The sequence below is a fragment of the Pelodiscus sinensis genome, chromosome 18, assembly GCF_049634645.1.
Source record: "Pelodiscus sinensis isolate JC-2024 chromosome 18, ASM4963464v1, whole genome shotgun sequence".
NCBI classification, from domain to species: Eukaryota; Metazoa; Chordata; order Testudines; family Trionychidae; genus Pelodiscus; species Pelodiscus sinensis.
In genome coordinates, this window is record NC_134728.1 from 17882819 (window position 1) to 18452121 (window position 569303).

The window sequence follows — 569303 nt, forward strand, 5'->3', positions numbered from 1 at the left end:
TCCCTGCCCCCGCCCTGCAGGAGAGTGCCTGCTTAGAGTCAATTGCCAGCTGAGCAGCAGTTCATGCATTACCCCTGTCCCCAAGCCCTGATTGGCCTGGGGGGAGAGGGAGCACGTGAAGTCTCCTCTGGCCCTGCCCTATCCTGCAAGAATTGTGTGATGCTTAGAAGTTCCACACCCCTGGCAGGGCGGGAGGAGACTTTGCACGCGCCCTCCACCCCCAGGCCAATCAGGGCTTGGGGGTGGGAGGAGCATGTGAGATCTCCTCCCCGCCTGCCAGGGCAGGGGAGCAGCAGGACCTCTGTGGGCCAGATCTGGACTGTGGAGGCCCTTTTGCCCACCCCTGCTATAGGGTGAAATACTGGCCCTAATCAAGTAAGTGTTTTGCAATGACTTTATTGGAGATAGGATTTAACCCACAGAAAGTAAATATGGCACAGATGTATTAGGCCATGTGGTTCAACTCCCTGGAGTTGGTCTCTCTTTCAGTTACAATAAATCAGAACTTTTACTACTGGAGAGAACATAATCTGTTATTTTTCACTCTGCTCTCTCCATTGTATCTTTTCTTCCAACTTTATTAATGAAATGTCTTTATTACAAAATGTCATGATGACCTCTGGCATAACTGTGGGGGATTTTAATTTATTGCTTCATTTTTGCTGCTGTTTAGGGTAGGGATGTTAAATGTGTTTAATCAAGTAAACATGTAACAGCTGAAAATTTCAGCAATTACATGGTTATATGTAGAGGGAGCAAGCAGCTTCCTGGGGAGCTGGCAGTAGCAGCATGGGGATGAGGGCTAGTAGCTCCTCAGGAGCCAGTGTGTACCAGGAGCTGGATTCCTGCACATACTAGAGGCCTGCATGTAACCATGATGTACACAGTTACTTTCACATTCCTAGTTGAGGGATTTCACTGAGGCCTGGGAAAATTGTGGGGAGGGCTTGGCTCTGGGCCCCTCCCCAGAAGGGGTAGGAGCAAGAGCAACCTCCCTTCTTCTACTCCTCCCCCACCTGGTCCTCAGCACAAATCTTCAACAAAGAAAGGAGAATGAAACTCTAGTTTGAGAATCAAAATCAAATTTTAAAGATTTTTTTTTAATTAGTTGTATTTTAATGAGAAAAATACAAGGATATCATAGATTCCCAGGTCAGAAAGGGTCATTGTGATCCTAGTTTGACTTCCTGTAACACACAGCCTGAATCCTTCAGAAAAACATCCAATCATGATTTTAAAAAGTGCCAGTGATAGGGAATCCACCACAACTCTTGGTAAATTGTTTCAGTGGTTAATTGTTCTGTTAAAAATGTGCACTATTTCTACTGTGAATTTCTTTAGCTTCAAATTCTAATCCCTGGCTCATGTTGTACTTCTCTCTGCTAGATCAAAGAACCTATTAAATCTACCTTCCCACGAAGGTACTTATAGACTGTGAGCAAGTCACCCCTTAATAGGGTTGCCAGATGTACTTTAACCAAAAGTACCAAATTCCCCCCTCCCCCCAGTCCCCGGGGAAAAATTCTGTTGAGGGGAAAAAAGAGGGAGACCAAAGTTGTTGAGGGGAAAAAAAAGGGACCCCGAGAGTTAAGCAAAATAAAACAAAACAGCATTAAAACAGCATGGCCCCTTTAAGTGCAAGCAGAGTCAGAATAGGGATAGGTAGAGCAGAGAGGTTGAGCACTAAGACCCAGAGAAGGCATTGCTTCGTCTTTCTTTAGGCTTTTTGCTGGCAGCTGTCTTGTTATCTTGATCTAGCCAGAAGGCAGCTTCCCTGTGGAACCAGGTAAGAGGGGGACAGTTGCTGAGTGTGTCGTAGGGTTACCAGGTGTCCGGTATTTTTGCCCCCTGGCAGGGAAAAAACAGAAAATACCAGACATTTTAGGTGTCCGGTATTTTCTGAAATTTTTTACCGGACAGGAGATGAAAATGCCGGACTGTCCGGGTCAATGCCGGACTGTCCGGGTCAATGCCGGACACCTGGCAACCCTACCCCTTAACCTTGTCTTTGTTAGATTCAAGGAGCTCAATCTATTTTGTTTATCACTATATAAGGCATGTTTCCTTTTAGGGCGTAGTAGTTAGCATTTGTACTACTACTGTGCTGCAGCTACCATTCTCAGCGTAATTTATATAGCTATACTACACATACTGCCTATAAACATTGAATACTAATGTACTTGAGTTTCTCCAATTCCTAAGTAATTGCAAAACAAAACAATCATATCTCAACAGGAAAATAATCAGTAACACTTAGCATAGCCTGTATTTGGGAATGGGTAGATTGCTTTTTGCCAAAATAACTTTTACATCAGAGTCTGTGAGCTTGTAAAATAATCTGCATTATTTGGCTATTCCAACCATACGAAGATTTTTCTCATGTACATAATTAAGTCAGCAGACTACTCAGGCTGTGTAAAGCTAAACAGATGCATAAGTCTCCGTGGGATCACAATCTTTGGTTGTAAATTCTTTGGGACAGGAACTGTATCCTGTATAACACAGCACACGCTTACCCTGCTAGCATGAGCATTTTAAAACATATTAGCTAAAATGTGGCACTTTTAATCCATCCTAGTCTGGACACACACACACAGCACTCTCTGGCATCATTGCTTAACAAATAAACAAAATCAAGTCCACTTTCTATCATGGATTTTCCTTGTACCAACCTGGATGGCTTTTAAGATGAATGAAAGACTGGCAAGGAGAGAAGGTTTTTTTCACTAACTAACTTACAGCTTACAATAGAATACTTTCCACTTTTCAGTATATTATGAGAATAATTATTTCAAATTTATATTTATGTGAAAATGGATGATACAAAAACCCATACAGAGCAGTAATTTTAACAACTTAATGAAATATATGCTAATAAAGACAAGACTATGTGATAATATGAACAGTGGAAACAATCACTTCTTTCTAAGATAAGTTTTCTTAGCAAAAGTTTTGCGGATGTTAGTCTCCACATTTGCCAAAGTCAGGTATAGGGCCCAAGCCTGTATGAGACCTCTAAGCACACTTATCAGATTGAGTCCCATTGACAGTCCAACCGGGGAGAAGATGGTTACAGTACTCACCTTGGACATGGGACAACCTGGTTTAATTCCACCCACCCTGTGCAAAGGGGAGAAAGAATCACTGAGTAATGGGACAATCTGAAGTAGGTACAATCTGAAGTAGGTATTCCTCATTCTTTCCTGATGAAGCTCTTCTAATTCATGAAAGAATGGACAGAAAGGGGGACTGGTCCTACCTATGGACACTGACTCCATGGGTCCTCCAGAGTTAGAACACCCATGGAAAAAAATAGTGGGTGCTTGACATCAACTGGTGGGCCCCACCAATCAGCTACTTGCCCCTCTCCCCCCAGTGCCTCTCACCATTGCAGATGAGCTATTCTGTGGCAGGCAGAAGGCACTGGGAGGGCAAGGGGAGGAGCATGGTCAGGAGGAGGCAGAGCAAGGGCTGGGTTGCTCTTGGGGGAAGGAGTGGTGCTGGTGCAGAGGCGGGGTGGAGTGTTGAGGAAGGGCTGATGTGGGGTTTGGCCTAGGGCAAACAGGACTCTTGCTGCCTCTGGTCCCACCTTCCAGCTGGGAACTCTGACCATTGGATTAGAGAGTCATTCTTATTTTCTTTTCTCCAGGGTGTATTTTAGCATTTATCCACAGCAGAGTCACCACCAGGCCAGATATGAGTAGGAATGATTTTACACTGTAGTGCAATGGTGTCATGTGGTTCGATTTATTTTAGATTCAAGGGAAACCAGGACACTCTAGAGAGACTTAACCACTTTCTTATTTATTACAAGCTTTAAGCAGTTAATATAGTTGTTTCAATTTTACAGGCCTTAAAAACAATTGCTATACAATTTAAACCTTAAATACTATAAATTCTAAAACAATTAATACAGTGCTAAGCAATGCAAAAGCAATTAATAGAAAATCTACTAGAATACAATAATAAAGCCTAGTTCACTTACACTTCATTTATCTGCTACCTACAGTACCAGGCAGGAGGTCATGGTTCTTTTGATTCCTACCCATTAGAACGCCATGCACTGGGGTTGTTGGTGTGAAGGGTCTGTTTACTTCTAGTTACAATGAGCAGGACCTGTGGGTCAATCCTGCTCACTCCCTCCCATCAATTCTTCTTACAAAGCCCATTTTAAAGCAAAGCGAGACTTGGTCATTCTTGTTCTAATAATATTTACCAATTGATTACGTATTATGTAAGATACCTACAATGCGCAATGCCCTATTTGAGGTACATCCTGCTACTCAGTATGTCGCAAAAACTATGTGTATAATTAACGGTTTTATGGCTGCATCTATAATTTTTGCTTGTCAGAAACAGAAGTACCAGTACAAGATTGATTGTCCTGTGTTCTTGATGTAGCCTCAATACGACATGCTTAATCTGCATTGTTATGCAAAACATTCCTGCCTCTCAAAGCTTCTCCCTCGGCCTTGCCTGCCTGCTTACATGCACCAGACTTGAGACAGGCCTGGGTTTTGCTTGTTAGAGATCCACACTGTGGTCAAGGCAGACCTCACCATTTATTATTAAGACAGGGCTGTCCACGCTCCTCTCACAAACAGTTAGGACACTCACCTGGGAGGCGACAGACCTTGGATCCAGGTCATGGGTGGTGGGTGATCTTAGGGCTGGGAGAGGCAGGGTAAACTGCCTTATTCATCACTAGGAGGAAGGGTGGGGAGGGAAGAGGTTTGTATTGTATTAACCTAATAACCACATCATAAACATGGATATTCCAATCTCCACATCAAATGCTGTAAATGAGCCACTTTCACCCTGACTTGATTAACCTCATTAACCCAAGCAACTTCTTCCTTACATATGCACTCTTTCCTCTGTAACCTCCACTCCAGTGCATCGGATGGAAGTGGGTTTTATCCATGAACCCTTATGCAGTGGTCACCAAGCAGTAGATCGGGATCTACCAGTAGATCTTGGAGCCTCTTACAGGTGATCCTGGCTGGTTTCGCCAGGAAGCTATCAAGCTGGCACTTCAGCTGCCCCTTCCCCCACTGTCATGCTGCTCCTGCTCTCTGCCTTGGATGTGCCCCCCCCCCCCCTCCGTACCTCCTGCTTGCTGTGCACAGTGTGAGAGGGAGAAGAGAGGAGCGCTGATGTCAGGGTGTTCCTCCTCCCCCTACTTCTATACCTTGTCTCCACACAGAAGAGAAGGGGGTGGAGGGAGCTTGGCAATTCAAATCTCTGGCATACTCACATAGGCTGTGTCTAGTCTGCAGGGTTTTTTCGAAAAAAGTAGTCTTTTTTCAAAAAAACTTCACCTGCATCTAGACTACAGCCGCCTTCTTTCGAAATTAAATGAAAAGAACGCAGCTTTTATTTCAATGGCGGTACTCCTCATTTCACGAGGAAGAATGCCTTTTTTTGAAAGTGCTCTTTCGAAAAAAGGCATTCTTGAATGCAAACAGGGCTTTTTCGAAAGAGAGCATCCAGACTGCCTGGGTGCTCTCTTTCGAAAAAGCGACTTGCTTTTTCAAAAGTACTGCTTGCAGTCTAGACGCTCTTTTTCGAAAGTATCTTTAGAAAAAGCCTCTTTCGAAAGAGGCTTGCAGTCTAGACGTAGCCATATTGTGTGTCTGTCTCACACACACACACACACACACTGTCCTTCCCTTTCATCTCCCGACCCAACACACACATGCGGGGGGGGGGGGGTTGTTGTTACTTCTTTTACTGCTTGCAAAGTGGGTTATTTTTGGTTTTTGACTGGTCTGTGCATTGCGTAATTTTCATTTATCTTACACTTACATTTAATTCTTTGAGTAGTGAGTTCTAAAATGCCTAACTGGTCCTGGCTGGAGTCATTATCCCCATGGTAATTGTTGCTCCTGGAAGTGGCTGGCATGTCCCTGCAGCCCCTGAGAAGGCAGAGCAGGTGGTCTCCACATGTGTCCTTGCCTACAGACACTGCTCCTACAGCTCCCATTGATCAGTAATGGGGAATGGTGGCCAGTAGAAGCGGGGTAAAGGTATTTGGGTTTGAGGTGGATCTTGCATTGCATTTAAATTGAAAAAGTGTTCTTGTGGTTAAAAAGGTTGGAAACCACTGCCCTAATGACTGTCAGATCTTTAAGATCTGTGATGGGGCCCCACAATCCCGCACTAAAGCCCCCGTAGCAAGCGTCCTATTCGGGCGGCAAGGAGGCGCGCACCAGCATTGTGCTATGTGTACGTGCACCGTGGACCAGCTGACAGCCTCAGGTGTGGCGGCCGTGGCACGGAAGCTGCGGGAGGGGCAGAGCTAGCCGGTGACATCAGCATAACATCCCCCTCCGGTGCCGGACGCGGCGGGAGTTTTAAACGCCACCCCTGGGCTCTGTGGAGGAAGGGAGATGCGGCGGGAAGACAAACACCAGAGATCGGAGCCTTCGACCCCAGAGGACGGGTGAGGGCGCAAACCTGTGGCCACGGAACGCAGGACATTGTAGACACCCGTGGAGCAACAGGGTCCAGAAGGCCGTCCGGAGCGACGAGTGGCTGGCCTGTGGAGGGACGGGTGAGACAGCAGCAGGGGAGGAGAGCCAGAACGGAAAGGAAGTAGCCCAGGGTGGGATCATAGAAGAACCCCTCAGATTGGCAGGATGCCTCTGTCAGCCGGATCCGGACCAAAACCGGTCCGAGTCCTTTAGGGCCCTGGGCTGAGGCCCGGGAGTGAGGGTGGGCCCGGGCCCCCCGCCCCCCTCTATACCCCTCTTCCGGAGTAGCTAAGAAGGAAAAGCCCAAGAGAGTGACTAAGGGGCATTTCGGACATGTGTCGCCGGGGATCGGCGAGAAAGGTACGTCACAGGGGGCAACGATAAGGGTGCGGAACAAGGGGGCTCCCGACTATTCCGTCTGCGCTCGGATGCCCCGAACTATACCCGGAAGGGGTAAAGCCCAGGCTGTGTGGGCACTGTCAGAGGACAGCGACCCGAAGAGAATAGCGCTGCCGCCGTTGGAGCCAATTCCCCAAAATCAACGACGGGCGACGCTGTAGGGGGAGTTGGAATCCCTACAAGGTCCCACAGAACTCCTTGTTTGTCAAAATCCAAGTCCCACTGCCTATACTAAGGCTACATCCACACTGCATTTCCTTGTGCAGGGGAGTGGCTTTTTTCACAGCTCTGACTGACAAAAAATGTTAATGATGTAAAGTGCTGGCATGGACAGCGCTTCAACAGCAGAGGACTCTATAGCCTGAAGAGCTTTGCCCTGCCAGGCAGATATATCCTGGTGGGAGCTTTACTGACCTAAATTGAGAGTAAGGGAGTTGGTAAGGTAAAAGGGGACCAGTCCCTGGGGGTAGGGGTGGTTGGGTAGTAGTGAGGAGGGTATATGAGAGAGGTACCAGTGACAAGTAGACAGAATTGGAGGGTGCAGTGAGAGGGATTCAGTACCCAGTGCCTGGGGTGTGGCAGTGCAATTCCCCAAAGGGGTTGTGGGCAGGTGCAGCAGGCAGAGTGCATGTCCAGTGGCTGTCATTTAGGAGATCAATGGTCAGTAGATGGGGGAGTTGGAGGTGCAATGTTGAATGGTGGGGCTTAGGGGTGCAGTGGCAGTTGGAGTTTGGAGTTTCAGCAGCTAGGGTGTGGGGGCTGGTGCTTGTGGTGCAGAGGCCGGTTAATGGGGTGCAGGGGATTGCAGCAGCCAGCGGCTGGGGCTTAGGGGTGCTGTGGCAGTTGATGGGGTGTGGGGGTTGCAGTGGCTGGGGCTTAGGGGTGTGATAGCAGTTGATAGGGTGCAGGGGTTCAGCAGTCAGCAGCTGAGACTTGGGGTTCAGTGGCAGTTAAGGGGTGTGGGAGATGCAGAGGTTGGGGCTTGGGGTTGGTGGCAGTTAATGAGCTATGGCAGGTCAGTGGCTGGGCCTTGGGGTGCAGTGGCAGTTAATGGGTTGTGGGGTTGCAGTGGCCAGCAGCTGTGGCTTAGGGGGTGCGGTGACAGTTAATGGGATGCAGGGGGGTTGCAGCAGCTGGGGTTTGGGGTGCAGTGGCAATTAATGCAGTGGGGGGGGTTTAGTGGTCAGCAGTTGAGCCTTGGGGGGTAGGGGCAGTTAATGTGCTGCAGGGGGTCAGCAGCCAGTGGCTGGTGCTTAGGGTGTAGTGGTTGGTTAATGGGGTGCGGGGGTTCAGCCGCCAGCTAATGGGGCTTAGGGGTGTGGTGGTAGTTAATGGGGTACGGGGGGTTCAGCAGCCAGTGGCTGGGGCTTGGGGTGTAGTGGCTGGTTAATGGGGTGCGGGGTTCAGCCACCAGCTAATGGGGCTTAGGGGTGCGGTGGCAGTTAATGAGGTACGGGGGGGTTGCCGGGGCTGGCTTAAGGGTGCGGGGTTGCAGCGGCTGAGCTCAGGGGTGCGGTGGCAGTGAATAGGGTGCGGGGTTGCCGCGGCTGAGCTCAGGGGTGCGGTGGCAGTGAATAGGGTGCGGGGTTGCAGCGGCTGAGCTTAGGGGTGCGGTGGCAGTGAATAGGGTGCGGGGTTGCAGCGGCTGAGCTCAGGGGTGCGGTGGCAGTGAATAGGGTGCGGGGTTGCAGCGGCTGAGCTCAGGGGTGCGGTGGCAGTGAATAGGGTGCGGGGTTGCCGCGGCTGAGCTTAGGGGTGCGGTGGCAGTGAATAGGGTGCGGGGTTGCCGCGGCTGAGCTTAGGGGTGCGGTGGCAGTGAATAGGGTGCGGGGTTGCAGCGGCTGAGCTTAGGGGTGCGGTGGCAGTGAATAGGGTGCGGGGTTGCCGCGGCTGAGCTTAGGGGTGCGGTGGCAGTGAATAGGGTGCGGGGTTGCCGCGGCTGAGCTCAGGGGTGCGGTGGCAGTGAATAGGGTGCGGGGTTGCCGCGGCTGAGCTTAGGGGTGCGGTGGCAGTGAATAGGGTGCGGGGTTGCCGCGGCTGAGCTTAGGGGTGCGGTGGCAGTGAATAGGGTGCGGGGTTGCCGCGGCTGAGCTTAGGGGTGCGGTGGCAGTGAATAGGGTGCGGGGTTGCCGCGGCTGAGCTCAGGGGTGCGGTGGCAGTGAATAGGGTGCGGGGTTGCCGCGGCTGAGCTTAGGGGTGCGGTGGCAGTGAATAGGGTGCGGGGTTGCCGCGGCTGAGCTCAGGGGTGCGGTGGCAGTGAATAGGGTGCGGGGTTGCAGCGGCTGAGCTCAGGGGTGCGGTGGCAGTGAATAGGGTGCGGGGTTGCAGCGGCTGAGCTTAGGGGTGCGGTGGCAGTGAATAGGGTGCGGGGTTGCAGCGGCTCAGCTTAGGGGTGCGGTGGCAGTGAATAGGGTGCGGGGTTGCAGCGGCTGAGCTCAGGGGTGCGGTGGCAGTGAATAGGGTGCGGGGTTGCAGCGGCTCAGCTTAGGGGTGCGGTGGCAGTGAATAGGGTGCGGGGTTGCCGCGGCTGAGCTTAGGGGTGCGGTGGCAGTGAATAGGGTGCGGGGTTGCCGCGGCTGAGCTTAGGGGTGCGGTGGCAGTAGCTCAGCTGGGGGGAGCTGCCGAAGAAGGGGCGCGGCGCAGGCGAAGAGCCGGGCACGTTACCTGCGTGCGGGAAGCCCGGCCCAGCCCCCCGCCCGGCCGGCGCTGGCAGACCGCGCAGAGGCCGGGCCGAGGCGCTGCTGGGAAGCCGATCCCTCTGCGCTCCTCCCCGGCTGCGCCCCGCAGCCGCCGCGGCCATGACCGATAACATCCCCCTGCAGCCCGTCAGGCAGAAGAAGCGGATGGACAGCAAGCACCGGGGCGGGTGAGCGCGGGCCCGGAGCGGGTCTCCCCTTCGCGTCGCCGGCTTCGCTTCGCCCGGGGCCCGCCTGCTCCGCAGCCGCGTCCTTCTTGTGCTCTGCCCGGGGCTGCAGTGCCTGGCTGGTGCTGGGCAGCCAGCTCCCCCGGAGCCGGCTCCCCGGCCCGCTGTCGGGGGAAGGGAGGGAGCCGGGGTGGGGATCGCCCGGCTCCCGAGGCAGGAGAGAGGAGCCCGGCTGGGGCGTACCGGCAGCCCGGGGGAACCGGCTCCCCCGCCATGCGGCGGACTGGGGCGTAGGGCCCCGGTTCGCCTTTGTTTGCTCCAGCGCCCGTCCAGCCGCGCCCCCCTCCCGGGAAGGGACATTGCGGGCCGGGGGCTCAGGCGCAAAGGGGCCCCCCCTCTCCTTTGGGAACGGGAGGCTGCCCTGGGGAAAACTCCCTTCTGTGGCCGAGGGTGGGGGGCTGAGCTGGGCTGCGAGCTGGTATTGGAAGGGCGGCCCTGCTGGGGGACGGCGCTGGGTCTCTCCTCTCTCGCCCTGGGCTGCCCGGGAAGGCGGCGGCCGCAGCAGCGCTCCGGGAGGCAGGAGCTGACAGGTTGGTCCTGACGCCATTGTCGGTGGCACGCCCAACCCGGCGGAGCCGCTTGCAAGACTAGGCAGGATCTTGCCACGGCAACAGCGTGGCTCTGAGGTAATATGCCCTGCTCCCCCGCGGGCTCCACAGCCCCCTGCCCTCTCTGCCGGGGACAGCACGACCTGTGCGCCTCAGGCGGGGTGACATGAAACAATAGAAACCTGGGGGAGGCTCGTCTGGGGGCAAGCTTCAGGAATGAGCCTCGGATGAAGTCACTCGGCGCTCCCTTGATTCCCGCTGTCAGCCGGAGGCCAACACACCCCGTTTGTTTTCCCCTTAACCAAATGGCAACAAAGAAATAGCCTGACGGCTCGAAGTCTTAGTGAGCAGCAACAACTGGCACTAGCCAGATTTTCAGGCGCCTTGACTTCCTCATTGGGAGTTCAGCTCGCCTGACCGCCGGCCCATTGTGCTTCCCTGCCATGGTGAAGGCTGTGGAAACATTTGCTGGATGGCTTGTTCCTAGATTGTCTGGTGTGTGTGTAGGGGGATGTGTATGGCAAGCTATTTGAATACAACATTTCATTTAAGATACTTACCATGTAAGATTATATCAGGATTATTGGGTGGCTTGGCTCAGCCTTGGCAGAGTGCAGGTTGTTGCTTTGCTTGAGTGTGGTTTTATAAATGACAACACTTTTGTTTTCGGGGACAGAAATGTATTTATAATAACTTTGTAACAAAGGGCTCTATCTACGCACAGAGTTTACCATTTTAACTATAATAAATGGCATAGATAATGTGGTGCCAGCCCCTCATGACCGGATACATTTATAATAATATTAAAGGTGTTTTGTTGTGCTGGTATAGCTATTCTCATGCAGGGAAAGGGAATAAGCTGTACTAATGCTTTATATCAGTGTAACTGCCCACATTAGGGATTGTACTGGTGGAACTGTTTCAGTGTTTTAAAAAAAAATCAAAACCCCAACTGACATAGTGATACCAGTTCAAAATCTGTGTGTAGTTTAGGAATCTAAACTTGACTGTAAATGGATGTTTTATTGTTAGCATTTAAAAAAATGCTATACAATTATAGCAAATCAACATCTCAAAAGAAATGATGATTGTCAGAACAGATAAGGAACAGTACATATCAATGATCATGTTTGTTACATTTTTGGTTCATGCTTGTTTGGATTTCTTTTTAACTGCAGTTGGTGAACAGCCTACATCATTCTGTTGATGGCCAAGGTTTCTGTTGTGTAGCTGACAGTCTGTTTATTTAATAATGTGAAGTTTGCCTCGATAATGGGATTAGACTGTGAAACGTGCCCTATAAAACAGTCACAGTAGTAATCTGTTATGACAGTTCTTAGGTTGGCCACTGTTTAAAGTAGGGATGTTAGTGTGTAATGGAATAGTCTTATAACCGCATCAAATTTTAGTGGTTACACGACTATTTGATAGTTTCCGGGGCCAGCAGCCAGTGTGCTCCCTGCCCCATTCTCAGGGAGACTCCTGTCACCCAGCGCTGCTGCTACTGTATCGGGGCAACAGTGCAGGACAACAGCAGCCCCTCTCTTCTGGGGTCTGAGCTCCCAGCGAACAGAGGCTGCTCTGTGGGATGCTGGAGCAGACTCTGTCCAGGGGACCTTGGACCCCACACAGACAGGTGCTGCTGCTGTGGAGCAGCCTCTGTCTGTAGCAAGCTTGGCCCACTCCAGAAAGAGGCTGCTTTGCAGTGCCCCCGCCAATGCCTCCCTGCACTGCTGCCTTTGAAAGAGGCAGCAGCGCATGGGGAGGGGAGGTGGCGCCACAGAGCTGTCACTCATGGAGAGCTTTTAAGCCCGCTCCTGCCTGATCCTCCCCACCTGCTGTCTCTGTAGGACACAACAAGGAGGGGGGCAGGTGGATTGGCAGAACGGGCACATGTGGAGAGCCATCTTAAAAGCCAGCTCCCCGTGTATATTGGCTTCCACCTGCCTGTATCACCTTCCGCACTGCTGCCTCTTTATAAGAGACAGCAGCACAGGCGGGAGAGGGGGGTAAGTGGATCCAGTGCTCATGGGGGCTCCCATGGCCACTGGCTCCTGCCTCTCCTTCCCTCTTTCTGCAAGGCGGGGGTGTGGGGGGGGAGGAGGGATGTGTATAGTAGACAGGATTAACCAATAAACCCAGGCTTATCAGTTAATAGTGTATTTGTCTGCACAGTGACATCCCTGGTTTAAAGTTCAATTATGAGATAAAGAATCAGATATTTGAGGGGTGTAGGGCATTCCTCAATGCTCCTTAGCTGATTTGCTTTCTTAGAAGTCTCCATAGGTTTCTCTTGGGCATTCTGTTGTGATGTACTATGTTAGCAAAGGCTGACAGCAATTACCCTGATCTAACCTAAGCCCTAGCCTCTGCCGCTGGCAAGGGACCTCTAATTCCTTACCAGTCATGGAGGCAGTATTTTCTGTGTTAGCAAGAGCTGTTGACAGCTTGCAGTTGTGACGCTGCACTGACTGTAGTGGTTTGAGATTCTGTGACTTTTTTTTGTTTTTCTTTATTACAAGTCCTGAACTCTTGATCTCACTCTTCGCCTTTAAAAAAAAAATAATTAAAAAGTCACACTCCAGAAAAGTGACTTTTTTTACAGCAATTTTCAGAGACTTGTCTTTTGTCAAAGAGCCTGTGGTAGAAGTCAATTATTTAATCAATATGTCCGGTCCATTGCCAAAGTATTTAAGCAAAGCAAAGAGCCCCCCCCCCCTTCTTGCCCTTTCAAATATTATAAATCTAAAGAGAGAGCGACCAGCCAGACTGTATCAGTCCCCATTCTGTCATCCGTTTCAAACCCCCTGTCACCAAAGGATCCATTTCCAACTAGTCCATAATCCAACTAGAGGAAGACGCAGAATGGGGGCCCAGCACATGACTAGATGTTCTGTGTGGTACTATAGAGCAAATAATAATCTACCCCTCCCCCCCAAAGTAATAGCCTGGCTAATGCCTGCAAGACTTTCCCTTATAATTTTTGATTGCTGCTTAGATTCTAAGAGAATTGGTGCAGCATTCGTTATATGTGTGTACAAGCCTAGCACAATGAGCTACACATTTCTGATTAGAGCATAAATGCTACTGTAATAAAATAAATGATGATAATTGGCCAAGGGTCCCTTCTCGCCTTACTCTATGACTGTAATTTATCAATAGGCCATCCAAGATGAGTTTAACTGCTGTGAATGCCCATAAGGCAAGAGAAGATTGTTCATATACTGGGAGACCTGTCAGTGACTTCATAGACCAGTACAAGGAGCTAAAATTGTTTGAAGTACTTGCAACCAGTGTGTGCAGTGGAGGACATCTTCCTCCTAATAAGGCAGCAACTATGTTCCATCTTGGTTTTAGCCTCCAGACTAATTTGAAGAGAAACTCATTAGAGTACCATTACTGAGATGTGGCAAAGGTAGGGATGGTTGTGTGCCATGTCAAGGAGAAACAAATGTGTTTTAATAAGTTACTGATAGTAGTAGCCATTCTTGGCCATAGCCACAACATTGACGCCCGCGTGTGCAGTCAAGGGTGCATTCTGTAGCTGTATTTGTTGAACAATGGACATGTTTTTCACAATTTTCTTGTCATTTTGGTGAGGTCCTGACTGAGTTATACAGTTATCTCACCCAAGTAAAAGCCAGTTTAGCCATGACATCCTGATAACTGCGCTCTGTAGTCTATAATCTGTTGTTCAGAAAGAGGCATTGCATTGAGTAATCTCAAAATACTGCTGATGGTGTCACAGCATGTCTTGTTATGGAAAATACTCAAATGTGCCAGGAATATCTAGGAACATATGCAAAGACATGATCTCTACCCTAGAGATTGCACTTTCTAATATAAGGCCTTATTGCTACTATGTAGATGGTGCAGGGAGACTGCTGTGCCTATGTAGAGACCTATTCTTTAGGGCAGGGTCTTTCTTTTTGTTCTGTATTTGTAAGCATCTAGAACAGAAGGATCCTGTTCTATGGCTCTGGCTCCTAGATGGTACTCTAATGTAAGTAATAAACAATGATAGAAGTGATGCAGCAAGTGAGGAAAACCAAAGAATAATCTGAAATGGAATGAGGAGGGACAAGGATTCCAGTAATTAATCACATGGTCATTCTGTAGTGGTATTGAGATACATATTGATAATTTTATTAAAGTGGTAAATTCACTCACTTCTTGCAATGAACAGGGAGGTATTGGAGAGAATTGATGAACAAATGAATTTGGCCTCTATCCTGCATCTAGCTGTATGGACAAATATCTGTGTAGAACTGCATTGATTTTAGAGGGGCTACAGACAGGCATGGTGGTTCCCTTATGCAATGTCAAGTGTAGGATCAAGACCTTTATTTATTAAGTGCCTTCCTTCACTGAGGCACTTAGCCTTGCTGCACAGGCAATTACAATTCAGTAGTGTTGGAAACAATAAAAACATCCAAAATAATATGTATATGTTTAAAAAAACCAAGACATTCTAAGGGCAAAGTGGTGATATGTTCTGACAAGTACTTCTGAAAATGTTTCCATGTATATCTCCCAATAATCTCTGTATAAAATTTAATCAGTGGACAATGGTGGGGTTTTTTGTATTGCTATTACTGCAAATTTAGCCTGTGTACCTGCAAATCAAGATGTCTTTCTGCCTCTTGCCTCATCGCCAATAATAAAGGTTTGGTAAGCAAAAAATAGGCCCCAGCAGACACTCCCAAGCACAGAGTCCACTTCTATGAACCTTCTCTTACTTAACTGGGGCTTTGTGCAGGCATGAGGGTCTGAGCTACATATTTCTAACTGCAGGATCAGAGCCATAGTTAGCAGTTCTGCTAATAAAGCATATGACAGTAGAATCCAGCTCACTGCTATAATTGTATTGACTCTTCAGTCCTAAAAAAAACTTAGTTCAGGGTTCAGTTCTGCCATTGGGCACGCATGAATGGAATGCCTATTCTGACAATCTTCTGAAATTGGATCCACGTGGATACTTCTCCAGGATAAAAGGGCCTCAGTTAACAAAGGCAGCAGATATTCCTCAAAGTTGAAAATAAAATAAACATGTTGAATGAGCTTTTTACATAACTTCTCTGACCCTTCAAAATCATGACTGTGGTGATAATGTATGAATGCTGTAGAACATATAACGTGGGTTATTTCTATTAGTAATTTTTTTACCCAACAAGTGAGTGTTTTATTTGAATATAAAACAATTTGTTTTCATACTCTATGAACATTTTAATTGTTATGGTTTTGTACCTTAATTACAAAAGGAAGTCATTTACATTCTTCACTAAATACAGTTTTTACTGAATTTTTAATGTGCTTTTAGCTAAACTACTGATCAGTGACTGTTACCTTGGTATTGCAGGTATTTATCAATACTAGTAGCATAAAGTAGAAAATATAATTTAAATAATGTTAATAGCTAATGGCAATATTTTTAGTTTTGAAAAAACTATGATTTTGAAATGTTGAAAAATCTTGAGTATTTCTAACTTTAGCAATTGATTCAATTATGTAGAAAGATCTTCCATATATTAATATAATTACTGATAACTGTGCTTTGAAAAGTATTAACTAATCCTAGTTATGTCTCCATGTGAAGGGGTAGTATAATAGATAGGGACCCTTTTAAAAGTGTCCAGTGTTTTCTTGGTTTTTAAGAAAGCAGTGATAGAATGTATTAATGATTCATAGGAATAATAAAATATTTCTCAACATTCCTTCCCTTGAAAGCAAGAACAATAACAACAAAACACCCCACTCATCTAAACAAAACAAAAGCTTGACCCAAGGAAAAGAAATCCATTGATTTTCCAGGTAAACTTGCAGCTCCTTCATGCTTAAAAAAAAGAAAGAACATGCATTGGTTGATTAAAGAATTAAGCATTTAGGGTCTGTTTACAGTTATTTAAGGAAAACAAGTGACTCATGCTGGAAAAGTTGAAAACCCCATCTTTGTGGGACAACTTATTGATTCACTTCTCAATCACCTGCAAGAAAAAGTCAAGAGGAAATTTTCAGCAATATGACAGATTGTGCCTGGTTCCAGCTGCTCAGCATCATGAAATACATTTTTGAGAGGTTAAGATAATTCAGTTTCCAAAGGGGAAGAAGGAAAACACTAAAGAGGTTTCCTGGAGCTTTTCTTTGTTGATCTTCCTAATAATCTGTCCAAACTCTTTCACTTCAGCAGTTACCCTCTGATTTGTCTGAATTTTTATTATCTCTTGATGACACTAACCTAGCCTTGATGTGCTAAAACCCCAGCTGCTGTTACAGCAGTTCATCAATAATGAAGCAGTCACATAGCACTTTAAAGACTAACAAAATAGCTTATTGAGTGATGAGCCTTCGTGGGTCTGCCCCACGAAAGCTCATCACCCAATAAACTATTTTGTTAGTCTTTAAAGTGCTACATGACTGCTTTTTTTGTTTTACCAAGATCAGACTAACACGGCTACCTCTCTGACTATTCATCAATAATGATTGTGCCTAGCAAAAGACTAGCCCATATATGTGAGTACAGAATGTTAAAGCAGAAATAATTTTAGAATTCTTTCTTCAGTGACCAAAACAAAGATGTCAGCAAGGACTTTAAAGAATGTTAAATGTACTTGGGTATCTTCCTGAGAAGTCAAATACTTGCACTTGGAATGGGCACTGAAATCTATGCCACAGAAAAGGACAGTTTTGGTGAATGGGTGGACATACTGCACTTGCATAAGTGATGTGTGGAGCTGTGTTGCCATTCAGCATTGCTATGTACATTTGGTTTGTAAACTTCTATTTTCTACTCAGTCAACAAAATTATCCAGACTGTTTTGTTATGTGGGACAACAGGGAAAAAAAACAAGGTCAGGGAAATGGATGGGTGTTAAATTCCAGCTCTGTTTGTTTGAATATAATCAAAGCTCTTAGTCTTTAGGGATCTTCTTGAACATACAAGTGATAATGGTCAAAGTTTATATTCTTGGCATCATGTGTTATCATCAGATATTAAAACCAATCTGTGGAAATACACTGGCACATGCTTTCTTTGTTTAGAGTTACATTTTCTGGTGAAGGTGGATATGTGATTCTGAAGCCTGTTGACTTTCGGTTAGCCTGTTAAACCATCAAGTATGACATGTGGATTTGTATTCTTGCTGATTAGAGTAAAACATCTAACTTTCGTTTTTTACTATATTCTTTAAATTTATTTCCCTTGTATCTAATGAAGTTGTGGAATCTTTAGTTGGCTAGGAGTTGCAGAAATTGGAAATGAATTATTAAAATTAACATACTGTTATTCAGCACTTGTATTTATAGTGAAGTACTGTTCTAATTACTCCTGTTTGTCGTGGGGATATTATGTGAGATAATAGCCCTGTTTACAAATGTGCTCTCACTTTGTTTAGCATCTGGAGTGAAATTATGGTATATTACCTTATTTTTCTTTGTTAGTGCTGACATTGGTAGGGTCTACTTAAGGTTTAGTATGACTCTGATCCACCAAAACACTCAAGCCTGTGCTTAAATTTAAGCACTTTGCTCTATTGAAGTATGAGACAATTGCATGTGCTTAAGTGATCTGCTGGAGCAGGATCTTGAACTTTAACTGTGGTCAAATCTGTCTTGTTACTAAAATCTTGTTACACGTTATATATACTTTTTGATTTATAGATGCATAGTAATTTGAAGAGACTAAGCACTGTTTAAAATGTGTTTATATATTTATCCCAACACGCAATGTTTAATAAGAACATTCAAGACACTGTTTTATATTAGTGTCTTTCATATTGTATTTTCTGTTGTATCAATGGTCTACTCTTAAAATGATTAGAAGTTAGGTTTGAGATAATTTAAAATAATTGTTGGAAGATATTGGTGAATTATAACAACCCAAGGACACATTATAGGATCTATATTAAATATTTGGTTCCCGCATATAGTCCTGTCTCCTCATAGTGTAACAATAAAGATATGTAGCTCTTTCTTTGTCTCAGTAAAATCCCTAAAAGAGGCTCATCCTGAAAGATAAGCAAAGGTAACTTTGGTTTCAAATATGTGATTAGTGGGAGACTGTCTGTCTGTAATTGTGAAGCAGGTTGTGGAGATAAACTGGGCCGTATAAATGTGTGTTCCTTGTGGGTAAGCCTCTTTTAGAATTTTACACTGAAGGGCATTCTAAATACAGCTGTTAAATTAATAAATCTGGATAATGTTGTGTCTCTTTCCTCTCTCATTGAGATTTGAGAAAAGAATCCTCCCATTCTGAAGAATGAACAAATATATTTCCCTTTCGACAACTTTCTGAGCACCAACATTTTCATTAATTTATTTTTTAAATAGCACTATTATAAAGGAAAGTCACTGATTTAAATCAGAGCTCTGAATTTTTTCTAAGTCTGTTAGCAATGACTATAATAACCATAATTGAAAGGAATTAGATTTTTTTTAAATCTATTTTTATGTTTAATTCTTGAGCTTGACTATACTTTTTGTAAGGTCAATTTAATTGTTTTGCCTTGAATAGTCAATCTTTTAAAAAGCAGGAAAATGTGATTGGAAAACTACAAAAGTTGGCAGGGAGATTCAGATGCAACAGTGGTACTGGCAACTACTTTCATCTCTGTTTTGAAATTGGACAGATTTTGAATTATGAATCATGATTATTAAGTTAGTAACTAAAAGCCAATCAAAATGTAGGCATTGTACAAACACAGAGTAACATATAGTGTCACTTTCTAAAAGTAATCAAATGTAGATCACTTGGGTGAAAATCTACATTAAAAATCAGAGATTGTCATTGTAGATGCTTGAAGGGTAAAAAATGTTCTAGATTATTTTACTCTAGTAAATTGAAATATGTTCATTACTTTAATCACTCAAGGTGTTAATATTTCCAGCTGTCTTTATCTCTATTAAAATTTCCAGAATCCTCTAGCAAATGAACAGCTTGTAGGTAAGCAGCATATGCTAACTTTGAGATAGTGGCAAAACTGACCTGTATACTGTTATAGACTGAAAAAGGTAATGATGAACCCCTAATTTAGATTGCAGTGTGTTTTTACAAAAACGTGATAAAACTGTAGGGAACCAGTTCTGGGGTCTGTTGTTTTAGCTGATGACATTTCATCCTTCTTTACCCAAAATTATTTTATAATCATAACCACCTCAAGTTCTATAGGAAGAAGCCATAGATAATTCACCTTTAGGAACAGTAGTACTGTATATTGGACAGTGCTCTGAAAAAGGAGCCAGGAATTTTGTTTCATCTCATGCTTTCTCAGTACAGAGGTTTTAGTGATCACTTTTATTAAATATTTGTTTCTTTTGAAATTGTAAGCTCTTTGGGATAGGGACTGTCACTTACTGTATTCTTGTATAGCATGTGGCTGGGATCTAATTGATGCCTGTAGGCTATACCACAGTACATATAAAATTATCTATCTGATGTGTCACTGCTTCTTAGTGAAATGTAATCCTATCAGAATAGTGATCTGAGTATGTCGCAAATTGTTTTGCACTGGTCTAAAAAGAGTGAGAAAATGCTTTCTATAAAAGTTTACTCGATTTAGATGTCCCTGAAATGTATTGAGTTAGACTAACTTTTTCTTAATTGCTTTTGGAAACCAACTGGATTTTCAAGCTTTTTGTTATTCTGAAGGAGTTTTTGTAGCAGATAAGATTTTTTTTCTGTGTTTATTTGCAGATAGGGGTGGAATGCATGAAAGATGATACTTTTGTATAAAACCACCTTTGTAGCAGTGAATGGTTTGCTTTATTCACCATGCTGTTTCCTGTTCTGCAGCATGTACAGAGAGTGTTTACCTGCGGAAAATACTGAATACTTCCTTAAATGGAAACTTTATTTCTGATCAGTTAGATACACAGTTACCCAAATTGTTTGAGCAGATGACAGTTATAATTTAAGGCAGACATCTTGACATTTGTTATCTAATGTAGGGAGTTGGATATGCCTTTCTAGCTGATCTCCCAAGACTTTCTGTTGTAAGTTTGCATCTGATATTGGGATGTATTTCAAATGCCATTGAAATACAACACAAATACTTTTTGCTTTAAAAGGAGGGGGGGCAAAATTAGCTTTTTTTTTCCAAGCAGTGACAGGAAGAAACTTAAGGAAAACCAACCTTTGCTGACTTGGAAGGCTACAGCATTGCCATTTTGAAAGAGAGAGACTGTTTCAGAGTATGTCCTTTTGTAAGGACAAAGGAGAGTGGGAAATGTCTGTATCTCCTGGCAGATACAGAAATGAACACGAGAGGAGAGTTAAAAAGACTGGGACTGTTCATTGTAGAGATGACTAAGATTGGTATAATAGACATCTGCAAAACCATGATTGATGTGTTGAAGGTGAATAGAGAAGTGTTGTTTACCCCTCCATATAATACACAAGCTGGGATCATGCAATGAAACAAAATAGCCAGCATGTTTAAAACAAATATAAGGGAGTACTTCACACAGCACATAGTCAACCTGTAGAATTCATTGTGTGGGATGTCGTGAAATCCAAAAGTATAATAGAGGTTCAAATTAAAATTAGAGAAATTCACAGTGACTGTTAGCCAGTGACTATTGGCCAGGATGGTCAGGGATACAATCCCATACTCTGGGTGGCCTTAAACTTCCAGGTAACAGAAGCTGAAATGGAAAACAGGGGATGGCCCACTCAACAATTGCCCTTTTTTGTTAATTCCCTCTGGAGTGTCTGGAATTGGACCCTGTCAGAAGACAGGATCCTGGGCTAGATAGACCATTGGTCTGACCCGATATGGCTGTTCTTATGTTCATTCATTTGTTCTGCTACTCCTTCATTTCTCTGTGTGTCTGGGGTCTTTGTTTTTCTTTGACACACTTGGGACTAAATTTTTGGCTAGCTATAATAACTAGGATCAAAGCAGTATCAGGCATGTCAAGCTGTGTCAGGAGAAGTGCCAAATAATTTTAACTGACTTGTGGATAATAAATAGCATGAGCATTGCTGTGTTGCATTGGATGTTTTAATGGCACTGGTGATCCGAGTTGGCTTTTGGATAGAGTATGGCCTGCCTTGGACTGATGGGACATGCAATGGATTGTTCCTATTATTGTTTTAAAAAGCTATAATAATTATTTGCGGGGGAGAAGATTGGAAGAGCATATTCTTCAGAATGCATATGGAATTCCAGATGACCACCAGATCGGCAGTGGAGTGACAGAATTGATCTGTGTTAGTCATGGAACTGGAGACAGAGAAAACTGTAAAGTTTAGAGTCTGGTCAGAAACCAGGGGATGGCTAGTGCCTGGTGGGTGGAGGGAGTGCAGGGGAAGGGGACCCAGAGGAGAAGGAGCCATATGGGGCAGCTCATGTAACAATTAAAATGTTGATAGAGGTATCGCAACTGCTACCATGAGTCACATATTTCAGGAAACACATACAAAAAGTGCATAGATTTAATGGAACATAAGTACTCCAGGGCCCAGTGTTTAAGCCATTGTTTTTTCTATGCGGAACACGGATAACCTTCCTGTTATGGATGGGAGTCACATTAGTCATTCAGCAAATATGTGTCCTAAGGTGTGGCAATAGAAGGATTGGTGCCTGCAGCTCCGTTATGTCACTGCTATTGATTGTGACACAGTGACAAAGTACAAACTGATATTGTTCACATTCTTTGGGAGTGAGGTGGAGTTTTAGATGAATGTGGATTTCAACTGCCTGAAACCATTTTAGGGCACTAGAAAGAGAAATTTGTTTTCTGAAATTACAGCTGCGGCAGACAGGGAACTGTGCTGCCAGCACTGTGCCTCTACCTATAGGATCTTTTTGTGAGGATTGTAAACAGGATAAAGGCCAAATTCTATCCCGTATGTAAACTGTAGGGTGTGGCAGCTACCAGTAGTTCAGAATCAGAATAACATGCCAGGTCTGCAAATAGCACTGAAAGAGGAAGGTCATGAGCAGTTTTAGCTCTCCACGTGGAAGAAAACTCACTTAACGCTGCCAACTCCAAAAATGTAAAAGTCATGTCAGGCTCCCAAAAATCAACAGTACCGGATAATCACAAGGTTTTTAAGAGGAATGATTTGGGGGTTCTTTTAATTTGCCTTCAGGTTTCTGAGCCTTCTGGGAACACTCAGGTCACATTTTCTGTCTTTAGTCTGCAACCAGCAGGGCTAAAAAAGTAGTACTTAATCTCAGCTTTCTTTTTCTTTTGTTTATCATGCAATTTGACCGCTTGGGAATCTTGTGGCTTTAAGAAAAACATCAAATGTCAGGAGAGATGGTGATACTGATTACTTTCAAACACCATGAACATAGATTTCTGGCAGTTGATATCTTGATGTCTTAGAGGAAATGTTCCATTTTGTGATTGTGGCAAATGTATCACTTAATTCATTGGTTGCAGCTACAGCAAGATCAAGCCTTGGACTTTTTACTATTTGTGATAGGCCCAAAATGGCAGATACTCAAGTTTTGCAAATAGGTGATCTAGAAATATCTCCATATACTGTAGCTTGGCTGGTATTTTATGGTCCACACTCCAAATATGTCTGCAGTACAGTATCAGTTTTACCCATGTTTTGCTGAAATTTATAGCTTTCAGGGTTTAGGTCTGTGGTTTTTATTAAAGAACAGGAGAGATGTGATATAGCCCCAGAAAAGAGGAAAGGGATTAATGGACTACAGCTGGAAATGTTTTTATTTTATATTTGTAGCTAACTTAAAGTTAGTGATGGGAGGAGAGGCTTCCATAGCATCCTGCCATCTGGGTAGAAAGTCAAAACATGACAGGCTTCCTTCCAGTTGTGATGGCTTTCATTGCATGTTGTGGAAGAAATAAAATATTAATACTCCATACATTTTTTTTTTTTTGCCAAATACTGAGATACTGTTATGACACACATTAAAGGGACACCAAATAAAATTGGTGTTTCTTTGAATATTGTGTACCTTTTATGGTTAAAAGTATCAAGTAAGGTTCCTATAATTGAAGGGAGAGAATCTGTATTTCTTTCAGTTAAAACTTAAACAAATGGTCTGGTAGCACTTTATAGACTAACAAAACATGGAGATGGTATCATGAGCTTTCATGGACACAGCAAGTCTACGTCTAGACTGGCATGATTTTTCGGAAATGCTTTTAATGGAAAAGTTTTCCGTTAAAAGCATTTTCAGAAAAGCGCATCTAGATTGGCAGGACGCTTTTCCACAAAAGCACTTTTTTCCGCAAAAGTCATTTTCGCGATCGGGGCTTTTCTGCGGAAAACAAATCTCTGCTGTCTACACTGGCCCTTTTGTGCAAAAGTTTTTCGGAAAAAGACTTTTGCCCGAACGGGAGCAGCATAGTATTTCCACAAAAACACTGACAATCTTACATGAGATCGTCAGTACTTTTGCGGAAATTCAAGCGGCCAGTGTAGACAGCTGGCAAGTTTTTTCCAGAAAAGAGGCTGCTTTTCCGGAAAAAGTGGCCAGTCTAGACACAGCCCAAGTATAACTCTGGTCATCTGAAGAAGTGGGCTGTGCCTACAAAAGCTCATGTTACCATCTCCGTGTTTTATTAGTCTCTAAAGTGCTACCAGACCATTTGTTGTTTTTTAAGTTTATCCTGTACAGACAAACTCGGCTATCCCCAGGAGCGTCTTTCAGTTTGTTTGTTTTGGGAATTTAACAACATTTTGTTTACATTTCTACTGCTTTCAATGCATAGTTAAAAAAACTTAGTCATGCATAGCCCCTTTTGTTCATGTGGGTCTTCACGCAACACTGTCCTAGGAAGTAAAACAATGAGAAGCAGCGATTGTTTTAGTATATTTGGAGTAGTTTTGTCACTCAGGCCTAGATCCTGCAATAGGATGAGTGCAGAGAGTCCCTTCTACCCTGTATTTCCTTAGTTCTAGAAACTTGTTTTGACAGAAAAGGACAAAACAAAATCAGAATCCTTTGCTCTGTGAGTCCCTTCTGTCTAAGGCTGCATCAGTCTGTGATCTCTTCATGGTAATATGTGAAACTCCAATCTAGGAGTGATAGGCGAAAATGAATTTCAAATTAAAATTCCTCAGATGTATCCAATCTAATCTAGTCTCCAAAGAGATAAGTTAATGCAACTGTGGACTTGGTTGAGTCACATTCTCTCTCAGTGTTTGCTTCCTCACATCTAAAAGCGGAATAATAATGCATACCCACTTGTCAGGGATGTTAGAGGGTTAACTAGTTAATGGCTATACAGTGCTTTGAACATATAAAGTAGCATAGAAATGCTGCATTAAAAGTAATGGAGTTTATATAAACTTTAAGAAACAACCAATAGTCTGGTAGCACTTTAAAGACTAACAAAACATGTAGATTTACATGCTTTGTTAGTCTTTAAAGTGCTACCAGACTATTGGTTGGGCTTTTTTAAAGTTTATCCTGTACAGACTAATTCGGCTACCCCCCAAAGCAGTTTATATAGCGCCTTATCCATTGCCTATGGAAATATTTCCATTAATGGGCTTTGGCTCAGGCCCTTAGTGCCTCAAATCTTCGAGGTGCTTTGCAGACCAATAAAGTGTCTCAATCTCAGCCCCAATATTCTTATAATCTACATTGATGGTGAACAGATAGAACAGTCATTCTCAAAGTGTGGTCTGCAACCATTTTGAAGATGGCCTGCAGGCTCGGGACTTTTGCCCCCTTTCCCCCGCCCCCCGAGCAGAGAGCCTTCACTGGCGCTCCAGCCATAGGCCCCCTCTCCCTGGTGAAGTTGGTGCACTAGCACCAGCTTCCTGCTGCGGCAAGGGAGGATGGGAGGGAGGAGGGAGCCTCATGGTCTGGATATAGCTTGTGGGGGAGGAAGTGGTTGGGGGATGGCAGCGCAGGAAAGCGCGTGCCTGAAGGTTTTCCCCACTGCTCCCATTGGCTCAGCTCTCTCCTGCCCCCTACTTTGTCGCAAGAACCACAGGTCCAATGATTCATACCCAAGGGGGGGAGGACAGAACCAGGTGGACCGTTTTAGTAAATAAAAGATATTTATTTATGACAGTGATGAATTTATGGTATTTATTCTAAGATTTTTAATTGACCATGTCAGTAATGATTTTACCATATTCATTATATTTATTCTACAATTTCTAGTTAAACGTGTCAGAAATATAAGGATGGGAATGGCAAGGGGAATAAAAGATATCCAGGTACACTAATTAAATAACAGTGGTAACTAAAAACTCTATGTACTACTCAAAAAGAACTACAACACTAAGCTTATTCAATGAAGAAAAGCAAATCATACATACCAACTTACACAGCACACAGAACATTTCTAAGATATCGGTTCGGTTGCAAAGACCTTGGTTACACCCGAGAGTCGGGGGAGGTGGCTGGTTGGTTGATCAGGTCGGCAGCGCTTTGAAGTATATGGGAAGGCACACGCACGGTGGTACATGTGTTGCGAAGACCTCCTCGAGTGAATTGTGCAATGGTATTTATCCCTAAATCTGCACATCGCTTTCCCACACTTGCATATTACCATATATGGCCCAATGGTCACCAAGTGGGGGTCTGTGTCCCCGGGGTTGGGGTGAAACTGTGCAGGTTTCATGTGACCAGGTAAGCCTCGCAGTTCTCACACCAAGGTGACGGGTGGGAGAGTCTAAGGCCGTGGTCACCAACCCGTCGATCACAATCGACTGGTTGATCGCGAGGCGTTCGGGCAACCCCACCACCCACTTCCCCCCCCACCCCTGAGAAGCCCCACTACCTACCTCTAGTGTAGTACCAGCTTCCCACGGGGTGGACGGAAGTCCTGTCTGAAGCCCGCATCACTTCCGGGAGTTCCGGAAGTGCGTGGGCTGCTTCCCTCCCACAGACCTCAGGAGTCAATCAATACCTGCCAGCAGGTGTAGATGATTGGAGCTCAAATGGGGTGGGCTACTAAACCCCTCTTTATACCCCTTGGGTCATGTAGGCTTCTTCCTGGTCTCAAGTGGCCAATTAGGAAAAATGGCTTTGAATCCCAAGTCTCCCACGAAGGGTGCAAAGCATAATTCACACCTGGGAAAATGCAGACAATGGGCACCTCTGGTATGTGATGGGCGAAGATTCCTCTCCAGGCACAGTGCAGGCGTGTCAATTACTGGTACTAGCCATCAGGGTGACGGGAGGCCCCGGGTCGTCAGCTAGCCCATTTACTGTCTGGTTTCTGTTTATGGTAGAGTCAGGGACAGGCAGCACACCTCTGTTCCCAGGGCATCAAAGGCTGACTGCCTTTCTCTTGCTCTCTGGGCGGGGGGGGAGGGGAGGGGAACAAGATGGGGTTTGTGTCTGGCTACAGGCAGGCACCCTGCGGGAGGGCAGGGTGGGGGTTGGCCGGGGGGGGAGTTGGCTGGGCTGGGCCAGGCTGGGCCATGCCGTGGAAGGAGGGTTTGACCCCGGGGTAGGGGCCCGCGGAGGTTTGGCCCTGCCACGGGAGCAGGGGGCGGGTTGTCCTTGGGGCAGGCTCCCGCGTGGGTTTGGCCCTGCCACGGGAGGGGGGGTTGGCCCCGGGGCAGGCACGCGAGGGGTTTCCCTGCCCCGCAGAGGGGGGGAGAAAGGGGAGTCGGGCCCAGAGGAGGCATGTGCTGGCTTCCCTCTGGGGGGGGGGGGAAGAATCCTGGGAGGAGGCAGATGCAGGGGACTCTCTGCTGCTACTGGCACCCCACTCCCCAGGCACAGAACTCTGTCCCCACTCCCCCTACCCTACTCCCCTGTCCCCAGCTACAGAACTCTGTCCCCACTCCCCCAAACTCTGTCCCCACTGGCACCCTGTCCCTTACTGCAGAACCCTGTCCTCTGCCCTCCCAGCGCCCTGTTCCCTCTCCTCTGCCCCTAGCTGCAGAACTCTGACCCCACAAAATGTATAATTATAAATGCTTCATTTTAGATTTAAATAGCATGAATAAAAAACAGACCATTTATTTCATAACTATAAACATGTGATTTTAATTTTATATATCGCATAATTTAAAAATAAACTGTTTATCAGAGTGTGTAAGTAAGGGCTGGGGATAGCAAGTGATGGACAGGAGGAGAATAGAGGGGGCGGGGCTTCAAGGAAGGGGCGGGGTGGTAGATCTTCGCCTGTTCTGAGATTTAAAAAGTGATCTTCGGTGTAAAAAGGTTGGAGACCACTGGTCTAAGGCTATTTTCCCCTTTTCACACCTTCCCTTTTTCTAAAGGCAATGGTATGCAGAAAGGGTGCAGCCAGTTTCTCCCAAGGAGTACTGCAGCCCACTATAGCAAGAGCGGCCTGGCCAAACTTTTTACTGGGGGGGCAGTTTTTTTTTTCTAACACTTTTCTAACACTTCCCCACCCTCAGCCCACTCCTGCACCCATTTTGTCATCACAGGTGGTTGGCTGGTGGTCTGCAGAAAGATTTGCATTCAAACCCTGGCCAAAAAGTTTGAGAACCACTGAGGGTATGTCTACACTACCACCCTAGTTCGAACTAGGGTGGTAATGTAGGCAACCAGAGTTGCAAATGAAGCCCGGTATTTGAATTTCCCGGGCTTCATTTGCATAAAGCTGGGCGCCGCCATTTTTAAATGTCCGCTAGTGCGGACTCCGTGCCGCGCGGCTACACGCTGCATGGACTAGGTAGTTGGGACTAGGCTTCCTAGTCCGAACTACCATTACTCCTCATGAAACTAGGAAGCCTAGTCTGAACTACCTAGTCCGTGCCGCGTGTAGCCAACATTTAAAAATGGCGGCGCCTGGCTTTATGCAAATGAAGCCCGGGAAATTCAAATCCCGGGCTTCATTTGCAACTCTGGTTGCCTACATTACCACCCTAGTTCGAACTAGTGTGGTAGTGTAGACATACCCTGAGAGAGAAGTTGGCAAGTGATTTGAACTAGCAGCAAAGCTCAATGTGCACCTGTAGTTTTTATATGGGTTTATATAGCACTTTGTTGGGGAGCAACAAGTGTTTAATATGCTTTGTGGAAAATATGTGGGTTTTTTGGGTAAATGAGGGCAGGGGATGTCAGCTGGATCATGGAGACTTTTAATACATTACATCTGTTCTTCCAATAGGTGTTGTGAGTGTATGAGATGCTGCGGAAGAAGAGACCCAAGGCCTCGTACGGTTTGGCTTGGCCACCCAGAAAAAAGAGACCAGAGATACCCTCGCAATGTAATCAACAATCAGAAATACAACTTTTTTACATTTCTTCCTGGGGTATGTATGCTCTTTCAGCTTCGTGTCTCCCCATCCCTACCTCGTTTTCAGTGGTTTTTATAATGTAGTGAATGCTGGATCGTGTGGGCCAGCCACTCAGGGTGGAAGGATGGGGCGGGGAAAAAACAATAGGGGGTCACAAAAATGCCTAGTTACGGCTAGGGATGTTAAAATGCATTTATTTAGGTAAACATGTAACTGCTGAAAATTTCAACAGTTTCACGTTTATGTGGGGGTGGGGCCAGTTCCTGCAGAGCCACTTGCCACACCCCTCCATGCTGTTGGCTTCTGTATCAGAGGCAGCAGTGGTGGGAAGGGGAGGAGAGGTGGTCCTGAAGGAGCTGGTACACATGGAAAACCAGCTTAAAAGCTGGCTCCTCTCACACATGAGCCCAGGCTCATCAGTTACCCATGTACATATTCGCATCCTAGTAGCAGCACTGCCTAAACTTCATTGTGTTGAATGCAAAATTAACTTGCCGTTTGTATGGCTGTAGACACGATGCCTTACACATCTTATGCTGCTGTGTCTGTGAGTGAAATTCACTCTGGGCAAAGCCTATGAGATTTAAGGGAGGAGATGAATGGAATCTATCCTGACCATGTGGGTGGATTGCATTGCAGACATTCTGCTGATGTTCTAGGACTGGAATGGCTGCCAGGATCTCATGAGCAAGAAATGCAGCCTGAACACCTCTATACCTGTGACATGGGGTTCTTGGTCCACTGAATCAAGCCAGCCCATGTAGCCACTTGGTTCTGTAACAGCCTGTTCAGACTTTCTTTCCAAAATTGACTGGCAGAGCGGACGTGCCCTTATGGGCTTGTTCTGTGTGTCTGGTGACTTCAGACTATTGTGTAATGTCCAACCTGTCTCTTAAGCAAACTCTTTGAGGAACTTCTGATGTGGGGATACAGTTGGTCAGATCACAAATGCTGCTTACTGGGTTACCTGACAGGTTTATTTCCTTTGCCCTAGGGATAAGTTATCTCAGGGGATCACTTGATGAGCTGGTCAAACAACATGTTCATCAGATTTGACCACCTCCACTCCTACCTCTGTATTAGGCTTTCCCCAAATCTGTTCACTCATAGTCCTTCAACAAAGAGTTCTCATGAGTGTGCTTGGGCATATGGATTTTTCCAAGTTGTTCACAGCGAATGCTCCTTTTAATATTTGATAATGGTCTGGGTGATTAGGAACCTAAGTCACCTGGTGTGTGTTTTATTCTCTGAATGAGCTCACCTCTATAAATAATAGTCTTACCTGAGGAAATCACTGAATCTCTTGAGCATATTCTGTGGGGGAGCCCTTTAGGGAAAGATATATGGCAGGTAATAGGTAGATTAGGACAACTTTTGAACATCCCCTTGTTGCCCGTCTGTGTTTTGCTATGGTGTGCTGTTCTTTGCTGCCTGGCATTGCTTCTTGCTAGCTCCAGTTTCTCCCTCGCAATGGAAACAGGCAGGTAGCCCTTGTTCCCTGTCAGCATCTCTTCAATATTTCATTGTCAGGCTACAACCCTCTGACCAGAGACCCAGAGTGATGCCTGGCCAGACCACACGTGCAATGTGCTTTCAACTTACATTGTCACAGTCTCTCTCACCAGTTTAAAAGCAAAACCACCCCTTGATGAAACAGAGTTCTGACTGGTAGTGGTTTGATATGCAAGGAAGAGAGGAGCTACTTTCAAACACAGCTCAAATTGAAACTGTATTTGTTTTAAATATATCTTTAGCAGATTTTTTTAAGGCAAAACATAATGTTGGGTCCACTACTTACAGTTGTTGTCACTTTTGAGTGGTATTTGTCAAAAGTTTAAAGGTAAAATCATATATATGTTTGAAGAATCTGATACATTTGTGTGCATGCCCTTGTATTCACTAAGGTGACCTTTTGGAATTTATTCCCAACACTGCTTTGCTACCATTATTTAGGATTTAGACATTAGGGGAGCTAGCAGAAATGAATGTCTCTTATCGCTAGTTCAATATGCATAACTCTGAGATCCCCATTAACCTCTCCCCTCCTCTCTCTCTTTTTTTGTAGGTGCTGTTTAACCAGTTCAAATACTTTTTTAATCTTTACTTCTTGCTTCTGGCCTGCTCTCAGTTTGTCCCTGAAATGAGGCTTGGTGCACTTTACACATATTGGGTTCCCTTGGTAAGTAATCTAAGGTTTGTTTATTCAAGAAAGTTTCAGTGTTTGACTACAAAATGTCCTTTGTTGCCTTATCTCTCCATCTAAGTCATTCTGTGTGTCCCATGATATTTTGTCAGCTTATTTTTATGAAGTCTACTTTCTGAATGTTCTGAGTGTAGATGCCTGTTCTTGCTTTTAAATTAACTTCATGAGGGTTTGACAGTAAGGTATGATATCCCACTCTTCATCTGAGTTAATGGGGCAGAATTCTTTCCCTCTTACACAACTGGGAAACACATACCATATCTACCACTTGGGCAAGGGGCCCACTTTATACTCAGAAAAAGTGAGAGAATAAATGGAGAATAAAGTAAACCTCTTCCTGGCCTTTATGAATGTTGATTACAGTTGCTAAGTTACATGTGAAAATTGAGAGATTGTACTGGGTCGTTTTGCTCTGGCACAACATTCCAGAAGAGGGCTGCAAATCAGCAGAAGTTCAGAGAAGCTTGTCAGCTGAAGAAAAGGACCAAAGAGCAGGTTTAAAAGTGATCTTATTGAATGACCATATGTGCAATGAAGGCAAAGCATGCAGTTCCACCTACCAGTTTAACTTAGAGACTCAGGATGGGTCGACAGGCTGATTGTAAAATCAGTTTTAGTTCCAGAAAATATATATGTATATTTTACATTTTATTTATTCATAGTTGTTCAGAGTATAGAGCAAGGCTACTAAACCCATGGCCTGTTTGTTTGCGGTTCATGGTGTGGGACTCAACATGTGGCTCATGGGTGGGAGCCAAAACAAAAAAGGAGTCAATATAATGGTCTTCTGTTGATATGCGTTTTAGTAGTTAAATTCCTGGACTGTCATTGCTCATTAAAAGTGCTGTAATATGGGAGGAAACTGGGCAAATATTGCATTTTATTAATATCAGCAGAACTGAGGCCTGGAGCCTGCTTGTTGTGTAGTCTTGCATAAATTTGCATATATATGTGTATGTATATGCGACCACACTTAAGTTGCAGCCGTTGGCTTGTGCTGTGAGTATCATTGTGGCCCCAAAGGCTTCCCCCTGAAACCTCTACATCCCTGGCACGCACGCACACTATGTCTAGACTGCAGGCTTCGATCAGAAGAAGCTTTTTCAGAAGAGATCTTCCAAAAAAACTTCTTCCAAAAGCGAGCATCCACATTGCCAAAGCGCATCGAAAAAGCGATCTGCTTTTTCGAAAGATAGCGTCCATTCAGTGTGGATGCTATCTCACATTTAAGCTGTGATTGCTATAGATGGAGTGGCCACAAGGGCACCTATGCTTTTTCTTCTTTCCTCTTCTTTTAAAATAACTCCCTCTTCCCCGTCCCCACACACCTTTTTCTGAAAGAGCTCTTTCGGAAAAAGGCTTCTTCCTCATAGAAGGAGGTTTACCAATGTCGGAAAAACCCCTCTGTTCTTTCAATTTTTTTTTTCTTCGAAAGAACGCGATTGCAGTGTGGACATAAGTGAAGTTTTTTGGGAAAACTCTAGACATAGGGTAGGTCTACATTGCATTCCTCTCTCTCTCTCTCTCTCTCTCTCGGAATGCAAATACAGATGAACGAAATTGCAAATGAAGTGCATATTTGAATTTCCTGTGCTTCATTTGCATAATTGCATCCAGCCGCTTTTTCGAAATCCCTATTTCGAAAAAAGAAATGCTGCCTAGTCACGGTTATTCCTTATAAAATGAGGCTTAAGGGTAATTTTGAAAGAAGGGTTTTCTTTCAAAATAACTGCGTCTAGACAGTGTTTCTTTTTTCAATATAGGGTATTTCAAAAAAGCGGCCGGACACAATTATGCAAATGAAGCACTGGAAATTCATATCCGCGCTTCATTTTCAATTTTGTTCGCTGAATTTGCATTCCTCTCTCGAAAGAGGAATGCAATGTAGACATACCCATAGAGTTACTGACCTATTCAGAAAGTCAACTTCACGGTGGTGTTTTGGGAAGGGATGCCACCTAACCATTTGAGATGGGTTCTTCCATCTCTTGTTAAAGTTGGTAGGCAGGTCTCTTGGTGCATCCATAGGAATTCTACCTGGCTTTATTTCAATCTCAAATCTGCGGGAAGAAGTGAATAACTTCCTTATTGCAGAGTTTTCAAATGTTTTCTGGCTGGCTCTTTTCTGCATGCCTCATACCTCTTGCTGTGCATGTGACCCAAGTGCCCTTTCTGCTGTCAGCTGCCTCAGAGGAACCTTGATACTTTCCCAGTGGAAGTTAGAGTGGGGAAGGTGTGCCAGGAGAACTTTTAAAAATTATATCCCTATTTTCAGAATTACATGCATTTGCATGTCTGTATGCATGCCTGGTCAGTCATGAGATACGCATATCAGATCTGCAGTAAGGTGTGTAGACATTTGTGTGTGCAAGCAATTCTAAAACTCTGGGTGTTGGACTTCAAAGCTGACTTTCTAGGGTGATAGAAATAAGTGCTTAGGAGCTGAGCAGATAAAAGGAGATAGTGAGTTTTAAAAAAGGGAAGGGAGACAAGAGGCTGGGGAGCAGTGGTACACCAGAGGGAAAGGATTACATAGGCACAATAAGGAGTCATAGAATGGAATGATAAGATGACTTAAACTACCTAGCCAATGCACATAGGAATGTACTGCACAAGTCAATTGAAGCTACAATAGCCACTTAATTTGTGCACTTCATTTTTCCCTCCTTCCACTTCCAGTAAGCAGCCTCTTTGGAGTGTACAGTCCTTTTCTGCCCCTGAGGTCAGCTGGTAGCTAATCACCAAGAAATGCCCTGTGTTTTCTGCATAGTATTTTAAGTAATTTAACAGTTCAGCTTTAGTAAACAAATAGCAGGATACACTTGCATCAAACCTGTGCTGCTGTCCTCCTTCCTTCAGCAAGGCTGCAAATGAACTGTGATTATTTGCTTCAGGGGGTAGCCAAGTTCGTCTGTACAGGATAAACTTGAAAAACAACAAATAGGGTAGCACTTTAAAGACTAACAAAACACGAAGGTGGTATCTTGAGCTTTCGTGGGCACTGCTCACTTCAGATTACCACTTCACTTCTTTGGATCTTCCACCAGGTTTTAGAAATTCTTGGATATAACTTGTTGCTTTTAAGATAGGAAGCAAAACATCTTTAAAATAGTCATAGAGCCACAGTAATAAAGACTACATTTTTAGTCTGCTCTTTGGAAATTACTGGTAAAATTCCTGCAGTATTGATGGTAAAATATTCTCTTCATTTTCAACTGGATTAGGAAAATTATTTCCATTCAATGTACTGCAATTTGATAATGGTGTTTTCAAAAGCAAACTGATACACCACAAGTAAAGAATATAATGAAGTTGCTGCTAAAACTCTGCTCATTGTCAACCCTGTTTCTAGTTGAATGTGCTTATGACAAAGATATTGTATTTGCTCATTTTAGAAAAAAATGAGTGTAAAAACTAGTTTGAACAAGCCCTCATTCCATCCTCCCACTTCTATGGTTTTTTTATAGATCCCTATCAGCAATTGTGATTTGTTTGGGCCACATGAGCAATTAGGGTTCAGCATATTAGCTTCCAGAGAGTTGTATAAGAAAAGTCTTTGTTCGTCACTGCCTGCTGATACAAGTGTTCGGTATAGAATGACCTACATGATGGCATAGTGAGGCAGGACATGTGGGAATATTTGTGGATGATTATTTGAAATTCCGATACCCGAAATGTTTAGATTACTGATCCACAAAGCAAGGTAAAAATAAGCAACAAAGATGGTTTCCTTCCTTCCTTTTTTTTTTTTTTTTTTTCTGAAAACCTCTCTAGTGCACCCAAAATTCATTAGCCATGTTGGGAAATCTTACCCATTTGTTTAGGTATTTACTTCCCAGACTCTTTCCTACACTATTTATAAATTTGTGCATGGTTTTGTCTTTTATTGTACATAGGCTTGCCAGATGCTTTCACTAAAACTCCCGACCATGGCAGGAAAAAAACTTGGTTGAGCAAAAAACAAAAACTAGGAGACCAAACTTGTTGAGCAAAAAAAAAAGCCAACCAAAAGAAGGTCGCTGCAGCTTTAAGAATCCCCACACTCCTCACTTCCAGACGCAGCCCCACCAGCCTTCTGTCCCAGAAAAACAGAAAATACTGGACATTTTACATGTCCAGTATTTTCTGGGTTTTTTTGGGTGGGTGGGTGAGGGGGTTTGTTTTGTTTTGTTTTGTTTTTTAACCAGATGGGCCAGAAATAACGGACTGTCCGGGCAAAAACTGGACACCTGGCAACCCTAATTGTATGTTGCAACTATCAAACTTTGTTAGGCAATCAAAGTTTTATTGGACAACTAACTAATACATTCGTTGAGAAGATACCTGCTAGCTAGTTACAGGATTATGAAATGTGAACTGTCACATAAGAGTAGAACACTTTCAGCCTTGTTCATTGATATGCCAGATTTAGCAGTGTAGCGAATCAGAGCTGGATAATGCCTAGTAGCAAATGAGTTTGTGAAACTAGCCCATAAAGGGAGTTGATTTGTCTGAACTCTGCTTATTTTTAAATGTGGGTAATACTAAGAGCATGATGTGCATGTTCTCCTTGCTGTAGGAACTGAACTAGTTCCTCCCATTTATAGAAGAGAAGGATCTAGTAGGCCTCAATCCTGCCAATGATTTAATATGGTGAATAGTCATATTAATTTGGAGGCAATACTCATGGTAATAAAGTTAGGCATATGTATGTTTGTAGGATCAGGGCTCCAATTAGATGAATTATCTTGAATGGCCTTGTGTTTATGGCACAGGATAAGGTCTTGGGAGATCTGGCAGTGCAGTGGGTGTCCTGTGTGATATGGGGAAAGTCACATATGCCCAGACCCTCCAATGTATATAGGGATCTAACTCCCACTGAATTCTTGGGGTGGTGGTATGTGAAGCCATATTTACACTGTAGTAGCACATCTATAGCACTGCAACTGTTCCTCAGTACAGACGCTTACAGCCTCAACAGAAAGGGTTTTTTCTATCACTGTAGATAATCCATCTCTCCAAAAGGCAGTAATCAAATCCAAGAAAGGATTCTTCCATCAATCTGATTGTGTCTGCAGTAAGGGTTAGGTAAACCTAACTACACTGTGCAGGATGAGAAATTTTTCCAAAGCTCTGAGCAACATAACTAGGTTGACTTCATTTTTAGATGTAGACCGGGTTATGCACCTAAGTACCTTTTAGGATCCAGGCCTTCATTTTTGTGTGCCTCAGTTCCTAGCTGTAAAATGGAAATAAAACTTCCCTATCTCGCAAGGGTGATGTGAGGATACATTTTTTTGTGATGTGCCTGGAAAGCAGTCTAGAAATAAAACTATATTTTAAAAATGTGAGTCTATCCTTATCTTCCTATCCAGATTCTGTATAGCACCCATCATCTTAGAGAGTAAGCAATAATACGCCAGGGAAGCAAGATGAAAACATGGAATAAGGGCATGGGCATTGATCAGTATTGTGCCTTATACAAATCTGAGGAGATGATGTTTTCTGGTCACTTTACCTATTTAGGTTTTTTTTCTCTTCTTTTCCCCCTTCCTCCCCCTTCAGGGTTTTGTTCTTGCAGTTACCATCATTCGCGAAGCCGTGGAGGAGATCCGATGTTACACACGCGACAAGGAAGTAAACTCCCAGATCTACAGCAAGCTCACAGCAAGAGGTCAGCTCTTTGGCTCCTGCTCTCTGCCCCTGCCCACTGTATCCTATAGCAGACTGCTGGAACAGCAGGAGTTGCAACTCAATCAAATGTTGCTGACAGTCAGAGAAGCAGAGTTCAAGAAGGGCGGGAGGGTTATAGGCATGCTGGCACGTGGCTTAATGTCCACTTTGTTGCTTTTAGCACTGGAGAGTCATCTGCACATCTTGGTAGACTTGCAGATAGCTTCCTGCATAACTACAATTGAAGCTGCCTGTTACTGCATGTTCCCTAGGAAATAAATCAAGAGCAAATGTGAACAGGCAAGCTATTTCAAGTAACTCTGGGGCACACTCTGTGCAAAGTGGCCAGAATCTCACTATTTTATTTATAGCCTACGTGATGCTGCATTTGCTGCTGTGCAGGCTAAATGTAAAGATGTAGTTCCTTTTCATAAATTTAAATTACACGCAGACACATCAATCCAGGCAAACATTAGATGTCAGCTGAACTTTCAGGAGGATCACAGCCCATTGTAAAACCTGTGCCCTGACCTGGTGTTTGTGGTGCCATGGTGTGCTGGAGAAAATGGAACCTGGAAAATGAAAATTGTACTATAGATCTTTTAGTTGGTTAATTATAAGTGAATGGCCTGATGGGAGCAACATTCTTTAAAGGAAGTGAGGTCTCTTGGGGGCCGAAGGGAGGTCTCATGGGGGCCAAAGAGAGGGAGGGAGATCCAAGTGCAGGAAGTGAAATGGTTTGAGAATGAAGCCTGTGCTAGCTATCGGCCAGAGGTTCAAAATTAAATCGTATTCACATGAGTAGCCATGCATGAGGCTTTCCATAATACTTTTGTTTTCCAGGTACATTTCCTTGCTTGTCCTTTGTCTGGAAGGAAATAATGTACTTTGCTGTAAGCAGTGAAGGATTTTCCCAGCGATTTTAATAAGGTTGCTGAAGTAAATATAGTGCTGATACAAAATACCCAACTACAGCATAATCATTGATAACTAAAGAAAGCAAAAAATTTGCAGGTTGTTGGTGACAGTTAAATGTTCTAATAGCCTTGTCTTGACTTGAAAAACTTTCCAGACTCCAGCTGAACAAAGGTGAAGCTTGGGGGGCTGCTTCAGCAGCATCTAGGGGCAGTTAGGATACAGTATAACTTAAGATAATTTACATACATACTCATCATTACCCCAACACTTAACTATGACATGAAAATTCACCTAGTCTGTTACCTTAGCCGTGACTCCACTAAACATACTAGGAACTTTTTCAACATATGCATTATTAATTTTGCTCTTCTTATAACTCTATAAAGTATATTAATAACCTAAATGCTGAAGAAGCTCATAAGTATATATATCAGTGTTAATTTAGTTATAAAGTATAAGATGACTTTTTTAAGATGTTAATATCACTAAACCAGGTTTGTGAGGTGGGGTACCAAAAATGTACATAAGCTATTTCATTATTTTTCAGATGGTTTTTTGTATGCTTAAGTTTTAAATGGTAATTATGGTATTGGGTATTTTTTGAACTCTTAAGTTTAGCGTGTGTGTTTATGATCATATGAAAGAAATGGAGCCCTGAAAGCATCACAGGCTAGGGTAGGAAATACTTTGTACTAAGCTCTTTGGAGAGTGCATAGAGAAAAGCACGGTGTCATGCTCTCCTCTCTGAAGTATGCAGGAGGCATAAAAGAATTCTGCTGTTGCTTATCTTAGGATATGCCAGCTAGGTATGTACGAAACTCCAGTTTCTACAGAGATCTACTGGGCACACACCTTCCATAACCCTTCCACCCCTACTTAACTCTCTTTGCCAAAAAGATCACATATTAGTGTGTTACGTACCAGTGCTTTGTTGTGAAACAATATTGCATGTTGACATTCAACTAACATTTTCAAATATGATTTATGTCACAGTGATAGAAACATTAACCTGGGGTACAGATAATAATTTGTGTATTTTTAATACATTTTGTTTAGCTGCCTCTCCCTTGAACTCTGAATAGTTCAGACTTTAAGTTTTTTATAAATGTGGATGAATCAAAAATAAAATAGGCAATAGATCTACATATTTCAGATGATCACTTCCAGACAGTTAACCTATAGGATAGAATAACTTCAGACTTTCTCAAAAAAGCAGTGCACTCTAAGTATCAGTGGTATGATTTTGAGTTCTCCTCATTATCTTTATTCTGCTTAACAAAGAAGCTTAAATCCCACATTTACTGAAGAACAATAGTTTTAACCATATTGTTGCTACCAGTGCTGCCTTAGTATCAATGCAGTCCGTCACATTTTTTTAATTGTGAGTGAGCTGAAACTAAGTAGCTTCTTTTGAGGGAGCCCTCCTACTTGAAATAAAAACTGTAACCTCTCAGTTTCAAGGTGCAGTCATATGAACATGTATTTTAAAAAAAAAAAGCTGCATGTGTGATTCATGCTATGAACATTTTTTGCAGTTTTGAGAACAAGTCGTCGTCTACATGTAAATGCTTAAGATTATGCATACTTCACAGGCCAGAAACCGTGAGGCTTCTGTGGAATAAGCCATTGCTGAATATTAAATCCCCTTTTAATAACATGTTCTCACTACAACATTTAAAATGCTTGGCAACCAGCAATAGTTCCCTCAGAGAGGGGTTTACTACGTCTATTTAAATGTATAAAAGAGTTGCCTTCTGTGTTCTATTCATTGATCTATAAGGGGCCTGACCTTTTCTTAGTTCTTTTCATATTGCAATTACGTTTCCCATGAATGATCTATTCCCCCCCCCCCCCCCCAACTTCACCATTTCTTGAAAGAAACTGAGTGGGATGGGCAGCTGGACGCTAGTGTATTATACATGCCATTTTGTTAATTTTTAAAGTCTATCTGGTGAGGTAAAAATAAGAAGACATTACAGTAGTCCAGTCAGAACAGAATATAGAAAGAGAGACTCATGAAACCATTTTTGAAAGCCTCGAGTGTGCAGTGGGCACTTGAGTGGTAATTCTCTGAACTTCACAAAAAAATATTTGCACAGCAGTTTTTGGGAAAAATTTAAGCCATGTCACACAATAAGAATTTAAGTTAGTAACTTCAGGGAGTTGATTGTCAATCTCCAGGGACTAAAAGGTTCAACACCTCAGTCAGGCCCCAGGGCTACGTCTACACTGGCCCCAAATTCCGGAAAAGGGATGAAAAGCAGGTAAGTCAGAATAGGGAAATCTGCGGGGGATTTAAATATCCCCTGCGGATTTAAATAAACATGTCCGCCGCTTTTTTTCCAGCTTGGAAAAAAGCCGGAAAAAAGTGTCTAGACTGGCGCGATCCTCTGGAATAAAGCCCTTTTCCGGAGGATCTCTTATTCCTACCTGAAAGTAGGAAAAAAAGCCGGAAAAAAAGCGGCAGACATGTTTATTTAAATCTGCGGGGGATATTTAAATCCCCCGCGGATTTCCCTATTCTGACTTACCTGCTTTGCATCCCTTTTCCGGAATTTGGGGCCAGTGTAGACGTAGCCCAGGTGTATGAAAGTAATACTAATACTGGAGTCTTATTACCATTAATTTTAATTAATTAATTTTCATTTAATTTCCTAAAACTCCAGATATTTAGATTGTCTTTTGAGTATGTGTTTGCATGGATGATCTCACCTGATTTCATGTGTTTGTATGAATGACTCAGTCTCTCAGATTCTGTCTGAAGTATGCTATCCTTGAGAAATAACTATGGCAGAACTAATTTCTCATGACAATTTCTTGATGAATTTTCTAATCCCTGCTGTAGAATGTCTCTGAATTGCTACAAAAATGAGAACTCTGGTGTAGTTTTTCTCTCTTCTCCCCACTGCCCTATAGGGCAGCTTAGTCAGGGTTAGGCATAAACTTACGCTTCTATCAACACTTGAGACATTCAAGCGGCAGATCTGTACCAATGCAGCTGTGCCACTGTTAGATCTTTGTGTAGCTGCTCTGTGCTGATGGGAGAGAGCTCTTCTGTTAACAGAAATGAACCACTCCCAATGAGCAGTGGTTAGCTAAGTTGGTGGTAGAAACTCTACAGCTGACATAGTGCTCTGCAAACTACCACTTATGTAAGCAAAACTTATGTTGCTTAGGGGTATTGATTTTTTTCCTCACACTCCGCAGGGTGATGTAAGTTTTGCAGATCTAAGCGGCAGTTTAAACACAACCTTAGTCAGGGACACTTAAACACATGCTTAAGTGTTTCCCTTAAAAGGGATAGTCTTAAAAAGAGGCTTATATGTTTTTCTAAATTAGCATCCTCTTAGTCTTCTTCTGTGCATCTTTCTCCTCCTTTGAATTCCTGCCATTTGCTTCTCTGCAAAAATCTGAGTTTTCTGTTCTCTTGAGTCATCTTTTGTTAATGCACTTCCAAACACAACTTATTTCACCAGCCAAACATAAAGAGCTCTACAGCATGTCGTACTGCAACAGCCTTGGTATTTTGCAATTATTTGTGACTTGCAGTTTTGTTCCTGTTCACTAATTTTCTAACACATCCTTTTGGATAAACCCTTTAAGATTCAGTAAGCTGCTTTCTTGATAGCAAAAAAGGGAGACTCCTCTTTGGATCCTTTCTTATTTGGAACATAGTAACCAAACTCCTGTATTGGTATAATAATCTGATATATAAAGGAGAATGTTTGTGTGTTAATAACTTGGACACTATAAGAGCTACCACAATCAAACTTTGCATGGGGTAACCTTTCATCCAGGACAAGGTGTTTTAAGGGACTGTGGGAGGGAAGAGATGAGAGACCGACATCTCTCCGCGGGGCTGCTCGGAGCTTGGCAGTGCGGGGAGAAGCGGCTTCCCCGGGGAAGTGGCGGGGCCAGTCACTCATTAAGGCCGGCGGCGGGACAAGGAAGCGGAGGGTGGGCTCCGGCACCGGCAGCAGGCACGCAACTCTCTTCCCCCTCCCTCCCCTCAGGCTTCTCACCTCAGTTATATCAACTGTCGACTTATATTTCAACAATGTATACTGACAAAATTGCAAGGACAGTCACTTAAAGCAGTTGGACTTGATTTGGAGACATCTTGCTTTTCACATAGACAACTCCATGTTGTGTGTTCAAGAGTTGGAAGTGGAAAAAATTTGTACATATTTAAGAATAATGAAACACAAAATATAGTTTACAATACAGTTTTTGATAACATGTAAAATTGGTTGTTTTATACTTTTTTAATATATATTTTAATCCCCTATAGAAGTCAGTGCAACTTTTCTACCATTCAAAAAACAATAGTCTACTGTTTTTCTAAATGTTGTTCCTCCACTTTCCCGAGCAACGCCGGGCAACTCCTGCTAGTAAATTAATAAGTTCCTGATTCTAGAGGGATGGATCCTTTATTCTGTGTAAGAAAACACTCATTACTGAGCTTATTTTGTCTTTTTTTAATGGGTTGCTGCTGTTACCTCTTTGATCGCTTCAATATTTTATTTAAAATCAGCAACCTTCTAGAAAGTTTAATGTTTTACGGAGCAGTTGTTATAATTGTAATGGGCAAAAATCAAATTTCAGTTCCTTATTCACAAAACTTACAGGACCTCTTTTGTTATAAAACTGTAAGTTGAGTTTCTGCTTGATAGCTAAGTCTTTGCTTACAGTTCCAGGATTATTCTTGTTTTCTGTCAATTTTTTCCCTTCCCTGAGCAGGAGAGTATAATAGAGAAACTACCCAAATAGTAAGAAATGTAAAAAGAACTCCTAAAAAGGGAGTGCACCTTAAGATACAGATCATTGGCATTTACCAGCCATATAAAAATATTTTCCCAACCCCTTTCTGCTCTGCTTCACAGTTTTTTATAGTGTTAGTCTTTATAAGCCAAAAGTGTAATGAAATGGATAAAAACAAGCTAGTTCTGATTGTAGGGTGCATTTCTTTTGTTTTCATAAACATTTGGCTTCAATTTTTAATTCCGAATAAAGAGTATTTTGATCTCTGCTGTGATAAAGGCTGTGGAAATCTCATATCAAATCTCCATGTAGGACCTTTATAAGGCAAAAAGAGACATTTCCTCTTGCTAGCATGCTTGACACTTTAAATAATCTTCATAATGGCGTGTTTATCACGCAGCGAATCTGGTGGAAATTCAAAAGCCCACGGCTGCACGGTGGAGTGAAATATTTCCATGCTAGTAGGCATGTTTTCTGTTTTTTGTCAGACGCGGTTAATATGTTTCAAGTACATCAAAAGCTAATATCCAAAAACTTGAAGGAATGATATTTGTTTTTGTGTACAAGAAGGGGCATACACATTGCTTTGTTTAGGAAAATGAAAAAAGTCCTGTCTCTTACTTTAAAAACGACACCAATGTCATTTTAAAAAAAAAAGTTTTTTTCATATCATGAAACATAATGGAGCAGGATTTTGTGATCTGAATTTTTGTGTTAAGCATTATAATTAACTTCAGAAAATGGAGGCTTAAAAATAAAATTAAAAATGCTTTAAATATTAAATCCTTGTTAAATCTGGGTGGTCTCAAAAATCCATGTACATTGTGGCTTGTCAGAGAACAGTACTCTCTCATGCAATTATAAAAGCAACCATATTTATAAATATATCTTAATTTTTTACAACAGTAGAAAGACACAGAATGATATCGATGCATTTGTGTTATTGAAGATCTCAAATGTGCGTAAGAAAATGTCAGCATTCAGTAGCTGATTTTTAAAAAAAAACCTACGGAATTCCCAAGATTAAAATAAAACTAATTTTGGTAAATTGCTTTATGGGAGTCCTGAGTAAAAGGAAACATCTGGTCCTGTCTTCTTAGTGTGACATATGGTGTTTGCCATAAGATGTCATCCATGAGGGGCCATGAATTTGGTTGGTAAATAAAATTAGCGTTGCTAGTTGAAAAGGAGGGGGTATATTTCACCCAAAAGGCTTCTTTAGAGATTGCAGATTGGTTAGAAAACTATTTCTGTCATCTGTCCCTTTTTCCTTAAAAGTGCCAACTTTGAGATTCTTATGGGATGAGTCCATGTGTAATGCTCAAATGTATTAACTTGTAGCAGACTGTTTGTCATTTCCCGGACACACATGAATGAGGATCCATAAAGCTTTTTATGCATGTGATGGTGATGGAAGTTGAAAAGTGGTAATGTCTGGGTGTTTTCAGGCTTTTTCCTAGTGTGAAACAGGTTTTAATTCAGCTTGTCTCATTAACACTTCCTCTCCATTTGCAATCCCACAGACCATTTCCCCTCGGACTCATGATTGCCTAACATCCCTGTGGCTCACATTGAAAAGTGAGGCTAGGAGAGTATGTAAAGTATTTTTAAATGACTTCCAGTTAAATTTAGAAGCTGGAAATGAGGGGGGCAGCACCCTCTGACCACCCACTTCTCCACATCCCCACATTAAGTGCGGTGTGCGCCATGATTTGGGAACTTCTGTAGCTGAGGAAGCACTGCCTATGGCAGGGGTGGGAACCCTTTACAGGTCGGGGGCCGTTGACCCCAGAAAAATCAGTCGAAACTGACGTGGTGACTAATTGAGAGGGAGAAAGACACTTCTCACGTTCCCCTTGCACACCAGAGCCTAGGGGGACCTAGCCTAGTAGATTTTGTGAGCTCCAGTCCCATGGTGGGGCAGTGGGGGGCTGGAGTGCCAGGACAGGCTCCCCAATACAGGGGGTGGGCACTGAGCCTCCGGGGCCAGATCCAGATGTGGCCCCTGGGACTGAGGTTCCCCATCCCTGACCTAGGGCTTCCTTTGCTGTACAGTTTATTTGCTAGTGTTCTCTATTAGGAGGAGGAACTTAAACAATGAATGGCCTAGCAGCACCTTAAAGACTAACAAAACATGTAGACGGTATCATGAGCTTTTGTGGGTACAACCCACTTCAGAGATGTGACATACCAGGCCATTTTAGTGTCCTAATATCTCATCTCGGATAGGACATAGAGACGGGGGCTAGAAGTGATGTTTTTGAAGGGCTGCGTTTCCTTTAAGCCTCTCCATGGAAGGTAATGGACTCTAATCCCTTGGTATGCTGCCTGCCCCGCTAGCTATGGATTCAATATCCCAGGATTCATTTTGTTTATCTTAGTTAACTATAATTCTCATGAGCCAAAACTTGAGATCTGTGAAGACCTACAAGATATTTGTAAATGAACCTTGACGGCTTATAATTTGTAGCCGTAATTAAAGCACGTAAGGAAGTCTACGTTTATTAGCAACAGTGATGAGGTATGTTGTTCAGGACACAGTGTGTCACCAGAGCAGCAGGCTGCTCAGGAGCTTAGAATGGCTTTCATTGTTAATTTGGAGCAGAAACACTGAAGCATATCCTGAGAGGGATGCTAATGAAGGGACTGCCAGTAGTAAAATCCTGGTGACCTTTGTGCTTTGTGCTAATTTCCTTTTTTTTAAACCCTCCCTCTCCCCCCCACACATACACACTTTCCCCTCCCCCACCAACTTTCTGAGGCAGGAGCTGGCCAGATAGCAAGTGAATTGCAAATTACAAAGGGAGTGTTGTCCATTTTGGGGTTCTGCCTGGCATGGACACCCACAAGTCTCCCCACTTCTATCAAACCACTACTGATTAAAGAGGCTTTTGTTAGTATGGTAGGCAGCCATGTAAAGCAGAGTTCAAACTAATTGATAAATCACAAGTAATCATGAGAAGCCAAATCTAGAACTGGCTAATGATTTAAAATTACTAACAATTGTCAAATTCATTCTCTGGTTTAAAATGACTGATGAAAAATGCTTGACAACAGCAAGGGAATAAATATTCTTGTTAGGGGGCATATCCTGCAGTGTTTATTCAGGCAAATCTCTCCTTGATGCAAAGGAATGACTCAGAATTGAGCCTGCTATAAGGTTATAATACAAAAAGGAAATGAACCTTGAGTTAATGTTGATGTGTCTGTTTTAATTATTGTGTTCATGTGTTACATTGAAGATATAAACCTTAATTTTCCACCCACCTTGCTGAAAAGAAACACCAGAAACTCATAGCTGCCTATTACATTCTCATTGTTGCACCATAGTCTGCATAATGGAAATTCTGAAAACCTTTTTAAATTCATGGATGCTAAAAATAATGGAATGACTTCACCCTTCTGGTTTTCACTGGGGATTGAACCTCATATTTCTAGCACCAAAGCATAGGCCTCTACAGCTCTAATTAAAGCAACAAGTAGAAGTAGTATGGATTAGCTCTCTGTGTTATAGAACTGTTACTGGCCACCTCCAAAATAACCAATTTAAAACATTCCCAGAGAGTTTCCAGTATTACTTTGATGGACCTTTGGTCCTGCTTAGCTGAAAAGGTTGTAACTTAACTGAATTTTGTTTCACTTCTCCAGGAACTGTGAAGGTGAAGAGTTCTAGTATCCAAGTAGGGGACCTTATCATTGTTGAAAAGGTTTGTGTGAATTTGTATTAGTTGTGTGTATGTGAGGGTGGAGGGATTAGTTTGTAAAATACTCTTCTCACATAATCACTATGAAAATTTAAAATCTGTCATGTATTTTATAGTGGCTGAAATAGAGATCTAGAGTTTAGTGATGCTCTCTCTTTTTTTAGTTCTGTTTTCCATAATTTATATACTGTATTAAATAATTCTCAACATTTCTAGAAATTGAAACAAATATCTCTAAGGAAGAAGTCTGTGATCTGAGGTTCCTACTTATTTCTGTATGACAAGATTAAAACCCTTACATGGTTCTCCATTTTGTAATAGGGCACATTCTTGATCCAAATGCATCAACAGAATGTGCATGAGCACATTCAAACATTTGTAACTGAGTGTTTGGATATACCAGGACCCCTTTTGCCCTGAATAGGTACCTATATTGCGTGCACAAATATATTATCCTTATATGAAGCTTTATGGAGAGTCCCTTGCACAAAATTATAAGTGTCCATAGTTGACTGGAAATTGAGAACCTACAAAACTAATATAATTTATATGACCTCTGTTATGAGTTAAGAAATTATTCCTTTCCCCTTCATTCAGCGGATGGTTTGCATGGATTTCTACTTTCTGTCTCTGTAGATGTCTACCAGCAGTAATATAACAAATATCGTGTACAGCTGAGGACAAAAATGAACCCTGTGTAAAATAAGGCACATGCACGTGTCTTTTTACAGCATAGAGCTCTGGAAGCCACAGCAGACTTTTAAGCTCCTTATGCTGGATTCTTTTGAGCAGCGGTTCCCAACCACCGGTCCATGAACCCGCCTGCCAGCCAGGCCATGGCACATTGCCAGGCTCCACCCCTTGTTGCTATTGAGCCCCACCCACTGGGGTTCCCCATAAGGTGCGCACTTTCATGTGCACCAAAAATTCTCCTCCTGCCTGTTTCTCCATGCAGCAACAGTGTGAGCGGCTCAGCTGTGTGTGCTGAAGCTGGAGCCAGGGCTGTACTGAGGCTGTCCATACTAGAGCCAAGCGCCGCATGGAGGGCAGCTGCCCCTGCAACTCCGTTCTCTGTCCTTCCCACTCAGCGGGTGCTTCCCACAGTCTCCAGCTGCTCCCAGCCAGCGTGCACACACATTATTATTATGCATTATTAAGTGTATGATTTTTTAGTATGATTTTAAGGTGGAATGTGTGTACTTTGGCAGGGGATTAATAAAAAATCAGTTAATGGCATATATTGTGTGCGTACAGATGCAATGTAAAGTAACACATGACTTCTAAAATTACTATAATGAATGTGAAAATGTGCAAATTAATTACCATAATGAATATGTAAACATTTCAGTGCTGATCTGCCAACAGTTTTTGAATGAGTTTGCCAGTCCGCAGTATAAAAATGGTTGGGAACCACTGCTTTTGAGAATCTCCAGAGCTAAAGATGAGTTCTTTGAAAATTTAGAGCCTGAGTCAGCACCCTTGAAATTAACAGGAGCTGGCTCCTAATATTTTTCAGCCTTTGTATTTCCGCAGTGAACTAGCACATTGACAAGGAAGAGATCCTGGTTTAGGATTCAAAATAAAATAAAAATCCTGAACCCCAAATGGACAAAGGATTAAATATGCTCTAAAAAAAACCAGGTTTTTGTGTCACAGGGCAACGGAGTTATACACATGTGCGTAGGTGTATACACACTAACAGCTTTTCTTTTTGTAACAGAACCAGCGAGTCCCTGCTGACATGATCTTCCTGAGGACGTCAGAAAAAAATGGTAAACATCTGGAACTAATTGTGAAAATAACCATTAACCTTTCCTTGATTATTTGGAAAAAATAATCATTTTAAAATGTAACAGAAGTGGTACAGTTTAGAAGTTAGGGAAGCAGATGACTGCAAACACTTGATAGGTTGTTTCTCTTGTTTTTTGGGGGTTTTTTGGTTGTGTTGTGTTACATTCTGATAGGCTTTGAAAATGAAAGGAGATAGTTGACTCTCTGGTCGAGTCATAGCTTGTGAAATCTCACAGTTGCTTTCATTATGTGGAGAATTATATATATATATATATATAGTTGGAATTACCATTCAGCTGTGTCCTGCTGGGAAGCAGGATGTTTAATCAGAGGGCTTAGAAAATAGGATGAATATTTCCTATAAAGTACATTCATTGACTGTATTCTGTAATACAAAAGGCAAGGAGTGCTTAACTCCTCCAAAATAACATGACTGCCATGTCTTAGGAACCCCCATTATGTGTCTTTAATATGGTTTAACAAATGAACAGTTGCCAGGAGCACTGTTCTTTTAAAACAATCATGCTCCTTTCTTTTTGTGTCCATTGAAATTGATGCCAGATTAGGGACGTAAATACTCATTAAAAATGTTAACCGGTTAAACAATGTAATTTTAATAATTTAACTGAATAACTTAAGTCTGGTGCAGAGCAGCTGGGGTTCCAGCCAGGGCAGAGGGTTCCCTGCAGCCAGGATCCTGCCGACAAGCCCATGGCAGGTGGGGGGCTGCTCCAGCTCTGGCTGGCCCCACTGTGGGCGACCGGGGGCTGCTCCTACTGGCCCAGCCCTCTAGTTAAGTATGCTGGTTAGGCTAATACTTGCCAGATAACCAGGTAAGTTTTTTACATCCCTGTGCCAAACTCATAGCATTTGTAACTCAAAACAGCCTTTACAAAAATAAGATGCCTTACCGGTCATCCAGCACTGTATCCAAATGTCTCTGACTGTCCTGTTTACTTGAGCCTATAAATTAGAAATATATTTTTTTACTTTAATTTGTTATTCATATAACTTAATGCAAGTTTGGTTTGTTTCCTTAGTTTTGCCTTATTTAAATAGCTGAAGTCTCAAGAAACTTTTCGTCTAAATTCCTCTGAAAGATTACTCTTAATCAGGTGTTGTTTTCATAGGAAGAAATGTGTCTTATCTCAGAAACTAATTCCATGAATGGCCTGTGTACCTACAATAGAACTAGAAAGACCATTAACAATGTTGAATATTGCCAGGATCTTGCTTCCTCCGGACTGATCAGCTAGATGGTGAGACAGACTGGAAGCTGCGTCTGCCGGTTACCTGCACTCAGAGATTACCCACCGCATCTGTAAGTAGTTTCCTAGTAAAAGATTTTTGTTTTAAATAGTTGTTTCTCTGTACGTCCAGAATGACTGAAAGTGTATGTTATTTGTCAAAAGGGGAAAAGTGTACACTGTCTCTGACTTTCACAGAATGCAAAATAATTGCCATTTTGGAATCAGAATTGAAGCTTTGAAAATTATTTGCAAATTATTTTGTGCCAATAATTTCATCATGAGGCACACAAAACCCACAAGCTCAAGGTTGCGTAATTGTTTTGGTTGTGATGTTTTGAGGTGTTTTTTTTTTTGTTTTTGGTTGGATTTTTTGCTTTTTTTGGTTTTGGTTTTCAGTGTGGGGAAGGAGGAATTTTTTTTATTATTCAGCTGTGAAGTGAAAACTGGATTAGGGCTCTCAGATTTTGAAAAATGGGGGAAACAGACAAATTAAAGCATAAATAGCGGTATATTGATTGTATTTTGCAGAAATCATAAAGTAGTATTGGAAGAGATAGAACTGGATACGGATAGCATTCACATAACTCCTTATTTGAAATGTACTCTAATATAACCCACTCGTCTGTGGTTAAAATACTCCTCATAAAGTATGCAGTCACCATTTGTGCACCATGAAGTATTGCTCTCAAGATGCCTTACACACCTTTGAGGCAAGTTCAGCAGTTGAAAAGGAGTGACAATTAGGACTACTTTTGCCAGGGAAGAAAGAATAGCAAGAGACTTCATGAATTCAGCTGGGGACTTCAAGAGACAGGTTGATAGTGTTTAAATACTATAGTGATGAATCCCTATGGAAAACTTAAATAGAATTACTGAGCTAGCATCCAAAGAACTGTCTTGAAGTAAGATCCAGTCAAAAGGAGCATGTGAAAGTCAACTATCAGTAATTTCTTGCAGAAAGGTCCATTTCCTTGATGACAGTGAACTTCCTGCTTTCTCAGATACTCCCCTTTCTGTTCATTGAGCTATACTGTTCAAGAGTACAAATCATATGACCTTATAGTGGAACTTTTCCTGCCACATAAGCCATTGCTTAATTTCATACAAGGAGTGTTTAGCTCATGGTTATTCCTCTTTGTCATCTGAACTAAATCTTTAACCATTGAATGCTATGCGTCTTCCAAAATCCTGTAGCTGCAAGTAAGTGTGTGTGTGTGTGTGTGTATGTGTGTGTGTGTGTTTGTATGTTTCAGAGAGAGAAGAAACAAAACTGAGCATGCCTCTGTTTTGCTAGTGTGCCAGCTGTAATAAAATCTTTTTTTCAAAACCACTAGAATCAGGAAAATTCTTCAGCAACGATCTAAGACCCTATAGCAGTCAAAATGACTTGCAAAATGACTCTGTCTCCCTGCCACTGTGGAACTGTTCCCTATTATACATGTTAGTGTCTTGAACTCAGCAGATGGGAAGGTGCTTCCCAGCACTGGTAGATAAACATACACTAACTCCACTCCAGATAAAACCCTAATCATTGCAGTGTGACATTGTTGGCATGGATGGTGGCTCAGGCTAGCCATTTGAGAGCAAACCTGCCCAACTCCTTCCATTCAGGTGTTTAGCCCCACCTGCTGCCCACGTTGCCATGTTCAGGCTGCTATTTTTAGCATGCTGGCTTGAGTCAAGTTAGAGCCAGGGCCATCCCTAGTGGCCATGGGGCATGCCCCCAGACACAGGCCCCAGAACAATTCTCCCTCCTTCCCCCACTGGAGGCCCCACCATCACACATCTCTGATCTACCACCATCCCTTCCCATCTCTGCTCTGCTCCCTTGCCTATAGTCCCCTTTCCTGAGCAACACAAGCCGGGAGATTACCATGGTGTGGCAGCAGGGGTTGGTGTCTCTCTCCTCCCCTTTTCTCCCCCGCCCCCCACTCACTGTATTGGTGGGAGCCAGAAGAACCTGACAGCCTGCTCCGCTCTACTCTGCACCCTCCCTCTGGGGCCATGGCACTCTGCTTCCTGCTACCATGCTGAAGAAAAGTTCAGTGGGCTGGGAAAGGCTGCCGGATCACTCTGGCTCCTGCCACCACAGCGCGGGTGAGGGTGGGCAACCCCCACTGCCGTCCCATGCCAAGCTCTTCCCTCCAGGTAATCTTCCGGACCACCTTGCAGCCCCATCATAGGATTGTTGAGGCAGCTGTCGCAGAGGCCTCCAAAGTGCAGGGCCGGGTGTGGCCACCCCAAGCTGTCCTCTAGATGGGACAGATCTGCCTAGAGTGTATCCATCTATCTGCAATGTAGACCTAATTTAAATGTCCAAAGCTCTGAGGTGCATTCACCGCCTCCCCCTTGGTGGATATTCTACAGCCTAGTAGATGCATCACAAATCCACTTTGTTTCTCAGCCTGAAAGTTCCCTTATAATGCTCTAACTGCCAAGTAATTCCCAGCTATTGCTCTACAGAGCCATTTGAGAAACTCCTACTGTAGCCACACCATTCTAGTAAATCTGTTGTAATGGTTCAGCTCTGTCTTCATTGGCTCAGATTTGCTGTATGAGGACATTGAATGGCTTTTTTTTAATTTGTTTAAAGGAATTTAGAGACTTAAAGGCTGTGTATATTGTGAGTTAATAATGTTTAACTTCGCCATTACATGTCTATTCTGTAGGACCTTCTTCAGATCCGATCCTATGTATATGCAGAAGAGCCCAATATTGACATACATAATTTTGTGGGGACCTTCACCCGAGTAAGTCTACGGATGTGTGTTAAGCATTGTTTAGATGTGTTCATCAGATAGACCTTTTGAACCACATGTAACTTTCAAATTGCTTCGGAAGAAGTGCTCACATGTTGCTATGCCCTGTACAGATATTCTAAAGATAAATAGGTTAATAGGGGTCCTTCTCTCTTCTAAATAACATGCAGCCATGTGTTAAATAATATCGATAGGTCATGAAGAGTTTGGCTTAGACCCAAAAGACAGCAGGCCAGTCAGCAATAAGGGCCATACCCAGAAAGAATTAGTTGTGGCCAACATGGTGCTGAGGAATATGCGTACCTGTTTTGCCACACAAGCAGTCACAAAAAAACCCTACCATTCAGAGCTGTGTGGGGACAGAAGACTTTAGGTAAATAAGCCAATGGCTTCAACGCCCGATTCTGAGTTGGATGGTTCTCCCTTCCCATGGACAGGTAATCGGTGGGAATTAATGTGGCAGTCTATAAGTGTTAATATGGCCCAATTGACCTGCACCTTAAGTAATCTGTTTTGGGCCAAGGCCCTTGGAATCATAACACTTTTAAAAAGTTAAGGTGCCTGTTAGGTGGGGGAAGTGGCGAGGAGAGATGCATTGAATGTTTGGACCTAAAGACAACTTCTCCTGCTCACTGGGGAAGGGGATTGTGATGAATGCATCTTAAAAATGGGTTCCTTATTTTTAAGGTTCCCTGCCCCTCTTGTGTGAGGAGCTTGGTAAAAGCCCTGAGAGATTTTTAGGTCACTTTCTGAATTGCTTGTCAACATTTGTTTATTTTGAAGAGGTAGGCTGTGATCTCATCATCCAGTGGCTGCTGGGGAGATCCCGTGATTGGCTTTTCAGGAGATAGTACTTTCATTGACTAGGGAGCAGCTTGGGCACCTATAGAGCCTTGGAGGTTTGTAGACCTCCTTGGACTATGCGGATAGAGAAGCAATGTAATATTAGTTTTAAACAGTGCTTGACTCACCCTGCACACTATAATCCAAAGATAGAGCATGCTAGTCCTGAAAAAAGGATGCTAAATATAGCATGCTGATCACTCTGTGTCATTTACTGGCCTGGTTCAGATTATTTATTTTGCTTTCCAGGCATTTCTGACCAGCTTAAACTGTGAAAGGAGAAATTTCATTGATACTTTGAAATAAAAGGCAGAAACATGTCATCCATTTGCATGAATGAATGGAGTGAGTTGATGAAAAATATTCTTAGTGTTGTGGTCCCACAATCTGCCTATCATGATGGTTCAGTAGAAAGTTTCAAACAGTCATAAGAAACACACTTCTTGTTCCTAACTTGGAGAGGGGCTGCTTCTGGAGGAAAAGGCATAACAATAGGCTTCCTCTGCTCCCAACCTTTCATCCCACTGTTCAGTGCCTATGTTTCTAGTCCAGTCAGTAGGATCTGATGGCAGAGTTAAGGTTTTAGGTTTTTCATAAGCTCAGGATGTTTCCCTCACTTCAATTCTCTCTGGGTATGTCTATACTGCATTCCTCTTTTGAGAGAGGAATGCAAATGCAGCTGAGCAAAATTGCAAATGAAGTGCGGATTTGAATTTCCCACGGTTCATTTGCATAATCGTGTCCGGCCGCTATTTCGAAATACCTTATTTCAAGATGATAAACGCTGTGTAGACGCGGTTATTTAACTCCTTATAAAATGAGGTTTAAGGGTTATTTTGAAAGAAGGCTTTTTTCTCTCAAAATAACCGCGTCTACGCGTCTAACCGTTTTTTAATCTCGAAATAGTGTATTTGGAAATAGCGACTGGATGCAATTATGCAAATGAAGCATGGGAAATTTAAATCCACGCTTCATTTGCAATTTAATTCGGCTGCATTTGCATTCCTCTCTAGAAAGAGGAATGCAGTGTAGACATACCCTTTGTGTCGTGAATGCATCTAGTAAGCTGTTTCAATGCTCTCTGTGTATTTGTTCTAGGAGGACAGCGATCCTCCAGTGAATGAAAGCCTAAGCATAGAGAACACACTGTGGGCCAGCACAGTGATTGCATCAGGTAAGATGGAAGCATGTGTAGCTTTTTGAGTATGTTAGCAATTTTTAAAAATCCTTTTGTAATTTGGCATAATCATCTCTGTCAATTGGAGAATTTAGCAGTTGGAATGAAGTTTACCACTTGTCTTAACATCTCAGGGGAGCTGAGCTGACAGTTAATTACCTCTTGGACATTTATAGATGAGAAGGAACTGGAATTCCAGGGGCCTTTGGGCGCTTGAGTGTCTGTTACCAGAATAGCACTTAATTGCTACACTGACATTCTAATCTGTAACAGAAATTGTGTCAAATAGAGTCTAGTAATAGAGGCTAACATAAAAGAGCTCTAGGTAAATGCTTCCACTAGTTTGTGGTTCTATAAATAAAAAGCATTTTGTGATAATTGATAGTTTTGGGCCTGTTATACACACACTAAAATTGCAAGGAATAAGAGGAATCAATGTTCTCTTCCAAATGCTTGTCAGGAGAAAAGGCTTGTTCTTTCACTAGCTAAGTTACCTACAAGTTAACTACAACAGAGTGTCAGAAGAAGAGTGAAATTCTGCAGTACAGTTTGGGGGTTAAAGTGTTGGAGTTTTTAGAGATTGCACTGTATGGTGTTTAGCCGTATATTGAGACGCTACACTAAGTGATGGATGAGAAGGAATATGAACTTCAAAAAGTTCCACTTTGTTACGAACACTGAAAGGTAAGTGTTTCATTTTTACAATGTTTCCATCTAATTTTCCTTCTCCTACTCTTTAAAATATGCTCAGATATAATGGATATTGTCACAGTGATATGTGATACAACTGTCTGAATATAATAGAGCAAATCTTGTTTATAGTTCAGTAACTGTCAAGTGATTCACAACTAACTCCTCCCCTACTCCCATCCCATAGTGCAAACAACGCAAGTATTAGTGCGTGCAGCTTGAAATAACAAATAGGCTGTTCAAAGCTCATTTTTAATTCAGTCCAAATCTTAAAATAAGAAGACGGAGGCAGAAAAGCCATTGTCCTAGTAACTCTTGCCTCTTTAGATGTGTTTTTCTATTTCTAGCTTACTTATATTGTGTAATAGATACTTCAAACTATAACTATATTATTTAAGAATCTTCTGACATCTTTCCTGACCTGTTAATGCTCTATATTCATATGACATGACCGGACACTGAGGGTGTGTCTACACTGCAGGGTTTAATTCAAAATACATCAATTGTGTAGCTTATTTTGAAATATGGAGCGTCTACACAGCACTCATTTAGAAGTAGAGCACTCTTCCTCTGACTTCCCTTCCTCCTCATACAATGAGGGTTACAGGAGTTGGAGTAAGAAGTCCTGCAGCTTGACAGTATTTTGGCAGTATTTCGAAATAACTGCCTGCTGTATAGATACGGACTAAGTTGTTTTGGAATAGTGCTAGGTATTTCGAAATAGTGCTGCAGTGTAGACATACCCTGAGTGAAATTATGTCCCCATGGAAATCAATGGTAGAAGTCCTTTTGACTTCAGTGTGGTCAGGTTCTCCCCCTCAGGTGTGTCTGCAGAGCGTTATGTTCTTCCCATTCTATGCCATCACGTGTGCTCATATGCGCACAGGCTGTCACGTTTAGGCATTTGTACTATGGGGGGAGAAACTGTTCTGACTATATGCACTATTTGATAAGCTTAGTATTTACAGTAGCTCCCAGAAGCCCCTATTAGGATTGGATGACCATTGTTCTATCTGTGGTACAAAGAGATACAAAGCTTTTCCCTCTATCTCTAAAAGCTTACAGTTTGGGCTCAATCCATCACTTATACCTGTGAGAAAAGTTACTCATATATGTAAATGTAGGGAGCTCACAGCCTCACTGGGCCCCTGGGTAAGCTGCCGAGGGGAAAGGAGGCGCTTGAGCAGAAGGGGAAGGGCCGGAGGCAGCCAGCCCTCAGTGCTGGCCAGAATGTGGCGCGCCTCTTCCCTTTCCCCCCCTAGTGCTGCCTGGAGTGCACCTCACAGTGATTTTAAAGGGCTCTGAGCAGCACGACTGTTGCAGTAGTGGTGGCAGACCCTTCTAAATCACCAGTGCCCAGGCCAGTTTCACCCTTTGCCCCCATTCCATTGGTGGACCTACATAAGTGTCTGTGGCATCTGTCTATAAAAATGGTACTTTAAAATATTTTAATCACTTTTTAAATAGCTTATACAACGTGGTTTATTTCAAATATTCATAAAACAATTAGCAAGTACCCACTGAAAATTGCCCTTCAAACTTTGCAGCATGCCCATCTGCTACTGCCGTAGGAGCAAGTCTGACTCTACTTGCTGTTTGCTGTCAGATTTGGTGTAGCCTGCCATCCGCTGATCTGAATTTGTGTGCTTGCCACCTTCTGCCATCTGGCTTCAGAGACTTAATTTTAAAGAACACTTCATATGATTATTTTTAGTTTGTGTATTAGTTTTACATTTTAAGTTATTTAAAAATAATATGTTTGCAGCCGTCTGCAACCTTGGTTGTTAATGGAAGTGGGGAGAATTAAAGTTATTAAAACTGCAGTGGGTTAAATCAACTAGAATAATATCCTGGTTTGTGAGAGGTAGGGCTTGCACTCATTGTTAGCCCTTTTGAAATGGTTCAGTGTGATACTTATTTTGGCATTAAAATATATTTGTCACCTCCCAGCAGCCCCATCTGTTCCTGCATAGTAGGAGTCTATCTCTTCCTGGGAATTGGTAGGCATAGGTCTTGTTTAACATTCACAATATAGCTTTAAAATTACGTAATGCATTTATTTATTTCATGTGATTATGCCTTGCTGTGGTCCAAATGACTAACAGCCTTTCTCCCATCCTTTGCCTCTCTGTTAATGCTGTAAAAACTGTTCAGACCAGTGATTTCTTGACATTTGTCTGAACTAGGGAGGCTAAAAAGTGGTTCATTAGGTAACCATGTCACTGATAAAAATCTTAGTGGTTACACGCTATGGGCTTATGCTGCATTAGGCTTATGCTGCAGAGCCCGCAGTGCAACAGCTCCCGACTGCCAGCTCCACTCCCGGGGAGCTGGCTGCACTGTGGGCTCTGCAGTATAAGCTTTATACTGCAGAGCCTGCAGTGCAGGGCGGCAGCTTGGCTCCCCAGGAGCAGGTGTGCACTGGAAGTTGGCTTTTAAGCCTCTTTCTGCCTGCCAGCTTGCTCCTGGTGAGCTTGTGCGTGCCAGGAGCTGGCTTTTTTTTTAAGCCAGCTCCCAGCATGCACCAGTTCCCACCTGCTGGCTCTGTTCATGCTTATCGGTTAGCCATTTAAATAGTTACACTATTACATCCCTAGTCTGAACTGTGTCTAGCATAATGGCACCTCTAGAATGCTACTATAAAACAGTATTACTGGAATTTTTCCATTTACTTGAATGAAGCAGGATCAAGTCCTGTGTCTAAAAAAGGATTCTCATGTTTGGATGAAATGTCACTGCTCTGCATACAGAAACTTCATGCAGTTCTGTTTCTTAACAATAAAATTCTGATAAAAGAATTTACAAACCATAGCACAGACTAGGAATTTAATTTCCAAAGGTTTGATAAAACTTGGGCCTTCTGCCTCTCCAAATCTGCTGAAGACTCTTCAAAGTGATTTCAAAGAATTCAATTTAATTAGCTCTCATTTTAAGGTTACTAGTCTTCATGACTCTACTGCTAGCCTTAACTGTCAGTTATTATATGAAGGGGGGAAAAAGCCCTTTAATACACATCCGTTCTGGATGTAACTGTAGACAAAAGGGAAAGCTAATTCTTAAAAGATGAGATAGGGATGGTAGAAGGGAAATCATCTGGCACTTTTCCACAGTTGCACACAAGAAGGATCAACCTGAAATGTAGAATTAATCAGGAATATTTATCATTTCAGATCTTCTGATTCATGTCCTGGATAATTCATCCATGACAGTGGAGTAAGCAGGCCGCCTAAAGAATATTATGCTAACTATTGCAGATCAGCTTGCCTTCTTTATTATGGTGCTCCTAATATTGAAGTGGCTAAGTTGTGTGTAGTGAAAGTTTTATTGCATTTATGGATAATCATTCTGTCATCCTTCCATACAGCTCTGAGTACAGTGGTCCCCAAACCCACACCCCTCCCGTAACCCTGTCTGTACCCCCCCTCCGCCCTCCACTGCATACAGCTCGCACTGGGAGCAGGCTTCAGGAAGGGGCAGGAATGCCAACAAGGTAAAGGGACTGAGGCCGAGGCCAGCAGCAGTGGGTACAAGACCAACACACAGTGTTCTGTGTAAGCTGAGCACTTGGGAGCCACCCAGGAGAGATTCAGATGCTGCCCAGCTGATGAGCAGAGCTCCTACAACCAGCAGCAGGGGTTTCTACTGGTAGTGCACAAAAATATATATCTTGGTGCACGTAACACAATTTATTCTGCCCGTGGATGGAAAAAATGAGGGGAAAACTGCTAGCAGCCAGAGCTGAGGCCAGCAGTGGAGTTGAGTGGTGCTTCCCTCCTGACTCTTTCACCCTCCCACCTGACTCAGGCCCCAGCCCTATCCCCTTAAATATTTCTCTGTGCCCCACAATTTGGGGACCTCTGCTTTATCACACAGAGTAAATCTTCGACAAGTAGCACATTGAGGGAGAGAACCAAATTGTAGTCACGGGCTTGCATAAATGTCTATGTATATCTGTACAAAGTATCTTGAAAAGTATAGTCCCTAATAGCTGTTTATGTACCCTGCACAAGTTGTGTATGCAGGTCCATGAGCATATGAGAAGATTATCAAGATGAATATATGTCAATAGGTGCATAAACTCATCATTAAATCTAAGTTACCTTATTATGTGCCCTGTGAGAGAGGCGTAATGCCGCAATCTTTGTGAGACAGGAAGGGAAAGCCACCAGGGCTCATAATCACATTTGATGGCACTGTCCAGTTTCAGTGAAATTGCCATCAGGGTGATAGGGACTTCAGATTCGTGAAGTGCACCAGTTTAAGGATGATTGAACGCTTCTAGGGCCAGAATGAAAATTAGATACATTTGACCAGCATTGTCCTCAAAGTATGGAAGAACTCACTTGATTTGACTTGTTGGGGTGTCTGTCCTATTTCATCACCCACAGGAGTTAAGAGCTTGGGCAGAAATGTGTAATGCTGACATGTTGCCAAATACACTTTCAACACTGACGTTCTGCAACTAGGTAATCATGCTGCTGTTTAGACGTCGTATTATAGTTCCATGAGCTGGTAGCAATGGCCACGAGAATGAAGAGGCTGTTTTATACTGTTTGAGGGCAACAGTAAGGCATAAACAATTTGTAACTCCTAGGACTGGTGACCTAAGCAACAGTACAGTTATCTGGTGGTAGATGAGAGGGAACTAGAACCCCTGCTTTTCAACTACTTTGAGTACAACAGGAAGGGAATTCACACTAAGAGTTTGAGAGGAAAATAGGTGTATCTTATCCTTTTAGGCACTATAGTAGATTCAGCTATGTTGCGTTACCTAAAGGTTAATTGCAAAGATGATATTGAAGAGTGCTGCATCCAGCTTCAAACATTGGCGTTTGGAGTCAGGGCGGGTGGGGAGAGGCTGAGTTTTATATTCAGAATCAGTTTCTTTGCTCCTCCAATATATATCCTGTGTACGGAATCAGTTGATTTAATTTTGTTTTGTTTTGTTTTGTTTTGTTGGAGGGGCAGGGGAGCTCTCCATGCATGTCTGCTTAACAAATCTACTAAAAATGTGTCTGTACTTTGAGTCTGTGGATAAAATGAACCTTTTAAAAACAAGCATCTTCCCAGCCATGAAAAAAAAATTAACATGTTCACCCCAGAATCATATACATCAAGTTTTTTTTGTGTGTCCTTTAGGCACAGTTGTGGGAGTTGTTCTTTACACAGGGAGGGAACTGCGCAGTGTCATGAACACTTCCAACCCACGAAGTAAGGTACAGTATTTCATTGTTGATATACAATTGTAGACTGTTGGGCCACCATAGTACAATGGACTCAACCTGTGGGTTGTGAACTTATTCCTACTTCTGATATTTGATGAAGCTGGTTTTCTTGGTACTTAGCAGTCTGTTCTCCTCAGATATGAGAGATCCCATGAAATCATTACACTGCTTCCTGTGATACCACCCTTCAAGTCCCTGTCTTTTCCAAAGCACCATGAGAACCAAGATTATTTATGAGGTGCATTTGTGAAGATGACTAGTTGAGAAGGAGTCAGCATGCAATCACAGTATTAAAGAGTCTGACAATCTCTGATCTAGCTCTTGCAGAACCATAGCCCCATAGTTGAGTGGGGGGTGTTGGATAGCATTATAAGGTTGTGGCCTATCCCTACTCCCCCTCATTTGTCCCTCCTGGATCTTGAATGGCTCCCAGCAGAGCTGGTTACTGTTTGCTGTCAGTGAAAAAGGTCAATTCAGAGAATTTAACTGAAGCCTGCAAGGCAAGTTTATTGAGAAAGAATTACTCCAGCAGTACAAGAGTTACATCAACCACATAGCTCCTATGTTAGACATAGCAATACATTAGAAACTACACATTCCCTTAAATGAGCCTCTCTTTCACAAACATGCACAGACATTTCCTGTGGTAGCCCCGCACCGTGCCTGCCTGGCAAATAGGGAAGATGGTTACCACTCTACAGACAGCTCCTTTTCTTAAAACTTTAAAAGAAGAGTGATCCTGTAGGACGTAATAGTACTACAGGATCACTTGTTTTGTTTGTTTGTTTAAGTTACAGACTAACACAGCTACCCCTCTGTTGCTTTTCTTCATGTTCATCTCAGTTTTCTGGTCTGATTTCCCAAAGAAAGGCCTTGATTGCCTTGAAAGCACTTTGCTTCATAGTCCCATAATCCACAAAGTGGAGCATCACTGCTTCTTCAGATGCTCAAATTAATGGATCCCATCCACCAATAATTTATTTTGCTTGACTTTTATGCTACCTTTCACATGTCTTTAAAAGCCTGCACAGTTAATGTGTATTTACTAATTTTACGTAATTAGATTGGAAGGGACTAGTAGGGGTGGTATCCAAAATCACCCCACTTTTACTCGTCAATCTGTCATTCTGACTTCTGCGAGACCATCTGCTGATAGGTTATGATGACCAAGTCATCTTGTGCTTCATGCTGGAACTTTGCTCATATGATATTTCCTGACCAGTAAGTCCAGTATTGATAGTACATGCAATCCAGTCTGCAATCCTTGGGTGTGTCTAGCCTACATGCTTCCGTCGACGGAGGCATGTAGATTAGCCAGATCGGCAGAGGGAAATGAAGCCGCGATTAAAATAATCGCGGCTTCATTTAAATTTAAATGGCTGCCCCGCTCTGCCGATCAGCTGTTTGTCAGCAGATCGGGGCAGTCTGGACGCGCCACGCCGACAAAGAAGCCTTTCTTGATCGGCACAGGTATGGCTCGTGAAACCAGGTTTACCTGTGCCGATCAAGAAAGGCTTCTTTGTCGGAGCGTCGCGTCCAGACTGCCCCGATCTGCCGACAAACAGCTGATCGGCAGAGCGGGGCAGCCATTTAAATTTAAATGAAGCCGCGATTATTTTAATCGTGGCTTCATTTCCCTCTGCCGATCTGGCTAATCTACATGCCTCCGTCGACGGAGGCATGTAGTTTAGCCGTACCCCTTGTGAGTTTGACTCATCACATTTACTTCAGTTCACTTGTGCTTAAAGAGTACCCGCTCCCAGAATCCTCTGTTGTTCGGCCATGTTTAAATAATTTCAGGTTATGCTTGCATTATTCATTCGGTAGTGGTCCCACCAATTTGGCACCATCCCAACAGGAGGAAGAGAGGCAGAGGGCTCGATGCGCCACCTCAGACACATAGGTACAACCCCATTGGACTGACTGGAGCTGCCTTCTTAAACTCTGTGTATGTGTACACCTGCTGTTTCAAAGAAAAATGAAACATTATCAGTGAGGGCAGCCATGTAAAGGGTTGTCATGGAGATAATGTTGAGTTTCTGACTGTTGCACAGCAAATATCTAAACATTGTGTGAACTGGGCATCAGCAGCTGAATTGTGTTTGACTTCCAGTCTGCAATTTAGGATACTCCAACGTAGGTGATCTCTTACTACCTCGGACCTGGTCTATAATTGGCTTTTGTACTGTTATAGCGATGTATGTTAGAGGCATGACTTCTTATTTGTTTATTGGTCATTGTATTAGTACAACCCCTAATATTCACTTAGATATAGTGACTTGGCTTATTGTGCAGGCATAAGTTCTATTGGTATAAGCACATTTATGCCAATGTAACTGCATCCAAACTTGATTAAGCTATAAAGATATAATTGAAATTGTCTACACACAAGGTTGTATCATGACCCTTAGTTAAGTTTAGTTCTGTGGATGTTAGTGACCAGTTGGTGATGATATAAGGGACCTAGATCTCTTCACCCAAGTGCTAACAGAGTTGATCACTTCTGAATACTTTTTTTAAAAGGCAATTTACATTAGAAAGTGGCAGCAGCAGGCGTGTAGCACACCGGTGTTTGTGATATTTTATCTATAAAAGTGTAGAAACATGCAGGTTGAGTTGGGGAAAGTGTTGCTTTGAAATGCAAAACAGTCCAGAGATTTAAGTGACGAAATGAAAATGTGTCTGGCGCTGTCCGTCTTGGAACTGTCAGTTGATTTGACTAATGCTTAATCTTAATCCACTTTTAGCTTTGTGTGGTTCCCCATCCCCATATTCTGTAGAGCTCTCATTCATTTAGTGCACTCATTTCTGCATTGGAAATGTATGCATCAGCACCATAGCTCTGTGAGCACATGTACACTTCAAGGCATGATGGCAGCTCCTGCCACACTCTAGTGGATTAACATCTAAATTTATGCTACAGAAAATATTTTATTTCATTTGCTTAGATTGGCCTGTTCGACTTGGAAGTGAATTGTCTCACTAAAATCCTATTTGGAGCCCTGGTGGTGGTCTCGCTTGTGATGGTGGCCCTCCAGCATTTTGCAGGCCGCTGGTATCTTCAGATCATACGATTCCTCCTCCTGTTTTCAAACATTATTCCTATTAGGTAAGCCAATCTATTAACCCTTCCCAGCAACATTTCTAGTGTCCTGCACTTTTAACATACACGTCTAGAATTTTACAATATATAGTAAAACCTGTGTTATCTGGCACACCGGTAACCTAAAAATTCTGGTTATCTGAGGGGGGGGGGGGAAGCAGGATGTGGCCTGCTAGGTGGGCCACAAGCTGTGGGGGGCGGGATGCAGCCTGGTGGGGGAGGTGTGGAATCCAGGAGGCAGAGATGGCAGGGGTGGCCTGCTGGGGATGAGGGAGGGGGGCATGCTGGGAGTGCCAGGAGCCACAGGGGGAGCCAAGATGCTTGCTGCTTGCTTCCAGCTGCCGATCGCCCCTCCCTCAGGTATGTGCTGCGCACTCATCTGAGGAGCGGCCTGGCACTTAAAGGGCCAGTTTCCTTTTTTTATTTTTTGTTTTGTTTTTTGCTTTTCCCAGCAACAGAAATTTGCCGATTTCTACAGTTTTCTGGATGCTTAAGATCCGGATAGTGTAGGTTTTACTGTAGGACTTTCTTGTGAGATCTCCAGAAATGTGGGATTAGAAATGTCTATTTCAGGGACAACCTTTTTCTTGCTCTATAAGCTTTCTTGTTTCCTCGAGGAGTGTTGAGCAAACGTGAAGGGGGCAAGTAAACGAAAGCAAACCACAAACTAGATTTTTTTTTAAACCTCTCTTGTTTTTCAGTTGTTGGATTGTTGTATCCCTGCTTAGATGGTGTGTCCGTTATTGCTGTCACAGGAGCCACTATGTGGTTCTCCCTCAACATCTCCTTGTGTTGTTCAATTCTAATATGGAAGCACCATCCTTTATTACAGCACTTTCCTGTGGCAGATCATGGTGTAGTCCAAAAGTTCACAGCAAATTTAGAATTCTAGTTCTTTGGGACACATTCTCAGATTATATTTTTTTTTTTTGCCTTTTTATTCTTTTTCCCCCCAATATAGCTTACGTGTAAACCTGGATATGGGGAAAATAGTTTACAGCTGGATGATCCGTAGAGATTCCAAAATTCCTGGAACAGTGGTTCGATCCAGCACTATTCCAGAGCAGCTCGGAAGGATATCCTATTTACTTACAGACAAAACAGGTATGCAAGTAAATGAGTTATCAGGAATTTTAGTATCAACAAAAGTGTGAAGAATGTCTTTGGGTAACATTTTCTTCCAACAGTCAAGTAAATGAATTCGTGTGCTCCTTTGATGTGGAAGAATATACAATATCTTATTTAGCAGGGATTTCCTTTTAGAACATGTGGCTCAATACCTTAGTTATATACATTTTGAATCTTGTTGTTGTTCTCCTAATAAAACTCTTCATTAATGGGATGTGCACATATATGAGTAAGAGGCATAGATGACTTTTCACCTCTTATGATTTGTTCTGTGTTTTCCTCATCATCACTCAGAACTGTCAGCTTTTAGCACCTGTTCTGTGAGTATGGGGGGACTGGAATAACTTGCTGCTTTTTAAAGAGAGGCTTATTTTCAATTCAGAAGTTGGCAGAAATATACAAAATTAAAATTCTGTTTTCTCTTTTTTTAAAAAAATTTTCCTCACAAGGAAAAACTGATTTTTTTTTTTTTTTTTTTGGCTTGAAACATGTTTTGACTTGTGAAACCAAATTGACCTTTTCCAGGTAAAAGGTTGAATCAGCATTTCCCAAGTTGTGGGTGTTTGGGGAATAGTTTTGGTGTTTTGCATTATTCAGTGAGCAGTAAATTTTCCAAATATGTTATATCCAAATCTATAGACAACTATTCTTTAGGAACAGAAATCTGTTGCCTACTGGCATGCTAATTGTTATTGTCCCAGAACACTAAGTTAATAGTGAAGCACTCTTAAATGTCATCCCAAACCCATTTTAAGTCAATTGCTAAATTGAAATTGACGTCAGTGGAGTCAGGGTTTCACATGGATATCAATATTTTATTAAGCAGGTTACTTGGTGAATAGTCTCATTTTAATGGAGCTTCTAACCAAGTCCTCTACTGCTCCCCATAAGAATCTATCCACAAGTTTAAAATTCTTTCACTTGATTGCAGCTGCTTGTTATAGTCATTTGGACACGTGTGCTTCCACCTCCTCCTTTCTCTCTTTCTAGTGAAGAGCAAAGAATAGGGGTTGAGTGGAAAATAAGAGTCTGCCTGGACTTGGATTTGGCCTGAAATGCTGCTTCTCTTACAGGAACTCTCACACAGAATGAGATGGTTTTTAAACGGCTTCACCTTGGGACAGTAGCCTATGGACTCGACTCCATGGATGAAGTGCAAAGCCATATATTTAGTATCTATACACAGGTAAAGTCAAGTGTGATTAACTTAACTCTTTGTTCTGAAAGCAGTGAAGAGTATGACAGGTCATTAGGCTGTTCATAAAGGGATCCTGACTATATAGTGTGGAGATTCGGTAAAACACATGGACAGCTGCATGATTAAGTATATATGTGTGATTACCATACAGAGCAGCTGCAGCTGGGGAAAAAAATCCTGATATTTGAGAGTTCTATCCCAAGATTATGAGTGAGGCTTAATTTTACTTAGAAATTGCTGTCAGCCCCCTGTGGAAGGGGCTCCCTGCTGTCAGCTCCTGGCAGCTGGGGCTCTTCTGCCAGTTTGGGAAGTGGAAGGGGGTATCCCTCTGCAGCCCCCCCATTGGTGATGGTGAAGAATCTTAAGAGCCTCATAGGCGAGGCTGCAGGAGGACTGAACTATGTGATGCGAGTAAAGGCTGGTGGGGTGGGAGGGCTGTATTATAATGGTGGGTTCTGTGCAGACAGGTGTCCTAGAATGCTTATGGTGCAGACCAAATATCTACTTTTTAAAACTGGCTATCGCATGGAAAATTCTTCCGTGGCATTCTGCATCTTTTAAAAATGGTGTAAAATCATAGTTCAGGCTGATATAACATCATTTTGTACTTTTGAAACTCGGCAAGTTTGTGTCAACTTTAAATACCAAACATCTCCATTTAAACACTCATAAGAACAGTATCTAATTTTACAAAACAAGACCATCCTAAATAAATACCTCTCAGGGACGCTCAGATCCATGGTGTCTAACCAGTTCTGAAGCAAATTAGCCATGTTCAACTGGGATAATAGCCACATTGTTCAATCCATCTAGCCCCACTAAACCTGCTAAATAGCCACACGTGGCTAGTGTGTTGGATACCATGGGTCTAGATAATACTTTGTCTTGCCATGAATGCAGAGGAGTAGACTAGATGACCTCTCCAGTCCCCTTCCAGTCCTATGACTGTGTGATAAAGGGAGATTTTTTCCATAGCATTCCTTTTGCATTGTACTGAACAGTCCTGGGTCAGTGGTGGTGTCTTTGTTTATGTGCTTGCACTCTTTTGGTTCAGTTTATATAACAAATAGATATCTTATGAACAATAAGGGTGAAAATATTTATTGACTTGTACTGTAGTTTATTTTTCTTTCATCATTCTCATAAATTAGGTAAACCTGTGAGAGAATGCTAGCACTCACTCCTGCAACTTCCTATGAAGTAAAAGTAATGACCACAGCTGTGCCCAAATATATCATGAAGGGCATATCCAAAAATTATCATGAATTTTGTCCATGAATTTTGAACACACATCCTGTTGTCCTAGATTTGTGATCAATAATACATTACAATCTTTTAAAAATAAAAACAAATCCCAATTGCAATAGAATACTTCGAGCCTTCAATTATTATTTGAAATTTGCACTTTAGTACTTTTTTCAGTCTCCTTTAAAGGGAAATAATCCAGTAAAAATCAGACTTAGAACTTTTACCCAACACAATTGAAAGTGAAAGGACTTTAAAAAAAATTGGAACAAATTTATTGTTTGTTTTTATTTCCAATCCAAATGAGTGAAATGAAGAAGGCCAAACAATTTAACTTTTTGGTGCATTGCAATAGAGTGTTTTAAATTCAATGAAAACGATATTCACTAAGAATTAAAATACAGTAAACTTCTGATAATCTGGCACCTTTAGGACCCAGGGGGTGCCGGATTATCAGATCTGCTAAAGTACCAGAAGGGGGGCTATGAGGGGAGGAGGTGGGGGGTCGGCGGGGAACTGCGCAGCGTGGGAGAGGGCAGTGGGAGAGGGCGGCGCTGTGGGACCTGCCTGGCAGCACTCCAGCTGCTATGCCCCCGGCTTCTCCAAGTCAGCCACTGGTCAGTCTCAGTAGCAGTGCACTTGGGGAAGCCAGGGGCAGAGCAGCTCCAATTGTCCGGCTGGCTGGAGCACTTCCAGTTCCAGTTGGTGCCGGACTATCAGGAGTGCTGCACCACTGGATGCCGGACAATTGGAGTTTTACTGTAAATGAGATTGCCAATGGATATGTGGCCTTTTGAGCAGTAGATCTTCATTGTAGTGTGTGCCTCAGGTGTAGTGTATTTGATTCCTTTGCCTCTCAAGTATAGTTTCATGGCTGACATTGTCAGACATCTCAGAATCTTCATGTGTTGAATCTGACTGCCTGAACTACCTCTCTTTTGTTCTTTGGCTTTCACAGCCATTTTGGCATCTGACATTGAGAGCTGCTAGTCAATCTGAATTGCCAGATACTTCCTGCGTATAAACATTTCTCTGTTAACTGATCAGGTGTAGTCTAATATCATCACAGTCCGAGAGGTGAAGAAACTGTCCTAGTAGCTAATTACTTCCTAAAGCATCCGGTGGTAGTCAATGCAGGATGCTAAACTTTAATGGTTGAATGTTTGGGTACACTAAGGGTGTGTCTACACAGCACCCTGAACTTGAAATAAGGTAAGCAATTTACACTACGCAAATTGGGTATCTTATTTCGAATATATTTTGAAATAGCTTTTTTTGAAATTTGGCGTGTCTACGCAGCGCCAGATTTCAAAATAACACGCTATTTCAAGCCATCCCTTATCCCTTGTGCAACGAGGTATACCGAGATGGCGAAATAGGGCACCCGTTATTTTGAAAAATATTTCAAAATACCGGGCGGCTTGTGTAGACGTTGGGTAGTTATTTCGGGGTATTTTCAGTAGACATACCCTTAGTGATTAAATGTGGTTGAAAACAAGTTCACTATTGCTATGAATTTTATGTGAAAGACATTCTAATGTTAGAATGATGGGCAGCAGTTAAAAAAAACCCAGATTTTAGATTTATTAGACACTGGCATTTTGAAGAGAGCATTTAATTGTACAAAATTTGTGTCCTGAACTTCCCATAAATCTTACATATTATAAGTTCTTGTATAAAAAAAAGATACTTTATAATATAAACATTTTCTAGTAACGATTCATTTAAATTGCCCTTCTTATTCATTGCTCTTATTTTTACCATGCTATGCCCTTTGACCTGGAAGTGAAACTTTTGTCCTCTTGACATTAAAGGTTAACAGAGCAGGAAACTAAATTGCTATGTCTCCCCTGTGTGACTAGTATACTTTAGTAATTGTATAATTACCTGAGGAATCTGATTCTGATACTAAAAATAGTATTAAAAATTAAACGAACTTAATTTAAATTTCTCGTTCCTTGTGTGCCCCATCTGTTTTCTGTTTGCAGCAATCATTTATTTATGCATATGAAACGAAACCCAGTTCATTCTGAACCTAAGAGGATCTCAGCAAAATGTGATTTCAGTGAAACACACAATCTGTTGACTTTTGGGGATGCGTGTGTTGTGTTGTGTTTTAGTGAATCTGCAACAAGGAAACCTTTCATCCAAGCTGTGCTGAAGACTCTTAGACAAATACCTTAGGGAATTATTGGGTGGTGGTTTTTTTTTTTTCATTTCACCTATACTTAAGTATATCTAATTTCATTTAGCTGCACATAACTGTGAATTGGTCTCAGTTATTCCCATGATAACATGTACAAAAAAGATGCCTTCATCAGAAATATATCCCAAGGAACTGGAGGTGTGAGTCCATGCAAATAGTATGTGTGTGGTTATAACAGAAGCAAGATCCTTAATGATACTCGAGTATTCTTTATTTTCAAAACTGTCTACGTGTTCTTTTCTCCTTTCTCCTTAGCAGTCACAAGAGCCACCAGCTTCAAAAGGCCCCACCCTAGCCACAAAAGTACGTAAAACCATGAGTAGCCGTGTTCATGAGGCTGTGAAAGCAATTGCCCTCTGTCACAACGTGACACCAGTATACGAATCTAATGGCGTGACCGATCAGGCTGAAGCTGAGAGAGACTATGAAGATTCCTGCAGGGTGTACCAGGCTTCCAGCCCTGATGAGGTGAGACTTGTTATTTTCCTTCCTCCCCTCCACTTTCCTTCCAATGTTTTTAAAGGCTTGAAATAGGCAATTTCTGAAAGAAGCCTCCTTGAAATGTAAGAGCTCTGCGTCAAACCATCAGCACTTGCTGATGCATCCTAAGGATGAATTATGTCACTGTCACATTAGCATATTTTAAAATAAGTCTGTCACTTCTATTGAGAGAAAGCACAATCTAAACCTCTTTACTAGAGGAGTGAATAGGGAAATAAAAGTATTACATGTCAAACAGTAAATATTTTACAAGTGGACAAACCTCCTTGTGTATATATATATTAAACTAATTTTATTTATATTTAGCAAGGAGAACTGCAACTCCTCTTTAGTTTAAGGCAGGCCTATTCCAGGCAAGTCAAATGGCACAAAGGGGGGACCATAAAGTGACCTTACATCTCCAACATAGAATTATTCTGTGACAGGAGCTCCCTATTGGTGCATCTGTGCCAGATCTGGCCCTTTTGTGTGCAGTCCCCCACCTAGATGAGTATGTCCACACTGCAGTAAGAGAACTGCAGCTGGTCTAGGTCATCTGGCCAGGGGCAGATGACGATTTTGCGGGGCCCAGGGCAGCACAATTTCGCGGGGCCCCCCCTTTGACACGGTGCATGCGCAGGTCTTCTTGAAGCACGGGGCCCGGGGCGGCCGCCCTGCTCCTGCATCTGACTCAGTCAGGCTCACGGCTTGGGCTTTTCACAAATAAAAATAGAAGAGTGTAGACATTTGGGCATGGGCTGGAGCCCAGGTTCTGAAACCCAGCAAGGGGGAGGGTCTAAGAGGCCAATGCCCTTGCCTGAGCCTGAATTTTTAGCTCCAGAGCCCAATCCCCTTGAGCCCAAATCAGCTAGTCTGAATTTGAAGACTTGGTGCTGCAGGCTTTTTATTGCTGTGTAGACATATCTTATGTGAAAAGCAGGGTGGAGCCTGTGTCAGAACACAGCTCTGCTTGTTGATCCGCCAATAGCATATGGGCCATATGCCAGAGGTGCAATTTAGAGTAGCTTAAGGGATAAGGGATCTTTCGGAAAAGGCTTTATTTTCTGAAAGATCCACGTCTAGACTGGCACTTTTTTCTGGCAAAGCTCCATGTCGAAAAAAAAGCAGCAGCCATTTTAATGCTAATGAAGCGGGGGAGGTTTAAATCCCCGCTTCATAGCAATTGCGATACGTCTAATTTGCATCCCTTTTCCGAGAAAGGGATGTAGTCTAGACGTAGCCAAACAATGTAACATAAACTGTGAATTATTCAGTGCTAATAATGGTTTCTTAACAGTTTGTTTAGAATAAAATTACACTTCCTTATATCTGCTACAAGACTGAAAATTTTCTTGGAAATTCCATTGATGATACACAGACTTTTGGCTGATTTTGAAGTATTTTTTCTTACTACTTTATATAAATAATTTTTCACTTTTAACATTCTAAGATGAGCTAGGTTTCCTCTTAGTTAAGGGTGAAGAGCTGTTCATATAAGAAATGGCATAATCATTCAAATAGCCTAAGATTCTAAGATGAATCCAGTAATATACATTCTCAAAAGATTGTGGTGATGACTTGCCCTACATTGAATATGCTTATAACCTATTTCCTAAAATTAATCATTCAAATAGGCAATGATCTCCAATCGAGAGGACAGGTTTCCTGACCCAGCTTATAGGGATCATTACAAGCAAATACTTTTGTAAACAAAATTCTTGTGCTCACTATGATATAGGGCATTCATACCTTGATGGTGCTTGGAGTACATCGTGCAAATGCTGCTCCTGAACCATACTTTTGCTCTTCATTTTGCTTCTCCTTAGTATTGCCCCTGCCAATCAACTAATTTTACAGAAGTGCCTTTGCACTGAAATGGGATCTGAACAATTTCCAGATGTTCAATTTCTGTGGTTGGTATTTGAGGCTGTTTCCTAGTGAATTTATTAGCTATTTTCATTCATGGCCTCTGTGTCTTTACCTACATGCTTGTATAGTCTTAGTGAATTTTGACATATTTCCAATTGTAATTCCTGCTTTAATTTTTTTTTCAAATAATGTAGCTGTAGTACATGTTGTTTTTATTTTGTAACTATATTAACTAAGCTCTCTGAAATTATACTTTAGTGTGCATTGTTTTCCTTGTGATGTTTTGAAAAGTGAATCGAAAGTGCTTTCAGAAATTAGATATACTTCATCACAGTGAAGGCATCTCGTCTTTAGGTGTGAACGGTACAAGAATCAGTCAGACATCTACTCTGTGTTTCACAACAGGTGATACTAAATTTGAGACCAGCACTAATTAAACTCTGCAGAAAATTGTGATGCTGTGAAATAGCATTCCCTTTAGGAATCTATGAAAGTCCTTAACAGTCATCTAAAGTCTTCCTTTGAAATTCTAGATCAATAAAATATTAGCATGTCAGGAGAGGTCAGTTTATGAAATGGAGTAAAAAAACTTGTATGCTTGTATTCTTCTTACTTTGGAACAGTGAGGGTAATTTCTACCAGTTGGCACAGGATTAATTTCCTGTAACAGAAAGCAGAATTTCCTAAATTTGTTTCCTGTGCACATTCCCATTTAGAAGTGCTTAAGTATCTTTATTCAGATATCAGTTACAGCCTTGGGGCTCTTGTGATTGTGTCAGTTGTAGCCGTACAGTAACTAACAGAGGAAATGAAATAGATATAATCTGATCAGAGATAAGTGTGCTTCAGATACTTGGGCAAACAGTCTTTAACCCTGGCAGCACTCCATAGCTTCCAGGACATGAAAGAGTGTGCTCCAATTGATTACTGCCATTGTCTGTATTTCTGGACAATCTAGTTGGGACATTTGAAGAGCAACTTCTAACAAGGATCAATTTGTCCCTCTTTAAAATGAAATTTGTTAATCAATATCTATTTCAACAATGGCTAGAGTGATTTAATGACTGGCTGGAGAGTCAAGTGTAGGGAGATGGAATACAGAGTTACAGAAGCAATTCTGACGTTCCAGATATATGTCTCTGCATTGTGTAGTATAGGCACAAAAAGCCAATATCCAGAGATTCCTAGAATGTAGTAATGAAGGTTTATTAGCTGTATTAGTTTCTATTTAACTCCGAACATGGGGAATTTTCTTGTTAGGCTTCTCTCAATGGTCCGAGGCTTCTCTGAAATTGGTTTTACTCTTGCTTGCTTTATATGTACATTCTCCCCTCCCCACCACACACACTCTGAAATTTCCACCCACGCTTCTTTTCCAGTTCAGATGTTTCTCTCAGACAGCACAACTGTGACTTGGTTGGAACACACACCACTTTCACGAGGAGTAACGGTAGTTCGAACTAGGAAACCTAGTTCGAACTACCTAGTTCGTGCCCCGTGTAGCCGTGCTGCACGGGGTTCGAACCAGCGGGGTTTTAAAAATGGCGGCTCCCCGCTTATGCAAATGAAGCCCGGGAAATTCAAATCCCGGGCTTCATTTGCAAGTGCGGTATGCCTACATTACCCCGCTAGTTCGAACTAGCGGGGTAGTGTAGACATACCCTAGGAGACTTAGACCTTCAGAATATTTATCTTGTTTTATTGGTAACCAAACCATTGATTTATTTAATTTTAATTGTGGAGTTCAAGATAACCTTGCTTTTATATCAGTTCTTCTTATGGAATCAATTATTGTAAATGTCCTAGTAAACCACATATACATTTTGTATCTTGTGATGGTTTCAACTCTGTTAATTTTTTTTGTTACTATGGTAATTACTTTTCATTTTGTGACATATGAAAATGTCATTGATGATATATTAGAGCATGGCAGGGGCAAGTGAAGAGTTTTTAAAAAATAAACCTACGCCTCTAAAGTACAACATGTAGTATTCTCTTCTTCTGATCAACAAGACACAAATTAATGGATTTGTATACTTCTGACTAGCCGATTCCTGTAATTCTGATCCTATTCATAACACACCTGTTTGTTGCACTCTTTCCTTAACTGTTCTGATGAAGCTTTTGTGTCTCATGAAAAAAAAATTTAGGAAGCATTTTTTTCTCACTGCATGACACTGACAGTCTAAATTGTAAACTTAAAAAAACAAAAACTGGTCTGGTAGCACTTTATAGACTAACAAAACATATAGATAGTATCATGAGCTTTCATGATCACAGAAAACGGACTACCTCTTTCCTTTTTTGCATTTCTTTCCTTTTACTATAGTTCATGTACTGTAACATTTCTCCTCTAGTCCCAATCCCTGTGTACGAAAATCCAGGTATTTTAATAATTATATTTCCATAAGACTTGCTTGACTGCAAAGGGAACAAGGAAGTTAGTGCTGCCAGGCAACTGCAGATTTCATGCACATGGACAAATTAATGTAATGAAAAAATGAAGTGTTCTTTTCAGTCTGTGAGATTTCAGAGAGTGGCACTGGTGTAACACTGCCTTGTAGAGATGGAATAGAGAGATTAGGTCAAAAAACAGAGGTTAGAAACTTTTAATAAATAATATTAGTTGAGTGTTTATGTATAACAAGAGCAATAGAAAACTGAGATCAGGATCTGATCTAGAGGACTATTAGATAAGAGGTTCTTTTGTTCTCCTCAAACTAGCCTCCTTACTGCTTTAAGGGTGTTTTTGAGATTATATGTGGAACAGAGAATCATGACACCCAGATCCAGTTGGTCAAAGGTATTTAGGCTCCTAATTTCACTAAAAGGCACCTAAATACCTTTCAGGTTCAGGTTCCATTCAATGTCAGTTGGGTGCCTGTATTTTGAAAATCTCTCCATAAAATATTTTCATCATTGTTGTACAGAAGTTTTCAAGGAAAACATTTCTTGGTCTTGGGGGGACTCTTCCCTACTCTGCTCGCTCCCAAAAGAAAACAATATATCTCAGTGGAAGCAATCCTAGGTGGATTAATTTTATTTATTAAAAAGTCGGTTCAGGAGGAGGAGAATTCTGTAGGAAAGCGAAATAAAGCATGTGGTCTTCTCTATCGATAATTCCATTATAATGCTACTACACAGATGCTTTAAAAAACGGCTTTTAGCAACAAGGAGTCTGTCTGAAACTAGGTCTCACTGGCGGAGAAGATTGATGCAAGATATGCAGCTCCAGCTACATGAATTGCATAGCTGGAGTCAACAAATCTTGCATCGATTTTTTTGGGGCAGCCTCACCTTGGGAGGTTGATGGGAGAAACTTTCCCATCGACTTCCCTTACTCCTTGAGACAGCAAACAGTTCTGGCACTAATTGGGGTGCCCTAAGCATTACAAGACCTGCTAAATTGAACCCTGGCAGATCAATTGCTCTAGCATTCATCCTCCAGTAAATGGAAACTTGGCTGAGACCAAGTGCCAGACTCTTCAAATGCTAAAAATACTCAATAAGCCTTAGTTTGTGGGAGAACTTGCCACAAAGAGTCGCACCAATAGTTCTGGATTCAAAATACCTTATTAGCTTGAGGTTCTAATGGCTCATTGAAGTCAGTGGAATCTTTGGATGAGGCCCAATGTGCTGTAGCTGAAACCGTGTTGGAAACATTCGATTTAAATGAAGGTGATGTCTGTTCCTCTTGATGTGTGCCTACAGCTTCCACTGAAGGTTAAAACACCTCCTTCAAGTTGAGAGGATAGCTCTGTGGCAGTGTTGTAGGTATTTTTTTAATGAAGTTCCTTGGAAGACATAGCCTCCTTAGTAATAGATGGAATACTTTATCCTGGTGCTTGAATTCACTAAATTGACTTGAAATGAAAGAGGTGAAATGTCAGGAATAATTATGACAAGTATCAGAGGGGTAGCCATGTTAGTCTGAATCTGCATAAACAATGAAGAAGTCCTGTGGCATTTTATAGACTAACGGATTTATTGGAGCATAAGTTTTTGTGGGCAAAGACCCATGCATCTGATGAAGTGGGTCTTTGCCCATGAAAGCTTATGCTCCAATAAATCTGTTAGTCTATAAAGTGCCACAGGACTTTTTGTTGTTTATGAGGAATAATTATGGTTATAGAAGAGATTTTTCTAATGAAGAGAAAAGATTATTAGTAAGTAAGCCTCTACAAAACTGGTCTTAATTCCACTCAGCTTTTCACAAGATAACTGCTATAAGAGAAGTAAAGGTTGCTTGATGGATGTCTGGAAAAATAGGTGAGCCAGTGACATGTAGGTTTTGTTTTTATTTCCTTAGGAACTATTATAGAGTGACTGGATACAGCCAGCTTTTTTCCTGAGTGCATATATGCACTGTTGAGTCTAACTCTTTCCTTGCTGAAAGAACCTGTAATGTGCACTCAGTACAAGCACCCAGATTGCAAGCTCTAAAATAAATTAGTCAAATTCCCTGCTGGTGTGATTTTCTACCTTGTAGTAAATGGAGTTACTTAAGCAGAGAAATTGGCCTGATATGTGTGTCAGAGGTGGAACAAAGTTTTAGAGTTAAATACAGATTTAGCCCAAGGTTTTGTTTGGGGGGATGTTGGAGGTATGTGTAGTGTTTCCATCTGAAATTCATCTTGATGAGATTTAAATAGCCTATTCCTAGCTCTGCTGACTTGCAGTCATCTCAAGAGACTGTGACACTGAAAGAGGCTGAAGCTGTCTTTTGTTCTCGGATCTTGGGAACTCTCTTCTGCTCAGCTTTCTTTACCACATCCCTTGTCCTATTGTAGCCGAGTGCCCAATGCACGATAATGCCACATAAACTCATTGAATGGCTCAATTTCATTGACTTCTTTTGCATTTCCTACAACATTCGTTATGGGCTTAATCCTGCTCCCGCTCTCCCCTGTTTCACCACTTTGGGTTAGTGGCATAGTGACAACTTAGTCTTCATTGCTTTCATATCCTTTGCCCCCATTCAGATGTGGGTTAATGTATTGTGTGTTTCCATCGCAAACTTTTTTTTCACATCCTCTGGCTCGCTCAGAAACAGTGTGGTGCACATCATGTGTTATTGGACATTAGTAAGTTCTTCCAGAGCTAGAGTCATAATATTATCAATGGAGAGGAATGGCTGCAGGAAATAACACTAAAGGACCATTTGTTCACATTAGATGGCCAAGGTAGAAAAATGGATCCATTTTACAGTGACAATAATGACTGAGTTACTTTTTCTTCAGTTAACCCACTGTCCCTTCCCCTCTGGTGTTCATTTACATGACCTCTGAACCACAAATCTCAGCAGTCTATCTGACCGGTGACCTTTCTTGTATTTAGGTGGCCCTGGTACAGTGGACTGAAAGTGTAGGCTTAACTCTAGTTGGCAGAGATCAATCCTCCATGCAACTGAGGACACCTGGTGGTCAAATACTAAACTTCACCATCCTACAGATCTTTCCGTTCACATATGAAAGCAAACGCATGGGAATCATTGTTAGGGTAAGTTGTTTAACATATTTCTTTTCATCTTCATGGAACTCTTGCAAAAATGAACTGAATAAACAAGTACAATATGTTTGATAGCAGCAATGTTATTCCTCGTGGAAGAATGTTACACAATCTCAGCAGAAAATAAAATATTTGTATATGTTGAAGTACTTGTCCTTCCCTTCCATCGCCCTGGAATAAAATGGTAAGTGAAGTGTATTTTCTTCAGCCACATTGTTCTTTCAACACAAACTCCAAAGGCCTGTGACAGTCCTTAGCTCATAAACAGTAGGAAAATAACAGCCACTGTTGAAAGTAACAGCAAAAAAGCACAAATCTCAATTCAGGAATCTCTAGCAAATAGCTGCAGAGTCACCCCATAGCTACTAAATTGGGAATTCTAATAACTTATAACAGATCAACTACAAACAGCAGAAGTGCTACTGAAAGTCAAATACCTTTAAGAAGGTACTTTCTGATTTGCTTCTCATTGAGAAGGAAACTGTCAAATAATCATTCTAGAATTATATTGTTTACACAATGTACATTAAACTGTAAAATAAACTAAGAAATGGGGCAATAATTAACAATTACTATGTGATTTCCTCACTTTGTTCTGTGCCCTTATGGCTTTTTTGATAAGCAGTTTTTGTGGAACAGAGGTTTCCTTGAAGTACTTGGTACATTGGCTTTCCCAGAGGAATTAGAGTAATCAGGTGCATTTGTGCATGAAAGTCTCTTATGTCTTCAATGACAGTAACTACATATACTAATTAGATAGGCAATTATGTATGCATTTGCATACCTATTTCTTTATTATTGTTCTGTGTACTAATACAATGGAGGCTAGACTTTAAAAAAACATATTCAGCTAAAAAGGAACTTGTGCCAGAAACCGTGAAAATATGGCTATGTAGCTTTTTTTGTTTCTCTCCCCTCTTAAGCTATTAACTGCAATATTTCTCTTGATGCATGTTACCTACTGAAAACTGGTTAATCCATATTTTAACTTTTTCAAAACATTCTTAGCTCTTATCAAAGTGCATCATTGCTGTTTGTTTATTTTTATTTTGGTTGTGCCTAAGGACCCAATCAAGATGGGGCCCCACTATTAATCATCAGAAGCCTTGAAAAGAAAACTATCCCTCCCCATTTCACAGATGAGAAAATTGGTGCAGCATTGAACAGACTTTGCCAAGGTTTTAGCAGCAATGTTTTTTCAGCCAGGGCTAGATTTCTCTCAAGACTACATTCATTGTTAATGGATCTCCCCGTTCTTTAAATAAATAATGATTGAGGCCGTGTCTTAACTGCTAAAAAGATGTATTTTTTACTAACCCTCACAAACTATCTCAAGGTTAAAAACACAGTGAAGACAAGGCACTTCAGTTTTATCACCACTTCTCATACATCTTTGGTATATTTTTTTTGTTTTTTTACTTCTGGGTGACTATTACACACAAGCTATCTGGAGGATTAAAAAAAACAACCTTCAGATGGTAGTATAGAGCTGACTTCATCTCTATATTGTGGTAAAACTATTACCCTGAGAGAGTTCATGTGAACTTAGTTATCCTAAAGTAATAAATGCATGGGCAGCTGGGGCTGAGAGAGGTAGGACTTCAGCCCCACCAATAGCCCTTCCTCCTCTGCTGAGGCCCCCAGGGAGAGGGGAGGAGGCGGGACAGAGTGCGAAGTGTGCCCACTCCCCAGGAGGGGAGGAGGTGGGGCAGCACCCCAGCCTCGTGGGGTATTGGGGGAGGGGAAAAGAGGCAAGAGAGCGCATGCATGCAGCGCGCCCCGCCTCTCCAGAGTACCATGGGAAGGGAAGAGGCTGTGCCATTCCTGGAGCACTGAGGGAAGGGAGGAGGCTATGTGGTGTGGCTCCAGGAGCACCAGGGGCAGGGAGGAGACCACACTGTTCCAGCCTCCCCAGCCTAGAGCACAGGGAAGGCAGGCGCTGGGGGCAGCAATACTCTTTCCCCAAAATGCCTGTAGTAGGCATTCTGGGGGCAGAGTGTGAGCAGAGCCAGGCTGGCCCTTTGGGAAGGCAAAGCCTTCCCCGCCTAAGCCACCAGACACCCATGAATAAGTGTACTTTTTTTTTAGGAGCAAGGACATGGCTTAGGAAGAACTTTGTACCTCTCTAGTATTATATCAGGTTAGAATGGCAAGACAAATCTTACTTGTATGTGTCGGCATGGATTTTAGGTTATCATTTTCCAGATGAGATTCTGCTATATACTTACATTATTTATGTTTATTCCATTGCCTCATGCATTATAGTTTTTTAAAGCAACACAGGAATGAGATGCTTTTGCAGATGCTATAGAGCAAGAAGAACTTGCAGTCTAAAATTGAATGATGGGGGAGAGGGTATAAAACAAAAAGCTAAGTGATTGATTGGAGAAACTTAACATGTATCTTATTCCCTATTTTCTATTGCCATGCAAATGAAGATACAGTGTGGACTCATGATAGTGTCAATAAGTTGAGCTAAGCGGTGTTGATAAAAGATTTATGCGGCACTATCAATGTAGCAATGTCCCATCCCATCTCCTTTATGGGGTTTCAGACCTTGAATCAGCCACTGGTTCAGGACTCAGTGCTTCACATTCTGGGACATGGACCCTGGTACCTTTTGGGGGGCATGGAGGAGTGTAAGAAGGAACAAGCAAACGTTATCAGTTGTAAAAAACAAAACCCTGTATTTGAAATTGCTCCATATTTTGGAACAATAGAATAAGTCATAGGGGGAAAGGACTGGTTGTCAGAATGCAAGTGAGGTAGTCAGAAGCACATAAGTACAGGGCTGTGTCTAGACTGAAGTTTAATGTGGCATATAAGATTACCCGCCCTATGGACAGGTGGCATATGTATGGATGCTGTGCAAGGAACTCCTGGCCTTTAGACTGTGTACAGACTTTGCAGACCAGGGAGGATGAATTGGAAGAGCTAAGAAAGGCAGAGAAGCTCACAGATGAGACTTTCTGGGACACAGTAGAATGGTCCTACCCAGTGTTCCATTTCAGGTATGTGCCTGCGCGGCGCCACACACACAATTCTAAGCCTGCCCACCACCTTCACAGAGCCATGTAGCAGCACTCACCTTCCTGCTGGACCTGGAAGGTGCGTGGTGTGACTCTACTATGGCTGGGGCGGCATGGTGGGCAGGTTGCTGCTGCACCGGGTTCAGAGTCACAGGCGGGTGGGTTGCTGTGCCGGGGAGTCAGAGCCGCTGGTGGGTGGGTTGCTGTGCCAGGGGTTGGGGCTTACGGGCAAGGGAGTTTGCAGCTATTGGGGGTTGGGGCCGCAGACAGGTAGTTAGTTGCTACCAGGGATTGGTGCTGTGTGGGCAGGTGGGTTGCTGCTTCCGGGCGTTGGGACCGAAGGTGGGTGGACATGTTGTTGCACTGGGGGGTTAGAGCTACAGCCGCACAGTGGGCGGGCTGGTGGCTGTTGCTAGGATACTTAGGCCCCAGTTCTACCAGCACAGACTTCTATGCTCACACATTCATACTGATGTCCCTTTGCCTGTTGGCACCTTCCTTGATCATAATTCTGATGAAATTTTTTCATCCTTTTCTTACTCATTTGGAATTAGCCACTGCCAGAGGCAGGATGCCAGGCTAGATGAACCATTCATTCATTTCTGCCTCTAAACAAGAAAATATCTGGGAGTCCCCAGCTAACCCTGGCTCCGCGTGGCATTTCAAAGCAGCAGCGCCGCATGGAGCCTGATGTCAGCAGGGGACTCTGAGTCCCCCACTGACCCCAGACTCCATGTGGGCACGTCTTCTTTGAACTGCACAAGAGCCCCCACTGGGGACTCTTGTAAATTTTGAAGCAGGCACACTGCATGCAGCCTGGGTCGAGCAGGAAGTCCTTCTGACTCCAGGCTCCAAGTGGGCATGTCCACTTTGAAATGCACAATTTGACTACTAAATTGACATTCGATTAGTAAACTAATCGATATTTAACATCCTTAGTATGGTGACTTGCCTGCCTGGTGCAAAGCTTGTGGATCTCTCAAGACATCTAGATAAACTTATGTATAGTGCCGGGGACATAGGGAAGGATAGGAGAGAAGTCTTGGAGGCCAAATTTAGACTGCTAGATAAGAAATTGAAATAATATGGATGAACTAGAGTTCCTTGTATTGAATGAGGCTATTGATATAATAGGCACCACAGAAACTTGGTTGAACGAGGATAATCAATGGGATACAGTAATACCAGGGTACAAAATATATTTGAAGGACAGAACAGGTTGTGCTGGTGGATGGGGGAGCGGCACTTTATGTGTGAGAAAGTGTAGACTCAAATGAAGTAAAAATCTTAAATAAACCGAACTGTTCCAAAGAATCTCTATGGATAGTAATTCCATGCTCTAATAATAAGAATATAGCAATAGTGATATAGTCCTGACCATCTGATCAGGATGATGATAGTGACAGTGTCTTGTAAGGGAGATTAGAGAGGCTATAAAAATAAAAAACCTCAATAATAACGAGAGATTTCAACTATACCTGTATTGCCTGGGTACATGTCTTCTCGGGACAGGCTGTAGAGATAAAGTTTCTTGACAACTTAAAATTATTGCTTCATAGAGCAGCTGATTCTGGAGCCCATAAGAGGAGATGCAATTTTTTAGTTAGTTCTAAGTGGAACACAGGATCTGGTGCAAGAGGTGAATATAGCTAAACCATTTGGAAATAGTGACCATAATATAATTAAATGTAACATTTGTGTGGTAGGAAAAACACCACAACGGCCCAGCACTGTGGCATTTAATTTCAGAAAGGGGAACTATACAAAAATGAGGAGGTTAGTTAAACAGAAATTAAAAGGTACAGTGATAAAAGTAAAATCCCTACAAGCTATTAGGGTTGCTAGATGGTTGAAACAAAAATACCAAACCCTCCACCCCTCCCCCCCAAAAAAGAGGAGGGGGAGACCAAAGTTGCTGGGGGGGGGGGGGAAGGACTCCAAGACTTATTAAGCAAAAAAGAAAAGAAAATTATATTAAAATAAAACAGCATATCCCCTTTAAGCATGAGTGCAGGAATAGGAACAAGGGAGCGGTTGAGTACTAAGACCCGGAGGAGTCATTGTTTCACCTTGGTCTTTTTGCTGGCAACCATTTTGTGCTGGCAGCCTTGCGGAACCAGGTAAGCATGAGGTCGGGGTGTGTGGGGGGGGGGGGGGGAGGACCGGGCGCTGAGTGTTTGTAGGATTGCCAGGTGCCTGGCATTTGCGCCTCCTGGCTGGGGAAAAAAATCAGAAAATACTGGACCGCTTAGGTGTCCGGTATTTTCTGAATTTTTTTTACCAGACAGGAGGCAAAAATACCGGACTGGTCAGGTAAATACCGGACATCTGGCAACCCTACAAGCTATATAGAAACTTTCAAAGACACCATAATAAAGGCTCAACTTAAATGTATACCCCAAATCAAAAACCATAGTAAGAAAACCCAAAAAGTGCCACCATGGTTTAACAACAATACAGAAGCAGTGAGAGAGGAAAAAGGCATCATTTAAAAACTGGAAGTTAAACCTAGTGAGGAAAATTGGAATGTTAGCAAGTAGTCAGCTGGCGTATCAACTACTTCCTCCTTCCATCCCTGCTGTCTCTATGAGAGGCAGTGGGGGAACAGAAGCTGGTGCTGCGGGTACTGACTTAAAAGCTGGTTCCCTCCAGCACCGTCTCCATGGTGCAGCTTGTCCCCCCTCCCTCCCCTTTACTCCCTACTGCCTATATCAGAGACAGCTGGGGGAAGGGAGGGATAGGGGAAGCTGCTTCATCAGCAGCTCCTGTCCACAGGGTCCCAGCTCAGTTCTGGCTTGTGCTGATTCCAGGAGCCCCTGTTCACGGCGGCCTGGGGTGGACGTGCACAGTGGCTGCTCCAGGGGCTCTGGCCACCGCAAACAGAAGCTACTCCAGCAGCAGCCTGCAGCAGTCCCTGTTCATGGCAGACAGGGCTGGCTGCAGACAGGGGCTGCCGCCAGAGCAGTCCCTGCCCACGAGCAACCCAGGCCACCACGAACAGGGGCTCCTGGACTCAGTGCAAGTAGGACTGAGCAGTCCTGGCTTGCGCTGGTCTGTGATGCTGCACCGCTGCATTTGAAGTGTAAGGACTGCTGGGCTCTTACTACGTTAAAATGCAGAGCTGCAGCCTGGGTGGCTCCTGGAGCTACCCGCTTCTGCAGCTCTGCAAAGCGGTCCTTATCGACTAATTGTGTAGTCAATACAAATTGTATCGACTACATGATTAGCCAGATAACTGCAATTTAACATCCTTAGAGGAACATAGAAAGAAGTATCAGAGGGGTAGCCGTGTTAGTCACATGCATCTGACGAAGTGGGTCTTTGCCCACGAAAGCTTATGCTCCTACACTTCAGTTAGTCTATAAGGTGCCACAGGACTCCTCGTCGCTTTTATAGAAAGAAGTGTAAACTCTGTCAATTGAAGTGTAAAAATATAATTAGGAAGGCCAAAAAGCCTTGAACAGCTAGCCAAAAGCTCAAATAGTAATGGCAAAAAAATGTTTAAGTATGTCAGAAGCAGGAAGACTTTAACTGGATTACCTGCTGCATTCCTCATCCTAATGACATAAAAAGCCAAGCACCGGGTACTTGAGAGTATTCAGAATCCACTCTATCAGCTTCATTTAGCATGGACACACTAATAATTTTTTCCCCATTTTTTTTCCTTCTCTTTCCTTTCCCATTCCCTCTCTTTCTTTGCTATTTATTTTGCAACCTGGACCCCTAACTCTATTCATCTGAAGTGGGTTGTGCCCATGAAAGCTCATAATACTATCTACATTTTTTCTTAGTCTCTATGGTCTTGCAGGACTATTCATTATTTTTTAATTTTTTTTCAGTCAAAAGGAGAGCTTTAGAGAGCTTCCTGCTTTTCCTTCCTCTCAGACAATCTTACGATCACTTAAGGTGGCTTTAGACCTCACAGGCCAGGATTCTGAATTCCATCCTAATTTTTAAGGTAACCATAAGCCACAACTCTCATTGTCTAATTAAAAATATTTCAAATATACAGTGCATGTTAGGTGTGATCTCTTTGAAAAGAATGGAAAAACTCTTGTTCATTACATTTGGGACCATCACCGGGCCTAAAATCTTGAGTGTCTAGTCTGCTACGCTGTTGTGGTGTCAGGGTGGAAGTGTTAGGGCTTGTGAACCCTATTCCTTCAACATTGTGTGGTTAAACAACCAAATGAGCTCTGTCCTCTGTTTTGAACTGGAACAGATTTTAATTAGCATGTGCTAGCTGTGTGGGAACCCTCACATACTGTGTTTCTGCAGGCTCTGAGTTCCTGTCTTCAAACAAAGTTTTCATTCCTCCTTACAAAAAAACTTTTTGTTTAACAATTACTAGTTGTGAAGTAAAATTTTATATATTTTTATGCCAGTGCAGGTACCAAACATTGCTTTTTACCTACAAATATCAAATTAATTGAGTGCAGCTGAACCAGTTATTTCATCAATATTAATTTTAAAAATAGTGTCTTAACTGTTGATAAGAGTTGGTGGAGGAGAGGGAATAGCTTATTGAGTAGTTAAATATCTAAAAGAAATTCATAGCTGGAAAAACAGTTCTAAAATCTCTTCCTTGAAGCTGTAAGCTTCTGGAAGACTTCAGAAAAATATCCAAATAAAGTATACAGCCAATTTCCTCCTGTCTAGTTTATCCTATAGACCCACAGATTTTAGCACCTGGAGGGACCAGTGTGACTATTTAGTCTGACCTCCTGTATAAAACAGGCCATAGAATTTCATCCAGAGAGTTCCACACAGAGCCAGATAATTCTGTGGTTGAACTTCTCTGAGATTCCTGCCTTCTCTGCCTTTTGTAAAAATTCTTTGTACTATTACTGTGATAACTTGTAAACTTCTTTAGCAGATGAGGGCTAACGTGGCAGTGTAAATTCACAAGTAGCAGATGTTGCCTGATTTAAGACAGTTTGGCAATATTTGCTTATTCCACATGATCAACTGTCATTGTTTGGTGGTTGGTTATTCCAGTTCTAAGAAGTCTTAATATAACAAAGCAGCCACCCTCGTTACAGCACTGTTTACTTGCTTATCTTCATGTTAAGAGAAGATTTGCATTAAAAATATATTTGTTTGTTGACCACAAAATTTTCCACTCTGTTTTTCGTCCCACACGCACGTGGAATATTTGTTTTGTAACAAAGATAGCACTATTGTCATATCTGGAATAGAGAGAGGCCTTTGAACTATAGCCAGAAGCAGACCACGCTGGAAAAAGATGTAGCTCCAAAACAATACAACTGGCAAATCTCTCTGTAGATTTATAGTGTGATTTTGCCATAATATGAGAACGTGCTAACCTCCTGTTGAACTCTGCAAGAGGAAATGACTAATGCAAGGAGATAGTTGATACAATATTTATATTGGACAAAATTTATAAACTATCTTAAGCCAATTCTATAGCACAGGAAGCGGAGTCTTTATTATTCAGTTTCCTACAGAGATGTCGTTAAACACTTTTTCTTAATCAAATAATTTAATGCATGAATTTTTTTGCTAGTGCCAGAAAGCTTAATTTTTTTTAAACTAAGCATGATCTGGGTTTTCTTGGTGCCCTGTAGAATTTGAAAACCAAATGCATGAACTCTGAATATTGATACATGGGCATTCAACCTCATGCCTTAGAAATAGTTTGTAATGCACCTGTAAGAACCACCACATGTTCCTGGTAAAGGTCTCAAAAAGACTTAAGCAATAGTGTTCAAACACAAGCAGCTAAAGCTAGGCACCTAATTCCCAAAGCAGGGACCTGAATAAAAGTGTTTTCATACTCAGAGGTTCTGAATATCCAACACTCCCATGGACTTTCTTCAGCAAAGGAATCCATTTCTTCCTTTCATTCTCATGTTAATTCTTTCTTTCTTCCACGCTACCCCCTTTGTGGAAATCACCCTGTCCAGTACTCATGTGCCAGGCCTTCACCCATTTCTCAGTCCAGTCCCTCTTCCACAAGACCCATCGTCACTAATCCCCATCATTAAAATGTCTTTCCTGCCTTATTGAATTGCCAGTTGAGAAACGGGGAGCAGGAAGAGATTAAAAAACAGGGTTTCTTTGTTTTAAATCCCTATTTCCTCTGGGTCTCCTAGGCATTCTTGAGGCAGTGCTATTTTATAGCACCATACTCCACTGTCTTGTGTAATAGAACAGAAAGCAATTTTGTATCATTTAACTTAATTGGAGAAAGTTGCAAACATTGCTTTTTTTCCCCTATTCCTGTCGTCTTTGAAAAATATTTTGGTTTTCTTCATTCACTAACGTTTCTCTCCAAACCTTCATTGTTTCTTTTCAGTTTTTTCTCCTCCCACAGATGCTATTTTGCTTTACAGTGAACCTCCTTGCTCATTGCTTGACCTCCTTTGCAGAGTTTGCCAGTGTTTCCATTAGCGCACCTTACTAACAACTGTGACCTCCTTAGACATTTGCCTGCTCAGAAAGGATTATGAGTTTGTAGCAATGCAAATATGCTTTGCTTGCAATCCAGAAATTAGTCACATCAGGTGAGGCAGGCAATAGCCTAACCTCCCTGTGGCAGGCCTGAGTTTTAATTGTAGTGTACAGCATAATTATAATACAGGGAGCAGTTTAGATTGATTTCACGCTGTTAAATTCCATTTATTTGTTACTTAATTTTTCCCTGTTAAGTGTAAACATCAAAGTTGATTTCCAGAATGAAAATGAAATGCACCAGTGTAATGATGATGCTAGTCGCACAAATGATTAGCATTAGAAAAGGAAGTGGCCAATTTCTGTATAGAATAGTGTGAATACAACCTGCTCCTTGGTCTGAGTCAGTATCACCTATTGTTGACAAGAAGTTGGAAATCCTTGCATAAAGTATCTTGCTGCCTGTGGTAGATAATTGAACCATAAACTTACACCATTTTCTTTCTCTTTCAGGATGAGTCAACAGGAGAAATAACTTTCTACATGAAGGGAGCTGATGTAGTCATGGCTGGCATCGTGCAATACAATGACTGGCTAGAGGAAGAGGTACATAGTAGTCTTTCTTTCTTAGATGTAGAATACTTACTTCTTCAGGCAAGTGCTCCTTATTCCATGGCTACACATGACTAAGTTCCTGCCTTACATTGGTGGAGCAGGCTAAAGTAGCTGTTAAAATGTATTTAGAAAAAAGATTGTTTGGTTTGACATTTTGGTTGAATTAACCTGTAACCAGATACAGGCCCATCATTAGGCTACATACACAGTACAGCAGAACGTCAACTTAAGGTATTCAGTAAGGTAGGTGGAGCTGACAATACCTTAAGTTGAGTTAATGCCAGGTCTACATCATGGAGGGTCAATAGGAGAAACTCTCCCATCGACTTCCCTTACTCTTCTTGTCTGGGGTAGAGTAACAGGGTTGATTGGAAAGCAACCTGCAGGCGATTTGGCAGGTCTTCACTAGACCTGCTAAATCAATAGCCAATGGATCAATCTCCTAGCATGGATCGCATCGGTAATGTAGAGGCAGTCTGTGTCAATTTAAAAGTAAGCCAAGTGGTGAATTCACCCCCATTTAATCCAGGATAACTCTGGGACACAAAATGGAATTTTTCCAGGCTTATAGTAGTCACAGGTCCAGGTTTCTTATTCTTTGTCTGGTAACTCCTCTTTCTCACAAGATTTATCTCGGGTAATTGGGCCAGATTCTGCAGTTGGCTTTATTTTAAACTGCTGGGTCTGTTTACTTTTTGGAAAACCAAGAATTGCATTGTCTTTCTGTACCTCTCTGCTTAAACCCATTCTATGGTGCTGGTAGTAATAGTGACAGTCTCCACAATAGCAATATGGTTATTTTTGTATTTGACTACAAGCAATATTATAGTATCCCTTCAAATAATTTGTGAACAAAAGATACAATGCTTATTGAAACCAATGGGCTTCCGTTCCCTCTTATTTTGGTATATATTCAAAGTAACTGAGATCAGCAAAGTAACCGAAGTCAGTGGAGTTGCTACACCAGTTTGACATTGCTGTGAAAGGAGCATCATTCCAGATCCGAGGTATAGCCTACAAACAGAAGTTGAGATCTCCTTTGGTTAATTTGTCATGCTGTTTATCTGATGTTCTGGATTCAACAGGATTGTTTGATTGGAACAATTATTTTGTTAGCATTATATCTGCTGTTTCAATCTCTGAAACCTTGTATGTAAATCAGTGATGTGATGTGGGTGATTGTTTACAATATGACACTTCTTTCCAGTGTGGTAACATGGCTAGAGAAGGCCTGCGGGTTCTTGTTGTTGCGAAGAAGTCCCTGACTGAAGAGCAGTATCAAGACTTCGAAGTAAGTTTGTATTTTTATAATCATGCAAGTGATGCCCACAGAGTTGTCATTGTAGTATCTGCGTTCCTCTCCCCACTCTGTCACATGCTGCTCTTCACATCAGCTAGAGGAAGGGGAGCTGACAAAATTGATGGGCCCCTGGATCAGATGTGGGTGGGGAGGAGCTCTGTGTTCCCAGAAGGAGTAAGCCCACCATAATAGAGGCCCAACTTAAATGTATACCCCAAATTAAAAAACATAGCAAGAGACCTAAAACAGTGTCACCGTGGCTTAACCGCCATGTAAAAGAAGCAGTGAGGGACAAAAAGGTATCTTTTAAGAATTGGAAGGCCAATCCTAGTGAGATAAATAGAAAGGAACATAAACACTGTCAAATCAAGTGTAAAAATGTAATAAGAAAAGCAAAAAAAGATTTTGAGGAACAGCTAGCCAAAAACTCAAAAAGAAATAACAAAATGTTTTTTAAGTACATTAGAAGCAGGAAGCCTGCTAAAAAACCTGTGGGTCCCCTAGATGATCGAGCTATAAAAGGAGCAATCAAGGATGATAAAGCCATTGCGGAGAAACTAAATGATTTCTTTGCTTCAGTCTTCACGGCTGAGGACGTTGGGGAGATTCCCGAATCTGCACCGTCCTTTGTGGGTGATGAATCTGAGCAACTGTCCCGGATTGAAGTGTCATTAGAGGAGGTTTTGGAACAAATAGAAAAACTTAATGTTAACAAATCTCCGGGACCGGATGGCATTCATCCAAGGGTTCTAAAAGAACTCAAATGGGAAATTGCTGAGCTATTATCTGTGGTTTGTAACCTATCCTTTAAATCGGCTTCCGTACCTAAGGACTGGAAGGTAGCCAACGTGACACCAATATTTAAAAAGGGCTCTAGAGGCGATCCTGGCAATTACAGACCGGTAAGTCTAACTTCAGTACCGGGCAAATTAGTCAAAACAATAGTAAAGAATAAAATTGTGAAGCATGTAGAAGAACATAATTTGTTGGACAAAAGTCAACATGGTTTCTGTAAAGGGAAATCCTGTCTTACTAATCTATTAGAGTTCTTTGAAGGGGTTAACAAGCATGCGGATAGGGGGATCCAGTAGATATAGTATACTTGGATTTTCAGAAAGCCTTTGACAAGGTCCCTCACCAAAGGCTCTTGTGTAAATTACATGGCCATGGGATAAGAGGGAAGGTCCTTTCTTGGATTGCGAACTGGTTAAAAGACAGGAAACAAAGGGTAGGAATAAATGGTAAATTTTCAGATTGGAGGGGGGTAACTAGTGGTGTACCCCAAGGGTCAGTCCTGGGACCAATCCTTTTCAACTTATTCATAAATGATCTGGAGAAAGGGGTAAGCAGTGAGGTAGTAAAGTTTGCGGATGATACCAAACTGTTTAGGATAGTCAAGACAGAAGCAGACTGTGAGGGACTCCAAGAAGATCTCACCAAACTCAGTGATTGGGCAGCAAAATGGCAAATGAAATTTAATGTGGATAAGTGTAAAGTAATGCACATTGGGAAAAATAACCCCAATTATATGTACAGTATGATGGGGGCTAATTTGGCTACGACAAATCAGGAAAGGGATCTTGGAGTTATCGTGGACAGTTCTCTGAAAACTTCCACGCAGTGTGCAGCGGCGGTCAAAAAGGCAAAGAGGATGCTAGGAATTATTAGGAAAGGGATAGAAAATAAGACACAGAATATCTTACTGCCCCTGTATAAAACTATGGTACGCCCACATCTTGAATACTGTGTCTCCTCACCTCAAAAAGGATATTTTGGCCTTGGAAAGGGTTCAGAAAAGGGCAACTAAAATGATTAGGGGTTTGGAGCAGGTCCCATATGAGGAGAGGTTAAAGCGACTGGGACTTTTCAGTTTAGAAAAGAGGAGACTGAGGGGGGATATGATAGAGGTATATAAAATCATGAGTGGTGTGGAGAGGGCTGATAAAGAAAAGTTATTTATTAGTTCCCTAAATAGAAGAACTAGAGGACACCAAATGAAATTAATGGGTAGCAGGTTTAATACGAATAAAAGAAAGTTCTTCTTCACACAGCGTGTAGTCAACCTGTGGAACTCCTTGCCAGAGGAGGCTGTGAAGGCTAGGACTATAATAGAGTTTAAAGAGAAGCTAGATAATTTCATGGAGGTTAGGTCCATAAAAGGCTACTAGCCAGGGGATAAAATGGTGTCCTTGGCCTCTGTTTTTCAGAGGCTGGAGAGAGATGGCAGGAGACAAATCGCTTGATCATTGTCTTCGGTCCACCCTCTCTGGGGCACCTGGTGCTGGCCACTGTCGGTAGACAGGATACTGGGCTAGATGGACCTTTGGTCTGACCCAGTACAGCCGTTCTTATGTTCTAACCAGCCCTCCGCACCGCCCAAATGGTGATGTGTTCCCCCCACCCTCTGCCCAGCCAGCCCTCAGTGCATTCCGGAGTGTGCCGCGTATTGCTCTGGTGGTGACTAAAAGGACCTGGGGCTTTTGCTGCCACTGCTGCTGCAATAGCGGTGGTGGCAGCTAGGAGTCCCAGGCCCTTTTGAATCACCAGGCCCTGGGGCAGTTGCTTCTTTTCCTCCCCTCCACCACAGCACGCCTGGCTGGAGGTGTCTACTGTGTGTTGTGCAAGCAGTCCTGCTGTTTCTGCAGTCTCCCCAAGATCCCATTCTAGAGATTGACATCCCAGGAATCCTGCCTCTGTTGCCATTTTACTTTTGCCAGCATTCAGTTCTGGTTAGCCAGGTTTTAATTCACTGAGAAAACTCTTGTATCCTGACATTTGCGAAACAAGAGATAGTAAAAGAATGCTGTGTACTTTCTGTTTGGAAAATGGGGGCTTCAGTTTCTTGTGTATGGAACTCCAGGCTGATTGGCTGATTTGCCTACTTACTGCAATCTGGCCAAATCCTGAGGAGGATCGAAGTGTTTGGGATCCCTTCTTAACGTCATTCATAAGGCAAGCATAAAGTGGAAAAGGTACCAGTAGACCTGTAAGTCTTGATGAGCCAAATTTCAAGATTCACCTCTGAAGAACTATTTGTGAGCACAGATAAGGTAATTGTGCATCTCACTGGCAAATTTGAATAATAAGTGTTCAGAATGATAGGATCTCCCAGGAAAGATCTGTTTAGCCTTGTAAGTTTTTGCACTATAGGGTTAACCTCAAGCAGACATTACAGAGGACATCCTTGAAGCGGAACTAGCCTATATCCTTGGGGGGGCCTGAGTTGTGTCGTGACCAGAGACCCATAAACATTCTTGGTGTGAATTACAATGACTAGGTGCATGTCTTGTGCTATTCTCAGGCACGCTACGTTCAGGCGAAGCTAAGCGTGCACGATCGCTCGCTGAAGGTAGCCACTGTGATTGAGAGCCTGGAGATGGAGATGGAGCTGCTGTGTCTGACTGGAGTGGAAGATCAGCTGCAGGCAGATGTCAGACCTACTCTGGAGACCCTGAGAAATGCTGGCATTAAGGTTTGGCTAACCTAGAAATGGAATACAAAAACTTGGTCTAACTGACAGTGCAATTGATAATGGCCAGACACTTGGGGGAGGCCAGACACTCAGGGTAGACATGTGAAGTAAATGAGTCTCCCTAATAATAAACCCTGATAAAATTCTGATCTCCACTGAGAGTGACTCGTGCAGTAGGTGACCAGCGGTGGCATGTGAAATCCTTGTTCATGCAAAATTATTTTTTCACCAACCGTAGAATGAGACCCTAGCAACAAAGAAACTATGTATATTGCTGGGCCAAGAAACAGCCTTCTTATCTATTGTTTCCTCTGCTCTGTTAGTTAATTAAAGTGCAGAGGGACATGCAAATGATGACCCTATATGCTCTGATTCAGTGATGATATCATTATCCCCTAACAGCTAAGCTAGTGTTTTTATACAGTCCTTTGACTATATAAAGAGCTAAGTTAGTACTTAGCACTTACTAACTTAGTATTAACTGAGCACATTAAAATGTCTCCCCATCGCCCCAAACTTTTTAATATACAAAGAAACCAAGTATGCAGCCAGAACCAAAATAGAATCTATGTAAGTTACGTTTAAAGAGTCAGCTGAAGTAGTCTTGGCTGCATGAAACACAGAGTTAAAGGAGAGCTAGTGTTATCTCCTCTCTCCTCTGACACTCAGAATATAATGTGTAAGTTTTTGAGTATTGAGGTGGAAGCACACAAGTATGAATTTTTTTGATATAAAGCCACCAGATATAAAGCCACCAGAGGGAGTATGAACCAAAAAGAATAATGCACAAGAGTTTTTTAAAAGTCCTTTTTGGCTTGATAGATCAAAATAACTTTTATACCTACGGAATTAACCCTATGTACATGGGTAAAGCCAGGGATGATTATGGTTTGACTCTGGTTTCCCCCAATATTTTGTCATTCAGATTCTAAGTTTGGGTGGTTTTGGAACTACAGGTTGAACTTCTGTGGTCCAGCAACATCTGTGGTCTAGCAGGACTATGGATGTTGCTGAACAAGAGAGCCCCTGGATTAGTGTCTCCCAGGAGCCCGGTGGCATGGAGCCCACGCGCTAGCTGTGGAGATCAGTGGTAGCAGCCCAGCAGCACTGACCACAGAGCCTGTCAGGGTCTACTGAGAGGCCCTAAGAGAGCCCTGAGTCTGTCAACAAAGAGGCCAGAATTGACCTCTCCTGATCTGGCAAACTCCCTCCTTGGGGACCGGTGAGGGAGGTTCCCACCTGTAGTACCCAGAGGTGGGGGTGGAGAGTTAGATAAAAGGTTACCATTTTGATTGCTCTGTTTCAAATAGAAAATAGACACAACTATGCATTGCAATGCAGAGTCAAACCTAGACTGTTTCAGATCCAGTCCTCCATTTGTCTGAACTCCTGAAGCTGTTTGGGTTTTTTTTGGGGGGGGGGGGGGGGGGGGAGGGAAAGAAAGGGTAAGGAAAGGGGTTCTCAATAAATGGTTTGGGTTTGGTGCCATCTCTAATATTAATATACCTTTGCACATATCACTGAGTAGGTCAAACAAACAATACAGTTCCCGTAGTTTCCATAGTTAAATCTTGACTATTTGTTCCAAAAATGTTTGGTTTTGTTTTTAACTTGGCTAAAGTCACTGGCTGGATGCTGAAAGGATAGCCCTGTTAGTGACAATATACATATTGCTGCAATTTACAGTAGATGTTCTCCTGTTGGTTTTCTTTAGGATTCTGCCTGTCAATAGAGTATGAAGACTGAGGGCAGTTTTCTAATTCGTTGTGGAGCTATTTGTTTTTTTTTCTTTATTATGCTGTCTTGTTAATGACAATAGGAGTCCTTTCTAGACTTAGCTTATTAAACTGCTTTTACTAAATGAAACAAACAAGTGGATCTTCATTTGATCTGTTCCAACTGGGAAATGCCTGGGGAATTTAATTTACCCATTAAAAAGAGCTGAAACCCAAAATATTTACACTTTTGAGGAAAATCCCTGCCAGATGATAGCAAATATTGGTCAACACTGCTGGTCACAGAGCTTTCTCATGTCCACTGTGAATGACTGAATTGTTTCCACATACACTGTCTTCAGTTTCATTTTATTAGGGCAATGTAATCTCTCCATACAAGGAGAGATTAAAAAGACTGGGGCTGTTTAAACCTGGAAAAGAGACAGCTAATAGGGAATGACAAAGGCTTATAAAATCCTGGTGTGGAGAAATTTAATAGGGGAAGTGTTTATTTTTTTACTTCGCACAATTAAATTAATAGGCAGCAGGTCTCAGACAATATAAGGAAGCGCTTCTTCACACAACTCCTGGTCAGCCAATGAAACCCATTGCCCGGGGATGTTGGGATGGCTAGGAGTATAAAAAGAACTCCATGAGTTTATGGAAGATAGCTTTGTCAATAGCTATTGGCCAAGATGGTCAAGGATGCAGCCCTCTGCTCTAGGTGTCTCTAAACCTCTTCCTGTCCAAAGTTGGGACTGGACAACAGAGGACTGAACCACTTAAACTGCTCTGTTCTGTTCATATTCTCTGAAGCAGCTGATACTGGCTACTATTTGAAGACAGGATAGTGATGTATTTGGACTATTGGTATGACCCAATATGGTGATTTTTTTATGTTTAGTTTCTTTCACATACATGAGTGGTGAAATCACTGCAGTGGCATCATCTGTATTTCAGGCAAGCCAAGCAGGATCTATCTGCAGTTGAGACTAAAGATTTCTACATAAAACTTGGCTGCAAATGAGGATATGTTCAGAGGATCTCCCTTTTCAGTTACATTTTGTATTTTCAGTGGAGTCTTGAAATGGCAGGTAGAAAAATGTGCAAATTTCACAACCCACTGTGCAGTGAAGCATTTTTCAAACCCCTTAATCCCTTTGTGAGAAGAGGAATTCCCTGCCCTTTTTAATGGGACTCTGTTATAAGAGAAATTTGTTGAAGACCACATGTATTCTGTTGTAAACGTGGTCTATTTACATGCATGCAGAAGGATCAGAGCTCCTAGAAGTTCCTTTGTAAACATCGTGTATAGTTTTGTGCTAATTTTCCTGATATAAAAATATTTTGAATTTCAGGTGTGGATGCTGACAGGGGATAAGCTAGAAACAGCTACTTGTACAGCAAAGAATGCTCATTTGGTAACCAGGACCCAGGACATTCATATATTCAGACTGGTGAGCAGTGTATAGTTATTCCCTACAGGTGAAACTCACCCCTCTCTGGACTTGTTCAAGGGGTCAGAAGGGATAAAATACCCCAACCTGCAGGCAGGCTATAATGCATTGCCTCCAGAGTTCTCCTTCCAGCCTGTTGGCTCCTGCTTCTGCACTCCCAAGGATGGTTCCTGGCCAATGATTTAGCACAAGCAGGATACACACCAGCTGCCTTGCAGGTGGATTGCAGCTCAAGGCTTAGTGCCACCCCCCGCCCACCCCGCAGCAAGGCGCACATGCTACTGCTCTAACCACATGGTCCTCCCCTGCCATGAGGTTGTAGCATGAGCTCTGGCTTCCTGCTGCTAGGGGAAAGCCCTGAGCTTTGTGGGCTAGATCTGGTTTGTGGGGGGAACAAGCGGCTCCATGCACTGCCACCTCCCCTCCCCCCAGCTGGGAGAACAGCAGCAAGGAAACCGCTTACCTGGAGGCTTTTTCCGCTGCTCCCATTGGCCAGAATCATGGCCAGTAGGAGCAGCAGGAGGTGGTATCAGGGAGTGGCAGGGGGCACAGAGCCAGGTTAAGTCCCCTCCCCCCCCCCATCCTCTTCATGCCCAGATGCCATGCCCTGCCATCACTCTGACACACACCCTCCTGCCAACACCTCGCATGCACCGCCAGCCTGCTTCTGCACCCTTCTTCCTGGCCAGACCTCACACCCTAACCCCCACCCTGCACCCAAACTCCTGCCAAACCCCCACTCTCAGACCACTCCAGCACCTACCTACCACCCACAGATTCCCCACCTCATCCCTTCCCTTATCCCTATCCTACTCCCTGGCAGCCTCCTCCTGCACACTGAATCTCCTGGGGTTAGGGGTGGTGGTGCTCAGAATCTACTAATCCCAGGACATCAAAAGAGTTAATCTGGCCTGTGGGAAGCTCCGAACCTTGGTCTTCCCACCCCCCAATGAGGCTGGTGCGCAAGGGGAGTAAGGTGTCTCAATTGGGGGCCATATTAGTGAGGGATGGAGGGTTGCTGGGGTCGGGGGTTGCCTCTCACTTTTGTGTGGCCTCCAACTGATTTTTCCCTGGGTCAGTGGCCCCGAAACAAAAAATGTTCCCCTCTCCTGCCATAAATAAAAACAATGTTGAAACCTTTTGTTTTGGACATAAATTAATTTTTTACTTAGTTTCCCAAACTTAGTTTTAAATCAACATGAAAAAGCGCTTAATCTGTTTAATTATTTTGATTTTTATTAATATTTCCTTTCTTACTGCTTATATATATCTGTATATTAACGTTTTTATACTCCAGTAGCCTAATATGAATAATGTAGTATTTAAGATACAAGCAAAAGTATCTAGTCATCATAGGTAGGTGGCTGGTGGCCTACGGAAAGGTTTGCGTTGAGCAGGGTGGGCTATGGGTCAAAAAGTTTGGGAACCACTTTGATTGATAACTTCAAGTCCTATAAGCAGAGGTAATAGTGAAATTGGGCAGGTCACTGATGATAATTGAGATTAACAATGTTTGAGATTCCAGAAGGACAATGTTTGAGATTCTAGGAGGACAGTGTTCTCATGGTTCCAAATATTCCTGAGTTAATGGCACCTCTTAGTCCATTTCCAGGCTGTTGCATCACTGTAATCCTTAAATCAGCACACATATTTGAACCATTTAGTTCAGCACCCATGAGCAAAAGGCCTGTGCTGCTAAGTTCTGCAGATACCAATAAGAAACCCGGAATTGGTTTTTGAAAGGCTCGGGAAAAAAGTATAATGATGTGTATTTCGTAAGAAGTCTGGTGAATTTCTGTTCTTTCCAATACAGTTTTAGACCAAAATCTTCAAAATTCTTGGGCATATTCAAACCGCACTCCTTGACAAAGGCAGGAGAGTTGAGGTTTGCTTGTGCAAAGAGGGGATGTAAGCCCCAGTTTACATGCACACAAAGGAAATTGAGATGTGGACCTTAATTTCACCCTGGTTTTTGGTTCCTTTTCTAGTCAGAAGTATGTTTGATAACCTGATTGATTTGCCAAGGGGCTGGAATGAGGGTTCAGGATTGTATTAATTTATTTTGTGGTCACCAATCCCATACTTTCTCAGCTGCTTTACTTATTTCCAGGTTACTAACCGTGGAGAAGCTCATTTGGAGCTGAATGCGTTCCGTCGGAAACATGACTGTGCGCTTGTGATTTCGGGTGACTCCCTAGAGGTAAACTCCCAACTCTTATGGCAGCTTTGTAGACATCCCATGGGAACTATGTGTGTGATTTGATTTGGGGAAATATATGCAGTCAAATCATGTTTGAACTTTCCTTCTCCTGTGAAACAGGTGTGTCTGAAATATTATGAGTACGAGTTTATGGAGTTGGCTTGCCAGTGTCCAGCTGTGGTATGCTGCCGATGTGCCCCTACACAGAAGGCCCAGATCGTGCGCTTGCTCCAGGAAAGAACAGGCAAACTGACCTGCGCAGTAGGTGAGGAATTGAGGAGAAATGCTAAATTTGATGGTGTCTCTGTCAGGCTCAGGCTCATTTTTATATTCACTTGTCTTGGAACTAATTTTTGACCTGTTGAAGAGAAACAGATTCAATTCTTCCAAAATGGAGAAAACCATATAAGTTAGTAGGTAATTTTAAGGATTATTTTTTTATGAATATACAGTACACTATTTTCTTTTCCTGATTTAAGTGCTCACCAAAGGAAAAACAAGGGCCTTAGTCCTTTTGCTTTTTATTGCATAAAGAAGTCAGATGATTTTTATTGTTACCTCAAGTGGCTCCTGGTCAGGAGAATTAAACCCCTCCTACCTCAGCCCTGACACCCCCAAAACCAGAGTCCCCTTATACACACCCAAGCTCTTATCCTTAGCTCCACCCCGGAGCTGACCCTCTAGTCAAATTATGTTGCGTCGCGAGCATCAACGATTTTCTTCAACTGGGTGATGAGGGGAAAAGTTTGAAAACCAGTGCTTTAGGGCATAAACCAGCCACTAACGGCTCAAGTTAGGAAGAACTTTCCCTTATTATTATGTAGTTGGAAGACTAATGTGATCTGGTATCGCAACTCTTCTGTTTTTGAACCAAGCAGTCTTCTTTCATTTCATGATGGAAGTGGAAATATGTTGTGACACCTTGTGACATCAGTGGTAACAAGAAATAACAAATAAAACGAAAGTGTTCTTTGTGGAATAACTTATAAACTGAAACTGCATATGCAGGGTACGTAAGAAGTGGGGGTAGGGGAAAGAGAAAAAACATCTTTTTGCAAAACTCAACATTTGTGAAGAGTTCATATTTCATCTGGAAAGTATATACATTGTAAAGCTGTGTGATAATACCTTTTTAGGACCAATAAAAGATAGAACTTCACTGACCTTTCTTTCTCTCTCTCGTTTCCTGGGATGAACATGGTTGCAACAACATTCATTCTGAAGCTCCAATTCTGAGTCAAGCTACTAACTTTACTTCAGTATTCTGGGTGAAATTTTTGTAGCCCGTGTGATATAGGAGATCAGATTAAATGAGTTAGTGGTCCATTCTGATCCTATGACTCTGTGAAAAATCATGCATGTCGTTTGAACACCCAATTCCTATTTAAAAGGTAGAGCATCAATTCCTCCTACCTTGCTTTGAACATCTGAAAATCTAATTGTTTTGTTCAAATTCCTCATGGGCAAATACCCTTTCTGGCTGTGAAGTTTATGAATGTATTAATTTGTGTATATTTAGTAGTTGTAATAAGTGACTCTGACCATATTCCCTGCCCTTTTTTCTGTGCTCTGACATGCAGGTGATGGAGGGAATGATGTCAGCATGATTCAAGAGGCTGACTGTGGCGTTGGAGTTGAAGGAAAGGTGAGATTATGAAGCACACATCATATCTGATACAACTTGTCATAGAAAGGCAAAGGGTGTAGTTTCCAAGTGTCCCTTTTATTGATTTCTTATGAAGCTATGTCAGAGATAGAGAAACAGCCCTAAAAAAAAAAAGTTGTCAGGCCAAAAACACTGGTCCTTTGCAGGTTCAGATGAAAAATAGTTTAGTAAACTGGGCAATGGTTTAGCAAAATTCACATTGATATCTACTAGAGGATTCTACATAATCAGACCTGGCTAGTTCATTTTCACTTCATCACCATAAATAGATGCACAGAACATCTGAGCTGAACCAGTTGTACAATGAATTCATTAGAAATATTTTGTATTAATCGGGAAAACAGTGATTATTGGATCAGGAGCCTGCCACGTACTGTACACAACTCCTACATATCTTGAAACCAAAGGAAGGCATTTGCAAACAGTATAAAGGCTGTGCAATAAATGAGCCAAAAAATAAAACCAGGGTTATGTTTGAAAGCAACCTTGTGAGCCTAAAATGTTGTTACAACAAATTTGCTGGCCCAGTAAATGGTGGTATCCTGTTATCTTTCATCGCCACTGTAGTACACTTCTTATCCACACATTTTCATTCAAGTACTTGTGATACTGACAGTGGCTATATTCCATTAGCATATTGTAACGAATGGGATGTTAGTGTCTCATGAACATGTGTGCTATGAACTCTAATTTGCAGACCTTCCTTCTGGGTTTGATCCATGAAACCGAATAAGAGTTCAGATTTGTCTCTGTATGGTCTTTTTAATTCATTGCATAAGTGTTGGGGGGTAGGAGGTAATAGAGTTGCTAAGACGATGTTTTTCTCATCCACTCCTGTTAAAACATGTGCTTGGGGGTGGGAGAGGTTGGTATTTTTACTGTCCATACTGTGTAGGCATGTATTAACATAAATGGTGTTTCTTAACCTTGTGTCATCTTGTGATCTCATGGTCTTTGATTTATTGACCTACATAGGAAGGAAAACAAGCATCCCTTGCAGCAGATTTCTCTATCACTCAGTTTAAACATCTGGGCCGGTTACTGATGGTGCATGGAAGGAACAGCTACAAAAGATCTGCCGCGCTCAGCCAGTTTGTGATCCACAGAAGCTTGTGTATCAGTACAATGCAGGTGAAAGGACTGTTCCATCTTGACTTTTAGAGTGAATGTGTGTGTGTTGGTTGAGGGGAAGAATGTGAAAAGTTCAAAAATCAAGCCTTTAATTTCTCATTTGACACCACCCCTGCCTCTCCCTGGAACTTCAGTGGAGTTCTTAAGCTGTTCTTCAGCAAGTTACTTAAGAGTATAAACTGTAAACACTAGAGACACCCCACTGGACTTGATGAAACATCTCGTGCTTAAAGTTAGAGACCTTGCTGAATCAGGGTCTGCTAAAAGTTAAGTCCTGGAGGGTACCGAGCACTTTAGGGAGGTGCTGACTTTGCTGAGAGTTGAACCAAATATTTACCCACATTGAGTGATCAGTATCTTTCTAGATTAGGACTGGGCAAAATAAGGTCCCTGGGCCAGATGCAGCCTGCCAAGCCACTAGATCTGGCCCATGGCCCAGTGGGAGCCTTGACCAGGCTCCTTACTTACTCTGCCACGATATGTCACTCAGAGCAGCCAGCTGTGAGGGTCTGTGCATCTCTGAGCACTGCTGTAATTGAGGGGGGAGGAAAGGCTTCATGTGCTGTCTCACCCAGCACAATCCTGCAGCTCCCAGTCACCCCTGCCACTGGCCGCTCTGAGTGGCAGGCCAGAAGCCCGCCTGAGGGACCTGCTGGGCTGCTGGTCAGCAGTTGCCTAGGTAAGTGCCTCCTAGCCAGAGCCTGCCTTTGGCACCCCAGCCCTCCCTCCAATGATGCACCCATGTCCCCTCCCAGACCCTGTAGCCCAATCCCCTGCCACAACCCCCTCCTGCCCTAAGTCACAACCCCTGCACCCTCCTCCTGCAGCCCTGCCCCAGGTCACAACTCCCTCCCAGGTCCTGCACCTCCTCCTACACCCCCAATCCCTTGTTCCAGGCTCCCTTCTGTACCCAACCTCCATCCCAGACCTGCACTTCTTCCATTAATATCATGGAAGAGTGTAGTCCTTGGCCATTTTCCAAATTCTTGGAGTGTCTCCCTCCCCCTATAAAAATTATTACCCACCCCTGTCCTAAACAGAACTGAAAGGGCTTGACTACCATTGACTTCAGTGGGGAAAAGAATTGGATCCTTAATGACACAATATGTTTTATGTTCACAGAAATTCAGGTATTTTTCATCATGTTTGCACAGCTTCAGTATTGAACAAGCAAGACTGATGCAGATATGTCAGTTGATTAAAAACAATGGGTTATGTTAGATTGAGAGAATGTAAAGAAACTTATAAGTTCATGAGCAGAGATTTGTCTTCAGGTATGACTGCAAGATTCTAAGATTCTTGGATGATGACAGTGATTATTGTTTGGAAGTTTTTCTTTCAAGCCATAAAATTGCGGACTGATATCTCTCTTAAAGAAAAGCTTTTCAGTAAAATATGTTATCATTCCTGTTTTTGAGAATGCAAGTACAATCAAAAGTCCATGCTGGAGTGTGTCTCTTTTTCCTTTGCCTCCATCACTAAGTGTCAATATGTTTTGCATTGTGAAACATTCCTTCTAACTCCAGAGGGTTAGCTGCACATAACTTAAACTCCTGTCTTTTAGGACATCTGTGGGGTCTTCAATGAAAACAGTGAGCTTTAGATGAAATTCTTCCAACCTCTCTTTGTATGGGATTGCATAAAAGTTTACCAAAAGGGTTCAGTCCTCCACAGTTTGCTGTAAAACATTCATCTTCATTCAGATGTTGTTCAGGAGTCAAGGAAATGGATATTAGTCTCCTGTCTTCATTTCAAGAAGTTTGAGCCTACTGCAAATACTTTTCAGTTTGGATGAAGTATGTTTTATCAAGTATAACTTGCACTGCAGCTTTTAAAGCCTGAAAATCCTTTTCTTTTCTTTGCCAGGCTGTTTTTTCGTCGGTATTTTACTTTGCATCAGTTCCTCTCTACCAGGGTTTCCTCATTATTGGGTAAGAGCAAAACTGTTCAGGAAAAAAATGTGAAAAACCTTGCAGAGTGAATAGATTCCTGTCTGAAAAGTGATACATGTGAAAGTTTGTCAAGGGTTTGTAAGTCTAGTATGTGTATAAGTAATTGCTCAGTGGGGCTCTGTATTTATGCTCAGTGCAAATGCCACTTCTAAATACTCTGGGTCTGACAAATACCCCTGATTCAGAAACTATGCCCATATCATAGTGCTTGTATAGAATACATTTGCTTGTGCTCTCTAATAAATGTAAAACGCAAACCCTCTGAATTGTGTTACATAGTGAAATCCAGCACTAAAATAGTTCCATTTCTAAAAGGAGTAGAAGCTCTAGATTTCTAAAAGAAATGGTTCTGTTAATAAGGAATGGTTCTATTAATAAGTGTAAAATAGTAAATGTTACAATTTCTTACTCTGTTCCATTTGTGAGTTTATGATGTGATTTTAATTGAGATGCAGAGAGCAGCATTTAGTTTTGAAAACTCATGTATTCATTGTTATGGCTTAAACAATGTTGTGTGCTCCATTGATGACTCCCATTTTGTTCTGCTCAGGTACTCCACAATCTATACAATGTTTCCAGTGTTCTCTCTGGTCTTAGACAAGGATGTCAAATCTGAAGTTGCCATGTTGTATCCAGAGCTCTACAAAGATCTTCTTAAGGTCCAGTAGATCCTATTCTGTATCCCTGTCATATGTTTGCATATAATCTTTGACTTGATTTGGAAAAGACTTTCAGAGAGACAAACCAAACACAAAATATCCATAGACTTAGTACTTTATAATATGACTTCAAAACTACATTTGTCAAGAGGCAAAATTCTATTTATAATATTAACTTACTTTTATTTTCTCACAGCTTGTTGTGTTTAACAGCTGCTTATTATAACAGGCCAGAAATAGAATTTCCATCATGTGGGAAATTCTGAATGTTTCAGATCTTGTTTTCTTCCAGATCAGAATGACATATCAAACTTTGGAGTGTTCCACAAAAAAGGAATATTCTGATTTTTGAAAATGACACCTCCACTACTTGCCCTCATTCTCTGTGTCCTCCCGCTCTCATCATGACTTCTCACTTCACTGGTGGTGGGCCCTGATGAGACAAAAATGGGATGGAGCAGAAACTGGCCCAGCACCATGCTAAAGCTGAGAGAAAGGGGGAACAGTGGCTAGGACCCAGCATCATGTGTGAGACAAAGTGACAGAAAGTCGGGGAGTAAAACCCACCCTCACCTCCTTTCTGCTGGAAAATGTTGCAGAAACTGATGTATTCCCACATAAGGGATAGATTTTTGTCAAATAAGCATTTTTCCAATTGAAAACTGTGATGTCAGAAAATTCTGGACTAGCTCATTTGCTTATGGTCTGTTGAAAAACAGTAGTCCAATGGTTTCTTACATGGTGACTTTCTTTAAAGATGACCTAAAAAGAGAACTAAAGATTATTTGTGTTCTGTTTTTGCTGCTTTATGATGCATACAAGAGATCTGAAAGAGTTTTCTTTGCATTAAAAAAAGGGAGAGATCCACTTTATTTTGACCTTAGAAATGTGAGGAATGCTAAGTCTTGCCATGCTTTTATTTTTCTAGAGAACTCTTTGAGTTATTTAGGAAGTGGACTAAGAACTTACTTAATTGAAGGAAAGGGTAAGCTGATTCTTCAGCAAAGACATCCTTTTCCCCTAAGTATTTCCATTAAACAAAGTCCAACAGAAGCAAAGTGAATGTTTTCTAATAGTCTGAATAAGTCACCTCCCATCTGCCTCTGGTTTCACTTTGTTGTGGTCTCTGAACTCATAAACCACTAATTCTCCTTAGCCACTCAAAACACTGTGACTAGGCCTATGTCAATTAGAAGGGTGGAGTTTTTTTCATTTTCACTTATACCCATGCTTCCCCTAATGTGGATACGGTTATACTGGTAAAAAGTTACCCTATTCCAAAACATAATTTAATCCCATAAAGGAATAGCTATACTGATAGGAAGTGCTGTTTATACCAAAATAATGGTGCCAGTATTGCCAAATAACCAGGCCTTCTTTATGTAGCATGAAGCACCAAAAAATAAAAATCAATTTTTGCCCCGTTGCAGGTCACCTCTCAGTCATATATTTTTGATCTATGAATTAGAGTTGTTTATAATCTAGAATTTAGTTTTCAAAATTCATACCTGCTATTTTTCTTTTTCTTTTTATAGGGGCGACCGTTGTCATATAAAACATTTTTAATATGGGTTTTGATAAGTATCTATCAAGGTAAGTAACTGCACCTTTTTTCTCATAGCATTCCCTTATCTGTCAGGAATTACATAGGTATTGGTCTGTTTTATCAAAAAACTGTGTGTTGCTGGATTTTGGCATATTTCTTCCAATATATAGATAGAGTGGAAATAGCCATTTCTTGCATCAGAGCAATTAATGCAACCATTTTACTACTGCAAAAAATATCACTTGAAACTAAACGTGTAGCAAATGGCTTAAGAACAGTTTGACATATTGGGTCATGATAGCAGACATCATGGGAGTCAGGAGATTTGGGTCTGTTTTAGGGATGCCAATGTTTAACTGGTTACCCGCCTACCACAGGCAGGGGGGCTGCTCCAGCCTCACAGGGGAGCTCGCCGCAGATCGGAGCTGCTCAGTCATCCAGAGCAGCCCCTTTGTGGCAGGCCCAGGACCTCGGTAGGCAAAGGCTGCTGCAGCATCTGGAGAAGCCTTTGACTGTGGTGGGCCTAGTTGCCCCGCAGGCATCTGGAGCAGCCCCTCTCTATATTGGGGGGGGCTGCTCAAGCTGGAACAGCACCCCCTCCCTTTAATCAGTTAACCAGTTATGCAGTATGTCTAACTAGTTAACCAATTATATGGGATTTTACATCCTTACCTTTTTTCCACTGTGGCCATTGATCTGCTTTGTGACATTGGGCAGATCTCCCCATCTTAACCTGCTTCAGTTAACCCAACTATAAAATGAAGTTCATGACACTTGCCTTTGTTTTTAAGTCTGTGGATGATACCACTTTATTATCTATTAGTCATAATCAGGGCTCGACAAACCGCGGTGAAATCCACTCACCAGCCCCGCACCGCACATGTGCCAGACCCGCACTGCGCATGCGCGCACCGCTGGTGAACGGGGTGACCGGCTGAAATCTACTCACCACGGGCGAGTAGATGGGCGGATTTGTTGAGCCCTGGTCATAATAATCTTGGCTTATTCCCAGCCAAGGAAATGACCCTTCTGATAATGAAGGATCTTAAGAAAGTTCTAATTCATGAGATCAAAGTTGAGAACTTTATCTGGGCTTTTCGCTTCAATTTGCTAAAAGCCATTAACAAAACTACTTGTGTTTGTTTCAAGAGTGGATGCACCTCTCTGTTTAGCTCCTAAGAAGTCGGCCTTTTGGTTTAAAAAAGAAAGAGAAACTCTTGTGCTATTAGCTCAGGAAGCATGCCACACATGCATATGTAGTGTTGAGGTGGTATAGTTAAAATGGCCATAAGATCCCATTCTTAAATGGGAAGTGGTGCCAGCAATATAAAACCTCTATTTGAATTTTATGAGATAAATCCTAATGATGCAGTAGGATGCCATGGCAGGAATAGTTGTCTTCTGTGGCTATATAAATGTGATGGCAGAGCCAAGATGTTTCTATAAAGTTCACAAGTGGTGGAAAGTCAAAGCCATACAGTGATGTGCTGGGGGAAAGTTCTTTCTCAGGTGAGGCCACTACCATGCTGCATTGTTTTGTTAAAGTGGCTTCACATGTGCTGTGCTAAATGACTAGAAAGCAGCAGTCTAAACAGTTGGACCAGTTTCTAGCAGTGGCCCAACACTGAACGCTGAACACTGGAAAGTTCAGAGCTGGATCTGAATTTTGTGGCTCAGGCTCTGGTCCCTTGTAGAATTTCCCCTCAGAAACTAGCTTGTGATGGCTATTGGTGCCAATTACTCAAGCTGTTGACATGAGTTATTTGTGCAGGTGGCTTGGCATGGATTTGTGTGAGCATTCCAGCCCAGATGGAATAGAGGCACAAAATAAGGCTTCCTTAATGCTGTTTTAATTTGTGTTAAACCTAACTGCAGGCACTTAGTGTCCCTATACCTTGTGCTCCATCTAGACTTGAGGGCAGCACAGTAGAAGTTACAAGTGTTTGGTACTTGTCTTTTCTTTTGAGTAGTGACTGCTTCTTTGTCTGGAAGGACAGATAGATTGTCATAATCTTTAAGCAATCTACAAAGTAGCTTTAATAATACACTTCATACTTCCACATCAGTAAATCTGACATGCCTCTATGAAACACTGACCACCTATGTAGTGTCTTTTACTCATTGCACCGAAGTTCTTTGTTATCTTAAGCCATGTCATAAATAACTGATTTATTGTCAGAGCAGCCATCATGCATGACCAAAAACGGCTGCCAGCTGTCTTAAGAGATGACCTGATGTTTCTGCTCTTTCAGAGCTTAGATTAATGTTTAGAACTTAGATGAAAGTTTATCAGTAAGATATCTTGCCTCTCTCCTTCTCTTCCCTCACAGGTAGTATCATTATGTATGGAGCTCTTTTGCTGTTTGAGTCCGAATTTGTCCACATTGTTGCCATTTCCTTCACATCCTTGATTCTTACGGAGCTGCTGATGGTGGCATTAACAATCCAGACATGGCATTGGCTCATGATAGTGGCAGAATTGCTTAGCCTTTCCTGCTACATAGCTTCTCTGGTCTTCTTACATGAGTTTATCGGTAAGGTTGAATATCTTCTACTAGAAGATTTACCTGGCTTTACTTGGTTACTTTACTCAAATAAGTTTTTTTTTCTTCGTTTAAATCGTTGTTCTGGGGTGGGGCTGAGGGCGAAGGGTTCAGTATGCAGGCTGCACTGGGAAGAGAGGACAGTCCCAGCCCTCTCTCACCATAACAGCTTGGAGTCAGGTGAGAAACACCTGTTCATGGCTGCTGCAGTGAGCAGCGTGGGGAGGTGTGCATGTCCCCCAGCTGGGAGACAGATACAGAAACAGACAAACTCTCTGAAATATATTAGCTATCCTTTTCTTCACTGCTGCCTCCTGCTGGCTCAGTGGGGTTATCGCTGTCCCAGTCTCCATCTCTGGCCCCTTACTGCTGCCCCTTGGTCATTTTACAGTATTAATGTTCCTCCTATCAGATCCTTCCCTGTCCATTTTATGAGAAATAATCAAATTCCAGGCACAGCCTGTTGTCCTAGCACAACCAAACCTTGACTTTGCTTTAAGTTATGATAAGGGGAAGCTGCATACCAAATTTGGTGGCCCTAGCACTTATCGTTTAGGAGGAGTTCTTGAACAAACAGACTCACGGATGGACAGACGGTTGCACATTTCTAAACTACATAGTAAGAAGATTTCTTTAGGTCTTTTCCAGTCAAATATTTGCATGCTTAATGAAAGGATAAGGGCATGAATGGGGCTCACAACTGCTGTTGAACTAACCTACTATAGGTTACCCCAGGGACCAGATCCATTAGCTTGAAGGTACAAGCAGACTCTCAGATTTCATTGTACAGTCCAGCTGCTACATATGGAATATAGACACACTGGTCCAATATATTACACATTGGCCTGGGAGTCTCATCCTGATCTTCGAGGCTTTGCAGCTGTTCATATCCCCACATAAGACACCCTTTGATTGGGTCATATGTGGGGATTGAACCTGAGATCTCTGAAACTAAAAGCATCATCTTTCTTGCTGGAGCAAAAAAAGTATGGCCATTATCTGGATGTAATAGCAAACTCACTAAAACTTGTCTAATTTTCTTTTTCATCTGGGCCTTTGCTTTTATATTTTCATTTGTCTAAACAGAAGAGACATCTCACATTCTATAATGGAATCCACATTTCTCTGGGAAGTTCGTCTGTTAAATATCAGGTCCCTGCAGCATATTTCAGTGTACCATCAGGAACCACAAGATGTCACTACTTCCCCCAGAAACCTGCTCCAGAATAAAACAGCCCTCTCATTTCCTCTATTCAAAGTCTCCATGTGCAATAAGGCTATCTCTTACACAAGGGTATTGTGGCTCATTTTTGAACCACACTTCAAATATATCCGTAATAGTTCCATGATTGTATAACGCAAATGGGTAAAAGGAGAAGCTACGTGGTATCTGAATGAACAGAGATCGTTTATATTCAGTGTTACTAGCGAGTTAAAAGGAAAAAAAAAATCCTCCCAGTTAAAATCCTACTCCAGACTCTTTACAGGACACTAATGTAGTTCATTCTATTGAGGGTGAAGGATTGCAACATTTCATACTGGATTGTATGTCTATAATTGCCCGTTTAGACAAAATGCCTTATTGAAATGAGATGAGCAGTGTGCTAGGGAAAAAGTATATCCTTCATGAATGAGAGAGGAAGAGAGCAAGAGGTGGCTGAGCCAACTGAAATTGTACTTGGCTTAAAAATAAAACAAGGAGCAAAAATGCTGTTTTGTGTGTGAGGAGGAGGAGACTGTTAGGAAGCTTTACTGGGCTACATTTCCTTCCCTGAAGCTTTCACTTGAACCTCCCCACACAGTGCAATTCTGACTTGTCTACAGCCCATCTCCATGGCTTCTGTGCTCTTTCCTTTCAGATGTGTACTTCATTGCAACCTTGTCGTTCTTGTGGAAGGTCACAGTCATCACACTGGTGAGCTGCCTTCCCCTCTACGTCCTGAAGTACCTGAGAAGAAGGTTCTCCCCCCCAAGCTACTCAAAGCTCACGTCATAGACCTGCTCTGCTTACAGAACACAGACTAATTTTGCACACTGCCAAGAGACAAAAAATCATGTATTCGTCACTGTAAGACCTATGTCTGATAGTTGCGTAAGGATTATGCAGTAATCAATATTATGTGCTGCTTTAATGAAAAAGACTAATAACTGCAGTAAATTAAAAACCTAACAACAGTAAATAGTCTTTTGGGGGGAGAGGGATATTTGATAGTTTGTCCCGTCTTTGTCACTTTGTTTTACTTAGTTGAGGTCAAATGCATGTAACTGCAATGAAAATTGGTTTCTCGGGTGAGATCAGAGTATCTGAAAGCTGCTAAATGGCCTTGAAGTTTGTGATACTTTTTTTTTTTAAGTTTAAGTGTTCCTTGCATTGTGTTATATTTTTATACTGTTATTTATGATTTCAATTCAGGTAGAAATAGTCTTTGTGTGTCTTGGGAAGTCCCTTATAATAGATATTGTCAACAGCTGACTACTGGGTAGTGCCTTGCTGCTTTGATTGTAGGGTTCCAGTGTTAAATAGATCTATGCGTGATTGAAAACCTGACTGGTTGAGTTTTTCCTTCAATCAAAATGAAAGATTTGAATGTAGAAAATCTAGTGTGATTTCATGATTTCCAGCAGTTAATGCACATTGAGAAATATCATCCAAAAAGGGACGATTCCATTTTGTTTAGTTGTTGTGGTTTCTTGTTAAAAGGAGCTGATCACGTACAAATAACTAAACTATATAGTAATTTGATGGGAGCAAATTACCTAAATTCAAGCAAAGCCTTTTGGAAAGAAACTTGCAGCTGATCAGCCTTTGAAGGTGTTGACAGCAGGATAAGAGACTCATCCGATGCAGCAGACAATGTGGCAGACGTGTCTTGAATCCTTGGAGACTGAAAGGAAAGGTCACAGAGTTGCTACTCTTCACAGTTACATAAAATCTGTTTCCTGTTAGGATGAATTAATGAAGATGAGCTGCAAATAAGCCGAGGCAGTCATACACGCATCCATTCATGACACCATCTACAAAGAGAGGTAGTTTGAGACCACTGTGGAATTTGTAATATTTACAACTGGAATGAGCCACAGTGGACATAAGTTTGAGAGCAGGCAGAAAATGAGCCCATGCAAAAGCTGGTAGTTTATTTAATGTGCAGCACAGGTAAGATTTCCATTTATTTTAAACTGCAAAATTCCCAGAGGGTGTGTTTGGCTTTCTGTTTGTTCTGTTAATTAAAAAAGCATTGACCTACATCATTTACAAAGCATTCCTTGCAGATGGAGACAAATATATGACTGGGAAGTTTAGGAACATTGTAATGAGCTGAAAGAGGCTTTCACAAGTCGCTTGGTCAAATGTGGCATAGTTTTAGTGACAATCACACATCTAATCACTTTTTCATCTGTGATTAATGAGTTATTTGGTCTCTTTCCCTCCAGCTCCTAGTGAAACAGAATCCACATAAAAAAAACCACCATTGTAGCTTCAACTAAATGGAACCTTTATTGTCAGGGTCAGAATGGAAGCCAGCAATGCTTGATCCAAACACCCCTGAATTACCCTTGTGGTGTGGTGTTTTTAAATCGTGCTCATCAGGGGAGCAGCAGCCCCTTTCTGCCATGCTGTACACTATCAAGCTTTTGTTTCCATGGCCACAGATCTGGAGCTTTCACAAGCATTCAAATGATAAATAAAATTCTTTGGCTTACAAGCTTGCATGCAGAATTGGAGTAGCGTTTAAAATGAGATCTACAGTGGATGGTGACTCCGCACCTCATTGTTTTGGATTATTGGCTTCAGAAGTTCTCACCTGCGCTAAATCTAATTTCTCTGAAGAACATGCTGTAAGACCTGGCAATCATGGGTGGATACATGTGGATCTTGCAAGCACTGGGTGATTTCCATTCATTTTGTCATATAAAATGGCTGAGAAGTAGGAGGGAGAGATTTGTGCACATGCTCTGCAAAAGCCATTATGACCTGTCATTGTGTATTGAAGAATAACCCTCTGGAGAAACTAGAAGAGCATGAATTAAAGTAGGGATGTGAAGGTTTAACCAGTTAACTGGTAAACCTCACCCTTAATGGGTGAGACTTACTGGTTAAGTTTAGCCAGTGGGGGCTAGAACAGCTCCCTGCCTACTGCAGACAGAGGCTGCTCTGGCCAGGCTGGAGGAGAACCTGCTCGCAGATAGGGGAGTGGGAGAATGGAGCAACCCCCCCCCCCCCTTCTTGAATCAGGTAACCAGTTAAATAATATTTTTAACCTGTTATCCAATTAAAAGGGATTTTACACCCCTAAATTAAAGCAGTTTGTAAAATGTTCCCAGAGTGGGTGAGTCAAACGCTGCTGCATTTCCATTCTGCAGAACTTTGGTTGAATCCGTTGAAGTAGGTTGCTTTCCACCCTGTAGATCCAGGTTATTTGCATAAGTGGAAATCTTCCTGGATAACCCCCGCCACACACACACACTCCTCCCTTTCTGACCGCTTGTTCCTCTTCAGAGCCATGTTGCCAGTGGCCCCTTTCCTCCAACAGGGCTTGAAGTTCATATTGGATTTCCTGATGGGAAGCCTACTGGGCTCAGAAGAGAGCATGCCATGCCCTCCACCTTGACATTCACTGGATTGACCGTGCTGTCACAGCACTGAATTGACCTGAAGGGGCTGCCACAAGCCTAGGGAAAAAAGGAGCCTGCACTGTTGGCTCATTTCACCCCTACTGTGTATCCTCCTTCTTGTTCCTTCTTATGCCATCATGGGAAATACCAGTCCTTACCATTCAGCAGTTGTGTGTGTGACCATTTTGTGGATGAATGCATGTTCTAGGCTGCAGTGCAAGATGGGAAATGTAGCCTCCAGCACTGCTGGCTACAATGGTCTCCTTTCTGCATACTTGATTTAGCGTCTTTATGTTTCAAGGTCCATTAGCTCATTTAGAGGAATAAGAAGAGCAAGCACTTGTTAAGATTAAACAGTGGCTTTTCTTTTGTGCTTCATGGCTTTGATTTGTCTTTTCTCTGGTATCCCATAAAAGCAGAATACTCTGTGGTATCCTCTATAAACAACCCAGCAAGAAAGAAAAAAAAATTAACTAGCTGCTCTATTAATGTTTACAATATATTTTTGAAAATTCACCTTCCCCCATTCCCTCAACTTTTCCCAGCAAAGTATTTCCACTCCTCTCTTTAATTACAGGTTTGTATCAGGGAAGGCTCAATTCTGTATTTTTCTAGGATTTGCTTCAGAGGAAAAGCCGTGTTAGAAAAAGCTTTGTTATAGAAGAATTGGGTTGTCAGCTTTTTGTAAATGACACCTTTTAGCTAAAAAGATCTTTAACAAATCACTAGGATAACATTACAGTTATGGGACAGAGTCAGTCATGTATTTGTTGCTGGCTTCCCAGAGCACAGTTTTGATTTAGTAGATTTAAATGTAATAATCAAGTTCTGGCAATTTGTTGTGACTAACAAGTCAAGTCTATTGTCCTTTTGAAAGTACATGACTGTAGATATCTTTGTAATAACTCCTGCCCCTAATAGTTGTGTGTTAGTAGTTAAATGTCGATTAAGAATAACAGTGCCATGCTACTGTATGTAAATATTTGGAAAATATAAGTTAGCATTCACGGTCTCCTGGAGTCAATGCAGTTTACACTAAATGGACCATATTGGCAAAATAATAACTTATATTGTACCAAGAAGTGGGGGATTGCAATTTCAGTAATATTTATTGGCTCCATAACCTTAGGAAGGAACTCATATTATTAATGGTGGGATTATCATCTTTACCATTGTGTGTAAGAGATGTGACCTTGTTCCTTTACTGCTAGTTTCTTGTACCAGATTGTTATGTTAAACATTTCTCTTTAGGTGTACATTTTTTTTAAAGCAATCAAAATAAAAACCACTGCCATTTACAAACACCAGCTATGGGGGATGAGTGATTGTTATATATATATATATAAAATATATATATATAAAAATAAAAGTTAAGCACTTTGTCTATAAACTTCTTCCCAATAAGTTTAAAAAAAAAATGTCAGGCAAAGTTTAATTCAGATGTTTGTACTTGCAGCACAGAGTCATTAGATTCCGCACTGGAAATTTAAGTTATGGTACCTCTTTTCCTCTATTATACTTGAATTTTGTGCTTATTTGGAATAAAAGACCATTTTTATATGTATGTACATCTTGTTTAGCAACTTTCTTTATATTTGTGAACTGTAGCAGTTTATCTAACTTCCATGTTATGGGGCTATTCCACAATTAATATTGCAGGAGACATCAGTATATGCCTCATCACTTGCTCTTGATTCCCATGTTTACTTTAGGAAGATCTCTGATCAGTGGTCTGTTTACCTTTGCAGTTAGTTCCCATACTAGCCCCTTTTTCCTAAGTAGTTCATTCTTTGAATCACTGATGTAACTAACTAAAGATGTGCTGTCATGCTTTTTTTAATAGGAGGTAGATTTTATGTTTCTTGCGTTCTATTGCTTATACCCCCCTCCATAATCTTCCTCCCCTCCCCCAAGATCTTGTCCTACTTTTCTTAGCCATCTCTTTTCCTTTGTTTAGAATGGAGCTAAATTCATCATGCTGTTTGTAACAATTTGAACCTATACAGCATCTTCTTTCCCCAAAATTGTATTAGTTACAAACAGTGACATCATAGTCTCATCCCAACTGTGGGCACAATATGTTTGTGTGACATCTGCTGCAGAGACAGAATGAGCAGCACCAAACCCTTTATTTGTCTATGGTCTGCTGTAGTAATGTAACCATTAAATCTCATTGCATACTCATTTGTACCTCTCAGAGGGGTGGCCATGTTAGTCTGTAAGGGTACATCTACACTAGCCCCCTAGTTCGAATGAAGGAGGCTAATGAGGGTGACTGAAATGGCTAATGAAGCGCGGGATTTAAATATCCTGCGCTTGATTAGCATATTCTCAGCCGGTCGCCATTTTGGAAACTGACTAGCTCAAAGTAACTGCCCACGTCTACATGCAGCAGAGAAGTGGGATTCCGAGATAAACCCCTTAGTTCGAATTAACTGTTACTCCTCATGGAGTACCCATACTGGAAAAACTTAAAAAACAACGAATGGTCCTGAAATACCTCAGAGACTAACAAAACATGTAGTTAGTATCAGGAGCTCTCGTGGACACACACAACCCAAATCTTCTGAAGGAGTGGGATGTGCCCACAAAAGCTCCTGATACGGTCTACATTTTTCAATAAACCTGTTAGTGATTCCAATGGGAAATTGTTGCTGTTTTAGGAGTTTAGGCTGGAGTTTTCAAAGGCACCTAAGAGTAAGGTACCTGACCCCCTGGGAATTCAAGCCTTGAGGCTGTGTGGTTTGAGGGTGGGGTTTGTTTGTTTTTTAAATGGTTTGGTGCAAAATACATCCCTAATTCCGATATGCACTTGTCAAAGCAGCCATCATGAGCTATTTCAGTGTTTCTCAACCAGTAGTATGAGTACCTTTAGTACTCCAACTGAAATTTGGAGAAAAATTAATTTGTTTTAAGTTTTACAGCGGTTTATTATTTTTGTACTTTTTACACCCAAAAATTGCATCGCCTGCCCGGCTATGATTGTTGTTTAAACAAATGTGTTGCAATGATAGAAAAAAAATTTTGTGTCTGAAAACTGTGGATACTGGGGGTACTTATGATTTTTTTTTTAAAGGGTACTTTCTTAAAAAAAAAAAAAGTTGAGAAACACTAAGCTATTTGTCCACTTGGCATTTTAAAAGGAGTTCTTCTTGCCCACCCAGTCGCACATCTATAGCCCAACCAATGCTCACTGAAGTCTTTCTGTTGACTTCGATGTGTGATGGACCAGATCCTTAACTCGTATTAAGAATTCGCACCTTTAATCTGCATGAAATCCTGGGTTCTTCAACTTTGCCAAAATGGCCCATTATTGTTGCGTAATAAAACTTGTGTGCTTCTATGCCTTTAAAAACCTGACTAATTATATGGGGAAATGGATTCTGGTGTCAAAATTATATTTATTGAGATGGCGATGTTTTGTACCTGTCGTTTAGTTAAATGAGATGTACATACCTTTGATTCAAGAGAAAACTGAATGCAAATTATTTATTGTTCTGTGGAATTATATGTTGCAGACATGTAAAAGGGAACGATGTAAAAAAGGTGAAAAAATAAATTTTATGCAACTTCATGCTTTTATGTGTATACACTTTGCATGATGGGCTTGATCTTGTCCTGATCAGTCCATGATATTTGTACAGGGGATATAGTTATAAAGGATTTGATGTATTAAAGCCTTTGTCATTTGGATGCTGGGGAAATATGAAGCTGAGAAAAGATACATTTGTACTAATTTGTTTGCAATTATTTCATCATATCTTTATTATATTCAATAAGTTTTCTAGCTGATGTATTCAGCTTATAAAATTGAAAGGTATTCATGTTGAAAGTATGGGAGTTTATCCTCCATTCCTTTAAAAATGATTTGCTGGAAACAACAATGTAAAGAATTTAGCCACTTATATCCTAATTTAATTCTCCCAGAAGAATAATGCTCAATAGCTTTATGACAGTTTGGTTGGTGTTAAAGTTATTCATCAAGATAACTGCTCATTGTAAATGTGTAGTTATCTTCTCTGTGGCATTTTTCTCACAGTCTTTGTTATTGGTGCAACTGCAAGCAATCTGCTATAACTTGTCACAATTTTGTCCACTAGGTGGAACTTAAGTATTGAAACAGCCAACCTCAGTTTTGTGTTTTCTAGAACCAGTTAGTCCCAGAGTACCTAACTGTCCCGAGTCCTCCTATATTCAGCCTCAGATGGATTTCAACTTACAAATTCTATCTCGTTTAGAAAGATTCTGGGTCTAATTCTGCTCTCATTTTAAACTAATGGAACTCCATTGTGTTAATCCTCATATTCACCATGAAGAGAATCAGGCCCTTTTTTGGAAAACAGATGATTGCATCATGTTCAGAAGTTCTTCTATATTGAATATATGATTATTTAGCTGCTAATTGACAGCTCCAAAAGCACCACAGCATCTTTCAAATTGGAAAAAAAATCCAGTTAGTTTTTATATGGACAATTTTTGAAAGAATAGCAAAATTGAAGCTATATTTAGATTTTTCCTGTGGAAGACTCTGATAATTAAGAATGAAATCAATAGTGTTCTATGGGAATGGTGCTATATAGATTTATTAGAAATATACTGAAGAACACAATAAAATATAAATAGAGAATGAAGTCTAATATTTGAGCCATTGTAAAATAATTCTGTAGTGGGGATCAAATTCTCTACAGGATAGCTTTAAAAATATGTGGAAAAATCACAGTCTTATTGAATCTAAGAGAAAACAAAGGGTGCATCTACAAAGCAGGGCTTAACTCGAAATAAGCTACACAAATAGAGCTACATCAATTGCGTAGCTTAATTCGAAATTGGGAGCATCTACGCAGCACTTACTTTGAAATAGAGCACTTCTCTTCCGACTTCCCTTGCTCCTTATACAATGAGGGTTACAGGAGTCAGAATAATAAGTCCTTCAGCTTAATAGTATTTTGCCACTATTTCGAAAAAACTGCCTGCTGTATAGATGGGGACTAAGTTATTTCAAAATAACGCTAATTATTTCAAAATAATGTTGCTGTGTAGATATACTCTGAGTCCAGAGTCATAACCTGTTTCATAATTAAAATATTTTCAGTGATACTAAAAGTTAAAGCGAATGTTGAATAATCAAATGTTGTGATGTTTGCACACATCAGAGTAAATCTGCAGGCTCTAGAAGTTACAGTAACAGACTTCACTCCCAACTGTTACCAATTTCCTATTTAAAAGTTGGCCATAAATTAATGGAGAAGTATGTAATTTTAAAAAGCTACAAATAGTTTTGCTAAACTCACTCTGGGAAGGGAATGAAAATTTCTGTGATTTTTTTTTTCGCCCAAACATTGCATAATACTAGAAATGTCAAAGATTTCCATGGGGGTTTAATTTCATTCTTCTTGAGGCTGTGGTCATACAACATTGAATACTGCAGGGGTTGGCAGATTTTTGGAAGATCACGCATCCTGGGATAAGTTTTCAGACTAAGCTTCACCAAAGAATGCCAGTCCCCATTCCCCCCGCCTTCCCAAAGCTGTGGTTCTATTCTACACTGTCGTCTCTTCTGTAGAAAAATAAAAAATGGGATTGCTGTTGGCTGGTAATGTTAGGTCTTACGGAGCTCCTGCCACTTTATGTGTTGCCTAAAAATACTCAGTGGTTTCTCTTTACTTTAAAAAAATTGGGGAAGGAGCTAAATGATTATGATCTCTGGCTTTGATTTTCTATCTAAATTAGGTTGTTGTGTGACCACTATAATATTGATCTTACAATATGCTCTTAAAGTACTTATCTTAATTGCAGCCCTGGGAGGTAGGACAGTTCTCTTATTCCAATTTTACAGCAAAGATCAAGTCCCAGAGAAACTGCAATTTGCTCCTGGTCGCACAGGAAGTCTGCCAGAGCAGGGAACAGAGTCAGAGTCTTCTGAGTCCCAGCCTAGTATTTTAGCCACTGGAGCATGTTTCCAGCCACCTGAATTAACAAAGTAATAGTGTTGGAAAGGTGTTGAGTTCACAGAATACTCCTATCTATCCTTAGCGTCCAGCTGTAATTGCAGGCCTCCAAAATTTTCTTGGTTGTTGCAGAACCCAAAACCAAAAATCTTGGCTCTTTTCCCATTTCAGATTTAGAGAACCATTGAAGCTCAAAAGTAACTTTTTCACAAAACATGTTGCGAGACTTTGCTGAAGATGTGAGTGTCCGAACAAAGTGAGAAGCAAATAACAGGGCTAGGGTTAGCACAAATATGCTTATCTATGGCCATAGAATGTAAGTAAAAACTCCTGAAAGCAGTGAATGCTGCTTGATAACACTAATTCAAAGTCCTGCTCCCAATCACTTCAATGATAAATCAAGGGCAAACCATTTGCCAGTCAGATATATAAAATTGTACATAATCGAGCCTTTGATTGGTGTGCTCTGACCCTGTATCTCTTGCGTATAGTTGCTATCTCTAGATGACAAGATGAATCCTCTGAAGTCCTGAGCACTGATTGTGACTGGGATCCGGCCTGTATAAGACCGTGCTTTTATTTTTTCTCCCTTCCTGCTACTTAGACCCTTTATGGGTGGATCTAATGGGCAGACGTGTTACAGAAAAAGTGATTTTAAAAATATGGCACTGTTAAAACAAGTGTTCCCACTCTTTACGCTTCCTTAACTTGCCTTGTTGCAGTCATGCACGTAGGAAGGAATATTGTGTGCTGCTCAGATCTTTTCAAATAAAGTAGTAGTAACAAGAACAATCTGTGCAGAAGAATTTAGTGCATTAAGGATGGGGGTAATAGTTATTCTCATTTGTCCCTTTATGTGAAACAGATTTTATTTTAAATGCACTCTGAGTTGCTTAACTATATCCAGAAACTTGTTTACCAGGGGAAAAGTATAATTGCCCACAATATAAATTAGAGCATGAACAAAGGTAAGCTGATTACACTACCACATTCTGTTCAATTACTTCAGAAATGTTGAAATAATTAGATTGCATACACACCCCCTACACACACAAAGTATCTTTTATGCTCACAATTTCATCATGCAATTCATCTTACTCCAAAATACACACACACACACACACACACACACACGCGCGCGCGCGCACTCTAACTACACTGCAAGCACTATACTTCTTTCTGCATATAAAATATAAGTATGAGTCTGAATTCTAGCACAAGAAATATTTAAGACTTATTTGTATCTGATAACATTGACAAACATCTGTCACCTTACGAACATTATATGTGGAAAAGTGTTATGAACAGTAGTAAGATACCTGAGAAAGTTAAGACCAAGGTTATGATGAGACAAACTATCATTCATTGTTAAGGTCTTAAAAACCCTTGAGTCATGTGCTGGCATTTGTGAAGTGCATCACCTATCTCAAAGTGAGTGATGTAATCTTTCTGAAAACAAATGTCATCCAGCACTGAGTCTGTTGTGAAATCAAAGCACATTGTCCACAGCAGCAACATTCCTTTGCATCATTTACAAATCTGAAGTTAAGTTTTGGAATAAAAGGCACATTTATAAGGGTTGCCATTACTTCTGACAAACAACGCCTCCTTTCTGACACATTTGGTTTCTAATGAATTGCTGTATTCTGCATCTTCTGTTGCTGTGACTGCATTCTTGTATCTCGCAACAAGCAGGGCCATCTTTGGAATTCCTGAGTGCATGGAAGGCTGTGAATGGAGATCAGCTGCATTTAGGGCAGGTCCGGGATCTCATGCAGAGCTGAAACCATGACAGGTGACTATGAGTAGGCCTTTGGCTTTGATCTTGTGAGGTCTCTAAAGTGAAGACTTTCTTGGGTGAGAGACCCCTAAGATGCTGCAGAAAGTGAGTCATTGAGTAAGCTTTCTGAACCAGTTCCCCAATGTGATGCAAGTGGGCGCAGTGCTGCGAGAGGTCCATCTTTCAGCCTTTACCACTGGGTGTCACAGAAGATGCCAAAGTTATCTCTGATATCCCAGTCAAATTCCAATTTGAAAAATTATTTTTCCCTCAAATTTAATCTATAAGGGTATGTCTACACTACAGCACTAATTCGAACTAGCTTAATTCGAATTAGTTAATTCGAACTAAGCTAATTCGAACTAGTGCATCTAGACCTAAAAACTAGTTCGACTTAGCATTTTGCTAATTCGAACTAGCATGTCCACATTGAGTGGACCCTGAACTGAGGTTAAGGCTGGCTGGAAGCAGTGCCGGCAGGGCATCAGATGAGGACTTAGAGCATGGAGCTGCTGTCTCAGGCTAGCTGAGGGCTGTGCTTAAAGGGACCCGACCCCCACCCCGGACAGACAGTTCTCAGGGGTTCCCCGCTCGCTTGTCTAACTCAATGGAGGACAGCAAAGCAGTCCTGGCTTGGAGTGCCCTGAGTGCCAACACTTGGCACATCACAGCACTCGGCCATCAGCCCGGCTACACTTACCGCAGGCTGCCATCCAGGGGGGCCAATCGGGAGGCTTCAGGAGAGCTTCCACCCCGAGGAGCCCGCAGAGCCACCCCAGTCCTCCCCATTGGGGGCTCGTACCCTATTCCTCCCTCACCTCCTTCCACTTACCCCTCCCTAGCCCCCCTTCCTGATGTACAAAATAAAGGACACGTGTTCAAAAATATAAACTCTCTTTATTTAACAAAACGGGGAGAGGGGGTTAACCTCGGGAGACTGGGAAAAGGAGGTGGGAGAGGGGAAGAGAGAGGGTGGGAGAGAGGAGGGCAACTTAAATGATCAGGGGTTTGGAACAGGTCCCATATGAAGAGAGGCTAAAGAGACTGGGACTTTTCAGCTTAGAAAAGAGGAGACTGAGGGGGGATATGATAGAGATCTATAAAAGCATGAGTGGTGTGGAGAGGGTGCATAAAGAAAAGTTCTTCATTAGTTCCCATAATAGAAGGACTAGAGGACACCAAATGAAATGAATGGGTAGCAGGCTTCAACTAATAAAAGAAAGTTCTTCTTCACAAAACAAATAGTCAACCTGTGGAACTCCTTGCTGCAGGAGGCTGTGAAGGCTGGAACTAGAACAGAGTTTAAAGAGAAGTTAGATAAAGTCATGGATGTTGGGTCCATGGAGTGGTATTGGCCAGAGGGTAGAAATGGTGTTCCTGGCCTCTGTTTGTGGAAGGCTGGAGATGGATGGCACGAGACAAATGGCTTAGTCATTGTCTTTGCTCCATCCCCTCCAGGGTCCCTAGTGTTGGCCACTGTCGGCAGACAGCCTACTGGGCTAGATGGACCTTTGATCTGACCCAGTATGGCCATTCTAGGCTCAGGGTCGGGGGTCTCACTGGACCACCCTGATTTTCATGCAAACCTGCTCCTGGGTGGCCAGGCTGGCAGCTATCCTGCCCTAGATGGCCACTTTCCTGTGCCTAGTGCGGAGGTCGTGGATAAGGTCCACGATGTCCGCACTAGACCAGGTGGATGCCTGCCTCTTGCGGACCTGGGCAGGCTCCCGGGAGCCACCAGCCTGGTCCCGGGAAGAGGCGGAGGGCTGGTTGGCAGCGGGTGGCTGGCTCGAGCCATGCCAGGTGCAGGGTCTGCTGGCTGGGTGCTGGCAGGCTTGCACCTGGCATGGGCACCGTAGCCAGCCCATGCTCCTTTAAGGGCTCCGGGGCCGGGAGGGGGGCAGAAGAGTTTCCCTGGTGGTGCCCAGAGTGGCCACCAGGGAAAGCTGGGGAGGGCTAGCCTCCCACTAGTTCGAATTAAGGGGCTACATAGCCCTTAATTCGAACTACTTAATTCGAACTAGGTGTTAATCCTCTTGGAATGAGGTTTACCTAGTTCGAATTAAGTGCTCCGCTAGTTCGAATTAAGTTCGAACTAGCGGTTTGCCTGTGTAGCGCCTATCAAAGTTAATTCGAACTAACGTCTGCTAGTTCGAATTAACTTTGTAGTGTAGACATACCCATAGTTGAATCGGAAAATCAAAATGGCACCTACAGTTGGGTTTTCCCCCCGTTATGATTTCCCAGCATTGACCATGGGTACATCTTCATGGGGAAGAGCAAGGTTGGGAACTCTCGCATAGATTGGCCACTGGCACTTTAAACACTGTGTTACCGAACCTTCCTCGGAACTAGTCTAGATTACATCGTGGCTTCAAATTAGGGATGTCAGATCCTGTTGAATTGGTTGAACGGGTAAATGCAGTGCTGCCACTGTGTTTAACCATTTAATTGATTAAAGGGAGTGTCCCCCATCTTTTAGGGTCAGGCTAGGTAGGTCCCCACCACATGCAGGGGCTGCTCCAGCCTGGCGGCTCCCAGCCACTGTGTGGGGGCTGACGCCTCCATGACTCCCAGCCCTCCACCACGGGTTCTGCTGCTGCCATCATGACTCCTGGCCCCCATGTGGGGGGGCATGGCAGGGCTGGAGCAGCCTTCCACCTGTGGCTGGGCTGTGTGTGGAAGCTGCACCAAGGTACTGATTAATCATTTCCTGGTAAACATCAGCTGTTAAGGGTGATGCTTACCGGGTAACCGTTTAACCGACTACCTGTTAACATCCCTAGTTAAAATGCCAGCGACTGTCTACGCTAGAGCTTCAACTGCAGGAACGTGCTCAGCTCATCAACCCTAGTAAAGCTAAAGCTGAAGCTAAAGTCTAGCATAGGCAGGGGTAAATCCTTTTGTTCATTTTCTCAGTGGCCCTGTTTGATTTCCAATGGTTCTCGTACATTGTTGCCTGCACAATACATGCATTTACACCAGGATCTGTTCTTTAATTGCATTTAAAAAACATAACTAGAGCAGATACATCTTGAAGTTATTAATATAACTTTAAATGCCATTTTGCTTTCATTCCAGCCAGAGAAAATTACTTGGAAGCCTGACGGCAAGGGGAGGGAGTTGAACGCTTAAGCTGAATAGTTCCCTGAGAGTTAAGCAAGAGTTTGGAAGCAAGTAGATCGTTTTTCCAAACTGCAAACGTTGGTCTCTCCGTTAATTTGGAATGTGGCTGTCTCCGAGACCAGGAAAAGCCTGAATGAGAAGATGGGTTCAGTTACCAAATACAGGCTGAACTTCATATAATCAAGCTCATCTCTCATTGACCAGTGTCAATTTTTTTTCATTGATGCACAGGAGCTTAGTTTCTCCATTATTACAAGTGGGCTATAAGTTGAAGAGGATTCAAAAAAGAACTAGATACATTTATGGCGGGTAGGTCCATCAATGGCTATTGGTCAGGATGGGCAGGGATGGTGTTCTTAGCCTCTGTTTGCCACAAGCTGGGCATAGGTGACAGAGGATGGATCAGTTATATGATGATCTCCTGTTCTGTTCATTTCCTCTGGGTCACCTGGCATTGGCCACTATCAGAGGGCAGGATACTGGTAGATGGACTTGCCCCATGGTCTGACCCAGTATGGCTGTTCTTATGTTCTTACTCAAACTGAGATATTCAAGTAGATCGTTTTTCCAAACTGCAAACATTGGCCTCTCCATTCATTTGGATCGTGGCTGTCTCTGAGCCCTTCATCTGCTTGTCTCCTCCAGATACAAGCCTAAGCAGCTCATTTTTTGGTGCGTTCTTTTTTATTGAGCCACATTGTTGCCTTTTATCTAGCTGCCAATCAGTTATTCAAAGCGACAGTTTACATTTCAAATCAAACTAGTGCCAAAACATTCCAGGCAACTTACTCAAGCTAGCGACGAAAGTTTTAAATCAGAGCTGCTGAGCTCTTCTTTGAGGCAATCTCAAGCCTCCTGTTTGGTGCGAGTACTCGTGGTTTGGTTTGGTTTGGTTTGGTTTTATAATTGTGTTTAAATTTAACTTCTCCATAAGTTGTAGGGGAGACATATTTGCCAGGTTCCAGGGCACAAGATTGTCACATGAAGTTGTAGTTTACACCACTACTCTTTAGAAAATATCGTCCCGTAAGTATCATGGTCAGGAACCAGAGGAACCACAGTAGTTTATACCAGTTGAGGATCTGGCCTTTATTTATTCAAGCCAAACTTTGAGTCCCAAAAGACTTTGCTATTGAAGTGAGAAGCTAATTTTTACAACTCTAGCATTCACAATAAATAGCCTTCAATACAGAGAAACATCTCGTATTTCATGTTTGAATGACAGCTCTTGCCTTTAGCAGGCCATGTTTCTTTTTTGTTATTCCACCATTAGGATACTATGCCGTGAGGTGATTTATACTCATTCCCACTCTTCTCTCTTTCAGGGCAGCTCCTGTTGCCATTGCAGCTTCAAAGAATATAATCCCACAAAAGCATTCAGTAAAACCAGAACCTGAAGGAAATATCAGGTGTTAACATCTAATAAAAATCTGACATGCCTGAATAAAATAGAATTGCAAAGTACCTCTTGTATGGCCCAGACAAGCACTGACCTAATATAGAGTTTTTATTATGATGGCAGGTAAGTACTAATTATAGAACCTGGACTAAATCATGAATTGACTTGTCAAGTTACATTACCATTTGAAATATCTACAGTTACATTGTGAAGGTTTTCTCCATCCCTCTATAACTGAAACATTTGCTCTAAAAAATAGCAACTAAATTTGAGGTGGTGAAAGAAATACTGCATGAGAAATAATGCTTTAGGGAACATTTTTACATGCTTTTGGGTAAATTAATGGCTGGTTTTGAGGGGTTTTTTAAACTCTGTGTATAAATATATTTTTAAACGTTTTCTTTCAAACACCAAATATTTTAACAACAGTGTAAATCAGATTTTATAGGCCATGTATTTCAAGTATGGAGTTCATTAAATTCTATATTTGCTCCAGGGTGTGGCCATTGCCCACGATAATGAATTGTAAATTGTGTTTAGAAGTTAAGATCAGGCAGTGGTTTTAAAGAGTTATCTTTTCGAAACACTGATTAATAGCTAAATACCTTTAATCATTGTTATGGTTTAATTGAATTGTCATAAGATGCATTTAACAATTGTATCCTTGTCCAATCCCACTCTGATTCCCATACACCTAATACAGATGTTTAATTGCTTCATTCATTGTATTTATAAATAATGGACAAAATCCAACCCTGCTATAATTGAATCTGATATCATTCACTTATAGGCAGAGTTGTTGTGACCATGCTTTCCATTTATGAAGACAACTCCTAAGAATCCTACCTTACCGGGAAGAATCACTCCCTATCTGGGATAGATTACAACTTTTAAGAGTACACAGTTTAGGACAGGAAGTAAAGGACAGCCTCCAGTTGAAATTGCAGCAAAATGCCGAGGGAAATCAGCATAATGAATGTAAATGTTTTTAAAACTATGTAGTTCTACAGTAGAGATTCAAGCCATCGTTTTGTCACCTTATTTTCTATATAAAAGGATGTCATATATTAAGTATCTGACTAGCCTAGGCAAGTCTTCATCTGTGAGGTGTTTGCCCTTTTCAAACACTCCTTACAACTGTTCTGCCAACACCCATCTGTTTAATTGGCCCCACCTTTGCTATACCTAGTTCTCGGCCGTTCTTGAGGTGTCACTAGCAAGTAGAACTGTGTGGTTGTTTTGGGAAAAGTGCACATACATAATGATAAAAATCATCCCTTTAATTTTCATTTGGACACTACGTAGAATTTGAATCCAGATCTTCTAAAACAGAAAGCTAGTAAAACAAGACATTATCATCTCCAATCAGCTGAGTTTCTTCAAATCATTCAACTATTCAACTATTTAGATTTTCACTGGACATACACTTAGCTCACCCACTATTTTAGATTTATAACTGGACATACACAATGTACAACTAGTGTGTGTATAACTATCTACCTACAGTCTCAAAATTTGACCCTGGGACTGAAGTTAAAGTGCAAATATGACCAGCTATCCCAGTAACTGTAACCGCAAGCAATGGGGCAAGGTCTCTTCTACATCCAACTTCCACTGAATGTAGCAGGGCAAGAGTGATTTTCAAGAAACTGGTTATGGTTCCTCGATTCTCAGCTTACCCCAGGCCTTTCTTTCAGGTTAGAGCAGGTTAGTTGTGGTTATCTAGGAGCTATATATCAACAGGAGATAGTCAAAGCACATGGCTCTCCAACCACTCCCAGTTCCTCTCTGCCTCTAGGGACTGCAGGGAAAGAGGTGCATGATGAACCAGTTCTATTTTACTAGGCTCCAATGCTAGAGAATCCTAGCTGGGGATGGGATGGAGCAGAGTAGGACCAAGAAGCTGTCTTTAATGCATGTACGTATGTACTTTGTATGCACAATTGCACACCCACAGTCTCAAAATCTGACCCTGGCACTGAAGTTAAAATGATTTAAGCACTAAGAAACAGTTAGTTTAGAAGTAAAACACAGTTTTTGTTTGTTTTTAAATAAAATAATAGCACCTTGCTGCCTCTGTGAATCTGGTTAACATCCAGCCTGATTATTCCAACAGTGCAATTCCTCGGTTTGGCTGTCATTGTTCTCTAAGACATAGTTTAGAGCAGTGCTCTCCAACCTTTTTAAGCATAAGATCACTTTTTGAATTTAAGTGCAACCCAGCATTTACTTCAAACCCAAACACGCCTGCCCCACCCCTTCTCCGAGGCCCTGCACCTGCTTGCTCCATCCTCCCTCCCTCCCCCATCCTCATTCACTTTTATCAAGCAGCAGGCAGAGGGCTGCAGTTTGGGAAAGGAGGATGCCAAATCTTTTTAGCCCAAGATCAGAGCCTGCGTGTGGGAGGAACTCTGAGCTGAGCCTGGGGCAGGGAGTTGAAGTGCAGGAGGGGTGCAGGCTCTGGGAGGGAGTTTGGATGCAGGAGGGACTCAGGGCTAAGGATGGACTAGGGGTGCAGGCGGGGTTCAGGGCTGGGGTTCTCAATGTGGGCTCCAGTTAGGCACCACTTACCACAGGTGGCTTCTGGATGGTGATACAGTGGTGCTAAGGCAGGCTCACTGCTACCCTGGCCCTGTACCACTCCCAAAAGCAGCCAGCAAACTCTCTTCATCCCTCTGTTCAGTGGAGATGGGGCATGGGGGGGGGAGAAGGGCACCCAGATATCAGCACCCCCTCTTCTTCTTCCTATGCCTTGCACAGCAAGCAAGAGGCTCCTAGGTGGTGGGAGGCAGCTCCAAGGCAAAGGGCAGGAGCAGCACAGCAGTGCTGAGAGGGGCAGATGAAGCAAAGGCACTTGAGAGCCTCCTGGCCAACCTGTCAGGATCATCTGTCACAGGCTTAAAGATCTACCAGTAGATCCCAATCTACTGGTTGGCAACCACTGATTTAGACCCATAGTTTTCATCCTGTGCTCTCTGGACCTCTGGGGCTTGGGAGGCGTGGGGGAGTGGTCCACAAACAATGCCTAAGGCCGCATCTCCACTTGCAGGAAGATCAATGTTGCGGTGGTCGATCTTCTGGCACTCAATTTAGTGGGTCTAGTAAAGACTTGCTAAATCAAACACTGAAGGTGCCCTCGTCTGTGTCAGTACTCATTTCTCACAAGAAGTAAGGGAAGTCAATGGGAGCATTTCTTCCATCAACCTCCTGCTGTGAGCAGAAGCTCAGCTTAGGATACATTGCCTCCTGCTGCGTTTTTTTATGCCATTGGAATTTCATACCTTAAACTGATCTTCCCCTATAGTATAGTATAGTAAAAGTATGATTTCCAAAGGAGTACATTCAAAATTTTGTAGGAGTCCACAAATGGAGAAAAAGGTTGGTCTAAGCTTAATGGTTTTCAGTGTTTGAAACTATTTTATAATCTTCATGATAAAATACCTTGGGCAAGAAGCAAGCATCTTGGTTCATGGCTTTGTTCTTAGCTCTTACTTTATAAGCTAAACTAATGAAAAATATCTTATAGTTCAATTTTATACTGCACCCATGTCAGTAAACTAAGTTGGAGCCACTAAAAATAATCATTGCTATTCATTTGTAACACACCACCAATCTCTGAAGGGTTTAAGTGTCCCCTGAAAACAATGTTTGATATTAAATAAAATGATAAACCCTGTCAGTGTAAACATCCTTCTTTTAACAAGTTTACTGAACCATACTGTACAAAAGAAGCTTAGGACTTCAGTTAGATTTTTTTATGGATTCAATACCAAAATCCTCAGTGTTTACTCAGGCAAAGCTCCCATAAACTTCAAGTATATATACATTATGACCATACAAAGTACAGTACTTATTAATTCCTGACTAATAATAGTGAATAAAATTAATTTATCCTAGTATTGTTTTGATTATGTTTATATCCGAGTTCATTGTATTATACCATATCCTTCTATTGTTTGCCCTCATAGTCAATTATGATCAGTTAATTAGATTATACTTTTGAGTCTATTCATTTTAATTATATTCACCAAATTCATTTTCCACTTGTACCTTTCAAAAGGTCATAATTATTTTCCTCAATACAACAGCCTCATTCTCCTGCAAACAGAAGATCTCCTCAAAATACCCATACTCATGCTAATGCTGTGCCAAATGTACTCTTATAGGTTTTGTGAAAGTGACAACTCCTTTTTCTTAAATGTTATCCATTGTAGCACTTTCTCTGGACTTCTCCATCTCTGATTTAGTCTCAGGTTCTCCTGAGTAACCTGCTATGTCCTTGTGTTAATGAAGAATTGTTCCCTACACCATTATTTCTAGTGGTTGGTCCAGGTTAGTTTTGAATGTCTCAGTTGAATAGAGACTTCCATGACTTCCCATTGGAGATTATTCCATAATCTAGCATTTTACACTGAAAGGAAAACATTTCCGTGATTCAGAAGCCTCTATTTCAAAGTAAGTGTGGCATCTTTCCCAACTTTTGGTGAAAGATATTCTAGTGTAATCAATAGTAAAAATCATTCAGTTCAGTAGCATAGAAGGCTGCCAAAATATGTGCTCTCTGTGTTTGTGCCTCGTGTTAAAATCATCCAGGTACTTCACACAAAGACATGATTAGCCATTGATCTAATTAATGAAGTGCACTTTGTCATTCAGTAGCCTTCACAGTTGTGGGTTGCAGTTTTTGCAGCCTGTTTATTTTGACTTTTGCTTCTAAATTGGAGGGGAGGGATATTTTCAGAAAGTTCAGATACAATTAGGTACCTAATTTTCATGAGCTGTTACTGAAGCTGTACATGAAAGTCTGGCAATTGAATGCACAAATGAGAAGACATTAAATAATAAGAGTAACTGTGTGCACTGATTGTATCCACCGTCGTGAGACTGTTCAGAAAATTCAATCCACTATATTGGTTTTTTCCCCATATGGATTCCTAAGCATTTTTAGGACACTGGCAACACCTGCCATGGCATATATCATACCAACTGAAACAGCTGTAGTCTCCTGGTCCCTCTATAGGTGCTCTATACTAAATGGGAGTTTTTGCCTGACTAAAAACTGCGAGAGAGAGCCAAGAAGTATCTGATTGGTCAAAATACATTCACTTTTTTACAAGACATTTCAGGAGGAAATGTTCTCAAAAATTCCCTCAATATTTTGTTTGTCAAAAATCCAAACCATAACAACTCTTTTTGGTTAAAAACATATTTTTCAGTATTTTTTTAAAAATTCTGTTTTCAAAAACTGGTTATTTTTTCTGAAAGCCAATTTTTTCACCAAAGCTTGACTGTTTAACTAGGAAAACTTTTCATTTTTTCATCAAAAAATCTGAAAATTTCAACCACTGCAAACATTTTAATTTTAAACAAAAAGAAAAGCCTCCTCTTCTGGGGAAAACTACTTAAATGGAAAAAGTACATCCAGCTCATCTTTCAGTCAGTTTGTGTGGGTGGGTGGACTCTTGGACCATGGCACATGGCAGGATTGGAGAGTTAGTTTTTAACTTAAACAACCGTGTATGAGTTTTCAGAGAAGGGCACTGTCAGAAACAATCTTAATTTGGTAACATTTTTCCTACCAAAATACTGTAGCCACAAAGAGAACTATTATAAAATGAAGGGAGATGCACATTTGCATTACTTAAGGAGACCAAATGCAGAGGCTAGTCTGGATTTGTTGGGACCTGTAAGAGCCTAGATTAACTCTGCTGTGAAGTTTCAGAGGGGTGGCCATGTTAGTCTGTAACTTTAAAAACAAATACTGTAGTCCTGTGGCACCTTAGAGACTAACACAGGTGTAGGATAATGAACTTCCGTGGGTAAAACCCACTTCCCATGCCATTGGCCTTTGTATTTTACATCAATAGGTATGAATGGGACACATCCAGCCTACTTAATTAGCTTCATTAACAAGGGTCCTACAATTGACAGGGAGCTCTTTTTGTTATTTCTTGGATTCTGTATTTCCACTCCATCTCATGTGATGAAGTGGGTTTTACCCACAAAAGCTCATCATGAACCTATACCATTGTTAGTCTCTAAGGGTGTGTCTAGATTACAGGGATTTTTCAAAAAAAGTGGCCTTTTTTTGAAAAATCTTTACTTGCGTCTAGACTGCCGCCGCGTTCTGTCGACAGTAAATCGAAAGAACGTGTCGGTTTTATCGACCGCGGAATACCTCGTTTTATGAGGAATAACACCTTTTTTCAAAAGTGCTCTTTCAAAAAAAGCTGCTATGTGATGCAAACTGTGCTTTTTCGAAAGAGAGCATCCAGATTGCCTGGGTGCTCTCTTTCAAAAAAGCAGCTTCCTTTTTCGAAAGTACTGATTGTAGTCTAGATGCTCTTTTTCGAAATAGGCTTTTTTGAAAGTATCTTTTGAAAAAGGCGCATAGTCTAGACGTAGCCTAAGGTGCCACAGGCCTGCTTGTTGTTTTGCAGTGAAGTTATATCCATGGGATATGCTTGCGCTGCACACATCTGCTGGCATAGCTGTTTTGATCAGGGGTGTAAAAAGGTGCATTCTCTGACGAACATAGCTGTGACCGCAGAAGTTCCTAGTGTGGAAGCAGCTATAATTGCAAAGCTTGTACCAATAAAGCTTTTTTCGTTCAAGCTCAGCTTTGCCAATATAGCTGCTTCCACATGAAGAGTGTCTTACCAATATGGTATAACAGCATTCCTATATCAGTAAAGTGCTTCTACTTTTGACATGGCCTTTGTGTACAAATCTGTGCTTCTACATTACTTTACTATGTACTTTAGAAATGTCTTAGCCAATTTCAATTTACTATCGGTGCTGCCTTGCATGTGATGGCAGATCCAATGAGGATTATTTACTTTGGAAGGATAATGGTCTTTTGTCAAAAATACCTATTGTTACTGTGAGCCTGAAATACTTTTACAATGGAAAATAGAGATGGCTCCATGAAGACTATTTTGATAAACCCAGAGCAGCTGTCACGGTGGCTTAAGAGCACATCCTCAGGAAGCCATGATGTCTTAGGGAGCATGAGAAAAAAATGGCATTTCATTTTTATTGTAAGTGTAATGACACAGATCTCTCTGGTTTCTACTGTGGAATCTTTCCCTTTGGGGCAGTTTTGTAAGTTCGACCCTGTTTATTCAGCACATTCATTATGGGGAAGAGGGAGAGAACTGGACAGGGTGTAACAAAACTTAATCACAAATCTCACCATCCTCCCTGCCTTCTCACATGTATATTTAAAACAAACTCACTCCCCCTTACCCCCTTCCATAAAACCTTACCAGAACAAGACATTCCTCTGCTGGCTTCTCCCTCTGGGGGAGAAGACGAGAGAACAAACCGCTGACAGGTATAGTCACGTTGTTGAACTTACTACGGGCAGGCCTTCAGACACTAGGGTGATGAGTATGGTGTAAGAACAGAAAATGTCCTACCTAGAAAATAATTGCAAGCAACAATGATCTATGCTCAAAAGGCCTTTAAAAATAAGATCAAAGCATAACATAAATCACACAATAGCATGTAAGGTGGAACCCTCTTACAGGGACAAGAACCTCACACTCCAGGGATACATCTACACGTGCTCCTGCAGGCATGGAACAAAGCTAAGGAGAATGGACTTTGTGCGCGGAACCAATGTAGGCTTGTAGGTTGGAATCTTCCCCCACTCCACAAGCAGTAAACAAGGGAGCCCACAGCTTCTTTGTAGCTGATCTTCCAGTCCTTGGAGTCACTTTGTAGCTGATCTTCCAGTCCTTGGAGACTCGCTTGGAAAACAAGTGTGACATTTGTGGCACTGCCTCTGCCACAATACAGTTCTAATGGTGAAATCTGTCCTTCCTATAGTCTTCCTATGTGCTGAGCTGTACAGAACTTGTATGAAGCCAAACTCTGGAGGATACAGAGTACCTGCTCCCTGATCATCCATCTACTGCACTGACTGCTTCCTTAGCTGCTGCTCAGAGGGGTGAATTTGTAGAATAATAGAACTGGAAGGAACCTTGAGAGCAATGTTCCCTCTAATTTTGTCCATCCACGTATAGAATAAATGTTATGTGCACCAAGGAATGTGTGGATGTGTACCACCAATAAAAACACACGCTGGCAGTTGTGGGCACTCCTGCTAATCAGCTGAGTAGCACCTGAATCTCTCATGGGTGGCTGCACAAATGCACAACTTAAAAGGGAACACCTCTCAAGAGGTCATCAAGTCCAGTCCCCTACACTCATGACAGGACCAAGCACCCTTTAAACCATCCCTAACAGGTGTTTGTCTAACCTGGTCTTAAAAATCTCCAATGACAGAGATTCCACAACTTCCCTAGGCAATTAATTCTAGTGCTTAACCACCTTGACAGGAAGGTTTTCCTAATGTCCAATCTAAACTTCCCTTGCTGCAATTTAAGACCATTCCTTTTTGTCTTATCAGAGGTTATAGAGAATATTTTTCCCTCCTCTTTTAACAGCCCTTTAGGCTACATCTACACTGTAGCCTTCTTCCAGAAAAGCTTATGCAAATGAAACACAGCGTGGAATATCACCGTGCTTCATTTGCATAATTAATTAGGCAGCTGCTTTTGTGTAAAAACCCCCTCTTGCGTAAAAAGGAGCAGTCTACACAGCTCCTTTTTGCGCAAAAGCCTCTTGCGCAAAAACGGTTGCTAATGAATTATGCAAATGAAGCATGGTGATATTCCACGCTGTGCTTCATTTGCATAAGCCTTTCTGGAAGAAGACTACAGTGTAGCCCTAGCCTTAGATACTTGGAAACTGCTATCACATCCCACCTCAGTCTTCACTTTTCCAGATTAAATAAACCTAGTCCTTTCAATCTTCTTTCATAGGTTGTTTGCTGGATCGTTAATCATTTTTGTTGCTCTTCTCTGGTCCTTCCCCATTTTGTCCAGATGTTTCCTGAAATGAAGTACCTAGAACTGGACACAATATTCTAGCTGAGACCGAATCTGTGCAGAGTAGAGCATAAATACTTATACCTTGTTTACAAGACTCCTGTTAAAACATCACAAAATGTGTGTGTGTGTGAGGGGGGTTGTTTTTGTTTATTTGCAACAGTATCACACTGTTGACTCATATTTTGTTTATGGGACACTATGACACCTCTCCCCAACCCTTTTCTGCAGTACTCCTTCCTAGGTAGGCATTTTTTATTTGTATGTGTAGGATGCAACTTTCTGTTCCTTTCTAAGTGGAGTACTTGGCATCTGTCCTTATTGAATTTCATCCTATTTTCCTCAGACCATTTCTCCAGTTTGTCCATGTTATTTTTAATTTCACCCTGTAACCACAGTTATAAACTGTATATCACTACACACATCATGTTTCTGTTTGATATGGATCCTTATCCCCTGGTATCTGGGTGTCTTTCATTCGACTTTACATGGAGTTTCACTGTGTCTGAAGCACACACTGCTCTAACTGGTACATTGGCAGAGACGAGATGAAACTGTTACTGTGAGAGCCTTGCCCTCTGCAGCTGCTGATCTCTAAAATACCCTTGCTAGACCCATCTGCCTCTTTTCTGGCTTATTTCAGACTTTTTTCCAAAGCCTTCTTTCTCCCTTGCCTATGCTGTACCTTTTAAATTGTCCTCCTCTGCTTAATTCTCCAACGGTTTATCCCATAAATAGCTAAGATTGATTTCAGTGCCGTTATGAGAGAAATGTTGCCCTGCTCTCCCAGGAGTGTCTTCTAAGGCCTGTCTACACTCATGATTTTTGTCACCAAAAACCCCTTTTTGCAGTTCAGGAGCCAGCTCAGCACACATCCTAAAGTTCTGGAGCTACTGTTCTTCATCCCATGCCTGCATGACAGTGTGATCCCACCACTCTGTGCTGGCTTCCCTGTGACAGCCAAATGCAATGCCACTTTACTGCTGTCTAGAGTTTCCAAATGGGCTTCAAAAAAAAATACCGGACACACTTGATCTCAGAACGGGATGGGAGATGGGGGGGTCTGGCCGGGAGGAGAGCAGGGCTGGCCGGGAGCGGGTCAGGAGGAGCGGGGCTGGCCCGGGGATATCAGGGAAAGGAACCAGCCAGCGGGAAGCAGGGCTGGCTGGGAGGGGCTCGGGAGGAGCAGAGCAGAGCTGACCCAGGCACATGCAGATCCCGGGGTGCTGACCACCCTGCTCACAGTCCCGGCAGGGCATGCGAGCGAGTCTGGTCCTGGGGATTCCATCCTCCTCTCTACAGCATAGCTGCATACTGCCTGGCTGGTAGACATGCTCATGCAGTGTGAGCATGTCTGCCAGCCAGGCAGTGCGCAACTACGTACTGATACTCATGATCAGGGCTCGACAAATAATACAGTCTACTAATCTGTGGTGAGTAGATTGTAACCCGAAAGAGCTGGGTTCAGGCGATCTGCGCATGCGCAGAACGATCTGCACATGCGCAGATCACCGGACAGTGCGGATGGCGAGCAGGGCTCGACGTGGTTCGGCGAGCCCTGCTCATGATAATAATAAAAACTTACTTAATTAGAAAACAGTGGACATTTATATGTCTGGTATTTTCTCAATTTGTTTCCCGGACAGGAAGGTCAAATACTGGACTATCCAGTTCAAAAGTGGACACCTGGCAACCCCACTGCTGTCCCTGTTACTCACATTGTCATCCACATCTGAGTCTTCTTCCTCTGATACAAAGTCCATAAGTAGCTCTGCTGCAATGCATGGTGTCCAAAGGATGTTGAACACAGAATAGGAGAGAAGTCTAGGATCCACACTTCCTCACAGCAGATGCTGGAGTGGGCAGCAAGGCCGGTCAGTTTCAAATGGCACGAAAGTAAACTGGAAGCCCCAGGAGGGCTGTGAAGCAAAGACATTTTTCACATTTGCAACATGCCTTGCATGATGTTGCAGGTTCCCACAGTGCCTAGTGACTGACGGTGATGCCAGGCACTAAGGAATGCTTACCCACATTGCTTTGTTCTGTCTGTTGACAGGGCGGGCTAACAATGTGGTCATGATATGTCAATGGAGTGTGGCAGTGTAAACATGATTTGGCGACTTATGAATGTCAATGGTACTTTCATTGCCAAATCTTTCCAATGTAGACATAGCCCTCATTATGCTTCTGTGGCTGAAAATATTAACAGCAATTGAAATTAAGAAACAAACACTGCTCAGGATAATTAGTGATAAATTAGTGATGTAGTGACAGGCACAGCTGAACAGTTCTAGGCAAGGTTTTCACAAATGATTAATGATTTAGTGCTTCAGTTTAGTGAAGAACAAATTCAGATACTTCAAGGGTCTTGTCTTTGGAGCACTCTGCAAATCAGGCCCCTTAAGAGGTTATGTACCATCACTAGTTATTTTTCAAAATTCTGCCGTAGGTTTGCAGATCTCTGGGTATGAGCCATGTTAAGATGGGAAAATTGGTATATTTGTGGAGGGGAAAGTATTTGCCCTTGAAGGTGCCACTCAAAAGAAGAGGGAATATTCTAATGAAGAGGAATAAATAGTTATTGTCTCCTATCCTACAAAAATAGAATCCCTTAGTGATCCCAAAATTAGAAAGCAAAGGAAAGAGGGAGGTATTTGGCCTTCCTTTGAAAAGGAAGTTGAAAGTAACTATATATATAAAAATCTCTCGTTTCTAGGGAAAGTCTCTACCCCCTATTCGAGTTTGTACAGTTATATAACAGCTGGACTCTCCCTTCTCCACAGTCACTCACAAATCTCTAGTAGCAGAAGCCAGATGGAGAAAAGGTTCCATCAGGAAAGTTTAACTCAGCTGTGGAATTTCAGCCAATGGAGGACACAGTTCTCTCGCTGAACTCTCCAAAAGCCTTGGAAATCTTACAGTTGTGTCATATGCTGGTGTGGGGAATGCTAGCATTACAGAGACAGCCGCCAGCTCTGCTCTTCTGCTTTCTTTTTTTTTCACCAAGTTTAATTTTGGTAGCAGGATTCAGCATTTTTAAGTTGGAAAAAACTGGTGCAAGGAGATATTTTAGGAAAACTCCGTCTTGTGAACAAGCTGGAGCCCATCAAACTGAGCTATTAAAAGAAAGACATTAGTATTTTTAGACTGTCCAACCTGGGAAAGCCAACCTGTGTGCCATAACCACTGAGTTGGGCCTGCTCCCCAGATTGTTATGCAGTGTGTGGTCAAGGATGAGGTGAAGCTTTCCACCGGGGCAGCAGCCCATTCTCCACTCACTTTGGGATATCCTCTGGCAAGCCATTCACTCCTGCCCTCATGCACCCCAGCTCATCTGATCTTCCTCTCTCTGATCCCCTGTTTACCCTCTGCTCCAGCAGCTCACTTCCATTAATCTCATACCTGCACCTCTTTAGCATGTCTCCTGGCTAGTAATGGTGGGATCCAGCCCTATGGGCTAGGAAGAATGTTGGGGTCTGTTTAAAGCAATAACATTGCTCTTCTTGGAAGATAGGGCTTAGCTACCAGCTGGCATACAAGGACCTAAAACCCAAATCCCACATAAAGGACCAGTCTTTAAGGGGATGACCAATGTGATTAGTGACCAAGCAAGGGTGAGCTCACTTTGAAAACAAAAGATTGTCATGAAGGTTTGTCTTGAAGGGTCGATTAAAAAAAAAATCCATTAAAAGGAACAGAAAATCATCTGAGGGAAAATGGGGTCTCTAGGGAAGTATCATAGAATCATAGAACCATAGAGCTGGAAGAGACCTCAGAAGGTCATCAAGTCCAGCCCCCTGCCCAAGGCAGGACCAATCCCAACTAAATCAACCCAGCCAGAGCTTTGTCAAGCCGAGACTTAAAAACCTCAAGAGATGGAGACTCCACTACTTCCCTAAGTAACCCATTCCAGTGCTTCACCACTCTCCTAGTGAAATAGTTTTTCCTAATATCCAACCTGGACCTCTCCCACCACAACTTGAGACCATTGCTCCTTGTTCTGCCATCTGTCAATACTGAGAACAGTCTTTCTCCAGCCTCTTTGGAACCTCCCTTCAGGGAGGCTGCTATCAAATCCCCCCTCACTCTTCACTTCAGCAGACTAAACAGACCCAACTCCCTCAGCTTCTCCTTGTAGGTCATATGCTCCAGCTCCCTAATCATTTTGGTTGCCCTCTGCTGGACCCTCTGCAATGTGTCCACATCTTTTTTGTAGTGGGGGGCCCAGAACTGGACACAATACTCCAGATGTGGCCTCACGAGAGCAGAATAAAGGGGAATAATCACATCTCTGGATCTTCCGGCAATGTTCCTCCTAATGCAACCTAATATGCCATTAGCCTTCTTGGCTACAAGGGCACACTGTTGACTCATATCCAGCTTCTCATCCACTGTAACCCCCAGGTCCTTTTCTGCAGAACTACTACTTAGCTGGTTGGTCCCCAGCCTGTAATAATGCTTGGGATTCTTCTGTTCCTTGTTGAACCTCATCAGATTTCTTGTGGCCCAATCCTCCAATTTGTCTAAGTAACTCTGGACCCTATCTCTGCCCTTGAGTGTATATACCTCTCCTCCTAGCTTAGTGTCATCTGCAAACTTGCTGAGGGTGCAATCCATTCCCTCATCCAGGTCATTAATAAAGATATTGAACAAAACCGGTCCTAGAACAGAACCTTGGGGCACTCCGCTAGAAACCGACCACCATCCTGACATCGAGCCGTTGATCACTAACCCACTGGGCCCGACCTTCTAGCCATCTTTCTATCCATCTTACCGTCCATTTATCCAATCCATATTCCCTTAACTTGCTGGCAAGAATATTGTGGGAGACCATATCAAAAGCCTTGCTAAAGTCAAGGTATATCAATCACATCCACAGACTTTCCCATGTCTACAGTGTCAATTACCTCATCATAGAAGTTAATCAGATTGGTCAGGCATGACTTGCCCTTTGTGAATCCATGCTGACTATTCTTGATCACTTTCCCCTCTTCCAAGTGCCTCAAAATAGATTCCTTGAGGATCCCATCCATGATTTTTCCAGGGACCAAGGTAAGACTGACTGGCCTATAGTTCCCTGGGTTGTTGTCCTTCCCTTTTTTGAAGATGGGCACTACATTTGCCTTTTTCCAATCATCCGGGATCTCTCCCAATCTCCACGACTTTTCAAAGATAATGGCCAAAGGCTCCTCAATGACATTAAGTATAAGTGATGCTGGGACAAATATGTGTTGCGAGGGGTACTTCAGTGGTCACATAGCCCCTGCCCAAACAATGAAGTACATAATGATACTTTTTAGAAGGATTTGTACTACTAAAATCATTTTACTTCATTATGTCTAGAATTATTGAGTTGTTACGAGACAATGGACCCACAATGAGGGTACGTCTAGACTGCAAGCTTCTTTCGAAAGAGAGCCTCTAGACCTCAAAACCTGATCGAAAAAGCATCTGCTTTTTTGAAAGACAGGGTCCACACTGCATGGACGCGCTCTCGAAAGAAAGCCCTGATTGCTCTTCACAGAATTGCCACCAAGGCACACCTGTGCTTTTTTCGATTGCCTCTTCTTTCAAAAAATGTCCCTGTTCTGCGTCCACACACGCCTTTGTTTGAAAGAGCTCTTTCAAAAATGGTGTTCTTTCTCGTAATTTGAGGTTTACCAATGTAAAAAAAAAATTTGTTTTTTCGATTTAATTTCAAAAGAACGCAATTGCAGTGTGGACGCAGGTGAAGTTTTTCGAAAAAAGGGCACGTTTTTCGAAAAAAACAATGTAGTCTAGACATACCCTGAGTGTAGAGCTCATTTTATTTCTTCATTGCTTCCCTGACTACAGTACTTTCCCCCCTTCTCTTCTTGTCCTTTGAAATGCTCACAGTTTCAATACTAACCCCAGTTATAGTTGCATTCAGGCCACTGAATAAGTTAAAAAACAAAACAAAACCTCAAACTGACCCACTGCCAAGCTGAAAAGTGAAATGAATGTGTGGAGAATTAGGGGGACCAAGAGGACGCTTCCAGGTGTTGGCATGCAGACACAGCCTTAAGCCTCAAACAGCTGCAGCACACACCAGCCTTCTGAATCTCTGATTCTCAAAAGTGTCAGAAAAGGGTAGCTGTGTTAGTTTGTAACTTTAAAAACAACAAAGAGTCTTCTGGCACCTTAGTCCTGGTCTACGATAGGGAGTTATTTTGAAATAACGCTCCCTTATTTCAAAATAATAAGCGGAACGTCCACCCTACCAATCCCATTTTCGAAATAACGGGATGGTTATTTCAAAATCTGTACTTCTGCTGTCCTTGGGGAATAACACTATTTCAATTTTGTTATTCTGGGAGTTATTTTGATTTTAATTGTTTTGAAATAATGTCCTAGTATAGACATGCCCTTGGAGATGAACAAAAGTATACAGTATCATGAGCTTTTGTGGGTAAAACCCAGTACTTCGGATGTGCACCTTAAGGAAATTAAGATGGATTCCCTGATGATGGACAGCCTCCCTGGGCTCTTCTGCTCCCTGCCAGGTGCTTTTAGAGTTCACTGGAAGCTGTCTGGTTACATAACAGCCCAATGGGGCTCAGGAAGGTACAATGTATTTCCGCTTGAGCATGTCCAAAAATGACAAAGGCTTAGGAAAGTGAGGTGCACTTGTTTCCCTGGCCTGCCAGCAGTTGCTAGCCTGCAAGACAACAAACTGGAGAAGCAGAAAGTTTGATGGTGACACCTCCTTCGAGTTGATTTGGGACTGAGAGAGTGAAAAATGGAAATGTCCCGCCAGTGCCAGCCAGCCCTCCATGCAAGTGAAGTTCAAGTCCATCTGCAAAGAAAGTGACTCACTCTCTTGCTACCCACGGTTCTAGCTGACCTCGGCAGCAACTAATGTCAATTTCACTGCTTATCTACAAAAGCCCAGGAAGGGTCTGGGGAGAGGGCAACGTCCAGATTAAGCACTTTTGATTTCTGAACTCTGGGTCTCTGATGGGGGGGAAAGTGTAGGCTCTAATTCCCTTTACAGAACCATGGGATGCCTGGTACTGTATAATTTTCGCTGTTCATATTGTAAGACACTACCGAGGTCATGGTACCTTCGCCTTTATTTTCCTGTTTTCTTTGAGTTTATTTTCCTGTTTACACATAGCCCGTGTAAACACACAGAGGTTGTCTTGGTTTCAGAGGCTTCCTTGGCTATTTCATTCTTGCTAAAGATCCACGTGTATGAATGGAAATCCATGGGGCAGCACCCCCTCCCGCCCCCGCCCACACACACTGATCTAAAAATAGAGACAGAGAGAGATTTGTGAAATGACACTAGCCATATTTATTGACTGGAGGATCGAGCCAGTGGCAACGAGGAGCGAACGCCTGTGCCAATAACAAGATGGATATTATTAGGGCGCTGGCAAATTTCGAGAGACTGGAGCTTGAGTTTTCTGAATGTTTTTTTCTGCAAAGGTAAAAAAGCAGCAGCTTGAGTTTCTCTGGAGAGACGAGAGAAAAGCGCACAGAAGCCCCCGTTGCTTTCAAAGCTTTTGCAGTGCCTGCAAGTTTTGTTTAAAAACACACACACTGGGATTTTTAACATCATCCATATTTCTCTCCCTCTCCCGCTCGCTCTGTAACTTTCTGCTCAACAATTAAGTGCTTGTGCTGCAAGACTGAGAAAAGCCACAGCGCTGCCTTGGCCCGGAGCTGGGAGACGTCATGGATTCCTGAGTGTGAAGTTTGCAGGAAAGCCCTCAGTTTGGGAGATGGAGGCGATCCAGGGGTTTCCATGGCACTGGGATAAACAGGAGGAAACAGTGAGGGAATCCCGTTATTTTACAGCATTCAAAGACTATAAACACTCAGAGCAGGGAAGGAAGTGGCCTTTCCCTCTCTAGTAACCCACATCTCAGAGCAGAGCACTGACTTCACTTCAGGAACACTCTCAGCCCTGTTCGGATCCCTCTTTGCACCTCCAAAGCCAAGGGGAAGCGAGCAACGGGGGGTGCCTCTCTTCGGGCAGCCTGGGTTGACTATGGTTTAAAGAAGATTTTTTTTCCCACTGCCACTGAGTATTTTTTTTTAAATCCCAATGCAGAGAGAAACTGCCTGCAGGCTGGTACATTACCACCACATCATGAGGTCTATGGATCAAGGTAGAGTCCTCACAGTTCTATCTTCTCTCTTGCTCTTTCTGTCTTCCTTCAGATAATTCTTTATAGATCTTTCCTATAGGAGCAGCGGTTATGTTCCGTTTGGGGGTGTCTCTGCTTTCTGCTGCACAGCTAAAGGATCGCTAGGTAGGACCTTTTCCAGGGGTAGAACTTCAACTGCGGAAGGTACAAGGAACCTTTCAGGCTTGGTTTGAAGAGCTTCAGACGGGTGCTCCAAATGTGTCTAAACAAACCTCCTTTAAAACTCAGCCAGAGGGATTTTACTAACCAATTGTGTGATTAACCCTTCATTTACCTCTTACAGGCTGGGGGGAGGGGAGAGCTGCGTGATTTATGTGCAACTTTTAAAGAAGCAAAATAGTATTTGGACTGGCTGCTGTTCGAAGTTGCTTTGATAGCCAACAATCAAGCGGACAGGTTAGCTTTGTTTTGGATTTCCTTTCCCCTTCCCTTTTCTATATCCCGCCTATCGGTTTCCAGTGTGATGCGCACTGGGTTAGCATGTGGTTTCGGTACTGTGTACACGCACAGAACTAGAATTTACCTTGAAGCGGAGTGAAGCCGCATGGCTCCGATTATGGGCCCCCTGGTGCTTCCCGAAGCTGCCATGCCGGGACAAGCTGTAGGAGACTCGGAGTTGTGAGCGCATCTGATCTGCCCTGCACCTTAGGACCCTTTTTGTGGGGCTAACGAGGGACTCGTTGGACGCGTGCTCCGGGAGGGGGACTTGAGAAACAAACCCACGTCAGAGTCGGGGCGCGCGGCAGGGACCCCCGGGGAGCGAAGGAAGGGTTAAATGCGCGGAGTGGGGGAGGAGCTTGCGCGGTGTCAGCGAATCGGGGTGTGCTCGGCGTGGACGGGACGGGACGGGACAGGGGGGGAGGCGAAATTTCAGTTGCCCTGAACCCAGCCGAGGGTTTCTCTCTCGCGCGCGCTGCACAAAACAGCCCGGAGGTTTCGAGCTCTCCCGGGGCTCGCGTGGCAGCAGGTTGCAGGTTGCTCCCGAGTCGCCCCCCCTCCCCCAGGGGGACCCTCACGGCTAAGCTGAAAGGACAGAAAGGAAGGGGGCGGGGACTGGTGGGCAGGACCGAGCTCCTCCCATGGGCACGGACGCTGGCGCGGCTGGAGCTGGGCAGAGGGCACGGGGCTAAGCTCAGCCCTTCTCTTGGCAGCCCCGGGGCGTGCAAACCCGGGGCAGTAGGCGCCGCGCAAACTTCGCCCGGGCCTTTCCCGGCTCAGGGCTGGTGGCTCCCGTGGCCGGGGGGGGGGGGGGTAATAACCCTGCTGGGAAAACAGAGAAGCACGCGGAGCGGCGGCGCTGCCAGCTTCGGGCAGAGCGGGGCACCCAGGGCTCGGAGCGGCGGCTGCTGCCGGGCGAAGGGAAGGACCCGGCGCTGGGAATGCGGCATGTTCGTCTCAACCGGCTCCTTCCTCTCCGGGCCCGAGAGCCGAGCCCAGGCGCGAACTGCTGCACGGGGGGGGGGGCGATATTCACCGAGCCCCCCCAGGCCGGGGTGTCTGGGCTCGGCTTTGCCCAGCCGGGCGCCCGGGCCCGTGGCGCGGCTCCCCGAGCGCGTGTAAACGCAGCGGGAAGCTGCCCCGCGGAGTTGCTCCGCGTGGACCGCCCCGTGGGCGGGTGAGGAGGGAAGCCGGGGCGGGGCCCTCTGCCATTGACTAGCTCCAAGCCCGGCCCTGCAGGGCCTGGCCAGAGCCATCTCCCGGAGAGGGGCTGCCAGCGCCGGCCGAGGGGCGTGACTCCCCGAGGCGCTGCGCCCGCCCCGCGACAGAGTTGCAGGGGTGCGAGCGGGCGAACGCAGCAGAGAGGGCACCTCCCCTCCGCTCCGCCTTTCAAAGCGGACCTAAAGGTGGGGGCGGGAGGGCTCTGCTCCTCCTCCCCCGCAAGCATGGTGCCGCTTGGCTGCGCCCAGGCCGACGCCTTTCTCACACGTTGCCTGTTTTGCATTCAGCAGTTCCCAGCCGGGGAGCGGGGCCAGCTGGAAGCGCTGGTCTGAAAACGCCGCAGCCGCGGTGTCAGCCGGGGCCACGGCACCCAAAGGGTCGCTTGGCAGGGAGTGACGCTTTTCCTTTGCTCAGCGGATAGGGCGGCCCTGAGGAGACCCGCTGAAGCCCCCTCTTTCCCATGCACCTCCTCCCTCGGGGCTGAGCCACAGTTCTTTGCAGTCAGGTGGAAAGACTCTCACTGGCTTCTCATCAGGCTCCATCGCCCCTTGTCCTATACATATTGGCTACATCTACAGTGGCATGACTTTGCTCAAATACTTTTAATGCAAGAGTTTTTGCGGTAAATATTTGCGCAAGAGAGTGTCTACACTGGCATGTGCCTTTGTACAAGAGATGTGCTTTTGCGCAAAAGCATCCATGCCAGTGTAGACGCTCTCTTGTGCAAGAAAGCTCCGATGGCCATTTTAGCCGTCGGGCTTTCTTGCGCAATAAATGAATGTTGCCTGTCTATACTGGCCTCTTGCACAAGAACAGTTGCGCAAGAGGGCTTATCCCTGAGTGGGAGCGTCAGAGTATTTGCTCAAGAAGCATTGATTTCCTACGTTAGAACGTCAGTGTTCTTGCGCAAGTATTTGCAGCCAGTGTAGACAGGTGGCAAAATCTTGCCAATGTAGACACAGCCTTTGGCTAAGTCTACACTGGCAGCTTGTTGCACAAGAACTCTTTTGTGGAAGAGTTCTTGTCCAAAAACTCTTCTAGAAGAGAGTGTCTACACTGCCATGTGCTTTTACGGAAGAGAGGTGCTTTTGTGCAAGAGCATCCTTGCCAGTGTAGACACTCTCTCGCACAAGAAAGCTCTGATGGCCATTTTAACCGTAGGGCTTTCTTACGCAAGAAATTCATGTTGCCTGTCTACACTGGCCTCTTGCGCAAGAACAGTTGTGCAAGAGGGCTTATTCCTGAGCGGGAGCGTCAGAGTTGTCGCGCAAGAAGCCCTGATTTTATACATTAGAACGTCAGTGTACTTGCGCAAGAACTCGCTGCCAGTGTAGACAGGCAGGAAGTTTTTGCACAAGAGTGGGTGCTTTTGTGCAAGATCAGGCCAATGTAGACACAGCCTTTCTATAGCCTACAGGGCCCTTTCCTGATGCAGCCCTGTTGCTCTTCCCCTCCAGATGTACCCAAGATTTCAATCTCTACCTCTGCTTTTCTCCCTCTCTTTTCCCAGCCCTTTCTGTCACACACACATACACGCTGCCAATACAGAGGGAAAAATGGCAGGTTCCTCCTTGCTCCTTTGTCTCTTGGCAGGTTATATTGTCCCCTGCTTTGGGAAATTTGCTTCAGTCCCCACATAGCTCACAGCTACCTGAAGCACTTGAATGGTGCCTAGCAAGTTGCCTTGCATTATAAGCATCTCTTATAATTTCTCAAAGCTGTCAACAATTCCAGAGGAAACTCTTCCATCTTCCTCTCAGCTTTGGGCTGGATGTTGTCTCTGGAAAGCCAGCAACCCGCTGAGGCGAAAGAAAAGTTTGGGGGTTTTCAGATTAAACAGAGGAACCTCAGCAAAGCAGCAATGCAATATGTATGTGCTACTGTATCCTCAGTTAGTCAAGGGAGGATTAGATCCTGGTTTCAACCAGAACCCAGACAAAACTCCCACTGATGCCATTCCCAGCACAGGGATGGGAGGAAAGAAGAGGGAAGGCTGATGTTTGGTTGATTCATCCCTGATATAATCCTGCTCCTCTCACTCCATAGGGTAGTAGCCCAAAGGGAGAAGAGAAGCACTAAGCCATCCCTACACAGTAATAATATGGTCACAGTATAAGGAATTGTTGATGTATGTGTTTTTTCTATCTTTAGTGATCATAGCAACACAAAATAAGTTTGTAAAAGTGAGGGGCAGCCTGCTGTTTGTTCACAGAGTAGGTACAACATGGGCAACAAAAGCTTTACCTCTCTCTTGAACCAGCTCTACAGGTGAGAAGATATGTCAGCACCTTTGCTCTTTTGACCCCTTTGGCCTGTGTTGTGAATGCCAGCAAGGATGCCAATCTGTGTAGGGGTTTCCACGAGGCAGGCAGCCCTTCATCTAGTAGGGGCTGGTCTGTAGTCACCAAGCCCATTTTTCAGACAATGCTAAACAGCCATAAAATCTTAAGGCCTTTCAGTCACTGGGCTGAATTCAAGCCAGTGAACATTCCAACTCTCCCAAACCACCCATCCTCACAAATCTCACATAGCACTGGCTAGTAGCCCTGTATGTGTGAAATTGGATTCACCCTTCTTTTCGTGGTTGTGTCCTGAGGCGAGGGGCTGCCAGGAGACAGACCTGGAGCTGAATGTCCTCAAAATCTTTCCTCTAGCAAGGAAATCTCATTCACAGAAATGAATGTGAAGCTGCCATAACCAGAAGATTCTTTTTATAAGCGTCACTCTTGGGATGGGCAAGGGATAATCATGTCTTAGCGTTTCTTTTCCACTATTGGTCTTATTTTTTTTTACTATGATATGTACATTCCATTGGTTTGCAGAGCAGACTATAGAATTTAATGGGAACACGGACATTATGAGCAATGTTTCCATTGGCTTGGCTTGCCAAACCACTTTGAGTCTGAAATTGGGGGTAATATTTGACTTAAGCTGACCCCAAAAAATGAGTTTGTGCTTGTTTTAACAGAACATATAAGGAATAGGTCCCTCCCCCCTTTTCTTTACTGAAAAACAAAACCAATCCCAAACTAGTCATTTGGAGTCAAAACCTAATGAGCTCACTTTTAAGAGTTTGGATAAAATCCACTTGTAACTTTTACAACTTTTAGGGATCTAATGTGCACCACATATACCATGGGTGCTACCAGTTTGCTTTTGTTTTAAGATAAATAGTATTTCCTCTGTTTTTAACTATGACATGTAAGTGCCAGATTTTTTAATATGGTCCTTCCCTTAAAAGAAAAAGTTTCATATGTACATTGATATTCTAATATTTTTTCCTCCTCAAATGAATGTAAACTAAAGGTACCCTGGCCTATATAAAAATATAGTTCAAACCTATTTCAGAAAATTGACTAAAATTTGCTTGCGCTTGGGCTGTATTTTGATCAGTTGTATTTTTCTGAGAAGGCACATGGTTTGATACAACCTATGAAAGCGTACAGTTCTGGCATAATACTGAGCAGGCCTGGTAGAACTCAGGGGCTGTGTCTAGACTGGCAAGTTTTTCCGCAAAGTCATCTGCTTTTGCGGAAAAACTTGCCAGCTGTCTACACTGGCCGCTTGAATTTCCGCAAGAACACTGACGATCTCATGTAAGATTGTCAGTGTTCTTGTGGAAATACTGTGCTGCTCCCGTTTGGGCAAAAGCCCTCTTGCACAAGTCATTTGCGCAAGAGGACCAGTGTAGACAGCACAGTACTGTTTTGCGCAAAAAAGCCCCGATGGCTAAAATGGCGATCGGGGCTTTTTTGCGCAAAAGCGTGTCTAGATTGGCACGGACGCTTTTCCGCAAAAAGTGCTTCTGTGGAAAAGCGTCCATGCCAATCTAGATGCTCTTTTCTGAAAATGCTTTTAACGGAAAACTTTTCCGTTAAAAGCATTTCCGGAAAATCATGCCAGTGTAGACGTAGCCAGGTTTTTTAAAGAATTTTGATGGGTAAGATCAGTGTTTGTTTTTAAGCTTTATATTTTTTTAAAATATATATGTTAATGGTTTAGGGAAATTATACCAAGGGTCAATTATTGGGGAGGAGAGGTCAGGTAATAACTATTTAATGACCACATAACACTGCCCACAGTGGCTCAAGAACACTAGAACCAACCTCACAGCAGAGGAACCAGGGCACAAACCTAAAATTGGTTGTGAGGTCTATACCTAGATTTCAGCAACCAATTGTCAAGTGTAAACTCCTCAAGCACTATAACAATCTTAACATGGGGTCCTTGACATCCCCTTGCTACTCTGAGTTATGTCACACCCAGGTAAGCATTCCCTTGTGATAGCTGGTACCTTATAACAAGAATCACACCAATATTTAGAAGCATCAGGGGGTAGTCGAATTAGTCTGTACTGGATAAACTTACAGGTGCTACCAGACTATTTGTTCTTTTTTAAGTTTAGCAATATTTAGGCTATTCCCAGTCCAGGCCCACTGATGGGGGAGAGGAGCAAAGAGGGTAGTTGCCTCAGGGTCCAGTGATTCAAAGATTCACAGTAGCAGCTGTGAGGGCTGGAGCTTTGGGCCCCTTTGAATTGCTGCTGGAGTGCCAAAGCACTGCTCTGTGTGGCTGAGGGCTGGAGGGGAGGGGACCTCAACACTGCACCCTGGGCAGTGCTGAGAGCAGACTTTCTCCGCCTTGCCCCTTCCACTCCTCAACCCTGCCCCTTTCTCCCTCGGTCCCACCCCTTCCAGTGGAACAAAGCCAACCCCTCCTCCCCCACATTGGCCCTGGGGCCACAGTGGCTGTTGTTCCAGTCTTAAAGGGACAGTTACTTACCCCATGTCAGTTGCACTTTAGACCTCACTCCAAAGACAATGCTTGTAAACAATCTTATAATTTCTCTAATAATAGTTCATTTGGTGTCAATGGACTTTTCTTTTTGGGAAGAGAGTAACACCTGTTGCAGATCAGGCCTTCACACTAGTTAACGTCTCTCTAATGTCTGGTAATTTACAGTCAGAAAGGCTAGACTGCCCAAATATTACCTGCATGTGATACAGCTGTTATGAGTGAGATTAATACATGCAGCAACACACAAGAATTCAATAAAGTCACAACACTAAACACATTCTTATAATACCTTTATAATATTTTAACACTACTAACACCCAGGTGAGCCAGACTAATTAATTCCAGCTATGTATTTGTCAGTGTTCAGTTAAAACATGGAGATGTTGGTGAGAGCAGGCACCTAGTTTGCCAAAATCATGGAGAGTAGATGTTTAAAGATTCAAAAAGTTAAAGCTTTAAACTGTGAAAATACAATCTGTCAACATCATGTGTCAAAATATACAAAGTAAGCATTCTTGAATCAAACTCTTAAGTTCTCATGTAGCATTTTTCTTTTTGTGTACTGGGTTATTTTGATTATTGTCAATGGAAATATTTTTCATTAGTTTGTATGTATGGTTGCATGCTGATATTTATTGATTAAAAAACTCTAATCTTCAACCCTAAGTATAATGCTAAAGTGAATATAAATTTAGATCTGCATAAGGATTTCAAATTGAAAAAAATATTTTCATCATCACTTTATAACAATTTGTATGATATTAGAAAAATCTGGTTTTACTGTTTCCTCCCTTTATTTCCAGATTCTTGGGCCTGTTTTGCATAGGTAGTTGAGTACTAAATACTTTTACAAGTTTCTTTGAGTAAAGCTCCTCCAAAATCAAGTACTTACCCAGTGATGTGGAAGATTTTCCAGTTCCCCAAAATGGCAGTATGCACACAGTACATTTTAACTCATGCTCTCCGTAGAGGTTGCTGCAGGTATAAATGACTGCAATTTGTATTAATACTGAAAGAATTGATCTTGCTTCAAGATCTTGAAGCACCTTTATGGCTCATGAAAATAGCTTTACACCAAAATTTGTGGTAACTCTAAAACATGGTTTTTCCATCCGAGTGTTATGATTCTCAGAGGGATCATGATGAGGTGTCAGGAGTTATGGCCACCCTGCTCTTCCAATATCAGAAAATTAGAATGAGTCCCAACTAAGGTAGTAGAGGATCCTCTCTTGCATGAAATGGTCCTAGTGTGGACAAGGTTGAGATCCACCACAGCAAACATTTATGGTGTTGGACATTGTGGGTATGTCTACACTGTATGGCTATTTTGGGATGCCAGAGGTATCCCTAAAAGCTACCTGGTGTCTACACAAGCTGCCCATTATTTCAAAATATTTTTTAATAATCATGGGCATGTTATTTTCCCATCCCAGTAAACCTCATTGCACAAGGGTTAATGGATGGCTCAAAATAGCACGTTATTTTGAAATTTGACACTGTGCAGACACACCAAATTTCAAAATAAGCTATTTTGAAATATTCAAAATAAGATACTCAGTTTTCATAGCAAAAGTTGTGTATCTTATTTTGAATTTAGGGTACTGTGTAGATACACCCTTAGTTCTCCAGTTTGGTCTTTGCCTTTATAAACCACTGTAGCTCTAGATAGAAAATAGCTATTGGGAAGTATTTGTCATATTGTATTAATTAGAAGAAGATGCTGGTTTAAAGTTATTCAGCAGCTGCTGGACGCTGTCTTGGGGAATGTGTATTCAACTGAAGATATCACAGGCTACTCAAGTATGGTAGTTTTATCCTGCATATTTCTGCACCAATCATTATTAACAACAGGCTGTAGGCTGTCTTTTGTAAGATATGTAGCCATAGTAGCAGAAACTTAAACTGTTTCTGACATTTAATTTCCTCTGATGGCTTGTGACTATCTTTGGTGAAAGTTAGAAATGGTTCTCATTCAAAATCCCCCAGCCTTTGGAGGTATTCAGAAGCTAAAGCAATAATTGGACCTGAATTTCACAGCTACCAGTTATTTCTATTATAGTCTGAAATAGATTGGTGGATATTTTGAGGACTGGGACCATCTCTAGCAAAAGCAATACATTATTGGGTAGAATGCAGCCCACATAGTTGGAGAATGTGCCCACAGTTATCATTAACATGGAATTGCAGCCTTTGAAGACTACTAGCCCCAGAAGGTGACACTCCATCCTTGTCCTGTGAGACCTATCATCACACCTTGTTTTGCTTTTCTGTGAGCAGATGGAATCTGACCCAGTTTTATACATTAGGAATAGCTCTCAAGTTTATGGCAAGTTGCCAGTATAATCTCCAGACGGACAAAGCTGGACACCTCTGATCTGAGTTAAATCATGCATGTTGCCAGCATTTTCGCACAGCCTGTTAGAAACAAAGGACTGGAAGGTCCTTGAGGGGTCATCAAGTACAGCACCCTGTGGTAAAGCAGGACTGGTAAAACTCTTAGACCATCCCTGACAGGTGTTTGTCCAACCTGTTCTTAAAAACCTCCAATGATGGGGATTCCATAATCTCCTCTGGAAATCCATTCCAGAACTTTACTCTTGTAATCTGAAAGATTTTCCTAATAACTCACGTAACTTTCCCTTGCTGCAGTTTAAGTCCATTACTTGTTCTACCTTGAGTAGATGTGAAGAACAATTTAACCATTGTCCTTTTTGTAACAGCTCTTCACATATTTGAATGCTGTTATCTGGTGCCTACTCAATCTTCTTTTCACAAGACTAAACATACCAGCTACGTCTAAACTGGCATTATTTTCCACAAATGCTTTTAACGAAAAAGTTTTCCGTTAAAAGCATTTGCAGAAAAGAGCGTCTAGATTGGCACAGATGCTTTTCCGCAAAAGCACTTTTTGCGGAAAAGCGTCCGTGCCAATCTAGACGTGCTTTTGCGCAAAAAAGCCCCGATCGCCATTTTCGCGATCAGGACTTTTTTGCGCAAAACAAATCTGAGCTGTCTACACTGGCCCTTTTGCGCAAAAGGACTTTTGCCCAAACGGCAGCAGCATAGTATTTCCGCAAGAAGCATTGATTTCTTACATGAGATCGTCAGTGTTCTTGCGGAAATTCAAGCGGCCAGTGTAAACAGCTGGCAAGTTTTTCTGAAAAAGCAGCTGCTTTTGTGGAAAAACTTTCCAGTCTAGACACAGCCACCCAGTTTAACCTTTTCTCACAGATAAGGTTTTATAAACCTTTTATCAGTGGCATGCTACTGCATTTTTATTCAGGCATGCAATTCTATACATGCATGCAAAATGACATCTTCCATATGGTGTGACTTCTCATATGTGATGTCATGTTGGGAGGAAGACACCATTTTGTTCTACAAAATGGCATTCTCCATGTACATTCAGGGTTTGGATGGAATTATCCACTGAGCACAGCCAGTCCTGGGGCATGCAGTTCATGTTTTGCATACAGAGACCGCACTTCATTGTCTTTTGCCATTTTTGTCACACTCTGATGGATTCTCTCTAATTGGCCCACATCTTTTCTACAGTATGACACCCAGACTTCAATACCACACTCCAGCTGAGGCCTCAGCAGTGTCAAATAGAGTGGGACACTTATCTTCCATGTCTTATATTAATGCTCCTATTAATACACCCCAAACTGAAATTGGCCTTTTTTGCAACTGCATCACATTATTGACTCCAATTCAATTTGTAATCCACTATAATTTGCAGATCCTTTTCAGCAGTGCAACTATCTAGCCAGTTGTTTCCCATTTTGTAGTTGTACATTTGATTTTTCCTTCTTAAGTGTACTACTGTGCACTTTGTCTTTATAGGGGTCATCTTGTTGATTTCAAACCAATTCTCTAATTTGTCAAAATTGTCTTGAGTTCTAATCCTGTTTTCCAAAGTCCTTGCAACCCCTCCAATCTTGGTGTCACCTGAAAATTATATAACGGTTATTTCCAATCCATTATCCAAGAAATTAATGGATATATTGAATAGTACTGGACTTACTCTGCCCCTTCAGGACCCACTAGATACAGATAGCAAATCATCCCAGTTTGATAGCAAACCATTGCCTATTCTTTGAGTATGGTCTTTCAACCAGTTGGGCATCCACTTTGTAGTAATTTAATTTAGACCACATCTTCCTACTTTGCTTATGACAATGTCAGTGGGACTATGTAAAAAATCGTACCAAAATTACACTATATTTTTGAAAATCTAGCTCTAAGTATTTCATGATGTTTTCTGTGAGAGTGGGAGTGCTAGCATATTATTCAGGTCAAATTCCAGTGCTGGCAATCCTCTTTGCCTACCTTAAACTACAAGAGGAACACTATTGCATTCACTAGCTTCGTCATTTCACATCAGAGAGTATTGTGTAAACTAGTTTCTGCTGACCGATGTACCGCTCCAGCATTCCATCCCATGGGTACTTCTCTTCAATGGTGAATGAAGATGCTATATTCAGTATCTGCTTTCAAACTGTTATCTCTGTATGTGGTGACGCCTGCAAAGTCTGAAGTGCTTTCCAAGCCAGAAGGCCCAGTATCTACCCCCAAAAGAGTTTACATTTGAAAAATGACAAAACAAAGAAAAGTTGATCAAGTCAAAGATATGTCACCCACCTTCTCTTTCAAAACTCAGCGACACAAAAAGTAGAGGAAGGGAGAGCCACAAACAAAGTGACAATAAGTGTTTTCTACATTATATACTAGTGAGAGGGAGGATGGTCTAGTGGTTAGGGCATTAACATAGGACTTGAGATACTGGAGTCCTGGGCCCTACCTGATTTTCTGCATAACCTTCTGCAAGTCTCTTAGGCAAGAATTTTTAAAGGTAGTAGGATATAGGCTCCCAGATGCTTAAATCCCTTTGAAAAATGAGGTTGAGGTATCTAAATCAGTGAGACATTGCAACTCTGAGTGCAGCAACACCCTAAGCATCTTAAATAACTTGGGCCTAAAAGTCTCAGAGTAGCAGCAGTATTAGTCTGTAACTAAGGGTACGTCTAGACTACATGCCTCTGGCGACAGAGGCATGTAGATTAGGCTACCAGACATAGGAAAATGAAGCAGCGATTTAAATAATCGCTGCTTCATTTAAATTTACATGGCTGCTGCGCTGAGCCGACAAACATCTGATCAGCTGTTTGTCAGCTCAGCGCGGCAGCCATGTAAGTTTAAATGAAGCGGCGATTATTTAAATCGCTGCTTCATTTTCCTGTGTCTGGTAGCCTAATCTACATGCCTCTGGCGACAGAGGCATGTAGTCTAGACGTACTCTAAAAGAACTTAGAAAACAACAATGGTTCTGTAGCACCTTAGGGTATGTCTATACAGCAAAGTTATTTAGAAATAACTGCTGATATTTCAAAATAACTTTCCTAGTGTCTACACAAGCCTACTGCTATTTCAAAATTAATTCAAAATAGTGGAGGGCTTATTTCGAAATTGGTAAACCTCATTCCACGAGGAATAGCACCAATTTCGAAATTGCAATTTGAAATTGCTATTTCAAAATAAGCGCCGTGTAGATGCTTATTTCGAAATAGGGGGCCTCTAGCCCTTCCCAGGGTGCCCTGCTGGCCGTCCTGGCCACAAGGTAACTTCTGACCTGCTGCCCTGCCAGAGCCAATTCAGGCTGGCCTTAAATGCGATTCAGCGTCCAATCAGTGTGGATGCACTATTTCGAAATGCATTTTGTGTAGACACACAATAAGATAAGAAATAAGATATTTCGAAATAATGCTGTAGTATAGATGTACCCTTAGAGACTTACAAAAATATAGAAATAGTATCATGCGCTTTCGTGGGCACAACCCACTTATTAAAGTTTCCAAGGCTTCCTTGTTCCTCCTTCCTGAGCTGTATAGTGGGACACACAGCACTTTTCCCTACCTGTCACAGGGGTGCCCTAAGGCCCAGGTCACCCCTTGTTGCTCCCCACACCATACAGCCCCTATTAGGCTACTTACAGCCCCCAGGCCCAGTCACAAGCCTAGTGCACCCCCTAGTAAGGTAAATACGGCACCAACACAGCCCCACTTCCTCAAGGTATATACAGGCTTCTGGGCTATTTCCCAGGTAAGCTTCCTCTAAGTTTAGGTAGCTGGGATATGGTGGGGTGGGAAGGTCGGGGGTCCCGGGCCCTCCCACTCCACCGGGTCCCGGCCCAGGGCCCAGGGCCCAGTTGGCAGCGAATGCTCTTGCTGTCTGCTTGGTGGGGATGCCTACTGGATCACACAGAGTTCCCGGAGGGCAATCCTCCGCCCTGGGCCACCTCCTACCCCCACTGGTGCATTGCGCCTTCCTCTGCGTGTGGGTCCGGCAGTCACTCCCAGTCTGGCAACTCCTTTGCCCAGCGTTGTCGCTGTGGCTGCTGCGATGCCTGGAGCTGCTGCAGAGGTGGCTGTGGCTGTAGCTGTGACGGCTGGTGCTGCTCCTGCAGCAGCTGTAGCTATGGCTGCTGCAGTGGCTGGTGCTTCTCTGGGGGCAGCTGCTCCTCGTACTCTGGCTGCAAGCGCTGCTCAAGAGCTTCTGCCTGGGCTCCTTCCCCTTTAGTGGTCAGGCCCATCTTCCCTGACTAGCCCTCTTTTATACTCCGGCAGCAGAAGCATGCTCAGCAGGCTACAGTGGGTGTGGCCTTCCTAGCCATCCGAGTGGAGTTAACCACTTCTGGCTAGTGCGGGGGGATCTTATCAGCTCTGTCTAGACTGGCCAGTATTCCGGAAAATCAGCCGCTTTTCCGGAAAAACTTGCCAGCTGTCTACACTGGCCGCTTGAATTTCCGCAAAAGCACTGACTTCCTACTGTAAGAAATCAATGCTTCTTGCGGAAATACTGTGCTGCTCCCGTTCGGGCAAAAGTCCCTTTTGCGCAAAGCTTTTGCACAAAAGGGCCAGTGTAGACAGCTCAGATTTGTTTTCCGCAAAAAAGCCCTGATCGCGAAAATGGCGATCGGGGCTTTTTTGGGAAAAGTGCATCTAGATTGGCACAGACGCTTTTCCGCAAAAAGTGCTTTTGCGGAAAAGTGTCCGTGCCAATCTAGACGCTCTGTTCCAAAAATGCTTTTAATGGAAAACTTTTCTGTTAAAAGCATTTCCGGAAAATCATGCCAGTCTAGACACAGCCATCCTGTCACACTATCTTACTAGACACATTGAAAGACTGCAAGTTACTCATATGACAGAGCAATGAGAGTCAGGTAGACACCTAGATAATATCAGACCTGTTTAAGAAATAAACTATATAGTACAACTATACAGAACCCCCAATGACAGCCATATCCTAGGCATCGCAATAGAGGCCAGTCTTTAGGAGAGATCTGAGGCCCAAGGGGGTAGCAGCCTTGTGACCAGCTCAGGAAAGATGTCCTGTGCATTGAGGCAAAGATGGAGCTGGTTGGTGGAGAAGTGGATGAAGGGAGTCTGGAGGTGGGTTGCATTGGAAGTGCCTTCAGTGGGAAGTGTATAAAGGGACTTGCGTGGTTGGTTTTGTAAGGTTATTTTCCCCTCAGGGAGGAGTGAGCAGAATAGGGAGCCTTCTGAAGATGGGTAACAGAGTTCTCTTTCCTAAAGGCTTCCTAACCCAGAGGCCAGTTCTAGTTTGCTGGCTAAGCTCCATGCAAAACTGGCCCAATGTTAGACACCAGTGAAAATCCCCAGATGATTGAAATGAAAGAATGAGACCTGTCTGAAGCAGTGGCTGAGGGCAGAGGGGGATGCACCAGCCACTTCTCCAGAGTTCATAAAACAAGTACAGCTGCATCAACCACCCCAGGAATGGGGAGGGAGGATCTGAGAGGAAGAATTTTATTCAGCCTACAAAAAACGGAAAAAGAAAACATAGTAGCAAGGGAAGGAGGCTGGCTGGACCAGGCTGCCCTCCGCAGTTCACTTCTTTAGCAAATGTCTGGCCATAACTCCCCGGATCCATGTTGTCCGCCCCTCTAAACACAACCCCCACCCACGTGCCAGTTAAGCTCTCCATTAAGCATAAGGCCTTTTGAAACAATATTTTGTTTCTCTCGTGTTTGTTCTGTTCACTTTCACTTTTCATTTGCTCTGTCCCTTTCCCCCTCCTTTACTGCGTCTCCCCTTATCTCTTCCACCACGGTCTGGTTTGCTGTAGGGTACAAATACTGTCTCTTTCCTGCCTCTTCTTTTCCAGTGTGGCCCCTTCCCCCGCCTCCTTCCCTTCTCCCCTGACCTCCTTTCTTCCCCCGTCTCTCGGTCTGTGGCTTCCCCTTCCCCAGTCTCTCTGGCTGGATTTGCCTCCTTCCAGCTTCTCTCACATGCTCACCTGCTGCCCTTCCCAAAGCCACTATTGCCCATGCACGTGGCTACTTGCTTTCCTCTCCCTCCCTTCTCTCTCTCCCACCCAGCCCCACGCAGGGTTCCTTACTAAGGCTCCCACCCTGACCTAACCCCACCGACACAGCTGCAGGCGCTCCCCACAACGCTGCTCATCAGTGCAGACTCCTTGCTGCATTCCTTAAAGAGGCAGCTCTCGCTCCACTTTCTGCTGCGCCTTCCCCTCTCACCAGTCCCCCAGCGCTCAGGGTCGTCGCTCAGATCTCCTGCAGACAGCACAGGAGCCCCTCCCGGAGGCAAATACCCAGCATGACCCCCCTGTGGATCACAGGGCATCCCCCTCCCCTCTGCTGGACGCTGGAGGGGGATCCTCCTCCCCCAGGCAGGACCCGCCTACTAGCTGCAGGTGGCTGCTCAGAACAGGAAGTTGCCACTGTTCATCTAGTTAATTTCACACTCTTGTCACTGAGCTGCTGTGTGACAGGGGCTGGCTAGGAGCGGGGAATCTCAGCCTGGGACCATTCACCCGTCACAAAGCCAGCTGGGGACTCCCCCCTCGCCTCCTGCCACTCCGGATTATCTATAGAGACCAGCGTGGACCTTTCTGTAAAGTGCAGCTGAGAGGTGATAGCAGGAGCTCGGGTGGTTTTTTCCCCACCCCACACCCCTCATTGAAACTCCTGTTTCCTCTTATACTTCGAAGGATCTTGCTTTTTGGTTGGCGTGACATTTCCAACTTTTCAGCCAGGGCGCTGTACATTTTTGCCTGCCCCATCTCCTCTCTCTATAAAGCAGGACTTGGTCAGGCGACACAGATGAGTTCCATCCATAAGGACCCGGAGTTTGGCTTGCAGACTGGGGACCATGACCCAAATCAAAACGTCAGCCCTCAAGAGGAATTCGACTTCTCGATATTATTCGATTATGATTATTTGAAGCCTATAGAAGGTTTGTGGCGACTACCCATAAAAAACCCAGCTGAAAACCCTCTTGCCCCCTGGATGTGTGAAAGAATGGCTTCAAAGTACCGAGCGTGAATGTAGTATGTAGGGTTTTGTGCCTGCTTCTTCTACAACTTGGGGGCAGAAATAACTGGTTTTTAGGGGATGGCTTGGCTCTCGGGTTGTTTTCTCCAGTTAACCTTAAGAGGGCAGTAGGGAAATGCTACCGTTTCTGGTTAGGTTACCATATCCGTTTTGGACACTCTACTTTTAGCTTCTTTGCAGTAGCAAAGGGAAAGGATGGTAAAGAGACCTAACCTCACTGCTTATCATACAGTAGCAACAGTAATCCCTTAAAATTAGCAGCTTTGGTTGCAATGAGATTAATGTCTAGAGAACTGGCTGATGAATTTAATCATAATGGGAAAACACAGCCAGTTAACTTATGTAATATATTACCTTGTGTTTGCCTATATTGCTCAAAGTTTCATAATCTTTGCAATTACCTTTTTCAAACACTGGGTAATGCAGAAGAGAGAGAAACATCATTTAAAGTATTTTGTATCATTTGAATTTGTTATTTTTAAACAATCACATTTCCTCACTATGACCCCTACCCTGCAAAAACTTAACCCACCTGTTGAACTTTATCTGCATGAGTTGTTCACAGTTGTAAAGTTAAACTTGTGCATAAATCCTTGCAGGAGTAAAATTATACTTTACTGGAGTGATTAACAGAGAATAAAGTTATTATTTTACAAGCTAGGTAGATGGAATGTGTGGTTGCTTTAAAATTCTAGGGTTCAGATTCTTTGTAAAGCAGTAGCTACCAATCACTAGTGCAAGGTAGCTTGGCTCTATCTAGTGACTTGAATTATTGGAGGCACTTTTCTGTCCTTTCTAAAATGCTTTGCACACAAGTGACAATAATACACTCTTGTGCAATGACATTGATGGTTGTTGAAGATGCCTTGCTATCCTCTTTATGACTATCATCATGTTGGCTGAAGAGATTGTGAAATTAAAACAACAGTCTTGTGTTATACTTGACACAATAATGACTGCTTAAAGGACTATATATTTTTCAAATTTTGAGAAGAAAAAAATTTCATGGGCCTGGACAAAAAACCTAAGATCATTTCTGAATTTTGAGGAATTCTCTAGTTTCAAACTTTACAATTTGAGTCCATCCAGGAAAAAAAAGAGAGGGGACATTTTCTTATCCTACTAAGCCCACATAAGACTGAGTTACTAGAAGTTGACATGCGAATATATATCTTCCCATGCACCCCGCCCCCAAAGTTATATGTTAAGCCCATAGTTCTCAGCTGAGATATACATAACTTTGGGGGTATTCAAAGATCATCCAAGGAGTATATCACCTCATCTAGATATTTGGCTGGTTTTACTAGCAAAGTCAGCACAAACTAGAATTTCATATGATGACTTCTTTATACTGCTCTATATACTTACATTTCAGTGTAGACAATAACATTTATATTTCTATTGATTTACTTTATAATTATAGGGTAGCAATGAGAAAATAAGCACATTTTTAGTAATAGAGTCTTGGGATACTTTTGTATTTTGTATGTCTGTTTTTGTAAGCAAGATGTTTTTTAGTGAGGTGAAACATAGAGGCACACAGTACAAATCAGACTTTTGAAAGGCATACAGTAGTTTGGAAAGGTTCACAGCCTCTGTGTTAAGCGGTCCAGGCCTAACAAAATTAAACATGCTTGTTTTCTTACTATTTGTTAACAAAGTGATGTAAAATACACGGAGTTCCTGTCCCCTAAAATGTCCTGTCTAAACTATACAGCAAACAGTTGACAGGACACAGAGAGGGGAATAACTAGGATTTAGATTTTGAGATGGAATCATTTTTTTTGTGGACACTGCACTTTTCTAGGAGGGATTTGAATTAAGAGAATGAAATGGGTTGCCACTTTGGAATTGGAAGAGCATAGGGGCAGTGTGAGAGAAAGAGATAAAATAGATATCAAGTATGGCACTGTTAGCATAGTAGATTTTTTAAATTGCTGCATACCTACGTACAAGCAATATTATAGAAGAATGTAAGTATAATCTAAAGTTTATTGTAAATTCATGTGATCTCTTAGGCTTAATACAATTTCAAAGTTGCTAAAGTAAATCAGAGGCTGTTGAGGGCAAGTATTTTTATGAAAACTGTGTTTCAGTGAAGTCTTCAGATTCTTTTTTCATTCATCTATTTATTGTAGAGGCTAGTGCTGAATAGTCGGTAGTGGGAAACTCCACAGAGTATTGTAGTATGTAGGTGGGTGAGTGCAGAAAGCTTTTCAGCCACACTAATGGTAAGCAGTGTACACTTGTAGAGAGATGTAACTTCCTTCTAGAGCCTGCTGTAGTGCTTTCCCCGTATTGAATGATTAGAAACCATAACTACTATTAGTCTTATTTGTTCCCAAGATGGAAATAATTAGCAAAAGAAGATCACAACAAAATAATATCATTGTAATCTGGACAACATTCCTTGTCTTTGAAAAGGCATCATTCAGAATCTGTAAGCAATCCGTATACATCAGTAATCTTTAATGTATGAATGATTAATACATGTTTTCAACAAAACAGAAAATTTAAAGGAAAATCGTTTATCCCTCTGTCTAGCTGGTTGTAGTTAAACATGGTTGGTTTTGAGAGATTTTGGCCAACATCTCAACAGGAGCAGGGTAAAGGGGTGCTTTTCAGTTTTAGATTCAAAACACAACTGAAGCCATAGGACTATCTTTGGATCCTATGTTTTGAATCCACTTCATACATTCAGAGACTTTTGGCTATGAGACTGGTTTTGCCTTATGGACTAGGGTGCTCAACCCACCTCTCCTGGCCAACCCTATAATAAGTCACTGTAAACCTGCCCCAAAGGATACATTTTTTGGCAAGGAAACAAATATCAATTTCAGGCTTCAGAATTGGAGCCCGAGGGATATTTGTTTTAGACAAATGAAAAAAAAACCAGCCTTGTAACTTGACAGTGTATTTTCAAGATTGTGTCTTAAAATTAGTATCTATATTACAATCTGTTGCCATGGAAAAGACAGTAATATCCTCATAGAAAGCAGTTTGCAGTCTCCAGTGCTTATGTATGCCTGAGACAACAGGAACATGGGCTGCTAAAAAAAATAACAGAAAAAAGTGTAAATAAAATCCAGCAGTCAATATTATTAATATTAGATTTTCATCTTTAAGCCAAGCATTTACATAGGCAAGAGTTTAGTAAAAAGGAACTACTTCCAACTTTGCTTTTCACTTTTAACTTTGACCTTGAAGTTTTCATATACTATCTTCTTCTAAGCGTATTACAACCAGAAATGCCAGCTTTTAACAGGCTGAACTGAGAGGTTTGCTTGGATAAACAGGCTTCTGGAATTCTGAAAAGAGGATGTGTTGTGCTGGAGGGATGGGCTCTAAGTTTTCCCATGGTAACGGATGGTGTGTGTAATATATTTTTAGGCCCTTGAAGATGCACCTGACCAGTGCTTTGAGGGCTTCTTAGGGCTGCTCTCTTGATTTTATCTAAATGTAAAACCTGACTTTGAGAGACTGTCTTCTCTGTTGCTTAGAGACAACGTCTTCTTGAAAACTTGTCTCCTGAATTTCTTCCAGTCGAAGATCACTATACCTCATTTTTCACTGAGAGAGAGGCTACAAATTCTCATAAGCCTCTGATGAATGAGGGTCAGAAAGTAACTTCCTGTATGAGCAGGTTATACCAACCATTCTGTACTGTTTCATACATCTTAATAGATGTAACTGAGTACTGGCCACTAAGGAATATAAAATGCTAGACCAGAAAAACCTCTGCACCACATAGATCCAATATGACAAGTCCTATGTTTCTGTATTCTGGAATTAGATGTGATCTCTGTTTGCTATCAGACAATCCATTGGGGATTAGTTAAGATCCATTAACACTGAGGATCCAGAATGGGGCACCATTCTTTGCAGAGTCATTTGAGACCCATAGAGAAGCCTTCTATTTTATAAAATGACTGAGGACAAATTCTACCCTAAAATATGAGCAAGTGCCACTAACACCAATGAAAGTCGGTGTGCCTATATGAAGGCCAGCAGTTGTCTTTTGAGCACAATCTTTTGCTAAGGCTTTGAATGTCCTAGGAAACATCTTCAGTGCAATGTAGTGACAATCTTTTTATAACAGGACACTGACAAGGTTAATAAGTCAAATTTGGGCCTGGCTTCTTTTGTTTTCAATCTCCATGTAATTTCCTCATCTCTACCCTACCCCATGTCCTGCCACAAAACAAAGTCTTTTATACTGTTTTTAGTAAAATAAAAAATAACAACACCCAAGTTCTGGTAAATAGCCCTAGAATAAACAAACCAGCATGCATAGCCTAGTGTTCATTAGCAGCTATGCAATAAAGAAACCAATATGCACATGTAGTAGAGAGACACACTCAAAGGAACTTAACTTTCACTCTATTCTTCCAAGTAGTGTAAATAACAGAAGAAAGGACTTTTAAAATATATGGAAAATATCTTTACTGTGCCCTTTCCATTATGTAGTTTATTGCATAATTTTCACATTCTATTGGCTGGATTACCCTCTCACCCTGGTGCAAACAAAAAATAAATCAAGGGAGTTACATTGTTGCAAATGACTGGTGAGAGATCAAAATCAGGACCATTACTTTGAATTTTCTTGATTTCTGCATCCTGGATGGTGCTCTCTTTAGCTGTTCTTGGATGATTTACACAAACCGCATCATGGTTATTCTGTTGAGCTGATGAGCTATTGCTATCTAATTTCATGCTAATTGGCTAGGTCACACCAGTGTTCCCTGTAAGCTGAGTGCCTGGGTGACCAGCCAGGAGAGATTCAAATACCTCCCAGATAATTAGCAAAGCATCCACAGCCTGGCAGCATATTTTTCTACTGTTGGTGCACATCTGTTAATGCCTCAGTGCACATAACAAAAATTATCCTGCACACAGAGGGAAGAAATTAGAGTGAATATTTATGGGGGCCTCTTGTATATATATGTGTGTGTGTGTGTGTGTGTGTGTGTGTAATAAAATATGAAAAATACTCAAGTTGGGGGAATCTTTTGAATATATAGGACCCTGATGCATCTTACCTTCCCTTATCAACTTCGACTGAGGCAGCTGGACTACAGATCTTGCTCCTTAAACTTAAATCCACTTACCATATGGCTACGTCTATACTGCACATTGTTGTGCAAGAAGATATGTAAATGAGGCGTAGGGATGAATATTGCCATGTCTCATTTGCATACCTAATGAGCCTCCATTTTTGTGGAAGGGGGTTTCGCGCAAGAAGGAGCTGTCTACACTGCTCCTTCTTGTGCAAAAAAACCCTCTTGCGTAGGAGCTGTTCTGCCGCTTATTTTCAGGAAGAACAGTTCCTGCTCAAGAGGGGTTTTTTTGCGCAAGAAGGAGCAGTGTAGAGAGCTCCTTCTTGCGCAAAACCACCTTCCACAAAAATGGCGGCTCATTAGGTATGCAAATGATAGGTATGCAAATAGATTAGGTATGCTCATTAGGTATGCAAATAGATATTCACCCCCGCACCTCATTTGCATATCTTCTTGTGCAACAAAGTGCAGTATAGACATAGCCTATGTGTGTTTTATCTTTGGGTACTTTATCAACTCAAGTGATAATTCTCCATGTTAATTAGAGGAAAGTGTGTAAGAAGGGTGAGGAATCTCCAACTACAAGGTGGTTGTATGAGCTTCTGATGTGTTTAGGAATCCCAATCAGGGCTTCACTGTGACAGGCACTGAAGAACCAGGCACCAGAAAAAACAACCCTTACCCAGGGAGCTTGCAATTGAGGTTTTAAGATGCCAGAGGCGGGTGACAAAGCCTTACAACTGCGAGGTTTGGCTAGACAGGCAGATGTATGGACACCTATCTGAACCCGCAGACAACTCCTCTCAAAATCTCACTGCCCCCAAAACTTTTTCCAGCAGGCTCATTGCATATATCATTATCTGCTTGCATGGAAGGAGTCTCTGATGCCTTTAGCTGCTTCGAGAGGGAGATGGGGAGGGCAATTTCCCCTAACATCTTCAATGGGGGAGGGGCAAAGCAGCGGGAGGCTTCTCCCTCTCTCTTTCTCTCCCCCTATAGTGCTCCTGTTTCTCTCCTACATGAGGTCCTGCCATTTATCTTGTCCACCCAGCCCCACTGATGCATCTTTGTGTCCCCACTCTTCACTGCACACGGCCCTCCCTTTATCGCCCAGCGTGTTTCTAACCAAGGGGATGGTCAGCCCCAGGAAGAATTTCTGCCCTCCGCCCCTAGACTTGCTGTCCCAGTTATGCACTTGCTACGGTTCTCTCCTCACCTGGAGGGGAAGGAGTCAGGGAAGGGCAGCCACTGCTTAGGGCCATCTGGCTGAATCCTCCTGCCAGGCACTCTCAGGGTTTGGGCTGCTGTGCACTTTTGCTGGTGCCTGTGAATGCAGAGGGAAAGCCGCTGGGCAGAGCACTCAAGTGGAGAAACCATCTAACTCATAGGTGTTGCAACTAGGTGTGCGGGGAGTGCCATAGCACCCCCTGGCTTGAAGTGGTTTGCATTATATACAGGATTTACAATTAGCGTCAATGGCTCCCAGCACCTGCATGATATAGATTGTCCTAACTTCCCCTCAGAGGCAGGAGACTGCCTTTGTTTACAAAAACAAACTCGTGTGGTGCTCAAGCGGGGGGAGCTGGGATGTTGGCTGGGTTTAGTCCTTCCTGGAACAGATTCCAAAACCCAGCAATAGTGCTAGCCAGACCGGGACTATTGACAACAATGGGTCTGGTAATTAAGGGCCCCGTTCTGCTTCCATGGAAGATGAAGGCAAAACTCCCCCTGATTTCAATGCAAGCCACACAGAAAGTGATTTAAATTTAAAGCAAGAATTACTGTTCCACACCAGCCTTCTCCTCTTTCTTCCTGCAGCAAGGTCTCAATGCTGCATTTGTCACATCACAATCATTTCTATGGCGACAGACTGTGATGTCACAAACACATGGGTTGTAGCCATACCGCTTCAGACAGTGATTTCATTGCATCTCCTAAACTCAGCAGAGTTGGGATTTGGATGGGAGAACTCCAAGAAAAAGCTAGGTACTGCAGGAAGTTATGTTGATGATTCAGTGAGCAGCAGCCTTTCCTCTGAGTCAGAACTGAGCCAATATGCCAGGGTAGCTCTAAACAGTTCACTGTGCTGCTGGAAGTGCTCTCTTTTGCATGAGATATAATAGTGAAATCTTGACTATTTTTTGGTCAATCAAGATCCTGACTTTTTTTTCCTTCTTCCAAGAGCAAAGATGTTCTGCTTAGTGCCTTGATCAGATGCCAGGGACGCATCTATTCTATCAATAATGTCTCATTCAGGTTACATTACAGATGGTTTTAATTTTCGTTGTGTGTAGTGTTGCTGGCACAGAATGCCTGCCAGGTTAACATGGTGGATGAGCAATCTTTGTATATACAGTCTGTAGAGACCTTTGGAATGTCTGAGGCTGAAAAGTGCTTTATGAATCTAGGTTCACATTGTTACTTATTACTGTGAATAACAGGGTTGTGCATTCTTCAGCTTGACCTTGTAGAGAAAGTGGCAGGTAAGAATGAAAGTGATTGTTGAAGGATTTTGTATTCTTAAAATTATGCTCACCACAATAATTTTATTGCATTAATATATCTTTAGTATTTATTCATGTGTGAATTAAAATTAATCTTTATTAGATATCCATAGCTCAATTTAAAAATATGTGAAGAGGTGCGGTCTGTTTGCAGTAGCATCTTTGAAAATCGCATATATATAGTAACATTTCTTTACTTCGCTCATGTCCTCCATGTACACATTCCTGAAAAATGGCACCACTTAGCAAATATAGCTAAGGATCTGAGGCCAGGAACTGTAACGTTACCACATAGATGAGACAGCACAATCTGTCTATGGCATTCATAATGTGCCCATATCACACTGCTGTGTATGATAGGGGCCATAGTTGATCTGGGAAATGAAACATGCAATTATTTTCTTGGTATGAAATTGGTCAGCCCGGAGGACCATTCCGTGATTAGAGTCAATGTAGAAGTTTAAGTTCCTATTGTTTTGAGATCAGGTCCTGCTCTTGTTGGAGGGCAGGGGCTGATTTTGCTCTCACTTACACCAATGTAAATCAGGAGTAATTCCACTGAAATCAAAGAAGGGACATTTTGCATGAATGGGAAGAGGCATATCATGTACAATAGAATCAGTCTCTGGGGTTAGGTGCCACAGAACTGATGACAGTCAGTTTCCATGGATACCAATGATTTGATATTTATCAACAATGACAAAATGTATCCGGCTCCAGATTTAGTTATTTCTAATTTGTTATCCTGATGAGCAGTCATGTACTGTGATGAAATAAGGCAGCTGGTAATAGAAGCCTGAAGAAATCCGTGAGTGGTACTTTGAGAGTCTTCTGTGGCTCTGTCAAATAAAAGTTTGGTTGTGTTTCTGAAGTATAAAATATAAGGGAGGAAAACCCACAAATAATTTCTTTTTAAATGCAGCATCCCAGAGTCTGTGCAAAATGTGCAGAACAAAAATTGGAACTAATCCATATTAGTGGGTTTTGGTATTTTGGAGTGAGTTTTTCTTGTTTTGTCTTAAATTAGAAAGAGTAATTTTATCAAAAACTCAAGTCCTTTTATGTTTTTTATTCACTTGGAAAGTGATCTAGTTCAGTGCAAAGCTGTCATTGAATGAATGATTTCTCTTTATCATGAACCCCCTGCCCCGATAACGTGAAAAAAACCCTGAAATAAAATGCAATGTGTGTGTACATGAGGATGAAAAAACATTTCATGGAAAAATATTCACTACTTTTTTAGATGCACAATTAGCAACTCCCGAGCAATGTTCCTTCTAATCTTTTGGATGTGCAGATTCTTCCATCCATGTGTGGAATCATTTTTATGTGCACCAAAGCATGTGCAAATGTGCACCACCAATAGAAACAAAAACCTCATTGTGGGTGCTCTGCTAATCAGCAGGGTGGCATTTGATTCTCTCCCGAGTGGCTGCACAAACACCCAGCTTACAGGGAACACCACTCCCAAGTAAAATACATAGTGCTGGTCTCTTGTGTGAAATGCTGTTTGAGAATGTTTAGGAGAATATGGGACAGTTATTTAAATACTTAAATGATGCTGTTCACCTGCAATATGAATAGCTGTTTGCCACAGAATTAATTAAGAGAGCAAATTAACCCATAAGTATAGTGTAATCTGACTACTGAATGCCAAGGTAATCAAAATCTTAAAAATATTCCATGCCTCTTATAATTTAAAGACAAATGTGGAAATCATTATTATGTTTTTCTTTAATTTTGTTCAGCGAACAAATGTAGCAGCACTGCAGCTAAAATATGTGTGCTTGCTAAATCTTGGGCATGATTCTGCTCTCACTAACAGATGCTGTTGAAGAGTAATTCCACTGAAGCTGATGGCAGTGGACTGGTGAACCGCTGTGTGAAATCAGAATCAGGCCCATTGACATCAATGGAAAATTTTGCTATTGACTTCAAAGGCAGCAGAGCGAGACTATGGCTTAGAGTCCCTAAGCATCCCACTCTATCTGAAAACAATCTAGATTTAGATAATTGTAGGCTTTGGCCTGCAACCCTACTTTACATGAGCAAAAGTTGCAGGATTGAACCTTGACATCTTCTGCTGAACCGTGGAATCCTTATTCAGACAAAATGCTATTTGAATTGACATCAAGAGCTAATTTGCCTGAATAAGAAATAGGTTGGTTTTCTTATCCATATTTAATTTTTAAATACTAACTGTACAGTACATTTTCTGATTACTGGTGTTCACTTGTTTAAGACTTATTGAATGCTTTGATGGGGTAATATGAAGCCAAATTGTTGTGTCAGACTAGCTATGTGAGGTATTGCCTTTTATTGGACTTTCTGCTGGTAGAAAGGACAAGCTTTTGGGCACCACAGAGCAATTCTTCTGTCCCGGAAAAAGTAACCAGAGTGTCACATCTAAATACAAGGTGGGGCAGATTGTTAAGAATATGGTTGCAATAAACTACTGAAGATGAGGTTAGCAATTAACACTTCTGCAGTCATGAGACAAAAGATGCTTGGTAGATTGCAAACTGTTGTAATGAGCCATAAAGCCAGTATCTCTGTTGAAACCATGATTTTTAGTGTCAGGTCAGATATGGAGCGATGGATAAGTCTTTGTTTTCAAAGATACATGTGTTGACATGTGGTGGTTACATTTTCTGGGCCTGAATAAGACCTGTGGAAAGTTTGAAACTTGTCTCTTCACCCCAACAGAAGTTGTTCTGATAAAAGATATTAGCTCACCCATTTTGTGTCTCTCATATACTGGGACCAACATGGCTATACCACTGCAAACACAGTAATTGATATATTTCTGTTGAACTTTGTTTTCATGATCTAGACTTTGCCATATAAGAAAATGGAAAACCACTTTTTTGTCTTTTGGTTTTATTCAGTCCCTTTGGAATCTAGTTTTGTGATATCTTAGGTCTCAGTCCAGTTCCTGGTGAATGAAAATATACAAAATATCACATCACCGCAACTGGCACTAATTTGTACCCTCTTGGCAGTGCTAGCAGAGAGGCCAAAGATTAAACATGTGTGGAACCCGAACTACTGTCTACCCCTACAGGTGACCCCATGTCAGGGTTCAGGTAGCAGTAGATTGGCAGGACAGTGTAGAGAAGTTTGCAGTGTTGCTGTCCATCCTGTACCTGTTCTGAGAATTTAAGCTCCCCAATCTGTTAATCCAGTATCTGTCACGTGCATTAACTGCAGTAAAAAATAATAATAAAAAAACCTACTATTCACTTAATAGCAGATCACATCCATTTTATCAATATGCATTTTTAATCCATGATTGCTCAGCTTCTGTAGTAATATCTATAGTCTTAAAGAGACCCTTCTTTTTCCAGAAGAACCGACTCCTTCACATAAAACCAACAGCCCACCCACTGGAGTTACATACCCTCATGATGATGTCTTGGACTATGGCCTCAAGCCATACAGCCCCCTGGCTTTTCCTAGTCTTTCTGCAGATCACATGGGCAGATATGGACAGCCAGATAGCATAGGGTCAAAATGCAACTTGGACCCTGTAAAGTCTGGGGCCTCTGCTTTGAGCCCTAGGATTGAGATCACTCCATCCCATGAACTGATTCATGCAGGGGGTCCCTTCCGCAGCAGAGACACAGATCTTTTGGTAGAACATCAGTCCACCTCAGCCACCGCTAGCCCAAGGTTTACACTGCCTGTCCCTGGCTTTGAGGGCTACCGAGAACCGCTATGTTTGAGCCCAGCTAGTAGCGGCTCATCTGCAAGTTTCATTTCAGAGACAAATTTCTCTCCTTACACATCACCGTGTGTTTCACCAAATAATGGTCCTAGTGATGACCTTTGTCCACAGTTTCAAAACATCCCTACTCGTTATTCCCCTAGAACCTCGCCAATAATGTCACCACGAACAAGCATCACGGAGGATACCTGCTTGGGACCACATTCACCATCACCCCGTCCCAACTCAAGGTCTTCATCACCAGGTGCAAAACGGAGGTATTCTTGCACTGAGCTCTGCAACACTCAACCGCCTTCTGCTTCTCCACGACAGTCAAGGACCCCTTCTCCACAAGCCTCTCCTCACCTTCCTGTGAGAGAAGACAGCTCTTTGGTCACTTACACCCAGTTGCCCAGCTCTTCGAGTCTCATGGATGCTATGAGCAACCTTAGCACGGATCCTCCCTGTGGTGTTCCCACGAAAATTTGGAGAAACAGCCCTGATCCCCCCTCCATGCCTTCCCACAAAAACAGCATTCCATGTCACGTCTTTCAGACCGTTGATTACCTTGGGCCTTGTGATCAGGAAGACAGGAGAAATCCAGCACCGGAATCTATTCTGTTAGTACCTCCATCTTGGTCAAAGCAACTGGTGCCTGCAATACCCATCTGCAGGTATGTTTTACTTTTCACGTGTATATTTTCACTGGCTAGGCATAGTCCTTGACTCTCACCAAATTCTTCACAGATGTGCTGCATTGCTGTAAATTATAAACAGATTGATTTTACCAGTGGAAGCACTGTATGTAATTTATTCAGCACCATTGGCATGCTTCAAAGACAAATATTGCCCCCCTCCCAAGAAGCTTAGATTCTGAGACCTCCAATCCTGCAGTATGATTCACCCATGTTGATCTTTGTGTTATGTGCGTTTGTCTCAGACCATGCTGTAGGATTGGTGCCTTTATATGTGGTGGCGTATTTAGAAAGTATAGACTCTATCTTTTGCGGTGCTAAATGCTCTCAAGTCCCAATGATGTGACTCACGTGGGAACTTAACCTACTCAGTAGCCCACAGACTTGAGTGATTTAACACATTAGCTCTAAAATCAGTAATCACAAATCTAATGCAAAAATATATAGTACATTACATTCTATGGGTTGTCTGATCCGAGGAGTTATTGCTGAAGTTTATGTCAATAAGGTAGTAGTTGGTTACAATCTATTTCCAACACTGAACATATTTTCTCTTACTGTAATTTTATAATACTAGATTTGCCAGTACTTTAATAACAGAAAAAATGTAGTATTTGGTGAGAAATGTTAGCATTTTATTATTGCTATTATCTTCATTTCATGTATCTTATACATCTCACTGTTCTTTTTATATCACCCAAACCAAAAACTCACTGTTTATACACCTGTTAACAGATTTCACAGTAATGATCAAAATCAAAGGTGCGTGGCAAAGATCAGATACAAGTGCACACTCTCAAGCTATTTATTAGGAAGCTATTGTGTCTCTGCTCAGAGTGTGATTTACTGAAATATTTGATAATTCTGGATTTTGGTGGCACTTGTAATTAAGTGCACAAGGTGAAGCCTTGACCCCATTGATGTTAATGGAAAAAATTCCAGTGACTTCAGTGGGCCCAGGAGTTTACCCACAGCACCTTATCCCTAGGGAGAAGAAATGCTTACATGTACTTTTCTGAGTACCTATTCTGTCTGATGCCTAAAGAGGATCACAACTGAGAGTGCCATACTCAAGGCAGATTGCAAGAAACAAGACTAACACCCCCCAAATCTATTATTAGATTCTCCAGACGAGTAACAAATAAACTTCCACAGTATCATACTCGTTAACGAGAAGCCAAAACACAGTCCGCTTTAGGCATTCCAACCCCCAGTTCAGTAGCCAGACAACTTTATAAGAGGTCACTGAAAACCCATATCATTATATATGAGATTCTACCAATCCCAGAGGCTCTGATGTTCACCCATAGGTCAATAGACATTACAGATCTTACCCAAATATCACACACACAGCCAATTCTTAGTAAAATAACTAATTATTATTAATGATTACTATTATTAATAATACAAGAGTGTTATTAAACAGTGAAAATAATCATATACATTACAAGTGATTGCACAGTCTTTAGATCAGAGTGGTAGCAGGGATGGCAAATCTGCCAGTGTGCACAAAAGCCTCTAAGGAATCGTCCCAAAAGGTTAAAATCCAAATAGCAGTTTAGGCGTGTCTGCATTGCCACTTTTCATGCTAAAACTTTAGTGGTTCAGGAGTGTGAACACTCCTCCTGAACAATAAAAATTTTAGTGCTGAAAAGCACCTGTAATGAGAGGGGGTCATTTTTTTTATTGCTGGGAGAGCTCTCCTTCAGCAAAAAAGATTGACTACGCTTCCTATGTCACAATATAACAGCAACAGCACTGTAACATGGCAATGTCGACATACCCTTAGATGCAGAGTCTGTTCGCATCTTTCCAAACATTTTCCAGGGTATACCAAGTAACTATTTGGAGATCTCAGTCCCACAGCATAAACTTTCTCTGTTTAAAATTTGGCAGATTAGAGACAGCAGGATCAGACTCACGGTTCCTCCTTTATAACTGAAACAGACTGTCTAGTGTTTTCAGCACAGCATGCCTAAAGATTCTTCTTTGTTGAGCAATTATTTACCACATATACACACAGTTAACCCAGTTGTGCTGATTTACTGTCATTCATTATTTCAGGGTAAGCGGAAGGCAGTACGTGTAATACAGGCTGGATCTCTCTGGTCTGGGACCCTGGGGACCTGACCGATCCTAAAAGACGGATTTTGATGGACCAGGGGAGGTCAATTCCAGCTCCCCTGCTGATGGACTCTGGGCTCTCCTGGGGTCCATCAGCAGACCCCCACCAGACTCCCCATCTGGCTCTGCTGCTGGGGCTCCGGTGCCTGAAGGCTGCTAGGGCCGCTGGGGCTGCACTGCTCTGGGGGTACTGCTGCCCCAGTGCGGCTGAAGCTCCACACCTCTACGGTGGCTGGAGCTCCGCTGCCCCGGGGCCACCAGGGCTCAGTGGCTCCAGGCTCACTGGGTCTCTGCAGCTCCTGGGCTGCTGGGACTCTGCTGCCCCAGGGCTGCCAGGGGCCACCGGAGCTCTGCTGCCCTGGGGCTGCCAGGGTCTCTATGCCCCGCCAGCCCTGGGACACTGGGCTCCTGGCTTGCAGCCTGCCATGGGGCTGCCTGGGCTCTCTGGTTCAGGGGCTTTCTGATGCCATAACATCCATGGCTTGGCATACCACTGATATTGCCGGACCAGAGTCCCAGCCCAGAGAGGTTCAACCTGTACCATTAGTTTCATGTAGCCTCTCACATCTTTGAACTTAATGTTGACTGAACACATTCGCATGCAGAAGTAAAGACAATTAAAACTGGAAAGGGACTTAGCATCTACCAGTTAATTCGGTGACAGTCACAAACTTCTGCAGGATATAGGGATACAAACACTTTTAGCCTCTCCCCAGGGTTCTGTTTCTCAAATGAATGGGCACTTGCTGGTCTATTTACATCTCTTCAATTCACATACATGAATTGTCCTGATTACAATTGCAGTGCCTCTTGTTAAGTTATTATGGGTAAGCTGGTTTGCCAGCATCACACCTGCACCTCCTCAGGTTTTCCTAACTGACTGATCTTTTCCTGTCCAGTGTACCTGTTGCATCCCTTCCACCTCTGGAGTGGCCACTCTCTAACCAGTCTGGCTCTTACGAATTGCGCATTGAAGTGCAGCCAAAACCTCACCATCGGGCACATTATGAAACTGAGGGGAGCCGAGGGGCAGTCAAAGCACCAACAGGAGGCCATCCGGTGGTCCAGGTAAGAGATTTTAGAATGAATGGAAATGTGCAGGCAGTTGAGATTGGGGTGTGGGGTGGAAATCATGTTAATTCATTTTTATAAAATGTTTAGGGAGCTAATCCTGGGGAGGGGGATATGTGCAAACATAAATGCAAACCAGCAACATGTTTGTACTCTCTAGCATGTGTGAAGTCTGAAGTTGAGTGACAGTGAACTTCAAGAAGTTTGGAGATTCATTTGGGAAATGTCCAGAGGCTCAGCCAAAGTGTATGCCAAGTTTTTTGGATTAGAAATCACATTAAAATTCTCCTCTCTCTGTCAGGAGATGCCCAACAATCCTACTTTGAGCTGAGACAGCTTAACTCTCAAAACAGTCTCTCCTTTTGTGTCATTTCACGCCTTTTGTGATTGTTAGTATTTTGTGAAATAACTACCTAAGCCATTTTCCAACTTCAGAAATCAGCTCAGTGTTGGGTTCAAGGTGTGGTTTCCAGCGAATGCTCACAGTAGATCTCACTGTCTCTGAACCATTGCCTTTCTCCCTACTGCCAGCCAGGTAAATTGCCCAGTCCAGCTCCCTGCTATGCAGAACATATTCCTGCCAACTAGATGGTACCAAGCATACTTCTGAATGCACCTAACCCTCATGAGAGTCTTTTTTTATTACAGACTGTAACTGATAAGGGCTCATCCAGCTTCCAGTACAGTGAACAAACAGACAGTGACCACTCCTTTTGACTTTAATGAAAGTTGGATTAGGGACAGTGTGTATCTTCAGCTACAGTTTCCAAAGAGTTAATAATACACTGCCCCTAACTCATGGGAGTTAATTGCAGACAGAGCTGGATGATCCTCTGGAGTTAGGGGTTGAAGTTTTGCAAACCTCTTAAAACTATTTTTTAAAATTAATTTTCCAAGCTCATTTGAGTTCCCAAATCTTTCTCCCCCTTCTCTAATATAAACTCTTCCCTGCCATGATCTGTGTTTTAAAATCTCATTGTCCTCTCGCTTATATCAATGTAACTCCTTGATTTTCACCCATGCAAATGAGAGGAAAAGCGGCACCCACATTTTTCTGCCTAAAGCAAAACCTGTGCAATTTATGGGGGTTGCAAGGTTCCCACCCCCACTCCATAATCTTTACTAACACAGGTGGGTGCCCTGTATATGGCACTATCCAGATTAGCCTTACTTTTTCTATTACTTTTTAGAATTTCTCTCTTCCTATTGCTAGTTACTTTTTTCCATAATCTTTCTGCTTTCCCCTCCGCTCCTCTCTTCTCAACTGTTTCTACCTATTTTTTCCATCACTGCCTCCTTTTTACAAAGTCTCTCCTAAGTGGCTAGAAAACCCTATTATCAATTGATCAGATTATTAGTAGGGTTTTAGGTGGGTTTGAAATTACTCCAGACAAGTTTACTTCTCCCTAGTTTAATCCCTCAACATATGCATTTTAATGTTTGGCCTGGGATATATTTAATTCACTGAGCAGATGCTAAATCTTGTCTTTACTTAATACTTTGCATGCAGTTCCAGTTGTCAGATGTTGTAACAATTCCTTTTTTTAATGTACTGGATATACGACCCCAATAGAAAATCCATCTACCAGCAACAGTTGGGGACGGGAGGACAATTGAAGTACACAGTACTGGGATTGATTTCAATAAGTTTGATAGCCTGCTAGAAGGTTGTAAATAGAGAGAAGACATGTTTATTGGGTGCATTAGTGTGTAGAGAAAGGGTAAGTGAGTTTAGGGTAGGACTTCACTTCTGAATTGGGATGATGTAATCACAGAAACAGTGAGAGTTTTTTTATACGACCTATGGTTTATGTGCATTGGAGTCTGACAAACATCAGTGATCAGACATCTGCACTGATGTAAATGGAAGTCACTGCATTGATATCAATGGAAGAATTTCAAATTTATACTGGTCTAAATGAGAGCAGAGCTTGGCCCCTTGTCTAACACAAAGGTAGATGAGCTAAGCCGTCATTTTATGGAATTAATTATTGTAAGGCAGACTGTTGTCACCTTCCTGATTAAAAGCTATGGATAAAAGCATGGCTGAGTAACTGAGCAATATTCCTGTGGGACCTGCCAATCTTTAAGTTATCATCTTTCTTAGTTCCTTCTCATTTCAGCTAATATTATTCAGGAAGTAAGAACAATTGTTGATTGGTGTTCGTAGAAGCTAGAGTAGTATGGGAAAATGATTCACGTATATCAAGCAGACAAGCACAGACACAAAAATTAACTTTGATTAGCCAAAGGCAGGGTTATATCCTCCAAACTTTACTCTTGTACTAGGGCTTGAACGGGAAGGCACTACATCTTCTAGCCTGATCCAGCAAAACATTTTAAGGACATGAACAATCCCACTGATGGGTCTAAGCATGTGCATTCATTTAAGCACAGTCTGAAGTGTTTTTCTGGGTCAGGCCACAGTGCTCAGCATCTTGCAGGATCAAGTTCTCGGCCCTGACATGATTAGTCTTACTTCAGCTGGTCTGCACTTAGGTGTCAGGAGTGTGAGCAAGGGGATTAGAGCAATCAGTGGCCAGCATGTTTTTGATGTACATCAGTCTGCTGATTTAAACATTTGCAGTCACTTAGTTTATGGAACAGACTATCTTATTACACAGGGCAGTGTGTATGGCTCTATGACATAAATGACCAATCAGTATTTACTCATTCCTTATGTTGCTTATAAGTTGGCAACACATCCTGTCCAAAGATAGTGCTCATCAGCAATGTTCCCTCTAATCTTTTCCATCCACGTGCAATATATCAAGGCATGTGTGAATGTGCATCACCAGTAGAAACAAAAATCCTAGGTGTGCACACACTGCAAATCAGCTGGGTGATATTTGAATTGCTCCTGAGCAGCTGTACAAGCACCCAGCTTAGGCTACATTTACATTGCTGGCAGAGAGTATGCTAATGAAGCTCTCATTAGCATTTGTCACGCTGTCATCTGCATATTCTCTCCTTTTTTGAAGCATAAGATCTTATGCAAAAGGGTTTTTTTGTGCAAAATGGACCTGTCTACACTGCTTGTTTTTGCGCAAAAACCTCTTGTGCAAAAAGCATCGGCAGAGACTATGTAAATGACAGCATGACAAATGCTAATGAGTGCTTCATTAGCATACTCTCTGCCAGCAAACGCCTGCAGTGTAGACATAGCCTTACAAAGAACACTGTTTATCAGTGGGATGTTTATCATAGTGAAGGAGTTCTTATGATATGCAGGGGTAGAAGTGGGAGCAAAGAACAGTGCTTCATTTTTTTCCTCTCATTGATATCAGTCAGGAGAGTTTTATGTTTCCTGGTGGAAACAAGAACAGATATTCCTTATTCTATCAAAATTTTGCAGTCAGATTTAAATATACTGAACTGTACATTCAAAACATTAATGGCATGCTCTCCCAAACAGCTGTGCTTCCCAACAGATGTGAATGTGTATGAAGAAAATATGGACAGTTTCTTTATAAGGATTCATTATAAACCTGGAAATATTCACTGGATGTCAGTTCAGTCTAACATAACAAGGTTCATATGGGTGCAGAGTAATATGACAGAGTTGCACCTGTATGGTTTATGACATCTGAAACCAGAGCAGGCTAGTAAAATCCAAAACTTTTAGGTAATAAAATTTGTTTGGCTCTGATTTTTATTTCTTCCACTCAATACATTTCAACATTTGTATTCACTCCTTTTTAGTTTGAATTGTACAGAAATGAAAGAAAGAAAGCAGGGGAGCAGTGCTGGTAGTTTGGATGATAACTAGTACAGATTGTGTTGCTGAAAATGTACAGGAGCCTTTTAGCAGCTGGCTGGGAATGGGCTATTAAGGAATGAAAATTAATGTTCAGCAAGTTCTCTCCCTGTTAAGAGTCAAACTAGGAAGCTGAGGTTGCCAACACAGTGTTGATGGGGCTGCAGTTGTCCAGCAGCCTGATAACTTGAAATTATAGATTCACAACCAACTATGTTTCACAGATCTTAAAGCACGTCACTGAATTTCCTTAGAAGGGTTTTGCTAGCACCTCTCTTTAGTAGCTTTTCTAAGTCTGACCCTATATAATTCTCTTTAGTGCTATCTAAATAGCGCTTAAATACAACGTCCCAAATTCACCCCTTCTGTAGAAACTCCATTGTCTACACTGGAATTACAGCTGGGATGAATTTGTCCCATTCATCCTATTTGATTCCATTGCTAACATCTATGATATCTGATTCTACCATTTCAGCTATCCTCTCTCTCAAATAATCCCACTTTTAAAAATTCTTTTAACATAGTTTGGGAGAGATCACGTGTGTGTGTGTGTGTCTGAATGATCCCACAAATTCTTTGTAAGGAGAACATTTTCACTCTATTATATTGATGATTTTTTTTTTTGGCATTGGCCTGCATTTTTTTTCTTTGTTTAAATCTGTCTTTTGCATGCACGCCCCTGCTTCTGGGTACGCTGAAGCTATGAGCCGGCAGATCTCATATCCTCTCAGTTTTATCTTGTGGTTGATCATTCTGAGGCTGCTTCCTCTTCTTGGTGTGTTTAGTACAGAACATTTGGAGCACAGAACAGGGGAACTTGTATCACTGTCATGCTCCCCAGAGGGGCAAAAGCCACTAGTGAGAGCCACTGACAGGACAAGTCATAGTGAAGTCGGACAGTGGTTTTCAGTTTCTTTTTCATTTGAGGATCCCTACCCAATGTTGAATAGAGCTGTGGAGTATCTTTGGAAATCTTAGACATAAGTCTGCAGACCCCCTAGGATCTATGGACAACAGGTTGAAAGCCACTGATCTAGGACATTTGCTTTTGTGTTTTACATTTTGTGTTTTACATCTCTGAGGAAGGCAACAGGAGCCTGTGTGTCAGGAACAAAAAATGATGCTAACAGGAGGTTATATTCTGACCAGGCAGACATGGTAACTGATAATAGAAGGAGGAATTGGAAACACCTTCCGTTTTCTTCCTTTCGAGTGTCCATCAGGGTTATTGGCATTGGAAGGTCCAGAAAGGCGGTGGGGGAATAGTATTTCTATTACAGTACCCCTAGTCTAGAGGCCCCATTCAAAATCAGGCCTCCAGTTATGTGAAAATGCCACCCAGACACAACGTAAGGGAGAGCGTCTGCCAGGAAGAGCTTATTACAGAATAAACAGACAAGACAGACAAAAGGTGGCAGAGCAAAGAAATATTATAACCCCCATTTTACAGGTAGGAGAATGAAGTTAAAACAGACATACGCAACACAAAAACTGAACCTAGATCTAATCCAGCTCCTCTGAAAACTCCCACCCTTACCCAAGCAGCGAGTGATGTGGAAATACTGACATTGCATAATTCAGAGGTGCCTAGAGGAACTGGGTGTGCAGTAGGACTGGAGTGTGAGTACTACCAGCTGGGCTTCTCTTTGTCTCCTTGATCGCGCCCACAGAAAACTGTTGAAATAATATATGCATGTGTATGAAAACTGAGTCAGGAAAAGAAAAGGAGGTGAAGCTAGGCAAAGAGATTTTCTTTGTATCGAGTAAAGAGGTGTTGAATTGTTTGGTTAGGAACATTTTGCACAGGAAAGACCTCTTCAGTTCAAAGATTAGAAGCTCAATTGAGGTGAATTTCACCCTGGACCAGCCCACCTTTATTTTGAGGAGTTTAAGTAGCCCCTTGGTTTTGTGCCAAATTGGCTTTGCAGAAGGCTGAATTTATTTGAAAAGTTAAAGCCGTTACACTTTTTATCTCAACGTGTTCCCCTAAACAGCGGTGTAAGGTTTCTGTGAGCTGTTAAACAGATGCTAGGCTCTTCCCCTGAAGTGACTGCCTTTTAGGGTATGTCTAGACTACAGGCTTTTGTCGACAGAAGTTTTGTCGACAGATACTGTCGACAAAGAGCGTCTAGACTACATTCAGTTCTGTCGACAAAGCAAGCTGCTTTGTCAACATGGCAGTGTAGACGCAAAGGACAGTTTAGATGCAATAACGCCTTCTGTCGACAGAACTCTGTCGACAAAAGGCGTTATTCCTCATAGAATGAGGTTTACCAGCGTCGACAAAACTGCTGAGTTCTGTTGACGTTATGTCGACAGAACTCAGCGGTAGTGTAGACCCAGGTTTAGTTTTGTCGACAAAACCATGTAGTCTAGACACACCCTTAGTAAATGGGCAAAGGGACAGATTTTTTTTAACCAAGCTTAAGCATGTAATGTTGAGGTTAATTTGTGCAAAGATTGTTCATATAATTTGGATAATTGTGCTTTCCTGTGGGATAATTAGTCATCTTTTTCATGTACAGTTATTCCATTTGTATCTCACTTTTCTGACATTCTGGCCCATGCTCTAAAGCATGCTGGAAATAGTAGCTTTAAAGAGTGGTGGGGATTATACAAATCATACTCTTTACTGGGGATTATACATGTGACTAGCACAGCAGGAGCAGTACAATGCACATAGAAATTAAACTCAAACTTGGGGAAAATTTGAAAGAAACCTGACAGTAAAGAGTCTGCTTTTGCCTTCTAACCCAAAAACTTGAGTTACTTCTCAGAACTGTATTTTTAACAAAATACTACTTCTCCACCATTGTCAGCTGAGTTGATGCAATTAGCGATGGCTATTACCTAGATATGGTGGATTCCAGCTGTGAAGTGCACTTTTATAGAGAGCCTTTACGCTCAAGGAATTGGTAAACAGTAACTATTTAAAAGGAACTTTCACAACCCTGATATCTTGTCACTCTTTGGTCCTCTTTCAACAAATTCCTCTCCTACGCTATTGCTTATGTACCTTTGTCAAGAGTTGGGATGAGTTGGATGAAAAGCACATCTTTCTCTTCCTGGTAAGGACAGGTCATTATTCTCAACTATTTTGCCTTAACCTTTCACCAAATCTAATCTAAGTTGACCTGCTCTTATAGTGGGATTTTCAAAAGCACCTATATTATTTAAGAGCACAAGTAATTTAGGCCCTTCTGGAAATCCCAGGGTTTATAGTAACTTACTGGGAGACAAGCAGGAGTTCTGAGTTCTCTTCTGGGATCTGCCACTACATCAGTATATCTTGGGTCAGGTCTACTCTAAGGGGTAATGTTGAACACAACTCCAGTTTTGTGAACAGCATAGCTGGAGTTGATTGTACCTTAATTTGAGTTACCATGGTGTTTACGGCAGGTCGACGGGATAAACTTTCCTGTCAACTCCCCTTTCTCTTCCCAATCTGGCGGCGTACCGGAGTCAATGGGAGTGCGATCAGCAGTTGATTTAGTGGGTCTTTACTAGACCTGCTAAATCGACCCCTGGGAAATTGATCTTGTAGCACCAACCTCCCAGTAAGTGTAGACAAGGCCTAAAACAGTAACCCACCCCCATCCACCCCAATATGAATGCAGTTGTATCAGCCTGAAGGTGCTTCATTACAGTGTAACTATCGCAATACAGGAAAGGAAATAAGCTATAAGGTACCTTTAAACCCGTATAGCTGATTTAGTATGATACTAATAAAAAACAATCACATCCATAACCAACATATTGGTTCAACTTTCATGTACAGGAAATGCCTTAATGTCTTCTGAGTATCAGATTCTCAGATGAAAGGAATTAGAGGAATACAGTACAGAATATTGCAATTCCTAGGCTAGTCTATGGTGTATTACATGTTGATGTGGAACTCTTTTCCTATATTCCAAGAAAGAGAAGTGCCAATGTTTAAAATGGCCTCATTCAGTCAACAGAGAACACCAAATTTTCCCCTCCGTAGCCCCCTGTTTTCTGACTCTTTAGTAATTACTGTGACTCTTGCTTGTTTTTTTTAAGTAAGTAATTGAAGCTACAACTGTCCAGGTGTTAATGAAACACACAGAAGTTTGTCTTATAATAGGCTTACTTTTTACTTTCCTCTTTGAATCAAGCATTCTACCGTGGGTGTTCTCTTGTGGTTCCATGTGAAAGAGGACATTGTTTTCAGGGCTCTGACTTTTGCATGTATGTAAGTTTAATGTTCAGCTAGTACTTTTAGCGTTATGAGTAAAACCAGGCAATCAGATGTAAACATAGTAATAGATCATGGTTTTGATATTGCAACTCAAACACATACTGAGTGGGACTTACTTTTTGAATTCAAAACTTAGCTATTGCAAGTGGGTATTCTGAATATGGTAAATAAAATAAGGCAAATACTAGTTTTCTCCCCAGTTTCTTTCCTCTACTGTCAATGCACTCCATGCCCACTACTTTTTATAGTGATATAAATGCGACTAGTTGGGTAAGGTCTATACTAAGAAATTACATTGGTATGGCTACATTTCTCAGGGGTGTGAAGAATTCACATCCTTGAGAAGCAGCTGTACTCACCTACCCCCAGCATAGATAGTGCTAGATCAATAGGAGAATACTTCCTTTGACCCAGCTATTGCTATCAGAGTAAGTAGTGCCTACACTGATGCACTCTAGCAGTGTAAGTAGTGCTGCAGCTGCAGTGTTGTAGTGTTTGAAATGTAGACATACCCTCTGTGTGAGTCTGGGTTCCAGATTCAATTTCTGCATGTTTGCTCCTGGCTTAGTATTTTGTTTGCACAGACTGTATTGAACACACTGAAGCAGACTCCTGCTTTGCTCAGCCCAGCTACTTTCCATTCCTAGCACTCCAATCCTCTCCTTATATGTTCTTGTAAAGATTATGGCCCTGATATTCAGAACAGCACATGTCAAACTGAACACGCAGTTATTGCCTAATTTAAGTGCAAAATTCCTAGAGTAGTTTATATAACTGTGCATATAAACAGCCAATTAGACACTAAGCTGATCGTTTTAGTGTGGGTAGATCTACCTCAGTTATGTGTGCAAACTGGAGTAATAGTTATGCAGTTCTGAAAAGATGGGGCTGTATTTTGGGCTAATTTGAAAAAACACTCTTTTTAGAAGAATTTTGCTAAATATTAGGACATATTGGGCAGTTGTCCTTATGTAATCCACATACCTAGTGGGTGTGGTTCACTGTCCCATGTAGTTGCATGTAGACACTTGCAGCAAGAGATAAGCACAAGTGTGCTCTATAGCTGGCTTTATAGGGTCAAGCTGTAGAGGCTCCTATACTAAGCTCCAGAGGTGCCAGGTTCTATTCTGCCAGGTGGTTACACTTTCACTTAGTTACATGGTTCTCTGATGTTATAGAACTTCAACATTCACTAGAGCTCAAGAGAAAATGAAATTGCTAGATGAATCAAAAGTAGTTCCTGTAAACCCAGAGGAACCTTATAGGAAACCAGATTGGTTAATAGAGAATGTCAGGTATTGCCCCTGATGATGAAGCAAAATTGAAGGAAGAGAAGTTAGGTATCTGGTCGGAAAAGACCTGTGGGAGTTTGGGCTATCCTGTAATCTATGGCTGCTTTAATAATTGTGAGAGGAAATAACTGGAACAAGTCCCCTAGGGACATGAGAATGCTCCATCACTTGAAGTCATTAATTTGAGGCTCAGGGTACGGCTAGACTATATCCTTTTTTCGGAAAAAGCATTTTGCGTAACCATTTCCGAGGCTTTTCCAACATTTGACTGGGCCAAATGTCAGAAAAAACCCTCTTTCGGAAGCCCCTTTATTTCTCATGGAACGAGGAATACAGGGGCTTCCAAAAGGGCATGTTTGCTCTTCCGCGAAAAAAAGCAGAAGAGCAAACACATTCCCTGGATGTGGAACAGTTTTTCTGGGATACCTCTGGACGTACCCTAGGTAATTCTAACTGATACACTCTAGCTCAAACAGAAGTTGTGGGTTTGATATAGAAATTACTGGCTTAGGTTCTTTGCCCTGTGTTATGCAGAAGGCCCCACTAAATTATCATAATGGTTCCCTTCTAGTCGTGACACCTATCTGTGCCAGGTGATTGTGTGTATTTATTACTGTCAGATCTGAGTACCTCACAATCATCATATGGAAATACTATTATCCCATTTAACAGACACTTACTCTTAAATGAGAGAGTAAGTATATTTGGTGCCTAACTCCTGTTGAAATTAATTGGAGTTAGTGTGTCTAGACCCATTTGAAAATCACAGTGTTCACACATATGGCTATGGAATGGAAGGTGTGAGGGCTCACCCATGCTACATTAAAAACAATGAGCAGTCCTGTAGCACTTTAGAGACTAACAAATATATTATATCATGAACTTTTGTGGGTAAAACCCACTTCATCAGATGACCTGGAGTGGAAATTACAGAATCAGAGTATATAGGCTGGATATATATGCTAATCCATGCTACATTGCTTTGCTAACAAGTACTGAGAGAAATTACTGCCGGGGTGGGGGGGGGGGACTGCATATAGGAATTTTTAGTGTGTTCCTCATGTTATGAATCAACTTAGTAGCATTACACTTCACCACACTTTTTCAAGAAATCTCTGTCCCCATTTTGTCACCTGCAATGAGTGTGTTCATTTGATTTTAAAAAAAATGTAACTGACTTACAGTCATGAGCAGGTAGCAAAGCTGAGTAATTCTGAGATTTTTATCACCACAATTTACACCCTTCCTCACCCATTTCCACTCAGTTACTTTCACCCAGGGTACGTCTATACTGCACAGTTATTTCGGAATAAGCTATTCTAGAATAGTTATTCCGAAATAGCTTATTTCGAAATAGCATGTGTACACTGCAGGGAAGCCTCAAAATTAGTCCAAGGTAGGCTTTCCTAATGTAGACGTGCTATCTTGATTTAGAGCCCAAAGAGGAGTAACTTTGAATGGCCCAGGTGAGGGGCTATTTTGAAATAGCAGAAGTGGAGCATCTACACATGTCTTATTTTGAAATAGCTATTTCAGAATATTCTTCATAGAATGAGGTTTACAGAAGTCAGAATAAGCTGTCCATTATTTGGAAATTATTTCGAAATAACGGAATTGCTGTGTAGATACTCGCATTGTTATTTCGGAATAACAGCCATTTGCTGTGTAGACACACCCGCAGTGTGCTATGTCTAAATTACACAGTAGAGTCTCAAGGGACTGTATAGACAGTTATAAACCAAGTAACTATTCTGCAGGATGTACATTGGATTTGGGATATGAAGCATCATTCTCACTTCTGACTGCCAGGAAATCTGAGATGTGTATTAGTGGACTGTAGTAGTGGGATGCAAAAGAAACATTTAAGCGAGTGACACTTCTCTCTCCTTCGCCTCTCCCCACTCAAAGAGGCTGCTCCCTTGCAGTGCCATCTCGTCTTTACTGAAGGCTCAGGCTGGGTTTTCCCTTTAACCAGCTCTGTATTCCCCACACCTTTATCAATGTTACACAACAAGGCAACCTTGAGCTATATAAGACAGATTCTGTGGTAGTTGTTAATAATTCTTATGAAGTGACTGCAGTGAAGCCAGGCAGCTGCAAGCAGTAACCACAATTGAGATGTGATAGTCCTCCCCTCCCTTCCCATCGGTCTTCCGACCAGACACCTAACTTGTGTTAATTTCAATAGGAGTTAGGAGCCACACACAATTAGTCTGCCTCTGCTTAGCTGCTGCCGCCCCTCTGCTCAGCTTCCTGTTTGTAGTTTCTCCAGTTTCATACACAGCTCAGGGTTGCTGCAGGCAATAGCTCAGCTGAAAGAGTGGAAAGTGAGGCACAGCTCAATGTTGCTGGGGCTGAGCCCAGTGGAAAGTGGGGAAACTGAAGCAGCTAACGAGGCCAGCTTATAACATGATTCCTACCCCCCAGCTGGGACAAGCACAAGATAGGTGTGTGGCAGTTCTAAAACCATTCCTTGTAATAGAGGGTTCTTTTCAGAGGATAGCTAGAGATATTGGGGGCACTTAAGGGACCCTGACTCACAATTTACATAGAGACAGGCCAGAGGGAATAATCTGTCCCTAAAGAAGGAACATAGGATTAGCACAAAGAGGGGAGAAAGGTTCCTCATACACACACTGGCCAACGTTGAGATGAACCCCTGGAGAGGCCATGCTAGGAAATGAATTCTGTGATTGTAGACCATGTTTCCCCACAATCCCTAGACTGGGTGAATACATTGTGTCACCACTTGTCAATGAAAGCATAGGGCAGCATATTGAATTGCAAGACTATGAATCTTGGGATGCATGTCCAGATAGCTCTACTGCGTGAAATGTCCACGTACAGAGCCAGTGTGGAAGCAGAGCATGACAGTCCAGTAATGTGATCATGTTATTGCAAATATGGGTTAACTTTCCCCAGAATTGCTTAGCTTGTGCTTAACATGTAGTGACAACATAGCCTAAGTTCGTAGAATTACACCAGTGGTAAATTAGACTCTTTGTGCTTTACCTGAGACAGAGAGGATGGGTATGTTGCTATTTATATAAACTTTTTATTTTTGTCATGAACATCTGTGAACAGAAAATAGAATCCTTTAAATTATACAGTTTGCCCTTAACATTATCATGCATGTATTATAAATCTTATTCATAACTATAAAATAATACCCGTATATCTCGTCTATTAATACACCTGCAAAGTCATAACCAGCTGCTACATATGTCCCTTTATGTAGAAATCATCTACCCCAGTGGTGGGCAACCTGCAGCCCAAGAGCCACAAGTGGCCCTTTTGGGTTCTGTGTGTGGCCCCTGAGACATTTTGTTGACCTTTGCCCATGGGAAGGGTAGCCAGATTCTGCTGGTTTTCAGCTGCATAGTTTTTTTTCCCACCAGTGTTATTAAAGTGACACACATTTAAAGCAAGGGCATGTGAAGTGAGGTGCGTGCTGATTTCACACAACATTGTGAGATCCGTGCTCTCCCTCTGCATCCAATCAAAGCGCTGCTAGGGTTCAGTTGGCACACTCCGCAAATTCTAGGTAGGCAAACGCAGTTAGCAAAACGACCCGAACCCAGGAGATCATGTTGGTTATAACAATTTTGCAGCCCATGGAGATGAAAGTGGGCCACTCATGTGGCCACTTACTAGCCTAGGTTGCTCCTCACTGACCTATCCTCTTTCATTTGAGTCTGTTCCCTTTAAAAGGCCCATTTTTGTTGGTTGACCTCCTAGAGTTATCTGTTGGTTTATTTGTTTTGGTCACACTCCAGGAAAGATAACCAAGCCTATATAAATCTGCTGAGGAAGAGTATGTCTTAGCTACACCAGTGCTTGTAAGAGGAGAAAATCACATGCTAGTAATAGTGAAAAGCATTTTGTTCTCCAATTACCCCATGGAGGTGTGGAATAGAACCCATAGGAAATCTCATGCTTTATCACTTACTCTAACTATTGCCTCCTCTTCCCCAGAGCTCTAGCCTAATCCAGTACAGTCTTTTTAGGAAACAGAAATCCCAGATTTTGGGGCCTGAATCTTATTAGAAGGTCATTAGAGTAAATGAGATTCAGGCCCTTGGCTTTTTAATCCAATCTCATCAAAATAAAATACATTAAAAATGAGCATAACAAAAATTCACCATATAGCAGAATCAGATGTTCAAATGATAATCATCTGAGGTCTTTTTAGGCTGTTTCTGTAAGTAATAAAAGAACTAGGGAAGAGAGTTCTTCTCGCTTGTGTTCTCTTGGAATGTCCCGACCACATTGAACAAAAACATGTGACAAGTTTCCCCTTTATTGCTTGATGCAAACGTTAACACCAGCTGCTATATGATGCAGAGGTTGGATGAGGCCTCTGTGCTTAGTGACAGCTATTGGTATTCTGGTGTCCATGGGACAAGAGAATTAGGATTTTCAGTTCAGGTTGGAAAAAAAGTCTGCAGGCACTCTTGGAATGATTAGACACTACATGTAAAATTTTTCCTCCCTGGAGATGAATGCAGAAGCCAAGCCAGAAAATGTTGACATAAGCAGGAGGTACTTAAATGAGTATATCTTCACCCGATCTCCTCAGTCGTGTCCTTTTCATGTGGCTGAGCATTTCAATAGACACAGAGAAGATGAAGAATTTGGTTGGGGAAGTAATTCATAATGTCAAAAACTTGGAGAGCCTTTGGTGTCACTTGGGAAACCCTCTCCATGGCTAACAGGGTATAAGGAATTTAGCAGGCACACTGCTCCAGTTTGAGCTAGAGGGAGCTGCATGCTGAAATCCTGTGCCACTCCTTGTAAACCTAGGAGAGAGCTTCTAAGTGTTTTCTTATCTTTTCATGTACAGCAGGAAAAGGGAAGCAGTAGGCGGAAGCGATTTGTCACGCTGCTTTGTATTTACTTCTAATTAAATGTAACCAGTGCAGGTCTGTTTTCCCACTTTTCACCAAAGGTTGATAGCGGTCTCTCTGAATCACCAGTGCGTTATTTTAAAAGCTGACCGCACGCGCACATCCACCAACACGTATACACACATCTCATTCAGAGGGAAGCTGACATGACTTCCAAAGGGAGATAGCAAGTAATATGCAACAGTTAACAGACCGGCTCTCAGACCTTGGTGAACTGAAATAAGCAAGAGCTGATCAGTTTCAAGCAAACAAAAAGAGTATGGCCAGTGAATTCATTTGTTCATTTTATACATTCATTCTGTCAGTGGCTTGTGTTGTCTAGACAGGAAGGTTTGTGAGATCAGCTTTAAAGATGCGGCTTTATCCCCCATCAGGTGAGAAAGACCTGCAAGTTCTGAGCAGGAGAAGCTCTGCTGGGATGAAGGGGGAAAAAATTCCCTTCCATTTTGTCATGCCACTTGCACTTCTATCACATAGGGTCAGATTTGCCATGGACCTCCTGATGGGTGCCCACAAGATTTGCAGGGGTCTTTCATTAGTCTTTGTGCAATATGCATCACAATCTGCCTGCCCTCAACAGGCAGCCAGGGGTGTAATTTTCTGTAGTGAAGGTGTCCAAAACAAATGCCTGCAAAAAACTGTCTCTAAAAGTCTACAAATTTAAAAAAACAAGACCATCAAATAACAATACCGATGTATAAATAGCATATGCTGATGGTGACAGAAGTTGTTACAATTTCATTTTTGGAGTACCAGATTAATTTAGAATTCTTCTAGTGTACTAGTCCACTAGTACAAAACAGAGGACCTGTTTTTCTTATCCCCACTTCATTCCTGTTTCACTGTGTGACTATAGGCAAATCACTTAACCTCTGTGCATCTTATTTCCCATTTGTACAAAGGGGCTATGACTCACATCTTACAGCAATATCAGCAGTGTCTTTGATGGGGCAATGCTCTGCTTTTTATAAGTTGTATGGTGATAAATGTAAACTTAAGTCAGTAAATGTATTTCAAAGAAAGTCAGTCTAAATTTCATGTAGACACCAATATCTGTGTGTGCAATATGTGTGAGAGTACACCACACCCATACACCCAGAAGGTGTATGGGTTATGTGAGCATGCACAAAGACTCTAGGAAATTTACCCCTCTATCAATGATGTACACTATAAAGTACCACTATAATGCAGCTTTCAGTTGCAATAACTAAGCAATGTTAAAGGATTTGCCTTTTAAATCCAAAGTGATGGGATTCATTCAAAGAGCATTGTATGTGATACATTAGGGATGCACTCGGGTTTTCCAAAGTTGAAAGTTATTCCAAACAGGTGTTTTGGTTCAGCCGATTATTGGTATGGGGTCAAATCAGATCTGGCTCTAGATTTGAATTTTAAATTCCTTCCTAAAAGGTTTGGAGAATTTTGGATTTGTGTTAACATCCATTTGTAGACTATACTGGCCCATTTGTTTAGAAATGCACAAGTATTTCATGTTCATTTGCTTGCCTAATTTGTGGTAACAGTTACTGCAACTTTGTGTTGTAATTGTGTGTTCATTGGACTTCTAATACACATACTCACAACCATGGTAATATAGAGGCAAATGCACAGAGATTTTGCAATTGAAAGTGTGGCTTTTTAGTTCTGAAAATCAGAGCCATAATTCACTTAAACACAGACATAATTTTTAACTGACATTGATACAGAGATGCAATGTAGAATACATGAATGAACCTTGTTTATGAAGTGGTGAGTCAAATCATGCCACACATTTCCATTTTGTTTATAAAACCCAATTGCTGCAGCAAACCAAACAAGAAAAGTCTCCTTGTTTTCTGAATGATGTTATTTGTTTACCTGCCAAAGTGCCTTGCATTTCCTCAGGTTATAGACCAGCCCATGTCTGACTATGTTAACATATGAGCGTTATGCAAAAGCAATAGTTGTTGTTTTTTAAAAACCTTTTCTACTAAAAGAAATAGGGGTATGTCTACACTACAAAGTTAGTTCGAACTAACGGACGTTAGTTCGAACTAACTTTAATAGGTGCTACACTAGCGCTCCGCTAGTTCGAATTTGAATCGAACTAGCGGAGCGCTTAGTTCGAACTAGGTAAACCTCATTTTACGAGGACTAACGCCTAGTTCGAACTAGCTAGTTCGAACTAAGGGCTGTGTAGCCCTTTAGTTCGAACTAGTGGGAGGCTAGCCCTCCCCAGGTTTCCCTGGTGGCCACTCTGGCCAACACCAGGGAAACTCTATGCCCCCCTCCCGGCCCCGGACCCCTTAAAGGGGCACGGGCTGGCTACGGTGCCCGTGCCAGGTGCAAGCCTGCCAGCACCCAGCTAGCAGACCCTGCACCTGGCACGGCACAGAGCCACCCACCCGATGCCCCCCAGCCCACCCCCTCTTGCCGGGACCAGGCTGGCGGCTCCCGGGAGCTTGCCCTGGACCGCAAGAGGCGGGCACCTTCCTGGGCTAGTGCAGACATCGTGGACCTCGTCCACAATCTCCGCACTAGGCACAGGAAAGTGGCCGTCTAGGGCAGGAGAGCTGCCAGCCTGGCCACCCAGGACCAGGTGTACATGAAAATCAAGGGGGTCCACTGAGACCCCCGACACTGAGCCCTGAGCTTACAATGGCTGTCCTGGGTCAGACCAAAGGTCCATCTAGCCCAGTAGCCTGTCTGCCAACAGCGGCCAACCCTAGGGACCCTGGAGGGGATGGACCGAAGACAGTGACCAAGCCATTTGTCTCGTGCCATCCCTCTCCAGCCTTCCACAAACTTTGGGCAGGGACACCACTCCTACCCTCTGGCTAATAGGACTCCATGGACCCAACCTCCATGACTTGATCTCACTTCCCTTTCAACTCTGTTCTAGTTGTAGCCTTCACAGCCTCCTGCAGCAAGGAGTTCCACAGGTTAACTATTTGCTTTGGGAACAACAACTGTCTCTTACTAGTTTCAAGCCTGCTACCCATTCCTTTCCTTTGGTGTTCTCTAGTCCTTCTTTATGGGAACTAATGAAGAACTTTTCTGAATGCACCCTCTCCACCCAAACCCTGCTTTTAGAGACCTCTATCCTGTCCCCCCTCCATCTCCTCTTTTCTAAGCTGAACAGTCCCAGTCTCTGTAGCCTCTCTTCATATGGGACCTGTTCCCAACCCCTGATCATGTTAGTTGCCCTCCCCTCTCCCAGCCTTTCTCTTCCCCTCTCCCACCTCCTTTTCCCAGTCTCCCCCAGTTTTGTTCAATAAAGACAGAGTCAATGTTGGAAGAAACGTTATCTTTATTTTGTACATCAATAAGAAGGGGGGCTAGGGAAGGGTAAGTGGAAGGAGGTGAGGGAGGAATGGGGTACGAGCCCCCAATGGGGAGGACTGGGCTGGCTCTGCGGGCTTCTGGGGGTGGAAACTCTCCTGCAGCCCCCCAATTGCCCCCTCTCCCCAGATGGCAGCCTGCGGCAAGTGCAGCCGGGCTGATGGCCGAGTGGTGTGATGTGCCCAGTGTGGGTACTCGGGCACTCCAATCCAGGACTGGTTTTCAAGCGGGGCACCCCTTAGAACTGTCTGTCTGGGGTGGGGGTCAGGACCCTTTAAGCGCAGCCCTCGGCTAGCCTGAGACAGCATCTCCATGCTCTAAGTCCTCCTCTAATGCCCTGCCGGCACTGCTTCCGGCCATCCTTAAGCCCTGTTCAGAGTCCACTCAATGTGGACTTGCTAGTTCGAACTAGCAAAACGCTAGTTCGAACTAGTTTTTAGTTCTAGATGCGTTAGTTCGAACTAGCTTAGTTCGAATTAACTAATTCGAACTAAGTTAGTTCGAACTAGCGCTGTAGTGTAGACGTACCCTAGGATCTTAAAATCCAAAAATAGAGTATGGAAAGGTACACATCACGTCTGGCTTCTCTTTCCCCTTGTGGGAAATGTGACTCAAAGGAGTTGGGTTTTCTCCAGTCCCCTCTGTATATAGTTTGGGGGAGTTGTATTGTGAATAGCTTACCTTATAATACCCCAAAATATTCTCCACCAAGGTTTTCTAGTCAGAAATAATTCCCAATTTTCAGTCTCTATCCTGAAATCTGGATGTTTATTTTCTATTTTGTTGAAAGAAGTATAAAACGTAAGCCGGGACAACACCTTGGCCATGGGAGATGACCCTATATTCGTTATTCCAACAAAACTCCCATTTAACCTGAGTAGAATTTAGCAATATGCCCTTTCCCTCTAGACTATGGCAGCATATAATCATAATGAAAACTCTGTCTTTTTCTGAGTTTGTTTAGAAGATGAGAACTTGTTTAGAAGGGCCAAAAAAAAAAAAAAAAATCATGTTTCTCTCAATGATCTGCTCATATTTTCTGCATCTATGTAGTATAGCAGTTAGTAATATTCTGGAAGTAAACCAGGTCTTGTTCCTTAACTGCATTTAAATGCCAAGTAGCTGGCTGGATTGTGTAATTTAGGTGAATACTTATGAAGACAAAGATTTCTTAATAATCCAATCTTTGAGGAAAGATCCTTTTAAAATAAAGCCTTAATCTACAGTTTTACTCTGTTCACTAGTTTCTCTCTGCAAAGTGCTGCATAAAATGTTAATTTGTTAATACTCACAACACCCCAAGGGGTCATTAGCCACATTGTACAGAACCAAACACTGAAGCACTGAGAAGTTATGTGATATACCCAAGGCCAGACAGCAAATCAGTGGCAGAGGCAGAATTAGCTTTCAGGATTTCATGGTTCACCATCCTGTGCTGAATACTTAAAACGTTTTTTCCCCTTCGTCATGTGTGTATGTGTATAACCCCACAATGGAATACAATAGGGACCATCAGTCAAAGAAGAATCTTCCCCTTCCACATAGCTTTTTTCCTTTACTATATGGTTCTTTGTCCCAGAAGACTCAGGCTATGGCTACACCACAGAACTCACAGCTGTACTGCTCTAGTGTTCCTGGTGCAAATGCTCTGAACCAAGGGGAGAGAGCTCTCCTGTTGATTTAAATACTCCAGGCCTCATGAGCAATGTTGGCAGGAGAAACTCGCTCACAGACACAGCTGTCACTGTGCACACCAGCACTTAGATTGGTGTAACATACGTCATTCAAGGAGGAGGATTATCCCACCCCCCGAGTGACACAACTTCTACCAACTTAAAATGTATTAAGTACATAGCATAAGAAACTTAAATCTCCTAATTGCTGCCTTCATCTTTCTCATGTTCTTGATGAGGCACCATCTTTCATTCTACTTCTGTGGCTTACAATACGCTCTCTTTGCTTCTTCACATCATTCATCCAAATCCACTTCCACAAATCACCCTCGGCTGATCTCTCCATTAGCCATATCTCCAGGCCGTCTTACATCTGAACTCTCATCCCATGTATTACACTGAGCTGTGCCTGGGCTTGATCACATAACTCTTTTACTCACACAAGTGATCCTTAGGCCAGGTCTACACTAGACCTGGCAGCTTCGCTTAAGGTACGCACCCCCAGCTACGTAGAATACATAGCTGGAGTCATCTTACCTTAAGCCAAACTGGGCAGCTGCCTGCAGTTGAAGGCTGATGGGAGCCAATGCTCCTGCTGGCTTCCCTTACTCCCCACAAAAGGAGGAGTGCTAAATGCTGGCAGGGGCACCCTCTGAGTTTGATTTACCGAGTCTTAACTATATTTGCTAAATCGAACTCCAGAAACTCAATGGCAGCAGCTGTGATCTTCCTTTTTGGTGTAGAGAAGGCCTCATTTTCTTGGAACTTAAGTTTCATTGACTTCAGTGGGACTATTTGTTTGATTAAAGGTAGCAAAATTGTGCCCTTAGGTTGTAAGATCTCTGGGATAAAGATCCTGTCTTCGTAAGTATGGTAAATATATGCTATATGAATCATAATGGATCAGAGGACAATGAGTGTCACTTTACATTTACCATACCATGGGAAAGTTGCTAGCAAAGCACTGATGCTGCATGTGGTCTCTTTCAGGGGGTATGGGGAATAAATTAATCCATCTATGGAAGGCTACCTCCTGCTGATTGGTGAAAAGAAAAAAAATAGATTTTGGCCATGAATGCTATTAGCTTAATGGTTTTGTTCTCTGATCTTCCAGTATTATTTGCTTTGTATGGCTTCATCAAGATTTTGTATGCGGGCAAACTAATTGAAAACAAATTTAGTATGCCTCAGGCCATAAAAGTCCTTTTCAGCTAGAACCCTGACTGTGTGATAGATATGTCTGTTTTTAATGTTCAGAGATGTCAGAAATTTTGAATGATTTGATGAATAATATTTAAAGTTAATAAACAAAGAGATAGATTCCCTGATTTCTGGCCTAGAGAGAAATTCTAGCCCTGTTTCGCTCATCTCTTAGCAAATGTACTTAAAAAACTTGCGCTCATTTATTATTATTGTTATTATTTTATTAAGTCCTGCTGCCATGGACTAGGATCCTATTGTGCTAGGTGCTGTACAAACACAGAACAACAAGATAGTCTTTGCTTCAAAACTCAGTCTGAGCCAAATACCAGTATCCCTCTTCCTGTCTGTCTGCTTAAAAAATGGCTGAATGAGTCAAACAGTCAAGAACTTCCCCTGTTACTTCCCAGTTCTTTTTAAAGCTTGCAATCAAACATAATAGAGACAATATGGTTTCTTTTCTCTGTGGAAAATAAAGGATAATGAATAATTCATCTTTTCTTAGATATAGTTCATATACACCAAGGTCTCCAGAAGATACTTCTGGGGGGAAAAATCCCATTTACATGAGATGAGATGAAACTGGTTTTAGTATTGTGCATTTGTTTTAACTTCTAAATAATTGAGGATATTGAGAGTACAGCATGTGCTAACAAACTTGATTTCTTGACAGCTTCATGGTTATATGGAAAACAAACCCTTGGGTCTTCAGATCTTCATTGGGACAGCAGATGAACGGATACTTAAACCTCATGCTTTCTATCAAGTCCATCGCATAACCGGGAAAACTGTTACTACCACCAGCTATGAGAAAATCATAGGCAACACCAAAGTTCTAGAGATCCCTCTGGAGCCCAAAAACAACATGAGAGCAACGTAAGGATGCTATTGCAGCAAATCTCTTATTTCTAGCAGAGATAAAGCAGAATTAATTTGCATGGGAAATTCCTTGTTTGGAGAGGAGGCACTTACATGAATTAACTTCCTGTACTGGAGAGGAGTTCTAGATTCTTTGGTGTCAATGTAATTTATACCACTGAAGACCCCTTTTATGATGCCAGAGTGGTATAAATGTTCCTAGTGTGAATGACTTGGGTTTTGGAGTATTTATGATGGTTTTTATGGGATGGGAGAAACCTTGCTGCAGTGAATAATGGTTTGAACTGAAGGAAATGTGTAAATATTGTGCAGAGTGGAGGCACATATAACAGTGCGGGGAGGAGGATGGATTTGGGTCATAGAAAGATATCATCAGCTGTACATCATCTAGAACTCAGAATTCTGGCAAGCCATGTTGCAACTCAGAAATTCTCCCTTTTTTAGAGAGTCATTAGAGTAGCTTTTGGAGTCTAGACTGTCTTGCTGATTTATCTTCAAGGTACAATACTAATAACAACACCCAGCTGCTTCACAGAATTTTTCATCCATAAATATCAAAGTGCTTTATAAAGGAAGTCAGTCACATTATTCCCATTTTTCAGATAACCAAACTGAGGGGTGAGGTGTGTTGCTCTAGTTTAATCACCTAGCATCAGAACTAGAATGCAGGTGTTTTGCATTCTTTGTCCAGTAAGGGTTGCTAGCCCCTCTAAGATTGCCCTAGAATCTCCAGGAATTAAAGATTAATCTTTAATTAAAGAGTATGTCATATGATGAAACCTCCAGGAATATACCACCCAAAGCTGGCAACCCTTTGCTCTATGTAATGGGCCATGCTCACTCCTCTTATGTTTGTAACTAGCAGATAAGGCCTGTCGTTGACCCGACAAAATAATTTTGTGTAGATTACACGTATAGGAAAAGTCAAGCAATTAAATATATGTATTCGCATTTTTTATTAATGTGCTTGCCTCTAATCACAATAGTAATGACTTTTTTCCAGTTAAAAAATAATTATTTAAATCTTTCACCCAACATATTCTGGTGTAAAAAGTAGTTCACTCAGCTAATTTAAGTGGCAGGATTGTTTATGCAAAATTTGGTATCTGTAGGTAATCACAACCCTCCCCCCACAAAAAAGAAAATTATTTAAACCTTTAAACCAGCATAATACAATGTAAAAAAGCAGTTCATTCAACTAACTTAAGTGGCAGGATTGTTTATGCAAAATTTGGTATCCGTAGGTTATCGCAAAGTATGATTTTATTTTGCACAAACAAATCCACAAGCAAACAAACTCTTCAAAATATATAATAGATATTCAAATAGAGCAACAGAAAAAAAAGTCTGAAATTTCATCTTGAATATGTTCCAAACAGCTATAGGATGGTTTGGAGAAAGGGAATATCCCACTATTTAAAATGGATATGAGTAAAGCTGGTAGAGACACACATTTTATCCTGTTTTGTTAAAAAACTGTGCCTTGTTGCAAAATCTATAAAATTCTTCCTCCCCCCAACAAGTGCTTCATTGCTCCTTTCTCCACCCCCACTTCAACATGAATAGAAGTGAGCATCCCAATCTTTAAGCAAACCTAGAAACAAAGTGAGGCTACACTGCCATTCCTTCATGAGCAATCACACAACAGTAAACAAATATGAATGGCAAAAATAATAAAACTACTATAATGACCTACACATTTTTTTTAGGAAGCAGATTTTAGGTTCAAGTCTCCAAAATGTTGATGTTAACTTTCACAAGACCATGCATCTATAGTTGAGGTTAAAATACCTTTTTAATAGCTATGTTTCCTGAAATAGTTAATAGTATTTTCTATCTGATAATCTCAAATGCTTTGCTCTCTAATCCTCATAACAATGCTGTAGTTCAAGGGAGAGTGAGCACTACCTTACATATGGAGCCCAGAAGGTAAATAATTTGCCCAAGATAACTTGCCCATTGTCACAACCGAAGATAGAATCCTGTTGTAACTCCTACAGCGCATCACTTATTTTATTTTTGGTTTACGGAATCTTGAGTTTTAAGTTTGTACATACACATTTTCAGGAGAATGTACATGCACCGTGTCTCTCATTTGATCGTGCAATTACAACGAATACACAGCTGTCTATGCACTGGTACCATGTTAAACTTAAAAAACAACAAATGGCCTGGTAGCACTTTATAGACTAACAAAACATGTAGATGGTACCATGAGCTTTCGTGGGCACAGCCCACTTCTTCAAATGACCGGAGTTTCTTCAGATGACTGGTATCATGTTAATCATCATAGTAGCTGATCATTGCACTTGCATGCACAATTGCCTAGCTAGGTGTGCAGCTAACTATATGTACACACAACCATGGTGATTGTGCATGAATTTGCAGCACTAGCAGCCACAAATAAGGTACACAACTACCTAGTCATGTTGCTGAAATCCCTTGGTCATTGTAACTGTAGTGTCTAAATTAAAAATGGAAAAAGAATTCAGAGCTTCTGTTATCTTAGCTTCTTTAAAACCATTGAGGCAAACTGGTTTAGCCCTCTTACCTTTTAAATGGCTTTGAAATGTTTGAGAGCAGAAACATTGGCATATGCATACATAGCATGACTTCTCTTTGTTTACCAGCATTGACTGTGCGGGGATTTTGAAGTTGAGGAATGCGGACATCGAACTGAGGAAAGGGGAGACGGACATTGGAAGGAAGAACACCCGGGTGCGGCTTGTCTTCCGTGTGCACATCCCTGAATCCAGTGGCAGAATAGTCTCTTTGCAAGCGGCATCTAATCCCATTGAATGCTGTAAGTTGCATGCTACATTATCTTGGCGCCTCCCCTACTTATTACATTTCATGGACCTCACATTCCAGAAAGGGAAATTAGCACATCCCACATACTGTACGTGTCTTTCTCACTGGTTGGCTTTGTGTGACTCATAGCCCAGATCAGGGGCCTGATCTCAGAGTTCTCATTCATGTGAATTATCCTTACGGATGAATGTAGTTCTATTGAAATTAGAGGATTTCTCAATGAGCAAGGATTGTCCAGGCGTGCAGAGTTGCAGGTTCTGGTTCTAGAGATGCACACAGGCTCCAAACATGGCAGAATTTGGTGATAGGGTTTGTGACCCAGGCAGAAACATATAACTATGGGGGTGGAAAAGGCTTATAGCAGGATTTTCAAAAGTGCCTAGATGTCTAATTTCCAGTGAGCATTTTGAAAATCCACTATAACATTAGCTCCTTGTAACTGGAGCCTTCTGACAGATAAGTTGTTCTCTTTTCTGTCTTTGTGGTTGTGTGCGTGTATGTGTGTGTGTAATACATCTTGACTGTGTCTAGACTGCACCCCTTTTGCGGAAAAGGGATGCAGATTAGCCACAGCGCAATTGCAAATGAAACGGGGATTTAAATTTTCCCCACTTCATTTTCATAAACATAAAATGTTAGTTCGAACCAAGGGGTTTGGTTTGAGCTAACGCGTCCCGGTGCGCACTTTCACTTTCGAATCAGCTGTTGAGAGGAGTAACGCGCCAGCGAGATCATGCTAATGAAGCGTGGTATATTTAAATCCTGGCTTCATTAGCAATTTCAGTCGCCTACATTTGCACCCCTAGTTCGAACTAGAGTGCAAGTGTAGACATACCCTAACACAGTGCACCCAAACCTCAAGATCATTTCTGGAAGGGCTCCACCTACTTGTCTGTTCTGTGCACATTCTGTGAGACTTTTTGTTGGTAATGGGAGATTTCTCAATTGTTTGGGGATTTCACAAATACATCGTGAACAATTTTTACTACTTTCACTGCATGACTCATGTCCAGGAACAAAGGCTGGTTTGTAATAAGTGTATGAAGGAGGTTACTGCAGAGGCCACCATGTGTTTTATAATTCAGAAGCAAACTCTATTTAGGGCAATTAGGATAAGTGTTGCAGGGGAAGAGAAGCAGTTTTGTAATACAAAAGCAAGTGTTACAAACATTAACTTACTCTTGGGGTTAGCTAGTTTGGAGAAGAGCAGCAAAAGTGAGTAGGGGAAGGAAGATTGGTTTATGAGGGAAGGTTAGTGAAACTTTACATCTCCCTAGTTACTTTCATCTGATGAGATCACATATCAGAGTGATCAAAGAGATTTCAAAATGAATTAAGCTTCTCTGGCCCAGTGTGAACTAGGTAGGGGGAAGTTTTACACTCACATTACTGAGAGGCAAAATGAGAACAAAGTGGTAAGTGACTTGTTCCAAGATCACATGTTGGGTCAGTAGCTAAGCGTAGGACAGAGCTCAGGTGTTTGGGTTCCCAGGCTCCAGCCCAAAGAGCAATGCTTTCTTTTGGAAAAAATGCAGTCTGCCTTTTTTAAAAGCCATCTGCAACTGTGCATTGAAACAGCTGACAGGTTTGCAGCAGTAAATAGGACAGCTGGATATTTGCATGCATCGTTTTACACAGGCAAGGTTAATTTTCTCATGCAATTGCTACAATAACTTGCTATTTTGAAGATGTTGGTCTGAAAAATAGCTGCACATTTTCTCTGGTGACACAATAACGTTTTACCAATATTTGAAGGATGTAAACACCAAGAAGAAAAACATTAGCCCAGATGGCTTATTACTGGGATTATTGGCATTAAATAGGGCCAAAGAAAAATTTTGGTTCCTATAATAAGTAATTAACGTCATTATTGGGAAAAATGGATTTGTTTCCCCCAAAAGAAAAAAGAGAAAGCCCCATCATTTGGGACACTTACCCCTGTAGGGGGTAAAGCACCGTGTGTTGTATTTTAGTGAGCCATCTTGCACTGGCCTGAAGGGATAGACTAAATGTTTAGGAATAACAGGCCTTTTTCATTTCTAATGTACAGTATTTAATTATTAATGGCAGTACCAACCTCAGCCTCATTCTGGGAAAACCAGCAGCATTGGCAAAGCAGGTAAATGCATGCAATAACAGCGAAAACTGTCTTCCTGCAGATTAGTTTATAGAAACAGAACTTCTAGCTGGGACTCAGGGTAGCTAAAATCATAGGATCAGCATCCCAAAGTATAGAGTCACCATGGATGCCACAGTTCTGGATACTCACTGGGTCAGATCCTCCTCTCCACCTCACCCCCACACCCAGTATTTATGTGATTTCACTATTCTGTTCTTTTTTCCTTTTTGCCTCTTGGGGGTACGTCTACACTGCATGCGTATTTTAGAATAGCCATTTCAGAAGAACCACTCCAAAATAGCTTATTTTAAAATAGTGCATCTAAACTTCAGGGATGCCTCAAAATTAGTCTGAGGCAGGCTCCCCGAATGTGGATGTGCTACTTCCATTTAGAGCCCCAGGAAGTACTAGGGAGTAATGACTTTGAATGGCCCTGGGGAGGAGCAAGTTCGAAATAGCAGCAATGGAGCGTCCACACGAGAGCTCATTTGAAATGGCAGTTTTGGAAGAGGCGTTATTCCTCATGGAATGAGGTTTACAGAAGTCTGTTATTTCAAAATAATGGAATTGCTGTGTAGACACACCCTGGGAGTCCTTGTCCTCCCATAAGACTCCCCATCTCCAGCAGCAGTTTAAAATGTCCCTAAGGGGAGTATCATTAAGTAGCAACTTCAAGTGAACTGGTCATTTGCCTTGACCATTGAGGCACCCCAGAGTTTGATGTTGCTACTACCAGCATACTGGATTGCCCACCTCCGCAGAAAATAAGCCAGATTAAGAGCACCTCTGGGTGTCAGCAGATTGTCGGCTGCAATGAAGAAAGAGTTGTGGAATATAGAAGTATCTTCCTTTCATGGGGAGCTTTTATTCCACTTCATCTGTGTGAAATTCAGCCCTCAGATTCCAGAGTGATTTCCAAACAAAATAATCAGAAGTAAGTTCCTCCCAAGGTGGATGTGTGGAAGAATGTGACTAAAGATACATCTACACTGCACGGCTATTTCAAACTTAGCTATTCAGTTATTCTGAAATAGCTTATTTTGAAATAGCACATCTACACTGCAGGGAAGCCTCAAAATTAGTCCAAGGCAGGCTTCCCTGATGTAGATGTTCTATCCTGATTTAGAGCCCAAGGAGGCACCGGGGAGGAAAAACTTAGAATGGCGCTGGTGAGGGGCTATTTCGAAATAGCAGCAGTGGAGCGTCGACACACGCCTTATTTTGAAATAGCTATTTCAGAATAGACATTATTCTTTGTAGAATGAGGTCTACAGATTTCGGAATAAGCCGTCCCTTTTTTCAAAATTATTTCAAAATAACAGAATGGCTGTGTAGACTCACTTTGTTATTTCGAAATAATGCTAGTTATCTTGAACTAACAGTGTAGTGTAGACGCACCCTAAGTCGTATCTTCTTGTGCAGTGTTTAAATGATCAATTAAGCCTCAGAAAGGACTGGACATGCCTGATTGTAGAACAGCTAGTGACTTTTGGGGCTCCTGCTTTTATTCTGAAGCAATGGAATTTTAATTGAATTGAATTGAATTTAAGGAATACTGCTCTGTTAACAGAGGCAAGTTAACATTTTCTTATGGCTAAATCCACTCTCCTGTGGCCTTAGCACTGGTTGGGGGTTCATGGACTGAAAGGAATCCTCCCCCACAGGCTGTGGAACCCTGATGCTGCACTAGCCCCCACATTTCTTAAGGTGTCTAGAGCCAGGAGAGCTACACAGTAATGTGTTCTCTTGGCCTGTTTCCCCAACCCTCAAACCTCTCTGTACATGAGTGTATTTTCTCAGATAATTTTCCTGTACAGTTCCTGTGATTGTGTGGTCCCAGTCACACACAACTTTGACATCCTACTGCTTGGTCACCTGTGCACAGCACATGTGGTTATGGTAATGCACAAATTAGGTCCTTAATTTGTGTCCTTAAAGCACATAAGCCAGTGTCCTTAAAGTTAGGCACATGCTTAAGTACCTTGCTGAATCAGCCCCTCTTTGCACACTCCATGCAGTGCTGAGCCCATGCTCCCAGTGGGCTATAGGACACACACTGGGAATGTGCCAGCTACCACAGCATTTCAGAGCAGTATACTCCGCCTGGTGCACAAGGGTGTCCTAAACTCTAGGGACTCTCAAGAGAACCAGTCCTTCATTGCTCTGTACTGTGTGTGTCCTGTTGCTGTGCAGGGGCACAAAGGTGCAAGGTTGCTTTCACGCACCTAATCCATAAAAAACAACCTGATTTTTGGTTCTGAAAATCTGAGCTCTAATTTCTTTAGTGCCAAAATATGATTCTGAGTTAGGATCAGCATGACGTTTCCTGATACACAGTTGCTATTAAAGCTGGGAAACTCTCCATCATGAATAACTTATTCAGTGAATATATCCCTCCCTCCAACTTATGTTTCCTCTTTGCAACTCATCCATGAACAGTTTCGATTCTTTAGAAGCTTGTCCAATATTACAGAATTGTTCAAATACTTTCTGTGAAATTACTTCAGCCCATTTACTTGCAGTGCATCTTTTACTATCAGCTGAGGTTTATTCTGGGTGGGTGGATGATAGCTACCTGAATCTGATGGTATTGTTTCTGCTCCTTGACTCAAACTTCTATAAAGAGAAAGGGGGCTTTTGATGGGATTTCCAGAGAGCCCTATAAGCATTTTTGGCACTGAGAGACATTGACATTTTGCTTTCTCAAAGGTTTTTACAAACAAACTCCCTCATGGGAAATTAATGCAAGACTCATGAATGCTATTCAAGCTGGGTCACAGCTTCTGTTCTAGTAGATGCAAATTTGTCCTTTTTGAAGTATCTTGCTGATCTTTTATTATGCAGTCCATGTTTTCTGTTATGCTAGTCTTATACATTCTTTACAATGGTTATAATAGAGAGTTCTAAAAACCTGTTCTTATATTATAAGGTGGTTGGATGGTTTGTAGGTTTAAAGAAACCTCTTTCTTTAGTAAAAGCGACGAGGAGTCCTGTGGCACCTTATAGACTAACTGAAGTGTAGGAGCATAAGCTTTCGTGGGCAAAGACCCACTTCGTCAGATGCATGCATCTGACAAAGTGGGTCTTTGCCCACGAAAGCTTATGCTCCTACACTTCAGTTAGTCTATAAGGTGCCACAGGACTCCTCGTCGCTTTTGCAGATTCAGACTAACACGGCTACCCCTCTGATACTCTTTCTTTAGTAGTGTCCATATGAGGAATTTAGATGGTCCCAATTATCTAATTTTGTTCCATGAAATTGGATCAAAGATTTTATTTCCTTTTAATCAATTTCCCTGGAAGTTTCTTTTATTTTTTTCTCCTCCTAGTGGATTTCTCCATAAATTTAGATGTTTTCACAGCTTATAATATGTTGTCTATTTCTTGTCAAATCATGCATTACTTTTCCTCAGCTATGAATCCCAGCTGATTATAATAGTGAAAAATCAGAAGGGATTTCATTTATGGAGATTATAAGCAGTAACATGTGATCTACTGACAATTGGTAGATTGCTTAATTCTCTCTTTTAAAGGAGCCTGCATGAGTGCTAAGATGATTGCAAATTTTCTCTGTTAAATTTGAAAAACTTTTTTTATTTAATGAAAAATGGAAAAATCCACCTTGAAATGTTGAGGGGTTTTTGCTCAAAATAATAGGATTTTTTTTAAAATCCCTTTTTCAAATTTAGAATTGGAAATTTCAGTGCAACAGAGCTAATTGTTGCCTTTTTCAACATAATTCTGTATAATTCTAGGCGGGCCCACCAACAGGCAGAAAGGGTAAATGGACAGTCGTTGGGGCCTTGTGATTCAAAGGGGTCAGGGGCTCCCGGCTGCTGCTCCAGCTGCTGCAGTAGCAGTCAGAATCTGGAGTGCTGCGTGATGTGCTTCAGGCAGCTCTGAGAGCTGGGTAGGGGAAGCACTGCACTCTGGCTGCCCCTGCCCTTTCCACCTGAGGATCCCCACACTTTGCATAGGGGCCCACTGAGCCTGCTGATGCCCGATTTTAGGCAATGGCAGTACCATATTTACCCCATTGCCTGCCAGCAGAATTCAGCTTGGTAGCTGTGTGCATGCCCATAGTTTCAGGCTGCAAGTGCTGGTGAGAGAATAAACCTCTGTTTACTGCCTGCCATCACGATGCTGCGGCGAGTGCAAGCAAACAGCTCAGTGCATTATGCAGACCATAAACTTTTGAGCAAAGGTTAATCTCCGCAGATCTCCTCCATGAGGGATTAAAGGAAATGCTGCGCATACCCAGAGAGTTGTTCTGCAGTGAAGTGGAGCGAGGCCATGGTTTTCCTGTCATTAATCACGTGCTGGTTGGTGAGCTGGTTGCAGTATAGAAAGTACCATTCTTAACTCACAGTGTTGCCATCAGCGCTGTTTACGCCTGCTCCCCAAGGGGCTTCTTTAAACAGTAACATGCAAGGGGAAGGCATGAACAAGCCCTCTATTGATAGTGCATTGTTTCTGTTCAAAAGACCCTGTATAAACTGCTGCTTAAACTGTGCTGGCCCCAAATGTTTTCAAAACAGTTGTCATCCCTGCAAATTGTCTTCCAGAGCCGTACTTCCCTACCAATCTCCAGGCTAATTCTAGCATGGGACCATCTTGCCTTGCTCAGGCTACTAAAGGACAGTAATCAGTACTGTCCACCCCAAGCACTGGAAACAGCTAGGCCCCAAAGTTTGATTTTTTTTAAAAATAAACTGGGTTCTCTTTCTTTGTTTATCGTGTTCTCAGGTCATAGCTTCAAGCTTTTCTCTGCAGCCCTGAGGTCTGGAAACATAGCTATGTTTTTTACTTGTTTCTTTGTGTAATGAAAGGTGACGTTTTTCACATTGGCTATTCACCACCCTTCACTACTTCCTGGAAATAGAGGATCCCTTCCTTTCTATTGAAATTGCCTCCCCGCCTTAGGGTATGTCTAGACTACAGGCTTTTGTCGACAGAAATTTTGTCGACAGATACTGTCGACAAAGCTTCTGTCGACAAAGAGCGTCTAGACTACATTCAGTTCTGTCGACAAAGCAAGCCACTTTGTCGACAAAACCCTGTAGTCTAGACACAACCCTAGATGCAATAACACCTTCTGTCGACAGAACTGTCGACAAAAGGCATTATGCCTCGTAAAATGAGGTTTACCAGCGTCGACAAAACTGCTGAGTTCTGTCGACGTTATGTCGACAGCGGTAGTGTAGACGCAGGTATAGTTTTGTTGACAAAACTCTGTAGTCTAGACACACCCTTAGTCTCCTCATGGACATCCCAGAACCCAGATTTTCCTCCAGCCAGGGCTTACAATGAAAGAGGTGCTGGGCTCAAGCAAATATTTGAACTTCCAGAGCAGCATGGATGCTGGGGCTGTGAAGTGCCAAGCCTAGAGGGGCCAGGACTTAGGCCTGACAAACCCTAGCACAGATGAAGCCCTGCCTTTGTCCCCTTCCTCCTGAAGTCTTCCCATGCCTACAGCCCAGAAGGCTTGGAGTGCTTCGGTGACTCTGATTGTTAAAGTCTCCTCAGGAACATTTGTGCTTTGACGAGGCATTGGGGTTGGGAGCTCTGCTAACATCTACACTGCCTCAGGCGAGCAGCTTGTGGTTAATAAACACAGTCTGACAGGAGGATAGAGATATTTATGTTGGCTCATTAACTTTCACTCTAAGGAGAGAAGAAGGAATTGTTCTGCTGCCTCCCAGCAAATGCCGTCTCTGTTGAGTGTTCCCTATTGCTCTTGGGTTTTAGTTTTCATTTTATAGGCTCTGATCATTTTAGCCCCAGAAGGCTCTACACGGGCATCTATTCTTGTCATCTCCTTCCCCCATATGACACAAGTAAGTGGACCGAGTTAAGAGCCTTGCGACTGGGAACCTGTTTGGATCAATTCACTGAAAGCCTGCCTGCAAAGGTGAGCTGCGATGGGCTGGCTGAGACACTGGGGGAGGGTGAACGTGTCCAGGAGGTGGCTGATGTTTTCTGGGGGCAAAACAACTGCAATGCGGACCTAGGCTGTAATTCCCAAAGTATCCCATTTTTCTTGTGAGCTACACTTGTGATGGAGCTTTGATGGCTTCCTTCAGGAGCTAGCACCATTGCTTTAGTGAATTTGTGGCAGCAGTGTTTCCCCACAACCATCTCACTTTCAGTTTCCACTTTCTCTGATTCCTCCATCTATTGCTGCCTCTTTGTCCTGTCCCCTTTGACCAATCTGACTACTTTCTTTCCTTGCTTTTGATTCCCTGCAAAACCCGACAGTCTGGGCAAACCAGGTCAGGTAAAATAAGAACGAACGCTTGAACCGTCATCCAAAATTCAGCTCTTGAGCTTCTGTTTATCTAAAGCATTTGCACTTTTAGCTGCCAGGTGGCATTAGCTAAGCCTCAATTCTAAATCTTGGAAGGTTCCTCCATTTCTTTCCATACTGTCTGAGCCTATGTCTCCTGTCTTTGATTTGACCCATGAATAGCTCATTCCGTCAGTCTTTGTTCATTAGATATCTTGTCTCTAAACCTTTCAACTTTCAGGTAGGGATGGCCACAAGCTAACAACCTTGATTTGAAAACTCCTGAGCTTTGAGTTGAGGTGGGATCAGAATGAAAACCCTGGTCCAGATTGGAATTCTGCAGATGGCCGCATGATAATAGGTCAAACCAAAACAATCTGAACTTTTCTGGAGTTTGTAATCTGGATATAGAATGGTGCCCATCTCTGGTATCTCCTCTTTGGAGTCTTTCTGCAGAGGTGTTCTTGGAGGCTAGGATAAGCTCTTGGGGAAAACATTGCAGCTAAACTGAACAAGTCCTTGTGATGAAGGTGCCAAAGTAATACAGCGATGAGGGCAATATAAGAGCAGGGCCATCCTTAGGCAGGCATACAAAGCATACACACTGGTGCCCCAAATTTAGTGGTGACCTATGTTGCCCATGCCTAGGGACAACCCCCCCACACCACTCCAGGCTCAGCTCTGGGTCTCTGGCATCCCCCAGCCACCCTTCCCCCATGGGCTGGAGAACTCTGCAGGAGCAGTGGATAGCCACGCAGCCGGAGGCTGGAGAAAGGCGGCAATTTCCCCTTCAAAGCACCACTTCTCTCTGGCCAGTAGTACAGCTGTCCTTTGTGCCGCTGGCCTGGATTGGCACTGCCTGCCCCTCCCACCCCCTGCCCTGCTCCAGGGTTGCCAACTCTCCATGGCACCCAGTCTATCCCGTCTGGGAGAGTAGGCAATCCCCTGCCCCCACAGATTCTGCTCCTGCAGCACCATTAATGTGTGTATGTGCACGTGCGCGTCCACACACTGGTGCTGGCCTGAGTAAAGCACCAGCTTTGGTAGGGATGACCCTGCATAAGAATCAATATAGAACACAGGTAAGCCGACAACCCAGAGCCAAAGTCAGGCAGACCCCTTTCTTGATTTTAATGGACTTTGGGCCAAATCCTACCTTTCCTATCAATGGCCTTCCTGGTGTGTAAAAGCATTTGGCCAGTGCAGTGAAGGTAGCATATATATGTTAATCCTGGTTATTTGACTTTCGAAAAAGCTCTCACCCCCATGAAAAAAGGGGACTGGAGCCAGCCATGTCTGGGTACATGGCAGAGTGTTTGCTCTATATATCTGGACTGGTGCTGCCCACGAGTCTTCTTCGCCCTAGAGGCAGATTACTTTAGTGGTTTTGTTCACACCTCCCTCTCTATCCTACTCCTTTCACACACACCTAGCTCACAAAGAAAGAATGCCTAGGAAGTTCCTCTCTGGGGACTCTTAGGTGAGCATTAGCCTCAGTGAAGGTTAGTCACAGAATGAATCAGTACAAGAGCCAGTCAGAACATTTTTGACTCAATGAAATTTCACCAAACTACGTTTCAGCAAAGTGGAAACATTTCCCAGAGACAAAGGCTCTCACAGTGTCTAAATTTCCCACAGCCCAGGCCAAGGCCCTCGCCACCAGGCCTCTCTGCCCTCCCACACACACTGTTCTTTCCCCAGATAGACAGTTACATGTTTGTGAAAACATCTGAGCGTTTCTGTTGTCGCATCGGACAAAAACATACTTTGGACCCTCACAAATTGCTGTGTGAGGGAATTGTTACTACAGCATCATCCACCCGTCGGCCTGCGGCGCAATCAAGGCCACGTGTGGCAGCTCTCCTAGGCAACGGAAGGTAGAAAGACCCTCATGCAGGGCTAGATCTGCCTCTCTACAGAGACACTTTGCACAGTGGAAGTGGAAGAGAATTGCTGCACCTCTTGAGGTGATGGAGGTGGAGGATGGGGGTTGAAGCCGGAAGGACCGGTGATTACATAAAATAATTCCTGTAAGGCTGTTAGTAGAGTTTGGCACTTGGTACCCAACCCTGCCTGCTATTAACAACACCCCCTTTGGGCAGGATCAGGCCCACTGTGGGGCTTATCTCAAGGGCTGAGTGTCTCCGATCAGGTCTCTGAGCCATGTGCTCTCTTCCATCTTCTGCATACAAGGAACCATCAGCTTTTCTATGGGGAACTTGTGAGGAACAGATGGTAGTGGCTCTGTGTAACTGGGCAGAGGAGGAGGGGGAAAACGAGCACATGCTAGGAGCCCCCTCCCTTCACCTATGCATACCTGCCTGGGGGCAGCCACAACCCCAATCCTCAAGCACCCTAAGTTCAGTGTAAATCCTTTGGGCATTGCTAGCCATCCCGAGGTACTAAGGGAGGCCATGGACTCACTCTTGTCCTGATAGGCATGGAACTGGAGGTTCGGGGTGTGCTGCAGCAACCCCAAGCTCCCGGCCTACCGCCCGGGGTCTGGCTACTGCCCATGTGTGCCTGAGGCTCTGCTACTGGCTCTGGGGTCCTGGTTACTGGCCCTGCACTCTGAGGGCCTCTACTTCAGTCCCATGCACTGAGGGTTCTGCTGCCAGCCCTCTGCACAGTGTCCTGGCTGCTGGCCCCACACACCAGGGCTTTGCTCCCAGCCTCAGCCAGGGGGAGAGGAGCCAGACAAGATTAAGGGAGGAGGTGTCAACACCCTCACTCTTAAAAATGTTCCCACGTCATTGCTTGTCCTCATTACCCAGCATCAAGTTTGGATGATTCTCTAAAAGATCTGCCCTAGGAATTGTTTGGGGCAGTTCACTGGCCTGTGTTGTGCAGGCAAGCAGAGTAAATCATCCCCTTGGCATCTCTGAACATGCATAAGGCGAGCATGCTACTCCACCAGACAGACCAAGGGCCCCCCTCCCTTCCTGACTGAACAAACTCATCTCATCTGAGGAAGTGGGTTTTGCCCACAGAAGTGCCTGATACTATATATATATATGTATTTGTTAGTTTCTAAGGTGCCACAGGACTACTCATTGCCTGTCCTGTGCTCTGCCTGTCTGAAGCGTGGCATGTGGAGTGTTTTGCTTGCCCTTTTCCTTCTCACCTCCCCTTTTGTGAGGCCGGGACTTGCAAAGATACAGCCCAGTTCTCTCCCCTCCCCCCCAGACAGCAGTTCCCCATTTCTCTCCTGTCACCGGGTGTATTATATTTCTTGGCATAGAGGATCCATGACATCTTGATTTGTAGACAGTCAAATAAAATAGAAAAATAATGCACACTGTTAATGGGCTGACATGCTGCTTCAGGCCAAGTGCGAGTATTTCTGTAACATTTGCTTTGCTGCCTTTTGTCAGTAACTGTTGCTATTGAAAGTAAACACCCCAACTGGTTAAATCAACAGTGTTGTATTTATTCAAGCTCATAAACGACAGTAGCTGGAGATCACTTTATGAAGTGCCGATCCCTGGGAGAGAAGAAGAAATCATGTGAAATTATTGCCTATAGGCCATCCATCGTGAGCCTTAGAAGAAGGGGATTTCCTGGTGATTAATACTCCTTGCAAAGGAAAACAAAATAGTCCTACAGATGCAACACACCAGTGAATCTTGTTTCCTTTTACAAGTGAAAATGCGGTGTATGTTAAGATCCTTATTTCTTTGTCAGTTGTGTTACAATTGTGGTACATGGAGAAAATGCAGTTAAAATAATAATGACAATAATAATAATAGTGTTAATAGTTAATTGAATTTGCAAACAACTTCAAAGCAGCTGGATGCACAAAGGCAAATTGTCAGCTGAAAGATCATGGTATGCACCATCACCTCATCTCTTCTTCCAGGGCACATCTATACAGCAGGGCTAATGCTGAAATAAGTTATGCAACTTGAGCTACATCAATTGCATAGCTTAAGTCAAAATAGCTTATTTCGGCTTTTGGTGCTGTCTATGTTACCCACACACCTAGTGTAGCTTACTGTCCCATGCAGTGACACCTAGTCCACAGCAAAAGATAAGAATAAAAAGACCTATATACCGCATGGGATAAGAGCCATCTAACTTTTAGCTCAAAGAGTAGAGGCTTCTATACTAAACGCCAGAGGTTCCTGGTTCAAATCCGCCTGTTTGACCGTCATTTAGTGCAGTGTTTCTCAACCTTTTTTTGCTCATGACCCCCTTCTGAGCCTCGTTTACCTTTGTGGCACTCCCTCATAGCCACTGTTAGTTGGAAAAAAAGGTACATAATTTACCTAATGTTTCATTTTTTCCATGTGGCCCTCTAGAGGTAGGGCATGGCCCCTGGGGAGCCATATGGCCCACAGTTGAGAACCACTGATCTAGTGGTTGGGGGTCTTCATCCTTCCACAAATAGAAATGGTTTCATTTTTATGATCCGCAAAAATGATCCCCATGTACAAGCACAATTTTCAGAAGCACGAGATGTGCAGTTGTGTGCACAAAATTCACTTGCAACCATGGACCTAATTTATGCGTGGAGTTATGATCCCTGCATGCACACATTGGTAATTGTGCAGGCAAATGTCTGTAGTTGCCTATTTGTGTATGCAGTTGCAAGATTCGGCCATACACTTGTTAAACTTGCGTGTGCAAATCAAGTGTGGATTTTGCATACATAATTGCATGGGCCAATTTGAAAGGTACTTTTAGATTTAAAGGGGCTTGTGAAGGAAAATTAGGGCATGGAATGCACGCACAGATCCTAGTGCAGCTGTCACCCTCTAGGAGAAAGAGCTGTAGCTTCAGGTTCCAGGAGTATACATGTACCCTTAAGGAGACTAGATTTAAGGCTCCATGCCTCACATAATGAAATCATTGGACTTTGGGTGGGTGCTGTGCTCCATTAGGCTCATAGCGACCCTCTAAGAAACATCACACCTTCCGTCTGTCATGATATTGGATCGAATGGGAGGGCATGCTACTGCCCTAGTGAAATTTAAGAGTATTCTTTTTTAAATGCAGTAGCTGGGGTTTGGATTAATATTATTTACTCTTAAGCTTTCAGGGCTACAAACCCGTCTTTGTGATCAATCCAATTATGAACTCACCCAAACCTTGAGTATTTAAAAAGAGGAAATAATTAAACAGCTGTGTGGAAGAAATTAGCAGTTTATGTGAAAATTATTTTCATAGATATTCTTAATTGTCATCTAAATCCAGCTGTTATCATACATTTGATGGGCACAATAAGGCGTAAGAGTGTCCTACATTCAAAGCAAAACAAAATCTACAATGACCCAGTTACTGTGATAAATACGGTACCAAACTATATATTGTAAATAAACATGAAGAGTTTTCTGGGACTGGAGGTGGAAGTAGTCAGCTCTGTCTGTACCCAGCCTCCATGGTGTCACTTGCAAAATTGCACATACAAATACATTTGGGCTAAATGTTTGGACTGTGTTTGAGCCTTTCCAGCTGTCTGATCTGGGGAAGGAATCCTGGAACATGCTGTTCTTTTCCCCAGATACTGCTGCTTGTGATCAAGCATGAGCATGGAGACATGACTTCTAGAAGCATTTTTCCTGCCACGTGAATTGTTCTAACTCATATTACTCAGTGATTATGATCTGGAAATGCTATATGACATTTCTGTAGAAGAGCCTCATATGCTTCATAATTCTTTCTCTCCTGCAAGGCAGGAAAGTATTATTGGCCCCAGTTGCCTGACTGGGATAATGACATTGGGAAAGGTAGAGATATATTCCTGGTCTGTGATCCCATCCTGGTCCCATCCTGTAGACACCTCTCTCTCTGTTATAGATGGGCATGAGTCAATAACACCTCTCCACATTGATCCTCCTTTAGCTGGTCTTTCCCTTGTTTATACTGTTGTCCACATTTTCTCTTTCTATGGTACACTGACTTGTTACTTGAGTGTCCCTGCAGAGGCAAGGCCACAGAATGCAGTAGAACCTCTCTGCAGCCAGGACTGCAGGGACATCTCTGTGCCCCTAGCACAGTGTACATGCCATGGCCCATGTTGTGTTTCCAAACAGCTGTTGGAGGCTACACACGAAGGGCTTTGGGTGTACGGCAGATGCATATTTTTGTTAGTGAATGGGTTGTTCTGAAGCCTGGTCATATTGTCTGGCCTACTGGCAAGGACTGGAGTTTTGTATTGGGTTTTTAAATAAGGAGTTCACTGTTGTTCTGTGGAAGCCACCCTGCAGGTGGAATATTAAGACTCCCGGATTGTAGTGTGTGAGCACTTTAAAATTTGGCCACTTATTTGGAAACAGATACTGGCACGCTCCACCTCAGACATCCAAGCTGTCCTTTGTCAGTGACAAGGGGTAAGGTGAGCACAGTTACAACTTTGGATTCATTTCCTGAATGTGTCCAAATAAAAGATCTTGAGTAAATGTATTTTTCCTTTTAAAGTCTAAATTTAGTTCCGTAAAGATGCTCCTTTCACAGTAAGTGGATGGTGAGAATGACAAGATCAATCTGTCATAGTGGATCCAATCAGATGGTTCCAGTCTGTCATAGTGAACTATCCAATCTGTGGATAGTTCTGTGAAGAGTTGGAAAGTCCTGGCAAAACATATTTGATTTCATTCATGTCTGTATTTTGTCCACAGCCCAAAGATCTGCTCATGAGCTTCCAATGGTTGAAAGACAGGATATCGATAGCTGCCTAGTTTATGGTGGACAGCAGATGATCCTCTCTGGTCAGAATTTCACAGCAGAATCTAAAGTTGTATTCACTGAGAAGACGTCAGGTAAGGCATTGTTTGTAATTATTCCTGGATGAAATATGTACTCTTAGGAGTTGATCCTAAAAATACGTCACATTTGAGTAACTCTACTCATCTGAAAAGGCTCACTGAAGTTCACATGAGTAAAGCCATTGTAGTCACTTGAGCAAATCATGTACGTAAAGTTACTCGTGGGAGTAATATCTGTGATATTAGGCCCTTAATTTTCAGGCTCCAACAAATAAATAGTAAATCAAGGGTACCTTGTTATGAGAGGGACACAGGAGTGCAAAGAAACCATAGATAATCAGATATGTGAATTCTTATCAAAGATGATATTTAGTTATATTGTTGCAATTCTCTAATGCTATTTGTATTTCATTTTTTGAAAGCTAAATACTCTGATATATTTGAAATTGAACTTTTTCTGTTGCAAAATCTGGTACAAAATGGGTCTGTCTTCTTTGAAAAAAAACCATGACTGTGTATTTTATGTGAAAATAGATCATTTTTGTAATTCTTATTGAAGTACAAAGAATGTTACTTTTAATTTTCTGTTGCAGATATATTGCAAACCTATAATTTCAACCTTTTCCATAGAGAGAACAACTTTAAATGCAAAATAACAAAATCATATTTTTCCCACATTTTCCATGTGAAAATAGCGTCTCCATAGAAAAGAGAAATGTCAGGCATGTGAAAGATCCTGAAATGAAATGGAAAATAATATCATAAGAAATTTTCCAAAAATTGTGTCTTCTTTTTTCACAACCCTTGTTATAGACCAACCAAGTTGAAATTGATCTCAATAAACAACTTGTATCATTTTATTGACTAAGAAACCGAGTCTGTAAAACACGGAGGGTATGTCTATACAGATAAAAGACCCCCACCATGGCTGCTGCTGGCATGGGTCAGCTCAGTCGAGGTCACAGTGCTCCATGGCTATAAAACAGGGGTACAGGCATTTGGATTCTGGGACCCCACAGGGATGAAAGATTTCTGAGCCTGTGCTCCAGCCCCAGACCAAATGTCTACACTGCAACTGTTAGCTCCACAGCCTGTGAGCCCAAATCTGCTCACCTGGGTTCTGACACTGCCACGGGTATATTGGCAGTGTAGACATTCCTCAGTGTCCCCAGAGGTTCTGAGCACTTTTAATTTCACCTTTCAGGATTTGGCCCTGAGTTCAGCATCTCCCCCCAAAATGTCAGCATCTCATCCCAAAAATTCAATATTTATGAATACTATTTGCATTTTGTATTCATAAAATCCACATTTGCTTGCCTGAAATATGCATTTCATGCACAAATACAGATTTACATCATGCAGGCTCAAAATGGAATACCTCCCAAATGTTGCTATCAGAAATAATATGAACCAGGTTTTGGTGTGCAGCTACGCAGGACATTCAGCTATTTGCACCTTAAGTTACCTGATTTGCGTGTATATGGAAATTAGACTTGACACTGAACTGCTAAAGTATTTCAGAAGCTGCCCCCAAGTGAAGTATTAGCAGAAGGAATAGAGGAATTCTTAAATGTCAGTAGCAAAACAAAACACAAATCAAATCTTTAATCTGTCTGTCTGTCTCAGGAAGATTTCCCCTGCCTTCTTTCAGAAACATCACATGCAAATAGTATTTTCCAAGTTTTCCAGACACCTTTAGTGACTCTTGGACAAACACTTAGCAGAACACAGTTCAGGTTACAATTTACAATTGTATGTTTGATACTTCCTTTCTCTTCCTCACCCTCCCTCCCCACAGCACAACCTTTATTTTGTCTGTTTAAGGCTTGTCTACAAGGCTAGGTGGCACGTTCTACAGGGGTGTGATTTTGAAAGTGCACTAATGATTTGCACATGAATTGGTCCATGTCAACCTAACTGGTGTCTAGTGCACTTTAACATACTGTTTAGTGAGGCTACATAGACTAGTTAATGTGCTGCACATTAGTACACTTTAGAAATCACACTCCTGAAATATGCATTATCCCACTGTGTAGACAAGTCCTTATATAGTCCCTGACTCTCTGAAGTGTACAGCCTGTTATACGTTTGTACAGTGCCTACCCAGGGATACCCCGATTTAGAATCTTTTAAGTGTTGCTAGAATTAAAATAATAATTGTTGTTGTGGGGTTTTTGTCTTACCTAGAATTGTCCTTACCGTCTTTGCTAACCTCTCCTGACTGTGTTCATAATGGCATGTCAAATCAATCCTTTGATTTCTGATTCGATGTATAACCTGATTTTAGCAAGTATGTTCAGTGTGGTCTAATGGTTTTAAACAAGGTAGCACAAATCCAGATTACCATATTTACAGAGAGGGGGGAGGAAGAATGCAAACAAAGGCATTCTGCTCATGTTAATTATCTCTTTTCTGAGATACAAAGCTTGTGATTACGTATGCATGAATTCTGCTGAGCTCGCCTCTGTAAGCTGTATAGTACTATATATATTTTCTCTTGTTCTGTGAAAAAGGACCTTTATTATTTTTACCAATTGTCTAGTTTTATATAATTTATGAATGTGAAGGGACAGATTCTGCTGCTTGTACTCATGTTGTTTTTCAGTGGGACTAGTTGAGGAGTTAGGGACTCTTGAATAAAGGGAAATAAAGCAGAATCTGTCCCTTTTAAATTGCACTTTGCAATGCCCGTGGGAAGATAAGGTAAATAGTGTTGTTCCCAATTTATAGTTGGGTAAGCTGAGGTGTGGAATGATTAAGTGAGGTGTGGAATGATTAAGGAATAACTGGGCTTGGGACACTTGAATAGAATATAATTTTAATACAGCATATCTGATTAATGATAGTTATCTTGGGAGGAGGGGAAACAAAGATTGGGAACATTAATTGCCCACTATAGATGTAATTAAAAATAAAAGTGAAGCCAGCTTTAGTCGCTCCACGCACCATCAGAAAGTGTTGCTATTTAGGGGAGAGAGCAGTGGACAATGGGCACCAATCCTTCCTTGGAACTTTTAATGTCAGTCAGAGTAATTTCTGGCTATACGTTTTGCTCTGATTAGGTATGTGTTGATTCTTTCCCTGCTGTGCTGCTCTTATTCCATCAATGTCAGTGAATTGTTCGGATGCATGAGAGTGTGTTTGGTGGCATAGCACTGCTAGATGTTTTGCAGTGACTAAAGAGGGCTAATGTCCCGTCATAAGGCCATTTTGAAGTGACATCTGAAATGCCCTCCCCCTAGTTCCATAAGACTTCCAGAAAATTCTGTGACCCCAATAGATGCTAGAAAGGCAAAAAAGAGTTCCAAACACATGAAATCTAAGGGCAACTACTCTAAAAGGAATAAAGACCTAAAATCAGTCTGAGATTGATGTTTTCAAGCTCATATGATCCTCGTCCCCAGAATCTGGAACGTCATGTAATGCCTTTGTAACGCTGACAGGCAGAACCGAAGCGAGAACCTCTGGAGCTTGGTGCATGAGCCTCTACCACCTGAGATAAAAGCCAGGTGGCTGTCAGCTAAGGCTGTAAAGGAAACCCAGTCTTTCTCTCTGTAAGTGGTTTAAGTCCCACTACATAAGACAGTGAACCACACCCAGTCGGTATGTGGGTTACACTGTCTGAATGGCATTGCATGGACTTACTAGTAGAGAGAAAATATGAGACGCAGTTAACGAAGATGGTGTGTGGGTGGTGGTACAATATGTGCCCTACAAACAGCAGAATGTGATGGGATTGAACATCTTTCCAATACAGGGTACCGTTTTTACAAACTGACTGCACAAAGGAAGTCTTTTGTAAAAACAGAACAAAAATATAATTCATTATCTTCATCACTAAACCCATGCAAAGAGTGCTGAGATTCATTTTTAGCTTTTTCTGCAAATGCCTTAATTCTTGCCTGGTGTACCTTCCAAATAGCAAGATGCAGGGAATTTCAATCCAAGAGAGAGGAAGGGTGGGATTCTTGTGGTAAGACACGGAATGGGAAGGTGAAAGAGGTGAATTCCCAGCTGTGTGAAACCAGTGACAGCTGCAGGTGCTCAGCACCTCTGTTAATCAGGGCCTCTGGGCATCAGTTTCCCCATCTGTAAAAGAAGGATAAATAAAATAAATAACATAATAATAATTAATAATTAATAATAATTGCATTCTGTAAGAGCTAGGTGCCCCAGGCATGGACTAGGCCCCCATTGTGCTAGGTGTTGTGCAAACGTAGAACAAAGGGATCGTCCCTGCCCCCAAAGAATTTATAGTTTAAATCTAAGACAAGAGACAACAGGTGAAGACACCAAGAAACAAGGAGAGGGAGTATGCAATCCCTTGCCTCAGGAGGAAGGGTGTGAGACCTAATTTATGAATGTTTATAATAGTATTTGAGATCCATGGGTGCAAGGAATTTTTTAAAGGGGTAGCATGAATGCTGCAGCTCTGACCTGCATGCTACCTTTTAAAAAAATGCCAGTAAGCTGTTCTGGAGGAAACAAAGCGCAAATAAACCCCCAGTGAGTGGGTTGTGCATCTTTCTGGTGCCCCTGTCACTGTTACTTCCACTTTCAGATAGCTGCCTTTCTGAGCCTATGCAAGTATTGCATCTTTGCAACAGGAAGGAAGCTACACCAGCACACAAGGAAAGCATGGCGATTGCTGGCTTTCACTTTCAAGGCCCATGTCTACATGGGGACATTTGTATCAAAAGTTTCCCATGTTGATGGTTGCAGTTTTAGCTCCACTGGTGGGAACATGGATAGGAGTATTGATGTGAACAAGGCACTAGCAAGTATGGGTGTTTAAACACTGTGCAGTGTGTATACCTGCTCTGAACATGCTTAGATGATGTGATCCTTAAAAGGTGAAGTTTCAGGCCTCCTGAGCAATCTAGCTGACATTGGTATGATTGGACCAGCAGGGACGAGGATCAGATTTCTTTTGGCAAAGAGTCTAGCAAAGACATCTCCATGCAGCAAGAAAATTGAATAAATCTTTTTTTTTTGCAATGAATCTGAGATTTGCTCAGTCTGGCAATTTCGATCTGAAATGCAAACCCTCTAGAATCTGGGTGTCAAAAGGCCAGACTCTTCACTGAACTGGGAACTGAGGATGTCTGACGTGTGCAATAAAAAAACAGGTGTTAATAGCTGTTAAGGTGTTTAATGCTAAATTAAATTTACCCCTCGAAACTGAGCCCCCAAATTTGCCATTCCCGAGACAACCTTGCAATTTCTGCTTTGGATTTTATAGACAACTCAGCTTTTATCATTAGAAAAACAAAACTGTTACTGACATACAACATACCCTTAGGAACAATGGTCAATCTATTGATGTGGATTCTGTGTGCAAACTATTTCACTATGTCAACGAGGGAATTATAGATTTTTCCCTGGGCAACTCATTAGATGATAGTCTGAAATAAGCTTGGCTGGCAATGTTAAAATAACCAGTGCATGCTTTGTTGTACCACAAATTGATGAACTCACTAACCTGCACTGTATAAAAGACTGTTGTTTAAAGACTGGTACAGGAAATGGTAGCAGGAAGAGAACATCAGGGGCTCGGTGTTAAGTAGCTTGTATGTTAGCAGTTGGAGAAAGCACATGAGTTTGAGAAGCTGATGTATAAACATAGTGCACTTAAGTTGTTTCTGGATAATGCATCGTGTTACACACTGTAGTTTTCAACTCTATTAATGTACTGCATTGTATGCTTTTATTAAGTGGACATCTCAGAAATAAGGGCCAGAACCTCAGATGGTGTAAGTTATTATGACTCAGTGGAGTTAACAGAGCTAAGAATCCATCCAAAAGTGAGTTAAGATTTGTACTGGATTCCAACTCAAGTAGATATAATAACTGAATCTGTAAAATTTGATAAGGAAGCAACTGATTCTTCAGATAAAAATTCATATTCAGAGGCTAAATTGTTCTTTTTTATCTTGATCTTGTTAAAGGAGGGCTCCAATGTTCCCTTAGAATTTTTCCACCCATGTGTGGACTAAATTTTGTTATGTACACTAAGGCATGTGCAGATGTGCACCACCTGTAAAAACACATGCTGCTGTCTGTGGGTGCTCTGCTAAGCAGCTGGGCAGCATTTTAATCTCTCCTGGGTAACAGTCCAAGTGCTCAGCTTATAGGGAATACTGTCGGAGAAGTGTTTCAAACATCCTGAAATTCAAGGCTGTTCATATTTTGGTTGAACCCTCAATTTTTCTAGTAAAATCTGTGTTTAAAAAAAAAGGTCTGGAATTTCCCTTTTAGATTTGTTTTAATTACCATGTAACAATTTGCAAATTGCATGCCTTCAGTTGCTGTGTATTTATTCCCATTTTGTGTGCTGGCTATTGCTGCTTTCTGCAAGTGGTAGAAAAGCTTCATGTGTCTCTGGGAGAATTGTGCACATGCAGAGTGTTTGTTTTCCTTTGCCAAACTCTTATAGTGGCCACATGGACATAATGAATCATCTGTAGGACAATGCAGGAGGTGGAAGAAAAACCCAATTGGAAAGTGTACGTCTTTGGAGTAGATCCACCATAAATCTTTCATGAACTGTATAAGGAGAAGAGGCGGTTGCCTCTGTGCCCTTTGAACTTGGAGCAGCTGTTAAGGTTTCTGATGCATGGATGCTTCAGAAAGCCCATTTATAAAAAAATATCTCCAGCCCTCTAGGTTCAGGCAGTAGAGTCCTAAATTTTTCTCCCCCAGAGTCTGTCTATCACATTTCCAAGGATCCCATCTCTGTGGTATCTCAGGCTCCAGTCCAGCAGCCATGTATATACATGGGCCCCTGCCTCTAAAGGGAGGCCTGCTGGCTTTAGAGGATCTCCTTGAGGATGTAGAACTCTGCCTGGGCCATCTTTGCACAGACTGGGACTGTTGTGTCAAATGTTCTTTCCAGTTTGTTCATTCACAACTCTGTGCCAACAGTAACTCATTGATCCGTGCACTAGCAGGGCAAGCACAGGTGATGCGTGGAGGGCCATGGAGGATCAAGGGCCCCTCCCTCCTTTCAGATAGGCCTGCCAGGGACAGGGAAGGAGAGGGGTTATGCTCATCTTTCCCTGTGGCCCTCTCCCAGCATGTTCTCTGCCCTCCCTGGCAGTTGAGCAAGGAGTGGGACAGAGCCACTTCTGCATGAACATCTGACTGGGAAGCAGTCTCAGCTGCCAGGACAGGGACTGAGCATGCTGGGAGTGCAGGGAGGGAAGAGGCACTCCGAGAGAGAGCACAAAGGGGCTGAAAATTTCACAAGTGGGCAATGGAGGCTGGCCTCATGGGTCTGATCAGAGTCAAATATCAACAGCTCAGTCCTGAGTGACAGATGACAGGCAGGGTGGGTGTGGGCTTTGAATGGCTTGGAAAGTGAATACAAGCAGATTGTGTTTGATACGCTAGAGAAGCTGGAGCTGGTGGAGTTGCTCAAACGGAGAACTGTCTTGACCAATGACAGGGTGGGAAAATGCTCTTTGCAGCAGCGTTCTGAATGGCAAAGAGCAGGGTAGGTTTACTTTTCTCAAGGCTAGGGAGAAGGCTGTTTCTGTCATCCAGAGGCAAAATGAATACAAATCCAGATGAGAGTTTTAGCGGCATTGATGGATACGAAATGCCGTGTCTTAGAGCTGGTATGCGGGAAGAACTGGCAAGATTTAGACATAGCCTGGAAGTGAGGTTCTGCAGAGAGGTCTGAGTTGATGATGATGCTTAGGTTACAGGCCTGTTTGCCATGCAGGATGTTGCTGCTGCCGCTAGTAATTGAAAAAGGAGGTAATGGGGGGAAATTTGGAGCTATATTTTAGCCATGATTAACCTGAGCTGGTGGCTAGCCACTAGACATACACAAGATGTCAGTGAGATTCTTTGGGTACGACTGTGAAAGTAGCTACTATAATTGCTCATGTGCACCTTTACTTGTGCTTCTAATTTGTGTGAGGAAATTCCTGATTGCATACATAAAATGGGCAATTGCACGTTCAAGTGTGCCTAATAAACCATCTGTGTTCTGGTGCCCTGCTTTTCACAAAGTAATTACATCTGCACACAAAGGTAGACATGCAAATGTGCAAGCATCCCTCACTGCCTTCTAAGGGCATGTCTACACTAGGAAATTATTTTGAAATAACTAAATTCGACTTACTAACTCCCAGTTTTACAAAATTGAAATAGCATGTCCCCCTTTCTCCCCCAGAGAAGCCTTAAAATTAGTCAGAGGCAGACTCCATTAATGTGGATGCGCTCTCTCAACTTATAGCCCCAGGAAGCACTGGAGAGTAATTAGTTCAAATTACTCTAGGGAGTAGTTATTTCGAAAAAACAGCAACAGAGCGTCCACATCAAAGCTATTTCAAAAATAACTATTTCAAAATTAGTGTTATTCTCTGAGGAAAGCAGGAGTACAGATTTCAAAATAAGCGGCCTGTTATTCAAAATAACGGACTTGGTAGTGTGGATGCTCTGTTTATAAATACGGCCTAAGCTAAGGGAGGTTATTTTGAAATAATGCCCTCGTGTAGGCCAGGGCTATTAGTAAACAACTGAGTTCATCTGCACTATTTTTTTTTTTTTTTTTTTGCTGATTTCTAACAACGCCAGCAGTGTTCACCACACACATCAATACACTGACACAGGGCAAGTATGGCCAGTACTCAGAAACATTTTACTGCAATTATAAAAATAACAAATTTTACTGCAATTTTTCTGTCAAAGGTTGTGCTCTAAATATTCCTGGAGCATGTAATTCAAAGCAGATGAGCATAGGGCACTTTCTATCATTTGGCATTTCTCCTGTAAAAAACAACTTATTGTTTATAGAGGAAGATAAACTGGACTTAATGATGCATGCTGTCAATCCTAATGAAATATGTTATATGCTGCTGCCCAGCATAGTTTAAAGGAAATGGTGGCTTTTGTAATCTCATCTTCTAGGGTATGTCTAGACTACAGGCTTTTGTCGACAGAGGCTTTGTCGACAGATACTGTCAACAAAGCTTCTGTCGACAAAGAGTGTCTAAACTACATCCAGTTCTGTCGACAAAGCAAGCCGCTTTGTCGACATGAGAGTGTAGACGCAAAAGACAGTGTAGATGCAGTGTAGACAGAATGCTGTCAACAAAAGGCATTATTCCTCATAGAATGAGGTTTACCACCGTCGACAAAACTGCCGAGTTCTGTCGACAGAACTCAGCAGTAGTGTAGACGCAGGTATAGTTTTTTCAACAAAAGTCCACTTTTGTCAACAAAACCGTGTAGTCTAGACACACCCCGAGTTGGGGAAATGTGGGGATAGTCAGTAGATCTTTAAAATGTAGGGAAAATGAGCAATTGTTGATCAGATAAGAAAAGCTGAATCTTAACTCTCCTGTCACTTGAAGCCTGACTCCCAGGGGTGCTGAGGACTCCCCATTCTAGTTGAAGTCAGGGGGGAAGCAGGTGCTTGGAACTTCTGGAAATAGGCCTAAAAGGCACTTCATGCATACAGAGGAATGGGGAAAGTCTTGTTTTTAATGGCAGCTCAGGATCCACAGCATCTCAGAGCAGCAGGTCTTTTAGCCAGATTGCAAAAGATGGGGGGAAGGGGTATGGAAACCATGCAAGGACAGAAACTAAACACAGTGGCACTTTGAGGACAAAATTTTTGGTGAGGCTTTGGCTGGACATGAAGGCCTAAAACCTCTTGCGCAACTCCAGCCCCCACTGAATCCAAATGGGTGCTGCAGATGTTGCTTTTAAAATCTGGCCCTAATTAAGGCCACTTCTCGAAGTGCCCTTCTCTGTGTTGCAGTGGCTAGCAGCTGTCTAGTGACAGGCAGTGTTGCTGGTGTGGAAGCACCTAGCCAGAATGTGCACATAGGCATTCTGCAGTCCATACCTCCCAACATCCTTTAATTTAAACACACACACACACACACACACACACACACACACACACACACACACACACACACACACACACACACGCTTGCATTGATTCTCATATAGGCACATACATTCAGGCACCAATCATTAGAAGCATATGCCCTCCTATTGCTAATGTTTTCGTTCTCAGCCTCAACTTAATGGGGTAATTACATGTGTTTCTAAGCCCAAAAACAAATATGATGTAATTTATTTATATTACAATAGTGCCTGAGAGCCCCAGTCAAGGTCAGGGCTCCATTGTGTCCAAGTATAAAGAAGCTACTCTCTGCCTTAGAGCAATGGTCCTCTTCTCTTTTTCGTGGTGCCATGTTTACAATAGGTTAGAAATAGGGTTAATGATCCTCCCAGTGTATTAATGATTACTCTGTTCATCTGAAAAATATCCAAGCGTAATACAAAATGGTCAGGACATTTTCAACAACTGTCCTGTTGGATTTAAGGAAACCCTGAGAATTAGGTTCCTCATTAAAACACTCTCATTTCTCCTTGCCAAAAGATTTGTTTTTGACCCCAGCGAACATCTTGTAGGAAGCCCCAGTAACTTCTGACAGCAAATTCCAAATGCAAAGGAGCTGAAATAGGAAAATCTCAATTTTTCATGCAGCCAGAGCAATAGAACATGTTTAAAGAGAGTAACGCTTCCCCCCATTCTCTCTGTGTTCATAAAAATCTCACCTTGCACATGCACACATACCACTTTCTATTTTCATAACTCACTGACACTAGAACTCAGCATCAGGAACAACAGGAATTTGGTTCTGTTTTTCAGTGGAAGAAGCTGGAAAAGAAGTTGGAGACTCTGGGAAAAGCCATAAGATCACTGGAACTGAGCCTGTCACTTGTGAACATGGGGTTACTCAATTGATTAGGGCTTGGCAAGATTTTCCCAGAGACTTTATGAAATAAATGTGCTCATTGCTACTATTGGTCCTTTCTTGGTGCATTGGAGGATCGGGATTTTCTCTGGTCCTCACGTTTTGTGGCTGGCATCCATCTTTTAATGGTGGGAGCTTCTGGAAGCACATTTTGATGTGGAAGCCTCACTGGAGGGCAGGGGACTGGACTTGATGACCTCTTGAGGTCTCTTCCAGTTCTAGGATTCTAGGATTCTCTTCCAGTGTACCCCTCAGAGCAGCAGGAAAGCTCAGGGGAATAAATTATATTTTTTTGTATGGGAAATCCCCCCACTGCCTTACAAGTTCATCTCCTCTCCTTATGGCTTGCATGCCACCAAAGATAAATGTCTGCAGAAGTGAGAGGAGAGCCCAGCTGGGAGATTTTGCTCCTCCAAAGAGGTCAGTTTTCAGCACGGACTGTAGATGGCAGTGCTTGGGGTAAAGAAAGACAAAAATGCCTTGATAAATTCCAGTGCTTGAGCATTTAGCTGAAGAGGGGAGCATTAGCCCTCGATGTGCCACATGCTTATTACGTCGGCCTTCATGGCAGATTAACCTTTGTCTTTTTTTTTTCTTTTGAGCAGCCTGGAAGTCTCACTGGCAAATGGGACGTTCTGCTTTTCTCTGTCTAATAGTTGCTGAAAGCTCTGCCAGCCACTCTAGCTGCATATTTTAGCTTGGCTGCGATGGGTAGCACCCCAAGTACTCTCAAAATCCATGGAGAAATTGTCAGATGTTAAACTGGAGACAAACCCCCAAACCCCATTGCAAAAGGGGGGAGGAGGGAAATCTAAGAATACATTCACCGAGTGTATATTAATATATTTTAAAAATGCAGCCGCTGCAACTGAGTTGCCATAGCTGTGGGAGATTCGTTGAGACAGGGTGGAATCCAGTGTTTTGGAAGGTTTCCCCGTATGACACAAGGTTTTGGAATTTTACAGCTGGTAAATCCTTATTAACACAGGCAGCCACTACTGGCTTGGATTCCCTGGCTCACTGTTTACTATGGGGAATCTGAGTGGAAGCAGGCCTGTTCCTGATTATTCAGCTTTGAAACATAATTGTTTAAAAAAGAGGCTATTATTTAAAAAAAAAAATGAAATTTCTTGGAATAAACAAAAGGCAGTGAGAGAAGCTCCCATCACCTGTTGAAAGCAAATTGATCGTATAAAAAGCTGGCGTGGGTAGTGGAATTCCCTATTCTCCCACTTAGTCATCGCATCCTGGTGTGACTCATTTTATTATATGGAGGTTCCCAGTGGTTTTATTTTGAGTGGAGCTTTTGTTTAATAAAATATATAACTATGTGTATAACATATATTTCTTGTTTAAAAAACGAAATATGTTTCCATGAATTGGCATAAGGCATTATTTGGAACAGCTCTAGAACTGCAATCTGCCCCTGCTGTTTCATTACTCAACTACTGTATTTATTTCATTGCAACACAGGGCGAATTCCTTAAACAGTAGACTCAGGGACAGCTCCTCTAGACTTGTTCTCACTGTACCAAATGTCAGATTTGGGGTGCGGCTGAGTGGCAGATGACTCATTTGCTGGCCTTTTACCTCCCAGATCCTGACATGTATCTTTGGCCTTGGTGGTGACTCAAATTTAAGTCCTCAGTGAAATGAAAGTACTGGCTTCAGCTCACTATAAACTACATCTTAATTAACTGCAATGGGAGTTTTGCTCCCCAAGCAAAAAAATCCAAAAGAAGGTCCATGGCATTCAACCCTTATGAAGACTAAAATGGCCCTTTTGGGGGTGAGCTCTAACTATGTGCAAGTGGCTGCCATTCAACCTTGGAGAGAGTTAGCTCTAAATGGAAGCATTGCCTAGGACAGGGCTGGGTACGATGCAGCCCACAGACTGTATCTGGCCACTTTCTATTTATATCCGGCTGCCTGTGCCACCAAATTTCCAGGCAGTGCTCAGGCAGCAGGATCCTATTTAAATGGCTCCTGGCTCCTGATTGCAGCCCTACCCTGGCAGAGGCCAGAACTGCAAGCCCTTAAAATAGCTGCAGCAACCCTGGGAGCTGCCAGGCAACACAGTAGCGGTGGGGCAGGGAGCCGCGAGTCCTTTGCTGGGTTTTAATTCAAAGCCTCCAGCTCCAGACAACTCAGGGCACCTTGAAAAAATGTCTGGGCTCTTCTTCGGGCCGGCGTGGCATATTCATCTTCATCCATTTTGGAAGATTTCCAAGAAGGATTGACTAGCTGAGCCCAGAAACTATTGTACATACAGGCCTTCTGAACTGTGGGGGAGGTAGGGTGCAAAGGCTTGGCAATTCAAAGGGGCCCAGGACTCCCATCCACTGCAGCAGCGGCCAGATCCCCGGGCCCTTTACATCACTGCCAGAGTGCCACGTTGTGCGCTCTGGGCAGCACTAAGGACTGAGGGGAAGGGGTGTCACCGCATTGCAGGAGGCACTGAGAGCTGTTTGGGGGTCCATGTGGTAAGCTCTGGGCGACCCTCAGGATGAGCTGCACCTTCAACCCAAGGCCCTTCCCCTTCTGGGAGCATGTAGCCAGCCTCCCTCACCATGCTCGGGGCCTGTGGGGGCTATCGGCATCCCTGTCTACGTAGCAGTTTAGTGATGAAGCAACGTGTCCTCCTAGCTATGCTAAATTCATTTAGGAGTTGACATGGGCTTGCAGTGTGATGAAAAGTGAATACATTGTTTATTCAATTATTGGAGTGATCCTTAAAATGCAGCCAACATTTTCAATTGAAAATCATCGACTGACTGCTATAGAATTCATAGGCTAATACGGTTAGTCTTCAGTGTGTGAGGAGAATTTCCTGAAAGTCTCAGTCCATCAGTCATGCCAGCTCAGCTAAGGCAGAAAGCTCATTTTCCTGCTAGTTAACAATCCCAGTAATGAATAAGGGATTGTGAATAATGTGCAAAGACTGCAACCGGTTCGAGAAAACTTCGCTGACTAATTAAGAAAAACAACGACAAGGGATCTGCAGAGGATCATGCAAAGTTTTCCTAATGCAGATTGACACTTTGATTTTTCCCAAAGTTTGAAGCAAGACTTTTGATCTGATCATGGTTTGGGCTAGAAAGAGTAGAATTACATTCTTCTAACAACTCATTCATTCCTACAGAGAGCGCTGGCACAATCAGATCTCTCATCAGGGCTTAGTGCTAAAGCTCACAGCCCTGCAGAAGTACAAAAATCAGCTATTTCCTGAACATTTCACAGCACTGTAGTATTATAGATGTGTCACTAAAAAAACCATTAAATGAACAAATGCAGGGACCCACACCAGTAAAGTCGGCTATCAAGGCCACTGTGGCTTAGAGGTTTAAATCCAGCTACATTTACCTTCCTTAATTGATCTACTGGCCCTTCAGCTATGCAGCTTGAAATCTACATAGAGAATCCTGACATAGAATACAAGAGTCTCTTTGCTCATGTAGACCTTGGCATGAGCTGGCATATCTACCATGTTTTTGGATAGTCATGGCCAGGCATTTTCAAGTGGGTGTCCTTTCAAAAAAAGATCAGCCACTCATTGATTTTAGGCAACAGGGCACACAGGTGCTTTGTTGCCACTCTCATGTGCTGAGGAAGACTTAGTGAACATGATGATAAAGGGGTGAAAAAATCAGGTTTAGCTACAGTGCATTATTTCTCCTTTATTCAAATGGGAATATAAGGGCAGAAATAAACTTCTACCACACCTGCAACAGAATGTAGAACTGAATAGATTCCAATGGTTTTGAAATGCATTTTCCCACCCCACCCTGCATGCCATGCTAAGTTTCCTTCTGTGGCTCTAGGTCCAAATTTTAGGGCAGGCTCCGTAATCCATTCCAGTTACCTATGTGCATAATAGGAAGGGGTGACTTCAGAAAGCATGCCAAGCCTCTTCTAGGGCAGTTGGGCTGTTGAGTGAGGTGCAGGAATCTATTCTGAAAGCTTGTTGCTGTATTTTTATGACCTCCTTACATTAATATGCAGTTGGGGAAGTACTGATTCTATCCAGCAGAGAACCGTATTATACATACATTCTCGGGGGTAAATTATCAGCCAGACTAATGCCCAGGTCTCTGTTAGCAAGCAGCAAGGCAACTGGAATTGTGTTTTTATCTAACCTGTGGATAGAGCCTGACTATGAGATCTAAACACTGTCTGGTACTGACTTTGGATATGTTGCTCAGTGGGAAGAAACTTACTTACATCCAGTTACAAAAATAGTCATGAGAGCATTAGATTTTTATTATTTTCTAATTTCAATAGATAATATTGATGCTATTTTAAGCCCTTTTCAATGATTAATTTATATTTTTACCGTTACAGGAAATTTTGTGGGGGGAAGCGTAAGAATTGAAATTCAAAAAGTTAAAACTTTATGTAACCCCAGCTTGTTTGCTGCAGCACTCTGTCTCCCTCTAGTAGTGGCTAGGCCCGTTAGTAATTGATGGAGCCTGCTATAGGTTGGCTAAGAGACACTGGTCTTTTAGCTCAGGCAACAGAGGCTTGTGCATTTAGCTCAAAAGGTGTCAGGTTGATCCCTGCTGACAGTAACTGAGGTGGTCAGTGTTTCATTTACAACCATGAAAACACAAATTATCAACCTGTCCTATCATAATACACAGACTTAGATCTATGTCTAATAAGCATCATTTTTCTGCCTTTGCCTGTCTGCAATTTTTTACCATGATCAGGGGAAATTCTTAATTTGTTGGTTCACGTTTGTGTGCACAGTGATAGCAGCATTTGCTAGTAAAAATGTAATCCGTTGAAGCTTATAGAAAGGCTGGAGCATCTCAACTGCAAACAGGGCCTTTACATTTTACTGGAATATAGATATTAGTAACCCATGCATCTATCAGCGCATCCATCTTCTTGATAAAAATGTCCCTTTTTCAAGAGAGGGGCAAGATGGGTGAGGTATTATTTTTTACTGGACCAATTTCTGTTCATGAGAGAAAGAGCTATATTGCATATAACTTTTCATACAACTGCATATCCTGAAACGTGACTTCTGCCATCAAGTGCCAGCAATGCCCCTCTGCCATGTATATTGGCCATATTGGACAGTCTCCGTGACAAAGGATAAATGGACACAAGTCAGATACCAGAAATGGTAACACGCATAAACCTGAAGGGGAACATTTTAACCTGGCTGGGCACTCAGTCATGGATTTACAGGTAGCCATTCTTCTACAAAGGAATTTCACAAGCCAACTACAGAGAGGGAGGGCAGAATTGACCTTCATATGCAAATTTGACACTGTTTCCTCCAGGTTTAACAAAGGCACTTAGTGGGTGGTCAATTATAAAACCAGTCTTCCTTACATTTAACATGTCATTGACATCAAAAGCTAAGTATGGGACACTTCCAGCCCACTAAATTAGCCTCAATAGCACTGGCACTACTATTAATAGGCAATTTTTTTCCTATCCCTACTTTTTCTGTTATAATTCTGATAGTCCTCTTTTTTTCTTCCACACAAGCTCATCTGAAGAAGTGAGTTTTGCCCATGAAAGAACATGATATATATATATTTTTGGTTGGTCTCTAAGGTGCCACAGGACTTCTCATTGTTTTTAAAGTTACAGACTAACATGGCTACCCTTCTGAGACATGTTTTTAATAGCTCATTTAAAAATTTTACTCTAGTTGTGCTCTCCTCCCTTCCTGTCTCCCCACATTCATGTATATTTTGTGCTAGTGAAATGGGTTGTGTTGGCAGCTGTGTGAAAAAGTAGTCCTGTATTCAGAGCTTCCCCAGATTGCTCATCAATGAACCATAAGGAGCCATGTCTGTTTTACATTTGATTTTTGATTTTTCAGTTACCTTTCTGCGTGAGCACAATGCAGAGGTTTCTTTATCTTATTATTGTTATGAAAAAGTAGGCTAAAGTGGGGCTCTTTTTAATGAATGCAGCCATTAATGCATAGCCTCATCTCATCTGCCAGGAGCTCGCTCCACTGATCATATCAATGGGAGTTAAGGGAAAAGCAAATATTGACCATCTAAAATTAGGGTTTGTATGTTCGCGACTATAAAAGAAAAGCAGCAAGACAGATGGAGCACACCACATGATATTTAAGCATAAAGGTCAATGCATCAGCTGCAAAATGTTTATATTCAAGAACATTTTCAGTGCTTAAAGACCAGGAATTATCACTGATGACAGATTTGGTAGAAAAATGTTTAACGGCTGTGGGCATAAATAGATCCATGTAGAAGCATCCATCATCATTAGAATGATAACCCCAAAATAAACACATTCTTTGTTTACTTGGCGTTAGTTTCATTCCCACTCTTAATCCCCATGGACTTTGAACTCAGTCTAAACATCATCTGATTTTTATGCCTGAATTCATTAGGTTTCAATGAAATTTCAGTGGCCCAGTCACTAAATCAAATCAAATATTGTGGTTTGCATATGCTTCACGGCCTCCATGAGTATTGAATATGACTGTGATGCCTGTGATGCCTTTGTTTTATGCACTACTGATTGGATAAATCCTTTTCCCTGTAGTACTTCTATGCCAAGTTATATAAATACTGGGGTACAGCACACAATCTAAAATGAACAAGTTCTTTAAGGAGGAAGAAGAGTGTCAAAAGACTCATTTAGGTGCCTTAGAGTGTTGTTAGAGAACAGTCCTACTACATTGTTCAGATGACTCAAAGTTATATGCATGTGTCTGCTAGCTGTTAGGATTAGTTAAGGAACTGTTTTAACCCATGCAGCTGTGAGAATAAGACCTACCCCCTTCCAGACTTATAGCAAGAAATATACCAGTAAGCTATTGGTTTTATAAATAGGATTTTCTTGGCTTATTTGACATTCAAGTATATTCTAACTGTTAGACTCCTCTCCAATTTCAAGAATTTAGAGTACTTAATCAATGTCAGCAGAATATTAGAACAGGTTCATAAACTCTGCTGTCATGAGTGTCAAACAAGACTCTGTCCTTTGCCTTCTCCTTAAGTGTCTTCTTAAGTGTCATTTTAAGTACTGGCTGGAATAATGAGAGCCCAGCTTGTCACTCAGGAAGTTCTGGGATCAAATGTGAAGGCAAGAAAGGTCAAAAATGAAAATTAATTGAACTGATCCTGTAGTGAATTTCTACATCTCACAATACTCACTTCAGTAGTAGTTTGAAGACATCAAGGGCTGAAATAGCAAGTGCACCTGCCTTTGAGGCCCTGACAGTAATATGGAGAATCAGGACAGTAATAAAAGCAAATTTTGCGTGTTAAAAATTGAGGTGCTTTGGGAGAGTGGGATGAAGACAGAACGTGGAGCAGGAGCTGCTGAGACAGAATATGAGATAAAGCACTACAGTAAATGAAAAGTGAAGTACATCACTCAGCATAGCTCAGCATAAGCAACATTGCAAGGTGTCTATCCTCCAGCTCTGTTTCAACTGCTTTCACCCTGTTCTTCAATCCCTTGAGCAGGAAAAAAAATCCCCAACCAACTCCTAATGTATTCATTTATACATTTCATATACGCTATTTCACTGTGAGATTCTTTTTGCTGTTGATCTTCTCTGCTGCTTACACTCACAGGAATCTCAATAACAATCCCTTTGGTATTTGATTCATGAAGAATCTTTAACAGCTACTATTATGGACTTTCACCATGTTGTCTAGCTACAATAAGACTCCTTCATTAAGTGCTGCTTTTCAGCCATGAGGTGACCTTGTTTTTCTGGAGAGCGCTCTCTCTATCTTTCTCTCTCTCTAATGTTTTGTTTCAACTGACTCTCTCACACACATAGGTTTTGTTTGAATTGACTCTATAGCTGTAAGTGTGTTAACAGGAGTATAGCTGTAACCCGTAACAGTCCATAGCAGTGGCCAAAATAAATGCTCATTATTAACTTTCTGGAATCTTCTCCATTAATTTACACAGTGGTCCTCTGGGATGTTAGGGCTAAACAGCAAATCGGGCAAAAGGCTTGCTGATTCTAATTGCAGCCTGCTTATGCTGTCTGCACTCTGGCAGTCATTACTGTGGGTTAGCATATGTAGAAGAGACAACAAGCTGATTGTGGAGGAACTGAAATGTTCAGTACTAAAAGGAAATTATTCAGCATTTTCTTTCCGTACTGTAACAAAGACAAAAAAGTCTTCGAGGGGATGTTAAAAACAACAGTCAGTAAGAAAGTGCTAGCACCGAGCCCCAGATTTTCATAACCTATGCACATCTGCATTCCCAGTCTGTGCTGCAGAGGTTGTGTAGGCATTTGATTGCACTAAAGTAACTGAATATCTAACTGGGCATGTGTACATGCCAGTGCTGTGACTGTCCAGTCTCCTGGTGACAGAGTGTGCCGTTCTGAAACTCTGGGCCTCCAGATTTCAGACAGAGGAGTAGATTGTGCTGTTAGGCAGTTTAAAGCTTGGGCAGCACATCAACTACACGAGCTCAGGAGTTGCGGGAGGGGGCAGGGGAGGGAGACTGTGACTCAGAGACATGTTGAGTCAGAATTCCTCCCCTGACTCTGCCTTGTTGGTGGAGAGAGGAGGGAGAGTGATTTACTGCTCACTTGTAACAATAGTAAACTGCTGCACTGGCTCAGCTGCTCTGTCCAGTGAGTGGAGCCAAGTCTCCAGCCATTTGCAAGCCCTCTCCACTCCCTGCTGCAGGGAAGGAGTAAGAGGGTGTGTGACCCCACTTATGCTTCTGCACCGTGACCTGACTAGCCCTTACAATGGATGTAAGGGGGCTCTTTCTCCATCTGAGAGAGGCAGTTTGAGGCACAGCCTTTCTGGTAGTTATGTAATAGTTGAAGCACTTAGATTATATCAACTCTAGTAATTCCATTCAGGTTACATATGCCCCTGCACTTCCACATGGAGTATTCTTCACTTTTTGCTCTTCAATATGTAGTGAGGCGAGTTATTGTTAAACAGAAGACACATTCCACATAAGAACATAAGAATGGCCATACTGAGTCAGACCAAAGGCCCATCTAGACGACAGTGGCCAACACCAGGTGCCCCAGAGAGAGGGATCACAACAGGTAATCCTCATGTGATCCCTCCCCTGTCACCCACCTCCAGAGAAACAGAGGCTAGGGACACCATTTCTACCCATCCTGGCTAATAGCCATTGATGGACTAACCTCCATGAATCTATTTAGCTCTTTTTTGAACCCTGTTAAAATCCTAGCCTTCACCGTATCCTCTGGCAAGGAATTCCACAGGTTGACTGTGTGCTGAGTGAATAAAAACTTCCTGTTGTTAGTTGTAAGCCTGCTACTTATTAATTTCATTTGGTGACCCCCTAGTTCTTTTATTGTGGGAATAAGTAAATAACTTTTCCTTATTACTTTTTTCCACACCAGTCATGATTTTATTATAGACTTCTATCATATCCCCCTTTGTCTCCTCTTTTCTAAGCTGAAAAGTCCTAGTCTTTTTAATCTCTTTTCATATGGGACCTGTTCCAAACCCCTAATCATTTTTGTTGCCCTTTTCTGAACCGTTTCCAATGCTAATATATCTTTTTTGAGATGAGGCGACCACATTTGTACACTGTATTCAAGATATGGGTGTACCATGGTTTTATACAGAGGCAATAGATATTTTCTGTTTTATTCTCTATCCCTTTTTAAATGATACCTAACATTCTATTTGCCTTTTTGACTGTAGCTGCACACTGAGTGGATGTTTTCAGAGAACAATCCACAATGACTCCAAGAGCTTTCTCTTAAGTAGTTGTAGCCAATTTAGTCCCCAGCATATTGTATATATAGTTGGGATTATTTTCTCTGGCTGCCCAGCTCTGAAGTATGTACCCTTTCCAGCAGCATCACAGATGTAAAGGTGGCAATACCATACTACTCCACCCTTCTGCACTGCTGCTGGTAGGGTACTGCCTTCAGAACTGGGAACCAGGCCTACAGCTACCACTCTTCAGTATCCCAGATCTCAAAGTAGCATAGAAGTAAAGGTGACAATACTGTAATCTTCATGCAACTCTCTTTTGGGTCAGGTCCCCCAATTTGAGAAATGCCATTCTACCCTTCCCCCCCGCCAAAGTAATCTGTACAGCTGAAGGTAAAAGCACACAAAAAACAGATTTCACGAGAAGAGACCGGATTTCATGGCCCCTGATGCATTTTTTCATGCCTATGAATGTGGTAGGGCCCTATTCATTAGCCACAAAGAGAAAACAAAGAGCATAACTGGTGCAAAGTGCATTAAATGCAACTCAAAAGTCCTCACAATATTCTTTAACTTTCCTGCATTCTTTGCTTTCCTTATAAGCAGAAGTCCTAATATAACACAAGAAAGAGGCTGCTCCTGCAGAATTTTCAGGCAGAAGAAAAAATAAGAAGTCTTATGAGAAGCAGTGTTTATTAGATTTCTACCCCTGTTCTGTAGGCCCAAAGTGTATGTTTAAACTCGAGGGCAGTGTCAGCCGACGGTCAGGGCAGCATGTGTGTGTGTGTTACACCCGAGTCTTCAACTGCTGGGACACAATGCCCCGTTGCAGTGGGCAGTTTAGGAGAGACTGACGGGCGCCCTGAGGAGTTTAATGTCCGTCTCTTAGTCCGCTGGGATCGGGATCCCTTGTGGCGGATATAGCACAGGGTAAGTGGGGTGGCTGCCCCGGCTCCGCGCTTCAATAGGCCACGCGTACGCGCTACCTGTCAGCTGTGACCGTGGTGCATGCACGAAATTGTGATGCCCCGGGCCCCGTGCTTCAATAGCCCTGCGCCCTGAGACCCACAAAACTCTTATCCACCCCTGCTCGAGGGGAACCTACCAATAGAACCTTATCTTTGGAGATTTCCCCAACTCTAGCACCAACTAGCGGGTGAACTGTTGAAAGAATTTTGAGTGCTGGCTCAGTGACATGGATGCACAATTCACTTGAACCCAATTTTCAGACATCTATTAGGAATTTTTACATTCAATTACAATTTTTAAAGCAAACCACCTGACTAAATACCCAGTTAGTGGTAAGGGTCAAAGTCTCTAATAAAAAGCAGGTTCCAAATTATTTTTGAGATTGATGAAGAAATATTCCTGGCTAGATTGAACCCCTAATTAGTGCACCAGTACTAAAATGTGCATATGCAAAACCCTTACATTGACTATATGTACATACAATAGCTTGCCTTGCATGAATACACACAGTAATTGGATTCACAATTGGAAGCCTATAATTTTTGAACCCTACTAATTTAATTCTACACATAGAAAACTTTTTGTTATTCTCACATGCTCTAAGCATGCCTTAATGCATTGACGTAAATGCCTTGCTGCGTGGATAGGGCAGGGCTACTCAATATGTGGCCCGTGGGGCACATGCGGCCCATGGCCCATTTGTTTGCCGCTCGTAGTACAGTTTGGATTTATGCAGGGCTCAACACATAGCCCATGGGTGTGCAACAAAACAAAAAAGTCATCAATATAACAGTCTTCTGTTGATATGCATTTTAGTAGTTAAATTCCTGGACAGTCATTGCTCATTCAAAGTGCTGTCATGGGTGGATATTGCATTTTATTAATATCAGCAAAATTGACTTAAATGGGGCCTGTGTGTTGTGTAGTCTTGCCTTAATCTTTGTATTCATGCCCGTCAGTGTGAAAGAAGCTATTTGCATGTATTTGCATATATATTTGCATGTATATGCAACCACACTTAAGTTGCAACCCTCTGCATGTGCTGTGAGTATCATTGTAGCCCGGGGGTTCCAAAGTTGAGTAGCCCTGTATTAGAGTACACAAATCTCTGAGTAAGATAACTAAATTGCTCTTGTAAGGAGGGTTTTATTTTCTTGTGTGGCCTATTAAGAGGTGGCTTCGCCACATGAAAACAGTACAACTAATAAAGATACTAAGGTAGGTAGATATAGGTCAGCATCGTACACAAAGCATGGTCCAGTCATGAAGGAGCCAGAGAGATATTTTTGTCTGTTTCTGCAAAATTCAATTTCAGTCCAAGAGTTTACATTTCACATACAAAACTCAGGATGCCATTTTATCAAAGTGCAATATAGGCTGAACCTTTCTAGTCTGGTACCCTCAGGACTTGACTCATGCTGAACCAAAGAATTTGCTGGTCTAGCAGCATTACCACCACTCCACTGTTTACTGGGCTCTTAAAAGACATTTAGGGGTAAAACAGAGCAAAATAACAGCATGGACTGCTGAGAGCTAGGACTGGTTGCAAACAAACTTTATGAGAGTGTGGGAAACTTGGCCACACCCATGACAAATGGACACCCAGCTATCTAAAATCATGCCAAATATAAATAAAATAAAATCATGTTAAATATCAGTTAATTGAATAGTCGATTAATGTCATGGATTTTTATCAGTTAGTTGACTATTCTATAGTCTCCGGGGATGCGGCTGGCAGCCAGTCCATTCCATCCCCACTCCTGAGGAGCCCCCCTGCCACTAAGGTGATGCTGCCTCTCAATTAGAAGCAGCATGTGGTGCCAGGCAGGAGCTGGTTCATGAGGGGAGCCAGTTTAAAAAACATCTCCAGGGGGTGAGGTGAGGCTGAGTTTCCAGACCACGCGCAAGATGGAACTGAACCGGGCTGCCTGCCCACCTGGCTCCTAATACACTTTAAATGCAGAGCTGCAGCAGGGATAGGTCCTGGACCTGGTTCAAGCCAGGACTGAGTTGGCCAGCCTGCTAAAAAATTTACTGGCAAAGGGGGGTGGGAGAATGTGTGTAGTCTATAGCATTTTGCTTTTGCTTATTGGTTTACCGGTTAATCAATTAGACTATTACATCTCTAGTATATATCCTGTTTTAGATGGATATGTGAAAAATATGCATAACACAATCAAAGTGACATTGCACTTCGTAGAGTCTAAATAAGCAATGAATCCAAAGCCCTTGCGGTCTCAATAGTATTGCTAGGCACTTTCCAGGACATTTATTTTACCATATTTCTTTGAACATCCCTTATATGAAAAATTATTCAGGGTATAAGACTTATCTTATATTGTTAGTCTTAGGTTGCTAAGAGACTCTGAACTGTCCAACTGCTAATGCTAGTAAGCAACAGAAAGAGAGAAAACAGATTGAATTACTATGGGCTAATGCTGCTTTCAGTAATATACATGCAACTCACTGGAATTGCATGAGTGTAACAGGCAGCAGAAACAGGTCCTGTGTTTCAGTGGCCATCATTATGTATGTGATGGATTTGTTGCTAACCAGAATATATAAAGTAAATCCTTAATCCATTATAGTTGGATAACCTATAGTGTGAATATCTATGGGAGCCGTTAGAAGTAAGACATACTGATGGTGTGGATGTAGCTATTGACCTATTTTTATTATGTCCTGAAGTAGATGAGTTGTTAGTGATGATATAAATTTAGCCTTCATGTTGTACATATCAGAAACTACTGTGAATCAGGAAGAGGACACAAATAGCACAAAGAAATCAGGTGCCTCGTAACTGTCTTCCTATCTAGGGTTATTAAAAAGCGTGTGCAGAATAAAATAAAAATGGATGATTCCATTAATAAATAAAATAATAATAATAATAATAATAATTAATAATAATAATAACAACCATATAGACTCGATGATAAGCCCGTTTGTTCATAAGCTGACACCTCCAAGTTAAAAAAATGGTAAAAATCACAATGACCCGTTCATAAGCCAACTCTGTATTGGTGGTTTGCAAACTTATGTTCCCAGCTCATCAGTGTAAGCTGCTGGCACTTTGGGATGTTTGTTTACTTGGAGTGTCTGCAGGCACAGAGCCTTGCAGCTACCGTTGGCCATTGTTCACTGTTCCCAGCCAGTGGGAGCTGCGGGAAGCAGGGTAGGCCCAGAGACATGCTGACCACCATTTCCTGCCATTTCCATTGACCCGGAACGGCGAACAACAGCTGCTGGGAGTTGAGGGGTTCCGTGCTTGCAGACACCCCAGGTACATACAACATTCCAGTGTGCCAGTGGTTTGCCAGGTTGGGTGGAAACTGAAATTTGTTGACCCACCCCCAAATTTAAAAAAATTGGTAAAATGCAACAACCCATGCATAAGCTGAGCCCCACTCTTTACTGCATCATTGTTTAGCAAAAAAAAAAAAAAAAAAAAAAAAGGTTTATGATCTAATATATATGGTAATAACAATTATATCACTTTGTTCTTGTGTTTAAAATGGGCAGTAACAATTAGCCCTTATAAACTACATCTAGAAAAAGCTGGGACTTTCATTTGCAGAGGTGCTGACCATTCAGACCATTATGTGATTTTAGTGGGAGTTGAGGGTGCTCAGCATCTCTGAAAAATCAAAGCCCCAGGTGTCTTAATTTGAACCCTTGAGAAAAAAGGAACTCAAAATTAGGTGAAAAATTCAGACGCATATTTCAATACTTTTTTTTTACCAGAAACCAAGCCTCCAGTCAGTAATACGTGTGTTAGTAAGGAAGATGAAGGCTTGTACAGTCTTGTGGTTAAAATAAACAATGAGACATCAGCCGGGTTCTGCTGAGCTGCTGACTCACAGTATGACTCTGGTCAAGTCATTTGACCTACTTGTACCCTCAGTCAATCTTGCTGGCTGAAATCAGAGCCTTGCTGAAAAGCAGCTGTTTCATCTGTAGTGAACATTCTTGTTATTTACATAGAAAACCAGCAGCGTGGCCTCAGTTCAACAAAGCACTTAAGCATGTGCTTAACGTTAATGCATCCATCTTTTTCTGTTCAGGAAAATACTCAAGTGTATGCTTACATTTAAATCCTATTGGCTTCAGAATTCAGATGGAACTCAGCTTGTATTTGCTGAATCGGCACCTTAACGACTGATTTGACTTTTTTAAAGCCAGGTTTTTGATGATATTTTCCAATAAGAAGTTAATACTGTAATGTTACTTTTAGATGGTCAGCAGATCTGGGAGATGGAAGCAACAGTGGATAAGGATAAGAGCCAACCTGTAAGTATGCAAAATAACGTATGTCCTTTATGTCCTGCTTTTTCAGATAAATGCTGAGAACATCTACAAGGTGCTGAGTGCCTCCAACTTCCATTGACTTCAGTGGGAGTTAAGGCTACTCTGCCCTTTGCTGGCTGGGACCCTTTGTTTGAGTTGCTTTATTTACATTTAGGGCCTGAATCTGCAATGTGCTGCGCAGCCTTGATTCACATTTAGATCAGTGGAGTATCCCATCAGTGCCTTCTAGGATAGTGCAATGGGCCTTATCTACCCTAAGGAAGTGAATGGGACTGTTGCTATGGAAACTGGACCCATGGGATCAGATTTTACATAAGTAATAAATATATAGAATAATTATATTTCATGTTTATCAAGTGCATAAAAGTAATTAAAGCGCTGGAAAATTAATCAGTGTTGTGTTTGTTCTATATTTAGCTGAGATCTCTCTCTTTGAGTTCAGGACCACAACAACAGATGCCATAGAGGATGTGACAATTGAAAATCAGATTCCTAATATCAGAAATCTTCCACTCCAACCCACTGCCTCTTTTCTCCTCACATCCCCCCTTTCAGAGGTGAAAAGGAAAATTCTTTTTCCTTCCTTCAAGGATGTGCGTGCACTCCATTGAGTGACTGCTGGAGAGCCTGCTGATCATTGGGCTTCAGTTGTTAATATGTCCCTTTTCATTGTTTCAGAGCATGCTGTTTGTCGAGATACCAGAGTATCGGAACAAGCACATCCGTACACCTGTGAAGGTGAATTTCTATGTCATCAATGGGAAAAGAAAAAGAAGTCAGCCACAGCATTTTACCTATCATCCAGGTAACTCTTTATGCAGAGGCTAGATTGGGCTACACTATCTCACAAGGCAGGCATCATTGTCTGATGCTTCATCCTTTTGTCATTAACTAAGCATCTGATTTTTTTTCTAATTTAATGCGGAGTCACCAGTTGTTACTTGGTTTAAAGGTGGCGTGTAATTTTGGAGGAGGAATTTTATTCTGCCCCATTTAAGACAATAAGGCTGTGTCTAGACTGGCAAGTTTTTCCGGAAAATCATCTGCTTTTCCGGAAAAACTTGCCAGCTGTCTACACTGGCTGCTCGAATTTCTGGAAAAGCACTGACGATCTCATGTAAAATCATCAGTGCTTTTCCGGAAAAACTATGCTGCTCCCGTTTGGGCAAAAGTCTTTTTCCGAAAGACTTTTGCGCAAAAGGGCCAGTGTAGACAGCATAGTACTGTTTTCCGCAAAAAAGCCCTGATCGTGAAAAAGGCGATCGGGGCTTTTTTGTGGAAAACCACGTCTAGATTGGCCACGGACACTTTTCCGCAAAAAGTGCTTTTGCGGAAAAGCATCCTGCCAATCTAGATTCGCTTTTCCGAAAATGCTTTTAACAGAAAACTTTTCCGTTAAAAGCATTTTCGGAAATTCATGCCAGTGTTAGACGTAGCCTAAGAGTTTGCAAATAACTTCACTGAGAGCGGGATGAGACTCTTGTGTGCTCTGACCCAGTGAAAACAATAAGTATTGGCTTTGCATTTCCTAGTTGGCAGGTACTACAGTAAGTTAACATCAGACCTGGAGAAAAGAGTAGTAGAGTATGGAAGGAAAACAGTGGGATGTATTCTTTACTAGAGGGACATTTTAGATATGAAGGAAAAATTTGGATGCTTCTCTGAAGTGAAACAGCATTACTCATGAGATTCCCAGTACTTCTTAGCTTTGTCTGATTTTTCAGTGAAAACCTGACTAGATTTTTCAAGCTTTGAATTGGTATCTCAGTGCTGGCAATTTCTAAGGATAGCAAAACATCCAGGTCATTTCTGACTTGTTATAAAGCATTGCACCCATTCTTAGTGGAAAATGTTTCAGTGCTCAATATGAATGATAGTTAGAGAGAGGATATCATTAAAGCTTTTGATAGCCACTGCATTGTTGCAGTGTGAAAATGCATTTGCAAATATGCTGTTAGTTTAAAAAGCGCCTCAAAATGTAAAATTTTTTAAAAAAGCTATAAGATTCCCTTAGAAATCTTAACTATTGTCCAATATGCCTGGCATGTATCCCTGCCTTAAGATTCAGGGCATTAAGATGTAGGTGATGATTATAAAACTAAATTTTACATTATTTGCCTGCAAAAGACCTTTTTCTACCACATCAAGATTCAGTTGACTTTTACAAATGCAAGTTTATTCTCTTTATATTCACAGTGTTGGCCACTGTTACTGGGGAATGCTCATGCAAAAAGACTGGGTCTCAAAGACGGTTCTAAAAACAGTCATGTCTAGACTATTCCTTTGGATCACTAATTAATCTCTTGGACCTAAAACATGGCTGCAAGTCTTGTAATATCAGCCTGTCTCATAAGACATCGATTAATTTCTTTTTCCACTTGGGCCAGAAGTGCTGTGAGGAACACCTCATACCTGGTTTCTTCGTGCTTTTGCTTTGGGTCCCACCTAGAACTAGAAATTGCAGAACTGAGCCCAAAATGAATTAAAATGAAAGCAATACAAATAATAAGCAAATCTGAATTTTTGAACCTTGAGAAACGTGAGAGTTAAGTTTTGGGTAAAGTATTTGTGCAGCCTAATGATAAGTGCTTTCACGAGAGATTGCACTCAAGCCATTTATTACATGTAGTGCCCGTGTAGAGAGTGCATTCACACACTCTCTCTCACAATGATTTAGGTCTTTGCTTAGTGCCAGTGTACAACAATTGTTGTTGCTCAGTTGCTCATTAAGAATAACGTCCTTTGCATGCTTTATTCTAGTACCATCAATCAAAACAGAGCCCATTGATGACTATGATCCAGCTTTAATCTGCAATACAGTACACAGTGGTCTGGGAACAGTAACACAGCCTTACTATTCACAGCACACAATGGTCACCGAATCCCCTTCCTGTCTTGTGGCCACTATGGCTTCCTGCCAGCAGTTGCGTTCAGGCCTGACTTCTACTGATTCTCGATATCATCAGCAGAACCCAGCAGCTGTAATATACCAAAGAAGCAAAAGTCTCAGTCCTAGCCAACTAGGCTACCAGCAATCCAATTTGATGGCCACACAGGTTTCCATTTCAGATGCACACAGGTCAGTGCTGATGCATGCTGGTTCCCCAGGCCAGACCTCAGCTGTGCTCCATCACTCTCCAGCCAGTCAACAGTCTTCTCCTGTGATTCACTATTCTCAAACCAATCAGCAGCTGAGGTGTGGAAGTCATCAAGAATTCCAGCATATCATGTGCTGCGAAAATTTTACCTCTAATGTGCCGAGACCCAGCCAGCCACAGGTCAGTCAAGCACAAAGGATAAGTCCAAGTTCATATCCTACAGTGATTCAGCAGCAGACAGCCACAAGCCCCAGAGCATCAAAAAATGGACCACCCATTAGTGATCAGAAAGAAGTTTTACCAGCTGGAGTCACCATTAAACAGGAACAGAATCTGGACCAAGCATACCTGGATGACGGTAAGCAGCACTCGTTTTTTATTGCATATAATCCCCTCTGGTCCTCTATACAAAAATTACGTGGCCTCCTTCTTGATGTGGTGAACCCACTCCTTGTAAAGTTCAATATTTTCTTAACGCAAAAGCCTTTCATCAGCTGCATTTTTGGTAGATAGCAAACCACTTTGGCAACTGAAAAAACAGAAGCATTTCCACAGACTACAGAAAACCTCTGTCTTTATGTTGTGGGGGTAAGCTATCAGATTTTAAATCCAGTTTCCAGGGTGGCCGACAGAATTGCTGGGACCCTGGGCAAGTTGTGTGTGTGAGGTGGGGGGAGGGGGAGCAGCTGCACTCTTCTCGAAGGGACAAGGCCTGAGGCTGAAAGAGTGGGGCTGAGGCTTTCCCCTGCCAGCCCTTCAGCACTGCCCAGAGTATGCCACCTGGCACTCCAGTGGCTATTTAAAGGTCCTAGGGCTCTGGCTGTTGCTGCAGTAGCAGCGACGGTGGCTGGGAGCCCCGGGCCCTTTCAAATCACTGAGCCCCGGGAAGTTGCCCCCTTTGCCCTGCCCTGTCAATAGGCCTGACTGTTTCTAATTTTTTTTTCATGTGGCAAACGTTAGCTGAAAATGGAGAAACCGACACAAAGTGCTTTTTTAAAAAAAAAAAATTATTTATATCAATGCAAATTCTACAATGTAAAACCCTTTTGTACATATAATAAATAAATTAAAAATGCCTAATTGAAGAGTCCATGAAGGCACATAATGAATGGGGGAGCGCTGCAGGCAGAACTATTGCAGATGTTCTAGATGAACAGTACTACATTGATTAGTAAAACAAGGTCATTTCTTTGTGTGAGCCCAATAGACTTAGCTGTTAGGACTGAATAAAAGCAAGAGTAAAGCCTTGTTTGAATATATCATGCTTATCCTTAGGTAGTTACAAGTTATTCACAACATGGTTGATTGGTTGTTTTGTTAAACGTTGTTGCTGTTTCATAGCAGGGAAAAATATACAAAGATAAGGTTTGGGGGGCGAGATCCGGTTCCTATTAAAGTTAGTAGCAAAACCCATGTTTACTGCATGGGAGCAGAAGCCTTTGATTACAATGTTGCATATAAATGGAGTAGGCTAGATTATGCAAATATGTATGTAAAATGTGCATCTAATTTTTATGTGCTGTTACTACTACTGCACTCACAATCTAAGTATAGCTAATTTTGGTCCTGTAAGTGTGCATGAGCAATTCTGACAATTGACATACAAATTAGGCAAACAACACTTAGGGTATGTCTACACTGCACGGCTATTTCAGGATACCGGAGGTATCTCAGAATAGCTACACCGTGACTACACAAGCCGCCTGTTATTTCACAATATTTTTTTAAATAATGGGTGCGCTATTTTGCCATCCTGATAAATCTCGTTGCACGAGGGATAAGGGATGGCTCGAAATAGCGTGTTATTTCAAAATCTGGCACTGTGTAGACACCAAATTTCAAAATAAACTATTTTGAAATAGATTCAAAATAAGATATGCAATTTGTGTAGCGCATCTTGTGTATCTTATTTCGAGTTTAGGGAGCTGTGTAGACACACCCTTAGTGATTTTGCCTGCACAGTTATAGATTTTGAAATTCCAGCCCTCTCTGTTTTCCGTTATAAACCCAGAGGTACTGAGTATTTGAAGACATCTTTATCTGATATGGTTGTCACTGCTGCTTGCTGTGGGCAGAACAAGTTCCCACTCCTGACCACACATACTCCTCCCTCCTTTTTAATGTCTGTATTCGAAATGTTTGAGCTACTTCAGTCAACCCTCTGCAATTGATGTAATCTTGGCACTATCACAGCTTCATTCTGGGACAGTTCTTACACATATAAAATGATCCTTGTCTGCAGAGAGAGTTTTGCTAGTATATTTTGGACATGAAATAAAATAAAATAAACAAAAGTTAGGGAGTGCTCATGGAATGCAGCATTCTAACAGGGCAAGATAATTCTTTCTCAGTAATAAAAGTGGCCACTGTGTCCTAACATTTTTTTTACTATTAGGGCATCAGAGATTCTTCCTCATTTCTATAAATATTGGATAAAAAAACCCAACAACCTCATGGTTGCAATACAAATGAAAAAATAAGGAACTTTGAAGTTAAAGTTGACGAACTTTGGGCCCTGTTCCTAAAGCTCACTAAATTCAAAAGGAAGACTTCAATCATCTTTAGTTCGCATCTATAATGCCCAATTATAACTTGAGTGCACCAGAATATCTCAATGTCCATGTTACAAAGCAGAGGGAGTTAACGACTGGCAGGGAATTAGGAATGACATTCCAGGCTTCTGTTTGATCATCTTTGTCATCAGATTGGCTGCTGGTCTGCATACTAAGGACATGTCTACACTACAGAGAAGATTGAGCCTCTGGAGGCTGATCTTCTAGCATTCAATTTAGCAGGTCTAGTGTAGACCCCAAATTGAGTGCTCAGGGCAATCCCTGCCAGCGTTCTGTACTCCTCATTCTGTGAGGAGTAAGGGAAGCCGATGGGAGCACGTGCTCCCATTGGCCTCCTGCAATGTAGATGCTGCCGTGGCTCAGTTTAAGAGGTAAGCCAAACCCAGCTATGCATTTTGTATAGCTGGATGGCATACCTTAAGCTGATCTTCCTGATCTATTGTAGTCCTCTGAACTCTATGGAATACTAGTGTCTACATTCACAATAGGTGTCTTCCTCTTGGAAAAGCATGAAAAAATTGCATGCCACCTGAGCACATGATATTGCTCAAAGTGAGTTGTTTGTAAGAGTTGTGTCAGGACTAAAGAACAGAATCCGCTTCTACGGAGAAGTTTGGCAAGTAACAAAACTAGGTAAAGGAGCTGCTTTGGCTTGACCACAATGTACTTTCCTGGTTAAATCATAATAGCTCACTGGAGCCCCTAAAGTTGTTAACATAAATTGTATTCTTATTCACAGGCTTTTGTCACCTCTTTTTTAGGATAGAAGCCGTACTTATTCAAAGAATAGAAATATTAAATATGCTATTATCATGCTATTGTATATGATAGGTCAAAACCAGAAATCACCTCTCAATCACTAGAATTTTCAGAATCTTCACATTAATGATAACATATTATGCCCAACCTGGACTATGGGGAAACTGTTCACCCTAGTATTTCCCTTACCTCCTTTACATGTTTACTTTCGTAAGAAGGAGCTCTTGGGGTAGTTACACTTTACTTTGCAAAACACACAATTCCAAAACATTCAGGTCCTGAAAACCACTTTTCTTTTTCATGGAGACACGTGATTTAGAATATAGCAAAAACACATTTTGCTAACTAGAAAGTTTATGTTTGTACTTTATTGTATATATCAAAAGGATTATGGAAGAATACTATTACAAATCCCTTTGGCTGAGCCGATGTCCTGAGATTATTGGAGGTGATAAATCTTGCTGTGACACATATCAGGTAGATACATAGATGAGCATTCCCATGGCTAGTTCCATCTGGAAAACCAAGTACCTTTCTCATACATGAGGAAGAGCTCCGTGTAGCTCAAAATTGTCACCAGCGTAAATTTGTCCAATAAAAGATATTACCTCACCTTGTTGCTCCCATTCCCGTGGTTAGGTTTAACAGGCTGGATGGTTGTATTGTGCTATAGCTGACTACTTCTGCATAGCTGCTACTACTAAGGCAATGGTGAATTTACTGTCTCTGCTTCCCTTCTTCTATCTTCCTCCTTCTAGTCCTTCATCCTGTTTTTCTCTCTCCAGATTTCTGCTGACCACCCAGAATTGCTGGGGGCTTTGTTTTTGTATTATGATTGTATCCTTCCTTCTCTTCTCTGTCTCCACATCCCTTGCTCTTGTGGTAAATACACAGTCGTGCAAATCAGGGAACTACAAATCTATTCTCAGTTCTGACATGAAGTTCCCTGTGACCCTGGGCAAATCCTGCCCCATTGGTTCCTCATCTGTTCAATGGGAGATAACTACTGCTGCGCAGGGTTATAGTGTGTGTTAGTGCTTGAACAATCGTGGAAGCAACCAGAGAAATACAGAGTATAACAATTATTAATTATTATTATATTGATTTCTTCCAGCCCTCCTGTTCAGTTTTTGCTGCCAGCAGGCAGGCTGACAGGTGGGGCAAAGTGTGAAGTTGCTCCAGGGCCCGTAAATTCAAAGGGGCCCAAGCTCCCAGCCATCTCCACTGCTTCTACGGCAGTGGTGGCTGCCAGAGGCCTGAACCCTTTAAATCACTGCTGGAGCACTGCACCATGTGGGCTGGCTGCCCCTCCTCCCCACCCCTTCCACGGGAGCTCCAGCCACTTCTGGGAGCACAGAGCCCGGGGCGTTTCCATCTTGCCCAGGAGCCTGCAGAGGCTCTTTGCTCCCCTGGCTGCTATGTGGCCTTCCTATAGTAATTCTCCTCCCATCTCTGCAGCTAAAAAGCAGCTTTTCTTCTTTTTGAGATCATGGCTCTTTTTTTGCCCAGTGCACTCTTTGTTCCAAGGCCCCCTGCCACTGGCAGATGCTGTTAGAGTAATCTACATAGCTCCTCCCTTCCCTCCTACCTTTAAAATATAATTCTTGTTCCACTTGCAAACAATATTGCCATTTGCTGTGCCATTTCCTGTGATGGTTCCACTTGTGTGTGCCACCTTACAACAAGAGGTCAACTGGCTTGCATTATCTTCCCAGTTCACTGCAGCTCACGTTCATCTTCTTCCCAGCTTCCTTGGTATCACAGGCAAGGGCTGGCAGAACCACCAAACTTCTTGTCCTTCCATAAAAACATGATTCCAAAATGTTCAGGTTTTGAAAACCATTTTGCTTTTCCATGGGGATTTTTTCCGAAAAAGGCCAACATCCTTCTGGGATGTGTTAATGGGAGTGTTGTAAGCGAGACATAAGAAGTAATTCTACGCTACTCTGCACCGATTAGGCCTCAAGTGGAGTACTGTGTCCAGTTCTGAGTGTCATATTTCAGGAAAGATATGGACAAATTGGAGAAGGCCTACAGAAGAGCAACAAAAATGATTAAAAGTCCAGAAAACATGACCTATGGGGGAAGATTGAAAGAACTGGGTTTGTTTAGTCTGGAAAGGACAAGACTGAGAGGGGACATAACAACAGCTTTCAAATACCTAAAAGGATGTTACAAATAGGAGGGGAAAAAATTATTCTTCTTAACCTTAATGGACTTAAACTGCAGCAAGGGAGGTTTAGGTTGGACATTAGGAAAAAGTTCCTAACTGTCAGGGTGGTTAAACACCAGATTAAATTGCCTCTGGAGATTGAGGAATCTCCAACACTGGAGATATTTAAGAGCCAGTTAGACAAACAAGGATGGTCTAGAGGGTCCTTGGTCCTGACATGAGTGCAGGGGACTCGACTTGATGAACTCTTGAGGTTCCTCCTATTTCTATGATAACACTATTTAAAGGGAGCATAGAACAAAGCTATCCAGCAGAATAGGCTGTTTTTGGAAATGTACAGATGCAGATTAACTTGAGTTGGATGTCGTGTGAATTAAGTCAGTCAAGCTCTTCAGGAAAATTTTATCCAGAGTTCTGAATTGGACCCATTTTGATCATTTCCCTCAATTCTACCCTGTGTCAGAAGCACAAGGTACGTCTTAAATTGGTTTCCACTGGAGGAAAGAGAAGGTGGGAAAAACAAAGAATGTCCTAGTGCGGGACAATAGAAAAGGATACTGCCAACAAGAGAAAACTTACCATGGAATCAAACTTCTTGCTCCAGATAGACAGCTGTGGGCAAAGGGGATTGTCCCATATGCCACTAGACACAGGAGTCTCTAAGTTTAGGGTACAAAAATGAAGGTGCAATTGTTAGGGAGCTAGCCGACGAAGACAAAGGCTAAGTCTACACTGGCACTTTACAGCACTATAACTTTCTGGCTCAGGGGTATGAAAAAAACACTCCCTAGCAATTACAACAATTTACAGAGCTGCAAAGTGCCCGTATGAACTGGGCTACAGCCCTGAAAGCCATGATCCTAGAGCTGTTAGCTACTCCCCTCGTGGAATTGGTTTCCATAGAATGCTGGGAGAGCTCTCTCACCCTAAACTTGTGCTGTGACCACACTTTCAGTTTAAAGCACTTATAAGAAGTTGTTCACATCAAAACATAGATGATGGTGAGGCATTCCGATACTACAGAAATAGGAGTCATAAAACTATCTTAGACAGACTCGGTGGGAGTAAATAAAGGGGGTAGAATCTGGCCCCACATAAGTAAACAAACATGTAGCTATTCTCCAGAGTGGCATTGATTTTCCAGCCTGAGAATATGTAAGTTACATGGTATTTTTTATTTCATAAACAAAATAAGTTTGTTAATCAGATGGCAACTATCTAACCACATCTCTCAACTCCCCACAATAGGCTTTCTGCTGCTGAATTATTTTGAGTGTGTCTGTAATCGGAAGAGCAGTGAGAAGGAAGGGGGTATGCACAAAGGCTGCAGTTCATCAGGTTACAGTTCAATGGAGGCCTTTTGTAGCAAAGTTATTTATTTCACAGAAAAACTGCCCTTGTAGCGGATGTCAGTTGAACCGAAATTGCAACCTGCCTCTTGCAAAACCTATAAATGGCCCAGGACTTTCACTCACCTTCACTGAGACCAGGATTTTTTTCTCTCTGCGGGTTCTGCCACATACCACAGTAATTGTCGGTCAAGGAAATTTTTATTCTGATTCTTGACACTTCAATTTAATTGTGCTTATCTTTGTACAGTGTGACTCCAGTGTGTCACCAGATGGTTATCAAATAACTCTACTGCACTGTGGTGCTAGTCCAGTTGCATCCAGCCTCAGTCATTTTGTACATTCAGACTTGTTTATGGCTGGCTCCAGTATGGAGGGGCAAATGGGGAGACTTCCTTCCTTTCTCCAACACAGGCCTGGGCTTGCTGTGCACCTGTGCAGGTGTGTTTCAGGGGAGGAAGCTGGCCATCTGTGTGTTTAGGAAAGGAAAGGAAAGGATTATATATATGGATGTAAAGAAGAGGCAGGATCTGTGGTTATTTTCAGAACATGGGGCTATGCTAATTTATTCTAGCTAGAGCAGTCTTCATTGGACCTTTCTGGCCAGGATTATCACAGCACACTGAGATATCCAACTCTGCCCTCTCCAGCCCACTCTGCTTGGGTAAAAGAGCAGGTGGCCTCTAGCCAACAATGTCGGATTTATGCCAGCTGGGGAGTCCCCCACACAAAGAGAACCTCAGCTGCATGATTATGGCAGCTTACAGCTCCCTTCACGCTAGTGGAATAGCACAGAGAACGTGCCTAGGGTCAGGGATTTAGCCCTCTGACTAGCTTCAGTGCAGCTTTCTCTCTGAGCTCATGCTGTTCCTTTCAACTTCAGGCTGCACAGAACATGGTCTTTTATGCTTAAATTATAGTTTGGTTTTAGCTCTCTCTCTCTTTCCACCTATGAGTGTTGGTCAAAATCATGAAAGAGCCTATAGTCCAGGAAGAAAAATGGCTTTTTCACTTTCTATTTCTTCCCTTTATAGAAGGGAGTGAATTTGTATATTGCTGCAGGGCTGTGGTTTGATAAGAGAAAACATTTGCATCAAAAAGCCACTTTCTGTTTATAATTAGAACTGCTTTTCATAGAAGGTGAGGTCACAGATTCAGTAGATTCTGAGCAGAGCCAGTACATTCTCCAAGCAATTTTACCTGGACTCAAGCAAATCTATGCATTAGCCAATCTGATTCTGGTCCCATAGCTTTTACTACTCAGCACTATCCACTTGATCTCAGGTGAAGTCTCTTTTCTATTGTATGGTTCCAATACCCACCATATATTTATTATTGATGATTAATTATTACTATTTATATTGCAGTGGTACCCTTGCCCCAGCCACAGACCTGGTCCTCATTGTACTAGTCCCTGTACAAATGCAGAACAGAAAGATGGTGTCTGCCTCGAACCCCTTAATATCTATTATAAAGAAGTGGAAAGAACGTAACATTGGAAGGCAGGACTCCTGTATTCTAGTCACAGTTCTGCCAGGGACAGAAGCGATCAGGACCTGGGAATGTGTAACAGGAATGCGATCATCTGTTCTGTTCATTCTCTCTGGGGGCACCTGGCATTCGCCACTGTTGGAAGATAGGATGATGGGCCTTTGGTCTGACCCAGTATGACTGTCCTTATGTCATGAGCAAATCACCTAACTGTTCTGGATTTGGGGGTACCCATATATAAAAATGAATCCCAACCCCAAGAGGTGTTGTGAGGCTAAGTTGATTCATGTTGGTGGAATCCTTGGGAAAAAGTTCTGCACACTTGGCTAGTGCCACGTATTATAATTGTCATGGTTGGTTCCCATCTGATTTTTCACAGGCCTCTTGAAACAAAAAAAGACAAAAGAAGCCCAAGCATTTTTAATTCATGTGTGTACAAACCCCAGGAACGTCAATTCTAAAAATGTACCCTTAAGGAAATATTTTGGTTAAAAATACTAAATATTATGATTGAATTCAAAGAATCTTTGCATAAGCAGCCTAACATCCTCTCTGCATATATAAAAATGAAGATGTTTCCCCCAGCAGCATTCTCCAGTAGCAGCCCCCCCCCCCCCCCAAAAAAGCAAAATAAAAAACACAACACACCATACATTCAAAATCAGCCATGGAGGAAGGAAAAAATATGAATTGAGTGATTAAAAGCATAGTCCCACTGGCATCTCTTTGTTCTTGAGTTCAGGAATCTTTAATTGGTGCAGCACAATGCCCACAGGCAAGTTTCTGACAAAGCATTTCCTGTTCAGAAAAACATGCAAAGTCCATTAAGAGAGCGAGAGGATATGGAGAACTGACAATCAAGTAGGAGTATATATACGCACCCTGGTTTATGGGCAAGGCCTCTCAGACAATTGATGCACCAGGACAAGAAAAATTCCCATCAGCTTGCTGGTGGAAGACAAGCTGTTTAGAGACTAAACCAGAAGACGATTATCAGCACCAAGGAGCCAGTTTCCAGACAGCATCAAACAACTTTCGATTATAATTTTGAAATCCTGGGAAACAATAACTTGAAAAAGGAATGTGTTCATGAAATTGGGAACTGAAAGCTTCTAAACCACAATAAAGTCCATTCCCAGACTTCTTGTCCACTTCCATTGCATTCCATAGACAGTCTGAATCATAGGCAGCAGACAGCTCCTATAAAAAAAAGACTATAGGACCATAAAAAAAGACCATAGGAACATCATTAGATGTCCATCTGCTGGATGACATTTGCTGAAATAGGCCATATACAGGTGGCACCCGACTTGCAATGCAATTGGTTCCCAGGGAAGCGTCGCAAGTTGGGGGCATCGTAACTCGAATCCTCATTTATGATAGGTGCCGTGTGCCGTAATAAATGTGGGCTGAGGATGTAAGTCGGGGGTTTTCAGCCCCTTCCACACTTACAAAAATGGTTGTAAGTGCAGGGGGGTCACAACTCGGGCGGTCGCATGTCGGGGGTTTCCTGTATTTACTTTTACTCGCTCAATTCACATTGTACCTCCACTTTCAAATTAGAAGGCTAACAACAATAATCACAGTACTTATCACTCCTGGGACACCTTTCACACAAAAGAGAAACACACTAATGTATTACGTCTAGCACTACCAGTTCAGGAGAATGGTTATTGTCTGCATGATACAGTCTGGTAAACTGAGACACTTATCAGTAAAGTGACTTGCCTGAGCTCAGGCAGGAAGTTATGAGTAAAAATAAGGAATACTAATTCACAGTTCACTGAGCTATGCACTAGACCATACCCAGCAGTGAAAGGAACTTAAAATTCCTTACAGGTACTGTCCTAGTAAGGCATTTGATATGGTCTTGCTTGATATTCTTATCAATAAATTAGGCAAATACAACTTAGATGGGGCTACTATAAGGTGGGTGCATAACTGGCTGGATAACCGTTCCCAGAGAGTAGTTATTAACGGTTCACAATCCTGCTGGAAAGGAGTAACAAGTGGGGTTCCACAGGGGTCTGTTTTGGGACCATTTCTGTTCAATACCTTCATCAACTATTTAGATATCAGCATACAGAGTACGCTTATTAAGTTTGCAGATAATACCAAGCTTGGAGGGGTTGCAACTGTTTTGGAGGATAGGATCATAATTCAAAAAGATCTGGACAAATTAGAGAAATGGTCTGAGGTAAACAGGATGAACTTTAAAAAGGACAAATGCAAAGTGCTCCACTTAGGAAGGAACAATCAGTTTCACACCTATAGAATGGGAAGCGACTGTCTAGGAAGGAGTACGGCAGAAAGGGATGTAGCAGTTATAGTGGACCACAAGCTAAATATGAGTCAACAGTCTGATGCTGTTGCAAAAAAAGCAAACATGATTCTAAGATGCATTAACAGGTATGTTGTGAGCAAGACACGATAAGTCATTCTTCTGCTCTACTCTGCACTGATTAGGCCTCAGTTGGAGTATTGTGTCCAGTTCTGGGCACCACATTTCAAGAAAGATGTGGAGAAATTGGAGAAGGTCCAGAGAAGAGCAACAAGAATGATTAAAGGTCTAGAGAACATTACCAATGAAGGAAGATTGAAAGAATTGGGCTTGTTTAGATTGGAAAAGAAAAAATTGAGAGGGGACATGATAGCAATTTTCAGGTATCTAAAAAGGTGTCGCAAGGAGGAGGGAGAAAATTTGTTCTTCCTGGCCTCTGAAGATAGAACAAGAAGCAATGGACTTAAACTGCAGCAAGGGGGTTTAGGTTAGACATTAGGAAAAAGTTCCTAATTGTCAGGGTAGTCAGACACTGGAATAAATTTCCCAGGGAGGTTCTGGAATCTCCAACTCTGGAGATATTTTAAGAGCGGGTTAGATAAATGTCTATCAGGGATGGTCTAGATAGTACTGGGTCCTGCCATGAGGGCAGGGAACTGGACTTGATGACCTCTCAAGGTCCCTTCCAGTCCTAGTATTCTATGATTCTATTGTTACATGGTGCCCCATCAGCTCTTTAAATAGTTCTCTGCTGGCTTTTACTGCAGCTCAGCCAGCTCTTGCTGGAGCTGGGCACCAGGATGCACATGCCAGCTTTCACTGCTGACTGCACTACATGCCAGAATGTAAACTTAAAGCAAGGTTTGTTTATTCAGGGGGTGGAGGAGGCTGAAGCTCCCCTCCATGCATATGGGGACACATAAAACCATACAGAAAAGAGACAGAATCAGCAGACAGATGAAATGGGCTGGCTGGGGGCACACCTGCCCCACTCCCTATTCAGGACGACTGCTGCCCTGAGCTTCCCACCTCTCCAGGCACCCTTTAGGCTGCAGTTCCCCCTCTCCGATTCATACAGGAACATTGCTGGCTGTTCCCCTTTGTCAGGGAGCAAGGGGAAAGTGCACAGTTTGCTGCATTCCTTAATCTAGCTGGGGAGTGCAGAGGGCAGACAATACTGGACCTGCCCCAGCTGTGGGACATGTACCCCCTCCCCCAGCTGCACCTGCTGGAGCTGCAGTGGCCATGGAGAGGTGCTTCTCACCTGAACCCAAACTGTTGTGGTGAGAGAGAATTGGGGCAGCTCTTTCTCCCCGGGGCAGCCTGCATACTGACCCCTTATCCCCAGCTCCAACACAGAACAATGATTTAAATGAACAAAACCAAAAATTAATTGTATTAAGGACCCAAAACAATGCTGGGAAAATCTTTTAGTGTTAAAATAAATCAAAAGCTTTCCCCCCTCCCTAATAGTTCATTATATGCAGTGGGGACACTAGGTTGCTTGTGCAAAGATTCTTCTTGTTTAATCAGAATTTTCAGTATTTTTAAATGAAATATTTCCTTAAAGGTCAAATTTATAAAAATGCATGTTAAAACAACATGCACTACTGGGCCTGCAGTAGTGTGCAAGCAGGTAAACATATTAACAGATTGCTGCTTGGGTGAAATACGTCACATAGGGCCCTCTGCATTGGGTTCACATAGTGCCCGCTTTACTAATCATTCCCCATGTAAGCCCTTAAGAAGGGGCTGGAAGCATGACTCACATTTTCAAAAGTTTTACCACATTTGATTAGGGATGTGTGATTTTTTTTTTTATTTTGCTGACATTGCTATTAAGCCTTAGATACAAGAACTTTTATTCCCATGTCATTGCATCTCCATAACTTATGTCTATTCAGGGAACCCAGATAAGCTACGTTGGTATGAGCATTTTTATACCAATATAGCTGTGTCTACACTAGGAGGTCTTTGCTGGTTTAACTAGACCAGTATAGCTAAACTGCCAACATCTTGAAGTATAAACAAGACCTAAATCAGGACTACTCAACTTTGGAAGCCCCAGGGGCCACAATGATACTCTCAGCACATGCTGAGGGCTGCAGCTTAAGTGTGGTTGCATATACATGCAAATATATATGCAAATATATGCAAGTAGCTTCATTCACACTGACAGGCAGCAATACAAAGCACTTCCCACAATGCCCTGGCTCTCCCAGCACCTCCTCCCAGGGGGGTAAAAAATCAGACACCCTGTACCTGTCTGTCCAAGCCAGCTCATCTGCTTGCATCTTTCAGTGTTCACCCTGCCTGGAAGATGCTTCACTATTGTGGAGTGTGTTCCCAGTAGAGGCCATGTTCAAAGGATCCCACCCCTTGGCCTCATGTTGAGCTCTGCGTAAACCCAAAATGCCCCGTAGGCCGCAAGCAAATGGTCCACGGGCCACATATGGCCTGTGTGTTGAGTAGCCCTGGCCTAAATAATGCACAAGGGTAATGTCTCTCTAGATACCACACTAGGGGTACGTCTAGACTACAGGCTTTTGTTGACAGAAGTTTTGTCAACAGATTCTGTCAACAAAGATTGTGTCGACAAAGAGCGTCTAGACTGCATCCAGTTCTGTCAAGAAATCAAACTGCTTTGTCGACAAAACCCTGTAGTCTAGACACAACCCTAGATGCAATAACACCTTCTGTAAACAGAACTCTGTCGATAAAAGACGTAAAATGAGGTTTACCAGCGTCGACAAAACTGCTGAGTTCTGTCGACTTTATGTCACCAGAACTCAGCGGTAGTGTAGACGCAGGTATAGTTTTGTCGACAAAAGTCCACTTTTGTCAACAAAACTCTGTAGTCTAGACACACCCTAGCTGTTTATATACACATCTCCTCCATTTGTCACATTACTGATGGAACAAAATCTCTGCCATTTAACAAAAAATTGATCCACATACTTCTGATGATGCTAATGCAATCCACTAGCTCTAATTGTGAGGTGAGTTTCACATTTTTCCAGGTCTGAAGTCAGATGAATACATCAGCTTTCTTTTTTTGTTGTTTGTTTGTTTGTTTTTGGTAAATTTCAGCCCTTTGTAGTTGTGGAGGAAAACTTGGAACCATGAACTGCAAAGGTTGAGAAACCAGGAGGCAAATAAAAACAACCCAAATGTATTACTTTTTAAATAGTATGATCTGTAAGCCAAGTTCATGATCATTTGGGGTGCAACTGATAATTCTTAAAGTATTGGGAAGAGGGACCTTTTCTCTAATACAAATGTTTTCAAACTTGGTTGTGGACCCGCCAGGGAAAGACTCTGGTGGGCCTGCAACTCTTTGTTAACTGTAAAGCTCCGCAACCACAGAGCTTTGCAGTTCCTTTTGGCTGCGGTGTGCCATTTCGAGCCAAGGGGAGCTGGGGCGGGGGGCATTATCCCAATCTGCATGGCTTCCCGCAGCTCCCTTTGGTTGGCAACAGGAAACTGCAGCCAATGGGAGCTGTGAGGCTCCATGGCTGCAGAGCTTTAGAGTAAACAAATATCACAGGCCTGCCAGGGGCTTTCTCTAGCATGCCCGTGACCCAAGTTTGAAAACTCCTGCTCTAATGCAAATGAAGCCTTTTGGATGAGGTATTTAAAATATTGTTCTCTTCCATCTGATCATCATATTATGTTTCACATTAAAACTTTTATTTACTGACCACTGTGCTTAAAAAACAACTGGTGATGAATCATCTGAATTTTCCATCCATTTGCAAGTTCGTCTGCTTAAGGAAAGCTCTCAAGGGTGAGAGACTTTTTTTCTGCGTATTGCAGAAGCTGCTATGAGCTTAGTCTCTCAGATCATTTTATCACCCATTCCAAGACACTTTTGTATTCTAATTTCAATGCTGTATGTTTCTAGAGAAAATTGAAAACCTGATTGGACAATATATGAGAAGAAACACTGTAGGGAAAATTTTGCATTGATGACCTGAAAGGCCTGGCTGCTGTGATTTGAAAAGAAGCAAGAACCACATCTTGGGCTAACTTAGCAGTAGTCAGAGACAGGGGAGAACATGACTGAGCATCACAAAACTCCTGACCCTGCTGATTTACATCTCAATGTCATTGACTTCAACAGGTCCAGGATTTCACCCATGCATGTTAAAGGGTGCTCTATGGACATGTTTACACTACGGAGAAGATTGACCCTCCCGGAGATCGATCTTCTAGCATTCAATTTAGTGGGTGTAGTGTAGACCCCCAAATCAAATGCTGAGAGCAGCCCCGCCAGTGTCTAGTAGGAGTAAGGAAAACCAAAGGGAGCATGTGCTCCTGTTGGCCTCCTGCAATGTAGATGCTGCAGTGGCTTGGCTTAAGGTAAGCCGAATAAGGAAAGGTAAGCAATGTGCTATTATTGGCAGACTTTAAGCCAACTTGCCTGGTCCCATGTAGACCAGGCCTATGTTTGTAGCTGAGGGCAGACTTTGCCCTTATATGTAACATACTAGTAGACTGCCTCAAAGTACAAAGCAAAGATTTTTAGTTTGCAGTCTCCACCAACCCATGTGCACATTTGCATATGCATTTTGAAGCACAATGTGATTTTCACATTCCAATTGTCCTTAAACAAATTAGTAGTTATTAATAGATCAGAGTGCACACCATTTGTATAAATGGAAAATTGTGCTTGTAGCAGGAGACACTGGGTTGAGACCCAAGTAAAAACACAAATTACTTAAAAGTTAATTATATATCAGTAACAACCTAAACCCATTATAATGCCTATATTTGGACTAGTCCTGAATTAGCAAGAAGACTCATGAACTTTGCATTTAACATGGATACATTAATTTGAACCAGACAAAGAATGCAATAACATAAGGTGAGTATAAGCTTGTAATCAGTCCTTCTGACCATCTAGCGAAGTCTAGTCAAAGATTCCCAGAGTGTGTTTAGGTTTGGTTTGGTATTTTTTCTTAAATGATAGAATGACTTCATCATCCATGAATGAATTGAATCAAATGTAGGACAAATAGTAAGACTCATGAATGACTCTTATGACATTTGCAATGTCTCAATCTGTGCTGGTTTATTTAGGCGGTTTCTAAGCTTCCTTTAAGGAGTGAGCATGACTAACTGAAGGGGAGAGACTCCAAAAGGATGAGCCAGGAGCTAGTGGTAGAAGAATTATGGCATTCAAAAATTCCCTTGGTTTAATATCTGGTCATTATGAACAATAATAGCAATGTGCTATTTCACAAGAGCTCCACTTTCCTGGGTAGCCTTTACCAGACTCATTATCCAAAGTGGTGCAGGCCTACTGGTGAGGCAGCCGTCTGGTGCCCTAAATGTCTCATTTTACATAGCACCAAATAATGCCTAGGGCTTGTTCTGTACATTTATAGCTTTTGGATCCCACTGTTTGGTGGTGGTTGAAAGGGAAGTCCCACAGGAAAGCATGAGAATGATAGGTTGGCCATTAAAAAATTCCAGAATAAGCCAAATTTTCAAACGTGGCTGATCTAAATAACATCCTCAACATTTGCATTTGCCCCCAATTTGCCCACAGCTGTTGCATGAACACCTTCATTGCAGGTAGCCATCAGAATGGTTACTTGCATGGGTAATTACCTGTCTGATGGCACACCAACGTAATTTATAATAGCAAGTATTGCTGCACAAAAAAGCAAGTGTTGCTAAAACGCACCCATATTTGGAAATGTGGTGCAGTATTTGTGTAAGTAAATAATGATCAGGCAGGTTCCCTTGTACCACTGGGGAATCTCTCCATTCTTTTGACATGAAGCAATGTAGTGCATCAGTATCATCTAGTCCAGGCATAGGTGAGATTGCAAAATAGGAGGCGAGATAACTGGCTAGCCTAAAATAAGAAGTAATCAAAATGTGAACTCAGATATAGGCCAAATGAGAAAAAAAACATACAAAAGGCGGGCATTTTGGTTTTTTAAGTTTTATTCATTCCTCCCCCCATACCACAGTGCTTCACTTTCTGGGGGTAGATATGCAATGCTATCATCAGAGAATCTACCTTGTGATATTACCCTCATGTCTTGACTAACAGACATATCAGGCTAGCTGTCACACAAGACTGCTTGATCTTATGAAATGCCTAGCTCAGTGATGGATGGGCTACCCATTTCATTACTTATTTTGTTAAAGGAAACTTCCTATAGTGTTTGGAGTGTTGTTCTGTTTGTTTTTTAAAATCACCCCATAAGATTTAATATTTATGTTCCTACCATACAGTTAGGCTGTGTCCAGACTCAGGGGTTTTTTCGGGAAAAGTAGCCTTTTCCCGAAAAAACTTCCCCTGCGTCCAGACTCAAGCCGCGCTCTTTCGAAATTAATTCGAAAGAACGCGGCTTTTCTTTCGATGGCGGTAAACCTCAATTTACGAGGAAGAACGCCTTCTTTCGAAAGTTCCTCTTTCGAAAGAAGGCGTTCTTCAATGTAAATAGGGCCTCTTCGAAAGAGAGCATCCAGACTCACTGGATGCTTTCTTTCGAAAAAGCAAGCCGCTTTTTCGAAATTTCTCCGTGCAGTCTAGACGCTCTCTTTCGAAAGAGGCTCTTTCGAAAGATGCTTTCGAAAGAGCCTCTTTCGAAAGAGGCTTGCAGTCTAGACATAGCCCAAGAGAGGGTGATGTTAAAATAAGAACCTATCCTATGCGTCGTTACGTTCTGTCATTTTTAGAGTAAGCTATACCCTATTTCTTTATCCCTATTCTATCCCAAATTCTACAGCACTGAGTTCAGTGGATGTTAGGAGCATAAAGCCCTTGCAGGGTCATGAACTGCTGGTTCCAAGCAAGGGGCTTGGTTTGAATCACCTCTTTAGGGATTCCCTGTCTTGTCTGACACTTAGGAAAACATCATGGCTCTTTAAACCCTTCGAGGAGCCTGTGTCAGTCAGCTAAAACGCTCAAGGAGGGCTCCTCTTGTGCGTGACGTTCCACTAAACTTGCTATCCTCATGTGCCTTCAGAGAAAGTACCCCAGCTCAACAGTTCAGATAATCAAGTCTTTAATCACAAGGAGGCCATAATATTTACTAGCATTTCAACAATATTGCGGTGAGTAGAGTGAGACGCTTATTTCCTCTATGTACGCAATGAGGGACACATGCAGTAGAAGGCTGGTTTATTACAGGAAACGTATGTTGCCGCATACAGACACACTGCACACAAGGCTGGCTTGGTGGAATTGGGATGATCTGAGGCCAAGGTGTTGGAGTGCTCAGCCAAGCAAAGTATTTCCCTTCAGCCCTTGCAGTAGCATTAACTTGTCCTTCCTCTGAATTTAGACTAAAAGATTACAAGAGGCTTTTAAAAAGCTAAATGCTAGTTTGCTGAAAGGCAGATGCCCCAGTTATCTGGGGAGTCCCTGTCTGTGGCACCTAGACAAAATGCCTTGGCAGGCCAACAAGCCAAGAAATTAATTTTCTTGTCTTCAGAAGACAGTGCGCGCCATAGTGCCTGGACAGATTGAATTGGTTATGAGAGCAAAACAAGTTCTATGGAAACCATTGTGAAACTTTGCAGGGAAGCTGCCCAGGAGGCTTGGGGAAAGCCGTTCTTGTTTGTTGTGTTTGGCATCACTTTGCTCTGGATGAAGATGCTTTAATTTTGTGGGGGGGACCCAAGAGAGCATTCCTCTTTTTCCATACCAGAAAACCTGCCAAGCTGGCATAAATGTCCTCCTCTTTCCAGCTGTTCCTTTCCAAACACACTGTGCCTCCTAAAGATAGTCTTTACAGTGGCCGGGGTGGGTGGAAAACATGAAGTCTGCATGGATTAGCAAAGGAATTCATTTCGGCTGACAAACTGGGTTTCCCTCTATAAACAGCAGCAGTGTTTTCATCTTCTGGACTGCACAGCAAACTTCACATCCCCTTTCTCCTCCCCCCTCCATATGCCTGCCCAGAGCTCAGCTGTGGTAAAAGGCACATTGCAAGGTTTTGCTTCTGGCAGGGACACCACATGAAATCAACAAGGCATTTTTAACCATCCCTGTTCTCAGAGGGCTGTTTTTCCCCCCTCTGATAAATCGACGATGGTGTTTTTTAGTTATTTTTGTTTCCTAGTGAAATGGAAATAAAATACCTCCTTTCGTCACTGGCTTTGAGACCTTATTAGCATTGCGTACTACTATAATGACGTTTTTCCTCGCACCAATGTCCTGTAAAACATAATAAGATAGAGCTCACAGGATTTAGATTCAGCCAAAATCCTAGGTTCAGCCATAACTAGAGATCACCTTATGAGGATTTTAGGGTAACAACTTTGCCTTGTATTTTTCATTATGTCAGGAAGCTTAATCACTATTGTATCCTTTGCTCACTTCCAGCACATGATTATGCATGGCAGCAATTAATTTTGAGCATAGGGTGAAAATGAGTCCTTGAAAATGGGAAACACTCCTGTTTCCAGGTACTTGGTATTGGTTTTATAAACTAGGTGCTGTTTTTTTGTAAAACAGCAATGGGATCCCAGTGCACGTGACGGCAGACTGACTAAACTGCTGTGCACCTTAAAGAGCTCCAATCAGATTTGTCATGTTATCATCCTGGCTTCCCCACAAAGCTGCTGAGCCCACCTGAGCATGAGTTTCCAACTGCCAAAACCCTTCTGTGAATACTTCCCTGGCACCCCACCTAAAATATCCCCTGCCCTGCTATACTCTGATGCAGCTGGTACTCTGATCAGTTATTATAACTCCCTCAGCATATGTATATCTTCAAGGGCTGTTCCACTACTGCTAGTTACATGTAGGCACATGTAAGTGCCAATTATTCTCTGTATTAACAGTGCAATTCAGTATAAAAGATCTGCCATGAGCAACCTAGACTAGTGAGTAGGCCGCATAAGTGGCCCTCCTTCATCTCAGTGGGCCTCAAGATTGCTGTAACCATGACAGTCTCCCTCTTGTTAGTCTTTAAAGTGCTACATAGTCCTGTATTTTGCTTCAGCTACATCAGACTAACATGGCTACATTTCTATCACTATCCCTCAATAGGGTAGCTGAAACAAAATACAGGACTATGTAGCACTTTAAAGACTAACAAGATGGTTTATTAGATGATGAGCTTTCGTGGGCCAGACCCACTTCCTCAGATCAAACAGTGGAAGAAAATAGTCACAGCCATATATACCAAAGGAGAAGTGGGTCTGGCCCACGAAAGCTCATCATCTAATAAACCATCTTGTTAGTCTTTAAAGTGCTACATAGTCCTGTATTTTGTTTCAGCTACACCAGACTAACACGGCTACATTTCTATCACTATTCCTCAATAGGGTAGTTCTACTAACTAGGTTGTGTACCTAGAATTAGCGAGGTGGCCGATGGACTTGCAGCAGCACTTTGATTGGATGCAGAAGGAGTGCACGGCTCTCACAGGCAATGCTGTGTACAACCGGCATACATCTCACTTTATGTGCCTTTGCTTAATGTGCGTGTCACTTTAGTAATACCAATAGGAAAAAAATATGCGGACGGAAAGTAGTGTAGTCTGACAACCCTGTGTGTGGGCAAAGCAGTAAACAAAATGTTACATGGGCTGTACTTAGAACTGGGATGGACTGCAGGTGTCCCTTAGGCTGCATGCAGGTTGCCCACCACTGCTCTAGTCTCTAGCATATGATTTTTTTCCTAGCATACAACTAGCTAGAGTCTAGTTGCCAACCTCTGCCTTAGCGTCTAGCATATGTGGCCTTCAAAAACTGGCCTCAAAACCAAGGCTGGACAAAACAGCCTTGTTTTGTCCAGCCTTGGTTCTGAAGCCAGTTTTTGAAGGGAAAGAAGCAATGAAGGCTAAGAAAGTCTGAACAGGAGAACGTAACAAGTCAGGACACAAGATTTCACACGCTCTTACTTTAAGTAGGGCTATTGGCTGCTGAGGATTTTGCAGCTGGAGCAGCAGCTATGCTGAATCACAGATGCAAACAAAGCCCAGCAGATTTCCAAAATAACAACAGCTGGATGCAAATGACATTTCAAAATTAAAAAAAAAAGAAAAAAGAAGAAAAGAACTCTCTCATGTTATTCCTTGACCTGCTTCTAATGCTGCTCCTGCATAGTGGCATTCCCAGTCACTGGGGCCCCTGGAAGCATTAGAAAACAACCTGGAGACTGTTATCACTGACATTTTTGGTGCAGAAATGTAGCCACCAGAATAGTCTGCACTGTGACTTTTGCCATGAAAACAATAGACATTGGGGGATGTGAGGAGGGGAAGGGAAGGGAGTTGCTGTCTCCAAAAATTGGTGCTGAGAGCATGTGGAGCCTTCCACAGGCAGGTCAGCAATTCCGAGGCAGACCCAGGGCAGCCGTCGTTACCAGCTGATGACCTTGTATCATTAAATAAGTGGTGATTTACATAAAAAAACAAAGCATGAACTACTGGTATTGTTTATTACAGTCGTGCCTATAGTCCAGCTAAGAACGCCCCCCCCCCCCCATTGTATTATACAAACACAGACTAGGACGCAGCCCTTGTCCCAAAGAATCTAACTTCAGCTAATCAGCAGCCATTGCTCCCTTGCTGAGAGGCAGATCCTTGAGAGACTCACAGTGCAAGGAGGTGCGGGGGAGGGGAGAGCCTTCCTTGCTATTGCTCATTCCGTACATATAAAGCTTCAGTTCAGTACATACTGAAATCTGCTCGCCTGCATCAAAATGCCCAAGTGTGGCTTAGTTTAAAGACAGCTGGGCTTAAGCACATACTTAAGGGCTCTACTGTCAGTGCGGAATGAAGACAGTCTCTAGAGACACCTCTCTCGAGCATTGAATCCCCTTCATGTTTATTCCTTTTACATTAGCATTTTCATCTCTCCTGAATATTCTCTCTTCATGACTGGCACCTTCCTGTTTTCATGCTGCTGGCCCTCATAAGAGATCATATGACCAGGCAGGTAATTACAGCCCAGAGGCTGGTTTCTACTAGCTGCAAATAGATGGCAGGCAAGCCTGCTATTCTGTAGATTGGAGCCTGCATCCAGCTGCTGTCAGATGCCTAAGTGTGTGGTACTTCACACAGCGCAGTCAACTGCAATCACACAAATTATGGGAGCGTGATCGTTAGAATTTACAGCTGTTCATTTGATTGATTTTTTTGAGTCCTTCCCCTCTGCCCTTAGCCCTGGGCTATGCACATTGGCAGGAGTCACCTGTCAGACCAGTTTTCATAGCAGTGGTCCAAGTCCTCAAGAAGAAACTGACACACGCAGGCTTTGCCTTGCTGCATCACACAGCAGCACTGCCCCTTGGCAGTTGCAGTTGTGAAACTGCAATCTCATGACACAGGGCTGCATTCATTCATCAGCATCCTTCCTCACAATGATGTTGCACTGAAAACATAGGGAGGCACACATCCCTGCATAACCAATTAGCCAGGTCTGTGTACCCACACTATTACTGGCAACCCTTCACACTTGTATTTATCCATTCTTTGAAATGATTCTTACACATTGTTAGAGTAGCACTTCCATTGTTGTTTATTGAGTGATAATCGTGTCTGATAGATTATACAGAATAGCAGATAGAGTATGAGCCAAATTTTGAAAGACTTAGAGTGCCTGATCTGGATAAGAGCCTATTGCCCACTGGGAGTTGAAATTACTTAGGTGCTTAACTCTCATTGATTTCTGGGCACATTATTGATTTCTGGGCACATTTCAATGGAAATGAGGTACCTAAATACTTCCGAGGATCTGGGCCCTTGCAGAAGGCACTCGGGCACTCAGCAACTTGCAGTATCATACCCTAGGGATGCTAATTTGTGCATCTCATTTGTGTTCATAATTACTACAACAATATGTGCAAAGTAGGTAATTGTAAATAACTACATTTGTAGATACAGTCACCTGATTTTTTCTGACAGCTGTGGACTGAGTGTACATATAAGATGAAATTGCATAGCTAATTTTTTTGCAAAATCTTTTCCAATAGATATTTGTTTACAAAAAGAACTTGGAAGACGGGAAGCCCTAATTGATGACTAATATCGGTTCTCTTGGGGAAAAAAACACATGCTTCTGAGCCTCAATATCAATTTATGTGAACAGAAACAAGATTCCTTTGCAGACACAAAATATTTATGAAATGGGTTCAATTATTTTAGTCATTGCAAAAAAGATGAAGATTCTGAGGCTACCTCTACACTGGCATGATTTTCCAGAAATGCTTTTAACGGAAAAGTTTTCTGTTAAAAGCATTTTCGGAAAAGCGCATCTAGATTGGCACGGATGCTTTTCCACAAAAGCACTTTTTGCGGAAAAGCGTCCGTGCCAATCTAGACGCGCTTTTGTGCAAAAAAGCCCCGATCACCATTTTAGCCATCAGGGCTTTTTTGCGCAAAACAGTACTGTGCTGTCTACACTGGCCCTCTTGTGCAAATGATTTGCGCAAGAGGGCTTTTGCCCGAATGGGAGCAGCACAGTATTTCCGCAAGAACACTGACGATCTTACATGAGATCATCAGTGTTCTTGCGGAAATTCAAGCGGCCAGTGTAGACAGCTGGCAAGTTTTTCCGCAAAAGCAGATGATTTTGCGGAAAAACTTGCCAGTCTAGATACAGCCCAAATGTTACTAATAGATAGTTGAAGTGGGTGTATTTGTCTCTTGAGTATTTACAACAAAAATAACTTTAGACTTATTGGGTTGGAAAGGACTCTTGCTGGGCTCATAAGGGCACATTGACAGGGCCATGGTGACTTTGGTACGGTCTCAAGATTCACTTAGAATATTTTTATAGCTCTGTCTTCAGTTAGTTCCCCACTCTGCAAAACAAACATTATTCTCATCTTACCTGCCTTTCTTGCATGAGCAGTCAACTGGAACAAATTATTAAACAGTTACTTTGTAAGCAGTAGTGGATAATAGGGTGATAAGTAATACCCAGCATGGATTTGTCAAGAACAAATCATGCCAAACCTACCCAATTTCCTTCTTTGACAGGATTACTAGCCTACTGTTTAGAGGAAGAAGCAGTAGATGTGACTTATCTTGATTTTAGTAAAGCTTTTGTCTCTGTCCCACGTGACATTCTCGTAAGAAAATTAGGGGAATGCGGTCTAAGTGGAGTTACTATAAAGGAGACATACAACTGATTGGGTTGAAAAAACATGCTTAAAGACTAGTTAGCAATGGTTTCATGTCAAACTAAAGTTTGAGGTCACATATAGTGTAGTACCATAGAAGTCGGTCGTCGGTTTGGTACAAGTCAGTACTGACCTCAGTGCTTTGAATAATGGATTGAAGAGGATGCGTATAAACAGAGGCATCATTTTAGAAAAATTCTAGGAGAAGCCAAGTTGTGAGCATTTGGGACATTGTAAGTGATTTATCATGCAAAGAGTGGAGCCTATAAACCTATGAAAAGTAGGTAAAGGACAAAGCAAGGTTGGGAAGAGCTGCCCTCCACGCCCAGAGTAAATGATGATTCTGTTTATAAAATCTGAAGATGACAGAAGGATGGGAGAGGTTGCAAGCTCTTTGAAAAACAGGATTAGAATTCAAAAGGACCTTGACAAAATAGAGAATTGGTCTGAATTCAGTTCAGTAAAGACAAGTGCAAAGTACTTTACTTATGAAAGAAAAATTAACTGCACCCATATAAAAGGGGGAAAACTGCAAGGCAGGAGTACTACAGAAAAGGATCTGGGGATTACAGTGCATGACAAACTGAGTATGAGCCAACAATGTGTGCAATTGCTAACATCTTTCTGGAATGTATTAATAGTAGTGTTGTATGTACGGTATAAGCATGTAATTGTTTTATTCTGCTGAGCATTGGTGAGGCCTCGGCTGGAATACTGTAGCCCATTTTGGGCACCACACTTTAAGAAAGATGTGGACAAATTATAGAGAGTCCAGAGGAAGGGAACAAAAACAATAAAAAGTTTAGAAAAACCAAACCTATGAGGAAAGGTTAAAAAACTAGATATATTTAGCTTGAGAAAAGTAGAATTGGGGGAACCTGATAACCAATTGGGGTTTCCCTATCATTGGAGGTTTTCAAGGACATGTTGGACAAATACTGGTCAAGACATACTTGGCCCTGTACCATGGGAGAATGGACTAGATGAACTTCTGGCTCCCTTCCAACCTTACACCTCTGTGAGTCTATGACTATACCTATAATCAGGGGCAGATGACAGTTTTGCGGGGCCCCGGGCAGTGTAATTCCGCGGGGCCCCCCCTGTGCCACGGCGCATGTGCAGTGATGCCATGCGCATGCGCAGCGGCGCCACGGCGCATGCGCGGGGCTTTTTGAAGCGCGGGGCCCGGGGCGGCTGCCCCGTTCGCCCTGCCCTATATCTGCCCCTACCTATAATAGACACGACAGACATTACCAACCTGTTTGATTCCAGAGAAGAGTTCCAAAATCTGTACTAGCTGGGTTGAATCTCACCCGGAATAATACCCATGGATGTGTGATATGCTTCTTGTAAAAACAAATAAAACTACAAATATTTTCAATACAAGTTACAGAGATGCAGGATCATAGGCTGGCCACGCATGCGAGTGTACAGAGCTATAGACTGTCATACAGTTGGCAATTACTGGATGCTTCTTAAGTCACACCCCTGAGATGCTATAATGAATATGGCTTTATTGGTCTTACCTGAACTATATATAGCACAAAAGCTTGTATGTTTGTACAATTTGGAATGGCTCACTAAAACCTGAGACAGCTTCTGTGGAGCAGTCTCTTATTTAGTTGTTCCAAAATTGTTATCTAAAATCTGGAGGGGACATCCCCAAAGCATTGAGGTAAAATAGTCTATGGGCCCCACTGGTTTAAATTATTGCTACTACAGTATTATGAGGTTGGGAATTACCCAACCTTGTAACTCTTGAGACTGCCTTCCCTTTACCAAAAATAAAATTATCTAACTGCTACGGTATAATGAAGAGCTCAATATAGTTTCTGGTAATTAGTACCTTTTTTCTTACTTAAAACAAAAGTTTTCTCACTAGCACAATTTACTCATATTGAAAGTTTTGATTCTTTGGATGATGGGTGTAAATTTTTCTCATAATCTCAGACTATTTGCTGGTAAAAAGTTTCAGGCCTTATTTAGATGAGATGCAAATACAGATGTATTGCTGGTTTCCTGTAGTCTTTAGTTTTTTCTTGTAATTACAGTGTAGTTTGCTGGGTTTTAACAAGCTTCTACAGTAATACATCCTCTGGGCATGTCATATTTTCTAATATCTGCACATGCACTGTACATGGTATCTTCTTAATAAGGTTCTAGTGTGGATCACAACTCTCTTCCTAACATTAATAGCCTAATGCACAAAATATTCATCTTTTGGAGGGAGTGGGGCTGTAATGGGAGTGGGATATATACACAAGAACAGATTTCATTACATTTAGGGGCTGAGATTTTCAAAGGACCCTGGGGAAGTTAAGTGCCTAACTTGTACTGATTTTTCAGGGAGAGCTGAACACCTATTTCCTTTAAACCATTTGAACCACTCCCCCCTCCAGCTCTAGTGTGCAATTGTACAAGCAACTGTACCTCATTTGCACATGCCGTCATTAAGATTGCACGTGACAACTGAAAAATGGCATGCGGAGAGACAATTGTGTGTTTATTTTGTATGAAAGTTTGGCCTATAATGTTTACATGCTCCTTAGGTATAAGGGGGCAGCCAGCACCAAAGAGTTAGCATCAAGCTTTACTTTAGATACACCCTTGGAGAACTTTGGTTGACCAGGGCCAGGTAACAGGTTCTGTGAGAAGCCCCACTGATTTCAGTAGGGCTGCTCACACAATAAAGGATGACTCAGAATGAGTAAGTGTGGCAGAACATAGCCCAGTAAGTAGTTATGTGACTAAGTGGAAATAACCAGAAATGCTTGGGGGGAGATGTGATTAGATTAGATTATTGCCTATTCATCTATTTAAAAAAACTGTCTAAAATAATTGTTTTGTTTCCCAGTATGGCAGAAAAGTCAATAAGTAGCTGCACTTACAAGAAATAAGTAGTGGATCCTTATTTCTCACCCTTAGTCATAAACATGCAGAAGCTGTCTTCTTTAATTCCTATGCCATAATTATTTTCACCAAAAAGTGCCCTTTCCCAGTTCATTTTCCCTCATTTTAAAATGCTTAATTAAATAGATACTATTGACTCCTATCAGATAGGTGAAGTCTAGGATTTTATGAAACGACAGAATGGCAAGTGGTTTAGTATGTATGCTTTTCCTGCCAGTTCTTGCTATTTTAGAGGCACTGTGGTAACGTCTGGGATGTGCCCTAGCACTTCATACAAGATATGTTAAGTTATAGTAGCAAAAATGCTTCTCTAAATCCATCTTGATTTTGCTGTTTTGAATTTAAAAGGAAGATATGTTAATCGCAAGCAGCACAACTTAGCTTAGCATTTATGTAACAAGTTTATGGGGCTCGAAATATCCACTTATTGAGAAGTGTAATTGTGATTCACCACTGCATTACTCCAGTTTACACCAGTGTAACAGGGTTACATCATCCTAAAGTAGGAGTGACCAAGTGGAGACTTCGGCACTGTGTTTATGTCCCTTCTTTTATTTCAGTCTTTTTGCTGAAACACTTCTTTATTGCTTTAACCATCCATTCTGGTTTAAGGAAATCAACTCCCTTCCCCACTTCCATATAAGTTTGCACATATTTACTCAAAGAACGAGTGTGTTACTTGGGGATATTTCACTTGATCTCATCACATGGTTACTAAAACTAAACTCCATTTTAATCTCTATAAACCATAGAGAGCATAACTCAAACACGTGTCCCTCTCTTACAATTTCAGGTAAAACATGCTTGTATCAAACAATTGCACAATGAAAGTCATATCTAAATATATGCAATCAGAAATAATGTTTTAAAAAAACTTTGTTATTAACTAGTACAAATCAAATCTGCAAGGAAGTGCTGGACTTAAACATCACAACAAATCCAAATCAGGTTTCCACTGTCAAGATATATTTTTTGGAATTGACAATTTACACTTTCAGAACTCCCACATGATGATATCAAATCCCTTTCCAATCCGTCATGTATGTCTTCATAATTTATATAAAGATTGAACAAACTATCAAGCACTATAAATAGAATTTATAGGTTCCTCTTTGCATGATGTCTAGAGGTTTGCTGTGATTAAGGAGGCTTGTTCCTTAATTATATAGGGCCTGATTGTGGTACAGGGCCTTATTAATACTGACTAGTACCTCAGTCCACTGACTGATGGATTGGAACACCAAGGATGGTATTAGGTACCACACTGAATTTCTGCAGTCTACTCAACCTTGAGTACATGAAGTGCTTGCTGGGAAAGACATGTCAAGTTGCACATTCCCTGTGCCTGGCATGTCATGCAGATTCCCTTCTTTCCTGCTGTTTGAGAGAAATAAATTCAGTCCCCATATGGTAGTTTTCTGGCCATTGGAGGGGCAGAGCCTCCCAAACAATTCAAAATATCTCTCGCAACAATATAAGAATACCAAATGGCTTGTATGAAAGGAGGGAAAGTACATGAAAGTTTTGCATGAAAGTGCACTTTCTTGATTTCCAGCTGACGCAAATTCTTCCTCCAGCTCAATGTGTAGGCAGAGTCTATACCTATCTTAGAATCTTCTGATGAGAAACCAATGATAAAATACTGCAATCCATCAAGCAAACAGGAAATCACACTTCTGAAGCAAAAAAAATATTGCTTTGCAATTGCAAAACAACAAACCTTTCCTTGCTGAGAAAAGTTAAGCAACAAGTTAAATTAATGTGTGTCCTACAAACACTGCAGCACTAGTTATTCCCTGTTCATGGAGAAGCCACCTACAATCCTTAATTTATTGCTATCCAGTGGCCTTTAAAAGGGAAACCATTTAAATAACAGAAACCACCACAGATAACCCTTTATTATCATTTAAAACTCTAAGCATCTCATTCACCGTAATTTGCTGTAAGGTGATATTTGCTATCTTTTCCCAGCGGAGATTTTGGGCTTTATAAATAATACCTCTTCCCCCATTTGCTTTCTGTACTTGAGATTGCAGTCCTCTTATTGTGGGATCTTAATAAATTGGTTTCCACGGAATTAAACAACCAGTTTAATTGTGTGAAAGCCCTCTGGCCACAGAAATGTAATGACTTAACCAGTCACTTACAAACTCAGGTGTGACTTATTACTGATTTACAAAGCTGTAACTATTTGCCCCATGTGAAGCCTGGCTAAACAGTAAAGGAACCCAATAATTCTTCACACACTTATAAGAACTGAGTCTAGGGCTAAGGCAAGTTTCAAATTAGTTATGCTCAGGCAAACAGCTCCAATTTTCTCTCTTTGTACATTCATTTTTTTCCTTAATTCATTGAAAAGAAAATGCCTTCAAGGAACATTTTCCTGGCCCAGAATGTTTGCTGTTTATGGTACTATTCTGTACTTCTGCATAGTAACTTTTGTCTGAGGAGCTCAACGATGAGTAAATGCCGACACAGAGATGTTAAGATTCAAATTTTCAAACATGTTATCCAATCTGAGGTGTCTCAATTTTTGGATGTCCAAACTGGAATATCTATGTTCTGATTCTCAGAGATAACTCCACTGAAGTTTAGGCAAACTGCCCTGAGTACTTCAAAGTGGACATCAAAAGACTTAGGCACATAGGGCCAGATTCTCAAAGGCATTTATGTGCCACAGAATGGTGGCTCCAGAAGTTAGGTTTCTAACCTGCTTAGGCAATTCTGAAAACCCCATTAAGTGCTGTTCTGCCTTCAAAATCAGACCCTTAGGGGACACTTTGGAGCAGAGGTTCTCAACCTTTTTCTTTCTGAACTCCTGCCTGTACTCTCTGCTATAAAAACTTTATGGCCCACCTGTGCCACAGTAACTGATTTTTGGCATCTAAAAGCCAGGACCAGCATTAGAGGACAGCAAGCAGGCTAATTGCCTGGGGATCCATGCCACAGGGACCCACAAAACTATATTGCTCAGGCTTCAGGCCCAAGTGGAAGGATTCAGGACCTCTAGCTTAAGAGGGCTTCAGTTTTCTGCCCTGGATCTCAACAAATCTAACATTGACCCTGCTTTGCAGATCCTCTGAAAGCTGCTTACAGCCACCCAGGGCCTCGAGCCCCTGGCTGAGAACCAGTGCTTTGGAAAATGTTCGCCCCTGTGGCATGGCCAATGCTACATGACAAGTTAATAGCAAAACTGAGAACCAAGTATAGGTATCCTAGCAGCTAGTCTTGTGCTCCAACCACTAAGTGACACTTCCTAGTGACACATTTAAGGGCAAATTTTTATAAATGAGTTAGGCTCAGCTTCCCTGTTAGGCAGGATATTGATAATAGAAACATGCAAAATATCCTCTGGATTTCTAGGGTCATAATAATCTGTGATATGAGCAAATTGATGATCTGTCTGGAATTTTCCCTGGATACTCATGATGCATTGTGCACACAGGAGACTTTGGATTTGAAAGGAACAGACACGTATTTTTTTCACTCTTCTATTACAGACATGTCAAGCTTCTTGTTAAAAATTCTGGGCACAATAGCACAATAGCCATTTTTCTCTTCTTTGTTCCTTACTTTGCAAGTAGCCCTATCAAAGTCGGATAACTAGAGGGTATAACAAACATCCTGCACCAAATACAGGCCCTTTGAAGTCAATGGAAGTTTTGATGTTGAGCTAGGTGGAGCCAGGCCTGGCCAAAGAGTTTGTGGGGCCTAGGGCAGCATACTGTGTTTGGCTGAGCCACATGGCTGCGCGCCGCCCATTCAGGGCTGCGAGTGAGCAGCGGAGTGGGTGGGGCCTGGAGCTGGGCAGCGCAGGGCCCAAGGCAACCACCTCACTCGCATTGCCCAAAGGCCGGGCCTGGGTGGAGCCAGGCTTTAGCCACAAGTGCAAATATTACTTCATTGCATGCAATGTATTTAGATTCTGTTATCCGTCAAATTCTAGAGAACGTATGTTAGAGTCCTGGAAAGATCTGGTTGGTTGGATGGGTTTTAGGTTCATTTAAACTGGCATAAAATATATGTATGGGGGCAGAATCATCATTTACTTTTACATATCTAATTTTTGTGAAGAGTTTGCTCAATTAAATGACATTGACAACACTATGTGCGGGATGGTGGGAGAGCTAGGAAATACACAGATTATGGAGAGGTAAAGGAGGAATAGGTCCAGGAAGGGTTCAAACTTATTCTTTAAATTAGGGAGTGGAATTTCGTAGAGGTAATTCAGTGACTGTGAGCTGAGTACCTCTTTCTAGATATCTCTAGTTCCAGAACAAGTTCTCCATTCTGTTGTTTACAAAACAAAAAAGTCTCCCTATATATTTTGCCAGTGCAGTTTCATGGTACTTGGCTTCTTCCTGATGATATAACTGAGTTAGTACCTCAGGAAATAGATGTGCTCGCATGTTCAAAGGATGGTTTACCAAGACAGAGGGTCTAAAGTATGGCATGTACAGAATGGTAGGATTAAGCACATAAATATGGTGGTGCACCATCTTCAGGAGCCAAGTAAAATACTTCTCTTCTATGTATAGGCACTTGAAATCCAACTGCAAAGACATTTGTGAATCTTGGACTCAATATTAGATTAGTCTTGAAAGAGCATTTTTAATTCTTTAATACTATGATTTAAAAAAATCTTTGCACTGGGTTTAAATTGGAGCCAAAGGCTTCTACAGTGAATTGAAAGGAAATCTAAAGAGATCTGATAGATTAAAAGAAACTGAATATAAAGTATGGCCATTTTATAAGAAAACAGTTTCACTTCCTATGTGGTTGAAGCAAAGATGTAATTTTCAGAAGTTCTTTGCACATAACATTACTGTTCTTTATAGATGATACAATAGTCTAACACATATGCATGTCCACCATGTAACCTAAAAGAGGCTGAGATTAGATTTGGCATATTTATATTCATGTTTCACTTGGGCCACTACAATGATAATGATTATGGACTTACTGTAAAAGGCAATGACTAGTCCTTAACCTGGCTTATTAGACACATGGACTTCCTGTGCCTCAGAAATCTCAGATCAAATTATTGGCACTTCTCGTACAGTTTAAATAAAGGTAATGTATTGGTATAAGTTTTTAACATTCCTTTTTAGATAACAGTAGTTAGGAAATGTATAAAAAAGCAAAATAGAGTGCTGGATCTGAGCAAATAAAAAGGTCGGCGGTTAAGTTCTGCCTTGTATATTATGTATGCCGAAATGTCCGTTGAATAAATTAAGACACACAATGAAAGAATAGCCAATAACTGTAACATTTGGCCTTATGAAATAGGCTGAAGGTTACAATTTTTTTTCTCAAAAATGGTTTTGCAAATCTTTTTCAGAGCTGATAGATACACATCTTAGCTGGATACAAAACATTATATGAAACAGAATGACTGTGATCTTTGATCCAAGAAATCAAAGTAAAAGGTAATTGATATTTTTCTGCCTTTTCTCCAGCTGAGTGTTTTCTTAACCTTACACTTATTTAAGAAATAAATTAAAAATCATGCCACTTTTAATTTGGCTTAAAAGCTTCTTTTTTAAAATTACTCTTGCTTCCATTTTATATACCTTGTAGATTTCCTGACATATCTGGGGTTTGGTGGGCAGGGAAGAGGCATTGGATTGTGCATGCTCTTTCTTTAAGACAACTGACATTTATATTCAGTGGCTACCCTTTGTCATTAGAATCTGCAGCTTGCTTAGATGTATCAAACTGTGTTCCTAGCAAACGCGTCACTCCACAACTGTAGGGAAAGACTGTCTACCCACTCTTATATATAGTCACTTTCCTAACGCATATTCTGCCCTTGCTTCACATGCAAAGCTCCTGGCAATGTCCAGGAAACAAGCACTGAATAAGCAGGATTTCTTACCTGCAGCATAAAGATTAGAGGGGAATTTATCCTTCAATGCATATTATTTTGATCTCCTTCAGCAAGGATTTTGGGTCAGTTCCTGCAGAACTTACTGTTGTAGGACTCCACCCAAGCAAGAGAGTCCTCTCATTTGCCCTGGTTTTATAGTGGCATACCTGCAATGACGTGACTAGGAATTATCTCTTATTTATATGGCTACAAGGACCTGACTCGATGCTCACCAACACTAGTGAGAGTATCTGCTTTGATTATTGGATAGGGCCCTAGATAAGAAGAAAATCGAGCTTACTTGAAATCGTGTCACATCGCTCTGATTTAAGTTGATTTAGTCTGACTTAGGTCCACTGATTAGAATGTGAGTATTGCTTGAGCAACAACTTCGTGACCCTTTGTTATCTTTTCTTTTGCTGGTGCAAGCTTTTAAATTTACATGTCAAGATGGGATTTGATTTTTTAAAAGTACTCATTTATTAAAATTGTGACTTTATCATGTGCATGCAAACTTGGGATCTAGCACTGTAAGCTCACGAAGTTAGTAATAACAGTACTGTTACTGTGGGATGTTAACAAGCAAGAGTATGATAAAAATCCTTCTATTATTTCTAGTCAACATCCTCACTGTAAAAGTGCTAGCAAGAATCCTTTAAGGCTTCTGCTCTTTTGAATTGGCTGGACTAAATGTATACAGTTCCCACTAACTCCTGTGTTGCAATGGGTCAGTCAGGCTGTTTTCTATCGTTAAACACCTCCCTCACCCCCTTTACAGGGATTTATTACTCATCTGTAAAAAGTTGTTCTGAGCAGAAGCCTGACACAACAGAATTTTACAAATTACAGTTTTGGCCCTGTTTGGCTTGTTTTTCAGAGCGTCACTTTACTACAAATTTGCATGCAAACTTTTTTGTAATAAGACAGATTTAAGCTGAAAAGTCAAGGGAACATTCAGTTCTGGATCCTTTTTCTAGTGGTGTAGCCATCTGTATTTTACCCTCCCCCTCCCTCCCCCAGTGATGCCAGTGGAGCTATGCCAGGTCACATCAGAGGAATACCTGCCTCCCTTGTATAATGTGGATTTGGCCTTTTGTAAAGCAACACAGACCCTTGCACTGAGGATTGAGAAGAATATGGATTCTGACATAAGGTCTTCTCTCTCTAGGCTCATAAAAGCCATAGCAAATTAGCTTGTCACAAGCATTAAGGAATTCATCTTCACCTTCCCCTGTAAGGCAGGTGACTGATATTATCTCTGTTGAGCAGATGGGGAGCTGAGGCACAGAGAGGTAAAGTGGTTTGCCCAGGGTCATACAGGAAATCTGTGGCTGAGCTGCCAACAGCACTCAGGTCTTATGAGACCTAGTCTAACACCCTAAAATACAAGCCTTTCCTATGGATTATGGGTTCCATAATGTCAAAATCAGAGCAGATGGAATCTAGCTCCCTTGCACAGAGACCAAGTAAACCAGCCTATGCAAGGGGGCTATAGCACGTGAAGGGGCAGAATCCATTCCTCAAGAAGGGCACTAGCTGCTACTGGCCATAGCGCAATCTCTTAACAAAGGGGTTTGTGCCCACTGACTCTGTGTCATTGCCACTATCGTCCCATGTACCCTTTGTATATATATTGAATCATACATGTGAAAACCAGTGTTCTTGTGCCTGTAACAATCCAAGTTACATGGTCAAGCAGCTCAAAGACACCAGCACTTCAACTCATGCCTATAATCCAAGTCAAGTACAACATTACCAGTGCAAACTGCACTCACAAAATGGAAGTTACTCTACTGAAAATGTGGCTCAATATTTGTGCATGATACAGCAAACATTTGCATATGCCAAATGGGTATCTAACAGTAAAGCCGCTGTCTCACTTTGCTCAGGTGCTTATTTGCATGTGCAAATATGCAAGGGAGGGGAGTGTTGCTGTCATGGTTTTGAAGGCCCTTGGAAAACTGGACACTAAAAGACTGACTTTAATTCAAAGAAATCAACAGTAACAGAGCTATTCTATCAGGGTACTTGAGTGAAACTTTTGCTTTTAGCCGCTGCAGGGATTTCCAATTATTAGAGCCCAAGCATTAGTTGTTAAGTGGAGTCACACAAAAGGATAAACTGCAGCAGGAATTCTGGCCTGAGAATTTCCCTGGTCTGTTCAGCTGACGTCAGACATTATTTAAATGTGCATTCTTTGTTATTTAATTTCCGTAAGATTTACTTATATCCTCCTAATATGGTTTGTCCTGTTTTATCAGCTCTTCTGGCTTGTTACAATGTAAGTGGCAATACACCCCGGAGCAGGCACACAACAGGCACCTTCTGATAACAGTTTATTGATTAATTAGATCATTTCTGTTTACTCCCAACCAGCGAGTAGTGCAACTGGGCTCTAAGGACTCTGAAACTGGACGAGAAAAGCTACATATGTGTCTTGTGTTAAACTGGGCAGTCCTGTTTTGCTCAGGTTTGGCTCCCATCCAGCACTGAGCCAAATCCAGATATGGTTGGGTCTGGTATCATAGACAAAGAAAACCATTTTGAATGCCAGGCCAGCACCCTAGCAGCATGACCTATGCACTGTGCATATGAGCTCATGCCAGTACATTGGAGGGGGAGGGGGGGAAGGGAGTAGCCTTCAAAATGGCTTCCTCCATGCAGCATGATTTCATATGCACAGTGCATGCAAGGTCATGTCGGCTGAGATAGGGCCGCCTCTTCCCAGAAGTACTGGAATGTCCGCTATTCTGCGGATGTGGCAGTTTCCACCCTATAACGGACACTTTGACTGTGGGCATGTCTACACTACAGCCCATATGTCAGCCCACATATAATAATTACCCTCCTTCTCGCCATGGTGCACATGCTTACCAGGAGCGCTTCCACTGACTGAAGAGAGACAGTGTAGGAGGACAAAGAGCCAGTGCTCTCAGCTCTGCACATCTTTCTGCCAGAACCTCAGCTATGCCAGGCGGGAGCAGAGGGCAGCCACCTTGAACTTCTCAGCTCCTCCAGGAAGGGGCAGGGCCTTGGGCAGCAGGGGCAGAGCCAGGGTACGGGGCCCTCAGCATCATCTGAATGTGCCACCTGGGGCTCTGCAGTGTGCAACATGGGGCTCTGACAGCAATTTAAAGGGCCCACTGCCACTCCTACTGCAGCAGTGGAGGTGGCAGCAACTGGAGCCCCAGTTTGCTTTGAATTGCTGGGCCCTGGAGCAATTGCCTGTCTTGCTCCTCTCCCCAGGCTGGTGGGCCTGACACAGACACTGCACCCCCCTAACTACACTGCCATGAGTTCAACGCCACCCATGAGGGTGGAGTGATGACATCAATGTGGTAGGATACTTACATCGGTGGGTCACGTCTATAGTGTGTGCACTGGCCTAATTAGGTCAATGTAAGCTGCCTTACGTTGACCTAACTGTGTAGTGTAGACCAGCCCAACTCCACCACGGAGAGAAATTCAGAGTGGAAAGTCAGATCAGAATGCAAAATTTGGGTGCATTGTCACTCCCCTTCAGCCCACTCTAGAAAGTAAGGTCACTAAGATCACGTCTTGATGTGGATTCAGATTCTCCCAAAATACTGGGGAAGACAGATTCAATGTGAACCTGAGCTGGGAAGCTTGGATCCACTTGCTGTTATTTGTTTGTATTGCAGTGGTGCTTAGGACCCCAGTTGTGGACTAGCACCCTGTTGTGCTAAGTGTTGTACAAACAGTATCGTTCTTCCTTCTCTTAAAGCTCCAGTGATGCAGCTCAGGCCCATTTATAGCTAGAAGACAGCAGCCTCTGGCTAGCTTAATTCATAGCCTTACCAACTCATTCTGACGTTCATTAGCAGTAAACATTTACAAGGCGGAGCATTGGCTCTGCAGTCCTCAGGAACCAACAACCTCATCTGCCACAGCACAGACAAAACTCTTCCTTTGCTTACACCCGAGAAGCAGTCAAGGAAACAGTAATCAGGTTACAAAGAGGTCTGATTCATTGGGTCGCTCTGCTGTTTTTACTGTTGTACAATCACTGCTGTCCCCCGTCACCTTGGCCAACAAAATCAGCTATCAGCCTGCAATATAGAGGTGAAAGTGAAGTTGACTGTCAAATATACCCTGCAATTGCTAGATTTCAAGTACTTCAGTACATTGCCTGCACTCTTTTGTGCGTGCCAGCTTCAGCGTTGTCTGTACTCCACCAGAGACCAGATAGTAGTCGTTCTCCTGTTGCTGTGCTCTTAGCTTGACAGCCCTGTCCCACAGAGTTTTGCTTTACTTAAGTTTTATTTTTGGGTGTAGAAACAAAAATCAGCATCCCAGATCACTTTCCCCCAGCAAGTTTAAGAAAATTAGCTTCAGTCTATTTTCCAATCAGTGTAAGTCTTTTACACGTTCCTGTTTTCACCTAAAATATTAGTCCTCCCTAGACTGAAATGACCTCTTGTCATCAGGAAGAGTGTTATGTTTGCATATGAGGTGGCTGCATGAAATCGACAGGAAATGCACATACAATATGTTTTTGATACACTGCCTGAACGAACAAACGTGTTGATAAATAAATCAGCCTGCCAGTTCAACCCACTCCTTGTTATAAAGGAAATGACCCTTTAGAGCCAGTGCCCACTTCTTTCACCTCAGTGCTATTTTTAGTAGTCAGAGGCTCTGAAAAATTTCCATTGAAGATCTGCTCCTCTCATTTCCTGGGTAGAGAAAACAGGAAGTCCTTTAAGCTGAGCCTAAGTAGATTTTGCATGAAACTAGAGCAATCTCACCTCCCACTGGCTGTTCGATTGCACTGCAAAGCCTCTGAACCACAATAGATCAAATAACCTTCAGTTGTAGAGTCGTTTCTCTGAACTTGCACAAGTGGTTATGAGCAGAAGCTGACATAAGATGTGGCAAGTGGAAGTTTAAGCATGCGGAGATGGTAAAAGTTCCCTTCACTGTATAATAGTTTTTTCTGGCATGCCGCTGCTTTTCAGTAGGCGCCTCCACCAATCAAAGCGAGGTCAGGCATGTAAAAGCATATCCTGACTGGAATTAGGAAGAAGGCTACATTCTTAGCTGTACTGCCAGTGGAATTTCGGTGCACTGAGGGGTAGGAGCCCTGAATGCATTGAACTTACTACTGTTCTGTCACATGGCGTGAGTAGAATTTAGGGAGTCCACATCCCAGCTATAGCAGAAATCACAGCTCACTATATCCTACATGTATTTTTCCCAGAAGGTCACTATTATTGTATGAAACACCAGTTAGTTTGTTACATTGGCACTGCACCTTTTAAGCAGTCCTTGCCCTTAACAGGTTCATTTGCTACAGAACATTAACATATGGCACGGAATGTTTATTCTGCTGTTCAATTCATTCGCTAATTGATTAAGAAGGGGTCCGTGTATTTCTATCTCTTTGTAGGCCCGCTTCGGAAAAGCATCTCCTTATTCAGATAGAGTAATTAAGCATGCACATAAGTTCTTTCCTGAACTGGTATCTGCCATTCTGTCTCTCTGCCTCTCCTTCTTTCTGTACAGTGGCTTGGGGCAGAGGATTCATACTATTTTAAGAGAATAAGGGTATGTCTACACTACAAAGTTAGTTCGAACTAACGGACGTTAGTTCGAACTAACTTTAACAGGCGCTACACTAGCGCTCCGCTAGTTTGAATTTAATTCGAACTAGCGGAGCGCTTAGTTCGAACTAGGAAAACCTCATTTTACGAGGATTAAGCCTAGTTTTAACTAGCTAGTTCGAATTAAGGGGTGTGTAGCCCCTTAATTTGAACTAGTGGGAGGCTAGCCCTCCCCAGATTTCCCTGGTGGCCACTCTGGCCAAAACCAGGGAAACTCTATTGCCCCCCTCCCGGCCCCAGCCAGCAGACCCTGCACCTGGCATGGATCGAGCCACCCACCTGATGCCCCCCAGCCCTCCCCCTCTTCCCGGGACCATGGTGGCGGCTCCCGGGAGCTTGCCCGGGACCGCAAGAGGTGGGCACCCGCCTGGGCTAGTGCGGACATCGTGGACCTCGTCCACGACCTCCGCACTAGGCACAGGAAAGTGGTCGGCTAGGGCAGGAGAGCTGCCAGCCTGGCCACCCAGGAGCAGGTGTGCATGAAAATCAAGGTGGTCCACTGAGACCCCCGACCCTGAGCCCTGAGCTTACAATGGCCATCCTGGGTCAGACCAAAGGTCCATCTAGCCCAGTAGCCTGTCTGCCGACAGTGGCCAACCCTAGGGACCCTGGAGGGGATGGACCGAAGACAGTGACCAAGCCATTTGTCTCGTGCCATCCCTCTCCAGCCTTGCACAAATCTTGGGCAGGGACACCACTCCTACCCCCGGCTAATACCAGTCCATGGACCCAACCTCCATGACTGCTTTTAGAGACCTCTATCCTGTCCCCCTTCTGTCTCCTCTTTTCTAAGCTGAAAAGTCCCAGTCTCTTTAGCCTCTCTTCATATGGGACCTGTTCCCAACCCCTGAACATTTTAGTTGCCCTACCCTCTCCCACCCTCTCTCTTCCCCTCTCCCACCTCCTTTTCCCAGTCTCCCCCAGTTTTGTTCAATAAAGACAGATTCCATTTTGGAACACAATTGTCCTTTATTTTGTACATCAAGAAGAGGGGCTAGGGAAGGGTAAGTGGAAGGAGGTGAGGGAGGAATGGGGTACGAGCCCCCGATGGGGAGGACTGGGCTGGCTCTGCGGGCTTCTGGGGGTGGAGCTCTCCTGCAGCCCCCCAATTGTCCCCTCTCCCCAGATGGCAGCCTGCGGCAAGTGCAGCCGGGCTGATGGCCGAGTGCTGTGATGTGCCCAGTGTGGGTAGTCCGGGCAATCCAAGCCAGGACTTCTTTGCAAGCGGGACACCCCTGAGAACTGTCTGTCTGGGGTCGGGGTCGGGACCCTTTAAGCACAGCCCTCGGCTAGCCTGAGACAGCATCTCCACGCTCTAAGTCCTCCTCTGATGCCCTGCCGGCACTGCTTCTGGCCATCCTTAAGCCTGGTTCAGGGTCCACTCTGTGTGGACATCCTAGTTCGAATTAGCAAAACGCTAATTCAAACTAGTTTTTTAGTCTGGATCTGTTAGTTCGAATTAGCTTAGTTCGAATTAACTAATTCGAACTAAGTTAGTTCGAATTAACGTTGTAGTGTAGACGTACCCTAAGTTCCAATAAAATTCAAATGGCTATTCTGAGTCCCCATACAAGAAAGCATGCCCATGGTTGTAAAAACAATTAGAGATGGGCCCATTTGGATATGGAAATGGATCTAATTCTGAATTTTCTCCCAAGATCTGGGGCAAGTAGAGAATTTGGATTTGGTGTTCTGGATTAATTGATCTGCAATGCATCTCCAGTAACTGCATGCAAAAATGAATATGGTATTTTCTATTGTGAGCATACAATTTGCACAGTTGAAATAGGTTTGATCATAGATCTGGGCTTCTAAAGTTCTGAATGTTTGGTTATCAACAAGAATATACCAAAATTGACTGAGAAGCCCATATCTTTATAAGTGTGCACCTTATTTGCATGTGCAACTGCCATGATTCTGACAGCTTAAACTGACTCCACAAATAGCAAATTTTGGCAAAAATATGCACACACAATTGCTGTGCCAGACACAAATCAGGTATCGTCGCCTCCAAATGAGATGGCTGTTCATTGTCTCCATTTTGGCAGTGAAGATATGGCTGTAGGTTTTGCATTAGTTGTTCTGGCAGGGTCTGATGCTGCTTTGAGTAGGTATGTCTTAGTGTGTGGAAGGCTTTCTGAGTTGGGAGGGTAGGGGATTCTGAAGATCAGAAAAGGCAGTGGGGCTTACAGACTCACCAGGCTGACAGACAAGGCAGGAGGGCAGTTGCAGGCCTGGGACAGAAGTATGCCTGAGTGTACTGCGTGGAGTTCCAGTGGTGATTAAAAAGCCCGGGGCTCAGGCCACTGCTGCTTCTGCAGTAGTATTGAATTGCTGGGCCCCTGGGCAGTTGCCTCCTTTGCCCCCTGTTGAAAGGCCTGAAAAGAGGGAATCCAGGAAAACCATTCCCCTCTTCTGGCCTTCAGACAGCTCCCCAACTGCATCAGCCTCACCATCAGAAGAAAGCTCCCCATGCACTAGGAGATAACTCAAAGCAGCATGAGACCCGGCCAGAACAACTGATACAGCAGCCGTATCAACACCTCCACAACATACCTTTCAAATCTGTAGGTGTTACATGTGCCTATCATTTGGGGGTGCCTCCTGCAGTGCACTAAATGCCCCAATAAGAACTTTATGGAAATAATTTTCCAGACCTGACAAAAAGCAATTTGTAAACTTGAAAGCTTGTTTCTCTCACCAGCAGAAGTAGGTTGAATAAAAGAGACTACCTGACATCTGGGGACTGACACAGCTACAACACTGCATACTAGAATAGAACCCCAGGGTTATGAATGCAGAGTTACAAGTTGACTAGTCGATCACAGACAAATATAATACTGTTAAACGTAAGCTATTTTAAAAAGGGATTTTTTTCTTTTGCACAGTACATTTTCAAAGCTGAATTAAGCCAATACCAATGCTCAGGTGTACTTTTGAAAGCACAGTCATAAAGTTTTCTTCAGAGTTATGAGCATTTCAGAGTTATGAATGACCTCTCTTCCTGAGATGCTCATAAATCTGAGGTTCAACTGTATATGACAACACATAATGTTGTTTGGGGTTTTTGCATAGAAGAGCAAGAAGTGAGCACGCTAATTATGTTGCGCTTTATTATTAATCACTAGCACACAATATCAGGAATAATAAATGCACGAAGAAGCATAGAACATTAAATTTGTACTTTTGTGGTATAAAGAAAAATATGCTGTCACAAATAGGTTAAGGTCCAATTTTCAGAAAAATATTTTTGCATATAATATACATGCACAGAATTTTCAATGCAAGCAGACAAGTTTGGCATGTGTAAAAATGCACCTCCCAAAATCTGGTACATCACTTTTCTAATTATTTTTATTTCATCTTGGTAAGCATGTTAATATCCACTGACTCTTTGGGACTTTTTGTCTATGAAGCAAGAAAAGAATTATTTTTGCAAGGGACATCAAATGCATGATCACAGGGTGCAAAATGCTATTCTGGTTTTATAGTTCTTGACATGTGCTGAACACTCTAGAAAAACAGCAATACATGGATGTTGTCCCAAAATGTTTACCATCTAAAGAGACAATCCAGTGACCACTTTCAAGAAGGCATAGTCCAGGATAGTAAATAGCATACCAGTATCTAGACCTACACCCATAAGTGTTTGCAGAATCAAGCCCTAGTTTAGATATGATGCAACAAATGGAGTTAACCAGTATGGACAGGACAAAGATTAAAGCAAATAAGAGCATGTGGTTACAGAGTTAAACATGTGCACATTTTGGTGATCCAGTTAGAAACTGAGCTCTGTGCTAGGGGTTGCTTTGGCTTCCCATCACTTTAAGAACATGCTAAATCTTGTTCCCTTTTTTATTTCACAGTTAATGAAATTATCAGGAAGGAGTTTTCTGGACTCCCTGCCAGAAATCAGACGTAGAAGAAGAGAATTGTGAGACAACTTTTACTGAATCCTTCCATAACTGACCTGTTTAGATCCTTCCACTGCCCCTTCAACCTCCTGCTTCCTTAATGGCTCATCTCAAGGCACCGATTCAATGAAAGGAACAATGTATTGGCATCAAGCTGACAGCCTTGACTAAGCAACTAGCCACCTCTCTCTGTAAACATCAAAAGGACACCCTTCCTTTAGTCCAAAGATTGTATTGTTCTCATATAACATGATAGCGTCTTGCCTGCTGCAAAAATATCTGTATCATAATAATAAGGGAGAAGAAAGGCGTCACTCCAGAGCTCTGTGCTACACCAAATGGAGTTATATATTAGCACTTAAATAGATGGAGATGGGAAATAAGGGTAGAAGGAGTGCCTGCATTTCATATAATATTAATAACACTTTGCATTTAAATAGCTGCATCTTTCCATCCAGATCTCAAAGCCCTTTACAAACACAGGGTACATATTCTTATTCCCAATAGTATCAATGGGTGTAACTAAAGCAGTGACTTGCACAAGCCAGGCCACATCTACGCTATGGCCTTGTCTCCACTATGCCAGGGATTGACGCTGTAGCGATTGATTCACTGGCAGTTGATTTATTGCTTCTGCTTAGATGTGATAAATCGATCTCTGAGCCCTCGCCCCGTCAATGCTGGTACTCCACCAGGATGAGAAAAGTAGTCTGCGTTGACAAGAGTGCAGCCCCCACCAACCTTACTGTACGCAAGATGCCGCGTTAAGAACATCGACTTCAGCTACGCTATTTGTGTGAGAAGTCACACAGATTGGAGTGATGGCGGGGGTTAGTGCAGACCGGCCATAAGGGTGCTACATTGATGGAAGATGTTTTTCCATTGCTGTAGGTAATCTACCTCTCCTAGGGACAGTAACTAGGTTGATGGAAGAATTCTTCCTTAAAACTCTATCCTAGAGGTTAGGTCAGCATCACTATGGTGCTCAGAGCACGTCGACGTTTAAAAGTAGACCAAGTCTCAGTCTGATCTGGGAACAGAACCCAGATTTCCTGACTGTGTCACACCAACTGTAGTTACCACTTAAATTCAGGACTTTCTTTGCTGTTTTTGAATCAGAGCAGATGTGCCTTTGAAGGAGAGGGATGCTTAAAGATAATTAATTTAAAAGAGCAATCAAAAATTTCTAATGTATAGCCCAATCTATTGGAGTTACAAATTTAAGCAGAATTATGCCCGTGAAAAGACTTTGTGATTGACCCAAATTAGTGGTTAGCCAATACACTGACAGTTTTTAATATTTTTATACTATAAAGTACTGCTGTTTATTTTTATGTAGAACCTATCTACAATTCATATCTGCTCTCATTTAGAAGCCACAACATTTAACCACGCAAGCTGCAGGGGAAAGTAATTACATCTAAAAGAAGATACACACTTTTACCTGTCTTTTTTTTTCTTTTGCTTTGAAAAACCAGTAGCAATTTACAGAAAGGCTTAACTTCCTTAGTAGTCTAAAAAGTTAGCTATGTACGACTACTATTGCAAACACATAGTTGGAATATATTGTACTCATGAAAGCTAATCACAATAAGAAGCAGAATACAGATAATATTTGCTGTTTGCAGTTGTACAGTTAGTAAGCTTATCAAGTTTCATGCTTTTCATTTTTAGTGTGTTATTGCTTTCCTGACAAGATAAAAAAAGATGTCATACATGGATAATATAAATACAGTAAGGGCTAACCATAATATTGCTGCAAATATGTAATAATCTTTTGTTAAATTAATGAAATCAATATCCTTAAGGGTGTTAGTAGGAAATTTGCCATGCTAGAGATCACTCTAGAAGGCACACTAGCTAAAGACTCAAGGGTTTCAAAGCAAAGATTGAGAGTACCCATGTCTACATGGTGACAGCATGAATTAGGTTGTAGGAAAATATTAGATCAGCAGAACATCCATAGCATGCTTTCCCAATGCTGCAAGAAAAATAAGTGCAGCTACCATCTCCTTTCGCCCGGTATAAACACAGGGTTTGGCACAACTGTTCTTCGTGAGTATAGTGACAAATATATATTTTCTGCCACTAAATTCTATCCCTTAAGCTATGGAAATCTGTCTTGGAGAGAGTTAGTATATATCACAATCAAAATCTTGGGTCTTATACAACTTGGGATCTTTGGAGTATTTGAAATCAGAATTTTGCTAATGGGTAAAATCATATACCTTTTCAGAAATACTATATGTGACTATCACACAATTCTTCCAGCCACAATGTTTCACTCCGCCATTCATTTACCTAGCTACACATGCTCCATCAGTAATTAATACCTGTGCCCAATAAATTCAATAGACTTTTTTGTCATTGGCTTCCTTGGGAGCAAGCCTAGAGCTTTGCATATAATTAATTAAAAATTACCTAGATATAGTGGAATTATTTTATATTTTTCAAGAACTTTACATGGTATGTTTTTAACATGTTTAATTTTCTCTGAGACTCTATTTGAATGTATTGCTATAATGATGCCGTGTACCACAAGATATTCTAGCCCTCCTGCTCTTTTAAAGACAGATAAAGTATCAGGGATAACATCCCATTGTTTTGAATTGTCTTGGCTCTCAAGAAATTAAGTCATCTTCCACAAGTTGTTTATTTCAGCTGACTTTACTTAAACAAGTGTCCAATCCAAAGGATTCCAGTTTCACACAATTTGGGCATAGAAATATTTAAAAGGTACCATAAAAAATTACTTGGCAGACTTTTCCCCATATGGACTCTCTTTTTGTTGGATTTTAATAAGCAGCACAAAGAAGTATGTGAACTAATTATTTATTGTGGTTTACACAATAAATTGGCTAGATGACATGTTCTACAAAAACACTGCAACTTATTAGGTGATAGTCTAAAAATAAAACCCCAAGAAGGGACAGGTTTTCAACAGCATTATAGAGACCAGTGCACCCCTGACTTGGATAAGTAGAGGGGTAATTGCACACACAAATCCAGTAGGAACCTTGGTTATATCAACATACAATTACCCAAATGAAATGTGAAATCAGGGTACATGTGTTCCCATTAAGCGTGACTCGATGTTTTGGCACTGCCCCGAAACTATCATTTGAGTATCCCGAATCATTTCCCCATTTTACATATTAGACTCATCTTACCAAGAGCCATAAATGTATAAACCATACAGAAACTAACACTTTGATCCTTACAGTGGGACACCCACTGACATCTCACTGTAGGATCTGCCTGATCAATATGCTCTCTCTCCTATCTTGGTGGAAGGCTTGTTTTTATTTTTAAATCCATTGATCTTACATTTTCCTTCAAGACCTAAGCTGTGTAGGATGGGATAGTAATTTTATGGCTTCAGGGGTTCTACTGCTGCTTGCATTAAGCTGGATGAAAAGAAATGCTTTTCTTCCTAAGTTTAAGACATAGCTAATTAACTTTTAGATGTGTTTGTGTATGTTCCTATATACACATATGTTCTATAGTTGGGTTGCAGTCCTGAAACTGGCACCAAACGGACAGATCCCTGAACCTGCATGGTGTCAGCTAAAGAATCAAGGCTCTTCAAACATGTATATAATTTAGACTACATTTTAGTGGTTTTATTTACAGCTACATGACATCTGCCTATGCTACTGTATCTGCTTTTCATCATTTTATATGCAAATCATTTGATAAATAATATAGTCTTAACCAACTTCATATTTATTTCTGGAGAAAGGGAGGATCCTAACAGAGTTATGCATTTTTGTCTCTTAAAAATGTTATAGCTATGCTGAATAGGTTCAAAATACATAGTACTAAATTATTTTCTTGCTGAGCAGTGGTTTTCCAGTATTAATATTGTTACATAAATAAACATTGCTCTCTCTGAAGAAACATTTGGTTCACCTTGGAAGAGTTAATAGCATTTGTGAGTAATTTGTTCTCACTTTATCTGGAAAATAGCCATATTTGCACATGAGGAAATTCTGTCTTTCCTCAGTTATCTGAATGTTTCACCACAGTGCCTTCCTGCTATTGTACCAAAGGCCCTCCAAATGTACTGAATGCAAGGTGAACAACTCTAATGCATTTTCCATCAATGTTATACCATGTTAAGTACATGGGGCTCATTGTAACTCAAAGTTCGTTTAGCTGCCTTTTATTCACCCACACTTTTCCATCATAGCTTTGACCCTAAATTACAGGATGAGCTCCTATAAACTGTTGCATCAATTATATAAATACATAAAACTAAATAATCATTCTAGATACGTAAATAATCTGAAAGAGTAATGGGGGTTGACAGCTACAAGGAAGATTTTTTTGGTCAGTTACAAATGTTGTAAGTAAGTTTGCCAGGGGAGTGATTGCTTGTGACGAGATTTGTAATGAAATATGCAGCCTGGTTTTGTTTTTCTCCATGAGAATGAGCAAAATGGAAGATCTGAACAGCAGCAGTGGATTGAAAGTGTCTAGTGAAAGTGTTTTTATTGGTAGAAAGAATGTAGAAGAGCCATTTTTTGCACTTGCTTTATTTGTATCCATGTAAATATGTATTACTTCCATTCTTCCTGTAGGAATACACCATTTTCTGAATGTAGTATATTTCCAAAGACAGTACTATGTTATTCTCTATTGTATAAAAATGCTGCTGCTTGATAATATATCTAAAACAGTTCTCAAAATTAGCTAGCATGTTTTTAATATATTTTATAATCCATATCTTAAAAAATAAAAGTGTTTATGCTTTTTATCTACCCCAAATATGCAACATTTTTTGCATTAGAAATAGTATTTATAAAGGATTGTTTTGTATTTTTCCATGTGGATTAATTTCTCTATGAATTTGCTATTGAAATTTTTCCTTGTAAGAGAAATGATTTCAAGTTGGTATTTGATAAGTATTCCAAAGACTTCACACATGTTTCTTAACACACTCTTTTTCAAAGAACTTCAATGTGACTTGTTTTCCCCTGAATTACTTTCCAAACTGTTATTTATCACAGAACAATTAATGTCTGCCTACATTTAAGATATAAAATTGAGTCAAGTACCACTGGATTTGACACATTTTCTATTCTCTGGTGGCTCAAATTAGACTTGACATTGAATGTTTGTTATTTACACAGTTTGTGCTTATGACTTAGAAGAGGTGCCTACATTGGGTTTAGAAAAAGTGGACCACAGATTTCTAAAAGTCAGTTACTTATTGTTTCCTATGGAATTTGTGAGTGTTTTTGTATGGTCCATGATTTCACACATGTAATTTGAAAGCAGTTAGTTTGCCATCAGACATGAACATGGATAGACACCAATGAGCTCTTAATACAATATGAAATATCCACACCTTTGAACATTTCACATGAAGTTAGCATACCTTTCTCTTACCTGTGTGCTACTGTGTAATCCCAGTGAATGCCAGATGATAACAATTTGCTTAACCAGTATCAATCATCTTATTACAGACTATGTAAGATTTGTTTTATCTATTTTTTACAAGTTTTCCTTGTGTGTAATCTAAAGAAATAAACTGGTACCTAACCAATGTTGCAATAAAGTTTCAAAACCAGGTGCTTGTAGCTGTGTACAATCATATAGACTGCCAATGAGGGGCAAGCAGGGACAAAGTTTATATTTTGAGTTTCCTTCTCTAACTCCCCTAAAACTGCTAGAGGATTCCAGCAATAATGATTTATGCAGATGCTATATGGAATATACTGGGTTTCCAATCAATCCATATATCTGTATTAAGTATTAAGGACTAAACTGCAATGCATATACTCAAGATGAGCAGTCGCTCGTTAGTGCATGAGTAATCCAATGGGTGAAGTCAAGTATTATTCAGTGTCAGTAAGGATGGCATAATTGGGCAATAAGTAAATCAATTAAAAATAACCATTGCTGGTAATCCCCATATTCCCAGGCTTGCTGCTCAAGTCTCAGTCTCTATGTTCTGCAAACACTCAGCATTAAATGGAGACACTCAACTCATGTAAGCAAATGACTTTCAAACAGACATTTTACTGTTAAATTGCTGGCACAAAAATCTAAGTTTAAAACGTGAAGAGCGGCTTATATCCACACACATTCCTATGCAAAACATTGTTAACCTCCAATTCAATGATTTTTCCTCTCTGTAAAATATTTTATATAGCTTGTACTATGATAATTTAGCAATAAATCAAAGAACAACATCTGTGGCATGTGTGTGTGTGTATTTTTAAATACCTGCATGTACAATAATTAGGCCTCATCTCGTAACTTTCACTCTTCTTAATAAGCCCAATGAGACTGCTTTAGTGCGACTCTTTAGGCAAGCTGGTTTGAGGAAGGATTTCAGAATCAGCACCATTGTTTGCAAACTAGGTATTAGTGTCCCTTTGAATCAATGTCTTCTCCGTTTCTGTAGATCAGATTGAATCACATAGTAAAAAGAAACAAGAAAATCCATCCTTAGCTCTCAACAGTCATTTTCTCTTTTCCTAGTAAGAACCAAACAGGCCAAATTAACAGCTGCTCTGGAGAAAATTATGGAATTGAATAAATTTAATTTCCATTTGAGCAAAGTATTCATATACACAATTTACTGTTATTGGGGATGTGCTCCATTTAATTTGTGTTCATCTAAATCCCAACTCTGCAGTTCTTTTCTGGACACACTAAAAGGTACATTTTTCAGACTGCTGTGCTGGAAGGATGCCCAGAAAACCCATTATCTCTGGGTAACAGTTGAGTTTATGCAGCATACGATTAAAGATATTTACCTTAACAAAATCAATATTATCCTTTGCATTTAAAAACAGAAAATTCAAACCATATTCAGTGCATTTGTTGGACCTAGAAGCAAATGCTTTGCTTATTCACAAATGCCTCAGAGCACGAACCATGTGGAAGTTTTTAACTCCCACTACACTGTATGAAGGCTGGGAAGCCCATAAAACAGACAAGCTTAGCCAACAAAGAAGCTGTTACTGGCCACAGGGAACATTTTATGATGAGCAAATATATTGAACACAGAATTTTAGCTGTATTCAGTGACAGAAAAATGCAAACAACTTAACCTCAAAATTCCAGTTAAGGCTGAAAATGTGAGCACCTGAGCTTAAATACATAGGTTGGGCCCAAAACAGAACCTTTCCATCTACGACAAATTTTCATTTTTAACTGTAATCCTCCTGGATTTTGTAGGTTTAAATCAGATCATTTATGCCCCTGCGCCATTATACTTTTAGTTAAATTTCTTTTGGTAGCAAAATAAGGAAATACTAAGGAAGAAAGATGCGTGTTTCTAATAACATGTCAGTCTAGTGTGGTAATTTGCAAGCTCTCCTACTCCACTGTGCAAATAGTGATATATACAAGATTTAGACAAAAAACATATTTACTGCATATTAAAAGCCTCTTTCAGCCTCATAATATATAAATATATCATGATGAGTGTCTTGTTCTATAATAAATACCCTATCAGCACCATTGCATTCACTGTACTAAATTTAAATGGTTTGTCACTAAGGCCCCTGGCAAATATATTCTAGACAACCTCTTAAATCTTATTAGTTATCATGGTCCCACTCAACATGATGACAGCCTTGATAGCATGAAGATGTGAGAAAGAGAGGCTATCTTCCAGTTCCCCCTGCATGGATGAGAAAAGCAGGGCATTTCATTTATTAGCAACCAAGAAACTTGTTAAGGAAAGAAAAGCCTATAAGAACCACCATAACTAAAAGTTATATCTGCTGGCACAGAAAACAGCTGAGGGTTTTAAAAAAATTTTGTGAGGGGTGAGGGTGGCTGTAAACTTTCTTTTGTAGATAAGGCATGAGTTACTGTCAAAAATATGCAACCTCCCCACTATTCAAGGGAGATTAAAGTAAATATGTTACCTATCTTTGGGAAAGACACTAGTAATAAATCTGGGAATTACAGACCAATGAACCTCACTACAATACAAAATGTGCAGAAAAGCTCATTAAAAGCAGGTTTATAAGGCAACTAGAACAGTGGGAAAGATGGCTTCTTCGTGTATCCTTCCTTGCAAGGCTGACATTAGGTTCATCTGAGCTTAGGGACGAAAGCTACCCAGCACACAGCTACCCAGTACCCCCTAGCTGCTGTATAGTGTATTAATACCAGAAGAGATTGCATTTTGGCTGATTGCAGGGATAGGTTTTGGTTCCATCTGTTCTCTTCCCTGACCACCCACCTACAGCAGTGTCTGCTGCTGCTAACTCAGCCCCATTCGAGTTTTGTGGTCATATGATGAAAACAGATTAGCTTACCACATCCAGTACAGAAGAGATCATGCCTAAAACACGCAGGCACAATGTCAAAAGTGGGAAGGCAGTCTGAAATCTGTAACATACAAACACACACAGGTTTAAAATAATTAGAACTGGACAGCTCTGACTTTAATTTCTCTTTGCTCTGTAATGTCAATGCTAGCCATGCACGCAAAGCACATGTTTTCTCCCAGTTCTTGGGGAAACCAAGAAAGAATTTTCTTCTCCTAGGCATTCACCACCCACTGAGTGAATTAAGGTTAATTGGAAAGCCAGGCCAGTTAATGTATCTGTGTCTTTACCAGCAGCCCAAGAAAAGGATGCGCTAAATTGCCACAACCAGGGACAGCTCTGGAGCTTCTTATGCCCCAAGCTACTTGAAATTACCATGCCCCACACAGGGTCAGAGAGGAGAGATTTTGAAGGGCATGTGGGTACAAGTGTCCTTGGCAGGCCACTTTCTGCTACATGGGAGGCGAATTTGGGATTTCTGCTGCATAATCACAGGCCGAATCCTGAGGCTCTGACCCAGTTTTTACTCCAGTAGAACTTCCATTGTCTTAAATGGGAGCTTTGCCCAAATAAAGGCTGAATAAAGTCTGAGCCAGGGCCCCAGAACTTGGCTTGCCATCCACTGTCCTAAAGTCATGTATGTGTCTAATGGGGATAATTAGGAGGTGGTGTTTTTTAAAAGCACTGTGCTCTGTCTAATGCGCATGCCTGGTCTGTTACATTTGTGTATATTGAGTTCTCACTAAACTTAATGCCATCACTAGAAATGGCATGACTTACTGAGGAACAATGTGGAGTATCTGCTAGCACTGTGCCTGGCAAACTGGAGGGAGAGACAGACTAGGCTGACTCTCAGACTGGAACTCCAAGGCCAGCTTTGGGTTTTAATTATTCACCACTGGTCCTTTTCTATCATAACACCACAGAAGTCTTTTGGATACAAAAGAAAGGAGAGAAATCAGTTCTTTAATCTTTAATAAGGCTCCTATTCCTTCTCGTACTAAAGTTTTTAACAGTTTCTTATGTTAAGGCTATTTCTCCACCACTGCCATGCTAACTTGATGGTTTTTCCTGGTCCATCTGTCTGATTAACAGTTTATATAACAGAAGCGATGAGGAGTCCTGTGGCACCTTATAGACTAACTGAAGTGTAGGAGCATAAGCTTTCGTGGGCAAAGACCCACTTCGTCAGATGCATGTAGTGGAAATTTCCAGAGGCAGGAATAAATATGCAGGCCAGGATCAGGCTGGAGATGACCAGGTGGATCCAATCAAGGAGGATGAGGCCCACTTCTAGCAGCTGATCTGGAGATCTGATCTACCTCCAGATCAGCTGCTAGAAGTGGGCCTCATCCTCCTTGATTGGATCCACCTGGTCATCTCCAGCCTGATCCTGGCCTGCATATTTATTCCTGCCTCTGGAAATTTCCACTACATGCATCTGACGAAGTGGGTCTTTGCCCACGAAAGCTTATGCTCCTACACTTCAGTTAGTCTATAAGGTGCCACAGGACTCCTCATCGCTTCTGCAGATTCAGACTAACACGGCTACCCCTCTGATAGTTTATATAACTTCCATTTTTTAAAGGCTCTCGATATATAATTAAAGCACAATTAAGATGACAGCACATCAAGGGAAAAGAACTGATCACATGCTGTGGTATCAGTGCATTCCATTGCATCTCTGACAACACACATATGTAAGGGAATAAGGGGAAAGAAGAAATCCTAAAATCAGTGTACAGATTAGCCAGACCTTGGGCCCTAGAGCATAGGAGAAAGCAAGTGCTACGTTCTTGCTTACTTGCTGACTACAAATGGGTAGAGCTTAGGTTCCACAATCCCATATACTCAGATGCAAGGGGCACTGTAATTTGTTTCTGAAATAGAATAGCAGCCAGGTACTGTAGGTCCCTTCCCCTGCTAAATAAAGAGGAAGCAATAAAGAGGAGCCTTTTGGAAGACTCTCAGAAATTCTCCTACAAACTCTTAGGCTATGTCTACACTATAAGGTTTTTGTGCAAAAAACAGCAGAGCATCCACACCTCAAGTGCGTTTTTGTGCAAGAAAATCAACAGAACAGAGAGCTTTTGCCAGTAAAGTTATTCCTCGCGCCACAAGGAATAACTCCTTTTTGCGCTATGGCTCTTGTGCAAAAAGGCAGGTGTGGATGCTCTGGAGGGGTTTTTGTGCAAGAAACACCTATCAGAAAAAGCACAGATGCTCTTTCAGAGCTTTCTTGTGCAAGAATGTCCATGCAGTGTGGACACTCTCTTGCGCAAAAGCACATCACTTTTCAATACGCTTTGAGGTCTGGATGCGCTTTTGTGCAAGAACTCTTCCGCAAAGGGCTTTTTGCACAAAAACCCTGCAGTGTAGACAAAGCCCTAGTGATTGCCTACAGTGTCTGCCCTCAGAGAATATAAACTTCACTGAAAACTTGTGCGGACACTTATTCCGAATTTAAGTTCTCTTAAATCTAAAATGAAATGAAACAGAATTAAGGTGATATTTATTCTGAATGATGTTTTTTCATGCAGGAGTTTAATACAGTTGAATTCTCCACTTTAAATTCACATCTTTATTTCATTCTGGTTAACTTTTCTGACTGTACCCAATAAGACAAGTCCATAATGAAGCCCCATGAGTAACTCTGGAAGGAGTCAACTATTCATTCCAGTTATTTATTTTTTTCCATTTTTATTTACTTACATTTTACACTAGTAGGAAATCTCAGAAGTTGCAACTCACATGATTTATTTGCTAAAAATGTGATGACTACAGAAATCAAAATTAACACATTAAGAAAGAAAATTATAATATTTCAGGACAATAATATTGTATGCTATCCTATTGGTTGCAGACTAGAAAAGAGTGAAATATACAGAGACGTAAGCCGGAATTTAAAATACTAGATCAGGACACACAAACTCTGGCCTCATGGGCCAGTCCCAGCTGGAGTGATTGTAGCTGAAGGAGCTATAGGGAAGTGGAGCGAGCACTCACTTCACTTCTCCCATGGCTCTTGCTACTGCAGGAAGTGAGGTGGGGATATGACCACTGCTGGTGTGCAGCACCAGGTCCCCCTTGTGATACAAAAAACTGTCCTGCTCGGGGGACAGAACACCATCAGGGTAGGGAGAGGGTGGGATGATGGAGGGAAGGGATGAGGCTTAGAGCTGGTAATTGATAGGTCCCTCCCCCAGCCCACCAGGAGTCCTGGGCCAGATTGTGCAATCACTCCAGCCAGAATTGGACTATGGGCCAGGAGTTTAGGACCACTGCTTTAGATAGGAATCCCTTTACACTTGGAACTCATTTAGATCTGCATTCAAATGGTGTGGCTGAAAATTCCATCACGGTAGAGAAGGGACAAATCTCAGCGTTCTAATAAATATAAATAGGACATACGTTAATACTGAGGTAGCCAGATGCAGACAAATGCTGTGGTTCTCACAGAGTCTCCAGCACATGCACTGACTCAACACAGTTGGGCTACATCAACACTGGCATGATTTTCCGCAAATGCTTTTAACGGAAAAGTTTTTCCGTTAAAAGCATTTGCGGAAAAGAGCATCTAAATTGGCACAGACGCTTTTCCGCAAAAGCACTTTTTGCGGAAAAGCATCCGTGCCAATCTAGACGCGGTTTTGCGCAAGAAAGCCCTAATCGCCATTTTCGCCATCGGGGCTTTTTTGTGCAAAACAATACCGCGTTGTCTACACTGGCCCTCTTGCGCAAAAGAATTTGCGCAAGAGGGCTTTTGCTCGAACAGGAGCAGCATAACATTTCCGCAAGAACACTGACAATCTTATATGAGATCGTCAGCGTTCTTGCGGAAATTCAAGTGGCCAGTGTAGACAGCTGGCAAGTTTTTCTGCAAAAGCAGCTGCATTTGCAGAAAAACTTGCCAGTCTAGACGCAGCCTTGGTGTTTATTTGGAGGGAAAACAGATTGTTACTGATGTTTACTATTACAATCAAACCCTTCCCTGCTAACCTATAAAAGGAACTCATATTTGGCCTATGTCACATCATGCAATCCCAACTTTGTAGCAAGCAGTGAAATAGTCTATAACATGGTACCTGTATTGACGCAATAGTAACAGACTGCTGAGTGAGCCTGGGAGGAACCAAAAAGGACACTGTCCCATTGTTTTCCAGAATACTTGCATATTTATTATATAGATAACATGTTTACTACTTGCATGGACATTTTTTTCTAGAGACTTAGACATGCACATCTAGAAAAATTTGGAGTCAAAATACTTCTAAAGTGATAGGAAAGGTACTTTCCTTAGATTTACTATTGGGTCTTAGGTTTGACCCATATCCTCTTTCAACGCTCTAAATATATCCAATAATACAGATGACTGCTTCCATGAAAGGAAAAGCTATTTTATTAGTCAACCGGGGGCTTTAATATTGAGAGTTGGCTGAAGCACATTTTTATAGCAGTGTTATATAACCTATTGAAAATAGGGTACTGGATTAGTCACAAACTCTTGACTGTATTAGCACTAGCAAGCACCTCAGACTAGACTAAATATTGGACTCCAATTTGCTTCTCAATCCAGGTTTAACAGATTATGAATTTACAAGCTTTCCCAGATCAGCCCTGCTGGAGAGAGCTGTGGGCGAAAGAAGACAAGGGAGCTCTTGCTCCTTGAAGTCTGGCTGCTGGTGAACCTATTCCGGTCACCTGAAGAAGTGGGTTTTGCCCACAAAAGCTCATGATACCATCTACATGTTTTGTTAGTTTTTAAGGTGCTACTAGACTATTTGTTGTTTTTTAAGTTTTTCCTGTTACAGACTAACTCGGCTACCCCTCTAAAGCATTCACTGCATCGTTAGTATTGAAGTCTCTCTCTCTCTCATTTCATTCATTCATTCATTCATTCATTCATTCATTCATTCATTCAAACTGTTCTAAAAATCAGAATTCCTGCTGGCCATGTACAAAAATTTTGCAAGATACTGTTCTGGCTTCATTTTCCTTACAAGAGCCATACAATACAGAGCGAATTGTCTTTGAACCAGGCCCACATTTCTTACATTATCAAGACTTTTATGTGTGATTGGGATATGAACTATGCTCTCATGCAATGGCACTGCTCCCTCTAGCTTGTACATTGGTGCCAAAACAAAAATTGTTCTTTCGGCTTCACAATTTTTTTTTCTTTTGAGTAAAAAGAACTGTTGCCTCCATTTAAACACAAAAGCCTCGGTAGAACTGGTGGTCAGGATTCCGTGCTCTGCAGAATATCACTGCCATCTGGAGGACAGTAATGATCACAGCTGCCTTGGTGATCTGAATCCAGTTACATCAGATGACTCATATTAACAAGCCACCACGTGAGCATGCCAAGCATCTCGCTGTATTCTCAACATGTGCGGTTGTTTGTGTGCAGCTAAAGAGAAGAAAAGCCCCAAGGACACGATGAAAACCAGTGAGAGAGCTGCACTCTATTAACTCATCACCTCCCCAAAATCTGAATTCAGCTGTGTTCCCAGGAGGTCAGTTAGATAGGCCATTAATAAACAGAGAGAGGCCTGAATGAATGCCCCATAGTGTAAGCATCATATCACTGGGAGCTTTGAGCTGGGCTTGCTGAGGAATCTGGTGAACAACCTCACTACTTGAGAGCAATCCAGCGGATTCCTAGGCAAAGCAGTTGTTAAACTGATATGATGCAATATATGTAGGAGAGGACTCCTGAGAGAGGAAAGAAGATATCTGCCCCCACACTCTGCAGAATTTGCCTGTGTGGATCCCTGGGCACCACATAGCAAGTTAATAAATTTTCTCTGCCCAATCCCCTGCCTGCACAAAGGAGAATGTGGTAGTGACTCTGCAAGTCGAAGATCAGGTAGATCTGAGGAAGTGAGTCTGGCCCATGAAAGCTCATCAGTAGGCCTGCAGGTGTCCAGTATTCGCAACCCTAAAGGCCTGCCTTCCGAAGTGTCTCTCCATGCTGCCTGTTTGCAGGTGCTACACTGTTTCTCTTTTAATCATACTCTCTTGCTTCCTGTGGGTCTTCACTAGGTTGACTGCCTTCACCATATTTCACTTATCACATACTGGGTAATGACACAAGAGGACTCCATTCTTATTAAACTGTCTCTAAACTATATCAACAATTAAAGAGCTGTTGTAATTGCAAAGTGGCACTCTAGCCATGTGAACACAGAGGGTATGTCTAGACTTCAGGGTTGTGTTTTTTTTAAGTAGGTTTTTTTTTCAGAAAAACAAAAAACAAAAAAACCCCACAAACTTCCTCTGCGTCTAGACTGCTGCCACATTCTTTCGAAAGTAAATCAAAAGAACGTAGCAATGTTTTCAACTGCGGAAAACCTCATTTTACAAGGAAGAACACCTTTTTTTGAAAGTGCTCTTTCAAAAAAAGGCACTATGTAATACAAACTGTGCTTTTTCGAAAGAGAGCATCCAGACTGCCTGGGTGCTCTCTTTGAAAAAGCAGCTTTCTTTTTCGAAAGTACTGGTTGTAGTCTAGACGCTCTTTTTCAAAAGAAGCTTTTTCAAAAGTATCTTTTGGAAAAGCCTCTTTCGAAAGAGACTTGCAGTCTAGATGTAGCCAGACTGACTTTCTGTGTCTTTCTCCAGATTCTTGCCTCCTGCAGTGTTCACTCAGTTCTCCAAGTAAGCAGCAATAACTCAGTTGTACAGCTGGGGAAAACAAAATACAGGAATCTGCCCAAGTTTACATAGCAAGTTAGTGACAGCAGCAGGAGCAGGTGTGCTGTTTTTAGGACTAGGTATTATTCACTAGGCCACTACCACAGCAGCTTCATACAGAATAACAGACCTTGAAGAAGAACTTAGTTCCCTTGTACAAAACAAACAAGGAACAGTATTCTATTATTTCACACTCTGTTTTCTTTGGAAGATGGATTTAATGCTGTATTACATTAAGGATTTGGTACCAATTAATAAACAATTAAATGAATGATTATTACATTCCTTAGCAATAAGTTAAGATAAACTTTTGAATTCTTCTATAAGAAGTCATATGTAAATAAGATCCATTTTGTCTTTATTATTGTCCAGCATTAATCTTTTTCACTAAAGTTGTATCAGATAAGGCCAACTCCCATAGTCCACGTGGGGACCCTTCGAAATAGGAAGATTACTGATTTTTTTCCTCACCATATAACAGATACCCTCAGGAGAAGGCAGTGGCTCACCCACTAAGGAGAGATGGGATGTGCAGGAATAGGGATCCTGTGAGAAAAAACATCAGTGGCTGAGTCTGGTTGTGATTTAGAGGAACTCCACGTCCAATAGATGATGACAGTATCCCAACCAAAAGTTACTCAGCTAGGATGCGTCTTCACAGAACCCAAAACATTACCAAATTTTGAAATAATGCACTATTTTGAGACAGCCCTTAACTCTCATGGGATGAGGGCTACAGGGATGCCAGAATAGTGTGCCCATTATTTTGAAAAATATTTCAAAATAATGGGCACGTTTAAAAAACACAGGGTAGCTATTTTGGGATACCTTTGCTACCCTGAAATAGACCCACTGTCAGCATACCAGAGATGGATTTCATGTTCTTAAAATGACCTCTCTCCTGGCAATGTCTCAAACCAAAACACAAGCTCTAAACATCTCTGAATTTTGGGCTATTTGAAACCTGAATTATGTAGCTTGGTTTTTCATTCTGTCATAGGACCAGATGCAGCTTGTGGGTCCATCAGGTCTGAAAGTTTTTTATGAGAATTCTGGCATGTCTGTTTTATTAGGAGACTAGGTGGCAAAAGCATTTTAAAAATGAGAAACAGAATTTCACAAAGACCTTGATATAGGACACAATGTTTTCGAATCCCTTAGCTCGGTGTTTCCCAATTTTATTTGGCCATGGAACCCTTTTCAGCTTAAAAAAATTTCAAGGAACCCCTAGGTTTGCCAGGGTAAAATTTGTCACGCCAAAAAAATAAAGAAAAAAAAGAAAAAAGAAAGACCCACCAGAATTTGTCAAACCCCGTCAAAAAGAATTGGTTTCTTCAGAGGGAACCCTTACTTTCGCTTCTCTGAATCCAGGGGTTCCACGGCGCACCAATTGGGAAACACGGCCTTAGCTTGATGTGGAACAGCACATTTAAGACTAAAGCCCAGATCCCTTGGGGGAATTCAGACAACTAGGCTGTTTCAATCTTTGAAGATTTGGTTCTGAGAGCTAATTATCCTGAGGTGGTAACATTCAATGTGTATTCATTTAAGGACCCTTCCATGAGAGGCATTTGAGAAAATGTGTATGAGTAATCAGATTTTGAAGTGAAATGCATATAGCACTGGCAATTAAATTCAGCCCCTTCAACCTGGCCACCTTGAGTCCAGCTTATGCATTTTTCAATGATGAGAGATTCCCAGGCCAAGAGAAAGAAAACTGTCCTCTGTGGCTTGCCCTGAAGACAAGCTCTGTATGGGTGTATCTACATGGCAGCATTATTTTGGAATACCAGCCATTATTCTGAAATAACAATGTGAGCATCTACACAGCAATTCTGTTATTTCGAAATAAATTTGAAATAATGGACAGCTTATTCCAACTTCTGTAAACCTCATTGCACAAGGAATAATGCCTAGTCTGAAATTGCTATTTCGGAATAGCAGTAGTGTGGACACTCCACTGCTGTTATTTCGAAATAGCTCCTCCCCAGAGCCATTCAAAGTAATTACTTCCAGGTGTCTTCAGGGGCTCTAAATCGAGGTAGCATGTCTGCATTAGGGGAGCCTGTCTCAGACTAATTTTGAGGCTTCCCTGTAGTATAAACATGCTATTTCAAAATAAGCTATTTTGGAGGATTTCTTCCAGAATAGCTTATTTCGAAATAATTGTGCAGTGTAGACATACCCTATAGCTCCCAAACTTGTCTCTCACCAAGAAGAGTTAGCCCAATAAAAGATGTACTGTAAATATGAGCTGAGGTATGATTTACCATGCGTCCATACACTAACTACTTGGCTAAGCTGCCTTCCTTTATGCGACCTGGTCCTCCAAGAGAAAGATTTCCAGGATTCCATGTTCATATTTGGATATGGCTTTAACGGAACTCAAATTACACTCATTTTTGCAAGTGCAAACCTCAGCTGGAACGAACTCTGAGTCAGTGGTCTATCCTAAAAATATAAAACTACACACATTGAATAGTGTTTAACTTTTAAAAGAGAAATAATGTGTAGTTCTCATTCAGCATTTTTCATCCATAGAGCTCAAAGCACAGCTCATTAACCCCGAGGTGCAACTGAGACATAGAAAAGTGAAGTTGTTTGTTCAGGGTTATGCAGCAGCACAGTGACATAGAACTCAAATCTCCCAAATCCCAGTCCATTGGCTCAGATTACTAGTTTTTCAAAAAAATCTAATTAGGCTTCAGATCCATCTTCCTGAGGTGTGACATCTGCAAGAGACTGGATCCCATCATTTGAAGACAATATTATTCTTATTACTGGAAGGCGAAGCAAGCACTGTAACAAAGGTACATATACTAACTATGCATGCAAGCTGCAGTTCAAGTAGTCATTGTTACTGTTGGCACTGGATATATGTCAAGAATGTTAGTGCCAGAAACACCCTTGTTATTCTGCTGTCCCCCACTTCTGAGTTATGGTTCCCTCAGCACAAGTGAAAAGTATCCACTTTGCTTACTGTGTGTGTGGTGGAAAGTAGGATTTCAGGGATGGCTGAAATATATTCTTAATGCAGAGACAGCAAATTCCACACGGATTTTCTGCCCAAAGGACTCCAGATTTGTACATAAAAAAGGCAAAGGGGTTTTGTTAAGACGAGGAACTCAAGGTTTGTTTTCTGCCCAGCAATAACACTTATTGCTAATTAATATCTCTTATGATAAAGGATCTCTCTTCAAAAAGTGGAATAAAAATCCACCAGATAGTAAAATAATAGCTATGACAATAGAATTACTTTTACTGCCTTCCAGTGGTTTTATGATCATTGTTATTTTTCCAACCAAATTTATCTTATTCATGGGACTGGAGATGCTTATCTCTGACAGAATCATAAATGCAGTGTTGGGATGTTTCTCAAATCTCCTTTTTGGATTCTCTGTCATTTTAATTCTACCTGAGTTATGGCTTTCCAAAGAAAGTGACTGAAACCTCATCACCCGAGACACTAAAAAACAGGACAAGGCTGTAGGAAATATACCATAGGGAACAATCCTACACCAGTGAGCAGGGATGGGCAAGACATACTGTAAGAGGGCTTATCTGATTCCAGAATTTATCAATCATTGCACTATTTGTAGCTGAGATTATTAAATTCTGGGGTTTATTCATTTTAACATTCTTAGGTGGCCTGGGAGATTTTCATACATACTTTTCCTTCTGCTTATACCTACACCAAAAATACTTGCTATCCAAGAGTCTTTCAGATGATTCCATCTGGAAACTTGATGTAATGCATTTTTTTGTTTGCTTGATTGCTTTATATGAAACATGCAGCTTTGGGGTTCTAACTGCTTGCTCACTTTTATAACAACATCTGTCATCTCAGGTGCCTCTTAACAGTTATGCAATATTATAGCAGACAGATCAATTAAGAGCTTGGATGCCACCTTCAGACTTCAGCCATCTCTCCAGAATGCTGCCTTTACATCAGTATCTTGGAATCAGTTGCACGGCTTGCCATTATCTAACTTTTGTCTCTTTTCAGTAGTGGCCACATGTTGTTATTCTCTGATGGCTCCTCTTAAGTGAAAAGAATCTAGTATTAACCCAGCTCTTAGTAACAGCACATCCACATCACAAACACCAGCAAATGTCAGAAATGGTGCCAACTATAACTAATGTTGAAAGCTTTAACAGGGTTGGGGAAGGGAAAGGGAGGAGGGAAAGGGGTCAGGAACAAAAAGAACTAGAGAACTGACATGGAGACATGGACATGCTAGGATGGCAGGGGGTCAGTACTAGACTTCCTGCAACCATAGGTACGGGCCGGAGAAACACTGGCTGGGAAGAGTGGGGGAGGCTGGCAGTGCCCACGTTGTACCTGCTGTTGTGTAGAACTGAACAGAGCTTCTGTCTCCAAAAGGTCCAGCTTTCACCAGCACTAACTTGGAATGTTATTTAAAGCTCAGTCCCTTAACACTTCCTTTTCTTTCATACACTGCTTTGTGCAATTTTAATATCAGACCATCTTCTTCAGCTCTCGGTGAAGCCTGCAAATCCCTACCGAATATCCAAGAACCCAGTTCCTTGTGCTGTGCATTTCTGCCCATATCAGGAGATTGAATCCACTGCGTGCATTTTTAAAAACAGTTTGTTCAAATGTTTCCTCTCAGCTTAAAAAAATAGGGATGAAACAAGCTCCAATCCCTAACATATTTCTTGGTTGCTCAGAGACATCTGATGTTAAGCCTCCCTGATGAGCAAACACAGCACATGAAATTTTGTTTATGAAAACAGATTCATTGGGACAGCTAAAACCATGAGTCAGTGCCCTCTCTGAAAGGGTGTGCTGCAAATGAGGACACTCACCAAACAGAAATGCCTGTGAAACCAAAAGAACTCCCACAAGCCAAGAGATGCTGTTTCTGCTCTCACAAAAAACATGAATACACATAGCATGTGGCAATGCTTCCTCATTGCCTAGCAACTGATTGTTTAGCCAGGAGCTCCATGGTAAAGCAGAGGTTTTGTGAATGAGAGGAGCTCCTAGTGAAGCTGTGGATTCGAGCCCCATGGGTAGCAACCTCAAGGTCTGCTAGTTGTACCGGTGTCTCTGTAAACTGTGTCAAATGGTTGGTGTGAACATACATATATGACACTCGATAGCCTGTATTTTCAGTTCAACTCAGCTGCAACTACCGCATTTGTGAGTGTATCTGGTTTGCTTGGGAAAAACGGGGAACTGCTCAAGCAAATACTGTGGCAAGTTCAAAAGAACTATGAGGGGCAAAAGGGATATTAAGCTATTACTGTGGCTTTCCAGTCCGGGAACGGTCCAGTTTGCACCTGGCTAAGCCCTGTTCAGCTGATATATATAATGAGGAAGAGTCACATTCATTTTAATCCAATTTGCCATCCCTAGTAGCCCACAGTCTCCATGACTCAGGGCCTCATCTGCTGAAAGGTAAGTAAGATGGGGCCAATGCACAACGGAGGATTTTACCACACGCCTTTTGAGAAGACTAAGGGTATGTCCACACTGCAATAAAAGATCCCGGGCACTGCCCCAGCTGGCCTGAGTCAGCTCACTTGAGCTCAGAGAAGCTATGAGGCTAAAATTAGCAATGTAGACATTTGAGCTGAAACATGGGCTCTGAAATCTTGCAATGGGTTTGGATGCTCCAACCCAAACCTTAACGTCTACACTGCAATGTTAAGCCCTGCAGCCTAAGCCCCTTACCAAGCCCAAGTCAAAAGACCTAGGCTCTGTGACTTGGTGCCACAGGCTTTTTATTGCAGTGTGGAAGTACCCTAAAGACTTAGGCATTGTAGTGTTGAATACTGCAGCACTTGGCTTTTTGGCACCCTCCCCAGTGGTATCAGGAGTCCTGTTAGCCTCCAGGATCCTGTACAATGCAGAGGAGAGAGGGGCACAAAGGAATGTGATTCTTGGAAGCCAGCATACAAACCAGGGAGCCACTCAGTAGCAAATTCTGAGGAGAGGGGTGGGTTTAGACTCCTGCCCCACCTAGGGATTTAGATGCCTAAGTCTAGGACAGAGACTGCTTGGGATTCACACACATGAACTCTTCCCTAAAGTTAGGCACCTAACCCAGATCAGCCATTTGCAAGAAATACTGGGCAAGTGATAATGCTGCCCCCTTATAATTTCTACCCATCTGAAGCACTTATTTCAGACTGAGGGATGGGGACACAGTTTCTAATCCTCTCTCTGCCTAACACAGAGCAGGGATTGGACCCCACATATTTGACCTCTTAGCAGAGTGCCTTGATCACTGGGATTTTGGGTGAGCTGGGATAAGACTCAATCTTACGGTGTCCCACTCTGTATAAATAATTAAACAATCACTGGCACAGGGTCTACCACATATTAAGTGAATGCCCTAACTTCAGACTATGGAGTCATTCTCATCTTTCTCTGGCCTAACGATTACTGGATTGGGCCATTAAAGCAAGCTAGACAGAGAAACACCTAATCTGAGAATCTCTCTGAGACCAAACTGCTAGGTCATGACAGGACTGAGGGAGCCATGCACATACCAAGCTGCCAAAATGTAGGTACCATGGAGACTTTAATATCGGAAACACCTAGGAATTTTAGGCACCTTCAGGATTAGAAGAGTAGGGTGGGGAATTGTGAATGCTAGTGGTGCCTACATTTTTAGGTGCTTACAATAGCATTTGGATGAAGTCCCATTGTGTCCCCTTCTCCTCCCTGAAGCAGCATTCTGTGGTCCGCCAAAGTGGCACCACTGAAGAGTGCTCCAGGATTTGACATAATTTTAACCCAGGTCTTAGCACACTGCTGACACTCCGAATATAATAGCCACCCACTCTGATATCATGAGGACTTTGTTTTTATTTCTCAATTTCACTGATGTAAATCTGCCCTGTATACACGAGATTGTGCCATGGTGATGAATGATTCTAAATAAGGAACCACTTAGCTAATGTTCGCTGTACAGAGTTCCATTGTATAGAGCAGGGTTAGCACACACAACACTGTTCAATCGAAAATGAGGCAAACAGAAGTTCAGCATTTTTCCTTTCACCCCTTCACCCCCAGCTCCCCCTCCAGTCTGAGCATGGCAGAAATAAACAGATTTCAAAAAATAAAAACAAAAATCATTTTTGTGTGAGACAAATACACTGGATATGTACAAGAAAATCAAATGGAAGGAGGTGTGTTTTCAATTTTTGCTGGGAAAACATCAATGCATGCTAATGTTTATTACAGAAGATATACCATACTGTGCATGCTCATCAAAAATGCCACATTTGAACTGGTGTGAGATGCAAACCCCTTTAAAACTTTGCTTGTTTTACTGCCAGCTCAATGTGGAAGAAGCAAGGCTGCCAATCTGCCTCAACAGCAATACATTTATTTTAAAATATAAATTCTCATATGTAGTCATCTAAGGTAATGACATCATAAATAGGCAGGGTTAGCAATGTTTCCTGCCGACAGCTCCAATGAGCCTTCTTTAATAGCCAATAAGTCAGTTAACTCCCTATATAAACAGGGTTGCCAATTTTCATCGTTTGGTCTGCTACACAAAACCATTATGAAGCATTCTCTTGACTTAGTCTTCAACTATTACACGTTTTAAAACATCCAGTCTTGCAGGGCTGACGTGGGCAGTGACAGATGGGAAATGAACTAGCAGCTTTATGTGCAAATTATATGACTGAGCTTGCAGCTTGCCAAGAGGTGACTAATCAAATGTAGAATGAGAGACTTCATTTTACAGATTATCCATTATTCAAACTAACATTCAGCTTTTGACATATGATTGCCAACATACAGCAACAGATTTGACAGCAGGTCCTAGGTAGTGTTGGTGGCCTGTGAGATACAGGAACTCAGACTAGAGTGATCAGTTTATAATCTCATCACCATTTAAGATACTACACTGTAGCTTCTTTAAGTGAGCATGAGCTATTACAATAAGTAGTATTAAAGGATTATTTGCACAACAAGGTACTTGCCAATATAAGGATGATAGAACAAGGCTCTTATTCATAATGGTGTACTTTTGGGGGGAAGGCTTCAGAAAACTTGTTCAAAACTATCGCAGGACAGTAAATAAAATAAAATAAATAAACAAATACCCTCACCATGTTTCAAGACAAAAGGTAACACTTATTGTATTCAAAAGGTACCACCAGAGGGAGTATCAGTAAAATAAGAGCACAAATGCAGCTACATTCATTGCTGAACAAAGAATGTCTGCCAGTTCCAACATGTGCTTTCTTACTCGAACCAAAAGGAGTTGTCCTGGCAACTAAGCAGCTATTCAATATTGCCACGTTATTACATTTTATGTTTATATTATAAGCTTTTCCAAGCATTAACTATGCATTCCTACACCCATATATATTCCATACAGCATCTAAAATATTTTGTGCCCTACTGCAAGACAAATAATTTCTCCTTGGGATGCAGCCTACCCTATATGTGCACACATACACACCCATACCCATTTAGCCTGCAGCTATTTAATAGGGCCACAATATTATCATCACATCACAGTTTATGCAAGGATGTCAAAGACACTGCAGAAGTATTGGATATGATCCTCCATCAGCAATTCAACTGGTGATGTCACTTCCTCTCCCCAAAATCAGAGAAAAAGTAGATATAAAACACAAGCGTTCTGATTTAGGCAGTGTTTTACACATGTGAAATGCACCAATAAACTATGACAGAAGATGAAAGGGGAAAAAAAAGTCAGGTCCTACGTCCTCTCACTAAAGAAAGCCACATGGACAGGCGATGGGAAATGTCAAAGTCTCATTTTTTTGACCATCAATTCAAAATCCAGTCAGGTTGAATGTATTAAGGAGTGAATGGGTATTCAATGACCAGAGCTGCATTAAGACAGGGACTTAAGGGGACACAAGCCCAGAAGCCCATGTTATGGTCTAGTTCTTCCTGGCAGAGGTGTGGGGGGGGGGAGGGTGAAGGTGGCTCCATATTCTGTTGATCTTCCTCCCCCTACCCTTGCCTCAAGCTGGACACACAAGCACTGGGAAGCTCTGTCCTTGTGCTGCCCTCACCAAGAGGCTTTGCCCCCACAGCTCCCACTGGCCAGGAATCATGGGAGCTGTGGGGGGCGGTGCTTGCAGGCAACCATGGGGCAATGCAGAGCCACTTGCCCCCCCCCCAAACAAACAGGAACTGCCACAGGTAAATATCCGATACCCCAACCCCTGGGCCCAGTCTTGAATCCCCTCCTATACCCTAACACCCTCCCAAACCCCACTCCCAAACTCTCAGCCCTGAGCCTTTTTCCGCATCTAAACTCCTAACCCAGCCTAGAGTCCTCTCCTGCACCTCAAACACCTCATCTCCAGCCCCTCCCCAGAGCCTGCACTCCCAGTCAGAACCCTCACCCCCTCTTGCGCTGACACCAGCAGCCCCCCCATACATCGAACTCCTCATTTTGGCCCCATCCTGAAGCCTAGAGGACCCCACCAAATCTAATAGCCCCTGATCCCAGAGGAGTTAATCTGGCCCTGTCATTGACCTGTTTACCATGAAAGCAAGGCGATGTCAGTTGAGTTCCTAGAAGACAGGTAATCACTTCCCCAAAATCATATCAGAGCTGGTCCAGTCAGCAGAAAGATAAATGATTAATTTATCATGAATCTCAACTACCATACCTTATTTCTAAATGGAGCTTTTCCAGATAAGCGATCACAAGGCCTTTCAGCAGGTCAGTATAGGGAAGGCATCTTTATAACAGTGATTATTGTAAAGGTGCACAACCCTACAGCATACTCAGTGCTACAAATTATTTTAGTTACTTAACTGTTTTTTATTTTAATCTATGTGCTTCCCTGCCCCTTCCCCCTGCACTTTGGATAAAGAAAGATCTTCATTCACCAGGGGTGACAGTTCAACATCTTTAAAGAGTGCTAAAAGTACCTCCAAACTAAATGGTCTATTTTAAAAAAATAGCCTACCGTAATATAAACGGGGATGGTGACTTGGACAAATACATTATAGAAAAGACATTGTTACAATATTCCTTGGCAGGTTATATGTGGCATTGTTAAGTGCTTTATATTATTGTATTTCACAGAATAATTGCAGCAAAAGATAAAACTACTAGAAATGGGAATAGTTTTTCATTTTGGTACCAGCTTGAAAACAGGCCCCTTATGCCCCAATTTTAATATATTTTGTGATGAAGAATTGTTTGAAAATAGGACAGTTTTGCGCAACTCTGAAGTTTACAATTTTATATTTGAATTTTCATGCATCTTCAAAGCAAAAGAACAGCCATTTCATCAAACTTTGCAGAAAAACTGTATCTGAGGGGATAGAAGTGACTATCCCAGTACCAAAAATGTCAGTAAAAAACTATGGAACTTTATCAGTTTTCACCCAGCTCAAATTATACTCACTCTCATGACTCAAGCACACGGTTGGAGGGGGATAAATTGAGGGGGCACATCAGTCCAAGAAATTCATATTGTAGACTCTTTGAGACAGGGGTCATCTTTTTGTTTTGTATTTATACAGTACTTTGTGCAATGAGGTTCGGTCCATGAGTGGGGCTCTGAGGCACTGCCACATTATAAGTAAATCAGCAATAACAATAATTTCCCAGATGATCCATTTGAAAATTCTGTGTCCAAGAATATTTGATTGTAAAAAATACAATCAAACACCAGTTCCTCAATTTGGCTTAACTCGCCCTTTGAAGAAAAAAAAATCAGAGCCATAGATTAGCTGGCCTTTCACCAACCAAGACTTGATTGAAAATCAACTACAGATGTGAACATGCACACTCACAAAATGAAGCAATTTCTGCTCATGCAGCAGCCGCCTTTTGTTGGCACACTCTGGGAAAATATCAGCACAAACTGGTACCGTCTGGAACACTCTGCAGCATTCGTGGCAATTATGTGACCAAACCGTTCCTGTTCTCCCCATTAAGATAAACTTTGCTTATTACTTACTGAGCCCAGACTGGAGAAAGGAAGGATGAAGGCAAAAAATTTTTAACTCAAAAGGAGAAGCTGAGGAGTAAGAGCAACAGCCCAGAGATTCATCCTCCTGTTGTCTCCACCTCTGTGGAAATGGTCGTCCTGTGGTGGGTAACCTGCGGCCCAAGGGCTGTATGCAGTCCATTGTGTTTCTTTGTATGGCCCGCCAGACATTTTGTTTACCATTGCCCATGTTACAGAGTTGCCAGATCCTGCTGGTTTTCGTCCATGTTGGGTTTTTTCCTACAGTTATTAAAAAAGTGACATGCACTTAAAACAAGGGCACATGAAGTGAGGTGCATGCTGACACAACATTGACTGTGAGAGCCATGCGCTCCCTCTGTAACCAAGTGCTGCTACGGTTCAATAGGCACACCCTGCAAATTCTAGGCATGCAAGCACAGTTAGCAAAACTACCCTCTCCTGGGAAGAGTGGGTTGTGACAATTTTGCAGCCCATTGAGATGAAGGATGGCCACTCATGTGGCCCATTCAGTGGTCTAGGTTGCCCCTCACTGCTTCATAGTGTGATTCTTGCACTGCGCACTGGTAGGTGTGGTCTCAGAGGAGGACACACCAAGCAGTGAATAGGGACAGGTTAGAAAATGAGAAACACTGAGGGCACTATGCATTTTTTTCTCGGCGTCCTAACCTGTTCTAAAGACTGGTGTTATTTCTAAGGTTCACTGCTATAAGTCAATGCAGCTAGGAAGGAAGGGTGATCATGTAAGAGTTTGCTAAGGTTCTAACTCTCTCATAGGATCTGCATTTGCAGACTAATACTTTGGCCGTTCTGGCAGGCAAGTTGTTCTTACCGTTTATGGTGCCGTACACAACACCAGGGGCAGCCCGTAAGCCTAGGCAGACTAGGCGGTCAACCTAGGGCACCGCTGGCCCAGGGCACCCGATGATGATGTCATGGGGCGCCGGAGCTCCCGATGATGACATCACAGCCATTGACAGCTGTGCAGATGGGGGCGCTGATCACACTTTCTGCCTGGGGCAGCTCCTGCACAACACTATTAAACTGGTGGCCCTTTGCTTGATGGCAGTCAGTGGGGGCAGGGAGAGGGGGAAATTATGATCTTCAGCACCACACTAATGAAATATTTTTAAAGCAAATTTAAAAACTAAGGTCTTGCTGACTAATACAGTAAATTCAGAAATGGACAATATATACCTGAAGATGGAAAATGCCTGTTAAATGGCTTCATTACCTCTTGAATGGCTCTTTCAGTATTCTGGCAGGCCTTTTCACTTTTAAGTTAGCTATATCCTCTCTGGAGGAAGCAGAGCCACTGACTTGGGATACAGAGAAGCAGATGGGTGGACATTAAGACCCAGTGGTACCCCAAATGTTCAAGTGCTCTATGCAACTGCATTATTATGTGTGGCTTTGTCTACACTATGAGTTCTGCCAAAAGAGTCAATGCAAATGAAGCACAGATTAGCATTTTCTCGTGCTTTATTTGCATAATCTCTTCCAGTCTGTTTTTACACAAGGGCTTTTTGTGCAAAAACAAGCAGTTTGTCTGTGGCCATTTTGTGCAAACCCCCCTTTCTGCGCAAGATCCTTATGCCTCTCCCCGTGCTTCATTTGCATAGCCTCTTTTGGCAAAACTCATAGTGTAGCCGTAGCCTCTATGATCAAGAATGGGCCTGCTGGCAGGTCTGCTATGTGTTATTATTTTGAAGCCTGCTACCCATTCCTTTCCTTTGGTGTCCTCTAATCCTTCTATTATGGGAACTAATGAAGAACTTTTCTGTATGCACCTTCTCCACCCCACTCATGCTTTTATAGACCTCTATCATATCCCCCTCCATCTCCTCTTTTCTAAGCTGAAAAGTCCCAGTCTCTTTAGCCTCTCTTCATATGGGACCTGTTCCAAACCCCTCATCATTGTAGTTGCCCTCCCTTCTCCCACCCTCTCTCTTCCCCTCTCCCACCTCCTTTTCCCAGTCTCCCCCAGTTTTGTTCAATAAAGAGAGATTCTATTTTTGAACACAATTGTCCTTTATTTTGTACATCAGGAAGGGGGGCTAGGGAGGGGTAAGTGGAAGGAGGTGAGGGAGGAATGGGGTACGAGCCCCCGATAGGGAGGACTGGGCTGACTCTGCGGGCTTCTGGGGGTGGAAGCTCTCCTGCAGCCCCCCAATTGTCCTCTCTCCCCAGATGGCAGCCTGCGGCAAGTGCAGCCGGTCTGATGGCCGAGTGCTGTGATGTGCCCAGTGTGGGTACTCCGGGCAATCCAAGCCAGGACTGCTTTGCAAGCGGGGCACCCCTGAGAACTGTCTGTCCGGGGTGGGGGTCGGGTCCCTTTAAGCACAGCCCTCAGCTAGCCTGAGACAGCAGCTCCACGCTCTAAATCCTTATCTGATGCCCTGCCGGCACTGCTTCCGGCCATCCTTAACCCTGGTTCAGGGTCCACTCTGTGTGGACATGCTAGTTCGAATTAGCAAAACGCTAATTCGAACTAGTTTTTTAGTCTGGATGCGTTAGTTCGAATTAGCTTAGTTCGAATTAACTAATTCGAACTAATGTAGTTCGAATTAGCGCTGTAGTGTAGACATACCCATAGGTAGAATAAATATATCTTAAACCGCGTTTCTGTACCGTCCACATAGCTGGAGGTTGACGGGAGCAAATACTTCTGTCAGCTTCCTTTACTCTTCGTGAGGAGCAGGAGTATCGGTAGCAACAGGGGCACACTCTGAGTTTGATTTAGCAGGTCTATACCAGTATAGACCTGCTAAATTGAACTCCAGAAGATCAACCACTGCAGCGTCGATCTTCCATGTAGTGTAGATGTGCCCTTGTTGTAGACATATGTACCCTTCTGCATATTCTAAGGGTCCACCCGCTAGCCCACAAAAGCTGCTCACTAACGTGCTACCCACTGCATGCTCTTAAAAAGGTGCTCAAAAAGTGAGTTCAGTTGGCAAGTCATCCACCAACAGCACAAAACCCTGCTCAAAGCTTCTTATAGGAATGCAAGCCCAGATGGTTTCCCCTTCTTAACTGGTACTCCCTGGGAGTGAGAACTTGGAACTTCCTTGTGCTATTGAATAGCAATATATTTTCTCCAGACTACATTTTTAAAGAAAATAATTAAGACTGTAATAATGGGTGGTCCCACAAGCTATAAATTTCATGCTATGTTTGGCTTCAGGCATCTATGGAAAACAATCTGCTTGTCATAATGTTATTAACCTTCTGAGAACAGGGAAGTTGTAGGGGCAGAGGGGAGACGAAGAGATCTTTATATTAAAAAACCTTCCACCATTGCGGCCAACGGTAACATATCAGATCTGGTTTGTGACTCATCTTGGAAGCTATACATTTTCTTAAATACCAAAGAGCTTGGTATCTTATGTGGTCATGATAATTATCAACAGATCATTGAATTCTTGAGTTTAATATGTGATGCTTTACAAAGGAAAGCTTCTCACCCATCCTTTTCTCTTTTTCCTGATCTTCCCCGTTTCTCCCCCTCTCCATCAATTTGTGTGTGTAAACTCCTTTTTTCCCTGTTACCACCATCTCAGATCTAGGAGCAGTCAGGAACACATGGATGCACATGGATTGTCTGGATTGTTTAGCCCTCAGAAACCCTGATGAAAGGAACACCTCTCAATAAAAACTGTTACACGTTTCCAGTTATCCAATCTAAAAATTATTCCTTCAATTTACAACTGCTGCCATCACCAACCTCAGAAGTGCCACCCACCTGCATTAAGAGGCGGGGGATATTGACGGGGCCAGCAGTGAAAGGGGAACAGTGCTAACAGCAAAGGAAAGACACAGTTGCCAAGGGACAATAGGTAGCTTCTCCCCCAGGAAGTCTCTGGCCAGCTCATTGGCCTGCATTCCCCAGTTCTCCGTATATAACCTGGCATGGGGGTCACAGAGCCCTCTCTGCTCACTTGGTCTAATAGTGAGAATCCAGACAGACAGATGACACTGGTCTAGCCAATTACTTGTTTGGGAGTTGGGAATTAATTCTTTCTCCCATGGGACCACTGGTGGCAGAACGGGGAGTTTGTTGCCTTCCTTACAGCACCTTTAACCTACTGTGGGTTAAACAGAAATGCACTTAGTACTTAAGAGTACGTCTACACTGCACGCTAATTTTGAAATAAACTATTCCAGAATAGTTATTTCGAAATAGCTTATTTCGAAATAGCACGTCCACACTGCAAGGAAGACTCAAAATTAGTCTGAGGCAGGCTTCCCTAATGTAGATGTGCTAATGCAATTTAGAGCCCTAGGAGGCACTGGGGAGGAATAACTTAGAATGACCCTGGTGAGGGACTATTTCGAAACAGTAGCAGTGGAGAGTCTACACATGCCTTATTTCAAAATAGCTATTTCGGAATAGGCGTTATTCCTTGTAGAATAAGGTTTACAGATTTTGGAATAAGCTGTCTGTTATTTCAAAATTATTTCGAAATAATGGAATGGCTGTGTAGACGCTCGCATTATTATTTCAAAATAACGCAAGTTATCTCAAAATAAGGATGCAATGTAGATGCACCCTAACTGAGGTACTGGGGTAGACTTATTTATTCACCACAACTTGTGACCCATTTCTACTGTGGTTAAGAGAATAAAATGAATAGTTCCCAGAGATAAAAGACCTTGGACTTTGATGATCGGCCTTGAGTTCATAGAGTGAGACTTTGTGGCCCTTGCAGGCTGAGTTTCCCACCCTTTTGCACTGTCTGTCCCCTGTATGAGGGGAAAGGGTGCTAGGACTCAAAGAGAGCTGAGTTCTGGGGAATAAGCTAAGGAGAGCCCACTCCACATTAATCATTCTATGGCAAGGAGCCCTGAATGCCCCACACTGGAACCAATTAACTGCCTGGTACAGAACAGTCTGGGTGTTGGCAAAGAAGTATTCCTCCTCTGTGTTAAAATTTAATAAAAGTTGCACCTGACATTTAATACCATGTAGGTGTTTGTCCTCATTTTGACGCTGTGTCCACATCAATAGCCAGGGCCATCGCAAGAGGGTGTGGGGGCTTAGAGCAACTCCCCCACTGCAGGCCTCGGTCCACCCACCCTTCCCCAAGCCTTGCCCCTGTTCCACCCGCTTCTCCCCCTCCCCAAGCAACATGGCCCAGGGAAGTATGGGGAAGCCTGCAACAGCGGCAGCAGGGATTCCACCACACACACTCACCACATGGGCAGCAGGTGCTGAAGTGGCCCAGCAACCTGCTCTATCCCACTGTGCAGCCGACTGTACCCCACTTCTCCATGGTGGCAGGAAGTGGAGCACCTGGGACCGGGGCACTCTCCTTCTCCCCAACACGAAGAAGCCAAGCACAGTGTGCCAGAAGCCTGGCTGCTCCGGCCCCTGCCATCCACGTGATGAGTGTATGGGTGAGCAACCCCTCCTGTTGCCCCATGCTAGGCCCCCATAATTGCCTGGGTCCTTCCCATCCATAGGACCAGTTGAGGTGGGCACTGCGGGGCCCCCAAAAGTACGGGACTTGGGGCGGTTGCCACGATTTGTCCTATGGAGAGTCAGAGCAACTAACACAGGTATTGAAATCCCACTCTGGAACTCAAGATTTGGAAAATGCATACAGATACGGCATGTACCCATGCCCATTTAATTCAGTGACAAGGCTGACTTGTTTCAGGGAGAGGCATTCAAAGCTCTCTTTCCTCTTATTCTGTAGTGCCCACAAGAGGTGAGTCAACAGAAAGATAAATATTGTCATTCCAAGGACACTTTCAACTGCGTACATTGTGAATACCCTCAGCACCAAGCTGGTTTGAGCTGTTGACATGGACCTTCTCTGGCCCTGAGTCATCCATCCGCTGGTACCAAGCTGAATGCAGAGACTGATAGGAAGAAGTTTAATGCCTCAGTTCTGAACTTCATGCTGCTGGAGGTCAGTTCCACTCCTGGTGCAGGCTGTGATAGTCATAGGGAAAGCACTGTGTGCCAGACTGCCCCTGCCTCCTATAGACTGTGGTGCAGGACCACCCCAACCACTCATTAACTTTTCCAGTACAGAATGCCCATTCCTTTCCCAAGAGATATCAGGTGCAGATGCTCAGACAAGAAAGACATCTTCATGTATGGTGGGGAAAGCCTTCTGTTGTAGGGGTATTTGGGGGTGGAATGGGGAGGAAAGAATGGGGGTTTTGCACTGGCGTAGCCCTGGGCAACTCTGAACTCTGTAGTTGGCCTCCAGGCAGTCAGCACTGCATGTGGGAACTGAAACAATATGTATTAGCAGGAGTGTTGCAAGCAAGACACAAGAGTCAATCTACTCTACTCCACACTGATTAGGCCTCAGCTGGAGTACTGTGTCCTGTTCTGGGTAGAGGTGTAGAGAGGATGTTATGCGCCCGGGGGCAAAGGAAAAATGTGTGCCCCCCTTGCCCGCCGCCACAGCACGGCAGGGTCCTGAACCTGGCGCATGTCTGAGCCCGACCCTTGGGGGGGAGACCATCTTCCCCTACCCCCACTGTTTGGGGCCAGGCCCCCACATGCACTGACCTGCCAGCGGAGATGGAGGAGGGTCGGGCTTGGGGGCGGAGAAGCAGGAAGGAGGCTCCAGCAGGCAGCGGCGGGCAGAGGAGGAGCAGGCGAGTTGAGGGATGACAGGGGGAGCGGAGGGAGACTAAATTGGTGCCCCCCCCAGCGTGGTGCCTGGGGGCAACTGCCCCCCCTTGCCCCTCTCTCGCTATGCTATTGGTTCTGGATTCCACATTTCAGGAAAAACATGGACAAATTGGAGAAAGTCCAGGGGATAGTAACAAACATGATTAAAAGTCTAGAAAACAGGACCTATGAAGGAAGATTGAAAAAAATGGATTTGTTTAATCTGGAGGAGAGAAGACAGGGAGGGACGTGATAACAGTTTTCAAATACATAAAAGACTGTTATAAAGGCGGAGGCAGAAAAATGTTTCTCCTTAATATCTGAGGACAGAGCAAGAACCAATGGACTTAAATTTCAGCAAAGGCACATTAGGTTGGACATTAGGAAAATCTTCCTGTCAAAGTGGTAAAGCACTGGAATAAATTGCCTAGAGAGGTTGTAGAATCTCCATCACTGGGGATTTTTAAGAGGAGATTAGACTAGCACCTGTCAGGGATGGTCTAGATCAGGGGTTCTTAACCTTTTTACCTTCACACCTCCCCTGAAAGTGAACTTCATGTTCATACCCCCCTGGGAGCCATTCTGTGCACAGCCTAGCCCCACCCCCTCACCTGACAGGAAGCTAAGGGGCGTGGCTAGGACTATAAGAACTCTGCCAGGGAGCTCAGTCGGGGCCCAGCCTCTGAGGGAGACAGACGCCTGCTCGGAGCTCCTGGCTGATGAGGCTGAGACCTGGCCCAGGCCTTCCACAGCCGCCTTCCCTCAGACCAGCAAAGGCTTCCCTGCCTGGGCCGCCGAGGCCTGGCCAAGCCGGCCAGCAGGGCTACCCTCTGACCTAGGGGAACCCAAGGCTCTACTGGTGCCTGGTGATTCGGAGGACAGGCCTGAGCTGAAGGCCTGGCTCGAACCCCGAGGCCTGCCTGAACCCTGGGACCTGGCAAACCAGCTGGACGCAGCCATCCAAGCTAATTCCCAAGTCTGATGGCTGATGGGGTGAGTGAATCCCATTAGAATGCCTAAATGAATAATATGAGCTTTTTACTTTGAACCTTTTCCTAACAAATGTACGTAATATTTGAAGATGAAAGTCGGCAATGCTCACGTACTGTTATTGTAGTGTGTCGTCACATAGGCCTGATTGATTCGCACTGCTATTATAGCGTGCTGATCTCTAGAAGTTAATAAGAAATTAATGTTTATAATTTTAATTCATAATATTAATTATGCAGAAATCTAATCTTTAGAATTTTATCCAGTGGGACGGCAATTGAGGTAAATTTTCTGGGAGGCACCTCACCCCTCTCCTGTATCCCCTTCACTCCTCCCCTGGGGAGGCGCACCTCACTGGTTAAGAACCCCTGGTCTAGATAATACATAGTCCTCCCCTAAGTGCAGGGACTGCACTAGGTGAGCTCTCAAGATCCCTTCTAATCCTATGATTCTATATTCTCATGTGGAGTGTTTTGCATAAAGCGTTCACTTCAAAATAAAATTTAAACCAGGAACATTACAAATGTACTGGTTTTGCTCTTTTCGTTTCAAAAGGGCTGCATACTGTGGCACAATACAAAGCCAAAATGCAGCAGAGGACACTTACTAAACTGAGTTCAGACTTCAGAGGCTGCAGCCTTCAGAAGAAGGGGGAGGGGAAACCAGCCAGGTATTCTGGAAGCTATGCATACCACGTTTTATTTCTTTTGGTAGGACCTGAAGTACAAAATCCTGAGGAGAGAGCCAGTCTGAGTGCACTGAGAAGGTATTGTTGCAGTCGGAGTGGTAGTTCATTTTGGCTGGAATGCAAAGTACAGTGGAGAGTGTGCCATAATGAAAACAGAGAACTTGCTGAATTCCTTTTCTCCAGTTAAATTTCAAATGCTGAGCCCTTTTTCAGACTTAATGCTTGGAAGGCTATGCCACACACACTCACACACACACAGACCTAATAAATCTGTCATAAAGATATACAATTAGCAGTTATAGCATCTTTCTTTTGAGGATCTGAAAGCACTTTATAAATATTAGCTAGTTAATCTATACAATAACCCAGAAAGAGAGGGATGTGGTATTATCTCCATTTTATTGACGGGGAAACTGATGCACAAGACAGGAACAGGCTATTCCAGACCAGGCAATAAGTTACTAACAAAACTAGGAATAAAACCCAGGAGTCTTGGCTCCTAATATTTTAACTCAGTAGAACATACTCCTCCACAGATATTGACTATTAGCATACCGAGGAAGGATTTTCTCTCTTTCCTTCCCTTTCTAATACTTGCCTTGTTTGGCAGGTATGAAAACAGCAGATGACTATTACAGCCAACACACCCTGGAGAGAAATTACGATGACCTGAGTTCCCAAAGACCCTTTCCACAGTTCTGCTTTGTTCATTGTAACCCCTCTCTAACATAGTTTCAGTATCTTCCCTGAAGCCAGAGGATGGATTGAGCTGTCATTCAGTGGTATCATTGCACCAGGACTTCTCTGATGGCCACTTCAACTTCTGCAGAATTTAAGTTTTCATTGAAAGGAAATTCAATTCCTAGCCAACTTATTTATGAGGTGAGGAAAAACATCCAAAAAAACAAGTGACTCATTAAGTGTCTGGTGTGAGCTGGCTCTAGTCACCCCAGAGGGTGTTGACCCTGAAGTCTAAAGAGTGATAACTATGTCCCCAATTATAATTTTAGCAGAGCCACCCAGCTCTTTGGAAATAGAGAACTTGAACAGTTTGGTGTCAGTCTGTCCATTTTTCTTCTTGCCAAAAATAAAAGTTCAGTCTCTGTCCTAAAGCCTGCCCCTACCATTTTTGTTTCTTTGCCTTGGAACTCTGTAATGGCTTTCCACATGGTGAGTCTGAAGCTATTCACCTGGTCATCTATTCAGGCAGGACTCATTTCTTTCATTGTTTTACTTCCCCTTCTGCCAGCTCCCATCTGCTCCTTCGTGGGCCAGGAGGGTTTCTTACAGCATATGGCTCAGCTACAACCTCCCACAAGGCAAAATACACAGCAGGCATGGAATAAACTGAAGAATTTGTGGTCCCAGCTTGACAGGATAAAGAACATGCTGTGATTTGGACTTCTAGAGCTTTATTTCCTCATGAGGCCCTATCAAATAATGATTACCAGAGAGAATTGGATATCATTATTCTAATTAGTGGGCACACTTGCTGCCGTTATCTAGCCAGAGAAAAGACACGGATAGGGCAAACTTCGTTTTCATTCTGTTTAGTTAATGCCCAAGTGTCTGTCTTTTTATACTCAAATGTAAGCAGTGAGGCAAGCACTCTGATTCCTTGTAGGGATCAATTCCAATCTTAGGTGCAAATCCAGGGTAAAGCCAGATTTGTACCAGTGCTCTAAGCTGCCCAAGTTAGCCAGTAATGCATGTCTCTCAAAGAAAATAAAGTGTTTAACTGGGCCAAAGAAAGGCACCTACTTCTGCTCAGGATTCATAGCCTTTCCTGCAGTTAGGTGCCTAAGACAGAATATCCCTTTTCCCTATTCCCTCTTGTCACTTACCTACATTTAGAGGTGGACACAAAATAGGTGTCTGCTAGCCCTGACAATCTAGAGGCATTCCTGCCATCAGTAGTTCATTAGTCACAAGTAGTTTTGCCTACATTAGTAAAATGCACACAATACCTTTCTTAAAGAACCTGATACCTTCCAATCCAGATACTATTGCTTTTTTTAAGCCAATCATGAATGTTCAAGGTGGGTGGAAGAGTCAGAGACACCAGGAGAGTGAGAGAGACCAGCTGTAGTTACACACACTGAATATTTCTGTTTTTAGAGCTCTTACAAACACTGCAGAGAAGCCAACAGAGTTTATAATGATGGAGTGCTAAAAATACAGCTTGAAAATGGATACTCTCATGACATTTACAAATGCCATGTGTGGATGTATGGTGTTTATACTACCCATGATCTTCCATTGGTGCAAAGTCCCTTTGGAACCAGACACTGTGCCATAAATTAGAGCAGTGTGGAGGCTGCTGTAACTCAGGGTACGTCTAAACAACATGGCTCCGTCGACGGAGCCATGTAGATTTGTTGTTTTGGCAAAGTCAATTGAAGCCGTGATTTAAATGATCGCAGCTTCATTTAAATTTACATGGCTGCCGCGCTGAGCCGACAAACAGCTGATCAGCTGTTTGTCCGCTCAGCGCGCTAGTCTGGACGCTCCCCTGCCAACATCAAAGCCCTTTGTCGGCAGCCCCGGTAAACCTCATCCCACGAGGAATAACGGCTTCATTTGACTTTGCCTATGTGTCTAATCTACATGCCTCTGACGACAGAGGCATGTGGTCTAGACACAGCATCAGTGAATATCCTGGGGCTGTAACCAGTTCCCCAATAGCAGAATGTAGACAGGGGGAGAATGAACTATGAGCAAACAGAACCCTGAGAAAAGGTTGGTGAGTAAATACCGCACCCAAGAGAAGTCCTACATAGAGCTGTGATTCAGAGATACCCCTCTCAGTCATAGTTCCTCATCTTCTGTCCCATTGGTCCAGAGAGATAGTAATTTGCTGCTGGCATAAAAGGCCCATAAAAGGCTAATTCAGCTACCCAGAGAAGTGAGTAGAAAGGGTGGAGTCATGACTCTCAGGGTACGTCTAGACTACATGCCTCTGTCACCAGAGGCATGTAGATTAGGCTACCAGACATAGGAAAATGAAGCAGCGATTTAAATAATCACCGCTTCATTTAAATTTAAATGGCTGCCGCGCTGAGCCGACAAACAGCTGATCAGCTGTTTGTCGGCTCAGCGTGATAGTCTGGACGTGCGGGTGGCGACATCAAAGGTATTTGTCGACCACCCAGGTATACCTCATCCCAGGAGGCATACCTGGGTGGTCGACAAATACCTTTGATGTCGACACCCGCGCGTCCAGACTATCGCGCTGAGCCGACAAACAGCTGATCAGCTGTTTGTTGGCTCAGCGCAGCAGCCATGTAAATTTAAATGAAGTGGCAATTATTTAAATCACCGCTTCATTTTCCTATGTCTGGTAGCCTAATCTACATGCCTCTGGCGACAGAGGCATGTAGTCTAGACGTACCCTCATTGTCCACCCTCCAATCAGCTACTCCAAGGATGAAAGTAAGCAATGCATGTAACATACAGTGCTTATTTCGACACACTTAGATTCAAGGCCTAGGCAGCCCATGCAAAGGAACAAGGGGACTTCTTATAGCCCCAAATTAATTTTAAAAAAATCTCCAGCATCACTGAATGGACTCTGAACTTTCAATAATTTTAATTACCCACTAAAAAGAGCTCCAGGTGTCCATATTGGCAAACAGACATCACTATGGAAAAGAAAAATCGAGGCCTCAAATGTAAGTCCCTTCCTCAAATGAACAGCCAGTAGCTAGACATCTTAAAAATCAGACAATTGCAAAATGTTTACATTAGAACCATTAGAATTGTCAGTTCAGCTGTGTAAATCCAAATTTGCATACAGAAATCCAGCCACAAACTAATCTCTGTTTTTGCAACTGACCACACCCAAAAATTGAGCTCTTAATCTCTGATGTGCATACCCAGCTTACTCAAACTGGTAATTCTGCACCCAGGCATCCCATTTTTACACTTTAGAAGTTGCATGCCTCAGAAGTGAGACTCCAAATTTGTAGTCTAAGGCTGCAAGTCTGGAACTGGGTGAGTAATAAAACTTTTATATATGGTGTATGTGCTGTAATAATCTCAGATCAGACCGTTTGCAGAAATTTCAACCATTATGTCATAAGAACAAGACTGAGTAGCTGTGTGTATGTATATATATTTTGCCCCAACTATGCATGCATAAATCCTACTAAATTTAATGGGAATTTTGTGGCAAATATACCCATATAACATTTAATTCCGACATGTTTTATGGACAGTGCTCCACTGTTTTTCTGCGGTGGTACCAATGTTCTACACAATTACCTTACAAAAGCATTCATTGCTGATAGTGACACTACTACTCTGATGTATAAATCCAATTTAATTCCATTAGCAAATTTCCATAATTTCCTTGGAGTATCAAAATTCTATTAGCACTTAACTATACTAATATATTATCATTAGTTACAGTATATAATACAATTCACAGACAAACAGGCATGTGGTCACTCAGATAAACACAGATTCATGGACAAAATTCCAATTATGACAACAATGAGAATATAAAGGAACACATCAAGTTTCTAAAATCCAAAATATAATTAATAGAATGCTAAAGCTGCCACTAGAACCCATGAATGTATCAAAATTCATGAAGAGCTATCTTATAAGAACTGCATTTTATACATTGGGCCACATTGTAAAATGGCATTTGAATATGCACCCCCGATATCTGCAAGGGTGTACATTTTTCACCCTGCATTTTCATTTGCAAGTAGATACCTCTACATGCAGCTTTACATTGTGGACGTGCTAATTCCCAGCTGTGAAACACATCGATAGGGGTTTTCTTGAGCAAATTTTGAACGGGCAGATGTTGTGGGCACAATTTTGGAGGCCCTTCAAAAACGAGGTCCATAATGTTTTATCTGAAAGCTATAGGATCAACTCAATTTCTGAAATTGCAGTGCCAAACACCAGAGAACAGCTCTTATGTCTCATACAGGAACATGTATCCCAACAAGGTATGTAATCTAGGGTACATCTACACAGCAAAAATTTGCATGGGCTAGTCAATCTGAGCTATCTTGAATCCTGATAGTATTGATAACAGTAGTAATGAAAATAGCACAGCAAGTACTACAAGCCTGCAAGGAGCCTAGGCACCTACTTGGCTCACTAGCCCATGCTGTGCTGTTTTCATTACTAGTTTATGTCTAGACTGCATTCCTCTCTCAAAAGAGGAATGCAAATGAAGCAGATTGAAAATTCAAATGAAGCGTGGATTTACAAATCTCGTGCTTTATTCGCATAATCGCATAAGAACGCTTTTTCAAAAAAAGGGTTTTTTGAAAAAGAAACTGCTGTCTAGACGAGGGTTTTGGGAAAAAACAACCCTTTTTTGAAAGAACCCGTACACCTCATTTTTTCAGGAGTAAATCTGTGCTTCATTTGAATTTTGGATCGGCTTCATTTACATTCCTCTTTTGAAAGAGGAATGTAGTTTAGATGTGCCCCTAGTGTTACCCATGCTACCTGGATTCGAGCTAGCTTAGGTTGACTAGCACATGTGCAGCTTTTGCCATGCAAACATACCATCAGGGGCTCTCTGCTGTAGTGAATTACAAAGTCCACCCTAGATGCTATAATAAGAATAGGAATGTTGTGTGAGGTCTATTAGATAATGTCTCCATGGAAGCATTATTTCAGAATAACCGGTTATTCCGAAATAACAAAAAGTGCAGCTACACTGCAAGCCATTATTTCGAAATAATGTCGAGCTGAAGGACTTCTTACTCTGACTCCTGTGACCCTCAATTCATGAGGAGTAAGGGAAGTCGAAGGAAGAGTTCTCTTTCCTTGACTTCCTGCTGCGTAGACAGTGCCAAAAGCCAAACTAAGCCATTTCGATTTCAGCTATGCTTTTTACGTAGATCAAGTTGCATAGCTTAATTTGAGTTTTGCCCTGCTGTGTAGACATACCCTTAGTGAACTAAAGGATTCAGCCCAGATTTGCAGAAGTCTGAATGCAAAACGTGCCTGCATTTACTCTCGCAATTACTGTGATTGTGTATGCAATCACAATAAATATGCATGCATTTGGTGAGTTAGGTATTTAACTGGCCATTTGCTCTCATAAATATGAGTTTATGTAACTCAAAGAGTTACATATGCAAGCTCAATGAGGGTATGTCTACACTACAAAGTTAGTTCGAACTAACGGACGTTAGTTTGAACTAACTTTCATAGGCGCTACACTAGCGCTCCGTTAGTTCGAATTTAATTCGAACTAATGGAGCGCTTAGTTTGAACTAGGAAAACCTCATTTTACGAGGATTAAGCCTAGTTCGAACTAGCTAGTTCGAATTAAGGGGTGTGTAGCCCCTTAATTCGAACTAGTGGGAGGCTAGCCCTCCCCAGGTTTCCCTGGTGGCCACTCTGGCCAACACCAGGGAAACTCTTCTGCCCCCTTCCCGGCCCCGGACCCGTTAAAGGGGCACGGGCTGGCTACGGTGCCCGTGCCAGGTGCAAGCCTGCCAGCACCCAGCCAGCAGACCCTGCACCTGGCACGGATTGAGCCACCCACCCGATGCCCCCCAGCCCTCCCCCTCTTCCCGGGACCAGGCAGGCGGCTCCCGGGAGCTTGCCCGGGACCGCAAGAGGCGGGCACCCACCTGGGCTAGTGCAGACATCGTGGACCTCGTCTACGATCTCAGCACTAGGCACAGGAAAGTGGCCGTCTAGGGCAGGAGAGCTGCCAGCCTGGCCACTCAGGAGCAGGTGTGCAAGAGAATCAAGGGGGTCCAGTGAGACCCCCGACCCTGAGCTTACAATGGCCGTCCTGGGTCAGACCAAAGGTCCATCTAGCCCAGTTAGTTCGAATTAACGTTGTAGTGTGGACATACCCTGAGTGCCTGTGCATATTATCACCCTTACTTCTGCACTCTTGTGACGGCGCGTTGGGGGTCCCCCGTCTCCTGCACCCCGAAATGGCACAAACAGACTGCACCAGCTGGTGGAATAGAGGAAGTTTATTGCCTCTCCAGGATACAGCACAGATGGAATCTGGTCACAGAGCTGGGCTAGGATGCCTCAGGCCCCCTTGAGATGGGGGGAGACTGGGCCCCTAAACTCCAGCCCCTTTCCCTAGGCTGTCTCTTCCATGCTCCCAGCCCGCAACTAAACTCACTCTCTTCCAGCTCTGCCCCCCAGCCAGGGCAGCCTCCACCTTCCTTTGTTCCTCTCCATGGGGGGTATCTGGTTCAACCAGTTTGGCATTACCTTTGCATAGTGAGGTTTTCCCTGCTGGGTCTTGCTGCAGACAGCAGAGGTCACCACAGCCCAGCAAGTACCCCCACTACGTCACAACTCTCTTCAGAGTTGGGTGACAGAGGAGGGTGACTGTTAGTTGGGCACCCAGACGTGAAAGCAGCACCCCACCAGCAGCAGTGCAGACGTAAGGGTGGCAGTACCATACCATGCCACCCTTGCACTGCTGCCCTCAGAGTTGGGTATGCTGGAAAGTGGGACCTGTTTACTGGGGGCCCAGCTCTGCAGGGAGCATTACAGAAACAAGAGTGGCAATACCATTCTTTGACGTCCCTATTCCTGCACTGCTGCTGGTGGTGTCTCTGCCTTTTCAGAGCTGGACTCCTGGCCAGCAGCTGCCACTCTCCAGTTGCCCACCTCTAAAGGCAGTGCCAAAACCAAGAGAAGTAAGGGTAGCAGTTCCGCAACTACCAAACAATAATGTTGTGACCTCCCCACAACTCCTTTATGAGCCAAGATCTCTATAAATACCATAACATTTCAGATTTAAATAGCTGAAATCATGAAATTTACCATTTTTTAAATCTCGAAGAGTGAAATTGAACAAAATGAACTGTGAATTTGTGAGGATCCTTCACATGGACATCCAGTAGGTTAGGTGGGGGAAGGCTTTGCCTTCCCAAGCCTCCAGGCATGGCCACACTCACACTCTACCCCCAGAAACCCTACTGTAATCATTCTGGGGGCAGAGTGTTGCTGCCCCAAGCGTCCACCCTCCCTGCTGCTCCAGGCTAGAGCGGCTGGCACCACATGGCCAGCTGCCTCCCTGGGGTGCTCCAGGAGGTGAACTGCATGGCTTCCAGTGCTCCGGGGAGGCGGGGAAAGCCGCACCACACATACGTGCTCCCTCACCTCTCTTCCTCTCCCCTAGTGTTCTGGGAAGGCAGGGAAGCCATGCTATGTACATGTGCTCCCTCACCTCTCTTCTCCCCCACTGCTTTGGAGAGGCTGAGGTGTACTCGGAGCACTGCCCTGCCTCCTCTCCTCCTGGGGGGGCACATTCAACATGCTGTCCCATCTCCTTCCCACCCTGTGGGGGGCAGGGCCTTAGAAAAGGGGGCAGGGCTGTAAGGGGGCTGAAGTCCTGCATCCCCCAGCCTCATTAGCCTCCCATGGCCCTACAAATACTGAACATCTGTCCATCAAGTTCAATCCAACTGTTTTCTTTCAATCCCAATGTAGAGGAATCACACACTGAGGAGTTAAGGAGAAGCACATAAGGGAGCAAGCAGGAGCAGAAGAATGAATCAGGAATAGGTGTCTCGTGGGGAATATCATGTGATCAACAATAAGGGGAAACAAGGAGGAAGAGCATGGCAACGAGAGATACCGCTTAAAACCATGATTGTGCTGGGCCTCTCATCTCCTCTCCAAACATCCCTTGGATGAAAGCCTGGTAGCACACATTGCCTCATGTGTATCTTGTTTATTTGTTGGCCAGCATCACTTCCTTTGGACTTAGCCCAATCCCACTGTGAATGTGTGAGAAATCTGGATTCATTCGAAATTCTCCTTTGGAATGGCAGAGGTGACCTTGTGAATGTGTCATTAGAAATGCCTCATTTGGTTTAATAGTTTAATCAGAAAGGCTCCATAAGTTTCAACTCTCATTTACACTAAAAAAAAAAAAAAATTAAAAAATCACCATCTTTGGAAATACAGATTGTTTCAGCGCTATGAGGCTTTGTCTTAAAATGTATCTCTCTGAAGAATTAGGTATTTTGACAGTTAGGCCCCACAGAAACACGTGTCTAACAGGGCTCCTCCATTAAGTTTGAAACTTACAGACATGTAATAATTTGCAAAATAAAAGACGACTATAGCAGAAGAAATAACATGGTCCAAGGAAAGGATAACAGTAAAAGACACAATAGGAAGAAATAGTGTACAGAAGAGAATCAGGATTATTTGCTCCAACACCAGTAACATTTTGGATGGCTGCTGTCTGGAATATTTGTAATTAAACTGAATTCCTTTTAAACGCTTATTTGATTTTTGAGGAAGAATGGACTTGAGAGTAAGGCTGGGCCACCAAAAAGGAAGGGGAGGGTCAATGGGATCAGTTGCCCTGGGACCCAGCAGTTTAAAAATGCCCAGGTCTCTGGACTGCCACAACCACTACCACAGCAGCAGTCCCAGGCCCTTTAAATTGCCACTGAAGCCGCATGTTGTCCAAACAGCACTGAGGGCTGGTTGGAGGAGGCTAGCCCTAGCTCCGCCCCTTCCAGGGAGACCAGAACCGAGCCCTCTCCCTCCCCTTCCCCCCCCCCCCCCCCCCCCCACACACACACATTGCCCAGGGCCTAGTGAAGTCTGTCATCAGACCTGGGGCAAGGCACTGGATTGGGATTCAAAACATCTGCATTTAAATCCCATTTCTGACACAGATTTTCCATATGATCTTTGGCAAGTGACATAATACCTTCCACCTCATTTTCCAATCTGTAAAATGCAGATAATAATCTTCTCATTTCCCATCCTTTCACTCCATTATCTTTTTTAATGTTAAATTCTTCATATCAAGGCTTGTTTCTTATGACATGTTTGTGCAGCACCGATCTCTGTGACTCTATTCTCAGGTGCGGCCACTGTAAGTCATAGTCATATTGATTTCCAATAAATCACTTTTTTGGCATTTCCTCAGCACTTATAGAAGAAATATCCTGGGTCCTGCTTTGGGACTGTGACAGGGATCATGCCCTGCATTGGTCCTTTAAGGGCAAAACCCAGGTCCAGAGCAAGGGCTGGAAGCAAAGACCCAGCTGAGGCAGTTCTGATTAATGAGGACCCCGCTGGGGGCTATATAAAGGAGAGCAGTTCCCCACCCTGGGGAGCTCTGGCCAAGTAAACTCCCAGGCTATAGGGCCTGAAGTGGGGCCCGTGGCTAGGAGGGCTGTAGAGAGGCAGTCGCGGTAAGCGGGGGTAGTAGGTCCACACTCTAAGCCAGTGATGAGCGGCCCTTGCAGACTGCAGTTTGCCCCGAGACGGGGGCTAGATGAAGACTGGCAGTGGGTCACTGAGGCAGGGTGGTGAGTCAATGGCCCACAGGGACCCTTTACACCAAGTTCTGTCTTGGGAAGGAATTGCTACCACAGTTACAAAACTCTGGAAAGACACAATTTCGAATGGAAATACTGACGCATTTTTACCAGATCATCACAAACGCACTGCCATAATGCTAGGAAATTACTGTTATGATAGGAAGTGGTTCATATGGCAGACAATGCCAGTAAAGTCCTATAAAATGCCTATAAACTTTTCCAGAACCTCAGCTCTGGGTATAAGCAAAGAAACCAGCAGGGTGAAGGCAAAATATTTTTCCTCTTCTTTATTATAACCACAGAGAGTTCATTCCTATAAGTGGCACCTCTATACATCTCTTCCCTCAAATAATCCCCACTATCACCAGATAGATAGCTGTCTCGTTGAATTAACTTAGATTTTCCCTTATGAAAGAAAAAATGTGGATGCCATAAAAACCTCAGATCCTCTCTTGCAGCATAAAGACAGAGCATGTAGGGCAAAGGGGGCTTACTGCCACTTCTTATACTATCCTGATACCTCTCTTCGCATTCCTTCCTCCCAAAGAGATGCTTTAAAGACAAAAAGGGCCAAAATATAGCCCAAAATTGACATGCAATATTCTCTAAACCTTTCTCTCTGCCATACCAGTAACCCAGAAGATATTCATTCTAGAATGATCCCCCTCTGCAGTAAGTTTTCTCACACTGATGACAACCATGAGGTAGATACACAAATGAGCAGATATGGGGCAGGCCCTGTTGTTCTCAAGGATCATGAACACCCCTATTTATTCCACTTTGCTGCCCTTCCCCACATGCCAGGGACCATGACATGGCAGGGTGTCAGGGCAAGACAGCCATGAGGTGGTGATGCCTTTCCACTGTCTTTCACATGTGAAAGGGGAGCGAGGGAAATCCACGATGAAAATGACTGAAACTATTCAACGGTGCTTCCAAAGTTCTGCCTTAAAAAGAACCCCCTCCCCCCCTCCCCAATTCTCCCTCCCCCTACAACAGAACAAATCAATAGTAACAAGCAAAATTGTTACCAGACTCCTCAAACATGCTTGTTTCCACTTAAATATCCTTGGGCCCTTCTTTGTCTTTTTTCAAATGAGGCATTTGTAATTTACTAATGCTAAGCTCTAAATTGCCTAGGTTCTTTTATGAGCTCTAGGTTCCCAGGGTGTTGATTCTGCGCTGGAGGTTCCAACTAGTGCACTGCAAGCCTCCAGAAATGTTTTCTTCTCATTTGTACACACACAAGCAATTATTGGTAACCGAATCCATAGCAGAGGAAACTTACTTCATAATGGCACAGACACTTTTAGACCCTGGGTGACCACAGACACACTGGTGGGTAATTTAGAGTGATAGGACACCATGACATCAGCATGAGTTGTGTCTCCAACTTTCTGCCAACAGCAGAAGAAATTAATCTGTATGGAATCATGGAAAACTTTTCAATATCTGCTCAGTTTCGTAAGCCTGGTATTTATATTCATGCCAAGAAGAAAGAAAACCAGACATTTTTCAAAAGACGTTCAGTGATTATGGATACACAACGAACAATAGACAAGCATTCAGTGTACAAGACTGATTTCTTCCTGACTATTTAGATGGAATATTATACATGGTGTTTGTTCCTAAAGATTATGGGCCTGTTTTTTTGAAATCTTACAATGGTGTTACTCCATTCACTGAGTTCCATGAATGAAAGTGTGATCAGAATCAGGCCCATTTGGTCCCATTACATTCCTTTGCAATCAGTGGGGAAATCCATTTCACTTCATTGGCAGCAGAATCAGATAATATGTTAGACACAGCCTCCTAATACAAAGAAATAAATATAAAATATTTTTAACACAAGGGAAGCGCCTGACTTCAGCTGGTATATATTGGCATAGTTTCACTGAAATCAATGGAGCTAATGTTCCTTTTGTTAGCAACAACAATGCCCATTCAGTTTAGTCCCAGATAAAAGATTTTACAAAACCTAACATCAGTAACATTTCAATTAATTTTTTTAGTTCCAGAAATCTGGTTTTTGTTTGGATGTAAACAGCCAATAGCTGGGCTTGCAATTTAAATGTTTCAACACTGTGCTTGGGAATGAGAACCACAAAGTAAAAAAGCCCAGAAACTGACTTTTAAAAAGTCTCATTTTCTACCTTTATTTGTCTTTGGTGAAGCACTTAGCATGCCTCAAAATAATATAAGCAAATAAAATAAGAAAAAGAGTAATAGCAATAATAATAATTAATAGTTGTTAGCTTATTACTATTATTAATAACACAAGGCTATTTTCATTATTCCATTTGAAAGTGGTACAAAAAGCAAGCAATGGTGAAATACAAATTGGTTTTGACAAATTGATTCACTTTAATAATCTACAATTTTATTAATAGGACAGAAACAAAGTTTTTTAAACAAAAGTACAGACATGATTATTTTAACTTTATTGCTCCCTTTGATGAGAAAATGCTTTTATTGTTTGTTTTAAGTCTTTTTTTAATTATAAAATAAAAGCGTTTTACTGGGATATTAATGTTGGCAATAAGGCAAGACCACAGCAGCAATGTTTCAGAGTTTCTCTTTTTGGTATGGATGAAGCTATTACAAATAGGGTACATCTACACTGTATCCCGAAATAGCTACCCCATGTCTTAACAAGCCACCGGTTATTTCAAAATACCAACAAGGGTTAAGGGACAACTTGAAAGAGCCTTTTTCAAAACTCAATCAAAATAAGATACGCAATTTGCTTATCTTATTCCAAGTTTAGAGTGCAGTGTAGATGCACCCATACAAGATACTGCATGCAAGGCTGCCTTGTAAGTGTGTGTAACTTTGCATGCAGAGGTCAGGAAAAGTTAGGCAAGGCCAGATTTTGAAAAGTGCTCAGCTCCCTTTTAGGCATTTGAATGATTTTCAAAAACACTCAGCGCCGAGCAATTCAGAGATGAGCACTTTTCAAAATCTAACCCATTGACTTTATCAGAGCCAGGATTTCACCCATAAATTTTAGTGCTGGGAATAATGAAGTTGTAAAACATTTTTAATATTAATGATCCATTTATTGTACAAATATTCATCACCTTTGAAACCAGAGGCCAATTACATTATTATTATTTTTTAAATGGAACAAGGGTATGTCTACACTACAGCATTGATTCAAAATATCTTATTTTGAAATAGTAAATTCGAAATAAGTTATTTCAAAATAATGCATCTACACACAAAATGTATTTCGAAATAGCCTTTTTCTATTTCGAAATACTGCATCTACACTGAGTGGACACTGATTCGGATTTAAGGCTGGCTGGAACCAGGTCAGGCAGGGCATCAGATCAGGAGTGTCTGTGTGTGGCTGTTGCCTGAGGCTATCTGAGGCCTGTGCTTAAAGGGACCTCTCCCAGGCAGGCAGTTCTCAGGTGTCCCTGCTTGCTTGCCTGCCTCCATGAGGAACAGCAAAGAATTTGTGTCTTGGCATGCTCTGGTTGCCCTCACTCGGGACACCACAGCACTTTGCAACATGGAGCCAGAGCTGCCCCAGGGTACTCCGGTGCATCTCATGGACGCGTTGCTATCAGCCTTGCTGCACTTGCTGCAGGCTGCCATCTGGAAGGTCTATTGGGGGGCTGTCAGTATCCAGGAGGCCCTGCGGGAGAGCATCCACCCTGAGGAGCACTCAGAGCCTCCCTGGTCTTGTGCCTTATTCCTCCCTCACATCCTTCCCTAGCTTCCCTTCCTGATGTCAAATAAAATACATGTATTTTCAAAAATATAAACTCTCTTTATTTAACAAAACTGTGGGGGGGGGGGGACTGGGAGGAGGGAGCTGGAAAGTGGAAGCAAGGGGAAGAAGGGGGAGGGGGAGTTTAGGGGTGGGGGCTTCGCCGGGCCAACAGTCTCCCAGCACGGCGAGTGCGGGGGCCTCGGCATCCCCAGGGGATGTGGAGGAGGGTGTGGAGGTTGAGGAGGGAGAGGGGGGAAGGGGGAGAAAGTGGGAGGAGGAGCGGTAGCTGGGGAGGCAGCAGGCACTGGAGCGGCATGAGGCAGCAGGCTCTGCACCAGGGTCTGCAAGTGTTCGCAGATGGCACGACCCTGGGAAAGCAGCTCCCGCCGGAACTCCCGGTCATCCTGCACCCAGTGCTCCACGGTGCGGTGCAGGGCTTGCAGAGTCCCCAGGTGTTGCTGTCGGTACCCCTGCAGTGTTCAGGTGGACCTGCTGAGCCCTCAGGTACGGAAGGATGTCCCAGACGGGGTGGTGCATCCTGCACGTGCAGCTGGTGTGGCTGTGGAGAAACAAGAGAAGTGGTCAGTTCTCCCTGGAGACACAGTGGGTGAAGCCCAGCCCCCCTCTGCGAGGTGAAGGTGACCATGCCCTGCACCGTCAGAGCCGCTGTGCTTGCACAGAGGCCATGGTCGGCATGTCCAGCTATTCCCGGGAGTGGGAGCTGCCCCGAGACCGCACCCATGCCCCTGTGCTGTGTATAGTGCAGCCGAGGTGGGGGTGGGGGAGATGTCCCCTGCCTCTGTGTAGAGGGGACTTGTGAAGGGAGGGCGTCCTGCTATGTCCTGCCCCAGGGTCAAGAGCATGTCAGGTCTCTTCACACACATATGTAGCTATCGAGCCACGGCCCCTGTGTGGCAGGCAACTGGAGCCACGTGCCCAGGGGTGGCACCGCATGTGCTCGCACATGCATCGGTTGCTACATGATCCATGGTAAGCAAGACCCACGCATGCGGTCCCTGGTCCCCCCAGGAAGGGGACAGTGATGGCACTCACCTGGTGTGGCCTCCCCGGATGACCCTGGTGACTCCACTGCTGGGACAGCTCGGGGATCCTGTCGGCATGGCACCCTCCGTGGCAGCTCCTGCGGCTCCTCCTCCGCGCCCTGGTTAGGGCCCTCCGCTCCTGGATTGGTGCCCCCCGGGGTGGCACAGACCGTCATGCCCCCCATGATGCGGTCCAGGGCGTCAAAATAGGGGCAGGTGTCTGCCCCTGTTGAGGAGCTGCCCCGAGAGGCACTGGCGTATGCCTGCTGCAGCTCCTTAATCTTCATGCACACCTGCCCTTGGGTGCGCATGTGGCCTTTGGTGGCAGCTATGTGGCCGTACACAGTGGCATTCCTCCTTCTAGTGCAGACATCACTAGACATCACATAAGGGAGAAGCGGTGGATATCATATACCTAGACTTTAGTAAGTCATTTGATACAGTCTCGCATGATATTCTTATTGATAAACTAGGCAAATATAACTTAGATAGGGCCACGATAAGGTGGGTGCATAATTGGCTGGATAACCGTAGTCAGAGAGTTGTTGTTAACGGTGCTAAATCCTGCTGGAAAGGGATAACAAGTGGAGTTCCGCAAGGGTCTGTTTTGGGACCCGTACTGTTCAATATCTTCATCAATGATGTAGATATTGGGATAGAGAATACGCTTATTAAGTTTGCAGATGATACCAAACTGGGTGAGGTTGCAACTTCTTTGGAGGATAGGGACAGAATTCAAAATGACCTTAGCAAGTTAGAGAAATGGTCAGAGGTAAACAGGATGAAGTTTAATAAAGAGAAATGCAAAGTGCTCCACTTAGGAAGGAACAATCAGTTCCATACATACAAGATGGGAAGCGACTGTCTAGGAAGGAGCATGGCAGAAAGGGATTTAGGGGTCATAGTGGACCACAAGTTGAATATGAGTCAACAGTGTGATGCTGTTGCAAAAAAAGCAAATATGATTCTAGGTTGTATCAACAAGTGTGTTGTAAGCAAAACTCGTGAAGTCATTCTGCCGCTCTACTCTGCACTAGTTAGGCCTCAGCTGGAGTACTGTGTCCAGTTCTGGGCGCCACATTTCAAGAAAGATGTGGAGAAATTGGAAAGGGTACAGAGAAGAGCGACAAGAATGATTAAAGGTCTAGAGAACATGACCTATGAAGCCAGGCTTCATGAACTGGGCTTGTTTAGTTTGGAAAAAAGAAGATTAAGGGGGGACATGATAGCGGTTTTCAAATATCTAAAAGGGTGTCACAAGGAGGAAGGAGAAAAATTATTCCTCTTGGTTTCTGAGGACAGGACAAGGAGTAATGGGCTTAAAGTGCAGCAAGGGAGGTTTAGATTGGACATTAGGAAAAAATTCCTAACTGTCAGGGTGGTCAAATATTGGAATAAATTGCCAAGGGAGGTGGTGGAATCTCCCTCTCTGGAGATATTTAAGAACAGGTTAGATAGACATCTGTCAGGGATGGTGTAGACGGAGCTTGGTCCTGCCTTGAGGGCAGGAGGCTGGACTCGATGACCTCTCGAGGTCCCTTCCAGTCCTATGATTCTATCATGGACATAGGGCCTCCCCCCAAACCTCAATGAGGTCCATGATCTCCGCACTTTTCTAGGAGAATGCCCGCTGTCTTCGTCCCTGGCTGGCTCCTGGGAGCTGGGGGACTGGGTGGGGGACAGCTGGCTTGCACTGGCTGCCTGGCTTATACTGGGGCCACTGGGTGAGGGTCAGTGACTGCTGGCTCTGTGCTGGCAGGCCTGTAGCTGGCACATGCACTGTGGCCAGAGTCTACCCCTTTAAGGGCTCCGGGGCTGGGGGAGAGGAGTTTTCCTGGTTTGGCCCAGAGTGGCCACCAGGGGAAACTGGGTAGGACTGGAGGCCCCCTATTTCAAAATAAGCATCTACACAGCACTTATTTCGAATTAGCTATTTCGAATTTGGTGTTATTCCTCGTAGAATGAGGTTTACCAAATTCGAAATAAGCACCCCACTATTTCAATTTTATTTCGAAATAGTGGTTTGCCTGTGTAGACACTAGGAAAGTTAATTCGAAATAACGGCTGTTATTTTGAATTAACTTTGATGTGCAGACATACCCCATAAGACCAGCATCCCTTTCAGTAGCATAGTTTACCCTGGAGAACCCCAAGCTATCTTATAAAACAAAGGCATTTACAAAAGCGAGTAAACTCTACTCTGGAAAGCACAGATTGGCAAGTATGGAGCTGGCAATGCGACTTTCACAATATATACAGGGCCCAATTAGGGTTACCATATTTGAACTTTCAAAAATGAGGATGCTCCTGAGAGGGAGTATATCTGTATCCGTATCTACTAACTCACGTTGTATTAATGTGATATACATATATAACACATTAATACAACGTGAGCTGGTAAATACTGACACAGATACACTCCCTCTCAGAAGCGTCCTCTTTTTTGAAAGTTCAAATATGGTAACCCTAACTGAGGGGGACATGCCCAAATGAAGAAGTTCATATCAGGACCTGAATACAGTAGAACCTCAGAGTTATGAACAGTTGCGGAATGAAGGTTGTTTGTAACTCTGAAATGTTTTAAACGAACAAAATGTCATTGCTGTTTTTTCAAAGGTTTACAATTTAACATTGACTTAATATTGCTTCTTTGCTACGCAAAGAATAATGCTGCTTTTAACCATTTCAATTTAAATTAAACAAGCACAGAAATAGTTTCTTTAACTTGTCAAATCTTTTTTTAAACTTTCTTTTATTAAGTTTGTGTAACAGTACTGTACAGTAACTGGTTTTTTTTTAAAAAATCTCTGCTGCTTGATTGCATGTTTCTGGGTCCAAATGAGGGGTGTGATTGAATGGTCACTTCATAACTCACGTTCATGGCTCTCAAGTTCTGTCCTATACTCAACGATATTTGAGTAGATTTGGATCAGGTGTTTTAGATCCATCTTTGGGCCTGAATCAGATAGGAGTGTGCCATCACCTAATCTTCAAACCACTTTTCAAAGCATCAGGGAGGAAGGGGATGTTCTTGGAGACCTTCTAACCCTATTTTGGCCAGAGTGCAGCTGCTCAGCACGTGAGGTATGATGAGATCACAGAAATGGAAATACTTTCAAAAGGGCCGCCACCCACTCTACATTTACACTCGTCATCACTGTGTGTGCCTAAGCATTTCAAGGAACAAATAAAAAACATTTATTATCTCTCTCCGGTCTAATTTGCAATTGAAAATGTGTTTCACTCAAGCAGCTAGATGTCAAAATTTGCACCCACAAATGATGTGGGCATTAAATATTGTGGGTAAACCTTTAAAGGCATATTTTTAAAAAAATGTTCTTGTTATCCCAGTGTGCATTATTAATAGAGCAACTGGAAATTAAATTCTTTTGCGGATCTTTTGTTAGCGCTTACTGAAGTGGTGTCATTCATAAGCAAGTTATTCAAAAGCAAAATTTGAATCCTTTGCAGTATGTGAACCAGAACATGCAGTGATCAGGCTGAGCCTAAAAAACAATATTAATTTGTTAAATAAATAAAAGTAACAAAGGCATTTCAGCTGGTGATATGCTACAGCCAAAACCTCTGAGTCCAGTTATGCTGAACCCCAAATCTCTGATCTTTGGATAAATTCAAGCTCTGGACCCAAATCCAGCTGCAAATTTCATAAACGACCTCTTCTTCCTATAAAGGACCAACTCTGGATCCAGGTATTCAAAAAGGTAGATTCAAATACAAATTTTGCAGCTCGAGCTTCTGCTTTCTAGTTGGATACCAAACGCATGTTCAGATAAAAACACACTTCTTTTGTTCACTTCTGTTTGAGAAGCAGAGTTCACCCCATCAGAAAACAAGGCTGTGCCATTCTTTTCTGTGGGAGAGCTGTTCCCCAAACAGAATCCATTAACTTTAGCTTTGAAATATTCCTGCCACCAGAATACAACCGGGAAGGATAGTTTGTAGCTGGTCATTGAATCGTACAGTTCTAGATCATGAATTGCTTGATGCTAAAAGGCAGGTGGGGCACAGTTCTTAAAAGGAAGCATAAGAATATCTGAATATTCCCCATACACAACAGGTAAGGAGAATTGTTCCCATTTTTCACTGCTTCACTCAACCTCCACGGGAGTCTTGATATACAGCATGTTGTCATTTTTGTAATTAAAAGTTGTGCAACCACACCTTTAAACACCATCAACATTAGATAGTTCTAACAACCACAACAGTGCCAACAAGAGATGAAACAGTGTTAACAAGGGGACTTTTGATCTCTCTTTAAGTGCACTGTATATCAATTTCTAAATGTACTGACAAAGTCCCTAAGTGCCCTTTATTCCAGCAAGGCTGTGTGAAAATGGTAATATAGGTCTAAAGGTCTGAAATTGCCTTCTCTGATACATTTTTGTTTGTCAGATGAGAATAAATATTCAGTTATAATGTGGTCACATCTACATCTCAGGAGAACCCTGCAGCATACCTAAGGGAATGTATAATGTATGCAGACTAGATAAACATAACACATTTGGAGATATTTCCAGCTGAAAAGCTGTAGAATTTTTCTGAGTTGTCAAAGAACAGCAATACTCCATTTACCTTTGTTCCTGTTGTGCTGTATGTATTAAATTACCACTGCCACAGGAAATCATCAATAATAATCAAAATGTTTGTTGCTTGGAAAGAGTTGGATCAGTCTGACCATCAATAATGTTTGTACATGTGGTCACAAAGTACAAATCAGGGTACATTCAAACCTCATGCTTCGAGATCCATGTGTGCGTAAGATTAGAGAGGATTATACAACACATTTCCCATAAAAATGTCCCTGATTTAACAGTGCACAAACCCACAGGTGCATTATGGTTTCTTTTCATTTTTCCCCCTGATTTTGTCTCCTTATTAACATCTGGAGTAGGCATAAACTAAAGTAGAGGGACCCATATTCTGATCTGATGTAATAACTTTCATGCTTTTTTATAAACTAGTTTGGTGCCTCATAGGCTAGATGTACACTAGACCAGGCAACTTGGCTTAAGGTACACAACCCCAACTACCTAGAATGTGTAGCTGGAGTCAATTTACCTTAAACTGAGCTTGGCTTTGCCCCACTGTGGGAAGCCAACAGAAATAAATGCTCCCATTGGCTTTCCTTACTCCTAGCAATAGCAGGAGTAGCGATACTAGCAAGGGCACTCTCTGAGCTCAATTTAGTGAGTCTTAACTAGGCTCATTAAATCAAACTCCGGAAGATTGATAACAGCAGTGATGTGGCCATAGACTCAGATTCATGGACTTTAAGGTCAGAAAGGATGACTTAGTCTGACCTTCTGCACATTGCAGTCTACAAAACCTCACCCACCCACTCCTGAAATATATTGCTAATCTCTGGCTGACTTTCTGAAATCCTTAAACTATGGTTAAAAGACTTCAAGTTCACAGACTTCACTGTTTACACTAGTTTAAACCTGCAAAGAACCTGTGTCCCATGTAGCAGAGGAAGGTGAAAATCCCTCAAGGTTTCTGCTAATCTGACACAGGGGCAAATTCCTAACCACAAATATGCAGATCTGTTAGGTCTTGCTCACATACCCACAGTCTATTCAGCCAGACACTTGGGAAACAATTTACTGCAGTAATTCAGAGTTCTCCCCATGTAGTGTCCCATCTCCAGCTATTTATGCTACTGAGATATTTGCTGCTGGCAGTTACCGACAGGCCACATGCCATCATGGATAGTCTCAACATACCATCCCCTCCATAAATTTATCAAACTCAGTCTTGAAGCCAGTTAAACAAAAAGCCCTCAGTGCTTCAATTGGAAGGCTGTTCCAAAACTTCACTTCTCTAAACTTTCACCTAATTTCAAGCCTAAACTTGTTGATGGCCAGTTTATAGTCATTTGTTCTTGTGTTCACATTGGCGTTTAACTTAAATAACTCTTCTCCCTGCCTGGTATTTATTCCTCTGATGTATTTAGAGAAAGCAGTCATATCTCCCCTTAGCTTTCTTTAGGTTTAGCTAAACCAACCAAGCTTTCAGAAGGTAGGTTTTTGCATTTCTTGGATCATTTTAGTAATCTTTCCCTGCACCTGTTCCAGTTTGAATTCATCTTTCTTAAACATGGGAGACCAGCAGTACACAGAGTATTCCAGATAAAGTCACCCCAGTGCCTTGTAAAGGGCACTAATGCTTCCATGTCTCCACAGGAAATACCTTGCCAGATGCATCCTAGGAATGCATTAGCCACATCACATAGTTATCCTGTGATCAGCCAATACACCCAGGTCTTTCTCTTCTGTCACTGATAAGTCCCCAGCTTAACTAAAATTCTTATTTTTAATCCCTGAATGCATGATGTTGCACTTTGCACTATTAAATACCATCCCATTGCTATTGCTTCAGTTTACAGGGTCATCCACATCATCTTGCATGATATTCTAACCCTCTTCTGGATTGGCTACACCACCCAACTTTGTGTTATCCATAAATTTTATTAGCATATTTTCACCTTTTGTGACATGATAATTAATAAAAACGTTAAATTAGATTGGTCCCAAGACAGGAGCGGCTGGCGGGAACAACCGGCAGGTGGCCGGTAGGAGCGGCGGCAGGTGGCGCAAGCAGACCACAGGAGCAGCACAAAGGTGGCATGGCCTCAGGCTCAATGAGTGGAGTCTGACTAGACAGAGCTGTAGGTGGGGCGTTTGAAGTGGGGTATGGAGAAAGTTTGGGAAAATGAATGGAACCCTTACATTGTTGGACTAGGAGCTTCAGGGGATAGCCGAGTTAGTCTGTTACAGGAAAAAAAACAACAAATGGTCTGGTAGCACTTTATAGACTAATGGAACATGTAGATGGTATCACGAGCTTTTGTGGGCACAGCCCATTTCTTCAGATGACCAGAGTGAGCCTGACTAGTGAACCTGAGGGGCAAAGGACACTGCTAAGTCCATTTGAGCTGGGACGGTTACTCGTGGGGGGTAGGAACTATGTTTGTGGGTTTTTTTGAGCTAATGCCATGTAACTTCTCTTCATCTTCCATTAAAAGTTTCTTTTCTACACTCAGACTCTGTGCTTGCGAGTGGGGAAGCATTGCCTCTCAGAGGTGCCCAGGGGTGTGTGAATTTCCCAGGCTACTGGGTGGGGGCTAAAGTTGGTTCTGTGTGAGATGGATGAAGAGGGACCCCTAGATATTGAACCCAGCCCTGGCTGCTGCTGGCACTACCTGGCAGAAGGGTTACACTTCTATTTCATTTAAACTGAATTAGCTCAAGATCCCAAGAACTAAGTTTGTTCTCTACAGCCAGTTTTTCTGTGAGATCCTCGCTACTCACCAATACTAAATCTAAAATGGCATCACCCTTGCTGGTTCAGTCACTGTTTGGTGAAGAAATGTCAGCTATCACATGCAGGAAAATCTGGGCTCTACTATTATTAGTAGCACTTGTCTTCCAGTCTATATCTGGGAAGCTAAAGTCTCCCATCATCACACCATTTCCAATAGTATTTATTTTATTAAAAACATTAAAGAAGTCGTTATCTAGAACCAGATCAGATTGTGGTCATTTGTAGTACACTATAAACACTATGTCGGGGAAACCTCTAGCAACTTTCTTTCTCAAAGTTATTTTGGCCCAGATTCTGTCTGATCTATTCCATCATTGTAAGCCGCCTTGAATATTTTAAATAGAAAGGCGAGGTAAAAATATTTAAATAAAATAATAACATAAATTTATAATTTCTTTACAGACCACCTCATCACTAACATACAGTGCTGCTCCACCACCTTTGCCTTTACTTCTGTCTTTCCTGAACATCACATTCCCTTCAAAACCTATACTCCAGTCACAACTACCAGGGGCAGATGACTGTTTTGCGGGGCCCCGAGCAGCACAACTCTGCGGGGCCCCCCCTTTGCCACGGTGCATGCGTGGGGCTTTTTTAAGCGCGGGGCCTGGGGCGGCCGCCCCGTTCTCCCTGCCCTTTATCCGCCCCTGACGACTACTTCCACTCAAACTCTCCCGTTTACAGCTCTGTTTGCTGCTTCTGTGCAGCTATATGTCTGTTTGGTTGCCTTTATAGAAGGCGTGGGGAAACCCGTTTTGGATCGATGGGGGGGGGGGGGGACAATGACCCACATGAACATCAGTTGGGGCCACACACAAGTGAGAAGCAAAACGAAAAACAAACCCTCACTGAAGTGGCCCCTAACTGAGAAGGAGAAAGACACTCCCCACATTCCTCTTGCACACCAGAGTGCAGGGGGACCCAGGTTAGTAGATTTTGTGTGCTCCAGTCCCATGGGGTTCTACGGGGGGGCGGGGTTGATATACCAGCATGGGGAGCCCCAAAGCCTCAGGGACTGAATCCAGGCAAGCCAGGGGTTGAATCCAGCTCCCAGGGCTTAATTCCGCCCCCCCCTCGCTCACTTTATAGGCTCCCTAATCAAGGAAGCCCCATTCTTCAACTTCTACTTCTCTCACAGCACACTGCCTCCTACCAATCTCTAAAAGCTGAACAAGGAGAAGAAAACAATAAAAAAAAAAACCATCCACACAAAACACACAAACTCACTCACTGTCCCTAAGGACTGTGGGCTTGTTCCTCTCCTCTCCCACTCAAATCCTGCTGAGTCCAGCTTTGTTTGCTGCACCTGTGCCACTGCTCCTAGATGAGATGACAGTTTTAAGAGTGGAGTGAGGTTAGAATTCTATCATTCACATGATACCCTAAAGATGGATTCAATCCCTATGCTAATCTAAGTTTGTTTGAACAGAGCTACCTGCCAGGTACACATAGCAAGTTTCAAGACTAAATCTCCTAGTATGTTCAAGTTGTACCAAAAACAAAACAAAACAAAAAACACAACAACCCAAGGGGAAAAAAAACCCAGTGCTCCTAAATATCCCAAACTATTCAGCTTAATGTTTCTGCTTTCACGACCACAAATTGGAAAAATTATAATATAAAAGCTTCCTAGAAACTAGAAAACTCTTTTCAAAATAAGGACAGAAACCAGATTTCACTATTTAGATTTTGGGGATTATTTCATCTGTATTTTAGAAATAGCGCAAGATTTTAACTAAGAGTGATTGTTTTTATTATAACTATAGTGTCTTGAGCCAACCTGCCTATATTTTCCTTCAGGGACAGGCCAAAAGCCGAGCTCAGCATACAAAGTCCTTTGGGTTTTGTGGTAATTCTGATTTAAATCCCACCTATTTATCCAATCCCTGGAACACGGAATGTCTTCTCCAAATTGCAAGATACAAGCCATCTCCATGCTGTGATCCCAAATGTTCCCCCAAATCACATGTATCAGATGTGTTTCTAATTTAGCCTAATTTAGATCCATTTGGTATCTCGATGTTGTGTTAAACAGTTTCTATGATCCAGCCAAAAGTTGCTTCATTCTGTTAATGAGTGAAATGATTTCTCTTCACAAAATTCCCTTAGAAAACGTGCCATGAAAAATCCAATGTCTTCTGCATTAAAGAGGAGACACCAAATGGTTGTGTTAGATACAAATTCTTTATTGAGACTGCTGGAAACAGACTAAACGTATAGTTCTTAGAGATTCTCTCACTCCCAGCCGGATTAAATACAACCTATGCAGTGTAGTATCACCACACAGATCTTTTAGCTCTGGTGCAGCTTTGGCAGCCGTAGGAATGACTGCTATGATTCTGCTTCAGTTCTACAAAAATGTAAAGTACAGTAGATTTTTAGGGTTGCTGGAAGAGGGGGGATTGGAATTTTGTAGCTTTTTTGTTTATCTCCCTCCATGACCACGGATGTGTGGAAGACAATACAAAAAGAGCCAGTAATTTTCTTTCACAGCCACAAGAGGGAAGCCTTCCTCTTCTGTAACTGGAGAGAGAGATTGTCAGAAATTCATTGTCACATAAAAGCCACGTTTGAATGTGCCAAAAGGTCTGGAGTCAGCATTAAATAGAGATGCTGTTTTAGAAACACACCAACAAAGTTTTAGTGAACATTGCGTCATTATAGCCTCAGTGTTCAAGGTTTAGCTTTTGTTTTGGGGCATGGAAATCTGTAGATCTGCATGACTTGTTTTCTGTAATGAGAGGGTCACAATGTAATTTTCACTTTTTGCTATTCAGGGGTATTATGGCCACTATGGAAATCAACAATGAACAATTTAATAGTTCAGCAAGCCATACTTGACATGTCGTATCAAAATCATGAAACCCATAATAGGCAGAGATTTTTCACGAGTAGAATTTTAATGAATAAGGTCTGATGTCAACGGGCCCTTCATGTAGAGGAATAAGTCAGTTCCAGCTGATGGATGTTGGGAGAGATGTTTAGATCGATGTGGGGGAAGACAGTTCCTTGAAGGTACTGACATTATGAAACCAACCACCACTCTTGGCACCTTTACTGTCAGCCAAGGTTTGTCACGTTACTGGATTTTGAGGGGAGCAGCCAGATCACTGCTGCATCAATGGGGGGGGGGGGTGTTGGCCCCAAAAGTGGCACGAAGGGGGGCCATGTGAGGTGTCAAATAGAAGCCTACTTTCTTCTGATTCCATATATGCTATTCATGTGATTGTATAATGTCAGTATGTGAAGTTATAAGCATGTATTTTGTGTGGATACCAAATGTTTCTCTATATGTGGTTGAACTATGGGCAAAGCAGCTCAGCCTATGGACATGCTAACGAGCAAAGCTCTGGAACAATAGCCCTCTATAGGCCAAGGACACACCTCAAGAGTGGTAACTCATACCTAGGGGCTACCAGCAGGGAACACAGGGATAGGCCACGGGCCAGGTGACCTGCTGTAGCCAAGAAGAGACCAGGAAGGAGGGATAAATAGGCCACGTGGCTGACTCCATCTTGGTACTTAGCTCAGCACTTCATCTCAGAGGCAGCAGTGCAGGGATCAAAGAGCCGGAAAGAACTCTGGACCCATCCTGACCTAGGATGTGCAACAAAGACTTTTAAGCCAGCAGCTAGAACATCTCTGCTAGAGCCTGCATCAAGAACTGGGAGATTCGATGAATGTAATGTATGATACTTTAGCAACCTCACTCTCACGATTTTCTTTCTTGTAGCAATAAACCTTTAGATGTTAGATGCTAAAGGATTGGCTCAGCATGATTTGTGGGTAAGGTCCAGAGGGTAAATTGACCAGGGATCTGTGGCTGGTTTCTTGGAACCAGACAGAACTTGTTCAGGGTAGGTGAGATTGTGTTCTAAGACCTCTCACCTGGTATGAGGCCCGGGGCCATCTGGAGCACGGATATTGCTGGGATGTCGGAGGGGTTTTGCTTGTGAGGCTTCAGGCAGGCAGCTGAAGCGCTCTGTGGGACTGGTTTGTGGCCTGTTTGGAAAGGTCACCAGTCTGGGGGCTGTAAGGAGCCCCGAATTTGAGCAATTCGCCCTGAGCGGACACCCTCAGCTGTGCCCAGACCCAGCCCGGTCCGTCACAAGGTTCAAAAGGCAAAGATGGAGGAACATGGAGTCTGAATTACCTTCTCACCCCTAATTAGACTGCAAGTTCCTCAGGGCAGCGACTGTCACTATATTGTGTCAGCACAGTGATTACCACCATGGGATCTCAATTCTTAGTGTGGGCCTGTATGGGCAATTGCAGAGGAAATTATAAATGATCATCTCTATTCCGGGTGAGGATTAAGGTGCAGAGAGAGGAAATTTGCAGGTCCTATGTCCAGCAAAGTGCCCTTTTGGTGAATAAATAAAGGCCTCTAGTCCTGACAATTCAACACCTTTCACCACCTCTAGATGTAATATTTGTATATTTGAGCCAGCAAGAAAGCAGAATGATATGATTTACATCAGTGCAAGACCAGCAACGTGAGATCAGAATCAAGACCTCCAACCCTTGGCACTGCTGCCAGTGTTACTCCTCTATTATTTATAAGCTCTCCTTGTATTTTAAACCCACTCATAGATAGCTGCAGGTACCTATATTCCTAATATCTGGCAGTCAGCACGGTGTCTCAAAGGAGACTGTGAACTTTCATAGCTGCAGGTTTAATGCTGCTGATCTATAGAAAGGGGGAATGAGATTTTTTAGTGAATAATGGCTACGTAGGAGCAAATGAAAGCAAGACTCCTAGGACAACTTTATAGATTTGAGATGGAGAGTGTTCCATGGGTATACAGGTCTAGACAGGGCATGTGGGTTAAAAGGTAAATCTTTAAAAAGAGGAGGAAGGTGGCAAACAATCTGTATTGTAATTCAGTAAACAAAATGATTAAATTTCAAATACTTCAATCCATCTTTAATTCTCTGAATAAAAATGTAGAGGCTAACTTGGCACCTACAAGTTTGCATGTCAAACTAAGTTCTGTGAAATGAACAGCAGACACATATCTGATACGCAGGCACTTGGATGCAAATATTGGAAATGCCAGTAGTGTTACACACAATTTTTTGTGGGAAGAAAGCTGCAGGCTGATTTAAAAATTTAACTTGAAAGAAAAAAAAAAATCTGCCTTGCCAAGTAACCCTCTTCTTGTAGTGGAATTGTATTATTTTGTGCTATTGTAATTCTCAGAGAGCTGTAGTCATTTTTCCCCCAAAAAATTTAAATCTTTGAATTGAATGTTGTTTGGAGGGTCTAAAGCACTGAACAGGTCTACACTTACCAGGAGATCAGCACTGTGGCAACTGATCCCATGGGAGTCCATTTAGTGGGTCTAGTAAAAACTAAGGATGTGATAGAGTAAACATTTAAGCAGTTAATCAATGAGCCTGGGCTCATTGATTAACGTTCATAGTTACGTGCAAGCCTCTCTCCCACCCCCAGTTCTGCTGCCTCTGATACCTAAAAAGTAAAAGGTATCTAAAAGGGTGTCAGGAGGAGGAAGGAGAAAAAAATTTCTCCTTGACCTCTGAGGACAGGACAAGAAGCAATGGGCTTAAACTGCAGCAAGGGAGGGTTAGGTTGGACATTAGGAAAAACTTCTTCACTGCCAAGGTGGTTAAATATTGGAATAAATTGTCTAGGGAGGTTGTAGAATCTCAGTCTCTGGAGATATTTAGGAGCAGGTTAGGCAGACATCTATCAGGGATGGTCTAGATGGTACTGGGTCCTGCCGTGAGGGCATGGGACTGGACTTGATGACCTCTCGGGGTACCTTCCAGTTCTAGTGTTCTATGATTCATTCCAAAGATTAAAGGCAGGATCCAGACTGTTTCTGTATCTCAGACATTTGACTTCTCTGCGCCACATATTACAAATCAAACCCAGGTGAGGCACAACCCTGACAATGGGTACAAATTTCTTTAAAAACATAAATAAATAAAGATGTGGGTACATTTACCTGCCATGGAAAGGAAGAAGAAAAAGTTCTAGCTATACCCACTGCCAGCATGCACTCCACTCAAATGTATTTTAATTGCTTGTGTGTAATTGCACATTAACTGTTAGTGGTGCTGGACTGACAGCTCAGGGATTGCAAGGGCCAGCTTACAGAACCAGTATAGCATGGGCAGTGACAGGGACTCACTGCACTTTGGATCTTACACAGCACCATACACATTACTGGTACTTCCTAAAAAACAAATTAATATTAATAATGACTAGATGGCTAGCATCCTGCCTTCTCCAAAGATATGGGTATCTGCTTCCATCTAAGGTGTACAACATTACTAACCTCTGCATATTGAAGGTACAATGTTAGGGGAGCACAAACCAACCTGAACCTTTCCCTCAATCTTGAAACAAACTATCTTGAGGTTTGAAAAAGTTTCATTAACTTTGTTTTTCTTATTTTCCCTTAACATCTACAGAACAGACATGCCAGTAGAATATATAGATCCAGGATTGGAAGCAGGTGCCATACTTATTATTTCAGCCTGAAACTCTGCTCCAAAGGAGCTGACCAATAGTAGGGAAGCCCAGCTCCTCAGACATATGTAGGCACCTGGCTTCCATTGAAAAGAGTGGGGGTTAGGACCCTAAATAACTCAAGGGAGCTTTGCCTGAGTGACTAAGGCCAGGATTACATGTAAGAAGAAAGTTAACTTAAGGTACACAAGTCCAGCTATGAGAATAGCATAGCTGGAGTCAACGTACCTTAAGTCTAATTTCCACAGCATCCCCATTGCGGGAGGTTGATAGAAGAAACACTCCCATCAATTTTCCTTACTCCTCATGACTCCATGGAGTGCCAAGGTTGAGAGGGGAGCCATTGCTGGTCAATTTAGCAGGTTCTTACTAGTCTCACTAAATCAAACCCCAGAAGATTGATCTCCAGAGCATCAATCTCTGGGTAAGTATAGACAAGGCTTTAAAGTATAGACAAGGCTTTAATGGCGGAACAACCTGCTTCCTGCTATGTGTTAGGGATGGGATTTGATTTGGGATTCAAGTTTGGGATTTAGTTGAAGCCACTTTCTGGAAAAGGCTGGGGAGCAAAGGATCAAATTCAGTCTTGGTATGAATGGAAGGCAAGGAAAGCTGCAAACACTTACACTAGCTTTGAGTTTGCTCCGGGGATTATGTGGGCAAACTTTAAATGCATGAGCTGGGAACTGCTTTATTTTATATCCTCCTGCTAGCTGCTTTTCCTAATCAAACATCCACCTCAGCATGTAAGTTACACAGTGGCTGAATGCAAAATCAGAGCAAGTTACATTACTTTGCCACTCGTTCGCAAATTCTCAATTTATACTTGGAGGCTGAGACTTTCACCCTTTAGGTGCTCTGGTCACTATGCACCCTTTGAGTGCTGCAAAGTAGCTCTAAAGACAGTGAATCCAGCTTCTCCCTGGTGAAATAGTGAGCCCCAGCTACCAGAAATTTTGCTCCCACTCATGCCAGACATGCACTTTGTGCCACTTACCCTGTCTGAAGAATCTGGCTCCAATTCTCCACTTCCTTACACCTCGCCTAGTTATTTGTACATGAGCCAGGTGAGTGCATACAAACAGTAAAACCCAGCTGCTGCTAAATGAATAAGTGGAGAATACCAGATTGGCCTTGATTGACATTGCTTGGCACACATGTACCATTTGCAAGGTGCCAATGCATGGAGAATCAGGCACCGCCCTATATCTTAAATGACTGCCTGCATTGCATGGAGACTTCCAAGAGTTTAGCGCCAGGCTGTGTTTGGTGACTTCCGTGCAGCCACTCTCAACATTTTCTATATTGGGAGCCTCTCCTCCTTTCAGTGAGCTGAAACCTACTCTCCCATTGAGGAATATGGGAGGAGCAAGATCACCATGTGACCTGTTGCAAGTTGCAACCTCCGTGCTGAGATCATATAAGCTAATGAAACCAACGGAGCTGCTGCACCTGCTTATATCAAGGCTGAATTTGACCCTTGCTGCTTTTACTTGAGTGGAGTTAGACCCCTTAATTCAGAAGTTTTGTCGTATCCTCTATAGTTTAAGGAGGCTGTATGCACCTAGACTTTCCTTTCATCTTATTTAAAATTCCATTTCTTCATTTTAAGGAAAACTTTCCTCTCTATATTTTATACCTTACATAATCAATTCTCATAGCAGCAGAATCACAGAACATGCAGTACTTAAGGGACTTAAAGGGAGCCTCATTTATTGTTCAGCTTTTGTAGACTACATTCTTCTACATACATCAAGCAACAGACCAGCATTAATACATGTCTTCACAACAGCCCGAGTCAAACTGTGACAAAGATTTCAAGCCCTTTTGATTCCACAGTGACTGTCTCGTGCAAAGTCCATTAACTTTGAATATGTACATCTACTGGCATGAAGGACCCAGGATTTTTCTTTAAGTAGCCTAAGGCTGCCAAGGGTTATAATCAAAAGCAAAAGAAAAATTTCCCTTCTTCCTTGAAATAACCAAGACCTAAGGCTTTCACTTATTGATAGAGGATAAATTATCCAAATTAATTTTAAATTCCCTTTATAAAGAAAGCCTTTAGCATAACTCAGCCCACAGTCAATTTTCAACACTTTCGATTTTTTTGTTAAGAATCCTGGATTCTCTTTGTCAATCACAATTTTTATGTGGAGTTCTTGCTATTAATTTGCTGTGAATGGCACACATGTAAGCCTAAATACAGTATATATTAAGCACTGATCTATAAAGGCTTCCTGGAGTTTTGATTACGGGGTGAACCTGTCAGGCAACTCTATAAGTTGCTGAACATTCCTTTTCTCCACCTGATATGTTGAGTGGAACTGAGGATGTGTTCATTCTCACAAGAAGTGCTTGCTACCTTTCAAGATATGCTCCTTAGCACGGATACTGGCTGTGGCAGCAAATTTAGAAGTGATTAGGAATGGAAGAATCAGTGTGCATAAAACCAGCAACAATATGTACTCTCAACCAAAACCTCAACTCTCATTTTACAACTATAAAGAAATTATCTCTCTCTCATGATTGTTTGTTGTTTTTGAATCTGCATCTGCTCTCCCTGCTTCTAGCTGGGGCCAGAAGCAGAAACTGTTAAATACAATGTAATACTGTGAGAATCATATAAGTGCAAGTTATCAAAAATCTTATGGGCGATTCTTCCATGTTTCCCAATTTGCCTCTGTATTTTGTGTTGGGTAATCCCTACCTTTGGCTCATTCTACCCAGTGAAACAATGAGGAAAGGCAACTCTAAGCCTCTTTTGCTCCTCTTGGATGCCAAGACCTAAATTTCTTCCTTCCTTGAAGACTGCTCCAATTCCTATTAACATCAGCTGGAATCTCTCCACACCCAGCCAAAGAGTTTGCAGGGCCCAAAGTGTCACACTGACAGTGGGGCCTGGCCAGCAGATGCTCTAGTTTAAGTCAAACCCAGTTGAGAGGTGATAGAGTCTACCCAGGCAGCACAAGTCACTCACTGGGTATATTCCACAACACCTTTAGATTTAAGAAAAATTTCAACTGGCACCTGTTTCAACATCATCTGCCAAACTTTTAGGCTACGTCTACACTGGCACCCTTTTCCAGAAATGCTTAAAACAGAACAGTTTTTCCGTTATAAGTATTTCCGGAAAAGCACGTCTACATTGGCAGGATGCTTTTCCAGAAAAGCACTTTTTCCGGAAAAGCGTCCGTGCCAATGTAGACATGCTTTTCTGCAAAAAAGCCCCAATCATCATTTTTGCGATCGGGGCTTTTTGCGGAAAAGACTACTGTGCTGTCTACACTGGCCATTTTCCGGAACAGTTTTTCCGGAAAAGGACTTTTGCCTGAATGGGAGCAGCATAGTTTTTCCGGAAAAACAATGACGATTTTACATTAGATCATCATTGCTCTTCCGGAAAAGCAAGCGGTCAGTGTAGACAGCTCGCAGCTTATTCCGGAAAAGCAGCTGCTTTTCCAGAATAAGTGGCCCAGTGTAGACACAGCCTTACTGTTCACTAGGACGTCATTATACACTACCATAAAACTTCCAATTGAAGCCCCCAGCGTCTATTAGTACAAACATCTGAGACCCCCCCGGCTTGTATTAGAGACTCTGTGTTTATTTGACAGACCCAGCCTCTATTAAAACATCTGGTCAGTACTCCCGGCATCTAACAGAGTAAAAGACTCATACTCAAGGTAAATTTTTTCGTTTTGGAGATTATTGTATGATTTTCTGCAACTTCAGACCATTTTTAATATAGTTGAAGACAATTGCATCAACTCCTTGTTTCAGTAAGCTGGTGTAACAATGTGTTGCTGACATCCTGGCCTCTATAGAGACCCGGCTTGTATTAGGGACCTGGTGTCTTTTAGTGCAAACTGCCAGAGACCCCCCTCCCCGGCTTATTTATTAGAGACCTGCCACTTGAGACCCAACTTATGTTGGAAGTTTTACAGTACATAGGGTCAGGGTATAGCAAAATAAAACCTCCACATAACTGAAATAATTAAGTTTTAATATCTGTGCTAAATTACGGCGTTTGTGAGGTGTGAAATAAGAAATAATCTTGTCAAGCCTTTTTTATGCACTGAAGATCCTTGTAGCTATATAGTGTAATTGCTGAACAACACTAAAACAACTGTTAGCATAACTCGAGACCCACGCAGCTCAAGAAATCTGATTGGCAGCTAGTACCCCAAATCTTTTTGTCAATTGCAGCGTGGGACGCTAAGGCACAGGACCCAAGACAACCACATTGCCCTAAGGCCAGGCCTGAGTCTCTCCACTGATTTGGAATTAGATTGGTCCTTTTGATGTTATTCATGCCAGGGAAGAAGAAAATGAAGCATTAATGACTCAATATTTCAAAACTATTTTAATTTGCAGACATGCATGCATTTGTGTGGTCTGCAGTCTGGCAAGAGTCCATCACAAACTCCCTCTGCTGGCAAGTTCTCTGATCCTGAAGCAACCCCAATTTATATCCATAATGAAGCTTCATAATATTGGTGGTGATCTTAATATCAATGTAATTAGTAACACTATTTATACCACCAAGGGACAGTCACTAATTACACAGAAGGATTGACATCCAACAGAGTATTAACCTCATCTTGCTAGATGACCTTTTGAACTTGTTTTCACCAAATACCTCATTAAGAGCTAAATTTAGAAGCATTACCATGGAAAAAGAGAAAATTGGAGTATGCTGGTGAACAATGTGCTGTTTTACTAGCTGGGCATAAATCTCTAGGTCAAGATTTCCAAACTTATGCTAAAACAAATTAAGCACCTAAATAAATCTATAGCAGGAATAAAAAAATGTGAGTTTTGAAAGTGAAATAAATGGGCATTCAGCACCCTTGACAATCAAGTCCTTCTTTTGGGAGGTAAAGGGAATCTTTCCACTGAGTTTAAAGGGAGATGAATCAGGCCCATAGACCCCGATCCTCAATGATAATGGAAGTGGAAGCAAGGCACCTAAGAACCTCTTAAAGATTCTGATCCTATGTGCGCAAATGTAGCAAATTCATTTTAGTTGTCCAGTTTTGAAGAACTCAGTTTGTAACAAGTACCACAGTGAATGGAGAAAGTCTTTTATGGACACAGAGAACAAAAACTGACATAATTGTTCTTAATAAAAACACCTTATTAAGGTGATCTCGAAAGGAAAAAAAAGCAAGGCTGGTAGTCTTATTTTTACTTCTTTGGTTCTTTAGGGTGATTTTTTTTAAAGATCTATTTTTTTATTTTTATTTAATTTTTTTCAAAGTTATTTTTCTGTTTGTTTTTTATATTGGACATTGAATCCCTATCAGCTCACTGCTGTTATCTTAAATCACTGAGATGGGAGGTGACTTTACTTTAGGTTAATTAAAGCTGTCTGTTTTTCTTTCTTCTACTTTAACTCTGACATCTAAGAAACACTGAAGAGTAAAGACACTTTTTTTTTTTACCTCTTCCCCCTTCAATTGAAGATTAGGAAAGGTCTTACAAATGATATCTGAGAACATTAATGAATTACTTTGGAAGACCAGACTTAACAGTCCCAATATATGGAGAAAAGCAAGCAGTAGAAAGCTTCTTAACAAGTGGTAGTGTCTTTTTTAATATATAAAGAATATGTGCCCAATTATCTTTCCTTTACAGGTCCACTTTAAGTGGGGCTTCTTCTCATAGAAATTTTTACTCTGAACAATATATTGATGATAAAAGAAAGATAAAAAACCTTTTGGGTTAACTTGTATCCATGAATCTTGACAACACAATAACTAAAATTGCCTAAGAAGCAATCTAGTAGGGAATCTGAGTAGACCTCGACGTCCCAGTAATTAAAACTCTATTAGGGGATGACTACATGGTGCCTTAGTCCACCATAGCTGAAGTGTAAAGTAACTTCTAGTGAGCACTGGCAGGTTGCACGCTAATTGGCCTACGTGGATCCTGCAGACACATACTAAGAGATCCCTTGTGCATGGCAATGCAGTACGGATAAAAGTACGATTACATTAATGTGCACTATGGAACTTTTAGTGCACACCAGCAGGGTCCACATGAGCCAGCAAGTGCACAATAACTGGTGCACCTTAGATTCTACATCCCAGCTAGTGTGGACTAAGATACTCTATAAACAAATCCTGAGCTTCATTCTGTCAAATCTGTTTCTCTCACCTAACAAGGAAACCATGAAGTACTGGCAACGTTGGTGAAGTGGAAGAAGCTAAAGGAACAAATCTCATTAATTTATTCATCCACAATACTGGATCTTTTCCTTTGATATTAATCATTAATCTAGTTTCATTTCTTTCATTAATACTGTCATCTATGCCTTTGCTAAAACTACTGGTGCACATGTTATTGCTGGGATTCCTGGGGAAAGAAACAGTTTACAAAGGAAGCAACTCTCATTCACAGATCAAGCAAAACCATTAGATACCAGAAACAACTGAGTCTTCAGAAAAGGCTGTAAACACTTCTGAAGACAGAATGGAGAATAATAGTCCAATGCTGACTTCTTTTGATCAGCTTTCTCTAGTTTCAAGGCTGCAAACATACAAATTGTTTGCTAGGAAACCATGTAAGTACAAAAGCGCTTTCCATACAAGGAACGCAGAGCATTTTAAAGAGGCCAAAATGACCAGATAAGTGGATAAGAATAAAACCATAACCTGGTGCAACGAGAAAACTGTCCTGTCCCTTGGCAAAGGACCCATGGCCAGTTACTGCAATTTGTGAATGCATTTTATTGGAAGTGTTTATTGAGAACTCTAACTGCTAATAAAAGTAGACAATTGTAGGTATTAATAGGAGAATGGAAAGCAAGAAGTTTGTTTAAATGAGTTGGCTAGGTCTGCATGAATTTAATGTTCAAAAAGATTGTCACTTAGCTCTAATACAGTTATATAAATGCAAAAGACTTTTAGCTGTGGAATAGTGCTGGCAGGTGGGATGAGTGTGTTGTGGGACGAATGGGGAAATGCTCCCATGGACTGCTTTGCTGAAACTTTTATGCTGACCAGTGACTCTCCCATTCCATCCCAGAGTTCTTCTTTGGGAAGAATCATACTGTATAACTGTACATTATTAGCATGTCTCCCCTGCGCAGGGTACAGCCACGCAGCATGCAGGCTGACTCTCTCTGGCTAATTGAGAAACCATCTTCCACAGAAATTAGCCTTTGCATTCCTTCTTGGGGCCTTGTCAGATTTCATATGTCAGTAACCACTTCTCTGCTAAAGCAAGGGAAACTTTCTGCTTGTATGGCACCTGGAGCAAGCTAAGGAGCTATGGAACATCTTACAATCTCCTAGCATTGAAGATGTTCCCCAGCTCTGCATACACAGCCCACGTGGCAGTGTCAGGATTACAGGATATTTCCACACTAACAATGCAGTGTGGACAGTGGTATTTTTTAAAACAGGAAATCCATCCAAACTGAACTTTCCTGCAAACAGTTTCAATTAGCATTTTCCAATCCTCCCCACAATAAACAACCTTCCATCAGAAAATTCCTGATCAATTCTAAACTTGAGTTACAAACACATGGTGCGGGAGGGGACTGTAATAATGAACACAAAGATATGGGGACAACACACTTGTCTATAATTTATGAGTCTAGTTGCTAGTCAGCAGAGGAACTTTGAGAATTCAAACCATTTGTTTTTGTTCCTGGCTCTTAAATGTGGCATAGTGGCTACAGACAATGCAAACAAGCCCAGAACTTTGGCATATCAATTCTGAAAGTCACTGGCTGAAGTATGCCTTGTTCATCACCTAAAGCAGGGCTACTTAACATGAGGCCCGCGGCCCATTTGTTTGCAACCCGCAGGTGGGAGCTAAAACAAAAAAGTAGTCAATATAATGGTTTTCTGTTGATATGCATTTTAGTAGTTAAATTCCTGGACTGTCATTGCTCGTTAAAAGGGCTGTCATATGGGTGGAAATCAGGTAAATATTGCATTTTGTTAATATCAGCAGAACTGACTTAAATGGGGTCTGTGTGTTGTGTAGTCTTGCCTTAATTTTTGTATTCATGCCCAGTAGTGTGAAATAAGCTATTTGCATATATTTGCATGTATATTAAAATCACACTTAAGTTGCGGTCCTCGGCATGTGCTGTGAGTATCATTGTAGTCCCCAGGGCTTCCAAAGTTGAGTAGCCCTGGCCTAAGGTCTGGTGAGGGAAAGGACTGTGAAGTGCACAGCATGACTTAGCATTTGCCAGTTCCCCTCTCCTCCCAGGTAAATAATAAATCCTTTAGAAGAAAAAGGGCTTGGTAGGCTCCAATTGTTAACAAAGACAACAGATCTGGACGATGGCTAGACGTTAAAGGCACCATGTTGACTCAGTGGTTAACTTTTTTTGCATTTGAGGGAGGAAGTTCCTTTTCCTTCCATTATCCTCTTCACCCCAAATTCTTCTTCATTTGTCAGAGGGTGGTAGGTAGTCTGTGATTATCTGTCTCAGCCTTCAGCAGTCCCAGCTGTGATAGTTCTGTTTGGCTCCTGATATATGAAAGCTGAACCACTAAATCAACAGTAGAGCTCTGCAGAAATCTCTCATACTGTGTCTGAGTCTCAGCTGAAAGCTCTAGCACTAGACCACACTACCTTTCTTTTAATATCTCTTCTTTCGAACACATGAATGCTATAGTAAGCATCTGAGATTTACAACTGCTGTATCATGTGTTACAATTTATAAGCAGTGAGAAGTTTACATAGGATGCCCCTTAAACAGCATCAGAAACTACTGTGGCAGTTGTCTCCAATCACAGTTAAGGATATTAGGTAGATTGCTAGTTTGACTGCAACCGTGGGGGGGACTTTAAGAACATAATTAAGGGAACTGAACATCTTCTGCATTCACTCAGTCCTATGTAATATTTTTAAGTGTCCTTCAATTTTGCCTCTAAATTTTGTTCTGTAAATTTTTTTCTATTGCTTTACCTCAAACTGCACGTGCAGTTTTTTCTCCTGCTTTTCTTGTAACAGCTCTATTGATTCCTTCAGATATAATAAATCTTTTCCAAAAAGATGCTCAAGATCAAATTCTCGAGATCAGCCATTTTAATTATCTTTAAAGCTACAGTAGAATCGATGGGCAGAACTTTATTTGCTAGATCAAATTCAGCTCACTGGTGTAATGGTTCAAAACGAAACAGAATTTGATCTTTTAAAATTAAAACTTCCTCACCAAACCTTACCAACTAGTAATCGAACAGCATTGCATGCATAAACCCATCACAGGCTGTGATTATCAGAGACCAGATTTCGACGAGCCATTCAGGTTGAAAAGGGGCATCACTGGCACTCCATGGGATCATTTCCAAGGAGAAAGCTTGTGAGTTGGTACCCTGATGAACCACAATCGAACAAATGATGGAAGTTCTCGCAGAAATCAATGGTCACCAGTGGGATTTAAAACAGGACCTAAAACAGAAGCTAGAGGCTTCCCAGGATCTAAAAGTTTCTCAGAAGGGGCTCAGCAAAGACTGGAGGCTGAGACCTCTTCTGGAGCAGCAATTACAGAAAGTGCAAACACAGTGCAAACCCCAGGGGCAGCACACCCAAGCTGGAATGGTAAAACAGATTGATGAGGCGACCAGCAAACTTACTGCCACAGACCAGCAGCTTTTCCCCATGAAATAGTGGAAAATCAAACAGGCTTTGGCCAGTTTGGAACTTGGTAATGGAGAAGAATTGCAGCAAGGCCTTACGGAACTGAAAATTCAGCTCCAGGAGAATATCTAAGGGCATAGGTATTGGGTGGAGCCCCCCTTTCAGGACGCTATCCCCGGCTGTGTTACCCACATTCCCTCCTTATAGCTTGAGCCCCGACACTCCTTACCTCTCCCACTGCCTGAGCCCTGTGGCCCCCTGCCACCAGCTGAAGCTCTAAGTCCCTCCCCACCGTCCAAAGGAATCCTGAGCCAGTTGCAGCCACACAGTAGCTCCTCTCTCCAGACGTCAAACTGCCCTGAGGAAAAAGTGTCTTTGGTCTGGGAGATGCTTTTGCTATGTCCCATGCAGGTTCTGGGGCAGCTAAGGAGGCAGTATTTGCTATTCTGCTTCCTCCAGGGAGCTTAGTGATGAACCCAGAAAGCTGAATAGCATATGCTGCCTTCTCAGCCGCCCCAGAACATGCATGGGGCATAACAAAAGACAAACAAAACAAAACAGAAAAACACACCTTTCCTCCAAACCCTGTGACTTGGGGTCTGGCATCCACAGCAGTGCCAAGGGAGGCAGAACCTTCCCTGGTCTATTATAGCTGCCGTCCATGTCATATGGAGTCAGAGACCACAGCAGGAGGGAGCTGCTTGGATCAGGAACTGAGCCAGAGGACTTTTATAAATTTTCTACCCTGTTTGTATGCCACAGAGTTCCAGAGAGCAGAAATGTAACAGTCCCAGGGCAAATGATGCAAAAGCCCCACTATCTTTGAGGACGTATACTCTCTGGGAGGCTTATTTGGCTCATTTCAATATTATATATCAAATGAGTGGCTGGGAAGATGGACAGAAAAAGGGGAGGGAGATCCTATCAACAGTCTTGGGTGGCCCAGCTCTGACAATGCAGCAGGATTTACTGCAAGGAAAAAAACCTGAGTTATCTTGACCTGGAACAAGCTCCTGACATGCAGCTGGGAGACAGCAATCAGAGTGGGCTGGCAAGAGCGCAGCCAAGAGCTAGGAGAGAAATAGAAGAACTGGCAGAGGACCTGCAGACACTTGCATTCCTAGTACCCCCAGATACCACTCAGGCCTTCCAACATAAACTGGCAATGGACCAGTGAATTTGGACTTGCAGTGAAACATCAGCAATGGAGGCCAAAGGCTCTTTGTGAGGCTGTGGAATTTGCCACAGAGCTTGAACCTTTGCTTGAAGCAGTTCCTCAGAAGAGGAGGCAGCATCTCTTGAGGAATATGGAAGCTGATCACCATGAGCTCTATAAACACAAGATTCCAACCTGATGCCTGGCTTTACTGAATGATTAGAAAAATGGACACATTTGGTTTGTTTAAAAATAAATGGCATACAATGCAAAATTAAAAGGAAACAATGCAGTTAATTGCTGTTAATGTGTCAAAATTGGCCACCGAACACCAACTTGTAATACATTTAAAGCAGGTCAAGTCAGATTGTCTCAAGTGCTTAATGAAACCCTCTCCCCCAGTTTGGGACACAAGGGAGCACTGAGTTGAAAGGACAAAACTTGGGGGAAGGAGGTATCAGGATCAACTCTTACAGGTTGTTGTTGAGATGTAGGCAGTTAATCAACAATACTGAGAGCTTAGCTTAGCCATCAATACTTAGAGGATTGATAAACAGCAAAGTAGTGATTGTCACATGTCTCAAACATAATTATAAAACCAGATATGCCAAAAAGTCTAGGGAATTGGGGATCCAAACTGAACTGCCCAAAACTTATCTCAACTGGAGAGAAGTGACTGGGGCAAAGATACGCATCCAAAAAATGAGGAACTGGGGTTTGAAGATTGGAGCTCTGGAATTTGAGCAAGAAGTGTGGCTGATTGAAACACTGGATGAGCTAATAACTGACTTGCATTTCATTATGGCTAATAACGATATAACCAAGGCCAGGAAAGGTGCCTGACAAATTCACTCTATAGGAAATCCCTTTAAAGATAAAGCTTAATGGCACAGGTCAGATAAATGATTTGTAGGCAATTGGTTTGTCTTGAACATAGTATCCTACCCCCAAGGGCAGAAACCATGATAGCAGCCATGTGCTTTGGTAGCTTTCCATCAAAGGAAAGACTGAGTAGTTGAAATGTGTTTTGAGACCCTCCAGGTCTCAGAGAATCTTACCTGCTAAAGCTCTTGTGGATCTGAGACAAGAATCAATCCCTGTTCATTTGCTGAATGTTACTGACAAGCAGCAAACAGTAAGAAAAGAGAAAGCATTTCACTGGTCAGCATGGTGTGATTTAGCATTTTCAGAGTTAAAAAGGGCTTTAGGGACGTGCCTGTCTTGGCCTATCCATGTTTCAACCCACTTTTATACAGGACACAGATGCTAACACTCACAATTTCAGGGACAGAATTTCAGCCTCTTTGAAGCCTCTTCCCATGTCCCCTGTATTTGACAATGTAGGTGTGGAAATTGAGGGTGGAAACCCATTACAGAGTAAAATCCCCTAATCAAATAGAAGGGGCAGGGTCTACCTCATCTAGCAAATTCCACTGGCTTTCCTCTAGGGCTGATTAAAAAGGGTCCCCTGCCCCTCCCTGATGGCTAAAATTAAGTTCCCCAGGGAGCAAACAATTTCAGAGTTTTGGGTGGGAATAACATTACATTTGGATTGGTGACATGAAAACATGGTGACAGGCTCCCATTGCACATACATAGACTGTTGACTTGTAATTTGTTAAATTATTTCATTTCTTTATGTTTAGGATTGGTTACTGGGTGTCCATATTTTAGAGCTCATTGGGAGGTCGGGGTAAAGCTGAGGTAGGGGGTATTGTTATGAGCTGGGTTACCCTTCTGGGAAAGAACAAAATATTTTATAAATGATTTTTACTTATTCCAAGCCACTCCATGTTCCAAATCTTATGAATATGGGTCAGATTCACTTGCATCTTCCAACCTTACAGCTATGCAACTCTATTTTATAGCCTAACTCTATATATCAATTTATAGTGGCTTGCCAGTATTGAATCTTCTGATATGAAGGATAAAATTATCCAAGCTGAGCATATTATAACAAAGAAGAGTTTGAACTATAAAAGGGTTTACTATCATTATAAATAACTGGTTTAAATATATAGCAATAACTGTGAAATTGAAGGAGAGCATATTACAGAGAACATAAATCAGAGGTAACCAAATATGGGAAGAGTTTAACAATTCATTAAACATTCTACAATGTAAGGAAGTTAAGCCTGGATTCTGTTCAGAGATCTGCTACTGACTTTGTATGTGACTTTTGGACAAGTCTCACTTAAAAATATGATTCACATCACTCAGGGGCTGTGAAAAATGAGTTTGATCTACCCCCCACTGTCAGCACAGCAAGGACAATGGAAAAATTCTTCCACTGCCTCTTGGAGAGGTGGATTGCCTGCAATAATGGAAAAATCTCTTCTGTCAATCAGTGGCTACCCTCCACCGTTACAGCAGCATACCTGAGGCACCATAGCTGAGCCTCAGAAGCTCGTGCATTGTAGACCTCAGTGTCACCAGAAGCACTATTTTTTAAAGGGCACCAGGATCTGCCATGCCCATTCACAGATGTCACCCAATGAAATTAATAAGGCATCAGGTTTAAAAAACAAATAAAAGGAAATACTTCTTCACACAACACAGGGTCAATTTGTGGAATTCTGTGACAGGGAATGATGCAAAGGATAAAACTATAAGGGTATGTCTACACTAGCCCCCTAGTTCGAACCAGGGAGGCTAATGTAGGCATTTGAAGTTGCAAATGAAGCCCGGGATTTAAATATCCCGGGCGCCGCCATTTTTAAATCCCCCTTAGTCCGAACTCCATGCCCACAGCTACACACGGCACGGAGTAGGTAGTTCGAATTAGGATCTCTAATTCGAACTACTGTTACTCCTCGTGGAACGAGGGTTATAAGGGATAAGTTCATGAGAGGATAGGTACATCAATGGCTATTATCCAGGATGGTCAGGGATGCAAAACCATGCAAGATCATGCACCATGCTTCTGTTTGCCAGAAGCTGGGAGCGGACAACAGGAGATGGATCTCTCGATGACTGCCTGTTCTGTTCATTCCTTCTGAAGCATTTGGCATTGGCCACTGTCAGAAGGCCATTGGCTAATGAACCACTGTACTTTGCTAGATGGGCCTTTGTATTGACCCAGCGTGGCCATTCTTAGTTTTTTATTATCTTCAATCACAGCAAGGGCAGTCAGTAGATTTTAGAAGATATTCAGTTCTTTCAATAATACATTTAGAGATCTCAGTTTGAAACAAGAGTTACTTCTTTCCAAGGGTCCATGGTGATTTAACTGATCACAGTATGTTGTTTCAATTTAGTCTGTTTAACTTTTATTAAGCACACTTTAATTAAACAAAAATTTAAAAATTAGCTTAAAAATTCCAGATTGACTCCAAATCCCATGCAAAGCTATGACACAGATAGGTTGTTACTAGGCATGGCAAAAGAACCTAAAGAACGAAGTAGACTCAGAAATCCTTCCATAGAAATTGTTGCATTTAAGGGCAGTCACATGAATCACACCAGGTGTCTGAGGGGTTTGTGAACCTAAGTTATATTTTTTTATTATTATTTACTAAAACTGAATCTTGAGTCCCCATTATGCTCAGCACTGCACACCACACAGTAAGAGACTACTCTTGCTCTAAAGATTTGTCAGTCCAAATAGAAGAGAGACAAATAAGGTGGGAGAATTGACTATCATCTCCATTTTACATATTGAGAACTGAGGCAGAAAGTTTAAGACTCCAATTCAGGAAATTACTTAAGCACATGCCTATCTTTAAGCTCATAGCTCCACTGAAGTCTGTAGAACTGCTATACTTGTGTGCTTGATGTCAAGACACATTTTTAAGTCCCTTGCTGAACTAAGATTTAAGTGATTTGCCCAAGATTACAGAGGCAGTCTCTGGCACAGCAGGGAATGAACACAGTTCTCTTGTGTTCCAGTCCTGCATGTTAGATCACCCTTCCTATTTCGTTTTTGTTTGTTTGTTTGTTTTTTTTTGGTAAAACTTTGAGAACCTAGGGAAAAGAAACACAAAGTGTTTTACAACCATTAGTCTCTCTGCAACCTTGTGAAATAGGTGTTATTCATGGATTTAAAATACAAATATTAGATTAATTCAGATATTGTTCATACAGAATAGTTTCTATTGTCACCTCCACTTCATAACTGAGGATACCAACACACAACAAGAGATATTAAATGTCTTGCTGAAACCTCTCCAGCTATAATAAAATGGTGTTATGAAAGGCCATGGGTATTTCTAAACAAAAAAGACCCTTACAATTTGCTGGTCCTCCTCAAAGCCCTGCAAATGAATTGCTGGAGATCATCTTTTCTCTCCATGTTGATTACAATAGCCCATTGATCTTATCAGGAACATTTATTTAATATCTTCAGTATTTACAGAGAACTGATCAAGTAAAACAGGCAATAGAATATTACTGAAAAGAAAGTGGTTATTGATCCCTAACACACCAGCTAAATGTTGCAATGCATGGTGCAGCATTGACATTCATTCCATCCTGTTGGTCCTTGTGAGGGGGTGCACTCACCACCGTAACCCCCCTGTCGTCTGTCCTCAGGAATTGGCTCCCTTGGCAGGTAGGGTGCCTTCTCTGGGGTGGTGTCTCCCCTCTTTACTCCCGGCTGCGGCGTCCTCTTCGCCACACTGCCCTCCGGCAGTGCCCAAGTCTGTCTCTGGGCCCCCCTTCCGGGGGTCGATGTTCCTTCATCGGGCCTTCTTTCAAGCCCTGCAGTCTGAGGATTTGCTGGCCAGAGCTCCCCTAGCCCTGCCTGAGCTCCCCCAGCCCTGCCCTAGCTCCAGGGAGCAGCCTCCTCCTCCCTCAGCAGCCAGGTTCTCACTGCTTCCCCTCTCACAGCAGCAGCCCATCCTCTATTATAGCGCCCAGCTGGGCCCTAATGGACTAGTACAGCCTCAGCTGGGCTAAACTCCCCGGCCCTGGTTCAGGCCGGGGTCTGCCCTTAAAGGGCTAGTGCAGGGCGAGCACCCTGTCACAGTCCTCAAAGAATGCATCTTGCCTTCTCCACAAGAAAACTGTTCTCTCTACACACAGCCAGTGTTTGAAAAAGTTTGGAGCTGAATAACTGAACCCACAGTTCATTTGCATCAACATTTGCAGAAACGCACCCATAGAGACATAGAACAGAGATTAATTACTATCTGGCCTCTGGTCCATTTAATTGTCCCTAATTGCTATTTTATATTGCCTACTTCTTAAAATTATTGTGCAAATCAGGATTCTGACCTTATACAATTAGACCACTAACTCTTCGGCATCCCTCTATTCCAATTGGCCAAGACAATTCCATTTCTTTATTTTATTATTAACTAACATAGGGATATAATCTGTTTAGTGGTGAGAAAAGGAGCGAATCTCTAGTGTGACATCCTGCATACCACAGGTCAGACTCAGGACTCCAGGGTTTTGATTAATAGACTTATAAAATAGGTAAAATTCCATATATTCATTTCATTTTGCTCTAAAATAGCAAATGTCTTATTTCTGCAGACTGAGGATTTCTAATGAGCAGAATGATGTATTTTATATATTGTAACGGCCTGTACTTTTTGTATTTCCTTTCCATACTTAGGATCTACGTTGCGAGACAAACCAGCTTTGTTTACTGACAAAAATCAAGGGTTTTTTTTTCTCCTTTGAGGGGGCAGTGGTAATATAATAGCAAAAGTGCAAACTATTCTTTTCTGTGTTATGCTGCTGCCAGCCACATTCTGATTCCAGCTTAATTGCTGGCAAGGACATTGTATGAAGTAGAATGAACAAAGAACGATTTGCAGGCAACCATCTGGGATGGCAGTCACTGGAGATAGAGAAATCTTGTTTTGACTTGTAAACTGAGCAAATTTGATATATCAGTGGTGGATGGAAAATAAGAAATAAACCGCAGGGTATCATTTTATAGTCAATGTAAAAATAAACAAGCAGGTTATAGCCCCAGCCTTGTGCTCAGAAACCAGAAATGGGAAATGAGCCTAATTTTAAAAAGCTTTAGGGGCCAACATTTTCAAAACTGAGTAGTGATCAAGACACCTTGAAAGGACCTGATTTTCAGAGAAGGGTATTGAGCACTTCCTAAACCTCAGGCACCTTTAAAACATTTCAAGTTGAACATATATAATCACTAATCACTTTCAAAAACCTTGGTTTAGCTGTGCAACACTATATAGGTTAATATGCCAATTCCACATTGACTTGGCTAATTATGCTGATTTACATTCACAACTATCCACACTGGGCAGTTTACAATAATTGTGTGCATAACTTAGACACACAATTGTTTGTCCAGAAGATTTAAACACACATCAGATGCTCTACTGCTGAACACTTGAGAAGAAAACTCTGTGCCTTTTGTTCAAATAAGACACAAATCGTTCTTGTAGATTTGGTTCACACAGTTTCATAAGAAATGTGATCTAACTTTAGGGTTCATTCAAACTCAAGACCAGAAATATGGTGAAACCACAAATTAGGGATCAACAAATGTGGTTTCATATATTTTTAATACCAAAAAGGACCATTATGATCTACTAATGTGACATGCTGCATACCACAAGCCAGAAAACCTTACCTAGTAATTTCTGCATCAGCCCATAACTAAATGTTAAAGCTCCTGTATATCTATTTTTTAAAAAAATAGATACCTAACCTTCATTTTAAAAACAAGACTTCAAACGATAGGAGATTCTGCTATATCCTAATAGTTTATAAATGTTATGATTAAAAGTTTGCTCCTTATTTTGTTTCAAGCCCATTTCTTTTCAAGGTAAAATTCAGGTTCAACAGATTGGCTTTGTCATTTTTTTAATAGGACACATCAAATAAGTAGGGTTGGAAGGTTTAGATTTATACTGGTAGTGTTTATTTCACCACACAAAATTTCACGAATGAAAAAATGTCATAAATGATAACTGAAGTTTATAGGTAAGTAAAGTCAGAAAAAATGTTGGTTAATAACTTAAGAAATTGATTTAAGAATATTTACCTTTTATATTTTGACATGACAATGTGTATTAATGGTTATATAGCTTTAATTTTTTAATTGCAACATTTTCCATCATTAAATAATTATTGTCTGACCCCTGCCTTTTCCCTTATCTAGCTCAGAGGTGGGCTAACCCGGTTTGCTAGGGTTTACCTTTGGCAGGCCACCAGACGCTTTATTTACTTGTGTCTCCACTCGCAGCTCTCGGCTGCTGTTCACTCTTCCTGGCCAATGGGAGCTGTGGAATTCAGTGCAGGGCAGGCCACTGCATTCTGCAGCTCTCATTGGCTGGGAATAGTGAATCACGACCAACAGGACCTATGAGCTACCATATCTGCAGAAGTGTGGGTAAATAAAGTATCTGGCTGGCAGTGAATTAACCCTGGCGAACTGCTTCTGGTCCACAAGTGACCTACTGTCTACCCCCTGGGTTCAGCTCCACAATTTCTTACAGGGGTGAAAAATGTAATGAACAAATTAATTATATTCTGAATGTGGCCCCTTGCGCTGCCACTTGAACTCGGTAAAAGGTTGATGCAAGATTTGCAGTCAGGCAGGGAAGGTGGATACCATTCCACTGACTATATCTAGTTGACCGGGACACATTTTCCCCTTCATTTTTACATGCTAAGGATGCAGAGTCATTTGTCTGCCTTGGACAGAGATGTGCTGCTAGAATTTTAAGAAGACTCACAGAACTCTCTTCCTTTCCTTGCCATAACTCCCATGTACAGTACCAGGAGTGTATGTTGCTCAAAGAAGGGGATGGTGCTAGGGATCTGATTTGCTCTCTTATTAAACAAAAATGCTCTCTTACAACTGCAACCTAGGACATAGACTACATCCGCCGGCTTATATTAAGCCATTGACTTGTCACAGGGAATCTGGCCAACTGACTTTGTTCCTGATTGTATTGATACTTCAGTATTATGATCCTTCTGAGGAATTAACTAGAGGTATGTCTACGCTACAGAGTTTTGTCAGAAAAACTTGAGGAATGTCTGCACTGCAATTGTGTTCTTCAGCAAGAAAATTGAAAGAACAGAGGGGCTTTTCTAGTACTGGTAACCTTCATTCTATGAGGAAGAAGCCTTTTTGCGAAAGAGCTCTTTCGCAAAAAGGCGTGTGTGGACAGGGAAGAGGGAGTTCTTTCAGAAGAGGAGGAAAGAGGAAAAAGCACAGGTGTCCTGGTAGCCATTCCATCCATAGCAATCACAGCTTGCATGTGAGAGAGCGTCCATTCAGTCCAGACGCTCTCTTTCGAAAAAGTGCACTTTTGCAGTGTGGATGCTTTCTTTTGAAAGAAGTTTTTTTTGGAAGATCTCTTCCAAAAAAAGCTTCTACCAATAGAAGCCTGCAGTCTAGTCCTTTTAGAAGAGCCCAGTTTCCCTCTACTGGCAGTTCATCCTCTTGACAGCGGGATATATGTGGGAGTGAGAAGAGATTAGGTGTGAGGCGAGCATTATAGTATCTAAATTATTGGATTCTTTTAAATGTATTTTCTAATTATAATATCTCCCACCTGTTGTAAATTTCACATACTGTACCTTCTATTTTTTTCCATGTCAGTTGCTGCAGCAGGTAGGAGAATTTTAATGTGTACAATCTTTAAATGTCACTGTAATGGAAAGCAGATGAGTTATGACAGCAATTTTTTACTCACTCACTTTTTGTGCTAGAACCTATGTAACAGGAATAAAAGAAGAAGTAGATAGTGAAAAATTGCTGTTGAAATCAGACACTGCACTCAGTCTCATTGCATTTGCCATATGAGGCATGTAAACCCTATTAAGATATCAACCTTCTTTCAAATTGCTCTGATACAAGCAAAAGTTATGAAGTTGTGTGGCATTTGCTCGTTAGTATTGCATAACCTTTTCTGATAGTCACAGTTTACTCGTGCATTTAATGACGTGGTGTCATTACCTGCCAGAATGCTCTTTGCTCAAGATACTTTCTGCAAGCAGCAATACATTCAGATTCACATACCTCTCAGGTGCAGCCTACTGTGAAGGGTAAGCATTTTTTGCCCCCTTTTCCTTTCCACTCAGCTCCAGATGATCAGCCTGATAGTTATGCACATGCCACTTAAAGAATCTGCAGAAACAGTGAAAGCATCAATTAACCTCTGCAAATGAAACCAAAATATTTGCAAACACATCTATTCACACATTCTGAATCCCTGCATTTTCATTGAACCAAACAAGATTCTTCCCTGTATGCAGATAGGCCAGGACTACAAACTTTTGATCCAAAACCTCATCCCACAGTTTGGGGGAAATACAGATTCAGACAAATATGAGCTGCAGCTGAGAAATTCAGGTCTACTGACTAAAAATCTGATATATTATTTCATGTAAAAATGGATGGGTGCTTTTGGGTTTCCTTGAAAAAGTGATCTGGAAGTTATCAAGAATATTAAAGAGTTGGAGGCAAATCAGAATTAATCAGATGATTCCATACATATTTTCAGCAGCAGTATGATACTAACTCTGCAATAGAAATTACATTTTTGTGAGCAAATAAACCAAAAGAATCTTTGAAAAAATATAGGAACACAATCTTCTAGTTACCTGACATATTTCCCTATGCAATACTGTAACATGGTGGTACTCAGCTCCTGTGAGCAACCCCATTTGGTCAAGTACATTTGCCTCATTGTCTCTTTAAAAGCCTTTTGTGCACTCAGCCCTCTGGCCAAGTCACACTCTGTGAAGTATTTAAACCACTTCCAGGGTACACACCTAAGGGAGCCCATCCCAGAACCCTCTGCCGGCATCTCTAAATCTGTGTCTCAGTTAATTCTCCCACTTTGATGAAGAGTGGTACCTCCAGGGCTCTTCCTAGAGACAATTCCCTTTGCCCTTAGCTGAGGGCTTTATATTCTGGTTCATAGTCTCTAAGCAGCTCTCCCCACAGAGCTGCTCCCTCAGGCCAGTCAGTTACTTCTGCTCCTCTCTCCCTCAGGTCTGGGCTACAACTGCCCTGACCCTGGTGCTGCTTATGTAGTCCTTCCTGGCCCCTGGTTGGCTAGTTTCTTCACTGCCCCTCTAGTTGGCCTGGAGGTCTTCTTTATGGCTCTTTCTGATCTCAGGGCCTTGTCCACCCTGTCACTAGTACCTTCCACTAGAAATCAAAGGTAAAAGTCGTGTGTGTGCCTGACCTGTGCATGCACAATAACTTGATGTCAATGTTTACATATAAAAAGCCCTTCCTGTGTGAATGCATCAGGGATTGCATAAACTTACATTAGCTACAGGCACAAATATGCCTTTAAAAATGTTCATCTCATACTTTTACACCAAAATGATTTCTGTATACAACTGGGACTCAAAACACAAGGCTTTCCAGCTTGCTATAGTTGACTATGTGTATGCTATTTGAATGTTTAAGTGTTCTTGTGCAAGCAAAAAGAAATGGAAATTATTCTTTCAGCCTACGTAAAATACTTTTTTAAACATTCAACTAAAATATTACAAGTGTGATAAAACCACAAAGGGAAGCCTCTGATCATCTCTTGTTGGGATGGCTAGGATGTATCTAGGAACAATAGATCTCCAGCTGGACATTGGAGTGGCTGGACTTAAAGTAAATGTCTGTAAATTGTGGTGTCAGTGATCTTGTTCTGGATAGCATTTCATGAAACACGTTGTCAGCCTGCTTAATGAGACAGATGCAGTTGGGATGCTTTGTTCTCTTGTCTGCCAAAAGAATGAACCTTAGTCCAGCCAGACATGGGAGTTATTAATGGCTGGCAGGCACCACTGGGGAATAGATTTTGAAGCCAACCCTCTTCCTTTAATGTCAGAAGGCATCTCTTGGTTTTCATTAGAAATGAGATACAGAATGACAATCAGAGCTGCAAATATTTTATGTTCTGAACTCATGGGTTGATTTCAAAAGATTGCAGGATGTGCTCTAGAAAGTTTGATTCACTAACAGTAAAAAAGGAGACCAGCTTCCCACATTTCACTCTTGAATGGAAACTGCTAAATCATAATATTCAAATGCCTGAGAAGTCTTTTAATACCCAATTACACAAGGACTAAAACTAGATTAATACATATACTATTGTTCTTTTACCAATGAAGATTTGCTTTGGAACATAGCTCAAGAAATGAAGCTAATTTTAAACACAATTCTGAGCGAATGAAATATTTCATACCTATTAGCACTTAGCTGTAGGCCAATAAGTTTGCATACTCCCAATGGGTTTGACTTGGAGCACCTTCTAGTCCCATTGACTCAAAGTGAAAAAATGTACAGCATCTCCAGCAATTCCTTGAATTTCAAAGAGATTTGGTTTGAGTTCTGCATGAGCATTGGTGGTGGTTCCTATTTTATCTGAACCAGTTTGCCCATCCCTGATGGTCATTTGTTTTCTGGAATAGGAAAGTCCACAGTGTTTCTATATTGCCCTTCACTGTAAGTTTCCAGGGTAAACCATACTATCTTTTAGCATTAGTTACCAAACAGGATGAAATAGCATCAGGGTTAAAAACCTGGTGGAAACTCCATTCCAATTTCAAGGCTGCTTGCTGCATCCACACAGAATAGTGCAATTTTGAAGCCAAGCAGGATGCTCAGACTTGCATGTCATTCTAGTTCATGACAAATTCGTAAAAGAGCAGGTTTGGGAGTTCTGTGAATAAGCTGATAGTTGTGAATGGGTTGGTGGGTGTGTGCTCTGTTTGCTGTTGGCAGTTGGTGACTTCTTTATTAAGGTGGGGTTTGTGGTTTTGGTGCGGGAGAGGGGGTTGTTTTGTTTTTTGTGACCACAGATCACTTTGCTGGGCTGCTTGTCTCCATTAGAAATGGACCGAGGAGGAGGCAGCATTCAAATTCAGGTCTGGGTTAGCTGACTATTTGGGGATTCATGACCAAATCAAAGCGACAGGGCTCAGATTCTGATTAGACAGTGTTGAAATCTCTATCTTTTCCAGTGGTTCTCAACCTATTTACTCTAATCTGTCTCCTTCACCAGAATTTACAACTCAGAGCTCTCCTTACCCAGAAGCAGAATAGGCAGCTGTGTAGGGGACCTGAAAATTTGGGGCACCCCTGGGACTTAATATCCCCATGGAGGAGAAGGGGGGTGGTAGTTGGGTTCTGGAGTGGCCTAGAAGATAAGGCATGTATCTGGGGAGCACAGAGTGGTGCGCTTGAATCTCCGCCCCACAGGCAGCCCAAGTCCCACCAACCCCCCTCCGCACACCCTGGGAGCAGCTGAACAGCCAACACAGGCTGCCCCAGGGATGAACTTGGCTCCCGTATTAGGAAGGCAGAATAAGGGACCTGTTGGTGGTGGGATGGGTTCTGGTTCCTATCCCTATTCCATGGCTTCACTTCCCCCAGAGAGGATCTAGTTCACTTAAAAGTGAAAAAGTCTGCCAGACCTACTAGCAGAACACCAAGTCTGTAAAAGAGCCATTCAAGTGGTAATGTAGTACTGGAATTGGAATTTTGTAACTAATAAGCCAATTGTAATAAATGTATGTCATAGCAAAAGGTTTGGATTAAACTTAAATACAAGATGTAGGCCTCAAACAGGTCAGGCAGCTTTGTTAACTTAGCTCCAGCTCTGTTTAATGTTAGCATATTGAACTGAAGAGATAGAATATCATAATACATAGTAATGTTAATATTAGGCAAGGCCTTGTAGTAAATAGAAAAAAGTTTAACATTGAAAAACTTGGTAACTTTGTTAAAGCGACTAGAAGTACCCTTTTCTCCATGCTGCAATTCTGTAAATGTATTGTTTGTGTAAACGAAAGAAAGAATGTTTTAGGAGAGATAAGTGCATGCTCAAATGGCCAGAGGAAGGGCTGGAGACTCAGAAGCACCAAATAATAATCAACTAAGTGAAAGCACTCCGAAGACGCAGACTACCAGGGAAGACTGACAAACCCAGAAGTTAGTGGCAAGCACCCCTTGATAGGGAACTGATAACTTTTGCTAGAAGGACAACACCCACGAGGGGTCATCAATCTATGACTGTGAGAACAACTCCTTCCCGATAAGCACATGTCATAGGAAGATTGATTGTGATGCTGAATGGCTGATTAAGATCTGATAAGGCAGAATGCATAGACTTGCATGGGAGGAAAATCCTATAAAGGATGGGGTGTCTTGTACGGTTCTTCAGCTCCTGTCCTGCAAAGACCAACTGGAGCATCAGTCCGGACTGACAAGAGCCCGGCTCCTTCCTCATACCTGAACTATCTTGGCCAATAGGTCGGGCCAAGCAATAGACTGGTAACTATTCCATCATCAGGTGTGTGTGTGTGTGTGTGTGTGTGAATGCATATGCTACTTTGTTATATTATCAATAAATGCAGCGTGTTGCCTTATCCCCCCTGAAAAAGGTCCCGTGTGCTTCTTTTAAGCATAACAGTAATGAAGCCATTTAAAGGACATTTGCCAACTCCAGGTATATATTGTCAGTTTCTGAATTTACTGTTAGTCTATAGGACCTTAGTTTAAAATCTGCTTCAAAAAAATTTCATTAGTATGTTGCTGAGGATCATAAAAATCGCATCTCTAACAAAATCATCCCCCCCCCCCCCCGCTGTCATCAGGCACAGGGGCACCAGTTCTATAGTACTGCGTAAGGCCCCACAAATCATAAGTACAGCCCTGGATTTGAGGTTATTGTACTGACCATGGTCTCTTCAACAACATTCTGGTTAAATAGTGTCCTGGTGTCATGTGGGATGCCATAGAAAATACCTCTGAAGTCTACATCATAATCAGATGCCCAGAGACTATCAAGGACCATTGCACCCACCAGAGCAACCATGGCTGATGACAACATCCCAGGCATTGCGTGGTGAAATTCCCAGATCTGTCTAAATCTCGTGAACCCGCAAATCAACAGTTCGGGTTCCCTGGGAAGGGAGGACCCAGAGTGTGGGGCACTGCTGTGGGGCAGTACCCCAAGGGAAAGCTGCCATGGTCTGGAAACGACACAGGTTCAGAGAAGTGGGGAGCAGACATAAAGGTAACAGCAGGCAAGACATTGCCAGGAGAGGGTGCTCCAAAGCTGGGCTGAGAATTCCTAGGGTGACCAGCAGGAGGCGCTGTGCTGGTGAATCACAACCTGCTTCAATAAGCTTATGATCAGCTCTGTACTTCTTTATGGAGAAGTGCTGCCCCTTAAGCCCGAGCTAATCATTCAGTTTAGCTATAACTCAAATCTTGTTTTAACTGAACAAAATAGCAACAGCACTTCTTGTTTGGGAGGTGAATGGGACTCCCTGCCAGAATTACGGTTCTGGGGATGGCTGATAAAATTAATGTCATAAACTAGAATGGGTGAACTGTCTGTCTAGCAAAGTTTTCATATACCCTGCCTTGTTTATGGAAAAAAGTTCTTCACAATGATGGGCTCCCAAAGGAGATTCATTATTCTACTGCACAATTGGAACAAACAACAAACCGAGCTCAAATTAATCAGGTACAAAAGCAAAACTAATTTCATTGTTTGCAATGCAAATGTGATTTCAGGCTTCATTAGCATTTTCTTTACATTCTGATCTTTCAGTGGCAGGGTAGAATGTTTCCCCAACTATGTAGCAATGTTCCCTAAGCACCTGGGTCCATTTGTTATCTGCTTAGGACCAGTTATTACAGGCCTGCACAACTCGGAAAGCGACGAGGGCCATATTACTCCAAAGAAAACAGCAGCAGGCCACAAGTAGGAATGCTCTCCCAAAAAATACCGAACATGCGGTCTAAAAATTTTTGTCGGGCAAAAAAAAAAAAAAAAAACCCCAAAACACGTGTCTCCACTTGGTGCCTTCCCTTTTCTCCTGACCTGTCCCCCTCCCCTCAGCACAAGCCCCTTCTCCTCCCCTACCTGGCTTCAACCTTCCAGTTTGCGGGGCTGCCGGAGCCTTTTTGAATCCGGCGGTCGCCAGCCGTGACATCACAACGCCACATCAGTGTCCTGGTGTCTGCTAGCGTTCCGCCCGTTGGCTCGCGCCCCACCTCCTCGCACCAGAGCTGCATACAGGCAGCCCGGCGGCAACAATCGCCGCACTTCCCCCTCTCCAGTGGCGCTCCACTCCTCCGCTAGGCCGGCAGATCGGATGGGGCCACGCCGCCTGTAGGTAGCACTGGCCGCACAGTGAGCCCCTGCGGGCCGCATGCAGCCCTCGAGCCGTATGTTGTGCAGGCCTGAGTTGTTAGATTGGAGATGGATGCTGTAAGCTTTCAGACTGCTACGTGGAGATATATGTTGGCTTTATGGGCAAATCTTGAAAGCTTCATTTCACTTTTACTTTCAGTCTCAGTGAGAGGTAAACTCTCACTGAATCAAACTATTAAGACTTTATGAAGAAAGAACTCCTATAGCCAGTTAAAAAAACCAAAAAACCCTGAGCCCTTTGTTTTACTCTGAGTGGCAAGAATCAAATGCAGGATGTGAGCAAAATGTGAGTGAACAGTAAGTAAAATTTGTGTCAGAATTTCAGGATTTGGCTCCATGTTTTGGAATCCACATGGGCATTCACTCCTATATGCACTACAAATTATACCACAAGGACCAAATTCTGCCCTGCTTTACACCAGTGGGGCAGGAAGATCATGAAAAGCATTCAGGAGGATCTCTAAGGCATTTAAAAAATTAATTACAATCTAAAGCAAAGATAATCTTGCTCCCTCATTTCCCACACTCTTTTACCCTTCAAGGTCAAGTAATTCTCTGTCAAGAGACACACAAATTATATTGCCTTATAATTATTGCCATTACAGAACAGCGATATATATTCCATTGTTTTGATAAGAAACAAATAAAGGAGATAGCCAGAGTTTACTTTAAATCCAGGGCTTGTACTGTTCTCAAGGCTGCTAATTTTCTTGACTGTTTATGGTCCTATCACTCTTTGAAGAGACATGCAGCTACATTTTGTTTTCTGGCATTGCAACAAAAATTCTGAATGCAAACAAATGTAGATTGTGACATTGTTATTAAAATATAACCATATAGATAACCATATAGATCAAGGGTGGGGAACCTCAGGCCCAGGGGGTGGGTGCAGCCCCCAGCTTGCCTGGATTTGGCCCCTGAGACTCAGGGCACCCCCAACATTGGGGAGTCCATGCTGGTGCTCCAGCCCCCCTGCTGCCCCATCATGGGACTGGAGCACACAAAATCTACTAGCCTGGGCACTCCTAGGCTCTGGTGTGGGAGGGAAATGTGGAGAGTGTCTTTCTCCTTCCTAGTCGGGGGGGCCCATGTCAGTGAGGGTTTTTTGGTTTTTGCTTCTCACTTACTTGTGTGATGTGCCTCCCCGACTAATTTTTCTATTTACAAAGATCATTGAATAGGGTGTCAATGGAAAGGGGATGATATCCTGAATAGGAATATGCTACTTGTAAGCATGTATCATTTTGTGTTTCATGTTGTAAGTATTGACTCTGTACCTATATTTCAAATGCATGCTCCTACAAGTTATTTAGCCAGCAGATCTTGCAGAGACTCTTCAAACTAAGTGGCTCATCAACAGATAGATAACTCACAATAGAGCACGGAGAAGCTGGTGACCCACCTCCCTACCTTCAGCTGTTGCCAGCTCCAGCCCTGAAGAAGCAGGTGGGCTGCTCTGCTGCTCCTGGTACAGGGGGCTTTCTCTGGGTCTGCACTACAGCCCAGCTCTGGTACAGAGCCAGGGCAGGCTGCATGATAGCTGAGCCCTACATCAAGATGCCACCCTGCCCCCACCAGCTCCAGCCCTGGGAAAGGTGGTCGGGGTTGCCCTGATGCTTCCAGAATGGGCAGGACGAGAGACTCAAACTCCCAACCCCAAGGGCCACTGGAGGATCCCAGGACAGATGGCTTGCTCTGGAGCTGCACCATGGCCTGGCTCTGGCACATGGCAAACCATATGGTAGCTGTGCACAGCCCCAAAGCAAGCTGCCACCTGTCCAACCCCTGCCAGCTGCAGTCCGTGGGAAGGTGATGACCCACCTCCTTACCTTTCTCCTAGGGTCAGTGGGGGACTCAAACCCACGTTCCAGAGGCTCACCCCACCTCCCTGCCTTCAGCTGCTGCCCACTCCAGCTCTGGGGAAGCCCATAGAGGGTACCTGCCTGCTGGAGCACAGCCCCAGAGAAAGCCACCTGCCCCACCCCAACCCTGCCAGCTCCAGCCCTGGGGAAGGTGGTGGCAAATGCTCGGCTGTTCCTGGGGCAGCTGGCTTGCTGTCTTATCCTCCCTACTTTCACCCCTCTCCATAACCCACCTTGTGCCCTGAGTCCAAACACCCAAAGCCCTGCCCTGAGCCCCTCATATACCCCAACCCAGACTCCTGCACCCACATCCCCAACTCCCTGCCATAACACTCCTGCACCCCTCATACTCCAACGTTGTGCCCTGAATCCATCATATACTCAAACCCCCTGCCCTGAGCCTCTCATACACCCCAACCTAGACTCTTGCACCCCCACATCATCAGCCCCCAGCCATAAGATTGACAGAAGACAGCCTGAATGCCTGCATGAAGCTGGATTTGACTATTTATGAAGTAAATATCAAAGAAATGTTTGAAAAGATGCAGCAGCAGAAGTCCCATTAAATAAAGTCTGTGAGTACAATGTTTCATTTATGCTCTTATTAATCATAATGTCAATTGTCAAGAATAAGCTGTATATTTTCAATCATGCATAGAAGAGAGGCGGAGAAGTGAGGTGCCCAGGCAACCCCATTTTACCTGGCTAGAAGACAATGGAGAGGGGAGGGACTGCTGCAGGAGGATATTGGAGGCTCATTTGGAAGAAGGGAACTTCTGAATTGGACAGGCAGAGCCCACCTCACTGCAGGAGAGACTCAGACATGCTGAGCTGACGGAGGCCAGGCCTACAAGCCTGAGGGTTCCTTTGCTGCATTCAAAGCTCAATAAATCCTCCTGTTTTATGTTGGCTGAGAGTTGCTCTAGTCTGGAGAACTATTCCCTCTGGGAGTGGAGGCCCCCAGGGGTCCAAAATGAGTGGACTCCCCAAAGGGACCCATGGCAGACACAGGCATCATCCTGGAGGTGAAGGGGCAGATCCCCAGGAAAGAACAGACTCCCCAAGAAGGGGCTGTCACACTGTTGGGGGGCTCTTTTTGGGGACCAACAGGTCAAGTATGGGCATGACCTGCGAGACTGTGACAGAGGTATATTAGGCTAGTTGTGGTACTAATCAGTAAAGTAACACTGCATACTAAAGAGACAGTGTGGGTGAGGTAACATCTTTTATACTGCAGTCTGCACACTAAATCATTATTGTCAAAAACAATAACACAATGCATGTGAAAGCTGCAAGTTAAAATATATGCATTTTCCCTATTCACAAATACAAATCATGAGCTGTAGGCCTCCTGCTAGATTGGAAAGTACTGAATAGTATAAATTTACTTACAAAAAATGAATCTGATTGAGAGAAGATAGAATAAAGGTATGATAAATAATAAAGAGTCATTTCAAAGAAAATGGATACCAGAAAGTTCATGCTAATGAAAACAGAAGAATAAACTGATTAAAGATGCAGCCAAGAAAGAGTGGTTTGTTTATTAGGAAAGGATGTTTTTAGAGTTAGGGCAATGAAACAGACTACCAGCACCAGCTATGGTAATTCTGTAACTGGAGATTGAAAGGGTTTGTCACAGAAAAGTTAGACCAGGACAAGGTAAGGTGTGGATGTAAACAAACAGATATAGTTATACCAATATAGCCACTTATCCCACCCCCCAAAAAATGGATACTCCTGTTCCACTGTAAGGGTATGTCTAAACTACATGGCTCCATGACTCGATGGAGCCATGTAGATTTGTTTGTTCGGCAAAGGGAAATGAAGCCACGATTTAAATAATTGCGGCTTCATTTAAATTTCAATGGCTGCCGCGCTGAGCTGACAAACAGCTGATCAGCTGTTTGTCGGCTCAGCGTACTAGTCTGGATGCTCTTGTGCCGACATGAAAGCCCTTTATCGACCTCCCCGGTAAACCTCATCCTACGAGGCATAACGGGGAGGTCGATAAAGGGCTTTCAGGTCAGCGTGATCAGCTGTTTGTTGGCTCTGCGTGGCAGCCATTTAAATTGAAATGAAGCCGCGATTATTTAAATCGCGGCTTCATTTCCCTTTGCCGATCAGCCTAATCTACATGCCTCCATCGATGGAGCCATGTAGTTTAGACACACCCTAAGAGAATGAATGGCTTTTTTCAGTGTAGTCGTCATCACTTTGATTGAAGCTGAAGTGAAAGAGACACTCTGATTCCAGAATACAAGTGTCCACACAGAGTTATACAAGTGTAACTATAACAGCCTAACCATACTGGTATAACTTCTAAAACTTTCCCATGTAGACAAACTGAATAGCTCTCTATCAGGATAGTTGAAAGAACTGCAAAAATTAACCCTGCCAATACATGGACTAAATGGTCCACTAGAGGCCTTCTAAAATCAAGATGATCCAAGCTTGATTTGCTAAACTATGTGCTCAGTTGCATGTGTTAAACTGCATATGCAAATATGTACACAAACCAGTCCGTATCTCCATATCCCACAGGTCAGAATGTCAAAGAGTCAAATGAGCATCATAAATAAAGTAGAATAGTAATAGAGATGTAGCTGTGTTAGTCTGGTCTTGCTGAAACAAAAGACAGGACTTTGCAGCACTTTAAAGATTAACAGGATGGTTTATTAGGTGATGATCTTTCGTGGGCCAGACCCACTTCCTCAGATCAAATTGTGGAAGAAAATTGGCATGACCATATATACCTAAGGGATACAATGAAAAAAAGTGAACACATATAAAATTGACAAAATCAGATTTTAGAACAGAGGGGGGATGTGACAGGGGAGGTTAGTGTCTATGAGATAATGATATTAGGGGTGATAATTGAGGAAGCTATCTTTGTAATGGGTAAGATAATTAGCATCTTTGTTAAGGCCCATTCGTAAAGTGTCAAATTTAAGCATGAATGACAGTTCTGAGGCTTCCCTTTGTAGTCTGGTGTTAAAGTCTCTTTGAAGCATGATGCATGCAGTAAGGTCATTGAGACAATGCCCAGTCTGGTTGAAATGGCAAGAAACTGTTTTTTCTTTGTGAAACTGTCTGATATCTGTTTTGTGTTCATTGATTCTTTGGCGAAGTGTCTGAGAAGTCTGTCCAATATACATAGCAGATGGACACTGTTGGCACATGATGGCACATAAATTATATTTCTGGATGAACAGGAATATGTGTACTTGATCTAACTGACATGGTTAGGCCCAATGATGGTGTCAGCAGAGTAAATATGTGGACAAAGCTGGCAATGGGGTTTGGTGCAAGGGAAAGTTCCAGGGTTGGTATTACCACACTAATAAACCATCCTGTTCATCTTTAAAGTGCTGCATAGTCCTGTCTTTTGTTTCATAAATAAAGTACATACTGATGGTGTCTAAAGAGTTATGTATGTGAGGTGGAAATACATTCCTAAAGCATGTTTTGGGGAAACAGATCATAAACGTGTGCTGGACAAAGGAATGTTGATTCACCCATGTCTCTCATGTAATGTGAACATGGGGATGCCAGAGACAATGAAAGGTTCATCTGCTTCTGAGATAAGCACCAATTTATGAGGAGGATGAGGAAATAGCATGGCATCAGCACACCAGGGGACACCTAGAGGGTAATCCTGTCTCTTCAGACAAGGACAATGGACTTTAGGGAAACTAAGGAGAAGCAAAAGGGCATCTTGTTATCCCACCATGGAGGGAACAGAGAAGTCAATGCTCTTTGCATTCCATGAACGGCAGATCCCCAACTGTGAGGCCCGCTGACTGGGGAGGCAAAGGAAGCAGTTGCTCAGGCCATTCAAAAGTGCCAAGGGCTCCTGGCTGCCGCCACTGTAGCAACTCAGTGGCCAGAGCCATGACCCCTTAAATCCCAGTGGGAGCACCGCACTGTGAGTTCCGTGCTCTCTGAGGGCTGGCTGCCCCGATCCCTTCCCTTCTGCCTGAGACCCAGCCTCCTTGGAGACGTGCCCACCTCCACCCTGCCCAGGAGCCCATGTGGGCTGTCATCTCCCCTGGGTTGGGGACACTAAAAACTGACTGTAGTTGAGAAAACTGCCTTAGACAAGGATTATAACTCGTTGAGTTAATTTGTAGTTACTAGAAAGCATGATTAGATTTTGTTTTCTTTACAAGCATTTTCTGTTTCTACTATCTCTGCTTAGTATCACTTATTCTTGTGTTATCTATTTCTCTCAGTGCTGTTACAGCAAACTTGCTGTTTCTGCAGGCATCCAAGGACAGGGCCTGGATGCTGCAGAGTGTGTTCTGGAGAGTTCAGGAACTGAAGCAAACAAGGCATTAACCTACATGGCAAAGTTAGGACTTTATCAAGCTAACAAACTAGGGTAGAAGGGAGTTGTCATACAGTGTAACACCAACAGCTTCTCTCTTGCTAAAGCAGAAGGCTGACAGGATGACTTACAGCTCTGGACAACCCAAGAAGAAAAAGCATCATCATGCCTAGCTAAAAGCTGAGGATATATTCAGTGTTATTGATGCCTATGCATTCAAAAAGGCATAACTGGAAACATTCTTCAGAGAAAAGGAAAGCTACTAAAGAGGTGAAATTATAGCATTATGTGCAAATATAAATGTGTGCCCTTAGAAGGCTCAAACCTTTATCCACAGCATTGGTACTCCCCAGTGTATAAGCCGGCACACATCCCTTTTCATCATTCATTAAACACTGTTATTTATTCTCCTCATTTCTAAAGTATCTGTCACTGTCATATCTGATATCACAGAAGAGAATAAACATCTTCTGTGGAGCTGCAGTTTGTCTTCAAGCTAGTTAAGATCAGAAATATTTTTGGAGGACTGATACTTTCCTTTCACGGTCGCTATGTGAAATGTGGAAAACGAAAAGAGCGAGTACAGAGTGCTGCAAAGGAGTTGTGCGAAGCCCCTAGCAAATGCATCACAGTCAGTCTCAGCTGCCAGCAAGACCCACTATAAACTTTGCTAGTGGTCAGAAAATTGACGTTATTAAAGTAGTATATTTTTACTCAGGATCCACTAGCACCTTCACCCACATCTATTTATTTTATTGACAAAATTTCAATTCTCTCAACATTGCAGAGCCATTAAGGGGGAGCCAGGTTTGATTCTTTCTCATGCATCACCAACAGCACACTCATCTAAGTTCAGTGCTGGAGTCTTTATTACTGAGGTTCATAGAGGAGATTGAAGAAAAAAAGCCAGATGTTAGACAATTCAGGTATTGACTTATCCCATATTTGGGGCTTGACTGCATAGTCCTTCCTCAGGCAAGTGGTCCCATTGATATCAATGAGTCTACTTGTCCACGTAATGCAAGCAGGACTTCGACTTTTACTACTCAAGTAAGAAAAAAGTTACAAGACCCGGATGTCACTGAGAGGAAGTAAATATGGAGTTTCACAATGAGCCAAACCAGAAGATTGTCAATCCTTTAGTTAAATTAGTCCTTACTGAGAAAGATCTCATCAAGGATCTCCAGACTGAGTCCAATTCCATTTTCAGAGTATGACAACGTAAAAAGAAAATCTGATCATTGTTCCAGAGGGACTGCTACTAGCAATGGTCAGAATTTTTATACCCTGTCAGCTTTCATTTTGACCCTCAACACTGGAATTCTGCAAGAGTCAAACTGGCCTTTTCAGTTAGGAGATAAAAATCCTTCACTGCTGATGCCTGATTTCAGCGGAGTAATACTTCTGTCATGTTTCAACATGTAGAATGCAAAAAAACTGAAAGATAAATTTAAACCATCTAATCTACATTAAAGTCAAACTAGACACTATACTAGGAAGCTGCAGCCAACTCTTCCCCATCCTGGTGTTGTTGCTGAGCATTTGAAGTCCAAAGACTGCTCCTTTCCTTTCTTCTGACAATCATATCTGCTGCAATTTTGCAAATAAGTTGATTCTGGAAGAAAAAAAAAAGGCAGCAAAGTTCAGAAAGACTCAGGGTGTGTCTAGACTACAGAGTTTTGTCGACAAAAGTGGACTTTTGTCGACAAAACTATACCTGCGTCTACACTACCGCTGAGTTCTGTCGACATAACATCGACAGAACTCAGCAGTTTTGTCAACGCTGGTAAACCTCATTTTACGAGGCATAACGCCTTTTGTCGACAGAGTTCTGTCGACAGAAGGTGTTATTGCATGTAGGGTTGTGTGTAGACTACAGGGTTTTGTCAACAAAGCAGCTTGCTTTGTCGACAGAACTGAATGTGTCTAGACGCTCTTTGTCGACAGAAATTTTGTCGACAGATACTGTCGACAAAACTTCTGTCGACAAAAGCCTGTAGTCTAGATGTACCCTAACTGAAAGTAGCTATTCCAGCTAATCCCGTTGGCAAGCAGAGTGGCAGTCATCAATAAATCAACGGCTCATAAAGTGCCACTTTCAGTAAATTAACCTTGCTGTTCTCCCTGCCCAGGTTTGTGTCATCCATGTCATTCTATCATCATCCTCCGAACAGCATTTCATGGAATTGCCCACATACTGGGTCCTGAGTCCCTTCTTGAAGATTCTCAGAGCTGCAATCTTCATTTAATCAGCGCTAAACCACCTCACCAATCAAACCAATTTTTCTGACAAACACAAAACCTTCAGGGATCAAACAAGATCTAGTAATCACTGAAGTAGGTCCTGTAACAGGACACAAGCTATGAGCAACTCATTAAGAACCAACATGGCTTTTTAAATTAAATGGCACTGTGCCTTTATTACTACTTCCATGTCCCAAAGTGCAGCAGGCACTTTACTAACAGAGTAAAAGCATCCCGTTGTCTAATCAGGCTGGGCTCCATGAGAGGCAAAGTGACATTTAGGGCTGGTTGAAAATTTTCCACAAAAACATTTTTGATGGAAAAAAAACTTTGGGGTTCAGCTAAACAAATGTTTCCTAAAAGTGACTTGCTTTTTTGGGGGGGGGGGGGGAAATTGACTTTACAGGGGAAAACTGAATATCCAAAAGTACAAAAAAGTGTTATTTTTCCATGAAATATCTTTTGTTTTTCAGGCTTTGGATGGGGCATTTCCTGACTAGTGCATTGCCCCGCTCCATATTCTGGATCTGCTCAGAGCCTTCTGTGCTGCCCTAACACACAGGCAGTGTATATCGACACTTAAAACGCTACAGCCGTGGCACATCTACAATGCTACAGCTGCACCACTGTAGCTCTCCAGTTTAGACACTACCTATGCTGACAGACGGGATCTTTCATCAGTGTAGATCTTTCATCACTTCCCCAAGAGGCATTAACTTGGTCAAAGAAATAATTCTTCCATCAATTTAGCAACATCTACTGAGACTTAGGTCATCTTAACACCACTGCTTAAGGGAGGGGATTTTTCATACTCCTGACTGACATAGTTAAACCAACCTAAATTTCTACTGTAGACCAGGCCTCAGTAGTTCATGACCGCTTAGAGAACAGAGGGGGTGCACCAGCCAGATCCCTTTAACCCAGTCATAGCCCAGAACACCTGTTTCACTGACCTGTATTGCGAACACCCAGAAGCATCAACTCTGTGCCAGCTAGAGATACTCTTGTCCTTAGATTATTCTGCTAGAGCAGACCTACTGCCCTTATGCCTCAAGAAACAAAGGGGCCCACAAGTCAAAAGAGGACTCAGTCCAAATCTACAATCCAATCTCTCTTCCCAAACAGCAGGAAGCCAAACAAAAGACAACAGGAATCGAGATGGTGAGAACTAAAAAAGTATTAGCATTGGCGCTTCAGCTAAAATTTGCAATTACTCAGGTGAATGAATCTCCCAGGGAAGAAAATTATATTCAACGGAGATGAAAATTCAGTATTATTACACAATGGAATGAGGAAACTGCTCAACACACAATCACCAGACAGCTTAAAATAAGAAGTGAGGCGTACTAGACCATTTGGAACATGCTAGAGAAATTTTAGACCTGAAGTGCGCTGAAGATGTGCCACATTCATTAAGTTCAGTGATGTGCTCAGATTTCAGCCAGTAGCCAAGAAGAAAGGAATTTGGCGTGAGTACCTGTACTAACATACCCAACTTGCCACAAAGCACCACCGTATCATTAATGGCTGCTGGTGGTCAGGGATATGGTGTTAAATCTCCTCTGAAAGGCATTACACAGATATTCATTTCTATCTAATTATTTCGCCTCTATCACCCTAGTATCTTATCCATGTATTAATATTTTTTAGGCATTGTCATTTATTAACAAGAACTAAAATACAGTTTTTGGTTATCTACACCTGACGTTAATGCAACATTTTCACTACTGATTTAAAGCGCACATTTCACTCCTATTAACAAATAATAATGCCTACTGATTATTTTGGCATTGCATAGTGGCTATGAAAGGAAATTCCTCTCAAACCAGATGTCAGAAATAGGACTGCTCTGGGGCACAGCAAAGAGCAATATTAGTTCTTACATTCCATTCCATTTCATGCCAAGTCAGCTGTTCTGAAAATTTAATTTTTCTGAAGAAGAGGCCATGGGCGCCATCTCCTGCACATAATCGTTATAATCTATAGAAGAGTATTGTCAAGTACATTTCTGATTATGTTTTAGTCTTCATTATTAACCACAGGCTGTAGTTGATTTATAGTTCAGCAGCAATCAACTGACATCCAATTACCATCAGAGTAAGAAGTCTCCAATGTGAGCACTCAGAATGCCAGAAATATGCTGTATTTCTAGAATGCTAGCTTTGTCATTTGTTTATATAGTTTGGGCATTTCATACAAAGTTTGTATAGCTACAAATTTCACAGACAATCATACAGGGCCTGCATTAATCATTGGAGCTAGATTTTTCTTTTTGACTGGTAGAGAACATCAGTTTGACATTGACAATGGCAGCTCCATTATAGTACAGTCTAGCTATAAATCCAAGGGCTTCATTACCCCCTGCCACAGGGGGAGACTGAAATGTTTCAACACTGAGATTTCTCTCCAGTCATTCCATCAGGATATGCAGTTTGTTTCTCATCTCTCCCGCCCCTCCCCACAAGCAGAACAGGCTAAAGAGCCCGAACCACAGACGGCCACGTTAGCTCTGCATCCTAATCACCTTCTTACCAATTTCCAGCCAACCCATTTTCCATGAAGACACCCTGAGTGCAGACGTAGTTTTGCACCACCACCTGGAATTGTTGAACATTTCCATCAAGAAGGTGCAATGATGCCTGGCCCCATCCCAGCTCCCTCACTTTTCTCTTGGAAGGCCACTCTCTTCCTACACATGGATTAATGAATTGCAGAGAAGATTATTTATTTTCAGGTAATAAGCAATATTTTTAAAAGGGAACTGAGACTGCCAACCTGCAGCACTAGGACAGGCACACCTCTTGTTTAAGAAGTGAGGAGGCGGGAGCTGGGGCATTCCCAGTGAGGGTTCTCAGCTGTTCATCTAATACCAGATCCCTTGCAGGTCATGTTGGAAGGCTCGTTTCTGCTATAATCCCCTTGATCCTGAGGGTAGCCAGGAGAAATATAGGAAAGGAATAGCTATGGGGATGGGGCAAGCTAATTTGCCTGGCAGTACAGTGAGATTTGGAGGAAAAAAGTGACTTTGTTGGTGGGCAGAGATAAATTGGTAGGAAAAGCCTACTCTTAAGCTCAAGGTAACCAATGCCGAGGTGAAAAGTTGCCCTTTCCAATGAAGTTGCACAAGAAAATTTCCTAACCCTTATACTCAGGGCTCGACAAATAATACAATCTACTCGCTCGTGGCGAGCAGATTGTAACCTGGAAGAGCTGAGTTCGGGCAATCTGCGCATGTGCAGAACGATCTGCACATGCGCAGATCTCCAGACAGCGCGGCTGGCGAGCGGGGCTCCCCACAGTTCGGCGAGCCCTGCTTATACTATACAAATTTATCAACCATTGCAGGTAGAAATAAGTATCTAAATGTCCGTGGACTGTGAAGACTTTTACATTTGGGCTTAACTTAAACATATTTAAATACAGGCCGTCCTCGCTACAAGTCTAAGATATATTCCTAAAAACTTGGACTTATAGCAAAACAACTTAAAGCAGGGAATTTTTCTCTCGGCTGACTTCTGTTTGTACAATTTTTTTGTTTTGTTTTGCTCAACTTAAGAGTGGGGAATGGGAGACTTATAACGCATCAGTTCCTACAAGCGTCAACAATTTTAGCGCAGAACAGATGTATATCGGGGTGACTTATAGCGGTGATGCTCTGTATGCCAAAATATAGGTTGCATAGGGGAAAGAAAGGAGATTTATGCACTAATTCCAGTCCACTGTGCAGTGTGTAAAAGCACAGGGAATGCAGCCAACAGTGAGAATGGAGTTATTAGGGCCCCAACACTGAAACAAAAACAATAACCACTCTCTGTGTTTCCGTTTTGCTTTGGAGTCTGTCAGTGAAGTCACAGTCTCCATTGGCAACATCACAGTCATCTCCACAGCAACATACTGTGATACTGCATAGCACTCAGATGGCTATTTTTAAAAAGGTAGGAGGAAAAAAACCCCACAAATTGTGGAGCACATAGAGGTGTAATAAGCACCCAGAAGTAATGATTTTAATGGTAAAAGCCCAAAAAACACCTCCCCGAAGAATACTCCCTCTATAAAAATGGCTTTTAAAACATTTTCAGAGTAACATCTACTGGAACAAGCACTGAACTACTGAGTACACCCTGTCCCTGAGCAAATGTAAGGACAGCAAAGAAACCACAGAGGTTGCATAAGTAGTATATAGCAGGCAGCACTGATTGCTTATTTGGTGGAACTATTCAGGGCTGCAATTGCTGATCATTTAAGGCAGGAGCAGGTTATCAGGAAAGAAACTGCGTACGTGCATAAATGAAAAATTCAAAAAAGCAAAACTGGCTTGTATGACAAGCAGAGAGAGGGTGCCTCGCTCCTAAGAGAGCATAAGTCTATACTTGTCCTTTGCACGATATTAAAAATAGTTAGTTTTCTGGTGGGAAATGCATATGACTGCCAAATAGTCTAAGACAAGTATCTGGTGGGGACACAAAACTCCATGAACAAAGAACTTATTTTCCAGGCTTGATTCAGACAGCCAAATTTTGCAAAAATTGTTGTGTGATTTTGGTGTTTTTTCGTTTCTGTACAAAAAGATTGGGAGTTACTGCGAACGGCAAAAAAAACCCAGTGAGTACTGGTTATTAATTTTAATAAAATAATAATAAATAATAAATAAATAAATAATAATAATAATAAAATAATAATAATAATAATGAAAGGAATGCGGTAGGGATGCTAAAAACAGTGTCTTATTTTTAAAATACAATGCTGTCAACCCTGGATCTACTGAACCTGAAGTCTCACTGTCTGAGGCCAGGTCTACACTAAAAGGGAATGTCGAATCATGATATGCAACTCCAGCTACATTAATATGTAGCTGAGTCTATATCCCTTGTTTTGAGTTTCCCCGCCATTCTCACAGAGGGAGGCCAATGGGAGCAAATGCTCCCCTTGGCTTCCCTTGCTTACTCCTTGCAGAAGCAGGAGTATCAGCTAAATCGAACTCCAGAAGAACGATTACAGCAGCATTGATCTTCCGGTGAGTAAAGACATGGCCTCAGTTGAAGTCTCCATGTCTGGATGCAGAACTGATCTCAGCACTTCCTTTTCAGACTTAGGTGAGGATTCAAGGAGAGGGAAATTTACTTACTTTCACTACTTACTAACACCTTTGGTTTCAAATGTAAGACACAAGTAAAATTATTATCTTCTTTCTGGGGCACACAAGCTGTGAAACTGTGATGCCTTAGCTCACGAAGCATTACACCTACAAATGCCTCTCTCTACAAACAGGCAGGACTACTACAGTCTGTTATACAAGGAAGAGACATTCACACATTGTGCTTTCCTCGTGGAAGCTTTACTTTTGTTCTTTCTTGTTTCATTGTTCTCATTAACCAAATTTATTCTTATGCATGAAGAAAGCAAACATTAACTTAGCAATGAGGGGCTATTTATCCCCATATCACATGCAGCCGGACAGCATCTGTTTCAGGAAAGGAGGTCAAACACTGAAACAATAAGAAACTTGAGTTAGCAGTAGACTTTGGGCTAACGAGTGGAGACCTGCAGTGCATATAAATCCTTTATATCAAGTTCAAGGCAGTATTTCCATTTCTCACATTTATGAACAACAAAAAATAAAATTTTAAAAGCGGTGTTTATAAAACTGTGTTTAAAATTTCAATTGGGGAATGTAGAGCTGTAAATATTTTTAATCAATGATACAAATTGTTTGTTTTATCCTGCTTGTGCTATTCATTGCATATGTCTTAAGATCAATCGTTTTGCATCGAAACTGGCTCATGAGTCACAGCAAATGCAAGCTAATGAGAATTGTAATTAGGAGGTGCATTGAATACTGGAGAATACAGAAACACTTCTAATCTTAGCAGAAACAAAATCACGCCAAAGCAGGGGTCTCTGTAACCTGTGGCATTTAGCAGGACTTAGAAACATGGACAATCTCCCTAGCTATCCAGTACCTTGATGTGGTCTTGGTGCAAATCTCAAACTAGTTAAGGAAATTGTCCAAAGCTTCATATAAAATGACTGTAGTTCAGATGTTTCTTTGGATTATCTGAACCTATGGATCTATCTCGAAATTCAGAAACAGTCTTCAAAGCCAGAGTTCCTACTTTTACATTTGTGATCAAGATAAAACTACCTAAAACAATTTCCTTCATGTTGTTAGGAGACCTCTGCCTCCACATCTAGCAGTAGCTGCAATTCAAATGTGCTTAAAAATTAGAAACAATGAAGGGTATAATGCACTGGAAGCAGAAGTGATTCAAAGAGGTTACTCTCCTCCCCTACTGCTTCCCCATAGTCCAGAGAGCCGGCACAAGTAAAGAAGTTTACAACTTCTCTACACCTTCTTACTTCCTTTGCAATGCTGCACAAGCCAAGCCCTAATTATACCCACTGGTACATGCAATGTTTATGTGGATCCATGATTATTGTATGTGAGTTTTGCATTCAGGTATATACATAACCGTTCTAAAAACCTGGCTCCCAATGTTTAGCAATTGGTCAAGTGTAAAAAATACCACAACAACAACAAACTTCTGGCCTCCAAGAAAGGCATTTACTGAAGCTAACACGCCCCCTTCCTTTCACTCAGAATCAGTAGAAGATCCGCTAATTGTTATTTACACTCACATTCTCGTGCACTAGGCAAGATGATTCCAGACGAGAAATGAATGCCAGAACACTTGGAATATTTATTGCAGCTGGTTTTAACACAGGTGTTAAGAGGTTTTGGGTCCCAGATTTGGTTGGGGAAGGGTCTGTCTGAACAGTGAGATCACCTGCTGTAGTATTGCATTATCCACTAAAATAAATCAGGGAATTGGAACAGATTAAAACTTGCAAAAAGCCTGCCCACACCAGGTACATTTAAAAAGAAGTCCCCTAACACAGCTCGCAAAGTGCAAACTGTACCCAGCTATCCAGTCTACCCCCAAGGAATAACAAAGGATCCTGTTATAGCCAAGGACATGACAGTAGATTGGTAGCTGGTGTTGCCAAGACCTTGCTTGTCTGTACAGTTTGACAGATATCTCTATTGCACCGGTTAGAAAACATGCTCTCCCTGGTTGTCTCTGTCAGTTGAATTGATAATAGACTAAAGACCAAATTCATTCTTTTCCTATGGAAGGCAACGGATGTGAAAAACTAGCAGCACAGGTAGATTTGGTCCTAATACCTGTAGTCATGTTTGAAGGACATATTTGTAAATCACTGTGAAGTCCAGTCTCCTCTTGTTGTAGGTGAAATTTATGCCTTCCAATTTTGTGCTTGCAAATTGACTCGTAGGTCTGTAAATCTAAGTAACTTCGTATCAGAGGGCTGACAGACTTGCTGGGCTCCTGGGGAGGAATGTGTGTGGCTCTGCACTCCCGGAAGGGACATGGCTTCAGGAAGAGGCATGGGACTGAGGCAGCCAGCTCTCAGTGCTGCCCGGAGCACATTGAACTGTCTCCCCCCCCACACACACACACACGCCCCCAAAGCTGCCCAGAGCGTGCTATGCAGTGCTCCAGCAGTGATTTAAAGGACCAGGGGATCGGGCTGCTGCCACTACGGCAAGAACAGCAGCAGCCAGAGCCCCAGGCCAATTTGAAGTGCTGGGCACCAGTGCAATTGCTCCCTTTGCCCTTCCCAGTCTGCAAGCCTGCTTCATATCTAGCTACCTGATTAGTGCCTATAAGCAAACAGAGGGGCAAATACTCACCCACAATTCAACGATGGGTGCTGAACTGTGTGGCTAGAAAAGGAGGCTTGCTTTTTGAATTACAGAATATTTAACTATCAATATCCTGACAACATTATTCCATATAATATTTTTGAAACTGTTAATATTTGTACTAAAATGTACAAGACACACAATTCATAAATGTTCCTACATCATTAAAGAAAATTCAGTGATAGAAATTTAAAATTACTGGGAAATTAGAGAAGTAAAAACAGAGTGTTAAGTCTAAGCAGCTACACAAGTTGGTTTATAGCATGCAACAGAATGAGTTTAATTTGGTTTTAGACTGCAGCATTTTTCCATTTCCATTTGCCTCCAGCTTAATAAATTGTGTCACCCTGCTTATCTTTGATAGGGTTAGATATAAAAACTTCTCAGGAAGAAGTCTCATGCATCACAAGCAGAACATGGAAACTGGTCCATATTTTTGCTGGCTGAAAATGCCAGATCTGCCTCTCAGCTTTGAGCTTTAATGATGTTTCACATAGGGATGCTTACAGCATTTCCAATCAAGTCTAGGCAGATGAATCTAAGCAGTTCTTCATTCAAACATACCAGGCGGTACTAAGATAGTGAAGGCACTCAGTCCTGCTATCCTTACTCATGGTCAATAGTATCATCCTCTAGGAATTGTCCTACCTATTGATAATCGCCACCTGCCTGATTAAGGACGCAACATGGAGACCCTCTGTATTTCTGGGTAAGTCCGCTATTATTAGATTTAGTGAAACAGCTGAGTTTCAGTCATCAAAGAAGGTGGAGCACAAGCAATTAACAGTTAGGTGGCAAATAAGAAGTGTTTAACATAAAAGTGCATGACAGAAAGTTCTAATCTCTACTGTGGAATTTTAGCCTCATGTGCAACACAGGAATACAGTACCAGCTAAACCAAGATAATTCCATCAACTAAATATCAAGTTTGAAGTAGTAAGGGAAGCATCTAAACCAAACCCCCAGGGCAAAGTCCCCTGATGTTATCGGACTCTATGCAAGTCTAGAGCCAATGCCAAATTTCACAGCCTGCCCTCACCTCTAATGAACTGAGACAAAAATGTGGATTCAAATGCTCTACAGGTGAAATCTTATTACAGTCAATGGCAAAATTCATATTTGTGCACATTCGGAACGCAACCCAAGTGTACAGATGAAAGGGTAAGGGTAAAGCCATATTATCATGGTCTCAGTCAGGGCCTTCAAGCTCTCCTAATGTCTACACAGTAGGGCTAAACTTAAAATAAGCTATGCAACTTCAGCTACGCTAATTGAGTTGACTTTGGGCGATGTCTACACAGCAGTTATTTCAAGATAGAGCACTCCTCCCCTGACTTCCCTTACTCCTTGTACAATGAGGGTTACAGGAGTCAGAGTAACCAGTCTACCAGCAGAACATTATTTCGACATACATTATGTCGAAATAACTTCTTGTTTGTAGACGCAGACTATGTTATTTTGGAATAACGTCAGTTATTCTGAAATAACATTGCTATGTAGACATAGCCTTACAGAGTCACTAATTTCATCTCTTATTGGAAGAAACCTGTCAGCAAATGAATCTGCTTTAGGCTGTCTGGAACACTCCAGAAGTGGGATGTTCATGAATGTTTATTTAGAGATGAAAACATTAATGTCTTTTCTCTGGGTGTGTCTAGACTACAGGGTTTTGTCGACAAAAGTGGACTTTTGTCAACAAAACTATACTTGCGTCCACACTGCCTTTGAGTTATGTCGACATAGCGTCGACAAAACTCAGCAGTTTTGTCAACGTATGTAAACCTCATTCTACGAGGAATAACGCCTTTTGTTGACAGAGTTATGTCCATAGAAGGCATTATTGCATCTACACTGTCCTTTGCGTCCACACTGTTACGTCAACAAAGCGGCTTGCTTTGTTGACAGAACTGGCTGTAGTCTAGACACTCTTTGTCGACAGAAGCTTTGTTGACAGTATCTGTTGACAAAACTTCTATCGACAAAACCCTGTAGTCTAGACATACCCTCAAAGTAAAATAGAATTCAGACACATTTCTAGTTATATCTGTATAACTTTTGAAACAAGTCTCTGAATCTGATCCCTTTGTGCTCTTTGTACAATAAGTGTTTCAAACGGAATTTCTAGGAAATGTGTACTATCATACTTTGCATCTATGGAGCTGTAGCTGGGTCTCCCTGGCAGCAGGGGGCCCTATTGGTTAGGACCCCGGTTTAGAAGGGGGAAAAAGGGTGCAGCTCCCTCCCGCTTTTGCTCCAGGCTTTAGAGTTCTGGCCTTTCATCTGGGCATCATCCTTAAGATTGGGGCATGGCCCCAAGAGTCCAAACTCTCCTTCTTTCATGAGGGTTCTTTGTAGGTTTTCCCCTCCTTTACCCCAGAGGATAGGGTTGGAGGCTTATGTGCTCTGACATCTAGCCAAGTAGACCGGTTCTGGCTCAGGTACTGCAGACAGTAGAACTAACTCCTGTCTCCTCACTGCTCAGCCCCTAACTGAGCCAGTCTCCTTTCTCTTATCCTCCCTCCAAGTCTGGCATTGGCTGCAAGTAAAGCTAGGCACTCCTCTCACTCCCTCACAGGATCTCAAAGTGCTTCATAAACTTCAGCAAACTGAGTCTCATAATTTGTTTTGCCGGAGCTAAATCTTACCTTTACCTTACCAAGGGTTGAGCTGAGGTACAGAGAGATGAATTTTCCCATGGTCTCACAGTAAGTCAGAAGAAAAAGATGGAGTCCTAGCCCACCAACTTTTTTTTTCTAAGCACCAAACAGCACTTCATTCTCCAGTGTGAAAAATGTCCCCAGTGAATTTTACATTTAGCAGACTTTGTCTATTAAAATAGGAAATAAAGTGAGTATAAAGATGTGACATAGTGGGGGTACCTGGCTGGTTTCTATGCTGCTGGCTCTGGGGTAACCCCCACTGGCTGCCGTGGGTACCACAACCCAGCAAAACAGGATGAGTCACTATGCAAACCAGTATGACCAGACACCCCCCATGGAGAGGAACAAAGGAAGGTGGAATGCTGCCCTGGCTGGGGGGCAGGGCTGGAAGAGAGTTAGTTAGTGGCTGGCTGGGAGCATGGAGGAGACAGCCTAGGGAAAGGGGCTGGAGTTTAGGGGCCCAGTCTCCCCCATCTCAAGGGGGCCTGAGGCATCCTAGCCCAGCTCTGTGACCAGATTACATCTGTGCTGTGCTGTATCCTGGAGAGGCAATAAACTTCCTCTATTCCACCGGCTGGTGCACTCTGTTTGTGCCATTTCGGGGTGCAGGAGACGGGGGACCCCAACGCGCCGTCACACTGGTGTCAGGGGTGGGATGCACTGCACCCCGTGGATGGAGCTTCCAGCGGCAAGCGACAAGGCGCTGTAGAAGCAAGAACCCTGGAGCCAGGCGTGCTGGAGACAGAGCGAAGCGGTTCCTGGGAATCGTGGGGCGCTGCAGCACTAGACTGGTGAGTCTGCACCGAGGGGACCAGTGGGCAGATGGCCTATGCCCGACTCTTGAAGGCAGAGCTGGTGGGGCTGTGCAGAGAGAGGGGCTTGCCTGTGCAGAAAGCAACCAAGGCCCAGCTGATTGCCCAGCTGGGAGAGAATGACCAGCCCCAGGGCCAGGATCTTGTCCCCAGGGGAAGCAGCCAGACCCTCCCTGAGAGTGTGTCAGGCTCAGAGAGGGGGAGGAGCGCTGGAACCCACCAGAGAGAGGAGACAGCATCTCCCGGGAGGCCTGCAAGCCGTAGCCCATCTAGGGCAGGGGCCAGCCCAGCGGAGCTGCGGCAGCTGGAGATCCAGCTGCGGATAAAGGAATTGGAAGCAGAGGACCGAGAGAGGGACCGCCAGGACCGAGAGAAGGAGCGCCAAGATCGAGAAAGGGACCGCCAGGACCGAGAGAGGCAGCGACAGCATGAGCTGGCCATGGCAGAGCGGAGAACCGGCAGGGCACCGGCTGCACCAAGTGCAGATGGGCCCCAGGGTCCCAGGACTGCCAGATGCTTGGAGAGGCTCGTGGTGGCCCAATTGAAGGACATGGGCGACATAGACGGGTTCCTCAGTGCCTTTGAGAGGGCCTGTGGACTGCAACGGGTCCCCCCAGCTGACTGGCTGCAGGAGCTTGTCCCCGCACTGAGCCAGGAGGCGGCCAGAGTGCTCAGTCAGCTGGAGGACCTACAGCCAGGGGATTACAACCGAGTCAAGGAGGCCCTGCTGCACAAGTTCGGGCTGACCCCCGAGATGTACAGGAAGAAGTTCCAGGGGGTACAGAAAGGGCCACGGGAGACCTATGTGGATCTGGCCTCCCGCCTGTCGCAATACGGCCGCAAGTGGGTGTCTGGAGTCAGAGCCCAGACCGCAGAGGAGCTGCTCAAGCTGGTCCTGATGGAGCAGTTCTATGAAGCGTGCCCACCCAAACTGAGGCTGTGGCTCAAGGACCGGAGACCAGAGAACCCCCAGGAGGCCGAGAGGCTGGCGGATGAGTTCACGGAGAGCCGGTCCGGGTGTGAACGGGAGTCCCGGAGAGAAAGGGAACCGCGCAGAGACCGGATCTCGGCTGAGCGACGGAGGGAGTCAACTACGGGGCGAGACCAAGGAACAGGTCGTCTGTGCCACAGAGAACCAGCCAGGGCCTGGACAGAGACAGCCCAAAGCCTAACTTGCCATCGCTGTGGGCAAAAAGGCCACAAGAGGGCTCAGTGCACCAGGTCCCAGGACCGGGGACTTTCCAGGGTTAACAGGCTGGGGCGGGAGGAAGGGCAGGCTGCCCCAGAGGCAGGGGCTGGCAGGCAAACCTCAGCTCAGAGAGAGGGGAAGGATGCTCAGTGCACCTCCCCTGGGAGGTCTGATTCTCAGGAGGCGGATTTCTCCGTGTACGGGGTGGGGGCAGGACGGCCCCTGCGGAGCGAGTGCCTCATACCCCTGGAGGTGGATGGTAGGAAGGTGACGGGCTTCTGGGACACGGGGGCGGAGATGACTCTGGCCCGATCCGACATAGTGGCCCCAGAGCGGATACTACCCCACACCCAGCTGTCCCTGAAGTGCATAGATGGGTCCCCGTTTAAGGTGCCGGTAGCCCGGGTGCATCTGAAATGGGGGGCGAAGGAAGGCCTCAAGGAAGTGGGGGTTCACCCGCACTTGCCCACTGAGGTGCTGATGGGGAATGACCTAGAGGAGTGGCCCCATGAATCCCAGCAGGCTCTAGTCACTACCCGGAGCCAGAGCCAGCGGGGGGCTGACAACGTGGGTCCAGGGAAGGACTCCTGGCAGCAGCCTCAGGGTCCCATCCCAGTGGACACGGGGTCCAGCCAGGCTGGGACTCCAGACCTAGGTAAAGGTGGGGAACAGGTCCCGATCCCTGCCTCAGCAGCTGAATTCCAGGCTGAGGTGCAGGCAGACCCCTCCTTGCAGAGGCTGAGGGACCAGGCTGGCCTCCGTGCAGCTCAGCCCCGGGGGAGAGGTGGCCAGGAGAGATTCCTGCGGGAGCGTGGACTCCTGTTCTGGGAATGGCTTCCCCCCAGGAAGGTGAGGACATGGGGGGTCCAGCGGCAGCTGGTCGGCCCCCAAAAGTATCGCCTCAAGCTGCTGTATTTGGCCCATGACAGCCCCGTTGGGGGCCACCGGAGGATCCGGAGCACCCGGCTGAGGCTGCTCCAGCACTTCTATTGGCCGGGAATCTTTACAGCCGTGCAGCGGTACTGCCGGTCCTATGACTCCTGCCAGAGGGGCGGGAAGACCCAAGACAGTAGGAAAGCGGCTTGGGGGTCTCTACCCCAGATAGAGGACCCTCTGGGCTTGCTGAGAGAGTTATGGGAGGGGAAGACCTCCCTGGATGGAGCATCGGGGGTGGAAGCCGCCCTGGCTGTCCAGAGAAGGCTCGCTGGGCTCATGGGCCTGGCCCGAGAGACCCTGGCCAGAGATCAAGGCCAGCGGAAGGGTGGGTGTGACCCCCGAGGACAGGCCTGTGCCAGTCGCCCTGGAGCGGGGCGGCGAATGGACAGAGGGAAGACAGCTCATGTGGGGCCTCGCCACGGCCGGCCCGAGTCAAGGGGAGCACCCATGTCCCCAGGGCGGGTTCCCACGCAGAGGACCCGAACTTCCCTAGGTCACGAGCGGAGTGACCCTGCTCAGTTCGCTCTCGGAGGGGGGAGAACTGTGACGTAGTGGGGGTACCTGGCTGGTTTCTATGCTGCTGGCTCTGGGGTAACCCCCACTGGCTGCCGTGGGTACCACGACCCAGCAAAACAGGATGAGTCACTATGCAAACCAGTATGGCCAGACACCCCCCATGGAGAGGAACAAAGGAAGGTGGAATGCTGCCCTGGCTGGGGGGCAGGGCTGGAAGAGAGTTAGTTAGTGGCTGGCTGGGAGCATGGAGGAGACAGCCTAGGGAAAGGGGCTGGAGTTTAGGGGCCCAGTCTCCCCCATCTCAAGGGGGCCTGAGGCATCCTAGCCCAGCTCTGTGACCAGATTACATCTGTGCTGTGCTGTATCCTGGAGAGGCAATAAACTTCCTCTATTCCACCGGCTGGTGCACTCTGTTTGTGCCATTTCGGGGTGCAGGAGACGGGGGACCCCAACGCGCCATCACAAAAGAAAAATGCATTTCATAAGCATGTTTATGCACAAGTTGTTTGTAATAAGTAAACATCGATTCATTTTACCAAATACATTACGAGTAAATATCTAATCTCTTCAATGGATTTTCATTAAGAATCAGGAGATGTACAGGGTTTAAAGTTCTCCAAGCTTTTATTAAATTGGGCAAAACTGGAGGAGGAATAACAAGTATATTCATGAGGATAAAGTTTTACTGTCATTAAAAACTTCCACATTTTCTCCTTTATACTAGTTTCTCTATTCTTCCCCTCAGGCACTGTCTGGCTATTGCTCATTTTGATGTTCATATTCTTCATTTCAATCTAGAGCCAATATGATACAGCTGCACAAAGAATACAAATCTTAATAGAGTACGTTACATTTTTATATACATATCAGTCTTTCATACAAATGTCACCTAAAAAGCCTTTCATAGTTAAATAAGATTACAAAAAATAAAAAGGAGAGAAAAGTAAATAGGCAACAACAACAAAAAGCTGTTCATTCAACATTTAGGAATCAGGAGTCTTATCATGGAGGTATTTAGATATTAAAAATCTGTCCCAGATGGCAGAAGCAGCAAAGGCTTTTGCACAAATCACGGTGAAGGGACAGAGAAGTGCACAGAGTAAAATCCACAAATTAAGGTGCTCAAGATAAGACCGACATGAACATGAATGTTCATATGTTCTGTAGCGCGATGGGCTGCAAATCTTTGTGTGTGTGAAAAATCAAGTGACCATTCTGGCAAGGCTCAGTTATGGAGAGTTGAAATACGGGAAAGCTGGAAAGAAGGGGCAGTTGTAGTGGCCAAACTGATTATAGGTGGAGAAGACATTTCAAGAGAGATGGTCTTAAGGCACTGACATGTACTGACAATGGGAACAACTTATATGCAGGACATAGGACATGTGGGAGGAGAATAGAAGTTCATAATCAAGGATGATGTAAAGGCTGTGAAAATGATGCTGTAAGGAGACAAATGAATCAAGAACAATAGAAGAGATGGAGAGCCAGACTGCATTGACCCTATGACAGCTGATTTGCACTAATTGCAAATTGTTTTTGTCAGGTAACTTAGTAATGTGCAGGTTGTTTCCGCCATCTCCTGCCCCACGACCCAAAAATCCCACTAAATGTCTTCTCTCCTTAGGAAGGCCAACAAAAAGAAACAGAAGAATTTGTAGAGCAAGTAATTTCAGAGAAAAACAAAATAAAACATTTGTGGAAAAGTCAACCACAATGAAAGGTTTGCAAACACCATAACTTTCAAATTCCAGTTGTGATTTTTTCCCCCTAGATTTCCCACAGAAATTCCACCATGGTAGCTAAAGTTGTTACACCTTGGTTCAGTGATGTGGTGGGAGCCTCAAGGGTTAAAGCCGACTACCCAGTGAAAACTACTGGATGATGGTGAAACAAATGATTTTTTATTAAATGGAATGATTCTTTTATTAAAACCAAACAACTTTCAAATGATTTTAAAAAACAAGCAATTACCGAATGCTTATACAGAGTGGAAAAACCTAAACTTAGCTATACTTAACTAATTACAAACTTCTTTGATTACAATTCAACTATACCAAATCACTGTTTCTAATTCTCTTAAGGCAGTGCAGCATGCAAGCAAAAAATACAAAAACAAAGCCAATATAATTATAATAAAAACTTCGTCCACAGCCAGCCCCTCTATGGTTATTTTAGGCAGCTGGTGGAGTTAGTTATTAATCTACCTCTACAACTTAACAACTCCTGGGTTACTATTTCTAACACTTATACTTAGCCTAAATACTACACCACTACACAACACAAGATTATACAATTTACATGCTCAGGACTCGCACACCCCTATCTCTGACTCGAAGGGTGGGGAGGCAGCCTCAGGGTGATCAATCCTTCAGCCAGACAAAAAAAGACACGTGCCTTCAACACTCAGACCCTCATTGAACAAAGGGGTTGAGGGTCTTTTATAACATAACCTGATATCCGGTACCTTATTAGGATTTGTTCCCTGGCCAGGCCTGATAGGCTGGTAATGAGGTAATGTGTAATTTTGCCCTATAGGATTTTTCATGATGCCCGCCTGATGGCCCCGTGGACAGTGCCGGGTGCGGGCATGGTCAGTGTGCATGGCAATTGCGTCTTATCTCCCTATGCCTACCTCCCTACCTTCAAGGACCGGTCAAAAGAGTCTTAACTATTTCTTGCTGCTGTGTTCTCTCTTTTCATGCTCACCTCCCTATTTTTCAGAGCCTGTAAGTCACAGGATGCCTGTAAGGTTAAATTCCATTTACAGAAAGCTGCATTGTGCTTCCCATGCTCCTCTGAGTATCTCACGGTCTGGGTTTTCTGTGAGGGGCCTTGTGTGGCAGGATGGGCTATACGCGAAGGCCATGGTCAGAAAAAGCCTGCTTTACAACAGAAGTAACATATACAATTTCAGTGGGATTAGTTTATTTTAGGTGAAGGGGGACTACAGAAGGCCGACACTCAGGTTTATAGTGGCAAAGTAGCTTAAACCCAACTGTGGAGATGTAAATCTGGCATAGGAACTCTGGGTTAGTCTGTACCTTCAAGACACAGCCCAACAGTACCGGAGAAGGGAATGCAGGGGAAGGAGAATATGCTGAAAATTAGAAGCCTTCCCCCTCGGAGGAATTCTGGAGGACTTAAATTCTTGATGTGGTTCAGAGCGTGTTCTTCAATAGCTGTACAACCACCCTATTAAAGGGATCCACAAATGTTCTCCTCTATGCTAGTCAGTTCAGGAAGTAAGTGGGGTGCCATGATCTAGTCTCACCCTGCTTCCTTTGGAAAGGCTAGCTGTGATGGTACTCTAAATGCAGTGCCATTCTCCCCAGCTAAGCTGTGGCTAGTCCTTGATGGGCTTGTTAGAAGTCTCCTTTCCTCTCCCCACATTGCAATTCTCTACGCACATCTCTATAGGTTTCCAGATACAGCAGTTACTACAACAAAGTATTACTAACATTTCAGCTGCAGGCATAAACAAAAAAAAAACACCTTTACATTGTGCATTAACAAACACAGTGTGTTATTTCTTTCCTAATGAGAAGCTCAGCCAGGTCCAGCCTGGGGCCTGTAACAACCTGTCCTGAACTCCAACCTTACAGACAGCTGAGTAATTTCCTTTGGATTTGCCAACAAGCAGCCTAACATATCTGATGATTCACAATTCCTTTCACGAACAGACCAGCTTTCTCTTTCATTATTTTAAGTTTACACCCCCACTTTAAAGCCTACCTCGCTGAGAGGCCTCCAAATCACTCCCAGCTGGCATCGGGAAGTGAAATTATGAGGTGCCACTTCTGTTTTGCTGCTATTGACTCCTCCTCTTAATCCATCCCTGGCCCACTTGCCTGTTTTATCCACCTATTACATCCCATTCGTCATGTCAATGATTAGGGGGCTGGAGCGCATGACCTATCAGGAGAGACTGAGGGATTTGGGTTTGTTTAGTCTGCAGAAGAGAAGAGTGAGGGGGGATTTGATAGCAGCCTTCAATTTCCTGAAGGGAGGTTCCAAAGAGGATGGTGTAGAAACTGTAGAAACCATTTCATATTTAGCTAGAAGCCATCTTGTATAACAGAAACCATTTCAGCTTTTCCCTCTCGCACGTAGATCAGAGTGAACTTTCTGTCACCCCGTGAGAAGAGGCCTACAGGATGGGCTATTGGAATGTGTTAATTGGGCTGGTTGAGACAGGAGGTGTACTCCCTCGTACCTGTCCGCCATCTTGCTGGTAAGGCTTTTTCCTAGTTTAATTGATGATTTCTGTAATTGGATACCCTGATGTCAGGCTGTTTGGTTAAGGGTATAAAGATACTAGGATTGATTGTATTAGGCAGCCTTACTGGACCCGGCTCTGCTGGGACCATGTTTGGTTCACTTGGCTTTACTGATCAATAAAGCTGTCTGTTTAGCCGCATAAACTGAGTGAAGGCTTTGCTTTGACAATGTAGGAAGGCTGTTTACAGTAGTGATGGATGGCAGAACAAGGGGCAATGGTCTCAAGTTACAGTGGGAGAGATCTAGGTTGGACATTAGGAAAAACTATTTCACAAAGAGGGTGGTGAAGTACTGGAATGGGTTACCTAGGGAGGTGGTGGAATCTCCATCCCTAGAGGTTTTTAAATCTTGGCTTGAGAAAGCCCTGGCTGGGTTGGTTGATTTAGTTGGGATTGGTCCTGCCTTGGGCAGGGGGCTGGATTTGATGACCTCCTGAGGTCTCTTCCAGCTCTATGATTCTATAATTGCGAGCTCTGTGAGGCAAGGACTTTTTCTTCCTAATATAGCACATGAGTAGAATGAGAAATGATCTTTGATAGGAGTTTCTAAAAGCTACTGTAAGACAAAAAACCATCACCAAGTATAACCAGTTATTGCCACTTTAATTATTCAAATGAGGGACAGAGCTCAATAAGTAAGTTTGGGAATCATCCAAGCATAATTTCTGTGTCATTTATAAGTTTTCTTTTGGTAAGTATTTATATTAGATTGTACTTCAAAGGCCTCAGTGAAGATCATAGCTGGGCATTTTACAAATGTAGTTAGGAGACAATCCCATCCCAGAGAACTTACATTTCAAAAGACACCAAGTAGACAAAGCAGATGAATGGCAGCATACTCTAGTGACTACAGCAACAGCATTAGACTTAGCAGATCTGGTGTGACCCTAGCAGCATCCCAGTGCAAGATGCTCATGGGTATTTGGTAGTGAGTTTCAGCTGGCCTGACTAGTTCAGTGTATTGCAATTCACTAATGTATCACTGGAAAACTAAAAGCACATTGATGATTAATATTCTTGCATGGTGTGTATACCGTAAAAGTCTATGAGACTGTACAAATATGAAGGAAACATGGAACTAAAATATATCTAACAGACAAGTTTGGGGAGTGACTAAATATTTTCCCCTGGACAAAGAACAAGCCAACACCTCCAGCCAGGTAACAGAGTCAATTAGCGATCACATATAAAGTGCTATTAATTTGCACTGGAGATGATAGGAACAGATCAATTTGCATTTTAGTAAACACCATGGTTACGTCTAGACTGGCATGATTTTCCGCAAATGCTTTTAACGGAAAAGTTTTTCGTTAAAAGCATTTGTGTAAAAGAGCATCTAGATTGGCACGGACGCTTTTCCACAAAAGCACTTTTTGCGGAAAAGCGTCTGTGCCAATCTAGATGAACTTTTGCACAAAAAAGCCCCGATCACTATTTTCGCAATCGGGGCTTTTTTGCACAAAACAAATCTGAGCTGTCTACACTGGCCCTTTTGCGCAAACGGGAGCAGCATAGTATTTCCGCAAGAAGCACTGATTTCAGACACTAGGAAGTCAGTGTTCTTGCGGAAATTCAAGCGGCCAGTGTAGACAGCTGGCAAGTTTTTCTGCAAAACCAGCTGATTTTGTGGAAAAACTTGCCAGTCTAGACACAGCCCATTAGGGGAAGAAACCAGCATAGAACTTCCTTCACCACCAGCTCCATGTCTCCTTCCTCACAGTGGAAATGAACTTTATTTTGGGAGATAACATTCTAAATACTCCATTTCAAAGGTTCATTGGATTATAAAAAAGGGGGACAAAATAGCCTTAAGTTTTCTTTCATGTAGGACAAGGCAGGAACCAGCACCCTGATCTTCAGTGGAAAGTCCTGAAAGGCAGCAATACTGGACAGTGTGTCTGGTAAGACAAATCACCCCAACTAAAAGGCTGCATTATGTTAGATTAAATTTTAGACATCTGCTTTTCACTTTTATTTGTTTGTAAATATCTCTACCTTTATTTCCTTTATGTCACATCACCTAACCTATGTCCTGTTAATAAACTTGTTTTATTTTAATCCAAACTGACCCAGTGCTATATTTGAATTGAAGTGATTGTCAATACCAGTTAATATGGCAAACTGTTGGATCCTGCTTCTTTAAAGGAGCAAACAGATCTTCTTATTCCCTAAATGGTCCAGGAAAAAAACTGGCCAGTGCAATGCACCTAGTCTGGGGGAAAATCAGACTGGGGAGTGAGTTGGCATCACTGGGCTCTCACTAACCACTGCTGGTAGATACCAGAGCGTGTTTGGGGTTTGAAAAGCAAGCTACTGAAGTCTGAGAGCTGAGCCAAAGCTACTTAAGACAGACAGGCTACATCTAGACTGCAGGCTTCTTGTACAAGCAGCTTTTTGTGGAAGAGATCTTCTGCAAAAACTTCTTGAACAGGAGCGCATCCACACTGCAAAAGCGCATTGGAAAAGCGATTCACTTTTGCGCAAGAGAGCGTCCAAACTGCATGTACACTCTCTCACAAGAAAACTCTGATTGCCATTAACAGAATGGCCACCAGGGCACCTATGCTTCTTTCAATAGGCTGTTTTTGTGCAAAATCCCCTGCTGCAAAACTCTTGTGCAAAAAGGAATTATTCCTCATAGAAAGAGGAATACTATACCACAAAACCCTCTCTGTTCTGTCGATTCACTGTACATTTTCTTGCACAAAAACGTGCTTGAGGCGTGGACACTCCACGAGTTTTTGCACAAAAACTATGCAGTGTAGACATAGCCACAGTGAATGCTTCTCTGTTGCTTGCTGATGTCCAGGCTTTGAGCCACAACAGCAGAGAATTTAAGGTACCCGGGATTACAGGGCAAGCAGTTACACAACTCCTCACTGGACAGGATTGCACCCCAGAATTTGGCACGTGGTGTCTGCACCAGGCTGTGCCATTCACAGTGTGCAATCCTGAGCAAGTGTTTGTGCCTCTGTTCCCCCATCCATCCTTAGCTTGCCTTCTTCTGAGACTGTGATCTTTGAGACAGACTCTCACTCTGACCAACTGTTTGTACAGTGCCCAGTGGCAGCCCATCAATACAGGTGACGTAGGCGCATAGGGTGCCAAGATAAACGGCCATTGAGGGCTTTGGAGGTGGGGGCGCCGATCGCGCGTTTCACCTAGGGCACCAGTTGCTGGCAGCTCCTCTAGGGTTGCTCCTGACAGTGCCTAAAACAAGTGGACTCCAGTCTCAACTGTGGGTACTAGACTCTACTGCAGTGTAACAAAGACATCACTTTCTGTGAACAGAAGCTTCAGTTCTATGAGTTTTACTGTAGAAATAGTACAGTTTCTATGAAGGGGAGTCAAGAGTAAAAAGATCCAGATTGAACCTGTGTAATGAGACTGTAGCTCCCAAGCTCCATGTGTGACTGGTGGAACAGATTTAGCAAGCTGTGTGATTAGACCTTCTTTGTAACCCATTTAGAGACATCACTTTTAAGAACATAAGAACAGATTGTGTCAGACCAAAAGTACATCTTGTCCAGTATCCTGTCTTCTGACAGTGGCCAATGCTAGGTACCCCAAAGGGAATGAAAGGACAGAAATCATCAAATGATCCATCCCCTGTCAATTCTAGCTTCTGACAAACAGAAGCTAGGGAAACCATTCCTACCTATCCTGGCTCATAACTATTGATGGAGCTATCCTCAATGAATTTATCTAGCTTTTTTTCATTCCTATTAGGCTACATCTACATTGGCATGATCTTGCGCAAATACTCTTTAACACAAGAGTTCTTGCGTTAAAGTATTTGAGCAAGAGAGCGTCTACACTGGCATGTGCCTTTGCACAAGAGACGTGCTTTTGCACAAGAGCATCCGTGCCAGTATAGACGTTCTCTTGCTCAAGAAAGCTCCGATGGCCATTTTAGCCTTCGGACTTTCTTGCGCAAGAAATTCATGTTGCCTGTCTACACTGGCCTCTTGCGCAAGAACAGTTGTGCAAGAGGGCTTATTCCTGAGCAGGAGCATCATCGTTCTTGTGCGAGAAGCACTGATTTCACACATTATAACGTCAGTGTTGTTGTGCAAGAACTCCCCACCATTGTAGACAGGCAGCATGTTTTTGCACAAAAGCGGGCGCTTTGGCGCAAGATCGTGCCAATGTAGACACAGCCTTACAGTCTTGGATTTCACAACATCCCTTGGCAAGGAGTTCCACAGGTTTACTGCATTTCCTTTTGTTTGTTTTAAACCTGCTATCTATTAATTTCATTTGATGAGCCCTGCCTTTTTTGTTATGAGAAGGAGTAAATAACTCTTCTTTGTTCACTTTCTCCACATCCATCGTGATTTTGTAGACCTATATTGTAACCTCCCTTAGTCATCTCTTTCCTAGACAAAGACAATGACTTGTTCATGAGAGAGAGACTTAAACACCACTCCCACAGATAAAGCTAAAACAAAGATTTTGAACATTTTCTGCTGAACTGCTAACCCTCAGAGTACAAAAGAATGATTTCAGAGTCCCTGATAAACTGCTAATCATCCTGTGATGAAAGCTAACCTTACGTTTTATTATAATAACCAGCTACATTAATCAGCAATATGCAAATTAACAGTTTGCTCTTTTGCAAAAGCAAGTCAATATGCCTTCCTATCACTCCTTCCTGGATATAAATGGTGTCAGTTTATAGAAACTCAGAAAACTATTCACTTCATTAAAGGAAAATGGGGCATTTTTGTGCCACACACGTTGATAACAATGATGAAGACAGATGGGCTCCTCCCAGATCCTGCTTATATCTAACAACAAATCAAATACCAGCGAACCCAATTGGGTGCTATTGGTAGTTTCAGTATTATTCTGCTGCATCTGTAGAACTATCCATCCTTTATAAATCCTTGCTTTAAATCATAATTTAAAAAGTTTCATTTCCTTCTAAGTATTTTGCATTTTCCAACCTGCTTCAGTATGTATACATTGTAGGAATTTACTTACATGTGAACACACACACAAAGGGTAACAGAGGGGCAAGGTCCTTGCTCAGGCCCCTCACCCTGGGACACCTTCTGGGGTCACAAACCAGTCAGAGACCCTTTCTGGTGCAGTCACCCTACCTTTTATTGTCAGTGTCTCACCACCTTCTATTTATAGAACTTTGGATTACAGCAAACTCAGCCAGCCTTTCCTTCTGCCTGGGGAGCACACTCAGCCACACCCTGGCTCCTCCCCTCTGCCTGATGAGCACACTCAGCCACACTCTGGCTCCTGCAGTTGTCTTATATAGGCCTCTGGCTAATGAAGCCCACAGCTGTTTCCATTAGCCCTTCAGGCCTGGGCTTGCTCTGCTGACTGTAGTTTGACTTTTTCAGCCAGGCTGTAGGGGCAGAGCTCTGGCTTAACCAGCAATCTGTCACAACAGATACAAAAATACTATAGCGCCACAAGTGTTTGACTTCTATATTTGCAATCCCTGAAGCCAGATCCCACATTTCTTAACCAAAGGGTCACCAGGCATAATTCCCATTGAAATTAACTGGAATTTTGCATGAGAAAGGACTTCTAGGGATTTTTTTAGTGATATATTAACAATGGACAAATCCTGAATAGTTGCTACTAATACCGAAGAAGATTCATCATGTCACATTTTTGTTAATGATTTTATAAGTTCTATGGTGAAATCACTGATATCCACATGCTATCAGATTAAAATATACTTTTGAAACATGAAATTATGCCAGTAAAGTGCAAATGGAAAAAGATGGGAAATATTTTGTACTCATTCATGAACAAGCACAACCAATGGCCATGCAAATCCAAATAGTAGAGGTATAACTGGACCCTGCTAAGCAGGGTCATACTTGATGAGAAAGATGCAGGCTTCTAGTGAATATATGTTATCTTAGATCTAATGTCATTAAATTGATGAGACATGACATAAAATCCATCATACCCTCTGCTGTCTGAATCACTTTATGGGATGTTGAGAATCAAATCACATTCTTTCCAATACTATACAGAATGCAATGTTATGAAACATCCATTCTCTGCTGGCACTGATACATTATATCCATGATTTGGAATGATTAAAGTATTCTGGGTGCAATTTTTTATTGGTTTCATAAATCAAATTCACAGTGGCATTATATTTTTTGTAACCTACAATGAAAAATCTATCTATTTTGTTAGATGGGATTACATCCATGTATAATACTCTTTCAACAGTGGACAAGAAACACTGACAAAAAGCAAAATCCCCGAGCCAAATGTGTTGCCAGTTTTCAAAGCAACAATCTTTTGCAAGGGACCAAGGATATGTCCTTTTCCATTGTAACTCTGAATAGGCTAAAACTAGAGAGAAACTTGCCCCAATATTTTGATATTGATTTAAAACACTCCAAAGTCCGGGGGTGTTTGAAAGATATTGATTCCAAACACTTTGGCCTCCAAAATGATAGGCTCCTTCAGACCTAGTATTTTAATTAAATAAGATCCATCTCTAAATAAAAACTACTCAATAAGATTTTGAGGTTAGCTCTGTACCATGAAACACACACAATTAACTATTCCATCCGGGGCTGTCCCTAGAGAGTCATAGAGCCTGGGGCTCCATTCCACCACCCCATCCCCTGCCATAGGCCCTGCCCCACCACTGCCTACCCCCTTAGCCAAGCCCCCTTCCCAAGAAACATAAGCTGGGAGATTACCGTGGAACCAGGTGCAGGGCAGCAGCAGGGGTTACCCCGCCCCACATTTACTGCTGTGGTGGGAGCCTACGTGGCCGGGCAGCCTGCTCCAATCCACCCTGCCCATCCACCCTTTCCCTGCCCACTGTACTCCAATTTTCTGTGGTGACAGGAAGTTGAGCATCCAATGGCTGGAGCACTCCGCTCTCTGCTGCTGCAGTGAAGCTGAGCACAGAGAACTAGGAGAGGGCAGCGGAGCAGGATGGAGAGAAGCCAGCTGCCAAGTTGCTCCAGCTACCAACTATTGGTCAGTGAAGGGACCCGACCCTTGTTGGTGCTCTGTGCCAGGTCCTCAGGTAATCCTCCGGGCCACCCTGGGACCTGTCCATAGAATGGTTGAAGTAGCCACCATGGGGGCCCCCTAAAACACAGGGTCTGGGGTGGCTGCCCTGAACCATCCTGTGGATAAGTCAGTTCTGATTCCATGTCACTGATCCTTGTGCCCCCGACCATCTTTCTTTTTATAACCTGTCACCAGACACGACCTATTGATACAGTTTGTTTAGGCTTTGTGGGAAGAAATTCATGTCTTATTTGTTTGCCAAAGGATTGTGCATAGTTTGGATTCTGAATAAACGTTTAATAATAATAATTAGAGTTAATGCTAAATGTTTACAAAGTTTGGAGATAAGTGGAAAGAGTTACCCCTTGCGTAACTCCATGGACATAAAACATTTGAGTCGGCAAACATAGGATGAAGTCTCAAGAGAGCAGGTTCTCCTAGTAAGGTCTTTGGATTTCCTGTTTCCAGCGGGGCCAGAAATACCCTGTCTTGCTGTATTGGAGAGCTCTACTTCCAGCCCTGAGAAGGATGTGCAGAGAAATATGAAAATAATAAAACTAAACTTGTGAGGGAGAAAGTTCCATACAGTTGAATTTGACACCACAAGTAAGTTTATTTAGATTATTGGATGGAAGTTTGAGTCGTCAATGCTTATATTGTTCAAACCCTTTCACCCAGCCTGTAAAAAGGATCGGCTTGCAAGTAAATTGCACACTGTATTATGGCATCTAACATGAATTGTTCGTTAACTACCACCACTTTGATAGATCATAGCTGATAGTTCACTTAAATTCTGCTCTCCAAAATCAGGGTGTGTGCTGTTCGCATATGACAGTTCTGACAAAGGTTGAATGAAATGGCCTCAGAGTCACTGAAGTGACATACTCTGAAGGTATCACAGGGGTAGCCATGTTAGTCTGAATCTGCAAAAACAATGAGAAGTCCTGAGGCATCTTACAGACTAACAGATTTATTGGAGCATAAGCTTTCGTGGGCAAAGACCCACCTCATCAGATGACCTGAAGGGTACATTTAGAAAATTATCTATAATCAGAATGTCATTTCACTGCAAATTGGGAATCCTACAGGGTTGTGAGCACCTTCTGAGATGCAAGTCAAAGGGAAACAATGGTACCCAACATTTCACATGTCTGCTGCCTATAGCATTACCCACTATGAGGATTGCAATGCATGTAATTTACTAGGAGTGTTTAATTACTGAGAACTCTTGAAGTAAAAAGGTATAATGATCACATGCTGTAGTCTTGATCTGCTCTCTGGAGTTTTACAAGAGGTGTTGCAATGTCATTTACAATTGAAAAGCAAGAGTGACCATTAAAGTTCAGGAATTAAAACTAAAACTACTCCTAACTAAAACTAAAACTATTCCTACACTATGCTATTTCCAATATTGGCACTTGCAAATGAGAATGAGTTTATTAATGTTTAATTGTTTCTGTACAAAAGGTCACCATTAATGTTTACAGGAAAACACTGACTGCTTTTTGTTGAACATCACTAATTACTTCACAGTCAAAATATTCCTTTATTTCAAATCTGAATCAACAAAAATCTGCAGTGGGAAATCTCCATATAGTCAGTATCTCTCTTATCCCCTTTATTTGCTGCTTTAATATTTTATTCTAAAACCTAAAGGGAGGCTTGGCTTTTTTTTTTAAGTCCATTTGCACAGGGACTGCGCACCATGGTCAATGTGTTAGCAATTAAACCAAAAAAACAGAAGACATGAGCTTATGAATTGTGCAGTTCATATGGAGGACGATATTTTCACAAATTCATAAAAAGGCCAGTACCAGGGTCATTTAATATTATAATCCTACTATACCAGGCTAGCAACTCGATCACACAGATCTATCACGTGACATTCCATGCCATATGTCATTCACAATCATTGCTCTACCCGGTGTGAATGGGAAATCAACATTTTGATTCTGTCACATAATATTTGACTGCACCAGTAATGGCCACATCAAGCAACATGAAAAACTATAGTATGAAAGTGGATGAGTTAAAAGAGAGTCAGTTTAGCCCCACAGCTACCACCTTTACAATGCAGAGCAGTGGTTCTCAGCCTCTGACCCATGGGCTGCTTGGTTACCCAATCAACACATAGGGATGTGAATGGTGACCAGTTAACAGTTTCTCTGGTAAGCATCACCTTTAACAGGTGATGCTTACCCGGTAATGGTTAACTGGTTCCCTGGGTACAGCCCCCTGCCCGCAGCCTGCCACAGCAGAAGAGCTGTTCCAGCCACACCAGATCCCTGTGCAGGCTGCCAGCTGGCAAGGAGCCCCATGTGGCTGGCTGCTAGGGCTGAGATCCAGCAGGCAATGCCATCGGTGGCTGGGAGAAGGAGCCCTGTGGGCTGGGGGCAGTTGCAGCCAGGCTGGAGCGGTCCCTCACCCAGGATCCCACTTAGTCAGTTAACCAGTTAAACATTGGGTTAGCCTAACATTTAACTGATGAATCAGGATTGTATATCCCTAGTTTTGACCCATGTGACAACCTGAGGGCCATATAGGTAGTACATATGCATGGATGTGGCCCACATAACACACAGGCAGATGACAAAGGCAAGTAGTGGGGAGGGACATACAGGAGGCATCGGCCAAACATGACCTCCCCACGTGACTCCTCCCCATGTCACCCCCTAGCCTGGGGCCCACATGCTCTCCCCATCTTAACCCATCCCATCCTGATCCCATGTTACCTGGAGCGGGGGGAGGGAGTGGAGAAGGGTTTCTCTGACCCACTTCAGTGCACCAGCCTGCAAGCAGCTCTCCAAGCTACACTGCCTCCTCCTCTCCCCATACCATTACTCTGTCCCTCTGTTGCCGCACTGCACCAAGCAGCGTCCTTCCCAGGCAGTGTGGCTGAAGGCTGCTTGGGAGAATGCAGCAGCTGGGCAGTGTGGCCAAAAGAGGAAGGCTCTGGCCCTGCCTCTTCCCTTCAGACTCTGGCCCCACTGGTGGCTGGCCCCTTGCACCCCCAATGGCATGTGGGGTGGGAGATGTGAGTCTTCCGCCCCCACCATGCATCGCCCCTGCCTGCATATGCAGCCCATATTAGTAAGTAAGTTGAGAACCACTCAACCAGAATACACTTTCTCCATGTGCTGACTACAATACCCTTCTGCTAGGAACAAATCGATCAATTGCCAAGCCAAAAAAGTGTATTTTCCAGAAAGGCACACACAGCTGTATGATGTACCCTTGGAGATGTGGTTTGAGTAAACGTAACATGTGACACACATAATACAGAGCTACATCTCCAGTTGTCTGTGTCTTAACTGAAAGCAAAAAAGTATCTCATCCGTCTAGGTAGCAAACGAATCTTCTTACCTGTTAACAACGAGGTCTATATTCCTGTGAACAACAATTCTTATAGGCCGAAGGTGGATGTGTGATGGGGTGAGGTCACAGAAGACCCCTGGGGAGGCTTCCCGGAGTGCTGACATGGCCACTGCCACTCGCCTTCCCTCTCTGGGGTTTCTCACCGCTCAGTCCTGCAGGGCCAGCTCTGCTAGTCTCCCCCAGTCAAGGCACCAAGCTGAAATCACTCTTCCCCACCCCCCACCCCGCCATCCCCCCCAGAAGCAGTACAGACACTGAATTTCTTCAAGTCAAAGGAGAATGCAATTTAGGGCCCAGATTCGTGGGATGCCACTACCCAAACGGGATCAGACCCCCAAAAGAATTATATACATAAGCCCCCTTTGACAATGAAAGGAGGATGTACACACTGATTGCTCCCCCAGGTAACAATCATTTACACTGGGCTTGATAGTAATTAAAAGTGATTTTATTAAGTATAAGCAGCAGGATTTAAGTGGTAGTAAGTGAGAACAGGCAGAGCAAAGTAGGTTACAAACAAAAAATAACAGAAAACGCATAGCTAATTCTAACACTAAGTCCTCAGTACAAACTTATGTCAAACTCACCCTAAAACGGATCATTTCTCAGCTAAGCCTTCCAGCCAGGGAAATCTCCTCTTCCCCTGGTGTCTCTGGGTCACTCTCCTTGGTGTGCCCACCAAAAACTCCTACTTTCCTATTGTTTTTAAAGGTTCCCTTTTTGCATGGGAAGTCACCTGGCCAGTTGGGGTGGACATGTGACTTCCCCAGACCAACCACTGCTAAGACTTAAAGGACAAAAGAGATTGTTTAACAGTTGGTTATCAAGACATTGAAGCTACGTCCACACTACAGAGTGTTTTCACAAAAACAGCTGGTTTTGCGCAAAAACTCATGGAATGTCCACGCTACACTACAAGCGTGTTTTTGTGCAAGAAAAATACAGTAGATCGTCAGAAGACAGGGCTTTTTGCGCAAGAGTTATTCCTCTTTCTATGAGGAATAAGCCTTTTTGGGTAAGAGCTCTTGCGCAAAAAGATGTGTGTGGACGGACAACAGGGGTTTCTTGCGCAAGAAACCCCTATTGGAAAAAGCACAGGTGTTCTGATGGCCATTCTGTGAATGGCCATCAGAGCTTTCTCACAAAAGAGCATCCATGGCAGTGTGGATGCACTCTTACGCAAGAATTTTTTGCGGAAGTCTCTTCCGCAAAAAATTCTTGCACAAGAAGCCTGCAGTGTAGATGTAGCCCCCAGGTAACACTGGTGCTGGCTTTCATTCACACATTTAAAAATCATAAAGCACTCCATACTCCATATGTCTAATTTTACACACAAGAATTATACATACACCGATATGACATAAACAGATCCAGCAAATTATGATACGAAGATTAATAGGTTACATGAAGCAATTTGTCCAAAGCACTTTTGAGTTATGTACATTCATGTCCATAAATCCATTTCATAAAGCATTGGGGGGAGGGGGTCCATCACAGGATGCTTTGTTGTTTTTGTTTGATTGTTTTAAGAGGAAGATAAGCAGGTAGGAATAAGTCTATTCATTTAGCAATGCTAAAACTCCATATTTCTTAACTGATCACAACTTTATTTTATTTATACTACTCCCTCAAATGTTGGCTTCCCCAAGTTTGTATTGTTCTGTACGCTCAAGTTAAGGCCATAGCTCTAATTCATGAAGAGCTAAATTGTACTTTCAACTTGTTGCTCCAGTGCAAGTGAGAAGTGCTGGTGGTAGCCTGTGCGTGTTTCTCAGGGCCACTGAGGTTCCCATATAATTACATCAATTTTACTCCTCAAAAGAGTGCAGTATTGCACATTGCACCAGTGTTCAACAGCTATCACAAAATGGCTATAAAGGCTGTGTCCCTGCCTTTGGTAGGTTTCCTAGTACCAATCTAGGGTTGCCAGGTGTCCAGTATTGACCAGGACAGTCTGGTATTTTCGGCTCCTGTCTGGTAAAAAAAAATTCAGAAAATACCGGACACTAAAAATGTCTGGTATTTTCTGATTTTTTTTCCCAGCCAGGGGGCAAAAATACCAGACTGCCCGGGTCAATACTGGACACCTGGCAACCCTACACACACTCAGCAATCAGGTCCAGCCCCCCCACCCTCTCCCACACACCACTTATTTGGTTCTGCAGGGGACCTGTCTGGCCTGGAGCAGGGAAGGAGGCAAGATGGCCACCAGCTGCCGGCAACCTGTTAGGAGAGGCAGAGCCCATCCCCTCCTGTTCTTAAAAGGGCCATGCTTTTAAAAAAAAATAATTTTTTTTGCTTGATAAGTCTCTGGGGTCCTTCCTCCCCCCTCAACAACTTTGGTCTCCCCCCCTTTTTGTCAACAAAATTTTTTCCCCTTTTTTTTGGGGAGGGGGGTGTTCGGTATTTTTAGTTAAACCATATGGCAACCCTACCAATGTCTGTACTAAAGTCCCTAGTCCACACGTGTCAGACAGACACAGTCCAGCACTAAATAGGCAAGTTAAGTCTGAACACCTTCATACATTTCAAGCTTGATTAGTACAGCACTCAGTCCCACTACTAGTCTGCACACATGGTACACTTTACAAGCTTCCTATATAGGCTGTTTATACAGGAGTGAGTGATTATCGGATTACGTCTGTCTGACTCTGTAACACTCATCATCTTATGGGCAGCCAGTGGCAAAACTCCACTGAGGTTGGAAATGGTCTGGGTCAATATTTCAGTCACAGCCCTTCCTTGCCAAATTTGGTGAGTCCCATTTTGTAACCACTGCTAAAGAAAGTGGGGGGAAGGGGGAGAGATTATACAAACATCCTGCTCTGACTTTATAATAAATTTCTAGTCTCAGACATTAGAAATCTCTCACCAAAAGATGGTAGCCATGGAAATTAGAAGAAATTGAACTGAATCTTTGCCACCAGTTAGAAATGCCAGAGAACACACACAAACAAATGTAATCTATATATGGCCTATCCCCGCAAGCATCTGATCATCAATTTTACTAGCAAAAAAGGGGCTGCCAGGAGCAAGAAGCATTTTATTTTTTATTATCACTGTTCACCGTTGGTAGTGTTTTCACCTGCTTATCTTGAGCCAGTTTTATAAGGCTCTGCAACATTTTATATGTCAGTTAACTGCCAGGTATAGGATAGGCCATTCTTTCTTCTTCACTATTATTAGACATGTTTATCAGGAGAAGGAGCCTCAGTTAATTCACATTTACTGTTGTTCCTCTCTCTTTTCAATTCCTTCCTCCACTTGAGCTGAGAGATAAGAGTGCCTGAAGAAACAGAGGATCTGACTTTCAAAAAGGTCAAGTGACCAGGCATGCATGTAAGAATACATGCATCTAATTTGCACTTGTAATTACAGCGGCCACATGCAATCAGGTATTTACATGCATAGCCAGTTGTGCTATTAGTTTAACTGGCTGCACAAAAAAAGCCATTTGTGTGCAGTCATAGTAATCACATGTGTGAATTAGAGACACAAATGCACATATATTTTAAAGAAAAAATAATTATAATTTTCACACATGTTTTTGGTACCTAATCTTTTGAAAATGAGAACATAAAGATATGGTTGTAGCTGGATGCTATGGATAGGAGCCCTCTTCCTTGATCACACTACACATGAAAACAGAACGGCTACGTCTAGACTGGCATGATTTTCCGCAAATGCTTTTCACGGAAAAGTTTTCCGTGAAAAGCATTTGCAGAAAAGAGCATCTAGATCCGTGGTCACCAACCAATAGATTGCGAGCTACCGGTAGATCTCAAGGGCTCTAAGAGTAGCTCTTGAGCCCTCTCTGAACTGCGTGCCTGCGCAGTACATTTACATTAGATTTCCTCATTTGAGGAGCAGCTACTCACCGAGCAACAACACAGGTGAGTAGCTGCGAGGAATGGTGGGAGCTGGGAGATCAGGAGGGCTGAAACACCCCAGCAAGCTGACTGTGGCTTTCAGTTGAAAGAGGCTGCCCCACGCTCCAGTTGATTGGCGGCTTCTCCTCTGCACCTGCCCACGTGGAGCTTGGTGCACCCTGGCTGAGCGCCATGGCCAGCTGGCCAGGCAGCCACTTCTCTTCCCTCCAGCCCAGCTGCCCTGTGCTCAGCCCAGGGAGGCTGAGTCTAGCTCCTCCTGTGCTAGAGCAAGCTTCCCAAGCTGAGTGCAGGATCACAGATGCCCATCTGATGGACTGTATATGACTAGCAATCTCAGACTACAACCCAGACTTCAAGACACTGGCAGATACTGTTCAGTCATAGGTGTCACGCTGAGACTTTGTTATTGAAAGAAAAAATATATAATTATCAATACTTGACTTTAGATTTACAAAATAGCAGAGAACAAAATGTATAATTGTAAATGCTTCATTTGACATTTAAATAGCATGAATTAAAAACAGACCATTTATTTGATAACTATAAACACGTGATTTTAATTTTATATATTGCATAATTTAAAAATAAACTGTTTAACAGAGTGTATAAGGGCTGGGGATAGCAAGTGATGGACAGGAGAATAGAGAGGATGGGGCTTCAAGGAAGGGGCGGGGCAGTAGATCTTCGTCTGTTCTGAGACTTAAAAAGTGATCTTGGGTGTAAAAAGGTTGGAGACCACTGATCTAGATTGGCACAGACGCTTTTCCGCAAAAGCACTTTTTGCAGAAAAGCGTCCGTGCCAATCTAGACACGCTTTTGCGCAAAAAAGCCCCACTCGCCATTTTTGTGATCGGGGCTTTTTTGCGCAAAACAAATCTGAGCTGTCTACACTGGCCCTTTTGCACAAAAGCTTTGCACAAAAGGGACTTTTGCTCAAACGGGAGCAGCATAGTATTTCTGCAAGAAGCACTGATTTCAGACGTAGAAAGTCAGTGTTCTTGTGGAAATTCAAGTGGCCAGTGTAGACAGCTGGCAAGTTTTTCCACAAAAGCAGCTGCTTTTGCAGAAAAACTTGCCAGTCTAGACACATCCAGTCTATATGTATTTGTATTAACGTGTTCTGCTAAAGAGCCAGGAAGTTGTGCAGAAAGATCTCGAAGAGATTCCATAGGACAGTGACTTAGGAGCTAGAGTTACATATTGCTATGCAAAGTTCACATTTATTCTGATTAATCCTTCACATCAGTCACACAATACTTATGGGGATGTTAACAGAATCCTGTTGATACTTCTATCCAAATATCTGTACAAGCGACACCATCATTGGATCTAACCACATAAGATGCACCATCAGGAGCTCATCCGCTTGCATATCCATTAACATGTTATATACCATCAAGTGCCAGCAATGCCCCACTGCCATGTATATTGGCCAAACTGGACAGTCTCTACACCAAGGGATAAATGGACAGAAATCAGACATCAGAAGAGATAACACACATAAACCTGCAGGGGAACAATTTCAAATCCATTACTGAGTGTCCAGGGAGGTTAAAGTAGCCATCCTTCTACAAAAGAATTTCAAAAAATGGTTACAGAGGAGACAGATAAACTGGAATTCATTTGCAAATTCAATACTATCAATTTAGGATTGAATAAGGAGCTCAACTGGTTAACACATTACAAAGGCAATTTCCCCTCTCTGGATATTCACATCTCCATGCCAAATTCTGTGACTAACCCACTTCCACCCTGATTTGATTAGCTTCGTTAACACAAGCAACTTCTTCCTTATATATATATCCCTTCCTCTTTCACTTCCACTCGAATTCATCTCATGAAGTAGGTTTTACCCATGAACATTTATGCCCTTATAAGTCTATTAGTGTGTGTATACACAATACCCTAAATTCAAAATATGATACACAATTTGCACTACACAAATTGTGTATCTTATTTCGATTCTATTTCAAAATAGCTTATTTCAAAATTTGGTGCCTCTACAAAGTGCCAAATTTTGAAGTAACACACTATTTCAAGACATCCTTTAACCCTCGTGGAACGAGGGTTACAAAGGGATGCTGAAACAGCATGCCCGTTATTTCAAAAAATATTTATAAATAATGAGTGGCTTGTTAAGACATGGGGTATCCCAAAATAGCTGCACAGTGTAGACATGCCCTTACTCTGTAAGGGTACATCTACACTGCACGCTTATTTCGAAATAAGCTATTCCAGAATAGTTATTCCAAAATAGCTTATTTCAAAATAGCACGTCTACACTGCAGGGAAGCGTCAAAATTAGTCCGAGGCAAGCTTCCCTAATGTACACTTGTGTCAGCCGATGGTCAGGGCTCCCTATATCTGTCCCTTAAGACCGGCTGAAGTTCTTTTAAATTGTGCCTGGTTCTGTTACAGCAACTGAAGGAGTCAGGTTAAAACTTAAACAGTTACAGGTTTATTTGAAGAAGCTTATAAATCATATGGTTGCAATGGCTATTGTTCTATTTCTTAACTACTAGCAAAATATAGATCTTAAAAATGGTTACAAGGAAGATAAAGATAGAAAAATAGAAATAATGGTACCAAGTAACAGCTTACTCTATGTGTACACTTAAGACAGAGGACCACATCCAGGTACAATTTTTACCCCCTTCTGTGCCTCTCGACTCCAGCATGTTAGGCCAGGGCCGGTCCCTCAATTCCTAGGAAAGACGAAAATATGAGGTGGGCGTCCCCATAGAACCTCGGGAGGTCAAACACCTAACCCGACCAGCAGGTAGAGGGTAGAATGACACTCAAAGTGAGTGTGTGCTGGACCTATCTTATATACCCAGGGGGTCACGTATTTCTCTTTCTTATCTGTCATGCCAAATGGGGCTGGTCTGTCTTTTGTGAGACCAGTTCTTACAAGGGAGTTGTGAACTTAATTTACACTTGTAAGAGAGAATTGAGATGATTAAATTGGAAGTACTGGGGATTCTTTTCTCAGTGGGAAATTCCTCTCCCAGGGACTGTGTGTGTGTTCGAATCAACATGGGTGCCAGCCGGGGGCAGTTCTCACAGCCTCAAGGCCAGCTTACTGACCTAATCGCTCTCTCTCCACATATCTGTTTTTTTTCAGCTTCTCAGGATCAGATGAGCCAGCATAGACTATGCTGGTTTTATTGCTCCTTCTCTGTCCTGTATGCTTCAGGAACCTCAGAGAGGCAAATAAGATGGATGTGATGGGGGAGGAGGGGGTGTCTGTCTGGCTACAACTTGCTATCTCAGTTTAGAGCCCCAGGAGGCACTGGGAAGGAATAACTTAGAATGGCCTTGGGGAAGAGCTATTTCGACATAGCAGCAGTGGAGTGTCTACACACGCCTTATTTCAAAATAGCTATTTCAGAATAGGTGTTATTCCTTGTAGAATGGGGTTTACAGAGTTCTGAATAAGCCGTCCGTTATTTCAAAATTATTTCGAAATAACAGAATGGCTGTGTAGACGCTCACATTGTTATTTCAAAATAACGCTAGTTATCTTGAAATAACGGTGCAGTGTAGACACACCCTAAGGTGAAACAGGACCCCTCTTTAGTTTTGAAAAATCCATCTTAGTCATGACAGGCCTTGAACCAGTGACTTTTGAAACTAGACAAATATCTCACTAGCTTGGAGGTATAACATACTCAAAGTACATTCAGACAGAGCGCATGAAATATACTGACTAGCACATTACACAGACACTGCATTGCACCAGGACAAGTACTAACTAATCACAAGAAGCGCCAGTACCATCCTGAAGAGAATCAAGAAAAAGTGAAACACATAGGAGAAACAGAATACCGTGCAAAAGAATTAGCGAGAGACTCTTTACATGGAATAAATACATGAAACCCTTCCAAAACTGTTTTAAAATCTGCTTTTTAGCTGCTTTTATGAGTTCTCAAAATGATAGACCTTAAAAGCAGACTTTCAGTTTAATCTTCAAAGCAAAAGAAGGAAGAAAATAATGTATATCAATGAGAAAGATTGAGTGAGAGAGAGGTCTAATTAGAATTTCACTCAACCCCCCAGAAATGTCCTAGATAGGTATTTTGTTTATTTGTTTTAAAGGAAGAGGAAATGTGGGTGTGAATTCAACTCCTAAAATGATAGGCACTTCACCAGTATATTCATAGAAATAATCACATGGGAAATGGATAGCTCAAGTACAGAACCATCTCATTTTGGAAAAGTTTATTCCATACAATTCTTCCTATCTCTGCCACACACTCGCTCTTGCCACAGTCCTGAAATCAAGATGTTTCAGAGGATGAACTACCGTATATACTCGAGTATAAGTCGACCCGAATATAAGCCGAGGCACCTAATTTTACCCCCAAAAACTGGGAAAAAGTATTGACTCGAGTATAAGCCTACGGTAGGAAATGAGGCAGCTACTGGTAAATGTAAAAAATGAAGATAGATACCGGGTCTAGCCCCGGAAGTCGGGGCGAAAGCTGCTCCGGTGCCCCTGGTCTGCTGGAGACCGTCTCCAGCAGACCAGGGGCACCGGGCGGTTCCCGCGCTTCTGAGGCTTTGCCAGAGCAAAGCCTCAGAGGCGCGGGGAACCGCCGCTGCTGCTGCTTCAATCTGGGAGCCTGTGGTCTGCTGGGGACCGTCCCCAGCAGACCACAGGCTCCCGGACTGAAGCCGCAGCCGCGGGGGGGGGGTCCCGCGCCTCTGAGGCTTTGCCAGAGCAAAGCCTCAGAGGCGCGGGGAACCGCCGCTGCTGCCGCTTCAATCTGGGTGCCTGTGGTCTGCTGGGGACCGTCCCCAGCAGACCACAGGCTCCCAGACTGAAGCCGCAGCCGTGGGGGGGTCCCGCGCCTCTGAGGCTTTGCCCGCCTCAGTTCTCGAGATGCTGACTCGAGTATAAGCCGAGGGGGGCATTTTTCAGCACAAAAACTGTGCTGAAAAACTCGGCTTATACTCGAGTATATACGGTATATTAAATACATACTATTTTGAAGAAAATATTTTCCATTGCCTAAGGTGCCAAAGAATTAACTTGTTTTATCTAAAGCACCAGGTGTCAGTACTTTGTATGCACTTATCTCTGATTACTGCCACTGGCCAACCCTGCTGCATACCAATTGACAAACATAATAACCAGCTAAACCTGTATGGATGGCATCCTTGTTTGTTAGAGGAGAAGGTAGATTGTATGGGAACTGTGGGAGAAGTGCAGGGGTGCCTGTTTAATAATAACTGTATTGCAGCACAGCAAAGCTTTCAGTACACACACAGATACATAGTTGTTTTTATTTTAGCTGCAAACAGTTTCATGATTGATAGGAAATAGTATATATGATTGCTTGGGGAAATGATGCTATTTACAAAAAGAGCCAAGCTTCACAAATGGTCCATTTCTCTGTAATGGACAGAACCAGAATTCTGTACTTTAGCAACCTTATGTACTTTGAAAAGTTTAATTGTACAGATACCAGATATCTAGAGAGTCATCATGTATATTTCATGGCTTAGTCTCCAATTCAACATCCCCTCAGAAGGAAAAGGTGCAGTTGTTTTTTAAAAGCTAGTTAAAATCTGAAGAGGCTCATAACTGCCTAAACCTGAGAAGCTCAGTGTGGGTAGTCTGAAACTGGAAAAACTTAAAAAACAATGAATAGTCTAGTAACACCTTAAAGAGTAACAAAACATTAAGATGGTAACCTGAGCTTTCGTGAGCAAAACCCACTTCTTCAGATGACATGAAAGCTCATGATACCATCTACATGTTTTGTTAGTCTTTAAGGTGCTACTAGACTATTCATTGTTTTTTAAGTTTTTCCAGTTACAGACTAACTTGGCTACCCCTCTGAAGCTAGTGAATAGATTGTTCAAGTTACAAGAGGCTGATAAGAACAATTAGCACCTCCATCATTTGGTTGGTTGGTTGGTTGGTTAAGTCATTAGGATGTGGAAGGTAGTGTGTGAACCAGCCAATTGGAATGAACAGAGATATTGGCTGGCTCGGACACTACCTTCCACATTCTAATGACTTAACCAACCAACCAAACGATGGAGGTGCTCATTGTTCTTATCAGCCTCTTGTAACTTGAACAATCTATTCATTGTCTTTTTTCTCCTCTCCTGCCCCCAACCCCTCATTTCCCCTCTTCTCATATTTATTCTTGGATCTTGACTTATTCTTGGATCTGGATGACACCAGTCATCTGAAGAAGTGGGTTTTGCCCACAAAAGCTTATGATACCATCTACATGTTTTGTTACTCTTCAAGGTGCTATTAGACTATTCATTCTTTTTTATGTTAAACCAGAGAAGTCAAGGCTGTTGTAAAGCATATAGAGCAAATTGGCAGACACAGCACAATAGGGGCATGTCTACAATAGGAAACTATTTCAAAATAACTAAAATTGATTTAATAACTCCTGAAATAACAAAATCGAAATAGCATGTCCACACTACGGGGATGCCTGAAAATTAGTCCGAGGCAGGCTTCATTAACGTGGATATGCTACCTTGACTTAGAGCCCCAGGAAGCACTGGGGAGTAATTAGTTTGAATTACAGGCAGTCCCCGGGTTACATGGATCCGACTTACATCGGATCCCTACTTACAAACGGGGTGAGGCAACCCCGCACTAGCTGCTTCCCCCCAGCAGACCAGGGAGATGCGAAGCTAGCGCCCCCCCCCCCCCCAGAAGACCAGGGAGATGTGGAGCGGCTTTTCTCAGCAGACACCTTAGCTTGAGAATAAAAGACTGAGGGAAGTGAGCTGTGGAGAAATGTTTGGCTAGAGTTTCCCCTACAATATGTACCAGTTCCGACTTACATACAAATTCAACTTAAGAACAAACCTACAGTCCCTATCTTGTATGTAACCCGGGGACTGCCTGTACTTTGGGAAATAGTTATTTTGAAATAACTAGAAGCACCGGAGCATCCACACTAATGCTATTTCAAAATAACTATTTCAAAATTAGCATTATTTCCTGAGAAAAGCAGGAGTAAAGATTTTGAAATAAGCAGCCTGTTATAGTGTGGATGCTCCTCTTATTAATTCGACTGAAAGGGGCCTATTTCAAAATCCAAATGTTCTCAAGAATAAAACAATGTGCTTTTAAAATAAGGGACACTTTTGTCCCATAGCTGAGCAGATTTGGGGGGAAGTAGGATCTAAAAAAGTTGAAGACTTGGGAGAAAAAAAAAATCACATCCTACAATGTGCCCTCATTTCACCTAATTCAGAAATAGTCAGATTTTCATAAATGCTTAATCATTGGCCTTTCAAAAGCAAATATTTCTGAAGCCTGATTGCATGGGAGGGTTGTACTGTCTGATGGGATGTGAGATGCACTGCTTGCCTCAGAATTCATCAATACAGAAAGCTCTCGCTCTCTCTGGAGGTAAAAGAACTCAGCCCATCATTCCACAGTGACATTCTCTCTCCAATTATACAACATTTAATTAACAACTAAAGGGCTGAACTTACAGCACTGTTATATATGGAGGGCATTTATAGGATTCCTAACCTTTATTGAAACAAAGATGGAAGACAGCTCTAATAATTACAGGAATAGACTAGCCACATTCATGGGTAATTTGTAGTGGCTTTTACCCTGGACTAGCTGTTGTTACATTTGTATCTTTGGGCCTTTTGATGTTTCCTGTTGAACAAGTATTTAAAATGCTGTGTTGTAGGGGCACAGTCTCTTCTCCTGTATGTGAAAGCTGGCAATTACACAGCTGCAGGCAACATAAAAGGCCTCTTAAAGAATTACACATATGCTTTAATAACACCTCTGCCTTTTTACTGCTATATGCCCCACGTGTTATTTTAACAGCTCAGTTCCTGCAGGGCCATATCTCAATAATGGTGAAGGGCTGAAAACTGCTGTGGCAAGGGATGGCTCTAACTTCACTCTGCATAGTGATTACACTCAGGATATTATAGAGAGAGACAAGCATGTCAGGGCTGTTCCCTGTCCAAAGCAATTGCTGCCTCCTGAAATTCCTTCTCTTCTCTGAGAAATCTAATTATCAAAAGGCAAAGCTGCAGGGGATCTATGAATCTTGTACATGTTCTTGCAGTACATAATAACTGCTGTGCAGTGCCTGTTAATTAATGCTGGTGATTTGCATTTACATTGGACCTAACTTGATTACACACTTTATTTATTCCATCATGGGGAGATGCATAATTCCTCACCTCAGACTGCTGAGATGGATGCATTAAGCCTCCATTGATCACAGTGATATAATTTAGGCACAGTACAGCACTTTATGTCAGGCCAATGATAAATTACTTTGGTAATCCTGTGCCATACTTCTGTCTCGCAATACATTATCTACTTAAGGCCTTAAGACTTCAGCTTGATTTTTCTCCCTCCCCCTTTTTCTTTCTTGGTGGTGACCCATGGTATACAGTCAGGGGAACGGACAGCCTCCAAGGGACCCTGAAAAGGGAGGTGGTGTGACTCTTCCCTCCAGGAAAGTGTGAAGCCTTAGGAAGAAGGGGCAGGGCCAGGGCAGCTAGCCCTTTGTGCTGCCTAGAGCACAGCACCAGCACCCCAGCCCTCAGAGCCACGCAGAACACATAGCACAGCATGGTGCTCTGACTGTGATTTAAAGGGCCCAGAGCTCCAGCTGACACTCCTGCCACAGTAGCCAAGTCCCAGGGCAAATGCTCTTTTTACACACACACCTGTCAGCAGGCCTGTACCCAGTGATCAGGCAGGCTTCTTAAAACCAAAGTATTGATTATTTTTAGAAGTAGGAACAAAAGTTTTCAGTGGAAGAAAAAAAACCAATCTTCAGATATGTCTGTGTTATTTAGTGCCCTTCCACACATCGATGGTGACCAATACTGGCTTGGCTTCTTCAGACACCATCTGCATGGTGTCACATGTTGCCATTTGGACTACCACTCTTTTAATCTCCTGTGTCTGCAGGCCCTTTTCCTGTCCTGGCTTAACAATTCAAGTGTTTACAGACAGACGGCTTATCTTGAATCTTTCTTTTCCTTCCTGCCATTTCTTCCAGGTGTCCTCTTTTGCTTTAAACCACTTTCATCATACAGAAAACATTTCAATATCCAGTTCAACACGTGGTTTTCATAAATTATTACAAACAGCCTCCTGTCATAAGGTCTACTCAGAATCAAACCTTCAAGCAACTACCATTTCTAGAGACAGATCATTCTGTACAATTTCTGTCTATTCTATGATGCTGACAGATCCACAAAATTCAAAGCCCTTGGGCAATTCATTGGTGAGTGAACTACAAAGGAGTGTTAAAAAGATACTTTTGTGTATCTAGACAATTAACATGTAAAAAATATGTTAATTGTCTTTGTTTTCACCTACCTACATCTTGTCTGATGTATACTAGTATAACTAAATTCACCTGTTGTGACTTTATCCTTTTTCACGTGCTGTAACTCTGTAATTACCTATACATTAAATATGTGATTCTACATTAGGTCAAAAGGTTTGTATCTAATGTTTAGATGGGAACTTACTTAATATGTAGATTATATGAAAGCTAATGAAGAACTGTTTCTGGCTATCCCATTATGTACTCTCTGGTAATTAGAGAACTTACTTTAAAGCGTGTTAGTTTTAAGATAAGAATGTATTTGTGAAAGCTTCATGAAAACTGTCTTAGAACTGTAATTGAGGAAGCATCCTGTCTTCAAGGCAAGGTTCCTTGATTTTACAGTGGAGATTTACAAACTGTCTACATTGCTTATTTTTCCTCAGAGGAAAATGCATGCTGTGATAGAAAACACCTGCCAGATTGCTTTCCAGAGAAAATGACTATAAAAATAAAATCTTTGAGAGTGATGATTCGTGTCTGGTCTATTTGGATCCTATCAGGGGACATTCCAAATAAAAGACGCAGAACCCCAAACTAAACTATTTTTGGGCAGCCGTGAGAGGCTTATGGCGAGATAAGGAGATACACCCATTTCTGCTTTCTGATTGGACTTACAAACTTTGATTAATCAGTAAGGTATTTTATCTTCTTTAAACCTCCCACCAACTCTTCTTTCTGTTCATGGCTAATAAATCTTTAGCTTACTAAATAAATTAGCTTCAGTGTTGTCTTCAGTGAGATCTGAAGTGTACCTTGAGCTGGGGTAAGTTACTGGCCCTTTGGGGCAGGAATAACCTAAAATGTTAATAACCTTTCATCATAAAGTCCAGTCTGTTTGTGTGGTAAAGTATGGGCTGGGAAGTCTAAGTCAGACAGTATATGGCTCTGTGGTAAAACTACTATAGTGATTCAGGAGTGCACATTTGTTTCTGCTTTGGAAAAAATTAATTGTAGAATATACCGTCAGTTTGGGTGTGTCTGCCCAGTTTTCCGAGAGTCTGACCTGGGATCAGCTTCACAGCTATGACCCTCTCCAGGCACCGCAACCCTCCCCACACTGACACTACAATTACTTTAATTGGAACTTTTTAAATTGGATGTTTAGTTTTTCAGCACTGGACCCACCGTTCTTAATAGCAACAGTAATGTACCACTCCTTAGCTCAAGAAAGTTCCTCTAGGTGATGAACTCAGACTAGCCTCAGAAACTTCTTGTTAGTTGAATTTTTAAATAAATAAATAAATTTATTTTTAAATAAACTGTGTTCACATTAGGAGCAGCAAAAAAGACTCATTTCCCAGTTATTAATGAAAACAACTGAAACTTTAATTAATGTTGTGATGGGGCGGACCGCCTCTACCCCGCAGAGGCGGACCCACTCCGCACTAAACCCGTGGTCGCCCTAACCCTTCTCGGCACGGTCCGGAGTGGGGGGGGGGGAAGACAAAGTGTGCCGCTTGTTCAGCCACGGCCGCCCAGCTGCGGAGTGGTGCAGAGGCTCTGCGGCCGGGAGGGAGCTGGGGGACGACGGAGGAGGCGGGGCTAACTTGCGCAGCGGCCGACGTCATCACGTCGAGACGCCAGCACGGGCATTTTAAAAACCCAGCTGGGTCAAGAGAGAGGGGGAGGAGGGTTTGGCGAATGAGAGGAGAAAGAGGGGTATCAGAGAGCCAGCAGGGGAGAGGAACGGAGCGGGCCCAGAGACGGGGAGACCGGCATAGGACGGGAAACAGAGGGGAATAGGAAGCAGCCCAGGGCAGGGCGAGGAGCTTGTGGGCCAGTGAGTTTCAGGCAAGCTCCCCACCGGCAGGACAGGATTTGGCGATCCTGTCCTTAGGGCCCTGGGCTGGGGTCCGGGAGAGAGGGTGGGCCCGGACCCCCCTATTTCTCCCCTTGGCGAGGAAACCAAGATCCTCACAGCGAACGGAGGAGAAACTGCAAAAACTGAGAGAGACGGGAGGGACGGACTAGCCCCACCCATTACAAACTGTAAAAACTGAGAGAAACGGGGGGGGGGGCGGACTAGCCTCACCTGTTACAAATGTACTCATGGCTATTTATGATTATTGTACAGGGGCCAAATGCAGCAATATTTACTCATGTGTGAGGCTCCATTGCAACCATATGGGTTGCTACATCAGATCTTTTACCACGATACTAACGCATAACTCCTCATGCTTCAAAACAGTTCTGATTTCATGCAAGGTATGCTGCCAAGTCAAGCAAAAGGCTTCTCTCTTTGATAAACTTAAAAATCGGTGTTTATCAAAAAGGTTACCATAGGTAATAGGTATAAAAAACCCATTACAAATATCTTGCTCTGTATGCTTTTGGCTTGCATTAAGGATTTGTGACTTCACTATCAGCTGAGCTCAATCATGATAAGTGGATTGAAAACTGTGCCAGCTAATCTTAAAATGGAACTTTCAGACAACAGTAAAAATGATATTTGCTTTCATCTTTGATGGGCTGAGAGATAGTCAGATTTTGTTGCTGTCAATACAGCTGTTGTTGTGGGAGAACAAGGATATTTGTGTCCAATGTGCCTACCTTGCAAAATAAAAAATATATAAATATTTCCCTTTCATCTTTCCCCATGATAAGGATTATGCTACTGATGCTGTAGAATCATTGAAGCAAGCTGTCAATGATGTCTGAAATGAAACACTTCTGTCCAGTGCACAGAGGGAATGCAAACAGCAATCTGTCTAATCATGGCTGTGCAGTGATATTTGCTGTAATATTCTACCCAAACAACCAGGAAAGGTCAAACAAAAAGGCCTTCTTCAAAAGGGGAAAACAACACTATGCCATTTTAGGAGCAGCTCCAGTATGGATTATTAAGAATCTGTTTCACATTTGTATTGTATCATATGCTATCACATACAACTGTCCATACCAGAACAGTAGCATTTTATACCCTGGTTTGCACAGATGCTATTAAGTACACACTGGACAAGACCAGTGGAAAATCCCTCCCACCCCATGCAAAAAAAAAAAAAAAAAAAGGCCAGTTCTGATATATCGGTCATGCATTTAATGCAGAAATGAAGGTTGCATGAGATGTAAGGCACTGTGCATCCACCATACTCTGGACCCTAATTTAACTCCTACCTAAAGTCCCATAAGGAGCCAAGAGAAGAAGAAGGAGAGGCAATAAATTCCCTGATTGCAGCAGTGATCAATGCCCTCTCTCTACTGCCCTGTCCCACTTCTTTCCCTTCCATCATCCTAAGAAGGGGTTGGGAGAAAGTGGACCTGGGGAAGGGTTATTTCTTCCCTCCCTTTATGCCAACAGAGCATCGTACAGGAGCTAACAGAGAAAAATATTTTTATTTTGGGGTCTCTATCTTCTTCTCATGCCCACAACTACCTGCTCACTAGCTCTTTGGAGGCTTTTCATTTCATCTGTAGGTATTGCCAGAGCAGAACTTAAAAGGAAAAACAGTATGTCATCCACCATAAGTCCAATCCTGCATTCTTTGCCTTCAATGGGAATAGGATTTGCCTCCATATGGTACAGCTAGCCCTCTTTTCCTCATTGATGCTTCCCCCCAACAGACACCCTGGAATGACAGAAGGATCTGCTCAGCTGAACTTTTAAGTACAAGCATGACTGAGAGCACAGTGTGTAACTGCAGCCCACAGCGCTCCCACACAGGCCACCTATTTGTTCAGAGTTTAACTGATAAACAAATGTCAAGTTTATTTGTTTTATTAATTATTTCTTGGCTCCAGCAATTGAAAAATCTTGGAACATAAGAGCTAGCAGCTATTGGGAAGGGAAAAGGGCAGCTTTGTATGCTTTAAATGGCCTTTATGCAATAACACACCCATTAGTGATAAGTGATCCCTTCTCCAAGGCGTGCATCTAACCTGAGAACACATTTTATTTACTATTATATTTCCATCAATCTGGGGAGAAGGGAAGTGTTAGGGGTGGGACAATCAGCTCAATAATTCCAGTATTGTAGAGATTATTGGATGTAGATGTGGTTTTATTTTTCTTCCTGCCTTCTGATATAATGATCAGTTTCATGTGAAGATGGAAGGTACCATGGGTCAAACCCTGAAGAACTGGAAGTATCAAATCTGTTTTAGATAGTGGAATGAGTTATAGCAAGGGTGGGCAGTTAGATAGATAAGTTTCACCAAGGTGAGCCCCTGGCGGGCTGATTCCATTTTATACCTGTGCCACAGTTATAGGTAATTGCAGTTCCCGTTGGCCGCAGATCACCGTTCCTGGTCAATAGGAACTGTGGGAAGCAATGCGAACCAGGACACCACTTCCCACAATACCCATTGGCCAGCGATCCAGGACCAATGGGAGCTGCAAGTGCCCATACCTGCAGAGGCACAGGTAAATACAGTGGCCTGCTAGTAGCTAATCCTGGTGAACTATGTCCGGCTTGTGGGCTGGTTATGGCCCACTACGGAGTTATAAGCTTTTCCTAAATTGTAATGATAGGCTATAAAACAGAATGATGCAGTAGCTATATTCTTTGCACTACAGCTACTTATGGCTAATCATGATCCAAATTATATATAGTGTCTTTTGTCTAGAAGCATTCCAGAATGCTTTGCAAACTTTACCAAGATATTTGCAAGTATTGTAAGAATCACTAGTTAGGTTCAACTACCTCTACAGCAAAGCACAGCAGCTATTAACAGTGCACAGCTGTTTGTCTTTGCTCTGTTCACAGCACTAATGCTATTAGGAAACCACATGGGCATTTGGCTTCCAAATAACTAAGCGCACTAACTACATACAGTTATACAAAGTGCAGCATTCTCTATATATACAAACTGTCTATCTGTTAAAATTCAATGGTTTCTATGCTAAAAAGACTGGGAGGTCCACTAGAGGGCTCCCAAACTAAGGGCTCCCAATTCCTGTAATAGAGCAATACTATCAAAAACTTGATGACAGAAGATATTCTCTCTCTTATTCCTTATAAAGTATACCTACACAGCAACATTATTTCAAAATAACCTATTCCGCATCAACACAGAAGGCAACTATTTTGAAATACTGTCAAGCTGGAGGACTTCTTACTCCGACTCCTGTAACCCTCATTGTATGAGGAGTAAGGGAAGTCAGAGGAAGAGTGCTCTATTTCAAAATAAGTGCTGTGTAGACATACCCTATGAGACTACAAGGGGAATGTTAAGTAGGCAGGATAGATTTACTCATACTGAAATTTTACCAGGTTTACACAGACTGTGTAATGAGTGATTCTCTCCCACTCACCCATTTCTCACCTCCCCCCTCCCTTTTTTTTAAACCATTTCATTTTGAGCCAAATTTGGAGTTTCCTCACTATGACAAAAAGGTTATATTATATTCACATGACATATCCTCTCATTTACAGTATATTACTTTCACTCAAACTGGTCCACCAATTTTTTAAAGAAATTAATTGTGTATAGATAATATAACAACCAAAATTGGATCATTTTAAAATTCATGATGAAATACAAAAAAATCCCTCCCTTCTTGAATTTCATGTAGTTTTTCCACAGTCCCAAAAGTGACCGGGGGCGGTGGGAGGAGGGGAAGAAGGGCAGGGAGAGGTTTGTTCATTTTTTGTTTTTTAAAACAGTCACAAGAAATCAGAACTGCAATGTTAGATCTCATCCAATGGATGATGCAGCCAGCTGTGCAGTATACCATAATGCCACATTGGGGCAAAGATTCAGTACAGACTCAAAGACAAAATCATTGAGCATACAAAAAGAATGCAGTTTTTTGTACGAGTAAAGAAGATGGGTTGAAAATAATAAGTAGGAAAAAAATATACATATCAGTTGACTCAGAAAGAACATGTATAGGCAGTGAAATATTCTTTAACAGAATTTAAAACATCAATAAATCCTGTCCTGTTTCTCACACATGTTAGTAGAACATAAAGCCGCTCAGGTAAAGATTCTGAACATTGTTTGTATCCTAATTTTGTATCCTAATCACACACAGCTGATTGGAAAGAATACTTGCTTTTGGAACTATCAACATGTGAATATATTTTAAGCTAAAACGCCTACTTTTATTTTTTTTAATGTTTGAAAATGACTTTAAGTATTCAAGATAATCACACAAGTTTTCTCCACATTCTGTCTATAAATTGCCTCCCTAGTGCAAGGACTCAGAATATGACTGTAAACAGACAAAGCCAGAAACCAACAATACAAAGAAGAGGATATACAGAAAAGCCATTACATGCTGGAAGGCAACTAGAGATTTCAACATTTTTTTAATCACAGCTTGATTGATGGAATTTTGAAATGGGGCAAAATAGGAAGAGAAGCTTGGGAAAGCCGAACACCAATGTTGATGATAAAAAGAACCTTCATTGAAGAGGCAAAAGATAGTCTTTAAAGTGCTGCATAGTCCTAACAAGATGGTTTATTAGGTGATGAGCTTTCGTGGACCAGACCCACTTCCTCAGATCCAACTGTGGAAGAAAATTGGCATGACCGTATATACCAAAGGGATACAATAAAAAAAAGTGAACACATATAAAACTGACAGATCAGATTTTAGAACAGAGAGAGGTGTGGAGGGGAGGTTAGTGTCTATGAGATAATGATATTAGGGGTGATAATTGGGGAAGCTATCTTTGTAATGGGTAAGGTAGTTACGAATGGGCCTTAACAAAGATGCTAACTACCTTAACCATTACAAAAATAGCTTCCCCAATTATTACCCCAATATCATTATTTCATAGACACTAACCTCCCCCCCACACACCTCCTCTGTTCTAAAATCTGATTTGTCAATTTTATAAGTGTTCACTTTTTTTTTTTATTGTATCCCTTTGGTATATAAGGTCATGCCAATTTTCTTCCACAATTTGATCTGAGGAAGTGGGTCTGGCCCACGAAAGCTCATCACCTAATAAACCATCTTGTTAGTCTTTGAAGTGCTGCATACTCCTGTCTTTTGTTTCAGCAAGACCAGACTAACACCACTACATCTCTATTGCTATTCATTGAAGAGGATTACACAGCAGTGATTCAGACACCAGTTGGAGCTCACAGGTCCATGAAAAATGTTTAAATTGATGTACACTTTGTTTTTACACTTATGCTTCACCAAATCATGTATTGCAAATTAATAGACACTACTGTATTGTGCCCTGAGTCACACATCGCCCCCTGGTTTTAATCTCATGTCTAGTTACAGATAAGGCTTATGAAAATCAAGTGGCTGTATGCTTTTCATATGGCATATTGTTGCTGGCAATCATGGAAGTAAAAATATCCCTGTATTTCAGAGTCTTCAGTATGCTGAATCTTATTGGCATAGATAAGAAAATGATGCACAGTATAAATCTTACAAATTAAAAAGCAAGGTCTTAACATTTTAAAGCTGGGGTTTTAACTTAAGAATTCTAAACAACGTCCTTTTGTTTTTACAACCTCCATGGGACTTACTCTGTCCTACCATTGCCTATTCTTCTGCTCGCAGTCTGTTCTTCCACAGGGTCGATACCGTGCTAAGCTGAGATCACCCTTATGGAAAGCCTCCTCTCCTCTGCAGCTGCCACTCTCTGAAACAGCTTTCTTATGTCACTGAGGAGCTTGAATAAGCCACCCCTGAATGATGTACATTACACTGAGCTAAGTACCAGTATGGACAGCACTAGGTCAGCTTCTCCCACCAACACAGCTACCTTCTCTCACTGAGATGGTTTGATTGTGCTAATGGGAGAGCTCTCCGATATACATAAGATAGTTGAAGCCCATGCATAACAACATTATGGGTTGAGTTAAAACTTCATTGGAATTGATATGTGAGCATGCTCTTCACTTGAGATAGTTGTAAGACACAGTTACAGTTAGTTGTAAGGCATAATGGAATCTTCCCAGCAACTAGAACTAGGTGGGCAGAGGGTACCAATGGGCACTGTTTTGATCAGACTGGGGGCTGCATTACTGAGTAAGGGAAAGACTAGCTGGTGGGGAGACTAGAAACAGGGAGAACTGAGGCAGAGCAAGAAAGTTAAGCAGGAGCCTGTAAGCACAGGAGACTGCGTCTGGTTAAAGAGGCTTGGAGCCATTCACTAAGAAGCAGCTTCTTGTGTTCAGAGAAACAGAATTTTGTATCTTCCTTGTACATTAACAAGACAGCATCAAAAATACTAGACTTTGTGTCAATTTCTGCTCCCAATTGGAACAACCTGCAGGGTCCCAACTTTGAGCAGCTATTGGGATCAAAAAGAGGTACCCATATCTTTTTCCTCATCTTAGTTATTTCCTGTCTCCTCACTCCATTTATTTCTCTCAGCTAAGCATTTTGGGCAACTGTGTGAAAAATAGTTATACACCAAATACAGCTTTATTTTATTAGAAAAATGAGTTTCTGAATATCTAATTAATGTATCTATTTTTTAACATGTACAGGTAGTTTAAACTGATAGACACTTAGCTTACATGGGCTCAGATTGAGCAAACACTTAAACTCTGTTAAGCGTTTTGCCGAAGTGGGACAGGGTCAGACTTCAGTAGATACAAGGTATAAGTGGTTATCTTCTTTTACAGGGCTTAACTTTCAGAAGTTTTAAGCACCCATGGACTCATGTTTACTGAGGCAATCCACTAAGCAGCTCTGTTACTCTTCAAGACTCCTCCACCCCTATTGCTAGCCTGATTTGGGGGTAACAATAGATGCCTATAAAACACCTAAATTGATTTTTGCTTGTTGTTCTCTGCCTTCACAATCTTTTCTGCTTTCTGGACTGGATGCACCAATGAGATAAGAACAAGAATGTTATTTGGTTTTGAAGCTGAATGACTAAATGACATTCCTATTCATTATTTATCTGCTTTTAAATTCTCGTGCATACTTCCAGTGATAATTACCTAATTTCTATCAATTTATTTCTAAGTAAGCACTGAATGCACCAAACACAATAGCACAATTCAATATTTATGAAGTGATACTTTTCTACCAACATATAGATACTCAGTAATTACAACTAGAGCTATGCTTTAAAATTCCACAGTGGAAACAAACTGAATAGAAATAATGTTGCTTTGTTAGGATGTAAAGTTTTCCTGCCAGCTGAAAACACTGTAATTAAAATAAATACAGACATACAACAGATGTAGTTATTTTGTCACCTGCATACTGCCAGCTGGGATTCATAAAGTTGCACAAAATGAATTCTGCAGAAAGGGTCTGTCCATGAAGAAATCTCTGACACTGCCTCTTCATAATGTTCAGCTTATGAACCAACTCAGCAACTGAGTTTAGCCATTGGAATGGGAAGGAGGCAGCTTCTGCAACAGCCAGGTACCAAACACTCAAAGTCTTTAGAGATGGTCACCAGCTTCTTCAATTGCACTGAAAATTGAATAGATAGTGAATTCAGAGCCTGAAGAACTGCCAGTTCATGTTGATATGGGCTCACCCCATTGGAGAAGCAAAATGCAAAATGCAGGACAATGTAGCACTTCTGTTCTGCAATGTGATTTGTCCTTTTCATATTTGTTCATTTTTTTTAATTGTATCCTTTGGTATATATGGTTGTGACTACTTTCTTCCACTATTTGATCTGAGGAAGTGGGTCTGGCCCACGAAAGCTCATCATCTTGTTAGTCTTTAAAGTGCTACATAGTCCTGTTTTTTGTTTCAGCTACACCAGACTAACACGGCTACATTTCTATCCCCATTGGAGAAGTAGGTAATAGCATTCTGGGTAATGTTCAAGGATAGCCCTACACAGAGTTCATTGCCAAACATGTGAACAATTGTCAGAGCTTTCATCTGATCAGACCTTTAAGGCAACATTTGGAGTGTTTTGAGCTATTTTACTTCTCATTGTACCAGCTGCTTTAATAATTAAGGGCGGGGGGAGAATGTTCACAGGAGTGTCTGGAAAAGGTTGAAAGATTTGTGCATTTCAAAATTTAAGACCTCCTGGTCTTTATGAAAAGGAAAGTGATCTCCTACACAAAATGGGGTATTTTTAAAAAAATTTCCTACAAACTTCATAGCAGGCATAGAATTCTTTATTCCATTATTTAGAGTTGTTTAAATATTTGATGGAAAAGTTACTACTTTACTCTAAACCCTATAGAATTTAATAATTTCTATGGAATTAAGAACATAAGAATGGCCGTACTGGATCAGACCAAAGGTCCATCTAGTCCAGTAGCCTGTCTGCCGACAGTGGCCAGCACCAGGTGCCCCAGAGAGGGTGAACCGAAGACATTGATCAAGTGATTTGTTTCCTGCCATCCTTCTCCAGCCTCTGACAAACAGAGGCCAGAGACACCATTTCTATCCCCTGGCTAATGGCCTTTTATGGACCTAACCTCCATTAAAATTATTGGTTTCATAGTGACAATTCATAGATCAAGCTAGAAAGGACTATAGTTATTTCATCTCACCTGCATAACACGGGATCTCCCTGAATTAATTCATGTTTGAACTACAGCATATCTTTTAGAAAAACATCCAATTGTGATTTTAAAATTTCCGGTAATGGAAAGTCCATCACAACCCTTGGTAGATTGTTTTAATGGTCAATTATCCTCATAGTCAGGGGCACCATTTCAGATTTTGGTAGGGGGGGGACCAACCTGTGCATGCCATGATGGAGGGGGGAAGGGAAGAGAGAGTATGATGGTGGAGGACTGCAGACAGAGACTTCAGCTGTGTTACAGAGCATACTCAGAACAAGCCAAGCACCAAATGGTGGGGGGAGGAAACAAACCCCATTCGCCCTCCCCACATACACATCATCTCTATCCAGGTGGCTACGAAGGCTCTGGAAAACACTACTTTTTTTGTCAGACAGCTTAGTAGTTAGCTGACAGGAGCTTTGTATCTAATTCCTATATAAAAAGAAAGAAAAATAAATAAATATTAAACGCACTCAGCTCTAACACTAACATATTCTGACATCTTGTGGCAAGTCACTTAAGACAGCAGTTCCCAATACTGCCAGACCATGCCCCGCTGCTTTGGCTCTGTCAAAAGCAATGGTTGTACCCATGCCAAATAAAGAGGTAGAATCACCTCTCTATTTCTATTTGATATTTCCTTGTTTACACACCCAAGGATTATGTTAACCCTTTGGGCCACAGCATCTAACTAGAAGCTCATGGTTAGCTAATTATCCACCATGACTTGCAAGTCCTTTTCAGATTCACTGTCCACTCCACCTCCCATGATAAAGTAGCCCATCCTAGAAGTTAAGTTCAGTTCTTTTCCATAGGGGATCATTTAATAAGTTTACATCAGCTGTGACACTTTCATCAAATGAAGGACGGTAGGGGAAGCAATTCAATTTTGAGTGCCTTAGCTCATAACAAGGTCACTGTACGGTAAGAAAATGATAATTTGCAGATGAAAGAAAAAGCAAAAATAGCAGAAAAGGTTCAATGAATAAAGGCATTGGTTAACTGCAGTAATGAATACCTAAGTGTTTTGAATAAAGACATGACCAACTTGCACTAATAAAATCTATACATTTGTATATGATCTCATTTCAGGTCTACTATGGTGTTTCTTCCTCCCATCATTGCCCGTCACACCAAATTGGGGTACAATATCATCAAAATTATTTCAGACACAAATCTTAGATCTTACATAAAGCACGATGGTCTCTCTGCATTTTATTAAAGAATTGGATAAAAACAAGCGTGGCAAGATGTACAAGCTACTCTTTTAATTGACAAGTCATGTTAATCAGAGTTTAACATTGTTTAAATGTTAAACAGATAAGAGAAAGCTATCAAAGTAAACATTCAACTTGTGTGTGTGAAAACGTGGCATGGGGAGAGAGGTGGACATTGAGTGAGTAAGCAGATGCTTCATGCTGCATGCCAGCATTTCTTAAACTGTGTTCCGCGGCACATCAGTGTGCTGCGAGGCAATCAGAGGTGCTGCAGAGAGAACAGAAAAAATTCTGCTCCCCTGCCCCTGCAGAGCCCGTAGACAGGTCCCGCTGCAGCTGCCTCCACTCCCCCCAGCCCGCAGGATGGCCCCTGTCCCACGGGGCCTCTGGTGCTGCGCAGCCTCCTCCTCCACGTGTGCAGGCAGCAGCTTTTACAGTGGCGGCTGCTCCTGCTGGGAGCGGGAGGGGTGGCTGGAGCTGAGGAGCCGCTCCTGGACCTCGGCGTTTTAAAACTGCTGCTTGCAGCAGGGAACCCAGCTCAGGCTCTGCCTCCTCCGCCTCAGGGCGCGCTCGGGCTCTGCTGCCCCCCATGTGCTGCTGCTCTCTCTCCCCTGCACCCCTCCCAAGCCTGCTGGGGAAGTGGCAGAGTTTAATCTGGCCCAGACGGTCAGGGTTTCTACTCTCCCTCACCCACCCCCTCCCCCCCGCCCTGCCAGCAGGAAGCCTGACCTGGTGCTGCAGCTGCACTGGGTTCCTGTTCCCGGGCATGGGAGGAGAGGGGGGAACTGAGCTCTCTTCCCCCTCCCACCACCCCAAAGAACAAGAGCAAGCTCCCTGGAGGCTCTCCCTGCTGCAGCAGGGTGCCAAGCCAGGTAAGCATCTCCCCTCATGCCCAGACCCCACAGCCAAACCCCACCTTGCTCCCCTTCCCCTGCCCCTGCCAAGACCCCACATTCCCAGCTTGCTCTGACATCCTGCCCCAAGTCCCCTCCTGGGCAAACACCTTGCCCCAAGTCCCCTCCTCTACCCTCTCTCCTGGTCCAGTGGGGGTTTTGTTTGTTTGTTTGTTTTGCTCGACAAATTTTCCCTGGGGCTGGCTTTTGTTGTTGTTGTTTTTTTGGTCGACAAAAAAATCCTTGTTCCCTATAAGAAAATTGTTTGGTGTTCCTCCATCTTAAAAAGTTTAAGAAATGCTGCTGCATGCAGTTCAGACCATTTTGCAATTATGTTTAGTGTTGGGGAACAATTAAATACCTAAGCCCTAAACTGAATAAAGCACCTCCAAAATGTAACAGGCAACATTATTGACAAGCAATGTTCCCTCTAATCTTTACCATCCATGTGCAGATATTTTCCATCCATGTGCAGAATAAATACAAATGTGCATCACCAGCAGAAACAAAATTCCTACCTGTGGGCGCTCTGGTAATCAGCTGGGTGGCATCTGAACATGGGTTTTCTTTGGGGCTTTTTGCTCAAAATTTAGCACTGTGCTTGCAAATCATTCAAATGCTTTATCAGCAGTGTTCCCTGTAAGCTATATGCTTGTGCGGCCACTCAAGAGAGATTCAGATGCCACCCAAATGATAACCAGAGTACCTACAGGTAGGGTTTTTGTCCATCTGGCCTTCAGCCAGGAGCTGCCTATGGTAAGGCCGTCCTGGCCCGAGCCTGCACCTGGCATCCCAGACCCATTCTGCATCTTAACCCTGTGTCTCAGGTCACAACCCCCTCTTGCATCCAAATTCCCTCCCTCCCTCCCTCCCAGTTCCTCCATTAATATCGTAAAAAAGTGTGGTCTCTGACCACTTACCAAATTCTTGGAGTAGTCCCAGCATTGAAAACACTGCTCTACAGCCAAAATGCTTCTGAAATAAATGTAGTCAAACTTTACTAATTCTGGGTCACTGAGAACGAAAATGATGCTTAAAATTGTTGATTGGCTCTAGTTTTTAAGATATGCTATTGGGTCAGTATATACGACCCTTGACTTGCGAATGGCTGAGGATAAGTGAGTTATAAAGGGAAGGGATCTCAATTTAAACTAGAAATGACTAAAATACATCTTTGACTGGATCTATGAATAAATCTGAGACTGGGTTTGGACAGTACTTGCATTTTAGGCAAAACAATGAATGATGCAATCTGAAGCTGGTATTGCGTCATACGTGATATGAATTGCATCATGTTATTCCTAGAAGTCATGGATGTTTTGCTGCATAATGGTAATGTTTTGCCATCAGTTCCAGTTGGTCATGCAGTCTATGTGAAGGAAACCTATGACAACATGAAAAAACTTTTGAGGTGCATAAACTATGACCAACATCAGTGGCAGCTTTGTGGTGATTTGAAGGTTGTTGCTCTCTTGCTTGGTCTGCAGACTGGATACACAAAGTACTGCTGTTTTCTCTGTGAATGGGATAGTAGTGCAAGAGATTCCCACTACATCAAGGGAGATTGGCCACTCCGACAGTCATTGGAGACTGGGAGGAAAAGTGTTCAGCATCCACCACTTGTCGAATCAAGGAAGATTTTGTTACCACCCTTACACATCAAGCTGGGTCTGATAAAGAACTTTGTCAAGGCCATGGACAAAACACAAGCAGCTTTCAAGTACCTCCGTGGAAAATTTCCACGGTTAAGTGACGCTAAGATAAAGGAAGGTGTCTTTGTTGGTCCTCAGATTCGTGAACTTCTTCAAGATGATGCATTTGACCATGCACTGCGTGGCAAGGAAAAGACGGCATGGAAAGCCTTCCAGTTAGTGGCAATACATTTTCTCTGAAACAACAAGGCAGACAACTACAGGTTGTTGGTGGAAAACCTCTTCAAGGCATACAAAAGCCTTGGTTGCAACATGTCACTAAAGATACATTTTTTGCACTCTCATCTAGATTTTTTTCCACCGAACAGCGGAGCAGTGAGTGACGAGCACAGCAAGCGATTTCACCAGGACATTGCAACAATGGAGAAACGCTATCAGGGCAAATGGAGCCCATCAATGCTTGCAGACAATTGCTGGACAGTGACAAGATGCTCCGTTTAATGAATACAAAAGACAAGCCAAGAAGTGACGAGTAGACACTGAATAGGACTAAACTAGGTACATAATAGTTGTTTGCCTTTTGCTTCATAATAAATTTTATTTATATAACCCTTTTGCTGATTTTAAAGTGTTACATAAACAGGACAGGTGAAATATCATCATGTAAAGCAACCATAAACACATGAAAAGACCTAGGTTTACAATTTATAATTAAAACTCTACACAATATACATAGACGTAAAATGTAAAAACTTAAATATATTGGAAACAGTAGCCAATCAGTTGTTTTAATTGTCATATTTGAATTCAGCACATCAAAATACATAATAAATAGCACATTTTATCTCTGAAGCAGACGACTTCTAAAAAATTGTAGACCAGTGAAATTATTGCCCACCCCTGTGATTGAGAATAAAATAAAGACTCACGGGGTGCCAGGAGGTGAAGGCGGAGGACATATTACTGCTCTTAGAAAGTACATTAGAATCACACAGACAGAAAAAGAAAATACTAGGAGACTCTAACATGACCTGCTGCAGTCCTCTGAGGGACTGGCTCTCTTCTCTCTCCCTCCAGGCTCATTATTACAGCACTAAAACCTTCCTTTCTCATAATCATTTGTGCAAGAAAAATGACAGTGCCCCACTGTGTAGTTGCTCAGTATTAAAACCTAGGACTGCTACTACTCTTTGGATGTAATATGGCAACTATTAGTAAGAGAAACTAATTGGAAAATAGCTATAATAAGCACATGACCAAAATTAAAATAGAAAGAGGAGATTCCCCCCAAAGGGAAGGGCAGGCACAGCACAGTTTTTTTGTTCCTTGAAGCCTTCCACAAAAAGTATAATGTGAACTGCTGCAATTCCTGTGTGGTGCTCCTACATGCCAGGCAGTGGTATGAAAGCCTCAAAAACTTCATAGTTTGGATCAATACTCTCAAATCCATCTCTGCTCTCCCTGACATCCAACTCCAACTGTCTCACCCTGGAACCTCACAGATGCCACTGAGATTCCTCAAAGCACCCATGGGAGATTGAAACAGAAACCACAACTTTCTTGCCATTGACTGCCAGAACCAATGTATTTTTCTGCCATTTGCCTCCAGTTCTGCTTGGAGTTCTCCTGATTCCCTTGAGATTCTTGGGAGTAATGGTCTTTGTATCCCCCTAGTGAAGGGGTGGAGAACCTCAGGATCAGGGGGCTGGATGCGGCCCTCAGCATGCCTGGATCCAGCCCCCAAGACTCAGGGCCCACCCCCAGCATTGGGGAGACTGTGCTGGTGCTCCTCACCCCCTGCTATCTCCCTGGGGACTGAAGCACACAAAATTTACTAGGCTGGGCCGCCCCTAGGCTCCGGTGTGCAAGGAGAATGTGGAGTCAGGAGCTACAATGAGGGGGTGGGTCCACTTCTCACTTGTGTGAGGCCTTCGAATGATTTTTCTGTGTGTCAGTGGCCTCCGACCCAAAAAAGCTTCCCCATCTCTGCCTTAGTGGTTCGGACAAAAGGATTTAAGGCTCATATAATGCCATCTTGCTAATAGAGGTGGTTCTTTGGCTTAGGCTGTGTGGGAATCATGGTTTTAGATTCAGAGCGCTCAGGCTCAACCTCAAGCAGCTGAGTCACTGATAAGAAAATTTTAAATGCTTATGGATCATTGTCCTAATGCATAAAGCACAAGATGAACATTAGTTGGTGTCTCCTACAGACCCCCAAATCACATTAGGTTAAGCACTGGAGTGGAGGTGGGCGATAGAAGGTGTCCTGAGAATGAGATTAGCAAATGGAGAAAGAAGTTGTATAGATTACAGAATGAAAAAGGCTCTTCCAGTTACTAGAGGGAGGCACATAAACAGGCACAGCACCAGGCTGCAGAAGCAAAGGGAAATCAATTGGAAGAGCATAGGGCCTGGAGGAGAGTAAGGAGAAATAAAAAGACAGAAAGACCTCAGGAGTGCATGTGTCTACAATTAATTTCACCCTTCTCAAAGCTAACAATGAATGAATCCCGCTTCAGTATAATAAATACCAAGTTTTCAGATGAAACCTTACTCTAAGATGTGATGCTGCATTGAACCACCATGTTCAAGTGTTTGGCTCTGCCATTCTTATGGATTTTTGACCTCTTGAAGCTATCAGCAATGCTAAGAGTCAGCAGGTGCAGCACTTAAACCTACTGCTCATTACACTGGCCTGTAAAGGATGCCAGTAACTGGCAACTGGTTGCCATAACAACCATAAGAAAGACCCATAAATAGAACATCTTCAACAGGCAGGAAATCATGTTGGCAAAGAAGGTTTTAGAACCAAGTTGTCACAAGGTACGTGCCCCATAAAAAAAAAAAAAAAAAGAAAGGATATTCATATTCAGTGTAGCACAAGTGTAACGTCGCCACAGCCATCTGTGACTGCACTACTGTCATTACGAGGCACATTATGGCTGCTCTGAACTTTGTGGCAATGATACGGAGAGCATTCTAATTCCAGTCCTTCTTGTCCCAAACCAACAGGCCTTAATAAGTCAACTAAAAGAAGAAATGGTCTGCAGTCTACAGCCTATGAGCCCTAGATGTACCACTCTGCCTCCATCCAACTTCTTACCCAGAAATGTATTTCCCCTTAGTTTCCTACTGCACAGGGGGAAGTAGCAGGAGGAGAGTCCCATTTACAGTATTTGGAAACCAAATCAAACAAGCCACTCAGATTTAAAAGAAGGAGGGAGAACAGTCACTCAGATGACTCAGCATCCAAGTTTTCCTTAAGGTAAATCCAGCTGCCAGGTGGGAAGAACTGTTCTTTATAAGATCTGAGTGAAAGAAAAGAAAGGCCGCTTCCAGCTTCCCTTCAAAATGCCAATGAAGGTTCGGCCATTCAACTGTTTCTGACAGCTCTGCTTTCTAGCCGAAGAGAGGCTTATTTATGTGACCGCTTTTTATATTATTATTTATTATTATTAATTTGGCTGTCAGAGATGCAAGACACGTTTAGGCCCCACTTCTTATGGTAATCACAAGTATAACAGCTGTATTCAGTCATTAGTATGAAACTCCCCTGAAGGAAGCAAATACTAACTGTGACGCTATTGCATTTTAAAATACTTAACAATGTGAAGATTTGTCTGGGATCCTTCCAGACATTATACTGCATGGCCATAGATGTGTATGCTTCTCCTTACCCAGTAACTTATGTAGTAACTTATACTGCGACAGCCCCACTGTATTCTCTTAACTTGTATATCTGAAACCCTCCCTGCTGCTGAAGTAAGAGAGTGGTTGATTACTGAGTGTACAACGTTACAAAAATGTAGAAGTAGGTTTATGTTCAGGACAGACCCATGATATTTAGACCTGTCTGAGTTAGTAGCAAAACTAAAAATAGCTTATTGGCAGAGAGAGCAATTATCTGAATTTTAACTGAAGTGAACCAGGTTTATTGAAATATTTGGATAAAGAACGTTCTGATAGCCCCGAAATGCCAAACTTCCCCCTTCTACCTGACTCTCGGCTTACCCCCTTTAATGCCCCATACCTTCCTTTTTTTGCCTATTTGTATACATATTTTTATTATTATTGATACCCCACCTAAACATTATTGCCTCAGCTTACAGATTGATATGTTGTAAAGTTGGGTAATGGCATGATTTTATTGGCTGTCCAATGGAATGTGCAGCATGTGGATAGGTATGCAAGCTGTGTCTCATTTATCTTTTACATTTTTACTGTCTGTTTCTTTATGAAAATTAATTTTAAAAATTAGTCACAAAATGTGTAATTAACTCAAAGCCACCTACCTGTGAACACAGCTAGACTTATGGCCATTAACCTCCTCCCCTTCCCAATTGCCTACCACAGCTACTTGTTACTTGTCTTAGACTATGAGCTCTTGATGGCAGTGTCTTTCTTTTATTAATGTACTCGTGTAGTGCCCAGCCCAATACAAATGCTACCACCTTGCTCTCATATTGTGCTTTTCATAAGTAGCTCTCAGAGCACTTTACAGAGGAAGTCAGTATCATCAGTGAAAATGGGGCATGTTCAGAAACTAAAATAAGGAAAGAATGCGTTAAAAATTACTTAGAAAAGCTAAATGCCTTCAAGTCACCAAGTACTGATGAAAGGCATCCTAGAATACTCAGGAGCTGACTGAAAAGATATCTGAGCCATTAGCAATTACCTTTGAAAAATCATGGGAAATGGGAGAGATTCCAGAAGTGCCCATATAAAAAAAGGGAAATAAGGACAACCCAGTGAATTACAGATCAGTCAGCATAACTTCTCTACCAGGAAAGATAATGGAGGAAATAACTAAGGAATGGTTGCAAACATCTAGAAATCAATAAGGTGATAAGTAATAATCACCATCATTCTGGAATATATTAGCAGGAACATTGTATGTAAGTAATAATTCACTCTATGCTGCACTGATTAGGCCTCAACAGGAGTACTGTATCCTGACCTATGAGGGAAGATTGAAAGAAATGGATTTGTCTCGTTTAGAAAAAAGAGAAGACTGAATGGGGAAGGTTGTTACAAGAAGGAAGGAGAAGAATTAGTCTTCTTAACCTCTGTGGACAGGGCAAGAAGGTTTAGATTGGACATCAGGAAAAACTTCCTATCAGGGTAATTAAACATTGGAATAAATTGGCTAGGGAGGTTGTGGAATCTCCATCATTGGAGATTTTTTAGGAGTAGGTTAGACAGATACCTGTCAGGGATGATCTAGATCAGTGGTTCCCAAACTTTTCTGCATCACGCCCCCTTTTTGATTTTTGAAAAACCCTCACGCCTCCCACCCCCCCAAAAATAGCAGCAAAACTTGTTGAGCAAAAAAAAATGAACTGACTGAGGCAGCAAAACTTGATGGGGGCTCCCTCTGGAATTTCTTCATGTCCCCCCAGTTTGGGAACCCATGATCTAGATGGTGCTCAGTCCTGCCATGAGTATAGATGAACTGGACTTGCTGACCTCTCAATGTCCCTTCCAGTCCTACAATTCTATGATTATCCCCATGTTACAGGGGAAATCAAAGCACAAAGATGGGAAGTGACTTGTCCAAAGTCACCTGCAGGAACAGAATCATAATGGTCTCCATAGCGGTCTATCCACTAACCCAAAGACTACCAATAGTGTCTTGATCCTAAGTGGGACTTTGGGACATTATCATAATAAAGTAATTAATATCAGTCATCTCTGGCCTCAGTGGAGATATGCATTCACATCAAGATATTTAGAGAGTAAACTATACAAAAATATAGACTTACTTTTTGTCAGGCTCTCACAGCTGTGTTATGATCCTGCTGTATGTTGAATAAACTTCAAGATGTACAACAAGATGCATTCTCCATTCCCATTAACTGGATCTTCTAATTGCATGTTCTTAATCAAAGATAAGACCTTCCAGTAGAGGTTCTATAATTATATGATTTTTTTTCCTTTATCTTTTCAAAATACTCTACTTACTTGGCATCTGTGTCTATATATTTCATTCTCAATAATCCTTTTAGAATCTGAAATCATTAGTTATTTCTTTCCAAACTGTGCTCTGGCTCTCGGTGTAACTCTCTGCTTCCACTTATTTGGAAATTTCACAACAGTGAAGAATTTTTTTAATTTCATTGATTTTAATTATGTCATCAGCACATACAGTCTGAGATAGGAATAAGTTCTGATGTTATAAATCTAAATACATTTGTGTAAACAGTGCCCCGTGACAGTTCAGCTTCAATAAGCTGTTTACCAAATATTCTGGGCCTTATTTCAGAACCCATAAGGCATACAAGTGGATGTGCAAAACGGGCATATAATTATTATGTGCCTAATTTATGTGTGCAGTTCCTGAGGCTATATGGAAATGGCTAATTTCAATGCATGGATAGCTTATATGTGCATGTATTAATAGTCCTTGCCAAATGGACATGCAATGGAGCATACGTTTGGTTTATATAATTGCATTCATAATCCATTTAAAATTCAGAGCCCCTCTATCTGGTGAGCAAACATTAATATAGTCCTAAAAAATCTGAAACTAGACAACACACACCGTTCTGGCTAGCTTAAGTCTCATTGAGGCCTATGGTGAATTTTTGTCCTGTTTTCAAACCCAAGAGAAGTCAATGGGTAGAATAGCAGAATGTGGTTCTTACATACTTACATGATTGTGATGATGATTTTCATCTGAAAAGATCCTAAAATGCTTTTACAAACTAAGGCCTGATCTAAATAAATAGAAGAGGGGAAGGGAAGAATAAGGGGGGGAAGGTGGGAGACAGAGCATTCAGTAAGTATCTGGAGAATGGGTACTTAAACCTAAGCAGATAAAAATCAAAGTCAATAGATAGATTCCCATGTCAGGAAGGATACTACTCAGAGAGCTGTTAGCTCCTTCAATGGTTGTTAAATTGGTAACCTAAAACGTATTCTTTCTGTTAACCATACCACATAACCACATCATAAGCCTCCAGGAACACAGCCATGCAACCAAAAGAGATGCCAACTTTGCCCACATATCTATACTGGTGAATTCACACTGGAGCAAACAACATAAGCCACAAAATCAAAAGGTCATTTGACTGCACATCCAGTAATTTGATCTATGCCATCAAATGCCAGCAGTGCCCCACTGCTATATATATATTGGACAAACTGGACAGTCTCTGGGGGAAAGAATCAATGGACACAAATCAGGTATATGTAAAGGAAATGTACAGAAACCGATTGGTGAACATTTCAACCTTCCAAATTGTATCATGACAGATCTCCAAGTAGCTGTCTTGTCACAAGCCAGCTCTACAAGCCAGATCCACTGGGAAGCCTTGGAATTACAGTTCATCCGCAAATTCAATTCACATGCTAATGGACTCAATTGTGATGAAAGTTGGTTGGGATATTACCAATTTAGCAACCATTGAAGGTGCTAACAGTTCTCTGAGTAGTATCCTTCCTGACATAGGAATCTATCTATTGACTTTGATTTTTATCTGCTTAGGTTTAAGTACCCATTCTCTAGATACTTACTGATGCCCTGTTTCCCACCCCCCTCTTCCTCTCTCCTATTTATTTTGAGTGTTCACATCCCAAACTCATAACTCCAGTCATCTGAAGAAGTGGGCTGTGCCCACGAAAGCTCATGATCCCATCTACATGTTTTGTTAGTCTATAAAGTGCTACCAGAACCATTTGTTGATTTTTTCTGTAACAGACTAACTCGGCTACCCACTGAAGCTCCTGAACATTTTAACACTTATTGAAACTAAGGGAATATTAAAATGAGGCCATTAGAAAATGAAGTCATGTAGCTATCTACATCTAGTCATCTAGCATATCACAAATTCAAGAGGTACTATCCCTTTACAGGCATTCATTTTTTGTATAAAATTCCTCAGCATTATTTGGCCAACTTCATGCCCTCTTGCAAGAACTGATCTGAAGCTGGGTTTGGAAGGACAGAGTACTGTACAGTTAAACAGGGACATATTTATTACCTTACACCAGCAACAGTTAATTTGTAATTTAATCAGTGGCTATGGCAGACTAAAGTATTTGTGGTCTCTTCAATGTGAAGGAAATTTTAAAAATTATCTAGCCCAGTGTAAACTCTGGAAATTCAGAGCAGATGAAGGTGGGAGAAGGGGATGAAGAGAGACAGAAATGGAAACAAGAAGCTTTTCTAAATGTTACCAGACTTTTTTTTCTTGTTAGCAACAGAGTTTATTGAGGATATGTCTATTGCATTTGATGCTAAAATCCCAAAGAAGTCATGGATAAATTTGAAGAGCTGCACAGAGAACCAAAGGACACTTAAATGGTCTGTTTTACAAATAAAGCCAGGTATTGAAAGTTGACAAATTCTTCTTACAAGCCCTCTTAAATTTTCCAGAACAAGAGCCTTGCACAAACTCTACTGGCTCCCAGACCTTTGGTGCCCAGGGAGGAAGGGGCACAATTCACCTCCACAGACAAATAGATGAAACGTCTGCAAAGGTTTAAATGCAATGCTGTGTGCAGAATGTAACCCTGACTGTCAGAGGCTGCGTCTACACTGCACAGTTATTTCAGAATAAGCTATTCCAGAATAGTTATTCTGAAATAGCTTACTTTGAAATAGCACATCTACACTGCAAGGAAGCTTCAAAATTAGTCCGAGGCAGGCTTCCTTAATGTAGATGTGCTATCTTGATTTAGAGCCCCAGGAGGAATAATTTAGAATGGCCCTGGTGAGGGGCTAATTCAAAATAGCAGTTGTGGAGCATCTACACACACCTTATTTCGAAATAGCTGTTTCGGAATAGGCGTTATTCTTTATAGAATGAGGTTTACAGAAGTTGGAATAAGCCATCCGTTCTTTTGAAATTATTTCAAAATAACAGAATTGCTGTGTAGACGCTCACATAGTTATTTCGGAATAATAGCTGTTATTCCAAAATAACTTTGCTGTGTAGACACACCCAGTGTGACTTGCTTAGAAGAGCACTATTTGCTCTAAAACAAAAGTTACTTAACTGATAGTGGAATCTTTGTCTTACACGCAGGGCAGGGTCTTTTATGGATTTGTCTGCATTTTGTAAACTTTTTCATTATACAGTTAAGTACTGAAGAATCAGACTCTCCCTTTTCTGATATAAAATCATGAATAGAGAAGGGAAAGATCAGATTGGCAAGCATTAGACTATCAGGAAAAATATGGAAGCTATAGAGATATGCAATCCACTTTCCTTGTTAGCACTATATCTGTTTTCTTTATGGCTTACTTGTATAAATTGAGAAAGTTTAAATGCCAACATGTCCAACAAAATGGCACATGCAAAACAATAAGGAAGCAGACAAAATGATTCATGTGACATTTTAGAAATATCTCAGAATATGTCAGCCAGCAGATGCCATGAAACCTGCAAAAGACAATGTGCTTATGTGACAGAAGGGCAGGGGTCTAGTAACTGCACACACACACACACACACACACACACGCATATAGACACACACACACACACACACACACACACACACAGAGCAACAGAAGATTCAGGGGAACCTTCTCTGTAAACCATCGCAAGTCCAGAGTAGTCTTGGGAAGAAAGGAATAGAATATATTTAAGATATCTAACAAACATGCTGAGATTTCCCAATCAGCTGCTGCAAACATCAAGCAACATGCTGGAGACCATCTTTCTAAGAACTGATGGAAAACACAGGGAATCTGTGCACAAAATGGAGAATTTTTAGAACAGAGCCAAATTCTACTTTAAACAAGTATTTGAGGCCAACATTTGGAGAATGCTCACAAAAATGCCTACATCAAATATTGCACTCATTGTAAATAACCTGTACCAGGTACAACTGGTGTGGCTGAAAAAATAATCAGTCGCATGCGCACACAAAGCGTACCTGAGTTAATTTACATCACATTTTGATAATAGTTTAGATGTTTAAGGATAGGCATTAGAACAGAGATGTTGACAAACCATTGATTCTTCACTCTAGCTTTACTAAAAGGGCTGCTGTACTAGAATACAGCAGAAATGCCATAAAATAATCATTCCGTTTCTGAGCCTACACAAAGAATGTGTGTTATCTCAAGCAGAAATAGCAGTGTCAATCAGAGAGCTGCTTATGGAAGCAGAGATTTCAATGGGTTTCAGAGAAAGAAATAAAAACTACATACATACACACACACACCACAATTGAGTAGCATGCTGGAGTCTGGAGACAATTTCATTCACTTCTATAAATAATGCTGCTTTTGTTAAAGCTGAACTCCACACTGTTGTAGAGACCAGAAACTGACTGAGCTAATCTTTCAGTTCTCTAATTGCATGCAGGAAAATATAAATTAGTTTTGCTCAAAGAACTCATAGATTGTAACCTGTGATAATTCCTCTCAACAGTCAGTTGCTTCTATTTTTTTTCTTTGAAGGATTATATGTTGAACTAGAACATGAAGCAATTCAGTGCCTGAATCAATGAACATTGTTTCCTTCACATCAAGAGTGAAAAACCAGTAGTTAAAATAACGTACTTTAACCATAAAAGGGCCGAACCTACCTACTCCCGATTGTATTGTGGAATACTGTTCCCCTAGGATGCAGTGGGCAATAAAATGGTGGTGGTTCGCCAGGGTTAGCTCCTAATAGGCAACTACATTTATCTGCTCCTCCACAGGTACCAACAATTCCATCTCCTGTTGGTTGCAGATCACTGTTCCCAGCCAATGGCAGCTGCAGGAAGTGACATGGATCAGAACACTGTTTCCTGCTGCTCCCATTGGCCAGAAATGGCGATCAGCAGCCAACGGGAGCTGCAATTGCTCATACCCACAGAGGTACAGGTAAATATAGCAATGACGGCCAACCGGGACTAATCCTGGCAGCTGGTATTTGCCCACCTCTGCCCTAGGAAATGCTAACGAGGTTAAGAGTGACATTAATTTCTCTATCTGTAGTAAACAACTGAAAACTGAAAGAAGAATTAATTTTTTTTCTACTGTAATGATACCTAGAGTTCTCCCTACCCACCCTCCATCAGGACTAGAGCTCCATTTGTACTAGTGGCTGTACAAAAAAACAGACTCAATTATTAGGGAGCAAGTAAGCTAAAGTACATGGATCTCTAATTTAAATTTGCTTAACAAGAGTCAAAAATAGTAAAAAAGGAAGTGAAACATGACTTGTTACTTGAACAAACAGCTTCTCCAATGCACACGCATACACTTTAATCTAGCAATATAAGGACAATATCAGTGAACATAGCCAGGAAAGGACATTACCCTCATTGCAATGGGATCTGGTCCCATCTATTCAGAGACCCTAGAGCAGTGGCTGAGGAGAAACCCAGAAGTCTTACAAGAACCTGAAGTAGGACTAAGCAGGAAATCTGGTAGAAAATAAGGTCCCATTCAGAAAAGCACTTAAGCAAATGCTTACCTTTATGTAGCCAATTATACCCAGAGAATAATCTTGTGCTCACAAATTAAGCATCTGCTTTGCTGACTTGGAGAGGAACATTTAAGCCAGACTATTGTCACAAATTTACCAAGATTACTGTCAAGCCATGGGACATCTCTTGTGGACTGAGGACTGTTGCTCAAAAACAGCAATAATTTTTGTAAGATTAAATGTAGAAGATTTTGACTTTTTAGAGGAAGTACAAATTTTCTTTTAAATGTCAACTAGCTCTCACATGCTAAATTGCAGTAAGGGGATGTAGCTGAATTTCTTACTATGGGAAATTTGTTTTCCTTGGCTTTTCAAATTGTTTCAGACCAATTGGTTCTGCAGAAGGAAACAGATTCCACCAATAAAAGTGTTGGTAACTGAGGGCAGGGTTGACATAGTAGTAAGGAAGGTCATGAGGTAGGAAGAGGTTAGAGCTTTGAGGACTACTCTTTGTTGCAATAAATAGTTCATGCTAGCATACCCCTCCAACTAGCTTAGGTAGCTAGCAGGGGAGCAGAGTAAGCACAACCTGATTGTGGAACCCTACACGGAGAGTTGGCTTAGCAGAGTGATTTGTTTAGCAGTGGAAGCGCTGCTGTAACTCAAGCTGCTGCACCCTCATTTCATGACCAGCTCCACTGTTAGCACCCATCAAGTTTCAATCCCATCCCCACCCTTCCAACAACAGGCCAGCTTTCTCGCACGTAAAACACCACTTAACTCAAACTAGAGATTTTTGTGTGCATACAGGTGTCAAGTTAGAGCAAACCCTGAATTACAGCGTTAGCTATCACAAGCCCCGGGTCCTGCTGTTGGACTCTGAATGAGTGCGGCACAGAAAGTCATACTTTCTCACTGGAGGTAGCCTGCCACCGGTGTAGTATAACATCAGTCTCACACACTCTGAGTCTCACATACGATACAGTGACGCATTACTGAACTAGCTGTCTGTGCACAACTACTGGATGGAAAAGTCAGATTTGCACATAGGACATCCCTTTGTAATGGCCTTTCTCTTTAGAGTCTCAAAAGTTTCTAGCAAGCATTACACATAACAGGCAGGTCTACTGGAGCATATAAAATCAGGGTGTGCACCAATAGCAGGTCCTGCAAGTCTGTGTGTACTGAGTGACTTTAAAGTGTTAGGGGGAGAATTATGCTCAAAATAATTAAGTTCATTAAAGATCAGCCATGTGGGAACTTAATAAAAAGGAGTAAAACTGATTTCCAGCTGCATTGCAAACAAACCACACACACTGTCTCACCAGGAAACACAAGTCTTTCTTAATCCTGTTAATCTGTCATTAGAACTGCAAAGCAACCATATGGAACTACTGCTTTTTTTTGCTTGTTGAAAATATAATAATGAAAAATCTCTGCTCTGACTTGAAAAGTGATGTTTTAGAAAGGAAACATGGAGACATGATTTTTCATTCAAATCACCCACCGGGTTCAAAATAAAAATTAATTCTATCTTCTCTAGCAGAATAAACACATAATACAAGTAAAATGGACTGAGAAAAATAGACTGTTGAGCTTCCCATTGCTCTCTGAATTCCAGTCTATTTTTAACATTCAGCAGCAGAGATACATACAACCTACTAAAGCCGGCACTATCTGCCTTAGCCAGTCCAGTGAGGGAGCCTGTCGAGTGTTCATAATCTATCAGATTTAGCCTGTGAACTCCAGCATCTCAGCGACATGCAGTATAAAAGAGAAAAGGAAATGGTTCATTCTAAAGGATGTAGCTATCCCTGCCCCCTCCAATTATTTTAAATGAAATTCACTGGCAATGAAAGGTGTTAGCTGGCAGCCCTGGGCAATGAAGGCCTCCATTTATTAACACAAGATTCACATGTTCCCCGTGCCAATATGCCTAAATCCTGAAGACCAGGAAAGGCCAACTCAAGAATATAGTTTGTTTTCCATGTCCATCAACCCTGGGCTCCCTGTTAAGATTGCCAACAATTAACACCAGCTACAGAGGTTATTATGTGATGAAGTCACTGGATCACTAGGAACTGGATTGAGATCAACGGCTTAATTCACACAGCCTCTACTAGCCATGTGATGACCAAAGAACTTCAAGGGCCAGAGTCTTGGCCTTGATGGCTACCTTGAACTGCTTCAGCAAACCAAAGCATCCACAAACCTGGTCCAATTAGCCAGTGGAATCCCACAACCCTTAAGGCCACCACAGTGGCTCCTATACTACAGTACACTGTTCCAGTCCCTGCCCCAAGCAGGTAGGGCCAGGCCACATGCAGCCAGCAGTAGCTCTACTTCCACAGGGACTTCCCACCCAACACTGCACCAAACAAAACACAGATGCAGCAGGACCCCAGTCAGGGTCTCTGGCCTTGATCTTGGCCACATTTCAAGCCTGTGGGGGTACACTTTAATCTCCCTGGGGATGCATTAACAGATCTTCAAGTGGCTGTTTTGTTACAAACCAATTACAGGAGCCAAATACACAGGGAAGGGCTGGAACACAGCTCATTCCCAAATTCAATTCTCGCACCTCTGGATTAAACAAAGATGCTGGATGGTTAGGTCATTACATACCTATCAAACAATGAAGGCAACAGTGGTTCTTTGTCTTTGAACAATCTCATGATACAGTCATTAAGTGTTTACTGACTCTTTGTTGTTTGCTAATTATTGGTTCTTATCTTTTCCCTTTGACTATCTAGTCTTTAGGTGCTTATAGACTATTTGTTTTCCCTATTGCTTTCCAGCTAGGCTTTCCCTTGATATATTTTTTACCCACTGCCTTTTCTTGCCCTCCCCCCAATTTTCCCTTCTTCCACCCCGTCCAATCCTCCTCCTCCCTTTATTTTGGTCCTAGACATCCAACACTCCAGTCATCTGAAGAAGTGGGCTGTGCCCACGAAAGCTCAGGATACCACCTACATGTTTTGTTAGTCTATCCAGTGCTACCAGACTATTTGTTGTTTTTTCACATTTCAGCTAGTCAATGCAGATGCCTTGTTAACTCCTCTTTAGTAACATAAGCTTTTGACTAGTTACTAATAATTTTATTCTTTACATATTTGTAGTAAATGGGAATGAAATGAAATGCCAGCTGCTATGCCTAGACTTATTCATTGTAATGATTGCTCTGGAGGTGGGTGGGCGTAATCATTCTCAAATGTTCATTCTAAAACATCCATGTGCAGGGAGGAGGCTAGCTGGACTTGAAAGCAACAACCACCTATAGAAGTGGGACCAGATGGAATCATTAGCAATGAACACAGTGGTCCTGTGACATTTTTTTTTTTTTAAGAGTGGGGGTGTTGAAAGCCAGTGGTCCCATCCCAAACTTTTTACCTCATCCCCCCCAGCCCTGTCCATGCTCCAGTTCATGTAATATGTAATGAGTTATATATGTGTACCCAAAAGTTATGTTCTTAAGGTAAAAGCGGATCAACAAAATGCAACATACCTTAGATCAGATCTTCCAGCCAGGAAGAAAGAAACATGTATTTTTCTTTTGGTATATAAATTAAGCATAAATCGGAATGGATGGCCATTTACATGCAAAAATCACACATTAACAAAGAGATGTGAAGTCAACAGGAAAGAGCAGGCAGGAGAAAAAAAGGTGTGGAGGGGAGAGCTCTCCTGTCTGTGAGTAAAGACAATGAATACCAAAGGTATTTCTACACGCAAAGGAGACACTCTGGGACAGTGCATTCTCCTAGAATGCTAGCTAAGTCCTGTTACATTAAGCAAGGTGGTAGTCCTGATGCTTTTACAAGCTGGTGTGTACTGTAGAATTGGAAACTGCAGGCCAGCTCATTCTGTGGGCATCCAGTGGATAAGGAGCTGGATGCTGTGGGGAATATGCTGAGGACTTGCAAGTTAGTCCATGCCTATTGCTACCTGTACAGAGAGAGCAAGGCTTGTGGAGGCCTAGAAGGTAGTACATGTGCTGTTGCTTTCAGGCAGATGATGCTCGGCAGGCATAGAAAAGACTCATGCACACTATAGGAGTGGAGTGGGGAGTTGCCTCACAATCCCCCTCCCCCCATCCTAATGGCTAGAGCATATGGTGGGCAAGGCTATGATTCACTCCTCCCTGCACACTCTGATATTTCAGCCTCACCAGCTAGACATCAGTGAGAAGTCTAGCACTGCCTGCGCAGGGCTCAGCATCTTCAAGGACCAGGCACACCAGTAGCCAGAGCGCAAAATGTGATTTATGCCTTTGTAAGGCATTTATTCCTTCAGGATGTGGGTCGCGGTCTCATGTAGTGGCACTTAGACCACTTAGAGAGAGAAAAAGAATGAGTTTCCTTTACAGACTTAGTTGAAAGTCACCTGGGTTTATAGTAGGGATGTCCATGAGTAGTCAACTAGACAATTAACAGATAAGCCTAGGCTTTCTAGGCTTGTCGATTACTCACAGTCCACCACCCCTTGCTGCCTCTGTATCAGAGGCAGCAAGGGAGAGAAACAGGAGCTGGTTCCAGCACCGGCTCCATGGTGCTGCCTGAACCCACCCCGACCCTGTGCTGCTGCCTCTGTCAGAGGCAGCAGTACAGGGAGTGGAGGTAGGTGAGGCTGCCGCGAAGCAGTCTCTGTCTGCAGTGGGCCCAAGCTCCCCACAGACAGAGGCTGCTCCACACCTCACAGAGCAGCCTCTGACTGCGGTGAGCCCAGGCTTTCTGCAGATAGAGGTTGCTCCATGGGATGCAGAGCAGCCTGTCTCCGCGGGGAGCTCAGGCCCCCTGAGGGAAGAAGCTGCTTTGCGGCAGAAGCCTCTGTCTGTGGTGGGCCCAGGCTCGCCACAGATAGAGGCTGCTCCCGTGGCAGCTTCCACCGCCCCCTTCCCAACGCGCAGCAGCCTCTGTCTGTGGGGAGCTCAGACCACCACGGACAGGGACTGCTGCCACCCCACGCTGCTGCCTCTGTGTCAGAGGCAGCAGTACGGGATGGCAGGCAGCCAGTCTGCACAGGGAACTGGTTTATAAACTGGTACAGATGCAGCAGCACAGGATGGCAAGGGGCTCCCCGAGAGGGAGCCAGGAGCACACTGGCTGTTGGCCCTACTTCCAGGAACTATCAAATAGTCATGTAACTGACAATATTTTGTGTGGTTACATGACTATTCAACTACCTGATAGCTAACATCCTTAGTTTATAGTTCAAGCTGTAGAAGCTCATGTACTAAGTTCCAGAGGTCCCAGGTTCAATGGTGCTTGTCAATGCATGACATAAGCTGCCTAAAAAGGGTTTGATCTAAGGGTATGTCTACACTACCCTCCTAGTTCGAACTAGGAGGGTAATGTATGCATACCGCACTTGCTAATGAAGCCCGGGATTTGAATTTCCCGGGCTTCATTAGCATAAGCGGGGAGCCGCCATTTTTAAATCCCCGCTGCTTCGAACCCCGTGCAGCGCGGCTACACGGGGCTCGACCTAGGTAGTTCGGACTAGGGTGCCTATTCCGAACTACCGGTACACCTCGTTTCACGAGGAGTAACGGTAGTTCGGAATAGGCACCTAGTCCGAACTACCTAGTTCGAGCCCCGTGTAGCCGCGCTGCACGGGGTTCGAAGCAGCGGGGATTTAAAAATGGCGGCTCCCCGCTTATGCTAATGAAGCCCGGGAAATTCAAATCCCGGGCTTCATTAGCAAGTGCGGTATGCATACATTACCCCGCTAGTTCGAACTAGCGGGGTAGTGTAGACATACCCTAAGTTATTAGCTATGTTGGGATTATATGGTTCAGTGATCTAGAAGGGTCCTGTGAGACTGCAGCACTGTTTATTTCTTTAAAGCACAGTATATATCATATGCTAAGAACCTAGAAAGACGGACTAGGTCGGAATGGGCAACCCTTTACAGACGAAGAGCCAAAACAGTGGTGGATACAGTGCAAAGAGCTGAGGGGAAAAAAGTTGTTGAGCAAAACTAAAAAAAGGCCCAGCCACCACCGCGTTTGGTCAAGCAAAAAAAAAGGGGGGGGGGCCTTTACACTGCCCTTTTAAGAGCAGAGCAGAGCAGGCATTGCCCTTGTAACGGTGGCCATTTTGAAGGATATACGGGCTGTTGCAGCTCTGTCTCTTTCACACAGCTGCCCCTTGAATTGCGGGAGCCGCAATTTTTTCTTTGAAGAGCTGCATGCAGCTCATGAGCCGCAGGTTGGCCACCCCAGGACTAGGTGTTTGGAACTAATCACCCATCCCCCCACCAAATGGGTCCAAACTCCAGGAGACAGAGCAGGGAATGTCTGGTTATATGCTTGCAAGATGCAATCACAGCTTTTTAAGGCTGAGTCAAGATAGGATAGGTTGAGGTTTCATCAAGAGGAGCTACTGGCCGTGGGGTTCAATGAATCACACACAAAAAGGAACATTTTCAATTATACATTCATGTGTCTTTTAAAAAACCCACAAATGTTTAAGAGTTTGGAAAAGGCTCAATAATCAGGTACTTCTGGTGTGACTTTGTTGGTGACTTTTCACTTACACAGAATATAATGCTTTGTGCATTTAAAGCTTTTACATCTTTCAGCTGACCCTCCAGTGTAAAAGTTCATAAAGTTGTCCTTACACTATCTTGTATTAAATAAAGTATTTTTTGTTTACCAATTATATATCCAGATTGGAAATAACAGTCATTAATGTTAAAAGCAATTCTGAAGAAAAAAAAAGGATTTAGAAGAGCTATTTGCTCACTAACGTTAATTCCTTTTACCCATCCCAAGTTGTTATTCTGGCCCAAAGTAATTTACACTCGTTAGGTAATACTGAATCAGAAATGCAGAATGGGGAGCTTTAGTTGGTAGATATTCACTCACCCACGCACCAGAGTAGGAGGCATTTTTTTCTGAAAATGCCACATTGAAATAGAGTGCTCATTTTTCATGTTGTTAATTATTTTTTGCTCTACTAGCAGAGGGTGGATAGCACTTTCTCCAATGGAGTGCCCTCCTACATGGCATAATCCTCACACCGCGAGTAAAATTCTTGCATAAAGATGGCTGACATTAGAACCCTCCTGGGCTCACTCATCTATTTTCAATGAATCTATAGTTTTAGCCACCTGAATATACCTAAATTAAAGAATGGAGGGATATATATATATAAACACATATATTTTCTTCATAAGGGTCCAATCTTGAGTTATTGGGTACCCTGGATTAAACAGCCAGACACAGACTGTTACACATATAAAGATAATACAAACAATACCCAGATCTTTTATAGCATGTTTCATCTGTAAATCAAAAAGCATCTGGAAAAAAGAGGTCAGTATCCTTCTCCCCATTTTACAGATGGGGAGACTGAGATAAAGACCCATTAAAATAACTGTCCCCAATCACTGAGCATACTAGTGGCCAAACTGGGAGCAGAATCCACCTTTTCTAATTCTAGTTTTGTATCAACTAGGCAATATGGCCTCTCTCCAGCCAATGGAAATGTGCGTGTGAGTAAAGTCTGCAGCATCACACATCTGGTGAATTTTCTTAACCACAGCCAGTTTTCTCTAACTCCTGTTGGTTGTTTCTCCGCCTTATGAATTTTTAGTGTAAAATTGTCTGCACTTTTTAGAACAGTAGTAGACAACCTGAGGTCCATCAGCGTTCTCTGTGTGGTTCGTGAGACATTTTGTTTATCGTTGCCCACGTGCAGAGTTGCCAGATTCCACTGGTTTCTGTCTGTCATTTTTTTCCCCACTGGTATTTCTAAAGCAACATGCACATAAAGCAAGCGCATGGAAAGTGAGGTATGTGCTAACTGCGCACAACATCGACTGTAAGAGCTGTGTGGTCCCTCTGCATCCAATCAAAGCACAAATTCTAGGTACACAAGTGCATTTAGCAAAACAGTCCTATCCCGGGAATCAGTCTTGTAACCCACTGAGATGAAGGAGGGTTATTCAGGTGGCCCACTAGCTAGCCTAAGTTGTCCATTGCTGCTCTCATAGTTGAACAGCAAGGACCTTCTAGACTCTTCAACTGTTTCTGAATGAGCAAGGAAACTTTTGGGCTTGTCTTCATGGAAAAGTAATGCAAAATAGCTGGGGTGATCCCCCAGGTGAACATTCTTATGTCACTCTAAGGGTGCCTTTAGGGGATTAGCTAAACCCCATGAAAGCACTCTTAACCCTGGTCTACACTAAGGAGTTATTTTGAATTAACTCCCCTTATTTTGAAATAACAAGCAGAGCAACCACACTACCAAGACCGTTATTTCATAATGACGGGCTGATTAAATTGAAATAACTCCAGCTTTCCATGAGGAATAACACTTATTTATTTCAAAATGGTGGTAGTGTGAATGCTCCACTACTGCTGTTTCAAAATAACTACTCTCCAGAGTCATTCAAAGTAATTACTGCCCAGTGCTTCCTGGGGTTTTAAGTTGAGGTAGCTCGTCCACATTAAGGGAGCTTGTCTCAGATTAATTTTGAGGCTTCCCTGTAGAATAAACATGCTATTTCAAAATAGTTATTTCAGGAGTTTTTCAAAATAATATCTTAGTGTAGACATGCCCTTACAGTGAAATAAGCAAGTCCACATGAGAAGTTAATAAAGAACAGCTGTTTAGCAATACCTACTCTGCACTAGAATAGTGATAGAGATGCAGCCGTGTTAGCCTGGTCTTGCTGAAACAAAAGACAGAACTATGCAGCACTTTAAAGACTAACAAGAGGGTTTATTAGGTGATGAGCTTTCGTGGGCCAGACCCACTTCCTCAGATCAAATAGTGGAAGAAAATCAGCACAACCATATATACCAAAGTGATACAATCAAAAAAATGAACACATGTGAAATTGACAAATCACATTTTTTGAACAGAGTGGGGAAGGTTAGTGTCTGTGAGGTAATGACATTAGGGGTGATAATTGGGGAAGCTATCTTTGTAATGGGTGAGATAATTAGAGTCTTTGTTTAAACCCATACATAAAGTGTCAAATTTAAGCACTAGTTATCCTCTCCCCTGACCCGTTGCAGACATGGCTTCAGATCCCAAAATGTTGATAGATAGCACTAACCAGGAGCATTTGCAGCCAATATTTTCCATTTTTTCTTTCTCCGTTTTGGAGTCCCTGCTGCATCCATCTTTTTTAACTGAAGAATAGATTTTGGCACCTTTTGCCCCCTGGCTAATGTGAAAAGGACCAAAAGCATTTCCTCCTTTGAAGGGGAAACTATCTTTATGAAACAAAGGCATCAGATTATATAGTTCTGCTTGACTGCTATGATTAGTACTTTAATGTAAAAATAATGATTATAAAGCTAAGCTAGGTCTTCCAGCTGCTGATCGTAATTGCTCTGTGAAGACATCCTCACTTTAGAGCAAAGCGAGAAGAAAAGAAAAACCAATAGCTCATACTGAAATAGGAATAAATAAAGTAGGTCTCTCATCGGCAGCTGAAAATGGCATTTAATCAGGCAGAAAAAACATATGCTCTTAATCAGAAGTTTGCTTGTACAGCTTGCACAGACTCTACAGAGACTTTTTGTTCCCAGTATAGATCAAAGCTCATCTGAATGTGACCTGGAATACCATTAATCCCAGCACCCCAATTCCAGAGATACTTCCTCTCCTAATTGTGGTACGGCTAGTTAATTTGGTGAGTAAAACAGTAGCTCCAAAAATAGGTAGATATTCACGGTTTTGAAAAAATCTTAAATAAATCACTGTCTACCGGTCAGGATCCTGTGGGGCTATATTAGGATGGGAAACAAGAATACATTTCACAGGTCTATTGAAACAGGCAGCTAAGTGGGAAGTCTGCCTTCCTTAGCATTGTTCTCCTGGGGAAAAGCATAATTTAGGTGAATGACAAATAGTGTACCAGTACTTGTCAATTCTTAAGCAGGGTGCTCCGGAACTAGCTCATCTCACTTCTGTCACCATGAATTTTCAGCCAGGCAGTAAGTCCTTGAAATGACAGCAAGTACACTGTACTGAAATCAGCAGAAGGCCTCTCTCATTCGATGGCTCCGACTGACTGGGCCCTGTTCTCCACGCAGGGTTGCCAGATGGTTTCAGAGAAAATACCGAACAACAACAAAAAGGAAAAAGACCCAGAGAGTTGTTAAGCAAAAAACCCAACACCATGACCCCTTTAAAAACCACGTGTGAGGCTTTTTGGCCTTAACAGGCTGCCAGCGGCTACCCGCCATCTTGCCTCCCTGTGCGGGGCCAGATAGCTCCCCTGTGGAACCCGGTAAGCACTAGGGTTGCCAGGCTGCCTCCATATTGAGCCAGACAGCCTGGGATTTTCACCTCCTGGCCGGGAAAAAAAAAATCAGAAAGTTCCGGACATTTTAGGTTTCCGATATTTTCTGAATTTTTTTTACTGGACAGAAGGTGGAAAATACTGAACTGCCCGGTTCAATACCAGACACCCGGCAACCCTTTCTCCGCGATTTGCTCCTTGAACCAGCCTTTACGCCTACGCAAAAAGAGTTGTAAAAATGCTACCAAATCTGAATTGGGATCATGTTTTATCCACTTTGTGCAGCAGTACATGATTTCACAAGGTGCAAGGTAGTGGAGAATTAAAGCTGCATTATCTTGGATACTATACAGAAATTGAGATAGAAATGTAGCCGTGTTAGTCTGGGGTAGTTGAAGCAAAATGCAGGACAATGTAGCACTTTAAAGACTAACAAGATGGTTTATTAGATGATGAGCTTTCGTGGGCCAGACCCACTTCCTCAGATCAAATACAGAAACTGGGATCTCTGTCTTTCAGCAAAAGCTCAAATACATAAATATTTGGGCCAAAACCTGAAAAGGTTAATTGAGAAGTGATGCCATGGTGCCTTATGTTCCAAGTCTCCTTTATAGACTGGGGTTTCTGGTTAGACTACATACCCAATGATGCTGCATTTCTCATTCTTGGGAGCCTGGTACCTACAGGAAAATGGGAACACGAGGCAGCTAAACTACCACTCCCATGAGGCACTGCAACAGCATGTTCAAATTCTAAATATTTCAGTCGTCAGCCAAATCGTTTTATTTTTTCCAAAAATCAATCAAATGTAGGTTTTGAAAGCTAATGCTTTGCAAAAAGCTGTTTAATTAAAACCAAAATCTGTCAGTTTTGGTTTTGAGGGAAAAATTTTGATCAGCACTAATTCTACATTATACAGGGTTACTTGACTTTAACCAGAGTACCGGAAATTTAAAACGATAGCTTTTGCAGCTGTATGACTGAAGACCAATAGGCTCTCAATCTTCTTTTAATGTTATTATATGTGGCACTGTACTTAATACTAGGTTTCCCCCTGCCATCCCTGAGATCTCCTTTATTATGGTTTCTATTGGGTGAAGTCATGATGTCTCAGGTGGATGTCATAATCCCTATGCTGCTGATAACTAATGGAGATTCTACTCTAGCAGTAGGGGCCTGTATTTTAGGAGCAAATAGAAATGGGAGGTCTACTCCCATTGTTACTCATAAAGATCTAGATAGCCATGCTTCAGCACAGAGACCAAAATAGAACCCTATGTAGTACCAGATTTGATACAATAAAAATATTAAATCTTTTTATAGGAGATAAATCCCAGTGACTGGACACCAAAATGGATCCCAGTCACTAGACACCAAAATAAACCATCGTGCCTAATTTTTGGAAACTATTTGCTGAGATGAAACACACTTTGTTCCTCTTAATGCAAGCAGCGCCTTTGCCTTCCAGTTCTGAAACTAGCCACCAGTCATATCAACCAAAAAAGTCAGAAAATAACCCTTAACTAAAATGATTTGGACAAAAAAACATTTCATTCCTGCCAACTGTTCAGCTGTGGATGAGACTATAACAGCTCAATCGGCTAAAACACCAGAACAATTTGAAAGAACAAGCACTTTGAGAGTAGAGAACAAGTTTGAAGTAATTGAAAGCATGTGAACCATACTATACTGCTCTCAGTTCTGCTGCTGTAAATCTAGGCAATGGGCCAAGTCTATCACTGATGTCACTGTATGCAACTTCTTCAAAGGTGCTCCTGTTTAGCTAGGAGTTTTTTGGCTTCTTGGCTTCGTAGAGTTATATTATAGTCAGTGTGAATGAGAGCAGACTACAACCCATGTGTATGTATTCTGATGGATTTTAGTGCTGCTTGGAAACTTTGCAATCCATAGGACAAATTTAACATGTTTTTCAACTAGCTTTAACACACATTATAATAATTTAATTATTAAAAACTAGAATACTCACACGCAGTATTAGAGGAGAGGTAGAACAGGCCAGTTTTATAGAGATTTCAGCAAAGGTTCAACTTGTTCTCATGAGATTCAGCATGATTCAGGCTGATGCAGCTTCAATAAGTACAACTTCCCAACTGACCCACATGGAACCTGTGTGGCATGTCCTTTACTTCACTGCCTACATTCACATGCACAATTTCAGCAAATGGGCATACAGAAATAAGCAGAGTTTATATACATGCCAAAATATGGTTTCAATTTAGGCCATAGATCAGCTATTAGAAAAAATCCATTTTTCTACATGAATAGATTTACATTGTCTTTATGCACACAGGCCAAGCCTTTGGATCTTGCCAGTTTCTGCAGTTGCAGATGTACTGAGACCTGTATTGTAAACTTGCCTGGCATAAAGCCTGCATCATCTGTCTGCTCTTTGATGCCAAATGGGCTCACTTTTTCATTTCTTTACAGAATCTCAGAGCACACAGCCCAGCGGCCATCTCCACGGCTATTTACTTCTATTTCTATCTATTCTTTTGCCATATAAGTAACAGTAAAACTACACTGAAATCCTGATGAGCTATTTTCACATCTGATTGTGTCTGCAATGGAGCTGCTTTCCTACTTTGCAATATCATTGCATTTAGCTGAGAACCAATAGCAAGAGAATAGCTTGCTTCACCAATAAGCAAACTTGCATAACACTAATGTCATTGATACCACACATGTTGGATAGAGAGCCAGTCACAAGCCCAGAACTAAACACAACTTGGTTTTGTCCCATTGTATGACCAAATTCTGGCCTCTGATTCAGATATATGACTCCCAGGGATGTCAATGAGTGCAATGAATATGGTTGTGACTACTTTCTTCCACTATTTGATCTGAGGAAGTGGGTCTGGCCCACGAAAGCTCATCATCTAATAAACCATCTTGTTAGTCTTTAAAGTGCTACATTGTCCTGCATTTTGCTTCAGCTACCCCAGACTAACACGGCTACATTTCTATCACTATTCTACATGCAAGGCACTACATTTAGCCGTTTGGAATAGAAATCCATCAACCATACGAAGAAACTCGCACAGATACAGACAGACATCATCTTTCTATCCAAGTGCAAGAAGATGGACATCGTACCCAAAGGACTGAAAGTGAACAATCCATTAAGATCAACATAATGCACTGACTACAGTGAAAGACTCTGCCTCACACTATCCAAGAAATTAAGAAATCACCTGATAAGTATTTTATGTCAAGAATGACATTTCTAACTTAGATCATCTCATCTCAAGACAAACATCCACACCAACTGACACCTTGCAAGACTTTTGTTCCACCAGACAAGAAATCTACTATACACATTTCTATTCCCTACAACAAAGAAAAGACAATAAATTTTCTAACCTGCTCCATACCACTGGCTACAACAGCAACTGCCTCAACCCACCGGATAATATTGTTAACCTCTCCAGCTACAAACTCAATCCAGCAGAAGAGTCTGTCTTGTCCCGGGGTCTCTCTTTCTGCCCCACGTCCCCCACAAACTGGATACAATTTTGTGGTGACCTTGAGGCTTTTTTTCGCCGCCTCCGTCTCCGAGAATATTTCCAAACCACCACTGAACATCAATCTGACCTACCAGATCCCCCCTATCAACACCAAAGGAAAAATAATTCTATATGGACTCCCCCCGACGGTCGGAATTACAATCTGGATTTCTATATACACAGCTTCCGCAACAACGCACAGACTGACATTATTCGCAAACGACAACAAGCGACACACAATCTTAGCCGCGCTGAACACCATGCCATCCAGAGTCTCAAAAACAACCTGGACATTGTAATCAAACCAGCTGACAAAGGGGGTGCTGTGGTCATTATGAATAAGGCCGACTATAACCAGGAGGCAACCAGACAACTCTCAAACACCACATTTTACAAATCTCTCCCCTCTGATCCCACCTCGGAATACCAAAAGAAACTACACCTTAAAAGCCTCCCCACAGCTACTCGGGAACAAATCCACACAGAATCACCTTCTGACCCCCGACCAGGATTGTTCTATCTACTTCCCAAGATCCATAAACCTGGGCACCCCGGACGTCCCATCATCTCTGGTATTGGCACGCTCACTACTGGTCTATCCAGCTATGTAGACACTCTTCTCAAACCCTTCATAACCAATAACCCCAGCTATCTCCGAGACACTACTGACTTCCTAAGGAAACTACAAAACATCGATAACCTCCCCAATAATACCATCCTTGCCACCATGGATGTAGAAGCTCTACATACCAACATCCCACATGAAGATGGATTACAAGCAATTAGAAACACTATCCCAGAGGACACTACTGCCAACCTGATAGCAGACCTATGTAACTTTGTTCTCACCCACAATTATTTCCAGTTTGAGAACAACTTATACCTCCAGATCAGCGGCACAGCCATGGGTACACGCATGGCCCCACAGTATGCTAACATCTTTATGGCTGACCTAGAACAACATTTCCTCAACTCCCGTCCCCTTTTACCCCTCCTCTACCTATGGTACATCGATGACATCTTTATGATCTGGACGCATGGCCAAGAAACACTGGAGATATTCCACAGAGATTTCAACAACCTACACCCCACCATCAACCTCAGCCTGGACCATTCTACACGAGAGATCCACTTACTGGACACCACAGTACAAATCAACAATGGAAAATTAGACACCACTCTCTACAGAAAACCCACTGACTCATACAGTTACCTACATGCTTCCAGCTCCCATCCAGAACACACCACACGATCCATCGTCTATAGCCAAGCCCTTCGATACAACCGCATCTGCTCTAATCCCACTGACAGAGACCAGAAGCTTCAGGATCTCTACCAAGCATTTATAAACCTCAACTACCCACCCAGAGAAATAAAAAAGCAAATTGAAAGAGCCAAACGAATACCTAGAAACCATCTACTTCAAGACAGACCCAAGAAAACCAACAACAGAACACCACTTGTCATCACCTACAACCCCCAACTTAAACCTGTCCAACACATTATCAATAAACTACAGCCTATACTGGAACAGGATACCATACTCCAAGAGGCTCTGGGAGACAGACCCATAGTCTCCTATAGACAACCACCTAACCTCAAGATGATTCTTACCAACCACCACAGGACATACCACACTAATACCAACCCTGGTACCTTCCCTTGCAACAAACCCCGTTGCCAGCTTTGTCCACATATTCATTCTGCTGATACCATTATTGGACCTAACCAAGTGAGTTATAAGATCAAGAACACATATTCCTGCGCATCCAGAAATATAATCTATGCTATCATGTGCCGAAAGTGTCCGTCTGCTATGTACATTGGACAAACATCTCAGACACTTCGCCAAAGGATTAATGCCCACAAAACAGATATCAGACAAGATCACAAAGAAAAAACAGTTTCTTGCCATTTTAACCAGAAAGGACACTCTCTCAATGACTTAACCACCTGCATTCTGCTACAAAGACCTTTTACATCTGCACTTGAAAGGGAATCCTCTGAACTGTCATTCATGTTAAAATTCGACACTTTCCAAAAAGGACTCAACAAACACTTGAACTCTCTCACCCATTACCAAGATAGTTTCCCCAATTATCACCTCTAATACCATTAACTCACAAACATCCCACTCTCCCTACCTCTAATATCATCAATTCACAGACACTTACCTTCCTTCCTCCCCTCCCCCCCCGCATCCTCCTCCTGTTCTGCAATGTGATTTGTCCTTTTCATATTTGTTCATTTTTTTAATTGTATCCTTTGGTATATATGGTTGTGACTACTTTCTTCCACTATTTGATCTGAGGAAGTGGGTCTGGCCCACGAAAGCTCATCATCTAATAAACCATCTTGTTAGTCTTTAAAGTGCTACATTGTCCTGCATTTTGCTTCAGCTACCCCAGACTAACACGGCTACATTTCTATCACTATTCTGCAATGAACAGGCATCCCCCAGAAATGCTAGTTTCTTAATTATTTGCATTGCAGTAGCACCCAGGAACTTCATAGTCAAGGAACAGGGTGCAAAGAAGCCGACAGACTTGCCGGGCCCCTGGGTAAGGTGGTGGGCCTGCTCCATGCTTCTGGAAGGGGTGGGGCTTTGGGCAGATGGGGTAGGGCTGGGGCAGCTAATCCTCAGTGCCGCCTGAACCATGCCATTTCCCTCCCCCCTATCCAGTCCTCAGAGCCAGTCAGAGTCTGCCACTCAGAGCTCTGGCAGTGAGTTAAAGGGCCCAAGGCTGACATAGCCAGGAGCCCTGGCCCCTTTTGAATCACCTGACCAGGCAGTTTCCTGTCCCCCCACCCTCGGCAGGCTGCTATTGTGCCAGGCACTGTAGAGACATGTAAAAAAGAAGATGGATCCTGCCACAGAAAGCCTGGATAGTAGGTTTCACCATACAATTATTCTAGTTTTGAAGTGCTCCTTGATTTATTCATCTTCATGCCTGGTCTAGTCTGGAATGAGAGAGCTCAAGCAAGAGTGTTGATATGCCCTGTTGTTGCAATGGATGTGCTTGTCCTCACATACGAAAACAGATATACTGCAATCTACCACTTTACTAATATTTACTACTTTGAAAACATTGATTCTCCCAGCTTTCCTTTTTCTCTATTAGACCTCCTACCTACCCAGGCTCTCTCTACTGTGTGACCTTTGGACACTTGAGCAGGTATTTATCTTCTCTGGATACTTTATCTGCAACAACCCTCCTCTCTTACCCTCCTTCAATCAACTGTTCCCACTTCAATCTGAATAAATCTGGTTATAATGAGAACCAGAACTCAAAATTTCTTTTTAGAATGAAGTGTTTGCTCTTTCATTCTCCTCTGTACTTGCCAGTTCCAGCCAAAGCTAAAAAGCAAAGGTGCCAACACGGTTTCAATTGGTTTCCCACTGAACATGACTGGAACTTGGTCTCCAAAAAAACTTCTGGAGAAATTTTAAAGCAGGTAGAATTGAATTATGCCAAACTGCACTTTGGCCAGGACACATTGGCTAAAAACAAAGTGTCAAGGGAGCTCGGACACAGGATGATAGACTTTTACTTGAGTATCTCATGTTGGAGACCAGCATTCCCAGCAACAGAACCCAATGTGCTGGCACTCGGGGTATGTCTAGACTACATGCCTATGCCGACAGAGGCATGTAAAATAGGCTAACAGACATAGACAATGAAGCAGGGATTTAAATATCCCCGGCTTCATTAAAATAAAAATGGCCACCACGCTGTGCCGGCTCAGCTGATCGTCAGCACAGTACGCGAGTCAAGACACAGATCGGTCAACAGGGTAAGACCGCTCCCTTATACCTTGTGGAACGAGGTTTACAGGAGCGGTCGACAAAGGCTTTCCCTTTCGACTGATCTGTGTCTTGACTCGCACGCTGTGCCGACGATCAGCTGAGCCGGCACAGCGCGGCTTTTATTTTAATGAAGCCAGGGATATTTAAATCCCCACTTCATTGACTATGTCAGGTAGCCTATTTTACATGCCTCTGTCGGCAGAGGCATGTAGTCTAGACATACCCTCGATATTCTGTGAACTGAAAAAGTACTCGCCACTCAGTCCACAATATCTTTTCCCACAGTGCCTGAGCTATGACCTGGCCAACCATACTTAGCTTGTGAGACATGACACAGACCCCAGCTGCTGCAAATAAAGCTTTAGCCTGTTGAAGTAAAGCAGCCCACATTTCCATTGTGTGCCTGCTTTGTTGGCACACAAAAGATCCAATTTTGGAGTTACCATGAGGGACACACTGATCAATAAGTCCTTCCTCATCACGGCTTCTTCGCCACTTCATATGTCTGTGAGAAGAATGAAAAACATGAAGTAGGCCAGCAAGAATAGCCAGACAATGAAATTACCATCATCAAGAGAAGAGACTCAAATCCTTCATACAATTTTCCCTTTGAACTACCCTATGATTGTTAAACTCCTTCATTTGAATTGCAGCACATCTGTCGATAGGGACAATACCTTTGATTCTTTCCCCCTTTTAATATTAAAAAAATCTAATTGCAATTCAGGCCATTTTATCCTTCCCTTCCATTGATTTAAGCAGCTGTTGAATTTCTTTTGTTGCCTTCAGTACAGGTTTTATGCCGGGGTATTTTGTTTGTTTTGTTTCACATCAGTTTGGCCTCTTTTGGCATTGGTCAAGAAAGAACTCTCATGACATTATCATCCTCAGAGCAGCTGGAAAGGAGTGCAGCTGTGTTCATGAAAATGATCAAATAATCTATCTGTTGATGAGCCTTAATGATAGTCCTAGCCCTTGAAGCACAGGAAATGCCACTGCTTTTCAGAGTAAGGCCCACGCATCGGAATTGACTTTTCCCCACAGTGCTCAGCCCAGTACAAAGACAGGACTCAAATTTAGAGCTGAACTTCCCCATTCAGATGGGGTCCGTTCCCACAGCACATTTCAATAAAGCAGTCCAAGCACTGTTCAAAATCATACTTCCAGGGAAAGAGGAGTCCAATGCCACACTCGGGTAGCTTTGCTAAAGTAAACAGTGTATTCCAATCGCATGGAAGGATTTCTGTTTCTCTGGAAATCTGAGAGCCCAATAATCTCTTTAGGATTGTGTACTATGGCCTGGACCAGCAAGACTAAAGAAAAAAAACGTGTTTGAAAATGTATGTCCTATTTTCATTAGATCTCCATTGCTTCATCTGACTTTCGGTTGATAAAAGTGTATGCTGTTGGTCATTTAAGTTAAGAGTGTCTTTATTCATTCAAAGACAAGGGGGCATCCTGTGGCACCTTAAAGGCTAACAGATTTCTAAGCTTTATAAGATGCCTCTGACAAAGTGGTTTTTACCCATGAAAGCTTATGCCCAAATAAACCTGTTAGGGTACGTCTACACTAGCCTGTTAGATCGATCTAGGGAGGCTAATGAGAGCGACTGAAATTGCAAATCAAACCCGGGATTTAAATATCCCGCGCTTGATTTGCATGTTCCCGGCTGGTCGCCATTTTAGAAATTAACTAGCCCGAAGTAACTGCCCACATCTACACACAGCAGTGAAACGAGATTCCAATTTAAAGCCCCTAAATCGAAAATTAGCTGGTAAACCTGATTGCAGGAGGAAAATGGCGGCTGGCTGCTTTTCTGAAATAGCATATTTCGAGAAAAAAATGGGGTTATTTAGAAAAGAAACCCTTCCTTTGAAATAACCCTTACTTGCTTGGGGACCCCTGGGTTGTGGGTTCAAGGCCCGCCCACCAGTGAGTATCACCCTAAACCACCAGCTGCCCCATTAGGAAGGCTGGATAAGGGGAGCCCTGAAGGTAGGGAGGTGGGGTGGGTTATTTCAGGAGTAAGGGTTATTTTGAAGAAAGGGTTTCTTTTCTAAATAGCATATTTTGAGAAAAAAACGGGGTTATTTCGGAAAAGCGACCAGCCGCAATTGTGCAAATGAAGGGCAGGAAATTCAAATCTGCCCTTCATTTGCAATTTCTTTTGTCTGCATTTGCATTCCTCTCTCAAAGGAGGAATGTAATGTAGACATACCCTAAGAAAGCTGAACAGATTTCAACCCCTGGTGAATGCTAGCCAAGTGTTCTTCCATGTGGCTTTCATGCCTACAATTGACAGAAATGACTATAAAAATTATTGCATGCTCTTGTAATTTCTAAGCTTGCATTATTATACTGCACATCCTGTCGAGCAAAAGATGTATGGGTTTTGTTTAAGCCAAAATATTATATAATTATCTGCAGCTTCATCCTTCCAAGGCTTAAATTTGCATTCTCATTGCTTTCAGCAGTGATAAGTTGATGGAAATATTTATTGAGCAAACATTTTCATACGCATAATATTAAGGCTTCATGAGGTCACACATGCACATGGTTTAGTTTCCATTTTATTCAGCTGATGGAAAATAATCACATTTCCAAAACCCCTCTTCGGAGCTTTCAAAAGAAAGAGCTATAGGGAGAGCCTGCAGAAGACTACAAAAGACTTGGGGGTGATGTAATCACAGACGTTAGAGGGGGGAAAGGCCTATTACGAGAGCTAGTAGAATAATTTGTAGCAGATGAATGTATCCCTTTACCCCCATTTGTGGATCCTTTGTAAAGTCATCATTCATTTCTAGATTAATTACTAAGTAGGTACCTGGTGATTTAGGTAAGATGAGACCATAGTTTGTGTGCAAACCAATTCTGCTATTCTGCACTTGGTTTGAGACTTACCACTTGCACTGCATGGACTGTTTCTATTCCCTAACTGGCTGAATGATGCTTTTTGGACAGTAGTCTATGGCTATGTCTACACTTTAGAATTTGTGCAGAAAAACATCTGTTTTTCTGCAAAAACGTGCAGAGCGTCCACACCTCAAGCACGTTTTTGCACAAGTAAATTGAAAGATTAGAGGGTTTTTTGCGCAATTTGTAATCCTTATGAGGAAGAACACCTTTTTGTGCAAGAGCTCTTGTGCTAAAAGGCATGTATGGATGGGGAAGAGGGTTTTTTTGCACAAGAAGAGAAAAGAGGAAAAAGCACAGGTGCCCTGGTGGCCATTCTGTCCATAGCAATCACTGCTTACTTGCAAGAGAGCATCCAGGCATTTTGGATGCTCTCTTTCACAAAAGCGCATCGCTTTTTTGATGTGCTTTTGCACTGTGGACGCTCTCTTGCGCAAGAAGTTTTTGCAGAAGACCTCTTCTGACAAAAGCTTCTTGTGCAAAAAGTCTGCAGTCTAGACGTAGCCTAAGGAAATAGAAATGCTGCTGAGAACAGTAAAGACTCCTGTGGTCACAAAAATAGTGTACCTTGTTTGCAGCTGAGTATGTGTATTTGTGCAAAGAACAGCCTTTCCCCAAACAGTCATATGAAACAAAACCTATGTTTGCATCGGCATTGATGAATAACAATTTATAAGAGTCTCAGAGGGGTAGCCTGTCATTTTAATAACAATGAGCAGTTCTGTGGCACCTTAGAGACTAACAAACATATATCATGAGCTTTCGTGGGTAAAACCTATTCAAACAAGGCCTAAGTCGAGGCTACTCTACTTTGGAAGCTCTGGGGACCACAGTGAATCTCACAGCACATGCCGAAGGTGGCAACTTAAGTGTGATTGCATATACATGCAAATATCTATGCAAATATATGCAAATAGCTTCTTTCACACTGACAGGCATAAATACAAAAATTAAGCCTTAAGCCTCAGCTCCAGATCCAAATGTGGCCAGTGTAAGCTAGTCAGCACCTCTCAGGCTCTGCCCACAAGGCTAAGCAGCCAGCACTTCCCACAATGCCCTGGTGCTCCTGGCACTTCCTCCCTGAGAGCTAGAAATGCCAACACCCTATACCCGTCTGTTACAGCCAGCCTGTCCGCTTGCATCTTTCAGTGCTCAACATGCCGTTGTGTAGAGTGTTCCCAGTGGAGGCCACGTTCAAAGCATTCCATCCACAGGCTACATGTTGAGCTTGGCGTAAACGCAAACCACAGGCCGCGAACAAACGGGCAGTGGGACACATGCAGCTCTCAGGCTGCCTGTTGAGTAGCCCTGGCCTAAGTGAATAGCTGTTCAGCTGTTCAGAGCTCTACAATTGTTCACACATACTGATTTTGAAGCGCTCAGCCTGATCAACCTATTTAATATCAGATCCACTAAACTACTGTGCAGAATTTTTCCCTACAGCATATGTTCTAGACTATGAATGAATGAGGGCCTGTGATTTACAAGAGTTTAAATTTGCCCTAACTCTGCTCCCACTGAAGTCAATGATGACACTCCCATTGTACTTCAAAGGCTGTAGAGTTAGACCATCGTTCATTTCTTTTGACAATCCCATCCTAAAATGGCCCAAACAGTAGGGTCTGTAGTACTCCTGTTGGGACACTGTTCTACTCTATAACAGTGTCAGTTAGTAATATTCAGTCTATATTTTCCTTCTAGTATTTTATCTCAATACTGCTATTCTAAGTAATTCCTCTCCCCTCTTGGAATTTGTGTACCTATAGCCTACTGGATTGAGCCTTGACCTGGCATTTGAAAATAGAGATTGCATTCCAAGCTTTTCTAATGATCTTATGCTAGTTACTTTACCTCTATAGTGCCTCCCTTTGACCATCTCTAGGACAGGAATAATGCTTGCCAACTATTCTGAAGTGTTTTGAGATGTACAGTAGAAAAGCACTATAAGGGCAAAGAATATTATTACTCAAGTACTTGAAGATGCATATGTGCTCAAATTGTTAGTATTTCTGAAACATGGCACCTTCAGAAATAGGGCTGAATAGAGCAAATTTTAGACCTGAAATGTGGAAATGAGTATTACAATGAAATCATAACTTCATAGATTAGCATTTTATTACTCTAATTAGAGAAGTGAGACTAAACTGCAGTTTGTATATTAAAAGTCTTAATCAAAAAGTATAACCAATGTTCTTAATGTTCTGCCAAGTTCTGCTTTCAATGCAGAACTATGTCTCGCAAGATAAAAGGTATTCTCCTAGATTGCTAAGATGTATATTTATTTTGGGGACCCAGGCTAGCCTGTCCCACTTTTCTGGGCCTCCTTTGAATGCCTCATGACATGTGTTAGGAACTTAAACGTGATTCTATTTGTTGCTGTCAAATACAGATACCAGGGTCCGTCTACACTTACTCCCTAGTTCGAGCTAGGGATTCAAATGTAGGTGACTGAAATTGCTAATGAAGCAAGGATTTAAATATCCCGTGCTTCATTAGCATGATCTCACCGGCTCACTACTCCACTAAACAGCTGATTCGAATCAGGAAGTGCGCGCCGGAATGCGTTAGTTCGAACCAAACCCCTTGGTTTGGTTCATTACTCCTTGGTTCGAATTGATGCATCCTGGCGCGCACTTCCTGGTTTTAATCAGCTGTTGAGCGGAGTAGTGAGCAGGCGAGATCATGCTAATGAAGCACGGGATATTTAAATCCCTGCTTCATTAGCAATTTCGGTCACCTACATTTGCATCCCTAGCTCAAACTAGGGAGCAAGTGTAGACGTACCCTCAGCTACAGATAGACCGAAATCGCAACCTCAGATTTGAGTCCCTTTGAATTTGAGGGGAAATTCGACTTGAAAACTCGTGCCCCAAAGATTTAGTTTGAGGTCAGATCTAGAACCAACAGAAGGCACTTTTTTTCTAGTGCTGTGCATTCAATGTGGCCAAAACATAGCATGAGAAAACCTCATCTCATGAGATTTCATTTACAAACTAACAGAATGCCCCAATATCTCCACCATGAAAGATTGCAGACACCTCACAACGTATAAGAATGGCTTGTGAGATTTCATAAAATCATAGAAATGTAGGTCTGGAAAGGACCTTAAGTCCAGCACCTCGCACTAAAGCAGGATCAAGTAAACCTACACCATCCCTGGCAGATATCCAACCTATTCCTAAAAATCTCCAGTGATTGGGAATTCCACAGCCTCCCTTGGATATCTATTCCAGAGCTCAATCATCTTTTCCTCACCATGAATTTTAGTCTTAAACCTGACCTGATCCCTAACTTTGATTCAACCTTGAACCCAAACCATATCTGGATCCAAATCCCAATTTCATCTCTGCTAATGATTAGGGAAAATTATCTTTAAAGGTTAAAAAATATTAGGAAGAACAAAACTTAAATAAAAACTGACCAGGATCCTCACCTGAAACTGAGACCAAAGTTGGAGTTTTTTGAGGTTCATATTTTGAAATTATTCCTTGTGTTTCTACAATTCATGATATCTAGAACACAACACTACCAAAAGCCATTTATTTTCACAATAAGCTTACACATTCCAAGATTTGATTTTTTATAATGCCAACCCACATCAAATATTTACATTTAATAAAATACATTTGCCTTGAGGATTAAAATATGGTGAGATGTTTTAAAATGAACCAGGAAGGAAAACAGAATTAGGAATCCATGCATGAAGCATTTGCCTTTGCTACTGGTGTTGAGGAGAAATAGCAGGACAGTAGAAAAGCTGGTGTTCCATTAAACTAGGCACACTGTGCAAGACATGTAAATAGTATGAAATCAAATATATTAAATAAGCAAAGTCAAGCTAAAGTCGATATATTAAAATGTGTATCTTACAGTGAAAAGCAAGGCATTTTCTGGATAGTAATTTTAAAAAGTTTTATTGATATTTCTGATAAAATAGATAGCAATAATACTTAGCAAATATGTCACTGGAACTCTGTCGTCTGAGAGAGAGGAGTTATTTCTGAATGATAAGCACTGTAAAATACCACACCATATTACTTTGAGACAGGGAGAGAGTCAGGGTAGGCCAGATGTTCGGTGGTAATATATAGTAATACAAGAATAGCAAGTCTCATCACTGTTGCAAAGAATAGGAGAAATAACTAAATTAAATCTCTGCTGATTCTCCCAGGACTTATATAAGTGTACACTAAAGTGGGCAGTTAACTACATGGGCATTGATCTCTTACTGACTTAATTAAATGTCACTCAACTGAGTCAAAAAAATTTGGAACCTTCAAAAAAGATACAGATTACCAAAGGGAGAAAAATAAAAATCACAGGAATGTATGATTGAAAATATAGCTTAGTGTAGAAAATTGCACTGTGGAGATGGCAAGGGTAGGACTTGATATATTATGAGGAGCAGATTTAGAGATTTTGCAAAATTGTGCCAAACCTTTGACATTTGGTACATAAGCTTCTTTCCTTCAGATAAGGAGATAATGGGAACGTGCCATAACATTTCAAGAAGAGTGAAGCACTATGACATTTTATGCAATCTTATGAAATGTGTACTAGAAGTCACAAATTATGGCTCTGTGAACCTTTGGAGGAGATGTAAAATTAATCAGAATTAATAGCCATTTTAATCCCACTGTTGAACAATGTAGAACAACGCAATACCAATTGAAATATGTTATATGTTTTTTGATATTTTTCTACATTTTGAAATATTTGTATTTCAATCACAGCATAAAATACAAAGAACACAGGGTTCACTTTATATTATTTTTATTATAAATATGGCACTGTGAAAATGGAAAACAAAAGATACATTTTTCAGTTCACTTCATACAAGCATTGTAGTGTAATCTCTTTATTGTGAACGTGCAATTTACTATGTAGATGTTTGTCATATAACTGCATTCAAAAATAAAACAATGTAAAGCTTTAGAACCTACATTTACAGAAGAGAACACTGCTTATTATTTACAGTGTCACCTGAAAGTGAGAACAGGTGTTTGTGTGGCACTTCATAGAAGGCATTGCAAAGTATTTACATGCCATATGTACCATTTCATGCTTCCGCAACCATTCCAGAGGACATGCTTCCATGCTGATGATGCTCATTTAAAAAAAATACATTAATTTATGACCGAATTCCTTGGGGGAGAATTTTATGTCTCCTAATCTGTTTTACTCACATTCTGCCATATATTTCATGTTATAGTGGTCTTGGATGATGACCTATATCATGTGCTGTTCATCTTAAGAACACTTTTACTGAAGATGTGACAAAACACAAAGAAGGTACCAATGTGAGATTTCTAAGGCTAGCTACAGCACTCGACCCCAAGTTTAAGAATCTGGAGCACCTGCCAAAATCTGAGAGATGAGGGTGGAGCATGCTTTCAGACATCTTAAAAGAGCAACACCCCAATGCAGACACTATAGAACCTGAGCCACCAAAACAGAATATCAACTTTCTACTCATGGCATCTGACTCAGATGACAAAAATGAACATGCACCTAGAGTTGATTACCACATGGTTTAACCAAAAATACTGAACACCTTCCCACCCAAAAAAAAAAAAACACTGGGAAAAAAATTCTGTTGAGGAAAAAAAAGGGGGGGAGACCAAAGTTATTGAGAAAAAAAAATCGGCATGGACCCTTTAAGATTAAGCTCTTTTGCTAGTGGCCATTTTGTTTTTCTGTTCCAGCCACAAGACAAGCCCCTGCGGAACCAGGTAAGTGGGGGACTGGGGAGGTGTCTGGGGGGGCTTGGCGGGGGGAATAGAGGGGGCCGGGGGCTGGGCCCGGTTGCTGAGTGTGTTGTAGGGTTGCCAGTGTCTGGTATTTTCGCCTCCTGGCAGGGAAAAAAAACAAACAGAAAATACTGGACATTTTAGATATCCGATATTTTCTGAACTTTTTTACCGGACAGGAGGCAAAAATTCCAGACTGTCCAGGTCAATACCAGAAACCTGGCAACCCTATGTGCATTAGTCTGCTCTGGATTGTTACCGAGCAGAACCCATCATCAGCATGGACACAGGTCCTCTGGAATGGTGACCAAAATATGAAGGGACGTATAAAACTTTAGTGCATCTGGCATATAAATATCTTGCAATGCCAGGTACAGGATTGTCATATGAACACCTGTTTTCACTTTCTGGTGATATTACAAGCTAGAAGTGGGTAGCCTTATCTCCCCATGTGACTTGCCAGGACTTACCAGTGTGCCAGGGTTCTTAGCAAGGAGGTGGGGAGGGTCAGTTCTAATAAATGATATTCTGTTAGTAACAGCATGATTAATCACACAGTTAATCATGGTTAATTTTTATTAATTGCTTGATGGCCCTACTTAAAAATCACAGAAGTAAGCCTAGTAAGTAGGACAATCTTGTGTGAAATCTTAACTAGGTGGCTGAAGACACGTAACCAAAAGACTTTCTTTATTACTCTTCTTTCCTGTCACAATCTTTATTGTTATTAAGGTAAAGCCCAGTATTAGCACATGCTAGTATTAAATAACACTTTGGTGCTACTTACATTTATCTTGGTGTGCGGGAAGGAATTGTTTTACTTGGCAGTAAACTATGTAGGCTGTTTGTCACTGCAAAGCTAATCTGGAGAAAATGATCAATGGCTAGTATTACACATTTCAAAAGGAGATCTAGTTGGCTTTGGTGATATTAAACTAGATTTGAACTTTGCCAAATCTAATTTTCTTTTCTAGACCAATATTTCCAACATAAGACTTAGGGAACAAAATCACATTTTCTGTATTTCTACTTTTTAAAATAAGTTATAATCAGACCTTGTTTGTTGGCCTGCAAAAACTCATCTCTAGTCATCTACTGGAAGAAAATATTGGCTACTTTATTTGCCTAGAAAAGAAAAACACTGATACAGACAAAAGTTCTGAATTGCAATCTGTAATGTCTTCACCCAGGGATTTAAATCACTCCATAATTACATCCAAATACTTCCCAAAACGCAAGGGTATTTCCTCTCATCACTTACATTAGACAATATGTTTGCTTGAATACAAAAGCAAAGAGTATTAACATCAGTGCTAAAGCCCATATTGGTCATGGAATTATATGGCTATTTGAACTTCTTTTGAACATGCAATACTTTTGTGTAAACCCAAAAAGACAAGATTTATTAAACAATTAAAGAAGAAAAATTATAAGCCTCGCTGGGTAGGGGCCAGACTTCCTAATATGTTTGGACAATGCATAGAAAAATGTGGCCCTGATCCCAATACACCATATTTAGTAACAGGAAAACCTGAGTGGTTTCTTTAAAAGAAACAGTAGGCCTGATAATCTGGGCTCATGAAAGCAGAATCATAACATTTAACAGGAGTATGTAGCACTTAAAAGTCTAACAAGATGGTTTATTAGGTGATGAGCTTTCGTGGGCCAGACCCACTTCCTCAGATCAAATAGTGGAAGGAAGAGGGCCTGGCCCATGAAAGCTCATTACCTAATAAACCATCTTGTTAGTCTTTTAAGTGCTACATAGTTCTGGTTTTTGTTTCAGCTCCACCAGACTAGCACGGCTACATTTCTATCATCATAACATTTAGTGAGACTTTCAGCAACAATTTTGATGCTCCAATTTTTGAAAACTTAAACCAATGTTTCCAAACTACTGCAATAACAGGCATGCAGCAGGTTACAGATACAAGACACAAATTCAAAATCAGAACAGAGCCTCTTCTAATTGTGGAATCGCCATCACTAGAGATATTTAAGAGCAGGTTAGACAGACATCTGTCAGGGATGATATAGACTGTGCTTGGTCCTGCCATGAGGGCAGGGGACTGGACTTGATGATCTCTCAAGGTCCCTTCCAGTTCTAGTATTCTATGATTCTATGAATTAAGGTATGTCTAGACTACATGGCTCCGTTAACGGAGCCATGTCGATGAGTTTACTAGACATAGGAAAATGAAGCGGCAATTTAAATAATCGCCGCTTCATTTACATCAAAATGGCTGCCGCGCTGTGCTGATCAGCTGTTTGGTGGCACAGTGAAGCAGTCTGGATGCGCCACTGTCGACAAGGGAAGCCTTTGTCGACCACTCCGGTAAACCTCAATTCATGAGGCATACCAGAGCGGTCGACAAAGGCTTCCCTTGTCCATTGCAGCATGTCCAGATTGCCCTGCTGTGCTGCCAAACAGCTGATCAGCACAGCGCGGCAGCCATTTCAATGTAAATGAAGCGGCGATTATTTAAATCGCCGCTTCATTTTCCTATGTCTAGTAAACTCATCTACATGGCTCTGTCGATGGAGCCATGTAGTCTAAACATACCTTTACAGTCCTGAGGCTTAATACAATTCCCCTGGAAGTCAACAGTACAATTCATTAATTCCTATAACTGGAGGGGTGGGGTCCTATATATGTATATATTTTAGAAATGTTCAAGAACTCCTCCTAAACGATAAAAGCTAGGACCACCAAATTTGACAGGCAGCTTCCTCTTAGCCAAACTTAAAGCAAAGTTGGGTTTGGTTGTGCCCAGAAAATGCCAAATGCCAGGAATGGGACTGTTCTCCATAACATGGAAATGGAGAGAGTAGAGAGAGAAGGGACGTGAAAGGGAGAGGCACAGAGAGGGGGGATGCGATACTGACAGTGGCTACTGGGGGAACAAGCAGCAGGGGAGAGCTATATGCAGAGTGGCCACTGGGAGCAGCTCACCACCAAGAGTGGTCGGCAGGACTGGGGCTCTGCCATCTTGCCTGCCACCAAACCATATAGTAGCACCCCCCAAAAACATCCTCCCCCCAGCCGGAGATGTTGGGGGAAACAGAAGGCCCCTGGAGGCTAGGGAGCCTAAGTGGGGAGACCACCGGCTAGGGGGGAGGAAAGAAAGCCCCGCTGAATGGGACCCCTCACCCTGAACCCCTCCTCACCCCCCAACTCTCACTCTCACACATCCCCATACCCCCAGCCTTCTGCCCTGCTCCCCATATCTCCAAGGCTCTGCCCTGACTCCTGCACCCCCCACACTGCCAGGCCCCTGTCCTGAAGGACCTGGGCAATGCTGGGTAAGTCTACTAATACTAGAGATATTCAAGATGAACAGAGCAAAGGACATAATGGTACTTCTGTCTTACTAGCCATAAGCCCAAGCCTGCTACCTGATTCAGAGAAAACTCCCTTTAATTTCACACTCAGTCCTACAGCCATTGAAGTATTTTAATGGAATGTTTGCCTGAATCAAGACTACAGGTCAGGTCCCCAAGGGGACCTTAACTATACAGATAGTCAAGAAGACCTTCCCAGATACCATGTTTTCACTACAAATGCACTAGTGTTTCTCAGGTCCGCACATCCTCCAGCGCTTGTACTATCCTCATAATTCTCTCAATTCAGCAATCTTGCCTCTAACTCGAAAGCGGATATATGTGTCCTCTAGAATTCACTATGAGCCACCCCATGAGTCACCAGAGAAGTCACACAAGAGAAGTTTGAGGTGCTTCTTGATTTCCCACATTAACCAGGGGCCAAGTGACCTCCCAGAAATATCAAATCAACTAGTGCAGGTACCACAGAGGTCATTTAAAGTTCTCTATAAAGAGAGAAGAAAGACAATTATTTTAGTCCTCATCCTGCAAAAATATGCACGTTCTTAATTTTGTGTGTTCCATTGACCCACTGACATATGTGAAGTAAAGCACATGTGTGAATGTTTGCAGGATCAGGTTGTTATTTTCCAATAAAAATCACTTCACCTGGCCAGGTGGCACCCTAGTTTGGAAGCAGCACCAAAAATGTTTTTTATCTGAAAACAAAAGACAGCTGTGACTGCTTCTCACATATGCACAATTTAGGTAGGGTTAAACTAAACAGTGAAGTGAACTAATACAATGCAATACTGAGTCAGAGAGATGTTCAGTATTCTCAGCTACTTCCATCATCATTTCTGTCCTTAACTTTAGCAGAAAGAAAACTTCATGGTTTTTTTCCCATTCCTTTATTTTGCTGATTTTATTGGTTACTCGTGAGCTCTGTTATAGTTGGTACTCAGAAATATTACTTTAAACACAGCTACAAAACTGTCAAGCTAATGTACTAAAAGAATGTTGTACTTTGTGAGATATTCTTCTGGTTTTGCAAAGAAAGCTACCATGCACAAAAATCATGCACACACAAAGGGTATGTCTACATTGCAGAGTCACTTATGTCCAAACTGCAATCGCATTCTTTCGACAAAAAGTCAAAAGAATGGAGGGTTTTTTCTGACAGCGGTAAACCAGTTTCTACAAGGAAGAACACCTTCTCCAAAAGAGCTCTTTTGGAAAAAGGCGTGTGTGGACAGAGAAGAGGGTTTTCTTTCAAAAGTAGAGGACTCCAGGAAATAACACAAGTGCCCTGGTGGCCACTCCGTCCAAAGTAATCACAACTCTATAGTTCCTATCTCCTGGCACCTCTTAAAGCTGCAGGCACCCTGGACAAGCCTTCTGGCAGGAAGCCAGCCCTGGGAGCAGCACCTGATCGTGTGGCTCTCCCTGCCACAGGCATTCTGAGCAATGACTGAGCCACAAGCCCTCCAAAACCTCTCTGGCCCTCACAGGGAGCATGACCAGGGCTCCTAGGACCCACCAAGGGGTACCAAGAGGCAGACACCCTCCTGATCTGGAGCAGAGATCCTGTCCCTCCTCGAGCTGTGTGGGGAGAAGGAGGCAGCCCTATAAGATCTCTACTCCAAACACCGCAATGCGGACATTTATGGCCAAGGCCCTGGCGGAGTGGGGACACCCATCCTGGACTTTAGAATAGGTCTGGAGTAAAGTGAAGGAGGAACTCCACCAGAGCAATGCGAGGTCCAGAGAGTGCAGCTCACGCTACAGGGCAGGACCCCACACCTGCCCCTACTCAACAAGAATCTGGGGGGTGGAGAAGCCCTTTTCCCACCTGTGATCGTCGACTCTGGCCTTGAGATGTCCATCGTCGCCCAGCCGGAGGTCACAGAGTTGGACGAAGGACAGCAGGAGGAGGAGGAGGAGGACAACACAGCAACCACAGTCATGCCGTACCTGGAGTTGGTATGTGTTGCAGGTATCATCTGATGCTAGGAAGGGGTCTTTAGTTTTACACACACACAGGGTGGAGGAGGCAGGTGCAGAGGGGATGGGTGCAAACATCACTTGGCCTGATCAGGCTGGACATTGTGCTGCAGTCCATGCATGTGGAACCACGTGCAGCGTTATTGAGCGCCACGCAGACTCAGCAGGCAGCCCGAGTGTGCCTAGGCTCCTGCTCCCAGGCTCAGGGGAGGCCACACACACACGTCTGGCCCTGGTGAGGTGAGAGAACGCCTTCCGAACACCTGCCATAGCTGGAAACAGGCTAGCCACAAAGGCACAGGCATGACCCCAAACACACCAAGGAGTGCCGCACACGGCATGCCTGCAGGCACAAGGCACCACCTGCTCCAGCAGACAGCGCTGTGAGGTACAGGTGTGTGCAAGGGCCCCAGGGAGGGCCAGGCTGCTCCAGGCTCCTCTGCCGCCCATGGGAACCCACTGTGGCCAGACACTTCCCCTGCCTGTTTGTCCATTGAGGGGGGGGCGGAAGCGGGCAGAATGGTTTTCTGGGCACCTGGGGGCCCTTGTGAGGCCTTGCTCCCGAGACAACCCCTTCTTCTGGCCCGAGGACTGGTGGTTGCTGCTCACAGAGGAGGGCACAGCCTCAGGGACAGTGTCTGCATGGATGACCGACCGCCTCTCCCTCTTTGTATTCTCCACAGACGGACCAACCATGACTGGGGGCGAGACACGCCACCCAAGCTAGCCGCCTGACCCCCAGGGACCCGAAAGTGCTCCAGGGTCCAAGAAGACCTGATGAGGCAGCATGTGGGTGTCCTGAGCAACATGCAGCAGACCCTGACACAGAAGGTGCGGGAGGACGCCGAGTGGCAGCCCTCTCACATGGACCAGCCCGTGCGGCAGGGTGTGAAATGATGGCACACTCGGCTGCTGATGCTGCTCCTGCCTACCACCTTCTTGCCCCCCCTGCTATGACCGGTCCCTCTCCCTCTGCCCCCCAAGAGATGCCTCATTCCCTGCCACCCCCCCTTTCTGTAGGGTCCCCCTTTTCCAGGTCTCCCCCCACCCATGTAGGAACTGCAGTCCCAGAGTGCCCTACATAGAATCATAGAATCATAGGACTGGAAGGGACCTCGAGAGGTCATCGAGTCCAGCCCCCCGCCCTCAAGGCAGGACCAAGCTCCGTCTACACCATCCCTGACAGATGTCTATCTAACCTGTTCTTAAATATCTCCAGAGAGGGAGATTCCACCACCTCCCTTGGCAATTTATTCCAATATTTGACCACCCTGACAGTTAGGAATTTTTTCCTAATGTCCAATCTAAACCTCCCTTGCTGTACTTTAAGCCCATTACTCCTTGTCCTGTCCTCAGAAACCAAGAGGAACAAATTTTCTCCTTCCTCCTTGTGACACCCTTTTAGATATTTGAAAACCGCTATCATGTCCCCCCTTAATCTTCTTTTTTCCAAACTAAACAAGCCCAGTTCATGAAGCCTGGCTTCATAGGTCATGTTCTCTAGACCTTTAATCATTCTTGTCGCTCTTCTCTGTACCCTTTCCATCTTTCTTGAAATGTGGCGCTCAGAACTGGACACAGTACTCCAGCTGAGGCCTAACTAGTGCAGAGTAGAGCGGCAGAATGACTTCACGAGTTTTGCTTACAACACACCTGTTGATACAACCTAGAATCATATTTGCTTTTTTTGCAACAGCATCACACTGTTGACTCATATTCAACTTTATAAACTCATATTCAACTTGTGGTCCACTATGACCCTTTCCGCCATGCTCCTTCCTAGACAGTCGCTTCCCATCTTGTATGTATGGAACTGATTGTTCCTTCCTAAGTGGAGCACTTTGCATTTCTCTTTATTAAACTTCATCCTGTTTACCTCTGACCATTTCTCTAAGTTGCTAAGGTCATTTTCAATTATGTCCCTATCCTCCAAAGAAGTTGCAACCCCACCCAGTTTGGTATCATCTGCAAACTTAATAAGCGTACTCTCTATCCCAATATCTACATCATTGATGAAGATATTGAACAGTACCCTTGCGGAACTCCACTTGTTATCCCTTTCCAGCAGGATTAGCACCGTTAACAACAACTCTCTGACTACGGTTATCCAGCCAATTATGCACCCACCTTATCGTGGCCCTATCTAAGTTATATTTGCCTAGTTTATCAATAAGAATATCATGCGAGACCGTATCAAATGCCTTAGTAAAGTCTAGGTATATGACATCCACCGCTTCTCCCTTATCCACAAGGCTTGTTATCCTATCAAAGAAAGCTATCAGATTAGTTTGGCATGACTTGTTCTTCACAAACCCATGCTGGCTATTCCCTATCACTTATTACCTTCCAAGTGTTTGCATATGATTTCCTTAATTACCTGCTCCATTATCTTCCCTGGGAAAGACGTTAAACTGACCAGTCTGTAGTTTCCTGAGTTGTTCTTATTCCCCTTTTTATAGATGGGCACAATATTTGCCCTTTTCCAGTCTTCTGGAATCTCCCCTCTCTTCCATGATTTTTCAAAGATCATAGCTAAAGGCTCCTCCATGAGGAGGGCCCCAACGGTGGACTTCCCCACACTGAACTGGTTGCCCACAGACCGGTAGCTGTTTGGGGTGGCGAGCTTCCAGAGGGCGATTCCGATCCATTTCTCCAGGGGGATGGCAGACCAAAGGTAGGTGTCACATCGTCGGAGGGCAGGGACAAGCCAGGCACATGACTCCAAAAAGGTGGCCTTCCACATGCAGAAGTTTTGGAGCCACTGCCAGTCGTCCCACTGCTCCATGACCAGCCGGTCCCACCAGTCTGAACTGGTGTCACCAGCCAGTCCCACCAGTCTGAACTGGTGTCCAGCCTCCAGAAACATCTCTCCACCGTGGGGTGCAGTTGCACAGGTCTTGCTCCTGCACACAGGGAGAGGGTCTCAAGAATGAGCTCGATGTCGAGCTCATGGAGGGTCATGAAGGCAGCCTGCACAAACTGCTGCAGAAACTACAGCATGGCCGTGTGGGGCCATCACATGCCCAGGGGCAGCTCTGGCTTCAGGGCAAAAAGAAAAATGCTGCAGCATCCAAAAAAACTGGGCAATCAGAGCATGCACTGCTAAAGCTTTGCTTTAGGCAAGCATGCAGAAGAAGCAAAGAAATGGCTGTCCAGGGAGATCCCTTGAAGAACATCTCTCAGCTAGGCTAAGCAACAGCACTCGGAAGTAACTGGAGACCTAATGCCCTGCCTAAAATGGTTCTGAGTGGCCTTATTTGCAAGATAGTGCCCAATCGGTGTCCAATCACTTTTTTGATGCACATTTGCAGTGTAGACACACTCTTTTGGAAAAAGTTTTTTCCTGAAGATCTCTCCAAACAAAGGCTCTGTTTTGACAACCTAGCCTATATGCATGTGGGGGAAAGCCAATTTTCAGGATATAGTGGATCAGATTTATAAACAATTTAGATACAAAACTATATCTACAATGGTTATGCACACAATCTGGTATCCAATGGCCAGTTCTGATCATTTGTGCAAAGTATTATCCAGTTAGCACATACTCACGGCAATGCCATAAGCAAAAATCAGTTCTTTGGATCAGACTTTTAGAATTCTAATTGTGTATAGTGAATGCAGACACGTAAGTCTAATTTGTACATGCAGATGCATTTTTGTAAATTCCAAAAAATCCGTCCCATTAGTCACACAACAAAACCAGACCATTTGTACAGAGCTGAAACACTGTATGCTTCCTTGGAGATCATGTCATTGAATGAACAGGAGTATTGAAGGTCAAGTAATGTTAAGTACAGGGATGAGACCTTAAAATGAAAGTACAATGAACTAATCTGCTGATTTGGAAAAATCAAAATGGGGGTTGTGGCAAGAAAAAGCTCTTCTTGATATTCTGTCATCGGATATATTAATCTAATCAATATGTGGAAACTTTTCAAGGATCAAATGGGTTTCTTCTCGACTTAAAGTTTTCAGAAGATATTTGTTCCCTTGAGGAGACACAACACTCTGCTGCCAGTGGTCTCCTAGCATTTCTTTAGCAGCTCTTGGCCCTGACAGTTGTTATTGAATGCTGGCCTTTATTATTCATATACAACACAAAAGTAAAATTTGTCTATCCTGACAAAGCACGGAGTTGGATGCTATGAGAAACATCGTATGCTCCCAACATTCTTTAAAGGAACACTCTGAACACAGAGAAGCCTCAAGTTGAACCTGCCCCAACAAGAACCTTGCCAAGAAATTTTTTCCAGATTTTGGCTAGGGTGGGAGGCAAATCTTTTTTCAATCTCAATACTGGGAAGTCACAGTTTTTCTCCTGCCCGACCTGTCATGGGTGGATTTGTGAGCAAACATGGGTGTGTGACAGCAGCTGGCAGCATCATTCTGCAATGCCTTCTCCAGCAGGTGACAGACTAAAACATGCCAATCTCTTCCTCGTCCCGGCCTTGTCTACACCAGAAATGTCTGCCAAGTCAGAACAATGTGGCACCAGAGCATACGTATAGAGCACATTGGAGTGGTTCAATTTATATACATGGAACGGACTTGTTTTCAGTGGAGCTAAAGTCTGGGTTTAGTCTGAATCAGGCTAATACCCATGTAAACACTGTAATGGTGACTCAGAATGAAACAACTCAAGAGTGCCTGCCCACTACTACATATAGTGATTGCACATGGGCAAAACAAGCTGGGCAAGTGTGATGCTGTGTATAAGAAAGCTAACTATTTACATCACTGTTGTTACCACTGTTACAATTTCATAGAGCATATACAAAGCGTATCAAGTAACGTGTCAATGGAAAAGTTATGAATTGTTAAGTATGATTACACGGTCTATGTGCATAAATCACCTTTGTAATGGAAGTTATGAATATTGGTTATATGCTTGTATCTTGAACCTGTGTTGTATTTCTGAGGAACCAATGTGCAAACACTGCATAATTCGGGGCTCGCTGTCTGCTACTCAGCTAGTGAACACTGTTCCCCTCTTCGGTTAAACTCTGTCCAAACTAGATTAGTCATGCCATGACAGTCATTACAGGCACTACAAAACCTGCATAGTTACCAATCTTACCCAACATTCCTCCACCTACCATCCAACATCAGAAGGCAGCCAACTAACTGATCAACAAGGTACAGCAAAAGCAATATATGCAGCATTGCTGGAATAATTTGTGTAGCGCTACTGCTCAGACCCTTTGAACCGAACTGCAAACCCTGAATATAATGCAAACCACTCCATGCCATGGAATGTAGCGGCACCCCCAGTTTCTATGAACATGCACCACTTATTCAGGGATATCCTGCCACTGACAGCACAATAGAAATTCTCTTTGTTCATTATTGACCACTATGCATTTTCAGAATCTCCTAGGAGCCACTGCTTTTGAGAGCCAAGTGTGGTAACCTGGATAGTGAAATGGTTTAGAACAGCATTAGCGTGGACAGATGACAAAACTACAGCATCTGAGCCAGGCAACAAAAAGGCCAATTAGTAGTGGGTTTGATGAAGGCACTGCTCCACTGGGAATTGCACCAGAATACCTTTCTAATACAAGGTCCCTTCCAGTTCTATGATTCTACGAGCCTGGAACAGATTTAAACCAGCAAGATAAAGATGAGAGAAAACCTTCCATAACCCATTACCAATCCCCTGAACATCCAGTCCCATGCCCTGCTGCAATACATTTTTGATAAGTGAATGAACTGAGCCCAAATTCCAGAAGCTCTCTCACTCTACCATCTCCTCTAGAAACTAAGGGGAAAACAAGGATTCAGCCATTCAGCTCAAACCATGTCCGATGAATGTTACCGATAGTACTCATCACCATAGCTCCAAAGTACCTGTTTCTGCACCTAATTCACAAGACACAGTGGCTACATATTAAGTACCACTAGAGCAGGCTTGCATCAAGAGCTATTTTCTGTCTCCGTGGCTGCATCTAGACTGGCATGATTTGCGGAAATACTTTTAATGGAAAAGTTTTTCCATTAAAAGTATTTCCGCAAAAGAGCATCTAGATTGGCAAGTGCCTTTGCACAAAAGATTTGCTGTTGCGCAAAAGCATCTGTGCCCAGTATAGACGCGCTTTTGCGCAAGAAAGCTCCGATGGCCATTTTAGCCATTGGGCTTTCTTGTGCAAAAAATTAAGGTGCCTGTCTACACTGGCCCTCTTGCACAAGAGGGCTTATCCCTGAGCGGGAGCGTCAAAGTATTTGCACAAGAAGCACTGAATTCTTACATTTGAACATCAGTGATCTTGTGCAAATTCAAGTGGCCAGTGTAGACAGCTGGCAAGTTTTTGCTTGCACAAAATCTTGCCAGTCTAGACGCACCCCCCCATGTTTCTTCAGTCATTGTATTTCAGGCTACAATGGTCATGGTATTGCATTAGGCCCTACCATATAGGACTAGGTTCTTAAGAACCTTACTGAATCACATTGTTGCTGCTCATCGCCATCAAAATAAAACAAAAAAAACCCATATAGTGATACATAGGATAGCCAAGTTATTATTGGTGTCCCTTTCACCTGTCATCTTACTAGTGTGTGGTCTTTTGCGCTGCATGCCCCCCACCACTCCCACCCACAAATATTGTTTCCTGTTTCAGTCCTCATGTCTTTCTTAGTACTATTCTCTTGGGTAATGGGCATAGCACTACCTCTGGAGCAGCAGTTTTCTACAGTTACGAGATTACTATTGTTTGCCTCTAATCCTTTAAGAATTAAGATCAGTGATGTTAGGTCCCAAAAGACAGGATCATCCCTGCTTTCAGTCACACCCCTTCCCCCTGCTTCATTTCGATTTTCCACACAGGCACTTTCCTACTTTATTTTGCACCTTTTTCCTTTACGACACTTACGGCTTGACCCTGTGCCCACTATAGCTCCCACTGACTTCAGTGGCACAGGACCAGGGGGGGGATTCCCCTCTCCTCCTGATTTTAAAGCCGCACTGGAATGTTTGTGCCATTCAGTCACACGATGGCCACAGTATGAATGGTTAAATTCTGCCAACAGTATTTGTACTTGAGTGATCTACGTGCAAAGCAATGCTCCACATAGCCAGAGCAAAGGACGTGACGCGCATAAGCACCTTTTTGTGCATTTTATGCACTCGTCAAAAGAGTTATGGATCACAGGGTCACACTCCATTAGAGCAACGCTACCAGCATGTACTATACTGCTGAGTTATAGTCATGGAGCTGCTCCGGAGAACAGAGTTGGCAGAAAATGTCGTTCCTATATAAAATACTGGAAGATTTACCTGGCTTTGTGTGGGTCCTTAACTCAATTTAATTTTTTCTTCATTTAAATCATTGTTCTGGAACAGGTTTGGGGATGAGGGATTCAGTATGGAGGCTGACCCAGGGAGAGAGGACAACCCAGCCCTTTCTCACTGCAGCAGCTTGGGGCCAGGTGAGAAGCATCTGTTTATGGCTGCTGCAGCTGCAGCAAGCACACCCAGGGGAGGGTGCATGTCCCCCCAGTTTGGGCACAGACAGACACACAGATAGATACACAAACAGACAAACTCTCTGAAATATATAGTAGAAAGCTATCTTTTTCTCCACCCTTGCAAGCCCAGTGGTGTTACAGCTGTCCCAGCCCCTATATCTGGCCCTTTGCTGCTCCCCTGTGGTTGTTCTACAGTAGAACTCCCTCCTACCAGATCCCTCCCTTTCCATGTTATGAAAAAACAATCAAATTCCAGGCACAGTCCATTGTCTCAGCACAGCCAAACCCTTATCTTGCTTTAAGTTAGGATAAGAGGAAGCTGCATACCCAATTTGGTGGTCCTAACTCTTACACTTTAGGAGGAGTTCTTGAACAAATGGGCTCACAGAGGGATGGACAGACAAACATTTCTAAAATATATGGTAAGATCATGCAGATTTTGCAACTGTATTTTAATTCTGCCTTGGGGACATAAAATAATTTGTTATACTTTACAACTCCCAATACTAGTCACTTTTGTCTACAGGAAAATACTGTACATATATCACAGGCTGATGTCACTAATGATTTATTCACTGCTAATTATTTTGTGATAATTTTCTCGGTAAACATTGCTATCAGTTGAGTCATCCAGTTGCAGCTGTGTCATTATCTTCAGCTAACTAATCCTCTGCTTTCCTGCTATCCTTTTTTAAAGAAAAGGGATGGATAGGGGAGTGACAATTTGTCTGAGATCACTCAGCACAGGAAAAGTGGTTAAGAATATAAAATTAACAGATGATGGCAACAAATTTTGCAAGGGGGTCTTTAATGTGCATTGGATTGTCAGCTTAACATCTTGCAAAAAAGCAAATGGCTGATGAATCATTATTCAAAAAAACTGGATACTCCACTAACACAGACCGTATGTGAGAGACAAGTTATTATGCAAACATATTAACACATTTGCCATGGCCGTGGAGGTAAGACATATAATGATTATGATCATCAAAGCAAGTTTTCAAAATAAAAAAATATCACAGTGAGCTGTAAGCGAACAGAAAAGAAAAGGTATAGAGGCCCTTCAGGAATGGAGACTACCTCTCAAGTTGTTCCAGAAAGACTCAGACAAGTAAAGTTATGCTTGCTCAACAATGTTGCAGCTAATATTAATCACAAGGCAGATGCCAAGGCAATAGGAATTGTCATAGAAGTGGACAGATTTCAGTGACATTCATGCCTGTCAAGGATCTGCCCTGATGAACTGAGCAAGGGATTTTTAATTGGCTGGTGAATAGCCATTAACCAAGTACAGTTTCTTCACTTTTACATTGTTTGTAAGTCTTCTCCATTTGTTTAGAGAGTAATTTGCAATCATCAGATGGTGCACATTTTAGCCTGTGACCTACAATCTTCTTAATATTCTAATCCTCTCCTTTCTTCGCTTTGTTTGTTACAGTAACTTACTGCATTTTGTCTGCAATGAGACTTGTAGGATCCATCTTTTCCTGTGTTTGTACAGTGTGCAGCACAATGAGACTCTGTTTCTGGTTGTTCTGTTTAGTTTTTTGCTCTTCATGGTGTGCAGTCAGTCTTGTAAGTCACCTGATGTTTCTGCTTCCCAATTAACAACATTATCCTCTATGAATTTTTTTACTAGGTATCTTAAGTGATAAAATCCGTGAAACTTTCCAAATTTATAAATATTTCTGTGACTACTGAGCAGTCATCCAAAGGCAGAGTTGGAATCACATGATACCTTTTTTTAAAAAAAACTAATTGTGTTTTCCCTATGAATCCCCTTTCTAGACCATCAGCTCTATTCGCACATAGTCCCAATGACTTCATTGGTTCTATTCCTGCGACTAATGTATGAGCAGGATTTGGCCCTTAACTTGCTTTGCTAGGAACTCTGACTTTCCTTGCAAGTCCTCCAGGACATGAAAGATAAAAGGAACAAGTGAAGAGACATGTTGCCAATTGCAAACATATTCAAGAAAAGAATGGAAAACCAATTCACCTTGAATGAAAAAGGATATTTCCACACATATAAATTATGGTACTGGTCTAACACTCATTGAATGGTAAATGCCCCCTTAAAAACAATACAGTTTAAAGATGTTCAATCCATCCTCTCTGAATGCCAATTAGACATATTCCTGATGCACCTTAGAAATTGCAGGATAGAGGAGAGGCCATCATGAACTGCCATAAAAACAGAAAGGTCTCTGTTTTACAGATTAGCAATATGTAAGCCAGGTGCATGTAGCCAAACTCATACCTGCTGTAATTCCTCTGGAGTCAACCTAGTTACAGCAGGGAAGGGATTCGGTATACAGCTCCTCCACAACTAATAAGGTGACTTTGACAGTAATGATAGTCTATTCTTATGCTCATGTGCTTGAGAATCAACAGCCTGCATTTCTCAAAGAGAAACAAATATGTGGTAGAAGGTTATCCAGTTACTTTATTTTCTTCACCATCTTAGTACAGTAAAACTCCAATAGTCCGGCATCCAATTGTATGGCACTCTTGATAGTCTGGCATCAAAATGGCAAGAGCCTAATGAGTGAGCTTCAGCAAAAAAATGAGTCACAAGGCAGCAATGGCAGCAGCTGAACTGAGTGAAAAGGGTAAAAAAGGGTTAAAAAAACTAAAACATTACAGTATACTGTATACGGTATGTACAATAAAAAGGGTTAAACACACTTTATATACAGTATATACTGTATACAGTATATATATAACCATCTGTACCTCCTGATAGTCCAGCATATCTGATAATCCAGCACCACCTAGGTCCCAAAGGTTCCTGATTATCGGAAGTCTACCGTATTTTTTCCTGTCATCTAACCTTTATGCTGAATGCACTGCATTCCAATATAACTCAGTTCATTCGGATGGCTTCTATCTCACCAAAAAACATGCAACATGCATTTCTTTTATTGTTGGATAACATGTGAATTTGTCCAACTTTTAAGATTTTTTTTTTTTCATTTTGCCAAAGTCTATTTCAATCATATCATGCTTTTTATGGTTAGGCTAGTCAAACTGTTTATGGACTAGTGACCACATGTGACAACCTTGGAGCTATGCTAGCCATATCCACTGACATCTGCACACACCTGCTAACTAAAACTATGATTGGCAGGAATAGACTTTGGCAAGCATGCTGACATATGTATCTGACAGGAGCATAGCAGAACTGCTGTGAAGCCAGGATCCAGGTCTGGGTAATGTTTCACATGAATAGTTGGGTCCCATATACTACAATAGGAATGGGATTAGACAGCAAGAGCTCATAACAAAGTAATTTGAAATGTCATTCATGTAACTCAGAGCCGAATTTGGTCCACAGGCCTAAATCAAATGTTGAGATCCAGAATGATAAATTCTTTCCAGTTCTCTAGCATGGTCTTCAAAGAATAAGATAATGTATGTGATTATTTAATAGACTTTTCTGTAATGTCCTTACTTGCATCTGGAAAGCTAATGGACTGAGAAATAAGCCTCTAGCCAAGTCAAACTTTATATTGGTTATTTTTCTTATGAATTACCATATTTCTAGCTAGATGCTATGTACTAACATTCAAATAGCCAATGTACAGCAATAATGTTGCATAGCATTTCAACATCAAAATGTATCCTTTAGGGAGTCCTAAGTGGCTAAGGAAGCTTTCTATACAATAAAGGAGGATGATTTCTAATATACAGAGCTTGCTATATTAATAATATATCCTAGATATACCAAGACACATTGCTGCTATGAGTAGGTTTGCACAGACATAGTAAAGCCTTAGTTATCCTAAACTCTTGGGGAACTTTGAACAATTTCAGAAAGTAGAAGTTTCAGGTCAGTGATGGAAGTGTTGAAGTCACAGCCTTGTTGCTCATGTGGGGGCTTTCGGGGAATCGAGTCTAAAAAGAACACTGGTTTCTGCCTGCAAATTTTCATAATTCTGAAGAAGAAAAAAAGCTTTCCATTAGCTTATGTCTCATTACAGATTCTGCAGTCTGCAACTGTTTCATAGAATCATAGGGCTGGAGAGACCTCAGGAGGTCATCAAGTCCAACTCCCTGCCCAAAGCAGGACCAACCCCAACTAAATCATCCCAGCCCGGGTTTTGTCAAGCCGGGACTTAAAAACCTCTAGGGATGGAGATTCTATCCCTTCCCTAGGTAACTCATTCCAGTGCTTCACCACCCTCCTAGTGAAATAGTTTTTTCTAATATCCAACCTAGACCTTCCTCACTTCAGCTTGAGACCCTTACTCCTCGTTCTGCCATCCATCACTACTGAGAACAGCCTCTCTCTTTGGAACCTTCCTTCCCATAGTTGAAGGCTGCTATCAAATCCCGCCTCACTCTTCTCTTCTGCAGACTAAACAAGCCCAAATCCCTCAGCCTCTCCTCGTAGGTCATGTGCTCCAGCCCTCTAATAATTTTTGTTGCCCTCTGCCAAACCCTCTCCAATGCGTCCACATCCTTTCTGTAGTGGGGGGTCCAGAACTGGATGCAATACTCCAGATGTGGCCTCATCAGTTCTGAATAAAGGCGAATAATCACTTCTCTAGATCTGCTGACAATGCTCTTCCTAATGCACCCTAATATGCTGTTAGTCTTCTTGGCTACAAGGGCACACTGCTGACTCATATCCAGCTTCTCATCCACTGTAATCCCCAGCTCCTTTTCTGCCGAGCTGCTGCTTAGCCAGTTGGTCCCCAGTCTGTAACAGTGCTTGGGATTCTTCCATCCCAAGTGCAAGACTCTGCATTTGTCCTTGTGGAACCTCATCAGATTTCTTTTGGCCCAATCCTCCAATGTGTCTAGGTCACTCTGGACCCTATCCCTATGTATCTACTAGGGATGTAATAGTGTAGTCGATTAACTGATTAACCAATAAGCAACAGCTTTATAGGTTAATGCTATGGACTACACGCATCTTCCCCCTCCCCTCCCCCCAAGTAAATTTTTTAGCAGGCTGGTCAGCAATCTGGCTCAGTCCTGGCTTCTGGGTCTGGGCCCTACCCTGCTGCGGGTCTGCATTTAAAGTCTATTAGGAGCTAGGCTGGCTGGCAGCCTGTCTCAGTTCTGGCTCATGCTGGGTCCGGGAGCACAGACACAACCCCCTGGACAGGGGGTGTTGCCACTCTGCGCACAGCAGTGTGGGGTGGTGGCTGGCAACCGGTCTGTGAGGGGATCCGGTTTTTAAACTGGCTCCCCTCACAGACCTGCTCCCTCCTGGCATCCCACTCTGCTGCCTCTGCTACAGAGGCAGCAGCAAGGAGTGGCAGGGGGGCTCTTCAGAAGTGGGGCTGGAGCACAGTGGCTGCCAGCCACGCCCCCAGGTACTATAGAGTAGTCGACTAACCGATAAGAATTCTTGAGGTTACTCGACTATTCAATTAACCAATATTTAACATCCCTACTATCTACCTCTCCCCCTAGCTAAGTGTCATCTCCAAACTTGTTCAGGTGCAATCCATCCCCTCGTCCAGGTCATTAATAAAGATGATGAACAAAACCAGCCCTAGAACCCACCCTTAGGGCACTCTGCTTGATACTAACTGCCAGTCAGATATCGAGCTATTAATCACTACCCAGTGAGCCTGACAATCTAGCCAGCTTTCTAACCACCTTACAGACCATTAATCCAATCCATACTTACTTAACTTGCTTCCATGAATACTGTCGGAGACCATATCAAAAGCTTTGCTAAAGTCAAGGTATATCATATGCACCAACTTTCCCATATCCACAGAGCCAGTTACCTCATCATAGAAGGCAATCAGGTTGGTCAGGCATGATTTGCCCTTGGTGACTCCTGATCACTTTCCTCTCTTCCAAGTGCTTCAAAATGGATTCCTTGAGGATCCCCTCCATGATTTCAGCTAAGAGAAGTCTACAAAATGGCTTTTGTTCAACTTTTCAAGTTAGATTACAGTACAAGATTTACCCGGAGTTGCTCGGGTCCTTAACTCAATTAATTTACTTTCTTCATTGAAATCATTGCTCTGGGGCGGGTCTGGGATGAGGGGTTCAGTGTGCAGGCAGCCCCGGGGAGAGAGAATAACCCCAGCTCTCTCAGCAGCTTGGGCCTAGGAGAGAAGCACGTCTTTATGACCGCTGCAGTTGCAGTGAGCACAGTTGAGGAAAGAGATGCATGTCCCCTGGCTGGAGGACAGACACACAAGCAGACAAACTCTCTGAAATATATCGTAGATAGCTGTCCCCTTCTCTACCCCATCCCCTGCTGCCCCAATGGGGTTATAGCTACCTGGGTCCCCATCTCTGGCCCCTTTCTGCTTCCCACCCCATGGTTATTATTATACAGTATAACTGTCCCTGCTTTCCATCCCATATCCTCTGTGTCCCCATGTGGTCATTATATAGCAGAGCCCTCCCCTTTCCGTTTTATGATAAACAACCCCATTTCAGGCACATCCCATTTTCCTGGGACAACAACCCCTGACCTAACACATAGATGTTTTATAAACACATTTCTGTCCTAGCAAGCTACAATGTGTTTATAAACATCTATGGATTATCTTTATAATTACTATTGTGGTAGTGCCTGGAGCCTCTATATAAGGATCAGGGTCTCCCTTTACTGGGCTTTGAGGATTTGTATTGTTTATGCAAAGGTACTGGACATATCACCAACCCCCGTCTGTTTCTGGAGGGGAGAGAATTGTAACTTCATACTACAAGTCAGACTACATTGCTAAATCCTTATCCATCAACCACGAACATGCGCTCACGTCAGCCTTTTGCAGCAGGATGGAAATGAAACGCACTGGGCTTCGGTTAGGATGCCAAATTCAGGGTTAACTTCACCTCAGCTGCACATGGTCTCAGAATTATTTTAAAAGTTAATATGCAGCTTACAGTAACTGCCAAGCAAGTCTGTATAATCAAGGGAGCCATTTAACACATGAAAAGTAAAGAACATTCAACTTGAATAGAGCTGCCTTTCATTTGTGCCAAAGAAATGCATGAAATCTCCTAATAGCTACGTTAAAAAGGCTTTTCTTTGGGGCACATTGTAATGAATCTTTGTTTCTTTCATTCTCTCGCAGCACCCGCTAGCCTTGCACTAATGAGAACGACTGAAGCTATAATTTCCTCCCCTCATAAGTGCTTCATGGGCTCAGCTGACCTTTAGAAAGCACATTCTTTTCTCTTGACCATTTTCCTTAATGACAGCTGCTCTCTCAGAGCACACTCTGTGGTCTGGGACCTCTTGCGCACAGCAAGGCACCATTTGTACAGAGAGGAGTGAAACGCAGGGAGACGGGCAGCTCAGAAGACCACACAGGCACTGCCTCCACAAGAGGGGTGGTGGCAAGTGTACAAGAAAAACATGATTAATCATGGGCAAAAAGCACACTTGGACTTTTCATTTAACTCTGCCCCAGATTGCACTGTTCTGAACTAGAGCAGCAGCAAAGTCGAGAGCTTCAAATCAGGACTCCAATTTTCTCTAGTCCCTGCCATTAACTCTGTGTGTGGTCTTGGGCAAATCACATGGAACCACATCTATTCTGCTGATGCAGTTAATTGTAAGGGTATATAATCTGAACAAAGACATCTCCGTGGCCATTTACTCTTTGGCCAGTTACTTAATTATGCACACATCCATGGTAACTGTGCATGCCAATGAGGTTTGCGAGCTAGCTTGCCTTTGTACATACATCCTAAAAAAATCAAGACCTGAACCTCCCTATGCCCAATGTAATCAACCGTCTAAAGGCCATTCCTACTTCACCGGTGTGTTACAAGCATTCATTAATGAATGTCCACAAAGGATTTGGGGGCCTGTGGCAGAAAGCTGTTCTACAAATACCAAGTGGAACTTACAGAATTTCAAATTCTAAAGAGCTGTAAAGATTAGCCCTGAGCTTCCAAGCAGGAATCAGGAAAGGTATGTTGACAGTGTCTGAGTGAGAAGGGACAAGATATCCCTGATCCACAGATCCAGTCTAGGAAGAAGCCAGAAGCCAATTAGAGGTCAGCTTCTCAAAGTGAGAAGTGGCCAAGATATATCTACAGCAGGGGCATAGCCATGAGTGAAACTGGGGGGGAGGGGGGGAAGGAGAAAGGGTATCATAAAGGCCCACTCCCCCCACCCTTGCCTCTTCTCTGGCTGGAGCATAAGGGCTTGTCCTGCTCAGCCTGCCTAGTGCTCCTGACAAGGAGCAGACTGGGGGGCTTGCAAACCTCTGTGCCCCAACCCAATTCCCATGCTGGGAGCACCAGGCAGCAGAACAGGGCAAGCCCTGGCATTGCAACCCCCATTCCCAGCAGGCAGAACAAGTGGGGACAAAGTGGTTAGGGGGTGCAAGGCACACATTTTTATGAAACTAACGTGTAGATACAAATATGCATAACTTGAAGATGCTTTTGACAAAATACCTCAAGTAACCTACCAATTTTAATGTCAAAATCTGCTGGATCAGTAGAGCTTATTTTGGTGTGTATATCACTCTTGTGTGTAAAGTTAATGATATTTGGTAGGTTATGCTTGATGGTTTTAAATGTGCAAATGAAAGCCATCAAGGGTGTTTCCCTCTAGGTCTGGGTGATCACCTGTAAACAGCCACCTTTGTCCTTTAAGGCTAAGCAGTGGTTGGCCTTAGGAAGACCTGTGACCATGCTAACTGGTAGGAGCTGACCAGGTAATTATCCATGGAAGGGGGGGTGGGGAAGGGATATAGAAACAGACATCCGGCCCAAAAGGAAATCTACTTGAGATGCAACATTTTCAGACTCTTTGTCTTTGGCTGGCATCTTACTCCCGAGAGAATGAACCAGAGAACCTGGACTTGAAGGTTTAGCTGAAATATGTTTGCTATAAGCTTTCAGGTGCTAGAACTAGCTATGTGTTTTTTGTTATTTTAAATTTGTAATTTACTTTGCTCTGCATGTTTTCACTTGAAACCACTTAAATCCTACTGTGCATGCTTAGTAAAATCACTTTTATTTACTATCAAGCCCAGTGTAAATAATTGTTTACCTTGGGGGAGCAATCAGTGTGCACATCCTCCTTTCATTGTTAAGGGATGCTTACCTGAATGATTTATTTGGGGGTTCTGATACCATTTGGGGAGTGGGTTTCCAGGATGCTGTGCCCAAGACTATATTCTCCTCAGACCTGAAGAGGTTCAGTCTTTGTATTGCTCTTCGGGGGAGAGAGGCGGTGATCTCGGCTCTGTGCATTGGCTAGGGGAGACTAGGAATCTGGCCCAGCAGGCACGGTGGTGAGAAGCCCTAAAGAGCAAGGTGGCTTTGTCCAGTACTCCGAGAAGCAGCCCCAACCGGTCTTCTGTAACTGCACCCCATCACAGGGGCTCCCATTTTTACAGAGGCCCCTGGCCAGAGCATCTATTGCTCCCCCAAAGCTAGCTGGGGCAGGGGAAAGGCAGCCCCATGCCTGTTATTGCCCCACTAATTGCCCACCCACCTAATGTCAGGGTCCACCCATCTGTAGCATTATGGTTACACCACTGTTCTACAGGTAAACCATTACATATACAGCTTGCAATCCACAGAGGGTCAGAGTCTATAGTGCCCCACGTAAGGCAACTGCATGTTAGCTGAGGCTGTGTGGCCTTCTGAAAGTGAAGTTGTTCTATAAACCATCAGCATCTTCTCTCTGCTGCTATTTTAAGCATGTCCTCCCTTTTATACCTAAGAGGATCCCAAGAGCCCAGTATCCTTTTCTCCGCAGCAATTAATCCCATGTCATCATCTTAATTTGACTTCAGTGGTTGAAAGGGCAGCATGTAACTATATATAAATTGTTTATGTGCTTATAGCTATCTGTCTGTAGTTGGATTCATCTTATTCTTTCACCTTAAAGGTTTTGCACCAACTTTTCATTAAAATCCCACTCTCCTAATTAAGCATATTAAAACAGCATTGTAGACAACCTAGACATTCCTGCAAGCTCAAGAGCTTATTTATAAATTTCACAGGGGAAAACAAGGATTTTTTTATTATTATTATTATTATTATTATTATCTGGCATTCCAAGGCAGCAGATGAAAAAAAACACAATAATTGTGTTTAGTGTAACTAGTTATTAAGAACAGCACAGCCTCTTCACCGTGCAATGTGGAAAAGTAAATGTCCTTAAGCAGTGGAGTACTTTTTTAGGAGTTCGTTTGAGGACCTCGTGCTGAAATCTGCCACCTGCCACTAACCTGAGAAAATCCAGAACAAAGGGAACTGCAGTTATTTGAGATATTGCTGCTCACTCATCCACAGTATTGAGCCCAGGATCTTTGGGATCTGAAGAGACTGGAAATGCTGTTCTGCAGCTGGAGGGATCTAATCCAGTGCAAAATGAGACCCTATACTTTACTGTGGCAAATTCATGCATGTGAGATAACAAAGACTATTGTCATGGGACAGGTACGCCCAGACCCCTCCGAAGCAGGGCGTTGAGCCCATCAGGATCCTAAATACGTGCTCCACCCCATGAGTGGTACCAACCCCAATACTCCCATACAGGAGTTCAACCTAGCAGACAGACAAAGTCAGTAGCAGGGCCCAGCAGCCTAAGTTAATAGTAAGTCCCAGTTCCCCAGGCAGTAGGGCCTGGTGACCAAGGTCAATAACAATCCCCTATTCACAAAGCAATAGGGCCCAGCAGCCCGAGTCTACAACAGCCCTCGGTTCGTGGGGTAGTAAGGACTGGTGGCCAATGTCAATAGTCCCAGTGGTAGCATCCCCTTAGGGTAGAAAGAAAGTGGGGTAGAGCAACCCGGGCCATCCCTCTCCACCAGGTCCCAGCCCACTGTGAGTGGTGGGCACGCCCTACCATTAGCTCAGCGGGGAATCTACCCCCAACATGCTGAGGTGAATTTCTCCTCTTAACAGGGATTCCAAAAGGACTATTGGACACACTTCTATTTTTCTAATACTGCACTCACATCTAGTATTTTGAGGCCTTCGGATGGAGGAGAACCAATCTGGGTTTTTATAAGTAATATTGGAGATGGGCCCAAACCAAAAACCTCAGATTTGACTCCAAGGCTCTGCAAGGTTAGGGACATTTGGATCTGTCATTTTACTTTGGGCTCAGTTCTAATTATATTTGAGGCTGAGTAATATATAATATATAACTTAGGTTCATTTTACAGTGAAGAAATATAAATCCAGACAAAAATGCCCCAAATTCTTCTCGCCAATATAAATGCCAAAGAGTACTATTGGAAGTTCAAATCTGCTTTCATTTATGGCATAAGAGTGATGCCACTGAAGTCAGCGAATTTACACAGTTGTAAAAATCAGTGAAAGTGAAAAAAAAAACAGCCATTAAAATTTCTTAAGTGGGCTCTCCTCAGACCCCATCAGAAGATCTGTGCAGACTAGGACTGATAAGTGATTTTTAAAATTGAGATTACTCGCACAATTAAAAAATTAAATTGTGGTTAATCATGCAACTAATCAAATTTTAAACAATACAATGCTATTAAATATTTTGGATATTTTCTACATTTTTAAATATATTGATTTTGATTACAACACAATACAAAGGGTATTTTTATATTTGAAAATGTAGAAAAACATCTAAAAATATTTAATAAATTCCAATTGGTATTTTATTGTTTAACAGTGGGATTAAAACTGTGATTAATCACAATTAATTTTTAAATCTTGATGAATTTATTTAGTTAATGGCCTGATTGAACTGTGATCAATCAACAACCCTATTTCAGACTAAAGTCCTTAGTCCCTGCCACCAAAAAATGACTTCTTAGTTTGACTTTTGGCACTGACATGTACAATTACAATAGACCTCAAAAGAAAAGAGAAGTAATATTTGTCTGCTGTGTATCCTAGCGTGCAAAACATGTTGATTTGGCAGGTAATACAGACTATTTACTACTATATTCCTTTCTAGGAGGAATAACTCCTTTTGCGCAAGAGCTCTTACGCAAAAAGGTGTGTGAGGATGGGAAACAGGGGGGTTTTGCGCAAGAAGTGCCAATCGTAAAAAGCACAGGTGCTCTGGTGATTATTCTGTGAATAGCAATCAGAGCTTTTTTGAGAAAGAGCATCCATGCAGTGTGCATGCTCTCTTGCGCAAAAGCGCATTGCTTTTGCGATGTGCTGCGCTTTTATAGTGTGGACATGCTCTTGCACAAGAAGTTTTTGCAGAAGATCTCTTCTGCAAAAAGCTTCTTGTTTAAGAAGCTTGCAGTGTAGACGTAGCCTAGGTGTGTGGGTTACACATACACCACCAATAGTAAAATACTGCAAGCCTTCTTAATTCTAAAAAAAGGGGAAGGAAGCCAACTAACCCATTAATCACAATAACCAATGACATTATTCAGGAGGTCCATGTGTTTTTTCCTGTAATATGGTCTTTTATTTGAGCACAATGCAATTTTGTTATAAACATTGCTTCTTCTTTCAGCTGCAACAGTCGTTATACAATTAGTATCTCACTAAAGAAATCCTGAAGTACAATTAATTCACTACCTCTTCTATAATATTCCATTAATTAGTGGTAAAAATAGGTACATTTGCCAGACAGACTATGCAATTATATAGTAAGTAGAACTTTGGCACTCATAATATGCTAATAGACTGGTAATTAATTTATTTAATAATTATGTTCAACTGCCTGAAAATTAACTTATCTTTTTCCAGGTCTATTTTTTTCTGCACGGAATATACAATAGACAAGAACTGTGCAGACAAAAAAGAACTGAATTCATATTTATAGTAGTAAATAGTCTGTATTACCTGCCAAATCAACATGTTTTGCACGCTAGGATACACAGCAAACAAATATTACTTCTCTTTTCTTTGAGGTCTATCGTAATTGTACATGCCAGTGCCGAAAGTTAAACTAAGAAGTCATTTTTTGGTGGCAGGGACTAGTCCAAGCCCATCCCCCACTTTGGAGCAGCTCAAATGTTCAGGCCCCAGGGTAGACTTGCTGGGTAGTGACCAGGAACCCTGGATGTCCGGGGCAGTTGCCACTTTTTCCCCCCAACCCCTGTCAACAGACCTGTCTCGCCCCATTTTTACTCACTGGTCATAATCCTGCGGGAGGCACAACAGAAGCGGGAAAATAAATTCTCTTCTGAAGCCATACGAGTAGCTTATAATAAAAAGTGCAACACTCATCAAACTTTGACATCCCAGTCTATTAAGAGCAGACTGATAGTCAGTGCTTTGTTTTACAGAGACACCCAGGCCCACAGATGGGGAGAAAAGGTAGCAACTGCTCTAGGGCCCATCGATTCTAAACAGCTCAGGGCTCCAGGCTGCCGCCAGTGCTACAGCAGTGGTGGTGGCACTCAGAGCCTTGAGCCTTTTAAATTGCCACTGGAGTGCACTCTGGGCGGTGCTGAGGACTGGCTGCCTCAGCCCAGCCCCTTCTTCCCAAGACCCTACCCCTTCCAGGAGCATGGAACCAGGCCCTCCACCTTCACCTTGCCCGAGCCCTGGCATGGCTGTTGACTGTTGCCCATCCCTGTTGTTTTTTTTTTTTATAAACACTTCATCTCTGGTCATCTTATCATAGGTATTATTCTCATTCATCAGCCTAAGTCACTGCAGATCCACACACAGATCAGGCATGAAGGCACCATATTTACAGGGAAGTGAAGTGGAGGGGAAAGAGTCATAACATTCTGTTCCCCACTAAAACTCCACTGACACCCTGCTCCAAGACTGATTTCAACGTGGCTGAAATGTACCATATTTGCTCCAGCTCACAGAGATTACACTAGCCAAGAAGTCAGGAAAAAATACAGAACCCATCAAGAAACACACACATTTTATTGTATATTGTATTTACAAAATTAGGATATCATGAAAACCCTAATGTCTGAATGCTCTGAAACAACCTGTACACTATCCGTTTCTCATAGTCTAACTTGGCTGTCCCTATATGATTGTGCAAAAAAGTAATTCCACCTCACCAAAGACCTTTTCCTTGGCACATCAAAGAAGGCCCTTCACCTTAAAGCGCTTCCTGTCTAAAGGAGTTGTGCAAAGCGTATTTGTATACGGGTGATTGTGAACTCTGAACAATTTCCCAAATACTTCAAACTTCCCTGACTAGCCTAGACCAGTGGCTATGACAGTATAGAGCTCTAGTGCAAAGCCACTCCTTAGTCAGCAAGAGAATTAAACAATTCAAGAACCAGGCCATGGAGGATTGGGAGTGGTTAGCTGGATCTCTAAAACAGATCTCTTTATGATGTCAAATGGTTAGAGAATAAGTATACGAGTCAACAGTGTAAGCACATATCACTTAAAGTAAATAAAGAATTTCTTTGTCTTCTCTACCAATTGTTTTTTTTTAAATCCATAGCTCCTAATTTCAAATTACAACATATTACATCCTCCTCTTACTACTTTTTTTTATTTGCCCACTGAATATACCATAGAACTGCAGACCAAAAAAAAAGGAATTTAATTCAGTTCTATGGTAGTGAATTGACTTTATTAGCTGCCAAATGAACTTGGTTTGCATGCTAGGATGCACAAGACACAAATATTTCTTCTTTTCTTTGAGGTTTCTTCTGATGTTACACACCAATACCAAAAGTTGCCTCAAACTCCAAGTGTGTGAGCTAAGGCCTTTCCAGTACATACTCCTAAGGACCGTTTAAAAATATGAAAGAAAGAGAAAAATGAAAAACAGAAATTGACAACTATAACCCCATCTGAATTTGCCATGCAACAATAAAAAAAGAAAGGAAACTAGACATTTCTATCTTTGTCAGAAGTGAATTCAAAGCATCACAAAGAGAGTACAAAAATTTTAACTATATTAAGACTCAATTGAAAATAATACTGTTAAGCAGTTACTAAGGCACAAGCTTTCAATGTACACAAGCATGAAATAGCCTCTCTGTTTTAATACACCCCATTTAACTCTAGGAAAGTCATTAGACCATGGAGTTTATTTTTTGTTTTCAATCAACTTGAAACACAATGTTCAGATTAATAAATTTATGACTTTTTAAACTTAAACCTAACCTTTCAAAAACTTTTGAGCATCTCTTGCACTTAATGTCAGCTGCAGCCTAAATTTATAGCATTTCTTTTAAACATTTTGAATAAAAAGCTTGTCTCCGCTTGAATGAGTTTGGTAAAAGTTCGACACTGATGGTTGCCACCTTCTGATATAGGGCAAAATTCTCCAATTGCCAAGTGCCCTGAACTGCAACTTCAATCAGCCTTAGTACAATGCTGTTTATAATACCACATTGATGAAAATAAACACTACTAAGAAAGAGAAAGAGGTTTCAGGTGGAGTCAAGATGGCACGTGAGGACTTCTGTTGACACGAGGAATTAATCCCACAATAATCAGAGTCATCAAAAGATATAACCAACCAACCTGGGGCACAGGTGTGGGTTACCAAGTGTGGGCATTCCCCCCATTGAAAATGCTCAGTGGAAACTAATGATGTAAAATCCCATTTAATTAGTTAACCGAACCAGTTGAACATTATATTTAACCCGCTAACCAATTAAACAGGGCAGGTGCGGGCACCGCTCCAATTCAGCTGTGCTGGAGCAGCCTCCCCTTCCCCCCCCCCCCCCCGCCACCGCACCCTGGCAGGGCCCACCACAATAGGGGCTGCTCCAGCAGGGCTGGAGTGCCCCCTATATCCAGAGTAACCCCTGGCCTGCAGTGGGCTGAGGGCTGCTCCAGCCCCCACCAGTTAACCATTCATGTTCCTGGTGTAAACTCAGCTGACATTCCTAATATGGCCATGGTATTTACCTCAGTGTGAGCTGACCAAGTGTCTGCCTTTTATAGTAACTTGCCTGGAAACAGAGGGTCCTTGTTAGAATGCTTAGACCAGTGTTTCTCAACCTTTTTTCTTTCTTTTTTTTTTTTTAAAGTACCCCTTTTAAAAAAATTATAAGTACCCCTTTTTCAACAACAACAAAAATTATAAGTACCCCCAGTACCTACAGTTTTCAGACTCACATTTTTTCTACCATTGCAACACATTTGTTTAAACAACTTAATCGTAGCCAGGCAGGCAATGAAACTTTTGGGTGTAAAAAGTACAAAATTAATGAAGCGCTGAAAAACTTAAAACAGAAATTCAGTTTTCTCCACATTTCAGTTGTATTGATGTATCCCCCAGATATCTGGTTGAGAAACACTGGCTTAGACCAATTACTTGCTAGTAATTTTTTTTCCAGCAACACAACAGAGGAAAGAGTTGCATTGGTGTGCTCAAAGGCATGTAAAATGTCTTTTCATGCATCTTTGATTTCATGACATGAAAATACTGCCATTGTGCACAGAAATTAGCTGAACATTTAAGATCTTTCTCCCCAAACTGGTCCTATTGATTCTCTGAAAGGGCCCTCTCCAAAATGATTAGAAGTTCTTCTGAATCTGACCTCCACTTTCTCCTCAAGAAAAATCAACAGAGGAACATTCCTTGGTAATGAACAATTTTCTTGGAAAACACTCCCATTCCTTTGATAGTGGGCATATCCTTATAGGGCTGAGGTCCAAACACATAGGCTATGTCTACACTTGCAGCTTCTTGCGCGAGTAATATGCAAATGAGGCTCAGTGTGGAATATCACCGAGCCTCATTTGCATGCCTAATGAGCCACCATTTTTTCAGAAGAGGCTCTTGCGCAAGAAGGAGCATCTACACTGCCCCTTCTTGTGCAAGAAAAACCCGCTTGCGCAATGCTGTTACACCTATTACATTTGAGGAAGAATGGCATTGCGCAATAGGTGTAACGGCATTGTGCAAGAGGGTTTTTCTTGCACAAGAAGGGGCAGTGTAGATGCTCCTTCTTGCGCAAGAGCCTCTTCTGAAAAAAAGGGTGGCTCATTAGGTATGCAAATGAGGCTCGGCGATATTCCACGCTTAGTCTCATTTGCATATTACTCGCACAAGAAGCTGCGAGTGTAGACATAGCCATAGAGGTGGAAATTATCTGTTCAAGAGGAGAAAATGCCCCAGTGAAGCCTAAGTCAGATCATCATGGACGAAAGCATCCCAATAATATAATCTAACTTTAAGAAAGGGGGTAACCAAATGTGAAGAACTTCTTGTGACTGTTTCCCTCTCCCCATGCTTTATGAAATTGACTTCTAGATACAAACATGATTAACTCGGAGATGCTATGGACAAAATACTTCATGTAACCTATCAATTTGATTGTTTTAGTCCACTGGATGTGTATATCTTATTTTCATGTATGTATCATTATTGTATGTAGATAAAAATATGGGGTATGGAATGCTTTATGGTTTTAAATGTGCAAATGAAAGCCATCAAGGGTGTTTCCCTCAATGCCTGGGGAATCACCTATAAACAGCCTCCTTTGTCCTTCAAGTCTAAGAACAGTGATTGGTCTTAGGAAGACATGTGACCATGCTAACTGGTAGGAGCTGACCAGATAATTATCCATGGAAGGGGGAATGTAGAAACAGAATTCCCACCCAAAAGGAATTCTATTTGAGATGCAAAGTTTTCAGGATCTTGATCTTTGGCTGGAATGTCACTTCCAAGAGAAAGGATTAGAGACCCTAGGGAAAAAAAGATCTTGGAGGTGTAGCTGAAATGAAAACAGTTTTAGAGTAAATTGTAATAAACCTTTGGTGTACTAGAACTAGCTATGTGTTTTCTGTTATTTTAAATTTGTTATTCACTTTGTTCTGCCTGTTTTCACTTGCAACTACTTAAATCCTACTGTTTGTACTTAATAAAACAATTCTATTTATTATCAAACCTAATGTAAGTAATTGCTAGTTGGAGGAGCAATCAGTGTGTACATCCTTCCTTCATTGTTGGGGGGGCTTACCTGAATGATTTATTTGGGGTTCTGATCTCATTTGAGGAGTGGGTTTCCTAGTTTCAGAACCCAAAACTTTATTCTCCTCGGAACTAAGGCAATTCAGTGTCTGCATTGCTCTTACGGGGTGGGGTGGTGATTTCAGCTCTGTGCCTTGGCGAGTTGAGACCAGGAGATGTGGTCCAGCAGGCCAAGGTGGTGAGAAGTCCATCCCAGAAAGCAAGGAAGCAAGTGTCAGTGGCTTTGTCAGCACCCCAGAAAGCACCCCCAAACAGTCGTCTGTGAGTGCAGGCCATGACTTTTTTTATTATTATTATTATTATGAACAACTATAAAAACAGATCAACTGAGCAAGACAGGAACGGCTTCATTTTCACGCAAGAAGTTACATGGCAAATCCACCAGCAACCCAATAAGAATCACTTGGATTTCTCAGCAACTGTGTTAAACTGGATAATATAATAAGGGAAATGATTTTTGGGCAGTGAAGATAGAAACTGCATTGTTGTGGTTTCTCCCTCCTCGCTGTTTATCTTTGGGAGACACCTCTTCATTCTAACTGTGTTTGGGTTTTTTTTTTTTTAAGTGCTGTTTGGATTCTGTCCCAATGGCTTTGCCAGGGAGGCAATCATTCTTGAATTGTACCTGATACTTCCTGTGTTAGGCAAAAGCCTCCTAAGGAGGCCAGAAGGTTGACTTTACACGTCTGAAGACGTGGGAAGGTGTGATCACACCCTCAGGGAACATCTGCTGTAACAGGGCCTGAGTACAGGGACTGGATACTTGCATTCATTTTTCTGCTCTGCTGTTCATCCCTCTACAGAAACATGAAAGATTTTGTGTTTGAAAAATACCTTGCAGGCCAGCAGAGCAAGGCAGCAAAGCTATTGAACATACACACAAAGTCCCAGCAAGGCTTAATCCATTACATCAGTGGTTCTATCTCCTCTCTGCCCCTTTTAGGATGCAATGTTGGTCCCCCATACTCCACAGTTCAGAGGGATCACTCCTGCAATCCACCAAGCATGGCAACTCCCTCGGTGACTGGAAGGCTCCCAGTGTTGCCCTGAATTTGAGGGGCATGTTATCCCCCAGAATGTGATCAAGTTATTTGCAACCATAAGGTGCACATTCAAACAGCCTGAATTAATGAAAGAGAATACCACATTGCTGAGGGTTAATATGAGGACAGACTTCTGAAAACTCAAATGTGTAACTGCGGAACTATTAACTAGGTGATCCTGGCAATTACAGACCAGTACATCTAACATCAGTACCCAACGAAGTAATTGAAACCATAGTTAAGAATAGAATTGTCAGACACATAGGTGAACATAATTTGTTGGGGGGAAAGTCAACATGGTTTCTGTAAAGGGAAATCATGCCTGACTAGAGTTCTTTGAGGGGGTCCACAAGCATGTGGACAAGGGGATCCAGTGGCTATAGTGTACTTAGATTTCCAGAAAGTCTTTGACAAGGTCCCTCACCAAAGGCTCTTAAGTAACTTATCGTGGGACAAGAGGGAAGGTCTTTTCATGTATTGATAACTGGTTAAAAGACAGGAAAGCTGTGAAGAGCTTCAAAAGAGCCTAACAAAACTAGGTGATGGGCAATGAAATGGCAAATAAATTTTAATGTTGATAAATGCAAAGTAATGCACATTGGTAAAAATTATCCCAACTTTACATACAAAATGATGGGAACTAATTTAGCTATAATCACTCAAGAGAGATCTTGGAGTTGTTGTGGATAGCAGCAGCAGTCAAAAAAGCAAACAGAATGTTAGGAATCATTTAAAAGGGGATAGAGAATAAGACAGAGAATATCCTATTGACTCTATATAAATCCATGGTACTCCCAGATCTTGAATACTGTGTGCAGATGTGGTTGCCTCATCTCAAAAAAGATATGTTGGCATTGGAAAAGATTCAGAAAAGGGCACAAAAATGATTGGGGTTTGGAATGGGTGCCATATGGAGAGAAATTAAAAAGACTTGGACTTTTCAACTTAGAAAAGAGGAAACAGAGGGGATTTGAAAGAGGTCTATAAAATCATGACAGGTATGGAGAAAGTGAATAAATAAAAGTTATTTACTTGTTCCTGTAACATAAGAACTAGGGGTCACCAAATTAAATAGGTAGCAGGTTTAAAACAAACAAAGGAAGTTTTTCTTTACGGAGCACAGTCAACCTGTGGAACTCCTTGCCAGAGGATGTTGTGAAGACCAGGACATTAAAAAGAACTAGATGAATTCATGGAAGCTAGGTCCATCAATACTTATTAACCAGGCTTGTGAAGCACTGCGCGGCCAGTCTTTTATAACTAACTTCTACAAAACATATAGGCAGTGCCGGGCTAAAATCTACTCGACACTTCTGGCAGTGAAATAGTAAAGTTGTCCCTGCTATAGGTTCTGAAAACCCCAGGTAACACTTATACCCTCTACATGGCTCCATTAAGGGCCAGGCATAACCTGGGCCTAAAAGCAGCTGCTACTGGTGCAACCAGAAAATCTCCCCCTTAGCACTCAGCTGGAAGAGTGACTGCAACATTTTTGGGGGTACATTGTCAGCTCAGCTGTGCAATTGTACACTAAACTTGCATACAGAAAACCATGGCTTTGTGGTTAGCAAGTGCAGCTAGGGTTGCCAGATGGTTGAAACAAAAACACTGAACACCTCCCTCCACGCCTTCCCCCCAAAAAAACACACCAGGAAAAAATTCTGTTGAAGGAAAAAAAACGGGGAGGGGGGGCACAGAGCCCAAAGATGTTGAGCAAAGAAAAAACAAACTTAAAATAAAACAGCGTTGAAACAGCATGTCCCCTTTAAGAGTGAGTGCAGGGATAGGAACAGGGGAGAGGTTGAGCACTAAGACCCAGAGGAAAGCATTGCTTCTCCTTGGTCAGAAGCCATTTTGTGCCGGCAGCCTTGCGGAACCAGGTAAGCATGGGGGCTAGGGTTGGGGCCTGGGAGTGGTGGGAGCCAGGGCTGGGGAGGTGAGGACGCTCGGTGGAGGGGGAGGCTGGGCACTGAGTGTTTGTAGGGTTGCCAGGTGCCTGGCATTTTTGCCTCCTGGCCGGAGGGACGGGGGGAATCAGAAAATACCAGACATTTTAGGTGTCCGGTATTCTCTGAATTTTTTTTACTGGACAGGAGGCGAAAATACTTACCAAACTCAGACAAGTGTGGCATAGTGTACGTTCCTTGCAGGTTGCTATGCTTGGGCTGTGGGCGACCCCCACTGGCAGCTGTCTGTAAGCACAGCCCAGCAGGGGGTGCCTTACCACCCCAGGACAGTGGCTAAAACCAGTTCTCTACGTTAAGGGAAGAGGCTGAACAAAGGAACTGGAGGATTGGGGGAAGAGTCAGTCTTGGGCTGGAATCATGGAGGAACCAGTCTGAGGAGAGGGCTGGAATCCAGGGGCCTAGGGACCCCATCTCAAGGGGTCTGAAGTATCCTGGCCCAGACTCCTGTAAACACATCACGTCTAGGCTGTGCTGTATCCTGGAGAAGCAATAAAACCCCTCTATTCTACCGGTGGGCAGAGTCAGTTCTTGTGGCCACGGGGGTGCAGGAACGGGGGAACCCCGACTGCGTCATCACAAGAAGGCCATAGCCTAGGACAATATTTGGCACTGAAGTTTCAGACAACAGTAACATGCCTGGTTCTCAGTTTTTCTATGAAACCCTCCTGTCGGTAGCAGATGGCAGCCAGAAGGGACAGGTTCAGTATCTAGGGAGGTTCTTCCAACCAGGGAACCAAACTGGCTTGAGCTTCCACCCAGTAAATGGGAAAATTCTATCCTACCTAGTGGGCACATTGAGGGACAATTCTTCCCCTCACACAAACACTAAGTTGGAAATAGAAAACCCATAACATAAACAAAGAAAACCCATAAGCAAGGTACCATCCCTGGAGTCTGTAGGGCAGAGTCTTTTGCTTAAAGATTTTTAGTCCAACCCCCAACTCATATAGGCTACATCTAGATTGCAAGCCTCTTTTGAAAGAGGCTTTTTCGAAAAAGACTCTTTCAAAACAAAAAGCGTCTAGACTACAACCAGTACTTTTGAAAAAGCAAGCTGCTTTTTTGAAAGAGAGCACCCAGGCAGTCTGGATGCTCTCTTTTGAAAAAGCACAGTTTTCATTACATAGCACCATTTTTCGAAAGAGCACTTTCAAAAAAAAGGTGTTTTTCCTTGTAAAACAAAGTTTTCTGCTGTTGAAAAAACTGCTGTGTTCTTTTGATTTACTTTTGAAAGAACATGGCAGCAGTCTAGACACAGGGGAAGTTTTTTTGAGGGGAAAAAAAATCTTGTAGTCTAGACACACCCAGAATGTAGTTTCCCCACACTTCAAACATCCCCACTCACAGCTCTGTCCAGTCAATGCAGTCCCAGAGTCCATAGATAGATCTGTCCATAGGCAGACCCAGAGTCCATCCTGCTGTCTCCACTTGTTGAGCATGTGGCAATGCCACCGACATGCTGTTTCTGCTGGCCACCTGCCACTATTCCCGCCAGACACTCCCTCTGGATGCCTGTCACCTGCTCCAGCCAGCTGTCCGCCTGCTGCTGTTGGCCACTCCTGCTGGCCAGCCTTGTGATGGATTTCAGCTCTCTGATGTCAGCTTCTCAGTGTTTTCAGCTCTTGGCCCTCAGCACTGTCCAGCCAAAAAATTCCAGCATCCACTGGAATAACATTTTAAAGTAAGAAAGACTCTTTATGGAGTCTATTTTAGTTCTATCATTAGAAGGGAGTGGGGGCGGAGAGAAACAGATTGAACCAGTCTTACAGCTCATGCCTGGAGGGCATGTAGCCTACTGGTTCAAAACTCTGCCCTTCCCCCTAGTTGACTTCAGAGTTGGGAAGAGAAAATCTTGTACATCTGAAATTCTTTACAATGATAGTGTCTCTCTTCAGAACTGAATTAAACAGTCTGCTTTTCTGCATTCCCCCAATAACTGCAAGCATTGGTGGTCATATTTTACAGTTCCTACATTTAGGGGTTAACATGATTTGTGACCCCCACAACAGTCAAAATTGGTTACAATAGGCAAAATACCATTCTAACACTTGAATATCTAGCAGACCTAAGCAACTAAGTAAACTGTATATACAGGCAGTCCCCGAGTTACGCGGATCCGACTTATGTCGGATCCGCAGTTATGAACAGGGCCCTTCCTCTCCCTGGTCTCCAGCAGACCAGGGAGAGGAAGCAAAGCGGCGGAACACGCGGGCAGAGGACAAGGCTGTCCGCTGCCCACGTGCTCCGCGGCTTGGCTCTGCTTTGCTCTGCTTTGCCCCCCCCTCCTCCCATCCCCCTGGTCTGCAGACCAGGGGGGCGGGGGGGCAAAGCAGAGCAAAGCCGCGGAGCACACGGGCAGCGGACAGCCCAGATGCGTCTGGGTTGTCCGCTGCCCGCGTGTTCCGCCGCTTTGCTCCCCGTCCCCCTGGTCTGCAGACCAAGGGGACGGGGAGCAAAGCAGAGCAACGCCACGGAGCCCGAGGGCAGCAGGACAGCCACGGCGTGTCTAGGCTGTCCCGCTGCCCCCGTGCTCCGCGGCTTTGCTCCAGACACCTGTGGTACAGCAGCTGGGGCCCTGCCAGTTGGTCCCGTAGCGCCGCTCTGGGCGCTACTGGACCAACCAGGCAGCACCCCAGCTGCTCTGCCCCAGGCATCCCCAAGTCAGCCGCTGCTGAAACTGACCAGTGGCTGACTACAGGAAGCCCCTGCCCCGGGCTTCCTGGAATCAGCCGCTGATCAGTTTCAGCAGCAGCTGACTTGGGGATGCCTGGGGTTCTTAAGTTGAATCTGTATGTAAGTCAGAACTGGCATCCAGATTCAGCCGCTGTTGAAGCTGATCAGTTTCAGCAGCGGCTGAATCTGGATGCCAGTTCCGACTTACATACAGGTTCAACTTAAGAACAAACCTGCAGTCCCTATCTTGTACGTAACCCGGGGACTGCCTGTACATAACAACACGCAGGATTTCTTTCCCATTCCAGTGTGAACTGTATTTACATAACAGCTGAATACCTAGCAGGTCTAAGCTACAGAGAGATACAACCACACCCAGGATTCCTTTCCCATTCCAGCTGGCTGAAATGGAAGCACTGATTCAGACCCTGCTTACATCCACATACTTGCAAATCTTTTTAGCTAGTCCACTATTCTTAGCACTGTCAAGTAATCAAGGTGTTGTTTACAATCCAGCTTCACCTTCAAAGATAAATTACCTTCCTCAAACTACTCTGAGGATTTGTTCTTTGTATCTTTACTCTGAAGTTTTAAATAAAAAAAATTTTTGTTTATTGAGAAACTTCCATATGTCATAAAGGCATTAATTCCTCTTAATGACAGGGAAAATGAAATTCTAATAGCCTGAATGATTACACTGAATGATTACTGATCTTTGAAAAAAGATCCTGAAATCCAGAGGCTAAATCTTAGATAAGAGGTGGGAAGGTGGAAGCTAAAGGAATTTGAAAATACGGAGCAGACATGACCTGAACTTATGTATTTCTCAAAGACTTGGCGTTGTAAGCAGACCTTGATCTGAATAAGCATCGTTCCTTTGTATGTCTCTTCCCATCTACTTTCCAAGCTAATAATTATTGCATAGCTCTGGATAAATTGTTAATTCGCAAGCGTGGGCCCTCATTGAAAAAAAAAAAAAAACCCTCGATGTCAAGTGAAACACAAAGTGCTTAAGTTCATGATAAGTTATTCATTTGTATGCTTCTTTAGCAGCTTAAAATGGGTTTAGCACTTCACACAGCTACCCCTCTGAGACTTTTTGCACTTCAGGTACATAGAGATACTGATTCTATGACTTGCTGCAATTGAATCCCACCAAACAAAGAAGGAAAGTGAAATTTTAGCCATCTGAATATAGGACTTTTACCAAAAACAAACAAAAAAAAAGTTTGTCAGTCTTTTCTACTGTGTAAAACTCACGTGCACTCTTACGGGAGGAGACAACAGAAGAAACATTTCATCCAAAAGTCTTCATTATCTGATGGTACGTCTATACTGCAATGCTATTTTGGTATATCGGAATATCCCAAAATAGCTATCCCACATCTTCACAGTGTGCCCATTATTTTGGACTCGCTATTACAACATCCCTATAAACCTCATTCTACGAAGAGTAAGGGACGTTTCAGAATAGCACTTTATTTCAAAATCGGGTGCAACAAATGACTAAATAAGCTATTTCGAAACAGACTCAAAATAAGTTACACAATTTGCATAGCTCAAATCACGTATCTTATTTCAAGTTATGGTGCAGTGTAGATGTGCCTGGAGTTTTAGGCTCTTCTACTACTAATTTCAGGTCCTGAAAGTTTCCCAGCATCCACCTGAAGCTGGCTTTAATTCCATTTCATGCCATGCAAACCCTTCCTACAAGGGACTGTGATCACTACTCTGAGCTGAACCAATAGCTCCCATTATCCAGCCAGATGGAGGCCATGGCTGTTTAATTAGATGGCAACTTTAGTCACTTAAAATATCTGGGAATAGCCAGGAGCCTGAAGAATGCAGGTCATCTCCTCCTCCTCTGTCATTTCCAACCTGGCGCCAGCCATTCCCTTGCTGTGACTAGTGATCCCTGTAAGCTGAGCACTTGGGCAGCTGCCCAGGAGAGATTCAAATGCCACCCAGCTGATTAGCAGAGAATCCATAGCCAGCAGCATGTGTTCCTACTGGTGGTGCACATCTGTACATGCCTCGATGCACATAACATTTATTCTGCACATGGATGGAAAAAAATTAGAGGGAACATTGGCTGTGACCCTGCTACTCTATCTTCCCCTTTTCCTGCACCCTCCTTTCTTCTACTAGCTCTAACACATTCTTCTCACCTCCCTGGCCATGTGAAAACCAATCTGAGATTGTGAATCCTTTGGGGCACGGACCACAGCCTGATCTGCACCCTGTACACTGCTATGATTGTTAAGTCTGGAGGCATTCCAATTAAATCAGAATCACTCTGGATATTAGACTGCATCACTAAGACTGGGTCTGTGTCCTTTGTCTATAAAATGATGGGCCTATTTATGGATCTGCAAACTTAAAGTAATAAATATAAAGGAATAGAAGGAGTATAAAAGCAAATATGACCCTTATACCAAAATATTTTGATTCTCTATCAGTAATAATCTAGGATACTTCCAAGGGGTTTTTTACATTAAAAAAAGCTTAGTGCATACAATGAAACCCATAAAATATCAAGAGGAATTTTTCCTATATCACAGATCATCTTAATCTCTGAATCATTTCCCAACCAAAATACACACTCACATTTGCAGAGAGAATTCATCTGTATCTGAAACTGAAATTAAAAGGCTGCTGTAGATACCTGGATGGCATTTTAAAATCCATCATCACATTTTGCTGTCAGCACTTGATAATACAATAAACTGCCTCGCAGAATAAGTCAACATGCTGTTTAGAAAATAGTTCCTATGACAACTATGTGGTCAGAGCTCCCAAAATATCAAGCTGAAAGTGACACGTACGTAGAGAAAGCTCTCTCTGAACAGCAAGGCAGTTTGTTAACTTGTACGGAGCAGCAGTGCAGAGCCCAGTTCTAACCACCTTGGTTCATATTGGGCAATATTTCTAGGCCTAATCTAACTGCCTGAGATCAGTGGGAGCTGGATCAGACCCTTCGGACTTAAGTCAAACTGATTTCAGCAAATCTACTTGTAGGGCGAGTTATTGCTCAATGAAGAGTAAGGATCAGGCTCTCTGTGATATTACCTCTTCATTTGACTCATACTAGATGTCAATAAATACTGGGAAGTCAGAACAATAAATACAGGAAGTCGGAACATGCCATGCTCAGCACAGCCTTGCGTTGTGAACTTCAGAGCATTGCATGCTGACTCCAGTGGTGTCATATCTTGGGAAATAGACACGCTCACACTCTTCCAGTCTGGCCTACCCCACACACTGGGTCAGATTCAGCACCTACATAAGCAGGCTCACAGAGGCACCGACAGCCTCACGGGCCCTGGGCCAGGTGAGAGGGCAGCAGCTCCGCACTCTCAGAAGGGGAAGGGTCTCAAGCAGAAGGGGTGGGGCTCAGGGCAGCTGGCCCTCAGCACTGTGTGTACCCCCACCCTTACAGCCCACAGCATTGCCTGGTATCCAGGCAGCCCTCAGAGCCACCTGGAGCGCTCCACACGGCCCTTCAGCAGCGATTTACAAGCACAGGGGCTCTGGCCATCGCCACTGCAACAGTAACAGTTTCGAATCACCAGGCTCCAGAGCAACTGTCCCTCTTCCCACCCACCCAGGTTCATCTCCCACTGAGCAACATGAGCCACCCAATTTAATGGAAGTTGCATCTGTTTAATCTAATACTCCATTGGGATCTTTGTCTCCAAACCTCCTCCAGGCTTATGCTCTAATACTGCTTTAAAACCGAAATTTATTTTGAAACTAAAACCCAGGGACAAAGTTTGTTGAGACTTTCTTCCAATCTTCGCAGTACCTGAAAATTGTATAAGCCTCTCTCTCTCTAGCTCTGTCTCACATACCGTCTCAAAGTCTCAATTCAGCTGAAGGAAACAGAAGCTGCTGCACTTCAGTTAGACACTCGCCGCTTGCCCCTGCCAGCTGACTCTGGCTAAGGGGCTGTTTAATTGAAATGTAGACCTTTGGGCTTCACTGCTGCCTGGACCTCCCACCTCACAAGATCCCACAGCCTTAGCTTTAGCCCAACACTAAATGTCTATGCTGCACTTAGGCAACACATTAGCCCAAGCCTCAGAAGCCTGGGTCAGCAAACATGGGCCAGCTGCAGATTTTTAATTGCAATGTAGACATTCCCAAAGGGACTGATCGTTAGTACTTCTTTCATTACCAAAATAAAGCAGTTGGTAGGCGAGTACCTCTGAACACTATTTCAAAAAAAAATTAAAGCAAAAATCTAAAGGAAGATCATTTTAACTCTTGTACAGAAATGTGTGGCTAAGTCTTAGCAAATCACACACAAATGGAGACATCATTTGCAAAATCAGTTTCAGCCTTTGACCTGGAGTATCTTTGGGAGGGGACATCCCGGCAAGAAATATGCTCCCCATTCACTCACGTTCATCAGGTAGGCTTCAAGCAACTCTTACAACACCAGCAATGATTAATTGATTCTGCTGGCCAGTCAGTACATCTTTAGCAGGCCCAAAGTGTACATTTAAAAGATGAGGGCGCCACATTATTGTAGTCATAGTGATGGGAATAACATCTGTTCTGCATTTAGCAATCATATTAAAGTTGTGGCCTGCCACTTAATAGAAATTTACACTATCATCTGTATTGTCACAGGAATTTTAATACCTAGGCCTGGGAACAAAATATAAGGGGAATTATTACATGAGAATGGTTGTAAAAGGCAAATGCACTCAACTCAGAACTTAGCATTAGTGATTACAGTAATCTTACATGAATCAACAAATACATTATTGTCCCCCAGAACAGTTTTCCAAAAAAATCACTCAGTAGCTGTCAAGAGGAAACCTAGTTGCATAATAGTTCCAAACACCTCAAAACCTTCAAGCAGAACTAGAGTTTATTAGGTGAGAAATGTGATGAGCTGTAATACACGCACACACAAAATCCTGCTCAGATGCTGAACACCGCAAGCTAAAAATACCGCTGTGGCATGTCATTTGCAAATTCAAAGAGCTGTTTAGACTGTGCTTAGATTGTGATCAAACACCACTTGACTTTTTTTTTTTTTTTGGCTAATGATTAAAGATACTACTTGATTTTAGGTGTTCTGATTGCTTTCCTTGCTTCATTTTTATTGCTAATTTTAACTTGCACTGGATATTGTCAGCACCACTGTGGGAAACATAGGGCAAAGAGTTTAGATGAGGACTAACAAGATGCATGGCTGAAGCTACTGAGTGCATTGGCCCGTCTTTCATATGACATTGATGTGATGGTACCCAGGGAGGTGAAGGGAACGCTATGGCAGAAGCACAGACTGATCAAATATCACTGACCAGGGACCCAATAGCCTCTGATAGTCCCCAGACTGGGTGTGAGGGAAGTGGCTCTGTGGTCCTGGAAGAGGTGGGGCTTCTGGTGGAAGGGGCGGGGCCAGAGGCAACCACTGCTTAGCACCAACCAGAGCATGGTGTGCTGCAGCCCCCATCAGCCCTTAGAGCTGCTCGCAGCATGCCACATGGTGCTCTGTCTTTGATTTATAGGGCTCCAACTGCTACTGCTACTGCAGAAGCGACAGCCAGGAGCCCCAGGCCCCTTTCACTTGCCAGGCTCTGTGGCAACTGCTCCTTTCCTGTCCTCTCCCCATTGGCGGGCCTGGTCACAGATTTACGCAGTAAAAGGAATAAAGTCACATGTTTTCCAGCCTTTATTTATGTGTGCGCCTTTCCTGTGCAACACCTGCTTAAAATATTAAACACTTGCATGTGCCTTTTAAAATATGCAAAAAATCTGTGCACATGCATTGTGCCAGCCACAAAATCCCCTGGTCACAATGGGTTGTTAGAGTCTGATCCTGCAGGGTGCTGAGCGCTTAAAACTTCATTGAAAATAGAGGCCACAACACCTCACAGGCATTTTTCACGACATGTCAGGATTGGGCTCTCAACACATGCAGGCTTTAGGCTATCTAAAAACCATGAAAAGGGGAAGCAAAGCACGTGTGCACGTGTTAAGCACCTGTGATGTGAAAAAAAAAATTGTGCAGGCTCAAGATCCGAAAGCTGCCAAGTAACTCCCTCTGTCTGTCCTTTGAAACAATCCAAAATCTAAATTATAAAGGATATTCCAAGCCCCGTGCTAAAAGGTATTGAACATAATTAATATAATTGGGAACATGATTCTTCCCAAAATATTTGCAAGGATCAGTCCATTTTCATTGAACTCAGTGGTCAGCATATCTGGAGAGGGAGTACTCTTATTTTAGTCAGAGGCCTAACTTTAGGCAACAGAACTTTCTTGTATTGGTAAGTTAAGGGCAAAGAATCACTTCTTTCTCTCCAGTACTCATTTGTGGGTATGAACTGGGTTACTCTGAGTTTTTCACTTAGGTCTGCAGCATCAAGATGTGAGCAACTCAAAAAGAAAAACAAAAAAAAGAGTCCTTCATGTTTTTGATGAAAACAAAAAACAAACAAAACCAAAAAAAACCCTTCCCCCATTTTCCAACCAGTTCTAATCAGGACCTTTGCACTGATTCATATCACCTCCAAGAGATTTCATAAAGGAGTGACTTCTACTGGTAAGAGATGTCTTTGTATGTGTAGAGCTTAAATAGCCTCAGTAACAGCATGCAGGAATGCAGCAGTGGTTCTGAAGTCCAGACTGGCAAAGAGAGGGTTAAAAACAACGCAGTAGAAAATTCTGTGCACAGAGCCTTGCTCAGCATGTCTGGCAGCATCCTCATCTAAGTGATATTTACTGCTTGCTTCTCTGCTTCTTTATGTGTTCATTGGACATTAGCCTTCATTCTTTATGGGTGTGCTCATTTCTTTTGCTTGTTCTAGGCAGGCAGGAAAAAGCTCGTAATGGGCTTGCACTCCCTCTGAGCACAGAACAGATGAAAATTCGAAAACTTAGTTCAGCTTCCCTTTGAGTGTCTCTCTTGTGATAGTCTGGTGAGATAAGGGGAGCAAAGACGATTGTTTTAACAGAAAAGCTGCACACAAGCACAAGAGGAGCTATTGCCTCTGGGGTCTCCCCTTAGGATGATAGTTTATATATTAAAGAAGGAAATTCCTATATCATTTTGCTGCATGAAGAGTCGTGTCTATGTGCAGCGTTCATTAGCAGAGGTAAATTACCCTTCTGGGTAATCTACATTTATGGAGCCCATCTATGAGGGGCTGTGGAGCAATACTGTTAGGAGAGCAGCAGGGGAAGAGATTATGGCTCAGAGGAACAGTCTCTCCAACACAACTTCTTATTTGCAGAAGGTGAGCAATCTCCCTTTGGAGCAATGGCCCCATGCAGAATAGGCAGTGAGGAGTGGGGACCATGGTCTCCCCTCCTCCAACCCTTTTTCCATAATCTTGCTCCCTAGAGGATAAGTAGAAGATGGAAGTACAGGGACCTTCTGGCAAGAGCACAAGTACATCAATGCCAAGGGAGGGAAAGGAATGGGAAGGAATTCTTGCTCACCACTTCACAGTCATGCAAAAACTTCTAATGTAGTCTTTGGGCAGCACAGATCACTTTTCATCACTTAAACTGATCTGCAAAGTAGAACACAAGGATCATTTCATCTGCCATTAAAACGTAGCCTTCTCTAGGGTGACTCAAAGAGTGACAGTAGCTCCTAAGGCCTTGAAATGCCAGATGCACCAGAGTCAAGGAAGGAGATAATTGCCTTACTCCAAACTTTAAAATTGGAGCAGCTGGTTTTGATTCTGTCCTGTGGGAACCACACAGCAAGGACATGCAGGGGACTAAGTGACCTGATCACACACTGCCATGGTTCCTCTTTGAAAACATAGCCAAAGGCCAGAACAAGACAACAAGTCTCTTAAAGGCCATCAGAAATAACATTTCCACCCTGAGTTTCCAACTTCAGAAAAAAAACCTGAGGCGTGTCTTATCTTTTTTCCTTTCTAATCCCTTCAGGAACAGAGTGCCTAATCTTGTTTGTCAGTGTGGAAAGGAAAACTTTTCCCACAGCAAAACTCCAGGTTTAAGGATATGTAAGGCTGAACCTGCCTTCCAGAATTTTGAAAGTCAAGAGGACATGGTTGGAGATTTAGTACAAATGATTATAAAGCACAAGAGACTCTGATTAGAGGAGTTAGCAAATGCAAGAGATGAGCTGAAAACCAGTGCGCCATCCACAAAGCTTTTACAACCATAATATCCAAATAAAAAAATTGGGAACAGTCAGTTACATGAACTCATCTACCAACCTTTAAATGGAAGAGTCTCAAAGATCCTAGATTTGCACGTCATGTATATGTCACCTGAGAGGAAGGATTTTTAGAGAATGACCTCAGGTCACCACAATTTAGGATTCTCTCTCTCCTTCATTATTCGTACATTTTTGATAATCCATGGCTGTGTGTATACACTGATACCATAAGTGGCGAGGACTCCTGTGGCACCTTATAGACCATAAGTAATACCATAAGTGTCAGCCATAAACAAAAAATTGAAGACCCACAGCATGGGGAACAGCATTGAAAAAAATTGGCTCCAGATGCATGGGCCTCGGACTTAAGAATTTAGCCTGAGTGAAGAGAGGAGTAGAAAGAAGCAATGTCTACACTATGGGGATCAATCGGAAAAAGGTATGTAAATTGCGCTCCACATGCACAAAGCTCCAATAGTTTTTTTGAAAGAGGCTTTTCCAAAATTTGGCCTGTCTACACTGGGACAAATTTCGGAAAAGCCTCCTCTTTCAGAAGGGCCCTTCTTCATCATGGGAGGAAGAAGACAGGGGTTCCAAAAGAGTGCGTCTGCTCTTCTGCAAAAAAAAAAAAAAAAAAAAAAAAAAAAAAAAATTGGAAGAGCAGATGCGTTCCTTGGACGCAGCGGAGTTTTTCCGGGACACCTCCTGTATCCCACAAAAACCCTATAGTGTAGACATAGCCCCACTCTTGCATTGGCGCTCTGCACTAGTCTGCCATATCCTCTAGTCCGCCATATAATCTGGCCTCTGCTAGTTCTAGAGACTTCTCCTTTGCAGCTTGTAGCAAGGTGAGGGCCTGAAATATAAGACCATGTATTACAGGTTTGGTGTAAGACCTGAGGAAAGAAACCTCCCAGGACATCACCGGTGATTCTCAACTGCTACACAGCTCATGTCTTTACCAATACTATGCCTCATTTGAAGATCAGTCTGTTCTCACTAGTTATACCCTTTAACTTTTTCCTTTTTAATTCTGTTAATCAAGGATATTGCAAGGATATTACAATTCTAAGGGAGGGTAGAAGGGAGAACAGCAAAATAGAGACAATGTGTTTCAGAAAGGCGGATTTTGGTAAGCTCAGAGAGCTGATAGGTAAGGTCCCATGGGAATCAAGACTGAGGGGAAAAACAGCTGAGGAGGGTTGGCAGTTTTTCAAAGGGACATTATTAAAGGCCCAAAAGCAAGCTATTCCATTGTGTCGGAAAGATAGAAAATTTGGCAAAAGACCGCCTTGACTTAATTACGAGATCTTGCATGATCTAAAAATAAAAAAAGTTGTATAAAAAATGGAAAGTAGGCCAAATTTCAAAGGATGAGTATAGGCAAACAACACAGGAATGCAGGGGCAAGATTAGAAAGGCAAAGGCACAAAATGAGCTCAAACTAGCTACGGGAATAAAGGGAAACAAGATAACTTTTTATAAATACATTAGAAGCAAGAGGAAGACCAAGGACAGGGTAGGCCCACTGGTCAGTGAGGAGGGATAAACAGTAACAGGAAACTTGGAAATGGCAGAGATGCTTAATGACTTCTTTATTTTGGTCTTCACCGAGAAGTCTGAAGAAATGCCTAACATAGTTAATGCTAGTGGGAAGGGGGTAGATTTAGAAGATAAACGAAAAAAAGAACAAGTTAAAAATCACCTAGAAAAATTAGATGCCTGCAAGTCACCAGGGCCTAATGAAATGCATCCTAGAATACTCAAGGAGCTGATAGAGGTGGTATCTGAGCCTCTAGCTATCATCTTTGGAAAATCATGGGAGACAGGAGAGATTCCAGAAGACTGGAAAAGGGCAAATATAGTGCCCATTTATATAAAGGGAAATAAGAACAACCCAGGAAACTACAGACCAGTTAGTTTAACTTCTGTGCCAGGGAAGATAATGGAGCAAGTAATTAAGGAAATCATCTGTAAACACTTGGAAGGTGGCAAGGTGATAGGGAACAGCCAGCATGGATTTGTAAAGAACAAATCATGTCAAATCAATCTGATAGCTTTCTTTGATTGGATAACGAGTCTTGTGGATAAGGGAGAAGCGGTGGATGTGGTATACCTAGACTTCAGTAAGGCGTTTCATACGGTCTCGCATGATATTCTTATCAATAAACTAAGCAAATACAACTTAGATGGGGCTACTATAAGGTGGGTGCATAACTGGCTGGATAACCATACTCAGGGTACGTCTACACTACAGCGCTAGTTCGAACTAACTTAGTTCGAATTAGTTAATTCGAACTAAGCTAGTTCGAACTAACGCATCTAGAACTAAAAACTAGTTCGAACTAGCGTTTTGCTAGTTCGAACTAGTAAGTCCACATTGAGTGGACTCTGAACAGGGCTTAAGGATGGCCGGAAGCAGTGCCGGCAGGGCATAAAAGGAGGACTTAGAGCATGGAGATGCTGTCTCAGGCTAGCCGAGGGCTGCGCTTAAAGGGTCCCGACCCCCACCCCGGACACACAGTTCTAAGGGGTGCCCCGCTTGCAAAGAAGTTCTGGCTTGGAGTGCCCTGAGTGCCCACACTGGGCACATCACACCACTCGGCCATCAGCCCGGCTGCACTTGCCGCAGGCTGCCATCTAGGGAGAGGGAGTAATTGGGGGGCTGCAGGAGAGCTTCCACCCCCAGAAGCCCGCAGAGCCAGCCCAGTCCTCCCCATCGGGGGCTCGTACCCCATTCCTCCCTCACCTCCTTCCACTTACCCTTCCCTAGCCCCCCTTCTTATTGATGTACAAAATAAAGATAACGTTTCTTCCAACATTGACTCTGTCTTTATTGAAAAAAACTGGGGGAGACTGGGAAAAGGAGGTGGGAGAGGGGAAGAGAAAGGCTGGGGGAGGGGAGGGCAACTAACATGATCAGGGGTTGGGAACAGGTCCCAGATGAAGAAAGGCTACAGAGACTGGGACTGTTCAGCTTAGAAAAGAGGAGACGGAGGGGGGACAGGATAGAGGTCTCTAAAAGCAGGGGTTGGGTGGAGAGGGTGCATTCAGAAAAGTTCTTCCTGAGTTCCCATAAAGAAGGACTAGAGGACACCAAAGGAAAGGAATGGGTAGCAGGCTTGAAACTAGTAAGAGAAAGTTGTTCTTGACAAAGCAAATAGTTAACCTGTGGAACTCCTTGCTGCAGGAGGCTGTGAAGGCTACAACTAGAACAGAGTTTAAAGGGAAGTGAGATAAAGTGATGGAGGTTGGGTCCATGGAGTCCTATTAGCTGAGGGTAGGAGTGGTGTCCCTGCCCAAAGTTTGTGGAAGGCTGGAGAGGGATGGCACGAGACAAATGGCTTGGTCATTGTCTTCGGTCCATCCCCTCCAGGGTCCCTAGGGTTGGCCGCTGTTGGCAGACAGGCTACTGGGCTAGATGGACCTTTGGTCTGACCCAGTACGGCCATTGTAAGCTCAGGGCTCAGTGTCGGGGGTCTCAGTGGACCCCCTTGATTTTCATGCACACCTGGTCCTGGGTGGCCGGGCTGGCAGCTCTCCTGCCCTAGACGGCCACTTTCCTGTGCCTAGTGCGGAGATCGTGGACGAGGTCCACGATGTCCGCACTAGCCCAGGAAGGTGCCCGCCTCTTGCGGTCCAGGGCAAGCTCCCGGGAGCCGCCAGCCTGGTCCCGGCAAGAGGGGGTGGGCTGGGGGGCATCGGGTGGGTGGCTCTGTGCCGTGCCAGGTGCAGGGTCTGCTAGCTGGGTGCTGGCAGGCTTGCACCTGGCACGGGCACCGTAGCCAGCCCGTGCCCCTTTAAGGGGTCCGGGGCCGGGAGGGGGGCATAGAGTTTCCCTGGTGTTGGCCAGAGTGGCCACCAGGGAAACCTGGGGAGGGCTAGCCTCCCACTAGTTCGAACTAAAGGGCTACACAGCCCTTAGTTCGAACTAGCTAGTTCGAACTAGGCGTTAGTCCTCGTAAAATGAGGTTTACCTAGTTCGAACTAAGCGCTCCGCTAGTTCGATTCAAATTCGAACTAGCGGAGCGCTAGTGTAGCACCTATTAAAGTTAGTTCGAACTAACGTCCGTTAGTTCGAACTAACTTTGTAGTGTAGACATACCCTCAGAGAGTAGTTATTAATGGTTCACAATCCTGTAGGAAAGGTATAACAAATGGGGTTCTGCAGGGGTCTGTTTTGGGACCGGCTCTCTTCAATATCTTCATCAAAGATTTAGATATTGGCATAGAAAGTACGCTTATTAAGTTTGCAGATGATACCAAGCTGGGAGGGGTTGCGACTGCTCCGGAGGATAGGGTCATAATTCAAAATGATCTGGACAAATTGGAGAAATGGTCTGAGGTAAACAGGATAAAGTTTAATAAAGACAAATGCAAAGTGCTCCACTTAAGACAGAACAATCAGTTTCACACCTACAGAACGGGAAGCAACTGTCTAGGCAGGAGTACGTCAGAAAGGAATCTAAGGGTTATAGTGGACCACAAGCTGAATAGGAGTCAGCAGTGAGATGCTGTGGCAAAAAAAAAAGCAAACATGATTCTGGGTTGCATTAACAGGCGTGTTGTGAGGAAGACACGAGAAGTCATTCTTCCATCTACTCTGCGCTGGTTAGGCATCAGTTGGAGTATTGCGTCCAGTTCTGGACACTGCATTTCAAGAAAGATGTGGAGAAATTGGAGAGGGTCCAGAGAAGAGCAAGAAGAATGATTAAAGGTCTAGAGAACATGACCTATGAAGGAAGGCTGAAAGAATTGGGTATGTTTAGTTTAGAAAAGAGAAGATTGAGGGGGGACATGATAGCAGTTTTCAGGTATCTAAAAGGGTGTCCAAGGGTATGTCTACACTACCCCGCTAGTTCGAACTAGCGGGGTAATGTATGCATACCGCACTTGCTAATGAAGCCCGGGATTTGAATTTCCCGGGCTTCATTAGCATAAGCGGGGAGCCGCCATTTTTAAATCCCCGCTGCTTCGAACCCCGTGTAGCGCGGCTACACGGGGCTCGAACTAGGTAGTTCGGACTAGGGTCCTATTCCGAACTACCGGTACTCCTCATGAAACGAGGTGTACCGGTAGTTCGGAATAGGCACCCTAGTCCGAACTACCTAGTTCGAGCCCCGTGTAGCCGCGCTACACGGGGTTCGAAGCAGCGGGGATTTAAAAATGGCGGCTCCCCGCTTATGCTAATGAAGCCCGGGAAATTCAAATCCCGGGCTTCATTAGCAAGTGCGGTATGCATACATTACCCTCCTAGTTCGAACTAGGAGGGTAGTGTAGACATACCCATAAGGAGGAGGGAGAAAACTTGTTCATCTTGGCCTCTGAGGATAGAACAAGAAACAATGGGCTTAAACTGCAGCAAGGGAGGTTTAGGTTGGACATTAGGAAAAAGTTCCTAACTGCCAGGGTAGTCAAACACGGGAATAAATTGCCCAGGGAGGTTGTGGAATCCCCATCTCTGGAGATATTTAAGAGTAGGTTAGATAAATGTCTATCAGGGATGGTCTAGACAGTATTTGGTCCTGCCATGAGGGCAGGGGACTGGATTCGATGACCTCTCAAGGTCCCTTCCAGTCCTAGTATTCTATGTTTCTATGTAGAGGCCTCTCAAGAGGAGCTGAGCATATTCATCATCTCACCAGCTTCTGCAGGAACTGGTGCATTGTAGAACTTAGCCCATAACTCCCACTGTGACAGAGAAGCAATGCCCTCCTGGGGAATGTAGCCAGTGTTCTTCTCCACAGTACAGAGGTGGGCAATAAGTGGCCATTGGGCTGGATGCAGTTTGCCATCCCCTCCAGGGTCCCTAGGGTTGGCCGCTGTCGGCAGACAGGCTACTGGGCTAGATGGACCTTTGGTCTGACCCAGGATGGCCATTGTAAGCTCAGGGCTCAGGGTCGGGGGTCTCAGTGGACCACCTTGATTTTCATGCACACCTACTCCTGGGTGGCCAGGCTGGCAGCTCTCCTGCCCTAGATGGCCGCTTTCCTGTGCCTAGTGCGGAGGTCGTTGACATGGTCCACGATGTCCGCACTAGACCAGGCGGGTGCCCGCCTCTTGCCGTCCTGGGCAAGCTCCCGGGAGCCGCGAGCCTGGTCCCAGGAAAAGGGGGAGGGCTGGGGGGCATCAGGTGGCTGGCTCGAGCCGTGCCAGGTGCAGGGTCTGCTGGATGGGTGCTGGCAGGCTTGCACCTGGCACGGGCATCGTAGCCAGCCCGTACCCCTTTAAGGGCTCCGGGGTCGGGAGGGTGGCAGTAGAGTTTCCCTGGTGTTGGCCAGAGTGGCCACCAGGGAAAGCTGGGGAGGGCTAGCCTCCCACTAGTTCGAATTAAGGGGCTACACACCCCTTAATTCAAACTAGTAAGTTGAACTAGGCTTAGTCCTCGTGGAATGAGGTTTACCTAGTTCGAACTAAGCGCTCCGCTAGTTCGAATTAAGTTCGAACTAGCGGAGCGCTAGTGTAGCGCCTATCAAAGTTAATTCGAACTAACATCCGTTAGTTCGAATTAACTTTGTAGTGTAGACATACCCTCCGATCCTTTCGCTGGTCCATTTCACCGGGGTGGTATAGAAGCCAGGAAAGTTCCCCATAATAGCGGGACCATTCCCCTGCTTACACATAGAAGGATTTGCGTTGTGCCTCTTCACCTACTTCAGGGTGGTCAGCATTTCTGGGGTGTTAGTAAGGAGACACTCACATCACGCAGATAGGTTGAAATACTGCAGCTGAGCTGGCCTGCACAAGAGCAAGCAAAGGCCTCTTATGCCCTATTTCCCCCTTAGCATACCCACCCTATGAAACCACCCAAGCTTTTCCCGGTCAACCCTGCCACTTTTCACGTACTGCAAAAACCTTACTGAACTGCCGTCGTGAGTGGAATTACAGACACCAAGCTCCAATCACCTCTCATTTTTCATTTGTGCAGAGATGAAACAGATGGCCTCTCTTTACAGGTATAAAACTTGATAGTACAAAGGCCAGAACATCCCCCAGAGAGCAGGGATTACATTCAGAAGAAGCACATCACGCTGATGCAAGATTAAAGGTTTCAAATGAGATTCCGTCTCAACACAACAGACTAAAATTGTTTGGACTTGCATGATGCTCTCTCAAGTAACCATTGACCTCTTTCATTGGTGAGGAAAACAAAAACCTACCTAAAGAATTTTACCGTGAAAAGCATGGATTTAATTCTATGAGACAACTGAAGAGACTAAGCAATTGTGATGCTTAGGGACCCAACCTAGAGCAGTAAGAGGTTGTATTCCCACCTGCCTTGCAACACTGACTGCCTTAAAATGGTGTCCCATTGGGGCTCACAACAACAAGCAGCACACAAGCCTAACTCTGGCTTCACCCACCTAGGAACTTTGTGTGTGACCCCAACACCTTCCCAGTCCCAAATTGTCTGCCAATTTGTTCAGTCTTCTCCTGGAATCCTCCAAGGAGTCAAGTTTGTTGCTTTTAAAGAGACGGTACTGTAAGCAGGACCTCAGAGGATGAACTTGTCCCATCTACATCTTCAGCTCTTCTGGGAGAGGAACGGGCTTCTGATGACACACCAGTGTCAGCGGATAGAGAGTATGTTCAAGGGGAAGGAGTCCCCAGTGCCCTGGACATCCCAGCATCTCAACAAGAGGTGCAATGGCATGTTTCTGAAGAGAGGGTACCTACACATAACCCCTTGTCAGCCCTACCCCCAGAAGAGGTCCCCACAGTTCCTGCTGTGCCGGTGCTCGATAGGCGTAATAGGGTTATAAAGCCAGTGAACAGGCTAACTTACAATGCACCAGGAGTGGTTAGTGAGGATGTGATACACCTGGCACACAGGCTTGTAGAGGCCATAGTGGGGTTCCTTAGACCCTTTGAAGAGAACTCACGTTGCTGGTATAATCAGGAACATATTTTGCCAGGACGGCAAATTTTTGACTGGGGGGAGGATGTAAGCAGGGGCTGAACTGCTGCTTGCTGTCAGCCGACTGAAAGGAGGGGTGGGTGTGCCCACTACAGTTGTTTAGCTCTGCAAGGTAATTAAGTGTTAACTGTTGACATGTAAATACTGCTCAGGAGAGAATCTGAGGTGTGGCTATGTAAATCCCATTCATCCAGGGCTGATGAAAGGTCAGTGTTGGAATGGAATGTGGAGAAGTGTATATAATTTGGGACTGTTGTGGGGGTAACTAATCATGCTACCCCTAAATGTGGGAACTGTAAAACATGCCACCAGTGCTTGCAGGAGAGATACCACCATCATGGTAAGAGGTCTCGGAAGAACAAGCCTCCCCCCTTCCAGAGTTGAGTGCACAGAGCTGGGGGAAAGGGTTAAAAGGTTTGAGTCAGCCTGCTTCACACCTGCCAGGTGTGAGCTATAAGACTGGCCCAGCCTGCACCTTTCCCCCTTTGTTTTAAGGGCAGACCTCAAGCAGACTCCCTGAGGAGTCTTTTCTTTTGCTAGTCCAGTGAAAGCTGGATTCATTTGCCAGTCCAGCTGGTGGCTAAAGAGTTGAAATCACTGAGAGCTGAGATCACTGGTTTGGCTGAGTGCCAGACCTGTTGCACCAGTGAAGTAGCGATGACCAGTGGCGTGGTGTGGAGCGGTGGCAGGTGAAGAGCGGTGACCAGCGGCGTGGAGCGGCGGCAGGCGAGGAGCGGCAGCAGGCGAGGAGCGGCAACCGGTGGTGTGGTGTGGAGCGGCGGCAGGCGAGGAGCGGCGACTGGTGGCGTAGCGTGGAGCGGCGGCAGGCGAGGAGCAGCCATCGGTGGCGTGGCGTGGAGCGGCGGCAGGCGAGGAGCAGCCATCGGTGGCGTGGCGTGGAGCGGCGGCAGGCGAGGAGCAGCCATCGGTGGCGTGGCGTGGAGCGGCGGCAAGCGAGGAGCGGCGACCAGCGGTGTGGCATGGAGCGGCGGCAAGCGAGGAGCGGCCATCAGCGGCGTGGCATGGAGCGGCCATCAGCGGCGTGGTGTGGAGCGGCGACCAGCGGTGTGGCGTGGAGTGGCGGCAGGCGAGGAGCGGTGACTGGCGACGTGGCATGGAGCGGCGGCAGGCGAGGAGCGGCCATCAGCGGCATGGTGTGGAGCGGCAGCAGGTGCCCAGTGGAGCGTCCAGAGGCGTGGAACGAGACAGCTGGTGGAGCATGGCGGAGTTTCGTATAAGGTGCCCCCTAACTATCCCCCGACCCTCATTTCTACCCAGGTTGGGAGGTGAAACCCTGCGGGTGAACTTTGGGACTCTGGGTGGCACAGACCAGAGACAGAGACCTTTGGGGTGTCGGACTTTTTGGACTTCGGGCGATTCTTGGCTGGGGTGGGGGCTTAGCTCATGTTTGGGGTTATGAACTCTGTTTGTGGTGTTTTCCCCCAAGTTAATGCCGTATGACTTCTCTTTCTGTTTCATTAAATGTTTCTTTCCTACACTCAGACTCAGTGCTTGCGAGTGGGGAAGCATTGCCTCTCAAGAGGCGCCCAGGGGTGCGTGAATTTCCCAGATTACTGGGTGGGGGCTCGAGCCGGTTCTATGTGTGATGGCCCCAAGATATTGAACCCAGCCCTGGTTACTGCCAGACCTACCCGGCAGAAGGGTTACATTTTACTGCAGTCTGTTAGTTTAATGGGGATTAGTATAAGCTTTCTTTCAAGCAGTGCACAACATTGGTTCATAGTAAAAGTGAATCAAGTTTAACAAGAAGACATAGAATTAAGTGATGCCAAGTATAAGGGGAAAAGATAGAAAGGGTTACAAGCCCTGTTACAAGAGGCAGAAAGGCTTCCTGCTAACTCACCATTCGCCTGCTGATTTACATATGCATTCTTTCAATTTCATAATGCTTAATTTACACCGAAGTAGGAAATTGATCCCTTCCCTCCTCTCTGGGAAAGCGCTTGTTTCACCTTGTGTTTTTTCACAGACTTCAAAGCATAATATCAGTGTGTATCCATAATTCCTTATGTAGTGCTAATGCTTACATTTCACCCTAATGTTAATCCCCAGCACGTCACAGACCTTTTAAAAAAAACCTTACTTAATGCATTGTGTACAATAATATTACTCTACTGTGAAAATTGGGCTACATCGAGACTACAATGCTTTATCAGAAAAAAGCTATGCAAATTGGCCCATCTACACTGGACCAAATTTTGGAAAAACCTCTTTTGGAAAAGCCCTTCTTCCGTGTGGAAAGAGGAAGACAGGGTTTCTGAAATAGCGCATCTGCTCTTACACTTACACACACACACACACACGAAGAGCAGACGCATTCCCTGGACACGATACCAGAGTATCCCAGGAAAACCCAGAGGTCTAGACATAGCCTCAGTTAATTCAGTTGCTTATCACTTGAGATTCAGACCCCCATCTTTATAGTTAAGTGGTTAAATTCCCCACTCACTAGTTCGATGGCTGGGTTTACCTCTTATGTAAATGTAGCTTCATTGTCTCTGCCCGATTGTCTGACTACTGTGGCAAGCAAATCAAGGGCAGATTGGACTTAGGTATTAATTGCCAAACATGTTTTAAGAGCATAATTTGAGTACATTTTTATAACTCTGGTACATGACATCTTTTAGATACTGATTATGATGACAGTGTATTAGATAAAGGTGATGGTCTGGGATACCAATGCAGACCAGAGAGGGGCTATATCACCACCTGGGTGCATCACAATGCATTGCTGCTGTAGCACCCAATACAGACCATTCACATCAAGCCCACCTGCATGCAGCTCACTCCCTGAGGCCTGTGTGTTAAACAGCTCTGGTTCAGCACCTTTGACACAGGTAGCATGTCTACAGACCCTCTCTGGTTTCCACCAGCTTGTGTCAACATATTCCCAGACCCAAACTTTCCCAAAACTATGTCCAGCCCTTTGCTAGGCAGCTCAGAGACGTAATATGGTTAGTTAGTTCCTAAACACTCCAAAACATATCAAAGCTTATTAACTTAACTGGAGTGACTATACCTTTTCCCTTCAACATAACATGGAATTGATTTACAGTAAAATAAACCATTTCTTAGCATCACATATTTCCTATTGTTCAGTAAAAAAAGAATAAAAGTTACAAAGAGTTACAAGCAAATAAAAGTAAAAGTCTAAATCTGAAGCTAGTGAGATACAAGCTTTGTACAAGACGGTTTCTCTCACCTTTCATTTTTCTTCTTACTCATAGCTGATTTTCCCTCCACCAGGACTTTTCACACAAGTACAAGGGGCTGACTTCCCTTGTCCTCTTAGGTGAAGATCTTTACCTAAGCAAGTTTCTCATCTATATTCCGTTCCAGAGACTTCAACTCCTGCTTGACTGAAGGACCCATCTTTCTCAGCTTGCTTTTGTACAAAGATCATTGCCATAGGGGTATGAATACAGGAATGCTTAGTGTCACAGTGTCAGACGTCATGCCTAGGCTTGCTAGATAGTTTTACTGAACACACATCTCCCCCCTCCCCCCCCACACACACCACCAAAAAAAAAAAAACCACTGGGGAAAAAAGGGGGAAACCAAAGTTGTTGAGAAAAAAAAAGGACCCCCAACAGGAGTTAAGCAAAAAACAAACAAATAAATAAATAAAAACCAGCATGGCCCCTTTAAGAAAAGGCTTTTTGCCAGCGGCCATCTTGTTTTTCTGTTCCAACCACAAGACAAGCCCCTGCGGAACCAGGTAAGTGGGGGGTTAGGGCAGCATCCAGGGGGCTCAGAGGCTGGGCCCAGTTGCTGAGTGTGTCTTAGGGTTGCCAGGTGTCCAGTATTTTCACCTCCTGGCAGGGGGGGAAAAACCCAGAAAATACCGAACATTTTAGGTGTCCAGTATTTTCTGAATTTTTTTTTTACTAGACAGGAGACAAAAATAGCGGACTATCCGGGTCAATACTGGACACCTGGCACCCTACCTGACACAGAGCAGCAAGGCTTCAATGGCCCTCTGGGTCACAGCAGTACTGAATTCTCAGAAATAAAGACTTAGGCGTCATAGCAATGGATCCAACAATCCTATGAAATCCCTCAAACAATTTAATTTACATCAGTATCTGCCGCAAGTGACTGCTCCACAATGGAGTGGGGAAAGGACAGTCTGAGCTTACTGGAGGAGGACAGTTCTGCTTTATAGCTCAGGGAGGGAATGAGAAATTTGAGGTCGGAGACTGCTGCAAAGAGGTGGTCAGCAAGCAGTTTGCAGCACTGACTTACCTCCTCAGGAGTATGCAGCCCAAAAGATAGAAAGGTGCACGTCCTGGGAGGGAGAAGCCTCTTTATTCCATGAAGCAAGCAAAGCAGCACCCACCCTCTTTCCCCTAGTGGGGATGAGCATCAGGTTGGGTTAAGACCTGCTGTTGGCATCATGCTCTTGTTAAGGGAAGCTGGGAAGGAATTTTTCCCACACCACAAGATTGGCTTTAGTGGAGTGAGGTTTATTTGCCTTCCCCACTGCCAGGCTCAGGGAGAATGTTTTAAGATAAGAAAAAGGAGCTGGCCATACGTCACAATTTATTTCATAAGCTCAGGCAGAGGTTCAGTGCAGTACTCCATAGAGAAGGCATCCAGGGACCAGATAAATGGCTTAGTAAAGGACGTAAAAGGAGGTACTATATAAAGGAACAAAACAGGGTTGGGGGGTTGGAGACACCTTCGATTAATACAGCAGGGAACTATCCTCTCCTCCCCTTTTCATTGCCCATCTTAACCCTCTTAGGAGGGTGGTGGATGGTAAAGTCCAAGCCATGGATTGGTTGGGGGAGCTAGATAGAAATCAAGGCTGGGGGGGGCTGGTGGAGCCCCAGGTAATGATTTAAAAAAAAAAAAACATTGACCTGCACTGTACATTTTGTCTTCGGGATAGACCCAGATATCTGTATAGCAAAGCTGTCACCTGATTAAAACCCATATAAAGTGTCTCCTGTCCCCCTTTTGGTAGACCCAGACAAACCCCACTCACCCAGGCTACATCTACACTACGAGTTTTCTCGACAAAAAATATGCTAATGAAGGACTCATTTGCATGAGTTGCAATCTCATTTGCATATTTTCTGCCGATCCATTTTTGCGCAAAAATGAGCAGTATGGACATTTTCTTTTTGCACAAAAACCCCTTTCTGCAGGATCTTTATGCCCCCAAAAAAGGAGGTTTACCAATCTTGCAGAAAAAGGGGTTTTTGCACAAAAGGAAAACATCCACACTGCTTGTTTTTGCTCAAAAACCCCAGCACAAAAAATGATTGGCAGAACATATGCAAATGAGATTGCAATTCATGTAAATGAGTCCCTCAGCATATTTTTTGCCGAGAAAACTCATAGTGTAGACGTAGCCCCAATAACAACACATTAATGAGGCAATTTTCAAGCCAAAATTTTTCTCCAAAACATTTCCGAGTAGGAGCTGGATTTGAAGGTAGTTTTATATTTCAGCCAACACTTGAAGATGTAAGGGCCCTGGTTTTCACAAGCACAGTTAATCTACTTTATTGCTCTGCGATTCAATTTACTCAAATATAAAGCCCAAGACCTATCTGCTTCACAGGGGTCACCATCAGAATCTATCTGTAAGCTTAGTGATCCACAGTCATATGGGTCTATAGGAATGAGTATTGCAACTATATAAAAAAACTAAATGAGAGGTAACTATCTTTTTTGCTAATGACACAGGAAATACAGACAAGTTATCTGTTAATGCCATGTAGCACTTAAGTATAAGTAGAAATTAAAACACAATAACATAAAGGATTTTTTTCTCTTTAAAGTCTTCATGTGCTCTATGGAAATTGTTCCAGCTGTATGCTGTATACACTGTCAGGCCCAGAGTGTATAACTACACCTGCAGAGTGATATAAATTAATAAAATCTTTGCTGCATCACAAATGATGCAAATGTCTTGATTCATTTTCAAACAAAAAATAGGCAGAGAGAATTTACCTGTATCTCAAACTGCAGGTAGGTGACCGATGATAGCTACATTGGTCAGATTTAAAAATCCATCACTGGGCTCTACTGTCAGCATTTGGTAACACACTCAGTTGCCTAGAAGAATAAATCATCACACTGCTCAAGAAATAACTTCTATAACAACTTAGACTAGCAAGAATGCTTTTGCTAGTATAACTTATACCATCAGTTCCCCCAATGAAATAAGTTACGCTGACAAAAGGGTGGGGCTTTTGTTTGTTTGTTTTTGTGGTATGACTATATGTACACTAAGACTTTTTCCAACATGGCTCTATCATTTAGTATTTTTCCTAAATGGATTTTGTATGGATTTTTCACCCTCCTGGTAGACACCAATATGCTTCAAAAACTTTTCATTATAAACTAGGCCTTACGGCATAAAGATCCCAAGGTTTCAGACAGTGATGTATGAATAAAGCACAGATGACTATTCTGATGTGGTACTGAAACTCATACTGAGTTGTACATCAGTGAATAGTTGATGCTTGTGATACATATGTTTAGATGTTTAAAAAAGGCATTAGAATGTATTACAGGGTGTCAGATTCAGTCCTCACTGAGAATAGCAAAGTACATGCCGAGTGATCCCAAGGGCACTTATTAGGGTTTCTGACAAGAAAGCCAGAAATCCCCAAAATAGGTGCAATCAAGAGGAATTTGTACTTTACAAATGTAAATCATGTGCTTGATTTTTAATCCTGGAAGGCACTTAGATACCATGGTGATGGGAACTGCATAAATATCTAAGAGGATGAAAACATCAGTAATAGACATTGTATAGAGATGGATCTGAGCCACAATGTTCATAACTACAGCCAAGCTTCCCATAAGAATAAGGGAGCTAGATCTCGTTTGCAGTCAATAATTTGAATGGCATACTTGGATAAATAGGTACATAAAACCCACTCCTCAAGCCTTTGTTCTTTTCTCTCCCCTCCCCCCATTCAAGACTTCCACCGATTTTAGTAAGACTTATGTGTGAGTTAGGACTGTGTAAAAATGAGCAAGGTTTCAGGAACTGGTCCATGTGCAGATTCAGTGGCTGGGTCCAAATGTAATGCTGACAGATTTCAGTCATTGGCAGCCAGGCTCAAAGCAGAGAGCCTTTGAAGCATAGAGTGGATCTCTATTGCACAAGCTAAAAGCCATGTGCTTTTTTGTCAAGCCTGTGGTAGACTTAATCTCTAGATGGGGTAGGTGCTACTAGCAGGGAATAGAGTAGGGATGTTAAATATCAGTTAATTGAATAGTCGATTAACCTCATGAATTCTTATGGGTTAGTCGACTGTTCTATAGTCCCCAGGGCAGAGCTGGCAGCCAGTGTGCTCTGGCCTCCTTCCCAAGGAGCCCTCTGCCATTCTGCACTGCTGCCCAGCTCTTAATACACTGTAAATGCAGAGCTGCAGTGGGGTAGATCCCTGACCCAGTGTGAGCCAGGACTGAGCAGGGCTGCTGGCCAACCTGCTAGAAAATGTACTGGCAAGGTAGGGGGAAGGAAATGCATGTAGTCTATAGCAGGGGTCTCCAAACTACGGCCCGCGGGCCGGATGCGGCCCGCGAGGCCCTCTCATCCGGCCCGTGGAGACTGTGACAGGGAAGAAACTCCCCGCACTAACAGCCCCTCCCCTGGAGAAGCGCCGAGCGGCGCAGCGCCACGGAGCTGGGGCGGGGAAGAAACTCCCCACACTGACAGCCCCTCCCCCGGAGAAGCGCCGAGCGGCGCAGCGCAGCGGAGCCCAGGGGAAAGCCCACGGGGAGGGGAGCGAGGGCACACAGCCGCAGGCGCGGCAGGCGAGGAAGGCGGCAGGACCCAGGAGGAGAAGGGGCAGGGACGCCAGGGTGAGCGGCACGCCCCGTGCGTGCCGGCTCAAAAGGGGGAGGGGCCGGAAGGACAGGGACAGCCGGCACTCACTTTCTTTTGGGCAGGCAGCCAGGAGAGGGAAGCCGGAGGAGCCAGCGGGACGGAGGAGGGACTCTGGACCCGCGCAGCCCTTGTCCTGGGCAGCGAGACTCCCCGGCCGGGGGTGCGGGGGATCGGAGCCGCCAACGGACGGCCACACGCCCTGCGGACCGACAGCCGAGCCCGGGCTCTGCACGTCCCTCACAGCAAGAGGGGTTGGGACTTGGCGTGGACAATTGCTCCCTATTGGCCAGTGCGTTCTTATCCTATTGGCTAGCTCTCTCATGAGGTCACTAGTGGGCTGGGCTCTATTTTGGCATCCAGGAAACAATTTCACCATTCACACTAATACAGGTGTTCATGTGTAGTGTATCAATGTGTTATTAAATAATAACTGAATAAAATAATATTAAATAAATAATTAAAAACATCCATGTTTTGATTGTTTTTTATTTGGACCTCAAGTGTGTAGTCGGCCCCCGAACTGCTGTTTGATAGTTAATGCGGCCCTCGGGCAGAAAAGTTTGGAGACCCCTGGTCTATAGTATTAACCTATACGTTTTCGCTTATCAATTAATCGGTTAATCAACTACACTATTACATCCCTAGAATAGAGCAGGCCTGGGTTACATAAGCAACTACATATTTTACAAAAATTAAACTGATCTGAAGCAGGATAATCTATAGTTGAGGGGGCTAAGATCAATGGCCACTGAAAACAGCGAGAGCGATTCCATTCTAAATTGTAGAATTTAGATCATACTTCTAGCCAGTATTCCCTACAAGCTGGGCACTTGGGCAGCTGCTCAGGAGAAATTGCAGTGCTGTCCAGCTGATTAGCAGAGCACCCATAGCTAGGTTTTTTTGTTTCTATTGCTGGTTCTCTTTCACACAGGCCTTTGTGCACATAAAAATATTATTCCACACAGAGATAGAAAAAATCAGCACATGGATGGAAAAAGATTAGAGGGAACATTGCGTCTAGCCTTAGTTATACTTTTCCCCATCTTGGATAGGCTAAAAACCCTTAGCAATCATAAGAGTTTCAGGGAGAAAGAAAGTGTCAGACTATATTTCAGTTACGTCCAGATATTAACATTTCCTACACACACTACAAGTTTCCTACTATCTTCATTTTTACCTAGTCAGTCAATCTGACTTCAAAAATCACCAGATGGTTTTATTTGAAATACAAGCAAGTTCCATACCTATCTAGATAGACAATCTTGTAAGGTACAATGTTTTATTTATTGATTCAACTTACATACGTGGGTGGTTTCACTTAAAAAAAAACCCAAAACTAATATTAGGTATTGTGAGTTACAAAGTAAACTTTTTCACTTATAAAATAAGCTGTTTCTATAGAAACTAATGTTTTTCTAGCAACACATTTCACTTTGGGGTTGCTATGGAAACAGACCAGAGAATTATAGAAATGTGTACAGTAAATAAATTCTCAGTAGTTGTTTCCTTCTATTACCCCACCCACAGTTTCTACCTAGGGTATCTTCATTTCATTTATTCATCTAACACTTAAAGTATGCAAAACATTACCCAGAATATAATCCTGTGTAGCACTTGAATTCAACTCCATATCTTTCTTTAGTAACTAAAATGCTCACTCTGAATAAGGGAGTATTTCTGGAGTAGAGTCAGATAATAAGCCCAGAGTTCACTGAAGTTGTTGCTTAGAAGGACAATAATGAAGCATTTAGGACTTTGTAGAACAAATTGTATTATCTGGCAGGCTGAGTTCTAAATATCAACCTTAAAGGCAAAAATACCATATAATACATTTTAAAAGTTAACCACAACTCTGTTCCAGCTTGTAGAAATGTTAAGGCATTGCTAGGCGTTATAGCAGGGGAACTCATGCAGAGAAGAGGACTGAATCCCATTTTTAATTATGGTTCCTGGGCACATGTTTAGGACTATATGGTATCATCAGTCCTGGATGAACTCCCACTCACACCAAGGAAAGGTGTGCATAAAGATCAAGCATACAACTTGTTATTTACATACTATGAGATGTTTTTCAGCACCTAATTGTTGCATTCAGCAACACCCATAAATTCATCTTTAGAACCACCATTTCTGCTTTTTACTTCTCATCTTTCAAAATCCTCCTTTCTTTGTGATTCTGTCTCTTCCCTGCCTTTGTTTATCTCCTCCTTTTCTACCCTCCCCCCTTCATTTCCTTTCACAAAGCAAGTATCACTTCTCATATCCATATAGCTATAGTCTAACTCTCTTCCTTTTTCTGGCTACTAAAATGGCTCAGCAGTTAAATCTACTATAACTTTGAGAGAGTTTGTCTGTCTGTTCAAGAACTCCTGCTAGACGGTAAGAGCTAGGACCACCAAATTCAGTACAGCTTCCTCTTCTTATAACTTAAAGCAAGGTCAGGGTTTGGTTGTGCCAGGGAAATAGGATGTGCCTGGAATGAGATTGCTTCTCATAAAACTATACAGAAAAGAGACAGAATCCCCAGGCAGGTGAAAGGGGGTGGTGGGGGACATGCCACCCTCCCCATTCAGGACTGCCCTAGGCCTGAGTCTCCTGCCTCCCAGGCACCCTTTGGGGACGGTAAGAGAGCTGAAGTTGTCCCCCCCTATTCGCATGGGAGCATTAATGGCTGTGCCCCTTCATCAGGGAGCGAGGGGAAATGCACAGTTTGCTGCATTTCTCACTCTGGCTGGGGCAAAAGAATATGGATCTGCTCCAGCTAGAAGACATGCACTGCTCCTCCAGCTGTGTCTGCTGGAGCCGCAGAAACCACGGAGAGGTGCTTCTCACCTGACCCCCGGGCAGTCCTCTCTTCCTGGGGCAGCCTACATATTGAACCCCACCCCAGAGGAATGATTCAAATGAAGCATGTACATTTTCATTGTATTCCCTGCTCCCCCCCCCCCCCCCCCCCACAAATTGAGTTAAGGATCTGAGCAACACTGGGTAAATCTAGTAGATATTTAAAAAGTGTTTTTGTGAGGCTGTAGAGATAAGCTCCTGAAGAGAGCAATGTAGCAGGATATATTTCACACCTGCCATTGCTTCTAGTGATTTGTAGACTCATTTTATGCATTGTTCATATGTGGAAAGTTATCTTTGCAACAGTAAGGGACAGAAGCTTGTTCTGCATTTCAGTGTAAGCCCGGTATCCAATCTAATTATGACGTGAGGTGTATGACATCCCTGGATTGAGTACTTGACCCAAAAAGGTTGTTCAACACATTCAGGATCAAGCCCTATGTACATTTAATAGGGGGAACCCATATATACACTCTCTCAGCTGCCCTATCTCTGGATTGTATTACACTAATGTGTTTAGTCTGTCCGGGGGACTGTGTTCCCTCTAATTCACTCTTCAGAAAATGTCCTGTTGACATCTAATCACTGTCTTAAATGTTATACAGTGATATCAGAACAAATTAAGCATGGAAAAAGGAACTGAGGCAACAACACAGCTAGAGGTGTGACAAGAAAGATGAGAAAAAAAATCAAAAGGAGCCAACACCAGTGTTATGAATTTGTTACTTGTTTACGATTATAAGGCAAGACGAGAAATAATTCAGAATGGCACTGCACCTCATTAGCTGATAACACAGGGAGCATGTCTCCCGAAGTTGAGACCAATGGACTACAAATCTATTATCACATTTCTCAGATCTTTTCCAAATCTGCCTCCCTACAGAAGCAATTTCTAGAGCTCAAGGATGAGCATGTGAAACAAGTTAAAAGGTAACTCAGTTTTGTTAGATACAGACTCAAACCAAACCTCCTGGTTTCAAACCCACCCATTCCCCTTGACTTTGGGACAGAAGGAAAAAGGGCCAGATTTAAAACCAAGATCCGTGTGTCAGAGATGACCAGGATTGCCAGGTGTCCAGTTTTGAACCGGACAGTCCAGTATTTGAGCTTTCTGTTTGGGAAACACATTGAGAAAATATAAATGTGAAAATATAAATGTCCGGTATTTTCTAAATAAGTTGCAATGTAGATAGTGATGTAATGTCATGTATCCGGTATTTTTGTTGAAACTATCTGGCAATCCTAGAGAGGACTCCTTTATAGTGATCTGAAACAAAACCCCAGCTCCATCTCCCTCACCCATGGGGAGGGATGTGGAATAGGATCTTGATTCTGTAGCTCTTTCTCCAACTGCAGCACCAGCAAGAGTCACTTTAATTATGTAGTCATAGCAATTTAATATTAATGTTTCTATATTTCCTTGTTTGCAGAGTTGTAGCGGTGCTGGTCCCAGGATATGAGAGAGATAAGATAAAGGATATTGCCTCAACCTATCGACCAGCAATAACTTGGTCCAATAAAAAATTATTACCTCATCTCTCATATTTTTTCCATTATCATGACACAGTCTCCTGCTCCTCATGCAATCCCTCCATCATTAGTGACTGTAACTGAAGTGTACCCCTAGCACCTTTCTAGTTGAGATTTCAGAGGTGAAAAAACATACATCCCTAGAGTTCTGGGGAAGCCCAGGGAATTCCAGAGTAAAGCTGTCGAGGCTATTCTGTTGATCCATGCAGTCATTTTTAAAGGATTTAAGAAACCCGCTTCTGCCGTGTTGCCTATAATGACTCATAGATTTGCATAGAAATCCTCTTTTTCTGGTTCTGCCTCTCCAATCTTTGTTTGTCCAGACAGACTTTGAACACCTCAGGCAAAGACTGCATATCACGGGTGTTATCACACATTTTCTGTAAGCTTTCACTCAGTGCAGGGATCATACCCGTCTTCATATTCTTCATATACATGCATGTCTTCATGCAGGTGTAGTCCCAGGTCCAGTGAGCTTCAGCAGCAGCCCTGGGAACTACAAGTTGTGGAATACAAACTGTGGCATGTTGGGAGAACTTCCTGGTTCCTGCCAGGATGTAACCTCTGCCCCCACAGCAGGGTCTCATCAGGGACTGATCTGGGAGCATGCAGAGAGGCGACTGCTGAACTGTAATCCTGTTCTATGATGTTTACAGAATAAAGCCTGCTCTGGGTTGTTTGTCTGAGTGGGTTTGATCTGAGATGCACACAACACAGCACACAAAGGAGCCTCAGGCCTAATCTCCCAGAGCTGTATAAAAGGTCACAGGGCTTCCCCTATATAGAATAACCACATACTAGACTAGGGAACAAGAGGGACTTCACACACCACCTTTCATAATGAAGCCCTAATCCATAGTTGAGTCTGCAGAGTGCTACTATAATATAAATATTAAATTTTAAACTTAATTTTCTCTCCTCTTTTGAAATATTTCAAAATCTCCATCTCCCTGGCTCTTATGGCCTAGCAGAACTATGCAGAATGGTCTCATTGGCTGAATTATCCCAAGGCAAGCACTGCTCTCTAAGTTCACATAGACTTTGTTTCAAACAGATTGCCTAATGAATCCCACAAGAAACTCAGAAAGAGAAGGGTTCAATCCAAACCCACAGCACTTACAAGAGAAGATATTAGCCTTACTAATAAAGAGGGATAAGAATTCTCACTAGACTCAATTAGGCATTATGTCCACACTCTACAAGAGTTTTATATATGTCCATCTGACACAGGGTTAGGGTTGAACTTGTTAAAATAAAGGTGGAAGATCTTCAGTCAGTGCATGTCTATTTGACAAATACTGTTATTTACTCACCATCACTTCAAATTTCTATAATATTCCATGAGTTCAGGACTAGTACATGATTTGACATTAGGAACATTTAAGTAACAAAAGTATGACCCAATGCAGATGTACTATATGGAAAGAAATGCCCCAAAAGAAAGAGAATATAAGATCAAAAGGAATCAAGGGAGATGTCCTCATTAATAGAGTGTTTCCTGAGGCCACAACTTCTCATCTAGACTTTCCTATGGGGATCTGAATTATTTCATTCAGACATCAATAGGGTCTAATCAATACAAAGATAAAAATTCATATCTGAATCACAGCTAAGAACCATAGCTCCTTTAAAGGTATATTCCAATTTGTCAGCCTATCACAGCAACCAACTGCCCCCAAAATGTCCAGCAGAAAAAGAACTCACAAAAGCAAATGTTTCATGTTCATAATATTCAGATTTGTATTTTAATTAAACTATGAAAGATGTCCTAGCTCTTCTCCAAGGTAATTATTTTGGCATTCAAGGTCACCTTAAAAGCATGACTGGCCTAGAAACCACCCTCACTAGATATGACCCTGAGCCAGCAAGTTTGGAAACAAACTCCAACCTCCCAAACAGTCAGCTATGCTCAGATCTGGGGTGTACCAGTTAGGGTTGCATGAGTTTAACTCTACTTATCATGAGGGTTTGTGTGTTATACTGGCCACCAAAGCCAGTTGCCAGTCTGGTGTTTGCTATTTTGAAGTCCAGTGACTAATGGACCAGACGTGATGCTGAGATGACTGGCATGCTCAGAGGGTCAGAAATTACTTATAGTAACTTATATTCACTGGGCCAAATCTGTTCTCAGTTATGCCATTGTAAATCAGTATACACCCTACTGAGATGGAAGAGCAAGGTCATTTCATTCTTCAGTTGGCTGTCACAGATAAAACATGCGCTCTCCTAGCAGCCCCATGCTCAGGTCACTTCTGGAAACACCTTTCCAGCTAACACATTTGAAACACTTCATTAAAGTCATACTGTACCTCACCTGCGAAAACCACAGGTAAAACCCAGATCACTTTCCCATCCTTCTAACCTCACCCTGAAAATGGGTTCCCTTAATGCCTTGTCTTTCATAGAGGTTTTGTCCTTTACTAACTCATCTTCCACTGACCGATGCTGGACAGGTCCTCAGTAGCAACAGAAGGCCACCTAAGAGATGTTATGCCAGCAGATAAACATAAGCACATGTTGACTAAACAATAGCTAACTCATCAATACAGGGTAGCCCACTATTTCTAGAAAAAGGTATCTTACGAGCTCTTTGGCCCTGCGTAGTCATAGGGCACCTGAGTCTGCCACCAGGCTTAATTCCCTCTATAGTCCACTCCTTCTCTATGGCAGCTGCACAAATAATTTTAAGTGTTGGACTGGTTCAGGGGGAGCAGGGGTTAGTATTGTTACTGCTGAAACACAGCAAAAGTCTGCAGCACTGCTTATTAAAACAGGGGAAATGAGACTGAGTACAGTTCTCCTCCTTGTCCCCAACTAAGTGTAAGGGGACTGTTAGCCCCTTACTAAAACTGTGGGGGGGGGGGGGGAGTTGGTTGGCTAGCTCCCAGTATCAAAAGGGGAAGGGTCCATGAGAAATCAAGGCCCTGAGACTGACAGTCCCCAGGGACAATGGGAAGAGTCCAACACTCCAGGTCAGCCTGACTGACTGATTGGACAGGCCAGTGAGGAAATTAGGAGGCCAGGTTCCGTCGTTTGTGCGAGCTGGGATTTTTCTTGGCCTCAGAGAGAAAAGGAGACAGAGCGAGACACACACAGTCCAAGGAGTGCAAGTTGTGCTGAGGGGCAGACCTGCAGACACAGAGCCAGAGGTCCACACAGCCCACAGAGCGCAGACCCTGGGGTGAGAAGCAGACCTGCAGTGACTAGAGCCAACAGGGTCAGAGAAGCAATGCAAGGAGCTGGAGCTGGAGCTGGCTGTGGTGAGCAGCTCGGACCAGCAAAGCGGGGAAAAGAGGCTCTGGGCAGGGAGACACCACCAGCCAAGAGGACCTGCAGGCCAGACTTGGAGAGGGATTGTAACTCCAACTGGGGAGAGGTCCTGCCACCTAGAGCCTGAAGTCGTGTGGTCACTGCCAGAGCAAGTGTGTCCAACCTGAAGCTCCCCCTGCAGCACAGCCAGGGCCTGAGAAAGAGCCCTGGGACCTATAAGGGAACTGTCCTTACACTCTGCAACCTGCTGTTTGTGATGTCCCTGTGCCACAAAGCGGGGCTATGTGTTCTCTTTTAAGCTCTCATTTTTTCCTGATTCTTTTTAATCAGTTGCGACAGAGGCATGTAGATTAGACTACCAGGCATCCCAGGAGGCATACCTGGGAGGTCGACAAGTGCCTTTGATGTTGACCCCCGCGCGTCCAGACTACCGCGCTGAGCCGACAAACAGCTGATCAGCTCAGCGCGGCAGCCATGTAAATTTAAATGAAGCGGCGATTATTTAAATCGCCGCTTCATTTTCCTATGCCTGGTAGTCTAATCTACATGCCTCTGTCAGCAGAGGCATGTAGTCTAGACGTACCCTGAGAAGCAGTAGAAGACACCCTCAGGAAAAGAGCATCATTTGGGCCTGGCCTCAAGCCCACCCACAGGGGGCAAAGGAGACAACTGTCCTAGGGCCCAGCAATTCTAAAGGGCTCAGGGCTCCCACTCACCACTGCTCCTGTCTTGGCCCCTTCCAAGAGCACAAAGCCATCCCCCCACACTTTTCCAGGTGTGAAGCTGGCAGCTTCCCTGGCTGGCCATGCATGGATGAGTACTCCAGGCAGAGAGGAGAAAAAACTTCACATGTGCCCCCAAAAGGGTATTGGGGTCCTTCTGAGGCACTCTCAGCTGTACATCAGTGCAGCAGCTCATCACAAGTTGCTGGAAACAAATTCTGTGGCAAAAAATAGCTTTTCCAAATGGCAAAAACAGAAGGTGGCAAACTATGACATATTCCCAGGCTTGCACACCAACAAAACAGGCTGCAAGCAAATTAAAAATAAAAGGACAACTTAAAATATACAGACTGGAAAGAAAGTTACACGCTTAATAAAGAAACAAAACTTTCTGCTGACTAATAAGAATGAAGGTTACAACTTCCTATTGACAGGCTCCAAAGGGGTGTTTCTCATTTGAGTTTCCTATGTGGATCTGAATTATTTCATTCAGACATCAGGGCCAGCTAACTGAAAAGAGTTGTGATAAAATTGTAAGTATGTAGGTGGTTAGTCAGTTCCTGACTGCTTAACATTGCTGTTTAAACTGCTGGCTAGACCCAAATTTCTAAAAAGGAGTGACATGGACCTTTTTTAAGGCAGTGCATTAACCAAACTGCTCTCATGAGATTTTGGCCTTAAAGAGCAAAAGTGTTACTAAGTCAGCTGATTTCCAACGCCACCATTTAAGTCAGCTCTGCTATTGAGACTGAGCCAAAATCTCTCAGGAATGGGATAGTTCCGATTGGGTTGCAGACTCCAAATCAAAACATTAAGGCTATGTCTATACTATAGGGTTTTTGCGCAAAAACAGCTGTTCTTGCGCAAAAACCTGCAGAGCATCCAACCTCAAATGCGTTTTTGCGCAAGAAAATTTACAGTAAAATGGCAGAACAGAGGGCTTTTTGCTGGGTAAATATACCTCTCCTCACAAGGAATAACTGCTTTTTGCGCAAGAGTTCTTGCGCAAAAAGGCCTGTGGGGACGCTCAACAGGAGTTTCTTGTGCAAAAAGAGCCTATCAGACAAAGCACAGGTGCTCTGATGGCCATCAGAACTTCTTATGCAAGAGAGTCCATACAGTCTTGGTGCTCTCTTGCGCAAAAGCACATCGCTTTTGCGATACGCCTTTGAGCTGTGGACGCACTTTTGCACAAGAAGTTTTTGCAGAAGATCTCGTCCACAAAAAGCTTCTTGCACAAAAACCCTGCAAGGTAGACAAAGCATAAGGGTCTACAGACATGGTCTCTGAATCTGAAACTGCCCCAGATAAAAGAATCTGGATCTGTAAGTCTGGCTTATTTCTTTCTATTTCTGTTAACTGTGATGTTAATATATTACACCCAGATGACTACTAGTCTTGGGAATTAATTTGTCTGAGAAGTTGACCTGCAAACAAGCCACTGATACCAGCTTGTTTCCTAAGTGGAACTAACATGATAAAGAAGTTAGTCCAGCTGATGACCAGGCTTAATGAGAACCCTGTCTCTGGAACAATACTTTATATGCCTTGTGTTTGGAACTAAATGATCCATTTCAAAACCCAATCTTTCTACCAACATGGTTCGCAACTGCTAAACATTCTGGCTACGTCTACACTGGCCCCTTTTCCGGAAGGGGCATGTAAATTTCACTAGTCGTCGTAGGGAAATCCGCGGGGGATTTAAATATCCCCCGCGGCATTTAAATAAAAATGTCCGCCGCTTTTTTCCGGCTTTTAAAAAAGCCGGAAAAGAGCGTCTAGACTGGCCCCGATCCTCCGGAAAAAGTGCCCTTTTCCGGAGGCTCTTATTCTTACTTTGAAGTAGGAATAAGAGCCTCCGGAAAAGGGCACTTTTTCCGGAGGATCGGGGCCAGTCTAGACGCTCTTTTCCGGCTTTTTTAAAAGCCGGAAAAAAGCAGCGGACATTTTTATTTAAATGCCGCGGGGGATATTTAAATCCCCCGCGGATTTCCCTACGACGACTAGTGAAATTTACATGCCCCTTCCGGAAAAGGGGCCAGTGTAGACGTAGCCTCTTAGCTTTTCATCATGCAAGACTCCCCTGACATGCCTTCAAATTACTAAAATACAAAACCGGTAAAGACTGGTGTCCATACTTACCTTTATTCTGAGAGCAGTCCCGAGTCTACCCATACAGCACATACAAACTGCAGGTCTAGACCTGAATTTGCAAATTCCTCATTCATATACTTCATATGGCCCTCATTCAGTATCTCCAATTCACCCCTGCGAAACACTGTTGTGGCCATGAATATAATATTACTACTGACTTATCCAGTCTCTTTTCCCTTTTCCTATCTCACTTTTGTTTGAGTACCTGATATGTTCATTAAAGATACGTAAACTTGGTTTACTTACTCCCAGAGGTTTAGACACAGGTCTCAAATGTTTAACCTGACTTTGTAGAGACTGCATTCTGATTAGGGAGACTGATTAAGAGTAGCAAAGGGAGAAGACAAGAATCCAATTAAGTAGTAGGGGTCAGTATTTAGCATACAGCAAAACATTATTACAAAAAGATGATGGAAAAGAAAAGCAGAGTAGGGAAGGGAGAAGTTTTAACAGTGAACATAATCATGTCTGTATTCATCTCTATGTATGCCTTAGCAACTCAGTATATAGGGAGGGGATCTTCTATCATTATATAACAAATATGCTGCCCTTTAAGCACAACATACAATGTGTAGGGGTTTTTTAAATTGAAAATACTTTTCTTAGGGAGAATGCAACTTCAAGAGTTTAAGAAACTGAAAAAGTTTTGCAAACTCACAACTAGTTTGAGAAGTTTTCAAATCTCAGAAGACAAGGTTCACCCATTCCTGCATCTAGTATTTGAGAACAACAGTGAGTGTTATCTTAAAGGTTAATAGAAGAGTTTGGAAGTGGTTTGTTATTAATAATATTAATATTACTAAATAAATTTTCAAAATTCTTTTAAAATCCAAAATTAGCTGATCCGTCTGGAGTTACAGTTAGGGCCTAAACCTCCACCTTTACAGAGAATAGAGAGTAAATAATTTTTTAATTAAATGACTGGAAAATCTGTTCTTTTGGTACTTACCTGCCAATGGCCAAATACAAGGTTCTATGCTTCTCCCATAACAATTAACACATTGTTATGCCTTAAGTCCAGGCACCAGGAGCCTGAATCTCCGCTGTGCTGTACTTTATAGAGTCATGTACACATTGTTAATTGTATTTTACACTCACTTGACACAAGTATAAATGACCAGCAAGCAGCACAAGGGAACTAGCAGTCAGGTTCTGACTCACTAGTGAGGTTTGGAGCCATTAGCTTTATTGATCACATCTGCACTGCGTATGTATTCCCACAGCATTCATTAAACTCCCCAAATCCTGTCGTAGAATGCTCCAGGCATTATGTAAAGCCACGGATGGGTTCTTTGGGGCCAGCCTATTCTGTGGTTGTTCCAAAATCCTGGCTAGGAATTAAGAAAGAATAGCTTTATAATATTGCATACATTATTACTACCGGATGTAGTGCAAAACATTCAGGTAATGCAGCTCTAAATTCAGATACCCACTGGAATTACTTTGTGATTAGCCCTGGTACAAATGCATGGCCAGGATGCAAGAAAACTTCTTGATCCTTTCTTGCATGCCCCAACAAAGACAGTGCCAGTGAATGGTTAGCTTTGCACATCTCCCCAGGGAACCAAAGAAGAATTAGAACTATAGTTCCCATGCTTTTCTAATTAAGTTCACTGTGAGAGCCAGGAACAGCAGTGTAAAATAGACGATGGTGCAATCCACACATTACTCAGCCAGGCAGAGGAGATTTGGAAGGGCTTTCTGCCCCCTGGATCTGCACCCATTCCAGTATAGAATAGTGCCTTAAAGACATAATTTTGTCCTTGTTGTTACTGGAGAAGCAGAGAACCTTAAGCTCAGGATTCACAGATAAAGCAAACAAACAAAAAGTTCTGTTTAACCTTTAATAAATTAATGTAGGCACCCATCCATCAGCATCTTTCATTATCCCAGTTGTTATCACTTAGCATAAAAGACCAGAGCTTCATTTCCAAAGCAAATATAATAAACAAACAACTAATCCTCACAGACCAGAATGAAATCAAATGATGATGATGATAATTTTACTGGCTAGCAAGCTGCTCAAAGGATGTCTGTCTATAAAGAGGCTGATTAACTGACCCTGAGATGGCAACAAACCCTCCCAAATAATAAGCATTAGTCTCTTCTTCAAGGAATCACAAATAAGAGCAGATTGATTTCCTCTCCCAAAACATAGGATTGTCAGCTTTTCCAAAACAAACTGAGACAACAACTCAGCTCCAGTTTTTCCTGAGATTTCCCAGTACCAACATGGAATTCAATAGACATCTTTGCATTAAGAAGGCCTTAATGTTCACCTGCAACACTGAATGGAGATAAGCACAAATACTTACATTTTGTGTAGCACAAATTGCACATCTTATTTTGATTGTATTTCAAAATAGCCTATTTCAACACATCCCTTAACCCTCTTGGAACGAGGGTTGCAGGGATGCCAGAATAGCGTTCCTGTTATTTTGAAAAATATTTCAAAATAACGGGCACATTTAAAAGACGCAGGGTAGCTATTTTGGGATACCGCCGGCATCCTGAAATAGCCTCGCTGTCTAGACGTACCCTATGAGATTTTCTTTGGGAGAATGGCTGGGCTCTGATTCCCATTGGGCATCAAGTCCCAGATGCTTCCTTTGAAAGTTTTCTTAAACAGGTTGATGAATGCGGAAGCCTAGATATTTTTAAAAAGCAGCCACTGGAGTCCATCAGAAGCAAAGCAGTTAGGTACAGTAAGTTTGATCCTGTATTCCTCATGAACCTACAGTTCCCACTAAAGCCAGTACGAGCTTTAGTCATGTAAGGAATGCAGGATCAAGCCTATTATGGAACCACAGATATCATTCCATAGTTAAAGTTCCAGTTTACAAGAACATAAGAACAGCCATGCCAGCTCAGACCAAACGTCCACTTAGCCCAGTATCCTGCCTTCCGACAGTGGCTAGTGCCAGATACCCCAGAGGGAATGAACAGAACAGGTAATCATCCAACGATTCCATCCCTGTCACCCATTCCTAGCTTCTGGCAAACAGAAGCTAGGGACACTATCCCTGTCTAGCCTGGCTAACAGTCCTCCATGAACTTATCTAGTCCTTTTTTGAACCCTGTTATAATCTTGGCCTTCACAATATCCTCTCATAAGATATTCCATAGGTTGACTATGCATCATGTGAAAAAGCAATCCACATTAGCATGCACTTTTTACACCCATGAAGAGCCCCATTGAAACCCATTGGATATGTTTACACAGCAGGGCTAAAGTCGAATTAAGCTACGCAACTTCAGCTATGTCAATAGCATAGCTTAAGTTGAAAAAGCTTAATTTGGCTTTTGGCACTGTCTACACAGCAGGAAGTTGAAGGAAGAACACTCTTCCTTCGACTTCCCTTACTCCTTATAAAATGAGGGTTACCATGAGTCAGAGTAAGAAGTCCTCCAGCTCGACATTATTTCGAAATAAAAGCTTGGAATGTAGATGCGCACTATGTTACTTCAGAATAACATGAGTTATTCCAAAATAATGCTGTTGTGTAGACATATCCGTATAGATCAACTCACAGGATCAGGCCTTAAAGCTGCAAGAAGTATTTATTCATAAGCCCTATTTTTGACCCACTGTTAACTTTCTATGTAGATATAGATAGAGATATAGCTAGATAAACAGGTGAGTGGAAAGGAGCCAATGAGATTTTGCAGCTTAAGAAGTGTGTTTAAAATACAATTGCTCCTTTTCATAGAACTCCAAATACATGTCCAGTGTAATTATATAATGAACTAACAATGACAGAATTCTTTAAGTATGATTTGTAAAAGCAGCACTAAAAATAGAGACTATCTGGTGCTGGAATGGATCTAATAATGATGCTAAGAGAAGCAAGACTAAACATTAGTTGTTACAGCAGTAATTTATTTAAGAACATGTATACTGTGTGTTTCATGGAGAAGAAAAATTGATTTTCCAGTCAGCACTATAAAACAAGCCAAGAAACAACTGCAAACCAAAGCAAAGCACAAACTATGATGAGATAATAAAACATTCAATATTTTCCATCTATCTCCATTTATGGACAGAAGTAAGGAATCATTCCACACTTCTCTAAACTTCCCTTCCTGCCCTCTGATGCAGATTGAAAGATAAGAAAAAAATGTCTAGAGGCAGAACTGCAACTCTAAAAACTTGAATGCTAAAACATTTGCATACAGGGAGATAAAGGGAGAGATTTATCTAAGGTGATAGGAGAACTGAGACCAGAACCCAAAATTACTGATGATGATGCTTTGTATTATAGAAGTGCCTAGGAGCCCAATTCATCAGCCAGCCTCCCACTGTATAAGGCTCTGCACAAACAGTCCCTACCCCAAAAATCTTACAATTCAATTCCTAGCCCTGAGTTCTTCTCTTCTAACTAGCCAAAGTAATTAGTAATCGTACTGAAGATACATATGAAGTTCATCAATATGCAAAGACATTTCTGTTCCTTTTCTGCTATTAGGGGTCCAGATTTCCAGTTGGTCTAACTCAGGGTAGCTTTACTGTCTTCAGTGGACCAACATTCATTTAAACCTGCTTACAATCTGGCTCTAGTGCATCTCTTAATGCTTAAACTCATGCTACAAGTTATACAGCCATATGAACGTAAGTTAACACATGTACCTCAAAGAGATATCTCAGGAAGGAAGCTGCTACTAAATAACACATGCAGTACTAGTAGTTGAAATGAATTGAAAATGTGGCTGGCTGTACACCGGCTTGCCCTGGTGAGTTCGTCTTCATGAATCATGGCTGGTTGGTTTTTGTGGGGCATTTAACAAAGTTTCCAAAGAGCTACTTCAATTGGCTCTGTCAATTAGATGGCTTAATGCCATTACAAGACATTTACTTCCATCAACCTGTGGATTCATTTCATGTTTCATGTATCACTTTTTTATTCTCTCTCCCCTCTCTTTCATAAACAGTTTTGGCAAATATTTTTGGCTCTTTTATAATTGTGCCAGGAGGTGGAGAATCAATGCTGGAAACTGAATATTATGTTTAATGACCAACCAGCCTGGTACAGAGCTGAAATGTGAGAATCACATGAGTGGGATTGTTTTTTCTATGTGCAGTCCAACCAAGACTTACCTGGAAAATGCACCTTTCATACTTATCACCTCATCCTCTTTGGGATAACTATGCCAATATATTCAGGAAACAAAGTGGGGAGAGGAAATGGGAGGTTGAAATGGAAAAAATTAAGGAATACAAGGAGTTAAGATCTGCCTTCAATTGAACTGAATAAAAGGCCCATTTCCAGGGAGTCTCCCTACTTTCTAAAAAAGTTGCTGATTACAGAGTTGTATAATGTACAGGGACAAAAAAATATGCTCAGAGAACTATGGTCATGCCTCCATCAGCAGACACTGCTTATGGAGAAGACAGATGTAATTAGATGGGTCAGAGAAAAAAATGAATCTGATCTATAGTCCTGATCCTTTAAAACACCCTTTCCTGCAGGACTCCATTAAATAACATTGAGCTCCTGCTTAAAAAGAAAAACACAACACTCTCTTCAGCTATGTCTAGACTGCAAGCTTCTTTCGAAAGAGGCTCTTTCGAAAGCATCTTTCGAAAGAGCCTCTTTCGAAAGATCGCGTCTAGACTGCAGGCGGATCTTTCGAAAGAGAAATCCGCTTTTTCGAAAGAGAGCACCCAGCGAGTCTGGATGCTCTCTTTCGAAGACGGCCTCTTTACATTGAAGAACGCCTTCTTTCGAAAGAGGAACTTTCGAAAGAAGGCGTTCTTCCTCGTGAAATGAGGTTTACCGCCATCGAAAGAAAAGCCGCATTCTTTCGAAATAATTTCGAAAGAACGCGGCTTGAGTCTGGACGCAGGGGAAGTTTTTTCGGGAAAAGGCAGCTATTCTCAAAAAAATCAGGGCCTACAGCTGGTTTTCTGAGCAATGGGCAGACGCTCCCATTGGGCCTGTGGGCCAGATCTAGCCCACCAGCCATATATTACCCAGCCCTGTGCTAGATATTATATATACACATACTGAGAGGCACAACAAGTTTATAGTGTAAACAGACGAAGGCTGGGAGCAGAACCCAGAGATGAAGTGTCTGTCCAAAGTTATACAGAAACAAAATACAGGACTATGTAGCACTTTAAAGACTAACAAGATGGTTTATTAGGTGATGAGCTTTCGTGGGCCAGACCCACTTCCTCAGATCAAATAGTGGAAGAAAATTGGCACAACCATATATACCAAAGGATACAATCAAAAAAAATGAACACATATGAAGAGGACAAATCAAATTTCAGAACAGAAGGGGGATAAGGTAAATGTCTGTGACCTAATGATATTAGAGGTGATAATTGGGGAAGCTATCTTTGTAATGGGTAAGATAATTAATGCCTTTGTTTAGACCTAGACGTAAAGTGTCGAATTTAAGCATGAATGACAGTTCAGAGGATTCTCTTTCAAGTCTGGTGTTAAAAGGTCTTTGAAGCAGGATGCAGGTAATCAAATCGTTGAGACAATGCCCTTTCTGACTGAAATGGCAAGAAACTGTTTTCAATTTGTGATCCTGTCTAATATCTGTTTTGTGGGCATTGATTCTTTGGTGAAGTGTCTGAGACGTTTGTCCAATGTACATAGCAGACGGACACTTCCGGCACATGATAACATAAATTATATTTCTGGATGAGCAGGAATATGTGTTCTTGATCTTATAACTCAATTGGCTAGGTCCAATGATGGTATTAGCAGAATGAATATGTGAACAAAGCTGGCAATGGGGTTTGTTGCAAGGGAAGGTTCCAGGGTTGATTTAGTGTGGTATGTGCTGTGGTTGTTGGTAACAATCATCTTGAGGTTAGGTGGTTGTCTATAGGAGACTATGGGTCTGTCTCCCAGAGTCTCTTGGAGTATGGTATCCTGTGCCAGTATAGGCTGTGGTTTATTGATAATGTGTTGGACAGGTTTAAGTTGGGGGTTGTAGGTGATGACAAGTGGTGTTCTATTGTTGGTTTTCTTGGGTCGGTCTTGAAGTAGATGGTTTCTAGGTATTCGTCTGGCTCTTTCGATTTGTTTTTTTATTTCTCGGGGTGGGTAGTTGAGGTTTATAAATGCTTGGTAGAGAGCCTGAAGTTTCTGGTCTCTGTCAGTGGGAGTAGAGCAGATGCGGTTGTATCAGAGGGCTTGGCTATAGACGATGCATTGTATGGTGTGTTCTGGATGGGAGCTGGAGGCATATAGGTAACTGTATGAGTTGGTGGGTTTTCTGTAGAGAGTGGTGTCTAATTTTCCATTGGTGATTTGTACTGTGGTGTCCAGGAAATGGATCTCTCATGTAGAATTGTCCAGGCTGAGACTGATGGTGGGGTGTAGGTTGTTGAAATCTCTGTGGAATGTCTCCAGTATTTCTTGGCCATGCATCCAGATCATAAAGATGTAATTGATGTAGCGTAAATAGAGAAGGGATAAAAGGGGATGGGAGCTGAGGAAACGTTATTCTAAGTCAGCCATAAAGATGTTAGCATACTGTGGGGCCATGCGTGTACGCATGATTGTGCTGCTGATCTGGAGGTATAAGTTGTTCTCAAACTGGAAATAATTGTGGGTGAGAACAAAGTTACATAGGTCTGATATCAGATTGGCAGTGGTGTCCTCTGGGATAGTGTTTCTAATTGCTTGTAATCAGTCTTCATGTGCTGTCATTCATGCTTAAATTCGACACTTTATGTCTAAGTCTAAACAAAGACATTAATTACCTTACCCATTACAAAGATAGCTTCCCCAATTATAACCTCTAATATCATTAGCTCACAGACATTTATCTCCCCCCCTTATCTCCCTTCTGTTCTTAAATTTGATTTGTCCTTTTCATATGTGTTCTTTTTTTGATTGTAGCCTTTGGTATATATGATTGTGCCAATTTTCTTCCACTATTTGATCTGAGGAAGTGGGTCTGGCCCACGAAAGCTCATCATCTAATAAACCATCTTGTTAGTCTTTAAAGTGCTACATAGTCCTGTTTTTTGTTTCAGCTACACCAGACTAACATGGCTACATTTCTATCAAAGTTATACAGTGTGTTGGTGGTAACCATGGGAATAAAAATCAGGTTTCCTGCCTCCCAATCCAGTCTAGTGAATAGGGCACTATGCTAGTGCTAACACTGATTGCCTGTGTATTTGAGCATGTATCTCAGCCTGACAATTATCCAGAGTGGCTGCTGCCCTTTTTCCAGATTTGATTCCCAAAATGCATTGACAGCTTCCAAAATTCCAGTAACATCTGGAAAGGTAGGTACAGGCAGTCTCCGGGTTACATGGATCTGACTTACATCAGATCCCTACTTACAAACGGGGTGAGGCAACCCCACACTAGCTGCTTCCCCCCAGTAGACCAGGGAGACGTGAAGCTAGCGCCCGCCCCCCCCCCCCCCCCCCCCCCCAGTAGACGAGGGAGACGCGGAGCGGCTTTTCTCAGCAGACACCTCAGCTTGAGAATAAAGGACTGAGGGAAGTGAGGTGTGGGAGAATAAAACTGAGCTCTGGAGAAATGTTTGGCTAGAGTTTCCCCTACAATATGTACCGGTTCCGACTTACATACAAATTCAGCTTAAGAACAAACCTACAGTCCCTATCTTGTACGTAACCCGGGGACTGCCTGTATAGAATGGAGCACTTGTTCCTCCCCAGGATTTTTTTTTAAACTATGCTACTTCTAGCCATGCAGGGTCCTGCCTCCAAGGCCCTGTTTCACAGGACCATCACACTGTTGCACAGAACAGCGTTTTTCCAATTTTTGTGCAGTATTAAACACTCTTGCATAATCTGCCCACACAGAAGAGAAAATTATAAAGATACCAGGAGTGATCCTGTAGGAAACTACACTCAATTGCCGGAACTACTGTGTTTCATAAAGGATATAACCACTATATTTAGAAGAAATTATTCAGAATGGATATTAAACAAGGAATCTGAACATCCAACACTTGGGAGAGACAGGATACTGAACCAGATAGGCCACCGTTCTGATCCAGAATGGAAATTGCATATCTGAACAGCCCAAAGAGTTGCCTGTCTGCCAATTTAGTGGTCATGCCTCTCAGATATCTCTCATAGTAAGGGAGCTCTTTCATTTACTCCCAAAGTTACCTATGCCTCATACATCCCACTGAGGCTTTTAATATCAGAAATGAAATTAATGAGGTTGAGGAATATGCATTTTCCTGAATAAATAATTGTGTGCCCCTCCTTTCGACTCTGTCACACATTTTGGGCCTTAGAAGGCTGAGAGGAGGTCCATCCTGTGCAGTCTAATAAGATCCCAATCTCCCTGGTCAGGTAGGTGCGTGGGGGCACTATACTTCTACTGTCCAGGCAACATATACTTCTAGGCTGCCTACACTACAGGGTTTTTGCACAAAAACAGCCGTTTTTGCTCAAAAACCCGCAGAGCGTCCACACCTCAAGTGCATTTTTGCACAAGAAAATCTACAGTCAATTGACAGAACAGGGGCTTTTTGCAGTGTAGGTATACCTCCTTCTACGAGCAATAACTCCTTTTTGCGCAAGAGTTCTATCACAGAAAGAGCCTATCACAAAAAGCACAGGTGCTATGATGGCCATTCTGTGAACGGCAATCAGAACTTTCTTGCGCAAGAGTGTCCATGCAGTGTGGACACTCTCTTATGCAAAAGCACATCGCTTTTGCAATATGCTTTTGAGGTGTGGACTCGCTTTTGCGCAATAAGTTTTTGCAGAAGATCTCTTCCTCAAAAAGCTTCTTGCACAAAAACCCTGCAGTGGAGACAAAGCCTTAAAGACATGTTTCTTTTGAATTGTGTTGCTATTTATCACCTCCCTTTGGATGAATCAGAGTCTGTCTCCTTGACCAGGAAGTTGACCTGGTGTCATGTGGAGTAAAACTACGGAGATCCTGATAATTTCCTCCAAGAACAAGAAAACACTTTAGTTGTATATACAAGTTATTGGTATGCTACAGTTGTAACAAAACAGCTTATTTCTTCAGTATAATTTATTGCGGACTCTCAGGATAATAACTACTGCCTCAAGCTTTCTATGCAACAACACAGCCTGGCATCACATGATACTCTCTCATCTAGCAGAGAGATCAGCATGCACAAGCCAGCTCTCAGCTGGAGGATTTATGATGCTCCTTGGAGGACTGTCGGTCCATAAACCAGTGAATTATTACAGCAAAACATAAATACAGTATTTTCATCCATGACAGATATGAGCCTGTTCACAGTGTGCCTAAGAACATCATAGCCATCTTTCAGAGACCCGCAATCAGAAGGTCTCAAAGGTACAAAGTGATCCTCAACATTTATAAATTAAGTAGCGTATTCAGAATTGAAGTGCAATTAACAGTGATTACCAAAAACTGAACTTGAGTCACTGGTTGCTAGGTCTTTGCTAAATTCCCAGTTTAGATGGCAAGCTACAAAGATAGTCACATGAGAAAGAAACAGACTTGTGTAAATTGCTTCTTCTATGCACCCAAATGCTGTTTTAGCCATAAAACAATGTTTATTTTTATACCAGTGTTTCTCAAAGTGGACCATGGGTCCCTTTGAGAAAGCTGTTCATGGGCTACTCTGGTTTGTTTACTTAATGGCTCTGTAGCCACAGTGCATTGCGGCTCCCCTTGGCTGCAAACGGCGAACCGTGGCCAATGGGAGCTGCAAGGCTCCGTGGCTGTGGAGCTTTTAAGTAAACAAACCACTGTGGCCCATTAGCAAATTTCTCTAAATCCCATTTTCACAAGTGACATAGGTACTTAGAGCCAGATTTAAGAGATTTAGTCCCCTTAAGATACAACTCAGCACCTAATGAGATCTTCAAATGCACCCTATGTACCTAACTCCCCTAGGAGTTAGTCTTAGTCAAAGTCAATTGGACTAAAGCCAGGTCTACACCACAGACTTATATGGGTATAACTACATCACTCAGTAGCATGAAAAACCCAACCCCAAGCAACATACCTACCCTTCTGAATAGACAGAGCTATGTCGGTAGGAGAACTTCATCGTCAATATAGCTACTGCCTCTCTGGGAGGTGGATTAACTATGCCAATGGGAGTAGCTCTCTCATTGGTGTATATGCTACAGTGTAGTAAACCTTTTTTTAGGAAGGGAGGGTTCTTCTTTGAGTGGTCCCCATGGGTGCTCCATGGAAGGTGTCGGGCTCATCCCGGTGCCGCAGCTTGGAGATTTTCAAGAGCCATTGTCAGCTGGGCAGCGCGTGTGTTGACAGCGTCTTGTGCTGTTTGCGCGTTTGGTCCGCTGTGCACAGCCCGGCTCCCGCCAGTTCCTCTCGACCGTCCCCAGCCGTGGACGGAGCTCTTCCCTTCTCCTCTCCTCAGAAACGACGATCTCCTTTGTTCACTGTAAATAGTTAAAAATCTCTTGTAAATAAGTTATTCCTTCAAGTTCATTATTAAAGAAAAAAGAAGAAGTAGAGGGAAAGAGACAATGAGTGTGTGGAAAATTCTACACCGTCAGCGGGTCGCAGCTTTGCCACTTGCCGAAGGGAAAAAAAAAAGAGAGAAACTAAAAACCATCAAGAAAAGGAAGAGAAGTCAAATAAACCCGTTATGCCTGGTTCACCAGGATTCAAGAAGTGCTCCTGCTGCCATGAATTAATGCCAGCCTCAGACCGCCATGCATAAGGTGCCTGGGGGAGAAGCACATACCACAAATGTGCCCCCACTGTTCTAAACTTATGGCCAGAGCACTCTGGGTGTTTCTAAGGGTGTGTCTAGACTACATGCCTCCTTCGACGGAGCCATGTAGATTAGCCAGATCGGAAGAGGGAAATGAAGCCGTGATTTAAATAATCGCAGCTTCATTTAAATTTAAATGGCTGCCACGCTCTGCCGACCAGCTGATGAGGCATACCTGCGCCGGTCGACAAAGGCTTCCTCGTTGACAGTGGCACGTCCAGACTGCCCCATCTGCCGACAAACAGCTGATCATCAGCTGGTCGGCAGAGTGCGGCAGCCATTTAAATTTAAATGAAGCCGCGATTATTTAAATCGCGGCTTCATTTCCCTCTGCCGATCAGCCTAATCTACATGGCTCCATCTCTAGGGTCCTCTTTGTCAGCTGGGGTCACCTCTAGAACCAGTAATGGTGACAGACCCGGCACCTCGGGACTCACATCCCAGTCCGTTATTTCGCTCCCAGCCACAAAGGCTAAGACCACAGCACCCCCGGCATGGGCAAGGTCGGCACCAGCCCCATTACCGGCGCCAAAAGACGGCACCCACCCTTCAGCGGCACCAGTGGCACCTATCTTTCCAGAATGTCCAGAATCGAGATCACCGGTTAGGTCAGATCCACATTTGCCGGCACTGAGCCCTCATGACACCGGTGCTGAGGAGCCCATGCGGGCATCAGCACCGCCAGAGACACGGCACAGCACTCAGATGTCGGTGCCGGCCCCAACAGATGTGACGGCGGAACCAACACACTCGGCGCTGCTACTGGCACCGAAAAAAGTGCAAGATAAGACCGGGGGTCACAGGAGCAGCATATCCCCATCCCCAATCTTCTCTCCTGGACCCTCTCCATTACCTCCTCAACACCTTTGCAGCGGATTTATAGACATCACAGTCCCAGAGACCATCATTACTACCGCCACAGTTCTTATTCACAACATTCACGTCTATCATGCCCCTGCGACAAAGAATATTACACACAATGCTCCTACTCTCCAGCTTCCTCCTATAGACGCTCCCCCTCTTATCCTTTTACCCCGAGGCATTCGCCGCCTCCTTCTTAAAGCAGACAGTCTGACAATACCCGGTCATCCAGACGCTCCTCGCCGTACTACTCGCATCGCCACTATGATCGGCATTCTGGGTCAGTGCATTCATCGGCCTACCACTACCAGCACCACAATTACAATCACCCATCTGGATCAGATCTTTCTTTCCCTTCTCCCCCTCAGGAGACAAAGGAGCCAGGACTGCCAGACAGACTCCCTACGTCGCATCCTAGTAACAGTCACCCAACAATCGGAGCGAGAGTAGGGACAGCTTTCGGATGCAGACGATCAGCCCCTAGAACCACCAGATCGCGGATCGTTCTTCGTCCTCTCTAGATGAGGTGGTATTCCCAGCTGATGCTTCTCCGCCGGACGATTTTAGGCAGTTCCATGAGCCCTTTCGCCACGTGGCTCAGTCTCAAGAGGTCCAATTAGCTGAGGTACAAACCAAGCAATATCGCGTCTTGAAAAATCTCCACCCTCAACAGAGCTCAAAAATCACCCTCCTTATTGATGAGGCCATCCTGGAGGTGGCGGAGCTTATCTGGCAGACTCCAACTTCCATCCCGCCCATCTGTAAATGGGCGGATAAGAAATATTTTGTTCCGGCAAAAGGTATGGAATTTTTGTTTAATCACCCACAGCCCAATTCTTTAGTGGTGGATGTGGCTCAGCAGTGCACAAAAGCGCCACAATATAAGAACTCAGCGCCTGACTTAAGGAAATTGGACATTTTTGGAAGAAAGGTTTACTCTTCAGCAACCCTCCTTCTGTGGATTGCTAATTACTCGGCTCTGTTATTGAACCACAACTTCGACAACTATGCCAAGGTGTAGCGGAGCTTCTTCAGCACCTTCCAGAAGTGAAGCGACCTCTTCTCAAGGCGCAGGTACAGGAGGGCTTCGCAACAGCAAGGGCTAGCCTTCAGATGGCACTTGATGTTGCCTACACGGCTGCTCAGGCAACGGCAATAGCAATAGCCATGAGGAGGTCTTCCTGGCTTACCTCAGTTGCAGTTACGAAAGAACTCCAGGGTAAAGTGGAGGACCTTCCGTTTGACAGAAAGAAGCTGTTTGCAGAACAAATGGATGAGGTCCTTCACTCTTGCAAGGATTCTCAAGTGACACTCCGTACATTGGGAATGTACACTCCAGCTTTAAGGAGAAAGAAGTATTTCCCATACTAGTGGAGATATGATTATCCCTTCCAAAGACAGCAGCAACACCGCCCAGTGCAGCAATCCCTCATGAGACACCGATCAAATCGCAGATGACCCCAACCTCCCCACATGTCAACTCAACTGAATAACAAACAACAAATTTGACTTCTGGATCAAGGATGCACATCCAGTCCTGAATACAGAGGCGGTTCCTCAGGTCTCCTGTCCCTTTCACCATCGTTTGTGCCACTTCCTCCAACAGTGGGTGCGGACTACTTCGGACAGATGGGTACACCAGGTCATACGAGACAGACTTGCCATCCCCTTCATGGCTCTACCACCCACCAACCCCCCAACTCCGTCCGTCTTCAGGAACCCATCTCACAAGGGCCTCTTGAGGCAAGAGGTACATCGTCTCTTGGCCACTGGAGCAACAGAGATAGTCCCAGCCCAGTACAGAAGAAGAGGGTTTTATTTGCACTATTTCCTCATGGAAAAAAGATAGGCAGATGGAGACTTATCCTTGACCTCAGGAAATTGAACAAATACCTAAAGAAGCAAAGATTCAAGATGGTGACCCTTTCTACCATTCTACCCCGCTTTAGACAGAAATGATTAGTTCGCAGTGGTCGATCTCCAGGATGCCTACTTCCATATCATCATACACCCAACTCACAGGCGATTCCTGCGCTTTACTGTAGGCAGCAATCATTTCCAGTATCGCATTTTGCCATTCGGTCTCGCAGCTGCCCCCAGAGTGTTTTCCAAGGTTCTGGCAGTCGTAGCAGCTCACCTTCGGTGAAAAGGTGTGATCATCTTCCCTTATCTAAACAATTGCCTCATAAAGGGACAATCGAAAGATGAAACGTTACGTATGATCGTGTTAGCCGCACACACTTTCCAGGCCATAGGCTTTATCATCAATGAACAGAAGTCGACAACAGATCCCACGCAGCTCATAAATTTGATAGGGGCGAGGTTAGACTACCACGGCCCATGCATACCTATCGCACAAACGCTTCCAGGCCCTTAGGGACCTAGTTTCCACAGTGGCTACTGCCCCTACGGTACCAGTACTTACCTGCCTTCGTCTCCTTGGACATATGACCGCCACCACTTTCGTGGTTCTCCACGCGAGGCTCCCCTTTCGATGCCTGCAACATTGGCTGGCATCCATGTATATCCCCAACAAAAACAGTACACGCAGGCAGGTAGCCCCGACTACCCTCGTATGCAAGTCACTGGCCTGGTGGACCAAACCTCAGAACTTGTTGGCAGGCATACCTTTCCAGCGTCAGCAACCTTCCATGCAGCTGACTACGGATGCCTCCCTTATTGGTTGGGGTGCCCACCTGGGCGGTATGATGACGCAAGGGAGATGGTCACCGACAGAGTCTACCTCCCACATAAACCTTTTGGAACTCAAGGTGATGTTCCTGGCCTGCAAACACTTTCGTGCCCATATTGCCAGGAGGACTATCAGAGTCTTGACAGACAATATAGCTACTATGTACTATATAAATTGACAAGGGGGTGCATGTTCCCGATTGCTGGGTGCCCAGCCTGTCCAGCTATAGAACTGGTACATTCAAAACAACGTCACACTAGTGGCTGCATACTGCATACTTATCTGGCACGAACAACGTCATGGCCAACACTCTCAGCAGGCACTTCCACAAGATCACGAATGGGAGATCCGCTCCAACGTTCTCTTCGGTATCCTCAGGCCCGCACATAGGCCTCAGCCCCCCTCCTGGGACTTAGACTTGGTCCTTTGGGCTTTGATGTATCTGCCTTTTGAACCGATGACTACTTCGTCTCTCACATTGTTAACCATGAAGGTGTTTTTTCTTTTAGTAATTACGTCAGCGTGCAGAATTAGCGAACCAACAGCTCTGATGGCTATGCCACCATTCACAGCTTTTACTAGAGATTCCCTTGTGTTGCGTCCCCACCCTGCCTTTATTCCCAAAGTTTGCTCAAGCTTTCATCTAAATGAGCCTGTCATTCTCCGCTCCTTTCACCTAAAGACACATGCCTCCACTCGGGAAGCACTACTTCATACTCTCGATGTCAGGTGAGTGGTGGCTTTCTATATTGACAAGACACAGGGATGGTGGAAGACAGATCACCTATTAGTGTCCATAGCGGACAGATCAAAGGGTACTCCTTTGTCCTCCCAGCAGGTTTCAAGTCTTATCATTTCCTGCATAATCGCCACCTATTCCATTTGCAACAAACCCCTCCAGCAACCACCAAGAGCGCATTCCACCAAAGCGGTAGCCGCATCAACTGCCTTCGTCAGGGGAGTCTCACTGCCTGGTATTTGCCGAGAGGCTATGTGGTCCTCCAGCACCACGTTTATGAACCATTACGCTATAGTGCAGTGCTGGGCTGCAGACTCCAGGGTGGCTTCAGCAGTACTTTCAGTCACTGAAAATCCCTAACTCCGGAGCGCCTCCAGAGTATTGCTGTGTAGTCACCTTCCGTGGAGCACCCACGGGGACCACTTAAAGAAGAAGAAGTTACTCACCTTGGTGCAGTAACAATGGTTCTTCAAGATGTGTCTCCATGGGTGCTCCACGTCCCGCCCTCCTCCCCGCTCCAGAGCCTTCCTTTGTTGTTTCAGGTATCTGAATGGCGAGAGGAACTGGCAGGAGACGGGCCGTGCGCAACAGACCAAGTGCGTGAATGGCTTGAGACGCTGTCTCGCAGAATTTGCATATCTTCTTTCAAAATTAAAACATAGTCTAGATGTACCCTATGAGACTTATCAGATCCCATAAGCTAAGCAGTCTCAGAAATGGGTAGCTGTCAAAAACCATCAGGATTCTGAGGTTACATCTACACTGTGCGGCAACTTCCAGACACCAGAGGTATCCCGAAATAGCTACCCTATTCTGCATCTACACAAGCAGCTCATTATTTCAAAATATTTTTCAAAATAACAGGCACGTTATTTTGCCATCCTGGTAAACCTCATTGCATGAGGGTTACAGGATGGCTCAAAATAGCATATTTCAAAATTTGGTGCTGTATAGATGTGCCAAATTTCAAATTTCAAAATAGATTTGAAATAAGATAGACAATTTGCATAGCGCAAATTGCGTATCTTATTTCAAGTGTAGGGTGCTGGGTAGATGCACCTTGAGGGTATGTCTACACTACCCCCCTAGTTTGAACTGGGGTGGTAATGTAGTCATACGGAGTTGCAAATGAAACCCAGGATTTGAATTTCCCGGGCTTCATTTGCATAAAGCCGGCCGGCACCATTTTTAAATGCCGGCTAGTTCGGACTGCATGCCGCGCGCCTACACGCGGCACAAACTAGCTAGTTTGGATTAGGAAGCCTAATCCGAACTAGCTAGTTCGTGCCGCATGTAGCCGCGCGGGACGCAGTCCGAACTAGCCGGCATTTAAAAATGGCACCGGCCGGCTTTATGCAAATGAAGCCTGGGAAATTCAAATCCCGGGCTTCATTTGCAACTCCGTATGACTACATTACCCCCCCTAGTTCGAACTAGGGGGGTAGTGTAGACATACCCTGAGAGAGCAATTATTGGTAACTAGAAGATTTACCTGGCATTGCTTGGTCCTTCAGTCCAGGAAGCTGGAGTGTGGGGGATGCAGAAGTCTGGGCTGGGGCTTGGGCATGTAGGGGCTCCAAACAGGAGGCTGAGGGTGTGGGAAGGTGCAGGAGTCAGGGTTGGGTGTAAGAAGGGACTCAGGGCAGACGGTGGTGGGTGCAGGAGTCAGAGTAGGGGGGCTCAGGCAAGGAGTGGAGTGCAGGAGTCCAGGCAGGGGGGTTTTAAGTCTCAGCTTGACAAAGCCCTGCCTGGATTGATTTAGTTGGGATTGGTCCTGCCTAGGGCAGGGGGCTGGACTTGATGACCTTCTGAGGTCTCTTCCAGCTCTATGGTTGTATGATTCTAAGGGTGGACAGACACAAGCACAAACTCTCTCAAATATATAGTAGATTTAGTATGTCAGAAGCCATCTTGTGAGTTACTATTGATCCAATTCCTCACACAGCGTGGCAGAGGATCATCATTCAGAAAAGGATCAAATTCTTCATAGTCAGGCACTTTGTCAAGTTTAAAAAACAAAATTTTGGGGTCTGGAGTTCTGGCCAAATTCTAATCTGGGGGATTATAACCTACCTATGTTTCATTGTAGATTCATTTGCATCATATTCTTCACTTCCTCTCCAATCGGTGTAGTGTTGTTGCTAAACAAGATGCCACATTCTGCCATAGATCTGACTGCATTTCACTGATGCCTGAAATGACAGTAACAAAGCTTTTACAAGACAATAAATGTTTATAGATTTACATGGGTAGCCTAAAGAAACCACCTAATTTCAGACTGTTCAAGCTACCAACAGGAGGGCCACTTGCCGTAGCTGTAATACTATACAGAGCCATTGAACTCTGACAGGAGACCAGTGATTCAGCAACCTACCTGAAATGAGTTGATAATTTCAGTCCAGTTCCTGTTGTCCACAGCACAAAAATCATTACTATAGTGTTTTATCAGGGTATCAGTCAGACCTGTAATGAAAGCAACCCACTCAAACTGGACACTCACTTGACACCCAATGTGAAAATGTTTCATTCCCCAAAAGAACAAAGTAAGGTAGAGAATTAAAATGTTAAGCATGTCCATTTCCTCAGGGACCTTTTATTATTCTGGTAATTTGCTTATTATATCTCCCTTTCAGATCATTTTCTAAGGTTAATAGCTCCCCTATTAAACCCAGTCCTAGAATCTATCAAGAGTAGTGACAGGTTTAACACACTAAAAGGTATGGGTCATTTTCATTTCCTGAACACAAAGGACTTTGAGTGGCATAGTTACACCAGGGTTTTTATTTGGTATAAATCATCTCAAGCAAAGGGGAAAGATTTGCTTCAGACATATTATACCATATAAACACAAATGTCTTTTAAACTATGGGCCTCGCCCTGCTTCCTTTATGTGCCCATTAAAATCAAAGAACTTTTGAGTGCACCGGAAATGCAGACCTGGACACTGTATTTTAATCTCATATGAGATGTAAATATAAGATAAAAATAATTTTTACTGCCTATTTGTGACAGCAAAAAGGAGGGAGGATTGTGCATAAGTAGGTTATTCACTGAATTTATAGAAGCATCTCTGAAAGCCTTTTTGAAATCTGAACCACATTTGTTTTATCTCTGTTTACTTAATACACCATTAAAGAAACAAAGATAGCATGGAATATGCATATTATGTACCAGCATTAGAATCATTCTCTTTCATTTGCATTATTATTTTAAACATCTGAGGTATATTTTTATGCAGTGGAAAATTAATGTTACTTTCATGCTCACTTGAGTTCTTTTTTCTACTTTTATGTGATAAATTATTCTTTTAATTTACAGTTTTGAAAAGAGTCTGAAAAGCTATTTTCTGCAGACTGAAACATCATTGTCAAAGTAAAATGAAATCTCCAAGCTCCACAAATCTAGGGTTATTTGTAAGCATAAGCATCTGAAGAAATTCCTGTGCTGTTCTGAACCCATGTGGCAGGTAGCGATGGTAACAAGACTAACAATGATAGAACCGAGCAAAGATAATTGAGCACATGTATCTTTTTATTATTGCTATTTTAAAATGTCCCTGCTCTCTAAAGCAGCACTGTTCTCAATACATACTTTCCTTCCTTCTTTCCTTTTCTTTTGTCAGTGAATTTACATTTTCTCCTGAGACAGTGATTATCAAATGTAATGCTTATTTTCAAACAATTCATCCTTGAGGGAACTCCACTCCAATCCAGCATACTTGATAGGGGAATGACCGATTTCTTCTACAACCATTCTTCTATTTAATCAGGGTATCAGTCTATATAATAAATGCTAATATTGCTAAAATTTCCACTCCAACTCATCTGATGAAGAGGGCTGACCCATGAAAGCTCATGATCCCATCAACGTGTTAGTCTCTAAAGGCATATCTACACTAGGAAATTATTTCAAAATAACTAAATTTGAAATAATAACTCCCGATTTTACAAAATCGAAATAGCATGTCCCCACTACGGGGAAGCCTTGAAATTAGTCCAAGACAGGCTCTGTTATTGTGGATGCACTACCTCAACTTAGAGCACCAGGAAGCACTGGGGAGTAATTACTCTGAATTACTCTGGGGAGCAGTTATTTCAAAATAGCAGCAGCAGAGCATCCACACTAAAGCTATTTCAAAATAATTATTTTGAAATAAGTGTTATTCCCTGATGAAAGCAGGAGTACAGATTCCAAAATAACCAGCCTGTTATTTCAAAATAACTGATTTAGTAGTGTGGGCACACTGCTTATTATTTTGAAATAAGGAGGGGTTATTTCTAAATAACTCCTTAGTGTAAGCTAGGTCTAAGGTGTCACACAACTACTCACTGTTTTTCAAGTTACAGAGTAACAAGGCTACCTCTTTGAGACATATTGCTAAAAACTATATATGGTGAAATTAGCAAAACATTATGGGCCAGATGCTATCCTCAGATTATTTTGGTCCAATATATAAATCCTTTCCTTCTCTGATGCTGCCATGTAATTTATTCCTCATACCTAAACTTACCTTAAATCATAGTATTTTGCATAAATAGGCCTGTGTGCCATTGTACAATATTGCCACTGTGCTTCTTCCCCTCGCAAAAAACATCTGTTTTGAACAGCCATTCCTATGTGGATTGTTCATGCTATCTGCATTACTCTGCTTCAGCTGAGTTAATCTGTACAGGATAAACTTAAAAAACAACAAATAGTCTGGTAGCACTTTAAAGACTAACGAAACACATAGATGGTATCGGGAGCTTTCGTGGGCACAGCCCACTTCTTCCGATGACTGGTCATCGGAAGAAGTGGGCTGTGCCCACAAAAGCTCCTGATACCATTTACCTGTTTTGTTAGTCTTTAAAGTGCTACCAGATTATTTGTTGTTTTTTATGCATTACTATGGTCATGCTTCATTAAATACAAATGCCAGGGGCTCAGTTCTCTGCAACTGAGTTCTTACCAAGTCCAGGAGATCATGAAACATGTGGAAGCCATAATCAGCTCTCTGTTATGCGTCAGTTAGCCCCAGATTGATGCATACCCTAACTCACACGATTGGCATATGGGACATTATTTGAAAGGAAGATCTGTGTAGCAGAATAATGCTCTGCCATGGCCCCACCATGCCGCTTCCCCATACTCCGGCATGCCAACTGTGCCAGGAATAGGAAGAGCTGCTGGTATAGGGGGCAATTTCACCTGTTTTGTGCCAGTTGGGGAATACTACTCCACTACAGGAATTCTCTGCTGGTCATGTAAGGTCAGAATCAAGCTCCTATGCACCACCTGCTGGGCACACGGGGCATGTCTATACTTACCAGAAGATCAATGCTCTTCTGAAGAGTTTGATCTTCTTGGGTCCAATTTAGCAGGTATAGTATAGACTCAGAAATCAAAGCTGAGGGCAGCCCGCATTGCTGTCCAGTGCTCCTCCTTCTGTGATGGGAGCACTCATCGGCCTCTCACTGTGTGGATACTGCCACAGCTCGGGATAAGGTAAGCCGACTCCAGCTATGCATTCATTAAGCCATGGGGCTCACCTTCAGCTGCTGCCTTATCAGGCTCGTACACAGGAATTTCTGGGGGGTGCTTTTTTTGTAAATGTGGACCGCAATTTAAATATAAAGGAGTTCATGCAACGAGTGCACATAAGAGAGGTTAATGAAAAATTTGAATGGAAACAGTGATTGGTAAAACGATTTTGTTAGAACATACTACAAATTTATACAGTAATAAAGATTTTATAGCAATTACCTTTTAGTATCATGGCAGGCAGCACCATGGTCCCCCTGCTCCCTTGGCCGCCCCTACCTGCTGCTTTACCTGCTCAGCGAGGTCAACACCAGGTGAGTGTGTGTGGGGCATCCAGAAAGCAGGGCTGAGCCCGGGCTGCTCCTCACGGGTGGGAGGCGCTGTTCCTCCGGTCATGCCACGCTGCCACCAGCCCCACCTGCCCATCCCCCTGCAACACAGCTCTCTCCCATTCCCCAGCACAATGGTTCTCAAACTTTTTGGCCCGTGGCCCACCTGGCTCAACGCAATCCTTTCGACAGACCACCAGTTGCTAATGGAAACTCGCCGTTAATTACATAGATTCAGAGGGGTAGCCGAGTTAGTCTATAACTGGAAAAACTTAAAAAACAACAAATAGTCTTTAAAGTGCTGCTAGACTAACAAAACATGTAGATGGTATCATGAGCTTACCTGGGTACAACCCATTTCTTCAGATGACCGTAGTATTAAAAGTCCAGATCCAAGAATAAATAAGGGAAGTTGGGAGGGGGGGGGGGGAAGAGAAAAAAAAAGAGAAAAAAATATAGTGAATTAGTTTGTTCAAGTTACAAGAGACTGATAAGAACAATTTGCACATCTATAAGTACCCATCGTTTGATGTGTGTGTGAAGGAGCTGGAGTGCAAGGGTCTGGGCGTGGGGACACCTACTTGTCTTTGGGTCCCATGCTGGTCCCAGGCACCACCCCCCACTGCTCCCATTGGCCAGATTCTGACCAATAGGAGCACTGGGGAAAGCCTCCAGGCAAGTACGTCCAGGCAAAGCTTGGGCAGTGTCACTGGGTACACAGTGCAGGCAGCAACTCGTTAAAATAGCATGTAAACTGAAATGCTGGTATTCAGCTGCTCTGTAGCACTTGGTCTCCTCCATGATGGTGGTGAACACTCAGGAGTGGCCCCACGTCTCCCAGATCAGCTGGAGGAGCTGCAGCCAGCCCGAAGGGGCCAGGCCACCATCTGGATCTGAGCCCAGAGCCCTGCATGGCTAGGGCAGGGTCAGGTCTGTGTGTGGAGTCTGAAACTGCTTTTAAAAGAGAGCTGGAGGTTAAAGGCAAAACAAGGGCTGTGGGGTGAAGTCCTGCCAGTGCCCAGCTGGCACATGCCATTTGCTTAAGAACCACGCTGGGCACCCACCCTGCTGCCAGGAATTCAGCCAGCCTTGGCCTGGCCCTGCTGGAGACACATGCCAGGAGCACCTCCCCTCAGTGTTTGGTACCCTGTCCTAGAGCACCACTTGCCTGGGGAGGCTGAAGAGGTGAGCACTTTACCTCTCTCCAGCAGTTATGGCATCAGCATTTCTTTGGCCCTGGGGAAGGATTCTGCCTCTCAAATAGAGCTAGGAAGCATCCTCTGCATCTGCTACTGGGTTCTATGCTGCCCCCCTGGTTCATAGCTGCTGCTGCTGCTGCCGCCGCCTTCTTGGGCAGCCTATTCCCCACCTCCTGCCGGAAGGGCGGTGGGCTCAGCCTGTGCTTCTCCTCCCCTCCCCCCGAGTCAGTCTGGGTTTTCTCTCAAATACAGTGTTTGTGGAGGGGGGAAAAAAAGAGAGATGCTCCTGCAGAGCGCAGCACGCCAGCCGCCACTCGGCTCCAGCAGCTCGCTCTCCACAGGCCAGCTCCGGCAGCAAGAGCAGCAGCAGCAACAGCTCCCCTCAAGGAGAGGGAAGGGGGAGTGCTTCTTCCCCGCGAGCCTGACCATGCAGCGAGTCTTGGGGCTTTCTCTTCTCCCCTCCAGCGGGAAGCTGGCACTGGTGCTCCAACCTCACAACAGAGGGCAAGGCTGCAGTGCCAGCGCAGGCTCTCCTCTGTGGGTGAAAGGGGAGCTGACTATCTGTACGGTGGCTGTAGAGCCCCCCTTGCTGACTTGGGAGATCTTGGGAGGATGCGTTCACACCCTTCACAAATACACACTTGTGTACTGGCCTCCTTAACCCTCCCTACCCTCAGCTGATGCCAGCTCCAGCTCTGCATTTTGCATAGCTGGAATTGCATACCTTAAGCCCGCTTTCCTGGTCTAGTGTCCACCAGGCCTCAGTGACCAGAATGGACCCAAGAATCTGGGCCTAAAAAAATATCCATGCAAAAAACAGTACATAGATATTCCTATTGTGCCCATGAACCACAAGCCTGTACTAAAAAAAACGAGAGTCAATTTTCATTTTTCACTATTTTTCTGAAGAAACAAAAAGTTTAAACCCCTAACCAATTTGCTGAATGCTCTTCCACCTATTCCACAGAGTTTCATTTCCCCTTCTTACCCATTATATTATCTCTTTGGCCCTCTGCCATCTAAATGAAAACAGAGGCGAATTCCACAGTTTGATGGAAAACGTCAGTGTTCTGAGCCATGGCAAGCAGATACTCTGCTCATCCCAAGAGTTTAATTCCTACCTTCCAAAGCTGAAATGCAGGATGCCCTGGACGCCAAAGACCCAAAACAAGGGAGAGCAATAAATTATTCATGCAAGCACACTGAAATACTCTGGGACTCATTCCTTCCATGCAAATAACTCCTGACTCTCATGATTTTTTATTTCTGATATAAATAATTTTCAGAGGCAAATATGAGAAGAAACTCCATTTATAAGTGATGTAGGTCACTGTTCCCTATAAGCTGTATACTTGTGCAGCCACTCAGGAGAGATTCAAGTGCTGCTCAGCTGATTAGCAGAGCATCTACAGTAGGTATTTTTTCTGCTCGTAGTGTACATTCATACTTGCGTTGGTACACATAAAAAAGTTTATTCTGCACATGGATGGAAAAGATTAGAGGGAACATTGATGCAGGTAACCATGGGATTAATTAAAGTGATGCCCCTCATTGGAAACAAAGGACATTGGAGGCTTCTTCCTCGTAGAAAGAGGTCCGCTGTCGGAAAAACCCCTCCGTTCTTTCAACTGTCAAAAGAACACAATAGCAGTGTGGACGTAAGTATAGTTTTTCCGGAAAAATAGCCATTTTTCCGGAAAAACGCTGCAGTATAAACACACCCTAAGGCTATGTCTAGACTGCAGGCTTCTTTCGAAAGAGCCTCTTTCGAAAGATCGCATCTAGACTGCAGGCGGATCTTTCGAAAGAGAAATCCGCTTTTTCGAAAGAGAGCACCCAGCGAGTCTGGATGCTCTCTTTCGAAGACGGCCTCTTTACATTGAAGAACACCTTCCTTCGAAAGAGGAACTTTCGAAGGAAGGCGTTCTTCCTCGTGAAACGAGGTTTACCGCCATCAAAAGAAAAGCCGCGTTCTTTCGAAATAATTTCGAAAGAACGCGGCTTGAGTCTGGACGCAGGGGAAGTTTTTTCGGGAAAAGGCTACTTTTCCTGAAAAAACCCCTGAGTCTGGACACGGCCTAAGTCTTGTTCGATGGGAACAGCTCATCAGCATGATTACAAGCCGTTTCTTTATGCAGAGATCTTTTAGCTCAGAGGCAAGAAAGATGCGGCCTGCGGGATGGATCTGTCCCACCACGATGCTGGATCCGGCCTGTGGGATGCCTGATGCATCCCATGGGTTACCCTGCCAGGACCCTCAGGCACAGAGCAGCCAGCCGCTTCAGAGCAGACCCATGCTGCTTTAAGTGGCTGGCTGCTCCTTGTGGTTCTCTTCTCTGGGTGCCAGGGGGAGGAGGAGGCTTCACAGAAACCAGCCAGCAGAAGCTGAAAAATTTTGCTGGGGGCAGAGGCAGCGTGCAAAGCCTCCCCTACCCCCAAGCACCCCGAACAGAGAGCTACAGGGAGCAGCCAGCCATTTTACGTAGCCTGGGGCTGCAGCAGGCAGGGAGCCTACCTCAGAGTACTTGCAGGGCTGATGGCTGGGAACTGCCTAGGTAAGCACCTCTTGGCCACAGCTTGCTTCTGGCACCCAAGTCCCTTCCACCCCTAACTGCCTGCCCCAGGCCACCACACCCTCCTGCGCCCCAGATCACCATCCAAACCTCTGCACCCTCCTCCTCTCCTCATCCAGGTTGCAACTCCCTCACAGATCTTGCACCCCCTTCTATACCATTCCCCCAGGCCAGAATCCTCCTTTGCACCCATACCCTCTTCTGCACCCTGCCCCCCAAATCCCTGCCCCAGATCACACACCCCTCCTTCACCCAAACTCCATCTCAGACCCCACACTTTCTCCTGCATCCCAGTCCCCTACCCCAAGCTCCCTTCTGCAGCCAGTCACCATCCCAGACACCCCCCATAGAAAAGTGCGGCCCTTGACTACTTACTAAAAATCTTAGTGTGCCCCACCCCATGAAAAAGTATTGCCCAGCCCTGTGTTAATGGCTGCGATTCGTTTTAATTCAGCAGCACAGCCAGGCAAGCAGCAAGACAGAAGTATACAGTTTCACTGCTCCCCAAAAGAGCAAATGTTTACGAAGAAGAACATTAATCCTGAGATTTAAACTTAACAACTCTGTCAACAATATTCCTGAGCTCTAGGCATCTGGTAGAGATGAAGAAAGAAACACAACAAAACATGGCAGCAGAGGAGATTAATTTGCAGTTAGGATTCAGTTACCATCTGAACAAACTGAAGAACCCAGCAATTGCTAAAACACAGGGCATGCCAAAAAGAGAGGGCACCATCCTTTGAACTGGAGGATCAGACAGCAGCATTATCCACTGGCACAGTTTTATGCCACCCAACAGATTACCTATCCCAACTCACTTGTTCAAGGTGCTATAGAGCAAATTCTGATCTCAGTTACACAAAAGTGGAGTTTACTTGCTCTGCATTTATATCAGTATGGGTGTGAGGAGAACTGGGCCCAGCTAATCTATCAAATTTCCATTTTC

General features: G+C 42.8%; 2 protein-coding genes and 2 long non-coding RNA genes across 14 annotated transcripts; 3 read left to right on the forward strand and 1 right to left on the reverse strand.

Annotated features, from left to right (window-relative positions):
* The first annotated feature begins 244 nt into the window (after window positions 1-244).
* Window positions 245-112088, forward strand: ATP9A (ATPase phospholipid transporting 9A (putative)). 4 transcript variants are annotated; one of them, XM_075901191.1, is made up of 28 exons: window positions 245-375; window positions 28380-28524; window positions 30575-30688; window positions 36257-36365; window positions 45692-45750; window positions 47468-47519; window positions 48765-48859; window positions 51458-51538; window positions 53489-53564; window positions 59397-59473; window positions 62431-62591; window positions 63547-63689; window positions 64787-64899; window positions 68618-68830; window positions 76049-76210; window positions 86176-86268; window positions 87485-87568; window positions 90879-91049; window positions 94123-94221; window positions 96332-96421; window positions 96542-96686; window positions 98002-98066; window positions 99063-99218; window positions 101085-101149; window positions 101721-101829; window positions 103365-103422; window positions 105706-105909; window positions 107778-112088. In XM_075901191.1, exons 2-28 carry the CDS (start codon window positions 28393-28395, stop codon window positions 107912-107914), a joined length of 3063 nt encoding a protein of 1020 aa, XP_075757306.1. In that variant the 5' UTR covers window positions 245-375; window positions 28380-28392; the 3' UTR covers window positions 107915-112088. The 4 variants fall into 4 exon arrangements, with proteins under 4 accessions (XP_075757306.1, XP_075757305.1, XP_075757304.1 ...); XM_075901190.1 differs by lacking the exon at window positions 245-375 and adding an exon at window positions 9452-9741 and having other exon boundaries at window positions 68621-68830; XM_075901189.1 differs by lacking the exon at window positions 245-375 and adding an exon at window positions 9453-9741.
* Window positions 112089-139486: 27398 nt separating this feature from the next.
* NFATC2 (nuclear factor of activated T cells 2) lies at window positions 139487-284792 on the forward strand. Of its 8 annotated transcripts, XM_014576720.3 has the most exons (11): window positions 155047-155593; window positions 166600-167632; window positions 170677-170845; window positions 191891-192093; window positions 194727-194899; window positions 209933-210073; window positions 235690-235745; window positions 236442-236568; window positions 238524-239219; window positions 270841-270928; window positions 280859-284792. In XM_014576720.3, exons 1-10 carry the CDS (start codon window positions 155461-155463, stop codon window positions 270882-270884), a joined length of 2775 nt encoding a protein of 924 aa, XP_014432206.2. In that variant the 5' UTR covers window positions 155047-155460; the 3' UTR covers window positions 270885-270928; window positions 280859-284792. The 8 variants fall into 8 exon arrangements, with proteins under 8 accessions (XP_006129497.1, XP_006129498.1, XP_006129499.1 ...); XM_006129435.4 differs by lacking the exons at window positions 155047-155593; window positions 270841-270928 and adding an exon at window positions 139487-139820; XM_006129436.4 differs by lacking the exons at window positions 155047-155593; window positions 270841-270928 and adding an exon at window positions 139487-139820 and having other exon boundaries at window positions 166603-167632.
* A 1205-nt stretch (window positions 284793-285997) lies between these two features.
* Window positions 285998-437024, reverse strand: LOC112546877 (uncharacterized). The gene is made up of 7 exons (XR_012896519.1): window positions 436900-437024; window positions 433614-433668; window positions 430917-431015; window positions 429297-429519; window positions 363818-363925; window positions 289195-289267; window positions 285998-287315 (listed from the first exon to the last, which is right to left on the reverse strand). It is a non-coding gene; the product is annotated as an uncharacterized LOC112546877 (long non-coding RNA).
* LOC112546878 (uncharacterized) lies at window positions 314257-316280 on the forward strand. Its single transcript, XR_012896441.1, has 3 exons — window positions 314257-314494; window positions 315206-315257; window positions 315790-316280. It is a non-coding gene; the product is annotated as an uncharacterized LOC112546878 (long non-coding RNA).
* Window positions 437025-569303: the final 132279 nt, after the last annotated feature.

What these genes read in the sequence shown, in the direction of transcription:
- ATP9A (XM_075901189.1), top strand. Translation starts at nt 9,674, where the DNA reads ATGACCGATAACATCCCCCTGCAGCCCGTCAGGCAGAAGAAGCGGATG. An exon ending in CAGCAAGCTCACAGCAAGAG is followed by an intron (nt 36,366 to 45,691) that starts GTCAGCTCTTTG and finishes TCACTTCTCCAG; the next exon opens with GAACTGTGAAGGTGAAGAGT. An exon ending in CAGGGTTTCCTCATTATTGG is followed by an intron (nt 101,150 to 101,720) that starts GTAAGAGCAAAA and finishes TGTTCTGCTCAG; the next exon opens with GTACTCCACAATCTATACAA.
- NFATC2 (XM_006129434.4), top strand. Translation starts at nt 155,461, where the DNA reads ATGAGTTCCATCCATAAGGACCCGGAGTTTGGCTTGCAGACTGGGGAC. An exon ending in TTATTTGAAGCCTATAGAAG is followed by an intron (nt 155,594 to 166,599) that starts GTTTGTGGCGAC and finishes TTCTTTTTCCAG; the next exon opens with AAGAACCGACTCCTTCACAT. An exon ending in CCAAGCATACCTGGATGACG is followed by an intron (nt 239,220 to 280,858) that starts GTAAGCAGCACT and finishes TTTATTTCACAG; the next exon opens with TTAATGAAATTATCAGGAAG.